The sequence below is a fragment of the Plectropomus leopardus genome, chromosome 19 (assembly GCF_008729295.1).
Source record: "Plectropomus leopardus isolate mb chromosome 19, YSFRI_Pleo_2.0, whole genome shotgun sequence".
NCBI classification, from domain to species: Eukaryota; Metazoa; Chordata; class Actinopteri; order Perciformes; family Serranidae; genus Plectropomus; species Plectropomus leopardus.
This window is the reverse complement of record NC_056481.1, coordinates 6,454,858-7,031,573: the sequence shown is the minus strand read 5'-3', so window position 1 is coordinate 7,031,573 and position 576,716 is coordinate 6,454,858. Positions and strand designations below refer to the sequence as shown.

The following is a 576,716-nucleotide window of genomic DNA, read 5'->3' as shown; positions in this document are numbered from 1 at the left end:
GAAAAAAGGTTTTAAATCTGTCTCTTGAAGGTACTATGATGTTACCAAAGTACAGCTTTATTGTTTTGTAATAAAAGCTAATTGTATAATGGTAGGTAGCTCTCAGATGAAACGTAAGCACTGAAACAAAATTACCCCACCATTATCTCTAAAGCGCATACGGATCATTTCAGTCTGGATGGGATGAGGGAAAACATCAGCACTTCAGAGCAAGAGAACTGTTTGGAGAGCCTTTAGAAGTGTTTAAGTGTAAACATCCGCACACATGTCCAATACGACTCTGATGGCTCGGGCCTTCGAGACCATCACCTCATTGGATAACGTGCTGACATACACATACACACAGATGCAGTCCGGTTCCAGCTGAGAAGCCGTTGCAAAGTGACAGTGAGGGGATTTTGGAAGCAGGTTGATGGCAGGGGGAGCGCTGCTTAATGTGGCATCTGTCGCAGAACCGAGCGTTCCAGCTGGAACAGAGGGCTCCGGGCCGCTGGGGCCTGGTGTAAAATATACTGTGGAGAAGGTCACTTTCCATAGCTTTACTGAACCAGGCCCAGATCCAGACTGCTGCGAGTGCTGGCTTCCAGTGATGCGCTTACAAACCCAACTAACAACATGCTGAGTCTCTGAGGTGATAATCCACACCAGGCAAACAAGAGAAATGATGCCTCAAATGACTGAGAAGTGTTTATGAATACATAAAAACACACTGGGAGGTAATGTACAGTCTGAATGCTGAAATGATTGAAACTATTCAGACTGCAGGCGACACAAATGTGTGACTGATTTGATATGGCTTACAGAGTGAAAAGGCTATATCATTGTAGTAAAAGCTCAGCTGTAATTAATAACTTTAATTAATGGCTGCATTCCATTTAGGAGTGTCAGTTCAAGGGTCTAGACGTTGCATGCTGACACACTGTCCTAGTTTACTGGAGTAGTGAATGGAAATTAGCCATAGTTGACAGTTTTTGTTGCGCCTGTGCTTTTCAGGGCTGGACCTAAATATTCGGGGATTTGTATATTGGGTAGGTATTCGTTTTTTAGTTTTGGCATTTTGCAGAGGACGAGTGTCACTTCAGTGTTTGTGATCATACCGCTGCGCCTGTGTCACACACAGTGACAGGAATGATCATTTTACCGAACGGTTATTAATGGGATAATTGACTGAGAAGAGCCGTTTCAGTGAAGGTGTGAGCAGCACCGGAATGCAGACATGTGAGCAAAGAGCAGTTTAAAGTAAATATCTCGATTACGGTGTTCATGAGAAAACTCCATAGGAACGACCCTGTTTTGTAGTATTCGTGACTTTGCAAGTGGAAATTTTCAGGGAGTTCCAAGTTCATGACTTGTGACATTTTTGCGGAGGTTTTCAGGAATGGTGAGGGTCATACGTTTTTGCTGGATGGTAAGTTACTGTATTGTAATTTTAGTTATATATAGTATAGTGTTTTTCTTATTAACATGATAGTATGTTTGAGGAAAATATGGATTTTCCAGCTTTATATGTATCCACTGACATTTTGACTTCACATTTCCTGTACTACCTTACACGCTCGCTGGATTCTTATATTGCTGTCCTAGTTGGGTTCAGCAGTGTTTCTCGACTCAACCACTTGAACGCTATGCGTGTACATGACCTCCAATGTTATAACCACGAGCTTACAAATTCCATTAAAAGGCAGCATTCCTCTGAGTTCCCAACTTGGAAATCCGAAAACAGCGGGCATTCCAGTTGAAATTTCTGGTTGGGAACTCATAAAGGTAAGGTCACTTACCTTAATGCAAAACTTCTGGAGAATTTTTCCCTGTGTTTGTGTGGGGAACACAATGTGGCTGATGCACACAAGTGATTTATGAATCCCTAAGGTCACAAATGGGGCTCCTGGAGACATTAATCCACACTGTCTTCTCAAGAATAGTTTTATTCGTATTTTATTGACAGTCAAATGATTAGATGGTCATCATCATCACAAAGATCAGGCACCTAACAGCTCAGAACCACATCTTCACACAGAATGAATTGCTTAAAAGTAATTTCCGTCATATCTTGAGAAATGCCCAGTGGCTTGCATCCTATCTTTCTCCATCAGTGATTTTTATCACCGTCATATCACATTTTCACTTTTTCGTGTTTCAGAAGAATGTGCATAACTCTTGCTGTCTCATATTCAGTACATCTTCCCTGTTGGATTCACTTGCCAGTTATGACTTTCGTGCTTCTGACCTCGGTTATGAACAAATTTGCAAGAAGCCTGAAATGTGACTGCTAATAGGATACCTAATCTTCCATTATTAATGCATTAGCCGCTGAATGCAAAACATTTGCCTCTGCTATCTTCCCACATCTGGTCATTGATCTCATCTGCCAAGTAATCAAGCATTGTGCTCTTACTTTCGGGTGTGTATGTCCCTGTAGATTGGTTATGTATTGCCGCTCATATCACAGGTGCTGCCCTGATTTTTCTTATAATATCATGAAGTCCTTGGCAGAAATGAAATATTAAAAAAAACATTACAAAAGAGCAGAAGAAGACTGATCAATGAATCAGTGACATCTAAGTTTTTTCACAGCTCTAGTTTTTAACAAAATACTTCCATCTATTCATTTAACCATTCATTCACCCACGTATCCATCTTCTAAACCACTTATCCAGTTCAGGGTTGTGGCAAAGAATACGTATTAGAGAAAGTAAAATACACTATAATGCTCAGTTACAAACTCATTTAGGGTTTCTTTCAATCTAAGGGATATAAAAAGGGATCTACATTAAATTAAGCATTCTGTAGACAATGAGTTGATTGCATTTAATTAGAAATATTATTGTTCAAATGCCAGCTAATCTACCCATTTGTTTTTGGCCTAAATCATAAGATATCTTATGAAAAGTTAACTAAACTAAATAGCGCCAAGATATCTTGCAAAATAGCCCCTTGATTAAGGAAAAGAATCATGGTTAGGCATTGCAGAAGAACCTTGGTAATGATTGTTCCAGGTATTCAGTAAACCCTCAGGTGTAACCAAGTTATGGCCTTTAAAAACCTTTAGATTTTGATTCAAAATGCATTAAGATATTCATGAATATTCTTACCTTTATTTTCTTTTGGATGCTGTTCATCGGACAGGTTGCGCCTCTCTGTCAGCCACTAATTCCTGATGAAATACTTAATCCTAGTTTATGATATTACAAAAGCAAGTTAATCCAAATGTCTAAGTGATATAGCATTGATGATTTCATGGTTATTTTTTTCCATTAGTGTCAAAGCGCAAACTTTTAACATGAGGAATCAAAATAGCTTTTAAATTGTACGGAACAATAAAAATGTGTTTGAAGAATGTGAAACCCTTCTTGTAATTGCTGGAAAAGCTTTTAGTGCGTCACGTCTGATTTAATGGCCGATGATGGTCCCACTTATTTGGGATATCTTTATTTTTAGCTTCATGAGCCATTAAATCGCCTTACCGTGAAGCTCACAATACCAAGTAACAAATGATGCTCCTCAAGTAGCAGTAACCTTGGTTGCGGTTCTAATTATTCCCCTATGATGTCATATCTTCAACAGGCAGAGATCGTTGGAGAAATGAGAGAAGAACCTTTTCAAGATCCTTTTATCGGAAGACTTCAGAGGGCCACCCCATGTAAAACATCCGGTATGTTTCATGTCAAGCAGTAGCCATTTGCACACAGAATTACACAAAACAACTCACATTTAAAATTAGAATTTGTTACTTGTATCTGCTTTAAATTAGAAGATCTTAAAACTGCCCAAAATATGTGGCCGATCAAACATTTTCATTCATTTTGAAATAAACCAACACATAAATATCGGGCATCACAGGCAAACTAATTTAAAAAGAACTAACGAGCTATGTTTAATATGCCGCTTTGCTGTGAGCCTCTGAAGCTGAATTTAAACAGATTTCACCTCAAGTGGAATTCATCTTCAGTTCAAAGAGTGTTGGACACACACACACACACACACACACACACACACACACACACACACACACACACACACTTCTGACGCGAATCACTCTTTTTACGTCGCAATTTCATCCGGTACAGCTTGCCTTTATATCAAGCAAACAATTGATCTTGGAGAAAGGGAGTTTGTGAAACCACCATGTTAGTGCAATCTGAACTGCTTTTTGATTTACACAATATTTTAAGACAAGGTTTGTGTGTGGTGTTTACCAGTGGAGACATTAAGCGTGGGCATCCGAGGCTTCTTCCCTGAATGTTTGTTAATATTTAATATATTTATTTAAACAGATTTCACCTCAAGTGGAATTCATCTTCAGTTCATATAATATATTAAATGTTTGATTTTTATTTTTGTGAGCCTGTAGGATTGGAGGGTACGTTCTATTTAAAAATCCCCCAAAATTTTTAAAGGGAAAAAAAAATCTGGGAAAAATATTTAGTGGAAAAAAAATGCCAAATAACTTTAAAGCCAAAATGCCAAAAGTTTATAAAAATCTCCAAAAATTGTGAAGGGGGAAAAAAAGTCAAAGAGGTTTAATGAATAAATAATAAACAGTCCCTAATATTGATAAAAGGCCCTGGATTTAATTATTTGTCAATCTGTCCATACTAGTACTTGACTAGATGTACTACTTTTTAAGTAGTCTGTATGTACCCAGTGCTAATTACTAACAACTTCTTTAACATCACAATTCCTAAATAAAGTACATAATGTTTTTCATGGTAAATAAGGTGCCAGAGTATCTAAGAATTGGTTCAGGCTAAGCCCCCAATGTCTTTAAATCCTTGAAGTGCCCCTGATGTCTCCTGTTGTCTTTAAAAAGTGTTAACTTCTGTAGCCAGGGAAGAGCTTGTTGAATTTCTCTATCTCAAATCTGTTGGGTTTTTTTTTATGCATTCAGGTTTTGTGACAAGACTTTGATGTATGTTGCATGAGCATGTACAGTGCGTTCAGAAAGTGTGATGACAGATCTACGCTTTTTATAATAAATGTTGAAGCTCTGTACTTTAGCCCATTATATTTTAAATGAAAACCTAACCCCGATAAATTAAAATTATAATGTCAGATCGCATATTTCGAAGAGCAGTCCTAATTTAAACATAAAGTTAAATGATATCTTTTGAAGCACACAGTGCACAGAGACTAAAAGACATCACAGTTTTTCCGTGCTGCCACTCACACTTTCTTAATGACTGACTTTCAGAAAAAGCTCCCATCAATGACAGCCGTCTACTCTCAAGACGGCGACTGAAAACAAGAGAAGAGGTAAGTTTTTTCTTTTTCTTACTATAGAAATCCCTACATTTCGTTTTTTGCACCAACCCAGGATGCTCTTTGGGACTTCATGGTTCTTTTTTGTCTCCGTAAAAAAGATTGAGTGAAAGCACTTCTTGTCCTCTAGAATTAGCCTTGGGTGCCCTTTTATATCGCCTGTTCTAATGGCAGTGAATTATGCTGACAAAGTAAGTGCTGTAAAGGCCGTCAGCCAAAAGACAAGACTTGTTGAAGTTCTCATAAAATTCCAGGAAAAAACAGGAGGACAGTGCATCGAATTCTCCTTCCCACATCCCCTGAGTGAGGAACAAAGCTGGGTGTTAAAGTTGGTCCTGGCTGTGAAAATGCAGTGAAAGCAGCCCCGGCTAATCCTGCAGAGAGCCATTGTGACGCTAATGATACGCCGCGCGTATTTCTCCTGTCTGGTCCCACTGACCCTGACGCGCTCTGATCGGGCTTTAAGGAAGCTGAGGATTACATCAGCTTTGTTTGTTTGCTGGAAGGGGAGAATGCAAGGCACACAGACCTTGTTCTTGGTGAGAGGCAGACAAGGGCATCTCCGAGAGTTATCTGCCAAACAGACAGTAAAGCAGCTCCTCTCCCCTCCCTATAGAATATAGATTTTTCATCACCCGTCCACTTTGCCGGTGCATCCATCTAAAGCGGTGCATTGCATTAGAGTCTACATTTTGTACATTATTCAAGAGTTTCTGACACAATGGTCCACTCATCCTGCATTGTATTGTTCTTCCTTTAAAGTAGGTACATCTGGCAGTGTCTGCTTTCTGAAGCATTATGCCTCACTTTTTAATGCCTGCCATATCATAGAAGACTTTCGAAATACTTTAGAAAGACTAAAGTCTGACACCCTCTCACATGTAAAGGCAGTGTGGGTTGGTCGGTATGTGTTAATTTTAGTGACATTTTGAATGTGAATGCCAGTGGGACCCCTGATAATTGGGCCTGTGACCAGTGAGCCTGTTCTGCAATCCATCCCAGATTGTGGCCTTTTCATTATTGCATTTTTGGGCCTAAACTACAACGTCACCATCCGGCTGACAGGGTTAATATTTGTTGAGCAGGAATTGCACACCAGCACTAGTGAAAATTTCATGTGCCTGCAATGTACCATCTAGGAATTTGCAGAACCATTTCTGATAACAACAATAAATAAAATAATAATTGTTTAATTGTGATGGTGATTCAGCACAAAAACAATAGGCTTTCAGCCATTGGGTGAACCCCTAATAAATATTATATATAAGACAATATATTGAAGCAAAATAATGAAACAAGTAAGACATAAATTAACAGTATAAGCAAGATACAAAAAAGAAATTACCTGAATAAAACTGTGACAAAAATCTGTTAATTTTTCGGAAGTAATTTTAAAGACTATCTTGGCATTTTTATTTAGCCACATCCTCTTGTTGTCAGCATTCTTCTGGCTGTAGCTTCACATCTACCATGTAATGGAACAGGCTCAGCCGGCTTCTCTCATAGGTTGTATCAGCAAAGGTTAGGATACTGTTGAGGTGCACAGTTACCCAAGAAAATAAATGAATGATAAAAAAATACAAGACAAAAGACAAAACATCAAGATAATACATGCAGATTGCAAATCCAGACATGGAAGCCCGCAATATTTTCAATGGTCACTTGACTGCTTGGCGGAGATGCATTCAGACCTCTGAAATTGGGCATACTTTACCAACAGGGACACTTAAGAATACAGCAGACATTATTATTTTCTGTCCTTTCTCCCTTGTATTGTACTAAAGGCCTATTTTACCAGTCCACTGGTTATTAGCCTTGCCAGTGACCAGTATGGTTCTCAGTTGCTTTAACAAGAGATCCAAGTGTTCTTTGGGACTGTAATCAGGCCCAACACAAGGTGAGTGGCTTCCATCCACAATCTCTCTGAGTGTGTATCACAGGCATGTTTGAAATGCATCAGAGCTTCCCATCCATCTGAGTTTAAGATGTCTCCATGGAGATGATTGACGACAGTAAAAGGCCGCTCTGGAGAGAGGCCCCGGGTGAACAGATGAGATCACAAATCTCATCTCTTCCTCTGTCTCATTCTCTTTCTCTGTCACAGTCCCCCACTCTCATCTCTCCCTCTCGACAACGTACACAAACACGGGTTCAACACACACACACACACACACAGACAAACAGTGAATATCTGAACATTTTTATCACTTTTTTTTTTTTACCCCTTTCATCATCAAGGTGGCAGTAAAAGGTATATAGAAAAACAAAAAAAAGTTGCAGACAGAGTCTTAGCAGGTCTTCAAGGTTCTTTGGAAGAAGTGAGTTGTGACTCTGTAGGATGAATTAAAGTCTGGACATATTTGACTGGACAGCCAGAGTCTACTACCAAGATGCCGCAGGCTTTGTTTTACTCTTCCACAGTTGGAATCAACATTAAAAGACATTTTTATGCCTCCACACCAGTGACAGCTGTGGCCAGAGGCATTGTGTTATTGGGCTGTCCCATTCTCGAGAATGGAATATCATCTCAAGAACGCCTAGAGGGAATTTCTTTAAATTTGGCTCAAATGTCAACTTGAACTCAACGATGAACTGATTAGAGTTTGGTGGTCAAAGGTTAAGGTGACTGTCACCTCGTCTTAGTCTCGTGAATGTGATATTGTAAGAACACCTCTAGGGAATTTCCTCAAATTTGGCACAAATGTCCACTTGGACTTAACAATGAATAAACAAGATTTTGGTGGTCAAAGGTCAAGGTCACTCTGACCATGCATCCATCTTATTCTCATGAATGTGATTTCTCAAGAACATCTTAGGTTTTTTTTTTATTTTTATATTTGGCACAAATGTTAATTTATATTTGAGTGAATTCATTAGATTGTTGTGGTTGAAGGTCAAGGTCACTATGACCTTTTGTTTGTTTAATTCTCATGAACATGAGACGGGGGGAGATGTGTGTAAAGCAACCATGTTTCACAGATATGGAATTAAACTGTAAGTGCAACTTGACTGGATCGCAGAGGCATACAAATGCAAGGCGATATATCTAGTTCATCATATAATCTGTATTCTTTCCCTGAGAGTTGGACTTCGTCAAGTGATTTGGCATTTCTCGACCATGAAAACAGATGTTAACGTGGGCTTTCATGGGAAGGTAAACTAGGAATCAGTCCAAAAATGGTTAGTTTAGTCATAGCGTGTGCAAGTGTGGAGAGACATACACATTAAAAGACCGAGAAATTGCCACAGGCTGGACTCAAGGCCATTTTTACCATCACTTTCCAGGAATTTCACTCATTTAGCATATCTAAAACATTTCAGAGTCTTGGCACCCGACCATGGCCAGAAGCTATGAAGAACCTTGATTCTCTACAGTATCATGTCCCTCTGTCATGTCATTTCATTAGTGTAATGACCCATCGATTTAGCATTTATGCAACAAATTGTATTGAGGCTGGCTGTTGGCCAAGTCAATCACAGGCAGGGCCGGCTGTGCATCTTGGCAAAAGAAGGTGATTAAAATGATTTCGACGAGCGAGGAGGATTTCTGTTTCTCCACCCAGACAAACAGGATGCAGCCCGCTGGCTGCACACCTGACTGGGTTTCCTCCATTCTTACCTTGTCTCCCTCGGGGTTGGGAGGAAGCAGGTGGAGCCGCTCCACCAAGGTTCTGCACGTTTAGCCTTGTGAAGTATGTGGTGGCGAGATGTGGATGGCTCAGAGAGGGGGCAACAGATGGACTTGGCAGTATTGGGTGAGGGCCGGAGCGTGTTCACAACAGGAACAGATTGAAATCCTGCTCAACCTCAATACTCTTGTTGAAGTCGATTTGGTTCTTCTTCAACATTCAACGTTTTTGTCCACAGAGGGTTATCTGTGGACAATAATACAATAATATGCATAGAAAGACCAAAGTCCCTTTGCCCCTGCCTTACACTCACAACCTGGCTTCTGCTGCCAGTTTGATATTTGTATTTGGCAAATTGGCAAGTCTGACCGATTTGCACATGATGTGTGCATTTTTCTGTGTTTGCCCTTCAAACACAGACTGTGTGCCATTTGACCTGCAGAAGTTTGAGAGTATGAGGTCGTGTTAAACAGTAACAAGTTACAGTACTGTGGTTGCTTCTTTCTTTTAATGGGTGCTGGTGTTATTTCAGAGGAATAATGTGTTTGCTGACTTACTACAGGGTAGATGGGAGGGTTTATATCAGTTTGGTCTTTCCTACATTTAATAAACAGGTTTTTCAGGATACATTTTTCTCAGGTTATTATATTTCATCTGTGGTGAAACTTTTTTCATGTTTTTAAAGCTGGGAAAATTAGTAAAATGATTAATACTTAATGATTAATAATTTGACAGCAGTCAAGTATGAAGGGATACAGAATATTCATGTTTTGTATACCTCATAATTTGTAAATCTGGTCTCACACCCATGTGCATGGGATATGACAGTCTGCCTTGTAAGCCTGTTTGAGCTGGGCGACGAGTGATGCAAGATACTACATTGATATTGGATCAGATCCCCATATCTGAGTAGATTGAGGATATCTGATAAGATTGAGTATCCCCATATCTGAGTAGATTTTTGGACATTGTGTAGTCCTACGGAAGTCCTGACAGGAGATTTTGGTTTGTTGTTAGTTTGTAATATTATTTCTCCCCATCTCTTAAAGCAATTTTTATTTTTCCAGGATTAAATCTAACTTTTTTTAAACGCTGTGAAAAAGGGTAGATTTCTTTTGGTGGGGGGCCAGTTTTCAAAGTTTTTTTTCTCTCTGAAATTATTCACAAATTAAAAGAAAAACAACAACTCATAAAATCATCATGAAAAAAAAATCTTGCTTGCCTCTCGGAGCTTTCACATAATCCATCTCAGTGTCAATATACTTTGGCACTTGGTACATATTTTCCAGTTGATGTAATGATGGCCAGTTTAAAAAATTAAACAGCAGTCTGGTGGAAGTCTTTGAAAATCTGCAGAAAAGTCTGGTCAGGGTTGCAGCTATGCCAGCAGTACAAGGAGCAAAAATCCAAGTCTACCTTCGTAAATCGATCACACACAATAAAAATTCATGTCTGAAATTACAGTTATGCTTGAAGTCTACTGTAGGTTAACGCCTGGAGCTATGGCAAAGTTTGGATAGTAAACAACTTTTTAGGTCATAATTCGCTAGCTTTTCCAAAAAATGACAAGATGTTCCAATGCAAGCTGACGAGAAGGCGCAATAGGCACATAAGATTGTTTGACAAGGGATAAGAGACAACGTCCCTGCGTGAAATAAGTAAGTAAGTCATGTAAGAAGGCAACTTATGACCCAGTAACTGTCCTCTCTATTCACCGTATCCTCTCAGGTAACGAGTTAACCCCTACTGTGCCTCTCTATTTATAAATCACCCGGGGTTTTTTCAGTTACTGTGAATCTGTGCCCTCAGTGTCAGACTTTTTGTGCAGGCAGTCACGGGGGCTGAGCTAGCTGATGATGGTGTTTAAATAACTGCGTACCACAGACCGACAGTTTGATAAAGCCTTTTCAGATGCCTTTCACAGCTATTTAAAACTTTGAACCCAGAGCAAATCAATGCGATTTCTTTATAAAATGTGGGAAAAATGCAATGTACAACTTGGTGAGAAATGTTTCACAAATTGCTAGAAAGTAGATTTAGAAAGAGTAGATTTGGAGAATTAGTCAAAGGAAAAAAAGCTTTATTAAGAATAACTAAATTTACAGTCAGCAGATGTGCATATTTAAAATTATGTTACAAAATCATTAGAATTTTTAAGCACTTTCTCCACATCGCTTCTGTTTTGAACTTTTTTTTTCTTTCATAAATAATTTTCAGAGGGTTTTTCTAATTTATTGCTAATTTTGGGGGTCATTTTTTTGTTTTGTAGCCTATTGCCTTCTTCCTGTATTTTTAAAAGAAATCAAGCCAATTTGTTTAGATTTCAAAGGGTTAAAACACACGGTCTCATTTTCATGTTTTGCGATCCACAGACTCTTCTTTGTAGTTTTTGGAAAGCACCTTTGATGGAACTAAACTGAGTGACAGAAATCACTATAAGGAGTAATATAACAAATGACCTCTGCTGTAAACTAATTATGGTCCTTGCAAATATTATGGTTTAGAGAAGATATTAGTGGACACGTTAGATGTCATCTGAGGATCTTTGACCTTTGCCCCCCCCACGTGTTGTCCATCACGACATCAGATAACAACGTCAGTTGCCCACACACATGCCTGTTCCACTGCTGCTGCAACAAGACCTCCTCAAAAAGTGCCGTTTGTCCCCATTCATCTCACACGCCGCTCCCACTTTAACATATTGGCATTTCTGACGTGCTTGGCGGTAATTGTCAGCCACATGGCGGCTCCTCGTTTGTTTCACTGACATTTTGCCTTTGGTTGATTGTGTATTTAACAGGGGAAAGAAAGCAAAATTAATTGGAGAGAGGCCCTAATCTGTCTGCTTGAAATGTCACCCCTGTATTGTGATGCCTGCGCGGACACAGTGGCACACAAGAGGCAGCGACAGAGGGGAGAGGGAATTAGGGAAATGCAGAGAAAGAGAAGCTAGATAATAAAACACAAAATGTAAAAAGGGAAAAGAAGGAAGATAGACAACTGTGGGGTTTTGACCTCAACATTACATTGCATCACTCTACAGCGATTGACCAAATGTGTATGTTGAGGGCTCTGCAGTTGAGCTCTAATGATATAGCAGGAGTTTTTGAAGCTTTAACAGAGGAGAGACATAGAGGATTTGTTGTTTTCCTTTGGTTAGTCTGTAATACTCGTGTCTCAACAGTGTTGGAAGTTTGCATTCAAGGCATAACTGGGAAAGTACAAGATGATCAAAGCATTATTATCCAGCACTCCCGAGTTTCTAGTCAGCCACTATCCACCGGGTCATTTTTGAAATGTCACCACTGGCCCCAGGGAGTCCCTGAAGAACATTGACGGCCGAGACAAACCTAGAAAACCTTTTTTTTTTTTTTTTTAATTTCTGCACTCACTTTCCTGCTTGCTTATCTATGACAAGATTTTGTGATTCTGCCTGGTTCAGCCGGAAAGGGTAAGACAAGCTGTCCCTAAAAAGCCAAAAAATTAGATAAAACCAAACTACCTTTTGAGAGTTGAAACCAGAGGATTTGTTAAACCTTTGTTTCATCATGTAAAATTGTATTTACATTTTTTATAAATAGGAGACACACCGCAGATTATTTATTTGTTTATTTATGTTAATGTAATGGTCAGTTTTGAAATTTTGGGCTTCCATACTTTGTTTTCTTTCAGATTAGTGGAAAGGAAATTTCCAAAATATACACTGTAAAAAGAAAAAAATTAACTCAAAAAAGTTTGTGTTCAAGCTGTAATTCTAAGTTGATTGAATTATTTACATTAACTTTTTAAAGTAAAGGCAAATAGTTTCTTAAAATAGTGCGTTTTAGTGTCTGTTTTAGTTGGGATTTCTGTACTTTTTTTAAAGTGATAAGATAATGCCTTGTTTGAATATTTACACATAAAATTTCAGAAATCTTGTAAACCACAAAAAATCTAAATGTTAATAGTCAACTGGGGAAGTTTTATGTTGATGTCTATCAGGTATCTAATTTTTGTCTTAAAAATGTTTTTCATTTTCTCAAAAATATTTTTTTTTCTGATTCTCTGAAGCAGAAATCTTCACCTCAGTAGAACTTATATACACCAAACTTTTCAGTTTATTCTTATCTTTATTCTGAAGGTTGTTACAGAGGGGTTTGTTCATGTATCATTCATAGACTGATTTATGTAACATGTTATTCATAAAAACTAAAAATGTATTATTTATGACAGTTGACAGTTTTTTCTGATTCATGGGATGTTAAAAAAGATATCAAAAATTCCCTGTAATACTTCTGACAAATTTTACCTTGGCTTTATCCAATGTTCAGATTTCTACACTGGAAATGTATGAAAAACTGGCACATGTTAAAATAATTATTTGCATATTTAAACAAAAACATCCTGAAAACTAGTAACTAGTAAGTAGGAAGTTTCATAATGATATCTTTTGGTTAAAATATTTCCCCTCTTATTTTTGGTTTTAAAATGTTTGCAATTTTACACTACATATCTTTTAAGGCCACTATCAAAAATATTTGTTTTTCTCATAGTCTGAGCCACAAATCTCCATCTCACTTACATGCACCAGCCTTAAAGTTTGATTCCTGTCTATATTCTCAAGGTTTTTAGAGAGGGCTTCATTTATGTATCATTCATAGTCTGATTTATAAATTATTTTAGTACTAAAAGCTTGCAGAAAAATTGATTATTTATTAGCTGTAGACAGTATTTTCTTATTTAAATAGTGAAAAAAGTCCCCCATATTAATAGTAATATGGCAATAAAAACATTTATCCAATGTTCAGATTAATTTTCTGAATATGTAACCTAATTTGTGCATATTTAATTTGATATTTAAATGAATGCATATTTAAATATAACATTTCAGAAAACTTGTAATTGCATTAACGTAAGTAATCAAGTGAGGGAGTTTGATTGTGATATATTTTACCCCCTTATAAATACAGAATAGTTAGGGTGCTGGGAAGTAATTTTTTAGGTACAAAAAAAACAACCAAACAAAAAAATTATATAAAAACGTGCAAAATAAAGAATATAACAACATGTTTTAATATCAAATTCCTCATTTAAACCATTAGGGGACACGGTATTGAGGAAATAAATCCAAAATGTCTCACGCTGGAGGAGCCAATGTGTGGATATTTATTTTCTTTGTTACACAAATATGTAGTTTTATCTGGCACCTGGCCTCAAAACAGGTTGTATATGCACACAGCTACTCTGCTGAACTTTTCACCTGCAACCTTCATTGTAGAGATTCTGGAAACTCATATGGAACAGCATATGAGTCGGGGCAAGCAGTCTCCTAATGTCTCTGAACAAAAGTAAACACAGAAATCCCCCCCAGAAATAATCAAACCCCAGCGTGTGATGGTTTTGTTACACCTGAACTGTGCATCCTCAAATTCAAAGGGAGAACTCAGATCCTCAGAGTACTCTTTTTTACTCTTTTTTTTTTCACCCTCAGGGTCAGAGATGTCTTTTCTGTGCATCTCAAATATAAGAAAACTTTCCTAACAACCTGCTGCTGCTCATTCTTTACCAGGAACACAGATGCCAACGCAGAAATGAATTTGCACCTGAGATCTCAGCAGCATGTTGGCTGAGAATTTCTTTCAAGTTTCCAGGCACAAGATCTCTCTTCCCATAATGTAGCGTATTGTTCACACAATGGCTCGACCCTTGCTGTCCACCTACGCTCTATAGATTCGTACAAAAGGCGAGACACCTTAGACCCACCGCCGGCGCTGTAGGGTGATCAGATGTCTCCCAGTCCTGGTTTTCACACAGCAGTGTCAAAGCCTGGGGAACCCGCATTGGAAAATAATTGAATTCACTCTTCCAAATGACCTCAGGCGCTGACAGCAAAGGATGCTATATACTTGCATCATGCTGCTAATTAATTACACGTCTCTATCATTAGTTGGGCCGTATCAGATACACTTTTGTCCTTGATGTTACTGAAACATTTATTTAACGTTTTTCCTGAGTTTTTCCCTACCATCTGGTCATCTTAAGGGTGTTTTTAGAGGATGTTGGGATGCACTGTAGTATACATTCCTCCAAACATCGTCAAGTTCACTTATAAATACATATAAACATCTAGATTGGTGAAATGTTGAATTATTTTAATGACATTTATACATTCATTCATTATCAATGATTGATTTCATTATCAATGATCAATGATTTGCAGATTGTTTTATATACAGACAGTATGTTAAATATATAACTCCAGAATGAACTATAGCTGTTGAAATAAGCTTCTTGTTGTATTTGCTAAAATTGTCTTTATATGTGCATATATTTACAGGAGTCAGCGGTTAGTGACAGTATCAAACAGTTTATAAAACATTTTTTTTAACAATTTTGAATCAACGCAACCATAAGAAGTCCCTGAGCATAGTCACAAATATACACGACACATATTAGGCTGATTGGTCCAGCAGTTTGCAAGATTAGCTGCAGAGAGACCGGTAAACAGATTAACTAGCGCTAACGCACACAACTTAACACATCATATCATGATGACTAATGAGACAATCTGTGAAAAAAAAATCTCTTTTACTTGTGGTGCTTTAAATAGCCTAATAGCACGAGAGCAAAACCAACCAATCAGAGCCAAGGAGTCTCTACCTCACTGTTTCCCAACTTGGACCCCTTTTCTATCATCGAGTAAACTGACAACCCCGGACTAAGTGATATATTTTAAAGATATTTCATATTATAGTCAGTCCATAGCCATAACAATACAGAACAACCAATGAACTATACAATTAACCCAAATAGTAAACACTATAAATGCAAAAGGTTTTTGAAAAACAAGCTAATTGTATGAGTTTTGAGATGATTTCTTATGAAAATTGCACTAGAGATAAGTTATTCTGATATTTTAAGGAACTTTTTGTTTGGTTTTCTCTTTGTAGTCTGTATTTTTTAAATTTTTGTCATTCATATGTACATAATAGGCTTATTTTATGACAAATTCATGCCTGAGCATTGTTCCATTACCTCTCCTGTTTGTTTAAACTGCGTACTTCTCTGATGCAGGAGGAGGCTGATAAGTCAATCAATGGTGACCTAAACTTAAATAACAATTTAATGTATTTTTCTTCACAGAAGTGACACATGCAACACACGCCTTAATATTAAAAAAGGGGTCACGACCCCCGTGAAGTTTTGGCGACCCTTAATAGGTGTCAGACCTGATGTTTCAGGGTGGGGAACCAGTGCTGTAATGCAGCTGTCAATCACTGCTTATGACCTGCATGAATTGTTAAACTAGGCCTCGATGATCAAATATGAATCGGGATTCTGTTACTGCATTGTCTATTTCTCACCTTAAATTTTTCAGAATCATCTTTTAGTGTTCTGTTTAGCAGTAAAATTAGAACGTTTGTGACTCAGCCACATGTTGGAAACAGTCAAGCTGAAACAAAACACGCCAACCAGCTGTACAATCAGAAGGAGACAAAAAAAGACACAAAATAACACCATACACAATCAAAAAGAGACACAAAATGACCAGAAAGAGACACAAACTATAAAATGATGTAAACAAACAGATGCAAAACAACACAAAAAGAGGTAAACCACCACAAAGCCAGTGTGTTTGGCTCCTGTATAGGAGAGGTGGTGGGGGCTTCTGCCCAGGGCCCAATTGTGTTGTTTTGTGTCTCTTTGAGGTTTTTGCTTTCTACCTCTTTTTTATTTTTTCATTTCTTTTGAGTTAGATTTATGTCTTTCCTTTTTAGGTCACTTTGTGTCTCTCTGTTATTGTTTTGTGGCTCTTGGAGACAATTTTGTATCTTTTGCTTTTTGTGTGTCTCTGAAGTTATTTTTTTTCTTTTATTTTGGTCTCTTTTTGTCTCTTTCTGTTTTGTTTCTTTTGCAACTTTTTTGTAGTTCTTTAGCATCTCTTCATGATCTTTTTGTGTCTCTTCTTAGTTGTAACAAGAGTAATATTTTTGGAAGTGATGGCCAGGGGGGCCCTGACACTTTGGGCCCCTCAGCCTGTGTCCAGTTGGCCTGTTCGGTAATCCATCCATGACAACAGCGTTAGAGACTCCTTGGCTCTGAATGGTTGTTTTCTGAGAGCTGCTGTGATTCTAGAAAATGCTGTTGAAGCAGAAGGAAGAGGAGGACAGGCATGATTTTGTTCACATCTGTTGTCCTCCAAAATATGGTGACAGTTTTAGCAAATGTGCCAAAAAGCTAAAACTTTAAAATGATTATTTTCCATCTCCAAGTCAAAGAAAATCCTATGGCATGACTCTCATGAAAGGTGCTGCAGGATGCTGAGAATCAACACGGCATAGAAAAGCTGGTCCTGACATCCAAGGTTAGGCTCTGTCATCAAAAAGAAGAATAAAATAATAATATAACAAATGCAAATTCACAGAGTGACATTTTTGAAGGGAGAATTATTTCCACTTCAGTGGCATTTTAATTGCAGTATATGTACACAAATAGAAAGACAAACATTGATGCATATCCACCTCTTAAAATGTCAGGGTTATATATTTGTGTTTGCATAGATTATTACTCATCTAAGCCAGAAATTGCTTTCCCTTTTTTGTTAGACATCAGAGCAAGTAATGGCCAAGCAGTTATATAAGGATTTTAGATGTGATTGAGACTTACATATGAACCATCTGAGGCACATCCCACACATGGCGACAACGCTGGAGATCTGAAGCGCCCTGCTGCACTCTGGACTCATCAGACAGTCCCTGGTCTTTAAGCAGCACGTGGGACATTTGCTCCCCGAGCGTTTACTCTGCGTCTCTTCGTACCTCTGAGGTTGAGTTTGCCTCGTGTCCGTGTGCTTTTCACTCCAGTCCTCGCTCTCACCTCTTCCCATGATGCTTTTTTTTTTCAGTAAGTGCGTTGAGGATGAATGGATCAGATCTGTGAAGACAATGGCAGGAATGTGATACTGCACGTGTGCCAGCTTCTCGCTATAGCAGAGTTTTCACAGGGAGTAATATGAACCACATATGTGTGGACTCCCACGCTCTCAGGCTTCACAATACAGACGTTGTTTACAATACCAACATCTGATGTCTAAAATGTCATAGTGCAGTGATTTTGTTGTTTTTTTGAGACTTGGCAGCTCTGGCTACATCACTGAATGCTATGAGTCAAGCTTTGTTCATTACGTTTATGAGTCTGTTTTGTTTTCATCTCACTTTGGTTTTAGGAGTGTTTGCAACTAACCAAGTCACATTCCTGCTTCAGACACTCTCTTAACCCTGTAACGTCCGGCTCAACCGTTTGGTAGAGCACATTACAACTTTTGTAATTATAGCACCAAGCAAATTAAAAAAAAAACTACAAAGAAAAAATAATTCCATTGCTCCTTTAATTGGTTAGGACATTGAAGGGTTAAAATGTAGGCCATTGTATAATCACAGTAACAGAATCTAAATGGGACATCAATTCTAGTAGACTGACCCAGATGAATCTGCGTGATAAAGCTGTTTGATCTAAACGTGGATTTCTCCTTTTAGAATAACAGAGGACAGAACATACTATGTGCAGAACTGCTCAGTTTCATTAAAGAGAAATTATCTTGTGCGAAGTGTGAATCATTAACTAAACTTAAGTCGCTTTATGAACACTTTATTGAGTGAAGTCACATTGATTTGACAGATTAACAAGTCTTCCACACTGATGATCATTCCTCGCGCCAGGAGTTGAGGCCCCCTGTTTTAACTGTCGGATACAATTGGTCCCAAAAGACATTATCAGATATTAAGTGATAACCCTGATGGTGAAATAACATCTTATCTGTGCCATCCGGTGGCTCCATCATTTATTACCGCCGACAGTAAATTAGATTGCTGGCATCTGGAGGGTATACTGGCATTTTGAGTGCACCTTTCCATCTCATTCTGCTTTCAAAACTCCATTGGTTTTCAATCATAAGTAATGAAATTCCATCAGCCTCCCTGGCCATGAAAGCGACTCGGAAAGGAAGTGCGAGGCGGCCATTAAGAGTAGAGAAAAACGAGTAGCGGTCTTACCCTTTGCTTTCAGAGTCCCCTCTCTTGTCGGTTTGAATCTTTTCTTTTTGTGGAGGAGTGAACACCTTCACCTTTCAGACGCTCACACGCTGTTATGAACAGCAGGGTGTTGCTCTTTGTGTCAGCCTCGGCTCACATGAACAGAACAGGCGTGTCATCAGGTTTAACAGGTTTGACCAAGTGGACTGCCCTGATGGGAAAGATTTTATTTACAGCAAACAAGCCAATCTGTCTTGAGGGTGCAATGAGCAGTGCAAGTGTGAAAAAGATGTTTGCTCCGAGAAAAATAACCCTTCGAAACCTGGTCAAATTTGCTTTATTTTGCTCAAAAACATTGGAAGAAGGCAATGAGCAACTTAAGAAGAATGACAGAGAAATTGGTTAAAAAAAAAAAGTACAAAAAACATTACCTAAAAATGAGCAAAACAAATAACATGAACAAAATAACCCAGACAAATAAAAAATTAGTTTACATGTTTCCCTTACATTAGCATATAGCTTCTCTCAACATTATAAGCTATGAAATGTTAACACTTGCAGCAGCGTCCTGGAGCAGATGACCAGAGGGAGAAATGTTGCACATCAGGATGTCAGACTGTAGCAACAGCAGAAACAACTGTTGGAAACATTTTGTTCAGAATGGGAGGAAACCTGAGCTTTTAACTCGTTATTTAAAACTTTGGCCACTCAAGACACAAAATATCGGAAAGTTTAAAAGGTGACCTATAAATAATTATGTATCTAATTTAGAAAAATTAAGGTTTTTAAATATTTATATGAATACTCACATTTTTATGGTCAGAAATATTAATTTGCTTTACGTAGATAGACAGATTGACGGATAGACTGATGTGTGGAGAGAAATTTCAACATTTCATTTGCATAATTCCTCTAATTAATTCATCTCCACACATGCAGTAATATTGTCTTTTAGGAGCCGGTAACTCATACATTTCTCCTTCGGCAGCGTGACAGAATATGTTCACAAGTGTGCTTCTTCAGCGTTGCTGAGGAAATGCAATCAAGCTTTAATAAATAATTACACTGGATAATTAATTGATTAGGCTGCACATTTCATTACATGATGAACAATGATGAATCGAGAAAAGCAATTTAGGGAAGCAATTAAAGCACAAACAATTGGAATATATTCAAAGAATTGCACTCCATTACGAAATGGAATTACTTGCCGAAGCATTCATCATCTATGAATGTAGCTACGTAAAATGCACAGTAATTCATTAATTTCATCTCAACAATGGATTGGAATTGGTGAATAGGAAGAGAGGAAAACATAGATGTGTGTGTGCATGCGTGTCAAGGAAAAGCAGGGAACAATAAGAAATATCCAGAAAGTTTTCTCTAGTTGTGCACGATGCAATGATGTAATGATCAGGCACAAAAGAGCGATGTTTTTTTCCTTCCAAGGACATGTAATTGATGCACTTAAGAGTAAAAAGGTGTTGTCATGAAATAATAGAGTTAATCAATATTTTCCATCCTGCTTTGACTGTCTCTGTGGTGAGCACTGACAGAGAATGTAGAGGGTAGAACACTTCAGCAATGTTAAAAACCCGTAAGGTGAGAAGCCTTGCATCTTGTCTGATAAACAGAGTAAACGTAAATCCATTAATCTCTTATTTTCTGACATCAATTTGTGTCCTCCCTCAAGGTTGTTTGGCCATTAAATTTATAGAATTAGCTGCTTGTTGATGGTTATAATCCACACAGGTATCTGCGATAATGGCGTTTACAGATCGCCACAGTTTGTAATAAAACACTTTGAAGCCAGAGTCAAACAAGAAACATGCTTCTCTTACAATTTTAAAGTTTCCTTAAAAGTGGAGTCAACAGTTTTAATCCTGTAAACTTTTTTTTTGTAAAATTCATGGACTGACTCCTTATGGTCCGCTAGCTGTCTGTTTGTGGACCCCTGTGTTAAAGCCTCAGGATTAGCATTTTGACCTTGCCATCTTGGTTTTTTGGAATCACAAGTGACTATGTTTGGACGAGAGGGGTGGATCTGATTCACAGATTGTGGTGACGCCATGCAGACAGCCTGTTGCTAACCGCAGCCGCACCCTTAATTTTATGTGACTCAGGCTTTTCCCACAAGTTGTTTTCCTTCGAAAAGTATTTTACACAAATTTATACATATCCTAATATTTTGATAGGCAGTGATCACGTATGTTTGGAGTTACGTTTCTGTTCAGTCAACAAATATAAACCCAATATTCACTCTCCTTTTATCTCTTATTTTGGTCTCTGACTCAGTCAGTGCTACGTGTTTCACTCTCTTAACCAGTTTATCTATTAGTTGTTTGTTGCTCTGCAGGCAGCGTACTGCAGGTTCGCCCTTCCTGCTGTTGCTGGGAACAAGATTAATTAAATGGTGACCCTGAACCAAAACAGATCAGCTGTCATGTTGTACTCTCTGCATGTTCTTCCTCTCAGAAATCACAGTCTGAAGAGAAATCTTCTGTGTGTTATGTAGTGATCAAAGGGACTGCAAATCACGTGAACAGCCATCGTTGAAGCAGCTGTAAAGTGTCCTTAAGTGATGGAACAAAGGGAAAAGGGTGCTGGACTACAGCGTGACACAGGCCGGGGGCCAAAAATTACTTTGACACAACAAACAGATGCACGTGGAGATGCAGAGCTGAAAGAAGAAGAAGTGGGGTGTAAACATGCTCATAATATCATGTTCAAACTGCGCATTAGTGATGCAAATCTCAAAATCCATTTCAGATTTTAATTAATTTATCATGAGGTTGAGTCGTGTATAGTGTAACGACATGCACATTTCAGTGCTGCTTCTGGGAAATGTTCCCAAGGTGATGAGTTTTATTAACACCTATATATTGGGGTGAGTATTTTGCTCATCAGCCAAGAGAAAATTGGAAATCAGACGCGTTATTTGACTGCCACCAGGCTGTTTAATAGTGAGAATGTGTAATGGAAACAAGATGCAGGAAAACGAGTGAGTCAGCTGGAGTCTGTAGTGTGTATCCACTTGGTGTAATCAGAGTTGTGTGTGGCAGCAGGACACGATATGGCATTTGCATTTTCCTCCAATTTTTTTTTATCTTTTTGTCTGCTCAATTGCTCTATTACCCAAGCAGGCAATATCTTCCAATATCTGGCAGAAACATGACAAGCAGTCCATCTCATCAGAGCACGAGCCCACGCAGCCACCGCAATCCGAGGATGCACTCTGTCAGCTGTTATTGTACACGCGTATTGTTTCCAGTCCCTCAAACGCTTCTCAGCCATTTTTCAGGGCTGTGGGAGTTCATCCGCAGCCAGCCCTGGAAGAAAATGTTGAGCTGTGATGTTAAAGAAGTAGATGAAGGAAGGATATGCTACTCTTGACAGTGCATTATTCTGGCTGATGGTGCAGCTGTCACCTCCGTTCTATGTACAACGAACACTGCACCAGATGACAGGAAACCCTGCCTGAAATCTGGTTTGCAGTCCTTGGAAGGAAAAAAAAAATCTCGACTTTACAAACGTGTGACTGGTTTTCATCTGCACCTGTCTGTCAGAGTGTCAGGATTGAGCGTAGGCTGCTGCTCTGCTGTTATGCTTAGTGGGATCGGACAGTGCTTGCAGCCAGGAAGACCCAAATACCTCTCTGCTCGACTTTGCTCATGTAAAGTCTTTCTTACTGAACAAAGACGGCCTCAGTCCTGTTTTACCTACATTTTCACTTCCCGCCTCCTACTACTATTTTACCCCGTCCATCTGATGTCCTTTCCCACCTGGCCCAGTCACATGACTTCCCTCATTTGCCTTGCAGTATATAACCAACCCATTTCCACTCCTAGCCGGCCAGATTGTCAGTGTTTCATTATGCCGTGCTTTACATCCATCTGAACCTAAATCTTTTAAACCGGGCTGAGACTACGGGAGTTTGTATTTTATATTCCTGACGTCCGTCTGATTCTCAATTACGAGACATCGCAGGAGCACCTTGAGGGAATTTCTTTAAATTTGCATAAACTTCTGATTGGACTCAATGATGATTTGATGGGATTTTGGTAGTTATAGGTTAAAGGACAAGGTCACTGGGACCTTGTCTGTCTCATTCGTGTGAAAGCGGTGTCTTGAACAGCTTAATGTTTTGGGTTTATTTTCTCAAATTTGGCACAAATGTTCAGTTTGACTCAGCATTGAACAGATTAAACTTTAGTTGTCAAAGTTCCCAAATTTGGCACAAACATCCACTTTGACTTAGTGATGAACTGAGAGGGATTGGGCAATCCAAGGTCACTGTAACCTTGTCTGTGTTTGTTTGGCACAAACGTTTACTTGATATTAAGAGTGAACTTATTAGAATTTAGTGGTCAAAGTTCAAATGTTAAAGTCACCGTGACCTCACAAGACATGTTTTTGGCCCTAACTCAATAATTCATTTGTGAGTTATGACAACATTTCACTCAAATGTCTAACAGGATGAAGTGATATTTTTCTTTATCCAAAAATTCGCAACTTCACTGAGACATCATGACGTTCTGCAAAAACACTTCTCTGGCCATTACTTGGCATTATCACTCAGGAGCAGAAGCGGAGACATTTGGTCAGACACTGAATTTGGTGACGCTAATCTTGTCTACGGAAGATGTTTGTGAAGTATCCATGTTTTCACACACGGATAATAATTGAAAGTGTAAATTGAGTGGTTCTCTGAGGCATACAGCTGTGAGGCGGTAGTGCTACTTTCTAACTGTAAAGCAATATTGACATTACAGCAAGTTGTCACACCATGTCAGTTTTGTTTACAGCTGCTTCCCTGTGAACTCTGTGAGGTGGTGCTTTCATGCTCCCTGCGGCACAATAATCTTAAAAAATATCCTGTAGTCTAATATTTTCAAATCTTGTGTATGCACGTGTGAGATTAGAGAGAAGAACATGTGTGAAGTTTCTATGTACCTGATTTAACCTGATTTCAATAATGATCAGGATTTTAACATTCCTGTAGTCTGAGGCCAGTTTTACCCTGAGATCTTTACCTCATCGTATAAGTGACATAAATGATGTAAAAATGTAATCATTTATTCATCATAAAATGCAAATTTCAATAATCTTCAGTCAACACAGTATATGCTCAGTGTACTTCAGGTGCAGGATATTTATCGTTTTTTCACCTAAAAAGTCCAAGGAGCACATTAGTTTTGACAGCTCTTCACCCAGTTTTTATGTCCACCTGAAACTCAAGATTTGCTTAAGGACATTTTCCTGTGAATACAGTCCTTTTCCAAAAGTCCTGAGTCCTTCAACAGCTCAGGAAATTGTTACAGTAACAGAAAATGAGCAAAAAATGTGAAGGAGGACATGTGCTCGGCTGATTATGCATCAGAGACCTTTAAAGGTTATAAATGATTGAGATCATCTGCAATTATTAAATCTTTTGTATTAGTTTCTTTTTATCCTGTTTGTATGTAATTTTAGTGATAAACACAGCAGTAAATCGCTCTTTTAAAGTCCCTGAACACTCGCACTGTAGCGCTGAACATGCTCTAGTTGTTTGTTAACAGGGAGCGGCGACATTAACTTTCCCTCCAGGGGAGCATAGACTCACTTTTTATGGGTGGATTTGTAAACAAGTCCTGTAAATAATGTCGCCGAACAAACATGTTACAAAGCATGTAAACATATCACAGCTGCTGGCGCCAGGTTGACAGATGCGCATTAAGATGGCTAGCATTAGCATGAGAGGACTTGTCGGAGAGATTTAGCCAAGCCGAAAATATGTGCTATATAGCTGTTTTGTTAGGAGTCATCTCAGCGTTATGTTATACTAATTGAATATGCTTAGTTTTATATATGAATATGCAGTTCTTATATGAATTAAAGCTGCAAGCAGCGATGAATATGCCCTCGCACTTCTGCACGTCTGGGATACTGACATTTAGTTTCGTCACTATAATCTATTTTTAGCTACTCAGTTTTAATTTAAGTGTGTGTGTGTGTGTGTGTGTGTGTGTGTGTGTGTGTGTGTGTGTGTGTGTCATGTTGAATGTTTATAGTGGCTGTAGCCATTCTCTCAAATAAACTATTAATCATGGAAAACACGATCAGATTTTTTAGAAAACATTCGACTTCCTTTTTTACTGCATCTGTTTTTATTTTTATGTGTAGCTGCGACAGAGAGTGATTTCTTATTTAAGCAATGACATCATTAGTGTTTAACAGCCAATCACAGTGCTCAGTGCCCAAAGGAGACAAAGACTTGATTAATTCTATTATTTTTTTTTAAAGAAAATATGTAAAAAAGAGAGCAAAAGTGAAGTTACAGTTGATAGAAATGTAAAAACTTAAAGTACAGCTACTCCCAAACGTGGTTACATTACAGCCCTGCATAAACACAGAGACACATTTTTGAGCAGGTTTTATAAGTGCCCTCAGGAATGCTATGTACAGAATATGCATTTGCTCATCTGAGGCACCGCAGAAAGATGACATAATTCGTGTGTGCCTTTTAAAAATGGCTTTTTCTGTGATGGTTAGTGAGACTTTTGAAATCCTACATCATAAGGAAGAAGCAGCAAGTGACAGCTGAGCATTTAGGTGGGAAGTGTGGCAGCTAAAGTCTGAGCTGACGCCTTCAATGTAAAGCCTGAATGAAAAGGTTTTTTGATTACATGTTTCATGAGATGCCGTGTGAATTTCCTGGTACCTGCTCACGCTCCACTTCACGTATGAATTAGTTCAGCTGTCCACGCCTGTAAACCAATGAAAGTCTTTGTTTTTCACTCCAACAACTGGGTGTTTTTTTGTTCGGTGAGTTTTAACTTTTCGCTTTTGGCAGCTTATGTCACAATATTGATACTTCCACATGATATGATCATAATTACACTGCTTCTTTAAATAGAGCTTTGCAAGAAGTGGAGAAAATTGTCTGTACACCTATATATAAAGCAATTAAGTGTGATTTGCTATAACTGAGTCTCCGGCGTTCGCTGTCAGTTTATTGTCATGCCTGGAACGACTCAGCAGAGAGCCACAGTAACTCCTGTGATACTTCAGAGCCGCAACTCAATTTAAAATGGTTATTTTCTCAGGTTATTGCCTTTTTTTTCTGTGTGGAAGTGTACTTTGTATTATTCCGCCGCCGTTCCTCGTGTTTTTATTAAACTGAAAATCATCGAGAAATTAAACAGAGGGAGAATTCACAGCTATTAACTTTTCATGTTGGGAATTTGGCCTTAGGAGGGACTGGCCTTCTTTTGCTTATTTTCATTTCATACATCCATCAGCACTATTCTCCATCTCACAATATGTTCTCTTTTGTTACGGATTCATTCCATCTCACCTCTGTTTGCTCTCCGCCTCTCTCCTCCCACATTCATCTCCTCTTTCACTCTGATACTATCTGGACATAATCGCACGCCTAGTCAGATGCTGTATTCTCTACTTACATGGAAACTAGGTTATTGACTACACACATGTTATCTCATAGACACATCTACCTACCTTAGTATGTATGTATGAACCTCCCTGTATCTCCATGTATTTATCTATCTCTATTTGTCTCTCTATATATCTATTTCTCTATCTAGTTATCTCTCTATATTTATCCACCTCTTTCTCTTTTCTAAATCTCTATTTCCAATTCTATATTCCTCTCTATCAATGTATATATCAATCTCATTCTACCTCTGTCTGTCTTTATCTCCATTTCTTGATTTATCTCTATTATCTGTCTCTATGTCTACATCTCTCTCTATTTATTGCTTTGTGCAGTTTTATCTCTATTTCTTTATTTATTAATCTCTATCTTTTAATTGGTCTATGTATCTATTTATCCCTATCTATTTTTCCTATCCATCTCTATATGTTTATTTTTATGTCTCTCTCTTTCTGTCCATCCATCCATCTCTCTATTTATTTATCCATCTGTTTGCACACATGTGACCTTGATCCTGGGGTAGGGGGCGCTCATAAATCCGGCTATTATGCCAGGTCGACTCTATTAATTCTGTTGCAACACAGATGTGAAATACAGCCGAGACATTTGCGGCGATATGACATGCTAAAGAAAGGCTGCATCAGGGAGAACAATCTACTTTGTTTACTTGTTTTTAGGTTTTCAAACTGAGGGAACAATGAAAATGTATCAGTGAGACTTTAATGGCATTATAGCAACATCGATGCTGACCCATGTAAACAGAGCCAAAATACAAACACATTCATAGCATTGGCGCAGACTTGGCGACTGAATCCCATATTTTGGGGGGAAATAAGACAATAGGACGACTAAATTGTGCGGTAATCTTCCTGTCCTTGCACATCAGCTTATGCAAGACAGTTACAGCCTGACTGGGAAGCACATGCTCAGCTGATATTCGCAGCCCGAGGTTAGAAGCGAGTTTGACCACATATGAAACGCACCATTTAGCCCGTGTTTGCCATTCCTCCCTCCACTCAGCATGAAGATAATTGGATATAAAACATCAGTGAAAAGTCATAGCTCTCCTCCCTCTCCCTCTGCATGGCCTCACAGCTCCAGTTCACACAATAAAACACCATTAAACCTCATCAATGGCGCTTTAAATGTGGTGGACAGGGGGAGACGGTCCAGTAGGCCTACTCATAATTCATGTGAAAGCAGTTCTCGTTGACCTCAACCCCTGCAGGATGTCCACTTTCTTCATGTTTCCCTCTGATCCCGCCATCAAATACTCTGTGAGTTTGTTTTAATGTACTTGTATATGATCTACGTATTGTAACGGCTGGCTGACGTCAAACAGACATCTGCAATAACATATTGAAAAACTCTACACCTCACCATGTCGATCTACACAAAGGGGACACTCTGCAGGTTGCAATTACTTTGATGGCAACCATTTCTCACTCGCTCTTTCCGCCTGATGACACTCTATAGATTATGGAGCCGAGACAGCCGAGTTTTTTCTTTAGGGTGTCTCAAGAGGACAATTATTTGTCTTACTTACTTCTTCCAGTCATGGAGGTATGTGGCTTCTGACCCACATAGTCAAAAGGTGTGATAAAAAAGAAAATACATTTTGGGGCACCTGCTAGCTGACCTGAGGTGCCCCATGTTGGCTGCATCTTCAGCAGTAGCCCACGTTCAATACCAGCTTTATGCTGCGTATCTCGTGTGTCCCCTCTCTTTTTCTGTCCCCACCATACCTGTCACTTTCCAGCTGCTCTATAAGAAAGGCAATGAAAATATAATATTTTACGATAATATTGCAGAAAAAAAATAAGACATTTTCAGTTTCTATGTGTTATATGTGAACATATTAAGGCCATTATAAGTTTTCCAAAAAATGCGGGAGGTGGTAATATTCCAATAAAAACTTGGATATCCTCTGAGATTTAAGTGATTAGAATACCGAACTTAAAAAAAATAGAATACGATAAAACAACTTAAATATTCTCTCAGATTACAAAGTCAAAAATTTGTGAGAAAATTCAGAAGTGCTGTGAGTTCAAAGTCACAAATTTACAAGAAAAAACTTTGGAAAAATACTGATGAAATCGCACTGGGTTTGTAGTTTACACATTAAGGTATAAACCTAACACCAATAAATAACTTACATTAAAAGATATATTCTTGGATTCAAGATTTCAGTTGGTCAAAGGGAAAAAAAAAGTAATAAAATGTTTTCAATTTTTTTTAAAAAAGGAGGAAAATGTATTTTCTAAATAATATAAAATGTGTTCTATATGTTATGTAAAAATATATTATTGCTTTAAGGTACTATGAGTGTGTCTGCAGTCAAAGTTGTACTGTGGGTCACTATATCTCACATTCATCTCATATTTATAGGCTGACGTACGTCTACATACTAAAGGTTTCCACCATTTTTTTTCTAATGAAAGAATAAAGCATCAATCTCCAGAGATGAAAGGCCTTAAACCAGTTCTACTTATTAGGTTATTGGGTTTTGCAGCTCTTACTGCAAAGGGACAAAGGTTAGCAGTGTGTGAGTATGTGAGTGTGTAGCAGGTGTAAAAGCGTGAAATATAGAGGCAGAGAAGGGTGCAGCATAAACCTGGCCACTCTAACTTTTTTTAATTTGGATTGGCAAGTCAACTGCCAAGATGGCAATATTTTATCATCAAGTCGTTTTCTGAGTATCCGGCTCTGAAGCGGAGTGGCTCTCCATCATGTTTGTCAGAGGGGACTTTATTGAAGAACGCTGAGACCGGATTGGACGCTGGGCACACATTGATGTGTGTGGAAGTGGGTGTGTTGGGGGAGGCGGTATTGGCGGAGTGTTTTTATTGAATTTGCAGGCATCTGAGTTTCTTTGTCGCTAACAAGCTGCGCCCTCAGTCAGATAATTCAAATCCATTTCTTTAGTAAAGAGTTTGTATGGAGCCGCCATGTGTTGATTAGGGTTAAGTCCTCAGCGACGACTGACAATAAACTATCGCTTTTCAATTTTCGTTCAACAGTTGACACCAAAATGGCCACAGCAAAGGAGAGAAACATGTTTAATCCAAAGCTTTATCTCTGGAGGTCTGTGTCATGTCCTTGCTCTTCATGGCGTGATATTTCCCACATTGCAACAGAGGAATAAAGAACATTCGCAACACTATTCAGGGCATCCAACAATATGTTATTGTATTTGCCGCCGCCTTTTGTAGATTTGTCCAGGTAATACAAACTCTGAACTGCAGTTATGTCATTAAAGATTTCAGGTAATACAAACTTAAAGTTCAATTTAAAGTTTTATGTTATGAAATGCTGTAGGTAACATGTTTTGGCACAAAAAATATTTGATTAGAGCTAGGAAAAGATAGTTTTTTAGCTTAAAATACCTGGTTTGGTCACTACAAACATGGCTTGACATGACCCGAACCTTAATTGAAAAAAAGATCTGCTTTTGTCAACAGAAACATGACCATTATGAACAAACATGAACATTACCGGGAATATTCCCGTTAAGATTCAAAATCTCTTTGGTAAGGTGGTTCTGGTAAAGACAGCACCATGAAAAAATGCACAAAAAGAACAAATAGAGTAAAAACACAACAGCAAAAAGTTAAAACAAACGGCATAATAATTTCACATATAAGAAACATGCAAAAGACTTAAAGGTCCAGTGTGTAGGATTGATATGGATATATTACCAGAAACAGAAAGTATGTGTTCTTTAGTGTATAATCACCTGCAAATATTTAGTGTGTTTTTGTTACCTTAGAATGAGCCATTTATATTTACAAAGAGAGCAGGCCCGAGTCTACAAGTTTTCTCTCCCCCACCCTAGTTAGCAGCCCCTTTTGTAAACAGTTTTTTTTTGTTTGTTTTTTTGTGAAACTGTTTCATTTAGTGAGTTTTTGGGGCTTTTTTTGTTTAAACTACTTGGTCTGTTTGTGTGGGAGAGGAAGGGATCTCTGTGGATAATTCGGCTACTGGTAACAATCCAGTCTTGATCTTAAATTATTAGAGTTTACAATCTTGACAAATGATTTCTGATCGGTAATTTCAGCTGGTTGCAATCTACAGTCCTCAAAATCCTCATAAATGTCACACACTGCTCCTTTAAGACAAACAGGCAAATTACAGCAAGCAATAAATAAGCAGAGTTCAGGAATCGAACTTGTGCATTTGGTGGTCAAATAGCCCCTAATCCTGTTTTTATAATCCACCCAGGTTTCAAATATAATCTGGTTTGTGGTGACTCTATAACTCACACCAAATTCTGTGTCACCAAAGTTGCTGCTACTGATAGTTTTAGGAGTCCGAGCAGAATATAGACAAGGAGGCATTTCGTGTAATATGTATTTACATGTTATCTGAACTGCGTCATGCAGATGAAATGTATGGGAAGCAACATATTTGTGGTTTGCATAAATGCACAATGCTAACTTTTTATTGGGCAATTGGGCTGAAAAAAACACTTTGGATGAGTCTGTCTCCTTATTTTAGGATAAAACAGCATTTTGTATTGGAATTGAATGATAAACCACTGATATGTGCTTAACATGGCAGGCCGGATGTCCATCATGAACATGACCAGGTTGAAAAATATCAACAGCCATTCATGAGAGTGGGTCATTTTCATTTTTAGCTCACTTGTTTAACATACAATGTTCAAAAGACCCAAGGACGTACAGACGCAGCTTTTGGAAGACCACATAAACAGCGTTCACATTCTGCTGTGGCGCCATTGAAAAGCAATTTTAATTGCGGGGTTTTGTGATAAACATGGTGAAGTCTGCTGGGATTATTTGGGGTTTTTGTGTCATTTCTGAATTTGTTCAAGGACCCCTGACTGAAATATAGTGCTTATGAATCCTCAAGGTAATGGAAAAGATGCTCTGCTGACAGGCAGCAGAGACCCAGGGTCATGTTTTTCCTTGCACACATAAATCTTGGCCTTCTCTTGCCCCCTGCCCGCCCTTCTCGTACATCTGTAGCAGGAGCCGTCTTTTGGCTATCTTGACTGATTGAGAGGCGTGATTTATATCAGCGGACCAGAGCTATAGCAGAAAATTCAATTAAATGGAGGAACATAAATAGAAGATAAATGAATAAGTGCCCTCACCTCTCTGCATGGCTCTTTCCCACTGCCCTTTGTCCACATAAGAAATGCTTCTCTGTAAAAAAAAAAAAAAAGCAAAAGATTGTTTTTATGCAAACTTCATTACATTAGCAGATTTGTACATTGCTTGGTAATTGAGCTAAGGGACTGTTTGTTATTTACGAGCAGGTAGGGAGTGGTGCAAAACCCAGGAGGCATGTCAAATAATTCTTTAAGCACTAGGGAGGGCACTGTGTTTTTTTTTTTATGTTGGCTTAGGGGCGGGACGCACATCTCTAAATGGTTGTATTTTGCATTCATTTTAAATGACCTCTGAGCAAAAACAAAGTCACTTCCACACTGTACAAAAAGGTTTTTAGTAATCAATCTGAGAGCTATTTTTAATCTTACTGTACGAATAGCAACAATGCCGATATGAATTTAAACCTGTTGTTTATTTTTAGTTTTCAAAATAATCAAGTCTGTCTGCTTTCTTTTTATTCTTGTACGGTAGCTTTTCTTGTTAAAAATTATTGGACAGACAAATATAAGTTTTCACTTTTGCCTGAGCCTTTTCAGTCACTAATACATAGACGTTTTTTTTTCAGTTCCTAAAAATACATACTGAGTTGCACATAGATGACCATACTTACGCAGCAAAGCAGTACTGAAAGAGACAGCAACAACACATAGAGAGATCTAATTGAGGTCCTTGAGAGGAAAACAGCTGAGATGTAAACGGTAGTTATCCCAAAGACCAGGACACATTGTTCCTGTATAGCAGTCGAAGGGGTTATTAGTTGCTCCTAGTGTGGTGAGGAGGTCGAGACAATCTCTCTCACTCTCCCCGTATAGGTTGCTAAAGTGACTTTTGAGATTTGATACTTAAACCTTGAAAGATCTGTTTCCCGCTCCCAATTTAGACCTGACCTTTCCAAGCAGCCGGCTCGACTATACCTCCGCACATGAAAATAGGATCAACTCGGGAAGGATGCAATCAGTCTCTGAGCACTCGCCACTCAGACAAAAACAGCTGGTGTTGGACCAGCGTGTGCGCTCTTACAGTATTGACATTGCCGCTTGTTTTACTGCTTAATTTGCCAGCCTGCTGAAGTATTTATAGACCTTCCCATCCAAATGCGCCACATGTAAATTAAGCTTCATCATAAATAATCCATTGGCAAAATATGCGGCGCTATAATTGGAAACAGGTACAAAATGCTTGTTTCCTGCCTTCATAATGTGCCAGAAGAGTTTATTTTCTGTCCTGCGGTGTTGTGGTTGTTTTGCTTCCAGCGAGGATCATTAATATATGACTACCTGTTTCAGATGCCCTTGCTCAACAAGGAGTTCTAAATCTGTGCAAGTGGTTAGGAGGACACTCATCTTAGTTTTGCGGGGCCAAGCCTGTCATCCAACTTAAGTAGGAACTAATTTACACATGGTGATAAAAAATACATAAAATAAAGCAAGGAGTAGCCCCGGGGCAAGAACTGGCAATAAGAGGTGTGAGCCCTCTAAGGCAATATATCAGAGTGATTTATGGCTCAGCGACAGGAGGGAAAATGTTTCAGCAGCATGTCAGTCAAATGCATCCCTGTCACCATGCACCAGGGATACAACCTATACCTCAGAAAGCTGTTCCTATATTTGTTTATTTTAAAATTATTTTCACTTTTTTCCCCCCTCACACTCATAGATGTGATGGAACATTATAAAGTCAATGCACTTTCCTAATCAGTTGGGAGGTAAATATTTTTCTTTTAGTATATGTTCACTATACTTAGAAAAGTCAATTATAGTAAATTTTGCATTCAAAATTTCAACTTCAGAATCTCGACAACAATCAACTGGTAAACAACTTAAAAAAAAAACAGCTAAACAGTATGAAATACACAAGGCAATTGAATCAGTGAACTTAACATTTGATGTTTTACAGATATATGATTTTAGCCTTACTGGTATGTAAGTTCAAAAAAGTGCACTTTTCTCTACAACATTGTTATTTATAGTGCATTTTTATTAAAAATCAAATTTCCAATCCAGTGCAAATAAGTATTAGCTTAAGTCTCCCCTCTGTACTTTTTTCAATCATATTAAAGTGAATTCAGTTTTATTTATATAGTGCCAAATCATTCAGTTGTCTTTGTACTTTTCGTCTAGACTGTACTCTCTGTATTATATTAACATTGATTGAAATCCTACCTGCCTACTCTGTAGTGACGGGCTCTTGGGTTGTGCTTGGTTGTGGCTCTTCCTCGCTCTCACTGTCAGCAGCAAACTGGTTGAGAGGCTGCTGCTGCTGAGGGACTACACTCAGTTTTTGTTTTAAACTATTTGCAAAGAACTTATTTGTGTTGTATACGTTAAGCTATATATCATCACACAATTAATTAATTTTGCAGGAAATATTATGTGTATGTTTTATTTTGCACAAGTAGCATCTTGCACTGCTATCTTACCTGTGTCACCATCTCACTCAACACTTTCTCAGTGACGTTGCCATGACTGTCAAGCTGCGAGCTTGTTTTAGTTAAGTGTGGCACATTTGGCCGTGTCAGCTTGTAGAGGTTTCCGTTTTTTTCTAATCTGGCCTTTTCAGAGTCGCCTTTGCTCTTTTCATTGTCCATCTTGTAGGTTACGTTTTATGTCTCTCATCTTTTTCATATCTTTTACCACCTACACCCTCACTGCAGTTAGCGGAGAAAGCAACCGAAGTCAAGTATCAAACATAATTACGTCATCAATGGGGTGACCTATTGTAACCTCACGGGCTCCTGTAAGTGCAGCCTGTGTGATCTATTTACTGTAACTCTACACCGGCCCTTGCAGCCCAACACCAAGCCTCGCCCATTGGGAATTTTCCTATTTCTCTAGATTAGCCACTGAGCTACTCGCATGGCACATGCAGAAATGAGGTGCCTTCTGTTCACCCTCTGGTCTCCACTGGTCAGCTAGCTTTAGCTGCTTTGGGTTGCATCTAACCTGCAGCACTGTTTATTCGGCTGTTACTGATGGTGAAGCTGTCCTGATCAATGGTGGTGGGAAGGCGTTGATGCAGACACTAAAGGGGGCCACCCTCTGTGCTCTCCGTAGCTCGACTTCATTTTGTTACGCAAAACCCCTTTAGCATTACCCTTTTGCATGTAGCATTAAAGGTGATACCACGCGTACAGACATTAAACTGACCTGGAGAAAAGCAGCTCGGAAACTTTAGTCCTTCAGTGCAGCATGTAACCTGTGAAACATTACGTAAGCAGCAGCGACATGGCTGATTCTCGTATGTGAACTTGTAGGTTACTGTGTATTCGGCCAATTCAATCCTGGGTTTGAAAAAAAATGAATTTCAAATAGCACTTGTTTTCTGTTGTCACCCAATTTTCACTCCTGTACTAACATAGTCTTGTTTTTGTTTTTTCAGTGAGTACTGGAGTACTTTATTATGATTAAATGTGGAGCACTGGTATACCGAAAGTTACTTAAAATGCCAACCCTAATAACGGCTAACCATTGATACTCCTAACTACACTGTACACTGACAGCTGTATTTGTGTATACACAAAACATGTTATTTCCGGGGTGTGTGTTTCTTTTTTTTTACTTTGTTGAAACATTAAATCTTTATTTATATTTATATATATCACCCTCCCATCTATATAATGGAGAAAGCACATGGCTCATTTACGTGATTGGAAGTGCTCTTCATGCCCTGCAATTAAAAAATTAACAGGTTGTCGGGTCACACCTGTCTTGGCTGAAAATGACCAAAAAATAAATAAATTAATAATATAATCAGAATCACATGCATTACTGGGCTGGTCAACAGACAATTCCCGATCCTCTATAACAGTGAACCAAGCACAACACTTGAAGCTCTGCCATCTTTACAATATGTGAGAAGTCGGGGACTTCAGGTTAAAAATAGCTTAGTACAAAGATGCTTTCAACAGTTTGTTTGAGATATGCAAGCTGTGAAAATGAATAATGTGTTAGCATTTATTCATTCAAAGTATCATTTTTATCAGCATATTTTGGGAATAAAATGCCCGAGGGTCGCCCTTGCTCAACCCCAGCTGGCAGACTCCTTGACTCTGGCTCTCTCTCTCTCTCACACACACACACACACACACACACACGCAATAATGCAAACAGAGACATCAGACACACGGATGTACGAGTCTGTGGATGCTCATGCACACAGTGTACACGGACACAGCCAGACATGCCTGATGCAAAGGTGAGGAAATGAAGGCTGTCGCTGTGTGGGGTGCCGATAAGAGCGCCATCCCTTGCTTTACTCCCACTGCTCCGTATCCATAGCATCTGCTCTGCCCTCATTAATCAAGGGAGAGGTGGGCAGGGGGCTGCCACTTGAAATAACGCTTGATCATCACATGGAGCGCTGCGGACCACATCCTTGCATTTAGCTAAACTGTTTTTGTCGTTAGCCATCTCCCCTCAAGGCTGCACCGCTTGTTAGTTTTCCTCATTCGCTGTGTCACACGGCCAGCTCGACATGGACCCAGTGCCATCTGTTGGTGGATGTCACCCTGTGACCTAGTGGAAAACATGAGGGCTGTTAACCCCCTGCCCATATGTGGCGTTTAACACGGGCCTGACGATGAAGTCCCCTCTAGGTACAGTATCCCAAGAGGTTCTCTTGACTTTCTACAAAACACGAGTGATGCTGAAGACGCCGCTGATGTATTCCCTTGGCAGCCTGGCGGGACCAGCAGACTGTGTGTCCTGCTCATCATTTCAGAGGAGAATGAAATTTCCTTTGAGACACTGTCAGCCTTTCAAATGGAGCCTCACCATGTTGTGTTCTTGGTTGGCCGGAGGCTACAGACACTCATCACAGACTTGCTAGTGTAGACATATGTCACCAAAGACACAAGGACGGGCGTTTGGAGGCTCAAGGACGCCATTAGGGGGTTCTCTCTGCCAAAGCTAAATATTCAGGGAGAAAATAATCAAATGAGGCCTTTACTGTCCCCCCAGGAGTTTTTTTCTTCGTTCCTTTGGATTATTGAGGCCCCAAAAGACAAAATTTGTGATCAATTGCAATGATAAACATCCAGCTGGGATAAGAACCTACTAGTGGGGATGTCATGATCCAATGTCAAACATTGGACTCTCAAGGCATTTTTTGACTAAGCAGGATTTAGCTTATGTCTGATTCTTTGTGTAATGTTAGCTGTCACAGAGGAAGGAGGAGGATGAGCAGCTTGGTAAGATATGTTCCACATATCGCAAGAAGTGAGTAGATTTGTAAAATTATTTTTTAAAAAGATAAGGAAAAAAATGAGGGAAAAAAGACAAAAGCTACGGAAATACAATATTTATCATAATTACATGTTTTAAATTATGTTACAGAATTATCATGCGTTTTAGCACTTTTTCCACGTCTTGTGTGTCTGCACAGGCGGGAGAAAAGGTAAAAAAAAATACTAGACAGCAGCAGGAACAGGGTCTTTGAAAACTTTTCAGTGGTGTCTTCTCTTTATGTATCTCTTACTTATTGAGACTCTTTCAAACTCAGTGCAGATGTTTTTGGATCGGTGTTATAGCGCATCTTAGGAGGAGACGGACCGTGATAAGTGACAGCACATCATTGCATCTCTCTGGTTAAAGAGCTGAAATTACCGCATTCACCTGGTGTTGTATTCCCATCGATGCCGGAGCCAGAGGCGATTAAACCCCGCGTCTAATGCCGAGTCATTTGACCCGGGTGTGAATGCAGATTGTACGCATTCATCTGAATTACAGTTTTTATGATCTCCTTGACTTGATTTCCCAGTTGTTTTAATGAAATAAATGAATATCAGAGCGTCCAAGCAACCACTGCGTGCAGCTGCTGCTTCTCTCTGAGTTACAAGGAGGTTTAATTAGCACAAAGCATCAACTGACGGAAAGATTTTGGATCCATGCATCCACATAAACACTTCATAAACCTTACCTGTAAAAAAAAAAAAAAAAGTGTGACAATGGTACAGTGGCATGTGATTCTTAGCACAGTGATAACTAAAAGACTTGTCACAGCTATAATGTGTCGTGTGCAACGAATGCGTTGATTATGTGCTACCTTTCGGGTTATTGAGAGGGACACATGACACCTCTCTGAGACCCTCCATCATCGAGCACCTCAGAGGGCTGTCAAAAGCGTGACAGAATACAGCTGAGAAACCATTTGTATCCAATCATGACAGCTAATGACAAATGCCCATCACAGCGGAGCGACAACCTCTTTAGTGTCGAAGCATAGGAGGCTCTGGACGGTTACGCGAAGGGCTCGTCAACAACAATGGAACCAGCTTGATAGCAAATAACTGCTTGAAGCTGCGGGGACTGCCTACTATGTAATGATGTGTGTTTCAAAGGCCAAATAACACTCGGATGATGAAAGTGCGTCTCACTATGTGCTATCATAATAAGACCACATTGCAGTTATTTCCACTGCGCTTGGCTTCCGTTCTGTCGTTTGAGTGCTGCGGAGACTGAAGCGATGGTTCCTGGGGGGGGTTTACACTATGACCTTCATAATCAGAGCTAATATCCTCGTGGCGGCCTCCCCCACTTGAGCATCAAATTCATGTTTCATTGTCCTCAGCTTCTACCTCAAAGCAACCTACGAGCTAGTCCGTCACCGGCACGGATACAGTGCTTCATTAAATCTGTGTTCAACCTTTTTTAGGCTAAAAATGATTTGTTTACTTCTCTCGTATGCACAAAGTTTCTGTTTTCCCTCAAGGACCCAAACAATCCAGTGCTACATATTGATTAGCAGATGCCTTTTGGGGCCCTGAGCAATTGTTAAGAATTGAGCACTGCCTTTTTAATGGAAATCAGGGGTGAAGCATGTATAATCTATACGCATGCTTTGAATGATTTATCACCAATTATTTTGGTATGGAACCAATTTGTTTCATTAAATGCATTTGTTTATTTATTGAGCTGTTGGGACGAGGTTAAAAATTAATAAGCAAATAATTGCCAACAAAAGCGGGGTTTCATGCAGGCTGCTCGGTGAAATATTGCTTTGTAAAGTGATCCTGAGCGACCCCCCCACACACACATACACACACCACCCTAATATGCACGGCAAAATTCCCCTGCAGCTTTTATTAAAAAGCCCTTACATGCCTAATGGAGGATGTCATAGATACTAGCTTGTGCTCAGTGCATGCACTATGATATTCAACATACAAAAAACACAGAAATGAGAAATGGCAATGTCATTTAGCTGTAAATGATGTTTGGTGTTTTTTCTGCTTCTTTCTACTTTATTAAAGACATAGTTCACCCCAAAGTCAAAACTACATATTTTTTTCTCTTAACTTGTAGTGTTGTATATCAGTCTAGACTGTCTTGGTGTGAGTTGCCTAATATTGAGGACAGTGGCACAAAAGTGGTTGTTTTTTCCTGAGACTTTGCTACTCTTTCTGTGGGGAGGGTGATGCATGATAATGATGGACTTTCTTTGTTTTCAACTGAGATATTTTGGATTTTTCTGCCAGAATAGTGGCACAGAAAGTGGTAGTTTTTTGCTGAGAGATTTCTTATTTTCATTTCAGGATAGTGGCATGAAAAGCTGTTGGTTTTGCCAGGACATCGCTGCTTTACCTGCAGCGATAGTGGCAAAAAAAGCAGTCGCTTTTGTTGCAGAGACATCACTGCCTTTCCTGCCTGGATAATGGCACAAAAGGCTTCTATTTTTTTTAAACCAAGACTTTGCTGCTTCTCCTGCCCAGATTGTGCCCCCCAAACCAGATATTTTATTAGTAACCATATTTTACCACATAACCAAGTGGGTTTAGTACCACACATGAACAACATAATATGAACAACACTTATGAAATATGTATATCTGGTGATTTGGTTGGTTAATATTACCTTAAGTACTGTATTAGCTTAGTGAGTTGCACAGAATTGGGACAAGTTTCCTCAATGCTTTATATAGTGTCACAAAGAGCCAGGCAATCTATTTAAGAAGGGAAAGGCTAGGTAAAGCCACTATATCTCATTCTCTCTGTGTGTGTGTGTGTGTGTGTGTGTGTGTGTGTGTGTGTGTGTGTGTGTGTGTGTGTGTGTGTGTGTGTGGCTCCAAATAATTTCCTTTGGAATCTCAGTGACCTTTAAGTCTCCTAAAAGAGCCGCCTTCTTTTAAAGAGAGTGAAGGTTGGAGGCTTTAAGAAAAGACATTTTAATGATGGTTTGGGCTTTAATGAGGTTGTAGTAGGTGCTACTTTTATGCTGGTAGGCCAATGTCGTACCATCAAGGTCTAATTTAATAACATCTCTATTTTTATATTGCCTCTCTGACCTGAGAGACAGAAGTAATCATACTGTACTCTTACAATGTTAGGACTTCAGTGACAGCCAGGTATGAATGTTCAACATTTGAAAAAACACTCCCAGGACTGCATGGAAACATAAACAGTCACTGCTGTAATACTTACAATTACGATTTAAATCTCATTTAATGGCTCAGATATGAAATTATACGAGATTCCACATGAAATTATATATTATTTGCAAACATGGCGAGATGGCACAGCTGGAAAGATGCCAAGCTCATGTGTGTTGCTTTGTTGTCATGCAGCTGTGATGTGTGTGTGTGTGTGTGTGTGTGTGTGTGTGTGTGTGTGTGTGTGTGTGTGTGTATTTACTCTTTACGTGGTGAACTGAAGTATGAATGCAAAGCTCATATTGGATGTTGTGCAGGTTTACCCAGAAAATAACTGAAATCACTTACAGTAGGAGGTAACTCCGATGCGACTCCATGAAGACGAATCGTCACAATAAAAGACCTCTCTGTGCTCTTCTATGTCCAGCACGACCTTCATGTGCCTCTGGACAATATCACTTTATGTCTTTATTTCTTAAGTTCATTGCGGCGCAATGAGCAATTTTTTGTTGATTCTTCTAAGTAGTCGCCTGTGCCCCGATATTTCCCCTGTTTCTTCTTTGACCACTGGACAGAATCATTTGGGCTCTGTGACTTTCACAGGAGCTGGCACAGAATTAGATTGAAGTCATGCTCAGCTGGTCCCATCTCTTACCGAATGTCATCGTTGTCATCGGTGGCTCAGGAATCTCCCGTCAAAGGACCTGCATGCCAAATAATTTCATATGTACTCAGGTTATTCCAGATTCTGTCTTCCATCTGTGGTACTGGAGATGTTACGAGGTGTAATGCAATAAAAACACACCTTGATACATATCAGCCAATTTGGCAAACCTGTTCCAAAATGTACCATGTAAAATAGAAGTTTAAACTGTCAAACTGGATATTTGACACAAGGGGTTGATGGGATCAATGTGGTTTTATTAGTCTCACTAGTGGCATCGCTACAGTATGGCAAAGTCTGTATTTCTGACTGAATGAAAATATTTAAAAACCACTGGATGTGTTGGATGAAATTTTGCATGAATATGGTCTGGTAGACATTTTTGGTCTTCAGTGAAACTAAATTTGGTAAAGTTTAAGGCTTTGGTGGTATTTTTTCCTGTCTTTGTACCTTCCTGACATTTTATCGGATGGTCGGACGATTTTCAGGGGCACAGGTCTTAAAGTGGCAAAGCAGTGTTCTGAGTAAATTATTATTCACTTTCAGAAACATTATGCAATAGTCCACCTTCTCTTCTTTTTTCTTCTCTGTCTTGCACACATTGAGCAGCTTTATTATCGATGCTGCTGTGCTCAGGGATTTCATTTTTTCGCCTTGTGACCATAAAATATCTGTCCAATGTATTTAACTCTCTCCAATCATGATGTTTGGAAAAAATATTTCACATTGCAGATATGTAGGCCTAATGCTATGCCCTAAGAGCAGGTGTCCACACTGAATCAGTTAAATATGCACTTCTGTAACATTGCGTAAACAAACCACCGTACTTATCAGCTCTTTGCTCATGTAAAACAAACCATAGAGGTTATCAGCTGTGTAGTCAAGAGAGTGAAGAAATTTGAGCAGAAATAGCTTCTGTAGGGACCCGTCCAAGCAATATATGAGCTTAATCATATATTGCTTAATCATTTTAACACAAGGCAATGATTATCTAGTCTCTCAGTAAAGATTTAGTTAGACCTCTAAATGAATGAAAGATAGAAAGCAATGGATTGACATTGACTATTAATTTAATAAATTAAGAGGGGCCCCCAAAACAAATCCTGCTTAGAGCCCCCCCAAAATTCTAGTACCAATTCTGGTTTTCACAGTCCTTTTTCAGTTCATATTGTCTTTTGTTCACACTGTTTCGTAGACATGTCGCATATCTTTTTGTGGTAAAAAAAAAAAAATCAGCTTTATTGAATTATGAGTTAACTGTGTATCATTTAGGTATTTTTAACATATTACTCATCATTTATATGAACAATATAATCATGTGTTTTGTATGTTTGGATAGATGAAGTTCTTGTGATGACAGCCAAGTTAGTTAGTTAGTTATTTAATCAAATGAAGTAATGCAAACACTGACACAAAATTAATTACATGACATTTCTCTGTGAATGAAAAACATGCTGTAGAGTGAACTTTCGAGTTTTATCAGTATACTATAAAGATATAAGGGATGCAGAAATTGCTTAAAATCTTTCGTTGGTAGGTCTAGGTCGAGAGTCAAACTCTTAAGTTCCTCCTGTACGGGAAGTGACCACGTACCTCGCCTCATAAAGCAGTTGGGTAACACAGATACTGAGTGCAAACAGTGAATTTAATAAATGGAATTAAATGTAGGAGTTGCTTTCTCACCCTGCAAAACATATTTTCTATCAGTTTCATGCAAAAACACTTTGCAAATGTATAATCAACTCCTTTTCTGCTCATTTACAACTTGTTTGCCATCTCTACTGACAATTTTAGTGTTAATTTCCTCTCTGTCCCAATCGCCAACACCAGTCCACTGTCAGCATATCTACCATCACGAAATCTCTTGCTCAACCACACACTCTGTCCTCACCACACACTTAGCTTTCCCTTAAAGCAGTTACACTACTTGTTTAACACCTATCAAGTAGTATTGTATTTAACCTCGGCCCTGCGTTGTCTCTGGTCACGGTGGCTACAGGGTGGAAACGAGAAAAGACAACACACTGCATATTCAGCAGTGTTTGACTGAATGAATGTATAATTCAAAAGTACGGTAGGAGGGCTTTGCATGTGCTTATAGAACAAGGGTTATAATGTAGCAACCTCCGTTTTTACCGCCATAGTCCAGATATGTAGTTTAATGCATGTGAGCAGCCTTTGACGTATCTATGGTGGCTTCATGTGTAGAGGCCAAAGCTAACTGCTAAGGCACGTACTACTGGGACAACAAATAAACCATAAACTGAAGTACCTGATGCACAACAGTTGGCTGGTGCTAATTTGTAAAGAAAAGAAGGATCTGGGTGTTAAATGCAAACTATGCAGCACACCTGACTGAACTTCATTAGCATTTAGCAGTGGTGAGTAAGCAGCATGGATGGTGACAGCTGCAGGCTCCCAGTGCAGCGCCCTGACAGGTAGAGCAGCTGACGCATTGTTCCCAACAAAAGCTACTTGACTTCTCCTCACTCTGTTGTGGAGCCAGGTGTGGCATGATAATTCATTTAGTATTTAAATTTTTAAATTTTTTTTTCTAAGGCAGAGGGGTGAATTGATTGAAGCATGTTGGCTGTGCACTTAACACAAAAGCTGGGCTGCTCCTCACATCTGCTTTCTGCCACAATTATTCAAATGGCCCCACCAATTCGCTGCTTTTACCGAACGCAGCCGATCAACCGGCTGTTTATGTCATTCTGAATTCATTATAGGCACATTAGCCAAACCACCATCTCCAGGCATAGCCATTGGATCTTCGTGAAAAACGGGCATATTTTCTTTTTTTTATTTCAGCTACTTTAATGTTTTTTTATGACTATGGATAGAGCAAAAGTAATAGCTTGGGCCATTAAAGTAATAAAAGGGTGATCTGATAATTTAGCATCATCTTTATGTCTTTTTTGCCATCTGTGCGTCAGAAGTCAGCTGTGTGTGTGCGTGTATGTGCATGTGCATACTTAACAAGGTAGAGGAACAGGCCAAAAGTAAAACCGAGAAAAAGGGAGACACACAACATAACAAATTCAAAAGGAGCGTCGACAAAATGCACTCACAAAATTCATCGCCTCTCCGTCTCTCCGTTCCCCTCTTTTCCGACAATTCGTTCTTTTTTTTCTATTATTAAAGAAATTGAGAGCTGCTTCTCAGCGCAAGAAAAAAGAAGTCGGTCTCACTCCACCAGCCAAAGTAATAGAGAAATGACTGGTGCAACAGGCAACGGTTATTTACAGCTTTTATTTATTTATTTGTTTAGACGTTATCTGGTGCCGGGGCTGAGGAAGGGGAGAAAAGCAATATTCATTTTTTTAATGGGGCTGCCCTCAACAGATAATGTCCCAGTGTTATTACCTTTCCTCCTGGATTTCTTGTGGAACAAACTGTGCTTAGAATGCAAAATGCTGCTCTTGTTCTTCCAACAAGACAAAAATGAAACTATTCTTTATTAAAAACCAAACCATTAGACACCAGGAACTCTGGATTTTAATTATATGGATAACTGTCTTTTTCATATATATATTTTGAGTCCAGGACATTGGGGTCCAGCAGCCGATAAAGGAATGATGTTTCAGGGTAGATCATGAGGAGTACATTTAGCCAAAATGGTACTTATCTCATTTTGTGTTTACGCATTGAGGATTGGATGTCAGTGTTGGTTACTGGACTGAGGGTTTTTTGTGTTTGGGTTTTTGTGGCACATCTAGGAGCGTCGATGTTTTTTGTTATGATGGATGGGGGGGAATGAGTTATTTGGGTGTAATGGTGCAAGCTTTATCTAAAAAGGGTGAGATGACTAGGAGCATAGTCAGATTTTGGTGGCAAAAAGTAACTTTATATTGTAGATCTACATCGAGGAAGTCATTGTGGCTGTTGTCATTTGAAAGGGACAATCATGATGTGCATTAGAATTAATATGGTGTGATGGACGTACACACACTAAATCCACTAAGGGGACTTAATGGAGGAGAATTCATATAAGGAAATATTGTAAATGCATCAAAATCCTCAATGGTCCACTAATGCTGTCTTATTCTCACCGTTCTCTTCTCTCCGTTTCCCCCTCTTTTCCGACAATTACTTGTTCTTTTTTTTCTATTATTAGAGGTAATTGAGAGCTGCTTCTCAGCGCAAGAAAAAAAGAATTATGGTCTCACTCCACCATGATGGGAAAAGTAATAGGAAATGACTGGGGCAAATAAACAGGCAACGGTCATTTACCAGCATTTAATTTAGGTTTATTTGTTTAGACGTTTATCTGGTGCCGGGCATTAGGAAGGGGATTGGAAAAGCAATATTCATTTTTTTTTATGGGGCTGAATGATGGGGACGGGATCTGGTGTGGGCGTTTTGCTTGTGCAAGATGGGGTTGCTAAAGTATAATCTACATACCCTGTCAGCTTTGTTATACACTTATGGGCGGACCTACCTGGCCACTCGGGGGGTCTTACATGTCCCAGTCCCCCCCCCCCGCCCCCCACCTTCGGAATAATTCCTGGATTCCCCCTTGTGGAACACAAAACCTGTGCTTAGTTTTGCACAAAATGATGCTTGCTCTTGGTTAGTTTATTTCCAACAAGAGGGGATAAAGACAAGCTTCTTTGTGTTCTTGTCTTCATCCAACTGTGACTATTTGTGCATAAACGTCCAGACGCAGATTTTACACATTGTGCAGCAGGATGACTCATTAAAACAAACTGCTGCAGCACATATAGTATTATTTCCTTTGCTTTGGGGTATCTTGATATTGGATAAGGCAAGTATGTAGAATAATACATGCTTTAAAAGTTTCTTCCTGACCAATTAGCACAAAATATCTAGTATATCACAACTGATAATTGCCCTATTGTTGGAACATAACCAAATCAAGCCAAACCAAAGACAAGCTTCTTTGTGTTCTTGTCTTCATCCAACTGTGACTATTTGTGCATAAACGTCCAGACGCAGATTTTACACATTGTGCAGCAGGATGACTCATTAAAACAAACTGCTGCAGCACTTTTAACATTATTGTCTTACTGTACTCTAAATAATGCACCTCGAGATACGACAGGGTTTCCGTTTAATGAGCGGCTTTGGTTCTGCTCTACAGAGTCCCTTGCGGAGACATGTTGTCAAAGTGAGATGGACTGAGAACTGCCGGGTTGATTCAAGAGGGAAGGCTGTACCAGCTAACACATCCACTCATCTAACTCCCTTCAGCACAGGCTCTGTCTTTCATTCATTTTACCCTATTTCTTTTTGATCTGCCTTTTTTTTCGGTGCTCTTGTTTTCTCACAGTTTTGGTGTGCGTGTGTTTTATTCATGTTCTGTTTTGATCTCTGATTCTCTGGCCTCGACAACTCTATCCCTTATAATGCACTGATGTCTGTAGGAAAGTAAAATGGTGAAAGTGGAATATCAGATGTCTTAGATATGAAATAAATGTCCTTTATAATACTAATACTACTACATGTTCCATGGACCCCCAAAATACAGAAATGAATTAATAGTAAGAAGCTTTTTGACGTCTACATTTATCTTTGAGTTTCAGCATATATCATGGTACGCAGTAGGCAATTTGTTCATGTCTAAATTGCGCTATCACTCAGTGATTCAGTTCCATATTAAATATTTCATTTTCTGTGGCCTCAGTTCAGATTTAAGTAGGTATGTTTGCTCAAAAGTGGCTCTGTGCCTTGTCTTGTGCTGTATGGGAAGAATAAACATGTAAGACTGTCTGTTCTTGATTGAAAGCTCAGTTTAGGACGTCTACTTTCCTCTCTTAGGAACAGGCCATGTCAAACTACAAACCATTCTCATTCGCAGTTTGTCAAATACTGACACTTTGTTATATAAATTATTTCGTGCAATGTTAAATCAATGGTGACTTTAGGTTTCACATGGGCATTAGTAACTGAAGTAATGCAAATTTTGAATTTTTCTGTATATACACGCTTGGACATATTATGAACATACATACACACATTGTGGCATTTTGGGCGTAACATTAAAGGAGGTGACTCGAATCAATACATTTGGCCCAGTGTGTTTCAGTGCCCCTGTGACAACAAGCCTGTTTATCTCCTTACCTCAGCCATGCTATACTCAAACACACTGCTTCATCTTATTTAATTTTCCATGTTTGGCAAACTGCAAGTCGTTTTACAGGTTTCCATAGTTCCTCCGTTCAGAGGAAAGATGAAACAAACAGATGAAAGACAGAGAACCACATGAAAGAGAGTAAACAATTACATGCCACCCATTAATCTACCGAAACTCAGGAAAAAGGGGAACGTTTTTTTAAGACTACACTGAGTTACCTTTGCAGCTCTTACAGAAGGCTAATGATTTGTTTGAAAGCTAGCTCACTGCTCCTGGGTAGGAAGCATGGATAGAAAACAGTGAGGCAAACAAGCCCAGCCAGGTGTGCACGCTGCAAGAGGCGGCGAGATTGGAACAGAGCAGCAGAGCCAGCCAGCATGGCATTCAGATAGGTGTGAGAGGTGCCCTTCTCTGCCTCTAATGCATCCGGGGGTGGTTGATTGATTTTTTGCGCAGAAGCGGGTGTCTTAATGTCCTAATGCATTGCTCTGTCACAGAGGGCTGCCTTGGCAAGCTGCCCTTTCCACAGACTGATCTGCCGCTCGATTGGATGAGACCGGGGTAAATAAATAAAGAGGGAGGCCGGGAGAGGAGGACTGGAGGAGGAGAGGGATGGGCGACAAGCATGATTACACCCCCAGATAAATATAAGCATGCACACACACACACATACACACACACACACACACACACACACACACACACACACACACACACACATTTTTCTTCTATAAAACACGCTTCCAAACAGTTGTCAAATACGCAGGGAGATTATTTCACAACTATGTTTTTTGTTTCTTTACTGGATATTGATTTGACAAGGTGAGGCCTGGTTCATTTCAGGCCACAGGCTTCGGTTGTTGTTGTGTTTCTAAAGTAGGATAACACCAAAATCAATATATTGTTTGACAGCATTTTCATGTGCTTTTACTTTGGTGAAAAGAGGCCCCAATGGCTTATAGTTTTGTTTTATTGCAACTCTGTCTCCTAAGAATTATGTCCTTGTGCATCTGTTCTGCTGTAGCAATTTACACTCATTGGACAACTTCAGAGCCAATGCAAGATGTAGTGTGGTGTTTATATTGTGCAAAAATGTAAGGATGTGGAGGGGACAGGGGTCGTGCTCGTGTCAAGCACTCGTCTTCAACACAATTGGAATTTTCACATCCTGTCTCATGTTTTAAGTGTTGAGGTTTCATTATCCGAACTCAATCACAAACTCAAAAGCTCATTCCCATTTAAAATGATGCATTTCTCCACAAAGGGGAGCTCTTTGGTCAGATTAAATGTGACAACTTGCAAACCCTATAGGAAATCTCAGGAATTACTCCAAAAACCTGGAAATGAGTTAGCATTTTAGCACCTCAGGTTCGCTCATCTCAAGGCCAATGGGTTGTTTTTTTGTTTTTTTTAAAATATGTTTCTGGTGAGAAGCCTGAAAAAAGGTCTGTGGTTAACACAAGCTGAAGAGACTTTCACATTTCTTTCTACAACATGAAAAATACCCCAATATGAACTTTAAAGCTTTCTTGTGTCTTAAAAAATAATGCTGCTAACAAAAAGCTAAATGCGACAACAGAACTTCATCATGCCGATTCGCGCAGAACACAGCTTTAAAGCCTCATTGTGGAGGCTATGTTAAATCATGCATCTGTGTAGTTCATTTATAGCATAACGTTAGCTTTTTACTCCTGATGATCGCATTTAGGCTTCAAACATCCATTTGCGAAGATTATCTTGCTGAACAAAACATGTACAGTAACGTACAGTAATCCAAAATCCAATAGAAATGTACTATAGCCCAGCCCTACCTTTCTACGTTTTGCTTAGATTCCTGTTGGATTGAGGGGTAGGGCGAAGTGTTCGGGCTACATGGCACAATCCTATGTATGCTAATGTCTTTTCAGCTAACTGGCCTGCTAGCATTACATTGTTATTGGTGATTTCAGCTTGGCGGTCCAACATTTTAACGTATTTTCATGTCACGTTCCTCCTCTGTAATGGCATACGACTTCAGAAATGTAACTTAAGTCCACCAGCGAAGCTGCTGCACCTGTTACTGCTCCTCCAACATCAGAGCAGACTGGCAGGGTGGGAGCACAGGTTGCTATGATACGTTGTTATGTTTGATTTGATGATTTGTTTGTTTGATTGATAGCGTGAAACTGCAGCTGTGAACATACTGAAAGCATCCATGATTTTTACAGAAATATTGCAAATGTCATTGTGATAATATAGTTAGTGCTGTAGTTCAGCCTCTTTATGTAAACGCCTTTGATGACCACAAATTTTCATAGCAACCTAAATCAGAAGTGTTATCAGCGAGATATTTGAATTTTTCAGACTAGAAGGAATTTTTTCCCCTTAAAAATACATAGATTTTTAAATGTGATGTGCTAATGTTTTGAGAAATTCAAATTAAGTTACAGTCACTTTCAATATATCAGGTTCACTGCAGAAATCTGTGGCCATAATACAAACTGCAAAGCTGGGTCAAGTGAGGAATTTTCATTTTTCTGGTAAATAGGTTGAACCGACTTTGAAAGATCTTTTGTGTCACTGACACTGTGTGTCCTTGTCCTATGTAGCATTTTTAACCATGACCAAAGTCTTTCTTTAACCTCAAAAGAGTAGTTTCTTAATCTTTTATTCAATATTTCTAGCTCCGTGGAAACAAATATTACAAGAATAACCAAGTTTAAAATGTCAGCAGGGAACATTTGGAAATACATTCAGTGTAAATGAGTCCTTTGATGTGGTGAGGAAAAGCGTGATGCATGTCGCATTATGTTTATCGAGCATATATTTTGCAGAATACTTAACATATGGCAATAATTAATATGGAGGAGATAAAGTTGTGTTTTCGGAGAAGGATGAAGCTGCAAAGTCACAGCCGTCTCTCTCATTATTCAGCTCTTGCTTACTGTAATGTTACTACACTATTAAAATAAATGAGCACCACTCAAGTCATGCTGTTTATGGGCTTTCATTAACAGCTTTTACTTCCATGGCTTCTGATGAGAAATTACAGAAAGAAAAAAACTATCTGTCATATCCATGTCGTCTCGCAGTGGGGAAATTGTTTATTATTGCCCCATTTTGTCTGATTGATGTAGACCGTGTTGGGCAAAAATTTTTACTGTACATATAGGTTTTTACCTCATATTGAAGTGGATCGTATTTGCAACAGCAAAAAAATCATGTGCATCATATAGATGTGATATATAATACGCCTGCAGAGTGGAAAATCTGGCATCCTACCGCTGGCAGCCAAGTCCTGCAAGTGCCAATTTTTGTCTTGAAAGAAATAACTCTTCAAGAAGAGCATTTGTGTTGCCAAAAAATTGTAATTTGCGGCTTCAATGGAGTGTTAAAATGTAATGACCCGAGGTGGAGCAGTGTGGAGGGGAAAAAAAGACTTGGGAATTAGCTTGCATCAAAGGAGTCTTTGTGAGCTCCTTCACCCCTCCCTACCTCACTAACACACAATAAATATAAACAATGATTGTTTGAAATTATGTTTCCGTGCACAGAGAAACGGGGTTCTTCAAGGCAAGCTCTCTGTAGACACATACACACAGCAGGCTCACGTTTGGATAAAATAGACTGTATCTGGAGTAGGGTTGCAGCAATATACCGGTTTCACCATAGCATGTACATTGACGATTATCATACAGTGTACGTTTGCTTTTCGCTGGTATTGAAAAAAATGCCATCGGTCTGAGAATCTCATCTGCACATGCCCATCTCCTTTCCTTTGCAACTTCGTGTTAGATTCGTCAGCTTGCAAAACACACACACATGCAGCGGCAGAGAAAATGACAAAGAGAAGCGAGGCTGACATCCTTGATCCCCAGCTTAAAAAAATATATTTTTTTAAATCAACCATGTGGAATCACTTTGGATATCCCCCAAACAAACAAGGCGTCCTTAACAATGGATTTCCAGTTTAAAAAAAAAAAAAAAAAGTGGAGGCACAGTAGCTGCTTAAGGAACAAACACATCAAAAATGTTCACACATATCAGGGATAACCATCCCTCCAGGCAGATCAAGATATATGTCCCTGATTTGAACTTTAATCTTTAATGAAAAAATAATATAAAATTTAGAAAGCTGACCATAAAATCTGCCATTGAATTAATTTTTTTTCACTGTATTAAATGTGATGTTGTACTCAAATTTATTAGATCCACATTGCACAGTGTAGTTTGTATTGGATTTATAAAATTGCTTAAGTCTTACAGACTCTAAGAGGCTTTAACTGATAGTAATCATAGGACAAAATTTTAAAAGCCCAGCGCTAATGTTTTTCTTTTCCATTGATACTTTCATACTTTCTTGGTTACTTGCTGTTTTTCAGCCAGTTTTATGTTTGGCATTATGCTTCTGTTTAATTCTTTAGTGACCATGTAGCTCTGCAAAGACACTCCCTGATCCAACCAACTGTCACACAGTCATTTGCAATGGCAATAAAGTTAGGCCCCACATCCAAACAAGCTTTTTCCTTTTTTTGTTTTTATTCAGGGTCATTGTAATTCATAATAGTAACGATAATAATTGTGTAATAACATGAAACAGTGATATTCTCTGAGACGGATGTCGTATCGTAAAAATCTCTTACTGTTGCAGCCCTACTCTTGAGACGCCTCCACTCTGCCCTGCCCTTGTGTCCTTTTACTGTGAACTCTGTTGTGCTCATCGCAATTATAGTCAGGAGGGTTTGTTCTATAGCAAGCAACACGCTCACTTGACTTCTCCCACTGGAACTGGAGGAAAACCAATATAACATTCGAGTGCAAATGGCAAACTCTCACTGCAGGAAATGTAAACTGCAGGGCGCTGCCTCCTCTCTGCTGCGATGCTGAAGTGAGCACTGAACTCTCAACCCCCAATCATGGCGCCCTCCCCAGCCTCTTCACTCTCTCTGTCTCTCATTTTTTTTACCCTTTCTCAGCGCACTCTGCAGCAACTTTTGGGTAAACAGTGGGTCAGGTAAAAAAGGGGGTTAGCTTGTTTGTATTCCTCCTTAAAGCTCCTGAGAAGAGCCGGTTTGCCTCTGCTTGCTCGCTGCTGTGGCTCGCTTTGGAGAAAGTTCCCCTTCTGGTGCCAGCATGACTGTAGCCTCACAGCAAAGTGTTCATAAGTGCCTTTATACTGCAATGGATAGCAAGAATATCCTGGGAAAAAAGCAGTGTGTGTGAATGTGTCTGTGAGTGGGGTCAGAGTGATTTCCTCCTCCCTTACGCTTCAAACGCATTACAGACGCTGTCTTTCTCTGTCAGTAGCTGCCAAAGAAAAGTCTTCCCAATTTTGAAATGACAAGTGCCAGCGGTTACGCAGCATCCCGGAGATCTGTTGCCTGACATTAATGCCTTTTATGCGGGGCTTAAAGTGTACTCCACAGCCCTCTCATCCTCACGGTGCTGGAAGCAGGGCTGAACAGGTAACTTTCGGGATGAAAATGCGAGCCAGTTCAGATAATCGGCCAGCTTTAAAGTAAACAGAGTTCTCTGGCAAGCTCAAATTTAGCACTCTACTTTCTGTCAGGTGTTTCTGGATTCCTACCCAGCTGCAGATTATATTCACTGCAATGTGTTGTATTTAGTGACTCATTTCATCACATTCATTTATGGAAAATTATGTACAAGAATCTCATGTTATATTCCCAGTTCATGCACAGACACCATTTTAAATGATTCTGCAACATGTTTTTGAACGAACGCACAAGGTTACAGTTACTGGTAAATGTACAGGAAGGGCTGGGCTATATGGCTTGAAAATAATACTACGATAGTTTTATATATACATGATGTAAATCTCCATATTTTGAAATCTCTAATGGAAACTACTAAAATTCAAAATTATTATATGAACTATAGTTAGATAAGCGTAAATTAAGTAGCTGATACCATATAATAGAGATAAGTAAACTACTGTTATAATAAAGTTTAATAAAGTGCTGTTATAATGAAGTTATGGTAGATAAAGTACTGTCACAGTGATGTTTAATAGTTTTGTTAGAAGTAAATAAATCAAGTGGAACCCATGCTGCTTTTATTTTGAAGGACGCAGCTCTTCTCAGGCCGAAAGTATTTTTTTTTTTGTTTTTTTTTCGTGAACTCGAAGCTTTTGTTCAAGAGATGGATGTTGATGTCAACAGTTACTCTGTAACCAGCAGATGTAATCACACCACTAGTGCTTTCAATGCATTTATGTTCCACCCTTAAAAGAAGTAATATGCGTGGTCCTGGTAAACGGGTCCTGCTTGAGAGGTAATTATCATGCTTGCTTCTAATCCTTAGCTTAAAGTACTTTTTAAATACAGTTCTTCAAGTGTTTTGACCTTTGGCAGATGGATGGAGTTTGACTCATCATACTTGCAACTTCTGGTTGTTATATAAGATAAAACAATCAAGAAGCACACTACATGGCCAAAGTGCAGTACGTCAATATCCAAGCAAAGACATTAAAGGGCCCCTATTGACTTCCACCTCCTCTTCTTTCCCACTCATTTTGCATTGTGCATGTACTCTGAAACAAATTAATCACAGAAACAAATTCATTAAGTGAACCACTTCATGTAAGCATAATACAGAAAATCCAACTTTGAGTTAATAAGGGCCTTGAATAAACGTATTATCTCAGGGTCATTCTGCGAGATTGGCACTGAATAATAGGTAATAATGCAGACGCCGCCTTAGGGCCAGTTTGAAATGTGCTTTAATGGTGCAAACAGGAAATGACTCCAAACCACAACTTCACTGAAATGGGCAACGTTTTGATCTGACTTGATCTTCTTTTATGGTGGTTTGGAGTCGTGTGCAGGTTACTACTGCAGCACATTCTGAACTGAACACTTTCATCTATGCTGATTTCCAATAGTCTAGAACCTACATGATGTAAATTTAACTTCTAATGCACACAGTATTAGCAAATTAAATTGACATCAGTTAAATAATCACAGCCTTTGGACTCCTAAGTGTTTGTGTACATCTAATTTAAAACCGTCTGCTGCAATAACAGCCTCCACTCAACTGGGAAAGATTAGCGAGGCCTGGATCACAGTTGGACTTCCAGTTCATGACAAAGGTGGTGGATGAGGTTGATGTCAGAGAATATACAACATGATGTCATCCTTACTCGTCATATTTTGACGCGTCTAATCCTTTTGCATTATGTCTGGACGCAGAGGAGGTCAGTGGTGAGTCATAGGACGACTCATGACTAAGAAGAAGTAGACAGTTAGGTTTAGGCAACAAAACTACTTGGTTAGGTTTAGGAAAAGATTGTGGTTGACGTCAGTCATGTGACTAAGAAAGGATCAGCTGTTTGGTCCCAGCAACAGAAATCCTTGGCTGGGGTTAGGAAAAGATCGTGGTTAATGTTAATCACATGAGTCAACTGCAGTTACTAAGGTGGATTAAGGGGATCTTGAGAGGGGACTCTCATGAAGGGGTTGACTATGAGGTTTTGGCAACAAAACTATTTGGTTGGGGTTAGGAAAAATCGTGGTTTACACTAGTCATGTGAGTCAACTGAAGCGACAAAGTAGGGGACACTAGTTGACTCACTCATGTGACTAATGATTTATGACTAAATAACAAAATGTTAACTTTAAGTGTTACACGGGACACAAACACTGGCCTCCTTGGTCAAAGTCCTGTGTTTTTTGGACCTCCCTCCCATCCCATCCTAAGCTGATTTTTGTGCTCTTTTTACTACCTATGTTGTTCTGAATGTGTATTTATGTAATAATTAACCTTGGAGTTGGCTGGCAGCTCATTATGTTTCACACAGACTGTCCAAGCAGCGTATTGATGCCGAGAAAGTGAGACCAGGCTTGAATCTGTGCAGGCAACAGTCTTTCAAATCAAACTTGAGATATTTATGGACTTGGATATACACACATGAGGCGTTGTCATTTCAAAACAACAAAGGGCCTTTTTCAGTTATTTTGCATTTAAATTGGAGGCACACTATTGCATTAGAACATATTTTTTTTTTACTGTAGCATAAAGATTCCTCTAAGGTGGAACTAATAAAAACAAGAACAAACTTGAGAAAACAGCTCCAGATCAGAAGTACACAGAAGTCTGTGGACTAGCTATGAGCCGTATAGTGGAGAGTACATACACAAAGTATTTGACCTGGGCTTGTCCTCCACTCACGCTGGGATTCAAAAGTCCTGCTACCAGCTGGGCACTACAGCCCTGAGCCATGTCGGCTTTGGTTTTACTGCTGTTGTTGAGATTTTGTTGATGTTCAGTCATGAAGCAGTGGAATTACTCGGACTGTGGGAAGTGATCATCAGTTCCCTGGCTGTCATAGCAACAATGCTGATTTGCTGTCTCCATGCTTGTGAGTGACCTGTCATCTTTCAACTTCACTCACTCAGTGGCCGCCCAGTTGAAGTGGTAATGGCCGAAAATGGAGGTCAGATCAGACAGGGTCATTATCCGCAAAGGCACATTAGATGATTATCTCTGCAGCTGTTCTTTATGGGTCACTGTAGACTGCTGTTAAAGCTGTCAGTCAGAGAGGAATAAGTCAGCTCCTCCCCGCAGTTCGGGCTCATCTACAATGTGGACACCCACACACTAGTAAATGTCATCGCACTGTCTGAATGCAAAAACACGAACTAAAAAACAAAAAACCCATCAGTAAACCCTCCATGACAATGGTGCCCACTCTTTTGTATGCATGCAAGGCATTATGATTAATAATAAACAATTTTAGTGTTGAATGCCATCTCCCTGTTCATTTAAATTTCACATAATGGCAGGGGGCGATTCAGAGTCCGGGCAAGGTCAGACGAGAAGAGTCAAAAGAAACTATAGGGAGTGCATAATCACTGGCAAGGCACTGTATCTGTTTCTACAACTTCATCAGCCCAGCCACTAATTAAGACTAATTAGTCGGCACTGGGGAAACAGGCAGGCTCAAAAAACTTAATTAATGTGAGGACCCATGATGTCTGGGCATAACAACTTCCTCAGCACCTGCTTAGCATGAGACAGCACATTAACCTACCGCTGCCTGTGGATCTCCAGACAGTCCGCAAACATCCAGCCGAATCTTTAACCAACTGATGCAACCTTTGATTAGCCATGCAATCTGAGCTGGTCATGCCATGGCCAAATTGATCCGTTGATAAATGGCCTTGCTCCATCCATAGCAATAACCTCAGCCATTATGAGCATGTAGCCTGAAGCCGCATATTTCACAGGTTATTAAAGTAACCTTTTTAGTGATTTTGTTGCAATTAGTGTATCAAAAATCATTTGCTTTGCTGCATTTTTCTCTCCTTTTTCATCTTTTTGTCAGCAGCATGATAAATAATATTTTCATTTTCAGAGAATGGAGATTTCTGTTAAAACTCTGTGTCCTTATTCAAAATTATAAGGCAGCACATCTCAAGTCTTCAAGTCAAGGAGGACAAATTACTACTACCCGCTACCTTTTCAATTTTTTGGGAATAAGCTCACTGGATTTTGGGTGTAGCACTCCACTGAGAATCTCATTATTGAAGTGCAACCTCTTTTTCTGAACAATGTGTGTGTCTTTTTTGTACCCAAACACATTATTTGATTATTTATTGTGTGTTTATGTGCAGATTCTGATGGAGGCCAGAAGAAGAGAGACTGTAACAAACCTAAAAAAGATGTTGGATGGACAAACCAGTGCTGCAATGGAAAACTATTGACAGACTGTAAGGACACATAACGACAAAGGTATGAGTTAACAACATTTTTGGTAGCCTTGCTAGATTGTCTGCTTGTGCTGCGGGTCATTCCTTTGCCATCCTAAAGATTTGTGTCCAGCATGTACCGTATCAGTCTGTTGAATGTGCTCACGAACCTTTAATGTGTCTCAACTTTGTTCAGCAATGAACAGTCAAGGGCCAATTACATCGGACTCAGCCAAGGATAATGATGCATTCATGTGCTCCTCAGATGGGTATTCCTTTGATTTTGGTGGTCATGAGCTTTAAGTTGTAACATGAAAACAACATGAATCCTACAAAGTAGATATGTTGTGTTTTATTGCTCAGAGCAACACACTGAAAAACAAAGAGCAAAGGAATCAAGTGAGCCATGGAACAGGATCATTTTTCAGATTATGTTGACACAGCATAACTGCAGCACAAAGCTGCGGAGGTAACTGGGACTTCTGCTGCTTGAACGACAGCGTGTTGTTTCTTTTCTTAAACATCATTTTATCTTACATAGCCTACCTAAATTGTAAATGGACCTGCACTTGTGTAGCACATTCATATTAAGCCATTCACACACCATTGGCAGAGGCTACCAGAGATGATCCCACCTGCTACTCAGTTCAACATTCGTATGCACTCACACACCCATCAGCCATTGGGAGCAATTTGGGTTCAGTATCTTGCCCAAGGATACTTCGACTGGAACAGCCGCAGACTGAACGCAAATCTTCTGATTAGTTGATAACCCTGTCTACCTCCTGAGCTGCAACCACCCTGCAGCTACATACAAGTGGGATGCTGAATCAATGCATTCAAATTAATATTGAATCTTTGTTACTGTAAACTTGCACTTGATAACTAGTCATGCATTGAAGACAAGTTGTGCTGGATGGGCAGCAATAGCTGTCCAACGTGTATGTTGTGTGCTAGAGTGTCACAGAAATTGACACCATATTTTGCAGAAAGTACCAAACTCAAAAGGTTAGATATTGTTAAGTGAATTGATCGGCCCGTCACTACTGTATGTGAACAAGCGCGTACTATAACTGTCCTCAAAAAGTTTGAGAAAGCAATAGAGCGGAGAAACCAAATTAATGCTGTTAATCAATCTGCAGAATTTCTGTATTCTGTCATTACGATTTAGTTTTGACAAAATGTGATTGAAACTGCACAAATTGAAAAAAGATGATTGGAAGAAAACAACTAAAGCCAGTCTTATTTCTACATTATCAATTACGCACGTGCAAACATAACTTGTTAAATGAATTTTGAAAAACGAATCATTTTTAATAATCACCCCGCAGGTCTAAGCAGAAAGTCTAGTCTCAGTTGTTTTTCTGTTAAATACTTTTAATGATCAAAGTTCTGTCACTTTTTGGAAAGGCCATTTAACCTTCAATCAGTCATAAAACTCCCTGTCACCTTCTCTCAAACGGTAAGATGTGGGGTCCTGCCGGTGTGCAGCGAGGGGAAAGGCGAACCTCTTGGTGAGTTGAGTGATGCAGAGGGAGCCAAGGTCAAGGAGAGGAGTGAGAATTGACAGCATTGATGTTCCTCCTACTGTGTTATCTGGGCCTGACAGACTGCCGAGTCACAGGGAGGCAGCCCTCCTTTTAGCTCATTTAGGAAGATATTACGCCAAACCATGTCGAGAGGGCACCTGCTGAGCCAACCTTCCTCTGACACCAACAGGAAGGAAAAAACGCTCTGAGACCACGAGCCCTGAGAGCATTATACTCTGATACAGTATCAGCGATTAGGGGATCTAATATACCCCTGTCCAATATGTCTTAATAGAAAATGTAACATTAGGGAATTGAAAATGGATCACAACAATAACTAGGTCTGATCAGTCATGACTCTGAATACAGCACTAATGTTTGCATACATTAAATACCAGAGGGCGCAATTAATGTGCTCCATTAGCATTGGAAATCATGAGCGCTCTCACCTGCTGACTGAAAAGCTTATTGTTTTAAAGGGATACTTCAACCCCTGTCCCCCTCGGTTACTCATCCTGCATTATAATGAATTTGTTAAGAAATTGCATGCCTCCATGGAGAACAAATAATCCAAAAACTGAGAAATTCTTGATGAATTGAAGTTATAGGGGTTCAAGTTAAACTACAGCAAAACTATATAGAAAAAATTGTTTTTAATCTCACACACAACTTGTGCAGTGTAATCCAAGTGTAATTTATTGAGTATTGTGCTCAGTACTTCCAAAACTGATAGCCCTTTCCGACGGGAAACTGAATGAAAAATCAAACTTAATTGTGCTTTTTTTCAAAGCCCGACTCTATTGTTAAAAACAGTAATTTACCTCGCTGAACACAGGAGTGGCTGGTCCACTGCTGTCTTAATCAGTTAGTTTGTGTTATTGTGTGAGTTTGGTATTTTAAAGCCAAGTCACACAATAACACAAACAAACAGGCTGATTGAGGCAGCGGGAGACTAGCAACCCCTGTGTTCAGCGAGGTAAAATTATTGTTTTTGTCAATGGAGTCTGGCTTTGAAGAGAGTATAGATGAGTTTTACTTTCAGTTTAGTTCTCTGATTTTAAAAAAAATGGGTTGTCTGTTTGGGAAGTACTGGGCATACGACTAAATAAATGAAACTTAATCAGGCGCCCCATGAATGAAGGCAGTGTCCTTGCCGCAGCAGCCTTGAGTTTGAGTTGGATCCTGCTCGAGGCCCTTTGCTGCATGTCGTCCCCTCTCTCTCCCTCTTTCACGCTATTAATCTGTCCTATCCAATAAAGGCTAAAATGCCAAAAAACAATCTTTAATGTAGTTTTGTAGTCTCAATTCATCTAGAATTTTCTCATTTTTTGGATTCATCATTTGCTGTAGAGGCATGCAAGAAAAACAAAGTTTCCTTTATGAAATCAGTGTGTTATGAGGTCAGTAATTGATAGACACGTGGCCATTTGGAGGTTAAGTATTCCTTTAAGGGACTATTTTTTGATATTGGAAATATGTTTAATAAGCAGTTAGCTTATCAAAGCGGACTGGAAACAGGTGAAAACAGCTAGCCTGGTTCTGTTCGCAGGTAAAAAAAAAAAAACAAAAAAAAACTGCACCTCTGGAGCTCACTAACCAACATGTTATTTGTTTAATTCATTCCAAGTATTTTTATGTAAAAAATCACCATTATGTCAATCAAGTAGATGTATTTCCTTCTTCTGTCCTTTATGCTAAGCTAAGCTAATCACCTCCTGGCTGTAGCTTCACATTTAATGAGTGTGTGGTCTCAATCATCTCATCTAACTTTTTCTGAATAAGCATATTTCCAGTCTGCCAAATTCCTTTAACAAACTCTGATCAGTTATGACCCAAAAAGGCACTCAATTTTATTAGCATACATCGAGTGCCAGAGGGTGCAATTAAAACCATCCATTACTGTTGTGAACAGTGAGAGGTCTCAGTCGCTGGATGAAAAGCCAAAATTCTCAAAAAATGCACTTGTCCTTCACCAGAAGTCTAAAATTAGTTGGGTTTTTCTTTTCAGAAACTGGACCTTATTTCCCCAGCCACACCATGGCTCATTATCTTTGAGGTCATTCTCATTTTTTGCACAAAATCCTATGAGAAAAAGTATTTTAAAGTTTCAGTGTGTAGGATGTGGTTGGATGGCGTATAGTATAATGGGTATGTTTTTCGTTAATGTAAAGTAAGCTTTTATTACCTTAGAATGAGCTGGACATAGGGAGCTGGTCCTTGTCCAGAGTCTGCCATGTTGCTACAGAAGCCCAGAATGGAAAAACCAAAAACTGGTTCCAGGCCCTTTCATGTTTCCATGTCAATCACCATAGTAACCTTCAATTTCAGTGTTTTAATGGTTTTAAATGCCTGGCTTGTTTGTTTTGACAAGTACAAAAATAAATCAGCTCCTGGTAAAAGCCTCCTGAATGCCTGGATCTTAAGTTATCAGAGAAAAAAACATAGCTCACATAACCTGGTGCTGGGCACATGGCCTCTCTGTGATGTATCAAACAACATCGGAAAAACAGATTTTGACTGTGAAACTGCTTTATTTAGTGTTTTTGATGGTTTAAATCACCTGGTCCTTATGTTTTTGAGAGGAGACCTCTGAGGATCATTTGGCTTCTGATAAACACTGAATGAATTTCAACTGGGAGTTTTAGCTGGTTGCAATTTGCAGTCCTCACCACTAGATGCCACTAAATACCCCTAAATCTTGCACAGTGTTCTTGAAAGATTAAGAAGGCTGAAAGTTAAAAACAAAGTTTGTGTGCATTTTACAACCGAGGAGGAACAGATAAGGAATTTTGTGCAGTCACAGTTTGTATTGAGCTTGTGAACCCTTTATCATACCGCAGCGTGAGCTGACTGCATTACAACACCACTATCACAGTGAAATACTGAAAGCTTGTGTATTCTCTTTCCATGTTGAACATCCGTAGTTGAAAAAACAAAAACCTGACTCTTCAATATGCTGTGTTGTTTAATGTCAGTTTCACCACTAAATAGTCCTCAGGCAGCTTGTGACTGCTGTGTTTGCACTGTATATATAACCTGCTTTGTGAAGCGGATGGAGTGCACAACTGGTAGGAGTGTAGCTGTCAGTACCGGAGCTGAGGATGATGGGATGTGATGACCTGGTACGAGGAGGGGGCGAAACCGTGAGCTTGCAGGGTTTGACGCTGGGGATCATGTCTGGCCCTGGAGCAGGGAAACAGGGGCGCTGAGGTGGAGAGGTTAGTGTTATTAGACAGCATTAGATGCAATGTGGCACACTTCAGTTTCATGTTGAACACAGCAGAGGGCAGTGGGGACCTCGCAGGAGAACACGCGTCGGCCCGTGATTGACAAGGCTGCAAGCTTTAGTAAACATCGGCTGCTTGGAAATGAGGGCAAAAACATGGAAGGGTGGCAAAGATAGGTGAGAGCCAGAGGTCAAATGTGCTCAGTGGAATGCCAAGGAAGGGCAGACTGCTTGTCTCAGACTTAATTAAGACCCACAGGATCATGGTGATTATAGCAATTTACAAGCCTGAGCAATGAGATGAGCCCAATGATGATAGGAACGCAACAGTGACATGCAAGTTCCCCCTCTACTGTATGTCAACTTGTTGCCCGTGTCTAAGCCCTGATATCCCATAAAATGAATTCATGCTCATTTTGCAAATTGCTGCGATATCCTGGCGGCCTATTTTGTTCCATTCCTCTCACAGCGCGCGTGGCAGCAGGTGACAGGTTTAAATAGGATTTGCATCTGAAACCAGCAGGAATGTGAGCGTAATTCGTGCAGGGAAGAGGGCATGGAGATTGTAATATAAGAGAGGGGGGAAATGGAAGACACTGCGTTTGACCTTGAGCAGAGCCGAGAAGAGAAATACGGCCAGCAAGATTGAACGGGAGATTTAAAAAGATAAAAGTGAGGAGATTAAAGAGGACACACAATAATGCTGCCTTCTAAACAGTAGCTTTATGAAGACACTGGGATTTTAAAAAATATATACATTATGCACACCCAATGAGTCAATACTAGACATTTAATGTTGATCAAGGCCTCTGGCAAATGTTTACAAATCCCCTTCACTTAAAAATGTGTTTTGTTTTGTTTTTTTGTCAATAGCCATGGTCAAAGGACATTTTCAGGTTGTCTCTCCGTGCCTACATCCCTACATCCGTCCATCCCATTCTTATGAACTCATATCAAGAACGCCCTTGAGGGAATTTATATAAATTTGGCAAAAAACTCCACTTGAACTTAAAGAATGAAATTTTGGGATTTTAATGGTCAAAAGTCAAGGTCACCATGACCTTGCATCCTTCTCACTCTCATGAACAAGATATCTTGAACACCTTGAGGGAATTCATATTTGGCATGAATGTCCATTTGGACGTAAAAATGAACTGATTTGATTTTGATAATTGCAGGTCAAATAAAGGTTAGCGTGACCTCGTAATACCCCCAAAACACCTTAAAGAAACTTTTTTTTTAATTTGGCACAAACATTCACTTTGAGTCAGGGATGAACTCAATAGATTTTGGTGGTCATAGGTCAAAGGTCAGGGTCTCTGTGACCATGCATCTGTCTCATGTTCATGAAAGCTATATCTCAAAAATACCTTGAGGGAATCTCCTTGAATTTGGCACAAACGTCCACCTTCAAGTCAAGGATGAACTACTAAGATTTTGATGGCCACAAATCAAAAGTCAAGGTCACTGTGACCTTGCATCCAGCTTATTCTTGTGAATGTGATGCTTCAGGAACTCTCAGAGAAAACTCTGCGAATTTGGCAAAACATCCACTTGGAATCAAAGATGAACTGATTAGATTTTGGTGGTTGAAGGTCGCTGTAACCTCACAAAACATGATTTTGGCCATAAATCAAGAATTCGTATGCTGATTACAACAAAATTTCACACCAATGTCTAATTGGATATAATGATGTGATGACAACTTATATCTAAAATATCAAAGGTCGACTTCACCGTGACATCATAATGTTCTGCAAAAAGCTTTGTTCTGGCCATCAGTCAGCACCATATCTCAGGAACAGAAGGGGAGACATTTGGTCAGTCATCTTATCTAAATCTGGGTCTGACTGAGGCTCAGACGTGTATATCTGGATCTCTTCTCTCTTCTCCTCTAAGGTTAACCATCTTCATGCACAGTGCTTATTCGTCAGACAACATTGAGTAAGCAGTTGTGGTGGGCTGGGCCAGATCCAAAATGTATCAATGAGGGGGAAAGAGTAGGTGTTATTGAAGCCCTTTTTCAGAGCTGTTATTTTACTTTTTGTGTGGGAAAACTTTAACAATATATTAATCATACTGGAGTAAATCCTGTCTGGAGGGGAACTTTAAATAAGACGTTTTAATTATGTGTAAGGCATAATTCTTTGAGTGATATGTACAAATACCTCTACAATTATGTTTTACGACTAGTCACATTAAGCCCGACTATTTAATTAGTAACTGAGATTGAAACTAGCCATTACCAAATTGTAAATCAAGCAAACAGACAATTTAAAATTTCAAGGATCGCATTAAATGATGTTTCCTCTCTCCAGCACAAATGCAAACTGACTCACTGAGAGAGAAACACTGCTAAATTATGTATGGCTTAAAATGTTCAATAAGATTGTTGAATATTTGAGTGTAATTTCAAAGCTATTTTTGTCACAAGTCTGCGCAGAGGAAGTATTTGAGTGATATTGCCTCATTCTGCCTGTTACCATAGGACATGTAATTATTACACCGCAGGAACAAATACTTTGTGACTGCAGCTTCTGGGAGCTGATGTTTCAGCTTCTGCATGATTTACATGATGAAGAGTTTTGGTGGCTCTGGGTTTGATGGGGCAAAAAAAAGGGCCTCAGCTTATGTGCAGAAGTAGAGCGAAGGTTAAAAACCAAAATTGGTGTTGGTAATCTTGGGCATCCACCTTGAAAGTGTGGAGATTGTACAGATCCTCTGTGGTGCCAGGTTAAAGATGTGTGTGAAGCATCCTCGTTGGAGAAATTGTAGCCTCTTTGCAGCAACATCAATATTTGAAGCATTCTCCTCTGTCATGGTTACATTCTTTGAGTCTTGACAGACATTGATATAAACTGTAGCTTGATTGTTTGGCTGAGGTAATTCTTTTTGTTTTCTTTTTCCATGAGGCTAAGCCCTTCTGGTTTTACACTCAAATGTGTCGAGGTGCTGAGCGTTGCACATTTGGCATTTTTTCTGGTCACAGAGTATTGAAAAATGTCAACTTTGGGTAAAGTTCTGCGCCTGTCAATGCCACTTTTTACCCAGCAGTTCAGTCACAGTGGAAAAAGGGCTAGATAGAACCACTAGACATTTCGGTTTCTGTTAATTTATCTTTCCATACGCTGACAGTCAGTTTAATGTTTTGTTGGGTTTTTTTTAAAAGAAAGAAAAAAAAAGATGTGAAATACAAAAGGCCTTTTCTTTGTGTCTGGCACTCTTGACTCGCATTTCCAATTGCTATCTTTTTAGACATAGTGTATTTTAATGTTTTGTAATGTAAGTATCTTGACTTTTAAACATCTTTTTCTGGCTTCTGCTGATAGACAGCCGGCCAGCCACGTTAACTTGTGGAAACTCTGCTGTTCTGCATTGTGCACCACCCAGGTCTGGTGGGAGCTCATGTTAGCTAGTTGACGGTGGCACTGAGTCAGCGATCAGCTGGTCACGCCACGGTGGGTCCGTCCTCTCGCCTTAAATGCTTCAGCCTTCACTTTATCCAGAGCAAGTACTCTACCCTGTGTCAACATTTCTACTTCTGCAGATATTGTCATAGCAACCAGATGCAACCACGGCATCCCGGCTCAGATTGCCTCCTATCGTTCTGTGTTTTGCATTTAAAAATGTGTCATCTTTGTAATTTAAAAAACAGACAATATACCTAACAATAGCCTAACAGCAAAGCTTACTTATATAGCACTAAAATCCAGCCCATTCTCCTTCTGAAGTCTCAAAATACAGCTTTTGCAGTGCTTTCGGCACAAGAACTGGATGCCAAAAGCCAACTTTTCACGTCCGCATGATAGGCCGCTGGACGGCGTTAGCTGAGAATGCAGCTGGACAGAACTGGTCGTGGTGTTATTAAAAGCCAGCAGAGGGCGGGATGGCCCCTGCAGTGCTAGACGCAACCTGTCGCACGCGTGCAACACTCTGCAGGATGACATCAGGTTGCAATGCTGCCAGTGTTCTCTTCTCATCCGGTGCGTTGGTTGCCATGTAATCTTGTTGCCTAAACATTATCACTTACAGCGTAATCCCCCCCATGTGCTTGTGTTGACAGTACAGTAGCAGCATCCCAGAACATCAACAGCAGATGCAGATACTTATAGCGTAATATGTAGATGCAAAAGTCAATATGAAACGACTTGAGATGAAAACACTAAAATCAAAATAAATTAAGCTTTTTGCAGCCACATGTTACACTGTTGAGCTGCCTTTAATTACTGCTGGAGAAATTCCTTCACTGTGACAGGCAAAGCTCTCAGGCCAAAAAGTTTTGGAACCACTGCTCTAAAGGTCGACTGCAATGTGCTTATCAAAACAAAACAAACCTCTAACTGAAGCTTTTTTCACTCTTTTTCCTCCCTCGTCCTTCTACCTCTTTCTTCTCCATGACAGCACAGAGACAATGGTGCCTGTGTGTTGGTCAGGATCAGTGGTCAGCTCGTTAATGGGGTCTGTCAGATGGTCCCATTACAGACAGCATAAATTCTGCTCGGTGTCAACAGGCTGGTTTTTTATCCGCAGTCTCTTTTTAGCTTTCTAAAAAACAGCACTAATCAAGACCCAATGAAAAGTGTCGCAGGTTGTTTGACTGGGCTGTTTATCTGCGTTTCAAATGTTAAAACCCCAGAGAGGCTACAAAGTCAGTTCCAGTCATCCATTTCATTCAATCTCTCTTTAAATTTAAAAAGGCCCAATGGATGGCAGCAAAAAGTAATATTGGTTCACCTCATCAGTCACAAAGAGAAAAAGGAAAGAAAAACTTTTTTTTTGTCACTTGCCAAATACTGTGCGCCATTTTAACAGTGTTTGTTTTTTCCTGTTTTTCTCACAGTTGGCGTAGGATGATTGATCGTACCTTCTTCCAAGGTCTGGCTGGGTTCCCTTTAGCTAAATACTGTATCATATTTTTACCCATTGTCTGCCTGTAGCTGGCAGGTGGAATCACTATATCTCATGGTGACTCCTCATGACACCTTCATCACTAAAACCGCCTCTGTCCTTGAACATTGATTGTACCACAGGCCTAATCTAAACACTATATAGTTCCTGCCAGAAAACCTTTCAGCCTATTAACGTTTTAGCCCTTTTTTTCCTCCTGGCTTTTGTGATCGTTTCATCTCCGACATTGTTTCTCTCCTACATTGCTCAGCCTGTCTTGTGAAGTGTTGGATATCAGCAGGATTAAGGTTGCAATTGCGTATGGAAACACTCCATCATGAGGCTTTACAGCACGGTTCTCAAAACGCAAATGATTCCCATATGGAGGCAGCGCCCGAGGGAAGTGCGGATCCACGTTAAGTACTGATGTTTAACAAAACACAACATAAAAATCACAGCAGCTACACGCCTTTAAAAGACCCCAATTCATGCATGATGGAGAAGCAAACAGTAAGTGATGGTGGAGAGGCTCCTCCAGAGGGAACGTGTCAGTAAATCAGTCACTTAAAAAACAAATAACATCAAACAAGTGCCAATAGCCTTGTCAGCAAAAGGGGCCATCATGAAGTAATTTTATATGCTCTGCCTTTATATCTTTCACCTCCTCAATAAATAAGATACCGGGGTCGGCATTAAATTTGAGAGGAATGCACCTGAGTAATAAAAACGGCTGAGTTATGAATCAAAATACATTCATACAAGAGGGGTCGCGAGAGAAATGAGCGAGCCGAAGGTGCAGACAGATTTAAAATTCACTGCCGCTGTGTAATGATAAAGCATGGGTACACTGTGGCAAAGCACAGGCTCGCTCTCCGTGTGCACACGCTCGGATCAAGTATTTGTCAGACCTTGTTTTGTGGGCGTTTTGACTTATTCTTCTTCTCCGTTATTTGGTCTTGCTCGACAACAGCCGTGTTCCCCATTTTACAATAGTGAAATTATGCTGAGCCCAGCAGGAAAGTAATGAAGGCACTGCAAACCAATAAGGAACTCAGAATGAGGGTGCTTACAAAATAACTATTTTAGGTTGAAAGACCACGGCTGTGTGTGTGAGGAGTGTCTGAAAAGAAGGAAATTTAAGGGAAGGAACAGTGTCGAACAAGAGGAGGCATAAAACGAAACTGAGTGGAAGAAAAAAAGAGGAGGCGAGTGGGAGCAGAGCGAGAGTAAGATATAGGAAAGAAGAGAGGTTTTATTTTCTTTTGGGCAAATCGGTCTCAGAGTTACTTCCCCACTGGGAGTTTTGTTGCCCAAAAAGCTGCCTAAGAAACACAAACTAATTCCTCAGTCCAAGGCTAGTGGAACGGGTGATTTGTAAATGGTGCCCTTTACAAATCGATTTCACCCTGCTCTATGTGTGTGTAGGATTTCGGGGAGTATATCAGCAGAAATTCTTATTGTTTATTAATCATATTTTCTTTAGTGTATAATACCTGAAAAAAAGAACAGGCGTGTTTTTGTTACTTAAGAGGTAGCTGCTTAAATCTCCTCATGGTGGACTCCACGGTCGTCATCCGCGGAGTCCACCATGTTGTGTTTTTAGCAGTTTTAACCTTGTCTGTTTGTGTTGGACTGGATTAGACCTCTGCAGATAATTAGGCTCCCGGTAAAAACCTCACTCAATGAAGTCAGGAGTTTAAGTTTGGCACATGGGAGAAATTTCAGCCAGTTTCAATATGGAATTATAGCCTGGAGTTTATGTTTGCCATAGGGGAGAAATAACAGTTATTTTGTATCTGCAGTTCTAACCGGAAGTTCGGGTTTGGCACACAGGATGAATTTCACCTTGTTTCGATTATGAATTTTAACCAGGAGTTCACATTTTCCCCACAGGAGACATTTAAGCTAGTTGCAATCTGGAATTCTAACTGGGAATATATGTTTTGCACAAAATTTCAGTGAGTTTCAGTTCCCACTGCCATAAAATCCTGCACACTGCGCCTTTAATTTAGACTTTTTTTCCCCTTCCATTGCCCATCCTCTCCCTCCCTTCTCTTTTGCCTTCCTTCACATAATTTAGAGATATGCCAGCGTCTGAGTGCATTAACTGGGTTGATGTCACTGCACCCGTAAACATACTTAGCACATTCAGTTAATATAGCTTCTCTTCCTCTGTTCCAGTTCATTAAAGTTTTCTCCTCTCTCTCGTTCCCTCTCTGTTTCTCTGACTCTTTCTCTCTTCCCCTCAGTGGAGCAGAGGTCTAGAGAGATACAGGGAAAAGGGGGATTAGTGTCTGCTTGGTTCATTTCAATGCCTCCAAAGAATCAGAGACTAATCCTGGCCTCAGCTGCCTGGATGCTTCTGCTCTGTTAGCACTCAAAGGCTGTGCCAGTGGGGTGCAAGTGTGCCACGGAGATGCCACAGAAACAGCCAAATAAGAGGCTTTGTCCTCACACATAGCACTAATTTCTCCTCAATACAGGTGTCCGCGTTGCCTTATTTTTCTGGGGTTTCAGCCAGCTTGGTATTAGGAGAGTTAAACCCCAGGAACAGGGCTGTGAAATACACTCAGGGGATAAACATGGTCAGAGCATTGTCTCCATTCTCTGCAAAGACTTTTGAATATTTGGATAAGAAATGTATTCCGTGCCCTTTGCAGAAGCTCAGGGTACAATGTCAATCTGTTGGTACAGAAAAACAGGAGCATGTTTTGATGCGTTAATAATTATTCTCAATGCAAATTTTAAAAAAAGAAAGAAATTAATTCAATATTATGAACCAGAAGCTGTTTTTCACTTTCTTTATTTCTCGGCTCATGGAATCGTCACTTCATGTCTCAGGGTCAGTCCCCTCAAATTACCAAAACTTTTTACTTATGATACAAACTTGGCTCAGATTTCAAAGTGTGCATGCAGAATCAATTAGAGGATCTCGACACACACAAGATCAAATCAAAGCATCAAATTAAATGAAGGAAATAACACAGTCTTGTAAGGCATAAGATGAGGAGTAAATGTTGTTAAAAGGAATACTTCACCCACAAAATGATCATATCTTTATCAGTTAGTCATGCCGTCTTACCTTGCATTTATGAAAAAGCACTTTTAATGTTTAACAACAGCACAACTATATCAATCTTTTGTTTAACTAAAACAATATACTTGCACTATAATCCAAGTTTCATTTCTCCAGTTGTATGGTCATTACTTCCCAAACACAGGCATTTACACTAAAAAACAAAATTATGGGGTCTGGCTTTGAAGACAGCATAGATAAGTTTTACTTTCAATTTAGTTTGCTGTTGTTAAATCTGGACCCCTATTAATTAATAAACCAATTTACTGGCTGTTTTCCAAGGAGGCATGTGAGAAAATCAAAGTTTTCTACACTGCGTTACTTATGGGTATGGCCATGGTCATTTTGTGGGTGAATTATTCCTTTAAGCTGGGCTCACACTTCAGGAGTTTTGGCCAAATTATCCCAAATTCACAACTTACAACTATCAGCAGAGAAAAACTGCATTCAAAAAACTGCATTGAAAAAAAACCAAAACATTTTTAACCCTTTAACACCCGAATTGACATCAGTTTTGATTTCTTTCAAAAACATGGAAAAACAACATAATGAGCAACTTTGCAAGAAAATTATTAGATATGATCCAAAAAAATAGGGAAAAAATGAAAGAAAATGAGAGAAAAAAATAGTGGTCTATTAACTGTGTATTTAAATTTATGTTATAGAAAAAACAAAAACATTTTTTTTAGCACTCCCTTGTGTGTGTGTGTGTGTGTGCTTTTTTAAATCTTTTTTTTTTTTTTTTTTACTTTTTTCCAGGTAATTGTTTTAATTTATGTATTTATTTTTTTAGCAATTTCTTGCTAAGTCTTTTTTTTTTTTAAATCTAGCTAATTTGTTCAGATTCCAAAGTGTCAAATTACAAGTTGTCTCAGTCTCCATTTTGTTTACATCTGCATCCTCATGAGATCTTGTGAGAGAGATCCTGTGAGGTGGTGCATCGCTCACTCTGGCACAGTAATCTTTATCAATCTTAATAATATCCTGTAGTGTGTAATTTTAAAATTTGGCAGTGTGTGCGTGTTTGAGATTAGAGGGAAAACGTGAAGTTTCACCTTATGTGTGTGATGCAATTTTTAAGTCAGTTGGGATTTTAAAACTCATTTTGTCTGAGCCCGGCTTGATAATGTCAACTAAGATTAAGAGATGGAGGAGGAAGAGAGGGCTGCTTAGTGGACAGCAAAACCTTTATTTTCCCAAAGCCGCTCCTGTTGTTCTTCCAGGCTCCTAGAACAGGGAAATGACAGGAGTTTGGGGGGCTAGCTGTCACATTAGCTATAGTGGTAGCCATGTGGATAATTAGATTTGGCTAGCCCAGGTTTTGCCACCTCAATACAATGGAAATGACAAAGCAACGAGCAGAAGCAGTGTTTCTTCTTCTCTGAAAAACCACCAGAAGACACTCTGAACTGTTTTAATTATAATTACTTTAAACCAAAGACACAGTTTTCATTTAAAACTCTTGGCAACATGTTGTGTGGATTAGTCAGAGGGGGTTTTTCAGTGCTGTGAGCTCCACAACAATAGAAATCAATTCACTGGAACCGTATTGAGAACGCAGATACCTCAAAATATGGGCAAATAAAACCCAAATTATGTGCAGAGCTGCAATATTTATCTGAAGAAAATGAAGAAAAAATTGTGATTGTAATATAAACTGACACTTAAAGTCTCATTGTTTTCCGTTTTCAGAGATATTTTTTGTTAAGTTTCTGTATTTTTATTTTTTTCATGAAGTTTTGATTGAGATTATTTGTCTCTACGCTGCCAAAATGTTGTTTTTCCCTCCTCAAAAAACAAACAAACCCAAAAAACTGATCTTTGTGTTTCACAGTGAATTAGGCCTTCTTGAGACTGGCACAGCTAAGAAAATGTTGCTTGTAAAAAAAAAAAAAAAAAAAGTTGCGAGAGAAATGGGAAGAAAATGCAAATAAACAAAGTTAAAACATTCTTCAAACAGGCACCAGGATAGCAGATATGTGACTTTAGCACAATTTCAAAAGCTGAACTACTCATGAATCCATCTGCTGAATTCGAAATCTGTCCCTGATCTTTTACTTGATCTGCTAGGGGCCATTTATATAACCTATTTATGCTAATCATTTGTTAACCCAGGTAGCTGTTAAAGCTGTTTTTCTTGTATCAAACTCTGTGTACTTTGTTATTCATTATAAATGTGTGACAGCAATCCAGCAGTAATGAGCCATGAATAATTATTTCACAAGAAGACTCCTTTTCACCCTGTAGTTATTCATAATGTGTGGTCGATTTTTAGTAATAGAATACTAATAATGCTTGTAGTTACTGATTTCTGAACCCTTTGTGGCACCAAATAAATAAATAAATAAAAAAAAGCCAGTAGGCAGGTTTCCATTAACCCTCTTATTATTATTGCACAAATTGAAGTTGTGAATCAAAAAAAAATATGATGAAATACATCTAACAGAAACATGTCACGCTCGCATGAGGTGGCATTTCAGGCGATATGACGACTAGTTTGGTGGCTGCAATAGACATAAACAATGCTTCTTGGAATGTTATCGTGAGAGAAGTCACATAACATCACTCAATGGGAATGCAGTCACTCTTGCAATTGTATGTTATCAACATTTTGCACAAATCTGTAATGGAAACCTGCCAGGAAATGGACCAGAACTAAAATGCAAAAGTGAATCATTTTTATGCCTCCGTGCCAGCGATAGTACAAACAAATATCTTTCCCATTCTTGTGCACAACATATCTCAAGAGTGCCTTGAGGGAATTTCTTCAAATGTGGCACAAACATCCACTTGGTCTCCAGGATGAAGCGATTAGATTTTGGCGGTCAAAGGTCAAGGTCACTGTGACTGCCTGTCTGCCTCATTCTTGTGAACAGAATGTCTCAATAATGCCTTGAGTGAATTTCTTCAAATTTGGCACAAACATCCAGTTGAATTTAGAGATAAACTGACTAGAATTTGGAAGTCAAGGACTGAGGTCACTGTGACTTCACGCCCTTCCTATTTTTGAGATATCACAAAAATCCCTTAAGGGAATTTCTTCAAATTAGGCACAAACATTCACTTGGATTTAAGGATGAAATTATTATATTGTTGTGGTCAAGGCTGCTGTGACCTTGGGTCTGTCTTATTCTCGTGAATGCATTTTTTGACCATAAGAATTAATTTTCTAATTATGATAAAATTTCACACAAATATCTAATAGGATAAAATGATGAAGTGATGACATTTAATATCTGAAAAATCAAGTTTCAGCTTCACTGTGACATTATAATTTTCCTTTTTGCCCATTGTTCACCTCTATAACTCAGGGAAAGAGGGGGAGACGTTTGATTGGATACTGAATTAGTGACATAGGTGGATCGTGAACATGTGGTGACTAAATATTCTTTGCTGCTGCGGTTGGAGATGTTTATAAAGCAATCATGCTTGTAGGTTCTTTGCAGCAACGTCCATAGTTGAAGCAATGTCTGCCGTCATAGCTTCATACGAGATGAGACAGACATGAATGTAAACTGTAACTGCAACTTGACTGGCGGCGACATACAACTGTGAGGCATTAATTCTAGTTTCCCTTGGTCTGGGGCAAATGAGCATCACTGCAGGTATGAAAGAACCTTTTCATTAAAATAAAACACACTCGTTTTGTAATTCCAAAGGCTGTAGCTCCTTTTGAAAAAACCTTTGTGTTCTCGCCAACCCTCATTTTAAATTGTTTAAATTTGACATCAAGATCACATGCTGACATGCCTTGCAGCTCCCTTTGCCACTCATGTATAAACAGATCTTTTATCCTCTGTTCAACAGTCAGTGTCAACCAATTAATGGCATTTTTTTTGTGTGATCCAGAGATAAGACAAACCACAGGCATCTGGTATCTGCTTAAAATCCATGGCAGCACATGGAGGCTGCGGCTGCGGCTGCGGCTGCAAAAGCAATACTTGACAATACTTGTTAGCAAGATAAATACACTGTGGGTTTTTATTCTCTTCAGGGGGATTGCTAATGGTAATAAAAACATGAAATAATGCCAGCTTTAGTCTTAAAGGTCATACATTTAAGATCGCCTGATAATGTGTATGGAGCGGCCTTGTTTTTTCTCCAGCTTTGGCCTGTCTTGTAATTTGTCAGCGCTGCACACTGTGTGTACGTGTGTGGGTGGGTGTCTGTATTTGTGGCTGTGTATGTGCGCACATGTCAGCGAGTGCATGTTTGTTGTTCTGCAATCTCTGTTCACTTGTTGGCCTGGTTGGGTTAAGTGGATGATTGTGTGGAGAGATTGGGAGGGAGGGCTCCCGCTCCCCGGACACACTGCTTGTCCAGCTTATTCTTTTTTTTTTTTTTTTCCTCCTCTTAAGCCAGAGTTTATTTTTTACAAAAGAACTGTGGTTCTCCCAGCACTACAGTGAACGAACATCCACACACACACACACGCACACACACACACCCCCACACACACACAAACACACACACATACACACACACACACACACACACACAGTTTTTCCTTCTCTGATACACAAACAGAGCTGCAGTCAGCGCCCTAAAGGCTGATGAACAGGCCATAATTCACCGCCTGCCCTGTGACTGGACTGGGACCTTGTTAAATGGGGGAACTGTTGGCAATTACCAACCATCTATGTGCTTGTTGCACTTTTTTACTGCTCTGGAAGTCAATACAGTTCAAACCTGCTGATTGAATTGGGGATTTTTTTTGTCTAACTCTGAAAGGGAGCTGCTTTTCAAGAGAAAATCTGGTTTCAACGACTCACTTGATGAATTACAAAAAAAATTTGCCTAAATGAAAAATGTCAAAGAGCATTAAAAGTAATCTATTTATCTCTTACTGTAATTTGTCACAAATGGCATAACAGTTAGTTGTGCTAAAAAGGCACTTGTCTTACTGACTGCTCCTCATTTTGCAATCAGCCTCGGTGTGTATATGGACAGCAGCTTTCAGCTACTTGCCGCCAGACTGACTGCTACCATTGCGAGTTAGCAGTTCAGCCAAATCTTGCCTGTGTGTTACCTGCATGATATCTGTTACCTGTGTGTTTGGACCACCTGTCTGGCCTTTGACTGTCTCCTGCCAGCTGTCACTCCTTTGGTTTCTGTTTGCCTGTTTGGACGGTCTCTAGTCAACTGAAACATATTTAGAAATATAGTCAAGCTGTACATAAGGTACTCCAAGCTCTGTTTAATTTTTTTGTCTGCTTTGTGGCATTGAAACAAGCTGAAAACAACATCTGACATATCACAAAATGTTGCTGTGACCCTGCTTGAAAACAGTTAACTACAGCCCTTTTCTACGCTGTCTCTTTAAAGCGGGAATTTTAAGCTGTTATGCCACCCTGCTGTTCTGTATAAAACGTACAGTTATGGGATGTGGGGATAGTATTGTCTCACCTTTAGCCAGCAGCAGAGGTAGTACCAGTGCCGAAACTATGTCTGTATTGTGTCCCATGTGTGGGATCACGGGCGACACAGATGGTACGTTTTGACGACGTGTTATGCGTGTGACCTCCAGCACTAGATTTAAAAACAAGGTTCCAACGGTCATGGAAAACTTGGAAAAGTCATGGAATTTCTAAATCACATTTTTTTTAGGACTGGGAAAGTCATTGTATAAGTAAAATCATTGAAAGTTTTGGGGAAAAAAATAGCGATTTTTGTTTCATGTGATGGAATTAATTGTTCAATTAATGTTCTGTGGATAACCTACGGCATTTATTTTCTAGCTGTTGTCGTAGAGTGGCTCTCATATGCCTCAACACGTGGCATTTTGTTTACCTTATACAGTAAGTTTAATATTATTTAATTAGCATTATGGTCATGGAAATTGTAATATAGGTCCTTAAAAAGTCATGGAAAAGTTTAGAAAATGTTTCCATGAAAATTTGTGGGAACCCGGCAAAAAGTAGTTGTTAGCAGTTAGCTGCTAACTCAAAGAAGACAAAAAGTCTGCAAATTAGGAAAACAGTGAGGTCCAGAAGCTTCTCCCCTCTGAGGCTGAGATCAGTCGCTGTATAACAGGGATGGTAAATCATCGTTATCGCCATGTTACACATTGTTATTGTTTAGGAGGTGTGGTGGACACATACTGTATGTAAAAATACAAAGGCTGAGATCTCTGTTTTAGAAGGGATCATCCAGCAGACACATAGCAACATTAGCATTCATTTGGAGTCATATTTCTGGTCAAGATGCAAGTCCAGTATTTACTCTTCTTTTAGGTCTGCTCCCCATACAGCAGAGTGGATAAAAAGATTATGGTGATAAGTTACTGAGGATTTGCCACTACAAGCTTGGGGAGGGTTAGAGTCATGGATGTGTAAAGAGAACAGGATACAACCTTTGAGGAGCTATAAAAGTTTCTCAGTGGTGCATGGAGACAAAAATGTTCAACTGCTGCGTATAAAATTACCTGGATGGTTGACACTATTTCCATTGTGTGGCAAATAAGGCAGATACACCAGAGACTTTTGCCAGCTGAGCCAGCTACTTCAGTTTTAGCAGTCTGCTAACTTGACAGGGGATAAGATGATTCAGTCGTGCTGTTCTTCTAAACTTTCCATATCTCACAGGACCAAATAGATCAAAATCTGATAGTAAAACCAGTCACATCATTGAGGCTGTGATGCTCAAAAAATGTACCCACTGATTCTTTTGCAATGTAAGTCATTGGGAAAAAGTCCTTTGGCAACCCATGGCATCACGTGACGGATGTAATTACACTGACTGGCCTCTACAAAAATTGGCTTCAAAGCCCGGCACACTCTCTTTGGGCCTGGTTGTGGAGGTCTGAATTGAATTGCTGTATGGGAAGTGTAGTGTTCTGCTGCTCCTGCTGCTGGATTTGTCCATTCCAACATAAAATGTATAGACTCATATAAAAGTAATTTCTCTCAATCATCACTTTGGAACACTAGATATCTACGAAAATCGCAGACACAGTACCCCAAAAAACAAGAAAATAACCAACTACAGTTAAACTCGGTCTGCCTTTCAATTTGTGTTGGTGATTATGTGTACTTACAATAACCAACAGTAACTTTAAGTCTCTAATGAGCCCCCAAACTTCATGAAAGTGCAATACTAAATCACTGTAATACCCCTTTCATATAAAATGTTGATTAGTCCAGCTTTACACTACTCTTTAACCATTTGGACACTTAATTTGTGTGTTTATGTTTGGTGTGTTGGATAACTTTTAAAGTTATAAACTGAAGCAACTTCTGTGCGGGGCCCCTGGTAGAAAACAACAAAAAGTCCCAAGACAAACAAGTACATCATCTGCACACCTCTGCAACAGTGAGGAACACAGTCTAACTTTGCCAGAACTATCACACTGTGCTTTTTACTGCAGTGCAGGAGGAAGCTCTGGCAGAACCCATTAGTATTCTGCGATGATGCAATGGAAGTAAAGTTTTGGACTCAAGCTCACAACTGAAGAGTGTATGGGCTACTTATACTCAGTTTCAGTAAGTCCATTTAATGGGCATGGACCCAATTTGGTTTGTCCTTAATGACGATAAGCATTCAACAAAATTCTGCTCTAAAAATAGGAATACAAAGCCAATATAAATTCAGATAAATCTGGCTGTAATTTACCATCTACTGTATGTAATATCCGCTGATGCAACATATCTGGAAGACACTAGGAGAGAAACATTGGGTATGTTGTTATGCCACCCTGAAGTGATCTTGGAAGCATGATCTGGTTGAATTGTTGAGTAATTTTGGATTTTGTTGCAGTTTTGAAACTATGCCATCCATAGCATACTATGTTAGTGACATATGTCACATGACGTTATGTTAGTGACAAAAATACATATTTTAAGCCTTTTTTTTAACCTAACCACCTACATTTGATGCTTAAACCTAAGGAAATAAACCTAAAACTGAAGGTTTAATAAAAAAATAATAATTTTTAGCCTAAATTCTAAGTTCATTTCAAAAAGAGACGATATACATTAAACAATCGTGTAGTGTACACTTCCTGTAACATCATAAACATTTTAAGAGACCCACTGCATATACTGAGGGTGAATTGACATGCCATCCCTGAGGGTCCAAAACTCACACTGGACACGGGTACCTAGAGCGTCATAGTTTGACATGTTGGGCCATTGACCAAGCATTGATATTTTATAAGTTTTTAGTTACAAGCATGAATTTGCAATAGCTACAACCACTTGTATCCATATGTCACCCCACTGCCACACCCCCTTTTAGCACACACACACACACACACACACACACACACACACTAGATCTCCATGCAAAATTTCAAGCTCTTAGGGCAAAGACTGAAGCCCCGAGAGGATGGCCTGACCAGCCAATCAATCAACAAATTGAGCCATCGAGCCACAACTCACACGAAAAAACCTGAACTATCTTCATTGATTGAATAAAAGGCCTAACAGCTACCATCACCATTAGGGCTCATTCATACTCCCTTTCCATTCATTTCAAACATTGTGAACACTGTTGCCCTCATACTTCCATGCATCCTTTATGAGGGCATAAATACAGGACTAGTCATAATAATTTACCTTTTTACTGAGGCAGCTTTGTAGACAGTGATGGTCTGTGAGGCCATCAAATACATCATGACATGCAGTCAGAGAGTTATTCTTACTGTATTATCTATTTGTATTATCCCTTAATGTTTTTCTTAATGTCTTTGTCGTGTCCTACTGTTGTTTCTGGCTTGAATTACGCTACAGTGCCCGCCCAATCTCCAGTTGTACTGCTCCATTTCCTCTGCATTTGTGAGCTCCCAGGAAATTTGCACAAATAAGGATGGAATGAACGCAGAGTACGGACAGAAGGCTCCATCCGTGTCGGTATCTAATGTTGAGCAGAAAAGAGCCCTTACCATGTAAGGATGTTGCATCTCGTGTCCAATTCAGTGACCATGGGTGGGTCAAAACCTATTCCCAAAAGTTCTAACAACGGAACAAAAAGGAACGCCCTCAAATCAAACACGAAACACACTGGGTTCTTAGATGGCAGGCACGTTATGTTAAAGATCAGTGTTTTAGCGGCAAGATCAACCAACACTCTAAATTCATGTGTTCCCCTCCAAACTGCAGAAGAAAAATGTAAACCAGCCTGGTGCAGACCGAGGCAAAGGGCAGGGAAAAGTTCCACAAGGTTTCCACACAACTGACTTGAATCCCCTTTATTAAGTATCTCTTTCATTAGCATTACAATGGGCTTCTGGCCACAACTAAATTTCTTTATGCCTGAACAGATCTTAATTTCAATACATTTTGCTTGGCTGTGGCTGATTGTCTTCTAAACCAATTAAGATGTCATACACCTTCACAGGCAAGGTCATAGTGTCTGGAATCTGCATTGACAATAGCAGATTTCTAAATCAATTTGCAGCTTTAGAGGCTAAATTACAAAATGGTAATAGTCCATTCGCAGTAGGAGATTTAATAAGGGCAGCAAAAACTGCAGCCAGTAATTTAATTGTTGTTTCATTCAAATGAAGCACTTGCTGTCCTCTGGGGTTGGCCTATTATCAAAGGGTCCTTTCACTCCTCTGGCTTTACAGCTCAATGTGTGTCGGCCTAATGGGCTTCGGCCAGGCAGTTATTGTATATTGGTCGTGTATCTATCTCAAGAAAAACCAGCTGCCTAACACACACTCACTGTCCCTGTCCTCGGTGAAATGAAATGGGCCATTTTATAAATGTTTAGCTTGGTCTTATAAGCAAATGAGATTCTCTCGTCTAATTTCTTGCATAAAAACACTAAAGATCATTTCAGCCAGTCTCTAAAATAAGGAACTAGAGGAGCAGAAATGATAATGAACAACTCTGGAGTGTAATAGTGTTTCTGTTCTCTGACTTTCTGTGGTCCTTTTTTTTTCTCTCTGGTATTGTCTCCCACTCTCTACGTCCCTCCCTTCTGACTCTCCAGTCCCTCTTCCATCCTTCTTACTGCAGCCCCTCTGATCATGTTTAATTCCCCACCTGCTCTCCGTAGATTAACGTCTCCTTGTGTAATCCCATTACGTGCCCTGTGTTTCCGCCTGGTGCTCATTACTCCTCCACCACACCACAGCGGAGTCTGGAATTGACTCAGGCCTGACATCCAGCCCCGCATGAGGCCGTCCTCAGTCCCTTCGCCCAGCATCTGAAACCCCAGCTGCCCACCAAACTTTACTTTGCTTCGTCCTTATGGCATGGAAAGTTTTTGAGTCGTGTCCAAGGAAAAGTGTGGAGCAGGGAAGACTGATAACTTGAGGAGCTTCTCTCTATCACTGTTACTTTCTTTGCTGATATTTTTAGCTGCAATAACGACGTGGTGTGTCGGTCAAACAGTCTACCACTTTGGTCCAGACTTAAATATTTCAACAGCTTTTGGATAGATTGCTAGAAAACTATAAAGTACAAATATCCAAGGTACCCAGTGGATGAATCCCAATGACCTTTTGATCCCGTAACTTGTCATTCAGTGCCACCGTCAGGTCAAAATTTGCAAAAGCAATGACAATCCCAAATGCCCGCAGCTATACTTTGTGTTCAATGCTATTTAGCATAAGTTAGCACACCTCCATGCTTAGCTAAGATGGCAAACATTTTACTTGCCAGCTGATGTTACTACTGAGCTTAAAATAGAGCCCCATAGAGATGCAAACAGGGCTGTAGACTCTTAGTCATGTTCAAAGACGGAGGGCATGAAAGGGTCTGGCATGATTTCTAACATCCGCTGAAAACGTGAACCTGTGCCAAAATGCTACAGTCATCATTTTCTCAGGCTTTTTATGGTACAGCTGTTGGACTCAAGAAGTAGAGCTGCAACCAGCGTTTTCTTTCATTATCAGCTGACCTGCAGGTTATTTTCTCAGCTTTGAAAGATTGGCAGAAATTTGATGTAATTTAAGATGGTGAAAGTCAGCAAATTTACACTTTTAAATACGTTCTACAACAAGCACCTATTTTCTTTCAAAAAATTTCCCCTAGCATTCATAAAAATGGATCAAATTAACCAATCTATCTATCAATTAACCAGTAAAATATATGGTCAAAACAACAACAAGGACAAAAAGAAGACCAGAAATTGACATAAAAATATTTTGATGGAAAAAGTTAATTAAATAAAAAAATACCCAAGGTAATGTATTAAAAGATAATAATACATATTAATTAAAATAAATTAAAAAAATATATATAATTAGACAAATAGACCATTAAAGGATGACAACATACAAGTGACACCAACAAAACAATGGATAAACCAGTAAAGTAAAATGACACCCTAATTAAAAACCAAATGAGTAGAAATGAAGAGGTGGTGGGGCCCTTTGCATGTCTGTGCCCAGGGGCCTATTGTCTTATAATCCGCTCATGGTCAGACAGGCTCATGCTCACCAGTGACCCTAAAGGACAAACAGGTATCGCGAATGGATGTTTCAGCTCTTGTCCTGAGCACATGTTTTGTCACACCATAACAAGCCGACCATCCCCAACAGATTTTCCATTTGATTTTTTAAAATGTCAATATTTTCTGTCGTACAGAGAGAGGAAATTGCCCGTGCTCAATCATTCGGCCATGCTTATTGAATCAATGGATAATCAACAAAATTTGCTTTTGGGGGGCGGTGAAGAAGGTGATAAATTGCTGTCATAAACTGGTTAGAGGAGATGCTGCTGCTGGTGACCACACAGCCGGGGGACGGGTAGCGTTCACACAGTTCTTTAACAAGAAAGATTGGGATGTGAGTACGGCACCTCCGCAACTTCAATAAACTCTCCATTGTGTGATACAATAAGCATCTATCAGCTTGTTTTCTCAACCACTGTCTCTAACAACCGACTGTCGACTACCATTATCTCTCCCATATATCTGTCTATCTGTCCGTGGTGTTTTTCCCCACAGCCTGAGTAAGAATTTAATGTGGACATACCAAGGCGTGTGACTCGAACTTATCTCTCGGATGCGTGTGATTGAGATGCTATCACGGCTCTGAGTTTGCACTTGGAGGGGGTCATAGTGAAAAGTCCCGTTGGCTCAATATTATCTGCACGGCAAGATGTTTACATCTCTCTGTTTTTGTTAATATTCTGTGTGTGTCCTCGTGGTGGCTTTTTTTCTGATCCTGACAGATAAAAACACTCCGGGATAAAGTTATTGTGGAATGTAGTTTGAGTTTGGTGACCTCCAGACTGAGCTGTGTTTCTGCCGCATCATCGAGCAGCATCACGGGGCAGAGCTGAGTGAAGTATTCAGTGACATTAGTCTCCTCTGTACATATCGAGGATTTAGGGACATTGTCTCAGGACTTTAGGATATATCAAGGATTTTAAGACATTTCTAGGGCTTTAGGATGTCTCTCAGATTTTAGTTTTTAGTTTTTAGGATTGGAGTGCATTTCTTGGAGTTGAGAATTCTTGGGTTTCTAGGATTTTAGGAAGATTCTTACTTTTCGATGACTTTAGGACATATTAAGGATTTTTAGACATTTCTAGGATTTGGGGACTTTTATTTAGAATTTTAGGAAGTTTCTTGGATTTCAGGACACTTCTAGAAGTTTAGGATAATTCCAGGATTTTAGGATATTTCTAGGATTTTTGGATGTTTCTAGGATTTTGGGACATATGGAGGATTTTAGGAGATTTCTAAGATTTTGGGACATTGCTCGAACTTTAGGAAATATCTAGGATTTCAGGACATTAGGGGCTTAATTAGGACCTCTGTAGGGGGATGCAGGGAATCCTCCACTGGCATTTTTTTTTTTTATAAACAAGCTCTATTTTAATGCTGTTTTATCGCACCTTATGTTTAAGCCATTAAAAATACAAAAACAATTGCCATTCTTAATCACTTTATTTTTATTGTGAATTATAAAAATGGTGGGGGGCACCTGGCCCTTTATCAGGGGCCAGATTTGGCCTGTGGGCCCTAAGTGCAGTATCACTGCAGTAGAAGAAATAGTCCTCGGGTGTCAGTCGCTCACCTTAAACACTTCTACTGTACTGTATCTGAGGTGGCGAAGTCTGTCTGCTCAGCCTGGGATCCAGCACAGCTCTTTGAATGCTTTTTAATGGGAAGATGCCTGAAAAACATCCCTGCTGGACCAGCAGCCAGTAACTAACTCCCGCTGTCTTTAAAGCCTGGGCAGGCAGGAGCACTCGTTTACCCAAGCATCATTAATCTTACTTTTCCTCGGCCTGTCCTCTTTCCACCTCCTCTTCTCCCAGGGTGGTCTCCCTCGGGCACTTGTTTGCCTCCCCGGCTTCTTTTTGCTTCTGTGAAACTCACACACATGCATACAGTAGCACACATGCACTCTGATGCCCTCTATATTATATATATCCCTCCCTCCCTCCTCTCTCTCGCTCTCTCAGCCAAGCAGTGGGGAGGGAGTACATAAGCAGCAAATGTCTTGAGATACAGTAGATCAGACGGGGCCGAGCCAGAGGAGAGCTCCCACAGACACAGACTGTGATCAGATGAAGGCAGGGAGGGAGCGCACTGTACTGTAATGACTCAGCACCTCAGCTCTGGTCAAACATCCACACTATAAACCTATACCTAAAAAAATACATTTACACAGCATATGACTAATTAAGTGTCAAAGTTACATCTGCCTGGCCACATCCTTTTCTTTTTAACAAGCAGGTTTGACATTCCAAATTGCACAAAAGTCAAAGGGAGAAAGTTGGGATAGATAACAACAAACTAATCACCACAAAAAATATATTTCTGTAAATCATGGATATTTAACATTTGTATGTTGTGGATATTTTTGAATTTGATGTTTCTTGACATTCAGGCAATGTGTGGTTACGTTCTGCATGGTTATGATTATGAAAAGATCATGTTTTGGCCTCCAAAAAACACTTCTGATGGCATAGTCACACCCACTTTCTGTAGCACACTCAGTGCTGGAAATGTTGCTGATGTCTTGCTTGACAAACCCCAGGTTTGGTGGCACAGTCAAGGCTGGAAGTGCTGCCACTACTTTTCAAAGCACAATCAAAGCTGAAAATGCGACTAATTTCTCGTCAAAAAACACAAGCCTTTTGTGGCACAATCAAGGCTACAGACTTACCAATGTCTTGCTAAAAAACACACGGTTTTAGGAGAGCAATTAGAGCGATTAAGGCTGGAAATGCAACAGATGCCTTGCTTAAAACACTTATAATGCAGCCAATGTCGCTTAAAATCATCATCAATCTTGATGTTGCGCTAATACTTCTGGCTGGCTGGGATTGCCGCCAATGTCTTGGTAAAAATGACTGTTTTTGGTTGCAGAAGCAAGACTGGAAATACTGCCTAGGTATTGCAATAAAGGCCACGTTTTGGTGACACAATCAAAGCTGAAAATGGCACGGATGTCTCGGTTAAAAACACCCCAAATGCCAGAAAAGAGTTGCTTTGCGAATTATAATCAAGGCTGGAATTGCTGCCATTGTGTTTTGTTAAACACTCTTTTTGTAGCACAATCAAGGCTGGCAATGCTGCTGATGTTTTGCTAAAAATACCCAGTTTTTGTGTTGTAATCTAGGCAGGAAATGCAGCCAATGTCTCAACCCAAATGCCCCAAATGCCACCAGTGTCTTCCTACTAAACATCTGCTTTCAAGGCCGAAAGCATTGCAGATGTTTCACTAAAAAACAACTGCTTTTGTTGACACGTTGTTTCAAACAGTGGTCTGCAGCTTGGCAGTAGTAGTAGTTTAGGTGTCATGCCATCCACCATCCTCTCTGCCACCCGATGACAAAGTCAGCTCATACATATATAATCAGAACTACATCACTTTAGAAACATGAATTTGATGCTTCTATAATGTACAAATGTTTTTTATATACAGTTCGCATACATGTACTATGCAGACATTTTCTCCTGGTGAGTGTGCAAATCACAGACGCACACCGTTCTGTATGCACATACAGTAGCTGTAATGTGTAGCCTCTGAGACTAACAGTACATCAACTTCCACCTGCTGCTGCTTTTGTTTCAAAGATTAGTCTGTGTGAAAATACGTTCACAGCATCTGCAGATCCACTCTCTCTCCCTCAGCGCTCACCCTCATACAGTAGCAGATGAAGAAAAGATTAAGAAAAACGACATGCACGTTCAAATCAAATGTCAAGAATTACATAACATAATCTGTTCAAACAAACAGATTTTCGTGAGTTTTATTAGAGCTGATTTATGGAGATTTAGCTACTTTGTTAGACCATGCCGAAAGGCTTGTCCTTGCACTCACTTACAGAGCGAAGTCGAAGCTTTTATTGTATGAAGTATAGCTAATGTAGAGATTCTGGAAGACAGGCAGCAGACTTTCACTTCAGTTCTAAGATACATGCTGTGTTTTCTCTCATGTCATGAACGCTGAAGGATGAAATGCATGTTTTTGTAGCAATAGTTGGAGCTAGTTTGCACTTCTTGAATTCTTATTGCTTAAAGCAGTGATGCTCAATGCATGGCTTGCGGGCCAAATGTGGCCCCCCAACCATTTTCGAATTTGTAAAAATATAAACTGATTCTCACTGGGAATTGTTTTTGTAGCTTTGGTATAAATAAGGTGCTAGAGTACACAAAACAGCATCAGCAAGCTAAGCTCCCTAAAATGCTGGATATGTCCTAAAATCTTCGAAACATCCTAAAATCGGAGAAATGCCCTAAAGTCCTAGGATTGTCCTAAAATACGAGAAATGTCCTAACGTCCTAGTAATGTCCTTAAATGCTAGTAATTCCCTAAAATCTTAGGAATGTCCCAAAATCCTAGAAATGTCCTGCAAACTGAAAATGTCCTAAGATCCTTAAAATGTCCTAAGATTCTAGAAATATCCTAAAATCTGAGAAACGTCCTAAAATTCTACAATTATCCAAAAATCCTTGGAACATTTATAGGGCTGCTCGACTGGCCCCTGGCCTCCTGTCATTCTGCAAAAGAGGCCCCCAAACAAAGCAAATTAAGCCCCGCTGGCTTAGAGAGACATGTAGGCTGTAGATGAAGAGAATCTGATTGGATCAAAAAACAGCGTGCGTGTTTGCTCACACACATCACAAAAGTGGCCCCTATTGGTTAGAAAAAGCCTTAATAGATAAATCTTCAGCATTCTTAGAGAAGGGTCCGCCTCTGTAATGTGCTTTCATACCTGCCAAAATTACAAAAGTGAGGCCCGAACAAATCGAGCACTTGGGTTTGTGGGAAATCTTCAAAGTCCCGGGCTGTTTGAATACATTTCTTTGTCCGCCCTTGCATGAAACAACGGCACATAAAAGAAAGGCGGACAATGAGAGTGCTTTGATGTGAATAGGTGAGGCTCTTGGCCACTCGGTACAGAGGACGAGAGGACAACTTTGCATATTAGTGAGCTTAGTGAGTCTGAGTTTGAGGAGCTCTTCATTGCTATGCTCTCGTGAGTGCTAAGTCCATCCTGTTGTGCTTCCTGGCATGAACCATTGTTGTAGTTAAAGTTACTGAAGTCCTGGAATAATCTAGATAGCTACATTATTGTGTTGAAAAGAATAGATGATCCAATTCACTGTGTTATGTTGCAGCGTTGGCATATCTGTATTTGATTATCAAGAGTCAAGATGTTTTCCTAATCTGTTCAGTGGTTCATTTCAAAAGTCTGGATAGCTTTTATTTATTTATTAGTCACTCTTTGCTAGTGCAGCTGCAGAGCTGCAACACAATTACGTGACTGTACCACTGAATGAGCAAGCATCTTTACGACAAACTGAGACAGTACCATGGAGACCATGTGTAATTTCTGAGACAAATGGTAGATTTTATTTTTTTATGAAGGCATTGTTTTTGGTCCTGGCCCTAAACAATGGTCTGTATATATCTATATATATATATATATATATATATATATATATATATTATCTTTCATCCTTTCTTATACACATAATAGACAGGGGCAGTGGCAGAAAATACATATAAGGATGATAATCTTTAATCTGTTAAAATCATGTCATGCCGCTAAATGCAGATCAGTGTTTGATTATTGCCTTAATTCTGACATGATGGGATATTTATGATGTTTTGCCTGTGATATTGAAGTAATACTTTACCTCCTAAATGACTGTTCGTGTATTGGTTACCCACCCTGTGTTACACTGGATTCCAGAAGAAAAATTTGTTTTTCTCACATGCCTGTAGTAAACAAAGTATCCAAAAACTGAGAATATTCTTGATGAATTGAAGGCATAGGGGTCTACAATTAACAACAGCAAACTATATTAAAACATCTTCATAAACTCTTACAAACTCCTGCAATATAAACCAAGTCTCATTTCTACAGCTGTGTGCTCAATACTTTCCAAAGAGATGGCCCATTCTGACAGGGGACTGAACTACAAGGCCAGACTAAACTGACAAAAACAGTAATTTTGCTGATCTACCACTGCATCAGTAGTCAAAATGAAGATAAACAAAATAAAACTCACCCCAACCATCTTGGTTACTCTTGCTAGTAATCCAGTTAGTGAGTCCACCTATCCAACAATCACCAGTTTGGTCAAAATGAATCCTTAATTTACCAAGTTAGATGTAAAAAATATGATGTTATTCCCAACAATCTCTCTCTGCCATTGCTGGTTGCCGGCTGTTTACAGTCCTGTAACTTCTCCTTCCAACACTTGGTCACTGTGTCTTTCAGCTCAGCTGCTTGTTCCACCAGTAGAGACCAGAGACTGAACTCTGTTGGTGCATGCTGTGCACTGCATACAATGAGTTTACTAGAAAGAGGAGCGCCTGTATTTGTTGGGATTTATAAATACCCAGGTATACCATAATATGGTGATACCACCCGAGTCTAGTTGTGATATAGTTTTGCTGTTTTTAAATATTACTTTTTTATAATTCTTCAAGAATGTTCTCCGATGTTGGACTCTGTGCACTGTGGAGGCATGCAGACAAAAAACAAAATTTTCTTCTTGAATTCAATGTAACACTGGGTGAGTAACTGCTTTTTTTGTAATGTAAAATGGTCATTTTCAGAGTGAAGTATTCCTTCAGTTTTTCCAGTTCAGTTCAATCCAATTTAATTTAATATACACCTTACTCTTCTCTTAAGGAAATAGATATTCATGATTTATACACAACAAACACACTCAAGCTGAAAACAACATAAAAAAGACAAACATATAATTAAAACAAAAAGTCAAAAGCTGTGTATTGTACCATAAATGATTCACATCACAGAAAAATTATTTTATTTCAGCTGAACATTACAATGGAAAGAATGAGAAACAAGGAAGTCATACAAGATGGAATGATGATCATGTCAGTGAGACAACAAAACACACAGTATTGAGGGTCGGGCTCCAAACAGAGCTGCATTCAGGAGCTGTGTTGTCAGAAAATCAAGAAGCAACACAAAAAGCAAGTATGGAAACAATGAAAAGAGCTGTGTGCATTTGACAGCTCCTTTTGTTTTAATATGCCATTCAGCAGCCAAGTGTCGTTATACTGTTATTATAGACCTTCTACATTGTTATATTACGGGATTGTAGAACAATGTTTTTCAGGCTCAGTACAACAGAATACAAATAGTTTGTGTCAAAGAAACAAGTACGGATTAAAAATGAAAAACGTGAATATGTAAAGAGCTCAGCAATTAATTTATTTTGTTAGATTCACGAGGATACTTCAGATGGTTTTATTGTTCTCTCTTTTTCAGGGTTAGTATTTTTATGGGCATTTATGGTAACCGATCACTAAATCATAACTACAGCTCAAGTACTACACTTAAATACAATTATGAGGTACTTATACTTAATTGGGTATTTCCAATTTATGGTATTTCATACCATTTACTGTCTTATTATACTGAATGTGTTCCAGGTGTCTGAGTTGTTAGCAGGTCCCATAGGTGTGGATTTCAGAGGGGTCAAAGGGGACACGTCCCAGTCTAGATTTAGAATCAGTGCATTTGTCTCCCTCCAATAAAAGCATGACAGTAGCAGAGGACTTTTATTTTGATAAAATCAAAGACAATTATACCTTAAACTAATGGAGTAAAGGCACAAATTCACCAGAATACAGCAAATTAAGTGTTTGATGCTTAAGATCTCCAAGGGGAGGACCCCAAACCCATTTGTGCATCCCAACCAATGTTGAAAAACTGCAGTGATGTAACCTTAGAGCATTTACCCAAATATTGTACTGAAGTACAAATTAAGGTACTTTTAGTTGGAGTATTTTAATCCCATGCTAGTTTCTACTTATACTTAAATTTACTTCAGAGAAAAATCTTGTACTCTTTGCTGCACTGCAATTATTTGATAAGTTTAGTCACAAATTACTTTAAAAAATAAGTCACAGGGGACTTTCTCAGAAGGAGTGCAATTTGCTGACAATACTTAAATACTTTTACTTAGGAAGAATTTACTTGCAATGAAGTCTTTTTGCATTGTTGTAATGTTATTATTTACTTCAGTGCAAGATGTGAGTTTTTCCTTTCATTATTCTTCAGGATCCTGTCCCCATGGTTACAAGGTGGGGGCAGTGATTCGGCTGTATTTAGATCACACCTCCCATGCTAATTATCTCGATGACTTCTGTGGCCAGGAGTCATGCTACCAATAATGCATGCACACGTACCCTATGGTTTAAAACATTTGGGTTGCTTTTTATTTCAGGGACATTGCTAAGCCTAATTGATGCATGCATCTAGGCACTGTTTGGTTAGCACAGATCTGAGGAATGTGTTTTAATGGTCTCCTCGGGGCAAAAGAGCCAGTTTGAGCTCCGCAATCACTGTAATTATTAAAGAAAGTGAAGGTCACCAGGAGGGAAGCCAGACTACTGGCTGTGTTTTGGATGAAAAAGATTAAGAAGAATTGTTACAAGAAACTGAAATTGATGCTAAAGATGATCAGATGAGAAAGTACCTTCAGAAAAATGTATCTGGTGTTGTGCAGAAGACAGAACACATTTTATGTTGTGGAGGATTAGAGGGAACCTAACATGGGAAAAAGACGAATCCATGAGCTCATGTTTTGTTTGTTCTGGCAGATCAATTGGTCCCCTTCCCATTTGGAAAGATTTCCAGTCAACCTCACCCGAGTCAGGCCATTCATACCTTTTTATCAAATATTAGGGATGTTGCAGATGTTGGCTGACAACCTGGGGAGCCTTCATGCAAAATACGTGATGTGATCAATTGGGCTTGCGCAGCTTCCCGCTGGGGACGCTAAAGTGATCATAAGAGCTGCTGAGGCAGTTTTTAAAACAAGATAACAGCAGCTGGTGTGGGACTTTATGTTGAAGTACTATTCTCAAATTCTGATGGCAAAAATTCACATTCTGATGGCAAAGAATACTAATGCTACAGCATCACAGCTGCTCTCTCCCACACTGTGGTCACTCACCACTACATTGCATGATCCATCGCTCTGATTGACTGCAGAGCTATCCAGTTGCGTGCAGAGGCATTTTGATCCACGGCCGATGTTGACAAATCTTGGGATTTGAAACTGAACTGACAGATTTCGGACTAATTTGCATTTGTAATTTGGTCTGTACATACGTCCCATTCTCATAAACGCGATATCTAAAGAATACCTTGGGGGAATTTTGTCAAATTTTGGAGCAAATGTCCATTTTGTTTTCCAATAATTCATAAGAATTATGACAATTATGACAAAATTTCAAACAAATGTCTAATATTATGAAATAATGACGTGATGGTATTTTATGTCCAAAAGGCCAAAAATCAACTTTACCGTGACATCACAAATGTTCTGCAAAAAAACTTTTCTGCCTATGATTCAACGCCATAACTCAGGAACAGAAGGGGAGACATTTGGTCAGATACTGAGTTGGTGACACTTATCTTGAATCTGTGCTGATTGTATAGATCTTCTGTGCTTGGGCAAAGATGTTTGCGAAGCATCCATGTTTTCACAGACACGATGATTGCAAACTGTAACTGCAACTTGACTGGTTTGTGAAGGCATACAACCACGAGGCGTAATTCTAGTTGGGCTTTATCTTCGCTCATTTGGGAAGTGTGCTGTTTTGCAGCCTGTGAGTCACTGACAACACTGTCTGAGACGGAGGGAGACTCAACTCAGATTGTGCAACTTTCCAGTAATTGCTCGAGCTAAAATATCATGTCAGGAAGTTTTTAGTCACATTGTCTGCCACTCTACAACTATAGAGATTCTCAAGGACAGCATAGTGTAGCAAAGCAACTCATCAGTTCTATGTCTGGGAGTCTATGCACTTATTTGACTGTAAATATATGCTTACATGTTTGCCTTTAAGTTTTTTTTTTCAGTTGAATGTCTAGTATGCATAATAAACAATCACAAAATAAAATAGTAATAACAATTAAAAATTACATAAATAAAAATATATAACTTATTTAAAAAAAACAGCCAGAACAAAACAAGAAACAAAAAAAAACGTACATGGATATGCACCACAATCTACAATTGTCTACAAGCAACTAGTTAGCTCTCAGATATCCATAAAATGTGTCTCATGCATATGGTTTGTGATTTACTTCACGATCTGTCGATGTCAGCAATGTACTCTAAGTAGCCTCTCTACTTCGCAACATATTTCTCAGTCCTGTCCATACAGAATTGTTTGTAAACGTATGTATCGTATTAATTGTTATTTTAATGTGAGGTCAGTCTCTGAATGCTGCCTGAAATGAGAAGCATTTGATTACTGTTGTAATTTAATAGCTTTATTTAACCTTTGAAAAGTAACAGTATTTAGCAGCATCCGCCCTTTTAATTAATTGGTCTATTTTTTTTTTTTTTCCTCTTAAGTGTGTTGATTGATTTGTTGTTCTCATCAACAACCGCCTCTTGGATAATGTGGGGCAGTTGAGGGGGGTGATCATTAAAAATCCATTGTTTGAGAGAACAAGCAACTTCAAAAGCTTGGCAAGACTGCCGGCCCCTCTCCCAATGAGTGCAATTAATGCTCCCAACGGTTCCTAATAATAACATAGTGGAGTGCAGCAAACGAGAGGGGAAGATTCAGAGAGAATCAGATCTTCAGCATGGGACCAGAGGGAGAGCGAGGGGGAAATAGCTCTTTATGGATTCCGCCCTAATTGACTGCCTTATTATGAGTGATTCACAGCAGCCTTTTGGAAACTTCCTCCCATGGTGCTTTATAAAGACCAGAGCTTGATTGCCCAAGAGGACAAGAACCACAGGTGATGTCAGTCCCAAACAACTGCATTGTCTGCCACTTGTGCATTTGTGCAATAAATAAGGAAGAGAATACAATTTCTGTCATTATGAGATGGCTTGGATCCAAGATATGTTGCTCTTTTGCTAAGGTTCAACTAATTGCCTGACTTGCGGTTTAGATTAGATGCTGTTAAGCTACAAAACTTCATTGGTTAGGCATCTCAGTTACCTGACTGAATTAAACTTTCCGAGGTTGTTTTCGAGGCGATGTTGTTTTCTATTTGAAATTAAATGAGAATGAATTAGAACGTCAGGTAATACAAAACTGAATTAAAAATATCTCTTTAGCTTTGCGGCCATGTGGAACAGTCAGAAATGACTCAGGAAATGTAAAACGTTTAAAATGCTGTTGGAGATCTGTCACCGGTAATTCTGTTTGTCTCAGAGCACTTTGTTCTACCGTCACACCTGAACTCAAACTGTTGTTTTTGTTTCACAACTTTGGAAAAAGTCACAACGTCAGACCAGACATGAGATATACTTATGTGCAATTACTTCTTTACTGGCACCTCCCATACTGCCAGAACACTGAGTGCCTTCCCAAACACAATTTCTTAGAAATATCTCGCCATGATTCATGATGAACCATCTGCAGTGGGTGCACCGATTCTTTTCTAATTGTTCCAGGTGTCAAGTTCATGCTGACTCACAGAATGCCATAAATTTGCAGAACAAATTACTGAAGTAGTCTGCACTCTTTAATGCTCACATTACAGCTTCAAACCATGATGTTTCCCAAAGATAGCAGTCACAGATATACAGGAAGGGATAGGTACAACTTTCAGATAAGGCACATTTTAAATCTATTTTATTAAGTTGCGAGCAATTTTGTGAGAGTTTTATTCATTCTGTCTGCAAGTTGGCAATAAGTCCCTCGATAAAGAAGTGCAAGAATGAGTCCTAAAAGCTGGAAATGAGTTAATTAGCACTTCTGGTTCCCACATCTTAAAGTCAGTGGGGTTTTTTTGAATGGGTTGATGGTTTTAAATTTAGAATAGGTTTATTACTGTTGATCCAGTCTGCAATTTCAGATCTAGATTTTTAAGTTCATGTGACTGTAGTATGGTTCCTTTTTAGTCTAAAGTTAGCTTTTACTTCTGGAAATTGCACTCACGCTTCTGAAATCTTAGAAGTGGTGTTTATTTGTGAAGATTATATCGCTGAACAGATCATTTAAGTATCTTAAACTTTTTCTCAACACAAAGCCTATTTTCTGCAATAATTCAAAATCAAACTCCAAACTCTTGACTTTCCCGCTGGAGCCTACAGTTTGTCTTACATGTGAAACCAAAAGTCAGTTATTATAACGTAGTTTGCTAGCATGTGTAATATGCTTTACAGCTAACCTATGTGACGTTACATCGAGTTTGTAACAAACATACTTATTTGAAGTCCAATCATGATGCTTTTATCCAAACCTAACCACATCGTTTTGTTGCTTAAACCTAAAGGTAAACCTAAAAAAACAAGAATTTTACCTACGCTCTAAGTTTATTTCGAAAAACACTGAAACAGAGAGCAGAAACTGTACATCTCCTGTGAAAATGGGCATTTGTTTTTGAAAAGACGCAATACATGTAACAAGCTTAGATTGACATGCCGTCCCTGAATGTCCAAAATTGACCCCGGAGGGTACCTAGCTCATCAAGTGTGGAGCCAATCACCAAGTGTTGATATTTGTTGTGAGTGAGAATGTGTTTGGTGTCCATGTCTCATATGACAGGATAAGTCAAGGTTGATTTTAATGAGTTGATGCACATGAATGTCAAATGTAGTCTAATGTTTTTAAAAGGTGAAGCACAAAAATAAGATATACATTACACTAACTAAATGGCAACCCAAAAGAGGAAGGATATTTAAGGGGTGGACATGTGTATATGTGAGTATGTGCAGGTGGGACTGATTTGCAGAGCAGAGAGCGACTTAATTGGCTGAATTAACAAGGTGCTTTACGGAGTTCACTGCAGGCAGGAGAGGAAATTCTTAAAGTAAATAACACTCGAGGCTCAACTGCAGGGACGTAGCGAGCGACGAGCGCAAATGACTGGAATAATTGGTAGATAGTGACACATCCGCTTAAGCAGTAGCGTTCGTACTCCCCGACAGCTGGGAATTACAAGGGTGGGTGACACGAAACGGAAGAGAGCTCTTCAGACACTTGTAGGAGCCCCCCTTTTCTCTTTCCTCAAAACCCTTGTATCTGTGTCTCCTGTAACTGTTGTGGGGAATTTGGCTGACAGTGAAACATTTCTTTTGAGCGCTGCTCAAAAGAATGAATTGACTTTGTCGTGTTTCTCGCTGTCATTCATTATTAAAGTGTCTTGTTTGCTCTTCGCCTCAGGGGCAAAGCTTTTCTTGCCTTTAATAACCTTTGTGCTGGTGCTCCAGGTCTCATTGTTGTTTTGTTTCGTACGATTGTGGAATGATGGTAGGGATGAATAAATGAAGAGGAGCGCTGGCTGCTCCTCTCGTTGTAGCATGTTCCTCCAGCTGTGGTTTTCTCACCTCGGACAGGAAGTCTCTTCCTCAGTGACTGTGAGGTAAAGTTATGGAAAAACAGACTTCACAAAGTCCGACTGCACAACACATAACCCTCAGGGTAAGGACCAGGTTTAGGAATAAAGAGATTGAGCTGAGAAGGAGGGATGCTTGGAAGGGTGAGGGAAGATAAAAAATAAAAGACCCAAAGAGCAGAAAAAAAAGCCCTGGCCATATATGTGCTCCCTTAGGCTTAAACATCCAAAAATAAAACTTCTATAAGAATTCATTAGCTCGTACAGCCATTAGCTTTGTTCCCTGTCTGCTGATGTTTGATCATCCGTGTTGCACCGTTAGCTAATGTTGGATCACCTGCAGCTTAGTCTGGCTTATGTAATGTTCGTTTTGTGGGCTTTTAGCTTATCTTGGTTTGTCCATAGTTTGAGTTTGGTGACACTGACACAAACTGGATTAGCCATGTAATGCTCAGTGACGCTGTGCGACCCCTAGGACCCTTATGCCAATGAATAAGTCTGGACACACCCCTGATAAAGACACATGTCTGTCCTTTGAGTGCATTTTGGACGAAAGCACTCAAAAGCACTTTAAATATATGCCACACAAACTTTTGATAGTTTTAAGTTATGTGTAAATGTAACAGTACTTTTTTTGAGAAGTCAGTTAACTGTTAAGTCTATAAAATGAAAAAAAAAAGTGAAAAAATCACATCACAAATTCCAAGAGCAAGCCCTCGTTGATAGAGTATGAAATAGCTGTCTTGCAACCACATGATTATGATAACACGCAAAATTCAGATGGAGAGAAATTGGAAATTGAGCAATGTGACAACACAACACAGTTGGGTGAACCTGCTCACAAAAGGTTTTTCATACAAAATTTATAAAAGTGTTCTCCGTCCTCTAGACCTTCTACTACATGGCAACCAATATAAAAGCATACAAGAGTCTAGTGGTCTTTATTTTTGTTTTTTTTAATTTGCCGTTGGGTCCACAATCTTCAAAACAAAGTAGCTTTGAAAAATTGCTAATTTCTACCTGTAAGTCAGCCGTACCCAGAGGTCAAGTGAAATGTCTTTAGATATAAATGTCAGATATGTAAAATAAAGATCATGTTTAAAAACCACTGAGAAGTTGCCACAGCACATCATAATAGCATGTTTATGTTGACATTTGAGGTTAGTTAACTCTGCTCCTCCAGGCTAAAGACAGGCGGTTTTGATCCATGTCTGCCGTCGTTTCAACTACTCCCTTTTAAGTACTACTATTTTCAAAAGAAATTATTGTTTCTTTCCTAATTCGATAGGTTGGAACAGCCATAAACCGTGCAAATCACAGGCGTGTGTGTAAAATATATTTATTTCTTTTTTATAATATTTATTACAAACAAGAACAGGAGTTAATGAGAAAGCACAAATTAACAATTTAGCTAACAAACAATATTAATAACTAAAAAACAGTACGATAAATGCAAATGCAAATTTAGTCATCTTGTTTTTAAGTTTTTGGTTTGTTTGTAATTTTTTTTTTTTTTTTTTCAGCACTGCGCCCCAGATGGCTTTTGCCTTTTCATTTTCTCTTATTCTAACACCCCCCCCACATGCACTCGACTCAAACATACCCATGTAGTATACCCATAGTATGTCCCAACTGAGATGATGCAACTGCATCGCCAGGACTAGAGACGGTAGTCCAACTACAGGTTGACAGCTGGTATTAGATCTCTGGATCTTTTTTCCCTTAAGCTTGAATTCTCATGCCTCAGTTTTGCCTCTAGCTGTATCCGCAGGCACTAGTTTTTCGGGTTGTGAGGCTGTCCCATTCTCAGGAACGGGACATTTCGTCAACATCTTGAGGGGAATGCCTTCAAATTTGGCACAAATGTCCACTCAGACTCAAAGATGAACTGATTGGATTTGGGTGATCAAAGGTCACTGTGACCTGACAAAACTTTTTTGATGCATAAGTGGTCACCTTACTTCAGGCACTTTTGTTGCCTGCAGGGAGATCTGCTGCTGCATGCAGTGTTTGTAGTCGTTGCTTCTGGTTGCCTGCCTTCCATGTGGACAGGGCACTGATGTATGACAGCAAAGAGCTATTTACAGTGATTTTAAGTAGACAGATGCAGCAAATTGACATTTTGGATAGGATTAAACCAGTGAATGCCTAAATAAATACCTAAAACAACATGTTTGCTGACAAATTTTGTCTTCTTACAGATAAACTGTTAAATCAACCAACCGATACTGTTGCAGTCTTGTTTATGTATAGAAAGACACCCTTCTTCTCCACTCACACTTAACTGGTCGACTTTATTTTACAGCATGGCATAAAAAAACACCACCAGCACCCCCTTACTTCATTCCAGCCAACTGTCTCATCTCACAGACTCCCTTAGTCCATCTACCCTCTTGCCCTCCTCTGCAGCTCCAACACAAAACACCAAACTCATTCTTTCTCTGCCCCATATCTGGTTAAGGCACTGCTGTGCGGCACTTTGCCCTCCTGCTGCTGATGTTGATGTTCATGGAAGACTGGATGAACAGGCAGAGCAGGCAGGAAAGTCCCCAAGGTGCGGAGGCCTACGCTGGCTGCACTGATGCTCACTGAAGCCAGCAGGTTAAACAAAGTCAGATGAAACTACTGTATTGGCTTTGTCTCTCTAAATGCAGCCATACTTTTAGCTTAATTTCATGTTTTGACTTGAAGCAAAAAGTAATATTGTAGGGAAAGCCAACAAATAAACAGATCTTTAGAGAATGTTAAGAGTGAAAGAGGGGGCAAAGAAAAGAGCATTTTTGAAAGAGCTCTTATTAGTAAATCGACGCGAAGTAAACTCATGAATAGTTTGAATGAGATGCAGATGAAGGAGGAATAAAAGAGAGGAGTCTGACACACAGAGAATAAAGTCTCACTTGCTGAACTGCAGTGAGCTCTAATTACCTTCTCATGGTCAAGACAAGTGTCAGACCAGTTGCGCCTTTGTCAGCACAGACGAGGAGAAGGTGGCACATTCAGAACATTTTATTTTAATGCAGAGAGGTGGAGGGGTCAGTGTAGATAGCTGGTTCATAAGCGCAAATGCAGTGCACAGAGAGGAGGCAGTGAAATAGTAATAATAATCAACTTTATTTGCAAAGCATCTTTCATACGAGAAATGCAGCCCAACGTGATTTATAACAAAGAAATGACATGCACAAGGTGCTTTACATTAAAGAACAGAAATACATAATAAAACCTACATGTGAAAATGAGATCAGATTCAAATATCTTACAAAGAATGCATCTTCACATGGATAAAACCCACTTGATAATACTAGTAAAATTAAATAAAACCTATTGAGATATTAGTAAACTAAAGCTTACTTACTTACTGGCTATACATAGAAAGTTCGAGGTTTGCAAGAAAATGACATGAGGCAATGAACGAACACTAAGGACACGTCTTGTGCAGCATATTTCACACACACACAAAATACACCCACAAACAGCAGTCATAGGTATGTAGAGTAAGAAATGTCCTGCTTAGAGGCTGTCTAATTAATGACCTGCTGTATGAGACACACCACTGCGTTTCGTGTCTTCACTGAGGGGTAAAAAATGGAAATGAAGAGGATCATTATGCGTAATGCATCATTAATGAAAGCATTTTGTTGCACTTATGCAAAAAAAAACTATAAAAACAAAGCTTAGATGTGCCAGAGGGCAAAAGAGGAGAGAATATGGGGCAGTGGGGACACGAAACACAGTGGTGTGTGTCATACAGCAGGTCATTAACATCTATGTTTGCATTAATTTGTTCTTCCATAATTCTGTCTCACCAGGAATTCTGCTTTTTTTAAAAAAAAAAAAAACTGAAGGTGTTTCGTAAAACCAACACTAAATGAAAACTGGTAATTTAAAGAAATGCATCTCAACATGAAGACAATTTGTGATTACATGCCCCTGGATGATTGCATGTTATTAGCTTTTCAGTGGTTTCTACCTGAACATTTCCTACTTTCATAAAACCGAGATAACTGCCACAGTAGGTGAGCACTACATGCATCCATTAAAGCTTACTTGAAATTGTTCTTACTATGAAGTAATTATACAAAGCAATGTGAATGATGTCACTTTGCAAAACTAGGAAAACTATATTAAAACTGCAGCCATTCTAGTTTTTCTTATTAAGGGGATACTTCACTAGTTTTTAACTAGATTTTTTTTTTTTTTTAAGTAATGTGAGTAGTATGAGTAGATGAGCTGTGGTAAACTTCTCTGCTGATCATACCTGTGCCTAGATATCTTTCCAAAAACTCAGGCAAAACTCCGCCAGAACATATTTGATGTCATCCGGCAACATTTCGCTCACTCAACAGCTGTTGCTCGAACTAAAGGCTGCACTTTCACATTTTTGTTATGCCCTCCAACCATGCCGTCACCGCAGTCACAAAGAGCATAAAAACAGATCAGAGAGACAGACCTCTCCCTCTTTCTTTCTCAAATTCTGACTGAAATCCATTCAAACGGTAAAACTAGGCAGTGCTGATCAAATTTAAATCCAGATTATGTTCCTGCACTGCTTATTTATCCCCTAAAATGTTTTCAGAAAAATAATTTAGTGCCCTGTTTAGTCATAAAAGCAGTATGGCGCCCACTTTCTGAACAGGAAGTGGGCACCATACCGCTTCTTCCACAGTGAAAAGGGAGGCAGAAAAAACGGAGATCAAACAGTAAAACTTAGAAGCGCTGATCAGATATAATCAAGATTCTGTTAGTAAATTCTAATTTATCGCCTTAGTTGTTTTCAAAAACATCAACATTAGCTCACTGTTTAACTGTAATACAAGATGGTGTGTGACCAGCTGGCCATCATTGTTTAAAGCTGTAAAGGTCGCGTTACGTCACCCACCAGCAAGATTTTTTATTTGTCCAGTGTGGCGCAGTGCATTCTGGAAGTTTTAGGTTTTCTGCCTCTTGAGAAAAAGCCAATGTCACAGTCCTTTTCCTCTGTTTTCTCTGGTATTGTAGCATCAACTTTAAAAGCATTTGCATTTTTGTACTACATCAACAGCTTTATTTTATGTGATGACCCTTTTTTTTTTTTTTTTTTTATATCAGTGAAATACTTTTTTTAAGCACAGCACACAATGTTGTTTTTTGGTTGGGTTAGGGTTATGCAACCATGTGTATATAAGTAGACATCTGTAAACAAAGCATTATGGCCTTCACAGCCACATTTTTTTTCTGCAGGCATAGCTGTTATGTATATGATGCTTGTGGCTTTATATTATGGATAGTTATTGATAAGAATAAGCAAGAATAGTAGCTCTTTGTAATTGTCGAAAGGTTGTGTTTATCATAAACTCTCAAAAATATATGAGCACAATTTCCTCAAGATGCATATTGCTTCATCTTTAATTGTAATTCATAAGCATCATTCTTTTACGTTGGTCCAGTGATTGGGTTGTTCTTGGCGATGCAGGAGGAAAGAGTGCTCACCATGGTGATTCAGTAACTCATAGCAACGCTTGCGGTTTCGCCCCATAAAACATGTTAGTGTCAGTGAGTGAGAAGCCAGTGAGGGACTGCGTCATTGTAACTGCTTCAGTGCCAGGGGGAAACATGTAAAAAAGTACACACTGAATGTCATGTGGCATTATTGTGGCATTGTGACATTTGGTCTATATTTTGAGGTGCAAAAGGATGCAAATGCCAAAACCACACATCAAAAGTTGTCTCTCTGTACACCTTAAAGGCTTTTGCACACCAAGTCTGTATTTTTCTTTCAAAATTGTCACAGATTTAAAAATAAATACAACCTCATGTTGTCTCAATCACATTTGCATACCGACTCCAAAATTTTGGTCTGCAATCAAAGTTTGTAGAACACGTTCAATTTTGTGCATTTTTGCATCCATCAAAAGCCCTTGGAGGGTTGGGAGAGGACAGTTGAGAGAGGACAGTCTCTCCCATGGAATAAGAATCTATGTGTTGCAGTGGCAGGCTTGTGTGTGTGTGTGTGTGTGTGTGTGTGTGTGTGTGTGTGTGTGTGTGTGTGTGTCTGTGTGTGTATGTCCTTTTTTTATCATTGCGTCCCTCTGTAAATTCAGACAGTGTTGTGGGTCACTGAACACAGCGCAGGTGGAACTTGTCTAGAGTTCTTTTTTCCTAAGCAGCAGTTTGACGAGCTTCAAGCGGGGGGACAGTTAATTGATCTGTCAATTCTATCAGATCCATAAATGAAAGGAGAAGCTGTTGCAAAAAGCAAACTTTTAGACCCAGCGTAGTAAACAGTGAAGTTTTACTTTAACTGCGCTTGACTTTCTGCTGCTCCATTGGTGCCCAGAGTACGCTCTGCAATCCGAGAGTGTGGTGCAACGAATACCCGAACGGTACATATGTTCTAACAGCACTCCTAATGAACTGTGCAGCTTAATAATTAATCATTAATGAATTTTGATAGATGTTGTCATCATGGCAGGCTTCCACAAATAAATGAATGTGTGGGAAACCCTGGAGGAACAAGGTGCACAGTATTATTTCATAACTCAAATAGCCTACTTTCAACAGGTCAGACAGTAATATGAAGGTGGATGATGATGATGAGGAGCAGGATGTAGGAGAGGATGAGAGAGATGGTGTGGAGACAGAGAGGGAGGACAGCTTAACCCCTTTAGGCAGCTGCGGTGCGAAATGCAACCAGGGAGGTGGCTGCAGTGGAGAACAGAGCGGGATCAGATGTGTTTTTACATTTTGTCTGGTATTGCAGTTTTTTTTATCTTTTATTGTATTTGATAACAAATTTTTAAACAATGCATATAAAAACAGACTTAAGTCAGTTACAGACTACAGTAAAGATACAGTAGATGTTTGAAAAAGAAAAAAAAACACAATCAGTCCTGATGTTTTAAATCTACCAAATGAAGCAATGATGACATACAGATGATCAGTATTGTGTGTAGTGGGTTTTGATTACAAATAAGCAAAAATTAGAACATACAATATTTTCTGTTTGATCATTTTTACACTTTCTAGGCAAAGGAGTAATTCTAATTCTAAAGCGTCTGTTCTGTGGAAATTCTGTGTAACAGATAACAGCTTGATTATAATAAGTACACTGACATACACATCACGCCACCCTGCTGTCTAGACTGGGACTGTGTCACATGGAGAACTGGCGAAGGCAGTGGCTTGAGATCACGCCTCAGATCAAGGGTGAGGCTGTGAGTTCAACACGGTGGTGTCAGTGTGCTGTTGGGAGACAGTGAATCAGATTGGGGGAATATTTTTATTCCTGAGGAGAAGGGGGGAGAAGGAGAGGTGAGCCGCTGTCTTAGACCCTCTGTATCCCGGCTGTCATGTACACCAGTGGCAGTGATAAATGAGAGGGGATGTGCAAACATGTTTCACAGAGAAATATGTGTTTCTGTGTGTGTGAGGGCATCTGTGTGTAAGTGTGAGCAGTATATCAGATACATTCATGTGAAAAACATAATTAAAGCTGCTATAATCAATATTTTGATAGTAACAACGAATCACGAGACGACTTGCACTCAAAGGGTGTTGCCAAAAGTGTAAACCTCAAAGGTAATTATCATCTCATTCAGGGGTTCCTTTCAGCGCTTTTCGATCTTTCAGCACCAGCTTTGCAAGTAATCACTCTATCAAGTGCAACCCCAATTCCAACGGTATTAGGATGCTGTGTAAAACGTAAATAAAAACAAAATGGAATTAATTGCAAATCCATTTTGACTTATATTCTATTGAATTTAGTATATTCAACGTTCAACTGATAAACTTGATTGTTTTTCAATATTCAGTTTCTTTCACACAACACATTTTCAATGGGAGATAGGTGTTTTATGAGGTCACACTGACCTTGACCTTGACCTTAGAGCTTCCACCACCAGATTCTGATTAGTTTATTCTTGAGTCCAAGTGGATGTTTGTGACAAATTTGAGGAAATTCCCTCAAGGTCATCTTCAGATATTGCATTCACAACATTGAGACGGATGCAAGATCACATCAACCTTGACCATTGACCGCCAAAACCTGTTGAGTCGACTCAAACGTTTTGTTTACAAGCAATATTTTGTTTACCAGGATGAGACAGACGGGGTCACTGTGACCTTGACCTTTGACCACCAAATTATAATTATTTCATCCTTGAGTCCAACTGAACTTTGGTGCTAAACTTGAAGAAATTCCCTCAAGGTGTTCTTGAGATATTGCGAGAATGGACGAATGAGCAGGCAGCCAGAAAACATAATGCCTCTGTCCTTCGCTATTGCTGGCAAAGAGGCCTAAAGATAGATCATTTCCAAAATTCACAACATTTTTTATCATACTAAATATCCTACTTCAGTCTGTGTCTGTAGGTATTTAATAGCTTTTCTTAAACAACATTTTCGCTGTGGTCAAATAATTGATTGCTCCCCTGCTCGCTGCACACACGAGTAATCACACCTCTGTATTAGTGTGGTTGTCAAGCAGTAATCTAACGGCGCTAAAAATTCAATTTCTTTATCAGAGAAGGTTTATTTAATTGGGGGGAAAAAAGAAAAGCAATATAATCCAATGAATCACTTTATTCAAACTGAAAATTTCTTTCCAGGATTTTCTTGTTATGGCTTGTTAAATTTAAAAAATGTATTCGATTCTTCATTCAAAAGCCTCAATAGAAGTTGTGAATGTTGAAAAAATGACATTTGGCACAGCTCTACAAAAATATTTTTTTTGGCCAGAAACTTACAAGCCTAAAATGCTACAATGCATTGTTCTGTTGGCTGCAATCAGGCAGATTTCTCCAAACAGAGAGGAGCTTTGTCAAAACAAAATGTGATGGCTGACCCAAAGCTTCACCTGCAGCTACTGTTGGCGTCAGAAATTCAAACTGTTATTGGTAATGTGTTCAATTACTGTCACTCCATATACCATCAAACACATGCTGTTTATGAGCTGCATGCCTTGAACATGCAAAGCAATGATTATCTATTTTTATAGTCTCATTTTACTTACAGAAACACTAACCCTTTGAAACCTGAACAAATGAAAAAGAAAAAATTAAAAAAGATTAAAATTAAATAAATAAAATTAAAGCAACGCACAATGCAATGAAAAATATATTTCAAAAACTCTGTAAACTCAATTTCAATATGTTATTATGATAAATAAATAGTTTTTCTGCAGCATTTTTCGGTCTCCTCTAGATGTTTTTCATAGCTTTTTTAATATAATTTTCTAATTCAACAAATTTCTTGCAATTTGTGGTACATTTCACATTCCATGTTTGTAAAAGCACTCAAACCAATTTGCTTGGGGTTCAAAGTTTTAAATACTTGTGAACAAATCTAAAAGCAGCACAAGAAAAATGATGTCGATCCAAGTTTCAAAGAGTTAACTGGGTGAGAATGCTTTAGTGTACTTGGTTTCATGCAAGACACGCTGCAAGACAGTTGGACGCTCAGTGACACTTTTCAAAAAGTTTAGACTACATCTAGTAGTAGTTTTAGTTAAGTAGGTGCAGTCTGTACTTCTGCAATCACACACGTTGGTACAGGAATAGATCTAAAATATAGACCCAAGATTTGCAAACCAGGGCTCATAATCCAGTGTCGCTCATGTCATTCTGTGATCAAAATTTGAAATACTGTTTTTTTATGCATTTTTGTTTTGTATTAATTGTTTGCTTTTTTACCTATTATTATGTGTCTAGATATGTTTATTGTTCATGCTCATGCTGTATGTAGTGCTGCAATGAGGGCTGTAAGCACTGATGTGTTAATGGTGATACGATTAAGCTTCGGACGTTTTTTTTTATTGCGTTACATTTCTTCATTTAAGAGTTTTTTACCACACTGAGTTATAAAGCTAGAGTAATGATATTGGTATGGTTTAAAACTAGAAGACCTGTGGTACCAACCATGTCGTGTTAGCTTCTAAGGGAGGGTAAATACACAAAATAATGGTGGGTAGATATGTAAATAACACTTCAAAGTTAGGCTGCATTTTGAAAAACAGCATGGCAATTTTACAGGGGTACCTTGACCTCTGATCTCCAGATGTCTGAATGAAAACGGGTCTGTGGGTACCCATGAGTTTCCCCTTTACACACATGCCCACTTTATGCTAGTCCCATGCAGTGTTTTTGTTGCCATTTGATTGCCAATTAAGACAATCTGGTAAGAACTGCTTTACCCTTTATAATGTTATTGAAAACATGTGATTAATTGTAATTAACTTTTGGAAATCTGCGATTAATAACAATTAAATTAACAATAATAGAAATGAATTGATTGACAGCCCTAGTTATAATGCATACAGACATACGGTATTTAAATCAGCAGTTAAGGATGTGTGTGCGTGCGTGCATGCGTGTGTGTGTGTGTGTGTGTTTGCACTCGCATGTGTGTTTGTCTCACCTCCCAAGTCCTTGTTTAGCCTGTACAAGGTCTGATCTACATGTACACTTTGCTGTGCAGGACTGCCAAATTACCTGTCAGGGTTCGTTTATCGGTACTTAAACAATAATTTTCACAAGCCACCTGCATTTTCCTGCTATTACCGCAGCATCACTCATGCCTCACATTCTTTGTCTTTTCTTTTTATAATCTCGATTTTTTTTTCTGTGCTGCAAACCAACTTCAAAGAGCAAATGTGTGCCGCACATTTAAGAGAGGAAGAGAATCAGTTGCATAAATGAAATCGTGTGTTTATGTTCAACTCAAGGCCTGTTGTTCTTGCTGCAGATATTTTCACACAGTTTAATCAATTTGGCCACAGAGGACTACATACGCCATCACTGGCTTTAGAAAACAATACTGTAGAAAATACTTTATTTTCAGAATGTGCTTAGACAGTCTGTGTACGCTGATGACTGAAAGTCAAGATCTGTATGTTTGTGTCAGATTCATAAAGCTATGTTTTATGAATTCTAATTATTGTGAAACGTGACTGATGTACACTGCCAATTTATGTAGGAAGAGCGTTAAAGGAATAGTTCACACCGAAATCAGAAATACATATTTATCCTCTTACCTGTTGCAGTATTTATCAGTCTACATTGTTTTGGTGTGAGCTGCAGAGTGTTGGAGATATCAGCTGTAGGGATGTCCGCCTTCTCTCCAGTATAATGGAACTAGATGGTACTCGACTTGCGGTGCTCAAAGCACCAGAGAAAATACATTTGTAAAACTCCAAATACTATTTTCCAATCTGACACCTGAACTTGTGTATATGCCGTTACAAAATAGCATTATAAAAACAACAGCTGAACTCTGCTAACCTTGTGTGGATGTAAAATGATTAGTAACCTTGTTGTATGGCCAGGCTCATGATGGTGGTGCTGAAACTAAAGACTTGAAAAATTGCCATATTGCTGACATTTTGCAAATAGCTAACATTACGTTACGCATGGGCAATCAGTTCATCTTCGCCGATCTAAATCAGCAGTTGCACTGTGTATTATTACAGAAATAAACATATTGCCAGCAAACTATAAAACAGGCACAAGCACAGGCAGCCTTCTAGGCAACCATTGTCCCTGTTTACTACTTTCTTTCTCAAAATATTAACTTTTTTTTTATATAATGTTACGACTTCACTCTCAAAATTCCAACTTCATTCTCATAATGTTCTGACTTTATTCTCAATATCTAACTTTCCTTTAGCATGGCCTAATCCTCCATCGTAGTCTTGGACCACGAGGGTGACGTATGGCTTTTGAAAATGGGCACAGTTCCTGTTTAAGGACAGACACTCTGTTGGCTGAGGCTTTGCCTGAGAAGGCCTGCCTGTGCAGCTGCTGCTTACTCTTCCTCTTCACCTACATTCCTCTCCATCTCTCTCCCTTTCTTTCACTTTTGCCCTTTCCTCCCATTTCTCACTTTCTCCCATCTAACCTGTCTTCCCCCTCATCTTCTGCTCCAATCCACCCACTCTCTCTATCCATCTCCATTGTTACCTTTATCTCCCTCACACTCTGTCTGTTCTATTTTTCACTCAAAGCGTACATTCAAGATGCAGATAAATGTGATGGTCCACTGGCTGTGAGCCCTCTGCAGCTGAGACTTGGCAGACGCTTCTCATACTGTATAAATCCACCGGGCCTTTTTTCCCTTCGCCTTTTTCCCCTTGTGCATCTGGAGGATGCTAATTCACAGAGGAGCGGTCACCATCCAGTGGGGATCTGAGATTTTGAGTGACAGCTGTGGACCTGAAGGTTTCACTTTGATGAGAGGGAAGATACTCAGACCCCTCAGCCCTGATGTCAAATATATACCGAAGGGTTCTTTGAGAGAAAGAAAGTCAGGAATAGGAGAAGGAAATAGCACTTTTTTGGTGCTTCTTTATGCCTTGCGTTTTAGGTAGTCCATATGTGTATACTTGAGTCTGTACGTCTCATTCTTCCAAATGAAATACCTCATATATGCCTCGAGGCAATTTCTTCACATTTGTAAGAAATGTTAACTTGGTCTCGAAGACGAAATTATTAAAATTTGGTCGTCAAAGGTCAAAGGTCGTGGTCATTGTGACATAATCTGTCTCATTGTCATGAGAGCAATCTCTCTCTCTTTTTTTTTCAAATTTTGCGCAAATGTTCCCTCTCTGACTCACGAATGGGCCCATTACATTTTGGTGGTCAAAAGTCAAAGTCACCGTGACCTTACATACATCACATTCTTCTGAATGTATTTTCTCAAAAAACACCCTGATTGATCATTTTCGTTGACTTTGTCACAAACAACCAAAATGTTTCAACGTTTCAAAATTTGGTAAACAAAGGTCAAGGTCACTGTGACTCCCCATGTGTTCCATTGGAACAAATGTCCAATTGGACTAAAGGATGAACTGACTAGATTCTGGTGGTCAATGGTCAAGGACACTGTGACTTTGCCTCCTTCTCAAGATATCTCAAGAACGCCTTGAGGGAATTTCTTTAAACTTTGCACAAATGTCCACTTGGACTCAAGCAGATTTAATTATGGTGGTCGAAGATCAAGGTAACGATGACCTTGCGTCTTTCTCACTCTTATGAACACAATACCTCAAAAACTCCTTGATGGAATTTTGTCAGATTTAACACAAACGTCACAAATAAACTGTTAAAAATTTTGCAGTAAGAGGTCAGTGGTCAAGTTCACTATGACCTTGGCTATATCTCAAACACTCCTAGAGGGAATTTCTTGAAATTTGGCACAGACGTCTATTGAGACACAAGGATGAACTCAATACAATTTGGTCCCCAAAGGACGCTGTGACCTCATAAAACACCGTTTGACCATAACTCCACAATTTATGCTAATGAGGACTAAAGTTCATACAAATCTCTAATAGCATATAATGATAAGGTCAATTTCACTGTGACATCATAATGTTCTGCAAAGCCACTTAACTGGCTGTTACTCAGCGTCATATCTCAAAAACAGAAAGAGTGACACTTGGTTAGATGCGTAATTGGTGACACTAAATTTGGGTGCCCACGTCAAAACTGTGATGATTGTATTGATCATCTGTGCTGCTGTGGGTAGGATGTATGTGAAGCATCCATGAAGATGATGTAAACTGTTTCTGCAACTTGACTTGTGCACAGAGGCATACAATCGCGCGCCGCTAATTCTGTTTCGTCTCAGACAGCTACAGATGGGTTTAACTGAGTTTTCCAGAGTCTGTGTGTATGTGTGAAATTTTGTTGGACTCATTGAATTTCAGCAAAAAAAAAAACCCAACTAAAGAATAATGCCAGCCAAGATGCAATTTCCTCTTCCTCTGCCTTGTGTATTTGATTAATTTGATCATTTGATTCCTAAAGACTTGGCAAGCACCACCAGCAGCCCGTCACCTTTATGGACTTTTCATGGAGCGAGTAGGAGTAGTTCACATTGATCTTTAGCAACCGATCGCTAGTGGGTGTGCGCTGATAGCTGGCACCACAGTTTGTCTTCGTCTGTGACCGCCATGGCAAAAGAGTGGGAGGCACATTGGATCCACTCCATGTCCCCTTATTGACCTTTAGTCTGTCGATGAAAATGCTCCTCCATGCCTAATGCACCTTGGCGGGGTTTAAATGTACCTTTTATAATGTCAGTCCCGTAGCTGAGCTGCAGCTTTTCCAGGATTCTCACTGTATTCAGTCTATTCAGTCTGTAAGTATATATGTAGTGCCCTTTTGCTTCGAAAGCACTATGCTCTGCCCTATGTTTTCATAGTCTTTTAAGAACGGGAAAAGGGAGAAAAGGCACTCCAAGGAATCATTCAGTGGACTTAAGCTTAAGAAAAGCACCCTTGCACACTTAAACACTACAATAACAGTCGACTCTGTCTTTAATTGCACCATCATTTTACCGATCATTAGACCTCAAGATGAAAAGTGGTAAAGACGAGGCAAATTTTTACTTTCACGAGAGACAGTTTGACAGCAGGAAAAGCACAAAGGTTCCCATTATTGGCTGTGATGTCTCAATCATCATTATAAAACAAAAGAAAATCAATCAACGAAATAACTCTGTTTTGAAACAGATAACAAGGAGCGTCGCAGTAAAGGATCAAATGAAAAGAACAATAACAGAGATGGAGTGATGCCTGCAATGCTAATAAATAGATTGATGATTGATAAAAATTCAGTTCATTGATGTGTGGGCGTTTTGAAAATGTAGACTGAAAAAAAATAAACAGTGAAATTGGCAAACAACCCGGAGCAAACAATGTTTTATCATTTTTATTTAAACAAGGACCATGCATATAAAACATTAATCTCAAAAAGAGAATAGATGATTCATGCCAGATTTAGTTATTAGCTAGTTTATATCTGCAGGCCCTGGGCAGGTACAAACAGGACGAATTTGGTCCATACATGTTTTTTGTGCTCACAGGTTGTTTATACATCTGGTACCTGACTTTTAACATCTTGCTAGTTGATGCCAGAACTGTTTTTTGGTGCTCACACACAGTTGATATCCTTCTGTGTTTTTTCAGTCTCTTGTTCAAAGTCCTTGGCGCTGCAGGTGATGCCATACAGGACTTGTGAAAAACATGCAACAATGGACCAAGACATTTACATGAGGAGAAACATGTCTGCGCTTATTTAAAAAAAGAAGAAAAAAAAAAACACATGCATAAACTGAAAACAAATACAAAAACGGATATGTGCTGCGAATGAATAACCGTGCTGCGGAAGGCTAAAACAAATACATTATCAGCAAACATGTTGCAAATACAGAAACAACACAAAGTTAAACTACACAAACCCCAAAAAACAAATGCAACAGAAAAATGCTATAACTACAGTCATCAGGCACATCTAGAGGGGATGACTGAGGGTGCTCGAGCACCTGCCCCTTTGCTTCTTAAAGTCCAAAATGCTCTTTTATCAAGGCGTTTTTTATTAATTCATAAAAATGTTATATTTTCATTAGGTTTTTCAGGTTGTCTGTATGTATGTACTTACATTCATACATACTTACACCCCCTTCTTATGAATGCAATATCTCAAGAACACCTTGAGGGAATTACCTCAAATATGGCATGAACATATAGCGGGACTCAAGTATGGAGTGACTTGAATTTGGTGGTCAAAGGTCACTGTGACTTTGTGTCTTTCTCATTCTTGTGAACAAAATATCTCAAGAACACCTCGAGGGAGGTTCTTTCAATCTGGCGCGAATGTCCACTTGGACTCAAAGATGAGCTGATTGAATTCACTGTGACCAAATGAAAGGCTAGCTTCTCTGTGACGTCATAATTTTCTGCAAAAAAACACTTTTCTGTACATTGTTCAACATCATACCTCAGGAATAGAAGGGGAGACATTTGGTCAAATCTTGAAGATGTGCTTAATGCATAGATGTCCTGTGCTGCCGTGTTGAAGATGTGTGTGAAGTATCCGTGTTTTCACAGATACAGATGTTTAACTGTGTCTGCAGCTTGACTAGTTTGCAAAGACATACAACCACGAGAAGGCCAGTTTTTTGTTGTTGTTTTTTTTTTTTTGAAGGCCTGCCAGTGGCTCGTTATTGAAAAAAATTTTTTAACAATCAGTTATTTTTAGCTCTACATAATGTTGTCAGTCAGTTCACGTGACATGATGACCTTTCACGTGCGACAGCTTAAAGGTCATCCATGATGTGCCCTTCCTTGCTACAGAGGACGCCGCAAACAGACACTTAGCGGCCACATTTTGAGGTTGAGTTTAATTTGTGTAATTGATACCATATTATATTCATATTCTTAACTACACAGCATCACCCTTGTGGATTGTGGATGAGTTTAATAGTGGTCCGGACCGCTGGTTCTTACTGTGGTCACGTTAGCGGTTGTTTGAGAACACACGGTGAAGCCAGCTGCTGCTTGGATCTTGATTCTTGTCTGTTATGGTACAGGTACTCGGAGTGGCCAAAAAGCAAAAGATCTGTATTTCAGCGATAATTTCTCACATTTGATGTATCAAGTACAATAACATTATGTCACAATATATATGTGTGAAATCCAATTCCAATAACATTTGAAAATTTTCAGCTGTACTGTTTTTCATTTTAAAAAGACAGCTTCAAAGTAACTGTCATTAAAAACTTTCCTCAATGGATTAACTGAAAGAATGACCCTGACTATGACCATGGAAAAGCTTTTATGGTTTGACTAAACAGTTTTTGAGAAATATAAAGGTAGAGTAACCTTAAATTACATTAGAACACATTGACAGGAATTTCATTTTTATTTCAAGAAAATCCTTGAGTAGGGGTGTGCGTGGAAGAGTCGAAGCTGGCATGTAACAGAGAGGAGAGGGACAGAGAAGTATCGGGGGTTAATACAGGCTACAGATGTTGTATTCCTATTGAGTAGAATTTAAGTTAAGTTTTACTGATTTTGCCCAATTGACATAGAGTTGAAAAATGCATCCCTAGTTGGTTTTATGACATTTTAAAAGCATTCCTGTTCAGGATGACCCTGACTAAGTCCATGTTGAAGTTTTGTGATTTTACTCGAGCTACTGCCTCAAAGTCAGAGACCTAAATCAGAGACCTTAGAGTTGGAGACTCTAAGTCAATTTTCAAATGAGATTACTTCAAGGCAAGCAGTCATTTTATTATTATTTTATTATTATTGTTGTTTTTTCCTGTTTAGTGTACTTCTGGTAATGTTTTGGTAACCAGATTTTGCTGCAGAGTGGGCGCTCTTGAATTTCAGGCAACTCTTTGCAGCTGCAACATGCAGGCAGTGGCACTGAGGGAGCGAGAGACTGCACCGTAAGCTGTAAGAATTTACAGCTCACAGCAGGTTCATACACTGCGGTCTCTGGCTTTTCTTTGATGTCTTGTGTTGACAAAAACTATTGTTTTACACAGAACCTGTTCAAACTGTAAAACTGTGTAAGGAAAACAAAACAGATCGTCTTATATGCATATTGACGACCAGAACCACGTTGACTGTCATAATCCAAAGTTGGGTACAGCCCTGGATTTTGACTCACAGATTTTAAGAAATTACCAGTAAAGTCCATAAAGTGACTTATAATATGCATATTTTAATATTTATTTATCCTATTTCTCCTCCAATTTCATTGGACATTAACAACAATAAGACGCTGTTTGTTGTAAGGTTCCGTGCATTCTATTTGAAAATGGTTTGCTGTCTTTCAGCAGGTTATGCTGTACATTATATGAGTGTTTAGTGTTCTAAAGTATTGTTCCAGGTTCCTTTTTTAACTTTGAGCCCCTCCCCCCTCTGTAGGTCTCTGCAAAGCTCTGCAGTCAAGACCTGCAGTCAACATGATGGAAGTTCTCCAAGCCTCCAGAGGTAGTGTTAAGAGGGACAGCTTGAGTTTTGACCCGACACAGAAGAAGATCAGAGTGTTTGTTCTTGAAGCAGGAAGAAAAGTGGACCAGAGAGGCAACATCAAAAGGTAAGTCTACCTCTTTACATATAGCCGTAGTCTTTTGCAGTGTTTTAAAAAACCCTCCTCGTATGCAGTGTTGTTCTGTTGCATTGGTTTTGGGCGTTTGTGTGTTTTTCGCTTTGCATTGCTTCTGTGTTGGCAGTGTGCTTGCGGTTAACATATTTGTTAGGCATTCTGCAGCACTTTTTTTGACATTTGCATCATGTTTCTGCTGTTTGCTTAGGATTCTTGTTTATGTTTTTGAATTGGCATTATTTCTGAAGCTGTGGCACGTCTCCTAATGCAAATGGTTTGGGAGGTTGTAACAATTTCACTCTTGTCGGCCACTATACAACTCCACTTTCTCAGGTTGTACCAGCTGAGATCTTAAGATGTTAGATTGGTTTCTGTCTACTGTGTTTAGCATCTTTTTGCAGCCTGATCACATTCAGGGTTGATTAATCACTTAAGTAAAAAACTAAGCCTGTGAAAATCATCCTCCTAATTTCTACAGGCTACATTTGTATTCGTTGGATAATGCTGACACTGAACAGATGGCAAATAAAAAAAAAAATTGGAAACAGTAATAATAGCATATGTAAGAAAAATCATTAAATTTGAGCCTTATGCTGCAGTGACCCTGTATGTCATCCCCTCCTCCTCCCGCCTCACTTTTCATCACACTCACCCAATCATAGTTATCACCTAGACGGATTTATTCCTGTCTCCGTGCCCAGTTAATACAACAACAAAAGCACAAGTGGCTTTGTTCCAGTAAATGAAATGTCTCGCTGATAGGAGGGGGAGAATCAATTGCTGTTAGTTTTACTGTGCGTAGGCGACGCGGAGACGCTGTGACTGTGGCCATGGAAGAGCTATCAGGGAAAGCTTCAGATCAATAGCATCGGGATTCAGACGAACCCTCCGTCAGCGACAGACTGAGGATGGAAGGAGAGCATGTGTGTGTATGTTTGTGCCTGCGTGAACAAGATATCTCCTTCTTTGCCTCCCAAAAGCCCAAAGAGATGAGGCATGGCATTCTGACAACAACATAACAAGCATAAACTCCTGGCTGTAGATGCTCAGGAATGCCTGATTACTTTTTTTATGCTTTCATGCTGGTAATAGCCGTGGCTAGAGGAATTTTGTGTTTGGTTTGTCTGTCCAGCAATCCATCTGTCTGTCCTATTCTCATGAATGCAATATCTCAAAAACACCTTGAGTGAGTTTCTTTAAATTTGGTGGAAAACATCCATTTAAATTCAACGCTGAACTGATAAGATTTTGGTGGTTAAAGGTCAAGGCCCATGTGACCTTGTGTGTGGCTGATTGTTATGAATGTGATATCAAAAGACCACCTTGAGGGAATTTCTTTAATTTAGCAACAATGTCCGCATGGATTTAATGAGGAATAGATCTGACTTTGGGCGTCAAAGGTCACAAGTCAAAGTCACTGTACCTCTTTTGTTTTATTATCATGAAAGCTATATCTGAAGAATATCTCAGGGGAATTATTTTGTCAATTGTTGGTCAAAAGTCAAGGTCACTGTGACCTTGTGTCCGTCTCAGTGTTGTGAACCTGATATCTCAAGAGCCCGAAGGAATTTCTTCAAATTTTGCCCAAACATCCATTTCGACTCAACTATGATCTGATTAGATTTGGTTATTGAAGGTCAACGTAACTGTGACCTTGTCCACTGTATTCTCTTGAATTGGGTATCTCAAGAACTGCTTGAGTGAAACTCTTGAAATTTGTTACAAACGCCCATTTGGACTCATTGATAAACTGATAAGAATCTGATAGTCAAAGGTCAAGGTCACTGCCACCTTATGCTGATCTAATTCTTGTGAACGCAATATCACAAGAAGGCCTTGGCACAAACATCCACTTGGGCTCAAGAATGGGCTAATTTGAATTTGGTGGTTTATGGTCAAAGGTCAAGGTCACTGAACAAAAACATGTTTTCGGCCTCAACTCAAGAACTCAAATGCTAATTATGACAAAATTTCATGCAAATGTCAAAAAAGATAGCATTGTGATGTTATTATTTGATGATATTATATATCCAAAAGGTCAACTTTTCTGGCCATTACTCAAAGTCATAGCTCAGGATCAGAAGGGGGGATATTTGGTCAGATACTGCACTGCTTACAGTAAACTTCAAGCTGTGGCGACTGTAGAGATCTTCCAGGCTGCCGGGTTTTATATTTTTGCAAAGCATCCCTGTTTTCACAGACCAGACTGTAAACTGGAATTCTGGTTTCCCTTCCTGAGCGCTGAGTGTGCTGAACAAAGTCAGCGATCTTTGCTTTAGTACAACTTGATTCCACTTTGGTGAAGAAATTACCTTCAGGGGCCAATCAATTAGCTTGTGACCTTGAGGGCCTCAATGCTTGATCTATCCTCCGTAAACTCTGCAAGTGTGTGTGTGTTTGTATTAGCATCTCAGAGTGTCGCTTATCTAGGTAGAAGTGTGCTGCGTGTACGTCTTGTTTCCCACAAGTGTGTGCAGCCTGCCAGTGACGCTGATGGAGACGTGACTAGAACCTCAGTTGGCCACTTTAGACTCTCATTATGCAGCGTTTGTGTGGACCCTCACACCCAGTTGCCTATCACCCTTTCAAGCATGCACACACACACCGCCCCCCGCATGTACAGCACAAGTGCAAAACACAAAAAACAAGCTCTTAAGGAAAAACACACACAAACATATATAAATGCAGGTGCACACATACACACATAAAAACATCTTCCCTCACTGTTATATTTGCCTGAATATTTTAACAAACATGCCTCCTCTCTGCTTGCCGTTACCCCCAATTCCTCAAACGCTGTGCCTTGCGGCTCTTCAGCAGCGCCTCATCTCTCTCCTCTGCGCTGTCTACACTATGCATGCTTTAGTAGAATTAATAGAAGTCTCCTAGGCTCATCACAGTGAAATGGGTGCCATGTGCTTTGCTGTCTGCCAGCCTGTAATTCATGTATAATGCATCCTGCCTCCTCCTCGCTCTTACTCAGCGTAGGTGAAGAGACGCTCGCTGAGTGGATGCCAAGTATGACCGCATAGTGAAGGGGGGGGGGCATATACTGTACTGTAGATTGAGACAATGAGGGAAAAGCACAGTGGAGAGGTGGGCAGAGAGAGCACAAACAACAAAGGATAATGAAAGTAAATGACAATGTAAACAAAAATACTAAAAAAAAAAAAAGAGAGGCTTTGCAACAAAACATGTTCAGTAAAAAATATCAAAAGTTGGTACATTCTCTCAGGCACTGTTATTATGTGTAATTTCTAAGTATTTGTACAGTTCTTGAGTACTAGATGCCAATTTAAACTTATTCTCCACTACCCTCTAAAAGGAAATATTGCACTTTCTGCTCCAAAACAGTTATTTTATATATTTTACACATTGTAAAATATGGTTGTTTTAACTATAGAAACTATCCAGCATGACCAGCTAAAAATTCTGAAAGAGGCAAATTCACATAATTGTTAGCTCAAATTTAATGCATATAGTAGGTGCATTTGGCTAGTAATAAATCTGTATTTTTAATTTAAGCTGTATTTTTTCAATTAAGGTTTTGTCAAGAAAACTATTTTGGCTTTAGGCAACAAAACTACTTGGTTTGATTTAGAAAAAATAATCATGGATTGGGTCAAAATAGTTATGTTTGTTATGTAACTTTACTCAGTAAGTTAACAAGTATGTCATGTGATGTTAATTACTTTTAAAAAATGAACCAAAAAAACATTTAAAGATTGATTTTTGGTGTCACATGAGACACAAACACCAGTCTGCAGGGTAAAAGTCCTGTGTTTGTTTTTCCACCAAACCTCCCTCCCTACTTGGATCTTCCCGCTCTTTATGCTATGTCCCTGCTGTAAATGTGTTAACATTAGAGTTAGCTGAAGGCCCATAGTGTCTCATATAGATGCTAACAGAGTGCCTTGCACATCAGAGTCAGGTGCCAGTGGGCGCTGAACAAGCTACTGTATTTCACATACTGGGAAGGAGAACAGGCTGAGCATTTAGCCGCTAAAGAAATACACTACTCTGAAAATAAAGGTTATAGTCAGTGTGTGACATGACTCTGATATTTCAGAGATGAAGAGAAACATGAAAGAACATACCAGCAGGGATCCACAAGACATAGAGAGGAAGAGTAAGATCCACGAATAAAGCTGCTTTAACAATTCTCTGTGAAGGTGACAAGAAATGTTATAGGCAGAAAAATGTTTTATGGTATCTTAAGGTCTCCCTTAAAGGGAAGTTTTCATTCTTCCAATTCTTCATTGAACATAAATGTTTATCTGCCAGCTGACTATCACAGCACCAAGCCTAAATGCTACTTAAGCCAGGTCAGCAGCAACTTTTACAAGCTGTAAGTTTGCTGTCTAAACAAGAGCAAAATCACTGCCAAACTGGGATATTGTGGACTCCTCTGCACAAAGCCCACGTCAGCGCACTGTTTGACCCTTGCAAATGGTCTGTTTAAAGCAAACTATGAAAAAACAGAGTGAAAGGAGTGAATGCACACTTGCAGCGTGGTGTTCAATCATGCTCGTAGCGCGAGTAAATGCAATATTTTTTTTCCTCTCATACTCCAATTAGCAGAAATTTGTATTCAATTTGAGTACACACAGAGATGATCTGTTGCAGTATGTTAAGCTGCATTGAATGCATTATTTAGAGAAATGTTGTCAAGGTCAGTTCTTTTCATGAACTGAATGCTATGGTACACGCTGCTATATAACGGATAGTATTGTTAAATAGCTGTCCTTCATCTTACCAACATTAAATCCATACATGAGACATTACACTGGTTACTACTCCTACTCCTACGCCTTTTGTGCCAGTGTGTGTAATTTTGCCAGTGTGTGCATTTTATACACACAGAAACTGAGGAAACGTACTCGCAGAACAATGTGTATCCATATGTCTATTTTTTTTTAATGAATAATTATCAAGCAGCAACCTAAAGCTGTGTTTCCCCAAAGCAGTTTGGTACTCAGTTTGTACTCAGTGGTGTGGTTTATCATTCTTCAGCCTTGAACTGGGGTTAAACAGCTTTAACGTTAAGATACCTATAGGCTGCTACTACTGATGAAAACACTCCTAAGCCAACTCTATTACATAACATTAGGCCCTCAGGGGAAATTTTTCAAAGTGTTATGTGTACACGGGCTATATTGGGAGTATTTCTTTTAATTGTTTATGTGTCTTTTTGTGTGACTTTAGTGAAAACCTGGCTCGTTTTATACAATTTATGAGGGCAGCATATAGCCTGGCTTCTTAGCCTTAACCAGGCTTCATACTGCCTGCCTAAACTCTCCCCACACTCCACCTCTTTGCCAATTTTTTGGCACTGCCACTTCAAAAAAGCTCTGCGGAAACCTATAGGCAACATTACAGAGATGAGTTCCTTTATTTAAACGGTCTATAACAAGCATTCATGATTACATTTACTTTGTTCGCTTTTCATCACAGTATCAGCACATTAGATCATTGCTGAAGTTTTTTTTCCCCATTCAGCAGTGTTGGAGACTGTTAAATGCATTCTTCCTTTCTGAAGGTAGCTCTGGTTTTCAATCATTTCAGCCGGTATCTATGGCAGTTAACAGCGTACTTGATTGCCATAACTGTGGTGGTGCAGTTGAAAGCAGACTGTTTTGCGTTTGTCAGGGTTGGAGCATTCGAGTGCTTTTAGAGATGGCGACCGTTTCACACTACAAAAACCAGTGGAATTTAGAATTCTGAAAGAAGACTGACAAGCAATGCATGGAGATAACAAAAAAGGTTTAGAAGCTGTAAAAGTTAGGTGCAAATATTTTCTGATCATGTTTTGGCATTGCAGCTCTTGGTAAGTGTTACGGAGAGAGTTTATGGTCATGGTGGAATCCAGAGGTCGGTAATTATTTGAAGTATTTGATATGATGTGTCCTTTTAACATTTTGCCCAAAACACACTCTTTCACTCAGCGATGCGAGCACACTTTTGTTGCTTGAGCCCTTCCACAGATGTTACAGATCTCTGCTGTCCAATTCCTTTACTGTGTTTGCCTGCCATCCACACTGATCACTTCCCGATATCTTTCATGCAGAACATTAATGTAACGCATCATTAATAGCCCTTTGAGACCTGAGTTGACATCACTTTTCTTGTGCTGCTTTTGTTCCAAGTATTTTGAATCTTTGAACCCTCAACAAAATTGGATCGATTTCTTTGCAAAACATGAGAAAAAACAAAGGCAATATGTAACATGTTAAAGGAAAGTTAGGGAAACTGTCTGGGGAAAAAAGCTAATAATACAAATATCATAATTACATCATTAAATTGATGTAAAGAATTATTAAACATTTTAAACACTTTTTTCAGGTCATTTCCTTGTTAGTTTTTGTACGTCTTTTTAAAAAATCATTTTCTGTTTTGTTTTGTTTTGTTTTTCGACTCATTTCTTTCTACATTATACTTATTTTTTTTAAGTTGCTCATTGTCTTTCTTTATATGTTTTTGCAGCCACAATATAGTTGGGAAAAACAGATTTAAGTGATATATTAATGTAAATTCTATTCCACAAGGTTGGAAAAAGGACAGTGGCTTGCTTAAAGGGATAGTTCAGATTTTTTGAAGTGGGGTCGTTAGAGGTTCTTATCCATAGTTTTTGTATTACATACAGGAGATGTCAGTCGTGGAGAGGCAGGCTGGAGTACTGGCATAGAGCCTAAGCAATACACTGCTGTATGTGGCCAAGTGCAAAATGAATTTTAGCCACCTAAAAGAGGCCCACCCATCAAAATATATCACTCTCTCCTCATCATCTTTTTCATGGCTGCTTGCCATTATCTGCCTCCACTGTTTGATGATGATGCAGAATTTCAAACAAATGCGTACTCTAAAGATTGTGATATGGATCGATGTTTTCACTTTGTACCTATCAAATTGCATCGTCGATCATTGAATCGATATATCAATCCAGGCTGATAGATTGTTACACCCTAAGAAACAGTCATTTTCTTTCCAGCTTTGGGAAGCATTTTCTTCAATTGTTTAACCTGAAACCTTCAGTTATATTTTCTATTTCTTTGATCGAATAATGCCAATTTCAGCTTTTTCCAGTTAAGGGTGAACACATCTAATCATTGTTTTTTAAATGCATCAAAATACATGCTTCTTGCCTCTCCTAGATATTATGACCATGTTTTCTATACTCATTTTCCACACCTTTTCTACTGGTTTTGTCCTTCTTAGCACAAAATGTTCTTACTAAATTTTTCAATTCTGTTTTGGGCAGCTTCAACTCCCTCTCTGTATTTAGAGTTTGAGTGTCTTGGCCTCCTGATGCACTTCCTACAAATGACACAACTACTCTGGTTACAGATTTTCATGTATTTTCGCTACATATCTTTTCTTTCACTAAGATATGTATTAAGGTAGGACAGTTTGGCTACAGTGGATTATTGTACAATCATTTGTGTGGCGGGCCTAGTTTCTGCACGATACAGTCCTGACTGCAGCTTTGAGAGGAAAGCAGAAGGGACAGTACATTGATTTTTCCCAGCATTTGTTCCATCTTAATGCAAAAAAAAAAAAGGAAAACACTGCTTGAAGTCCTGAAGAAGCTGATTGCCTTTAGAGTTATATGACCTCTCTGACTTCCACAGCATCTCAGACATTACTTTAACTGTAGAACATACTGTACATGATGAATATTTTATACTGACAATAGATAGTGTAATATGTGTGTTACAGTGTAATGTGTAGTATGACAGCAGCAGGGGATTATAATGGGAAACATGTCAATGAAAATGAACCCAGGAATGACTGCGGACAAATTACTCTCACAGAATGCAATTTATTCCACCATGTTCAGCAATGGCTTTAGCTACATGAGCTAATCAGAATAAATAATATGAGACCAAACCAACAAGCAGCCCAAGAGTTGTGACAAAATGATTCCCATCATCTCTACTGAACAATGTGTCGCTTTAAATGTAACTTAGCTTTGCGACCACAAGATAAAAATGAAATGATCTTGATGTGTCTGAGACATTAGTCACTAAAATATGTCATGTATGTAATGTAATTTGGATGGATATTTCAGATTTATTGGCTCTGGAGTTTCACATTAGTTTCCTATAAAACTGCCATTGAATTAAATGTTTATGTCCTCATGCAGTAGTTCTTATGATATCTAAGTAATTAGCGTCCCCTGAATGGCATCAACTTGTTTTATATTCAGCGTAAAATTAAATGCTAAACACGAAGTAACGTAGGTTAGGTTCAGGAAAAGAAACACCTTAAAATAAGTTTCACACAGGACACAAACACCAGTCTCCTTGGGGAAAGTCATGTATTTGTTTTAACTATTCACCAACCCAACCTGCCTCCGTGTGCGCACTTTCGGGCTTTTTAAAAAAATTTAAACTTTCCAGCCAAGTCAAGCAATGTGTCCGATGATTATAACATTAATTAAATGTTGAATTTTGAATTATTTTTTTTTTTGAACTTTTGTTTTTTTCCCCTCCAAATGAACTTTTAATTGATGATTTGAGGATTGCGAAACATGTTTTGTCAGTTCAAACTCTGTGTCCAATTTGAGACACAGAGTTGACATTGACAGCAAATTCTGAAGCTGCTTCGTGCTGCCAGTGTCTGTTGTTAATTCATGTCTGTAATAACAGCAGGATAGTAGAGCGCCTGCTAATGAAACTGGCACAGAAAGTTGACCAGGTAAAGTAAAGATACTTGGTGTTGTTGGTGGGCTACCAGCTATAAGCAGGCTCTGCAGTGAACCACACACTAAAATGCTGACGGATTCAGTGGTTTCGTGTTTTTTAGCTGAGCTAGCGCAGAGAATATTTTGTTAAAACAGATCAGCGATGCTGTTTTGCCTTCTTTGTTGTCAGTGCCGTTTGCTGGAAGTGGTGTAATTTAGCCTCAGTGTGTTTTATGTGGAGTGAGCACTGTGCCGGGCTATGAATTAAAAAATTGCCTTTTAAATGCTACACTGCTTGTCAGCAGCTGGTCATTTGGTAACTTAGGAGGTAATTTGGCCTTGCGTGCTCTGATTAATTTGGCATGCAGTCAACACGCAAGTCATAATTTTATTTTAATGAAAACTGAACTGCTGGCATTTGCTTCTGGTGTTCTTCACCAACCATTAAGGTTGACAATTTGTTTTTTTATGAAAATGTTCTCATAACTACTGTATATATAACCATAGAATTTGGTGTATACATCCATGTCCCCCTCAACAATTAATTGTTTAGTGATCTCCTGACTTTTCATGTGGCACCATCATCATATTGAATATGAACTGAACCATTACTTGTGTATTGGAGTATCTTGAAGTAGTTGCTTCTTTTAAGTTTCATGAAGCAGTTAATTAGTCAAAAACCAACAGAAATGGCACAGGAGTGTGTGTGGTGTGTGGGTGCATCTTCATGTATTCTGAAATTCCTCCTCTAAGGTCACATAGTTTTCAGTTGTGCTCACGTAGTCCTCTGACATGTGTTGCCTCTTTCACTGCTCTAAGCTTAACTGGTGTTTTCTATACCATTTCTATCAGCCTCAATACCATATATGCATTGACATAAGGCTCATCATCTTTGTATTTAGTGTTGGACTATTGATTGTTTTGGATGCGCTGTTCAAAGTTGCAGCTCATAATTGCAAGTTCATCCTGAGAAGTAGTGTAGTGTTCAAAACGTGGTCTGCAGTTTGTAATGTGCACTCGTTATGCCTCTGCAGTGGCTATAGCCGTGGTCAAAGGCTTTATGTTTTTTGGTTGTCTGTCCATCTGTACAAACATCCAGAAGTCCATATGTTCATTTGTCCATTTGCCACCCTCTCATGAACGCCATGTCTCAAGAACAATTTGAGGGAATTTCTTAAATTTGGTACATAATACATTTGGACTCATCCGTGAACTGAGTAGATTTTAGTGATCAAGGTCATGACCTTGTCTGTCTCATTCTCATCAAAGCAATTTCTCAAGGAGGCCTTGAGGGAATTTTTTTTTTTAAATTTGGAACTATTATTCACTTGGACTCAGTGATGAGTTGATTAGATTTTGGTGGTTACAGGTCAAAGGTCAAGGTCACTGTGACCTTATCTGTCACATTCTTGTTAAGGGTTTTTTTCATGAAAACATTGAGGGAATATCTTCAAATTTGACACAAACATTCACTGAGACTCAAGTATGTACTGATTGTATTTTGATGGTCAAAGGTCAAGGTGACTGTAAACTTCCATCCCTCTCATTCTCCTGAGCGCCATATTCCAAGAAGGCCTTGCAGGAATTTCTACTTGGACTCAAGGAGGAGCTGGTTGGTGGTCAAGATTCAAGATCACCTTACAAATCCTGTTTTTTTTGCCATAACTTAAGCATTCATATATAGTTCTAACAAAAGTTAACAAAACTGTCAAATAGGATAAAATGATGAAGTGATGACAATCTATATCCAAAGGCTCATCATTTTCTGTTGAAACACCTCTCTGGCCATTACTTAACGTCACATTAGGAACAGAAGGGGAGACATTTGTTCAGATACTGAATTGGTGACATTAATCTTGCGTGCCCACCTTTAAACTGTGGCGATTGTATAGATCTTCTGTGCTGTTAGGGGAAGATGTGTGTTAGACATCCATGTTTTCACAGACATGAATGTAAAGTATAAGTGCAGCTTAACTGGTCCATGGAGGCATTCAACTCCAAGGCAGTAATTTTTGTTTTTTAAGCTTAAAGTTGCCTTGTCACATGTACTGGCAAAAGTTTAAAGGGAAATAAGCACATTTTCTGGCACTCTTGTTGTTTTGGTCACATTGTTGATTAATCCTCGATAGGTACAATTATGTAAATGTGTAAAGAGGTAGAAAGACTCTTCAAATAACTCCCACAGTTCTAATAACAATAATAATTAAAAGACAGTTTTTTTCTGAACATGCTCCCTGCAGCAGTTTAAAATATGTATACAACTTGGGTCACGAGAACATATGGTTTCTTCATTTGTCATCACCATCAAAACCACTCCGAAAACATAACTCAGTTCAGAGAAACAACAAATTAGAGACAATTTATCACTGAGAATATAGGTTTGCATTCTATTAACTTTAAGATGTTAACTGGGTGCAAGTTGATTTAATTAGCATCTCTGGGAAAGTTTATGCTGACCTTCAGAAAACTAAACTTACGAACACACCTACACACAGGCAGACAGTCATACTCTAGGCTGTTAGATGTTATTTCTTAGCATACTCATTTTATTCAAACAAATTCAATGAGTCTTTGTTAATAAAGCAAGCATCTTGAATAAAGAGATGAAAAACACAAAGTTCTTTACAACGTGTGATGATTAAAACTCTGAGAAATTAGATAAAATGGCGTCGGAGCACACGATAGAAGTGAAACAGAAATCATGAAACGGCTCACCGAATTGATAAGGCAAAACAGAAAAAAGAAAGGTGCAGAATAACCACCAAAACTATCTCAGATGTGGTGGCCTTGTGGTGTGAATCAGTTTGGTGCTTTTTGGTTTATCATTGGGTGCACATGGTTATACGTTAGGGAATAAAAACCAGAGGCAGAGCAGTGGCTCATTTTGTAGACGAAAAGTTGAATTTCAAATTTAATCATGATCTTTATAGAAAGGCAGTGCACGCATGAGAGTGATATAGGGGAAAATAAGATATTTTTTCTTTGTGCCTGTTAAGAGTCGAGCGGCTGCATTTCAAACAAACCATGTGTCGTGTGACTGATGGAGCGGTTAAAAATGACTTCTTTTAGAAAATAGCAGTAAGATTATGAGCATGTGAACTGCCTTTGCGAGTGTTTGAAAAAAAAAGTAGAATGTTTCCTGGTTTGTTTAGCTGCAGAAACTACATCCAGCTTTTAAAGTCAGAGACAGCAGGATTATACAGTATATCATAACTGTATATAAAATGCACGATATTATTAAACAAATGGAAAAATCTCAACAGTCAACCGGATGATTTTAATTTCTTTAAAGAGGCAGCTAGATCACTGACTAAAAATAAAAATGGATTACGGGATATTAGGTTGGAGAAATGCCACCATCATCAAAACCGAAATCACTTAGTATTTACGTAGATGACACTGTCCTCCCACTCGCACGCACCTGGGGACCCACACACTGCACATGATTTAACACACAAATCTACTGTTGTGATCACACATCTTACAACATTTTAATACTGAAACAACAAATGATTAAAAGGAGAAAAAAAAAAAACATTAAACAAATTGCAATTATTGCAGAATGGGGAAGACACGGGACTTTATATAAACTGCTGTTTGGATTTGTTCGGTGCATCTGGTTTCAGCCTCTCACTCCCGGTGGTCAGATGCCATCTTTTCAGGCTGAACACTGATTGGTATCAGCTGCTTCATTTATGCTTCACAACCAAGTGCTCACTCACAGCTGTGCAGCTATCAGCTGACTAGTAAAGCTCAATCATATTCACACAGGTGAAGAGGCGCAAACTTGTTTTTCCTTTGCTGGAGAGGGCATTACTTGCCCTACTGCTCTTATTTGATAGTATTTGTTGCTATTGTTGGTTGGGTTGGTTAGGTTTAGGCACGAGGAGTAAGACTGGTTAGAGTTAGGAAAGATTATCAGGCTAAGCTGGTCAGAGGCAGAGTAAAGCACGTTTGGGCATAAGCAAATGCTGGCGAGTGACCATAGTCTGCCAGTTTTCGTGCTGAATGTGGTCACTGATGTGACAGACATGCTAGGCTAGCTTGCAAGCTAATGTAAGCCTGTTCATGTGTAGTAATACTGCAAAATATTATGCTCTTGATTTTGCATTTGAAACAGTTATCGTCAATGCAGCCAATCCTTGTGAATTACACGCAGCCTTGCAATTTCGTCCAATCACTGCCACTATCCCGCAAATTTACTATGTAAATTGAGTAAAATGTAATTTCAGTGTAGCATTTGCACAGTGCATTGATTCTCTCTCTCTGTGTCTCTCTCTGTCTCTGCCTGCTGCTGACAACTTATGTCTGTATCCACTTTTGTCCTTTTAAAGGTTTTTGGGTTCTCTGCCCTGTTGGTAGTGCATCCCAGCACAGAAAAACTTAGACATTTTTCTGTTGTTTGATAACAGGCGGAAGTGACAAGGAGGCAACTCTAAGCAATGTAAAGTCACTTCAGAGTAATATATTTTTTCACCTCCGGTCGGTCGGGACTTACAGTCTCTACAGTAGTTTAGGGAGGAGCTCTGATCATAGTTTCTGTCGCAGCCCTTCCCGTGCCCAACTGACAGTAGCTGTTTATGGTCCAAGCCTGATTAAAAACCAGAGTCCTCCTGCTGCTGATAGATGTGGCTGGAGGCATTTTGTACTTGGCTTGTTCTTCACCCTGTCTGTACATTTAATTTAATTTAATTGTTTAATTATTAATTTAGTTGCACACAAGATTTGAGAAAAATTAAGAAGATAAACAAATTGTGCAGAAGAGGTTAAGAAACCTGAAGGGGTTTATAGTAAAAACTTTCCCTACAATATACAATCTATTCAATACAGTAATTCTCTTCTTAACATGACATTTTAACAATCAAACAAGTAGTTATAGTAATCATAAATGGAGCACATGCATAATACATTGACACAGCTAATACATTAACTACAGCACTGGTGTTTTTTCATGTTAGACTTAAATGAGCATAATGATAAGTTTCATCCGTTCGTTCATCTGTCTCATTCTTGTGAATGCAACATCTTCAGCTTCTTCAAATTTAGCACAAACGTTCACTAGGGCTCAATGATGAAAGTGATTCGCTTTTGGTGGTCATAAACCAAAGGTCATTGTGACTTCCTCTGTCTCATTCCTGTGATTGGTTATCTCAAGAAGGCCTTGAAGAAATTTCCCCCAAAAGTCCAACCCAAACCCGCCGGGCCGGGCTCAATCGGGCTCAATCGGGCTCAGGTAGAGAATCAGAGCTCTAGTTTGGTGGCATGTACATTAAAGTTGCACAGATTTACCGCCGCTATATCTTTCTGGACCTGTTTCATTTTTATACAAAGAGCAGGTGTTATCTCATGCAGCTGCAGCTGTAAATTGAGAAATTAGTAGCCATAGATAGAACTAAAGAGAGAGAGAGGGTGAAATGAGGAGAACTCGGGTAAAGTGAACTTATCGTAAACACGATCCTTTCAGCACCAAACACAGCATATTTCTGAAACACCTTCACATGCCTCTCGTAGTTCCTTAAAGCACATACCTTATTTTATCTTTTATGTCTTTAAATCTATGAGTCTGTCTCTCACTTTCCTACCTGCTCACGTTCATGATGTCTATAGAAATTCACCCTCAGACTACAATAAATGCATGTTTCAAGTTTAAATAGAGACATTTCATAGACACTTGTCTCTAGAAGGTGCACTTTCCTGTTAATATGAAAAAAAACCTGCTCAGCACTTCATCCTTAATTGAAAAGCTTTTTGCCTGAAATGATTTCTGCAAATTTCATGAATTATTGAAATGAATGAAGAGATGGAGGTAAAGTGGACCAACATGTCGGATCTTTGATACTAGCAAAAAGGAATAAGAGAAAAAAACACTTTGCAGCTGCTCGGATCTGAATTCATTCCCTTTTTCTCACTGTCAAGAAGTGGCAAAATACATTTAATTAATCAGATGTTTTTGTGCCCAGCTACTCTCTGGTTTTCATTAAGCAGTGAGCCAAATGCCTGAGACGAATGGACAACATTTCCAGCTGAAACCAATCCAACCTCCATGTCTCTTAAGACCAAAAAAAGTTTCAGTGTGGTGATAATGCTCATAAAAGGTATTGATTCCTTGGAAGCATTAAAGATCCACATTTCACCTAATTGTTTCTGTTTTCTGTTAATTCAGTTTTCTCTCTGGAAGGTGCACTTTGGTCTGTTGGGTTCCTATAACTCTCACTTGGACCCACTGACTGAACTGGCTATTTATGCAACTCAGTAGCCAGAAAAAAATGTTGATGAATGATGAATGAATGTTTCTTCATACAATTGTTACATTAATAATGTATATTATTATCTAGTGTATATGTTTAAACTTCACTTTTCAAAAATGCTATGGTTAATGTGTGGTTAGGTTTTGGCACAGTTAGTTATAGTTGGAGATTATAATGTTTTGACTTAAAATTCCCAGATGGAGGCCACAATCATGGCCAGAAATGCATTGACATCTTTAAAAAACATCTGCATTCGGAACCTAAAAAGCTGCTCAAAACACCAGAAGAGGTCCCTCAAAAACACTTATATTTTAGGGCTGAAAAACACCAGGAAAAATAGTGACAGGTTGATACAAAACACCCACGTTTGTTGTCTAAAATCTGTTGGAAAAACTGATCAGTCACAAGGAAACACTAATGTTTGGCACCTAAAAATCTGCTGATAAAACAGCAACTGATCGCAATTAAACACCCGCAATTGTTGCCTAAAAAGCTGCTAGGAACACATCAACAGGTCTCTCAAAATTACCTGTTGATGTTATTATTATAAACACTCAACGCTTTTGGTGCCACACATAAAACCCAACCACACACCTCTAGTGGGTCATTAATGATGATTGTATGAGTCTATATTTTTGTATTAGAGGAAAATCTTGCATAGTATACAAAGAAAGGAAGAATAGTACAGCTCCTCCAACTTTATAACTCAACATCTCCTTTGCAGAAATTACAGACTTAATTTTTTTAGGACAGAAAGTAAGAAGGGGAATTGCATTTCATTGAAATGTTTAATCAGGCAAATAATAAGAGGGCTCTGTGTGAGAGAGACATTTAGAGGAAAGTTGGAGCTGAGCGCTGGAACAGAGAAGCGAAGCTGATGTGTTGTCAGATGGACCCATAACCTGGTTAAGGCAGATCAGAGAGGGAGACTCCGAGAGGGTTGGAGGGGGGAGAGAGGAGGCGGGTATGTCATGCACAGCACGAAGCCTTTTCTTCTCCTGTTGTCAATTAAAGCGGCCGGCTCTGCACCTGCATGTGGATGCCAGGCTGGCGCTTCTAGCCAGCATTCACCTCGGCACCAAGCTCGCTGTCCAACCAGCTCTTAATGAGGGGCTTTGTGTGGATAAAGGGGGCTGGCGCGTATACTCAGGCACCCATACATGGCAATTAGGGTGCACCAATCCTGGGGAGATCAAGGACTCGTGATTCTCTCCCTCTCTCTTTCTCTCTTTCTCTCTCAGATTCCATCCTCTTTATACTTTGCTTAAGTAAGACTGATGGACAGACGTGCAGATATGGGATTGAAGATTTTCAAATGCGTAGGTTTGGAAATGACAAACTGTAATCCTCACAGAATGAATCATGGCTAACGTCTTCCTTACTGGAAATTTTAAAGCAAGATTCATTCTAGCATGGAATTTACATATATTCATCAAAGCACAAATCTCGAAGCAGCGTCTTTAAGGTTTTCTGTAAGTCTCACTCGTGTGGAGTCAAAAAAGGAATAAAAAGTATTGTAGCTGTGTTTGACCAGATCTGAATCCATGAAAAAAAAAACACTCAAATGTTTGAATGTGTTAAAAATATCTGAACAAATATGTGTATTTTTTTAATCAGAAAGGAGATTTGTAGCAGTGGATGACATTTTTTAATAAATTGAAAAGATTTGTGTGTATTAAAAAAAAAAAGGTTTTCACAAACGCTTATAGCAAATCTATTTGCAGGTGAAAAAAGTAGACAGAACTCAATTGTATGTGTGAATCCCAGGGAAACAACAATGAATCAAATCGATGAGTACAAGTACTTTTGTCCCACACTTTTGGTGCTTCCTCCTGATCAGCCAGTGCTCAGGTTAACATATAATTTTATGATTTAATCATGGAGCCAGTGGGGTGAACCCACTTTGCTGTGAGCCTGTGGCTGCAACCAGGCATGCTTGGAAAACAGCTAGCAACAGGGATGACACCAGGGATGAGGCTTTTGTGTAGGCCGAAATGGAAGCTAACGCCGCTGGTTCCCTCGTAAAAAAGCCTATGAGATTTTACCATAGGATATTGAATCATTACAGAAAATCATCTCTGAGGCAAACAAACGTTTATGATACTTACACATTTTGTTCAGCAAAATAATCTTCTCTAAATGAATACCACTCTAAGGATTTATGGAGTGCAATCGCCAGCAAGTCCCTTCAGTTAGAAATAGCTATCCGATGTTGAAGTCTAAATCTTGGAAGGATAAGAGCTAGTTAGCTTATTAATTGAGGTTGCATAAAGTTTTATAGTGGTGTGTTCAAGGTCGGCTAAGTAAAATGAATATTAGGCAAAGTTAAATGAAATGTCAGCATGATGTGTTCAAATGTATCATCAGCAAAAAGAAAAACTTGGCAAGAAACGTGAATAATATAGTTTTTGGCTGAGATATTTGTTTTTTTAAGCAATTTTAGATGGACAGTAGAGATGGAGAAAAAAATTAGTGCTGCTGATATATTTTTTCTATTTTTAGTTTTATGTTATCATGAAGGGGCCCTGTTACATCAGCCGTGTTTATTGAAGGGTAGAATTTTTTGTTCTGTTCAAAAACAGTCACTTAAGCAAGAAAAGCAAAACCAGTTCTGTTGAAAACATATTGTCACCAAATAATAGAAAAGTATCAACAGTGGTATTGAAAAAGACTCGGATCATTAAGGAGTCTCGATAATGGTGTCAGTATCAATATACATGAACGATCCCCGTCCCTACTCATTAGTGGTCTGATAAACAGTAAACTCATCTATTTAATGCTTACTGGCCCTTATCACTGCTATCCAAACCACATTAGCTGTCAACTTTGGTTGCAGCCACAGACTTCTCCCTCTGTAAGTGTGATTTGTACTCGTAGATTTCATCTGTTGCGGTTAAACGAGGATTCACAGATACAATTGAGTTCTGTGTGATTTTTTTTCAACTTCAAACAGATAAATGTGACTGCAGAGCTGATGTGTAACTGCAAACCTTTTTTTGTACCTGTAAAACTTTGTGCAAATCTTCTTCATGCACTAGCAACTATTTTTCATTTATTCAGAAATGTCATGCACCGCTACAGATGTTACGGATTCAAAAATACATTTTCTGATATTTGTTTTACACCTTCAGACATTTAAATTCATCTGATCAAAACGTTTTTACGCATCCACCCATTTGAATGTATTCATTAAACATGTTTTCACATTCAGATATAGTCATGCTTTTTTTTCCCTATTTTGACTTCATACACTTTCTCCTGACAGTTATGGGATTCAGCACAATTTTATTGGGGTAAATTTCAGAGTTAACACATGTCTGCGCAACAGTGAAACACCATTCGAATCTAGAGGCTCAAACAAACATTGTGGGAGTCGATGAAATGAATTGCCAATAACGACAGTTGAGTCGTTTCCAAGATATAAACTCTGGAAACCTTCATTATCTGTCTTAAAGCTTTAGGAGAGAAGCCTCCAATGAGGACACGTATTTAGTGAGCTGTCACAGATAGCTCCGGTGAAATGCAAATTCAGTTTATAAGTGTGGCTTTTCACTTCAAACAGTATGCCACCCACAAGAGAAAAACATTGTCTTTCTTCTGAGAGTTAACTTCAGAGATGTGGGCATTACATCATGTGAATATAACTAATGGAAACACAGGTAACAGAGACCAATATGTGCAGTGTCTCAGAGCAATAAACTGCAGGAACAGACGAGGCAAAGGTGACGTTCAGAAGTGAAAGAGTTAGCACATGCAGTCACACTGAGGTGTAGCTCTTTGCCCTCCTATGGCTTTGAGTCACTTCTTTTAATGAGGCGTCTTGTATTTTTTTCTGCACTGATCAACATTGGAGATTTGTACCATGGCAAGAAAAATGAATCAAACTGTGCGGCTCTGGCAGGTTTATTAGAAAGTAACAAGAACAGAGAGAGCAGCTCTGTGGAACAAGGTTTTGCTCCTCAACAGGTTTGAGGACAAATTCTTAGTGAGCACAGTGGTACTGAGAAAAACGCTGCCTTGAAGAGACAGCGGGAGTGCAACCAAAGAAAGGTTAAAGATTCATTTGACAAAGAGTTTTGAAAGAAATTATTTCTCACCAATCACAGCAGAGTTCGGGGAGAGTATGATGAGAATCTCTCTCGATTTGAAAGGTGGAGTCTTCTATCTAGGTGTTTGCCTTTTCCAAAACGACAGGGCCCACCAGTGAAGCGAAAAGGGATTTTCTGAAGTCATTCCTGAGATGTAGAAAAATGTCAGACTAGAGGTCTTGTCACTCATATGTGAATGGCATCTCAACTGCTGCTAAAAGCAAACCTCTTTACAGGATCATTCCAGCATGACAGAAATTTGATCCTCTTTTTTTCTTTTTTTTTTTTTTGCATGCATGAAAGCAATCACATTTAATATCTTGGAGGCTATTTTTACATGTGCACGCCGTGATGAACAATATTTTTTAAATCAGTTCTGCGATACCTGCCAGGCTACGAAATGACTCCCAACGTGTCTAATTCAGTCAGCGAAGGTGATCCATCACTGTGATTGAGAAGATAACAAACATGTTTTGCCAAGTTCCATTAGAACGGCACAGTGCATGGTGGCGCGCTGATGCCCGGCCTGTGGTTATCATGTTTCTAACCAAGCATGTAATTGTATTATTGCTGCCAAGCTACAGTGACACTGTGTTCTGTTTTTGTGCTTTCATTTTTTTCCTTGCATGTATGATTTTAGTACATACAGAAATGCTCATCGTTCGATTACCTCCACACGTTTGATGTGTCTGGCATTAGCCCTTCCTCAGAGGTCTGAGGTGATTGAATGAACTTTCATGGGAGCATTAGTGTGCAGACTTTATCTATTTTTTGATATCTGTTTTTGCTTTGTCCAGCACCTAGTCTTTATTACTTTTGGATTTGCATGCTGCTTGGACTTCTCTCGTGTCTCTGACAATCATGATCAACCCACATCAGACCTTTTTCTGAGCTTTTGTTTTTTGCTTTTTTAAAATCTTTTTCAACCAGTCAGTTGTTTCTTCTTTATGCCTCCTATCAAATAAACACGTTTGCAGTTGGTCAGAGGAAAATACCGCTGCTTTTCGGTTGGAGCTTGAGTGGTGAAATAACTCCATGGCGACGGGCTGGTTGGTCCACACGCCCCTGGATGCTGTTGTTGCCCGCAGAAACACTTATTGTAGTGAAATGTGAAGCATATAATACGGTAACTGTTTCAGTTATTTCAATAAAAAATTGAGAGGTTTTCTATTTATTTCTGGTCTAAATATAAATTCCAAGATAAGACCTTAACTCTGCCAGGCGATGTGAGAACAGATATGTATTCCATCTAACGAGTTCAACAAGTGCGACATGGGTTCGTGGTGTCAGGACTGACTCTCATGTGCCCTCTGAGTCTTCTAATATATATGGTCCAGCTCGCTGTGGAGAGCTGTGGAGGGCTGCAGAGAATCGGCGGATATTGGCCAAAAACCTCTGCTACGTGAAAGGTCCCCTCGTCCCTGACATTCAAAACGTCAATGCTTATGTCACGGCTTTTCGTGGCTGCCACCAGGAGAGTGACATCTGCACCTCGGCATCATGAGCCAGATCTACACTCAGTGTGGGCGGGTTGAAGTGGATTTTTTCACTTCAAATCAGAATACTCACTAGTCTCTGTAGCTCCATCGCCACAGTAATCTACCCCTGGATAGACACAGTGCACACACAGGATGGCTTAATAAATGTGCTTTGTCCAAAAATTAGTCTGTCATTGTATAATGTATTATAGGTTATATGCAGAGGAAGAAAGATAGAGTGTGTAGGATTACTGAACAGCATGTCACATTTTATATCATTTTGTGAATGTTGCCTCGACATATAGAGGAGAGAAAAAAAAATATCAGAATCTTTCAATGGATTAGGATCAATGTCACTTACTGAGAAGAGAACATCAGGATTTTAATGATTGTCAGTAATAACTTGAAAAGTTAGAAATAAGACCTTCCGGCAAGTTTCACTTCTTTAGAAAAAGTTCCACTGTGCTTATTCAAGATCTCATAATAGATTTGTTTTCTCTAATTTGCACTTCTTCAGGCACCCTGAAAGGATTGCTCCAGCCATGGTGAAAATTAGACTCATTTACCAGACGAGAATTTCTTTTTGTAAAAATTGCTGCTATTTTTCATTTTTGTATCTTTAAAGGGGGTAAATACATACTGATGTCCACCGTCTTTGTCTGAACATCTAACCCAAACTAGCATTATAATCTGCCTCTTTAGGTAAAGCCCAGTCGTCAGAATATAATGTTGATTTTGTACATTTCTGCACACTACGGACATGTGACATATGTACGTTTCATATGTGCGATGTAGTTCAGATTAAATGTATATGAGCTGCGTTTCTCACCGCTCATCATTTTCAATAGGCACATTAACTTATCTGATTAGAAATGTTTGAAAGCCTGAACAGATAAAAAATTATCCATTTAAACACCTCAGTTATCTTAAACAGGCGCTAACTGATTCAAATTTCAATTGACTGCACATGAGTAGTTTAAACCTTTTCATAAACCAGAAAATTTGTATCTTGTAAACAATGAAGTTGATTAATCTTTGGCTGTGTTTTCTGCACATGCTCCATCCCCACTAAAAAGGCCTTCGTGTGCTTGCCGTCTTCTCCTCTTCATTGCCACCAGTAAAAGTGTGTTGGTATCACGCTGTGTTTTGATTAAGAGCATCAAAACAACAGCAAATAGTAACTCACTCGCTCCTGCCCGGGTGCGTGAGAGGAGAGGGAGAGAGAGCACTGTGCTGCTGTCAGATTTTTTCATCATTTATTTGTCACTGCGAGAAAATGCGAGAGTTGGCAGTCCTGTCAAGTTACTATATTCATAACTTTTGCACATGCCACACAGCTGCTCCGTTTACACGCACCGGTGTATGTAAACAGCAGATCTTGTTAGATGACATCCCATGGAAACAGTTGACCTGAAATCTTCGATCAGTTTGAGAAAAAGTGTGCATGTGCATGCAGCTAATGAGAGTTGAGAGCTGGACACGTCCTGCCATGTTTGTAGCAACTAAGTTGGGTATGTTTTAATGAGAATATAGGACATTTTCAGCTGTGTTTGTAGCCACAAAAGCTGGTATTTGTAATAGGATTTCAAGACATATCCATCTGTGCTTGCAGTGACAAAAGCGAGTATTTTTTTTACAAGAATTTTGCACGCCCAGGCTGTTTTGTAGAAACCGAAGCGTGTATTTTTAAACAATACTTTAGAACATGTTCAGCTGCATTTGTAGCATCAAAAGTGGGTATGTTTCAATAAGAGTTCAGCATATATCCAGCTGTATTTGTTGCAACCAAACTGGGTATTTTTAAACAACAGTTCAGAACATGTTCACCTGCGTTTGTAGCCACAAAAGCTGTGGTTGTAGTTACAAAAGAATGTTGTGGAGTTTTTTTCACAAAGGATCAGAGCACATCAAGCTGTGTTTGTAGCAATGATAGCGGGTGTGTTTTGATAAGAGTCGGAACAGTTGTTTGTCAAAACCAAATCGAGAATTGTAAGGCCCAACACAAGATTTTTCTAACACTAGCCAAGGCCAGGGAATGAATAGAATTTGAACTGATACAGATAAAGCTGGCAGCTGTGGAAGAACTGGATGCCTTACAAAAAAAATCTGAATTTCTTTACCAGCCTTACAAAACCTCTTTTCAGTTTATTTGCTAAATTTACTGGCATTTTCAACCCCTTTAGGTGAGTTGTGCATGTAGGTTAATTCAAAAAATATTTTTGATGAATTAAAAGATGACCATCATTAGAAATCTCCACCATATACAAACAAAGGATAAGGACAGATTGGACTCAAAATGGATTCCACACTGAATGACGTGCCATGTGTATTAATGCACATGGTAGTTCAGCACATTCATAGACAATTCAAGAGTGTGATTGATAGGATGACACAAAAAAACACATAATTACGGCAAGGCTGCCACCCTCGTAAGACAGCTCTATGGCAAAAGGAGGCAACAAGTAGCATTGTTGGGTACAGATGAAGTTTAGCACTAAATCCATCACCTGTCCTTGCTCTTTTACTCAGTGAAAGAGTGTGATTATCTTCTTTAGGTGCACAGGAGGAAAAAAATCTCTCCACACAAGCCATTAAAAATGACAGGGGCAGGCCGAGGATCAAATTGAATAGGTATTAGCTGCTTATCTACATACACGAACAGGCACACATCTAGTCTTGTGTGCAGCCTTTATGCATGCACTTAGTTTTTCTTTATCACACACTGCCCACGCGGACTTAAGGCATGATGAACACTTGCATAAAGGAGCATGTGATATTGAACCTGATCTGGTTAACCTTCAACAGACTCTCAAAATGTGACGAAATAATCTATTGGCAGAACTTTTTTGACAACTAACAATCTGAGCGCAAGCAACAAAATAGGAAAAGTAATATATACTTCAGAGACTAATGTGTAAATTAGTCTTTTTCTAGAAAAAAGTAAGAGTAACAAAGTCTCCAACAGCTGAGCACCCACTACCGCCTTCAACACTGTGGGGGCGTCAGGGTCAAGACTCCAACATGGAGGCCGGAGCGGCGCTCTTCCATCGTAGCAGCAGCGAGTTGGGCGGCCTTTTCTGGCTCCAGGCTTAGTGACACATGCATTGGCCTCAGTGCACATCAGTGGGTGGAGGAACATCAATGCTCCATCTGATATAGGTGCCCAAGGTTTAATGTTTGCACCAATTACAGCTCCGCATTGACTGATGTTTGATTCAAGGTGAACTAAAGAGATGAACCCAGCGGGGGCTGAGTCAACCGGGTGTTTATTTACAGCATGCCAGATGTGGTGCACATACCTTAATTTCCATTTGATTCTAAGGTGTTTATGTGCTCTGTGCATGTGTTTGTATATTAAAGGCAGAGCTCAAATGGCTTGAGAATAAGGGTTACAGCAGAACCACCGTTGACTCAGACGGTGTCAGTGTTTGGCATCTCCTCGACACAGAGCAGGTTTCAGGCAGAGTGTCTGGGCCACACAGAGTGACACTCTAGATCTGTCAGATGGGCTCGAAGCCCAGAATTCAATCAGGAATAAAAGAATGATGCTCTATTTCAGCTTTGACGTGGCTTTATATTCATTTTCCCCAGCCAGTGATGATAAAAGTGAAGAATTCTCAAGCTTTACAGCAGCTGCACCTCTGTGGCCTGCATGGGCAATCTGTTAGTTGCAGACATTTGTTTGTTTGTTTGTACATACATATGTGTGCATCTGTGTATGTTACACACATGTATTCATAGCCTTTGACATGCTGGTCCAACACCTAAAAGAATACTTCACCCCTATATGCCCATTTTTAAATCAGTTACTTACCTCGTGTTATGTTGAATTCATGAAGAAAAGTGTTGTTTGTTTTTTTTTTTTTTTAATTTCAGTCACAGGTGTCTGTGATTAACGTGCATTATAATCAAAGTCTTATTTATCCATTCATATGCTTAGTACTTCCCAAACAGGCATCCCTTTTTGATGGGGAACTAAACGTGAAACTTTTCTGTGCTCTCTTTAAAGCCAGACTCCATTAATGAAAACAGTAATTTTACCTCTCAGGACACAGGAGTGACTGGTCTACTGCTTCCTCCGTCTGTACTTTGTTTGTCTTATTAGGTTTGGTTTGGTGATTCCAAACTAAACCCTTAAATCACCAAAGTCTCACAAAGCAAACACAAAACAAACTCTTCATGGCAATGGAAGATCAGCAGCTCCTGTGTTCAGCAACGTAAAATTACTGTTTTGTCAATCGAAGAGAGCTTTGAAGAGTACATGGATAAATTTTACTTTTAGTAAAGTTCCCTGTCGGAAAGGGTGTCTGTTGGTAAGTACTGAGCATACGACCGGATAAATGAGACTTGAATTACTATACACAAGTTGCGTTTGCATTTGTGAACCGATGTTTTGATATAGTATTGCTGTTGTTAAATTTGAACCCCTATGACTTCAGTTCATCAAAACTTTTCTCTTTTTTTTTGGATTCTTTTACTGGAGGCATGTAAGAAAAACAAAGATTTCTTCCCAAATTCAAAGTGACACAGGGTGAGTAACTGATACATAAATCACTGTGGGGGTGAAGTATCCTTTAACAAAAGCATCTGAATCCGCAGCCAGCTAGAGAATCCTCTGAATTAATTTGAAATACTTTTAACAGCCAAACTTTCTAGTCTTTAGCCAGCGTCCAGACAGGCAGATACAGTGAGATCTCTTTCAGCTCAACACTACAGCACATTTTTCATGAAATAATTCTGCACAAGAGTTAATGAGGAAGGTTATTTACTGATTATCTGTAAGGGTTCATAGAGAAGCCAACATACTTTACAACACCATCTACCGTGTGCTCTATATCCTGCACATACATTCTGCTTATACTATTTATAGCACACACGGTGTCAGCTTTTCTCCAACAGTCATTAAAGCGCTGCCAGAGTCTAAATAGCATCTTTAAATCACTGCACTGCAACATCAAAAAAAAAAGTGTGATGCATATTTGGAGGGATGCTGCAACAAAAATCATTGACATTTAAGACTTAGCTCTTGTACTGATTGTCTAACTAAATGTGAAATGGTGTATTAATGTTTTTTGTGCATGTGCATCATTTATTCATTTGACTGCAGTTCTTCCTGTTAATCTCATGTTTTTAAAAACTCTGTTGATGAGTCAAATAAGAAATAATATTGACATATCTGAAAATTTATCAGCAATGTGCTTTTTCAGAGACAGTGTTCCTTTTGTGCTGGATCAGGGCAACTCAACTTGCTTTGCTTGGGGGCCACTTTTGCTAAATGAAAGGAGGCCAGGGGCCAATTGCAGCAGCCCCATACATGTTTCTAGTATTTAAGACATTTTTAGTATTATATGACATTACTAATATTTTAGGACGTTTCTAGAACTTAAGGACATTTCTAGAATTTTTGCACATTTGTAGGATTTTAGGACATTTCTCACATATTACAATTTTTTAGGATTTGAGAACGTCTCTATGGTTTTGAAATGTTTCTTAGATTTTAGGAAGTGTCTAGGATTTTAGGATCTTCCTCAGATTTTAGGGGGTTTTCAGGATTTCAGGATTTTTCTTTGATTTTCTGACCGTTTCTAGGATTTTAGGACAGTTCTGGGATTTCGGGATTATAAGAAGCTCTTTTATGATGCTCTTTTTTGCCCACTGGCACCTCATAAATACTAAAAGTACAAAAGCAAATCCCAGTGTGAATCACGCTATTTTTATTGTGAAATAACGTGGCCACCCAGCACCCTATCAGGGCCATATTTGGCCCACGGGCTGTAAATTGAGTATCACTGCGCTATATAATCCTCAGACCTTAACCTTAACACAGTTTTGTTGGAAGTACTTTCTACTCAATAAATAATCTCCATGAAAACTTATATTTTCATGGGTTTTATATGTTTTTTTTTATGTCAATGCTGCGAGCACCACAAAGTACCATTCGTCTCTATTGTTTTGGGGTAGCAGCAGAATTCTTAAGTAAAACCCAAACTGCAGCTTATTGATGGCTCAATACAACTTAGAGTAGAATATGTTTTGTGTTTTTTGACACTTAAAAAAAAAGCTTAAAGCTTTAAGGTAAGTTGCTCAGAGCCTCATGATTTATTTTACAGCCTCTGGTATGTGTGAGACAGGGAGCGAGGTGCGTATGTGAATCAGAGGGTGATGCAGTCAGGTGCAATCGCTGCTCAGGTGCTGCACGAACATATCCATGCACCCAGCTGTGCGCAGGGCCCGGCAAACGGAGTAATTGGTGAGGGGTGGTAAAATGGATTCACAGGCAAATCAGAAACAACGAGCCGACTGATGTGTTATTAGTGCAGTTCCCCTGTTTGTGTTCTCAAACCACATTACTCCCCCAAACTGTTAGCTTTCTTTGTTTCCATACTCCTACGCCTACTCTTTACCTTTTATAGGCCTTCCTTTGCCAAGGTTGGCGCAGTTCTGCTTAACATATTTCTTTTCTATTTTGACCATCTGTCTCCGTTACACACACAGTTCTGCTCCTCTTTCCTCTCTCTGCTTTTTTGACTGATCTCTCTCTCTGATGAATACAGTCAGATTTTTCTTTCACTCATCTCCATCTGCCAAATTGCCAGCGATTAAAGATCCGTACATAAATTAGACTGTCCATCAGGTTTTTTTAAATGTCACTCCTTTTTGGGAAAAAAAAGAAAGAAAAATCAGTGCAGTTTAGTTTTCCTGCTGTAGATTTTACTGTTAAGTACAGCGGCCTCGGAGGTGCTGTATCAAAGAAAATATTCCTCAACGGCGCCCAATTCTGTTTTTGTCTTATTTCATTTTAGCAAAAATGCTAACTTGTTAATGATTTCCTTTAAAAAAAACTCTATTCAGTATTTAAATGTTAAAAGTGAAAGGAGAATGAGGTACAGCTAATCCGGCTAATACTAATCACTTAGTAATTTCAGATTTAATGTACATGTACCTTACTGAGTATTTTCTTATTACTTTTTACATAACTATATTTATCTGACAGCTTTAGTCACTTTACAAATTAAGATTTTTGCATAAAAATGCAAGTTAAGTTTATAAGATTAAAACAAAAAATATTAGAAACAGTTTATTCAAGCAAAGCTGAAACAACTGATCAAACAATCAGTCAACTAAAAAGTACTTGCCAACTATTATGATAGACACTGAATTTGTATTTTTTGAAAAAAAATATGCAGATATGCAGTATATATGCAAAATATGCAAAAATGGTTACAATTAAAATGATATATATATATATGTTTTTTTATATATATATTTTAACCATTTAGACATTTGTTCGTGTTTTTCTGCAATTAAAAATACTTATTATCACTTACTAATTTTTTCTCTTTCTTAAAAAAAATTATTTTGAGTTTTAGGGTGGTTTCTTTTAAACAATTTTAAGATTTCTCTGTGTTTTTGTGTGGGTGTTTTTGTTTTGGTTTTTTTGGTACTTTTTTAAACATATTTTTTTCCCATGCTTTTTCTATTTATCTATTTATTTTCTATTCTGTTTCTATCTTTATAATTTTGAATTATAGGGGTGTTGTGTTTTGTTTTTGTTTTGTTTTTCTTCTTTTCTGCATTGGGCACTTCTACTTTTTAGTATTATAAGTACTTTTTCCTGATAATACATACTTACTTTTACCTAAGTAACATTTTGACTGCAGGACTTTTACTTTAAACAGAATATTTTCACAGTGTGGTATTAGTAATTTTACCTGAGTAAATGATCTGCATACTTCTTCAACCACTGATACTAATGCTCTCACAAGAAATAAATAAACTGAAACTGGTGAATGAGCAGTGCTGCATAAATGAGGCTGTGCTGAGCCCGGTGTGTTTGTGTTGACCAGGGTTATTCAGATGGTCAGCGAAGCCCCATGGGAGTCCGTGACTCTTTCTCTTTCAGACAGAGACTATGACAGATCTTTATTGTAATTGGCCTTGGAGGTAATAAGCAACGCTCATCACCCCATCGGCCTCCCACCGAGTTCCCGTTCCCATTATCTCCTGCTTGTTCCGATTCATTAAACCTCCAGTGAGATTGGTCAGAGTGGTGGAAGAGAGGATGGAGCATTCATTTTGGTTTAGAAGATCCCCCGTTCCTTTGATGCCTCGCCTTAAATGGACGCTAATTGACAGAGTAATGTTAATGGTGTGAGAAATGTTTAATAAATAGTAGTGAGCCGCTCATTTAATGACAAGAACTGTGTGTTTTTCTGCTCGCTTTTTCAGGCTGATCATGGCCAAACCAACCTAATCACCGGACTAAATGTTGGCGTTGCCATGACGTTTCTGCAAACCACAGATATGTAATATATGTGCATTATGTAGAGGATATGTAGGAACTGTACCTTTCTTTCTGTTTTAACGGTGCTGTTGTTAAAATGTGACATGTTCAGGCAAAAAAAACGCTTTCTTATGTTTGCATTTAAAATACCTGCTTTTGGGGGCAAAAACATCACTGGAAATACTGCCCAAGCCTAGCGACAAAAGCCTTTGTCATTGGAAATGCTGCGGAAGCCATGGTAAAAACAACCCTTTTTGGTGCCACAAACCCAGCTGAGAATGCTGAAAAATCATCTGTCTTTGGTGGCACAATTGCCACTGGAAATGCCTCTAGAGTCTTGTTAAAAAACCCGCTTTTGGTGGCACAAACACTGCTAGATATTCCTCGGAGGTTTCACAGAAATTGCATGCTTCTGGTGGCAGAAGTGCTGCTTTAAATGTTGCTCGTGATGCAGAAAACACTTGATTTTAGTGGCACAATTGCCGCTCGAATTGACCCAATGCAAACGCATGCTTTTGGTGGCACAATCCCCGCTGGAAATGCTGCTGATGTATCTCTGCCAACTGCAATCCCCTCCACCTCCTGATGACAAAATCGGCCCATATATATGTTATCAGAAGTATGTGACTTTAGAAATGTTGATATGATACTTATTAAACATATAATTGTAATGTGTATTTGGTTTGCAGAAGCACATTATCCAAAAATTTTCCTCTGTTGACTGACTCACTTTGTCCTGCAGGAAAATATCACTGGAGGTCAATGCATCCGCTGTTACCCTCGAGTTGTCATTGGGGTTGGTTAGCATTAGAGGGTGTGTGTGTGTGTGTGTGTGTGTGTGTGTGTGTGTGTGTGTGTGTGTGTGTGTGTGTGTGTGTGTGTGTGTATGTGTGTGTGGAGGAGGTTTACTTCACAGATCTCTCTGAAGCACTCAAGAGTCTTCCCTCAGGTCTTTCTTCCTCTTCGAGTTCTAACCTCCGTCTTTCAATCCGGGCAGCCAACAGACCATTTCTCTGATATTATTTTTCGCTTTTGCAACTCTGTGTCTGTGTTTGTATTTGTGATCCTACCTTATCTCAGGTGCAATCCTCAAAACCAAACCGAGGTAAGGATCCGAGCTGTTGATCAGGATTTTGGTTTGAGCGGTATCTCCGATCATATCAAACATTGATGCCCTTTGTTGTTCAAAGATGCCTCTCCTCTTCCTCTCTGTTGCTCTCCTCAAGGCCAGAGAAGATGCAGGGGGGGGGGTTTACCTCTGAGTGTCTCTTACTTTGTTGATAGAAATGAAATGAGAGCTGCATGTTATTGTCAGTACTGCACTTGATGGTTGAAGACTCAGTCAGAAGATGCTGAATGAAAAGCAAGCTGGCTTTGGTTGAAAAAAGTGTTTTTTAGAGCCAATGCTATTATAATGGTAGTAGATATATCTCATATTTTTTGCTTGAATGACCACACCAATGGTTTGTGCAGGTTTTTCTGATTTACTCCGTATTATAAATCACAGCTAATTAAATTTCAAACAGTCATAGAAAACAACATTTCGACCAATCTATGCAGCTGCTGATTTGCCAGGCCAGTCGCCAGAGGGAAATGTTGCCATTGTACATTTCGGCAAACTGCAGATACGTTAAACTGCTTCATCTTATATGAATCATATCAATGTTTCCAAAGGGACATAGTTCTGATCACATGTATATGAGCTTACTTTGTCATTGGAAGGTAGAGGAGATGGATGATTGGACACAGAGAAGGCTGCCAACAAATATCAAAACTGCATTTCTGATCACTGTGTCACAAAAACCTTGTGTTTTCTAGCAGACCACTGTTTCCAACTGTAACCGTGCCCCCAAAAGTGGGTGTTATAACCCCGTGACACCTGGATCTACATTAGTTTTCTTGCGCTGTGTTGGAGCCTTTTTAAATAGCAGTTAAACTTCTGGAACCAGAGAAAATTAGTTTGATTTCTTCCTGCAAACAAACTGCATAAAATACATAATGCATACATAATACATAATGACGTACAAATGTCACACACTGGTGGCTTGCAGAAATGTACAATGCCAACAATTATTTAGGTGACTGGAATTGTGATTTCCACCTCTGTTTGACATTAGTTTGCAGTGATTTTTATGTAATTAAATAATAATAATTTGGCCTACACATTATTATTATCCTGCGGTACTATATGGCTGATGAGAACAATGGGGAAAAACACATTTAAAATCTAAACCTGTATAAAGTGAATCTGAAGATGGAAAGCATAATGAAGTATGTATTATTGAAATTTAGAGAGCTAAGACTTGTAAACATGTTGGCACGGCCCTTTAATAGGAAAGTACATGTGTTTTCTCCAATTAATCCCAGATTTCGTTGCCCTCTTTTCTGTCTCCTCCGTTGTGCCAAAAATGGCATCCACTGGTCTGGTTTAAGGTGTTAAATATGGATGCCCGGGGCAAATGTCAGAATAACTTGGAATAATTGCAGTCTGCTGCAGATACCTCTGAATCATCATTATCAGTTGTGTGGTTAATTCTAGGGGCCAGATAAAAAGAGCGAGAAACTCTGACTGAGGCGAACACAGCTCGGAGTAAGCTGCTTTAGCACCTGTGATCATGGCTACCCATTGCTTAACAACACAAGAGGGCAAACACCTGGCGGCGTTGGCATCTGCAGGGAAAGGGTGGGGGAGGGGGGGGGGGGCACAAACAAACCGCATTGCCACTTGTGTGCAGAAAGCTGTGGTTCAAATACTGTGTCCAGGGATTTTCTAAATTATCCTCTCGCTGAGTTCAGTCACAGTAAGTACTTTGAAAAATCATAATCGGGTCCCTGAGCAGCCCTGGGGGTGGCCAAGGAAGCACTCCGTCTTGGTTTTCCTGATGTTAACTCTCCTGTTATTAACTTTTGTGCAAGGTATCACATTTTTTGGATGAGAAGGGGAAAGCCAACGGGAGCCTGGAAATCATGCTGAGAAACAACAGAAGCTATTACCATGGTGCATTATTTCCCCGCTGCCCTGTGGTGGCTTCAATGGGACTCGCCATTCGCAGAAAAACATTACAAACATTAAGCACTCCTGCTTTCTCCTGGCAAGGCACTGTCATTTTCAAGACAGGAACATTTGCTCTGTCATGCTCTCTCATTCTCTTCCTCAGCCAAGACTTTACTGATACTGTCATTTTGGAAACAGCATTTGCTCAGTCACTCTCTATCACCCCCCTCCTCCTCTTTCTCTTTTCACTCTCTGCTCTTCCTCCTTCTGTCCTCCTCTCATTCATTTCTCACCCTCTCCTTCTCCTTGTCCTCCTTCCTCTCCAGCACAGACAAGATAACATGCAGCAGTTTCAGTCCTGGCTGTGTAAAGACTTTGCCATTCGTGTATTTTTCTATTCACGTCATGCACCTGGAACAGCATGGGGAATTACTCTCCACAGCCTCAACTACAAAAAATAACAGGAGAAAAGAATGCGTAGAGGCATAGGTGTAGGTTTTAGGTGGGATGCAGGGGGCTTGGTCACTTAAGTATTTAGCACAAATGCATTTGTAACCCCCCATATAAACATGAAAGTAGCAGAAGACTTTCATTTCGGCAATATGACGTACATTTCCATCACCTTTTGGAGCAGAAAAACCACAAACTGGTAGTATTGCCCTCTGAAAGTTGTAGATTTTGGCCATTTTGGTCCCCATATTTTGCTGCAGAGTGAGCACTCTTTTATGCTGCTCTTTGGTAAAGGCAGCTATGCACATGGAGGCAGAGGAGGAAGAGAGGCTTTGCCCCATAAGCAAATTTGCAATGCTAGGATAGCGGAGGTACTCGTTGCCTCTGTTGGTTTGTTTGGTTAGGGTGAGAATGCCGGGGTAAGCCAATTAAAGGCAGAGTAGGGTGGGCTCTTTATTTGCATTTTGCATATAAATTGTAAATTTACAGCTCACATTAACTTAATACAGTCGTCTCTGGCTTTTGTTTGGATGTCGGTAAAACTTTGACTTTGACTTGATTCCCTGCTAGTGTAGTTAGCGTGGTTATTAATTACACTGACACCGTCAACAAAATGGTTGTAATTATACAGATAGAGAGTATGCATTTTCATAGGGATAATTTGGCCAATAAGTTAACTAAAATATGGCGTCCATTGCTTGAATATTTAAAAAACAGAAATGCAATTGCAAATGTTTAGTATCAGCATAATGGCATGATGGCTGGATCTGTGTTTTCCAGCAGAAATTTTTACTTCTTTCCCTCCATTTGTTTAATGGGGTGGATGTTTTTACTTGTTTGTTCCTTGCTTTCTTCTATATGTGACCTGTTTTGTATGAATATACTGGTTTTGTTGACTTTTTGCAAAGCTGAAAAGTTGAAAAAATAATATGCTTAAAAAAAAAACTATGTAAACGTTGTTCAAATTCTCAAATTCAATATGGGGAAAAATGGAACAAATAGTTAAATATTTGTATTGACCAGCCAGATCTGATGTGAGTCGTATAATTCTGAGTTGTGCACAGCCCTACAAAGTCAGTTTTCCACACATTCACTTTTTTGGGGCAGCATGCCACAATTAAAACATCCGCCGCCACATGTAGATTTTCTGTTTTTGGAGATGGACTAATCATAAGGAGCACTGTTGAAATATATATACTGTTTGGTTGTTTATGTCACCACACTCTTAGAGCACAGAGTGAACTCTGGGCACAGAGGGAGCAGGTGTAGTGAAAGTGAAACTTAACCGGTCATTAAGCTGGGTCTGAAAGTTTGCTTTCACTCACAGCTGCTGCTCCTCTCATCCATCGATCTGATCAGCTCAGCTCTGAACAGATCAGCAGTTCAATTATCCATCCATGGGAGTCACAAACAGCTGCAGAGGAAAAAGGGAACTCATGGAGAGCTCTGCCTGCACTGCATTCACAGACCTGCAAAACCTTAGAATTTAGAGAGGACACACACACACACATATTTAACAGAGCCTAACCAATACTGATTTTTTTGCTCTCAGTATCTTTTTTCTGTTGTGGTAAAAATAAACTTTTCATATTGTTTGTATTTGACTTCATATAAACACATGCATGTTCAAAGTTGGGCCTGGGGGCCAAAAGTGGCCAGCGGACCAATTTTAAATGGCCCTCAGCTTTTCTTTTAAAATATGCTATCTGTGGCCCTCCACACAATACTGGTTAATCAGGCAAGCTAACTTTGCATTTTTGCCTTCACATTATGATGGCTGCACTATCACACACTTTGTAGATATGCACTATGTTGGAAGCAGAACTAATGTGGTTTCATAAAGAAACATTAAACAAAAGAACAGTTATCTCACAGCAGACATGTCCACAGCAAAAGGTAAAACAGTAAACAGTGAAGCCCGTCACTGTCAGGAGTGCTGAAATGTTTACTTTTAGTGCATTTTCATTGTAAGATTAAATAGTTGCATTTCTCTTGTTTGTGATTTAAATTTTTAAAAAAAGTTAGTAACCCATTTTATGCAAGAAGTGCATAGTATTTTGACGTTATCCATTATCCCTTTAAAATGTGGACATTCCCAATGTAAGCAGATACTGATATATCTGTGATGGGCCAGTTTTGGCTGATCAAATCTGGTAACCAATATTGGTTGGGCTGTAGTATTCAACAGCAACCCCCTTCCCAAAAGTTTGTTGTTGTCGCAGGAGACACTCAAAATTTAGCACAAATGCATTTGTCCCTGGAAATAAAAACATGTAAGTTGCAGAGGAATTTTTATTTTGAGGAAATTAATGACATTCCCACCATAAACTGCTGCAGAAAATCACAAATTAGTACATTAAAAGTCAGTAGAATGCAGTTTGCAGCTCAACCAAATCCCTCATTTGCGTAGCCTGATGAGGAAATTAGAGCCCCCCCCCCCCCAAAAAAAAAACAAAGCCTACGCCCCTGCTTAGAGTGCTGCTGCAATAACACGCAGCACTATCCCGGAATACATTAAAGTGCAGCCAAAATATAAATCCCTATAATGATGCTATGGAGGATAAAACAACACTAGAAGGTCAATAAACTTAGACACACTGTAAATCTCCACAGAAATATTACAATGATCCCTCCTCAGGCGCACCACTCCACTCCAAACCCTGGCAACACAAGCAGAGCACGTGTTCCTTAAATCATTTTAACAAAGGGCTATATTCATTCCACCTGTGTGTGGTGAGGGAAGCAATAAAACCCTCTCCTGGAAGCCCCTGTGCTTTGACTGGAGTAGTGGAAGTGCGTTTTTGTGCCTGGCCGCGTGGTGGCGACCTGCGCTGCGCTGCCAGCACATCACATCCAAACGTTTTCTCATAAAGAACCCGGGACTCGTCCTCATCCGACGCACACCACCGGCAGCCGGGCTCTTCTCCGCGGCAGGCTCCGACCATGACAGCGTGACTGCGTGCAAGTTTCACCCCCCGCTGGCCTCATTCTCTGCTCTCCGAGCTGCTCAACTTCTTCTCAGCGCTCCTGTCAAACTGAATTGCCGACCTTGACAGCACGCTGTGGGCAGGATTCCGGGGAAAAAGTGTGTCCGCGATTTTTGGGGGAGGAAACTGGAAGCGCTCGGGTTGCGGACTGCGAGGGTGAAGTTTAAAGAAGCAGAGGAAGGAGGAAAACCTCCAGGAGGGAAGAAGAGTGGATGAAAAAGTATGAGGTGCAGCCTGCCTTGTTACAGGTGCAGCGAATAATGGACTGGATTTAACCTGGATTCATCTGACTGAGTTGCATCCAGTACTTCAAAGAAACCAACTCAGACTGCTTTATTGGAAAATATCACACGGGCTCTGTGGAAGTGAAGCAGATTTCAGCTTGTAAAACAAACAGTTTGACCGATTTTTTTTCCGGTGGCGACAGGCTGCAGCAGCCGCTTTTGCGCCCCAGCATCGGTGCGCTCTGTCCGGCTCGACTGGCGCCAGCTTCCCCTATCCGGAGAGACCCGACCAGCAGCGGCACCACACCGGCACTCGGACACGGTAGCGCGCTTCCAGCTCACCGGGGGCACTTGTTGTCCAGTCCTGCCACTCTTGGGACAATGTTTGAGGACTCCTGGAGCAGATCGATGTGGCGCGCCACATGGATTTTATTTTTTTCCTTACTCATCCACTCCACGCAAGCTCAAGGTAAGAGGGGACACCGGGGGCACGGTTAGTCATCGGGGCCCATTAGTGTGCAGCTGTGGTGGATGTGGTCTCCGATCTGCTGGTATCGGATCTGAGATGTGTTCATTTTGCACGTAGCCTCTAATTTCCTCATTAGGCTACGCATCAGTGTGACACACAGACTCTCTTAATTGCAGGCTTGTGACAGACATTGACTGCTGTTATTTCTTTGATTAAAGACGTCAGTGCGACTTTTTCCACGTGCTCCCATAACACTGAACTTTATAAATGTCCGTAGCAGATATAATGTGATAAATGTGTAGCGATGTTTGTGTTTCCTCTCCAGCTGCTGTGTGTATTCCAGTTTGAACATACGCAATGAATGTCATTAGAAGCCCAGCTGTTTAAAAATGTTAATCTGATTAATAAGCACTAATTAATGAATCGAGCCTCTCCCTCCGAAATCAAACTTTGCGCCACCGTAAGTAAACAGATACATATTGATGATACGCGGCGATTAATGCAAAAGCGCGTGCACGCCCGCAGAGCATTAAATGTTGGAAATTAATTGGTTCTCTGAGAATTATGCAGCGCGTTTCCCCAGAGCGAGAGGGGAGCAACAGCCAAGTGTGGCAGTTTGCAGGCACTGGCTGTTTTATTTATTTATTTATTTATGTACATTTTTTTCATGTGTAGTTGCTTTCAGCGCAATAATCCCACAAGATCCCTGTAATATTCCTGTGGAGACTTGGAGTGTGTCTCTGGTGCCCAGCAGAGAGTCTACTGTAACCTCCGGCCCTCTTCTTTTTCTTTTTACCCAGCTATTATGTCCCCATAGAGTGCTAGTTTGAAGATATTTGCACAGATCTTTTAAAAATGATGGTATCATTAATTGTTTTTGTAAGCTGGTTGCTTTGGGTAATGAACTGAAGACGTGTGACTGTAAAAAGACTTGATTTAACTTTGAAAACTCACCTTAATATTGTGAGTTGGTTGAATTTGAGAATACAAGATGAGGGATTTAGTGATAATTAAGCTTTTCTTCTCAAATTCAGTATTTATCAACGTGAAAAGAAACTGTTTGTTATAAGTTAATAATAACTATATACTATAAGTACTATACTATAACTATTAAAAAAACTAGTGTCCGGGCTGTCTTAAAATGTTAAGTTATCAGAGTTTAAGAAAACTAGTTGGGTGGATTTTGTAATAATTGTATTTTTTCCCTCCAACTCCGTCAATTTAAAAAAAAAAAAGTTTCATTGATATATATATTCAAATTAAAGAGGAGCATATGTATTTTGAGTCTTCTATTATACATGTATACCAGAGTGATGTCTGTTTTTTGCAACATGCACTATAAAAGAAAATCAACTTTTCTCAGACTCAGTCAACTTAAAAAAAATAGGCCTAGACACTACTTTTTAAAGTTAAAACAAATTGTCTCTTTTTACTGTGGACAAAAGTGGCAGAGCACTTTTACTTTGAGCTTTCTACTGTACATGTAGACCAGAGTGAGGTCTGTAGTTAGCTAGCACAATGCACTGTAAAAATACTCTATTTGCTTTAACTTAAAAAAAACCCCAATTTATTTCTTTAAAAATTGAGTTGACTGAATTTGAGAGGCTAAATTGAGGGAATTTTGTAATAATTCAACCTTTATCTCAAGTTCAGTCAACTTAATAAATTAGGGCTGCCATGGACACTCGCTTTTTCAAGTTATGACAAATGGTTTCTTTTTACAGTGATATATATTCACACACAATGGGCAAAGCACATTCACTTTGAGCTTTTTTCTATATATTTGCATCAGAGTGAGGTCTGTAGTTAGCAACATGCACTGTAAAAAACTGCCTTAAAATTTTGAGCTGATTGAATTTTAGTGGACAAGTTGAGGTAATTTTGTAATAATTAAACTTTTCTCCTCAGATTCAGTCAACTTAAAGAATGAAGGCATACATTACACTAGCTTTTTAACTTAAAACAAAAGGTTTCTTTTTACAGTGGACAAAAGTGGCAAAGCACATTCACTTTGAGCTTTTTTACTGTACATTCAGACCAGAGTGGGGTCTGTGCTTAGCGCCACGGCTCCTCATACATAGGAAAGGCGATGCAGACTGATGACATAGATCAGAGTTTGCACTCTCCTCCCTGTAATCATCAACACAGAGGCTGGACACGAGTGGGGGAAAAAAAAAAGAGCTAAAGTGCCACTCTTGCTCTTTTCTTCCCTCCGCTGCACACTCTCTCCACTGGGGTAATTGGGATTCAGGTATAGCTGCCACTGTAAGGAGGGAGTATTACCTCTCAAGATAGACTCTAAGCCCTCGGTGGCGCTCACTCAATAACACAATGTAGAGAAGATGAAAAAAAAAAGAAAACAAACAAGGCTGATATCCATCATTCATGAGGGCATATCCTAGTGCCTGACATTTACAGGAGATTGATAACTCATGTGTCCTGGGGATTAGGAGTCTTGACATTGTTGCTTCCGCTCTCTCTATAACTGTATCTCACCCTGCTGGTATCTGATTCTGCATGCTTGTCGTCTCTCTTTCGCCCTCTTTATGCTTATTTAACCAAGCAAGTTAAATACGAACGCATTATTTACAGTAGTGGCCTGGGGAGAAGGCCTTGACTGCCACTCTCACTCTGCCCCAGCATTGGCCCTTTAGATTTCATTACGTAGCTGCTCCGTGGGTCAGAAAATGTAGGATTTAATTGGACTCTAATTGCATCCTGAACGGACACTCAGGCCGTTCGGAGTGCGCCTCGTTGAAAGTGACCCCAGTGTGGGCTGCTCTCTTTCCGTGCAATGATTAAAGAACATGATGAGGCGAGTAGTATGCCTCTGGATGGACGTGTCAGCCACCGCTTGCCACATTTTAATGACCAGTCCGCTGGAACGGCTTTTTAACGATGGGACAGCCTTCATCGGACCAAAGTGCTATGAAGTCTCGCTTTAAGGCTTGCTGAGCGACAAGGGATAATCTTCAGTTCTTGGGTTTTGTGTATTCATCATCATTGTGAACAGCAAGGGAAAGAAAAAAGTTAATACTTCAGTATGGGAATGATGGCTAATTTACGCTTGGTCTGTCAGGTTTGATGTGTTTATCTAAAATGGTTCTGCATTTCGAACGGAGGCCATGTCCACCCTATTTTTGGTAGCTGACACACAGTAAGCACACTTGTATCATGTAAAGAAAAACAGGCCATCTTCGCAGCTCACCCTGGATATTTTGTTTAAAGTGACAGTTATAGGAGCTGTCTGCTCTGTCCCACTGTTCACTTCCATTCATTTACTGAGGTCACGCTGAGACAATGCTGGGCTCGCCTGCTGGTTTTTGTCATTTCTAACACGTCTATTTTGGAGCTCGCAGCAGCGGGGTAGGACTCTATTGGAATGTCATCTTTGGCATACATACTCCTACATCACTCAACGTCTGCAGATTAGCTTGACTGGCTACAGCTCGACTTTAGGAGCTTCAGAGGTAGTTGAGGACTTCATTCTGTCAGAGGCGTGGCACTCAGATTAACATCCATAAGGGACAGAACGTGGTGGTGGGGGCTGCTGGGACAGAAATTTCATGCTGTTGTCTGGCGAGGATTCACAGCGTGTTCAGAGTCTGTTTTTAGCTTACTGTATTGGACCTTGACACAGTAATAGAAGTCAAGGATGTCATCTCCATTTTAAATCTGTTAGAAGATTGGATTGAAATTGTGTGGCTGGAATGAAATGCGCACAGTTTGGGAGCACCTCTTGACTGCTTCAGAAGGGAGTAAAATTGCATTCTTATCACAGGCGACAAAGTAGGGCACATAATCATAGACGTGTGGCGGAAATTTTTGAGCATGCTAGTTGATGGCTTTAAGATGAAGAGGTGGAAGCTGCAGTTGCTTGTGGAAATATTTTGTGACTCAGTGTTTTTCACAGAATCACTATGTATTTGTGGTGGTGGTGTGGGAGAGGTTGAGGAGTTATAGTTGCGGGGTCAGCATATTCTCATAGAACATGCTCGTATGGTAACCTACGAAAATGCACTCACAACAGTTCATATGATTAGCGCCCCACGAATGATGATATGACCTTAATGTACAGCTACATAATTAACGTAATGGTAAAAAAGTTAGATTTGGGCAATAAAAGTTACTTTAGTTTGGTTTATGACAAGAAACATGGTGACGATGTACCTTAAAGAACTTCTCTCCGAGAGTTTTGTGCAATCAATAACCAAATTATTTATATATTTCAGCAGCACTCCTAATGATCTTTCCAGCTCCAAAAAATATGAAATCAATATATGGTGGCACATGTTTTAATCGTGGTGGGCCACCATAAAAAAATGAGTGTGGGACACCCTGATAGACATTTATATAATCCTTGTTTATTTCAAACAATACCAAATGCATTCTCCTCAAAGGTCACAGCAAAATATTGCACATACTTTGACAGGATTGCATAGCTTATGCATGATTAATTAAATTTAACATTTAATTAAATTTTTAAAGATCGATTAATCGATCATCAATTTAATGGTTTTGTCCCTAATATTTAGTAAAATCTCCCAGAAGTAATTTGTGTGCACTGCTAACATGCAGATAAAAGCAGCAACAAGTTTCACAAATGTTTGCTGATTGCACATTATGTCTGAATGTGTAAATCTTACATGGTTTTTAAACTCTAACGCAAGAGTTTTTGTTTTTCTTTGATTAATGACTGTTGTGAACATAAGCAAAACAAAATTATGACCTATTGCAAATCATAGCTTGCAAGTTCTAAAGTCATTAAAATGGGCACCTGTGTTTGAAGACAACAACGGAGTTCCACTTTCACTGTGCCTAAAGTTCTGCTGCTCCGCCTGTGCCCAGAATACTCTCTGCACTCTGAGACTGTGGTGCAATCAGTCAATAACTAAACAGTATGTATATTCCAATAGCGCTCCTAATAAATGATCCACTTCCAAAAATATAAAATCAATATGTGGCAGCAGATGTTTTAATTGTGGCAGGCTGCCACAAATAAAACACTGTGTGGGAAACACTTTAGGTTTGTCGTTTGTTTCCTTAACATGACTCCTCTTCTCCAGTGGTCAGACACTTGTGCCACCAAGATGTTGTTTTTGAGTGCGGGTTATGTTTGTGTATACTTGAGAATCCAAAAAAACATTCTCAAATCCCAAGATGGTATAAAACAGACAGCAGATGCCTGAAGTACTGTTTTTAGATGACTTAAAATCAAGATTATTGATCAAAGTCACTTTTGGACTTCGATATGAGTAACTCTCTTATGAGGCAGCAGGTAGAAGTGTTCTTTTTAGGATTATTTGAAACTGACGTGATGGGTTTGGCCAAAGCTGAAGTGAGGCGTGGAAAAAGAAACTGATTGAGAGTGGAGTTTGAGTGATACGTGGAGACGGTGGGGTTGAGAGGTCCAGACTACAAATGCCCTGATTTGTCACTCATCTTAATTGACAGACCGGGGATCTCTGTTTCCTTGTAGCAGCTGTGCCCTGTGAAATGATTTGCAAAAAAAGAAAAAGGAAAAAAGATGAGACTGTCCTAGATCCCTGCAGCCAGCACTTTGGCAAAAGGTCACAACATATCGCTTTTAGTATTCAGGGCTGGCGAGAAAACTCATGGTCAAAGTCCAGCAATAGATTTCTCAGAGGGATGTCTGGAGTTTCACTGCCCTACGTCGAAAAAAAACCCCCCAAAAACTTCCCACCCAAGGTCTCTAAAAGTGGTAAGTCCAAGAGAGAGGCTTAAACGAGAGACCTTTTGTTTTTGCTCTTTAAAAGCACCTCCAGAGCTCTTGAAAATGGGGCTGTTGTCATCGATCCTGGCCCCATTGTCCAGTACCAGTCAATCGAAGGAGTTTTAGAGTGTTTTTTAAGTGGGACTCAGAGTTCTTAAATTTCTACTCACATACTCTAAAATATAGAATTAGAGTAAGAGCTAGTGGCTTACATATTCAAAACCAGTGTGTCTATTTTCGTATTGGTGAGAATAGTCACACTACAGCTATTTGGCCATTTTCATCTATTCTGGTGATGCGTTATAATGGATCTCACTGTGTGCTGTGATTGGCTAGTACTGAGGATGGAAGCGATTATGATTAGGCAAAAAAGGTCATGTTTAGGGCTAGTCAATCTGCGTCTGATCTCTTATCTAATACCACCTTCATTTCTGTTTGGCCTTAGTTTGGCATTATTGTTTGGCTTCTGTTGTTATATTGCCTCTCTGTTATCTCTCTACTGCTTTGCTTTGTTTGTCATAGTACTTTTGCAAACTGCTTTTAAAGGTATTATCTAAACAAAGTTATTAAAATTCAATTCAAATTAAAGTGGTAAATGTACAAGGAAAAATCCAAAAATATGCTACAAGAAAGTCACATGATGCTGTATAAACAGCAACACAGAGGAAAGAGGTACTTTCACAAAGGAGGCTGGTGCTTGAGTCCCATGTCAGCCAGGGTTGGCTTATTATTTTTAGACTGAGGTGACTTTTTATTTTTAGTTTTTAGGATGTATTAAGCTGTATAATGCACACTGTGTGCATAAACTTTGGCAGAATAGCTGTATGGACCCGTTGGTGTTAATGTCATATTTTGAAGTTGTTAGGGTGCTCCAGGATTAGCCACATTGACCATTTACACATGGGTATAAATAGCATCTGTGTATTGTAACATTACACAGAAATACAAAGAGACCCACAGTATGCATTGTGCAATAGAAGAAAGAATAACCTTCCCAAATCAACTAATAATTTTATTTGGAAATTATTTTTTTAAAATGGTACTTTAATGAGAGTGGAAACATAAAGTAAACATTGCTAAGCAGGGTTGTAAAAAAAAAAAATATCAATACACTTGAGTATCATGATTTGGTTTGTAGATACTGTATCAATTCTCAAAAACACTCAATTTTTAAATTTTCCCTTTACAGTATCACAAAATCTCTATATACCGAATCATAACCCCTGTATTTTGATATGTATTGCATCACATGTGAGAGGGATGCTCAACCTGCTTTGTTTGGGGGCAATTTTTACAAAATGACAGGACATTTTTAGGATTTTATGATTATGACATTTCTAGGATTTAAGGACATTTCTAGGATTTCAGGACATTTCTTGGATTTTAGCACGTTTCTAGGATTTTAGGACATCAGGGGCTTAGCAACTTCCTCTGTGGGGGGGGTGGGGCTCCACTGGCACTTTTGTGATTAACAACCTCTATTTTGATGTTTTTTATGCACACTGGCACCTTATGTTTACTCAAAGTACAAAAACTCTTTCTGTTGTTAATCACTTTACATCCATTGTGAATTAGATAATGCTTGGGGGCCACCTGGCACCCTATTCAAGGCCAGATTTGGCCCACAAGCCATACGTTTAGTATCACTGGCACAGGATGTCACACTTAACAAGGTAATCATTATGCAATCAAGAGATAAGAGAAAAGGAAGAGAAGTAGACACTGTGACAGATCTTCAGTTACATTCTTGTTTAGATACACTACTCTTCAATCACATGAACTTACAGATCCCTTTCATACGCTCTTTAACCACAGTGCTGCTATACATTCTCTATTTAGTACGGTTATGGCCAAAGGTGAAACCTCTGAATGAATCTGAGAGACCCCGTCAGTGAACTTTTCCCCTATCGATGGCCATAAACACAGATCAGCAGTTTTCATCCTCCTGTCCTGATTTCCCAGGCCTGCCTACCACAGTACAGTAATAAGAATATATACCCATAATTGTCAGTACAGGCTGCTTGTTAATACTATAGGTAGGTTCTATTATTATTCTGACAGCTGTGTTGAAAGACCCCCCGAAAACCTCCAGAAAAGACTTAAAGTGTTGCACCACTGTGCATGGATAGCAGCATCATTCCTATTTGCATAAAAGACTCCTTTGTTCATTATTAATATGAATATATGTGACAAGACAGTGTCAGCATCGCATCTTTAGAGCTTCAACCACTTCTGTCGGGCCCCGCTGTGTCCCCATTTTCACTGTGTGAAGACGCCTTTTTCTCTTTGCGCAGCCATGTAAATGTGTGAGGAGGGAAGGGTGGGAAGTATAGCGGGAGACGTGTGAATATGTGTCAAGCATCTTTGTCTGGAGCTTTGTCAAGGTTTAATCTACGCTTTAACATCCTGCCAAAGTCGGTCTGATTTTCCCTGCATTTAGTATGCGGCTTGACATTATCCAAGTCATCTGATTATATTGGATAATCCCCCGTATTTAAGGTACCAGAAAAACACCTTGTTAGATTGTCTGTAGAAATTCTGCTGTGATCAGAGCTACCTGGTTTGAACTCCATGCAAATGTAAACAGGCAAATGCATAAACTTCCTTTTGATGAACTCATGCACAGCTTTGAGATGATAATGGCATTCACATTTGAACCAATACTGTTAGTGCTACCTGGAATTTGGTTCTGGTATGCAACAGTACCTTTTTTTGGTACTTTACTGTTTCTATAATAACAAAATGTAATTTTTGAAGTAGTTGCAGCGTTAAGTAGCCCTCGCCCTCTGATTGCACCAGTCAACAAGAGATTCCGCTTCTCTGCTGTTTTATAATCACGCGTAGAGGAAATCTGTCTCTGTCTGCCTGTGTGTTTGCTTATACGTGAGGTTGCTGGTTTTTGCTTTCTGTTTAGACCTAACTGACAAATATGAGAAAGACATATGTAATTTAGACAGTTTCTTAAATAAAATACAAAAAGACAGCGAAACCGCTGCAGCTTGGCACTGCAGGAATTGTTTGGGCTTACTGGGAAGCCGAAGGACCTTTGTTGTCAGTAGCGCAAACCATACAAGGTGCAACCTGTTACACAGCTTAGACATTCACACTCACTCACATACCGATGAAACTGCCATCGGGATCCATTTGAGGTTCAGTATCTTGCCCAAGGATACATGCAGACTGTAGGGGCTTGGGATCGAACCATCAATCTTCTGATTAATGGAGGGCCTGCTCTACTTTCTGAGCCATGGCTGATCTCTGTGCAGCTTGGATGCTAGCTTCCTGGTTTCAGGGGGCTGTGGGGGGCTTTGCAGCACTTCCGCGTCCTGTCTGAACCTGACATTATCACCCAGATGTGTTCTCAGGAACCTAAATTTTGCTGCAGTGGATTAAACATGAATCAAGACCGGTCTTGCCAAAGTAGTTCTGTCAGTACTCTTTAAAGTACTGAATTTGGTACCCAACCCTACTCTAAAACGCAGTCCTCTCGTTTCAGTAGGTTTAAATCATGTGGAAAACTACTGTGTTTTTTTTTTTTTTTTTGATATCTCAGAAATCTTTAAAGTCATGGGTCTTTTTCTCAAACTAGACTTCTTGGACTGTATTTCATGTTCACCAGTACCTGAAGCAACAAACTCCACCCGACCCACACCAACGCAGCCCCATTGCATTGTTTCAGTTTTAGGACTCCAGCCTACACAAACCAGAAGGAAAACAGCATGCCTCTATACAATGAACAGGGGAGCATTAAAGCCTTAAATACATTCCCTCTAACTTCTCTAAGAAGCTACTTTTCTAGGATATGCATGGCTTTTTCGAGAGATTTTTTTTATTTTGTGGCTCTGAAATCACACCTGTTTTTGTTTTCATAGAAAACATTAATGTGCATTGTTGCTCTTGTCATATTTAGGGGCTACATTGCAGCACTTATTTGCTCAGGCTGAAGTGGATTGCGTAAAAATGATAGTCCGTGGGTTGCAGTTTTGTCCCCTACCTGATTTTTGTTTAGTATCTTAATACCTTTAACACTTCTCTAGAGACTGCATATCTGTGAACCTCAAAAATCCTTGAAATACTTTAATGCAGCAGGTAAAAATAAGGTCAGACTAACTTGGGCGAGCTGACATAAAAGAATAGTGCCACCATGAACGTCTGGCTCCTCAGAGGCTGCTTCTTGGTGACAATGGTGCGGGCATAATCGACGCCCATTTCACAGCTATCTGTTCAGTGACCGCATTTGCCTCCAAATTCCCTCATTGGCATGCCAGCCACTTTTCATTTTTCCCTCTCATCTCATTGAGTACACTCTAAGAAGTTTAATCCAAAATATTTCAGCCAGTCCTGCTCTTTCAAACACCAATTATGTAACCTCCCCCCTAAAAATGACTATTGGATTGACAAGAGAGAGATTTAGGATTGTACTCTTTCTTCTCTCTGCTAAGCACCTTAAACACTTTGACCAGAACAAGAACTGTTGGGCTGAAGCAAAGATGTAGCACCGTTATTCACAAATAGTCTCTTTTTAAGCCCTTGCCATCATGCCCGCTGTCTGGAACACGGCACAAAGGCGTCTGGTTTGCCAGGGCTGTCCCATTTGTCTGCATGGTTATTAATTTGGGTTCTGTTCACACTATTGGGCGGACTGGGAGGCCACCCAGACCAGCTGGGAATTCTCACCATACACTCAGATGGACAGAGGGTCGGTGTCAAATGACCTGTTGGACTCAAAACAATTCGGAGTCTTTGCCAATAAAAACAGACTCCCTTCTGGCTTTCGTAGTGGCGGCTTGATTATCATTGTTCAGCCGTGTATCCTAATTGGGGCTCTGACTGAAGTGGATTATACTGTTGATTGTCTTTTTTTCTCTGACATAGTCTTAAACAGCTCCTTTGATCATTATGCTATGCACTCGGGCAAGCCGGATTACGAGCGGAGGAATTATTGCTGCAGCTTGTGAATGCATATTTCCATGTGCAGCCAGGGTTACATTCATGGAGGATGTTTGAAGAACGTCTTTGTAAAGGCTCAGCTGTATACCTTCATTTACAGGTGGTAGTATTTTACCTTTGATGGAACAGTAAGGAGGACACTGATAGCTTACATGTGTATTGTACTCGGCTTTTCAGCAAGAGCACTACAGCGTTGTTCTTTTGAAGCCGCTGCTGCTTTCAATCTGCAGTGTGCGAGCTGCGACAATAAAGCTTTGACCTGAACAAGTTTTTTTGTTTTTTTGCACTGAGAATGGATTGAAGGATTTACAGTAGGGCATTCCATCTTGTTTTAATATCGCTGTGGTGAAAGCTGTGTTTCCACATCTGCTGAGCCAAGCCAACCCACGGTTCTGCGCTCCCAAATTAGCACCCGGAGGCTTCCTGCACTTTTTACACCGCACACATCAGACTCAGTTGCCGAGTTGTGAGCGCGATTCGCTCCCGCACACGTCCTTCGAAGTGGGCCCCCAAAATGACCCCTGAAAAATAATAAGGCAGAGGTGTGGATGTGATTATGGACTTGAACTTTTCTCCCGCTCTTTAAGAGGGCCATTATGCATGCAGGGACAGGCAGGGGGGAGTCGGAGTCAAGGCTTGTTTACCAGCATCATCCCTCATCCGGCTAGATGGAAATGAGTGTGGACCTTTAGAGTGACACTAGCTTCAGGAGGCCCCCAAACCTGACTCGCTCATGCGGATCCTTGTGTGTTTATAATAGAAATGCACTGAGATTGGCTGGGGGCTTTGGAAACCACCTCTGAACCCTGTAATTGCTGTTCCCAAGGGGCGAGGTGTGTGTGTGTGTGTGTGTGTGTGTGTGTGTGTGTGTATGTGTGTGCACGTCTGTGCATGGGAGTGAATTATGGGTAAGATAGACTTAACCTCTCAAAACTTAGAGCATGTTCATTTGCTTCATGCAATAAAAACATGAAAGTAGCAGAGGACTTCTGTTTTGACAAGATTAAAGACATTTTTGCCAAAAACATATGCATAAAATGCACAAATTTGTAACAAAAATCACCGGAATTCAAGATACTGAGTGTTTAAGTTAGGGGGTGACAGATTATCGGCCTGGCCGATAATCTGTGCCGATATTTGGCATTTTGTCAATTGCCTGTATTTTGTCAATTGCCTGTATTTTGTCAATTGCCTGTATCGTCATCTTACGTCAATCAGCACCGAAAAATTAGTTATGAAAAAGTGAGTGTATTACACTCCACCAACAGGGACGGCAGTCTGCAATACATGTAAAAAAGGTGTCGGCATGGGAGGAACTTTTACTTTGTAAAACTTCAGGGAGCTATTTTTATTCACAATTTTTTTAACTTAAATTTCACCGAATGTTCAAACAAAAATGTTGCAGGGAACTTGCTGGAAATGATGTTAAAAGATTTAGTTTTGCTTTTTGTTGAATTCTTTTAGACTATTGTAATTTTTATTGTAAATGGATATCGGTTCTCATCAAGAACTAATAACGGGTATCAGTGTTGTCCTTGTAAGATCAATATCACTAGACCCCTAGTAAAGTAACCCTGCAACCCCATATCATATTCGACTTCAGGGTGGGTGATATGGCCATAAAATAATGTCATGATATTTCAGGGTATTTTTGCGATGCCCGATGAACGGAAAAGATTAAACCCTGCAACTCCGCTTCACAGAGTTCACAAAAGGGCATTGAATTAAATGTCTAGAGGCATATATTGTGTGAATGAAAATGGATTTAAGATGCTTCCCTTTTTTCTGCATAGTTTAATACCACTGGCATGACTCTTTCTCTTGAAGAAGCCGGATGACAAGCAAATCAATTTAATGGCTTAGATAGGGATGGTAGAGGGCCTGATCGATTCTGACAATCACGCCATCTTTAACAGACATCTCATCAAAGGCCCATTCCCTTTTTTGCCATCCCATTACCCATCTATCCAGCACTTGGATCCTCTCCCTATTTACCCATCCCATGCAGGAATAATGGGGCCTTCACCCCCAGTTGGATTAATCAGCCATAACCATATGCTACCGTGTGCAATTATGCTGCAATTTTGACCAAGGGAAACAGCTGTTGCCATTTGAAAGGGTGGAATAAGATTGTAATTGCCTTAACTTTGATTTGTGGGGTGCTTTGATTTGATGAGAGAACACATTTTTATGCTTTACATAATAATAACTCGGAATGAAGAGAACTATTAGAACATGAGACTTTTTCTGCTTCCAGATGCATTCAGAGGATAACCTAAGCTGTTAGGAGGCATTACTCACACATTATAGAAGGAATGAGTATGTTTATTCATTTGGTTTTGAATGGGCGTTCTTTTTTCGGAGGCTACGTTTTAGATCCAGTCGTCTAATGGCATTTGAATATATTTATGCAAGGCGGCGCCTTAACATTTTGATACAGGAGGCTTTCTCTCTAATCCTCCAGGTAAGGCAGTCACATCAAATGTGATGTCTGCAAAATCCCTTACGCCGCAGCCTCCTGTGCTTCTTATCTGCCAGCTTTCGTGTTTACACACTCTTTTTATCAATTGGCTGGATTTGATGACAAACCTACCCACTGTCCAAAGGATGGAGTCTGTGATGGGTTCGTGATCATGCACCAGTATCGAAGAATTATACTTCATAAGATTCAGTCTGCTAGAAATATATGTCCTAGACAGTTATAATGTTGACATGGAGGAGCACAAATAACACAACAGATCTCAGATGAGCTACACTGATTGTTATGTGAGATTTTTCCAGTTTGAGCACAGTGGTGCCCCCAGAAATTTTTCAAAGGGGGGGATGGCACACCAAAACGAGGGCTACCCCTCTAAAGATTCAAATCATTCGGCGGAGACTCTCGACTGAGATTGCTTCAAGTCCAGCAGTCATTGTTTTTCTCAGCAGTGTACTTCTGGGGACATTTCATCCCAAGATTTTGCTGCGGAGTGAGTGCCCTTGACTTTCACTCTACTCTTTGATACATGGAGGTGCAGCCTGCTGCAAATATGCAGACAACGGCACAGACACGGAGAGAGGAGGGACCGCCAGCTTGGAAATGGTGAATTTTCAGCCCAAAGCAATATGATATGACACAGTGTCTGGCTTTTGTTTGATATCTGGTGTCTGCAAAAAAATGTTGTTGCCGCCTTTAGCTTGTTTACTCTATTACGTGACTGCTGCTGTCACACTCAACATCTGGCGAGGCCCGTTCAATCTTTAAAATTTTATATGGAAAACAAAACGAATTGACAAATATTGTATTGTACTGCCAAATCTGATTTATCTGGCATAATTCTGAATTGCATTGTCCCGAGTTTAACAAGATACCATTATCTTTGCACAAGCTAAAAAAAAAGGGGGGGCATGCAACAGACTCTTAAAAACAGTAATTTGGGGGGTCAGTAATTGTATCAGGTGGGACCCCTTTGGCCAACCCTTTGGGTGTAGGAGAGGTCAGTGACTAAAAATCACTGTGTGTGAGTCCATTGCCTCCCTCCCTCCCTGCCCCATGTCTCCTGTTGAGTTCCCGTTGGATGCTACTCATCACCAGGTGTTTAAACTTCAAACACATCTTATTTTTCGGCTACAATAAAATCAAACAGCGCACAAAAAGTTCAAGACGTGCCTTGTAACGGCGAGAAAACCCAACGTGATAGGCATGAGCACAGATTCTGTGCAGTCTGGAGGGGTTTTTTTTGTCTCAGATCTCAAAAAATTGTCTGGTACAGGCAGATTGTAGAAAAAAAGTTGTGCAGTCTGCAGTAGGGTTTAGACGCACCATTTGTCGGACTTTGTTAAGACGTTGACAAATGGATTTTCTTCAAATCCCAGCAGACAAAAAATAAACAGGAGATAGATTGAAGATGGAGAGAAAGAAAGGGCAGGACGATGATAGTTGAAGTGGAAGCTCACGGCGCATTAAATGAAATGCAGTATGACAGTTAAGTTGGAACTACAGTGTTAGCCATAATGGAAGAGACTGGCCATCAGAGTCCGATATGTTGAATACTGTGAGGAGAATTCTAGGTGGATCTCTCAATTTTCCAGCCCCATTTTTGCACTTGTCAGGAGAGTCGACAGCACACGAGGCGCTGTTTGAATTTTTCATACGACTGGCAATTACTGGCTTTCTTTTTTGGAGCTTTTAAAGCAGGATATGCTAAATGATACATCCCTTTCTCTGCAGTTGGTAGACATTCTGTGTCTTTGTATAATTAGCCAAAGACTGAACTTTGCACTGATTGAGAGCTACAAACGGGAGAATGTAATAATGAGATGTCTTTTTAGTGCATCAGCTGCATGAGGCCAATATTTCCTCCTCTTTTAACAGTACAATAAATGACTGCTCCCTGACGCTGCTTTGAAAACTGCACTCATTTAAATTTCTGAAACATTTTCTGATTTTTTTGCTTTTTTTTTGTCCTTGTTTGACGCTCAAGGGCCAGTCTCGAGAGATTTAAGGCATGGTTCCCTCAATAGAACGTGTCTCACATCTCTGAAAAAGAGAATGTTCTCTGCTGGTATTTGCACATTGATCATGGACGCCTATGATATTGCTTTTGAAGAGTTCCTTTTGACTCCTGCCAAACACCATGTAAACACCAAGCACTGTTCAGTTGATTTTTTTAATTTCTTTTTTTTTTGTTAGCAGATGTACTTCACAAAGGATGGGGGGGTAGCAGGAATAGAAGACAGAAGGTGATGGCAGCGTCGCCAATTAGCTGGAGGCTAATCAAAGGCTTGATTTGAAACTTTTGGAAGTGTGTGACTTCTTTGTCTCTTGAAGACTGAGACGCTCCAGATTGCTTCCTTAGCCAGCTGCTCCTCCATAACCACATCCAGCTCCCCTGTTGATATCTACTTAGACACCTTTGTTCTTATATCATGTCCTAATTCTTATGGGAACCTCATAGACACTTTTTTCAAACATGCACTGTGAACGTAAAATTATCTACACATTACTCGGAGGAGCTATATGTTGACACACAATGACGTGTGAACAGAGCAGTTAATTGAATGAGGAATTTAAAGCAAAGTGGGCGTGTGATGACATTTCTATCTTGTAGCTTTCCTGAAAACAAAAAAAAACAAAAAACAAAGATCTAAGGGTAAAAAAGAAGGGTCATATACAAAAAGACGGCAACAAAAATGACAATCGAGATTTGGGGCCAAAGTTGAAATTACAAGACAATTTCAAGGAATGGTAAGAAACTCGGGTGTTAATGAGCCGGCCATGTGACCACAGCGTAATCCGCGTTATGCCTCCTGCATGCTCGACACAGGTGCCTAAACCAAATAGAAGAAGTAGGCGAGGGATGAAAATGCTTCTGACACGGACAATCTCCTGTTGTGGATATAACCAGTAGTCATTCTGTGAATTCACAGTGTTTTTTATTACGTGGCTTGCACACAACTGAAAGAAAACTGACAATTGAAGGGAAAGAAGGGTCTTTCACACAAGTACGCTAACAAAATTGTCGAACTGGAGAAATGACGAGATTTGGGAGCTTTTGATAAGGGCTAAATCTGAAATTGTCAGGCAAATTTAACGTACACCAAGACATTTGGTTATTTTTGACTGAATTACAAATTGGCTACATGACCGCAGTGTCATCCATGTCATTTCATGTCGCCTGCACGCTCTGCTAAGTTGCCACCCCTCGCCTAAACCAAACTGAGTATTTCCATAAGTAAAAACTCTTCTGACACAGAAAATCTCCTTCTGTGTGATACATGTGTGTCAGGAGATCATGCAAGAAAACGGCTGGAGAAATGTAAGAACATTGTCCACTTTGAAAGAACTGCACAGCTCCTCTTCACACTTTACACTTGAGCAGTAACCCAAATGTAGATTTGTTAGATTAACATCTTGATTATCATTTGCTTGGATGCACTTCACACATGACCAAGTCACTTAACACTCTTAACAGTCTACTTAATGGGAATGACCCGATGATAATGGAAGGTGACGGAGTGAGATGGATGTTTGGACGCAGGGCGCTGACCCGCAGCATTACTCGAGCTTGACCTCAACTTGAGCACACTAATAGGTAGCCTCACGCACACCTTTGCGGATGAGATGCTCGCTAACACAAACATGCACACCTTCACATTTCTGTCCCCTTATGTGTATTAGTCACCCAAAGATAATCGCTCTCTCGGAGCTGAGCAGAACCAGCAGGAAGGGCTCCATCCATCTTGATTTGTCAATAGTTACAATTTTAATTACACCTGAGTGCTGTCAGGCTGCCAAGCTGGGCGGGGAGTATTGATTTGCTCCAGCTAATTGATTAATTGCTGTGTTCAAGGGGGCATTTTTCCCTCCACCCGCCTCCCCCCATCTCTTATTTTGTTATGCCCTTCATTTTCTCTCGCTGTATATTGTGTTTGATTGTTAAAGTTTCGCCTGTGTTGTATGAAGTAAGCGGAGGGCTTGTAAAAGATGACCGGCCGTATTTTACTCAAGTAAGAGCGTGGCATATGAAAGTGAAGGGGGCCCTTTGTTACTGTAAAGCAGTAGGTAACGGTCGAGCACAGGGCAAGAGACGCAGTAGATCACCGCAGCCATTATGTGACAGTTAAAGGAGGCGAGAGGTTTGGAGGCACAGCTGCCAGAGACCTTTTACTCAAAACTGTAGCTTAAATTTGTGTGGCTGTTTTTCAAACCGCTCAACTGTCTGCCGGAATGGGCTCCCTCCTTTTTAATGCCATTTTGGAAGACAATATACACCTGCGACCAAAGACGCACGGACAGCGCGGCGGACTGGCGAGCGCCGCTAAATCTTCCTTCCTTCCCTGGCAGAAGTCTTAAAACCTCTCATAAAATGACAGAACTCTGGAGCTGTCGTGTATCGCAACCAACCAGACTGCTTACCTCCCCAGCTCGAGTCGACATGAAATGAGCCCACTTAAAAGGCTAATGTTACTATTGTCTGTCATTGAATCCTCAGAGAATTTTGTCAAGTTTTATGAAAATCTAAAAGTCCAAACCATAATTGTAGCACTCCCATGTTGTTTCACATGATAAAAGAGTGGAATCTGCTTCTTAAGAAGTCCTTTTTATAGGATTTTACGAGCTTTATATTTTTAATTGTGACAACTTCTGTAACAGATTTGATGATGCTGGTTAAATAAGCTTAAATTAAACCGTTGTTGACACTTGTAAAAAGGCTAAACCCTCCAGTGACTTCAGTTAGTGACTGCTATGATAAATCTCAACTTGGTCTTTTAAATATTTATACTCAGTGTGTGGGCTGTGTTGAAATGAATGAGTTAATGAGTGTTTTGACAGTGTTTGTTTCTTGTGGCCGGTGGTGGAGGTAGTGGAGGTGGTGGGGCGATAGCAGACGTGATGACTAATGGAAAGGAGGTGAACAGGAACTAACAGACGGTCAAGCAAACATGCGTCACCCTGAGTTTATACTGGATGATGCATCACAAAGATTACAGGCAAAGCCATAGCCATGTTGAGAGTTATTGTATCTGTGTCTGCAAGAAATGTAGGTGAATTTGTTTAAAGATGAGAGTCCTGACTAGTGATATCAACGGTTAACTGCTGAGAATGCGTTTCTCTGGTTGTGCATGTCAGTCATTTTGCTACTCTCTTGGTGACTTTCTTTCTAGATGTAGTGACTTTCAACACACTCCTGCCGACTTTCTTTCTAAAAAGCAACTTATTTAAACCATCACGGAAAAAAAGAGAAATAATGTCGTTCATTTCCATGCATGCTGCTCAGAGGAATCAGTCCAGGGCTTTTTCACCTTAATTGGAAGTAGTATTTCATGTCATTTTGTGTTATTGATTGTTTTTTCCGACTTTTTGTGACTTTTTGACCCACCTAGAAGTTTTCACTTTGGATTTTTCGAGCTACCTTTTTTTTTTGTAAGAGATTCAGATTTTCACTCTGCCAGAAATCTCTGCATGCAACGAGAAAGATAATCTCTGAGAGTAGTGTATTGGATCTCTCAAACAAATGGGATTCTCGGCATGATGTGGTTATAAAATTATAGCTTTTGTAGCAATACAAGCATCACGTTGCAGGCATTGTGAGTACAATGCTTTTTCTACGGACTATTATATTTTTGACATAAACTGCCAAGTCCTATCTTTAACTTTTAACTTTGTGGTAACAAAAGAGCGCTTGTTATTAGGGAGCTCCATATATGGATGTGTCCGGAATAGTCGGCTACTTAGGATCATGCAGGCAATTTCTGACAAGAATTATGTCAGTTTTGTACCAAAGACAGAAAGCTGTGCTCACTCAGAGTCAGAAAAGCCTTGAAGAGGTGCTTTTCAGAGGGACTGCAATACTGAAGAAAAGGCTTCCTGTGATGGCCAATTACTTCCTCTTTCATTCCTCCTGGAAGCTGGAGAACACAACACAACCTACGCGCAGGTTCGCCATCCCTCAGTCCCTCATGATTCTTACTCACACACTCATGTTCACACACACGCACCACTGCATGAAAAATGGCATTTTACGCCGTGGGGCTTATTCTTGTAAACACTATCTGAATATACAAACAAACAGACACACACAAAGGCAGAGTGTGGCATGCTTAAGACCCCCCTCACGCATGTAGGAACACACAGACTTTACACACATACACACACACACACACACACACACACACACCCCTCCGTCTGAGCACAGACAAGCAGCACAGTTTCATTCCCCATCTGTTTCTTTCTTCTCCTGTGGGATGCGGGGAATGATTGTATGAGGATGTAGCGGTCTTTGCAGACCATGAAAAAAAGGCACACACTTAGAGGGGCAGAGAAAACTGAGTAACACAGAAAAAGCTGTTTCTTTGAGTTGTCGGCAAAACTGAGTGTGTAACTCGAGCTGCCTGGTGTAAAACTTTTTTTTATTTGTAAACTTTAAATGAACACTTCGGCATTTTGGGATTTTTTTTTTTTTTTGCCATTTTACCCACAGACAGATGAAAGGGTTGATATCTAGCACGTAGGGTTGGGCTTGTTACATAAATGTCCTACATAGAAAAGGTGCTGTCTTCTGAAATATCACTGATATGTTTATGATTTATATATTTAATAGAATTGAATAATTTATTACCTCTTCATAGACAAGCTGTGAGTTAACATTTCAGTATGAGATTTTAAAAAGAGTCTGAAGGATTCATATTGTCATATGTACACATACTTTTAAGACTTGAACAAGTTCTAAAGGAAGAAATAACATATTCTTCCTCTTACAAATGAAGAGTTGAACTCATACATAATAAAATGCACCTTTTCCTAATTTGATATACTTAGGCAGGGTTCAAGGCAAACGGGTCAAACGTCCACTTGCCCAAAGTTGATTCTTACTTGTCCCTGTTATTTTGTTATTGGCGGTTATCTAATGACAAAAAAGAAGGAACAATTTTTATTTTCTTTTTTTTTTTAAAAACACACATAAGTTTCATACATTATTTTACATTTTTTAAGGTTCAACTTTTTAACAGATTGCACTTCGCCCTGAGCTCTACAAACTGTTTTAACAGTAAAAGTACTAAATTAGCAGTAGCTACTAAAGTACTGACTACAAACGTAACACTCTTTTGCTGAAAAGGTAACCTGTCAAGGTATCATTAAGTATGTAATCTTGTAACTTAAACAGAGCAGCAAACGTTTTTGAGTCAAAATACTGTAACTGTAGTTTGTGTAATTTGCTGCTTGAGTGTTTCCCACACAGAAAGGGTAAATCATTCTGCGTCCCCTCTGTAAATTCTTTTTTGTGGGTCTGTGAACGCAGAACGGAGATCTCCATGAGTTCTCTTTTTCTTCAGCAACGGTTTGTAACTTGCTGGGTCGATAATTTTCTGTCAGTCTATTCAGAGCTGATCAGATTTATGGATGAGAGGAGCAGCTGCTCCAAACTTTTTGACCCAGCAGCATGAACGGTTAAGTTTCACTTTCAATTTGCAGGATGTTCTGCTGCTCCATCTCTGCCCAGAGTACGCTCTGCACTCCGAAAGTGTAGTGCAGTAAATGGTGTGTGTATTTTAAGAGCACTCCTGATGAATGGTCCAGCACCAAATATAGAAAACGTTTGTGGCGGCAGATGTTTTAATGGTAAACAACAAAAAAAAGAAGAACAATGTTTGGACAAGACGCATAAAGTTGACTGCTCACTTGCTGTTTTCATCCACAAACAATAAAATGCAAATTAATTTCTCAAAGCAAGGAGTCACAGTGTGGCACGCTTTCTCTCCGCTGGCGTTTGTTGAGAGATAGCTCGCCAGTTACGCTCTCAAACATCGTCATATTTTTTATGTTTATATATTTGCTGAAACATAACATACACCATGTAAATAAAACTGTGTTCCGTTGTGTTTTTGACTGCCAGGTTGACCTTTGCATCTACTTGTGCTAAGCTACCCTAAACATGTCCTGACCTGCCCTTGTAAAATTGATGTTGATGTTTCTGTATCATAGGCTGCAGACAGAACTGGTTGAGTGCTCCTTTACGATTATTTTGCAGGAAGATTACCTGCTGTACTGAGGAAGCTTTTTTGAGCACAAATATTCCTTATCTGCTCTTTTTCAAACATTGCTGCTGGTAACCTTTGGCCCTGCAGCAGTGTGGAGATTGGACACCATTGTGTTGTAGAATACGAAACCATAAAAATGAATATTTTCTTCTGTGGACTGATTCCTTATTGTGCATTCAGTGGGCTGTGTATGGATTAAGATGCAGCGTCTTGGTCAGATAGTTCCACATCATTCTTTGGCCTCCGCAGCTGCTGCCTCTCCCCTTAGGTGCACACACACAGGCCTTGATCTTTTGACCTGCTAAGCCTTGTCACACCCACAAAAATAGATCCGTACCCACGATCCGTCACGACCGGAGAAGTCAGACGTGCTTTCTAGGCTGGAGGATGTCGTCATGTCAAAGGATGTGGCGGTTCACAGTGATGATGTTTCAACTGTCAAACACAAACAAGCTCTTTGATGTTATTCTAACAACATGGGACTCCTCTGTTTCGCACCTTCTGTCCGTGAATGACTGATTCGACGTCTTTAGATCACTTTGTCTGTTTAACCAACAGTCCAAAACTCAGATACTTGTCATTAACTAGGCTGTAAATCGAGTTACATGTTTTGGACTTCAGATTTGAGTCACATATGATTTGATTTGACAAAATCCAAAAAGTCTTGCATTTTGACTCGGATTTGAACCTGGGGCTGATGGTTATTTTGATTATGGATTAATCAGCCGTTTATTTTAACGATCAGTTGATCAGTTTTGCAGTCTATAAAGTGCTTGTCACATTTTCCATGAGCCAAAAGTGACATCTTCAAATTGATTAGTTTGTTCAATTAACAGTCAAGAACACCAAATATTCTTAATTTACTCTCATAAATAACAAAGAAAAGCAGCAATTTCTCACATTTAAGAAGCTAGAACTGGCAGATGTTTTTGAGTACTCGTCTATAAAAATAGTTGATCACTTTTCTTTCAATTGATTGTTTCACTAATCGTTGCAGCTTTATTTATGACATGAACATATTCGATACTCTCCCTGAAGCCAAAACATTAAAAAGTATGTGATCTTTTGACCCGCCATTCCTTGTCAGACTCCCAAAAATAGATCTGTACCCAGAATTCGTCACGACCAGAGAAGTCAGACGCGCTTGCTCGGCCGGAAGACGCCGTCATGTCAAAGGATCTGGCGGTTCACAGCGATGATGTTCCGACTGACAAACACAAACAAGCTGTTTGATGTTGTACTAACAGCGCCCTTACGGGACTCCTCCGTTTCGCACCATTCTTTCCTTGACTGACTGACATTTTTTCTCTCCGTTATCACTGCGAGAGAAGGCTTTGAAATTTGATTGACGGCCGTGATCAGAAACTATCTCCCTCAGACTGTTATGGGAGGAGGCGGCACGGGGGAGGCTCAGGGTTAATGCTGGCAGCAAGCAGCTGGACTGACAGGCCAGACAGACATGCTGCATTTGTCTCCTAGAGACAATCTGTCGGACTGTGGCAGCGTCTCCGGCCAAATCCTGCCCTGTTGTTCAGCCAGGGCTTGAGGGGCAGATGCGCGATCGTTGGGCTGTCAACTGTCCGTTGCCTCCTCCGCAGGTACAGCCAGGCGAGGAGAACCAGTTTGATTTTTTTTTTTTTTTTTTTTTGCCTGAAGGCATCGCTCTCTCTCTCCTATCCCTCATTCTCTTGTTTTTTAATGGAGGTTGGCAATTCTTCTTCTCTGTTTCTGTCTGTCTCCCTTGTTCTCTTTTTGCTTTGCTCGGCTTGTTTCTTTGCAACAAGCTTTGAGGGATGAGGAGGGAAAGAGGGAAGATCAAAGGGAGCCCGCACACTCTGCCCTCCAATATCATTAGGCTATCTCTGATGGCATTATTATAGCTTCTACCACGCGCGTGTGTGTGTGGTTTTATCCATTTTTTTCCTCCATCCGCGCTTGAGTGATCGCATGTCTTTGTGCCTGCGTCTCTCTAGGGCACACAAATGCGTGTACATGCGACCGGCACGTGCCTCGGCTTCCTCTGGCACGGGGCCCGGTGCTGCCGCTGGGCCGCCCCGCCATCAGCCCTTCCATATTGAGCAAGACGTCCGCGCTCCCCTCCAGGGCAGTGCATGAGGGAGCTGCCCTCTGTTTGATGTCACTTCTGTTTTGCTCTGATCTTCCTCCACCAAAGGCTCACAGTAGCGTAGTCATATGCAGTAGCTATGGAGATAATGGAGGTGCAATGTGACGCAGGCATCTGGAGCATGCAGGAGCAAAGGTCTCAGACCACATGCTGATTCAAAGCTCAACTCTGCTGCCTTTTCTGGAAGGATAAGAATGGTGAAGTTTATCTTTTAATTATAACTAGAGGTGTGAACTCGAGTCAAATGACTTGGACTGGAGTCACAAATTTTAGACTTTAGACTCAACTTGACAAAAAAACAAAATAAAACTTGCAACTTTACTTGGACTTGAACATCAATGACTCATGACTTCATTTGGACTTGAGCCATTTGACTGGGGTTGCAACTAATAATTATCTTTATTATCAATTAATCCACTGATTATTTTCACAATTAATATTTTAGTCTATAAAATGTCAAACAGGTGAAAAATGCTCATTACAATTTCCTAGATCCCCAAGTGACGCCTCTAAATCCTTCTTTTGTCCAAACAACAATCCAAAATCCAAAGTTACTTCATTTACTGGCAGAAAATGCAAATGAAGTATCACATTTAATAAGCCAAAACTGGCAAATGTTTGACATTTGTGCTTGAAAATGACTGAAATGATTAATCGATCATAAAAAAAGTTTACAATAAATTTTCTTTCACTTGACTAGCCGATTAATCAACTTAATGTTGCAGCTCTACCTTTAATGTAAAAATTCTTCCATGATCTCACAAAACATGTTCATAACTCGCCAAACTGCCATGTTGTTTCTACAGTAGCCACAAATTGACCAACTAAACGCTGGCTCTAGATAGGGCCATTCGCATTTCTGTTTTGGTCGACATACTTCTCCTACATGCTTGGCACACGGGAGAAGTTTCCGTTCTGCACCCTGGTCACAAGATGCCACCAAATCTTACACATTAGACCTTTAAAGGAGTTATACCGTTGTATTTTTGACATACATCTTCATTGTCATAAAAACAGCAAAAGTAGTTTTTCCCTCATTGCTCATCAAACTGCAGAGATACTCTGCTACTGAAAACACAATCTCGGTTGTTTCAGATCGTTTCACTGGCCATATTAAATATAATGAAGGAATACATCACCTACTGCAATGATTTCTGGACAACAATGGGCACCAAAGCATCAGCAATATCAGACTTTGTCTGCACAGATGATTCTGGTTAGTGGGATCAATCCGCTGTTGGTTTTGCTCTCCTCAGGTTATTTGTTGAAAATAATAAAAACATAAAATAATGCTGGTGTTATCCTTTGACAGTGAATCAATTCAGGAGGTGCCGCGCTCACTGGAACCATCTGTTTGCACAGCTATACATGTTTGTTTGTAAACGGGTTACAATGCATATATTTCTTCACGGCCAAATCCAGCAGATGTCTTTTTCTTTCTTTTCATAATCGAATATGTATGGTTTATATATGTCTCTTCCTTTGCTCCTTTTGCATAATGTATCACAGCAACTCTTATAAAATATTTCACATTTTCTTGCCACTATGAAATCTTATTCTGTCTTTTCCTCACAATCAGATGAATGCATTTGAAATGGCCTGCTGCTGAAGATGTCATTTTGATATGACTGCAGGTGAAATATGAATAAAAATGAAGGGCGCTGTGGGCAGGTGGTTCGTCAAAGTGAACATCATGTGTTGTATGTGGAATACATGATGGTAGAACTTGTCATGTCAGTGGTTGCTTATCTCGTCTTTGCTGGACGCTGAGTCCTCACTTCCGCCCACACCCCTGCAGAATGCTTTGCTGTTTCATGGTGCAGGAAGAGAGTTGGGAGATGGAGTAGAAGCCATATAAGGCAAATGCTGACAATAGGCATCAGTAGGGCAGTTAGTTCACACCTGAATGTTTGAATTGCTACTCGAGGTCCATTTTGCCAGAAACTGAACGTCCCCGCTGTGCGTTTCCTTGCCTTTCAATTCTTCATACATCGTCTGCTCTACAGCTCATTGGGCCTGCAGCGCGCCTCGGCTGAGAGGAGACTGGTGTGCAATTTTTCCTGTGTATGTGTGTGCCCGCATGTCTGTAATGCACAGTTGCTGCAACTCTGCAAGTGCCACATAACCGGACTGTGCGAGAAAGGGGTGAGCAAGCATGCAAGATGGAGGGATTGAAAGATTGAGGGAGACAGGAGGAAGAAGGTGGGGGCAGGGAGATGGAGCCGGCACAGTTACTGAATCCATAAAGGATGAAAAGGGCCTTGGCAGGAGTCTTAAGGGGCTAATAAAATAAAGTTCTCTCAGATTAGTTAGCTAATAGAGCTGTAACATAGTGTTGCGTCTTAATGCTGAGGGGAACACGGCCTCCTGTGTGCTGGCTGTGATGTGGAGGGAGTGATGAGGCAGGAGAGGGCGGGTGGGTGGGTGGGTGGGTAGGCGGGCGTAGAGGCCGTGGGGGGTGAGGTACTAACGGAGCACCTGCTGTGAAGAAGCCCTCCGGGCCTGGTTATTCAGTCAGGGGTGAGCAAGGAGACAAGGAAAGGAGAGGGAGTCTACCTGGCATGAAATTACTCTCCAAGCAGCTTTAGTACTCTCTGTAGGAGATCAATGCATAAAGCAGCTACATGTGTTTCCACGAGATCAAGGAAATTAGTGTTCTCTGTAAGGCACCAGGTATAGGTCTTCTGCTCTACTGTTAGGACTCAGTTTGCCCGGCTGGCAAGGACAGGAGAACAATAGTTACAAGGACTATTGTGTGGTACGTCAAACACCAGTTCTTTACCAAAGATTTCACTGACTGAATTGTAGAGAAGTGGCCACGTGTTAAAATTGTTGCGGCTACAAATCTCCTAAAGCAATTACTAAAATCCAAAAAGAGTATAGTCCTCCACCATGTTTTATGCCCCCATGCTGGTAACATTAATTACCAGAGGAATTATATTTTCCGTTGTCAGTATTTATGTAATATCTCAAAAAAACCTTGTGTCACATTCCTCAATTTAGCACCAACGTCCATTTCGACTCATGAATTAACCGATTAGACTTTGGTGGTCAAAGATCAAGGTTACTGACATTGTCCATTTCATTGTTATAAATGCAATATCTAATATAACACCTTAAGAGAATTTCCCTTAAATTTGAATTTCATCAAATTTGGAAAAAACGTCCAATTGGACTTAACAATGAACTGACTGGATTTGGTAGTCATAGGTTAAGGTCACTCTGACTTCACATTCATCACATTCGTGTGAATATCTCAGGATCACCTGGAGGAAAGTTCTCCATTTGGACTCAAAGGTGAACCTATTAGAATCCGATGGTCAAAGGTCAAGGTCCCAGTGACACAGTGTCTGACTTATTCCCATCATTGCAATATCTCAGGAACACTTTAAGGGGAGTATCTTCAAATTTGGCACAAACATCCACTTAAATACAAGGATCAACTGGTTAGATTTTAGTGGTCAAAGGTCACTGTGACCTCACAAAACAGTTTTGGCCTTAACTCAAGGATTCATATGCTAATCACGGCAACATTTCACACAAATATCTAATAGGATAAAATGACGAAGTGATTACATTTTATATCCAAAAGGTCAAAAGTCGACTTCAGTGTGACATCATATTCTTCTTCAAAAACACTTTTCTGGACATTATTTAACGTCATATCTCAGGAGCAGAAGGGGAGACATTCGGTCAGATACTGAATTGGTGACACTAGTCCTGCTTGTCCAGCTTGAAACTGTGGTGACTGTATAGATCTGCGCTGCTGGGCTGATGGTGTGTGTGAAGCATTCACGTTTTAGAATATTTTCTTTGCAACATATTTGAAGCATTACATTTGAGTCTGCAAAGACGTGGATGTAAAATTAAACTTGATACGCAGAGGCATGCAATCAAGAGGCAGTAATTGTAGGTCATGTAGCTAAATATTGCTATTAAAATTAACCTGTGAGCATAAGATAACAAAAACCAGCATACCTGTAAAGCCATCAGAGAAAAACCAAAAGAGATTCTATAAACGAACCGCATTTGAACCCACAGCAAAGTGAACACATACAGTACGCTGAATAGACCTCAAATTGTTAACGGCACTCTTGACCGAACAACCAGGAGCAGCTCTCGCCACCGCAGAACTAAAGTGAACATTGACACTGTAATGATGATGGAAAATAAATCTCCTGGCTTTTCTCTGGTTATTGAGTCCACGGCCTCTCTTAGGGTGTTACATCATGTCTTGCAGCATATTCTATAGCAACAAATGGCCATCATTCCACTTTTGAACTGTTCTCCAGAAAGTGCGGCTTTCAGCTGCATTGAATCTATGACCTTGTTCGGATTGACAGGCCGTCCACTGCTTCTCTTTTGAGATCATCTCTGTGAGGCTGGACTGACCATGGCTCACCTCCTGTCTTCCTTTGGCATTGTGATGAGCGCAGGCTGTAGAGAATCTGCTGGAATATTTTCTATCTACATGCAAGGTCAAGCTGAAAAAAAAACGTGCATGAAGTTGTGTGTGCGTATGGATTTAATTTTGTATCTAAATATGTGCTTGCAGGCTGAAGGTGTGTTTCTGCAGCAGAAGATTACAGCTCTTTGTGGATGATGTCCTCAGACTGTAGGAGTAACTGTAGGAGGAAAAATACCAGTTAAAGGTGTCCTTGCTCTTGAGATATGAGAAAAAAAGGAGACGGAGAGAGGAAAAACAGATGGATAGGAAGTTCTCTCCAGACACTAAAGTGGGGAGAAATAAAGTGTAAAGATGAGCAAAGAGAGGGAAGAACCTTGCCTCTAATAACAGAGTGCGCGTAGCTTCCTTAGTGCTGTCATAATCACGGGAATATTTAATGAGAGGCCTCTCAGAGTGGAGACTGATTGAGTGCGTCATCTTCATTCTCTCCTCGCCCTGCCTGCCTTACGGCTCCCTGCCCTCTTAGTCTGATCCCACTCTTTTCTTCTTCACATCTCATTCTCTCCAGATCTCCACTCTGGCTCTCAATCTGAGAAACCCTCATTGCTCTGTGATGTCTTGCTAATGATTGTGTTCTTGTCTTTCGGCTCGTGCAAAGTGGAGCTAGTTATTGAGCAAAGGGCTCTGTGTGTGTTCATGCTTGGCGGCGGTGGGTTTGAGCAGCTAGATATGTACTGTGCACATAATGTGTGTGGGCTTAGAAACCGCATGTGCTCGCACATACCATACTATACATCTTTGGACTTCAGTTGTTAGGAGAATATGTATAGAAATTTCTCAACCCCTAACTAGGCTTGGGTGGTATCTTATTTTCATATCTTCCTGGAAATTTTCTGGGGTATATGGTATATGACGGTATAAGCCCCTCCTGACCGTGAGTCCACTACTTACTCACAGCATTTTGGGCTAATACATACACAATAGAAACCCACAAGATGCTAATATTAGTAGTAGTAGTAGTAATATTCTCACACCTATTGTCCTTATTAAACAGAGAAATACAACTTAACACCTTTTTTAAATTCAACTTGTTCTCAGTCAAAAAAGACTGACAAGGCTGACCATCCTTAATTCACTAAGTTAGTTGTTGTCTGGTGGTGCGTGCTGTGCACTTCATACAATGCTTTTAATAGAACGAGGAGCTAATTGTGCATATAGTGTTCTAGTATTTCTCCATTTCTTGTCTGTGTTTCCCTTTTTTTCTCAATCTTTGTCCCCTCTCTAAATTTCTTTGCGGGTCCATGAACGCAGTGCAGGCAAAGGTAGTCATATGTTCTTTTTTCCTTCTGACTAAATGAGGAGTTTGAGTCACAGGGTCAACATTTGAGCTGTTTATCCGGTCAGAGTCGATCAGCTGAATTAGAGGAGCAGCTGCTGCCGTCTTTTTGACCCAGTGCAATTAATGATGAAGTTTCACTTTCACTGTGTCTAATGTTGTGGTGCTGTCTGTGCCCAGAGTACGGTTTGCGCTCCGAGAGTGTTGTGCAATTGATAACCTAACAGATTATATCTTCCAAAAGTGCTTCTAATGAACGTTCCAGCTCAAAAAAAATTGAAATGAATACATGGCAGCAGATGTTAAAACCATGGCAGTCCACCAGAAATAAATGAATGTGTAAGAAAACCCGGGGTCAGTATGTGTGGTCTGGCACGCTTGAAATGGGGTGAAATGTGGGCAATCTTGGATCTATTCGACGATTTGATCTGGGGTGCCAGTCTCACAGTCAAATCCCCGCAGTTGCAGGTCCCCGCAGGTCTTACATCTCTCTCTGAAAAAGTCAGAAGTTCTGTGTACAACAAAGGAAAGCAAGCAGAAACCAAACTAAGTGACATGTTCTGTTTATCTGACTGTCTATCGATCTTTTCCGTTTCCTTTCAATACTGTGAACAAGGCTGCTGCCACACGTACAAACACACACCCCCACACACACACCCACCACACAACCAACAGTGCTGGATGGAACAGGTCCTATTACAACACACGTTTGTAATAGGAGTCCTTGGCTCATACCTGGCCCTTTACCTAAATTATTTCAGTCCCAAATGAAATGTGACTTTGACAAATGTTTTGTCTATAAGATTGCAATGATATGAGATTTTCATAGTGCAATAAATGTTTAGAAAAGTTCACAGTTTCAGGTATACAGTACGGCACATCATCATTATCAGTTAAAAAGGCTCTTTAAGGAACGAAAACAGAAGGTTTTTTTTCCTTTGTATGTATTAAAGCTTGGAAAAAATTTTGTTATTGGAAGTATATGTAGTCTAAAGTCTGACAGGCAGTCGAGGAGGAACGGAGGTGAGGTTTCAGGTGAGGTTTTCATTCTGGTTGCCTTTTTTTTCTAATACTGTTGTAAAGCAAATGAGCACGATATGATAACTGTCGATTTTCATACAGCAGTCTTCCTTAATACCGGTAAAATGCTGCAACCCTAGTTGTAAATCAAAAACAGACACTTCAAATTTAAAGCCATTCAGTAACACATTTTCAGTCAGAGAGAGAATTTCAGAAATAATTTTTTTGTGCAGTTTTGAGCAAGATGATGTCCTTTATCTGGAGAGAAGCTGCTGGCTTTATCTAAAGTGTCCAAACTGGACAAATTAATCAATTTAATGGATAATGTGATTAAGTCTTAAGTATTTTACCAGGGCTGTAGGTCTAAGATGGTCTGTTGTAAAAGCCATCACTCCGGACTGAAGGTACGGCACTAAGAATTCAGCACCGTCCAAACAGTTTGATAAATCTACCAGTTTTAACACGGGATGGAAAAAAACATTATATATGTATCTGCATCTGTACTTTCACTGCAACTGTAACACTGCCTCGACCCCCCAGGGAGTATAAAGTGTTATATCTGAACTTTAAAAAAAACTGTCCCTGAGCATAATTGCCAACCTTTGGTCTTGTAAAAAGGGACAGGCACCCGAGAGGCACTTAAACGATTGAGAACTCTTAGCTGAAACAGTAGCAGTTGTTTTATGTGCTGCATTGAAACACACACACACACACACACACACACACACACACACACACACACACACACACACATACATGCGAACATTAATAATAGGGGACTATCTAAGTGTACTATCCAAGAGGGAACCTTTATTAGCAGTCATTTTAAAAATACAAAACTAGAATTGAAAATTTACTTTTGAGGTCTTCTTTCACAATATTACTGTCCCAATGGTTCTCTGCTACAGTGAGAGGAAACCTGCTCGAGTTCACTCATGCAAATATGATAAACGCTGCCCTTTAGTTGAATTATACAACACAAAGCCAAATTTGAAGCAGCGTGATGGCAAGCGAAATTTATAAAAGACGTGAACAAGAGGTTTAGCCGACGCAGATGTGTCCCTGGGTGGCGAAGATGTGACGCACTTGGGTTAAAATGTTTCAACTTGAGCAAAGAAATTTGCTTTTATCTTGACGTTGTTAATGTACGGACCAATTTAAAAAGAGTGATGTTTTGGCGACGGCAGTTTTTTCCTGTAATTCCGCCATCGTTGATCTGAACCGGAGGCAGTAAATACTCGTGACTACTGTAGAGTCGCTTGACCTGTCCGTGACTGCTCATTGTATAGACTGTCCTTAAATTCTTCAAAATTCTACCACAGACAAATAGTACGTGCTGTGGAAAATTTAAAATAATAAAGTCGTTAAATTAATTGTCGACCTACAGAGAAATACGAGTTGGCACAGCAATATTTTTGAGTTATATTTGGGCCATTGTTATGCCTTTATAAAGACAATAGGGAGATGACAGGAGAGGAGGGAGGGAGGGATCAATTCATAACTACTCAAATTATATAAATTGGAGGATGTAGCGTCTCAGACACAAAAACTCACACTGAGTCTGTCTCCTTAATCTATTCACTGTACTGCTGCACTGTACAGCTCACGAAATGACAAATAAAATCCCCCGAAAACTCCTGAAATCTGTGTCAATGACATCTTTTTCTGCATAATGAATTCACTCTGGAAGTCGCTCCCAAGACATTCTCCCTCCCTCTCTCTCTCTCTCTCTCTCTCCCTCCCTCTCGCTCTCTCTCTCTCTCTCTTTCTTTCTCTCTCTGTGTCTCTCTCTCTCTCTCTGTCTCCCTCTCCCTCTCTCTCTCCCTATATTTAGCTAATTCTTTATCTGAGAGAGAGATACAGTCTTGCTGTAGCGGATTACTTGACGCCTGATTTTGGAGCTCTTAAGCTGTTTTGTGCTTTTCAAAATGAAATTAATTGAGAGCATTTGTGTTCGGTAATAGTCGCTTTATTAGTCACGTGGCCTTTAACGCCCCCCCCCACCTCTCTGTTTTATTCCAGGACCACTTGTTTGCTCCCTCTGTGGATTTCTTCTTTGCCATTTTGCAGTGCTGCAGCTTGACCACAAACAGAGGGAGTTAAAGTAGGGTACCATTAATAAAGACTGGAGCCATAGGCTGCTGCTGTAGCTGATGCTGTAGTGATTAATGAGGGCCGGGCTTTAGCCTCAGTGGTGGTATCTCTGTTGAATTAGGCTCTGATTATGCCTGGCTGGGTCACACATGACTAATAGCTCCTGGGCCTAATTCATCCTTCCTTGAGCCAGGCCGAGTGGAATAACTACTGGTTGTGACTATCTGTATGTGATCTGACGTCTATTATAAAAGCTGGCACACATTATGTACTTAAGGATATGTGTTGACATGAATTCTCGCAACAAATATGTCAATATGTCCCCTGTGTAATTTTTATTGCCCTGGTGATGGCCGGTTTGCCCCATGGGGGAGCACAGTTTCTCCATAATTAAGATTTCAGCATTAAAATGTGGGATTACGCTGGCGCCTACTTAATTACTATATATTTCTCGACCCCTCTGGGCTGTTTTTTACCATTAGGACTTCATAAAACTGCTTTTTGTTTACTCAGTGTTATTTGGTTTTCATAGCTAGATTGCAATTTGTTTGCCTGAGTAGGAGGAGAGATGCAGGAGATGTTGGTATCAGGGTTCCCACACATTATCATAGGCAAAGCATTTCAGAACTTTTCAATGATTTTTCAAGGACTCAATTTTTTTTTTTCCGTTCGCAACTTGCCCAGTGTTTTCTCAGATTCTTCAAACTCGGTTCAAACATAATTTAAGTGTATAATTTAAATGTGTTTAAGGACCATCTGCAATTTGAAAATCCCCCAATAATTTCTGTTTTTACAGTTTCTGGCTGTGTAATAATTTTTTTTTTTTTTTTGTTAAGAAAACATGCCTTAAAAAATGTAAGAAAAAAGCCCCTTTTTGTCCCCCATAAAAATTGTCAAAAAAGAAAAAAAAAATTATAAAAATCAACTTTTTTCTAAGAAAACATGCTTTCCAAAACAGTTTTCTTAAAAAAGAAAACAAGAAAAATAAAGGGAAAATTTTTTTTCAATAAATTTTAAATAAAATAATTAATATATTTGTCTAAAATAACACATACCTTTCAAAACTGTTTTCTTAAAAAAAAAAAAACTCACCAAATTTTACGTTTTCTATAAAAATCCAAAAATATATATGTATAATTGTTTTTAAAAAAATATACATATATATTATTTCACATCCCTTCAAAATGTTCCAAAATCACTGTTATCTTACATTAATGTAAGTAATGTAAGTCATTTTTTACATTACATTTCCATGATTTTTCCAAAATTTTCAGTAATTTTTGCTAGTTCCTTGACTTTTCCAGGCCTGGAAAATGTGATTGTGAAATTCAATTGCTTTTTCAGGTTTTCCATTACTGTGGGAACCCTGGAAATGACACGCTGTTGGAGATTATTGCCATGCCCTCTGCCCTTAAAGACAGGTTATATGAAGAGTTACATACAGGGAGGTAAATCTGCAGTGTCTCTACCCGAGGAGTGATAATAGGACCTCCACTGGCAGGCTGATAGGCTGAACTGACTGATTATCTGGCACTCTGCTGTTTGACTGACAAACTACCTGTCTGAATACCTGAGTGCAGCGGGACCAGTGGATGCTGGCTTCCCAGCCTAATCACCAGGCCAAATCCAGGCGTGAAAGTCACACATGCTGCACACCACCACCACCTCGACCTCCACACCTTTACATTCAGCCCCTCTTGCATAAAGGATACACAATTTCACACCTTGGCACCTAATTCCTGGCATCGGATGCAAATTTTGACATGTCGAGGGAATCGTCCGTTATGGATGTAATATCCTCGGATACTGGGCTGGGGTTGCAGGCTTGCCAGGGAATGCCAGTATGAAATTAATGATAACATTTTCACTCTTATTTTGTGTTTTTAGTAGAACTGAATGATAATTTGGTCTTGGCTTCAACGATTTTTTTGGTAGTAGAAATTTAAACCTTTGAACCCTGACGTTGGTTCGATTTCTTCAAAAAACTGCTGAGCAAATTGTTAAATGTTATGAAATTAAAGGAAAGTTTTAGATAATTCAGACAATTAAAAAAAAAAAGCTAGGGAAAATGTCTAACAAAAATAAAAATCTAGAGAAAAGATATATGACTCATAATTACAGATTTAAAATAATGTTAAAGAATCATTACATTTTTAAGATCTTAATTTTCAGGGTCTTTCTTTTACTTTCCTTTTTCAGTTTCATTTTTTTTTTTTTTTTGTAGGTTTTTGGATAAATTTCTTGTATTTTCTAATAATTTGTTAAAGGGTCAAAGGGTTAATCAAAGAAAGATTTCCACTACATAAAAACGTTGACATGATTTGTGATTTAAAAAAGGGTACATTTAAAGTCATTTCAGTTGGACTTAATGAGAAATTAGACTTTCTTTTGAAACCTTTATTAAAATAATGTCTTCCGCCTCATATCAGATGCGAATTCAACCGATATACTGCAGTCATGTGTTAGTTTACAGTATTTTAAGCTACGGTTCCTGCTTCCTGCTCAACAGAAAATATTGCTGTTTCCTTTCCCAGTGATCGCCCACTCTCGGGCCTGTTGACTTGTCGTTTTGGCTTCGCTAGTCACCATTCTGCTCCATTTCCTTAGCTGCAATCACACTGTCAGTATCTGAGATGGTGTTAAGCTGTGGCTCATTGCACCATAGCTGTGCTTGCTGGGCGCGAGCCATGTGGAAGCAGCGGGCATGCTCCTCGGGCCGGAGGGAGGCGGGAGCGGGGTGGAAGGAAGTGCACTATGGAGAGGAGGTGGCAGTGAAGGGATCCTTCGCAGCTCCTCACCCTGTATTTTTCCATTCAGGCGAGCTTGTTGTTTACTGCTCAGCAGTGGCAGCATGATTCTCTGCTGGGCTAATTTGTCACCCCATAAAAACAGGACAGCACTGGTACACACAGAGTGGGAGTCGGTGAGCTTGTTATGTTCTAGCATGGATGGGGAAAGATAAGAGGAAAGAGAAAGATAGGTAGATATGGAGGAAAGAAGGAGCATCAGTGAATAACAGGTTTGTGCGACAAAAGAGAAGAAGATGTAGGCCAAAAAACGGATGCAGAATAACACAGATAAAAGGCGAGAAAGTGGAAAAAAGTGAGTGGATGCCAGCTTAACAGGCTTAGAGGAAGAAAGGTAAAGACGAGACATTTATATGTTCGTGTGTATGTTTTTGAAAGAAGAGGTGGCTCTTTTTCCTTCGTCCTTTTCTCTGTTGTACTTATTCGAGAGTGAGCTTGTTTGCTATTCGGAGGGTCTGCTGCTCATTAGAGGACCCTGCAGACTCCTCTAACAGGGTCCGCTCAGCTGACCCCGGGACCGCCTGTGTGACAGAGCACTCCAAAATATGCTGCTGTCACACTGTGATGAAATCGCCGTAACGATGATATGCTGCCGCGTAAACATACCGAAATCTGAACTATTTTCTCTTTACCCGTTATCCTTCTTCAATTTTTTTCTCTCTTTGTGCTGCACTGTGTTTTCATCTTTTATTTCCCCCCTTCTCCGCTCTCTGTGTGCTTGGGTCAGTAATGAGCTGGTTTGGTTTCTTTTTCCTGCCACAGGCATATTTTTCCTCCCATCTCCATCACCTCCCTCCCCTTCTTCATCTGCTATCTGTTTCTCCCCCCTCTCAATGCCTCCTTATCCCCCCAAAGACTTTCCAGGTTTCTCTGTTTCTTCTCCTTCTCTTTTTCTCCTCACCACCACCACGGGCTGCCTACAAAACTTGCTCGTGTTCGGCCCATGTGGTCCTCATCTGTCTTAAAGGTGTGAAAAATGTATGAGCAATTGTATCATTGCCCTCAGGCTAGACGAAGACAGCATCACCCACGGCGCTGTGGTAGGATGTTTATATGAGAGGCATTCCCTCACGCCTGGTGTATAACAAGGAAGCATGCATGTAAGCATACCGTGGTATAGAAAATGTCTGTTTACGGTCACAGAGGCATTTAGTGTTTAATTTATGTATGATTAAATGCATTATGCAAATGATTGATACAGTTTTTTAGAAAAAAAACATGCACTATATACACCAGGGATGTCAAAAGTAACCACAGAGAGTATTTTCTTTTTTTTCACACATTTTGATCTATTTAGTAAGCAGCTCAATTTTGAGCCTCAAACTCCCTTTGTTATTGTTTACTATAGTCTTTTTTTTTTTACACAGTTTTTAAGCAGTTGGCCCGCTACGAGGTCCCTTTTTTATGCTGCTTTTGAATTTAGAAAGAACCAAAAGACGGTGGCAAGTGTGTGATTTTAGATAGCATGCTGGCATTGTGGAATCAAAAGAGGCGTTACGGGTGTGACATGTAACACAGCAGCCTCAAGTGTGACATAAAATCTGCTTTGGCAGCTCTTTCGAAACAATAACAGTGGTATTAACATGGCAATAATAATCATTTCACAGCACCGTTATGTGGCGACTGATCCTGTCCTTAAGCGCCCTCTGGGCCTGACGTTTTCCCAATTTGCCGTTTTTTTTGGCCACCATTCTTCTTTGAGTCAACTGCTAACTAACAGCTACCTTTCAAATCTCCAGAGGTGGGTCACATGCATAACATGTTGTCAAAATGTCTCACCTACCTAAAATAAAAGGCTTTTTAATCACAAAACATTGAGATTTCACTATCTCTAAATAGATAGTGCTTCGAAATGCAGCGCTAAAACTGACTGAATCAATGGAGCTCAGAAACTGGAAGGAAAGGCCTTTTTTATTTGATCTTATTTTGCGTTTTTGTTTGTTTGTTTTCCCTTAAAAAATTAACCAGTTAGTTACTGGTTGTTGTTTGTCATGCTAAAAAGTTCTATAACATACACTCATGAATTGAATTTTTCAGTCAAGTTGTGTTTGACATTTCTTGAACAAAACAAAGTGGCTTCAGGGCCAAGCCTCCAAAATGAGACTGCACTTTATTTCCTGTACTCTCCTGTCTTTCCTTTGTGGCTAATGGGATTTAGAGATTAGTTTATCTGGCATAGTGGTGCATGTCTACCATAAAAACAACAAAACCTCTTATCCTCAGAGGAAAAACAGGAACTTTTGCTGACTGTAAATGATTATCAAAGCTTTGACCGTTGTCTTTGGCCTTTAGATCGCCATATTTTACTAACAGACGAATGACAGCTTTAAAAGACATCGCTAGAGAAGATAGATGGAGAACATGCCAGGAAAAAAAGTACCAAATGACGTGAGAGAGATAAAATTGGAGAGCTGAAGTTGCAAAGAATTCCCATTAATCAGTTCTTGCTCTTATAAGAGTTGGGGTGAAGTGGTGAGTAGTTGTGGATTTACTGAGATACTGTCGGTTAGACCCCTCCTGCTAATTGAAAGAAGAGATGGGTAAAACCTACATGAGGGATAAAGAGCCGCTGTTATAATTCATGCCTCTTAACCCCAATCAAATTTACAATAAGCTCTCCTCTCGCTGTCATGCCCCAAAGACGATTCTCTCAAATCCTTTTTGTTTCCCAGCCTGATTCCAGCAGTGGTGGGTTGAAGTGACCCTGAGAAGTGCACACTTGAAAAAGGAGTTTGTACAATCTGCACACTGCTGGATTAAAACCCCTGCTCCTTGGTATTTTTGGATTCAGGTGAAACTCCATTTGCATGGAGGAAGTGCCCGCAGTCAAAGAATTAGGGACGGCATTGTGTGGAATTGATAGAGGGGTCAGGTGAGCCGCCTGCACTTGTTCAGCATGCAGTGCAGAGGAACAAAGCCCTTACTGATTAACATTGTTATTCATTCATGAGAAGGAGCCCAGCGTAGCAGAGCCATTTGTCTTAGATACATTTAACAAATGCAAAACCAGTGGGGGGAAAAAGAAACACAAATCTCCTTACGAGAAACAATTGAATAATTATGCCCCCTCCGACCGACTGAGTTCTGAAGCTTTCAGGACCTTTTGTTTAAAGAAATCATTTTATTAGGGGGGCATCACGTTTTAGGGATTTTAATTTGTCTAGATAGTGTCTACCTGTCAGCCACTCAACAGGACCCAAAGGCATTTGTCAGCACATGCAAAATTAACAACAAATTAGTATAATTACAATTCTGCTAAAAGTTTGGCTTATTAGAAAACGATTGAGAGAAGATGTAAGAAAAAGAGAAGTAGACATAATGATGGCGGATGTATTTGTGCACTCTGCAAACAAAACAATAATCCATACTACGATAAAACACACATGCCAGGCAAGGGCTGTAAATGTCAATTGATTGATAACAATCGATAAGACCAAGCAGGCCCTCCTTCAGAGTTAAGCCTGATTTAACAGAAATTAAATTAAATGGCAGTGCAATGTTTTCAATTTATATTTTTGGTCCAGCTCCAAAAATAGAAAATCTGTGTGTGGGGGCATGTTTTAATCATGACCACAAATAAATAAATCTGTAGAAAACACTGTGATTGAAGTGAGGTTAAACAGACTGAAAACTTTACCTTTTCAGACAAAGCAGATGTTTGTAAAGTTTCCCTTTGGAGACATAATTTGGAGGTGAAAAAAGGTAATAAATCACAATGTTATCGCATTACTCAGCATATCACAAAAACATTTAATTATGTTAAATCTTAACTTGAGTGTCGGGATAATATCACATTGTGGGGCCTCGGGTGATTCCCACCTCTAGAAATTTTTTACACAATTCACTTATATACTCTATACTAATTTATACTAAATACATTTAGGGCATTGCTGAAAAAGAGCTTGATATGCTCTTAGTCAATTTTCCCTGAATAAACAATGGTGTGATAGTATTATTAGGTTATTGCAGTGAAATTTTTACAATATGATGTCTGCTTCCATTCAGCTCAGCAAACACCTGGATTGAGCTCCTAAGATTAGTATGCAGTGTCTTTCAGTTCAACTATGGATTAAGCAGTCACACCAAACAGCGGTTGTGAAAAAGCCAATACGAGTTTTAGTCATCGACTTCAGTCTTTTTTTTTGTCACTTAACTGTCCTCCGCTTCTCAGTGTTTCAAATCCAAACACAGTGTTCCAAACAAATGTGTAGACGTCCTGTTTTGTCTGCTCCCCTGGAGTTGAATAAACAGTCGATAATAGATGGTCACCAAGCCCTGGACCCAAGAGATGTGTTTGTGGCTGGGGAATGTACACACTGACTCCTCAGGCCGGGGAGGGAAGTGGGAAGCTGCACCAGCGTTTTTTTGTTCTGTTTTGTTTGGATGACGCCTGTAACGTTTATTTCAGTTATTTTAACTGCCCTCAAGATTCATTTCCATGGAGAACACTGACTTCTTTGTGGAAAACCTTTCAAGTTTTACCACACAATTGCCATAAAAGCTGTTGTCTTTTTCTGCGGAGGCAATAGATATTAAATACGGCTTTATAAGGATTCCACCCAGTCGTCTATGTCATAAAGTTCTTCATACAGTATTTAAGTACTTTGCCTGTTGAGTTGAGGGTGACTTTATAAAAGGTTCAATATGTTAAATATCTCATGTTCTTTAAAACAGTGACACTCAATTTACGGCCCACGGGCCAGAACTTTCCCCTGTTGAGGTACCACATGGCCCCCAAACCATTAAAAAATTGTGATTCACATTGGGAATTGGTTTTGTAATTTTAATTTTATGCCAGAGTGCATAAAACAGCATCAAAATAGAGCTTGTTTATCAAATATAGTGCACGTGGAAGACATCCAGCACCCCCGACAGAGGTCCTAATATCCTGTAAAAGTTCTAAAATCCTAGAAATCTCCTAAAATCTGAGAAACGTCCTAAAACCCTAGAACCGTTCTAAAATCCTTGAAATGTTGTAAAATCCAAGAAATTCCCTAAAATCCGAGAAATCTTCTAATATGTGAGAAATGTCGTGAAATCCTTGAAACATTGTCTTGTCATTTTGCAAAAAAGCCCCCAAGCAATGCAGGTTTAGTATCTCTGCTCTAGAAAGTATGGATGGTGAATCTATGCAGCCCAGAATAATAGCTTCAGTAACCTGCGGCTGATTTGGAGTTGGATATTACCCTACTGGGTCAATGAGATGCACTGCCATGTATGGGATATTTTCGGGGCTTGGCACCTGTCCTGTCTGGGTGTGTTTTGTGGTGCTGGAGCCCCAGCCAGCCCTCCTTAATGAGAGCAGAGGAACAACAGAAGCAGATGGAATTGCCTGTGGGATTGTGGGAAGACTCAGGACCGGCTAGAACGACGGCAGTGGGAGGAAGCCAGTGCCATGTGGTGGCGTGCCCGCTCTGCCCTCTGGTCATCTCTGCTAGTCCTTCTTGGTGGTCATCCAGGCGCGCACTGGCCTGCCAATTAAAGACGGGCCCACAGTCAACCCTGAAGGTTCCTCCTAGCCCACGGGCCTCTCCCTTCCTCCCTTCATCTCTCTCCTCTCCTCGCTCCTCGGATCAGTCTCCAGCCAACTCCCCGCCACACATTCTGCTTTGTTCTTGCTTCCTAACTCAAGGGGACTCGCTGCACTGAATATATTTGGCTGTTTTTCTCCGTTTTTCCTCCACTTGCCTGATAACACACCTCCTGTGTGGTTGCAGGTGGCAGGTGCCAGTGTCGCGACGTGTTCAACCATGTGATATGACAATGATGAAATCCTCTTTGGCGCTGACACGCTCGCAGTACTGCGTTAAAAGCAGAATTAAGATGCAGATGAGGATTAACTGCTGCACGGCATCATGACCCCCACACATGTGAGACCTGTGCTTTCAAGAGTGGTTTATCCAGAGAAGGCTGAGAGTTCTTCACCCTGGGGTTTTGGCAGTCAATGCAAGAGGTCAGGGGTCACTGGTCTGTCTAGCTTTGTGTAAGCTGATAACTTGTGAGAAAGAGAGAGGAAGAGAGGGAAATCAGGACAGTACAGTTGCTGGGCTGTCAGCAGAGCAGTGAAAAAAGCTGACTGAGGGAGAATAGGTGGGATCACAGGGATTAGGGTTGTTAGGGAGCTCCACAAGCCCGACCTCGCTATCTGCCACCTGCCGCAGGGTGTGATATCAGTCACTAAACTCGCTAATGTAAAACTCTGGAACCACAGTTGTTAAAGGTATTTTATGCAAGTTTTCACATGTATTAAGCATTTTTTTGCCAGTGGGTGAACAGATTGTAACTTAAAAACTGAGACTTTCTTGGTTATTACAGCCTGTACACTTCTCTATGTAAAGGACTTGAAAAGATTTTTCAAATGCAAATGATGTGATGAACCTCGACCAAAAAACGCCTTTCTGGCAGAAAACCCAAAAGGGAAACTTCTCCCAACAGTATGCTGCATCTCTATTTTAGCTCTGCTACAGTGTGCAACAATAGCTCAAGTTATCTAAGAAATGGAGTTTGCTTACATTAGAAAATGACCAGCACCAAGCCCCCAGGAAGCGTGCCAAGCTATGAAATTTTACATAGTGGCCAGAAGTAGAATTACGCTGTCCAGGTTGGTCACATGATGCCCTCTGGCCCAGAAACACTTTTTCCTATTGACTTACATCAGGGAAGAGTCTTCTGATTCAGGCACCAATGAGCAGCTCTCAAAAGATAAAATGGGGCCCTGCCTCCATAGCTGTACCCAGACTTTCTTAATACATTAATGACCAGCACCTACCATACGTCATGTACATTTTGCAGCAGTTTTGTGCCTACTCACTTTGAGCTGTTACACTCACTGACTGACTGTTTCCGGAGCTGCCGTCTGTGAAAAATATACTCTGAGCAGCAGGAACTGAAGGTCATATAATGAATCCCATTAAATGTCAGAGTGAATACTTTTCAGCCTGAACACCTGATAATCCATCAGATTAACCTCACTAGAGTTAAAAAAAAAAACTCAATCAAAAATAACTGACAAAAAAAAACAAAATAATCGAGTGCAAAAAGCAACATTAAACTACAAAAAATAAATGACCTGACATCTATGGAATCAGCAGCAGAATAAAATCATCACCAAGGCAGACGGAGCTGTTTCAACATAAACTGGAAAAAAAAACAACCAAAAAACAATCATTTCTGTTTCCCAGTTCTAACATTAATGAAGAGCTACCAGGATATATATTGCGCATCGAGATATAGCCTAAAAATATTCCAAAACAATGTTCAGCCCATATCACGACCAAACGGTGCAACTCCTTACCCCACTCCCTTTCTGTAAACTGACGCAGGATCCTGTTCTACTTCTCAAAACGTCCACAGAGACCTCTGATGGCAGGGAAACTCTGCGACTTCCATATGGAGTGGACAGATGTGAGGAACACATCAAGCACTCCCATATTTGATTTCGGGGGGTGTTTCTTCTTCCGATTCTCCAGAAGGCCTTGTGTGTGATGAAAACATCCACACTCCAGATTTCTTGCGGCGCCTTTTCTTTCCAACGGCACTCTGCCACTTTCTTTTTCTCCCCTTAATGGAGTTGTTGCCAAGGACCACGGCCTTAATGTACGTCTCCTACATTCTAGGTATTGAAAAGTTCTAATGCTTCAACGAGCGAACAAAATGGTGTGTTTTGTGAAAAGGATTTTTTGAATTTTGCAGCCAATCAATGCAGCACTAAAGAAAAGTGTCCACAGTGTTTCAGCTCCATTTCGGGGTCAATTATATTGATGTAGCTCTCTCTTGTCTTCCTTTTTTTTAAATAGGATTTACAGTATTAGCTTTGAACAGTAGGAAAACTCAAAAGACTTTTACAGCTTTAGCAAATAGATTTTTGAAGATGTAGTGTATTAATTTGACGACAAGCCTGTGGGCTACTAAAGTGGCGTTTTCCGTTTTCCTCACTTTATCACACTGAAGAACATTTTCTTTCTTGCAAGGCCGATTATTCATGTCAGTCTCCATCAAACAGCCATTTTACTGCAATAAAATGTAGATGAAATCATATTCTTTTATATCTAACAATGGCAATGATCTAAAGCTTCCATGTAGAAATGCTCATTTATTGTTTTGCCCTATTGTCAGACCTTAGTTTGCACTTGCAAGAAAAAGCAGTAATGGCACGTTCAGCCGAACACATGCCGGGCCAGGACACAAAAAAGCAGCCATCATCATAGAGCCTGCTTTATGTTTTCCCTGTCTGATTCCTCTCCAGGAGCATATCTCCGACAGAAACAATATACAGCAGAGAAACACCTATATTCTACAAATTAATGTAGCATTTTTCGCCGTCTTCTGTGGAAATTCAGACAAAGGAAGCGGCTTCTCTGTGTGTGGTTGTGCTGTTTATACAGTTCTGTCATTAAATAGGGTTGGTATTCTGGGAAAGTTAACAAATCTTAGATGTAGTATTTTGACATGTTATGTCATATAGTATCAGATAAGCTTGCTAAATCATCTTAATTCTGCATGGCCATCATCAAATTTCATGAAATTTGCACTTAACTTGATTGAATATGTAATAAAAGCCAATAATTTGACCAATAATGTAATGAAATACCCTGGCTGATATTGACATTGTCACTGTAATACCTATTATTAATACCTATAATATATAATATATTATATAATTGGGAATTTATTACACAACGCACAGTGATGCAAACTGTGCCTTATCAAAAATACTGTAAAACACCCGAGGTGTAAAAGTATCCAAAAACTTAAACCTTTTTTGACCAGGACCGCTTCAAAACTAGAAAATCCATAATTCATTTCCCATTGATAGCAATTTTAGTTTATTACATCTTTAACTGATAATAATGCACCACTTGCCTTCTGTTGTAAAATTCAAATTCTACGAAAAGTCTTGAGTTAAAATATCAAAACCATGAAACCAGTGTCAAATGTTAGTGTCATATTAGCCTTTTATAAACCTGCAGTAATATTTTGTAAGCCTGAACACTACCTTACTGAGAAAAAAAGTATACTTTTTCATTTTTCATTATATTTCATTACATTATTAGTTTGACAGCTCAACAAAGTGAAGATCCGCAATCAGGCTTACAGTTTTCTGTCATCAGCTTTTATCTCCAATTATACATGTAGCCTAATGGTGCCTTCCTTCTATTACTATTCTACAGTGGTTGAACCCTAGAGCCTCAAAGGATTACACCCTTTGCACTTCTACTTGCATGTGCCACACACACGTACACTTTTGAGGCCCTCCTCTAATATAATATATTCCCTACCCACACTCTTGCCAAAATCCTGAGGCTAGGGAGTGCATTTTATTCGGCAAGATCCAACTCCCCAACATGTAAAAGTCCAAGCAATACAGCATAAGAAGACACACACACACACACACACACACACACACACACGCATATATATATATAAAACAGCAATGTCCAAGTCCATCCAAATTCATAGGTCTGCATGCAGCTATAAAAGCAAGATAATCATCCATGAAAAGAGGCAGCTGTGAATGCAGTGGCATATTCTTCAGACTGCAACGAGCTAACAGAGATGAAGCTAACATCAGGGGGAGGCTCATTGTGTTGCCAGGGTTAGGGGTAGATGAAGGGAGCTTATTGTAGCCTTATGTCCCAAAGAGGGTGATGCAGATTAAGAAGAGGAATTCTCTTGCCCCATTATAGTCCTTTTCACACTGCACTTAGCCCCAGGCTAAGTAAGTTGTTAGCCCCAGGCTACGTAGGCTGTTAGCCGCAGGCTAAGGGAGCTGTTAGCCTGGAGCTAAGTGGCACAGTCCTGACACATTCCAAGTGGGCTAACTCTGACTTCAGCCTAGGGCTTGCTGGCCCTGCTTTGGTGAAGAGTTAGCCTTGAGTTTTTGGGGTTATCACCTGAAAACAGGCTAAACACACTTGCTAGTGTGAAACAAAGTTAATGGAATTAGTGTCACGTTTTGTTGTTCAATCATACAGCTTTGTAAAACTGAAAACAGAGGTCAGTTGCAAGCTTTCTACATTTTGAAAGCAATATGTCTAGCACACAAACATTTATTTGAAAGGTAAAACAGAAATCTTTGATTCAGCCTTTCCTTTCTTTGCTGTTCTCTCTTTTTTTAATGTTTTACCACTGCTGACATAAAATCCTGCTAATGGTGACATAGGGTGCTCCAGGGATGATGTTTTCAACGCTGAAGTTGGCGTCATCCTGGTTCCCTCGTTAAAAAGCCTATGGGATTTTTCCATTGGATTTTGGATCATTTCTGAAAATAAGCTTCTGCAAGATGATCTTCATAAATAAACACCACTGTAAAAAAAATAAAATAAACCTAAACCTAAACTTTCAAAAATAAAAAGCTAATAATAGGCTGTAAAGGAAGTACACAATAGTCGCATGACTCAATGTCACCGCCACAGTGCGTCTGTAAAGCTTTGTCCAGCGTGATGACTTTCTATAGTCTCATTTAGTCCTTTGAGCTTCTGCTAACTACGTACCTTATTTTAGGCTTCTAACCAAAAACTGATTAAAAAAAAACATAGACTTTGAGACGAGGGAACCGGAGGTGCTGAAATGGTTACTCATGTCCGAGTTTTAGGACTCATTCCCGGGGCTCTCTAAGTCAATTTTGCCACTTGCTGTTAATAAGTTGTCACGCATCATTCTAAAATGTAAACAATAGTCATGTGTTTCAACAGACAGTAAACCCAATTTTAGTACAAGTGTAGTGTGAATCATACAGCCATGGGCTAAGGTTAACCCCAAGTTAACAATGTGTGTATAAAAAGGGGCCAAATTGGAATAAGAATATGTAGTGTGAAAAGACTTTACACCAACTGACTATGTAAGCCACCCCAACAAGTCGTAGCCCTTAAACAGACTGGGCAAAATGTCCTTTCATTTCAAAAACATGCTCATTATCTAAAATTGGCCCTCAAGCACAAAGGAACACACACTTATCTGTTTTTGTGGGAGACCTTTTGATATCGTTCACAGTGACAAATGTGTCTCAGTAGAATTGCCTTGGATCAAACATTTCATCATGTACAAACACTGGCAGGAGGATGGATGGTTGTCAATGGTGAGCTTTAGTGTCTTGTGCTTTAGTCAGAAATATCAAAGGCTGGTGTAAAACTGACAGACCAAACAATTTCATTTCTCAACGTTTAAATCTTTACCTGCAAACCTGATCAAAAATAAGCATTTCTGATCAGGTGTACAAACACTGATTTTTTTTTTGGATATCGCAATTCTGGGATGCACATCTGTCAAACAGGCTTCCTTTTGTGTGCATTGTAGCTCCCAAAGTAGATTTGTAAAAGCACCAGAGATGTTTGGCACTTTATTGGAAATCATTATCTCGCACAGTAATGCTCCATTCAGTTTGTGTTAGAAATTCTATTTATTGCCTCCAATAAAATGCTTTAAATGCAGTGAAGAATAGTATGTACTTAGGGCGCTTTTTTGACTTCACTTGGGTACAGCATGTGGGAGCAGAAAGTAGTTTTGAAAGTCAGAAAAGAAAGAGATTGTTCTCTGGAGACCTTCTGAAGACGAGCCCTTTGATGCGATCTGCTCCCATTGTGCTTTGCACTCCAGAAGGCAAAGATACATCTTAAACTGGAGCACATATTTGTTTATGGATGAGGGGCCCAACATCACAGAGCAGCCTCTTACCCAATCAGAAAGCTCCACGGCTTTCCTCCTCCGTCAAAAGTTCCTGTCATCTTAACATGGCGCGGATTTTTCTCTCCTGCGGCATTATCTTTGCTATGGTTAGAACTGGCGTTTTTCGGCTCTGGTGTCGCAGACAGTGCGAAAAAAGCATCTGTGCGAGTAACCGTGATTGTTTCATCACAACGTAGGTGGCAAAACATTTTGAGTGTTAATCTGAGGTGTCAGGAGGATAAATTAAAATTAATGAATAACAAGCTCACAGCAACAGATGCTGCCATTTTTAGGCCACATAACAGGTCTCTAGATATTCTACCACATAGAGAATCTGTACATCTGCCTCTAACCCTTTTTGTGGTGAAGCCATCAATCAGTACAGTAAAACCTGCTGTGCTGTATGGAGATGTGATATGGCACCATGAACATGACATGAATAGATTGAAAGCAACACCTGTACTCCGTCTGCCGCACTTCAGTAATGTGTCAAAGGCAAGCAGAGATACCTACATGTGTTTGTTAACCCTTTGAAACCTAAGCACATTAGCTTGATTTCCTTTAAATCATAGAAAGAAGGCAATGAGCAACTACAGAAGAAAACTGACCCGGAAATCAGCACAAAACGAGTACAAGAAAATTACCTGAAAATTAGCACACAAAGCAAAACAAAAACAAATCCTATACAATTAAAAAAGAAAAGAAAAAAATGACTTGAATCTAACTCTAAATAAAAAAATTGCAATTTGTGAGAGGAACGGGGAAAAATCGATACAGCATAGTATTGCGAAATTTTTGTGTCACAGTCTTATATCATTTGTCACAATATCTTATCTTACAAATACGAGTAAGATATAGTATAGTTTTTTTATTGTGCAAATTACAAAACAATTACAAATACAAATTTTTGGTAACCTGCTAGAATAATAAAATTAATTGCATTTTCAAAGCTGCAATAAAAGTGATTGAAGTGAGATTAACTTTATCACAATTCTCAGCAAATTGCAAAACTGCAATAATATTGTATCGTGTCTTAAGTATTGTGATAATATGGTATCATGGAGCCCCTTGTGATTCCCAACCCTGCAATTTGCATAACATTTCCTGCCAAGATGCCTTTCTGCCCATGTTTTTGAAAGATATCAAACCAATTGGCTTATTGTTAAAACATTTAATAACTTGTGAAAGGTGTGTGAATGCAGCACAAGCAGCACATGCAGGTTTCAAGGGGTTAATTTCCACTCCATGTGCATGTGTATGGTGACATGAATCAGGCAGGAGATGATGAAATAGAGCAGCAGTGGCTGGATATTTGCTGTGGCTTAAGACGCATTGAACGTAAGGGAAATCAATATAGTCGAGCTGTTAGACCTCTGTGCGAGGTCGTGCCCCTACAGATTACAGCGGGCTCCTGCAGTGTTGTCCCAATAGCAGACAAGATTTGTACACACAGACTGAGATACATTAAAGTGGTGGTAGCGGGGGTGGGGTGGGTTTGAGGGTTAGCAGGTCTGGATTGCTCCGGATGGACTGTACAAGCGGCAGGGGAGGTGTTGAGACTTAGGAAGGGGCTTCCAGCTCAATACTGTTTAATTAAAATACAAACAAGATTATTGCGCTGGAGATTGGGCAAGATTGGATTTAATCTTGTAGAAAAGGAAAAGAATTGCAACATGTTATTAGGATCAATGGGTGAGTGGAGCACTAAGACTGGGAGATAGAGGCGGTAGAAAGTATTAATAGGGGACGACTGCGTTTGCAGAATTATCAACCCTCGATTCATTAAAGATTCTGTCAGATATCCTTAATCTCATCTGTGTGATATGTGTCTGTCTGAAATGATATCACAATGGGAGACATGATTTGACAGGCCTTTTGGGTTTTTTTCCAGCAGCGTTTTTTTTAGGCTTTTACATAATGTGCAAATATTTGTCGAAGCAACTTCACGAGTCAAAGCAATAATGGTCATGAAAGCGACGCAGTTAACGCCCCGCTGTGCTTGATTGAAAAGCTTTTATGTCCAAATTGTTATTTGTGGCAGGAGCTATGAAACCACCATGAAAACTCCTCATTCTGGCGTGGTCGAATTGCATTCGTGAGCGTATCTGTTAAGATTTTGAAAGCTCAAGTTGTAAAGTTTGTGTCGACTCACGAGGGGCCCATAATCCTTCGACTGAAGCTGGTAAACAACACTCACGCTCAATTATAGTTACACGCAGTCACATGTTCATTTTCCTCCTTTAAACCAAAAGTGTCCGTTTTCCCATTTTAGAGACATTAACCAGACAACAAACTGAAAATTTCAGTATTTTTGTTTGAAAAACATAATTGCATGTGAATGCATCTAGACCCTCCTTTATCACAATATTGAGTCTTAAAGGGACAGTTCATCCCCAAATCATAATTACATTTCGTTCCTCTGACCTGTAGCAATCAGTCATTTATCTATCTTTTTTCAGCCTTCAACCAGTCTTTCGAAAGCCTTAAAATGCTGAGAAAGGGATGTAGGATTTTACAAACCTTTTTAGATTTTTGTTTAGTGCTGCATTGTAAATCCCCAAATTAGTAACTTTTACTTTTCAGTAACAATTTTAACAGATCAGATCAGGATAGCAGAACCAACAACACGAGCTATTTAGCTGTCACCGTAACCTGGACAGCATGCCGAAGTGCATATTCTAGAAAAATTGGTTATAGATTTTGCATATTGGCTGAATCAAAATGCCAAAAGGTTTTCAAACTTATAATGGGAATCAAGGCATTGGAATCCCATATGTAGAGTGGAAAAATCGCCAGGAAATCTCACCAACAAACGCCTATTGCTGTTCTACCCTCGTTTCAGCCATGTTTTATGTTACAATAAACAATCTGGCATATTTTTTCTTTAACCTTAGTAACTGATGTCATATCATGTTTTTCTGTGTTCTCTTCTGGTTATTGTAAAATTTGAATGAAATTTAATTCCAAGAGGCATCGAAAAAGTCTTGCATTTAACACAAGTTGAGTGCCATCTAGTTACTTGAGAGAAGGCAGACATCTCTAATGCCGATATCTCCAACACTCTGACTCATACCAAATCAATGCAGACAGATAAACAGCACTACAGGTAGGAGGAAAAATGTGTATGCTTGATTTTGGGGTTAACTGTTCTTTTAATCTATCTGCATTCTTACAAAGATATCTGAAGGTCGCAGAGGCATTGTATTTGTGGTATCTCATCCACTGTAGCAATTAATCGCTCGACCCCCTGCAGTCTTGTTGTCTTAACATGAGGTGGAGTGCGCGGATGAGAAATTTCCGGCCCTTGAGTGCCAAACGATGCAGCATTAAGCGATACCTTTCAATTAGTGACCCTGCCTCAGACACAGTGGCGATGGGACAGCTTTCCACCCCGGCGACCGCACTGATGAGCGATTAAGCACCGAACTGGAATGAAAACTAGTGGACCTTGTAACATGGAAACAGTGTTACTGCATCTTGCTGCAACAGTCTTTGACAGAGGTGTGAAATGTGTATGTGCCGGATTTTATGTGTCAGCGTGTGGGCGGTGTCATGCTTGTGTGTGAGGTGGAGATGGTCAGTGGAAGTTGAAAAAAAAATGGTAGAGACTGAGTAAGAGGGATTTACTGTACTGTACTCAATCACATGCTAAGTTGCTCTATTGATCACAGATCTTCATCAAGATGCTTTTCTTGAATTGAGAGCGAAAGAAGGGTGATTTTTTTCTTGATTCCTGCACACGCTCTTGTACTGGTAACGTTTTTCTTTTTGCTTCCAAGGAGAAAAAAAATTTGGTTTGAAAGGCCACACTGTTGCTTTGTTAACAATGTAAAGTTTAAAGGTTGAAAAACCAAGGTCCACCTCAATATTGGCCTAGTTTCTGTCATCCTTTTATTCTCTTAATCATCCAAATATGGCTTCTTAAATTCAAAATCTGTGCAAGACTGCAACAGTATTATGATTTTCCTATTAAACTGACTGATCCTCTTGGTTTGGTGCTGACAGCAGATAGTCCTCCATGTGGACTGTGCTGCTATGCTATTCTGGAACAGTGTTACAGCCCATTACTCAAATTGGAGGCGCAGACAAAGACCCGCCGCCACTGGTCCAGATGTCAAAGGCTTTTATGAAAATCCCTAATGTGATTCAACCTGATCCAACCAACAAAGACCTCTTGTATTTCACACAAACACAATCAGAGTCTCTGTGATTGCAGCTGCTGAGCCCCTCATTATTGATAGATAAACAGCGGCGGGAAACAGCTGACTGCAGCACATTTATAACAAAATGCCTTGTGATAAGCATCTGAAAACCTAACCTGCAGAGGTGCCGACATGGTTCAATCAAGTGTAGATGCTTTCTTCGCTTGTGCTTTGCATGGGGATCCTAATCGTCAGTGTGATGTCTCTGAGCTCAGACAAGTGTGTGCTCTTATTCTGGCTTGTTAACTTTAAGTTTTTTTCCAGTGCAGGCTGACATAATGGTGACTCACTACTGAAGGGGGCTGCAGTTAAGCGCTGTTCTCTGGTGCAACCTTCAGGCCACACATATTTCTCTTCCTCTACCCGTACATGCCAAACCACCGCTGGGCCATGAGTTATTTTTTACAGGCTACAGGTGGGCTGCTGGCACAGCTTTTCCACAGCGCTTACTGCTTATCCCCCATACAGCGAAAAAGTCTTAACATGGACTGACCCAACCATATGTAGTTACTCCTGTGTAGGGCAAACTTTTCTGCCTTTCCCATCAGCCCCTGGCCACATCACCCATCGGCTGCCTCGTGGAAAACAACTTCCCAACCGCAGGGACAGAGACAACGCAAACACGGGGACAGCACTCAGCACAAGACCAGCTGTGGGGCTAAATGAGGGCCATTCATCACTGTAAACTGATTTAAGGAACTGAGTGCATATGCTGACGCGGCTTATCTGCCGATTAGCTCAATAATACCAAATAACACTGTGGCCCTCTTTACCGAAACCTCTTTTATAGAGGTTTGATATCAGAGGAATAATATGAAAGATCTTTTTATGTTGCAAACTGGTGTTAGTATCTCTTTTACATAAAGATGCACCAATGGCAATTTACTTCTCATTTTGGCTGATTCAGATTTTCCTTCTTTTTAAGAACTGTAATTGACAGCATGCAGAAACACATTTGGAACTTTCCTTTAAAGCCACTGGAAACTTGGCTTGAAAAATGGTAAAAAAAAAAAAATAAAATGCAAATGTGATATCAAAGATGAGGGTCTCATTAAGCATCTGAAAATATCTGAGTGAAAATAAAAGTTCATAACTGAAAACCGCAAATTTGGCTCCATTTTTCAGGTTCAGTGGAGGTGTGATCAGATAGTGCTTAGTTGGCAACTCCCTTTCAGCTGAAGTGCCATTACCATTTTATTTTCCTTTCAGTTTGTGTTGAAATGTTTTGAAGCCACAGAATAAATTACCAAATCTATCAAATTGACCCTACTTGGTAACAAAGCAAACTAGCTCCCTGGGTTGGACCACCCAAATCTGATTTTATTTATAATAATAATAATAAAGTTTGTTTTCCTAACACTTATCAGAACCAGCGTTACAAAGTGTTTAACACTTAAAATAAAAAAAAAAACACACACACATTAAAAATATTAAAATAGAACACAAAAGAAAAATATAAAAACAATGGTTGAATTAAAAACAAAACAAAAAACAGAGCCGTGCAACACTTAAGTGAGATTTCAGGAACAAGGTACAGTATAATAATAAATTAATCCTTTAAAGAGGAATGCCTTTCAATAAAAACAAGTCTTTAAAAGTGATTTAAAAGAGAACAGTGATGTAGGAAGCTGAAGTTAACTGCACCTCCCGCAACCTGCTGCTAACATTTTAGCATTTATCATTTACTTCCATTAAACAGTTAGCATTAGCTTTTATATCTGAAATTTTTAGTTAATTTTCAGCTATACTGGTTGTCTGACTTGAGTTATTGGCTAACTAGGTTAAAACACCCAACTTAACTCACCTATAGGCCTACCCCCCAGTACATGGGGCTGATCGCTGTAGCATCTTCTATTTACTTCTATTAAATAGTTAGCATTCGCTTTTCTATAGGAAACTTTTAAGCTTATTAACAACAACCACAGTTGTCTGCTATTTTTTTTTTTTTTTTTGTTTGACTAATTGGCTAACTAGCAGACTACGGCTGATTTCCCATGTTTTTGTTTTTATTCAGTTATACTTCTCAGACTAAGAAGCTTTGTGTTTTAGCATCTTCCGTACACTTATATAAAACATTTATCACCACTGCCCTCGGACACCACGAGCCAATCACATTTTCTGCAGCTTATACAATTTACTCAGACATCCTGCTCTTAGACCTCCATGACAAAGCATCAGAAATTTTTATTTTCACTGTGGTTTTATTTAAATAATGCTGTTATAACTTCAAAAAATTGTAAAACGACATCCATGGGGTAAAGGCAACACCAATACGAGGTATCCTGAGAGCTGGAGAATGGAGCGTTGTTTATCCTGAGCAAAGTTGTGCTGTGTGGCACGTTACGATAAACCAACAGGATGTCTAAATTTGTTCTAAGGTAAGGCAACACAGTGTTAGAAAAGAGACAAGTATATATAACCATTTTGTCAGCAACATTTTGCTAGGAGACGTTAGCTTAAGTTAGCGAATAGCCGCTAACTTTATGGCCAACATCAACTTCGTAATATTAGCTTGTCGTGTCGTCTGTTCAACTTAGTTTGGGTATTTTTGTTCTTTGACAATTGGTCATCAGTGTTAAATATAATAAAAGGTTGTAATTAAAGCCCACCCAGCTGAAAACCATTAACTTAACTGTAACGTTACAAAGAAAGCAACGGCTGGCTAGCGCTAACGCCACAGCACAGTGAAGACCCTTTTGATGGCATCTGTGTGAAATAATGAACTTCTGTCCCCAAAACTTTTGTATAGCATCTTTGGATATGTCTTTGACACTGACACTGTTAGTTTTGGCAGCTCTCTGATTGTTTTTCTGAGTGAGCTAATAGGGCTTAGCGATAGGTTGATTGGTGCATATCTACTGTAAGTAAATATACAAACTCTCCAGCAGTTCACCTGCTGGAGCTGGGACCCTATCGAGGCTGCGTCCAGCCACAGGTTGGAGTCAAACAAAAAAACATTTGCTGCATGTCATTCCCTCTCTCTCCCCCTTTCATGCTTTAACTGTCCTATATATGATAAAGTGAAAAGGCCCCAAAAAAAACTTTAAAAAAGAAAGAAAAAAATAAACGACAAAGAGGCTGAGGAGAAGAAATGCTGCTAATTATAGCACAACCTCCTCCTTCATTCCTGGTTTTTCATTCATTTTGCATTGTTGCATTGTTCTTGACTATAATCATCTTGGCTCTGAGGAAGTGGCTTTTTACAAGCTGTTTTAAGGTTTCGGTTGGTTTTTGAGGCCACGGCCCCGAAGGCCTTACAAGGGGGCGACGGCTCAACCCTGCTATTTCATCTCCATATATAGTTAGGCAGCTCGACCACAAAGTCAGGGCAGACTGCCTGTCTGGCGCTGGACTGGGTGTGGCCCACCCTGCTTGCACACAGTGGGCAGAAATGAGGATGGAGAGTGCTCTGAGCTGCTGCACTCTCTCTTGTGTAAACTCTCACCGTTGCTTATTTAACATGTCCTCAGAGCATGAGCTTAACATGGAAATAAATGAGCATTTTAAACCTCTCTCCACATGTCTTCCTCTGCTGAGACACACACATTTCATAACCTAGATGCTGTAGTATTAAAATTCACCCTGTTGAATATCAAACAGCATTGCATCACACCCCCCTGCTGCTTGTACTTTACAACCAGCCTATACTGAAGCCTTGCAGTGCCCGTCGGCTTAGTTTGCTGCATGTCGTTGGCCCTGTTTCCTGCGTCTGCCTGGTCAAAGGTATTTAAAGGAAGGATTTTAAGTACAACAGTATATCAAAGACAAGCGAGCTCTCTTTTTGCTGGAAGTAGATCAGGAGTGACAGCTGCATTTGCAAGCCTCCGTGCTGAAGAGAGCGGGAGAGAGGTGAGAGCGCGTCCCCGGAGACACGAGGCTCTTTGGGGGCAGATGAGATGTTTCAACATATTTACTGTATGCACGCGCATGCCCACAAACCCTCCTGTCATCCCTCGCAAATGACTCGCTCAAAAAAAACCCATCCAGAAATACACATAAACACACACGCAAAACAGAAAGATGGAGGGCACGCATGAAAGTGACAGGGAGAAAACATCACATAAGGAAAAAGATTGATGATGCAAAAAGAGAATTAAGTAGGCTTTCTCCCAGCATGCTTATCCTAGAAAATGGTTGACGTGTGAACTTCAGGTTCCATCTCTTTTACCCCACCCCTCTCAGGGGGCCCTCGCCGAGTGAAGGCTCTATGAAGACAGGCATACACACCCGACAGGAGAGACAACTTTCATAAACTACTAAGAATTAGTGTGTCGACTTCTTCTATGCCAGCGTTGATAAAAGTCCCTTATAACTTGACTTGTAAATGCCATCCTGTTCCAAAAAAGGATTAAAGAGTACGCCGACTTTAGGCGCCTCTGAAGGGAGGAATAAGAATTGGCAGAGAGCGGCGGTGTTGTCAGGTGTGTGTGAGAGAAGGATATAGAGATAGAGACTACAGTGTGTCTGCAGGAGGGTAGTATTGGCTGAAATTGGCTATTTTCCTCTCACACTCTTGACATCTAGAGGTGCGCGTGAGAGGCATTATGAATTCATAGGCTCCGGGGAGCCAAATGAGCTCCCGTCACCTGGAATTTACACGAGACAGAAATCACTTATTCTCAATGTATTATTTTTCCGTGGCACTTCTACGATAGGTTACCAATTTCTTCTGTGCCTCTTCCCTCTTCCCTCCCCCCCCCCCACATATAATCTTCTCCACTAGGGCACAATTTTCGTGGCAACTTGGTCACACATTTGATTCTATAGCCTCAATTTATTCAAAATCCAGTTTTCCTGTGCTGTCCTTTTCCTAAGTAGGTCGCCTATCTAACGGCACCACAAGCGAGCTGTAACCCTTTCCGTTTAAACACCAGGGCTTGTACTGTAATAGAGGGCGCTCAGATGTGGGGATATAGCGTGGGTGAATCACGTGAAGCAGTTTGGACCTCTTGGGACCTCGCTGGCCCACTTCACGAGAGTCAGGCCTCATGTGGCATCAAGTGCCAACTGAGACAGGATGGATAGACCGGGGGTGGGATGGCGCCCTCAGAGAGGCACCGTTGAGACTTTATCCGTCTCTGGCGTGTTTTCATCTTGGAGCTCGTAGCAGCCTGTTCTTGTCATCTGCAGCCTATTCCTGTCGCAACAGCTGGGGCATTATTGTGGCGTCTGATCTGCCCCCCCTCATGTGAGCCCGTAATCGCAGTCACAAAGGTCGTCTCGTTTTACTTATAGTCTGCGTGACATCTTTCATAAGCTAAAAATTCCAGAGCCATAGCACTTTGGCATGGACACTGTAAAAATAAACTATTTGCTTTAACTCAACAAAGTTAGTGTCTTTGAGAAGACAAGTTAAGGTAATTTCGTAATGATTCAACTTGTCTTCTTAAATTCAGTTATCTTAAAAATTCAAGGCAATAACTATGGCCTGAGGCATTTTGTTTTCGGGTTGCCTGTGCGTCCGTCCCATTCTTTTAAATGCAATTTTCTTGAAATTAGGCACACTTTTTTTTATTGGGCACACATTTCACAAGAAATGTCCTGCAAATGGCAAAAAGAATTTGTAGATTTAGTTTGGGTTTTTTTAATCAGGTAGGAAAACATTTCCAGAGAACTGTACAGCTATAATAAATATTTTAAATTATTTCACAGAACCCTTATAATTTTTAAACACCTCTTTTAGGCCATTTCCCTTTTTAAAATTATTTATTTATTTTATTTTTCTTGTTTTGTTTTTTTGTTTTTGTTTTTTTTTTTTTTGCGCTGATTTTCAGGTAATTTTCTTGTACTTACAAATTTCTTGCTAATTTCTGGGTCATTTCTTCTTTAGTTGCTCATTGCCATTTCACCCTTTTTTTAAGTAATAAAGCCAATTTGGCCATGTTTCAAAGGGTTAAGGTCAATGTGACTTTGTCCGTCTTACTCTTGTGAACGCGATATCCCATGTACACCTTGAGGGAATTTCTTCAAATTTGGCACAAACGTCCACTTGGACTAAACTATGAGGTGATTAGAGTTTGATGGTCAAAGGTCAAGGTCCCTGTGATCTCATAAAAAATGTTTTTGGCCAGAACTCAAGAATTCATACACTAAAATTTTACACAAATCTCTAATAGGATATAATGATGAAGCACTGACATTTTCATGATTCTCAACATCATATCTCGAGACCGTGCTGATTGTTTAGATCGTTTGTGCTGCAGATGTTTTTGAAGCATTCATGTTTCACAGACATGGATGTAAACTGTGAGTGCAACTTGAGTGATGTGCCAAAGGAATTCAACCGCATGGCGCCAATTCTTGTTTAAGTTGAGACAAATCGTTTATTTTTACAGTGTATGTCATTCTTTTATAACCCAATCATCCATTCCTCCGCTCTGCCGCTCATTCCTTCGTGCCTTCCCTCCATCCCATCACTCCCTCACACTTCAGTCACCTGATACCCTTGATGGAGGTTTTCCCTCAGGCCCAAGGCCAAGCGGTTCTCCCTGTGGGGCCCGGGGCCTTGCTTACACCACATGGCCCTAAAGAGCTTAGTTGCACCACCATCGGGGCATGTTCTGTAGGTTGCACTCTCTGACACAGATGTTTCCCGTTTTGTGTTTTCTCTCCAAACATCGCTAAACCCCTCCGGCAGCTCCTCCTTTTCTTTACCAAAATTTACTCAGGTGCTCCTTCAGTTTATTCATTTACTGTGTGGAATGCAGCCGAAATCCCACCTCAACACGCCGGCTGTATTTTTACGGGGAAGGTGGATTCCAGCTTGGATTGCTTTTTTAGGGGCTCGGGGTTAAACACGGTTTGAAGAGACATGCTTTTGAAATGTAAATCTTTGTACTGCCTGGGCAGCGAGCTCTGTGCAAAGTGGTGATCATGAGGTCCGCGCTATCTTGGGGTGGAGATATAAATCAGCCGCTACTGACTTTCTGCTGACTGTCATAGTCGGTTTGTTAAACCCACAAATTACATCGCCAATGGACAGTCGAAGTCTACCGATCTCCAGTGATGGCAAGATAAGATATAATTTAGATGATGAAATAACAATCAGATATCTTTAACCTGTTTTGACCCTCTTGTGGTATTGTTTAGGTTAGTTACACTTGTCAGAAATCAATATAATATGCAACTGTCAAAAGCAGTCTTGCAAACATGTCTTCCTGATAAAATATGAATCCCCTAATGTACACTGCATGATTAATCGAAACACTAGAAAGCAGCCACTAATTACTCCTGAGTGCTTATGAAACATTGTGTCCATAAATAAGCATATTTATTTATAGATAATTTGGTTCCATTATTCCGTGTTTACAACCTATTGTTAATGTGTTTGTTTTGCCTCAGCAGTATTTGCAATAATTATATTTCTCATCAACATTTCAATGGGGCTCTTTTCTACTTTTCTCAGGTTACAGGCCTTTCATAATTGATGTGCTTAAGCCCGGATGATGAATCTATTAATATCCTCATGTAAATTACTCTTGTGTCGAGCAAGCCACATTTATTTATCACCCTGACGCTTTTCTAATGAGGGAAGTTAAATTATAACATTTTATCAGACAAAAATTGGGACAACATAGTTTTTATTTGAGTTGTCGCTCACTGTCATCTCTCTGCTTTATCTGTGAGAACATGCAAAGTTTAGTGGGAAAAAAAGGCAAGACACAAAAAGAAATACAGAGAAAATATTGTTTAATCATTTAAAGGCTCAGAAAGGAACGAAATGAAATATCTGGGACAAATGAAAAATCAATCAAAAAAGCTGTCAGGGGGGCTGTTTGAGCGTTTCCGCAGCCGTTTTAAAGCTTCGTTATCCACTTCAAAGAGAAGCCTCTGATCCACTGAGAGGGGTTGGAAACATATTTTGATCCACTTGGCTAATTTTTAGTTGAAGTAAAACGTGTAGCAACGTTTTTAGGTTCCAAATACGACTACAAACCGTCCTGCAGCGCTGTGATGGCTGAGAATAAGGTTTGTTGTTTTTATACAGAACATCATGCATGAAAAATTACAAACAAGTGCTTAACAAATTGGCAGGATTGTCGCGCCTTGCACAAGCAGGCACAGTAATTGATGTGTCACAAGAATGTGTGACATTAGAAAGGCGCCTTAAAAGAATTTGTTGCTCGAGCTACTTTGTATTTCACATGTGGCACCTTCTTTCTCTTTTATTCATTGCTGTCCCACTGTCATTTGTTCCCCATGCAGACTGTATGTTTCATGCGGTCAGCTCCCAGTAGCTTGTCCCAGACCTTTGATTGGTGATTTCCAACTTGCCTCCCCCCGTACGACTGCACAGGAATGTTGCTCCTCTGGCCTCAAACCAATCAATTACCAGCTGAGCCCTGCTGACCCGTGTCTCTCTTTAACCTCCACCCTACAAGTCCCACATAATTCTGAATATCACAATATTGTAAGTGTTGTCTTTTCCTGGTTTTGAACTCTTAATTATAGTAGTTTTGTACATTTTTTAACTTACCAGAATGTTCTAGTAGTTTTATTATTTCCCTACCCCCATAGTCATTATATCCAAAATTCCAAATTTTATCAAAACATTGATGTCAATATTGATATCAAAGTATTTGGTCAAAAATATCTCTCACGATAATGCCTGATTTCACAAAAATTAGTGATGCATGCATGTTTTTAGACTTTTAGACTTTTCCCAATGAAATTTTAGGAGTAAATGAAAATTGCAAAAAAGTGTTATTTTTGTTCTGTATAATTTATGATAAATTGGAGGGAACGTCTTCCACTGAGAATAAGATTCTGTTCTGAGATTGTGAGTTATACTGTCATTATATTTAATCATTATTTAAAAAACATCTCTAACTGACTCTAATTTGCATAATCCTAGCACATCATTGGTTCATCTGTAATTTGTAAATACAAACTTTTTTGTCATTTTTACATTTCCATCAACTTTGTGCTACTGCTTAGTCTTTAAATTTTGATCAGTTATGCAGTCTGCATTTTTATCTTTTCTTTTTTTATTAATGATTATAGATATTTAATAGGGGAGGTACCCCCATAAGCTACTATTTTCTTTTTCTGTCTTTTCTATACATATGTATGTGCATATAAAGTAAACTTAACTACTACTACTATTTAATCTGCTCACTTTGATTCTTTCAGCACGTGCAGTTGATGTGGCTGTAACGTCCTCTGTCATTATTTGTGCTGTCTGTACTGTCCATGTCTTTTAGCCATTCTCTGACTGTGTTTAGTGGTAGACGAGTGTTTGACAATCAATGTCATTTGTGTTATACCACAATGTTTCACAAACATTTAACCTCCACTTTTGTGCAAAACATCAAGGAATTGCCTTGCGCAAGCTTTTGATGTACTTTTTGGGGGTAATTGTGAAACGTTGGTGTCGCATGTCATCTTCACCACCAGATGTGAGTACGTTTGGTGATGTTGTGGGACAGTTATGACTGGTGAAACTCATGGAAAACTATGATTGTTTGTCAAATTTGTGCAAAAGTTGCAGTGATTGGACAAGATTGCAAGGTCATGCAGAATTCAGGGACACTGGCTGAATTTGTGTTTATTGTTGACATCGCCACATCCTGGAGGGGATGATATACATAATGAGTGTCCTGTTTTGAAATGCAGCTCTATTCTTCTTTTTTTTTTTATATCCAAGTCAACAGACTTTTTTCTTTGGTGCATATTCTGGGAGAAATGTCACATTTTCAGAACAGGAATGCATGTGTGTTTGTGTGTGTGAAGAGACACAAAAAACAGTGTTGGCACTTAATGCGGTGATATCAGGAGCAGGGAAAATGGAGCTGTTATTTAAACAGTATGCACTAACAAATGCCTTTACTTTAATTATAGCTGCCTTTCAGCACATCCAGCAATGGTGTTAAAAACAGAAATGTCCGTGTTTGAACGAGGATAACCTTTTATTACCTCATCTAGTCATGATCATTTCAATAGGGAGCTTAATAATCCACTTAAACCGAGTGGTGGAGATGACCACATGCACAGAGTGGTGCTTCACAGTAATACATGTGAGAAATAACTTACATAAGTTTGTTCTCCGCCTAATTAACCAGAGAACACTTAAAACAAAACCGATTTTTTAACTTTTCATTTCTGTTTGCCTTTCTATTAAAGAAGTTTTTCAAGGTTGGAAAGATGGTCTTTTGATAAAACTGTGCTCTCTACGCAGTAGAGTTTCCATTTTGTAAAAAAATTGGTGACTATTGTAGTTTTATTTAAAAATCTCATCAGGAGGCAGTGACTGTCTTTTGTTAAGTTAATAACACAGCTCATAACATAACACTGGACTGACTTGACTTGACTGCACATTGACTAAACCTGGAGCATATTCTCAACACACCAGCCCATCCCCGCACCCCATCACTTCCTGTGTTGATGTCACTCACGTATCCTTACGCTTTAGACTGCATAAAATAGTAACATTACAATACAGCCAGCTGGAAACGAACAATTTCACATCACAGATAGAGAGATGCTCTTGAACCACTTTTATAGCCTACCCTTGAGAGCAAGAGGTGGCTCTCTCTCAAACCGTCTCTACACTCTTGAGATAGAAAAATCTCTCTCTCTAACTGCTTCTGTACTCTTGAGAGGCATAGGCGGTTCAAGAGAGAGTAAACAAGAGAGAATGCAAGGCTGTTCTCTCTAAAACTGTTTCTGTAGTCTTGAGAGAGGCAGCTCTCTCAAGCAGCTTCTATACTCTTGAGTGAATGGCAACTCTCTCTTGATCCACTTCTAAACTCCTTAAGTCCTAAAGTGAAAGTACAGTCTGTAGGTCAAGTAAGAGCCAGGAGAGTCAGGATTTTGCATAATTCTGTGGGTGTGGTCTCTTCGATGAGCAGGAAGAGTTGGATGCTGGCAAGATGAAGAGAAGGTTACTGTAATTCATGTACATGTACTACCTTTTTGTTATGACACAAAGCTGTTTGAAAATTGGCAATGTACCCATTTAAGCCTATCACTGGAAAATAAGAAGCAAAAAATTTTGAAGTAACATTGGTCACCTGGTTGTCAGGGTAGCTGTAAAAGAGAATGCAGGTTTAATCAACATGTGCAATTAGACATATTAGAGTAATTACTCACCCAGAAAACATGAGCACAACTCTGGCATAATCAGTCTAGACAGCTTTGAACATGGGTGTCTCAGTTTATGGTTTAACATGGCACCAACCCCATGAATATTAATCAGAGCACAATGTGATAAATACATTTCTCTTGCCAATAGCAGGATGAAGAATCTTCATAAAACAAGGACGTTGTAGTCATGCAGGGTTGATTATGCCCAAGAAAAGCAAAACCCAGTTTGCGTCCTGTTTTGTGGTCATTATTTATTACATGTTGTTAACGGGGTGTAAACAGAAAGATGACTGTAGGATGGCACAAAAATAAATGTTTTTCTGGCACGTTGTCTGATTAAGTCCGGGGGATATTTTTGGCATCCTTGGTCAATCTGTTTGGCAAGACATGAAAGACCGGAGGCAAGAAAAAAAAAATAAGAAAAGCTTCAATTGAGCGCAGACCTATGCGCCAAGGCCTAATAATCTCCCCAGGTACAGTAGATGTTACTTTAACAGTCAACAATGATGATAGGATTGTTACATAAAGCAGATCTGGTCAGATAGTGTCCGTGTGTGATGGGGTGACCAAAATCAATGGGTTTTTTCTCAGAATTATGAATGTGCAAAGTAAATGTAATGCATATTCAGCCATTAGTTATCCTCATATGCTGGACACAGACAAACGATCAAACAGAGAGAGGGGGTGGTTGCAAATGTATAAAACAAGTCAGTGACTTTGCTTGAGAAAGTTGTGAGCGGAAGAAAGGGAGTCATAGGGAAATAGGTGTTGGTGAAAGATGAAAGCGACGACCAATCAATACGACGAGGAGACATCCAAAGCGAAACACAGCCAACACGAATCTAAGAGAAGGGAAAGATAGGAGTAAAGGGTGTTCAGAAAAGCAGTAAAAGAAGTGCCGAAGGCTGTGTGGTGGGAACAAGAGCAACAGATGTGCTTTAAATTAGCCTGGCCCGAGGAATGCAGCCCATGAAAGAGGCCAGATACGGTGACCCTCGGCCTTGCAACCTGATCCCCCGTGGCACAAGCCTCTCTTTTGTGGTCTATATCTCTCATCCACCCCCCTCCCAACTTTGGCACAATGAGTTTGCTGGGTGCTTCAGTCCACTCCAATCAGACCAGAATAGAAGGCGGCCCTTACTCCTAGAAATGCTCAAGTAAAAGCTAGCTCAGCTCCCAAGTGCTCTGCTCCGTGCTCCAGTTCACCCTTCATTAGCCGAGGCCCAGCATTCAGCTAATGATCACCGTTTCCCTTTTTCTTCCTTCAGCCCAAGCATAGTGGTTCTGGCCTCTTCTCTCCCGGCTGAAACTGGATGACCATGACATTCAAATTGCATAGCTTGCATACATCATCATTGTCTTTCACTCCCTGCTCATAGAATTACAATGTGACACCTTTTGACCCTTTGAACAGACCGGAGGATATTTTTTTCACCTTCCCTCTCACCTTGTCTTCTTTCCTGTGTGTGCTAATCATATTCTATTATATGATATTCTACACATATCTCTCATTCAGTGTTAATTTGCCTCTTTTTCCTTTCTTCTTCGCTGCCTCATGCAGGCCACATTCTTCATCAGTTACACTCATGCAGCTGTCTTCTGTCCTTGTATTGTGCACCTGTTCCCTCTCTGGGGTCCCCTGTGTGTACCCCTGTCATGATCTCATCTCCCTATGGCTGTGTGGTCAAAGCTAAGATGTTAGTCTGTGTGTCTGGATTCCTTTCTCGCTGTCTGTGGGGTTGTAAAGGGATGTCCCCTCTGTCTTTTTTATGCCTCTGCTGGTGATAGTAGATAAATCAATGTGTTTTTAGAAGTTCTTCCATGCGTATGTCTGTCTGTGCATCAGTCCATACATCAGTATGCCTGTCCACATGTCCCATTCTCATGAGTGTAATATCTCATGAATGCCTTTAGGGAATTTCTCCAGATTTGGCACAAAACATTAACTTTGACTCAACAATGAACTGATTAGATATTGATAATCAAAGGTCAAGGTCACTGTGACTTTGCATCTGTCTCACTCTCTTTAACACGAAATCTCAATAACACATTGAGGGAATTTTCTCAAATGAGACACAAACGTCCGGACGTTGGACTTAATAATGAGCTGATCAGATTTTGGTGTCTAAGAAATGTACAATGCTATCATTTATTCTGGCGATTAGGTTGAAATTCATACATTTACAGGATGTGATGAGTTCAGACTCTGTATATACACGCTAACATCCATTTCTCTGAATTGTACTCCATTAAATTGCTGATGTGAAGAGGAGCATTATATAAATACAATTGTGTTAATTTATAACAGTGCCTAATCAAATCTTATTTCTCTCTCTCTTTTCTCCTTTCTCTGTTGGTGCTGTTTACTCTGAATGGTTGCAAATTAAGGTAAGAGAATTTATTATTTTGCATGCATTTTGTGCATTATGATGCTCGAGCAATAATTTTTAAGTGGATGTTGATGGAGGAGTTGCACTGAATTTTACATGTAGCAAATGGCCTGCTGGAATACTAGTTTGATAAATTGATCAATCAATTGATCTTACATGTTCAATATGAAATAATGACAAACAAAAACACTTTTCTTGCTGTCCTTCAACATCATATCTCAGGAACAGATGGGGAGACATGTGGTTGGATACTGATTTGGTGAAACTAATTTTAGATGCCCACCTTGAACTGTGCTGGTTATAAGAATCTTCTGTGCTGTTGGCGGTAAGAGGTGTGTGAAGCATCCACGCTTTAAAAATTGTAACTTCGCATGAACATCCATATTTTAGGCATTGTCTACTGTCATGGCTATATATGAATAAGATTCTAGTTTAAGCCTATGTTTGATATTACATGTGCAATTTTCAGGTTTTCACCATTTGCTCTTGATCATGAATGCTTCTAAACATGAAGCAATTTAGATGAAATTCCCTGACACGCTTGCACACAACTCTGCGACTCACACCTGCCTGGCAGGGTGTGTGTGTTGTTGCACACTATTAGCATAATGGTCATTTACATAGGGCAGAACTGTTCCAGGTAATTCAATCTATATGTAAAACACTGTTGCTAGTGAGGCAGGGGGCTGGTGACAGCTCAGCTAACCCACGCTGCCCGGAGCACCTGTGTTGCCATAGTTATAGCCTGCAATCAGAGCCAGTTCACAGTCATGTTTAGAAAGCAAAAAGTCAAACCTGCACACGGAGACGATGCATTGGAATATGCTGTGCTCTGGGATATATAGGACACCATTAAAGGGATAGTCCAAAATCAAACATACATATTTTTTCTCTTACCTATTGTGCTATTTATCAATCTAGATTGTTTTGGTGTGAGTTACTGAGGGTTGAAGTTTTTGGCTGTAGAGATGTCTGCCTTCTCTCCAGTATAATGGAACTAAATGGCACTCAGCTTGTGGTGTTCAGAGTGCCAAAAAAATACATTTGAACAACTCAACAGCAATGTCTCCTTCCAGAAATCATGACCCGGTTACTTAAAATAATCCACACACCTTGATATGAGCAGTTTCATGTAGGAACTATTTTTTGTCTAGTGAAATACACCCGCCAATTGTATATCCGTGAAGCATGCAACTCCTCATGGACAAAAGCCACATGTTCGTTAAAGCACAAGATGTAACCGTTAATAGTGTCTTCCTCAGCTGAGCTGTTACATTAGCTTGCTCAGTGACGTTTGGAAGGACTGTGTATCGGTACTCACTCAGTCAGATCTAGAAAAAAAGACTATTTATCGTTTTGTTTGCAGCCGATCACCACAAGCGTTCTTCCATTAAACTGGATGTGACTGGCCTACTGCCAGAGATGGACATTAACTGTTTTGTCCGTGTGCCACTATAGCTGCTTGATTCCAAAGTCTGACTACCACTTAAAAGATTACCATTGTTTGTTTTTTTTGCCCGACAAGTGAAGCAAATCCAGCAGCCACTTGCATATTTTACCAGCATTTCTTGGTGACTGATGCCAGTTTCTACTGTGCCCACTACAGCAGCAGCTACAAACCATCCATTCTGTGGTGTGTTGAATTGGAGTGCAGTGTATTTGATGGAGTTGGCTGTTCAGCATACCGAGATGCCATCATAATGATTGAAAGCGTAGCTATACTACACACCTGTTGTTACTGTTATCGGAATTTTTAAAAAACAATACCCAGTCCAAGGTGCTAGGTGAGCTAGCGTGGATGTATGCTTTCTTCTGTGCAGCAATATGGTTAGTTAAAAGAAAATAGTCCCTGCTCACAACAAGGTCTGTGGATTGTCTTGAGGAATGGAGTCATGATTTCTGAAAAGAGACATTGCTGTTGAATTTTTTTCAAATCTATTTGAGACCACAAGCCAAACGTCATCTAGTTCCTTGATATTGGAGCAAAGGCAGACATCTCTACGGCTGTTATCTCCAACAATCGGCAACTCACACCAACACATGCTAAATTGATAGAAAAAAGGACTACAGATAACAGGAAAAATATGTACTTTTCAATTTGGGTTTAAATGTCCCTTTAAATATTCATACCCTCTTCTAATTGCTTGACCCTCCACACGCCACTGCCTCTTAGCTTCATATAGAATCCATGCAGATCTCTCTAATTAATTCAGTAAAAACTGGGATTACAGGATTACTTCCTGACCCATGTAATATGCTGTATATAGGCAAGACATTGTGGCACAGTGAACGGCCAACCGCCCGCTGCCCTACAATTTTGCCCCAATGTCGCCCATTAACACACATCCAGACGCACACTCCTCCACACTAACACCATTTCTTTCGCCCTTACTTTTTGTTTGCCAATCACATTATCATCCTGTAACACTGCGCTGACTGCTGATCCGTCATGCATGCAAGCCGTCACCGTAATGTTATCATCATAATAAGCCTCTATTCATCCATGAATGACAGCCGACTCAATTTGAATTGACTGACTCATTCTGATTTGCCAAGTTCACGAGCTTCCACCAAACAGAAGCGGCTCTGCCCTTTTTACGGAGCATTTATTTTTACTCCCTTTTATTCCATTTACAGTCCATTGTTTTATTTCCAACTGTTCTTTTTTTCCTCCCTCTTATTTGCCGCCTTCCTCTTCCACTTCCTCTTTATGAATAATTCATTGAGTCATACATAATTTAGGGAAGCAGCCAGAGATTTACACAGCTCTTTGTGTCTCTGTGTTTTGTTTGGTGACATATTCAATAATTGTTTAATATATCAAATTGACTGGGAGTTGGGAGTCGGGGCCCCTGCGTGCAGCAGTGCCTGATATGTCTGATTATGGCAGAGGTGAGCGCCAAATACTTTCCCACAGTAGAAGACTGCACATGACTGCTAGGGGAAGTTCCTACTCGCCTTCAACACCCATTATTCTTCATTTTCTTATTGGCTGAAATGTTTCTTGGAAGACTGTGCAGCACGCTAATGAAGTACAGGGTCGGTTTATTGTCAGTCATTGTGTGAGGGATTGACCTCATACTATGTCTGCTTCAGATTAGCTCTGCCGTGGTGCCATAAATGTGAGTTTAGTTCCTTACATTCATAACAGTGAAAGGAGAATTCAAAAACTTAGAAAGATTGCTAACATTAATAATTTCACATTTCACAGAGGAGCCAGCATGACATTGGCCGGCCTGTTCCTATTCACAAAAATATGGGCTTTTAGTCAGTTTTATTCATCCCGATGGAATTGCCAGAAACTGATTTTATTTGCTCCACTTTCACTGTGCATTTCAAAAGCTTTATGCACTCCACTAGATCCGCGTAGCATGTTTTTTTTTTCTAATGTGTCTAGCTTTCAAAATGTGTATTAGTTCTGGAATGCACCTTTTGTATTATTTGTCTGAATAATGATCAGTCGAGATAATCCCGTATTTGGTTTTCTGGCTACATCCCCATCAACAATACACACACAAACAAAGAAAAAGAGGAGAAAAAGCAATGCAGCAAAGTCTAAACCTCTGACAGCTTTACCTAACATCCACATATCCTTTGTTGTACCCCCTTGAGGGGTGTTTATGACTGAAGAGAATGTCTTTGGCAAGTCCTATTTAATGAACTTCTTCTTTTAAACCAGTTCCCTTCCTTCATAAAGTAACTTGCCAATTCCACCCATGTGCTGTTTTTCCAAGGGAGGCTATGTCAAATATTTGTACATGGTGCTAGTTTTATTTTGGGAATAGCAAAATTAATCCCTCCTCCTCACACTGATATTGACACTGTGTTTTTTAATTAAAGGTTCAGTGTGTAGGATTTAACGGGATATATTGGCAGAAATTGAGTATGGTGTGTGTGTATTGACTTGAAAAAAATAATCATTGTGTTTTCGTTAACTTAGAAAAAGCCATATATGTCTACATGGAGAGCATGTCCTCGTTCATAGTTCATTGTGTTACACCGCCATGTAGCCCAAAACGGATTTGGGGCCATTCCCCTTTGTTTTTGTGTCAGCCACTGTAGTTAGCAGCCACTTTGCATCTTACCAAACAGCTTTGGAAGAGCACTGATTTTAACATGAACTGCTTTATTCAGTGTTTTTGCCGGTTTAAATCACCAGGTCCATTTATTTTTGAGAGGAAGAGACTTATGCAGATAATTCGGCTTAAAGTAAAACTCTCCTGAACATTTGGGTCTAAAGTTATCAGAGAAAAAGGAGACAGTAGCAGGCGCTGGGCACTTCTGCTTTAAACCAAACAGCTTTGGAAAAACACACATTTTTAACATGAAACATTTTTATTCAGTGTTTTTAACAGTTTAAATCACCATATCTGTTTGTTTTGGAGAGGGGGAGACCTCTGCGAATAATTCGGCTTCTGGTAAAAAACCCACTGAACCTCTGAATCTTAAGTGTTCAGAGAGAAAATGTGAAAACACATAAGCAAGTGCCATGCTAGCTCCATCTTGGACATGATTTTTAAAGTGAAATTGATTTATTTAGTGTTTTTCTCGTTTTTACCACTGGGTCTGTTTGTTTAGGAGAAGAAGAAAGGTTTGGGAATATTTCTGCGTCTAGGGAAAAAAACTCCACATGTCTGGATCTTAAGTTTTTAGAGAAAGACCATAAACACTCTTTAGCAAGTGCTAGGCTATCCCTGGCTTGGACATGTTAAACAATGGCTGGGTAACATGACATAACACGACAACACATTTGAGCTCCCGCTAAAAACTTCCTGAACAATGAACTCAGGGAGTTCATGTTTTGCACAAACCAGAAGTTTCAGTTGTTTGTAATCTGCAATCCTCGCCTACTGATGCATCTTAATCCGACACACTGCTCCTTTAAATCAGAAAATGAATTCAGGTGGCGGTTGGGTCAATATCTCAGCTATCAGAGATCATAACTAAATAAACACTCTGTGAGTATAAACCTTGTCCCAGGTCCCCTCCCCGACCTCTAAGTCTAGAGCTAGAGGTCTCACTTCTGGAAGTCAGTGAGGCCATGAAAGAACTCCGACTCCCATTTCATGTCCTTTGTAGCCAGCCAATGCTTCTTTAAACTTTTCTTTGTGTCCTTGTAGACTGATTGAAAACCAGCCAGGGTTTACACTTTAATGTCCTGTATATATGCAGAGTTAAATATTTCATTTGGAAGCACTGAAGGGAGAACTGAAAACCAAAATTCTAAGTTAAAGTATGTCTAGCCTTTCCTCTGAGTAGGGACCCATTATTGATATATCCTCAGCAGGGAGCGTTGAGGCAGTATTTTGTGTCCTGACCTGGCCCTGTAGCTATGACAATAGAGGGGCTAGACAGAAGTTGCAACTACTCATTTTCATGGTTTTCAATTCATACAGTATCGATTAGCAACGCTGCTCAGCTTGATGCAGTTAGTAATTTCAATATATCCTAGGAACAAAAATGTCTGCATGTTCTCTACCTACAGTGTGACATGTGGAGACAATTTTTTGCTGAATGAAACACCATTATTGGCTTTTGGTAGCTGAATGTGAATGAGAAATTGATTTATTCTAAATAAGAAACTCCATTGATGAAAACTTTTATTTGACCTTGCTAAACACAAGAGCTGCAGGTTTACTGCTCCCCTGATCAGTTAGTTTTTTGTGGGCTTTTTTGTGACTTTGGTGTTTTCAAAGGTTAGTTCAGATTCACCAAAGTCAAACAACAACACAAACAAACTAACTGATTGAGGCGGCCGTAGAACAATAGCTCCCGTATGCAGCGAGGTAAAATTATGATTTTTGTCAATGGAGTCGGGCATTGAAGAGAGCATAGTTGAGTTTTCACTTGTTGTTTACTTCCCTTTCAGAAAGGGGTTGTTTGTTTAGGAAGCACTGACCATAAGACCGGATAAATGAGAACTGGATAATACAACACAAGTTGTGTGAGAGTGTGGAAACGGATATTTTGATATAGTTTTTCTGTTATCAAATGTGGAGCCTTATCACTTCAACTGATCGCGATTTTTCTCCACTTTTGGATCTTCGTTTCCCAGTGGGATGCAAGAAAAACAATGTTATGGGGGGGTGAGGTACTCCTTTAAGTTTCTCTCTTTGCACTGACTATAATGTGATGACATACTTCGACATTGTTTCACCGCTATGCAACAGTGCTGAATGTTTTGTCTTGTTGATGAGGTGGAGATGAAATATAGCCATTTCTTTCCATTTTCAATGTTACATTAAATCAACTAAACGCATCAGGAGAAATCCAGGGAAAAATGCTGCTCTTCTGAAGACAACGTTTGAAAGCATGTCACTGTCAGCCGTAAGTGATGTGCCTCGGTACAGAGACGCATTTTACTCTGGCTTTCTTCCCAAAAGGTGTCACTCAACATCTGCCACCGAGAATCAAAGTGAGAACACCTCGCTACAGGAAAACACCATTCGTAACTCGTTGCACGCTGCCATTTCGAGTCCTTACACGACGTGCAGCGAGCCAAGGCAGACGATAGCACTTGGGCTCCAGGCGCCACCAGACAAATTGGACCCCGGGAGGAGCGTGAAACACTTGGCCGTGGAAAAACAATTGGGCATTTGGAGAGGTCTGCTGCCTCTTTGCTGTGTGAGATTGGCATAGGCAACTTCTGAGGGAAGGAGACAGGTGGAGGGATGGAGAGCAGCGATGTGGAGGGATCTTTCAAGCAGAGCAAGCAGCAGGTGTGCAAACATGTCACTTTAGAAAGAGAGGCGGAGAGGAGGGGGAGAGTGCTTAGCTGCATTGTTCGAGATGGTCGAGACTATATTGTATTTCCAATGAAAAATTATGATTAACCCTTTGAAACCTGAGCGAATTGGCTTGATTTCTGTCAACATGGAAATGGCAACTAAAGAAGAAATGACCCAAAAATTAGCAAGAAGTTAGAAAAAGTACAAGAAAAAAATTGAAAAAAACAAACAATCAATCAAAAAAAGGAAAGAAAAAAGAAAGAATAAGAAGGAAAAAAAGACTTGGAAAAAGTGCTTAAAATAATAAGGCAAAGAAAGAAGAAATGACCAAAAAACTGTCAAGAACTTAGTAAAAAGTACAATAAATTTACCTGAAAATGTGTTAAAAAAAAAAAAAAAAGGAAATGACCTGGAAAATTATAATAATTTGTAACATACTTCTACATAATTATAAATATAATAATAATTATGATAACTATAAGTATAGTTTTTATTTTACCTAGCTTATTTTCTTTTTTTACCCTGAAAATTGTTTAACTCTTTAAAAATAATTTTCTAAATCTGCTGATTTCTTGCAATTTATGTTACATTTCTTACCAAGTTGCTCATTCCCTTTTTTACCATGTTTTTGAAACAAATCGCACCAATTTGCTCTTGGTTCAAATGTTTAAAAAACTTAAAAAACTCCATGGCCACAACATGAGTAAATCCAAATTCTTGCCACTTGATGAAAAAAAGTGAAAAATTAACGCACAGTGTTACCTGGATGTGGCAAGAGGAAGAAACACAGAGTGGAATGTGTCAAAATAAATGAGAGAGCAGTGGAAAAACAGAGGAGGGGAGGCATAGAGGAAGGTCTGAGGAGAGATCAAAGCAACGTGAGGGATGTGTCTGCATGCAGCCGTGGAAAGAGCATTGGGGAGTGAGGAGTGATAAGTCCGAGACAGCTGCAGCATCATTAGTGTATTAGGATCAATCCTCAAGACTCTTGTTTGCAGTCTTTGCCCACACAGAGGACCTCTGTAATTTATATGGGTATGGTCATGCAGCTGCTGCAATTTACAGATAGCCTGCCTTACTTTTCCCACATCGGTGATCTCTGATCTCTCTCCCCTCTACCTCCGCAACTCACCGTCAGCACCGCGGGTATTTCTCTCATGCTCTGCTCTGCCTGCTTTTGTCTGATCTCAGCTTCACTGATCTGAAGCCAGAGGTCAGTCGTAAGGGATGCTTCTCTGTTGAGGTTCAGCTTTTTTCAGCTTTTACATGTGGACATGAGAAAAACAGAATTCAAGGTTTAGTTTTCTTGATGTATTTTAATGTTGTGAAGGTGGTCTTTTCATAAAACTGGGATGTCTTTTCAATGGAAAGACAGAAATGCTTTTGAAATTTGTGCAAGATGCATAGAAAAATGGCTGTGGCATTAGCTTTGACTCAAGAACTACAAACATTAGAATGCATTGGACCAACAAACGCTCCTGCTGGTTGGTGACATAATGCAAGCATGCCCAAAAACATTATGGTGGCCAGCTGATAAATGTTAAAGTTTCAGTTAAACTTGTAAACTTGAATATGTTTCTGAACATTTTAGGTGAAGTTAGGCAATTCAGCAACAAAATCCTGATTCATACTTGATCAGTGCAGTTTAGTTTTACTGTCTGATCTCAGTATGTTCATCCCCCATTTTCACAATACAGAAAACAGAATGGCAACCACTTCCTGTTCACAAACTCTCTGGCACAAAATGTCACCTAACAGCACAGAACGTCATGGACTGTTACGTACCTACATAAATGAGATATATTCCTAAGGTTAATTTAAGTCAATGCCAATTTTTAGTCTCACACGGCACATGAACAGCACTCCCTTGGTGAAAGTCCTGCATTTGTTTGACCCATCCACCAGGTTGAATCTTTTATCTGCTCCATAACTCCACCCAGGTGGTGCTCCCACACCGATGGCCTTGGCTCCCCCGTTGTTGTGGCTATTGGTTTATCAATTCCAGTCAGCAGGCGGTACTTTGCCAGAGACTGTGGGTGTGTGATTAAAGATCCCTCACCACCCTGAGCCAGGCAGCTGGTATGCTGTGACAGCAGAGCACGGTGTATAAGATGGAGGCATGCTGACAGATTCGCACAAGTGCTCAGACATACAAAAGAACTTGTTGCAGGCTTACTGTGTTATTGAAGATGCTGTTTGCCCAAATCTCTGTGTTAGTGTGTGTGTGTGCCTGCATGTATGCCGTGTGCATGTTTGCCTGCTTCTGCACAAACGTGTCCTTGAATAAGGTTGATTCCACTGGGAGCTCATTTGAAACCAACTTTATGGGCTGTGTTGAGGCCATTGAATGGATAATAATAAAACCCAGGCTTGACTGATTGCTTGTGTCATTGTAGTAGCATGTATATTCCGCGCAGATCATTATGCGCATGCAGCCACCCTTGGTATGCAGCCCTTTCTCACTCTGCTGAGCACTCTGTTTGACTTTCTAGTTCTGGGCTTAAAACAATAATTGGAACAATGCTCATGTCAAAAGAGACATCTCATCTATTGCAGGCGCACTCTGTTCTTAATCTACATAGAGAAATAGCCTGTGATTTCCTTATCGGGCGCCTCAATTAATCTAGGCTTCCTCTTTTTGTTTGCAGTTCCAGTCTTTAGGGTTATCTTCATTCCGGCGGTGGGCCAGTTTGCCGTGTCACATTAACAGGAGAAGAAAGTCGTGCTGTCTTTCAAAGAAGTGAAAAAGGGCAAATTACAATAGCCAAGACCGCCGTCTCATTTACTAAATGAGGCCTTTGGCCACCTTGTCTAGCTGATAGTAGTGTGCATTGTTGCATACAGGATCTCATTGCTTCCCTTGTTTCAGGAGCTGATTGTTTAACCTGCTGAACCTAATTATGATACATTAGGCTCATATTATTGCACATGACAGCACATGGGTTTAATATGAGCTCTGTGTGGGCGTACACATTTATATTGTCCCTGTACTATCTATGACACTAATGAGGCCCCAGAAAAAACCTCTGTCTTCTTCTATTGTCCCTGAAAAAAATGGATATGAGGATACGTCTCTTTGTCACACAAATGTAGCGTGCTCAAATGCAGTCAGATGCTGCAACAGCTCGTTTATAGCTGAACAGAGGTTCATGTCAAAACTATAGTTTTAGTTATTTGGGGTTTTGTGTGATTTAAATGTAAACAATACTTCTGCTTTCAGAATATGAAATTATCACCACATTCAGACTTTAATTGCAATTTTGAGGCTTCCCTTAAGTTTCCCTTAGATTATTAATAGTATAAAGACAGGGACAGTAGGTTTTCATCTGATTTAACGTAAACAAAGTCTTTTAGGATTTATAAAAAATATTTTGAAACCCGCCAGCCTCTTAAAGTACAACATGTACAGCATCCCAGTTTTGAGGGCCAGTGGGCTCTGTCACGTGTCTTTGCAGCCACCTTACTGCTTTGATAGCCATGTTTCTCTAAATCATGGCTGAAATGGTAAAAACCTACTGATAGACATGGGGGGACAAGAGAATTAATTTATGAAAAAAATGAAAATAGTTAAAAATGGAGATACGAGGTTTGTGCCCGACAGCGACGCTATGCTAAACTGTGGGGACTGCAGGCTGGGCAGTGGGCACCATTTATTTGCATGTTGACAAGGCTGATTGGCTGTCTGTTAACATAGCCTACAGAAAAGAAAAGAGAAGTCAAGGCATTTACATCACAGAATATCAAGATTTCGCCCCTTCTTAATGGATAGCACTTTGTAATTCAGTGCTAAAAGTCCAGGAGGCAATGGAGCACCAAACTAAAAGGAAAGGCCTCTTGTATTTCATGTCATTTTGTGTTTTTTTTGTTTGTTTGTTTGCTTGTTTTGAAGTTACCTGGTTAGTTACTGGTATATGAATGGATGTCAGCCTATTGAAAGCAACATTAACCGAAACTGACACATGCAAGAAATATCTGCTGTGCCGATGCATTTATCAGAAGTGGTAAAGCTCGAGGCTTTACTCTGGTGGACAAACAGAAACCCTACTCGTAGGTGACTCATACCATTTCCCACGGGTGCGTCTGAATCATTGTAATGGCCTTAACAGCAGCTGTGTCTGAGTCTGGTGCGCGTGCCAGTGCATTAGTATGTCCTTGAGTGTGTATGTGATCACAAAAAAATCTCTGCTTTTCTCCTCATCTCTCCGGCAGACATGTAGAGCCCCCCATCCGTCTCTAATTGCCTCCACCTCACACATCATTTGTGTTTCTGCCGTAAAAAGAAACATTGAAACTCCACCACTGGGGATCCATAACCGTTTTCCAGCCTATATGCTTTTTATCGCTGTATTTAGAGCCTTCATAAATATAGAGCAAAGCATTAGGGAAAAGAGAACTACTGAGGAATCGCAGCCAAGACACCTGCTGCTATTTCTGTAGATAATCTGGCAGACAGACCAATCGAGTGGCAGACAGACAGGGAGACACACAAAAATCAGCTGAGGTGATAGAAAAAAAAAATGCACCCGGGAATGTTCGAATCATTATTCACAAATGGTGCAAATCATACATAAGATTGCATATTAAAACCGACACTAGAAACATAGAAAACAGTCTATTCACACAAAACAAACCAGTACAGGTGTGTAAGTGTGTGTGTGCGTGCGCTCAACTTGCAGCCATTAAAAATACATTGTTATCTGCTGTTGTAACACACATACATTCTCACATACACACACACACACACACACACACACACACACACACACACACACACATCAGCAGCTCTTTGTCTTGCCATAGCTGTCCAGCTCTTCCCGCCTTTGCTGATTATGCACAGCCAGGTTCATATACGAACACACACTCACACACACACAGAAAGCCATACGCCTCCAGATTGTTTAGCATACAGCAGGCATTTGCTCATTGTTCTGAGGGAGTCGCAAGGTCAACAAGTTCCCTCCCTGATAGACTCAACATGGAGAGGATGGAGGACGAACAAAGCCAGCGATGCATACAGACATCACCCTCACATGCGCACCGAGGCACAAACACACTTTCCATACACACATATATGCAGAGGTGCACTCACATCTTGAGCTGTTTTTTCCTTTCCAAACAAAGAGAACATAAATTCATCATAACAAAGTAGGCATTTACCAGAGATGTTCTCTGACCCCGGTAACAAGGTATCCGATGAAATATTCAAACGCTGTGCCCGAACCAGACCGCACTCTTACAGCCAAACAGCTGAATATTGTAATGCACCTCATGGTAATGGGTTGAATCTATTTTACAACACAAGTTAGTCAAAGTATTTTGCATTATTCATTATACTGAATTATTTTTTTGTTTTTTTAATTTGTCTTTCCTTTGCTTTTATTTTTGCAGATATGAAGGTGCATTTTAATACTAACATGCATACATATGGCATAGATTTATATAAAATTAGAAGTTTAAAAGTATATATGAAAAGTATATAAATGAAAAGTAGATGTATAATTTTGAATAAAAGAAAGTAGAACAAAGACTTTTTTTTAACAGAAAATGTACTAAATTTGCATTTGTGTGGTAGATTGTTGCTTTATAAAAAGAAAAGGTAATAAATGGCTGCAGTTCATAATTTACCCAATTTTTATTGCATTTCCCAAGACAACCTGATGTCTTCCATGCTTGTCATTAGGGATGATAACAATTAATCAGTGATTGATTGATTAGAATTTAATCAAATGTGAAAATTAGTCAATCAGTCCATAAGTATGCATCAAAGTAAAACGCAAAAGGTTGCTGTGAGCTTTGAGGAAAAACTGCATCTCATATTGTTTGAAATGAGCAAGTTTTTATGTTGTCTTTTTCCCCAAATATCGATTAATTGATTGTTAATTTTACTAATAATTGATTGAGGAAAGTGCTTATGTTTTGCAACCCCACTCGTCATATTTTGATGCTTGGGCAGAAGGTACTGTATTTTTAAAGTGATGCTGAGGGCAGCGTTTTGCATTTTACTTTGGCACAGCAGCGGTCAGCCGTAAAAGACGCAGGTAGGTTTAGTGGCACAAACATAGCGCTAAAATGTGGTTGAATATGGAAGTTAATTAAAATGCCCATCTCTAGTTTGTTGGACCCATCCACCTCTCCCAACACCCACTCTGAATGGACTTTACAATCTTTAGACCCTGTGTTGCTCTGAGCATCAAATAATGATGGGGATGGATTTGCATTGGAGCTGGTGGAAAGCCACATGCATCTAATGCTGTGGACTCTGCTGCCCAAGCTAGTAACAACATGTCTAGGTCTGAGACATTTTAAATAATGTTTGATGCGTTTGAAATTAAATGTACAATATGCTTGACAAAAAAATTCCACTAAGAGGTCAGCGTATAGCTTTTATGAACTTTTACAGCATCTCAATCATAGACTTGTTGGAATTCACATTAACTTCACGTGACCCATGCATGCCCTCCCTCTTTGTTAATGCAAAATGGAGTTAACAAGCCAATTATTCTGAATGGATAATTATAAAGCATCTGAGAAGTGATGTGTCCACATGGATGGAAAAACTGTGAATAAAGGGAACGCTGTTTGCTGGCTTTTTAAAATCCCTCTGTCTTACAGTTACCACGACAACAAATCGGCTTTAACTTGTCACTCAAACGAGGCAGCAGTGAATTAACGGAGCTATGTCAGCTCTGCAACAAAGTTTAGGCTACGTGTGCTGGGTTCAAATTAATCTGAATGATTTGCATGTTGCCTCTCAACAGTTTGAACTTGACTTTGACGTCCATGATGAGTGGAAAAGCAGTTACTTCACCCCCCAGATGACCATTTGCATATTAATTACTCACGGTTGAATTTGTGAAGAAAATGTTTTTCTCGCATGCCTCCCCAGTGTGCAAAGAATCTAAAAACAGAGACAGTTTTAAACAAATGAAAGTCACAGAGGTCCATGTTTAACAACAGAAAAACGATTTTAAAATACGTTTACAAACTATCACACAACTTGTACAGTATAATTCAACTGTCATGTGTGTACGCTTAACAGACAACACAACACTTCAGGCTTTATCAGTTCTTCTTCTGTACTGAAAAAGAACTGATGAAGCCTCTTGGAAACGTCCTCGAGAAATGACTTAAACATACCTTACAATGTAGTAACACTGATACTTTAAGACCATGTTGGCTGTGGTTACAGAATTGTCTCATGTCAACATTTTGTCAGGCAGGTTTGGTAAAAAGAACGAGAGGATATTGATTCCTCAGCTTCTGATTTTTTTATTTTTTTTTTTTGGGTCGTTGCTTAGCTGAGTAACAGCTCTCCAGCCCTGCATAAATTAAATTACTGGAATGTTCCCCGTGACAGAAATGAGAACAAATCAATCAGTGAAGGATGCAGATCCTTGGGCCAAGTTTAGAAAATATGACATTTAGGGCCCAATTATATTAAATAGCATATTGTTTTCCAGTGGCTTTAATGGGAAGATCATCTGTACCTTTCAGGCTTGCACACTGCTTCACTGGCTTTTAGCTCTTTAACTGATTATGAGTGTCTCTCCACTTCAAGTTCAGTGTGATGCTGTCTTCACTTATCTTCATTTCGCCAGACAGCGGACTGAACACTGCAAGGGGAAGGAGTGGAAAAAAAGAGAGGCTGAGGAAGACAAAGAGACGGCTTTTATCATGACTCAATTAAAAGTTTCTTTTCTTCTGCTGGCAACACAGACGAAGATTGGATATTGTGTGTCATTCTGAGTGCGTTTGTGTTGGAGTACAAGATGAGATGTGACTTTATTGCTCATAGTGTTAGCAGTAAGGGAGCTGGTTAAAGTATCATCTCCTCTCAGTGTCAAAGGCGGTCATCTACAGTTACGCTACATCTCACAGCTAACAAATTCCACACATCTTCTTGTTTTTATGCCTCTGTAAATCTGTCCCATTCTCGTAACTGGAATATCTCAAGAATGCCCTGAAGGATTTTTTTTTAAATTTGGCACCCACTTGGATGCAGGGATGAAGTAATTAGATTTTGGTGGTCAAAGGTCAAGGTGACTATGACCTCGTCTATCTAATTTTTGTGAACACAATATCTCAAGAACTCCTTGAGGGAATTTCTTAAAATTTGGCACAAACGTTCACTTGGACTCAACAATGAACTGATCCTAATTTGGTGATTTTAGGTCAAGGGTCAATGTCACTGTAACCTTGAGTTTGTCTCATTCTCTTGAACGCAATGTCTCAAGAAGGCCTTCAGGGAGTTTCCTCAAATTTGGCACAAACATTGTGTTAGACTCAAGAATGAACTGATTAGAAATTGGTGATTCTAGGTCAAAGGTCAGGGTCCCTGTGACCTTGTGTCCATCTCATTCTTAGGAATGTGAGTTTCCTTAAATTTGGCACAAACATCCACTTGGACTCAAGGATGAAATGATAAGATAAGATTTTGGTAATCAGAAGACACTGTGACCTTGTCTGTCTCATTCTTATAAGATAAGATCTGATCAGATCAGATCAGATCAGATCAGATAAGATACGATAAGATAGGATAGATTTTTATTGTCCCCGTTGGGAAATTTGCTTTGTCCTGCTACAGTGCATGCGGTACTTGAGGGGATTTTTAAATTAGGCACAAATGGTCACTTACACTCAAGAATGAACTTAATAGAATTTGATGACCAAAGGTCAATGGTCAGCTTCACTGTGACATCATTATGTTCTGCAAAATCACTGTGCTGTCGGGGGAAAGATGTGTGTGAAGCAACCGTGTTTTCACAGAAATAGATGTGAGCTGTAAGTGGAACTTGACTGGTGTGCAGAGGCGTACAACCATGTGACCATAACTCTAGTTTTGGGGATAACGTGCTGTCATAGAAAAGGGCTTTTGGTCCGATTGGACATTTTTCTGACTGACTAAGCTTGTGAATTTAGGTCTGTTTGAGCAATGCCCAGTCCCCCGAGAATGTGGACGTAACAACTATGTGTTGGGCCCACAGCTTTGTTGAGAGTTCAACACATTTGCTACATAATAATGTACAAAACATGCATTTTGGTGATTTCCAGAAATGTTCAATGCCATCATTTATTCTGGTGATTAGGTTGAAATTAATACATTTGCAGGATGTGATGAATTCAGACTCTGAGTTGTGCTATATTAAATTGTTGCATTATATATAGAAGATCATTATATAAAAGTGTGTTTATTTACCAAAGCGCCAAATCAAATCTTTTTCTCTCTCTCTCTTTCTCCCTCGATGCTGTTCACTCGGAATGGTTTCAAATAAAGGTACCTTTTTTTAAAATATATATTTATATTATTATGCATGCATTTTGTGAATTACACCTGAGCAATGATTTTTTTTAACTTATTAAAAGGTCTGCTGGAATTTTAGATAGTCTGATAGATTGAGTAATCGATGGATCTTACGTGCTCATTGTGAAATAATGAGCTTGTAGCACTGATTTTTACTCCAAAGCTTCAATGGCCACAATTATTGGCACCTGCTGTGCTTTTGTCTATTCCTATTTCTTTCCACCGTTTCTCACATCCTCTCTCAGTTACTTCCCTATTTCCTTCATGCCCCTTCCATTTATTTCTTGCCCTCCAACCCTCCATTGCCCTCCTATTTTCCTCTTTGTCTCTCTCTCACTCTCTCTCTCTCTCTCTCTCCTTCATTCAATTCCCCCTCCGCTAATTCTAATTAAAGACGAGAAATGTCATCTTTTATTAATGACGCTGTTAATGAAACAGGGACCGCTTTTGTGGAGGACAAAAGTTTTCACCAATTAATTCTACGCAATTAAAGTTGAACAGAAAGATTCTCCCTGAAGAGTGTTTTGCTGTAGACTCCCCTGGTGCCGTGTGTGGTTTTCTTACCCATATGCTAAAAGCCTCAAATCCTTGTGGGGTTTTGTTCCTGGAGGCTATAATCTACGAAAGGTATGCAGAGGACAATCCAACTCAGATTACAATTCTCTATGTATTGGTATTAGTATTTCCCAAGGCTAAATCACTTAAAGTAACTGAGCAGTTTTACTTGCGGTAAGTTTAACATGTGTAGTTTATTTCTTCTTCATACATATATTCAGGATTTTACATACGTTAGGGAGTCCTTTCAGTTTGAGGAGCTGAGAAGTGTTTTTGCTTCTCATATCTGGTGCAAAGGCACAAAGCCACAGTATTGTTCAGTGTGAATTTTAGGGCGTTTTTAGTTGATGGACAACTCAAGCTGCCCGGAGCCCTTCACGCCTTCCTCAAACTGTCTCGAGGCTCTACCCAAACACCTCGATCAGACATAATACTAACACTCAAACAGTGAGTTGGGAATCTTAACAAACAATGAGTAGGCTTTTAATATTTTCATATTATTACTAAGTTTTCGGGTAGAACGACCTGTGTCTGTCCATTAGTCCAGCACATTCTTGTGAACGTGATATCTCGGCAACACCTCAAGGGAATTCCTTGAAATTTTGCACAAACATTCACTGGAACTTGATGTTAAGCTGATTAGATTTTGGTGGTCAGTGGTAAAGGTCAAGGTCACTGTGACCTTGAATTATCTTGTGAAACGATATCTCAAGAACACCTTGAGCGAATGTCTTCAAAATTGACAACACTTGGACTCAAGAATGAGCTGATCAGAATTTGTTGTGTAAAGGTCAAGATAACTGTGACCTTGCATCTGTCTGTTTTATATATTTAAATAAAACAATACTATCATTTTATTGCTCAGTTATAATCCACTGATAAGAACAACGTTTGGGTTGCCAGGTGGTGAAAAATCTGGTGTTTACTCAACTCCAGCATGACACTTGCTTAGCTCGTTTTTCTTTTAGTCCATCGGGACAATCCCTCCAAACTGACGACTAACCCTCTGGGAAATAACTGATATTCAGAATTGGACCAGCATCCATTTATGACCTTAATAATATTTGCAAATGATTGCTTAATGAAGCAAGTGTTGTGTTGCAGTTAGTTGACACAATTCAAAGGGGGGATTTCATTTTTTTGTAAATTTGGTTCCGATTAATTATTATAAATATAGTCAGTAGTCACCATTTATACTCCCTCTACAAAGTGTGTCTTATGAGAAAGTGGCAATGCTTTCCATTCCCAATTTTGGGGAGTTTTCATGCCAAACATTCCTTACTTTTGGTAAGTATCTAGCAGATGCCGAAGAGCTTTGCTCATATTAAAATAGTCCAAATATAGCAAGCGATTTCTTAATTTAGATAAAAAAACTTCTGATGAAACAGCACAAACAATCAGACTCAGTATAAATGCCAACATATGATATGTTTTGATACTCTTTGCAACAGACCCATTGTAGGCCTAGCCCACAAAGGCATGGGTATTTTTGAGGGAAAAAAAGGATTTTTTAGTTCTCAAAATACTCTCATCCAAACATTTAATAGTCCAAGTGAAAATGCAAAAACACAATGGAAGAGCCATGAGGAGCATACCAAACAAACAAGCAGTTATATACAACTAACCCTGAAACCGTAGAAAGAAGAAGGTTGTGTTGGCCATTCAGAAGCCTGAATAAAAGCAATTTACCAAAGACTTCGTGGGGCTGTGACCCACATAGCTTTTTTTCTGATGCCACTGTTTCTCAGTACAGTGGAAGAGTAACTCTACATGCGTGTGTTAATGTGTAAAGTCCTGTTTACAAGGTTAGAGTATTTTGTTGCGTCCACCATTGCAGGAAACATCGCCTCATTTGCAACGCTTCACAAAAGAGCTTAAGCACACATGCTGATTTTTTTTTCCTTAAGGTCTATTTTCAGTGACCAAAAAGCAGTTTGCATGGGAATGAAAAGGCAGAACCCAAAGAAAAAGCCCAAGTTTTCAAATATACCCATGTGTGTGTAAAAAGGGGCCTGAACGTTTACCCACAAAGCTTTGAGGTTGGATGTCCAGCCTGAACAATGAGCCAGTCAGGCAGAGAGTCCATCATCGGTTAGTGAAAAAGCAGACTGGGTTTTCATTGTTTTCAAGAGCTAAACCAACAGTAAACTCATGGCAGGTGGAAAGCTCGCAGGCCATTTTGCACGCTTTGTTTTCGCTGCACCTGCATAGAAGAATGGTGAGGGACGATTCACTGCACTTACAAATTCACAGGTAGTTACGAAAGTGATACACCGGTTATGCCCCAATTAGCTGGAGAGGCGCTGAGAGTTGAAGCCATCCGTGTCTCCCTTGAGTGGTGTGTTATTGACAAAACTGCTTTGAGGCAATTTGTGAATAACCGTGCTCTTTTTATGTGTAGGTTTGAATGGGGCTGCGTTCGCCAGCGTACGCGGAAACAAGCCATTAAATTGAGCACACACCATACGTGGGTCATAGACATGACACATACACACATACACACACACAAACACACACACACACAAAGGTTGCACAATCTACCACTCCTTCCTTCACTCAGCATGTCAGGGTTTTTCATTTGTCTCAGCAGTGTGCAGTATTTCTCGAGTGGTTGCTCAGCCACCTCATGTGGAGAGAAGAATGGACAGACCCACTGAGAGCTTAATTAACCCTAATTAAGGACTAAAAATTATAATAGAAAAGGGAGCTGCTGTGCCATTTCTTACTTTTGTTCCATACATTTACCGTTTTTATGTTGTTTTTTTCTTTCTAACATAATGGACATTTTTCAAAGGTCAAGGTAGACATCACAATACGGACACAGAAGTGGAGGGAAAAAATATCCCTTTAGCAGCTGTCAGTCAGGTATTGTGAAAAACAGAAATGCAACTCTTTCTCTTCTAAAATTATGGTGTGTGTTTTCTGTCTCCTTTAGGTTCATTCATTGTATACTTCCTGTATGTAAGAAAACAAACACCTGCTGCCCACATACTTCCATGTGTCCTTTATGATGGCATGGACGATGCATGGAGGACCTTTTGCATCCACTAGATAAGGAGCAAAGTCAAAACTTTCTGACAAAAACAAACATAGCAATGATGGAGGAGGTTGTAACTTCTGGCAGAGGCAATGTTATAGACAGCAGTGGTCTGAGAGGCCAAAATATTGCAATGTAAAGGAAAGGAAAACTGGATTCAGTGTTGGAGACAAGGCTCCGTTTACTCCCTTAAAAGTTGCTCAGTGGCAGCTGAGGGGCCACTAGCAGCAGACCTGTACGTGTTTTTGGGATTTTACAACATTTCTAGGCTTTTGGAAGAAGATTTGTGGGGATTTTTAGACTTTTCTAGGCATGTTTCTAGGATTTTGAGATGTTTCTGCAATTTAAAGACATGTCTAGGATTTTAGGACATGAAAAGGATTTTAGGACATCTTTGGGATTTCAACACATTTTTCAGATTTTAGGACGTGTCAAGGATTTTAGGATGTTTCTGGGATTTCAGGACATTTCTCGGATTTAAGACATTAGGGGACTTACGAGGACCTCTGTCTTGGAGTGCGGGGGATTCTCCATTGCCACCTTTTTTGATCATCAAGCTCTATTTTTATGCTGTTTCATGCACTGTGGCACCTTTTGCATACTAAAAATACAAAAACAAAGTGGTTGAGGAGCGACCTGGCACCCTATTGGGGTCAGACTTGGCTCGCGGGCCATTTGTTGGGTATCACTGCTTTCATTCCTTACTTTTTTAGTGTTTCTGTGGTAGCTTTCTCGAAGGTCAGGTAGACTTTACAACATGAAGACAGAAGTGAGGAGAAAAAAATACCAAATTGCTGCTGGTCATGTTCAAATGAATTGTATACCTTCTTTTCTACCCAGGTAATGTGAGCATGTGTGCATTTCTCTCTGCCGTACATACCATCAGTTGTTTTTCTGCTATGAAGTCGACAGCCATGCTGTTGAGAATATGGCAGCCTCATTATTTAGCTGCCTTACAGGCCCCCGATAAGGTTACTTGTTTGGGGGCCAATCAGAGAGGAGGCCCAGGTATGATAGTGTCCACTATGTGATTCATGGAGCCTGTTCGCCACCTTGCTCTTCATCCCATCCTCCATGTAGGAGGCAGATTATAGGGCAGACTAATGAATGTCACTCTAAATGAATGACCAGAGCTGCCAATTGTACCGCTGCCACCACCGCTCCGCGGGCCTATCTCCCCTCGCTAATGATTAAATACCATACACTTACTCCTTCCTTCCCCCTCCTCATTCCCTCGTGGCTGCACTTCTTACCTCGCCCTTCTCCGTTCTTTCAAACTAGCTCGTTACCGTCCCAGATGAGAAGAAAAATTGGAAATGGTATCCCATCCTCTCTCTGGATGGATGGATGGGTGCTTTCATGATTGTTTTCTTGAGCAGGCACAACACAGCGCAGAGGAGCGGTGTAATGGCGTTCTCAGAGGTTTGACAAGGTGGATCTAGCTGCTGCATTGTGCTTATTGCGGATTGGGGTGGCGGAGGTAATGTGATTTCTGACTGAACCGTGGCAAGGGTAGGTTGAAAATTTGATGTCTAAAGACCATTGGGCATTTCTCAGTGCGTGTGTGTGGGTGACTTTTGTGTGTGTAAAGGGAAAGAAAGAGATGATATTGCACATGTGTCAATTTATTGCAATATATAGAACAAGAATGATTGTGTGTGTTTTTCCTTATCTGTGTGTGTGCGGGCCCCGCGTAAGTGTGCTTTTTGTTTTGCCAAAGACTCGGTCATTCCTCGACTGTCTCGCCCCTCGAGGCTAGTTCTGATGTGCTGGTATCTGATTTGGTACCCTTCCACACTACCTCATAACCCCGGCGCCCTGAAGGAAACAGAAATTGTACAGCTTCTCCATTCTGTCCGTCCAGTGCCCTCTTCCTTTGGGGTCCTGATCCGGCGGGTGTCTGTCCATCACAATGCCCCAATGATGCTTTGTTTCATCCCCACAGGCACCGAGACATATCTGATGAGATGGGAGACAGCTACAGTACATAAATGCCCCTTTTTGAAATTCTTTCAGCATATTGCTGCCGAGTGGGGATCCTCTTCTTTTGTTGCTACGGAAAAAGAAAGTCAGGTTATTCGAATCTGTGATTGCTTGATATCATTTGCTGTGATCTGTTATGATAGAACGTGTCACTTCTGCTATCTTCTATCTGTGTTTGCCATATTCTTGTCTGCGGCATAATAGACAGTTTTCATTCCCTATCTCTGTACAGGGAAAACCTTTGCTCAGGTCTAATCCTGTTAATGCTAAAATCTGATTATGGGATGCAGCCTATAGCACAAAGGCAATATGTGTGTGAGTGTGTGCGGTGTGACATAGAGCATAAAAAGAGGAGAGAATGACAAAAACAATGTGATCGAATCACATTTAAAAGAATAAGCTTGTATATTTACAGGTGGATATTCACATGTTCCGCTGTTTTAAAAACAAAAGCTATTCTTTGTCTTAAAATAAATTATGGCTAAAGTTGAATCAAAGATGCTCTATTACAAAGGATGACTCACTGCAAGCTGCTCCGATGAAATGGCATACACTTGCTGTCTCTGAAAGGCCCATTACTGTATACCCCCTTCACTCAAAAAATAAAACGCAGATTAGAAAAAATGCAACACTTCACACAGGACAAATTTAATGTTTGTACCTTTTTTAGCCACTCGTTTTTATCTGCTGGCTTAATATTAAGCTTGGGAGGTATGTAATATTTTAGAACATCCTGAAATTTCATCAGGGTATACAGTATATGACGGCGAGGTACGCTAATTACTTTCAGCTTTTCAGGCTAATAAATACACACACACACACACACACACACACAAAGTTAAATAAAGTAATATTCTTGCATCAATTTCCTTCTTGAACAGAGAAATACAACTGTACACCTTTTGAATTCAACTTTCTCTCAGTCAAGGAAGACTGTTGAGGCTTAATTTCCTTAACTTATCATAAAACACCTCATTCAAACTCGACACAATCAAAAATAAAACACCCAATTCGTGTTGTTTACGCTTGTTTTTAAGTAGTTAGTAAGTCCACTGCTCCAACAATCACCAGTTCTGGTTTGGTTGAAATGAATCCTTCATTTACCAAGTTGTAAAGAAAACAACTTATTCCTCACGGTCTCTCTCTGCCATGGCTGGCTGCCGGCTGTTTACAGTCCTGACACTTCTCCCTCCACCACCATGTGTCTCTCAGTTTAGCTGCCTATTCCACTAGTAGAGAGCGGAGACTAAGCTCTGGTGGTGCATGCTGTGCACTAATGAATAGAGGAGCCCCTGTATCTGACAGTATTTGGAAGATATGTTTCTTGTTAAAAATGGATCTAATATTTAACTTAGTGACTGTGGCCAAATAATCAATCATAATCTGTGCTCATGTTTACTTCCCCAAATGGAGTGAACAGACTCAGGACCTGCTGTTAGTCTCTGAAGGGGGCTGGACAGTGGCTAAACCGACGTTACACAGACACAGGAAATGACTGTAAAGCGGCATTCTCTCCAAACAATCTCTAGTTGAATGCATTTTTGGGGGGAAAAGGCTGCACTGAGAATCAACTCAGCTTGAACACTGAAACATTGATTGATGAAATATTGATTGATAAACCTCAAGAAATATTTTGGATGTAACTCAATACCTGACCTTTTCTCTGATACTTCTGTCAGCAGTGTTGAACGCGGACCATCTCGGGGCAGCAAACATCCTCAGAATGTTAAACCAGACAGACAGTCATCATTATGTGGTCAGTCTTATTCTGAGGTTTTAAAGTATTCCAATGACGCCCTTATGTTGGACTGAATTACTGTTACCAGCCCGCACTCGCATCCAATCTGTCAAGCTGTCATATGCGTCTGCACGCCATCAATGAAACATCATATTGCAGTTTCTGTTGAACACTGGTGGAATGAATCATGGTCCCAAATACAAAACTCTGCAGCTTATCAGTTGAGCGTGTCTTTATTGATGATTGTGAGTGTTAGGGTCAGAAAGATGTTCATTTCACCTAATTTGCATGCAAAATTGAATGTTTTTAGAGAAAATTAAGATAAATAAAAATGTCAACATGCTGCTGAAGATTCATTGTTATGTGACACGCTTTGGTATAACCCTCATCCATATACAGAGCAGAAATTAGTAGTGGTTCAGACGTAGAAGCCAACTGACTGATAAATAATGGTTTCATGCAGGTGTGGATGGATGAGAATTTACAAATTAGATAGAATTATCAGGTCATGGTGGTCTGATAATTGATGAGTATGTGCAGGTGATATCAGAGCTGAACTACACATCTCTGCAGAACACGATGGAAATATTGTGTCTTCCACCTGGCCTGGCTTTGCCAGGGAATCCCTTCTGTAGGAGCTTGGAAACTTTGCATGGATTGATGTTAAAACTTAAAAGGTGCTTTTCAGTATTTGGCAGATTCAGTTTGTGAGCAAGATCAGTTTGTTACTGTATGTTTATTTTACCACACTTATAGTAAGTACTGTTTAGTGTTTAGCTGTGGTGTGACTTAAAATATTTTTCCTTGAGCCTCCCTCCACCATAAAAAGGCCCTGCCCTTCTTTTTGTAATTTTTCACACTAAATGCAGGTATTGGATTCAATGCAAGAAGCAAGAAGTACTGGAGTGAGAGTTATTACCAAAAGAAACAGCTCATTTCTTAAGCAAAATGCAAATCCTCCTTACAAATCGCTTCATCATCTCACAACCTGTGTGTGCAGCAGAATATAGGTGTACAGCAGCCATCCACCCTACTACACAAAAACCAACAACACTGCATAGGTCTATATATATCACACACTCTCCTGATTGCACACTCACAGACACATCACAGTGTGCACACAGCCGGCATTAGCAACATGTGCTTATAATGGCTGTTTTACCAAAAAAAACTGTGCACAACAGTAGCAGCGATGAGCCAGCATACTGTAAGCAACTTGGCATTATTAGATTTTACTGCAACTTTGATGTTGGAGAGTTTAAAGTTGGCAGAAGTTTAAACATGCAGAATAAAGATGAAATATCACTATTTTAAGCTTAGATGTGGTTGTGTTTCCTCATGGAAGCGTTCCTTGAGCATGACACGTTCAAGGACTGTTTGAAAATCTCAGGATGATCTCTGTTTTCACAGTTTCTGGCTGATAATGGTGTGATTTTGGCAGTTTTTTAATTGAAAACATGCCTCTGAAACCTGCTGCTGTGTTTTGTGGTTCAGACAAATGAATGCAAAACAAAAAAGTTGTATTGACCTGAAATTGAAAAAACTTAATGTGTATAGCACTAAGCAATAGAGTGCACAAGTCAAAACCTGGGTGCATATGTACATACATACAAATCTACAAACACACATACTGACACTAATGCAAACACAAAAAAAAAACACGATGCAAACTTTTCACTTAAGCTAAAATTGACAATACAAGTCCCTCCCCAGTGCTTTATATTAATATATATATATATATATATATATATATATATATATATTTAATATGCCTCCCCTGTTTTGGACCAAGCCCTCTGCTCTCATAAATAGCTAACAGTCCCTTCCAGGTCATTGTGAATTCCATTTACTTCAGTGAAACCAAGGATGTTCCTGAGGACTTATTTATTCCCTGATGTTTTTAATCTTAGACTAGTTAACTAATCTAAAAGTAAGAAATTACTAAGAACTCAAAAGTCAAAGTAGGGCACAATTTAATCTAAAAAACTAAACATTGTCCCAGTTTATAAGAGCCATATCTAATCATTAACCACATTTTTTTTCAATAATGAAATCATATTTTAAATGCTGCTGTAGCATGTGACAATTTATAATCCTAACAAAACATAACGTGCTTAAAAAAAGAAATAAATATTCTTTAGGAATATATATCTTTAGGAAAGGTGCCTCATTATTTAAGTGGCATTTTTTTTCACAATCACGTAAAATAATAGGAATATAAATTATATTCTTTACCAAGTAGTATTTCTGGTGGAAATAGCAACATTTCATTAGCTAGTCGATTAATGGCCCACATTTCTAGCCAAAACTCACTTTTTTTTCTTCTGTGTGCATTTTTTATAACTCATTTAAATTTATTTTCTCAAACATCCTGCAACATAACAGTACAAAACAAACTTTCATGTGGGAGTCAGCAGGCTTTTGTGCAACTTTTGTATAACAATTGTCTCCCTCATAAGTGAAACTTTCTTTTTCTTTGAAGTTTGCACGTCCTCCTCGTCTTTTTTCTTTATTTTTCTCCTGCCACAGTGCAACAAAAGAGAGATTCATACTGTGCAATGGACTTTAAACCACCTGCATCAACCAAGGTGTGCTGCAACGTGTCAGTCTTTGTGTCTATTCATTACAACGTGAGAGTGACAAAGAGAAGCACAAAGAGAATGATGAAACAACTCAGAGGCATGTTATGGATTCTAGACTTTGTTCTCTTAAATCGAGACAGGAGAAAGAGCTGTGGTGACCCGGGTACCCCCCCTGCAAGCGTATGTGTGTATGTGGGGGTGTTTGTGTTTGTAACTAGTTGATTGGGCTGCATACGGTTGCTCAAAGGGCTTTTATCCAAGTTGGAGACTGGCAGGGAGGGTGGGATGCAAAAGAACAAATTGATGATCAACTAAGCAAAACATCTGTGGTCGTGCTCACAAAGCTTTATCTTAGCACTAGGAGTTCTTGTTAATGGCACTAAAACTTCCGGGTAAAGAGTTTCCTCTCAAGATATATTCACAAAGCTCTGTGAGCAACTTTTACTGAGGCACAGAGAGAGCTGTTCATCTCGGAGGAAGTAAAGTTGACCCTGTTGCTATGGATGACATCATGTCCACAGTGATAAGGAGGCAGGGGACCGGTTTGTGTTGGTGAATTCATCATACAAATACAACAGCGGGAGGTAAAAAAATAAAGTAAATAAAATGTTGCCACAGTCACAATGGAGACACATTCAAAGCCGACATGTTGTGAGCTTACATAGTATTATTAACCGTCCGAGCTCAAGCTGTGTGTTGACAGTTGACAACTAACATCTTTTGATGCTGCCTTTATTTAGATATACACTGTTGGTAACACCAAGCGCACCGTTTTATTGGACAATTATCAGTCAGCTGCCTTTTGTAGAAAGTTTTGACAAAAGTTTTACTAACAAACAGTTACATAAATAAATCTGTTGTCATTGAAATACTTGCGTCCACTAAAGTTTCTCTACCCAGTCGTTCAGCACGTGACTTTGTCCTTGTTGACGGTTGGTGTTCATGGTATTTGCCCGCCCCTTCGACACTGTGATTCTTTTCACGTTTCGAGTCGACAAAATGTATATTTATTTTATGCAGATGCCCCATGTACAGAGGCTGTACTCGCCACAGCGGTTGTGGGTTCGACATCGTTCTCGGCTCTTTGCTGCATGTCGTTCCCTCCTCTCCCTCTTTCACTCATACTCCCTATCCTATCAAATGAAGGCCAAAAAAGCCCGAAACATATCTTCAAAAAAAAAAAAGTACCAATAGTCAACCCTGCCATATCGCTGCAATATTTAATTCATGGTATTCGGTTAAAAAATATTGTATTGTGACATTTTTTTTCTTTATGTAGCCCAGACCTACCAAGTTACGACATTTCTTTGTTTGTTTGTTTGAGTTACATTCCTCATGACAAAATTTGATTAAAAAAAAAAAAAGCAAAAAAAAAAAGTTGTAGTTCCTTTTAATGAGTGTTTTCTCAATCGTCCATTTAGGAGCTTATCTTAGCCATGACACATTTTGTGAATTCGGCCACTTAAATACAAGACAAGCAAACTTAAAAGAGAAAGAGAACAGGGTGAGAGAAGGAGGAGGAGAGAGAGGGACATCAATTAAACATGAATGCCAACCAGGGCGAGGGTTTCACTCTGTTTGTAATTGTAAATATTTGATAAGGGAAAAGACAACTCACTTAGCACACAGCCATATGCTAACAATGGCATTATGAGTTGCCAGGCTTGTGAAAGGCGTGACAGGGCCTCCCCTAGGCTGCCAGGCATGCTGGCGTGACGCTCACACAGACATACACAAACACACACGGATGCATGCTGCTGTTATGTCAGTGTATAGGATGACACTTCAGCTCTTGGAGCCAAAATAACATCAAGCTGCCATAATACTATCAGCTGGGACGGGACCCCTGTCTGCCCCGATGCTCTCAGGAGGGACCACATACCAGGCCTCGGCATTACTCATACTTCACCTCACCGCCACCTGCTAACTAAAGGGTTGGATGCCCTTCAGTGTCCCTGTCCCTGTCTTTTTCCCTCTCCCTTCTTTCACTTCCATTTCTCTCTTCTGCTTAAAGGGGAATTCAGAATTATTACAACTCATTTTTAACCTCACTAGCAGCATGGCTCGTGATCACTCCACCACCTTTGTGCAAACTGGAATATATTAACTATTGGATGAATAGCCATGAAATTTGGTGCAGATATCCGCAGTGCCCAGAGGATGAGCCTAATGACTCTGGTGATTCCCTGACTTTTCAATTTCAGTTTCACCTCCAAATAAAAGGTTTAAGATAATCTGGGTGAACTGCTGATTTGTTTAAACACCTGGATCAAAATCAGTTTTCTTGTGCTGCATACAGATGCATTTTACTCGCACTTAAACCTCTGAAACCTGAGAAAATTGGTTTGATATCTTTCAAAAACATGGGAAAAACATCATGAGCAACTTAACAAGAAATGTCCCGCAAACTGCCAAAAAAAGTAAAAGGTGATGCGAAAATTACTTGAAAATTAGGCGGGGGGAGGGCGGATTAGTAGATATCAAAAAATAAAGGGAAAACTGCCCAGAAAACCAAATAAATTATTCTTTTGATTTTACATTTAAAATTATGTTAGAGAAGAAGAAAACAGTACGTATTTATTTATTTTTTAGCACTTTCTCAAGCCGAACACCATCTAGTTCCATTATATTGGAGAGAAGGCAGAAATCTCTACAGCCGATATCTCCTAACACTCAGCAACTCACAGCAAAACAATTGAGACTGATAAACAGCACCCCTGGTAAGAGAAAGAAATATGTATTTTGGATTTTCGGATGAAATGTCTCTTTAAAACCTGTCTGATGTTCCCATGTCCTCAGACTGAAGCAATTTACTCTGTAGGACGTTTTTTATCATAACCAGTAGATGTGAAACAAAAATGGTTGTAATAACCCAGAAATTTCTTTGAACTCCTTTTTCCACTTCTGTCACTTTCCCGCCTCGTTTTCTCCAGTTTCATTTCCTCACTCAGCTCCCTTTTGACTCCACACGTCTCCCTCTCACTAACTTCCTTTCTTTCGCTCCCTCTCTCTTTTCTCCCACTGGTATTTTTGTTCTCCCTCGCTGCCATCTCCCCCCGTCTCTTAAACCGCTTCTCACTAATTACTTCTTTCTCGTGTCTCCTCCCTGTGACTAAATGACAGAAGATGTCTGGTCGTTTGATTCTCCTCCCTTGCACACCCCTCACTGCTACAACGGCAACATTGTCTGACATTAAGCCGCTCGCACTTACAGGGCCCCCAAGTTGAAAGTGTCACTTCATTTGAGGGGAGTTGACTAAGAAGCTTCTTTTTCACTGACTTCCCTGTTGTCTGCTTTTTTGACGTGACTTTGCACAACAGACAAAACTCTGGGAGTCTGCTGATGAGGATGAGATGGTTAAAGGGATAGTTCAGATATTTTGAAGTGGGTTATATGGGCTAAGCTGACACATTTTATACAGATTTCATGTTTTTATATATGTAAACTCAAGGCTTTAAGTAGAGTTTGAAATTTACAACAGGTGGCAAGTGGTATGTTGCTGTTAGGCAAAGATGTAATGAACTAACTTAACCATTAAGGGGAAATGAATTATGGATTTCTTGGTTTTAAAGTAGTGCTGACCAAAAAACATATGAACTACTGCTGTAACACTTTTTTTCTGGGTACTTTTTACACTCTTGGGGATTTTTTGCAAAGGCAAAGTTTGCATCACTGTACTTTGTGTAATGAAGTCCCAAGAATGCAATATGGTATTACGTCAAAAATGTCTATCAGTTGTTTTATTATATTTTTCGTCAAATTATGACAAAATTTAGGGTTTAGGGTTTTATTACATATTTTACATTCATTCACCAGGTCAAACTCCACAGGATCCCAAAGCTGTGACCTGTGTGAATGAATGAATGAATGAATGAATACATATTTAACATACATATTTTATGTTACATTTTCGGGAAATTATTACATTATTGGGTGTTACATGTACACGGAAACTGACTGATTATTTTAGGTGGGACTTTTTATAGGCTGCTAAAAAACATTTTGTTGCCGGCCCCCATCCACAGCGGTTTACTGCTTAGCTTCCGTGTCGCACTACAGCCTGTCTCTCCAAAATGGCCGCGTGCCGATGGACATCTACTGTATGTAGTACACTGTTGATGGATAAATACCTCATACAACCTAATTTAAAAAAAAATCAGAACTATCCCTTTAAGGTGGGGTTATTTAGCAGGCAGCGATCGGATATGCTGATTTGCATGCGGATTATTGTTTCGCATTCAGAAATGCTTATTTCATGCTTGCCTGTTTTAGCCCGGCGAGTGTGTGTTTCTTTAATGGCCTTCCATGAATATTACATGCGTGGCGGAAGACGAAAGGGATGACAACTGAGAGGAGGAGAAGAGAGGAGAGCAGAGGAGATATGACAATAAAGCAGAACGGAAAGTGAAAAAAAAGAGGAGATATGAGGGGAAATAGAGGCAGAGAATGAAAAGAATAAAATTGAAAAGACTTGAATGGGACGAGTTAAAAAGAGGAGAACAGAGGAGATGAGTGGAGAGAAGAGGATGAAAGATGACAATAGAACACAAAACAACAGGAAGAAGGAGAGGAGGAGAGCTGGGAATAAAACAATTCAGTGGCATTGGAAAGACTTAAATTGAGCTGAATTAAACTGAAGAGAGGAGAGAAATGGAAAAGAGGAGAGGAGAGGGAGAGTCACTGGGCAGCGTGGATGCGGTATGAATGTTGATCAGGCGATATTGCTCGTCTACCTATGCGTGCTCAAACGGGGCGGCCCTGCTCGCACTGAGGGAGCCTTGTTTATGGAGAGAAGACCAAATCCTCCAATCAAACATGTATGAGGCAACACACTTTTTTCTCTCTCTCTCTGACACACAAACACAAACCACTCCGGAGACGTCGCAGGGGCACAAAAGGCACACATGACAGAATATGCAAACACACAACATCTCTCACACGCACCTGGGGATCTTGATTATTTACTTACAGTACAGTACCTGCGTTGTAGGGCCTTTGGGGGGTCCCCGGTGTGCGTAGGCGTGCACATAATAACACTCCCTTAACCGCATATACGCAGCAAAACACACACAAACCAACAGAGAGATGATGTACATCTCAGCAGACGCTTACGCCGCATATTCCCACCGCTGGTCTGCTTGGTATTAACTGTAGCGCTCCGCTCTCCTGATGGAGTTTTGCAGTTGCCTGCCTGAGGAGACCTGCTGCTTTCAGCTTTAATTTAAAGAAGAAAAATGCTCGGCGCTAGGAGAAAAAAAACAACAACCTCCAAGCTTACTTCTTCACCGCATTTTTTTCTCAAGTTATAATTATGCAGAAGATAACATATGCACAGACGTTATTTATTTCATTCCAGCTTCTATTTAGCCGATGAGTCAGGCAGTGTGGTGACCCAGACAGCAGAGGAAATGGATTCCAGTGTATTCCTAACAGTTAACAATCATTATCCGTTTTAGACTTAAAATAGGAAAGCGAGAACTTGTCCATGTGTGATGCCGAGGTGGGAACAAATGAGACATTTGGTGCGCGTGAGGACCCAAAAGGATCTATGTGTATGTGTTAGTGTGTAGGACTGTGTGTTCACGTGTGTACCAGCCTTTAGCTTCAGCTCGGATATAGAAGTGAATCCACTGTCAGTGAATATTCCCTTGTGGTTTTTTTCCCTCTGATTTAAATTACCTTGATCTACGGTAATTTAAAACGTTGCCGTAAGCGAGCTACTTGGATGAGGGAGGCCACGAATGGACAAAAAAATTATGCTGAAGTTGATTTTTAATTTTTAAAACTTTAGAGCTAAAAACAGCCAGCACAAATCCAATATTCGGATTACTCATGTAGTGCTGGTTTTGTCTGAGAGTTTACGGACCTGATGAGTGTCTTGTAATATTTCTTCCCATTTAAATTCCCTTTATGAGTCAGTTGTGAGTATTTTTGTCTTTACTGCATAAAAGTGGGTGGATTTCGAAGCAGTTCATCTTGCATATGTACGCCAAGCAAATCTTTTGTAGATGTTAGATATACAGTATAGGTAATGGACTACTGAGCAGGCCCACAGGGCACAAGCTCAGGGGGGTTTGTTTGGGGGATTTCCTGGCCTTTACCTAAAATATGTCGCTCAAAGAGACTTTAATCAACCAATAAAAGACTCAAAATAACCACAAAGAGGCCAGATGACTGTGGAAGTGCAGAACAGCTGCATACAGGCACGACATTACACAAAAATACTATGAAATTGGGAAAAACAACCACAAAAAGACACAGAATGACTTTAAAGACACACAAAATAACTACAAAGAAATGTAAACAACTACAAAGAGACTCAAAATGACTCCAGAGACACACAAAATGACCACAGAAAATGAAAACAACTACAATGAGACGTATAACGTCCAAAGAGACACAAAAAACTGCAGCAACTTCAACAACTACAAAGTGACACAAAATGATGACAAAGACACAGAAAATGACCACAAAGACTCACAAAACAACTACAAAGAAACATAAACAACTATGAAAAGAATCAAAAAGACAACAGAAAGACGTAAACAACTTCAAAGACACAAAATGACTCGAGAGACACACAAAATGGCTACAAAAAGATGTAAACGTTGACAAAGACACACAAAACGACAACAGAGATGCTCAAAATGATTAAGAAGTAAACAAAATAAATAAAGAGACACAAACAATGACAAAGATACTCAAAATGACTAAAAAGAGACATAAACAACGACAAATAGTCTCAAAGAGACACAAAACCACAGACATGCATGACTACAGAGGCATGCGAAACCAGAGCAAAAAGAGACTGTTTCTTATATGAAGGGGAGCTGATGGGTCCTTCTGCATGTCCGTGCCCAGGAGTATCTATACCCAAATATAGACACTGAAAACAATGACAGCTCAGAAAATGCTTCCAATGATTGAAAGTAAAAAGAAAACAACCAAGAAATAGAAGACAAACTCAACTGTTGCTGATAAACCACCGTCTCTCTAAACAAATAAATTGAAATTAGTTTTTTTTTTTTGTATCATCGAACGGTTTTCTAAATTCAAGCATAAATAAATGTCAGTCATTTCAAGGATTTTTCAAATAATAAAAACTAAAAGTAATAATACAAGTACGCTCACTGCTTCTTTTACAGAAAATAGAGACGTGACCAGAATTGCCTTATTTCTGCTATTCACTATCAAATTCTGGTGCATCACTGTGTGGCTGAGCGATATCACAGCCTGTCACACACTCTGCAGCCACAACCAGCACTGACTCTTTCTCCTCTGCTGCGACTGGAGGTTCAGCTCTGTGCATAACGCTGTGTGTGTGTGTGTGTGTTTAAGATGGACAGATGGTTTCATCTGAGCAGCCTTGTGAGTTCAGCAGGACCAAGGTGTCAAAAAGTGACCGCTCTCTGCCTTTTCTGCTCTTACTCTCCACCCATACATCAACCTGCCTCCACTCTTTTACCTCCATCCATTACTCATCCACATGCATATCTGTTAGTGCTGGGCAATATGCTGGCTCATCTAGTTTACTCTTATATTTGAGTTCTTAGTTTACTCTTATATTATGTTAAATACACTTCTTTACTGGTGCACAGCTGAAACACTCAACTCATCAGGCAGCAACAAATCTAAAATTGTCTGCTGAACAGAGCATGACGTTTGCTACAAACTGCAGAGAGTGTTATTAAGAGGGGACCCATATTACAGATGTAACTGCATGCCCTTTGTACAAACAGTTAACATCATAACACAAGAATTAATAACCCACATCAATAAGCCACTAGAAACACCTAAAGGGAGGAAAAAAATACTGTACATACTTTTAAACTGCTAGTCTTAAATATGCTGTGATATACAGTTAAACTGCCAGAATGTTAATAAATATTGTGATATGCTGTGAAACATCCAAGTTGTTAAAAAAATACAGTGATATACTGTGAAACAGCCAGAATTAAAAAAAAAAAAGTTATATAACATGAAACCACCAGAATCCTCAAAAAGTACATTGATACACAGTGAAACCACCAAAAAAAAAAATATTACAAAAATAGTGTGATGTACTGTGAAAAAGCCAGGATCTTGTATTACATGATATACCATTCAAACGCCAGAATCTTAAAAAATACAGTGACGTATCATGAAAGGCCAAAATCTACAAAAATACTTTGATATACTGTTAAACTACCAGAATCTTATAAATACTGTGATATACCATGAAACCATTTAAACAAAAAAAATTAAGTAATACCGTGAAACAACCATAATCTATAAAAATGATATACCGTATAAATGCCAGAATCTTAAAAACTACTATGATATGACATAAAAACACCAGAATTTTAAAAAAAATACAGCAATATACCATAAAACTGACAGAATTTATGGAAAAACCTTGATATACTGTGAAACCACCAAAATCTTGAAAAATACTATGATATACATTTAAACCACCAGAATCTTAAAAATTATACAGGTGGACCCTGAAACGGCCAGAATCTTATTCTTACAGTGAATCCACCAGATCCTTAAAAAATACAGTAATATACCATAAAACCTCCAGAATTGTAAAAAATGCAGGGGTATACATCAAAACTGCCAGAATATTATGAATACAGTGATATATGGTATATCACTGTATTCATAATATTCTGGCAGTTTTGATGTAACCACTGCATTTTTTACAATTCTGGAGGTTTTATGGTATATTACTGTATTTTTTAAGGATCTGGTGGATTCACTGTAAGAATAAGATTCTGGCCGTTTCAGGGTCCACCTGTATAATTTTTAAGATTCTGGTGGTGTGTAATGTACTGTGAAAAAGCCAGGATCTTGTATTACGTGATATACCATTCAAACGCCAGAATCTTAAAAAATACAGTGTGACGTATCATGAAAGGCCAAAATCTACAAAAATACTTTGATATACTGTTAAACTACCAGAATCTTATAAATACTGTGATATACCATGAAACCACTTAAACAAAAAAAATTAAGTAATACCATGAAACAACCATAATCTATAAAAATGATATACCGTATAAATGCCAGAATCTTAAAAACTACTATGATATGACATAAAAACACCAGAATTTAAAAAAAAAAATACAGCAATATACCATAAAACTGACAGAATTTATGGAAAAACCTTGATATACTGTGAAACCACCAAAATCTTGAAAAATACTATGATATACATTTAAACCACCAGAATCTTAAAAATTATACAGGTGGACCCTGAAACGGCCAGAATCTTATTCTTACAGTGAATCCACCAGATCCTTAAAAAATACAGTAATATACCATAAAACCTCCAGAATTGTAAAAAATGCAGGGGTATACATCAAAACTGCCAGAATATTATGAATACAGTGATATATGGTATATCACTGTATTCATAATATTCTGGCAGTTTTGATGTAACCACTAGAATTAAATATTTTATATATATTATATATATTCTGTGGAACAGCCAGAATCTTAAAAATGTCATGATATACAGTGAAACTGCAAACATCTTTAAAAAACTGTGATACAGATTTGTGGTCATACTGCCCAGCTCTAATTTATATGATGCTGTAGAATTTGAAGTGAACCGCTGCACAACAATGTAAAATTCACCCGGTTCAAAGAAAGGTTAGACTACTATTGGTTTGTACTCAGATGCAGAGGTTCGACAGCCGGCCTCCTCATGTGCCCTGTGATACTCTAGACTGGCAATTAAAAACAAGCCATTCACTTATCAGGAGCGTCTGTTCCCACCCACTCAAATCACATCTCATCATACTGGGCTTTTTTTTATGTGCGTGAGTTTGTGTCTATGTGTAAGAGAGCGGGGATGGAGGAGGAGGGGGGCACTTTTCAATCTGACACTTCACAGCGTGTGAAATTTAATTACACACGCTTCTAAACCATCCACACATACACACACTGGAAATCTCATGCAAATAGAACACATAGATGCAGTATGCACATTTTCTCATACACAGGCCATTTTCCTTTCCTATTATTGCCTTTTCGCAGCAACTTTTTCCAGTAAAAACACATTGAAAGCTTCTCTGCATGAGGTAAAGTATACAACTGTGTGAGTCAAGTGGCTTCAGCAAAGACTTAAAATCAAACGTTCTGTAAACAGTCTCTAGCAGATTGATGACATGTGGCCAAAAGACTCTGAGCCCTTAAAACCTCCCTGAGGTACCCCCCAGCAGGGCAGTTAACCCCCAGCTGCTCCAGTGGAGCTGATCAGAATCAAACAGATCAGACAGCCAACATGATGTTTTTGTTTTATAATCGATCATCACTGCTTAGTTTACAGTTTGATCCAAACTTTCTCAGGCTCCTTTTTTCACAATACAGGAAACAGTATGGTGCCCTATTATTGTTACAAATTTCTCGATTTGCAGTCAAATAATGCGTTAAATTTTCCCCTGAAACGTCTGAGGTAAGAAAAAGGCTGCACAGCACTGCATAGTGTTACTGATTGATCCCTTTTTTCAGCCTCTATTTTTTTATACAATGCGGGACACAGTATGGCACCCAATTCATGCTTACAAATTATTGATTTGTAGCCAAACAGTTTATTAAATATGTTAAGACAGTTTAGGTGATATAGGCACTTCAATAACAGAATCTTTGATTACAGTTTGGTCTGCGTTTAAGAGAAAGATTGGCTTCTATACTCTTTGTGTACTACTTTTAGTTTGCACAGCAGCCAGAAAGTCAGTAAAAATCTTAGGAGAGATATGGATGCTTGTTAGGTGGAGGGAAGTGTGCTGTAGTTCATTTAAACATACTACCCACATCATTATGGTACAAAGCTAGTTGAAAACTGGCAAAATATCTCTTTAATTATATAAAAGTAATCTTCATCAAGGGTGTTCAATTAATAATACCATCGACGAAAAGATTCTCCCCGTTTTCCATTTAAAAAACAATGTGGATACCTTTACTTCAGAGGCCATTAACTGCGAATTGTAAATCTTTGATGATTGTTGGCTCTATCTGGTGCTTTTTCCTGCTACTGTTAGCCAGTGATGCTCTCTGAAGCATTGCTTTAACTGATTGGAAGATCCTGTTACCTTGCACTCCTGAATGGCTATTGGATACACCAGTTGGTGTCATGTTTTAAGTGTCTTGCCTTGGTGCACATCGAAAGCCTTCTTGAAGACTTTTTCTTGCTGCGTACTCCAGTACTCTGTTATGACACAATCAAACTCCTTTTTTAATTTTTTTTTTTTTAAAACTCCATACATAGTCATCGTTTTTAGGGGTCATTCTCTATAGCCTTTTATCCTGTGTATCTAAAAACATGGTGTTTTACCCTGATGGGCGTGGTTTTCAGGATGTAGCAGTCCACAGTTTGGCGGGCTCTGTGAGCTATTTGGATAAGTTTGCCATGAGGAATTTCTCCCAGAAAATAATTTTGTGGTTTAAGTTCAGAAAAAAAGACGGGATTGGAGTTTAAGTGAATAGATTTCTGCCAGAAAGGCCTTTCAACAGTGGGGTAAAAATCAGGGAAAGAGTGACAGAGAGAGGGAATGAGAAGGTGGAATAAGGCACGCAATGTTTTTTGTAAGTTTATAATTACTTACAAGAAATGTTGTTTTGTAACTTTTTGACCTGCTTGCCCAAACCCTAAATATTTTCTTGTAAGCTTACCCAGACCCACCAGGGTTGTAGGTCATTGTCCCATTACTAACAACATAAAAAACATAGATTTTAAACATGAAACTATTTCATAAAGTGTTTTTACTGGTTTTGATCACCTGGTCCTGAAGGAAAACTGAAGGAATCCTAACCTGGAGTTTACACTTGGCACATCAGAGATGTTTAAGCTGCTTGCAATCTCCAGTTCTTACAGCTTAGTGCTACTAAATCCTTTATGCTACTCCTTGAAAAATGGTCTTTAGCAGAATTCACATGCCTTGCTGCTGAAATGGGGCTTTACTTTGATACTGATGCAATGATAGATGACCTCAATTGTACCTATTATGTCCTTGTAATACAATTGCTGCTTTCAAAAGCTTAACATTCCTCACCTTGGTTGATGAAGATTAATTTTAAGAGACAGTCAAGTTTCTGAACATATATGGAGAGAGTCATAAAGACTTGATGAGACACTACAATGTTGAAGTCAAGAGGTTTTCACCAACCTCGTTGAGAAACATCCTTGCAGTCCTTGTGAAAACTACTGCTACACTGAGGTTTTTAGAGAGCCTTCGCCAAGCAAGGCTTCCTCAGATTTTGTTAACAAAATGTCAAACATTCAGAGGCAGATCACCCATCCAACTCAAGATGTACTAGTCAAGATGAAAGCCTGTGTCTCTCGAGTCTTTTGATTCGATTTCCACTGAAATCTTCACTGCGGCTGTGATGTAAATGAAGCCCTCGTTCTGTCTTCTTGAAAGAGTGCTTAAGATTTCCAACAGAAGGTATAGTTGCTGCCAGAATTATTACTTGTATGCTTAGAATGGTCTCTAAGAAACCTCCATGTGGCTTAAGAGTTTTATATTACATCAGGACAGCTCTATTTCAAGTCATTAATTATTCACTTTTATGCTGTTAAATCCAAGTTTTAGTTTTTAAGTGCTGCATTTTGTTTATTTGATCAACTGGCATCTCAGATACCCCTTCTAATTTGTTCTTATTCTATCTGCATGTCTTCACCTGTAAGAGTTACTTAAGGAGAACCTCAGGAGTTTGTTCTGGGCCTATGTCTTTTACTCAATATGTTGTCTTCAAGACTTTACAGAATCCTTTTTTTTTTTCATTTTTGAAGCCTTAATGTAATCACCAGACATAAAAACTATTGCAAGGCAATAACAAACTACATTACAGTCGCGTCTCCACTGCTACAAGGTTGCAGGCGTGTTTAGCGCAGTTTAGCTTGATGATGTTTTGTAGTCTAATTTAGCCTCTTGTTAGCAACAGCCTCTTTAAAGACACATAACAGATTCAAAGTTTACAGTGGGGTATTTACTGATGTATTTTTGTCATAGTTCGAAAGGTGCAAGTCTCTTTAAGTGTTAGCCACAGACCTTATTTAAGGCTTCTAACCAAAAACCCATTTAAAAAACCAGATTGACCTTGAGACAATGGAACCAAAGATGGATTTCTGGGTTTTAGGACTTACAGCTGCTGTAGTCCACACAAACAGAGCAGCACACGAATTTACATGTAACTTATATCACCAAAAATATCTTTGCATCTTTGTAAGTATTGTAAAACTAAGAACAGTCCTCTGAAAGCACTTTGAGTCCACCAGTGTGTGTGATAAAATAGCAATTACACGTGAGCCATTACCCTAAAATATATAGAGTAAACATGAAGACAGAAAAGGGTGCATCCAAAAAAAGTCGAAAAACACACAAACACACACAATGCAGTAATAAGCAGTCCACCGCCAAAGGCCAGTTCCAAAGCACTCTAATTAAACAGAATGCATACAGAGAAACCTTGACGAAGCAGGAGAGCAGAAAATACACATGAAAAGAAAGAAGATGGGATTAGAGATGAACACAGCATGTCATCTTGAATGCCGCAAACAAGAAACTGCAAAAGTACATTCCTAAAGTCCCCTTCCGTGTGTGTGTGTGTTTGTGTGTGTGTGTGTGTGTGTGTGTTGTGCATGTTACAATAACTACTGCTTCAAGAAGATGTCTGCTTTCTTATTCTGCACTGGGCAGAGGAAATAAAATAGAAATTCCGCTCTCGTCCTAATTGAGTGAGTGTACAGTTAGCAAATTAAAACAATTACATCTGCGGGCCAGTAAGCCACTGGACCGTGAACTGCACAACAACAATATGGAGAGAGATTTCAGCAAGAAGGAACAGCCTCATTAATACATATGGGGGGATGAGAGGAGAAGAAAGCAGTGTAATCAAGCTGGAGCTTATTCAGCTGAAAACATCTCAGATTTTGCCAAAGATATGCAGCTACAGCTGGGTAGCGTACAAGCGGAGAGACCTAGATTAGCCGTGATTGAGTGTGTGTGTCTGTGCGTTTTGGTGTGAGTGTGTGTATGCGGTGGGTTGCCTGGAAAAATATGCGTGTCCCTTTGTGTCTGCGTGTCTCTGTATGTGCTCTCCTGAGCACAAATATACGCCAAATCAATTCAAATTAGGTCATCTCTTCACTCAGTCTAATGTTCCATAAAAGATGTAAGAGGCTCCATCCGTATCGCTGTCTGTTTCTGACTTTACTTATCTCTAGGTGTCTGCTGCAGCCTCTCAGGCAATGCAGGCCATTTCTACGGCAAACTTAATGGACTGTTACATAAGCCAGCTAAAGCCTGTCCTGCCATTCGTGACACTGAGTGTGAGAATCGACTGTGAGAGCGAAAATTTTAAAGGAAAAAGCCTGAGGAAATTACAAGTCCTAAAAGGTTCCTAATCTAGAATCACCCATAGGCAAACACCCCGGCTGTGGAGTGTCAGCTAACGGGTTAAATCTGACTGGCTTGAAACTTTAGATGAGTGGGTGATGAGTGAGTGGCTGATGAAACTGCCATAGGCGAGACGGAAAGCACTAGAAGGGCTAAGTAAAGCTTGCAGAGAAAGATCACTTTGTTTTTAAATATGAGCACATCTTTCTCACGCCTTTTTTTATAATGTTTTCAAGGGGTAGGTTTATGCTTTTCAGTATTTTTTGTTGCAAGGATGAATGCTCATATTAAACACGGCTAAGGTGTTTCGTGGCAGGATTTCTTGGTCATCTGCTCCAGTCACGCTACTGCAAGTAATTATGCTGTGCTACATCGCAGGTTTGAACTTCACAATTCAGTGTCGTTTTTTCCCGACTTCCAAACTAAATGTGTTCTCGAGAAAACATGGATGCACGCAGGAAACTCATGTTTGTTTGGCTTGGCTCTGAACATCACAAGCATGTACTGAGGACCTACATGAGCTACCACAGCACCATCAGTGAAGAGAAACAGAGGATGCTGTACAGTGGGATTCACTGATGTAGGTAGCTAACAGAGACTGGAGGAGTAGCTTAGTAGGCTACTACATGTTCGCAAAGACTTCTGTCAAACACAAATCAACTGAAAGAAAATCAAAAGGCCACAACAAAGTTGTTATAGCATGTTTAGCAACACAAAAACTACATAAAAGTAGATATTGATGAGCAGGTAATTCTGCCAACCAGTCACAGTGTGCACCACCATATTGCTGTGATATCAATTTGACCATCTCTGTCCATATTGATCTTTCCCGACTTCAGTGGCACGTGGTTTCACATTACATAGCCTAAACTGCTAAATATGGCTACATGTAATATAAGGAAAACACCTTGGGTGCTGCTGTTATTGATTTCCCCCAGTAATTTGAATATTCCAGCTAGAAAATGTTTGGTTGGGCTGAGAAGCTTTTATTTGTAATTTTTATGTTAAAGCGTGTGACTAAGTACAGTGCTGCATATACGCAGTGCTATTGTGCATGTGGCTACATGCTAACATCAGGGTAACTTGTTGATGTTAATTTTTCCTTGATTTCGGATCATATTCCCGCTGAAACATGTTTAGAGGTGTCCTTGGTGATTTTTCACTGTAAAAATTGCAGTTATTCCTCGCAAATCATTTCTGTGCTTCAAGTGTAGTTCTAATGTATATGTAGCTACATGCTAACACAAGGAAAGTAATCTTTTAATTGTGGATTTTACTAAATTCTCCTCAATTTTGGATCATAATCCGGAAACATTGGAACATTTCCAGTGTAGAAGCTTTAATCAGTGATTTTTGATGGTAGAAAGTGCTGCTAATCTCTGTTACAGTTGTTCACCAGCTCCAAAGACACTGCTAATGTATGCAGCTACATGCTAATGTCAAGAAAACATGAAAACTTGGTCGCTAATGTTGTTATTTTTCCTTGATTTTGGATCAGATTCCTGTTGGAACATGTCCAGTTGTGTTCAGAAGCTTTTCGTGTCAATTTTCCATGGTAGATAGTGCTGCTTTTATTTGATACAGTCATTTTTCGGCTGCAAGTACACTGGTGAAGTACATGTGGCTGCATACTAACATCATGCAAACATGTAATCTTTTGCTTGCTGAGTATTTCTCCCTGATTTTGGATCCTAGTTTTGCTTAAACATGTCCAGTTGTTATTGTGAAGTTTTTGTAGTGAAATGGACCACTATTTTCTGTTACAGCCATTTCCTGGATTCAAGTGCAGTGCTAACTTACATTTAGCTCCATGCTAAGATCACTGAAACATGAAATGTTGGTTGCTGATGTTGTTTATTTCTCCACACATTCCTGTTGGATCATGTCTGGTTGTTTTTAGAGCTTTTATTGGTGTTTTTTCACTGCAGAAAGTGCAGTTATTCTCTGCAACAGTAATTCCCTGGCTGCCATAACAGTGAAGTGGCAAACTCAGAAATTAGAGGAAATTATGACAGTAGAAAAATAAAGGCGTAGAAAGTGAAAAAAGTGGTAAAGAAGATGTCAGTTGAAGAACAAGATGCTTTAAAAAGAGTAATGGCTTAGCTACTGTGCAGAAACACAAGTGGGCTGACTGAAAAGGTGGCTTCAGGACAAACAGACTAAGAAAGGTTGCCGGTTCAAATGCCGTTCACCAAACTCTTCAAAGAAGTGGGCAAGGGGTTTAAGTCAGTTGCGGGTTAGCCCACTATCACCTAAAAACACTCAGCCTCTCCTGCAAGCTTTGCAGGAGTTTCAAAGAGAAAGAACCTGAGCTGAACTCTCTTTTCTTTTCTCCTTCTCCTCTCCCACTATCTCCTCCTTCACACCACTCTGAGAAGAATCCCAGTGGGTAGACCAGCGTTCACATCTGAACCTGAGAGAAAACTAGCAAGGTGATAGGTTGAAATCATGCCCCATGGGAGGGATCGGGTGTACTGCGTGAGGCGTCTGTCATCCAGAAGTTCAAGACATCAAACAAAGATGTCAACATCTGTGTCAGAAAAAGCCAAGTGGAGAGACTAAGTGGGTGACAGACAGTATGTATGTAGAACAAGAACAACAGTCAAAGTGGGTGTTTGGTAGAACATGAAAGAAAATGCTGCTGCTTAATTTAGAAGCATAAAACACCCACATACTGTACATCAATACTACTACGAGCTGGTTACTGTATTTTCTCAGCACTTAATGAGAACTCTGGCATCAAAGTAGGTCACCAACATCCGTTCATCAACGCTGAAGTACACAAATAATTAAAGCCTTGTCATTCAGCACCAACATGCGGGATGCAATGTATTTCCGTCTTGTGTCGTTTCTCATTTGTGCCATGAAGTCAGCATCTATGCACTGTGTCACATCAGTACCAAAACTGGGCCAGTCAGCATGACCACGAGCTTCAGCGTCCCACAAAGATTGTTCAAAAACTCACTTTGACAAAATTATTTTAAAACTATATGTAGGCCAAGGCAAAGTGAGCAACTGTTTTATATATGCCTCCTTTAAAAGACAAAAAAAAAAGAAAAAAGAAATGTGTGCTGTCATTTTCACAGGATTCCTGCAGATCTCTGAAAAGTCTTAAAATACGTTGGATTAATTAATCTAAAAATAAGTACTTTTAAAAAATTTTATATTTATTTATTTCTTTTTTGCTTGTAAAATCTCAAAATCATTGGCAACATCTATTAATTGATTGATTGATTGATGATGATAATATACCAAATTCCTTTTTCCTAAACTCGTCGTTATGGGGGTCCAGGTAGAATCTCACATGCAGAGTGGTGCTAACTAAGCCCCTAATGTCCTGAAATCCTAGAAATGTCCTAAAATCCTTGTCACATCCTAAAACCCAAGAAATGTCCAAAAAGCAGCCTAAAATTCTACAAATGCCGTTAGATCTGAGAAATGTCCTAAAATCTGGAAACCTCCTAAAATCCAGAAACCTCCTAAAATCCTAGAAATGTTCTAAAATGCTAAAAACATGTTTGGGGCTGCTGCAACTGGCCATAATATTCCATTTCTGCCAACACATGCCCCTAAATCCTACATACTGCACCTTTAAAGAACACATCAGTCCCGTCAACTTTAACATTTGGAGCCACAAAGAGCAAAGCTTAACCAAAATGCAGAATTACTTCACCAAAGTGCAGCCCACATTAATTCTTTGGCTTTGTTCACTCCTAATTACCTTCCTCTCTGCTCCCCCCTTCACCCCCACCTCTCCACTCCCTCCCCCTCCTCTCATTTCTCTCTCTATACTGTATCATCTGCCTTTTCTCTTTATAGCAGGATTAATTGCCCTTGAATGATTTTTTAATTGAGAGATGTTGGTGTCCCTGGTGACGGTAAGGTAGATGCAATAATGGCCCTTAGAAGTCTTTAGATGAAAATAAAGGAAGGTGGCAGAGCACCGCGTCAGTCAATGTTAATAGTCGGAGGCTGTGTGAAAGTGTGTGTTGTGCAGGTGTGTTTGCCCACTGACAAACGTGCCGTAATTGTAAATGAACTGATGAATGCGTGCACAAATACTTTACGAAATGCACTCTGCTTTTGACTCAAAGTCATGTTGAGACTTTCCCCTCCTCGCACACACACAATCGGTGTCCGCATGAACAGATGTTCACTTGAAATGCACAATTTTCTCATTAAAAGTGCTTGTGAGTGATCTAAAGTAGGTGGACAAACATGAATAATTAATGATGCATTTATGGATATGAGGTCGAAGCGGCTCCCTGAGATTCATGCAGATGTTGGTTTGTTTGCATATGATTACAGTCATGCTTTCGTATTTCTTTTGACCCGGGTCATGCTTGCGCATTTCTGCCTTGATTCCAATCTAGACTGGAATCTTGGATTGTGATTTGGGGTGAGATGGAGGGCACTCAGGAGGACTAATGCAGATTATCCCGGGGTGCCAATAGGCTCAATATTGACATGGAGTCTGGCTGTTCAGCTCTACTAAGGCCTTTAAGCCTTTTTGATTTCATCAGGTCTAGTCCGGCTGGGCATGAGAAGACGGATGCAGTTGAGGCATGCCAAAAGTGAAATCTGAGGAAAACAAGTGAAATCTGGCAAAAACAAACGGGAGCTGACCACAAGACCAGCTTGTTCAACTCTATTGTTTTATGATTCAATTTAGAGAAGCAAATCACAATAGTCAACATGATTTAATCAGCCAACAAGGCTGTAGGTGAAACAAGGAATTAAATCTGTAGCAGGAAGAAATCTGGATTAGGAAAAAACAAAGAAAAAAGCTAAGGATGCACGATGATATTGGCACGTTATCAGTATCGGCAGATATTGGCCTTAAAATTACATTTTGGAATGGGCCAACATGCAGATTTCAACATGACAAAGTGAACACGAAGCATCAGCCTTACATGGGTGTATTTTCCAAGTCTTGGACAAGTGAATTACTATACATAGTATGTTAATTTCACTACAGAAGAGACTGATGATATCTAAACTTAGATGGGCCATACATTCACCCTCCTTCTTTTTCCTAAGCCTCCCCCCACCCATCAGACAACAACAGGAATGGTCGCACAGTAACCGAGTGTTTCTCATACATAGATTTATTTAATCATACATAATTAAAGAATTGCATGCAGCGCATTCGCTCAGCTAGCCATTGCTGAACCGTTAGTTAGCGGTGTGGCAGCTCGATTCAGCCAGTGCAAACCCCCTAACAACTGGTGTCACTGCAGGCTGGAAGCCAGCAGCAGCACCAGGTCTAAACTGTGTAAAGGCAGCAACAGAAAGTTCTGGTCAGCTCCAGTCAGCAGAAAGCTAATCTAGCCTATTAGCATGTTTTTTTTTCTCTCAGTGGCCATAAATGGGTGAATAAAGTTGGATCTTAGTTTTACCTTTTATACATTATATCAAAACTGGTAGCACAGCTTAAAAATCTGAAAAGTGCCTATTGCTAAACTTGATTTTTATTGTAGTGAGCTTGTCTTTGTGGTGATGACCCATTTCTGCTCTCGTGTGAACAGCTTCCTGACTGAATGGTATGACGACCAGTTATTTGTCTGAACTGGCCTGCTGAAATGAGACTCACTTTGACGGTCACATTCACACAGACACAGAGACACACACACACACACACACACACACACACACGCACACACGCACATAGAGCAAAAACCTTTAAAAGAAACCACGAACACTCAGTCCAAGCATTTTCTTCCAATCATTTTTCTTCTTTCTCCAGTCTCCTTTGTCCTTGTGCATAAAACCACATGGGCCATATTGAGACATTTTATTTGAGGCGAGGAAACCAGCAGTGTGTGACTGCACTTTGAGGGCAATATTTTTTTAAACTTGGCGTTTGGGCCCGGGAGGCCATCTTTAGTTTGACACCAGCCTACTGGTTTGAGCTAAAAGCCAAAAAAAATGTGGTGAGCCACACTTCATTCCAAAAAATCCCTACCTAATGTGAAACCAAGACTTTTCAAGGCCTCCGTGACCTGTCATGACTGAGAAGCAATGGGGGCAAGTTGAGTGAAAGCAGCAGTATAGCGGTGGCTCTTTTTTGCCTTCTTTACTTGTGTCCAAATACAGACATAAGCAGCCTTAATAAAAACAGGAATAATGGGATCAATAAAGCTGGATTGCCATCATGAGGGAAATTGGCAGTGTTGTACTGGCCAGGCTTTAACAGAGAAACTGAACTAAGAAGACGTCTGCTTTACAGCCCAAGCTGTTCCAATTACTCTCTGATAGACTGGTGCTGCGGACCTCACCACAGAGATGACACTGTTAAGATGAATACAGAAATTGTGCCGTGTCCAATGTGGCAAAGAGGGTGGATTATTTGCAGAAAGACACAGACAATTCATAGTAGTTAACTTAATGTGGTTCTGGGTTTCTCTTAGCAGGATTGTTTCCTTATTATCTGCATGGCCGGCCCTAATGCAATGTAATCACTCTGGCTGACAGTGAAAATTAAAAACTGTACTCCATGCATTATGCATTAGGAGGAGGGAAAATAGGGTGTTTTTATTTCACCTGAATTTTTCTTGTTTTTTGTTGTTGTTCTGTAGCTGGAGGAAGAAGGATGCTTTTTTAAGGTTCATTGTGTAGGAATTATGGGGATATATTGGCAGAAATGGAATATAACATAATAAGTATATTTTCTGTGTTGTTAAATCACCTGAAAATAAAAATTATCTTGCTTTCGTTACCTTAGAGTGAGCCGTTTACAGTGATTCCCACAGAATTAGAGTGTACGTTTCAAACAAGGAATTTAACTGAGAAAGGTGTTTAAAACATTTGTATTCCTCTAACATAGTTTTAAATATATTATGAGTATTACAAATATAGTTTTTTTGTACATTTTCCCTTAGAATATTTAGAAAATAATTCTAAATCTACTATATCTTGCCATTTGAAGTTTGGTTGCTGGAAACCATGAAATTCTACACCACTCCTTTATTAACCAAAAGAGCAAAAACACAGCGTAATGTATACCATGAAAACCTGCAAAAAAAAATACAATAAATACAATGTACAGTAGGATGTGTAAGACCTTGACATTTTGAGGAATTCAAGTTAAAATGGGCGCAATAATAAGTCAGATGTGGTTCACTCTGACTGAGGTTTGTGAGAACGGATGAACAGCAAAATATCTGATACATTTGTCAGTGCGGCTGAGCAGAGATAACGTATCAGGAACACAGCTCACCTCTCACTTCTCCTCCTTCTCAATAGCTGGAAATTGAAAAAGCCTTATTTAGAGCTGTCAGTAGTTTCTGATCATGTTCTTTTCTGCGAGTTTTGCAGATGTTCTCCTCCCATCTCTGTCTGTTTTCCCCTCTCATCTCACACCCCAGCCCTCATTTCCCTTATTTTTCTCTTTTTTTTTTTACTTGCTCTATCTATGGGGTGGGGATACTTGGAAACTAAGGGTTAAGCTTCATCTTTACGTCTTCATTTTAGTGAGTCTTCCTGAAAGCTGACAAGATGAAAGAACCATTTCTTCCCCCTCTTTGTATGCTCTTCAGCTCATCATTTTCTAGCTCTCTCCACCCTCTCCACCTTCCCCGCTTCTTTCTCATCTTCAATTATCATCCTTTGGATTTTTATTCTTCCTCCCCCTTGGCACTCCCTCTCTTTTCCCCCCTTTCAGCTAATGGAACTATAATGGAACCATAAGTCTAGAGTTGGGTTGTTTAGCAAATGGCAGTGCATGCTCCAGTCAGTCAAAAGAAATTCAGCAGCTCCCTCTTGCCTGCTAAACACCTAAACATAGCCATAACATGCATGGCACCCTTCGTGTTTTTTTCTTGCAGATGCCTTTGAAGCAATTTGATTTTACAAATTGTATGTCCAATTTCTATGCCTTTTTGCCAGCAATAGCTGTGGCCTAAAGCATTTTGTTTGTGGGTTGTCTGTCCAGTTGTTCTATTCTGTTGAACTTAGTATATCAAAAACACCTTGAGGCAATTTCTTTAAATTTGGCACAGACATCCTCTTGACCTCCACAATAAACTCATTAGACTTTTGTGGAAAACATCAAGGTAATTATGGCTTTGCCTTTTTAATATTTTTGAACAGGATATCTCAAGAACACCTTGCGAGAATTTCTTCAAATTTGTCACAAATGTCCACTTGGACTCAAGGATGAACTGATTAGATTTTGGTGGTCAAAGGTCAAGGTGAATAAGACCTTGCCTTGGTGTCATTCTCTTGAACGCAATATCTCAAGAAGGCAGAGGTTTTTTTTTTGTTTTGTTTTGTTTTTTCAAATTTAGCAAAAGCATGGACTTGAAGTAAAAAATTAACTGATTAGAATTTGGTGGTCAAAGGTCAAGATCACTGTGACCTTGCATCCATCTCACTCATGTGAACACAGTATCTCAAGAAGACGTTGAGGGAGTTTCCTCAAATTTGGCACAAACGTCTACCTGCACTCAAAGATAAACTGGTTAGAAATTGGTGGTCAAATGCCAAACGTCAAGGCCCTTCTGACCTCACAAAACTTTTTTTTTTTTTTTTTTTGTCCATAACTCCAGAGCTCGTAGTCTAATTATGACAACATTTCTCACAAATGTCTGATAGGATGAAATGATGAAGTGATGACATTTTATAGCAAAAGTTAACTGAGGCATCATTATGTTCTATAAAAACACTTTTCTGGCCAGCCATTACTTAATGCCATAACTCAGAAACAGAAGGGGAGACATTTGGTTAAATACTGAATTGGTGACACTAATCTTGGATGGCCACGTTGAAAGAGACAACTATTAGTGAAACAAATACAAATGGAATGTATTCAGAAAGATACTGAAAAAGTTGAATCACTAAAATTGAAGTTACTGCACTTTACTTTTGCATTACCTATAAATGTGTTTAAGGTCATACAAAGCCAGAGTGCAGTAAATGCAATGTAAGTGCACTTTGGAGTCATAGGTCAGATCATTGATTGTGGTTCTTAGATATCAAAATGACTTTATGAATACCTTTTCAGCGCATTACCACTTTTCTACCTATAAAACATCTGGCTGGACATCACAAGAACTTAAGCCTTTTTTCTCAGTTTCAGTAAGAGCAAAGTTACTGCGGTTAGCTTTTGTTGGGCAGCACTGTTTGAGAAAAACTAAAACTGCCACAAAGCCAAAACATGATCTTTTCATTACCATCACCAAGTGATTATTGTGCCTATAAATACAAACATGTTAACTACAGCGTTGTTGACAAATGTAACACACCAGTGGTTTAAATAAATTTACAATCCGAGCATTTTTTGGGTTGTATAGATGCGGGGGGGGGGGTGCATTTTTGGAGAAACGGGAAATAACTGTCGTGTAAATGGGATTTCGGACCAATGGTGCATTTTTCAGACTAACGGGGCTTCAGAATTCTGAGTGTGTTGTTGAAATGTTAAGTTTCACCACATCTACTACATAATAATGTACAAATTATACATTTCTGTGGTTTGCAGAAATGTACAATGCCATCATCAATTACGGTGCTTATGTTTAAATTCATACATTTACAGGAAGTGATGACTTCAGACTCTGTATGTACATGCTTACATCGGTTTCACTATATTAAATTGTTCCCTTAGTTACAAAGAAGAGCATTAGATACAAGTGTGTTCATTTACCACAGCGCCTAATCAAATCTTATTTCTCTCTCTCTTCTTCTCCCTCGGTGCGGTTCACTCTGAATGGTTGCAAATAAAGGTAAGAGCCTCCTTTTTTTTTATTATGCATGCATTTTGCATATTGTGACGCTCAAGCATAAATTTACAAGTGGCTTTGGGGACTAACTAAGACCTCTTTGGGTAATTGCTTTAAGAAAGCAATTAGCAAAACTGTTAAACTGGAGAGAAAGTAAACAACCTTGTGGCATATATCAAAGTAAATGAAGGAATATGTAGCAAAAAGTAAACATGGATAACTGTTTTGTGTTATTCTTTGAATTTCGCTGATTAACTCTCATGCTGGGGAGCTTAGAGGAAGTGAGACTTAGAAAATCTGCTTTTGTATGGATTTGTTTTAACGGCAAGTGTCGTATGCAAGAAGGTGGATGGATTGTACTGTTTTTGGCATGTTTTTTCTTAATGTACCATAATGTCCAGAGTGGAGGTATTTCATTTTTGATATCATCCACTTACTGGTTCTTTTTTGTTGTAAAGTAGAAGTTCAGTTTTGCAGAAACACCGTGGGGCTGCTGTCAGCAAAAGGACCCCCTACTGCTTCAGTCTGTTGACTTTTCTCTCCAACTATTAGTCCAATGCTATTCAACTGCAGACGAAATCTAGATTGAACTATTTTTTCCATTTGAAAAAAAGAGATCAAAAGTCAAAAGAAGCCAGCGCAGAAAAATTCAAGGAGATGTATCAATTATTTTTTTTTTTTTCCGTTAAAAGTTTTTTTTTTTTTTTTTTTTTCCCTCTAGTTTGTCTTGGGGTGTACGTTCTTTTAAAGGTCTGCATCAATTACTGTGGATATACAGCAAACTTTTGTTTAGAGAAAAAGTCTCCAGATGCTGTGGTTTCCCTCAGATTGTTACCCTCGTATTGTGCAATGTCAGACTGATGAAAGAGGACCCCACAACGACGTTGGCTGACCCGCGGCAATTACAGAACAGAGGCAACATATTGCAGTTACCTCCGCGGTTAAGCCTAATAAAAACAATGTTGTTGTTCTCATGCAGTATACAATAGCAGAAGGGGTCATTGCAGTCACACAGCATATGTCACGTATAATGCTTTATCCTCTTGTCTCCAGTTCTCTTTTGTTCGCTTTCTTCTTTTTTTTTTAAAGCATGACCTGAAGCTAAAAATGCTTTTTATGAACTTTAACAGCTAACCTTTTGCTCTGGTTAGATGCATTGTTGGTTTGTCTGTTTCCATGACTATCTCTTAAAGGACAATTGTGCAAAATTTAGAAGGATTTAGCAGACGGGATTGCAGATTGCAACCAGCTGAAACTTTTTTTCCTGATAGAACTTTAACAGAGTCTCAGGGCTTTTTTGCAGACTAGTGGAAGAAAACTTCCAGAATACACATTTACATTTTTGTTTTTTAAATTAGTGCATATTTGATTAGATAGTGCATCATTTGCATATTAAAACAGAAAATTTGCAATATAAAAAATAATTGTCTCACTGTAAGTAATCAAATAGCAAAGTGCCATGGTGATATGTACTCAAAGTTTACCTTTGTCTCTTGGGGTGTCTCCTCTTAACCCTTTAAAATCTGGAGTAACATCAGTTTTCTTTTGCTGCTTTCTGATGACTTTCACAAGTATTTAGTCCTTTGAACCCCTAAAACATTGGTACCACGTCTTTCAGAAACATGGGAAAAAGGCGATGAGCAACTTCATACAAAAACTTCCATAAATTGTGGAGTATTATGGATTAGTGCATTTAGAAGGGTTTAAAAAAAGCCAGGGAAAAAAGCAAAAGGTAGGAAAAAAACTCATTAGAATTTTTTCTACTTTCAGGTCCTGATTTTTTTCTCTTTTTTTTCTTTTTTAAACTATTTTTTAGGGAATTTTCTTGCACCTTTTTTACAAATTTTTAGGTCATTTCTTCTTTCTTCTTTCTTTTCTTCTTTCGTTGCTTATTGCCTTCTTCCCATGTTTTTAAAAAGAAATCAAGCCAATTTGCTCAGGATTCAAAAGGTTAATCTGCCTTGGTAATGGCTTTCTTCTCCCATGTTTGGTAGACATCCATTTGAGCACTTTATTAAATATTTCCGCAGAAACTTTCAGGCTTTCAAATAACTCGTACCTACTCATTATCTTTAGCTCATTCCAGTTTTAGCCTGGCAAATGTTTTCAAACAACACGTCATCCTAGCCCCCGCCAGCTCTAACAGGCCGTGCCTTGATGCCTAGACCAGGCGCTGGCTCCGTAAGCCTTCATTCTGCCTGCTTCCTTATGCTGTTATGAGTGGAAATGGAAGTTCCAGGCCTGGGGTTGATCACAGCACACGGGGACTTGCATGCAGCCGTGAGTCCGTACAGGCTGGGCTTTAATAAAGCCTTGCAAACAAGGCGAGTGGGCGGCGAGGCTTTGAGGATAAGCCCCCCGTACAGGCAAGGACGATCTGTCGCCGCACTGCCAGAGACAATAAGTCACTCTGGCACAATAAGAGAAGGGTACCCGGCTCTCGATGAGGCGTTCCATATGGGATGAATAGCATCTCTAATGATCACCCCTCTGCTTATTACCGCTGTGATTACGAGCCATTTGTTTGCTTTATCATGGCCCTAAACCTCGGGGGATTTAATGAGTGTTGGGATGTAAAACCGTCTCCCCCAAGGCTGGGAAGGTCATAGGGATTGTTTGATGTGGCGCAGAGGGTGTTGTGGTTTTTTTGGGGTTTTTTTTTTACACATTTCTTATCCCTCTTTGTGAGTTTGTACTCATCACACCCTCAACTACTGTCAGAATTATTTATGCCCGCTGCCAGGATGACAATGCAAGTTGGGTTTTTGTAAAACCAGTAGAGAAGAAAGAAAATGTAGTTCTTAAGTGTGGGATGCTGTAGTGTTGATGAAGTGTTTAGCTGATGATAAAAATGATGTCCGGGACGAAGAAAAGAATTATCACACAGAAACAGACTCCCAAAAAATGGCAGAATGAGTTGCATTTTTGTGGCTGTCGAGGGTATACTCGGCGTAATTGTTCTCATTACGGCGCCATCATGACTCGTATTGTTATTATGTCTGACTGCATCAGTTTGCCATTTCCCCTTCATCTTTCGCTGCAGTCTCAGTGGGCCTCATTATCAATAATTAAGAAATGGCAGGCACACCCGTGTCTGTTTCAGCCACCTGACGGGATGCACGCACACACAGAAACACGCACGCAAACACACGAAACGCACCAGAGGAATGGCAGGAGGTTTGGGCGGCCTTCACATCTCTCTGTTCTTCATTAACCTTTCAGTAAGACTCACAAGGCAGCTGGTGATACGCTGTAAATAATGAGTGAGAGCCTCGTCGAGAATCAGCGTATGGGTAATTAATGTTTGTCTGCTCGCGCACATCTCCCAAAAATCAGCACATAATTCGCACTCTCAGTGCTTGCCACCTGCAGGTCAAACAATATGGCTGACATTTGGGGTTGATGTATTCGTCAAGCAATCTCCTGAAGGGATTACACCGCACATCCAGTCCTTGTAATCAGTGTCAAAGTTTCATTACATCTTCCTGCTGCAAATTAAAACAATGAGGAATCCACATGCTTTCGACAGCTAAATTACAGCCATAATAAAACATATAGTTATATAGATTTCTGGTTACATTGAGAATTCAGAACTTAACCCTTTCATTCCTGGGCCAACATCAGTTTTCTTGTGCTGCATTCAGACGCCTTTCACAAGTGTTTAAACCTGTGAAACCAAAGAAAATTGGTTTGATTTCTTTCAAAATCACAGGAAAAAACATAGTGGGCAACTTGGCAAAAATATCCTGCAAACTGCAAAATAAATACATATATAAGTAAAAGGTGACAAGAACATGATCTGGATTATTAGTTATGATGAAACACTGAGGAAAAAATGCTCAGAATACTATATTTGTAATGTCTTAATTGCATATTTAAAATGATGTCACATAAAAAAGAAAAAAAACTTCATTTTTAGCACTTTCTTGAGTTGTTTCTTTTTTGTTTGCATTTAATTTTTGTTTATTTTCAGGTAGTTTTCTTGCAACTTTTTACTAATTTCTCGCTAATTTTTGTGCCATTTTTTGCTTCTCACACTTTTCCCATGTTTTTGAAAGAAATAGAAATCAAGCCAATTTGCCCAGTTATCAAAGGGTTAAAGTCCTCAAAAAGAAAAAAAAGCAATGGAAAAAAAATCTTTGCTATAAAAACAAATATCGCAGTTTAATTTTTCTAACATACCCCATATTTTTTTATTATAGGCTCTACCAAACGGTTGAGATGGCTAGATAGAAAAAAAAAATCTAAATTTCAAATAATTTACTGTTATAATGTTTGGAATATGTTAGTGTGCTAACATATGTCAATTTGTTGCCATGTAATTAGTAGTATTACCGGTACTAGTATTAATTCCAGGCATGTATTCTAGATATTTACCATAACAGTGCTTTGAAAACATCTCAGATCTCAACATCACTACCTTCACCATAAAAGGCCAATTCAACCGTTTCCAAAAGCATGTCTTTAGACTGTAAAAAAATCATACTTACATAATTATTTTACCATATATACAATAGATAACATTAAGTGCATCATTTAACAACCATGAATGATCAGAAGTTCATTTATATCTTAGCAAATACTTGATGTTAATTTCACCGCGGTAGCATCACTGACTTCACTATAAAAGGTAAATACCCTTATTCGATTTTTATTTTTTGTATTAAGTTGCATACATCTGTTCAGTAAGACCTCTGAAGGTATAACATGTTGAAAATCCCCCCACTCAGAGCCCTCATGTCTAGTGTGATTTTTCTGGTTATAAACTTCCTGTCGGCGGCGACCTGAAAAGGCAAACTATTTAAAGACCCAGCGACATCTGATAAATTTTTTTTACCATAACATACCTAAACCGAAAAGTAGAGATAGCTCTATCCGGTTGAGTTAAGCGCAACACATTTTTCATTAAGACACACTAACTCAAAAAGTCCTCTACCAAACAGTTGAGCAGCACGTTTAAATAAAGAGTTTGCAGCCTCCCTTGAGTTCTTCAGGGTCAAAATCAAATCGTGCAGACAATTAAGTTTCGTCTTGAGCTCCTGGTTCTATAAAGTTCATGGCTAACACTCTCGTCTGGCTCCTCTGCCCACTCATTAAAATGACTAATTGATTATGGGCCAAGACCACAGCCAAAGAGGCAGTGTATCAATTATTAAGCTGCATTAATAGATTAAACGGGAAGAATGTGCGGAGCATTTAACTTCTGTAACCCACTGAAAGTTGAAGCAATTATGAAGTACCTCTTTGACCACTAGAAAAAAAGCTATCTGTGGTGAAACCAATGCTGCAGCTATTCTCCCTAAGGTCTGACCCCATTAATGGCATTGGACTTAATTAATAACACCAGTCCAGATTTTTCCTCTTATATGTTCCTTAATTGATATTCCATATTTGCTTGTCTAATAGTGACAAGTGAAGGCTGCAGAGACGAGGCAGGGTGACAGATCTTTTCTCTCCATATTGAAGCACCAGATAATCGCCCATCTAATAAAGGAACTTATGAATATTGTCAGCATTAATTTGGTTGCAATTTTGGTGGCCTTTCAAGGCAAAGTAGTATTTCGATACAGGCCACTGCTCCCAAAATATGATGAAGAATGTGACTAAATTAAAAATCTCCATTATGCCTCTCTTGCAAACTTGCAAGGACAGTTGTGCCAGTGTTGGAAGCTATGATTAAAGCCCTTGCATTTTCACAAACTTACATTTATCATGAATAAAATCAACACAGTTCAACAGATTAGGAGTTTGCATGGTGATGGACCCCATGAAAAGTTGTGCAAAAGTTTTGAAATTTTGTCTATGTAAATGCGCCGTAATTTAACCTCAGTGGTACTTCAGGTTGCTTCTCTGGTAGACTCAACTGTTCTGTTGAAATGCTGGGAACAGTCACGTCTTTAGCAGGTACAGGAAAGCGAGCAGGCCTCTTATGACAAATGGCACGTCAGTCAGTTGGGCAGCCTATTGATTGGGCGGCCTCTGGCTGCGATTTATGCCTGCCATTCCTCTCCCATTTGAAGGGGGAGGTGTCAGGAAGTGACAGAGTTATGTACAAGTCCTCCACATGATTGGTGACCCCAAGGTGGGCTCTTTACCAACCCTCCTGTCTGTCCTCTTGCAAAACGCTACACAGGAAGAGCTGGTGTTTGTTGGGAAATGATGGAGAGGGATACATTGTCCTGAACTGTGTGGCACACCAAAAAAAAAAAAAAAAAAAAACAGCATGAATATAATAACCCTCTCAACTCTGATTAGGACAAAACTTCCACTCGCCTTGCCATCGCCTTGATTAAATCTCACATCTTAGAACGGCCCCTGTGGCATTGCAATGCAGAGGTACGGGATGAAATGAAAGTTTGCCATTTTTCAGCAATGATTGCTTTATTGAACCTGGCAATGATGACCATCAGCAGCCGTGTGTTTGCTACCGTCGCTTACGAAATGAAAATATAAAAAAATAAAAGGACGCAACGGGGAGAAAAAGAGCTACACAACCTGCCACTTCCAATCTGACTCCTCTCCATCAGTCGCCAAACTGACTTGAATAAATCAGTAGAATGAATCCCAATAAATGTTTCGTCCCATTGCAGTAATCAGCACTCCTTCCCGTACAAACTATAAATGAATGCCGACTGTTTTTTTGTTTTTTTTTCTTTCCCTTTCTCTCCATCCAATTCGTTTCAGGCAGTCAAAGCTGGAAGGTTGGCCAGAGTGAGAGTGATCAGGGTTTAGATGCATTTGGCAGACGTTTCCTGTAATTCAGTGGCTGATGGAGAGAGCTGATAAGTGAATTGGTTTCCTGGGTCAGCCTGTGGAAGCTACTGAGCTCTGTTTTGGTACCTTGGCATGAGGGCAGCTGTGTTTTTGTGGCTAGGATGCATTACTGTCTTAAGAGGAATTGGAGTCGAGATGAAAAGTGGACCTTTCAGCCTGGTATTGTGTTGAGCCAGTTAGAGCCAGGGCTCTAAAAATGTCAGAAGTTTGGGATCAAAGTTTACTATCCAAGGCTTGGATGTACGCTCAATGAAACTTTCTTCTGTCAAATGGAAACCAAAGTATGGTGTGACCCATTTTTGGTTCTGACCCAAGCTTAAGCTCAAGAAGCTAAGATCTGAGGTTTTTACTGAACATTCAGTGACACATCGGACATTGATTTTATATCCAATCTTCCTCAGTTAGAATCAACCACAGCAGCCCAGTCGCCAGGATAAATGTTGGCATTAGATGTTTCTGCAAACCACAAATATATACTGTGTATGTTATTATGCACCAGCCATGCTCATGTGTTACTCCATGTGTCAGCAATGTTTGGCTTAACGTATGGCTATCTTTGGGCAGAAAAACATTTTGTTACGGTTTGGAAAGGATCATATTTTGGCCCAAAATGCCTAGTTTTGGTGCCGTAGTCATAGTCATGTCGTGCTATAAGCACCCCATTTCAGCAGCAAAATCATAGCTGGAAATGGTGCCAATGTCGAGCTAAAAAAACAACCACTTGTGGTGGCACAGTTACAGCTGGAAATGTTGCCAGTGTCTCACTGAAAATCAACCACTTTTGGTGGTAAATTGGGCTAAATTGGTGTAAGTTTAGCTAAAAAACAACATTTTTCGGTGACACAGCCTCCTCTGGAAATGCCGCCTATGTCATGCCAAAATACAAACAGGTTTTTAGGCACAATTGCAACTACAAATGCTGAAAATGTCTAAAAACATCCACTTTTCATGGCATAGTCACAGCTGAAATCACAGACATTTCACTAAAACTTTTGGTTGCACAATTGCAGCTGGAAATGCCACCAACATCTTGCTAAAAAAACAAACATTTGGCAGCACAAAACTGGTGGAAATGCCACCGATATCCCGCTAAAAATGACAACTTTTAGTCTCACAGTTGCTGCTGGAAATGCGTCCAATGTTGAACTAAAGAATAAACACTTTTGGAGCCACAGTGGTTGCGGGAAACAATGCCAGCCTTTTCTTCTGGTGACCTGGTAGAAAAAAACCAAAAAAAACCAAACATGTTCATGGTCAGTTGAAAGCATCAGTTGGCAAAAAACCCTGAAAACAATCATTAATGCACACTTCTTGCACCCATCCTCTTTGTTGAGGTCAGTATGACTTGCAGCAGGGTGGGTTTGCCCAGTTCACAGTAGTGGGAAAAAGGCTATTTAGAAGTTCTGTAAATGAATTAGACTCAGATAGGAGAAATATTAGATCTCTGTTTGGTAGATAATATTCATTGAAACACAGACAGAAATGAACATATGGTCCAGACAAGATAGAGAACAAAGCTCCAACTATTTTGTGATGGTGCTTTTTCATCGAATGATGTTGCTTTCATCGTTAGCGCTCTGAGATGAGCAGAGTCCTTCTCTGTTGTTTGCTTTTTGAATAAGCTCCCCATGACTAAGCCACCATGTCGCCAAGTGTACACCTTTATCTGCCCAATCAGGCGTGTCCACTTCAGACGTTAAGCCAATTAGCAGCATGTGGGCTGCAGTATTTCACTCTCCCCACTGTCATTAGTCCCGGTCAAAGTCAATACATAGACGCTTGATCTGCGAGTGTTTGGTCACATAGCATAAGTGCTCTCTCGCCGCCAGTGACAAAAGCCTGTCATCTGTGTGAGCCTTGTTGACGAGGGGTTTGTCAGTGCATCAAGGACTCCTACACACACGGAGATGCACGCTCACCTTCTTTTGCCTGACTTCGTTATCCCTGGTCTTAATGAGAACTGAGAGAGTGCAAAACAAATCCAATAAGACTTGCTAGGCACACAGCACAAACTAGGTTGCCTCTGCCCGTTCTCCCATTTCTCCTCTTTCCCATTTTGACTAATGTAATTTATGCAAAAAGAAATTATAAATAGCATATCAATACCGCCACAGTTTTCCGGGCCGGGCATGCAACACCACTCCCGGCTGTCAGGGTAAGTAGGTCGGGGTGTGTATCTGAATAGTCACCCTCCCCAGTGCTGTGTGTGTGTGTGTGTGTCTGAACGGAGGATTTAAAGGGATAGTTTGAGTTTTTTGAAGTAGGGTTGTTTGAGGTATGTATCCATAGTCAGTGTATTGCACACAGTAGATAGCGGTTGGCAAGCCTCCAGTCTGGAGAAGCAGGCTTGAGTCCGACATGAAAGCTAAGCAATGTACTGCTGTGGATGGGGGTCAATAACAAAATGTATCTTAGCCACTTAAAAAAAATCCCACCTCAAAGAATTCATATTAGTTTAAGCGTATGCTATACTGAGAGAGTTTTCACTGATTCACCTTTCCTTCAGACAGTTTATTTTGGCGGGGAAGCCATGAACGGCTTCAGTTTTCCATCTATGTTCCTGTCAAAGCCATCAGATTCCATTGAGAAAAACATTAATTTTATCTTGCTGAACACGGCAAATCCTATAACCGTACTAAAATCCTAAAAACTGTTCTAAAATCCAAAAAACATCCTAACATTCTCAAAAATATGCTAAAATCCTAGAATCATGCTACAATCAGAGAAATATCCAAAAATCCTCCCACAATATCCTAAAATCTGTGAAACATCCTAACATCAGAGAAATTCCTAGGAACGTGCTCAAATCCCAGAAATGTCCTTAAATCCTAGAGATGTCCAAAAGTCCTAGAAATGTGGTAAAATTCTAGAAATGTCCTAAAATCCTAGTAACATGCAAAAATCTTGTCCTTAAATTAGATTTAAATGTCCTTAAATCTAAGAACTATCCTACAATCAGAGAAATGTCCTTAAACCCTTGAAACATTGCTGCTGCGTCTGCCCTCTGGCCTTCTGTCATTTTGCCAAAGTGGTTCCCAACCAAAGCAAGTTGAGTCTCCCTGATCTACTGTATCTAATATGCTGACTATTGATAAGAACCTCATATAATTCCACTTCAAAGAATCTGAACTGTCCCTTTAACAACACTCTAGGTCACATCTAAAGACAGACAAAAGACATGAGGGAAGACGTGTGGTTTTAATCATGAACCAGAAGTTCCTTTCCATGAGCTCAGAAAGTTCAGACGATGTGTTATGTTTTGGAGGTTTCCAAAATGTTCTCCGTAGCTACAGTAAATCAAGGAGAAAAACAAGTCTTGCATCTTTTATTTAAACATTTGGACGCACACTGCTTCTTATCCCGCAGTTCTTTTGCAGCAACTTCACTTCAAAGCACTTTTGAGGGAGACAGATGGCCTGAAGCATTGTCGCCTCTTTGATGACCCAAGGTTCACATCCGCAAGTTTGTGATTGCCAGCGAGACGTGGGTGATCATTATGGTGATCCGCCCACAAGTGCTTTTGTAAAGTCGACCTGTTGCTAATGAGCGTGCATCCTCTCTTGAACTTGTGAAGTTTGTGTGCGTCTTCGAATTCAAATTTGTCTCCCTTAATTAAAATCCTGTTGTGCTGCCGAGTGCGCAGCCGCCCTCTCATCCAGACACCGTCCCCCTGGCGTCCTGCACTCAATAGCCTGTCCCCTGGTTTGCCCTACCTCCGCTGCACTCCTTATATTAATACTTAGATGAATATTAATGTCCTTACAGCTGTTGTGTTGTTTACCGGGCTACGCCACCACCTCTAATCTCTCAGCGTAATTAGTCAGGTAGAGCACGCAGAGACACAAGATAAGTCTGGAAAAATATACAAGGAGGATGCAAAAGGAGAGTTGGTGGTGTAAAGAAGGATGGCAGGAGGTGTGTGCGGCGGCGGCGGCGGTGGGGGGAGGACATGTGAGCCTCGCAGGCTTTTCTAATTAAGTGCTTTTCAAAAGGGGATCAGTGAGGGAACACAGTGGTGAGTAAATAAGCTTGTGTATATATATGAGAGCGAGGAAGGGAGGAAAAAAAGGGAGCAAGTAAGTGAGGAGAAACAGATGTAAACAAGCTGCTGCATAAGAGAGAGAAATGTAAATAAATCTGTGTAAGAAAAAGAAAGGATGAGAGAGGGCGATGTGAGGGAAAGAAACGGAGAGTAAACAGTTGGTTTTCCAAGTGGCTCGTGCATAGCTGCTGATTGCAGATATACGAGGCAATCCTTCGGGGAGTTTAAGGAAATGTAGGGGGAGAAAAAGTGAAGTCTTGACATTATTTTCTTCCATCCACCATCAATCCTCGCGCTGCCCCACGTCTCCTGAGAACAGAAACATGATTTCTTCCTTTAATTAGCAACTCCCCAACAGATTTCAGAGCAACAGTTTCAGGGTTAATGAACAGATAAGAAGTTGTCTTTCCAAAACATTTTTATTTAGAAGGAGTTTAAATGTGAGATCCACGCATCAAATAGAAAAGACTGGAGTATGCTATCACTCTGATTGATTGACAGGTCAATGTAACCGGGATGAATGGAGTTGCACACACTTTATTCAGCAATATCTGTAGACATAGCAGTAAAACAAATGTATATTTTCAACTTCTACTATATCTTCTTTACATATGACGTCATACAATAGTACGCTGTCCAGATGGAGGACAGGCAACTGGCGGCAAAGACTGCCAACACTCCACAAATGCCTATGATTTAGACTGTTCTCTCACGGCCAAAAAAGTAGTTGTTTTAGTCCCAACCACACACAAAATCGTTGTTGCTCACTAGAGCAGTGCTTCCCAACTGGTCCAGTCACTGAGTTCAGATTTCTCCTCAGTCATTAGTTCAAGGTCAGCACATTAGAGAAATTTCCACATGTTTAATTTTATGTCCCAAACTGTGAATAACAAGGGCTTAAAACACAATTAATTTAAAAACATATTGCAAAAATTAAAGAGCAGTTAGTTAAAACCAGGGGCATTTGTCAGATTTTTTTTGTATTTTTTTTTTTTTTTTGTATTTTTTTTCCATTAAGATTTTCAGTAATTTTTTAAAAACTTTTGGTAATTTTTTTTTTTTTAACCTTTACATTTTTAGCTTTTTTTTCTTTAAAAAACTTTTGGAAATTTTGTCATAAAAGAATCATAATTTTCTTTTTCTCTAAACACATTTGCCACCTTGTTTTGTACCTGTAAATATTTTTGGTTATTTTTTAAAGAAAATTTGCCCTCTAAACCTGCAGGCCTGCCAAAACTGGATGTCTAATATAGGCTATGAGGAATAGCCAATGAAATCGGAGAGATCTGTAATGTAAAGAATGCAAGCCAAGCACACACAGTCAATAAACATTAATTACTGGAAAGTTGAAGTGTATCAACTGAGTCCAGTATGTTTTGGTCACCTGAGCATGACCACAGTTAGCAAAGCAATGGCCTGCTCAATGATAATGCTGACAGTCAGTGAGTGTGTTTGTGTATATACAGTGCGTCGGTGTGTGTTTGTGTGTGCTCCTTTATTCAATGCCAGACAGGATGGATGAGAGCAGAGGAACATTGCTTGTCATTGCTGGATGACTGAGCCCTTTCAGCCCCCTCCCCCGAATGCAAAGATCAAACCACAGATGGTAGTCAGCGCTGTGTGATGGAGGTCGAGGATGTTACAGCGGGGCTGGGCCAGTGGGCTGTGGATTTTTTATTTTTTTTTTTTTTGGTTGTTTTCTTTTTCTTTTTTTTTTAACTTGTTTTCACCCTGGGTCTGGAATCTGTCAACTCAGGACAAATGGTGGCATTTCGTGGGGTAAAAACTGGCCGCATGCCAAGCAGCATTGTTATCAACAACAGGGCTGGTTGAGTTTTAGAGGACATGAGCAGGACTCTGCCTGTACCCACAGTAACATGGAGTATCTTCTGATGCCCTCATTACAGTAGCATAGTCATTTTGAAAGTGGAATTTACACCAATGATACTCAACTTAGGGTCCGAGGGACAAATCTGGTCCCGGATAGGGTGCTGGGTGGCCCCCCAACCATTTTCTAATTCACATTAAACATAAAGTGATTCGCACTGGAATTGTTTTGTACTTTTATTAAAGATAAGGTGCCAGAGAGCAATAAACAGCATCAAAATAGAGCTTATCATCGCAAAATTGAAGAAACATGCTAAAATACTTGACTCAAATGACTCAAAATCCTAAAAAATCTAAATCCTAGGAATGTTGTCAAACACTTGAAACATCCTAAAAGTCTAGAAATGTCCTAAACTCAGAGAAATGTCCTAAAATCCTGAAAATGTCCCAAAAACCTAAAAATATGTTCAAATCCTAGAAATGCCCTTAAATCCTAGAAACATCTGAAGATCATATAAATGTCCTAAAATCCTAGAAATGTGCTAAAATCCTAGACATGTCCTAAAATCCTAAAAATGTCCTTAAATTGTAGAATTGTCTTAAGATCCTATATATGTCCTAAAATCCTAGAAACATCCTTGAATCCCAGAAATGTTCTAAAATCCTAAAAATATCTTAAAATCCTAGAAATGTGCTAAAATTCTAGAAATGTCCTAAAATCCTGGAAATGTCCTAAAATGCCTAGAAATGTCCTAAATTCCTAGAAACATTTATGGGGCTGCTGTGATTTGCCCCTGGTTGAATATACATGATTTACACTCTTGCCCTTTGTTTACTTTTTTTTCGAGCCACAATGGAAAGTTATTAACTCTTCTGTAATTGTTTTCTGAGCCATTTAAGCAGCTCGTTTTATTGAGCTTTTTCCTCCTCATATGTCTAATGAATTGAGATGAATCACGTTAAGGTCAGGCAGCAATTTAAACAAATCCACCGTTTATTTTAGGATTTGCTTGATGCGGTGCTGAAGTTCCGATAAATGCCTCGGTTAAATTCATCCCCTCTTTAGCGCTCTTCAGTGGTCTGGAACAAGGCCCTGCAGTGTTCAATCCCATCATCTGAAATACAGAAAATTACCCGTTGCCAAAAATATAGCTGGACTCAATTGTCCCCACACACACTGCTTGTTCATGCTGAATGAGGGACAGGGGACTGAGGTTAGGAGGCATCTTGGTAGTGGGTGGACAAGTTTGCAAGTCCTCCAGAGGCAGACAGACCCTGAAAGGAAGGCGGAGTAAAACAATAGACTTTGCTGGATGAGGGGAGTCGGACAACAGCAGATTAAGAGGGCAACAGGAGTCAGGGGAGAGGGAGATGATGGGAGTTTCTCTGCTGAGTGATGGCCTGCAGGGATCACTGTCAAAACGGCAGATATCAACGCTGCCCTGTTCAAAACCCCACGCCCCTATCCATCAGCTTAAGCAGAGGAGAACACGGGGCGCGCCGTGGGAAGGCTGGATCGCAGGGAGCGCCGGCGGTAGCGGGGTCAGACGGCGGGGCCTAACCTCGTCACAAGGCCTAAACCCTCCAGTCAGTCATTGTTGACCCGGGCCCACCCCTGCAGCCATTGTTATCCCAGAATCTCATCTCTCCGGGGCCGACCTCGGGGAGGTGAAAGAGACGGCGGTTAACGGACTGCTGTGTGAGTTTGATGTATGAGCCAGCGCTTAGGATTGACGTGGGAGAGATGGTGAATAGCAGGTTCCATCACACACAGCAAGGAGTCTGGAAGTCTGGACTGTCAGCTGGTTTTATGGAGTTGTCGCATCTGGCTGTTTGGGTCAAAAAGCCCCAGAGTGAAAAATGTGGGTTGTTTTTGGTCTGCCCCGGGCACGCTTGTTTTCCTGTCTGCAACATTTAAAAAGTCCTTAAATAAGTATTTCATCGATATAAACAGGGTCCTCACAAAAAGCTAGTCTGTCTCTGTAGTAGAAAGATGCAAATACTTTTGAAATTGGTGCTACATGACCGGAGAAAACAGAGGACAGGGACTGTGGCATTGGCTTTTGCTCAAAAGGTAGAAAACCTCAAACTACCCCAAAGCCTGCGCCGTGCCGGACCAATAAAGGCTGAAAATGATTTTCAAACAGAAACAATGCACACGGACTGAGTTGGTTATTCACTTTTAAAGCTCTACATTTAGAAAACATGGAAGATGAGAAAGCAGGCTACTCATCTTGCAGCATTTCTTTGCTTTCTTCTGCTTTGCGGCACGCAATTTATTCACAATTTAGCTCATAAACCACAGGTTGAATCGCTGCCTGTAAGAACGTAATAGAAGGAGCACAAAGTTGCCTATAGGGCTGGTGGGGGTGGATGGATCCAGCAGTTGGTCGCTGGATCTATCGCTCCCCATCTGAATGTGATGTTTTTTTTTCTAGACCTTACCATGTGCCTCTTTTGTCTAAAACTATCTGTGCTAGCGTGTGCGTTTGTTGACATCCTGGTGTTGGTTGCCATGTGTTTTTGTTGCCTAAAAATAACCACATGCAGCATCATCCCACCATGTGCTTTTGTCGACGTTACCGGAGGGCATCCTTGAACATCAACAGCCGATGCAGCGGGACACCTGTAACGTAATATGTAGACACGGAAGTCCACTGACAAAACGGCAACATGTGACATTGTGGTATGAGAGCATGTTGGCGAGACATAAAGGATGTTTTTGGATGCGTGTAGAGCACGCTCCCTGAATACCAACAGCTGCAAACTAGAAACACGAAATAGCTCGTAGTTCTTCCGAGAACCACTGACGTCACTGGTTAACGGCAGATTTTGAAGCAGCCTCAGAGAGCACTGTAAAATATGTTGTTTTATGTGACACTATACCCCAAACTTGGATAGATAAAGTTAATGTTGTAAAACAGTGAAATTCTCTTTTAATGTCGTGTTTGAAGTGACGCCAAAGACAGAAGGTTCGGATGTTTTATTCCCATTCTGGCTTGAGGGGTTTTATACCGTACACTCTTTGGCTTGTTTTAATTCCTCTTGCCCACTGGCTAGACAGCAGTATTAACTGGAGATAGATCCACTTTATCACTTACCCAGCCTACAGTTAAAACACCAGATAATATTTCCTCCCATATACTTTAGTTGGGTCCTGACTATTCATTATTTATGATCTATTCCAAATTACATTATCTTTCACCAGGCTTCAATTACACCCTTCCCTGAGGCTGGGAAAATGACTCACGGTCTGTGCAAAGGACTGTACGAGAGACAGAGCGAGAGAGAGGCACGCTGATCATTTGTGCTCACTCGAATCCACCACACTGAAGTGGAGCCTCATTTTTTCCAATTTTCAGACGTCTGATCTGACAACTTAATTGATTGGACATAACGAATTAAATATCTATGCAGTGATGCAAAGAGATATTCTGCAAATTGTGATCGTTATTGATGATACTGTAGAAAAGGGGGATGATAACACGCTATAATCAACCGGCATCAGCTAAATATGTGCAACAGCATCTATAATCAGTACCAAAGGGGACTAGTAAGCTGTCATTACTGAGGGAAGCAGAATATTGTAATGGTGCGTTTAAAAATCTCCTTGGGAAGGCATCATGAAAAATGTATAGTCATTTGATTATTTATGTATTCCACTTTACTGCCAATCAAGTGCTTTACACTTCCTCTCAGTTGGTGGTAACGCTCATATAAACTGGCTCGTCTGCCGCCAAAAGTGAGCCAAAGTGAAAAAGGAGCTTCCAAATTTGTTCCAGGAGACCTAAATCCAAACTACACTGACATTTTTAATACGCAGATGACTAAAAACCCAGCATTACAACTAAGCTTGTTCATGTCCTGCGGTTTACCCAATTTTTCCAGACAGTGATGAAAACAAGCAAACACAAAAAAAGGTCAAATTGCTGCTTTTAAAGAACACAATTTCCCATCAAGCCCCAGACAGCTTGACAGACTGGGGTCAGTCAAGCGGCAAACTATGAGAATGGAGTCAATCTGCCTCGTCTAGACAGGGCCATGCAATAGCACACCTTCTTACCTGTTTAATTAAAAGATAATTCCAATGAAGGCAGGGGATAAACAAGGAAGATGTGCATGCTGCTACGCTTCAAACATGATGGGAGCTGTAGCTTTTTAAATGCTGAAAAATGAGTGCCTTTAAAATCACAAGGTGTTCTAACTCTAATAGCTAGTATTAAAATAATTGTTCATTTTTCATAGAATATGGAGACTTTTCTGGAGACTCATGAATCCTTCAGTCACAAATGGTATTGGAAGAGCGGCTAGCCCAGGCGTGATGTTACAAAAAGAAGTAACTTTGAGACAGTGTTATGTTTTTTAAAGAAATACTTCATCCACAAAATGAGTATATCAGTTCCTCAGCCCATGTTACATTGAATTTGTGAAGACAAAGTTTTTCTTGAATGCTTCTGGTGAACAAATAATCCAAAAACTGAGAAAAGTCCTGATAATTGCAAGTCATAGGGGCCCACTCTGAAAAAAATGCAAAGTTGTATCCTACACCTTGTAAAGTATAATCCAAGTCTTTTTTATCCAGTCCAAAGCAATCTGGAAGTGAAATTCATCAATGCTCTCTTCCAAGCCAGACTCCACTGACCAAACATTTTTTATCATTTTTTTCATTTTACCTCTCTGCATATGGGAACTGCTGGTCTACAGCTGCCTCAATCCGATTGTAGTTTGTATTATTGTGTAACTTTGGCATTTTAAAGAGTAAGTTTGGATTCACCAAAGTCACAAAAACAACACCAATGAACCAAGAGCATAGATAAATTTAACTTTTAGTTCAGTTCTCCGCCAGAGAGGGCTTTTTTTTAAGAAGTGCTAAGCATACTATGGCCTGACCAATAAATCGGTCAGCAGATTTAATCCGCTGATAGTAATTAATACACACGATCACTTTGGTGGTTAATTATTCCTTTAATGTTTATAAGCTAGTGAGTCTCTTCCCCTCATCTACAGTGCATTGGCTTGAGTTCGTCAGCCCCTAAACGTGTCCAGTAACCAACAGAATCTGCTGTCTCGCGTTACCTGTTTTGGAAAGCATGCCCCAATGTGATTACTGCAGAAACTGATTGCATAGTCATCTGCCGAGCCGCCTCACCACGTCAAATGATGTCGAGCCTGAAAAGACAGCCTGAAAAATGCTAACAGTCAGAGAAAATCTTCCTGTCCTCCCAAAACTGACCGCCTCTTGGAGATTGATGGGGAGGAGAGTGTGCGAGTACGTGACTGCAAAACAGAACGACGGGATGCCCATTACAGGCTGCACTCACATCACATTTGCTCATAATTCAGCCTGACATGTTTGACTAGAATTTGATCTTGAGCAGAATTTATAATGACGTTCAGTGGGTTTTTACAGCACTTGTCAACACAATTAGATCGGAGTTTAGGGTCCGCAGGGGTTGAAGAGGTTAAAATCACGGTTTCATTTTGAATCGGGAGAGTCCACGTGATTTCAGTGTAGTTTAGCTCACATATTTTATTCCTGACTTGAACGATTTTTTTCCCCTGATTATTAAAGCTCCACACTTATTTCTCTAGCGTCCAAAGCGATGCTATTAGCCATCTGAGAGGGAGGAGGGGAGCTGACGGAGACAGCACGAGAGGGAGGGAGCGGGAAGAAGCAGAGAGAGAGGGAGCATGTTTAACATGACATCTAAGTATCTAATTGCCTCTGTGGCTATGTCGTCCTCCCAGACCGGGCTGCTGTTTTCACACATACACAAGCCCTGGGTCTCTGAGCGAACCCTAGTGTCCCCTTGTCCCCTCTGTGTGCTCTCTCGGAGCTTATAGCACATTTAATGCAGCAGAAGTGACTACATGTGAATAACAACTGGAAAATTGGAAGCTGGAAGATGGAAAGTCAGAGCGAGAAGATGACGCCCTTGCTAACAGAGCATTGTGTCTCACGATCACGGTTCTGTTAAAGGTCACAGAGCAAGATGTCATATATGCAGAGTAAATATTAATAACCTTCTAAACTGTCTGGTAGCATGTTCTCCTGGAATTTATAGTTCACCGACATACAGCTCTGCTAGAGGAAGCAATATAAATATTTGACTTCATGCAATCGGTATCACTGCTGGAGTGCTTCGCCGAAGTGCTTTAGTTCCTGTATCCTTTTTGTCAAGCTTATTTTTGGAGAATGGTAAATGAAGGAGAGCCGATAACCTTTTGCATGAGTGTGTTTGAATACAGACAGGCAGAGGGGTGGCGTCTGCCGTGACAGAGTTCAACAAAGGGAATCGTTAATACACAGCTGACAATTTTATGGATGTGCAGGCTGATGTCTTCCCATATAGTCATGTATAATTCACTCCCCCTCTTTAACTTTTTATTAAGTCGAAAGAGCGGCATATTGTCCATTGTCATCAACTTTCCCTTGCTTGTCTTTTTTTTGTTTTAATTCAGAAGACAGGAGACATCTCCTACAGAAAAGTGCCTCTCAGACAATACTATTTTACCCAGAGTGCTCGCAGTGGTTAATGTGAGTGACTATGGGGTTTTGTGATTTCAAGCTGTGTCCACTTTTCTCAGTCATCGCAATGTTTTCAGTTCCTTTCAGCCTGCCTGCTGTTTGCCAGGGTCAAATTAGATAGAAGGGATGTCGGGTCCTGGACCTTTTGTTGCTCTGTTGGTCTGATCCATCTGTTTCTTTGTGGGAGTCTCACCTCTCTGTGTCTTTTTGTGCCGTGTTTTTGTTCCAGGTGCAATATCAGTCACTAAAGAATACCTCAAGAGCAGCTTTCTCTACACCAGGGAGACTCAACTGGCTTTGCTTGGGGGCCACTTTTGCAAAATAACAGGAGGCCAGGGGCCAGTCGCAGCAGCCCTATACATGTTTCTAGGATTTTAGGACGTTTCTTAGGATTTAATGTAGTTTCAAAAATGTTAGAATGTGTCTGCATTTTTGGACATTTCTAGGATTTTAGGAAGTTTCTAGGATTTTAGGACTTTAAGGGCTTAGATGGGGCCTCCGTTGGGGCTGTAGGGAATCCTCCAAATGCACTTTTTGATAAACAATCTCTATTTTGATTATGTCTTATGCACTCTGGCACATTATGTACTCAAAGTTCCAAACAATGTGAAAAACTGTGAAAAATGTGAAAAACAGTGTAAATCACTTAATTATTGTGAATTAGAAAATGGTTGGGATACGACTCGCCATGCAATTGGGAGCCAGATTTGGTCCAAGGGCTGTAAGTTGTGTCACTGCTTTATTCACATTGTAGCCTAGATGCAATTCTTCCTGTAGTAACTTTGTACCGAGTGTCGCCGTCCCCTCCTTCACTGACTTTGTCTCTCTGGCTTTGTTTGTCTCAGTGGTGACATTTCATGCCTGTCATAGCCGCTGTCTCAGTGGTAGGGCAACGTAGAGGTGTAACTGTTAGCATATTCACCAGCAGAGTCTATTAAAGGCAGAGTGCTGTAATTCTTCTTTTCATGCCGAGGGCCTGCCTTCACTTTCAATGACACGCACAGTGATATGTGGAGAAAACCCAGCAGCATGTGGCAGCATCCGATTTACCACTTTAGGGCTGAGGTTCCCAATATAGAGCATTCTAATTTTCCACTCTGTTGCGTAGGATGCACTGTTTCAAGTTGTGTAATGGGATGGCTCTCAATGTGAAGTGCAGTGTAGTTTTTTACATTTATAATTCCACTTAGTCAAGTTTAATTCTCGTGGTTGCACCTTTACAAGTGATATGCACAGTTTTTAATTTGTAAATCAAGAGGTGCTGGAACAGAGAGGCTGCTAATCCAGCGGGTCGGGAGGAGAAGAAAAGTCACGGATCACATGCACAGAACACATCAAAACCACAGTGTTTGGTGTCCAGACAATACGTAGGTGCTGCTGTGCTGGTGTCACACCATTGTAGCAACGGCCTGTAATTCTGAAGCCCCAATATATTACAAAATGTCCCAAAGGACTGAAAGTCCATTTGCGCAATAGCCCGTTGTCCGGACAACAGACACTCATTTCTCTGAGGGGTCATTTATCCAAAATGTGCTACACATCCTCCCAAACAAAAGTAGATTACTATGTATTATAAAGAATGACATCGTTGTAACTTCCTACTACTGCAACAGCATGACCCGCCCTACTCTGCCTCTGATTGGCTTACCCTGATATTCTTACCATTACCAGTTTCACTCCTCTTGCCTAAATCTAAGCCAACCAAAAGAGGCATCAAGTTCCAGGGCTATGCTAAATCATATTGTTCATGGATCGTTTCTGGAGGTTAAAAGTCAAGGGAGCCCTATAAAATGACCATGCCATTTTTCCATCGCCGAAATTAAGCCTAGATTTGGAGCATTATGTCGCCCGATTACTAAGAAGTAAGAAATACAAGGTGTGCCACTGGATTCCTCAGGTATTCCTGTTTTATATCATACCAATATCATCATCGTTGCTTTAAAACTCAGTCCGGTACGGCCTCTTAAAGATGGTCACATCAGCCGGTGATTAATGCGATAAACAAAAATTAACTTGTTAATTATGGACCTTAATAGCATTGCTGTTAATGCAATAATGCTGACAGCCCTTTACAAATTTTGATACCGAAAAACGAGGTACTGGAGCTGTGCAAATAAGTATTGAAGCACAGGCAGTTAAAAACCAAGAGTTCCTGGATCTTGTTCCAGCAGGATCCGGCACAGATGAAGCTCTGGCTCTGCTTAGCTTCGAGCTATTGTGGTGGTAGAATCAGAATTCGCTGCAGTAACTTCAAACTCTACACACAGCACACACAATTAGTCAACACTCTCTCTGCGTGGTGTTCGTCCTATGATTGATTCATGCAGAGATGAATTGCTACATCACACCTTTACCCCCCCCCTCCCCCATTTCCTTTCTTTTCACCACTCTCATCACCACAGCAACAAAGCAGAGAGCACGCAGTATGCCCAGCATGTGCTGCGGTGCACGCACTTCTGCAAGCATTCTGTCAGAAAGTCCAAAGGCCCCAACTGCAAACAAAGAAGCTCCTGTGGATGTTTATTATGTATAGGGTTTTTCCCATATACCAGAGATTATATCCTCCGGGGCAGCCGAGTGAGCGAGATGGATTGTGGAGTGTGCATATTTGCCGAAGGGAGGAGGCGGAGGCTTTTTCTGACGTTTCAGCGAGATGCACGGCCTTCGTGGGATTGCATTACAATCCCTTTGCCCCCGTGTTGTTTTTCTGTCTTTCTTATTGCATCAGAAGGGTAATGCAGACTGTGGGTTAAGAATGAGCCAGACTAAAACATTTCACCTAAGGATATAATACATCTTTTTCGCCTTTTTTATGCACCTTAGAAGACCAGCCCTCTCGTAGAAAGACAATAACTTGTTTATGTTTTACTCCGTTATTGCATACTGTCAAGGCTTCTATTGTTGTGGGTGGCATAATTGAGTCTGGGTCTCCCGGTGAGAGCGCAGCACGGCTGGAAACCATCAGGTTTTTGGTAAACCTTTGACGCCAGAGTGCTTCATCTCTTCCCACTACAACTTCTGCGGATTCCCAGGAGTACCCACATGAGTTTCTTGTCATCATCCCGGTGTGTGATACGAGCACAGAAGTGCTGCGTTTCCCTTTTTTTGCTCAGCTTAAGATTTCAGTGACATGCTCATATTGACGAGCTTTGTCTTTTTCTCCAATTACACTTTTAACTCAGCCTCATGCCAGTGTTCCTTATCATGTGAAAGTGAGCCAGTTGTTCTCTCTCTCTCTGTAAGAGAAATGCATAATCTGTGCTTTTTCTTCCCTCCTTATGAGCACTTTTATGCTAATTTTATGTCTATTTACTCCGTGGCTGGCTGCAAGGGAGTATTTTTCTAATTCTCTATTTCACTTTCAATGCCGCGCACACTCTGATTCTCGCATGGGTATGAAAGGCAGGGGAGTGACACGTGAAAAGGGAATGGATTTCTTGTTCTTAGGGTGGTGGCAGCAGGTGGGAGCGTAATAGCAGGAGGTGTGTGGGAAGAAAAGAAAGCTGCCGTACCAGGTTGTAGTTCCTCGGGGATTTTGTAGCATGTGTGTTGTTTGTGTATTTGAATCCTGCTGTAAAATATGACTTAAAGCAGGCACTCGATGTGTTTTTTTTTCCCCCCATGCATGCACAGTAAATGTTTTTGTAGGTATTAAGTCACTTCAGAAACTTAAGAGCCTGGAAGCTCATAAATCCTTGCACCTGTGTACAGGATGGCTCATTCTCAACACACAAACACACTCTTAGACATATTAGCACCTGGATCCCAGTAGAAACATCCCACTGCTGGCTTACAGTATCACATTCAGTCTGGTAGTTGAGCCAATGGTGCATGCTGAAATTGCTGCATGACTAAGATCTTCTTCAGCACAGAATTATTAACCTACTTGATTGATTGCTGCTGCAAAAGACAGACAATCAATTTAACCAATTTCCTTCCCTCTGTCTCGTTTTCTGTGTTTCACACCCCGGATGGAACACTTAGGGGGGCAATGAAAAGAATAGCAACAAAATATTTCTGTAATTGCCTCTTCATGAAACTGTGTGTGTGGAGAGTGTGTCTGTGCACATGGCGGTCTGCAACGTTGTAAAAACCTGCCAGTTTACACCAAAGTGACTACACAAGACAGTGATGACCTCCACAGTGACATTTCTCTTTTTATCAGTTCTTACTTACAGCTCTTCAGGCGTATTTTGTAACTGGATAGAATTTATAGCTACTCAAAATATGAATGGGGATACTGAGACACTTGCTACAGTTGCATTTTAGTGATGAAACGGTGAAAACATAAGCAAACCGGCCAGAGCAATGTGTTTGTGACATATGTACACATGTAGCAAGCTGCAGCAGCAGCGACACACAGTTAAACAGCGACACACCGTGAGGAAGGAGACCTGGCAAACCTGTGAACAGCTGTAAATGAGACAGGCTTGGCGGGGATAGAGGGCTGTTATCAGAAAAAGCCACAGCAAGTGAACACGCCATGCGCGGACAGTTTACTGACTTGTCAGTGGACTTTACTACAAGGCGATTAACTGTTGAAACAAGTGACGTTCTAAAACCAGCAGCTGGAGATTTAACCAGCTGAGTTGCAGGTGACACTATCAGCCAGCCTGCGTCAGAATGAGACGGCCAGTGCCTGCCTGTTCTCATTCCAAAGTGGTAAAATGCCGCCGCTTTTGCAGCGATTTAAGATTTGATTTAACTTAAGCCACCTTTGCTTTGGTATGATGTGTCGCCAGGTGGTGTCAGATTTATCGTGACTAGAAGGAACCTTTTGTGGTGCTATAATACTCAGCCTGTCAGCCGAACAGCACCTGCCCGGCAGTATGATATGTGGACTTGGGGCATCAGTTGAACATGGCCGTGTTACCTGTTAAGGCTGTATGATACGCTGCTGGACAGTGTTAGGTTGAAACGCTGCCGGTATGAAGGTGATAATTGGAGCTGACAGGTCCCTAAAGGAAAAAACTTTTTTTTTTAAACCTAAGCACCCATGTCTACGTTGCCTAGACCTAATGATGTCCTTTTGTTGACATTACGGCATTGGTTGCCATGTGCTTTTGTTGCCTCAACATAACCAGGTGCTTTTCTTGATGTCTCGATGTTGGTTGCAGCATCAGCAACAGACGCAGAAAGAAAGCTAGAGCATAACATGTAGACGAAAAAGCCCACAGACAAAGCTGCGGTATCTGATGACTTGGGAGGAGAACATGTTGTCAGTTCACACCACTGAAACTTTTCTCTGCAATGTTCTAAAACGTGTGTGTGGGAGAGTGTGTCCATGTATTTGCATACAAAAGAAATTAGAGACAAAGTGAGCAAGGAGAGTGAAAATCAAATGAAATTGTTTTAGTATGGTTAAACTAGTATGGTTGAAGAATAGATTGAAGCATAGTCTTAAAACATTTTAGTAACTGGATCTCAGTGGAAAAGTCCCACTTCTGGCTTACAGGATCACATTCAGTCTGATTGAGCCAGTTGTGCATGCCGAGAATCCTGCACGAGTAAGATCCTCCTCAGCACAGAATTATTAGCTTATCTGACTGAGTGCTGTCAGATGAGACAGACAATCAATTTAACCAATTCTGTTTTCCTTCCCTCTGCCTTGTTTTCAGTGTTTCACACCTTGATTTAGACACTTAGGAGGGCAGGGAGGTAAAAAGAAAAGCAAGAAAGAGTTTCTGTAATTGGCTCCTAATTAAATTGTGTGTGCGGAGAGTGTGTCCGTGTATTTGCATTCTTTCTGCGGTGAAAGATATCAGAGACGAGGTGAGCAAGGAGGGTGAGAATGGAAAAAAAAGTTGTATGGTTGAACCTAAAAGAAGAGATTGAAGCTATTAATAATTAATCAACCTGCTCTTATCTTTAATCAAGTCGATAAGAGGCAGAAAATGAATTAAGAATAAAATGAAAGAGGGAAATCGGTGTAATGAGAGTGGTCTCTTGTGGTTTGCCTGTTAGTGCAAAGTCTCAGAGTCGATTGCTCAGGCTGAGAGGAGATTACTGGTCCATGGTTTTGATGATAGATGGCATCCTCAAAATGCTCTTGTGCGATGACTCTGGTAAATGCAGGACAGATAGAGATAAAGAAGATTAATTTCAAAGCTAATTTGCAAGTCGTAATTACAATGTATCCTGCTACGTACACTCACCAGATACACCTAGGGTCTTGCCCGTGACCGATGTAGTGCAACATCCCCAGGGCAATTTGAAATTCATCATCCTGCAAAGGCTTTCTGCAATAGTGGGTATTTACGCTGCACATCTAGTCACAGCTACAGCTGGGCTTAACCCGCCTGTCGGTGCCAGAGGCTGAAAGTCAAAGCTTTTCTTCCCCCAAGCCAACCTGAACATCAGAGGTGAGAGAAAAATGAGAAAAACACAGCAGAGTTCTTACTCAACTTGTGTCTTACAGAATGCAAATATCTATCAGATATCTCATTTTGCCCTTTTTATTTGCACTTTAACTGACAGGTGGCATTTCCAACCACATGTAGAAGTGATGTTACATGCAACTAAACCTTTTCTTGGAAAAGGTGCATGAACCTTGTCCAACTTTCCAAAGAAAGTTTACTTTTTCAACACATTTTTATCCAGGATGATAAGAATATATTTGACCTCCTCTGACATTTTCTACAAACATCTGGTGATTGCCCGGGGTGTTTGATCAGGCGTCAAGTAAGCTCATAGATCCACACTGCACTAAATCATCAGTCAGAGGGGACTCTGGCTCTGTCAGTTGCAGCTGACTCATATCGTTTTGCATCTAATGAATGTAAGTAAAAGCTCTTGTGCATTCTTGAAAGTCATAGATTTGAATCAACAATCTGACCCCTTAGTCGACTGAGATTGTTCTCCAGATTTTGTTGCAGAGTGAGCGTTCTTAACTTTCAAGCTACTCTGTGGTGTTCATAGCCTGTCAGAGTGGCTCTATTAGTCCAAATATAAACAGTATTATGATGTTTTCATATTGCTTATTACCACTGCAATACAAGTTGCGCCATGATGCCATTAGCACAGGTTGCTGATGTAAGCTTCCTTTTACCAGAATGTTGATGATGGATGCCAGTTCAGCCGATTTGCATAAATTAAAGCGGTTTAAGCTGGTACACCGGCCTGGACCTGCACAACCAGAAAACGACAGAATAAATACGCAGATTTTTAAAAAATCCTTCCACATGTTCACATTTTCTCATTTCTGCCTTCACAGCAGTAAACTGTAGTTTTTTTCCCTCCTCACTTCATCTCCTCTTACTCCTTCTCCACTTCACTTCCAGTTATCTTCTCTTGGTCCATCCAGCCTTGTACGATGTCGGCCATTTAATCAGAGTGATTATCTTACCACCAGATGCTGAAATATTTATGCCCTCCAACCACAACCTGACATTTAACAAGCACAGAAATGGACCTGATCTCAGACGAACACAAAAGCAGACACCTTACTTGGGTTTAATGCACATAGACAGGCCCACAGTGGTAACAGTTACAGCTGATAACCTCAACACCTGACCGTGTAACCACATCTCACCACAGCGTGTGTGTGTGTGTGTGTGTGTGTGTCTGCGGGCCGGGGTTCAGACTCTCAGTCATAATCAGCTCAGTCAGCGGGGTGTCAGTCTGCGCAGTGATTGGTCAGCATTTAGTGATGAGCCCTGAAGGTTAGAGGTTGAGGTTCCTGGCAGGAGGCTGGCTCCAGAGGTGTCGGGGTCGGTACAACTCGTACCCGATGGACAAAGTCACAGACTGCATACATAACTCAATATTCAGGAAGCTTGATTAATGCTTGTTGGTGTCTTGTAGTTCAGTAAAATAAAATAACTTATATAATATGACTTTGGATGAATTGCTGACTTTTTGCAATGTCGATAACATCTGTTTGTTTTACCACATAAAAAAGTAATAATTAATGTTTTATTGAGGGAGGGACATTTGGAAACTGTCAGTCAGTGGAGAAATGCTAATAGCACTGCGAACTAAGACGATGTGAAAATTTGGTAACACCTTCTATGAAGACCACATCTATAATGCATTATGAGGGAATTCATGGTGAATTATAATGTATTAAAAAAGCTTTATAACAACACTCATAAACACACATAATGCTTACTGGTGCACTATTGACTGTCATAAAACATTATAGATATGACTTACGATGAATTATAAATCATCATTACATGTTTTAAGTAAAGTGAGGTGCATATTGATGCATTTATAATAATGGATGCTTCATCATAATGTTTAATGTTTGTTGTTAACTAAAGTATAATGTGTATTCATGCAATTATAAAACTCTGTCGCATCATAAGTGATTAATGCCAACCATACACTAGAATGTTTTGAAAATACTTTTAAAAGACTGAAGTGTGACACCCTGTCACATCTAAAGACAATGTGAAAGAAGTCCAAGAAATGGTTAAAAAAACACACAAAAATCCCCACTAAAAATAATGACAATAAAAACAATAAGTAACAATCATTTCTGTGAATTAACCAAAACAGGAGCACTGTACAGTAACTGTATGATCTAGCATATACTTAAAATGATCTACAGACATGTACCTTTGTAATATTAATACATCTTGTTAGTTGTTCCATTGATTTGGTGTAAAAAGCTAAAAGCTAATGAACAAAGCACAGTACTGATCTGAGGAGTTTTGAGGGATAAAAATTCCACATTAAGTCTTAGCCCAGTGTATGTGCTGGCATACTTTAACCACTTTTTCATGGCAATTTTACCAATTTTAATATTTAAACAATCAAACAAAACCAAAACATTATCTGAATCCCAAAATGTAACATCTACTCAACACCCAATGAGCAAATATCCAAACAGTAGAATATTTGGGTCCATCCCTACAGACACCCTGGTTCAAATGAACCCAAAAAAACACAAGAACAATTGATTAACAAAGCAACAAATGTGCTTTAGCAGACAATGCCAGCTGTCAGGTTGAGGAAAAGAAAAAGGAAACAAAGATTGGAGGTACAGTTGGGTCTTCGGTCACATGTGGACCAATCACTGCGAAATAATGTTACCAGTAGAAACCAATTTCTTGTGGCTATTTAAAGAGACAGACAGAATCGAGGAAAACTCCCATGACACAACAATCTCCGCCCAGTGCTCAGCACCACTTCCTGACCGTCCAATTTCCTGTCAGCCTTGTTGTGCACTCACGTTTGTGTGTGTGTGGCTCGCCGGCTTTTCTCTAATTTCCTCCCTACCTGTGCCCGGCTGAATTGCTTCCTGTGTGTGATTGATTTGCACTTAATGGGGACACCTCTTTCTCTCCGCGGCTCCCTTTTCTGTCTCTCCATCTCCATCTTGTCCGCCCTTGTGTACACGTGTGATAGTAGTAACAAAACATAATAATATGATATGATAAGAGGGCCGAGGCCTGGCACCTCAACTTATCAAAAACCATGTTATTACAGGACGAAATGATCCAACAGCTAATGGCTGTATTCACTTGGGTAAAAATGAGTCATCAGTGGGTCAGAATGAAACTCGGCACCATTAGTCAGGTAGTTTTGTCTCTGATCTATGCACACGCGCTGACATTAATTGAGCCCATCAGTTATTGCTGAAACACACACTTGCCTATGAAACGCCTCTGTTTTCGTTCAGTCCATTTCCCAAAAATGTATTAAAGCTTTTTTATTCCTCAAGATAAAGCAAAGGAAATAAGATTCTCTTTGAATCGAAGTGTAAATTGTGCCGAAATGGAAAAACAAAACAAATCAGACAACAATGAAACTCTTCTTACAAGAAAAGCAGTCTATCTAACTTGTCAATCTTTTGAAATTTTCTAATTTATATTTCCTTTTGTAATGCCGCTGCCGAGAAAAATAGAGTACATCCAATGATGCGGGTATAGTCCTGAATTCATTTCCGTCCCATTCACCAAGTTTATTCTCAAGGCAAAGTAAGTTCATGAGCAACAACTTATTCAAAACACCATCTAAGAGTTTTTTTAAGTGCATTTTTTAGTTAGTACATTTCCTCTTGTCGGCGGGCTTCGCAACCGTACAGAGTGTTCTGGAGGACTTTAAACGGCTGCAAGATTTCGGCTCTGACAGTGAGGGAGCTCGGGGCCCAAACTCAGAGGAGCCATGGTTGAAAGGCTGCATGATTTCAAAGATATCAGACTTCTGCCCTGAAACCAGCAGACTGGGGGAGCTGCTACACTCTTAGAAATAAAGGCTCCAAAAGGGTTCATCCTGAAGGGTGGAGGTTCTACCCAGAACCATTTGCTTCCGAAGAACCTTGTTTTTAAGAAAGGGTTCTTCAAGGGTTCTTTGTAAGTCTAAAAGTTACATTAAGAACCAAAACCATGGTTAGTGGAAGAGCGGTCTATGGGTAACGTAGTCAATTACTACTGGGTTCTAGATTCAACCCTTGGATGAAAGGATTCTCAGTAGAATCCCCTGGGTAGGTTCTATTTGTATATCAAAGGGTTCTCGGTAGAAACCCTTGGGTAGGTTCTTGATGAAGGAATATAAAAGGTTTTTCAGTAGACCTGGATTTCTAGGTTTTAGATGAAATCCTTGTAATAATAAAAGGTTCTTGATATAACTCCCTGGATGGGTTCCAGATAAAACCCTTGGTAAACAAATTGGCTCTCAATAGAACTAACTGGTTGAGTTCTAGATGAAACCCATGAATTATAAACAGGTTCTCAATAGAATCCACTGTCCAGGTTCTAGATAAAACATTTGGAATATGAATTGGTTCTCGGTAGAATCCTCAGGGTGGGTTCTAGATGAAACACTTGGAATAAAAAATGGATTCTCCTTAGAGTCCACCAGGGGAAGGGTTCTCTGGGTTCTCTTATAGGGGGTTTTGGGTGAAAACTCTCATGGATGGTTCTAGGTATTACCCTTTATGTTGGGTTCTAGGTAAATCCCTCTTAAAGGGTTTCTGTTGGAACCTTAATAAAATGTTCTACAGGAAAGCAAGAAAGGTTCTCCTGGGGGAACAAGCCTATATATGTTTCTGGTTATCACCTTTTTTCTAAGAGTGTAGTTCCAGGCAGGTTTCCCCCATGAAAATGTTCAAAAAATTCATTACTGCTTTCGTTTTCTTTCTGATTATTCCGTCCTGTCCCAATTTTTTCGTTTTCTATCAAGGCGAGACTTGACTATCTGTCCGTCCGTCCAGTCTTTTGCTGCCTCTCTCCCTGCTTTAGTTGCTGGGCAGCCAGAAGTGCGAGTCTCCCTCGCCGCACTCCAGCAGAGCCGTTCTCAAAGGACTTCTAAAAGCAGGCTGCGAACAGTATGACGAATGTGTTGCTTGCCGTTGCTGTCACTGTCACTGACGTACAATTTGTGAAAAAGACACGGCGAGAAAACCAGCAAAGAGTCCGGACTCTATGGGGAGCCGGTGACATCAGAGGAAGCCGGTCACCCCTCCCTGCTCCTGCGTTTGCCGTCTCATCTCTCTCCCTCTCTGTCACTGCCGTCTTCCAGTCGGCCTTTGAGCTCACCCTTTTTAACCGGCTCTGGCGTTCTGCTGCTGCTGACCTATAAAATGTGGAGCCTGTCAACATCTGTTGAAAGACACGGCGAGTGATGATGATGATGGGATTTACATACTATTAATGATTTGGGAAGGAGGAAAGTGTGATGAGGGAGAGGAGGTTGGGTGGTTAATGGATGATGTGTGGATGTGTTCCAAATGTTAATGTGCCTTTTTGGGACCAAAGAAAAGGTCTGTGAGCAGAGAGGGGGAAAGAAATCGTTTCAGTGGTCAGAACCAGGGATGTGTACGTGTTGACCGACATTATTTTTATTTTTTATTTTTTAGCCTCTGGCATGAAGAAGAGAAACTTGGCTCACAGTCGTTGTGGTGTTAGATGGTTGATTATAACCACTTCTGTGCTTTGTCTCAACCTATAGTCATTCTTTATATAATTATTACCTGTATTACTGTTTTTATTGCCACTTGGATGAAGCTGAAATTTACTGTTGACTGTAAACCCTTTGAAAACCTGGAACAAAATCATTTTTCTTGTGCCATGTGTGTCTCAGATGCCTTTCACAATTATTTAAACCTTTGAACTCAAATTGGTGTAATTTGGGGGAAAAGATGGAATGAAATGTTCCACAAATCGCAAGATATTGCTAAATTTAGAGAATTATTGTTAAACAAAACCCCTCCCAAAAAAAACCCAACAATATTTATAATTTTTTAATTTTTTTTTACTTTCTTTTTTTCCCCAAAAACATCTCAAATAATTTTGGGTTATTTCTTCTGTTGTTGTTCAGTACAGTCTTCCCGTGTTTTTGAAAGAAGCCAGTTTTCTCTAGTTTCTAAGGGTCAGTCACCAAGATTATTTTTAACCAGTTTCGCATGTTTGTCAATTATTATTTTGAAAACATGGCAAAAAACTTAGCAAGCAAATTGCAAGAAATTAGCAAAAGATTACAAGAAAAAAGCCCTAAAAAAGAGGAAAAAAGAGAGAGTAAATTATGAGAATTTTTTTAAAAAGAAATGTAGAAAAAAATACTGTAAACCACATTTATAATTTTAAGTATTATAATTATGTATTTAACATTATGCCATAGATCATTTATTTTTATTTTTTTAGTGCTTCTTTAGGGGCAGGTAATTTCCTTGTTTGATTGTTTTTTATTTTTCTTTCCTCTTGCAAATTTTCAGGTCATGTTTCGGTAATTTATTGGCAATATGAAGGAACCAGATCAATTTTCTCAGGTTTCAAAGGGTTTGTGAGTGTTATGCTAACGAAAGCACAGTTAACCGAAAGTCTGCCTATTTACACATCCAGCAGTTAGAGGAACATTATCATCATATGGAGTCATGTTTGTGGTCACCTGGATATTTTCAGTCTATTCACTCTCCTTGAGCTCAACTCAACCTTCACCTGCTAAATGCTCCACTCTGCTCACCGACATAGTTGCCGTTTGGTCTGAGCAGGCAGTGTACAGTGTGTCTTTAAGGCTGCCTGTAATATCAATTGTCTCTTTTCTGCTCTCTCTGTCTCTCAAGTTTGATAAAACCATGACTGTGATTGAAGGCTTGAATTGGACGTGATTTCCAGAGAGGGTTGTCTTGTAGTCTCACCACCGCAGACGTGCTGAGTGAAAGGTGTTAATGCACATGTTTTTTCTGCAGTAGTGGAACAAGGATAGTTGTCCCATTCACTTTGCAAAATACATGGCAGGTTCATTCTTACATTCACACATTCTTATCCTAATCCTAACCAATCCAACCAACGAAGAGTTAGTAGCCAATCGTAGGGAGGGTAGGGCATGTTCTTCCTTCGCTGTCCGAGGTTTCGAAAATTTGCAAGGGGGAGCAAATGACATGCAATTGTTCTGACAGCCCAAAATGCCGAAGCCCAATTAGTTAAAAAAATGTCTGTTTCTTCGTAATGTTTCAGACTGTTTCAGTAATTCATCCCTGCTTTTTGTGCCACCAAACATGGGTGTTTCAAGCCAAAACATGATCATTTGGCAATCATATCCAAGTGTTTTTTGTGCCTATATCTAACCACACATTCACCGCAATGTTGCTGAGAAATGTAACATGTCCATGGTCGACAGAAATATACAATGGAAACATTTCTTTTGGTAATTAGGTTGGAGAAATGGTACTTTGGAGCAATGGGAGTTTGTTTTGGGGCTAACGAGCTGTCATAGAAATTGACTTTCAGTTCCAAGGGACACTTTTCAGACTAATGGGGCTTTGAAAATTTGGGCTGTACCACCTTGTTGTATTAGTTGTGTAGGCAATAACAAAATTTGAACACAAGTAGTCAGCTGGAGACGCATAATAGACAAAAGTTTGAAAGGCGATGTGTCTCGGCTGTCCATTTATGTTCATATTAATGAAACCCATGTTAATACCAGGTGTAAAAAGGCTCTTTATCTGTAAAAAAAGTGTGTGTGATTGTCTGTCTTCTCTTTTTGCGAGGAAATCTGTGGAGCTTCTCTCCCATGCGCCTGCACTCTATCAACATTCATGTCTCCGAAAATGCATTTGGACATGGTCGCACCATGTTGCAGCATATGTCTAAGCGTGTATGCTGCTCAGTACCTTGAAAAAAGTAAAAGCCCCTCTCACCTCTTGGTTAGCCGAGCGACGCGGAAAAGCCGTCCCAGCGGAGCGACACGGCCATTTTTCACCTGACTCCAACATATTACTTCATTTCCCCTGGTACAGACAGCCCGCTCTCCCCGCTGGCCTTACTGCTCTGACCTCCAGACCTAACCCGCAAAACTCTCTCCTCCATCCGCCTCTATCCCTCCTTCCAGCTCTTTATCCGTCCCTTTCTCCTCCCCCAATCGGTCTGGGGTCCAGCAGCTGATGGATGGCCCCTCAGGAGAAGGTTGCGGGAAGGGTCAGGTATGATTTCTGGAACTTTTCAGAGGTACGGAGGACGAATTGAGGAGAGATTGGCACAGATTTGAGGAAAGAGAGAAATGAAGGTAGGGGGCAAAAGGAGGAAAATACTAAAAATTGTCAGTCTGTACAAACAATTCATCCCCAATGTTGCGCCTGCTTTCTCCACCTCCTCCTCCCCTGCGGACCACCGCATCCTTATTTTTCATCACCTGCGTCTTCCCCTAGCCCCATTCTGCCTGTGTTGTCTGCTGTCAGTAAAATCGACTGGGGACTGCTGAGTATTCTGGTACATGTTGGTATGGTTGCTAGAGTGCGCTCACTAAGTATTTGTTTGGGCTGTCAAGGTGTCTCCTGAGTGCCTGCTTGCCTTCTGTTGAATATTTATCACTTATTTAATGCCGCTGCCCCCTCCAGAGAGTTGGACTCTGCTTCTAATACCTCCCACCCTCGTTCTTTCTCTCTATACTTTTCTGTCATTGCCCTTGCTCTTTCTTTTTCTCCATGGTGCTCTGAATGCAGTATTTTCTTGTACACTTTGTCTGTGTCACAGTCTGTCTCGGACTCGTTCATATATAACCCTTTGAAATCTGGATCAACAACACTTTTCTTGTGCTGCACTTAGGTGCCTTTCTCAAGTATTTAAACCTCTGAATACTGAGCATTTGATTTCTTTGGAAAACATGGGGACAAAAGGCATTGAGCATCTTGGCAAGAAGTGTCCAACAAATTGCAAGAAATTAGTAGATTTAGAAAATTGTTTTTTTTAAAGGTTTGTTAGGGATTTTCTTTTGTTTTCTTTTTTTTCTTTTGTTAAATTTTCAGGTACTTTTCTTGTACAAGCTAATATGCCCAGGTTTTACTTGGTTAACCCTTTCAAACCTGAGCAAATTGGCTTGACTTCTTTCACAAACATGGAAAGAGGCAATGAGCAAGGAAAAAAGAAAATTTAGCATGAAATTAGTAAAAAAAAAAAAAAAAGTAATAAAAAAGTAATAAATAAAAGTAATAAAATAATAGAGAAAAAAGAAGAAACAAAGAAAAAGGTAAAACTAATAATAACAAACAAGGCAAAAAAAATCTATAACATAAATATGTAATTATGATAATTATAAATATAGTTGTTTTTACTGGATTCTTTACCCCTAGCTTTTTAAAAATATTTTTTTTTAATCTACTATTTTTTTTTTTCAATTTGTGGAACATATCTGACCAAGTGTCTTATTACATTTTCCCATGCTTTTTTTTTTTTAAAGAAATCACCCCAATCCTCCCTGGGTTCAAGGGTTTAATACGTGTGAAAGGCTTCTGAAGGGAGCACAAGAAAGTGATGTTGCTCCAGGTTTCAAAGGGTTAAACCCCCCTTACAAGAGTACTTACCCATATGAACATCTGTATCTGTTGTTATCTTTTCATTTCAATCAACCCTAAACATCCAAGATGTTGCGTCACAAACATTTAGGGTTATTCCCCGATCTGTCAGCTTTTAAAAGCTATACGCTTACCTGTAACGTCATCATGAGACCATTGCTGGAGAGATCAGTGGATAACAAAAGCCAGAACAAGATGCCGAGGGAGAAGCTGTACCTCTACCTGAAAAGAGAAAGGAAAAGAGTCGGAAACTTCGTAGATAAAATAGTCCCCGGTGTGTGTGTTTCTCCTCTCCCTTCAGTCCCAACATTTATTCTCATCACTCACACAAAACTATGAGATAGAGAAGAAAGTAAAAGTTCTGCACAGGAGAAAAATCTCTTTCTTTAAAGAGTTATTCATCAGAAAAAGAGAACAGTACGTCGGTAGCATCTGCACAGGAAATGTCACCGAGCAAAATGGACAATAAGAAAGCGAGAAAAGACGGGAGAAAAAGAAAAAGCTAGAGGAGGATATAGGTACAGGTTTAAAGAAAGGGCTTGTGGAAAATTTGATTCAATAAAACAGTGAGAGAGGCGGTGGGAGTTGGCGGCGGTAAAGAAAACAATGGAGCTGTGTGAGGCTTTCTTTGATATTGCAATCCGAACACAACACTCACCAGATATTGCTCTTTCTCTTTCTTCTCACTCGCGCTCTCTTTTCAGTGGTCACTTGTGTCATCTCGCACGCTTTGTTTTCCGAGATCAAAGTCTCATATCCATCAAAAATCACGTTTCTGCTGTTACATCATTCTGTCCATATCACATTGTTGAGGGGCGTACTTCTGGTGCTCGGTCGTAGCCTTAATAAGAAACGGCGCTGGGCCGGCTGCTGGTATCAGGCGAAAACGCTCGAGCTTCAGTGCAGAACTGTCAACAGCATGATGCGGTGTCGTCAGTGAGAAATTTGAACCTTTAGTTCATGTGCAGTGTGCAGGACTTTGTCAGATGGAACTTGCCAGAAGTTTGTTGTTAGTAACTTAAACAACTCGCCTTTTATCAAAATACCACCACAAGAATTCACTTTTACATGCCGTAGTGTTTTTAAAAATGATTCGGAAATAAGTAGGCTATACAAAAAAATGCAAATGTGAGAAAATGTTTGATTCCGATTATGTTTGTTGTCTTATTTTAGCGATGACATTACTGTTTCCTATAGAGTTTAATCGCCAATCAAAGTACTCAATGCACAGAGAATACAAAGACCGGATTAATTTTGTACTTTTTTTATTTATTTATTTTTTACAAAAGATGTTCCAAATGAATGAATGAATGAATTAACATTCAATGGCCCTAATACACTGTTGTAACATTATAACATTTTACTAAATTTGTGTATCTTAATTCTAGAGAAAACAAGCTAAATTTACTTGGAAAAACTGACTTTTTTCTAACTACTTTCTAACTGGTTTGAAAAATTAGCTCTTGGAGGTATAATCATGTAGACTACATAAACACGTGTATACTTTATAGAAAATAATCGGACACCGTACGCCCCACTGTGTCGCAGCCCCCCTCCCAATCTGAAGTTCGGAAATTCCCACCGGCTCTATTAGAAGTCAGGACAGTAGCGTTGTCCCCCATCTTGAAGCCATTTTGCCAGGAAATGGTTTAATTCCCTCATCTGGATCCCATTACAGCCAGGCGGACTGCTATTCCTGTGAAGCCTGTACAGTGTAATTAAGGGCTTTGTGTCTCACAGCCAGCCACAGCTTTCTTTCTTCCTCTCACTACCTCCCTGTCCTTTATCACGTTTTTTTCCCTCTTAACCTCATGCCACTTCTCTGGAGACTCACTCACATACCCGCCGGCAAATATATGCTATACATACCTAAACACACACACACACACATTCCTACTCTAACATACATCTCTTTATGTTTCACACAGAATAGAGTAAGAGGAAGCCTTTCATCCAGAGCGTTCTGCTTAGCCTGGCAAAGTTTTAGTTTTTGACCCAGATTGGACTGCAGCCAGATATCACTGTACAAAATCGTGTATTTACCGCCACGTTGGTTCTGTTTGTACTGGACATGTTCCCTTTTTCCACACATAACCCACTTCCTCAGAGGGAAAAATGTGCGGCAACATAAAATTTAAATGTGCAGTTTCCTGTAATCCTGGTGCAAGATCCGTATATCCATGACAACATGGTACATTAGTCGATACCAACGTCCACTGAGCAGTTTCTAATCCGCTACCTTCATGGTTAAAGTGTGGTTAAGTTTGTGTAACTGAATTTTTTTAATTAACCCCCAACCTGAGCCGATTTAATGATTATTAACTTCTAACAATTTCTCAAGCTTTCAATTCAGTTCAAAGTTGCTTTATTGGCATCACCATTGCAAAAAAAAAAAATTGCTAAAGCATTACATGTAACACAAACAAACCTATGCATATTCACAGTATGCATAGTATATAAATATAAACATTTTGAAAAATACTCAATAATTTATCAATAAAATATAAACAGTAGTTAATAAGATGAATTCTCTAGTAACTAATTACACGTTAATCAAGATGACCAAGATAAATAGTAGATAACAGTAATAGTCATTATTAAATTACTAGAAAATATAAATAATAAATAATCAGATTCTGAATAAGATTTATTGCCAAGTACATTTACACATACAAGGAATTTGAAATTTGAAGTAGTGTCTAACTTGTGTCTAACTCTGTACTGCAGAACTGCCTTCCTCTCAAAGTATTCAAATGAGTCTTCGTTCTGGGAGGGTGAAAAAGACAAGAAGGTTTTGGAAAAACTTTTAAAAATATCCAACTTTAATTTCATCATATTTTGTACATTTGGCAGTAAAATGAATTTCGGTTTCAACTTTTTATATTTCACAATGGGTACAGATTACTTTTATCTTTCTAGCTCTTCTCTCTTATTGCAACCAGTTTATGATCACTGAGTCTGTATTTATTGTCTTACTCTTTTAAAATTAGTTTTCAGGTCATTCTCTTGCCACCTTTTTTCTTATTTCTCACAATTTGTGGGACATCTCCTGCCAAGTTGCTTGTTTCATGTTCATCCAAGTTTTTAAAAGAAATCAAACCTCAGATTTCAAAGGTTGTTAATGCATGTGAAAGGCATCTGAATGCAACACAAAAGCGATGTCCTTTCAGGTTTCATAGGGTTAAAGTTACAGAAAGATCACCTTTATGGTTAAAAGAAACCAACAATGCCACAGTCAGTTGGTTTGTTCGTACAGGAAAAATCAATTTCTTCTCTGCTTTCTGAGCCCAGACTGTATGAAAGAAACGGATGTAGACTCTTAGTTTGAAAAGCAAAGACAGTGTGGAGGTGCCTCTATTCTTTGTAACGTCCAACAGTTGCAAAAGAAGTGTCTTTGTAGGCCATAGAAGAAACTTCTGTATACCTTTTCTTAATGAGTGTTTGGTCTCGATTTCTAGTTTTAAGTATTTTTCAACCCAGCGTGATGTTCATTTTGTAAGTTCTGGTCCTTTAGATTATGGCTACCTGTCAGTGTGTGCCTTTAAATAGCCGTGAACCTGTTTTTGCGTGTTGCTGGAGCTCTCAACTTTGAACTTTGAGCCATTTAAAGTGCGATTTCAGTTCATGAAAGTTAACATTTTGGTTGCATGAAATGTCTTGTTTAGGGTTCACTTGTACTAAAAGACACTCTACGAAGTCAGCTGTTCATTTTTTTTCATGAAGTACATTTTCTTATATCTGCCAGGTGACAGCAAACTACTGAACCATTCAGCGTAATATTTTGCGTGCACATGCATGACTTTATGCTCAAGGACCTCTTGCGGTTGCAGTGTTTCACAATCCTTGAAAAACCTCTTTTATTAACTGGATTATAAATTGTCACTGCCCAGAGGTGTATCATACTGCCGTCAAAGGTTGGCTTTTGATGTCGTTATCTTCCACCAAAATGAATGTGGCGTTATTCAATTAAAATGAGAACATGCTGCCACAAACCAGTGGGTGACATGATGGTGGCTACTTCCACTTCTTTTAAACAATCTATATGTCAGAGTTAAACTTCAGGAACTTTTAAGATGTAGGAGGCGTAAGCTTTGTGGTCTGCAAGGCGTCACTGCATCGCCAAACTTCTGCACCACCTATCACACCTGACTCTGATTTCCTGGGCACATTTTTACTTGAACCCACATCACTTGTTTGCCAAAGAACTATAAAAGAGAGCCAGATTTTTTTTTTTTTTTAACAAAAAAGAAAACGTCATGGAATCTCATTAAAATACCTCCCTGGCTAGACCTCCCCGCCACTTCACCCCTTTAAGTGGAACGATCTGCTTTGTGCAACGTGTAGACGGGATATTATCATTCCTTAAACCCGTTTGTGTTTGAGGGGGGTCATTTTATGACACCCACTGCGCCAAAGAGGCCTGCTGTTCCAAGAGCCCAAACATGGACATGAAGGGTGGCTGGCCCAGATAAGACACTCATACTGTACACACCACTGTGCACACACAAACAAGCTGAGTACACATGCACACACACTCGCACAGTCCTGCATGCACTGTGATCTTGAAGCCCTGAGTCTGTGTCATTGGAAAATCAATATGCCTTGCTTTTTCATCCAATTAATTAGCGACTGGTGGGATGGAGCTGTATGTGTGTGTACGTCTGAGGGATATATGTGTGAACAGGATGTCGTGTTGCATGTGGGCTACCTATCTTTTATCCATCTAATTTGCTTTATGTATTTACTCTTTTCACATTACACAACATTAAGCCGGTGTTTATTTGCTTTCAGCAGTATAAACGAGCTGTATTGTAATCCCGCGAGCGCTGGACAGCTTGCGATGATGTCACTAATACCTCTCGAAGCTAGCAGCACTTAAACGACTCTGTGACAAACAATAGTGTTGTTGTATAACCAGATTAGCCCAAAGCCCTGTGTCCTGGAGGCCCACTTCTGGCACCTCCTCTGAGGATGAGTGTAATCCTGCAGGCTTTTGTACACCTGCTTGGTGACCATACAATGCAATGATATGTAATGAAACACGCCGCGGTGCTAGACAACAAAAACATGGAGATTATGCAGCTTTCAAGGCACGGTGGAACCACACGACGCATCAAAACGTGACACAGTGACACGCAATGCACTGTAATATAATTACAGGCAAACACAATGCGGTGCAGTAATGTATAAAACAAGGAAATATAAATTGATGCAATGCTATGAAATAAAACAGGAGAAAATCCAGGGCAAGAGAAAACAACTGCAAAACAAAACACACAATGCAATAATTTATAGACAACAGAGCATTGCGTGAAAACAGCAGCATTTTAAGCAACACAGCTTTTGTATTGCTCAATACATGCACACTCAGTGGCCACATTATAAGGTACAGCAGGACAATCTATTAGAACCCAATACAACTGTTCAGCCAGTTGTAAACTCTACTTTTACGACACCTATAATGTTCAGGGTTTTTGACACTGTCACAGAGGTGTTAATTCAGTTTTATGGGTTAGCACTGAGTTCATAGTGAGTGATGGTGTTCTGTTGGAGTGCATTTCATTCAGACGTGTTTCTAATATTCTGCCTCTCCCATGTAAATGGAAAGGACAAATGAATTGAAAAAAATATTGATATAGTGAAGTTTAGGATAGTTGAATCCACGCATTTAAGTAAAAAAGTAACTTTAAGTATTTAAGTAAAAAAAAAATAAAATAAGGTTATAGCTTTGAAAAGGTGGAGTTTATCCCCTGAAAACCTGATGCAACATCACTTTTCTTGCTCTGCTTTCAGGCGCCTTTCACCAGTATTTAAACCTTTGAACACTGAGCAGTTGCTGCAATTTCTTCCAAATACAATGGAAAAAAGGCAATATTGAAAGAAATTGATAGAATTAGAAAAAAAATTGTAAGAGCAAGGTAAAAAAATACTTTAAAAATAGATAATTAAATTAGAATTTTTATCTTGCAACCATGCATTTAATACAGCGGTGGTGATAGTTCCCCTGAATTAGCAGATTGTTTCTTTGACAAAGAAAACCTACATGAAAACTAACGCTGTGCAAATATTCTCTCATTTCATCTGTTCAGAGATAATGAAAACAGTTGAGTTTTTTCATAAAACCTGTGTTGGCCTATTTTCTTTCCACACAGAAAGTTAAACAGTAATCAATAATGGTCAATACTGGGGTCAAAACAATCTTATTAATTAATTCCCGTCCCTAGTTGTACAGTCCTCTTTATTAGTCAACATTTGAATCTGTGAATTTCAGCCTCCCTTTGCTGAGATTTTTTTTCACACTTGTAGTGTAATCTGAATCTGGGACCACTCATAATGCAACAGCACTCTCAAATAAAAGGAAAATCACGCTTGCATGTCATGATTGCATCATTGGCTGGATTCTCACATCAATATCAAGAAAATGTGAGACATTATTAGATGCGTACTTCAGTGTTACCCGTTTTTATTTCATACATCAGTTCTCATTTCCTGGCTGTGATGTTAAAACGGTGCACTTTGTCCAAATGAAAGTATAATGCAGGCAGACTATGGTTTGGACGGCATGCAAGTGGGAAGGCAAAGCTAAAGATTGGAGCTGTCATTCCTGTCTCCTCCAACCCTAAGGGCCTCTTATCCTGCCTCAGGCATCCATCTAAGACCAGCAAAGGTCAGCTTTCGGGCTGGAGGCTACTTAGAGTAACTAACCCGCAACTCAGATTCACTATTCATAAAATTCTCAGCTCAGTGAGTAAAGTATGACCTGGTCTGTAAATGGTCACTAGTCAGATCTAAGCTGTGTTCAGATATGGGATGGAAATCAATGGTGAGCCTTGGGTGATGGAGGGATTATTGGTTATTAGGTGCACCCTGAGGTCAGAGTGTGTCGGTGTAGGGTGTTTAACTGATGTCAACCTTGATACCTGCAGGGGCAAAGAGCAAAGAAAGGCCACATCACTGAGGAATAAATGGATGATTGACTGAAAGACTGCAGAGGTTTGGGTTTCGCTCTTTAACAATTTGTGTCAGTTACCAGGTAACTTAATTTTCTCCTGCAGTAAGGAGAATGCTTGCAGGTTGTTTTCCACCAATACATTTTGCATACAGTATATTTTCCAACATTAATTTTACAGATTTTTGATTTAAAAAAAAATGTCCCATTCCCTTAACTGTCACTTAAAGTATACTGATCTTTATAATTACCCACGGTGAGCATTCCCTGGGAATTCAATGTGACTTTCACTTCCTAAAGATATTTTTTGCAAATAAACATCCACCTATCTTTTTTATGATTCCTATTTTATCTAAGTTCTGAGAGAATGATTGCAGTAAAAAATAACAATCATTCAAAAAACAAAAAACATAATATATAGCTGCTGTGCAAGAAAGTTTAAGGTAAATAGCTAGAAAATAGAACTGAATAAATAAAAATAGATAATAAAAAATTAAACTAAATACAATTACAATTTACTACTTTCTCACAATTTTGGGAAGTTGCAAGTTGCTCATTGCTTTTTTTCTTGTCTTTGAAAGCAATCAAACTAATTTTCTTAGGTTTCAAGAGTTAAATAACTTGTAAAAGGCATCTGAATGCATCACAAATAAACTGATGTCAATCAGGGTTTCAAAGGGTTAAGCATGACTATCCTTGTGTTTGGAGGAGCAGTTTTCACAGTTTTGTCAGACTTTGTTGAAGCCCAACTCTTGATAAATCTATCTTTGCAAAACCAGCAAATATGATTGAAATCCTGCAATTATCTACTTGTGAATGATTTGTCCAAAGCCCAATCATAATTTGTTATATTTGGTCTTAAAAATGTCTTACTGCGTATGATACAATGTACTAGATGAATTAACCAGAATCTGCATCGTATCCCCGTGTTCTTTATCTCCTTGTTCTTTCTTGGTATCTGTTCTTATCTCCTACATGACGGTCATTCTTATTTTTAACTTATTTTTCCCTGTCACCAGTAAAGTCGCCCTCTTGAAAGCGTCTGCTGTCTTGGATGCCAGTCCGTGCTGGCCAGTGATGAGAATAATGAAAATTTCCAATCAGTTCCACTGCCGTCCAGAATGGGCAGCCTCCGCTCCAAAGTATATGAAATTAATTTGTAATAACTTCAAATATTAGATGAAGCTCGCGCATGCAGAACGGGGTACACATGGCAGGGGAATTGAGAAGCCCAAATATTTTCCCTTCATGTGGAAAGACTGCTGTGAACAGAGGATTTCATCCCTTGTAAAATATAATTAAGTTCACAATGAAAGAATCATGAAAAATTTCAAGCTCATTTGAGCAAAGTATTAATCTCAACATTCAGGCTGTATCTGTGTTGGTGCATTGGTGTGGCTTTTTCTCAGCCCAGTCATCAGAAGAAAATGTTGGCATTATACATTTCTGCAAACTACAGATATGTTATATGTGTTGGTTTCATACATATTATAATGTGTTTAAAGTGACGCAGTGTATGAGCAGACTGTCATACGAGGGTGGAGGGGATACTGGATGGCATGTCACCGTCTGCCAAGCTGCAGACCACTCTTAAAGACTAATAAACAACAAGACAGTGTTTTAGCACTCATCAGTTTTTCCAGTGGCTTTTTAGCTACAAAAAGTAGCTGATTTTCACTGGGTTGCTATCCAGATAGTTCCACAAACATGTTGGATTTTTTGTCATTTTTCACCAATTGTTTGATAAGTTTCCTTCCTCAAAAAAGGTTTTTTTTTACATTGCTGAGCTTACATTGCTCAGAAATTGCTGAGTTTCCTCCTGTGACTGTGCCACCAAAAGTGGTTGTTTTTACCGCGATATCCCTGAGTTTCCAGCTGTTATAATACAACGAAATGAAGTTTTTCTTTTACTGAAACATTGCTGCATATCCTGCAAGCGTTGTGCCCAAAAAGTGCTTTTCACTGAGACATTGCTGTGTTTCCTGCTGGGATAACGCCACTAAAATCAGGTATTTTTAACCAAAACGCGACCATAACCAAGTGGTTTTTGTGCCTTAATCTAAGCCGTGTTTTAGACGGAGACGGCATGGCTTTTTTTGCTGGGATAGTGCTATGAAAAGTGGTTGTTTTCCCACTGAGACATTGATGCATTTACTCCTGGTTTAGCGAAAACCATTTTTTAAAAAATAAATCTATTGTTCTGTTTCCAGCTGGAATACTGTTGTTAAAATGTGACATTTCAATGAAAAGTTTCAGTGTACAGTTTCAACGTAAAGGCTGCATAATAGTGTGCAAGTGAATGTATTTGCTGTTTGCAGAAATATGCAATCCCAACATATTTCCTGGTGATTGGGTTGCTTACTACTGCCTCATTGGTTGTAAAAAACAAAACAAAAACAAACTTTCAGAATTTAAATTGTGTTAATTATAAAGCTTTTTCTTCCACTGTTGGGGCATCCAGTCATTACTTAGATACTCACTCAGCCTTGCCTCCATCAGTGTAAATGAATGACACACCTGCAGCATCTGTTTATATCCAGTGATATGAGCCTCTCTGAATTGTAACAGTATCACCTCAGCCCTATCTCCTCTATCAGATTACTATCGACCCATTATTGAAGCAGCACTATCAGAGTCTGTTTCTAAAACTGTGTTATAAGGTCTTTAGAACAGAAAACATCAAATGAAAAGTCACCAGAGCTGGATGTGACACACTGACACAGTCATTAGCTTTGAGTATCAATATGGGGATCAATTTTTTTCCCCCTGTTCACCCCTCAGCCCAGTATTTGAAAACAGCAACATAGCAGTCATTACTGATGGTGGATGGGGCCTGGGTGGAGTGTGTCCCTGGCTCACGTTACTGTAGCCTGTACTACCACATGGCATATCCGAAAAATCAATGGAGGTCTGGGAATGTGGAGCACAGAGTGCACAATCTCCAGTGCCTCTCGCTGTCCCGGTTATGTCACTCTGTTACAGGATGGTGGGCAAATTTGAGGTTCTGAGTAAAGATGCAGACATGTTTTACTTGGCTGTAAATCTCAAAGAAAAATTCTATGAAAGAAATTCTTCATTTGCTGTATTTTTGTAAGTAATTATTTACAGAAGTAAGTACAGAATGTTAGACTGTTTTTTAAGTCTGTAGATCAGCGATAATTAACTTACGGCACGCAGGCAAAATCTGGCAAAAAAAAGCAAGTGCCAAAAAAGTGCCAGTGGCGGATCCCCCATCAAGCCCCTAATGTCCTTAAATCCTAGAAATGTCCTAAAATCTGAGAAATGTCCTGAAATCTTAGAAACATCCTCAAGTCCCAGAAACTTACTAAAATCCAAGAAATATCCCAAATCCTAGAAACATGCTCAAATCCTTGAAATGTCCTAAAATCCTAGAAATGTCCCAATAACAAAGACAATTTCATAAATCCTTGAAATTTTCAAAAATCCTAGAATTGTCCTAAAATCCTTGAAACATCTTAAAATCCTAGAAATGTCCTAAAATCCTTAATATGTTCTAAAATCCAAGAATTATCGTAAAATTTGACGAAAGTCCCCAAATCCTTGAAACATTAAACCTAAAATCATCCTAAAACTGGAAAAACATCCCAAAATCCGAGAAATGTCCTAAAATCCTTGAAACTTCCTAAAATTGGAGAAATATCCTAAAATCCTCAAAATGTCCTAAAAATTAGAGAAAGTTCCTAAAATCCGAGAAATGTCCTAAAATCCTTGAAACTTCCTAAAATTAGAGAAAGTTCCTAAAATCCTAGAAATGTCCTTGATTCCTACAAACATCCTAAAATCTTAGAAACATGCATGGGGCTGCATTTTGTAAAAGTTGGCATGTTGAGTATCTGTGCTCTAGATGCGTTGCTTCTCTTTCATGTCAGTAATGACATTTCCAAATTTGACAGATATTATCCTTTTAGCTCTGAAATTCCTGTAATTTGTCCTCCCTGTCTGCACTTTTCTCCCTTTTCCAGTCAGTGCTCTTGTCAAAAAGCGTATCGACCATCGTCCTGTTTGGCAGTGACCTCAGCCCCACCGCCCACTTTCTCTCTCATTTCCCCAATTTCCTCACATTTAATGTGGCTCTGCGAGAAATGCTCAGAACTGACACGTTTCTCCGGAACTCAAACATTTAATGTGCTCAAATATAACCGGCTGTCATGTGAAAAGAAGGATTTAAAAAGCAGAGCAGGCCAATGACTCGGCTTGTTCATGCCTTCACTCGCCTTCAACTTTTCCCTTTTCCCCTCTTTCCACGTCACCTCCTCTGCTCTCCATCCAGAGAGTCTGTGAATCTGTGTGTCTTGAGACGTCTTTATATTGTTTATTATTCCGACACTCATTTAAAGACGTGAAATGACTTGCATCCTGTTGTGTGAAGTGTTCAGTCTCTGTGGGCTGGTGCAGCAGGTGCATTCTGTGCCATTATCATCAGAATTGATAAATTCATTTATTGAAAAGTCCTGCAATCTGTCCTTGGCCAGCTAATGCAGACAGATACGTATCAACAAAGGACAGAACCTGAAAGTCTTTAGCAGAAGTGTTGATGTAGCATTAAAAAATAAAGTGGTTTAACTGTAGCCTCAGTAATTACAGTGGCCCCTTTTGATAAAAACAAAAAACAGTTTCTGAAGCATTAGTGCGTGTATATGTTACTTATTTTATGTACTATTCGCAGTCTGTTTCCATCGCACTTTGTCACATTTAGCTTTTAGCGTTTCCACCTCTTGCAAATGTAAAAACTTGCAATATTTCAACTTTCTTTTGTTGGATTTCTGCTGTTTCGACAAAAAAATGCTCAGAAAGTCAGATGGATTTATTGGTAGAGGACAGCGTTATTTGTTCATGTGCTGGAGTGTATCTGTAAGGCTCGCCTACAATTAAGTTGTGGCTCGTATCGAAGGTTATGTAAGCTGTGCAGTATGACAAAATATGTCGTCTGACGATAACAAAAAGCATCTATCAATTTTTGTCATGCAATATTGTTTATTTTGTCGCAAAACATCACAACGGCCCTAGACGAGCCCTGTCCTTCAAAATAAAAGCGCAGTGGGTTCCACTTTGATTTATTTAATTTTAACAATTTAACAATTTAACTTCCCTGTAACAGTGCTTTATTTAACTTTATACTTCACTTTATTCAACATTATAAGAGTATATTATTAAACTTTATCATAATAGTAGTTTATGTAACATTTTATTGGATTTCATTTAATAATTTTGTATTTTAGTAGTTTACAGTAGTTTAGCGGAGATTTCAAACTATTGAAATATATACTGTGTATTATGATAAAGCCTAAAGAGATCATTCATATTATTTTAAAGCCATATAGCCCAGCCCTACTAAAACTATAAAATGAAAGTATGTTTTGCCGCCTTTTCGTCTGTACTAGTTAATAGTTAGCAGCTTTAAACGTCTCAAATCATGTGAACTTTCTTTCATCTTTCCAGCAGTGAAATACTTCTTTTTAAGCCAATACATTGACGGTTATTACTGGGTGAGTTTAACAGCTGGAATATGTGATACAGGAGAAAATATTGGCCTACATTAGTTTCTGCTTTGGGATAAACAATCACACATATACACACAAATACAGGCAGATGTTTACTTGTTCCCTCGAGAATAACAGAATGAAAATTGATATTCCCACCTTACTGGAGTGTCAATTTACCCTCGCCACGTTTAATTGGCAGCCGGGCTATTACCAAGCCCACACAGTTAGGCATAAAGTCTGATTTTGTATATTTTAACTGTGATTCAAAAATCCACATCTCGCACAAAATGAAATATATCCTCCGTCTGTGTGTTGAATACTCTCGCCTGCTCCCCCTCAGCTTTTCTCTCAGATGTCTTAAGAATTTCCAGCAGCTATGGCTTGTGAAAATCTTTAGTCAGGCTGTCAGAGTTCTGAGCCGTGCCTGCCAGACAGCCGCCTTTGATTCAGACTATAACACTTGGGAATACCTACAGTATGTGGATTTGTGTCTCTCATGGGACTGCCATTTCATTACTTCCTTCAGCCGTCATATAGACTCAAGTTTATTTCCGTCCCCGAGGCAGAGTAAATCTGGTCCTGGGCCAGGCAGCCACACCATGGAACAGTGCTATAAAATGAAGCCTAATCGTCCCGGCTCCTGTAAGTGGTTTTACCTTCAGGGAGCCGTTTTGCCTCGGACAGACATGATCAGGCGCTTCGGCCATGACCAATAGCAGCTCTGCAGTGTCATCCAACAGCTCTAGAAGTCTGAGGTGCCGTTAACCCCAGCGCCTTTCAAGCCACATTTCCCACCCGGCCAAACCCCGGCCCATAAAAAGGGGGATTGTAAATACATAACTCTTTTATAGGGACAAGTCACTTAGTGCATGAAATGCAGTTATATTTCTTCGTGGAAGGTAACCTTTGGCTCTTTTATTGCAAGCCGGAGGGAGAATCTTTACTTATATCATTACTTGTTGCAGCTTTGTTGTGCACTACTGCGGCAGTGGTGGCTGGAGGGAAAAATACCGAGCTGTAATGGAAAAAGAAAGAGTTTGTGTATTGACCTCTGTCTACCAATTTATTTTTTGCAAAAATTTAATTATCACATCCAGTTTAGTCACTAATGGATTGTATGGCAAACCTGTTGAAAACCGGGTGAGAAAACAGATTGTTGTTGAAAAAAGATGAATGTTAGAGGACACATACTTTAGGATTAACACACAGTATGTATGTACCATATCAGGGTTCGGTATTGTTTGAAAATTTGCTTTTTGAATACCAATGTGATACACAAGTTTCACACGTTCAAAAGTTGGATGGCATCACATGTAGGTGAGTTTGATGCCAAGCTGCAGGCCACTGTTCATGACAAACAACAAAATTAGTTGTCTTTAGGGAGTCATCGCTGTATTGTGTATTGTGAGCCAAACCTTTCAGTTGCATCAGTGTTTAAATTTGTCTAAATGTTATTATTCAGTTCAGGAAATATCTGGCATTCAGGTGTTCAGCACTCACTGTTTGACATATTTTTGATACATTGTCCTTGGATCTACAAACTGTGGTTGTACTACAAAGTGATCTAGCATGTAAACTAGAGTCTGTGTATACACTCTATACAGCCCTTGTTTCACCTTGCCTTTGTAGGTTCTCGACATAATGAAGTCTATTAGCAGCCAGCTGAATGCCGGTGTTAATTACACCTTTAATGGACTTGGTGTTCCTGTGGCTTCGTCTCTGACGGCAACCTTCACAGCATTAATTGAAACTCCCCCACCTTCACAAGAGGGAACGCCTCAATTAACCTCTCCCAGTGGCTATAACTGGTCAATTACACCCCCCCGTTCTGCATGTCAGCAAACACAGTCATAGTTCACACGGCATTTCATCTAAAGGCCACGCGTCTGAAGCCATGTTGCGCTTTAATCTAAGGTTGTAGAGCACGCAGAACCGTGCATGTTTGCTCCCGTACACCTCCGTGCATCCATGTCAGTTCTCGCAGGGGTTTGTTAAAACGTGAACAAATGTGAGTCTATTCATCTCAATAGTTGAATAGAGTTGTGCCCTTATTAAAGCAGCTCTCATTTCCTATACAGTATGACACTGATCCAGATTGGCATTCTGACATTGAGTGCCAGTCGATTTCAATTCCCTTTGCATCTCATCCTCCCCTCCCTCCCTCGCCGTACCCACTTATGCAGCAAAGTTTGATTTGCCTCCAGTTCCTCATATTGAATGAGACCAATTGTCCTTCAGAGGGAGACTGACGGAGAGAAAGAGAAGAGAGAGAGAGAGAGAGAGAGAAAAATAGGGGCCATCAGAGAAGCTGAAAGAAAATTGGAGAGAGAGAGCTAAACAGTGGGAGAGAAGAATCAGACAAGCGGAATAGACATGGGTCAGTCACACTGTTCGACTCTCAGAAAGCACAGAGGAGAAGGAGAAGCCACATGACCGATGTCAATTGTCCCCTTACAGTTATCTCTTTCCTCTCCGTCTTTCCTGGACTGTCTCCTTTCTTGCCCTCTATTCTTTGTTCTCCAGTCCTCCTGTTTGTCCTTCTGTCCATTCTGCTAGATTGGCTTGTTATCAGTTAGCGGAGAGCTGCTACATCGGTCCCTCATGGCTGCACAGGGCAGGACACACTTAGACATACCAACACACACACACACACACACACACACACACACACACACACACACACACACAAACTGGCTGGGTGCCAAAAAGAGAGTGTCCTGCAAGAGGACAGAAAAAAAAAAAACGCAAAAAAAACCACGCTTCCTCATCTAAAGCTGCTCCACAGATAATGCACAACACCTGCAAGTAGTCCGTCTGTGGAGATAATGATGACTGGAAAAGGTGTGAGTGTGTGTAAAGGCCAGTGTACAGGAAGGGAAACAGAAGTAGCAAGGGCAGATAAGAAAGACAAGAGGGGACATCGCCACCCTCCACCTACAAACTACCTTAAGGTTTTTTTTTCTGCTTTTTGCACAGTTCAGAACTTCTCGTCGAAGAAATACAATTGTTTTTTTTGCATCAAGGATTTGATATAAATGTAAAGTAATGTGCAATAAAATGATGAACAATACACCAAGGATGCGTCTTGAACTTGTTCTGTTCGACAGACAATCTAAAAACTATATTTATTCTTTTCATTTAGATTTAAACACATTTAAGAAGCTCCCTTTCTTGTCATTCTGTTGCTCTGGGTCCTTGAACACAGCACAGGCAGAGCTCGGGACTTCTTTTTCTCAGCAGCAGTTTCAATCGCAGGGTGGATAATTGTATTAAATGAGAGGAGCCAAAATGTTCTTATCCCAAGTTGTTTCATATTGCCGCTTTGTAGTGGATTTTCATGTCTATGTATTACACTTATTCTCTGTATTCTTCTACGTCTGCTATTTACGTTTCAGGATGCTGCTACCCTGATGTCAACACAAGCATAATGGTGGGATTACGCTGCACGTGGTTATATTTAGGCAACAAAAGCACAAACATGGGACTTAAACATACAAACACTTGTTTGTTCACAAATGCACATGGTGGCACAGATGGTTAGGTTTAGGCAAGACAGACAAATAGTAAGCTGTAAAAAACAAAAAACATCACATTCAAACGGGAAAGGAACACTGGACTCCAGCGTGAAAGTCCAGGGTTTGTTCAATTCGTCCACTGCCCCTCCCGCCTGCCCTATTGTGGTCCTTATATTACATCTTTGCCAGAAGTGTTTCAGCCTTACGCCATCCAGCAGCGTATCATGCAGACGCAGCATGTTCTATCCAGCTGCAAAAGCACTGCAATAGCAGCGGCATTTGACGACTTTGAAATAAAAACGGGCTGAAAAAGTCCCACCTAAAAAAATATGAGTTTGATTGGATGTTATATTGAATGCCATTAACGGCTTCAGTTCCCCATCTCTATGATCTTGTCAAAGCCACCAGACTCACTTGAGAGAAACAGTCATTTAAGCTCAAAAATGACTCTGGCTAATAAGAAAGCGCAATAACGACTTTATTTTCCTGCTGGAAATTAGTGTCTGAAATTAAGGTAGGAGAATATAGCTTAAGAATATAGCTTTTTTTTAGGTGGGACTCTGTTTTTAGAAAATACATTTTGTTGCTGGTTCCCATCCACAGCAGTAGCTTGCTTGGCTTCTATGTCAAACTACAGCCTGCTTCTCTAAACTGGGGTCTTGCAGACTGTCTTCTTCTGTATGTAATACCCTGACTATGGATAAACACTTCATATAACCCCACCTAAAAAAAAATCAGAATTGTCCCTTTAAAGTTGCCCATATAAAACACATAGTTGGAGATCTTAAAAGTCAATGGCGATTCTGTATATCCCTGCCTCTTCATGATTCTTCCCCTCCCCGTCCCTCATCGTCTCCTTTCACCCGTCCCGGTGAGTTAGGAGGCGTCCCAGATCAGCCAGATAATCACTGACCTCTTCCGATCCAAAAAAAGTTCATCTAACTCCTCTATAGAGTGTCACTCCACAACCACATTCGTCTTGGAGCTCCGCATTGTGGAAAATGGCTGAAAATTGGCTTTCCCCAGGTCGAAGCGTCCCCTTCATAGATCACCGAGATGTCCTCCAGATAGCCAGCCCACGTCCACTGCCAAGGCAGCGCGCTCAAATAACTCTCCCTGATAGCTCTCTTTCTCTCCCTGCACTATCAGGAGGCAGTCGAGCTGATATCAGATCAAAGTCTTTGTACGCTGGCAAACACACAACACTGACATAGATTATCTGAGGACAAAAGAATATCTTCTCCACGTACGAATATATAAGCTTTAATGGTAGCAGTGCTGATTGAAGGGCAGACCCATTATTTTTTGTTCCTTTTTGAAGGTTTTATATCATTCTGTAGCTTTCCAGTAGTGTTGTGTATGCATTCAAGTCCAATCATTCAAGTCAAAGTATGTAAATTTTAGACAATTTTTTTTTTTTTCTGCAAGATGTCATTGCCACATATAAACCCGCGTACTGCTGTGGAAATCACATTTTGCCCCAAAAGTTACATATTTACAAGCAACTAAACACTCAAGTCACAAGTAGACTAGCATCTCCTGTGTGTTGTGAGGTAAAGTTAATGTTTTTATCAATGCAGGCTGGTGCCTTTGACCGCTTTGACGGCTGAGACTGCTAATCTGTGGTCCCACTTTAATATCAGCCGTTTTTGCGGGTCCGTGAATGCATTATGCAATGAGTTCTTTTCATCTCCTTTGCAGCTGAATGTCACTCGTGTGGTGGATAATTGATCTGTTGATATATTCACAGCTGATCAGATCAACAGATGAGAGGAGATATTTGCAGATTTTTGTAAGTGAAAGAGGGTTTTAGGCCCACAGCAGAATAAACAATTTAGTTTCACTTTTAACGTGCCTGACGTTCTGCTGGACATCTCTGCTTCTACTGTGCTATAGATAACCCAACTGTGTTTTAATACCGCTCTTGATTAACAGTCCAGCTCCACTGAGACTATGGTGGCCCGCCATGGTCTTGGTTATGAAAAAAAAACACTGGGATGGGCGGCATCAGTTAAGAAGGGGGCTGGATGGAACCTGTCAATACACAGCCGGGCAGCATAGGGTTAAAACACTGTTGGTAACAACATTATCGAAGAAGCATGCAGGTCCCCATAGGCAATGAAGGAGTGGATTGATCCAACAAACCCTGAACTTTCATGCCAGAGTCCTAACCGTCCGTGCTAGCATGTGCGTTTGTTATGGTCCCACGTTGGTTGCCATGGGGTTTTGTTGCCTAAACATAACCACGTGCAGCATAATCCCACCACGAGCTTGTGTTGACATAACAGTAGCAGCATCCTAAAATTAAATAGCAGAAGCAAAGGATACCTTAAATAAGCGTAACATGTAGACAGAAGTCCACTGCAAAGTGGCAATATGTGACGACTTGGGATAAGAACGTGTTGGACTTTTTAAGATGGCTAAAGTATGTTTTGTTGCCGGCCCCCCTCCCTGGCAGTGTAGTGTTTAGCTTCCTTGTTGGACTTTAGCCTGCTCTTTCAAACCTGTCCAGAATGTCATCTACAATATATACTGTACCGCACTGACTATGCATAAGTGCCCCGAATAACCCCACTTCATAAAACCCGAAGTATCCCTTTAAAGTCCTTATTTGGCTGCAGAGATTGTTATTCACAGTGTGAGTTGGTCCAAAGTGTTGCGGTTTTCACTTGATGGGTCGTTTTACACCTTGTTGGCCTGGAACACAGTGGGTGGCTATTGGAATATCAATGTCTTCCATTTCAAGGTCTGCTAGGCTATGAAACCTGCAGGCAAAGCACAGACCTCTCACACAATTCTCTCCTTTATGGAACCAAATGTACTTCATTCCCGAGCAAATAAAGTGATTATTGCTGTAAAATAAGACCATAAAGGTTGTCATGTACAACCAATATGTATGTGTTAAATCATTGTAGCAGCTTTGTCTCAGCTAAAGGCTATAGGGACAATATTACGCAGCCTGTGATCATCACACTTTATTTTAATCCCATTCACTAGTGTTGTCATGCTTGAGTGTGGGTGCCAAATCCCCACCAAGTCGAAGCCAGTTAAGCGCATCCCTGCAGCCTCAAATTATTACCCATGAATCACTGCTTTGGAGACTTTTCAGATTGCAATTATTAATTAACTTTAAAATAAAGGAATTCACCAAACTGAATACGGGTCCCAGTTTTAATGTGGTTCCTTGCCAGTCTTTATAGCACTCAGGGAACACACTCTGGACTCACACTGAGATGAAACACAGCTCGAGTAAAGCTTACCGGAAGCAAAATTCAGTGTGCTATTTTAGTTTTCTCCTTTGTTTTGGGTGATATTTGCAAAATTATGTATATATCCAGAATTGTAGTACGTACTCTAAGAGAATGATTGCTGGTAAGAAAATAAAAATGTGGTGTGAACCTGGATGCCTCCGTACCTGATAAAGAGCCAATCTGAGCTTGAAATGTTGTAGCCTATTTAATAAAGATCACGCACCATCCTCCTGTAGCTGTCCTTTCTCTGTCCTAAGCCCCTCCCACCAGATGACTATGGGTGTATGCACAGGTTTCAGATTAACCCAGCGTTTCCCATACATCAATTTATTTAATCTTATTTCATTGTACAGTTGCATGTTTGCTCAGCCCCTGCTTGCCCTGCTCTCTCGATCTTATCAGACTACCAATGAGACAGTCCAAATGCTTTTTTAGGACTCTTCCCCATGAAATCGGGCTTTCACTATCTGAAGAGACATGCACGCACATCTGTATTTGTAAAACACCCGATAGGAACGAAGGTAGTTCTGATCACACTGATGTTTGATCAAGCGTTCCTTTTTCTGATGTTTGTTTTTAATTTGTTATTTGATGCTGTTAAAAAGGAGGTTTGACTTCATGACTGACAGCTGTGCGTGCCTGTTGGTGTGCTCACGATCAATGGTGCGATTGATCTGATAGATGTCGGATGGCAGTTGCGGTACCTGGGATATTTTGGCTTCATTTTTGCCTTCTTCTCCAAAATGTTTATCATATAATTTTTACTAAATGACGCCAAAAAAAAAACAAAACTGCCTACCCCAGCTTTAATCTGCTTTGACATGATAATGTTCAGATTATTCTAACGTTTTCTTTTTCTTTCTCTCTTGCTCTCCTGCTGCCGCTCGCTGATGGACACACAAACAGGTAAGAAACACATTTTATTATTTCTTCTCTGATTTTCTGTCTGCTGAAATTATGGGCTGTCAGTCCAGTGACCTGCTTCCTTGACTTTAAGATATCGCAGTTTTTTTCTAAGCAATAACAGATGTCAGCATGCCTGCTGTTACTTCAGGATACCCACACCAGTGAAAACACACACACACAGACACACACAATATGACTAATGATTGCAATGATAATGAATATTTGCCATTTAGCAATTAGAGCAAGCAGCATAAACAGCTACACAAATCGCAGGCGGTTATTGAAGCTTTTGACCTCGGCCTCTTTGCTTCCTGTCTCATCTCCCTCGCTCGCCTCCCTCTGAGGTGTCCTCTCACCTCTCTATCCAGCTCTCCTCAGCCCTATCATTTTGCTCTCTTTGCTGTCCAACCGCAACAGTACTGCCCTGGACCCCTGACTGGTCGGGCAGGACAGTCAAAGGTACATGCTGTGTAGACATAAAGACATTTCACTGGAAGCAAATCGGTACCCGAGGTGTGGACCTCTCTTGTTTCCCCTTCCAGTATTTAAAAAAAGAAGTCCTCAATCAAACTGGGGGTCACGTACTGCATTTGCTGAGTCGGCTCTCTTGACTTGTTCGCACACAGAAAAAGAAAAAATTCAATAACTCACATAAAAGCAGCCAGTGCATGATGCTGATAAAATGCAAGCCCAGCAGTCTGCGAACTTCAGCTCGTGCAAAGAGTGCGAGGCGACAGGCCTTTTACCATACTCTACATTTATTTCAAGCCTTTATCCACATCACCTTACTATGCCGCACCTGTACACCTGAAAGGAAAAGTGCACCCTCAGATTTATTATGTCGTGCACCTTCAATCTGTGATGTTCAATACATTCAAAGAGATTTTTTAATGAAATATTGAAATTTATCTCTTGTTGCAACCACCTTTTTCTCAGAGCGTCTCATCTGTTTCTGCTTCAGTTAGTCGCATCACAGAATGGCTTTGACACCCTCTAGATCATTGTTTGCCAAGTTTTTTAACTCGGAAGAAAGCGTGCTTGTTACCCCTCCTCACGGGATGCATATCTGTAAGATGTGAGCAAATCAACCAGCGGGTGATGTTCCCTTCTCAGATGGTTTCTCTCTAATAGTTTTTAGAGCTCTGAAGAAGTGAAACTCTGCAAAGAAAAAGCAAAGACTTGACATTCAAAAGAAAAAAAAACTTTGTCTGTTGTGTTCTTTCCAATCTTTTTAATCATCTTGCATCCTGACCCCCAATATGGAAAGCAACTGCTCCAGACAGCAGGGCTGAACTCACTGAATTAAGCAGTGGTTTGTACATATTTAGCTGGTTGCTGGGAATTAAATCAGTAGTAATTGCTTTCTGTTTTTGGCCACTTTGGGGTCACAGAACCAGCTGTGAAAATTGTGGTAGCAAACAGTTGCCTGTTTACACATCCTGCAGAGTTGAAGCTAAATTAGCATTTGTTCTGAGTTGTGTTTCTGCTCACCTAGCGGATATCTTCTAATATTCATACTCTGTTTTTGCTCAGTTTTGTTCTCCACCAACGATTTCTGCATCAAACCCTCGAAAAAAAGGGGTTATGGGGTGGTAATTTGTCTTTATTTTATTTCTGGGCTTGGTTCTGGGGTAAAAGTAAGAACATGCATGTCAGATTGCAGGTAATGGATGATCAGTATATTAATGTAAAATGAAAATTATAATAATAATAATGTAGTGTAGATTTTTTTTTAAATTTGTAACAATCACACAAAAAAATTCAAAATAAATGCAGTTGAATCAGTTATAGTAAGAAACTGAGAATATATGTAGTTTATTTCAGTTACTAATCAAAATACAGGTGATTACAAGGTGTTACATATAAATACATTCTTTTTGGTAAAAAGTTCACCTGTAAAATAAAACATTTGTTCTATTGCTTTGCATTTTTTCACTTGTCAGGAACGCCTTCTTTTGTCTATTTCCAGACATTTCCAGCTTCAAAAGTAATAAAATGCATTAAGTTACATTATTTTGATGAAGTGATTACAAAATTTACATTATTTACTGCATTTTTAAAAGGACAACTAGTTGTCTGTAACCTAATGCATTTCAAAAATAACCTTCCCACCACTGAATATACATTTCTAAAGGGTGTTTTTGGACTCTAACAGGTGGAGTGTGTCACCAACATCGCCAGGTTTGGTCTGAGTGTGATGAAAGCTCTGAATTTCTTTGCTGTGAGGTTGTTGTGGACTGGGAAAGATAGGCGTGATGCGTTTAACAACAGTGACAAAATGTTAACGAACCCAGCTGAGCTCACTCAACCGTTCCCCCAAACAGCATCATTTGTCTCCTACACGTTAACGAACATCGATGTTTGCTCCACTCCCTTAATGTCTCGGTAACCTTTGTGTCAACTCTGACGAATAATTGTTAGGAAGGAAAGGTGACGGAGAGGTAAGCAGTGGGTGGGACGTGGTTCAGTGTCTCAATAACGATTATGTCAACTCTGACCAATAGAGAGAGGGGAGGAGAGCGCTTAATGAACTTAACTGCTCTAAAGTTTTTATCTCAATTAAACTATTGTGACAACTTTGTCCTAAAATAGAACAGTCTGAGAGGCACCAAGAAAAAGACTTTGGAAAGAAGCACTGCTCACAGCTGGCTCGATATTTTAACGTCTCACTAACTACTGAGACACAGCTTTGCTAAACAGCTGGCCCAGTGAGCAGAGACGCTGTTGTGACGTGTCCTCCAGTGAACCCAGTGAGCTATATATAAACCAGCTGCAATATTTGACAGTGATACATGCGACCTCCAGCAAGCCTCAACAACTGGTTGTTAAGAGTCAAGTAAAGGTGATAATGACTGAACTAAAAATATTTACATCAAGCATCCTTAAAGGGATAGTTCTGATTTTTGAAGTGAGGTTGTATGAGTTACTCATAGTCATGTCAGTATATTACATACAGTCGATGGGAGTCGGCGTGCCACCAGGAGTCCGACATGGAAGCTAAGCAGTGTACTGCTGTGGATGGGGCTCAGCATCAAAATGTATTTTAGCCACCAAACATAATTTTAAAGGTGAAAAAATGAATGGAGACTGACGTGCTCAGTGTTTAAGTTTAATGGCGGTAAAACAAGGTGCTGTGTGGAAAAAAAAAAAAAACAGAGCCAAAAAGGAACCAGTTTACCTACACGTGGTTTACCTACAAGTTTAGAAAAACAGGAAAAAAGCACATTGGCCTTAGTCATGCCGTTGTGATCCTGCACAGGTGTGCTGGGATATAAATATAGGTAAATATTTCCTTGTTGTGTTGTCATGTGACGATAATTTTGGTAGTAGGAGTAATGCGTCTATTGCAGAAATAGTAAATCAATTACTATTTTACTGTTACCATCACTATTATTTACTAATTTCAGTTAATTTACAATTGTTGCACTAGATAAACTGCCAAAAATGAGATGATCATGGTAACAAAAAGTATCGTCTTCTTTATTGTTGCAAGAAAATAAGTAATTGTCACACGACTAATTGGCTAATAATTGAGTTAGTTCACAAATCATATCGTAGCTGCTACGATTAATCGATTAGTTGCCAACTATTACATTTTTGGCCAGCTAATTTAATAATCCGTGAATCAGTTGGAGTATTTTTTATTTATTTATTTTTTTGAATAAGGAAAAAAGTCAAATCCTCTGATTCCTGCTCCTTAAATGTGAATATTTTTAGATTTTTTTCCTCTGTGACAATGAACTAAATATTTTTGACTTGTGGACGAAACAAGACATTCTAGGACGTCATCTTGGGTTTTGGAAACACCATTTTCTGACATTTTATAGACCAATCAACTAATTGATTAATCGAGAAAATAATCGACAGATTTTTCGACAATCCAAATAATCGTTGGTTGTGTAGTGTTTGGTAAGCAGAAGCAGATTCAAGCATGGAAATGTGAAACTTTTTATTAAGTTAAACTCTTTTTAATCATTGGCTGAATGAGATGGGACTCAAGTGAGCTACTGAGTATGACTTTGTTTTGTTTGTTTTGTGGAAGTCAGTCGTTCCTCCCAGGAGGGAAAATAAAGAGAGATTACTTGTGCTCCTCTCTCCAAGACCTGTGAAGAGAGTTACACACTGTTCCAGGTTGTAAGCGTAGCTGTTGTGCAGTGTCGCCTCAAATCCCATTAGCACCACGCGTCTTGGAAGCATTTCTGACCGTGGCTGCGAGTCTCTGTCATGTGTTTCGGGCTGGTGCAGCTGTTGTTATCGTAATGGTGGCAGATGAACTTTTCTGTGTATCCTCTGGCGGCAGGCTACTGTTTGCATCCAGCACTTTTTTCAGCAAAGTTTTAAGAGAGGGAAGGTTGATTTTTTTTTAAATCCGTATTGTTTTCATCAAGAAGTACAAGTTCAAAAGACTGTTACAGTGTTTCTGATATATCAAGTATTTGTAATGCAAGATAAGTATTACCAAGCAGTAGTTATGTTTGATCGATCCTTTATATTATAATAATAAATAGAACTAAATGAAACTCTTCAATGGATTGAAACACTGATTATATAAAATGAAACTTAACAATGTGGAATAAAAATCTGGAACAAAACTTACAAATTTGAGATCATTGAAGGAAACTTGAGGATGTTATCATCTATTTTATCTAGATTCTGTATATTGTATCTATATTATTTATTTATGTTGGGGGGTTGTTTGTTTTTGGGTTTTTTTCTACCTTTTTATTTTTTGCTAAACTTCAACTTATTTATTAATTTTCTTTTATCCCATAACTTGTCACTGCTTGGTATGTTTTAGAAAGAAATCAAGCCAATTTGCTTGGGTTTCAAAGGGTTAAGCTATCGGGTTTTTCACTGTGTCTTCTGCTGTGCACTACTTTCTTTTACCCCCCCGTCCTTCCTCCCCTCGTCCTCCTCTGTCTGTCCAAGCAGCGTCAACAAAGATTATGTTGTGCAAGCTAAATGGAAATGGAGAAAAGGGTAATGTAGCCTGACTACTTGCATCGTTTCATCTCAGGGGCCTCCACCTTAAATGTCTGCTGTGACAATGCAAGGTGGCTGGTGTGGGGAGGGTGGGGCGGCTGAGCATTCAGGGTGACAGCCAGCAGAAGGGGGAGGCAGAGGAGGAGACAACGAAAGAGAGAGAGACAGTGACGGCAAGGTGTAGGAAGGGGAGAAATGATCTACGATCGCTCTCACTTTGCATTCAATTGGTCTGCAGAGAGATGCAGATTGAACTCTCATAAGTTGTGGGAGCTCAGCCATAGATAAGAGAGGAAATTACAACCAGCCTAAATGGAGAGAAGCTGGGAGTGAAATAGAATAACAGCCATTATTCAAATAGGGGATTATTAGTTGGCTGAGTGGCCTTTTGCTCACTGTGGGGCCTGACAAATGTGAGGCTTACCACCGACCTGGCGCCATGCCACTCCTCTTGTCTCATTTTGGATTTGGCTTGTTGTCGACTGAGATTGAGACCTCCGGGAAAAGGGGGAGGGGATTGTTTTGAGGATATTTACCCCCTCGTGCCATGTCTACACCCAACACATTTCAATCAGATTACAATAGGAGTTGATGACAGGACATATGGCTGCGGCGGACCTCCTTCTGTGGGGACTTAATAAGGAGAGAGTGGAGTAATCCCCCATTTTTCATCTGCTCCTCTCTGTCAACCCCACAGGGATCTAAAGCAGCATCAGATTTCTGTCCCCTTTCTTATCTGATGTAATGGATTTGCAACAGCCACAACCTGGAGCAACGACAGATCAGCTTTCTAGGAGAAGATGGCTGAGTCTGAGAAAAGTGTAGGAGGGAGGGAGGGAGAGAGAGAGTATCCTGAGTGTTGGAGGGCCAAGATAGAAGACAGAGAGACTGTTTGAACTTGGTATTAATATGCGTTTTAGTGATCAGAACAAAAGCTGACAGCTGAGACACATCGCCGTTCACACCTGGATCAGTGGCAGTAATATCAATAGTAGACATCAGGGATTGCTTTTTGACTATAGAGATCCAAAACAACATATTTATAATGTAATTTTGACTATTCTGAATATAATTTTGGATATTTAGAATTGAATTATGATATCTGTAATGTAAGAACAATTACAGATACTAAAATGTTCATGTACTGATACATGAACATTTCAGCCAGAAATGCAGCTAATCAAAATTCCTTTATGAATATGTCGACTTGGAATTATGACACATTAAAAATTGGATTGTAGATAATTTGTAACTGAGTCTGAATAAAATTCAGTAGTAAAATTGACTAGCTGAGATACGGATATCTGCAATGAACATTTCCAGTAGGAAATTAATAGTTTATTTCAAGAATTAACAATTTGACAAGTGAGAAATGAATTAGAAGTGCTGGTAGTCAAAATTAAATTCATGACATAATGGCAATAAAAATAAGTTATAATGTAATTTCAGATATGTAGAATAGTCAACATGCAATAATAATTTTGGAAATGCAGTTGTTGATATGTATCAGTACAGTGGTAAATAAGTATTGAAACAGTTTCAAATATTCAGAATTGATATGTATCGATATTTTTGTGAATAGATCACACAAGAAGCATTTTGGTAGCAGGTCTAAACTGGGTCAGAGAGAGATGTGGGAAGATACAACTTTGGTGAAACTCTGTTGAATATGAGCAGCTAAGTAGGAAAAGATTTCAGGTCAGCCTCCTAGTTGTAATTATAAGAGAGAGATTTGGAGAACTTCTGGCTTTCTCTCAGTTGGCAAACTGCAGTGCAGTGTCCATAAACTGGTGCCAAAATTACAGCAAAGTTCCCATCAATGTAGGTAACTGAGAGCCAGTGTTAGAACTAATAGCCTATAATTAAATGCAGCCATTTAAAAAAGGACTGTGTGGTTATTGACTTTGCAGGATGTGCTTTCTCCTTGTCCTCAACGTGTTGTTTTCTCTCTAAAGTCTCCGCTGTAGGAAGAACAAAACAAAACTGGTGACTGTTGGAGGGAATAAAGATGAAATGCTGCGATGGCAGGATGGAGCACTGCGAAGATGGAGCGATTAGTGAGCTGGGGATATAATGACAGTGTGGGGAGAGATTACAACAGATTTGTTGCTTGTCCATCCTTTTGTCACTTTATCATCTCAAACAATGCCAGGAAGGGTCCGGCCTGCTGGACAGGGCTCTTGTGGAGGGACAAAAAATGAAAGAAGATGAAAGATTAGAGCATTAGACAGACTGAAAGGTTCTCTTTGTAACTTTAAGAAAATCCTTGTTAATAGTGGCACCTTTTCTGTTACAATCCATAGCAGTGAGCGCCTGGGGTCGGCCAAATACTGACATACACGCTGTTTTTGACTGTCATCATGTTGATAAAAGGTTGAAAAATAAATTTCAATCATATTTAGATCTGCAATGTTCCTTTATTTCGTTTAACATATCGACTCCAAAAGTATTTTGCTAGCAATAACATTAGCAGGCGAGCAACCAAGCTCCACTCCATTGATTTGGCATTGGTTGTTTCGTAACATTAGCTGATAAAGTCATTTGCAAGTGGCAAGATAGCCAATTTAAAAGTGTGATCAGCCCTGGAGTCTGGATGAATTTAATCACCTTTGTCTACCAAGACAGTATTTTGTTTAATTAGTTAGCTGGTAATTTGTCGGCATCAGCAAGTGAGCTAGTGTTAATAATAACGTTAGCCAGCTAAAACCACAATATAACAATGTGAGCACTTTCTCTCATGTTAGAGTTTCTTAAAAGCATTGGTAGGCACTAAAACTATGATATGGGACACTTGATTTGTTGGATTAATTGTTTTTCAGACCGGATAAGAATTAGGTAGCTAGTACAGTGAGCTGACGCCTCACTTAATGCAACAATAAAGATTGAAAGCTAAGTCCGGGGCACTCGATGCTCTGGCTAAATTCGCGTTGCTACGAGGTATGCTGTGTAAGTGGCCTTCTCTGTGTGTAATGGTAACAGCAGGTGTGCTCTCTGTAGTTTTGTGTGTCGTTTGTTAAAGTTAATGGACTTTATTTCTTAGCTTAGGTTTCGGTTTCATTGGCTTTTCAGATATGAAATACTTCTGTTGTTATCGAATATTTATGGGTATTCTGATGTTGTTTTTTGTCTTATATTTTATTCTTATTCTACCATTTTATTTGGCATATTGGAAACAAAGATGTAACGTTACTGTTGCACAACTTTAACGCTGCAGCAAGTTGAAAAGGCATTAAGGCACTCGGGAACTTGCATGGTCACATCCTTTGGATTGTCCAAGAAAAGTTTGGCACTGATCCTTTACAAAGAAGTCAGTCCACAAGGCATTATAGGCAAACGAAAAAGTCCGGAAAAGTTACAGTTTTTAAGTAATGTTATAACCTGTTGGCAAAATAAAAGATAAATACTGGTACAAAGTTGAATAGAGAACCTTTAAGATGCAAAGGACAGGCTGTTTGAGTGTGTAGGTATTAGGGTAGAATATATTCACATTTTCTGCACGATCATCTAAAATGCCTCCACAGTGAGTTGACCTTGCAGCATGTACACTCGCTCATTCTGCTGTCTGGGCGGGTGAGATCTGTTTGAGCAGCAGCAAGCCCAGATGTGTATCAGTCTCTTCTGATGGCACGGGGCCATAAGTCTTAAAAACACACACTTTGCTAATCTCCCTGTGGTGACTTTAAATACCCCACTTTCTCTCTATTTTTTCTCCGTGTAATTATTCTTTGGTGGCTCTGTGTCATTATTTATCATCACGCTCCTCTTTCATCTGTAGTCTTATCTACCGAGCCAGCTCCCTCTGCCAGCTTCGCCAGGACTATGGCCAGCTACATAAACATTTTACTGACAAGGACGGTCAACTGTTTACTGACGAAGCAAAAGTCTTACTGGCAGCAGCCACAATGTGGGCGTGGATGTGTGTGTTCTTGTGCATGAGAAAGTGTGTTTGTGAGGAAGAGAGAGGGGGGCGAGGGTGAGCGAATGACAAAGAGGGCCCCTAATGTACAGCCACTTTTGGTTTGGACACCTACAGGTCTCTCCACAGGGACCCATTTGTCGAATGCATTTAATGCTGACTCCAGCCCTGGACTCTATTGTTTGAACAGTATAAAGTACAGAGTAGAAGGAATAAGGAGATCTCCCTCTCTCCTCTCATCACAACCCCATTTCCTTTTGACATCTTTCCCTCCTGCACCCTCCTGTGCTCCCTCCTACAGTCCCTCTGTGCCTTTCCTCTCCCACTTTCCATGCTCCATCTTAGCTGTTATCAACAAAATAGGAAGAGATGGATCAGTCTGGCCATGCACCGACACCAAGCAGATATAGCCACTGAAATTACTTCTGATACACCTACTTGGTTCCTTTTTGAAGATAAGTAATGACTACATTAACATGCACAAGAATATTCCACTAATATTCTAAATATGACAGTATTCTGAATCATACAACAAGGAGCAAATGACGTTAAAGCACACCCTCTCGTGTAATATTGCTTATTTGGTACCAGTCATGTAAACAGCATATTCAGGTTGGGTAATCCGAATTAGGCTTTCTTCTGAATTAAGCATTTTTATGCCATCATGCCAGTGATAGAGTCTGGAGGCATTATGGTTTTTAAAATTTTCTGTCCGTCCAAATGTCCGTCAAACCTGAGAGCGATATCTCAAGATTGCTTTGAGGTAATCTTTTCAAATTTGGCAGAAATGCCCACTTGGACTCAGCAATAGACTGCTAAGATTTTGGTGGTAAAAATTCAAGGTTGCTTTGATTATTTTCTTTTTTGGAATGAAGGCAAAAAAGGAGAATTTTATGCATGTAAAGGCTAAATGCTAATGTAGATGTCATTGAAGATGTTTTGTAGGTATAATATATACCCTGGGTCTTACGCACTAAACACAAAGTACAGCTGTCATAGGTTTTGTAGGTATTTTAGCCATAAATCAAAGTATTGAACAAACTGAAACTCTGACCTACAGCTGGTGCTAGCTGCAAACACACTAGGACTCGTTGTCTTGGTATTAATATCTATAGAAAAGTCCATGGCAATCCCTCTAATAGTTGTTCTGACATTCCACCGAAAATCCAAAATGTCAACTTTGTGGCGGAGCTACATGAAAAGTCAGAGGATCACCAGTGTCTTAAGTATTTGTCGTCAGGGCACCATGGATATCCAATCCAAATTAAATCAAATATTTGTTGAGATCAGTCTGTCTAGACCAAAGTGGTTGACCATGACCATGATGACCATGATTGCCATCCAAAGAGCCACAACACTAGTGTGGATAGAAAAGTTGAAGATTCGAATATCAGTAACATTATATTCAAAACAATCTAATATATTGCAGAGCAGGCATGCCTTTCCCTAGACAAGGCAGCGAGGCACAGGGAGGCCTATCCAACAGACTAACTGTGCAGTAACCCTTAACTCCCATTTTACCCACCTATTCATTTGCAGCCCACCAGTTCAGCTCTTATTTCAATTTAACACATAAGTCTATGGTAGGAGACATCCCAGAGTTGAATGAATTGTTCCATACTCCAGCATCACCTGATTCACTGGATGTGAAGGCGGAGGTGGGACACAAAGCGGAGATATTACTTTGAAAAATTGCTGACTTGTGAAGCAGAGTGCTGTAACCCTCGGGGCAACGGGGATATATGCCCTGGATGAACGCTGAAAGGGCCGCTGTTTTATTGTTCTTCTATTGTCTGCGATGTCTTTGATTAAGTTTAGCACGGTGGTTGTTTAAGGACTCTTTGAAGATAAATGTTTCTCAGCCGGCACTTGTGTGCTGACGAGTGCAAATGTGAAAAAAAAAAGTATTAATGTGCCCGTTGCCAGCTCCGGCCTGGACTTCATATTTCTGTACAGGTGGGTCTGTGGGAGAGTGGGGAAAATTGGTGTGAAGACAACAGCTGCTGGCATTTGCAGACACAAAGCCATGCCCACACACTGACACACAATGCACAAGGCTGTCCAGTGCCAGCGGGCCTGTTGGGACCAGCTGCCTGGTGTTGAGGCCAGTCATCAAGCTGCTCAGTGCAGCCAGACCCGGACCACTGGCTCTGAACTCTGAACATGCCCCAAGCCAGGGTCAAGCAATGTGAGGAGCAGAGTTGACTTGCTGTGGGTTGACATACATACTGTCATACTGCATGCACACACTCATACGCTTGTTGTATAGAGTGTGACTTAACCGGAAAGTTCAATATTACTGTGTGTGAATGTATGTCAGGTCATCCAGTATCACATAGTGTCTCAAACAGCTTTTCTGGTGCACTAAAGAAGCTGCTCTCAATCCAGCTCAGGCGGTCGAACGGGGATTTTGCATCCATCCTGTTTTTGTTGTCTAAACAATAAAGAGAGGGTGTTGGACATAAAGCAGACCCAACCGCAGGATTGTGTGACAGCAGATTGGTGGCATTTTCAATTCAAGAGCTTTCACATTTACACAATCCGTCTGCTGTTTGTGCCACCAGTGAAGGAAGCGACCTCCTATATAATTATCCAAGATAGCTTAGTAACCATGGTAATGCTTATGCACATCAGCATGTGACTATGGGGATTTTCCCAGAGGCATCTGAGAAGTCAAGGAGTGTTAACACAGTGTTGTTCTTGTGACCCTGTCCATTAAGACAGTTTCTGCTTGAAGAAATGCTATGTGACATTTTTCTAAAAACAACATATATACTTGTGCAGAAAAATCAGTCTGTCATTACTTATGACCCACTACAAGTGTGTGGCAGTGTATTTTTCTATACAGACTCTGCTCTCTGCCCTCCGCCTGTATTTTATTATTTTCTTCTTATTTTCTGTGCATGCAAGAGTCGCACTGGACTCAAAGCGCAGATATAGTGAGGAACAGTGCCATATGAGAGTGAATCTGGGGTTGAATTTTATTTTTACTTTTGCTGGCAAGCATTTTTACAGTGAATAAACGACAATCCAACATAGTATACCTTCAAAAAGTAAGTACAATGTAGAAACCAAAACAGCAGGTATTTTTCTGATTTTTCTGAGATTTGCGGAAAATGTGTGACATTTAGTAGAAATGGAATATAAATATCATGAGGATTAGCATAAATCCAAGAAATGAAGTTGTTTTTCCACATCACTCTAAGTCTGTGATAAGTAACTAGGAACCCTTGGGGCCAAATAGGGCCCGCCAAAACTTTGCATGCAGCCCACAGAATATTAATTAGGCTTAGTTCCAAAAAGGTGAGGAGGATATCAGTATTTAGGGTATCTAGCATTTGTTCTTACTATATTAAAGCAACACCAAAAACAATTGAGGTTGTTATCCCGAATAAGTCATTAATAACTTACAGAAACATTGCGTGCAATAGTCCACCTTTCACCTTCTCTCTCTCTCTCTCTTAAACACAAACGCTGCAGGCTTAGTGTGTGTCTCTGCTCGTGTCTCTGTCCTCAGTTCTGACAATTGTGCCACTAAAATGCATAAGTTGATGGTTTGTGGGTTGCGTTCGGGTGGTTGATTAACCAATATTTTTCTGTTGGGGCGATTTGGATTGGAAAAGTGAAGCTGAAATGAAAGTCCTTTTATAAATGTGATGCTATATGTGGCATTTCTTCTAGCAGGATTGGGGAAAAATTTCAAGCTCTTATTTACATTCCATTTTATTCATGTATTCCCACATACTCCTATATAACATATTGGGGTTTATAAATAATATTATTAAACTATTATTTCTTTTATACATATATTATTTATGCATCTATTTATTGCCACATAATCCTATTTAATATATTGTTTTTTCACATTATCCTTTCTAATATTTCATATTATTGTTTTAACTATATTCTAATCAATGTATTGTTAGACTGTATTGATTTATTTAATTTTTTTTTTATTTTTTAAGCCCCCACAGTGTCTGCTTAGAAAAATTCTGGCTCTTGGACAAATGTAGTGGATGACCTGTGCTCCTAGACCCAAGTTTGTAAATACTAAAAGTGGGTTAGGTTATTTTTTATGTGTATTGAAGAAATGTAAATGTAAAGCCAGAGGTGAAAAGACAATCGATCTCTCAGCCTGCTGAAACATAACCCAGTCACTGGTCATAATGTGCCCTGCACCGTGGCTCCTCTCGTATTGTGAATGTACCAGCGTACGTATGTATTGACACAGCTGCCAAAATTTCTCTTTCCAGAGTTCTAGCTTTTCTTCGATTTCGAAGTTCCAGTTAGCCTCTGATGTGAGCTCAGCACAAGGTCAAGCGATACACAAACAGCCATGTGTCAATATGTAAACTCTTGTTTTTCCAGACAGTACTCCTCTCTGTGGTTTGTTAGTGAAATTCTCAGCCTAGGGTTTTTTATGTCTCCCTGTCTGCCTCACTATTCGGACATTATCATAAAAGAAGTGGCTGCATGTGCAGACAGTGTAAACTCTAATGACAGCCATCCCCAAAACGTAAATCAGGGCTCCTACTCTCCAACACAATGGTCAGAATGGAGCAGAATTGATCTCCACCTGATTTAGGATCCCTGCTGAGACTAGAACAAGGGTGAGATAACCAGGCTTTGATAAGAAAGAGTAGTTGAATCTGTAAAAAATGCAGGGTGAGATGTGAGAGATGAAAAGGGAAATGAGGCATAGTTAAAATCATATATCATCACTGCAACGAGTGCAGTGGGGTGAGAAATGCGTACGATGAGACAGTCAGATTAACGAACCACTTTATTTCATGCAAGCTTACTTTTGGTTTTTAATGAAAATGAGCACATCCAAAATGTTGGTAGAATATAAAAAGAAAATTTGCATGCAAAACTATGGTAAACAGGGCTGGTGAAAGTTGAACAAGATGGACAGTTAAAATAAAAACATACATTTAGTTTCTCTGCCAAGTAAGTCTGGCTAACCTTAGAGTTTGTTCAAAATCTTTCTGACTACTTGTGTTTCTTGACTTCTTTTCAACGATAACACCAATGTTGTTTGCAAGGCTGTAGCTTTTGTTTTAACAATTTGGGAGACGTATTTTAAGCTGGGGGTCCTCACACTAGAGAAAACATTCTTATTACATTACATTTCTTTCAATGTATGGCCCTATATCCTACACACTGGAGCTTAAAGAAACTAAGCGTTTAATAGGAAGCATTTATTGAAATTTTAAAAAAGAGGAAAACCCTCCACTGCTATTTCTACAGACAGTTTTGAATATGTCAGGAGGCACCACTGCAAAAAAAAGAAAAAAAAATCACATCAATAGAACAACAAGAAAGCTTGCAGGGATATTGAATGTTGTCGAGAACACAGATATTTCGGCTGTAGCCATCTTCCGCGAGCTGCCATATTTATGAACATCCACGCATTGGCTCCCCTTTTCACTCAGCTCGGTCGGAAGTGAGTGGACTTCCAGTGGCTCTTTGCTCTTGTTCCTCGCAGTCTGAATACACACAACATGCACTTCTTTTGGTACGCTAATACACATCCACTCAGCCGTCTCAGCCACCTACACACATGTCCAAAAACACACACTTGCACGATCCTTTCTCTCGCCTGACTCATACGCTGCTGCCCCCTCATTCATCAATAGTGCCAAAACAACTGGGCCAGGGGTCAGCGTGCCACAGCAGCAGCCGGGCAGTGGAGGTAGAGAGGGATTTAACAGCAGGCACCGTGCCCTAAAGAAACAGCTCCTGCCTTTCCAGTCTGCCTTCCTGCCAGATTAGCGCTCCATTCCATCACTAGCCTGGGATTGCAGCGCCGATGTGTGTCGGACTTTGATATGCCTGTCAAGTGACACCAAACCACATGGCATCACACCCGGCCAGACAGCGCCGCGTTGGTATGTGTGTGTCTATGTTGGATAAATTACAGGGACGGTGCTAGTTTTACTACTGTGCCAATCTGTCCGTGTGCACTGCATGCCCAAAGTGTGTGAGTGTGTTTTGTAGCGCTGGATGTCTTTCAGGTATGGCACTCGTATTTTCAGTGTGCCAACCATGCCCGTGGATGTGTGTGTGGTCTGTGCATGTGTGAATCCATCTGGTAATGACTTGGAGATGACTGGGCCAGTTGGCATTGTGCAACGGTGCCATTTCCAAGTCCCTGTGTCGACTTTTTCGCTCTCTCTCTGCCTCTCTGTTTCTGTCACACACAGTAACACACACAGACAGACACAGCTGTGTGGTGGTATAGTAAAACCATAGAAACTCCCTCTGGTGCCTGTTACTGATGTGTCCCACTCGATCTGAAAGGATGACTGCAAAGTCTCATAAGCACACTACATCCAGCCAGAATAAATGCCATCCACGTCCAGAGGTACGACAGATGAATAGGAGCTCTTTGTTCTGCTTTTGATGGTTTCTATTTTATTTTTGCAAGCTAGTGTCGGTGTGATAATTTTTTGATTTTAGTGTCTGTTGTTTGACAGCATGCTTTAATGATGTGAATGTTATGCCATTTCCTCTTTTCGCAAAGTTTTCCCTCTCTAAACTAGGACTGCAGCCAATCAGTTAGTCTTTAGATGCATTGTTTGGTGTTTAAAGTGATGGAACTTTGTGTTAAAGCATCCATCAAAAGTTGCATAAGCTAAGGTTATGTCTTTAAATTGCATGTTTTGTTTGAGTAACAGTCCAAAAACCCAAAGATGATCAATTTACAATGATGTGAATCTGTAGAACCAACTATTTTCCATGCAACTGCTTGGTACAGTTTCCTTTTTCCCTTTTTTCACACTTGATTTATGAACTTTGGAAGATATCAGTGGGCAATAACCTAAGCAGGACTGTCAATAATTGTCAGTAGAGGTCTTCAGGGTTCCAAAATAATGGACCCATATATTTACCAGATCCATTTTTGCCCAAACTATTACCTGAACCAGTGCATGTCTGAGAGGAGAAATATCTGGGTTTAGGGTCTTGAGTCTATTTTTTTTTGACCAGACAACCCCCATTTTTCACTTATGGAAATGATAGGCACCTAAGTAAAATTTTTCAGATCTATTTGCTTAGTAAACCACAAAGAGGTAAAAAAAAGTGTGACTCACTAATTTCAAAGAGTTTATACATTTTGATGTGTCTCTTGATTATTTATTTTCCTTTAGACTGTAAAGGTCTATCAGTCAAAAAAATGAACCCAAGTTGTTAATATTGTCTTATGCATTTTTCTCTCGATCAGTACCAATCATGCGTCTTCTAGGACCCACTCAGCTATTACTAATAATGATATTCAGACCCGGGATCCAGGCTTATACAAGGGGACACAACACAGACTCAGATGGGGGACTGCCCATTTCTCTGACTGCCTTTTATCCCAAAAACATTTCCATTTCTCAAAAAATATACACTCTCTGCAGTCAAAGATAGATGACCAAATCACCAGAGAAAATGTTTTTTATCAACAACTCTTAAGTGAATCTGTGGGGATGTTTTGGCACAAAAAACACTTTGTTACAAAAAGATCATGTTTTGCCTAGAAAACCCACATTTGGTCACAGAAAAGTCGCTGGAAAAGCAGCAGTTTGGTGAAAAATATCCTGGTTTGATGGCTTAAACACCGCTGGGAAGCGCCGCAAATTGTTGGTAAAAATACACAGAATTGGTGACTCAAATGCTACTGGGATACTGGATCAAACTGGAAATGGGTATTTTCAAAGAAACCGAACTTGGGTGTTTATTTTTGCCTTGAACAGACTGTCAGAGAAATGCGCTTTTGGTCCAATGGGACATTTTTTGACTAATGGCGCTTTGGAATTATGGGCTATCAGAACAATGGCATGGCATCCTGATTGACCATAATAAAATGTAGAACCAAACCCGTAAAAGTCTCCGGATCCCTTTAGACTTCTAGTTGTCAGTCTGTCACACAAACAGACTCATAAACACATTCCACAGCAGAGATTAGATGACAGCATGTGTGACAGCTGGACACAGGTCCGTCTCTGTGGTCCTTCCTGTTTTCATCGCCTCCGGCTGGGGGAATCTCACAACCAACATCTGAAACTTTACAACTCCACGCTTGAGAAATACCGGAAGGCTGGATGGATGAATGGATGTGTAAGCAGGTGAAACCTTAGGAAGACTTATTTCTAGATCGATACAAGCCAATGTATATCCAGCGTATTGTTATCTGAGAGCTGCGAAGTCTTGTGGAACCGAGCCTGGGCGTCTATTTTTAGCTGAAGCATAGGCCTTGGAGGTGGTGGAGAGTGGAGTGTGTTGCCTTCCTTCAGATAAGTGACACACCGAGGGAAGTGGGTCAGCACAGATTTTCTTTGAGGGGTGCATCTCATTCAGCCAGAGCCAGCAAACTTCCTCCAGGATTTAATAGAGGTACTCAAGGAAGGGGATAAAACAAAGTACATTAAAAAGTACTCTCTCTTCTCTCTTCTCATTAAGCAAATGCTATATACTGGAACTCTGTTTGCATTTGAACATTGGTTCCATTCTCTAGTTGTGCCAAGTTTTTTTTTTTTATACTACCTCTCCCCTATTTCCCTTTCTTCCCTCCTCGCTCCAGCTCGGGTCTTCCTTTCCTCTGAAGCCTGCATCTAGCTAACAGCGGTGACACTGTGTCTAAGCTATCTCTGCCTGGCAGACCTCGGCACTGTGGAATCACTTTGTCTGGCCAAGCCCCGTGTCATCTGCATGTCCTGAGAACGAGAGAGAAAGAGGCAGATAGAGAGAGGAAGATAGAAAAAAAACAAGGAGAGCCGAGGAGACGAGAAGAGACAGGAACACACTGAGGAATGGAAAAGAGATGTGCAAAGAATTGACTGAAAACCAGGGGAGATGAAATAAGAGCAGATAGTTCAGTAAACCTCTTTTTGACATTTAGTTTTTGGGCTCCATTATGTGAGCTTCACATACATCTATTAACCCAACACGTTCTCACTCTGAAGTCGTCACATGGTAACGGTTGGTCAGTGACCTTCCACGTCAACCTATGATGTTTAAGTTATGCTTGCGGTGTCGACCTATGACGTTCCAGGATGCCGCTACGATGATGTCCACAAATGCATGTGTGGTAGGATGACACGGCACGGTCCCTATGTCAGCAAAACAGAGCAGACCATCAAAACTGTTGGGATTAAGTACCAAAATCCCGGATGGTTAGATTTAGGCAAAAGAGGCATGCGGTAAGGTCTAGAGAACACACACGATACAAACTCCCGAGTCCTGCACCAAAGTTGGTTGTCTGTGAGACCCATCCACCTCCCTACCCACCCACCATATGAGCACATTCACACTCCTTATATTACATGGTTATCGAACCCCTTCTCAGTTCGAACTTGAAATGTTATAGTTTGACGCAGCAAGGATACCTAAAACATCATAGGCTGACGTGGAAGGTCACATACTGATCGCACCATTCGGTGATTTACCGACAATTTGCAAAGTTGTTGGTAGAAATCTCAATAACCAACCAATTGAAACCCAAACAATCGGCGGATACAAGTGGCAATTTGAGAAAAAATGTTTGTTTTTGGGTAAATTCAACCTTTTTAATAATACTATCTGGCTAATGCATAAAGCAAATGCCAGTAGAAAAGAGTGTCCCACACATCCAATCCAAATTCTGCATGAAATTTTGAAGATAATTTTTCTAAAAACAATCTCTCTCTTCACTCTCTTGCCTTCAGTGTGTAAATGAGTTCATGTGAGCGACCCACCGTTTACTGCTAGCTTACTATGTTCCCAAGTCACATAACTGCTGCAAGCTATCCCAACCGTTCCCACATTGAAAAAAAAAATTCTGTGCTGCTGTGTTTAAACAATGGCTGAAATCTTTACTGAGCATAATGACCAAAAGACCCGTTTAGCCAGTTTATCAGTGCCCATGCTTACAGCTGTTAATGTAGTAGAAGACACAATTTCTGGGGTATTTCTAATTCTGGTGCGAGATATATTGAAAAATAATTGATTTTATTGTTGTCTCGCTTCTGTGTTAAAAAATACATGAAAAAAAAACTGTATTTTTGTATCAGAGAGGGCTCTGTGTGTTTGGAAAGGTTTCAAATCTGGTGGGGAGAGACAAACACACTTAGAAAACAGCTTTAAATGGCGTTTTATCAACTTCTGGTTGATAAATTTGAATATGCCAGGTAGTAAACTTGCTCTAAGAAAAAAAAAATCACATCAACAAGAAATCTGGCACAGGAAATTAAATTTGCTGTTGATGGCCAGGGACCACACAGATTTAAGATGCAGCCAATTTCCATGGGCACAGAAGTAAACACGAGCAAAGATCTTTTTGACATTTTTAGGTTTTAGTGCAAGTGTTTGCTGCTCTGGGTACTGCAGCTGAATTTTAGACGAAACACTGAATTTGTAATTTATTTTGCCCATCATCAGGCTGCCATCTCGAAGCTGCCTGGTCAGACAAAATGGGCAGCTTATGGTTCTGTGTCTAGAATAGCAGGTCTTTTAACCCTAGCCTTAGCCAGCCTCACGTGGTTTCATTGTGGGCCCCAATCTCTTTTTGGTTCCCACTGTGGACTCAAATCAGAGCTCTAAAAGCCAGACTTCAGCTCTGTTGTCAGGAGAGAGAAACGGAGAGAGCGAGAGAGGGTTACAAGAGGATTCTTTCATGTCCTTTTTGATTAATTTTTGTTTTAATTCTTGTACAGATCCATTCTGTCTGGCTTTGCAGCTGCAGGCTCCGTGTCTCCGGAGGCTTGCCTTGAGAAGCAGGCATGATTCACTCTCTTCTTCCTCTCTCTATGTTATCGTTTTTATCATGTTTCTGATGTTGATTCTGTTATGCTTGACTCTGCATGCTTTTAGTCATAATGCCGACAGAAGGGGTAATACCAAAGGCAGAGGAAATTGAGGAGGAGTTGAATGGGAGATCAGTAGCGCGGGCGAAAAAAAAACAACAATTTTCTTTTTTGTTTCCTCCCTCAGGCTGTGTATCTAAGAACACTTCAGTTGGAAAACCCAATTCTCAATCTCCCCTCTCTCCTCATTTCTATTTTTCTCTTTTCTTTGGCAGCTTCAGTGTAAAAGAAGTTACTTATTCCCGGTTCATGGCTGTTACCAAACTTTAAAGCGAGGTTTGAGCAAAATTTTGCCATGTAATCTTGCTGTGCAGCTGACCCAACCGAACAGGTCGATAAGGTTGTCTGTGGCGTTCGGAGTCAAACAGACATTGAACCAGCAGTCTTGCCCTGCAGACCAGAGTATTAGTCCAGTTGCAGTCAGTGCTAGAACAGAAGAAGAATAGCAGTATTAGTAGATATTTGTAGTATGGAATCTACATTATTGGTTGCGGATGTCAAGTTTAACCAATGTGATCTGTAGAAACATCTGTCTTTACTGAGAGGTAACCTAAAAAGCATAATCTATAGCACTAATGCATTGCTTTTGATGGATAGACCATAGACACACTTGTACATTTATATAGTACCTTTAAAATCAGAGTTCACTTTGACAAAAACAGCAAAGCAGAAGCAAAAGGGGTTTCTTGCAGAGGCAACATAACTATAAGAGCCAAATAATAATGCCAAATAAAGGCCAGACAAAACAGAGAAGCAATTAGAAAACAAAAATAACAGTTACAATCCATACCAATAAGAGTAAATAAAATCTAAAGAACATAAGCAGTAAACACGGCAATAATAGTACTAAAGTAAAATTAAACACAATCAAGACAGAATAAAAGAACAAATTAAAAGACTAACTAAAACAAATGAATTAAAATAGGCGACATCACATAAAAACAAGTCAATAAAAACAGGTTTCTGGAAATGAAGTATTAAAGAAGTCACTGATTCTGTGAGCCTTATCTCTTTGGGCAGATCGTTCTAGAGCCGACGGGCCCTGATGGCAAATGCACGGTCATCTTTAGATTTAAGCTTCGACTTTGGAACATTCGGAGGGTCCCACCCGAGGATCTAAGCCTACAATCTGGCTCATATGGGGTTAACATTTCTGTCATGTAGCTTGGGACCAGACCCAAAAGAGCTTTAAAAATGATTAGTAAAATCTTAAATTCAATTCTAAAACAAACGGAGCCAGTGGAGGGAAGCAGAGATTGGGTTGATGTGATGTCGTCTGTTAAAAACAGTTTTTGTCATACAATCATGTCAGGATGCATTAACTAACAAGTCTGTACCCTTCAACATCACATCTTACGATCCGATCAGCTGGACCACATGCTGAGGTGTCCTGGCTCGCGTTAAGTTAGGATCTCATTGAGGTGTGGACATCATGTGGGCACCATCCGGAGAATTGATCAAACATAGGTCTAATGTCATCTTCCTGCCACGCAGGAGTTCCTTCCAGAGTATTGGCAAAGGAGAGACTAGGGCTAGAGCGCAGCTGAGACCTGTTGTCTTACACCACTGTGCACCCCAAGCTGCGTCAATCAATCGTCTCTGCTGCTTTCTCCTCAACAAAGCGTGTCTTCTGCAGGCCCTGCCACCATTATAAAATAACAAAATATAAAGAAAAGAAGAAGCACCAGATTTTCCATAAAAAAAACCATCACTTGAACAAACATCAGATAGATAGATAGATATATATACTTTATTGATCTCAAAACTGAGAAATTGGGATCAAAACTGAGAAATTGGGACTGAGAAATCAGGGTGACGAGAACTACCTCCGGTGACAGAAAAATTCTTTGGGCGTGTACTGTTAGTTTTTAGTTGTCACATTGTCACATTCACTAACTGAAAGGGGCAGGCTTTATGATCTATACTGCAGTCAGACACCAGGGGGCGACAACTATGTTGTGATAATGGGCTTCATAAATTAAAATTGAACTGAACTGAATATATACAGTCTATGGTCTGCAGAGAAGGACCAGCTAATATGTCTGTGATGCAAATATATCCGATTGCTATCCAATCAGGGAGGTTGCATTGTGTCATTTATGGACACAAATGCGGACGCAGCTCAGTTCTGATCTGTAGCATCTAATCACAAAAGTCGCATTGAAAAGATAATCGTAATCAGGGCCTGAGGCTGCCTTACAGCCTCCAGCCACTTTCTACCCTTAAACCATTTTAACCTAGCAGGGTGACTGCAGCTGACTATCACTTTGTAAGCAAATATTTTATTGCAATAGATCAAACCTCTCACACAATCAACAAAATGACTTGCATTGAAGTCAAAAAGTTTACCTTGTGAATGTTAACTAGTTTGAGACTGTGTGGATGGGACTCTTCATCAAATTCTGACTATTACTGTCTGCTCCTGCAGAGGTGCCCTCCCACTCCTGCCCACAACAATATTTCATATTGAAAATCTATCTTCCCCATCCTACAGGGAAAAAAGATGGATTATTATGGAGTCAAAAATAATCCATCTTTACTCTCAAGATATGCTCCTGCTCAGCTGGTGATACGCTACCTTTAGAAGACATGAACTAAAAATAAGCCTTATTAATCGCCTTTGAAAGCAGTGATCATGCTGATTGCCCTCATTAGAGTAAATACATCCCTCGCTTATAACATTTGCACTGGGATGCACACACAGGATACCAATTCAGCTGAAACCCTCTATTTTAGATTTCACTAATAACACACAGAACCTTCACAGCAAATTGCGTACATGCACAAACAGCAATATACTGTATATATGCTGCTGTGATGACATGGAGAGCCTCTGCGTGTCCTTTCACATTACCTTCTTTCCAAGGTATTTTGGAAAAGTAGTTCTTGAAATGTGGTGTTTTGTCAGTGCAGTAAAGATGAATGTAAGTAAATGAAGGCAGGGTATGTGTAGCTAGATTTAGGGCTGTGATATTAAGTGAATTTCCCTTGCAGTGATTAAAGGTGGCTCAACAGTGCAATATGCAGTATTATCACCATTTTTTGTTGCTTTTGCAAAGTCTTTCATTTATCCGAATGTGAAGCAACAAGCTATTCTGCAACCAAGTAACAAGGTTATGTGAATTTATGAGTTTAAATGGATGAAATATCGGGAGGAAGCATCTTTTTCAAAGCTTTAGAGATGAATAAAAACCAATGCTGGTCCCTCCTCACAGCCAAATGTGACGAGCTGACCCTTTTGATAAAGATGGCAGTGGTGGGTGCTGTATAGATCAGTGGTTATGAACTTTTGGGCTGAGTGGTATACAGCATCCAGTGACTTAAATGCGGAGGCAGCAGCTTTTTCATATATGACGTCTCTATAATCTAAAACAGATGAAAAAGAAAAAAGATTCAACTGTTCTTTTTCTGTGTTAAAAGGGAAACAATACTTATTTCTGTATACCTCCAGTATAGAAACAATAGTATTCAAAACAGTGAATAAAGCAAAAAAACAGAGGCCTGATTCAGCCTAACAGGGACACACAGTATGCACACTATACTGCAAAGTCAAATCAACAGGTGTCGGCACCGTCACTGTCATTAATCAGCGTGAGATAGTGTCACATTAGGCTGAGCCTCGCTGCAATAAATTCTCTATTCACTCTCTAACCAGTGATTTCTTCTTTCATTGAGTCAAAACATTTTTAAACGTTCAAAAAAGCCCCCCGGAAAGATTTTTCATGCTGCCTCCTCAATAAATCAAGTCTTTTCAGGCTGCTTTTAAAGCCATCTTTTCCAGGTACAAGTCCAATCCTCAAAACAATCTAAACTGCGCATGGGAACAAGCTCAAACTCTCTCTCTTTAGTCAAAGCGCTTTCTTATTTTAGGATAAACAAGTGTTGAAGGCTGAATATGGAAAAACATGGCTTGTTAAAGTGGATGTGTTTTACTGTGAGAAACCATGGATAGCGGTTTGTAATGTACGATAACTGCTTGCACCTGAGCCCCAGCATTAGGGTTTTGTTTTTTTGTTTTGTATTTATACCTTTGCTCTGTTTGGACTTTCATGTGGTATCATCCAATTTCAACCCCTAAAACACGCTGTTATCCTCTTCCTACTGTTCACGTTGAAGCATTCAGCCTTTGCTCTGCGTTTTATGACTCAGTCTCTCTCTCACTGTCTCCAGTTTCCTTCCACGTTCTCAGTCTCCGGCTCTCCCTCCCCTCATCCCGTCATGGTAGCTCCCAGCAGTAGTTAGATTGATCCGAACTTCCATGGCTCTCCCTACAGCGAGGTATCGATCAACCGAGAGCTAGGGAGGAGAGAGGGAAGAAGGGCATAGCTAGAGGAGGCATCTTCTGTTCTCACCCGTCTCATTCTTCGTTTTTACCCAGTGCGAGACAGATGGAGGGATTGTGATGTCAGCCCCCTCTGACAGGGCTTTTCAGCAAGGCACAGTCGCAGAGACGGGCAGAAAGAGTACATCAGTGAAGCGTTCTGGCTCACGTACTTACTTTCCTTATAATGACAAGTGTAAAGCAGAGAGAGAACATAGTTTGGGCCAGGATTCCTACCCACAAAGCCATGCATACTAATTGCTATCTGGCGTGATTTGACTGAAATTCCAGTTTTATACAATCTGGGTCTCATTTTCATAGTTTTGGCTACCACTCCTATCAGTAATAATAACACTGTGCTTGCTAATTAATTGCTGAGATCTGGGAATGTGGCTCAGAAGAAGTCAGCTGGGGGATAAAGACATGAGCAATCAGGCAAAACTTATTTGGAAGAGATAACAAAGGTGAAGTTGTTTTCCATTATTCATCATCTATCCAACAGCCACCATAGTTTGCAGAAAAACTTTGTGATTCAACTTTAGCAGTTGTGCACACATACTTTTTTTAAATTTTTTTTTACAAAGTTAGATCATTAGCTAAATCTCGGTTGTGCTCACTTTTGGTTTTTACTTCAGATAAAGTAGACTAATCTCAGTCTAATGTTGGCTTGTTTATACGGTCGATCATCTGACCACTTGTGTTTTTTGTCTTGCCTGGTGTCATTGTAGTCAGTGTCTCTATTTCTTTACTACAATGTTATCAAAACCAATAGGAAGGATAGCCAAAACTTAAAAAAAAGCCTCCGCTTTGCTGTATTTTAAAGTTTGAAATGGTTTATTCCAACAGGTTACACTGAATCACCTAAATGCGACTGACCTTAGGTGTTAATCACACATCTGGTTTAACAATGTGTCGGATTTATTTCCAGTGTGTCAGTGCTGATGAGAGGTTTGGCTGAACCATCAAAATTCCACACTAAGGTTAATTAAACTGCTCTGCATAGTTTGTTTTTCTTTAAATCCATCAGAATCATCTTGGTGGGGCACTATGTTTCGCTTTAAAATAAAGTAGCAGCCTACCCTTAACGTTTAACCCTAGCCTTAGCCTATATACAACCTGTCTGATTGTTTTTCCGCAATCTGAGCAATCAGTTTGGTGAATAAACTGATACCATAAACAATAAAACTTAGTAATTGGTTTAGTACTGGCGGACCAGGAAATTGCACAAGAAAATGTAAAAGTATATTTTATAGGAATTATCAGTTACTGTTTGAAAGGAGTTACACCAGTAAAAGCTAAAGTGAAAACCAACCCCCGATGCATTCTAGTTTTGGAACGAGCTTTGTCTGCTTAGTATGTCGCCTCACTATATTTGCATTTTTCTGGTGGCTTAATCTTTAACTTATTTATTTAGCCTTTATTTAACCAAAGAAACCTCTTGAGATTAAAAATCTATTTTTCAAGAGTGTCCTGGCCAAGACGGGCAGCAACAAAAGTCACAGACAATCAACAAAATCAAAATATACATTGCCAAAGCAACGATATAAAACATAAATAAGTAATAAATAATAATAAGGTTACAGCAAGGAAGGACTAAAATCTATGTTAATATATTTGCTATAAATAGACCATAAAAACAAGACAATTAAAAGACCAGCTAAGATACTCCCTGACGCTGGCAGAAGATGACATAGAAAAGTCTGACAACAGTTCTTTTTAGGATCCAGTGAGTTGTTTTAAGTCTTTCGGCAGAAGATAGAGCATAGCCATTTTCAAAGTTTTGCTTCATGTAGACACATATGCTGGAAGTAGGCCATAACAGCTGTGGAAATAAGAGAATGCCAATGACAAAAGTCTCTTTGACTCCTGGATTCATGCTGCTTACGGTCTGGCACCTGTTCGCTACAATTTCTCAAGTCTCACCTCACTGATCCCAGAAACTTTCCAAACATAGCAAAACAAGAAGACAGTAAGAAAATACAAACAGAGGGCAGAGTCTCTGCAGATAAATGCACCACCACGCACTTCATATTATACCTGTAACACACTTTAGTGGCCTTTGGTTGGAAATTCACTGGGAATTTTCCAAATCACATTCAATCTAGGGACATTCTGCATTTATTTTTAGCAAGAATTGTTCATTGATGCTTTGCAAAACCTTGTGCATACATTTTTATCCACATTCTGTGAACTTATTACCTAGAAAATGCTGACTTGTGACATACTGCACTGAAAGACCTGGCTGTGACCTATTTTGGATCCCCACCTGCAGTTCCAGCAACCCTGCGTTTTGTAAAGTTGTCCGCACAGATGAAGAACAGAGTATTTGAATTTGTTTTTAGTCACAGCGGAGGCAGGAAGGCGTGCAGACAACTGAAGGCTGACTTTTGTTTATATCACCTAGGAAATTAACAGCCAGACAAATATTCTGTTTTCATGGAAGTTCCAGCACCTTTGACAGAAAACTGCACCAGATTTATTCAGTATCGAACCTTCAACCTTCTCCACTTTTAGACACACTGAAACCGCAGTGCTGAATCTTTTTTTTTTTTTTTGAAATATTAAAAGCGCAGAATAAATCAATAAAAGTTTGCACACACACACATACTCTGACAGTATTTTCCCTCCTGTGTTTTGATAATAAATACAGAAGATGGAGTTTATATTCAGTGTAGAGGCATTTGGCTCTCCTTTTTCTCCTCTTCTTTTCTATCTCTTGATAGGAGCATACATTTCCAAAGGCGGAATAACACATGATACAAACCTTGCGTCTTTGAGCCCTTAACCCCCGTTGTACAGCGCAGGTGGGAGGCAAAGTATGATATCAGCAGAGGTTTCATGACCTTCTCCGAGTAAAGTTGTTTGGCCTTTATTGAAGCCGTCCGCTGAATGCAAGCAGCCTCCTCCTGGAGAGTCGATGCCGATTCATCGCCTGAGGCCAACTAGCCACTGGGCCCTCGCTGAACCTCTCCTCTCTTTTCATTGTCTCTCGCTCTGATGCTGCCTCATTCGCTCTGTAGCTCTGCCAGCTTAGCGAGGCGTCTGGCACCTTGGAAGAGCGCAAAGAAAAATGAGAGAGGGAGGGGAGACCAGCAGATGTAAAAGACAAGCCTTTGGCCTGATCTTTTTTCTCTCTTCTTCTTTTCATCATTTTATATTTCATTAGTGATTACATTTTTACCCTTTAGTAAGTTGTCGAGGGGCTAAGGCGCTGTTTGATTGTCGGGTTAGAGGCCACCGACTGTAACACGTTGTAAGAGGAGCTGGTGGGGAAAAATAAGGAAACTGAGGAAGAGCAGTCTGAAGCGAAGCGCATTTTTAACATTCTAGTAGCAGAGACAGCCATTGATTTTACATGCACTTACCTTAAGTAATCAGGTTCCCAGCAATTTACAGCAGTAACCTGATTTCTTAAATGTCACATAAATGAGAAAGCTGGTTTCTGAAATCACCGTACTGGATTAGAGGAATCTGAGTACCCAGCTACATGTCCTCTGGACGATGCTGACGTCTCGGTCCTGTATTCCTGTAACTGGCAGTGTTGGGAGTAGTGAACCCCATGTATAAACTAGTATTTTAGTGACAATTTAAAGTAGTTTGCCAGTAGTTCAACCACATTAAAATTTGTATTGCTTCAAATTTCCTTTTTGCCATTTCTATAGTTTATTACCGAAACTACAAAAATTGTTGGGCCATTAAAGGAAAGGAGTGATTTTTCATTTTTATTTCAACAATGCTTCTCTACTTCTCTTCTGTCTTTGAAAACCCTTTGAACAGGCTTCACATCTTTTTTCTTGCATCCTGCCTACTGTGAAGGTGTGCCCAGCTGGAGATTGCCAAATGTTTTAATAGCCAGAAACTCCAGAGCGCCGTTATCACAAAATATCCACTATTGGATCAAAAGTCCAATTCTGCAACAGCCCGTCTACCAAAAACAAATAGCCATCGCTCACTTTTCTCAGAAAATATGCACTCCTGTCAATTAGACAACTCGATCTGCAGTCATTTTTTTCTGTATTGTAAGTTTCTGAAAACAATGGAAATGTTATGTTTTCTCAACAGCGCTCTGGTGAACGTGTGGTTACTCAACTGAGTGGCATTTTGTGATGGCATGTGGCTTTTTTGTATTTTATTTTCTTATTATTTTGTATCATGTTGTCAATTTGATTTTTTACAGAGTGGTTTCAGCTACTTTTAGTAGCTTTATTTAACCAAACTAAAAGATAACAAACAACAAAATACTTATGATATTGGTGCTATATGACTAGAGAATAAAGAGCAAAGAGACTGTGTTTACTTTTGCTCCGGAGGTGGAAAACCTACAGCTACCATAATGCATTGTGCTGCACCAGACCAATTATCGCTCCCGCCACTGGGTGACATAATGCAAACTTGTCCGTTTGACACAATGGCAGCTGGCTGGTCACAAATGATCTTGCTGTTACAGCTAAACAGGATACTAAAATATGTTTCTGAAAACATTTGAGTAGAGAAATAGTGCAGTAACAGAATATTAGTTTATATTCCATCAGTTTTACAGTTTGATTGGATTTTGGTCCGAGTTTGAGAGAGAAAGGGACTGGTCTGTCTCTTGACCTGCTTCTTTGTGTCCGCGATGGCGGCATATGTGGCGGACAATGTTAAAATGCGGAAGTAGAGCCTGTAGTTTAAGCAAGAGCCCGAAAGCCAGCATAAAGACCATTTAGGCAATGGTTAGGTGGAGGGAAGTTTATCACAGTTCAACTATACATACTTCTCACATTGTTTTTTTTTTTGTTTTTTTTTACATAGCTGGTTAAAAATCGAGCAGGTATCCCTTTAAACTTCTTCCACTGTAAAGTAATTGGTAGCATGCAAAGCTGTGCTTTCAAAGTAGCTTCCCCAACACTGGTGACTGGTTTCCTAATTGGGTGTGACACCGATGCTGAAACTGATGGTGAGACGAATCTATAAGTTTATAATAAGGTAGTTTCTACATTTGAACTGTTGACAGTTCTATTTTTAAAATGCAGACACATTGTGCTCTGTCAAAATAAATAAATAAATGCATCAGGAAGTCGCATATTCTATCATTATACAGTTATAAAGAGTGAAGGGAAAACTGTTAATGGGTCTGCAAACACAGATTAGTAATATGCAGTTTACTGCAGTCAATGTTAACGTTTTGTACAATTTCCATTGTAACCTGATCAACCTGATTTTTAAGTCATCATTCTCACTGAGTAAGGCTGACGATAGAAACAGCAGCTTTGAAAAGCTGGCAGCGATGTGAAAGGCATGTGAACAAAAGTCTGGCCCTCGATGGGCCCCTCCAAAAACATATGATCAAAGTGCATAAATAAATTAAAAACTGTCTGCATGTCTCACATTAGGAGCTCTACATTTTACATGTTTAGTTTTCTCAGCCGTCTCCTTAAACTGTGATGCTGTGACAGCCGCGGTCTCTACCATTATGCAAATGTAAAAAATGTACAGCTGCTGTTTACTCCTCGGCTGCGTTCGCTTTTATACCACCGCTATGTGTACATAGCCCCTTTTAGCATAATGCTCTGTTTTAGTAATAGCTTTCCAGCTTTCAAACATAGATCTCTGTTATTCTGACTCTGTTCAAACATGACAGGGCCATTACGGATAGAGACACACGATAAGGGAGATCTGTTGTGTTTTTTGTTTTTTTTTCTCTCCTCCTCGCCATGATGGGAGCACAGCTGGAGCAGTGAGTGTGAAAATATCATTAAGCAAAAGGAGCATTTTACACACGCTGCCTCAGTGATGAAATATAAATCTTAGTTTGCAGTTGACCATGTGCAGAGCCTCACCGCTGCTTCAGTAACACTATTTGCCAGTAATGCATTTTCTCTTTCAATTTTTCTTGATATATTAAATCACATTTGCAGAGTAAAGTGCATGTATGAGGACAACACAGTGCATGTGTGCTTTCACTTCAGATGCACTGCATCATTGCAACTAATGCATCACTTTTGAGTCTCATACAGGAAAGCATCCAAGCAATCTGATCTATACTGCATCAAAGCAAAAGCTGCCTCAGATGCTAGGTGAAGATACTGAGCGCACACACTGTATTTCTCCACATACATAAGCCTCAAGAGGATCTACACTGACGAAGGATGTGGTGTCATTTCCAGTACGTGTTTTATTGCTTGTCAGCTGACGTTAAAGCAGCAGGGGATGATCATATTCAGTGTTTCCCACAGAGCCGGTGTTACCTGCCGTCTAGTACATGAGAAAAAGAACATGTAAGAACACGGGATGGTGGCCAGCAAAAATCATGTTTACCCTTAATAAAAGCAATGATAACCACATTTAATTGGAACCAAATTATTTGCCAGAACTTATCAAAACAGTTAAAATAAAGACTTTATTTATTGTTGCTCTATAATTTAGCGTGTTAGATAAAGAAAACCTCTAATGACACTTCTTTTTAATTGCAACTGTTATGGGAGGGGAAAAAAACTGCAGGTGACCGACCACATGACCTGAAATTTACTGATGTAAATAAGGAGAGAGAGACCATGGGCACGCACTGATATGAGTAAAGTAGGTCCATGGAGGGGTTGTTTGGTCGTTGGCCGTTATAACAGAAAGAACTAGAACTCCCATGTATTGCAAAAAAACATTTTTATGCTTGCCAGAGGTGGTATTTCAGGCAATTCAAAAAAGCCATACAGTATTTCACAAAAATGCAATGGAAAGACTCTTTTTTCTGTTTTTATTGGTCGTATGATGCTATGGTTCTGCGCGTGTTGGTACGAACTGGCTAATTCCAATGCATCAAATTTCGACATGGCTGTTCCAACCTATAATGGGCTCGCCTTTCCATTATTTCTCGCGTTACATGCTCACGTCGCCTTCAGTCTGAAATAATGGCAGTTAGTGTGGTGGCTGCAATAGAAATAAACCTGCTGATGTTTTAAACATCCATCGCCATGCTTCAAGGAATACTATCGCAAGAGGAGAAGTCACATAACATTACTGTAATTGTGTTTTATTGACATTTCGAAAATGTTGCTTAAGTTTTGCACAAATCTGTATTGGAAACCCACCCGCTGATACTGGATTTATGACGTGGCGGGATGTAAAACAATTTGAATCCTCTAGGACTTCCCTCACTAATACATCGAAAGCAGCACAATCATTTGACAAAAAGCTTGTTCTCGCCACCCTTACAGGGACATTCATAGACCTGAGAACACCTGTAGGAAGTAAATGGAAATAGACAAATCCCGGCAGACGTACCTTTGGCTGAACTAAACGGTGTGTCAGTGGAGTAGTGAGTCTGCGGGGAGACCTCATTGTTGGGGGTTGTCAGGTCCACTTATCCAGACAAACCCCTACAAGCTTTAGTCTAGGGACTGTTGGTAGTTAGATCTGAGCTAGAACCTCAGGCTTTTAGAGGCCTCTCCACCCAACCCTGTCAGAATAATGGCGTCTCACTCCCCAGAGGTCACAATCTATAGGCATTAGCCCTTCATCTACCTCTCTGCCTCATTCGCTCCATCTCTAGATGTCACCATCAACCCATTACCTCGTGCCCACACCTTCAGAGAGAGGCAGAGGTAGCGTCGTCGGGCTCTCAATAGCTCTGCCCTGTCACTATTAATATCTCTCCTCTTTCCATCTCTCTGTTTCTATCTCGCAGCTCCCTTTTCCTCTCTTCCCACTCATTCTCAGCTCATTTTGAGAATATAGTTGACAGAACAGAGAGAGAGGGAGGGAGATGGAGAGGTGAGTCAAGAGGGTGCATTTTCAAGGGCTATCTCACCAGGGAGTGCACCCAGAGACGGGGTCAGACACTGTTTTTCGAGAGGTGGCATCCATCTTAGACTCACTTAGACAGGCTTATTTGTCAAAAAAAAATATAAAGACAGGCTCTTTGTTAAGGGAGAGATTTGCCTCATCTTTTTGTTTTCTCAAGAAAAGTCTCATTTACTAAGAAACCTGGCCAGTCACCCCTCATACAAATGTTAGGCACACAAATGAAAAATGAAAAACTGCATTAATCGCGGGGTAGCTTCATGGAGACACGAGAAGTACTATTGAGGAAAAAAAAAAGTTTATCTCTTTAATGTCATTTTTGTTTGTTTCGCTTTGTAAACACTTTGTGTCCTAGTTTTGTGTCTGTTTTTGTGTGTCTTTGCGGTTCCCCTCCATCCCTTTTTTGTGATTTTGTGTCTCTTTGTAGTCATTTTGTGTGTCTTTGTGGTTGTTTTGTCAGTTTTTGTGTTCACTTTGAGTCCCTTCCTGGTCATTGCTCATTAATTTGAGTGACATTTCCCAGTAGAAGGCCCGGGGGGGCCCCTGTCACTTTTGGCCCCTGGGCCTGTGCTGGTAGGTCTGTTCAGTAATCCATCTATGAGGAGATACAGCTGGGACACTGTCAAGATCATGTTTTTGGGGCATAGACATATAAGACCCAGACAAATAAGCTGGGCAAGATGAATTTCAAGAAATTCAAAGTTTTGACACGAAATTAACTGGTGTCATTAACCTAATGACGTACTTTATGACATTTTAGTTTTAGTATTCAGTCACCTGTGGGGGCACAAATTTAAAAATAACCCTCCCAACTCTGACCTTGATGCTGAAGTACCTGAATAAAAAAAAAACTGAAAAATAAAATACTGTATTGTCAGGGATGCATTTTATGAGGTTTGGGTTATATAATATATTCAGACCGGTCCTCTTTCTTGGCCTTATATGGGAGCTTGTGAATGCATCCCATTTCATTTGGAGTATTTATGAGGCTCATTCATCCTGTGTGGCAGGACGAGGCATTGTCTGACTCGAGGTGTACAATAGCACCAAAGCTCGGGCCCATATTGGGTCTCTTTACACCACGCAGGGAGATCAGAGGGGAGATTAAAAGTGGATCTATGATGCTTGCAAGGAGGGAAGGGGGGCGGGGGGCGAGGAGAAGGATGCTGACCTTCAGTCATTTTCTTTCTCTATTGTTCCCGCACACGCTGACAAACACACACATATCAAGCCTTTTACTTACACTATGGACGGAGCATGCACAGGATTGCTGTAGTGAAAGTTTTATAGCCCCCAGGCAAGCCCCTAGCGTGACCCGAGGGGGGTTATGGGTAGTGTCTACCACTGAAGCCGAGAGCATCCAACCACTTCGAGTATTCAATTAAAGCTCCGGCCTAAGTGGTGGGGCAGGAATCACAGGGGAGACGTGCACACACGAACATACAAATACTAAAAATGTGCACGCTCTCTGTCCACACACACACACACACACGCACACACACCTGCGTTTATATCTAGAGTGAGCATCCTTGAAACACACATTTGCCCTTTGTTGTAGAAACAACAAAGGCTATCTTCAGGAATGCAATACACAAAGGATTACCAGGAGAGGAGAGGGACGGAAATTGAAGCCATTAGGAGCCTTATTACTTTTTTATCAGAAACTGGAGGATAAGCTGGTAGAATATATAGAGAGAAGCACAAAAATACGGAGATATAAAAGTGGGAGGCAGGAGGGGAGGAGGGCAATAATAAAGCAAGTAAAGTAAGTTGTACCGATGTAAGTGAAAAGCAGAGAAACAAAGGGCAAGTTGCTAATGAAACGGGAAAATTAAATGAGCAAATGAGTGAGAGTCCGGGAGGAAATAATGAATTTCTCGCACATCAGCTGGCTTCCATCAGAAGAATGCTTGAGCCACGGGTGCCAGTTGCTTAAAAGTCAACTGCTTGGCAAGAAACTGCAGAGCAGCTCGGTGTCCTCTGCTCCTCTAACGTCCTCCCTCACCCATTTACTTGGCTCACATCGAGGAAGCTGCAGAGTAATTGTGAGGAGGGTAAATGTGTGTGTGTGTGTGTGTGTGTGTGCGTGTGCATGTTGCTCCGGTATCCCTTTTAGCTTGTGTGTGTGTGAAGTGCTAATATTGATGAATGAGGGTGCAGTGGATGACTCATGGGAGAAAGGGTCGATACGGGTGTGCGGTGAATGTGTGTGTGTGTGTGTGTCTTTGTGTAGTGTGTGTTTATGTATTAAAGTGTGTCTTATTTGCATTTGTAACACATTTGCATTTTTTTCATGCCAGTTAAGGGTGCATGGATTGTGAAATTCTGGGCCAATACCGGCGTTTAAAATAACAATTTGCCCAATAGTCGATATCAATGTTTTTTTTTGCTGTTTATTTTGTTTTTGTTGTTATTTATTCACCCTTTTGTGCCACGAAAACAAAGACATGTATACTATAAAAGATTAACCATACTGTTCTGAACTGCCCATCAATACATGACCTTTAAATGAGCACAAATTCAATCATATGCATTCATCAACACATCATACGATATGCTATGAATAAGCACCTTCATGTGCACTTCATGTAAAAATACAGAGGTCAGGTTTAGGCATATAAAGTTACAGTTGTCAGGTTTAGGAAAAGACACATGGTGATGACGTACCTTAAAATGTCTGATAGTTTGCTCAAAGTTCACACTGATATGATCACTGGTATCCTGGGGGAAAGTCCCAGATTTTTTGACCCATGAGCCACCCCAACCTTCCTCCCTACAAGACCGCTTCCCTCTTCATTCTTCACTCCCGTCAGCACTTTGGTCATGTGGTTTCAGCCATCCAGAAAATATGGATTATGCAGGAAATACTGGTTCATGATTACATAAGATGTGTCCGAATTTTGGCGCATTCGTTTTCATAGAAATACATAAGAACAGCAAGAACAGCCGGACTGTTGTGTCAGTATTATATGGAGCCAAATCCTGTCACCGGCTAACTATTTGTTGGCCCACGCTGCAGATCGAGAAGCCACAATTTTTACATCAGGGTCAGGGTTGAGGTTGCACTTCAAAGCCTTGACCGCGGAGGGACACTGCACACACAGCTCGCCTGGCTCGACCTTCCAACATAAACTGAGCGTCTCCCAACCCTCTCTCTCTCTCTCGCATGCGCGCTGGCACGAGAGCTGGAGGGGATGTATCATCTTCAAATGAGGAGACATCTCATAGGAGACCAGGGGAACGGACCGGAATGCTAATTGTCCTGTGCAACCGCTGGAAAAAGCAATAAGAAATAAAATCAGCCCGCAGACATTCACACACGCGCGCACACACACACACACACATAGCGCGCAACACATATACACACGCTTCTTTGGATACTGCATGTGCAAATATTTTGCATAGTTTCCGTACATACTGGTGATAATACCAAGCAGCAGTGTGACTCTTGTTAAGGAGTCTGCGAGGACTACACGGCCAATAAACACTCACACAGGCCATAAACAAACGCATACACACACACTTCTGTATGTAGACACAAACCCCTTTGATCCGCACTGTTATCTCCTCACTGCGTCAAACACTGGTAGTTTTACACTGCTCACTGAGAACAGATGATGATACCATAATGATACCATAACCTGTGTGTGTGTGTGTGCGCCCGTCTGCGTGCGTGTCTCGGCCCATTATCTGTGACTTAGAGCCCATCTCTAACGCTGACGGGCCCTATGGTTAAGTGCCTGTAATAAAGGTCTTAAGTGTTTTGGGCAAGCCTGAAACTAAGAGGCCATTTGCTGCACAAAAACGCTCAGGATACCCCCATCGCCTCGGCATCATCCTGCGTGCGGGAACGATTCAGTGTGAGATAAGTTGGATCTTACCCTTAGAACCGTAGAAAGGATTAGAAACACACAGATTCGCGAAATGTAAATAGCCGCCTGGAGGAGACTTATTTACCTCTTGCAGATGATGGGATATGATTAAACGTGAGGAAATGAAAGAGGGAGCTGAGATGGCTCAGAGGTAAATCCTTCTCATCCTATTTATTTGACACTCTGTGTGATCTCCTCTGCATTTATCAATTATCCAGAAGTGTGAAACCTAACGTGAATGAGTGTAAAGTGTGAATTTGTCACGTGTCTCGTAAGTCTGTATATGGCTAGTTTCTCCTCAATAGGATAATATTATATTGATTCTCTGGACAGCGAAACAATATTTGCTGATATCACAAAGTCTGCCAGGACACAATTTTGTATCGATTCAGTTCAGGGGCCTTTGATTAGAATGACTCGACATGGATTACCTGTTTGACACAGTCAGTTAAAAGACACGCTGCCCCGATTTTCTTTCATGCTTTTGGCCATAAAAGGAAAAAACACAAAAACACATAGGCCTACATAAATACAAATAATGTAAATAATTGTAGTTGGTGAAGTGCAGTGAGGTTTATTTTAAACTGACTCCACAAACACAAATAAAATATGGCTCAACTACAAAAATGTTTTTTTAAAAAAAGTATTAAAAATACTGTAGTATTTTTACTTCATTAAAATAAACGACTTGCTGCACCCTCCAAGAGACAACTAATGTTGCTGTAACAAATGTAAAAAGCTAGCAGAGTGAGATGCCCGGCCAGGTTTGTTGCGTTTCCTGAATACTGTCATTGTCCAAAAATGGCATGTGCTTTGTGTGTTGTGACCCCTCTTTGCTCCAAAATCCAAAATATTTCTTCTCTGCTTATTTATTCTCAGGAGGGAGAAAATATCCTCACTGTTTTTCTCTTGGCTGCTTGCTGTTACCTGCATGGAGCTGTTTTTTGATGTTGATACAGACGTCCAATGGGAATTTCAAAATAAAGGCGTATTTTATTTGTCTGCACTTTACATTTCTGACATTGGATCGTTATTGAATCGATTCATCGATTTGGATTGTTGGATCGTTACACCCTTTACATCTAGGGTGCATTGTATAAAATGGCGTGATCATGCAGATTTGGTTATTATTGTTTTAACTCAGCTGGAGTTTTTTTCCATAATAAGAGTTTGATCAGAGCAGGAAACCACGCTGATATCTTTGAGTGTAGAACCAGAGCTCTAACAGCGTTGATTAGACAAAACACCAGGCAGGGCAAATCTCCCTGAGGCTCTTTTTCTTTATTTTTATTTAGCCTCTCATCCGATTGTGTTAATATGACTGTTACACCTCAGGGCGCTCCCTGGTGTTTGGAAAAGGTGGAGAGGCCTGGCACATTACAGGAAAGATTACCAGCGTGCATATTCATTAGGACCAAATGGGAAGAGGAGTGCTGTTGCTTCTCGTGTTGTGGCTGTGATGCCAGCATCTCTTTTTGGGCTTGCCAAAGCTTCGGCAGCGTGGGATGGAGGAACTGTGAGGTTATTGGCCCTCACTAACAAGGACTCTGAGAAGAGGTCAGATCTGCTTTTTTTTTTTTTTTTTTTTTTTTTGAAGTCTTTTACATTTCCTCTTTTTCTCTGTTTCTCTCTCATGGTGTCTGTATCCATTTCACACGTTCCCAAGTGGCGAAGGATTTCAACTTGTATAATAGCGTGTACTCAAATCCTTCCTTTGTATTAGAAGGAACAGGGTGCATGCATTTGAAGCCTGGCAATCTGACACTTAAAAAGAGAGGAACTGTTCATATCGCAGCAGGGATTATTATATAGTTTTCATAAATAAAGCACTCTCAAGGTGTTTGGCCTCTTTACATTACTCAGTGACATTTAAAATTAACCTTGTGTGCCATTTTCATCCACAGAGGCTTTGAGCTGCTGAAGATTAATTTAAAAAAATGATTGACCAGGCAGTGGTACCCCCAAAAATTTGTAATAGGGGTGACCCCTGAAAATCTTTGGGTGCCACACCAAAATAAAATCCATAACTTAATTTCAGAAATCCTCTGATGCTGGCATGTATAGTATATAGGCTGGTTGAAAACTATGCTAAAATGGAGAGTTAAGGAATCACAAGAGAACATACATACTTAAAAAGATAATTATATAACTTTGATCTAAAGGAATACATTGATTATAAGTCACAGAACATTTACTGGGAGAAAACCATCTTACAGAAGTGTCACCGATACAAAGATGAAATGAAATTTGTGCTACATGACCAGAAAAAACAAAGAAAAAGGACGCTTTTGCTTAAGAGGTAGAAAACCTACAACTACCAGAATGCTATGCAAATTTATATTGTGAACTTGTTTGCGATGCTTTACATCTATGACAACTCACCCTTTAGGGTATTTTTGTTTTGTCCAACGATATTTTCTATACGTTTGTATCAGAAACTCTGTATTCACTTCTATTCCATTTTCAGCTGTATGTTTAAACCCCCAATAAAAAGAGATGAGAAACACAAAAAAAACAACAACAACAAAAAAAGAGCATGCCAAAGCCTCTCAAAGTCCATAATATCAGTCTCCAATTATTTTGGCCCCCCGTCCCCCTCTTGGGGCGCCACTGTGTGCGGGGCTTTGTAGCTCCCCGCTCCACAACCACCACCTCCCAGCTCCCTGGAATCTTTTTGGTTTAAGCAAAACCTCCGAGTTTTTTTTCCTCAAATTTTCCCTAAATACCCAGCAGGATGTCCACATCACATGTAGAACAGCCCTTTTCTTTGTTTTGCTCCTCTGTGTGTTTTTCTCTTCAATCGATCAAACCACCTGCGGCTTCACGCGGCAAAGAATCATCGCCTGGAGCCAGAGGAAACGGAGGCCGTATGAATCCTTTGTCACTCGCTGATGTATATACATAGATATCTCTCTGAGGGTTTAGTGTATGAAATGAATCAACGTGCCGGCAGGATGAGTGAACAGAATGATAGAAGTCCACGCTGCAGTGTTTTCCAGCCCCGGAGATGGCAGCAGATCTGTAAGGCATAGCAAGCGTATTGAATTTTCTCTAAGCTTCAGGAGCCTATTGGTTTAGTGTTATCTCTCAAAGCAGAATCTGTCTCATTTTACGTCTGGGGAGGAGTGGAGAGGCAGGAACAGAAATTTGTAACAAAATTGGCTTTATTATCAAAAAACGGTTTACAAATGGAAGCCATCTCTGTTATACGTCGGCCTATTGGACAGAGTTAATAGCCAAACCGAGCGGCTGAGCCAGAAGTTAATGCACTCGCATGTTAGGAGTTGTACCGAGGAACAGCAAAGCCAAAGGAGAAGGGGGATTAAAAAGAATGTGCGGTGTTTCTGACTGGTTCTTAGTCAGTGTCGGGGCTTTGAGCTAGGCCCGTGGACGGTGTAGAGTGAAGGGGGGATTTTCAGGACATCCGCTTTGTCGAAGTGAAACAGACCAAAATGGCCTGTAAGCTTAGCAGAGCTCCCCGAGAACAGAGAGTGGACTTACCATCCACCGAGGATGAGAGCGTTCATTCTGCCTCTCCAGATTTTAGGACAGTGTCCTCATTAGCTGCATTGTTTAATTATTAACATATTATCTTGTGTGATTTTTGTTGTCAAAGGGCATATTTATAAATTTGGTGCCTTTGTTTTTTTGAAAGGAGGAGAAGAGTTTGTATGTTGTGAGACATTGCAGTCAGCTCTGTTTGTCCTTGTTTACGGTGATTCTCTTGATGGGGACGTCCTTGGCTGAGTGCTGAGATTCCAAAGGACAGCGCCATCTCTGCAATGTGCCGACCACAATGAGGCCTTGAGGGAGAGGAGGGAATAAAGAAGTAAGAGAAGAGAAAATGACAGGATAAATAGAGAGGGGAAATTAGAACGTATAAAAAGATATTCTTAAAGAAGTTTGCTGTGGCCCTCTTGTAGCATCTAACTATGCAGACAGCTGAGGTTTAATTTGCTGCAAGTTCTTTTTTTCCCTTTCACAATGGCGATGCATGGAAGTTTGCTTGAAAATTACATTTTAAAAACTCAATGGCAATGTGTCTTATCACAAAGCCCTCATTATTCTGGACAATCCACAAACCTTGCTGTGGACAATTTTCCCTAAAGACCCTTGTCCCTTTGTGAACTGTTGACTACAAGGTCTGTGGATTATCCACAACACAACCCATTATTGTTTCTGAAAGACACACTGCTGTTTTCAAAATGTAGTTGTTGTTGTTGTTGTAGTTGTGTAGTTGTAGTTGTGCTTTATACTTCAGCAGCAGAACTTCCAGAGGTGAAAACCTCCAATCCTCTGTACATAAAGGCACATAAACACCAAGCCGACATCAGAAAACTAGCAGTGATGAAAAACCCCTGCTGTGTCGCCTCGCATCCACGTGTCTCTGCCAAAAAGCTGCACACGAACACAGCAAACAAACAGACAACAAGCACATATGTTCTGTGTCTGTGTGAGAGGAAATACCGTTCCATACCTGTAATCATCACAGAAAAAGGAAACTGGAAGACCATCTGAACAGTAACATAAACCACGAGGAAATGTTTCTGCTAAAGAGCTCGATGGTTATAAAAAAAAATTATTTTCCCTTATACAAAAAGTTTGTATCGACCTCACTACCTCTTGATGTTTTGTTTACTTTTGTCATTTTCGTTTCTCTTCTTCTGAGCTAAACTGCCAATCAGAGTGATTTCCTTTTCTCATGGGCTCTGCCATCACTGACGCAGATTCAACATGCTGAATTTGTGGGAAAAATAGCAGAATAGTGCCAACAGTGCGGGGCACACTGCAGAGACGAGAGCGATAGATGCTGACCGCAAGCCTTGGTGTGTCAGGGCCTTAAAACCAAGACTACTAAAGCGAGGCACTACTTGAGGTGAAGGGATAAATTGCTTTGAAGTTATGAAGCTCCCGTTGTTGCCATGGTAATCAACACCAAAATCAGTATTCAAATGCTTCAGCTGTTTGTTTTTTTACTTAAAGAGGTGGAGGAAATTGAAAGGAGGTGGCAAGTGTCAGACACGAATGAGTCCAGTTTTCTTAGCGCAGTCATCGACCTCCGCTTTAAGTTCTGTCCTCTCTTGATTTGTATCTAGAGATGTGGCCAGGCCCGTGGCGTGCTTGCAATAGTCCACCTTCCACTCCTGACGACAGCTGAGCAAAAAGTCAGAAATTCATCTGAATGTCCGATGGCAGATCAGGAGCAGTTGAAAAGGCCCTGATTGGTCCTCGCTCCCCCCTCATGGCAAGTGATGCCAGACGAAGCTGAAATTCTGTCAGACTCTAAAATGCATCTCAAAAATTGGGCTGAAATCATACAGTGAATCTCCAGCTTTACCCTGCCCTGTCAAAAAAGGAGAGTCAAGAAAACAAAAAACAAAAAAGCATGTCAACCAACTGAAAAGCCTTTTTGAGGTTTCTTAACTAAGTGCTAATGTGCTGTTTCAACCTAAGTTAAGAAGTTCACTCAGAGTGCTGCCTTTTTTTATGTTTTCTATCCATATCCTCTCATGTACTTAAGTTAAAATGTCAGAACCTCTTAAAAAAGAATACATAAAACTGGCTCAGTGGCCTCAGTTATTTTGGCAGATGCCCAAAACTCTATCCAAAGTTTTCTGAACATAAGCCTTTCAGTGGATTGCAACACTTACTGTAAACTTGACATTTTGGGTTATCTTTTTTAAAGTGTAGATGAGAAGGTTGACAACACTCTCATGTCTATACACGAAATGCGAAAAGGGACTTTCAGCAAGAAAGCTAACAACCATAATTCACAAAATATCAGTCTTTAAAATACATTGTTAATTTTTGTGTGATTTGGGTGGAATGACCCTTTAAATCCCTGCTAAACGTTTGCAGAGGCACTTTATCTCTTGTCTCATCAATGCCTGTCAGGCTCTGATGAGTTCTGAACGATGAGACCTTGAAGAGTCCTTGAACAAAAACTCCCGTTTCTTAGCACGCCGCCTCCCTCGCTTCATTCCTCTCCAAAACGCTTTCTCTCTGACTTCATACCCGCAGTCTATAAAAGGGAGCAGGAAGACTGAATCATAGTGCTGCTGGTTTCGGAGCCTGAGGTTCAGATAAACAGTGAAACAATAGCCTGGCCTAGAAAGTTGTCACTAGAGATAAACATAGTGGGAGAGTGAGATATGGTACGCCCCAGCAGGACAGACTTCCACTGTGTGTGTGTGTGTGTGTGTACATTTGTGTACCTAAATGTGTGTGTGTTTGCTTCGTGGTTGAAGGGATGGGCCACGGTGGTTTACAGAGTGTCTCCATCTGGAAGCACTCAGTTTTGGTGCACTGTTTTAAAAGTGGATGTGTAGGGTTGTGTAAATAGTCACATAACACCAAGAGACAAGCACACACACACACACACACACATACACACAAACTGTACACACAGACAGATTTTGTTTCCCTTTGTCGTCTGGAGAACCTACAGACGGACAGCGCGATCGAACGGAGCAACTCAGCTCTTAAAATAGAAGCTCTGAAAAGAGTCAGGAGGGCCGCGGGAGACGAGACATCTGCAGATAAGAGACAAGAAAAGAGGGAGGGAGACGGAGCGACTGTGTTGCCGCTCCGCCTTCCTCCCTCTTCCACCTGGAGGCTCGGGAGGAGAGCCGTTGTGTTTGCTTCTGAGAGGCAGAGTGCCTGACTGAGGAGAAGCTGGGGATGGATAATTTGTGTGTGATCGTGTGTGTGTGTTATTGTGATTGTGATGTCTGTCTGCTGGTATGTTGGGAGGAAATAGTGTGGGTCAGGAGGTTTGGCAGTAATGTGGCTGAGTGGTCATCTTCCGCGAAATGCATTTCAGTCACTTACAGCTGCAAATACACATGTGCATACATTTCTATTCATAGAGACCAGTCATACTCAATTTATGGCCCGCAAGGCAAAGCTGGCCCCGACAGGGTGCTTGGTGACCCCCCGACCATTTTCAAATTCACAATGGAAAATAATGTAATTCATAGTTGGAATTGGTTTTGTACTTTTGGTATAGATAAGGTGCCAGAGTGCAAAAACAGCATCAAAATAGAGCTTGTTTATCAAAAAAAGTACCAGTGGAGAATCCCCCGCACCCTCGACAGAGGTCCTAGTGAAGACCCTAATGTCCTAAAATCCTAGAACTATCCTTAAATCCTAGAAATGTTCTAAAATCCAAAAAATGTCCTAAAACCGTATAGAATCACCCTTCTACCAAGCTGCAAACATGTGTATTTCTGCTGTGAAGTTGGGCCTTTAAGCATTGGGGTTTATGGGAATTTAGTTTTGAGTCAGCCTCTAGTGGCCATTGGAGGAACTGCAGTTTTAGGCACATCCGAGTTTTCTTTATTTTTCAGCCCTAGAGGCTGACTCTTGCTTTTTACACCTATTCTTTGAAGGTCGGTCAGAGCTGGTTAATGTTAACATTTTTCTCCTGTCATAGCTAATCTCAGACAGTGTGTTTAAAAAAAAAAAAAAACTCAAAAAAACATTCCCACATTGACTCCCTTCATCCATCAGAGTTGGTGATTGTCCACTGTGATCAAGTCGATCATCCACGCTTCTGCTCAGTGTTCAGTGAAACTACGCTCTTTTCAAATATGCCAACACAGTAATAGTGACAGAGAGCGACACACGCATAAGGTGACACATTGCTCTCGACAGGTAAACAGACAAGCACATGTCACATGTCACGTGCACATGTCGTGCTATTTGACACATTATCACACATGTATGCACACATCAGACGCTGGCAGCAGCACACAAGCAACATATAATGCATTGTCACATCTGCTCTTGTACAAACTCACACACATCCACGCCAGCACACACACCGACTCACACAGGGAGTAATCCTACAACTGGTGTGTAGCTGTAATAACTTTGCTGACAGTAATAGCTGATCTTGCTCCCTGTGTAGCACGGTTAAATCTGAGGCTTAAACTAACACACAATGGCTTTTCCGAAGAAACCCCTAAACCTTCAGCTGCCGCCTTACACAAAACACACACACACACACACACACACAGACCCCTCACATCCTCACACTGCGACAGTCCATTAAACGGATATGAATGCTACTTTCCCCTACAAGCCTCACCTAGTGCATTCGCATTTTTTACTTGTCGCCCCATCTCATGGACTTTTGTTGCGCAGTGCTTTTGTCCACCCTCCTGATCAGATTCCCAGACCAGTAGCATCATTAGGCCTGGAGTCCATCAGCTTAAAATATTTAATAAACAGCCTCGGCTCTATATTCATATATTCTTGGACCTTCCTGAAAGCTAGAAATATTTTTTTCATTGACCCTCCCTGAGTGACTTGGGGAAATGTATTAATATTTGTACCACATGTGGTGTTTAAGGACTGTCAGAAATTTAAAAAATCCAATAATAACTTCCGTTTTTACAGTTGCTTGGCTGTGATAAATGGTGTGATTTTGGCAATTTGTATTTCTGCGGGGCTGCAAGTTTAGAAGGCATGATTTCTTTTTAAAAAATCCCCAAATAATTAAATATGAAAAATACAAATTTGAAGAAAGAAAATTAAGAAAGAAATTGGGGGGGAAAAAGGTAAAATAAAATAAAATTCAGAGAAAAAGAAATGTCAATATATTTCAAAGAAAACAGAAATTGCTTAAAAATTTGAAAAGAAAATTCCCCAAAAATGTTTTGAAGAACAAATTGCCAACAATTTTAAAGAAAAAAAATGCTTACAATTAAATAAAAAAATAAAAAATAGTAAAAATCACCTTTTTTGAAGAAGAATAAGAAATGGGGTATAAAGATTTAAAAACTTTTGTTTTTAAAGAAAACATGTTTTCTTTGAAAATTAGTGGTAAAATAAATACAAGATTCGGCTATTTAAAGTTGGATGCCCCTCCCATTAGACAAGATAAAAAAAACATAAGCCCCTCCCCAGTGCTTTAAGAATTATTTTACATGCCCCCCCTCCCCTTTGCACCAGCCTCTCCCCTCTCTTAAATAACAAAGAGTCCCCTACTTAACTATCTTTCCATCTCTAGTGAATAAACTTTCAATAATAGCAGTTGTAAAGCACTTTTTTCTACTCAGTACTAATTACTAACGATTACTAATATTTTTAACATCACAATTCACAAATGAGGTTTGGAAAAAACTTTTTGTGCATAAAAAAGCATCAAAATAAATAAAGTGTGTTCATTTGAAAGGAGGACCCCCCCCCCCCCCAGAGTCCGGGCTAAGACCCCAGTGTCCTCAAATCCTAGAAACTGCCCTGTCCCTGACCTTTCCCTGCCCGACTGTAGATGAAACACATACTTTACACATTTATGTATCTCTTTGTTGTGTCAGTTATCTGTAGGTGATAGATGAGAGACGATCCTGGACCTCCAAACACCCACTAATAACAGATTCTGTTTCCCGCTCCCTCCCACCATGATTAATTCTGCTAAATGGACAATGACTGTTTGAAGCTGCACATCGGACAGCATGTAATTTATTGTAATTGTTATGGATATTATTACTGTAACCGGGCCATTACAATTATTATCATTATTATTTTGATTAGGCCTATGAAAGGAGCTCCAGTGGGCGACTATTGATCTATGCATTGTGTCAGCGACCATGTTTCACAGTAGGAGGACATTTTCTGCGACACGGGGTCTTATTACATTACTGTTTTGTCCTTGGCGGACATAATTGCTCCTGCTTTTTTTTTTCTTCTTCTCTGCCTCTTCTTTTTCTCTTTTCTACATTGTGTTCTTGCACCTTACACCTTGAAACACAGGCACTTGGCAAACTGTATTGTAGAGGCTTTCTCTTTCTTTATTCCTTTTGTGTGTGGGTGTCCTGTGTCAGCATAATTGGACAGTGAGTTTGGTATAATTGTGGACTTTTACACGTAGGGGGATTAGTTCTGCTTTGGCGCCCTGATGTTTCATTTAGCTGGACTGATGAGAAGTTTCCTCACACTGAGACGAGCGGTGCTGAACAGTGCAGTCGTAGGCTAAAGGGAGACCTTGAGGAATTAGTGTTTTTTTTTTGTTGCAGGGTAGAAAGAGAAGTCAAGTATAGCTGAGCACAAATTAGTTTTTTTTTTGCTCTAGCACACAGATCTGAAGCTAATGTGTCCTTCTTAGTTACAAGCATGGACATGTGTCTTTTGTTGGACTGTCGTTTGCTGAACAAACTGGTCATTCATTAAAGGAATGGTTCATCATTTTGGGAATTTGCTTTCTTGCCAAGAGTTCAATGACAAGCCCATGCTTATGTATGCAGTGTTGTGCATAAATGTGTTTTTTTGTTATATGAACGTATCCATTTGCAACAAACGAACATGAATGTGTGTGTCGATAAAGGCTTGTTATGCAGGATTGCAGGATTTGAAACCAGAAGATGATATCTGTAAAAGTCTGTGAACTGTGATCATGCAGTTCTGCATGTGGTTTGCCTGAAGAATCGTTGTTCCTGTACCTCTATCTTGCATATGCACTATTCACAAGCCATATTCATGAGCCATATTCAACAAGCGTTTTATTCAACAGGTTATACAAGTCACTGCATTCAGAGGGTCGTTTTAGAGTATTTTGATATTGTACATTTATTGTCATAATATACCACCATGTGCTGAGATTTATAAAGCTCTTTGAATACTTAGTTGCTGAGTCAAATTATTACTCGGGTTAAAGCACTGGAGAACTTTCTTTTAAAAATACCTGTCACTTAAAAAAATAAATAATATTGATTTGACCCATTTTTGGGGGGGACTCACATTTTTATGTAAATTTTGTTGGCAGGGACTGAAAAAACAAGTCCAAGCATCATCTGCATCAGCAGCGGATTTGAAAAGACACATCGAGTTGGAGCATCTGACCAGTTTTTGGAAATATCTCCACGTGGACAAACACAAGATTTTCTTTAACTTAAAAAAAAAAGAAACGAAAGAAGAAATGAGGGTGGAATAGTTCGTTTTATGGGACTGTGAACATGGTTCAAAACTCAAATTGAGAGCTATGAATGAGAACTACTTCATTTGAATCTGAACTGAACTGTGCGGTAGCTCTTATGAAATATGTATGTCAGTACACTAAATATAAGCTACAAGCAGCTCTCCATTAGCTTAGCTTAGCATGGGGACACAGCTTTGCAGTTTTATGAGGGGTTGCATGCAACTGTGTTTTGGCCGGTAGAGTATCTTCCAGACAAGAAGTATGATGTACCTCCGTGTAAAACCACAACTTAATGTTTCAGCATTTTGGTTTATGAACAGTCTAAACTAACCAAATATAACTTGGTAATTCATGAGCTTTGGAGGCTGTTTTAGGCAATGTCAGTTTTACATTTTGACAGATCTTTTGGCTTACAGTCATCACACTTAGATAAATTAAGCTCTAGATTCATAATTATCATACAGCCATGAGAGTGGTAATGATCTTTTCGCCTAACTCCCAGCAAGACAGCAAATGAGCATTTTCTAAACTGTTACAAGTACTCCTTAAAATAGGTTTTATTAATTGTCCTGATTTTGGTGAATTGACCTTTTAAATCCCTTTTAAACGTTTGCAGAACCACTTTCTCGGCATTCATCACTGACGTTATCGACCTTTCATGTAACTCTGCAGGAAAGTGGAACTCTTCCTTTAATACCACCGCCATCAAACAACAGTCTCTACTTGTCTTTAAAGATACAGTTAAAAGCGCAAGTTCATCTACATGGTGCCTCTGTGCTCCTGCCAGCTCAGCTCTCACACACACACACACACACACACACACACACACACACCAACCCACCCACTCACAGGCTCAGAGGCTAAAGGAGGATTTCTGATGTATCTCCAAAAAACTTTTTGCCAAACCTCGATTTGGCATTGACGAGGCTTTTTGATTTAAAAAGGGATGACTTGTGATTTTAGTCTTAAAGGATTTCATAAAGATATTAGACATGCAGACTGATTATCTGGAAATGTTGAATATTGAATTTCAGGTCATTTTTTGTAACATTTTTTTAAATGTAATGATTTCTGTGCCAGAAAATAATGACTAGAAGTTTGATATCATTTTATGTTCATGCCCTTTGGCATTGCTCATTGCGAGAACAGCAAAAAAAACCTTCATGTTCTATTCAGTCACCTCCGCAAACCCTTCACCTCCGAAAAAACCTTGGTCCCCTGTTCTCCTTATCCGACACGCGTGCAACCTCGCTCCTCGTCTTCACATCTCTCCTCAGGATGAAACATCGCCTCCTCTGACATGCAAGAAACACATCGCAAAGTGAAAAAGAGCACGGAGTAAGAGAAGGTCTGCTCCAAACGAAGAGCCCGCAGCCGTGGGTGTCAACCTTCTCCAATCCTGGTGAGCGTCAGAGGAGTTTGACCTTTTCCCGCCTCAGTTAAATTTATCACATCTGAATACAATGCTTCCAATTGAGCGCTGACCGGCCGAGGCGAGATCAGAATCTTCTCGGCGCCCAACTCTTTGCAACTTAGTTAACACTGCTGAGCTGTGAAAACTCTGATTTTCTGAGGTGAAAAAGTATTTGAGATTGAAGTGGTGAGTGATGGAGGAGGGAGGTTGGTGGATGCGGCGGACAGTGTGTTTATTTTTGAACAGTGATCCTTTGATCTGGCAAAAACATAAATATTGATCTTCTTCCCAGTCCCAGTCCAGAGGAGATCATGGAGGCCAATAACATCTTTGAACTGTGTACAGTGCTGGCTCGAGCCTCTAGGGGGCCTCAGGCAAGATTTTTTTTTCTTAACTCCTTCCCCAAACTACATCTTTTACATCTGAGTGAAGTGATGCACTCTGCCTCTGACTATTACATCGTAATATTTATCATGCCCAGAATAAGAATCTCTGTAAGACATATTTCTAAATTCCCATAAGCATTGTGCGCTTTTAAATCTCATTTCCCAAATTGAAATGGAAGGAGAAGTTGTTTTTTTTTTTATTCCATTGTTGCATTGTTCTCAATTTTCAAGCCTCTTATCAACAATAGAGAGACATAATCATCTGCCATCTGCCAGAGATTCATACTCCGCGGACTATAAGCTCCATTACCCAAGATGAGTGATAAGTGTGAAATCGACTCCTTTTTTGCGGCACACCAGCGTCGTACAGTGTGTTGTTCTGCACGGTTTATAGAGCTAAACGCTTCTAGGAAAAGGTTTGCATCATCCGCTGTACAGTAAACAGCACTCTGCACCAGTAAACAAGCAGCAATCAGGAGGAGGAGTGGAAGGAAGTGGGCTGTTTCTGCAAACTGGGGATATGTTTGGATATGTATCATATCATAGTTTCTAACGTTACACAATATATGAGCTTACTTTCTCATCAGGAGGTGGAGCAGATGGTGGAGGGTGTGACCACGCTTCAGACCACAGTTCAAGACCAATACACAAAACCTTGTTGTGTTGTGTTTCCAGCAGCTTTTTAGCCACCAAACGTGTGTGTTTTAATGATCAGTCATAGTGGGTATAGTGCCACAAAAAGTGGTTGTTTTTTACAGAGACATCACTTGATGTCCGACATGTCCTCATCACAACTTGTCACATATTGCCCATTTGCGGTGGACTGTCTTGTCTATTTCCAACATTTTAGGTATCCTTCTACGTCTGCTGTTGACATTGCGGGATACTGCTACTGTGATGTCAACACAAACATATCACGTGGGATTGTGCTGCATGTGGTTATGTTTAAGCAACACAAGTGCATGGCAACCAATGCCGGGACGTCACATGATGGCACAGATGGTTAGGATTAGGAGAAGGTGTGCACTTACACCAAAAGCACTGACAAAGTGGTGCTATTTTACAAGATCGTAATGAGAACGGGCTAGCATTTCCAGCAAGAATAATGCTACAGAAAGTTGTAGTTTATTACAGTGAGGATAGCGGCACATAGTATTTGATCCTGAAAATCCACAGAGGTCTTCAGCCGCACAGAAGTCAAGTTTGTGAATAAAGAAAAAGAGAAGCATCTGCTGTCACGAGCAATCTCCTCAACATCTTGAAGAGGGTTGGACAAGTGCTTCCGCATGGAGATACTACACAGAACAGACCCTGTCATCGAGGGTTACAACTCAAACTGCTTAATAGAACAGAACGAGCTCTCTTGCTGAATCTGACAGCGTGGACTTGAGGTTACGCTCCTCTCATCTGTTCTGCCGTACCTGCGTGTTAATCAACCCCCAGCATCGCCGCGCTGTTTCTCTCCGCCGCTGCTCCTGCACACCCACAGCTGTCACATCTTATTCCTTACAAGAAAAAGAAGCAAACAGACCCCGTCTTCAACTCCACTTTTCATATGGCCCCGGGCTACACTTCAGATATGCCAGCAAATACGCAAACACCAAGGAAGCTTTGGGTCTCCCATTCCCCTTTGGCCCTTATTTTGTAAAACAAAGGCTTGTGCTGTGTTTTCCCAACAATTGATTTAAGTGCTTGTTGGTGCAGTGCACAGTTCGACTTGGATCTGCCCAGACATGCAGGAGCTGGAAACAAGCAAGATGACCTCTCACCTCCTCTCAAAGAGTTTCATATATGAGTTGGAAAAAAAAAGTCTTCAGAAATTGTTTTCCAGCATGGACTGTATCGCTTTCACCCTTTTGCCCAACCTCAAGTACCTGACGCAAACCCCCAGCCAACCAACTTTTCCCATCACGTAACAACCAGGAAACACAACATCCTTTGTGACACCATTCAGGGGGCTCGTGGATTATAGTACATCACTGGATTAGGGCCATCTCCCTCCACGACATCTGTTTTACTATAAAGGCTCGTGGAGATTATAGGAGAAACCACATGCTCTGTTACAAACACATGGGCACAAGATGTAATCTCATCAAGTGATTAGAATCTGCGTTCTCTCTCGATACAAACCGAAAGAGGAGAACAAAGAGGCGGAAAACGAGGAAAGACTGTTGAAGAGAAAGCGCTGAGGAGGCACAATCTGTGCGTGGTGTTTATTCGGATTTGAGGGCCAGACTGTGGTTTTTCTTGCCTTTTAATTAAAATGCCAGCCCCGCCGCATACAGTACATGTGCACCATGTTGTCCTTCCACAGGGGGTAGTTTCAAGGACAGAGGAGGGGGATTGCAATGAGGTGTCAGTTCTCAGAAATCACAAAAAAACAACATATTCTCTCACCAGGGGTGGATTGAAGGGGGGCTGTTTCTGGGGCTCAAACTCCAAATGTTTTCAAAAAAGTCTGAATCTATGCGTTTTTCTGAAGATATCTGATACGCTCCAAGCTGTTGTCATACACTTGGAAAAGTAGTGCACCAAAATTCGAACATATCGCACATAATCACGAGCCAGTAATTTGTGTCTAATCCATATTTTTGGGAAGGCTGCAATCACTTGACCAATGAGCAAAAACACTTTTCCCTGGCATGTTTTTTTTCCCCGCTAAACCTAACCTCAGTAATTTTACATGAAATACGTAACTTGACTTTAAATGCGTTACATCATCAGTGACAGGATAGCCGACACTGTGTAATTGATTTTATGATCTTCTGTTGTTTTTTACGTCATCTTAATAATTCATTTGTATTCATTTTTAGTTTAGGAATAAGGATATACTAATATTAAATACTAATGTATTTATTATTTTTCAATTCATTATTTATTTTAATTTTATTTTATCTTATTTTATTTTATTTTATTACTGTCTGGCCCCCATAGTGTCTACTTAGAAGAATTCTGTCCTTGAACAAATATAGCTGATGGCCCCTGCTCTACAGGATGAATTTTGCCTTGGCAAATATAATGTTCCTCTAGATTTATTTATTTATTTTTTTAAGCATGATTTGACCTCACATAAAAAATAGTGCATATAGCTGCTGTAAATGGAGGGGGGGGGGGTTTACTGCTGAGCCCCAAATGTTGACACGATCTGCCTCTGCCTTTGTGTCTGACATAGTCCTGGCTGTAATGAAGCATTCAGATAGTTTTGGTTGTCCATGGCCACGTTTTGAAAATATCTCTGAAACTTTTGCTGCCATCGTCGTACAGGAGTTGAATGGAATTCCATTAGTGGCACTCTGGGGATAAAATTGTGTCCTCAACATGCGGTCAAATAGTGGAGAGAATAAGAGAGCACAGTGATTTAAAAAATATTTATCAAATGCAACAACAACAACAAAAAAGATCAAATACTAATTAAATGAGAGCAAAACTTAATTCTGTAAAATTAAAACTAATCGTGTTGCAAGTAAACCGTTGAGAGGTCAAGTACAAATTTTGCAAAACAAACACAAATATCCTCTTTTTTTGACTCAATGTGTTTGCTGTCCTTGCAGCTATTTTGCTGTGATGAATGTCTTTTTAAATCCTTAGTTGCAGAATCTTTTGCAAACAATGAACTTTTGTTGGTGTGCTGCACTCACAGGTGGGTGGCATATGGCACACAGACGATTATGTGGACAGTTTCCTAATAATACTTTAGTAGAAAGTATTCTTTTGTGATATGGGTGAACTGGTCCATATGTTAGCGTATATGGAACGTCATGCTTTAAACGTTGGTGAGATTATAATAGCGTACAGTGCTGCTGCTTGATGCACTCGGACATTCAAACGCTCTCTGTAATTGTTCGGGTCAAGCTGCCTTTCTTAATAACAATCATATATTTACTGAAACACACACACCATCTCTTAAACACACACAAACGTGTACGCAGACGGAGCATATACTCCCCACCATCCACTACTAATTAGGAGCTAATTATCGAGGCAAGTGTAAACAATCTCAGCAGATGGCAAAAAACGTGGCATTAGCACTAATGACCTTGAGCAGTGTGAGGCCGCCGGCTCCCGTTCAGGAGCAGCCTCTCTCGTTATGATGTGCTGCACTGTCATTAAACGCCACACAAATGCACACACACATACAACCAAGGTTACTACTGAACCAATTGTCATTACGCTCATAATATAGCTCCCTTATAGATAGAAAGTTTTAATATTTTCAGTCTGCAATTGACAATTTCAGGGTCAGTGCAAATGATTTCAGAATTAGTCATTTTTCAGTCCCAAACATTGTTACGTATGTTGTGTTTTATGTATGCGTATACGGGTTTCCTGTCCTAGTTTCCGTCTGATTTGACTTGCTGATAGGTTTCGCTTGCTGAGTGAACCCGGACTGGAGGAAATAAGTACTTTTGAGCATTGTTAAGAATTTAACCAGTGCATGTACACTGCTCTTAACTACTTTAATTATGTATGAGCTGTTTTTCATCTCATTATGCATGTAGTACATCCAGTGCGTTAATGTACCGCTAATATTCTCCAGTTATGAGATGTCCCGTTCAAATGCTGCTTATCGTAGAAGTTAAGAACAGAAAAACGTTGCTGCAGAATGGGAATTTGCGATTTCAGAGTTCTGCATAAAAGTTGCTTGATGTGTTGATATTTTGTTTACTATTATATACTGTATTTACACATCATCTTTCAGTGTTTGCTATACATAACACACACAAATCTGCTATTCTGCATCTGTAGGACTGGAGGTGCACACAGCTATTCTGGTGCAAGATATTGCCATAAACCTGCCATAAACCTTTAGGGCTGCACGATATGCAAAAGAAAAAAAGATTATTTTTACAGATATTGCTTAGCGAAATGAGTCACAATTTTAGTGGGAATGGTAACTTTTTTTACTGAAAAAATTATATAAAAATAATTGTGTGATTGTTGCTGGGGTCTGTTCGCTTTTGTCTGGAATATGATTGTAGATAGGGACATCTCAGTTGAACAGTAGTGCTTGGTTTATAACTGTGTTGCAACACATTTTACCTTTATCAAAAAATTGCACCTTCTGCAATTTGGATTTTGCACTTGGCCTAAAAATTGCAATTTTGATAATATTTAGATGAATTGTGCAGCCCTGCTCCTCCACTCAGTATTAACTTGTATACATAACCAAATGACCAAAAAGAAAACTGTTGACATTTAGCATTTCTGCAGATTTTCATATTGTTATGTAGCAGACGTGTTAGATGCATGCACAAAAGCAACGTTATGGTTAGAAAAAGATCATGTCTCAGCACATAAACAAACAAAAAAAACCTCTCTGTACCACTATTCATGCCACAATTAGTCAAAGCTAAAAACGTTCCTTTTTTACACCGCCTAGCCTACTCCACTCGTCAATGACTGCAAAATTGTTTTAAACTTGATTTTAAACCATTTTAAATAATCTTTTTGTATCTTTGTTCCTCTTGTCTGCACTTTTCCTATTTTTCAGTGGTGATTTTTATTTTAAGAACTAGTACAGAATTTATTAATTCAGTTTACCTTTTTATATCTTTTCTCTTCACTTTTTTATTGTAAATCTGTATCCTTTATTATGTTTTACATTTTTGTGCTCTGTAAAACACTGTGAATCACTGTGTCGTAAAAAAAAAATTGCCGTACAAATAAAGCGGCCTTGCTTATCCTGGCAGGAAAAGTCGTGATGTCTCAGTAAAAATTAACCTATTTTCGTGCCACTATTGTGGCAGAAAAAAAGAGAGATGTTTTTACAAAAAACAAACACTTTTTGTGGCACTATTCCAGCCGAAAAAGCAGCTATGTCGCAGTTACAAAAAACAACCACTTTTCATGCCATTATCCTGCCAGGAGAGGCAGCGATGTCTCTCTAAGTACTTCCTCACTATTCATTAATTTGATTTTTTTTCTTGATTTCTTACCAACTTCTTCTCTTGGTGCTCTTGGTAATTAAGTCAAATTTCACCTCCAACCTTAAATTCTTGAGCTCTTTCTCTGCCCTCTACCTGTCTCCACACATCCACCGGCAAGAAAAGCAGGCCGGCGTCCTTGCAACAATTAGCCTAACCCGTCCTATTCTTACCTGCCGCATCAGGCTTCTTTTATAATGCAGATCAGTGCCAAACACAGACCTGCGGGCGCATTGTCCCGGAGAGAAGAGTGTCGTCATTGTAAGAAAAAGGGCAGAATGGCCTTTGCCAAGCTGGGCGGGCGGGACGAGATGAAGGGCTAAGGTCCTTCAAAAGCAAGATACCAGAAGCCGCTCGCCTTTGCCATTTATGTCCCAGGTGGGGGGGGGGGGGGGGGTCCCCACAATGCAGTTTCCTTGCTTCCACTTCCTTTGTGCTCTCCCTCTGTTCACCTCCTTTCTCTCCATCACTTTGTTCTTTATCGTTACCAACTCCCACAACCAAATTCCATTTTCTGTACTCACTCAAAGTGCCTGAGAAGATGTTAAATAAATTGCCAAAAAAGATGGAAAATGACGTATATCATATTGTCAAGTATTACAATTTTAAAATAGAGAGAAGTAAAACATTAACCTTAAAAGGATCTGTGGAGTATCAGCGAGGGCTCTTTTCACACTCATCGAATTTATGTCTCCAAACGTCGTCTCAAAACAGTTTCGATTGGAGGCTACAGACATGCTGGAATGAGCATGAGTTGGTTTTTATGATGGCACCATGACAACGAATATCAAGCAGCAGCATCGTTTGGCATGGCCGTCCCAGGCTTTAGCCCCCGTTTTTTTATAAATACCTCGAAATGGAAATTTGTATGTATATATTCAAAAATAAGAGTAGATCTAAGGGACTGTGCTTTATTTATCAGAGGAGGCTGTAGCTGTTTTTTTCCCCCAAAGCTACATATATTTTTCCTTGAGCTTCCCTGAGTGACTCGGGGAAAATGTATAAAGTGTTCATCACACGTGACGTATTCAAGGACGGCCAGAGAATGTAAAATACAACAATAATTTCAATAAATTAAGTTTTTATAGTTTCTGGCTGTGATAAATGGTGTAATTTTGGCCATTTGTATTTTTATTTTGGCAGGCCCACTGATTAGAAAGGATTTAAAAACAGGATTTTAGAAACATTTTTAAAACAACAACAAAACACCAAAAAGGTTTTAAGAAAAAAAAATACTTAAAACTGATTTAAAATCATAAAATTGCCAGAATTTTTAAAGGAAAGAAAAAGTGTTGGCTTTAAAAAGATACAAAACAATTTAAAGTTGTATGCCCTTCCCCTAGGCTAAAATAAAAAAAAAAAAAACATATGACCCCCTACAGAGGTCCAGGCTAAGCCCCCAATGTCCTCAAACCCCATAAACGCCTCTGATATCAAGCTTTACTGTGCACTGATAAAGATGAGAGAGGGCAAGAGGACTTCTGGAGCCAATTTGAATGAGTGTCTGGAGCAGCTCTGAGGTACAGCTAAAAGTGGAGCTGAAGTGTTAATTAGTCATCTCAGGTATACAAGGAGACTTACACCTGGAGCAGCAGCAGTGTCCTTGTGGACTTCATTTTTCTGCATGATTTTTTCTATTATAGAATATGTTTTGCTTGTGCATTATATGGTGAAGCCCTTTGGCATGAAGTTCACTTTGATTGATTCAATTTAAATTCAAATGGAAAATGGAAAATGTTCATTGTGGGTATTGAGGCTCAGGTCTGATGGATACAATAGCAGGCTGAGGCACAGATGGGAAAAACATGTTTACATAAAGAGCGCTTTGCAAAATGGATACTTTTATACTGGTAGCCTTGTTATCAAATGTTTCTGTAATTGCATGTTTTATTCCGGGCCCCACATCCTCATCCTCTGCAGTCCTCTTGGACATTCATGTGGAGGGTTTGTGAGGTTGAGAACTGCTGCAAAGAGTCGCCAGAAGAAAAAGTTGGCGACATATGTTTCTACAAAACCACATATACACTGAATTTGCACTTTTGCACATAGCATATCAAGGTTTCTTAATTGACAAAGAACATGTCATTGCTGTCATTGTCATCAGGAGGTGAAGGGAATGATGGAGAAGGTGGGGGATGGCATGATATGCATATGTTCAATATGCATCAAGTGTAAGATTTTTAGAGCTGCAGAGTGCGCAGCTGTCAAGTTAGAAATACCCGAGTGATAAAATAAAAAGGCAATAATAATTTGTGCATTTGCACAATTAGTAATGTACTGCCATCATTTCTATTCCGCCTTAATTGAAGCAAAATTATTGCTTTTTGCTGTGATACGTTTTTAATATTCTTTAATGGCAGAGGTAGGCGGCACGTGATCAATCATTTCTTAGTGTTAAATGACGCTGAACACGTCATTTGACACGTTTTATGGGAACGCGTCAGAGCCTGAAGCAGCAAACCTGAATTAACAGAATAAGTTGATAACCAGCTGCATCGTACCTGTTGTCTCTGACTGAAGATTTGGGGTTTGTTGATCCGGCTCAGTCAAAGACAGCTCGGCTCTGTTGAACGTCCTTTGTGCCCTCAGAGCTACCACAACAACAAATAGAGAAACTGAGATTACAACAAGCACAGAGCATGACTTCAATCACTGCCCATTACCTTCCATATTTACATCGCAAGCAGTCGTTTGTTGCTGTATTCAGGCTCTAAATGTCACATACAGACCATTTAGCAAGTCATTAGAAAGCTGAAGACTTTAGCATGAATATAGCATCTCCTCTCCAAATGAAAGGTGTGTACCATTGTATTGTAGTTGCAGCACAATATATTGCAGCAGTGTTTTACAGGAAATGGTGCACTGCCAATACTTCAGCTTTAGCTGCTGTCAGACTCAAGGATTCTCCAGGCATGTTGCTACTGTTCCCTCAAGGGCCCGCTTTGTATCCATGTTGCTCACAACAAAAACCTTCTGTTTCTGCCGGCCCGTTGTAGTGGCATTATGTTGCGGCACCGCTACTCAGGGGCAACAATAGTTTGGCGACACAAGGAGCACTTCATATACCGTTAAAAGGAGCCATTATTCTTGGTGGCAGCCAGAGACTGATGTGCCATTGTGATGTGACGGTGAATGCATGTTGGTCCACACCTGATCTGTGATGGCATGAGGTGTGGGAGAAATGAAGTGTGCCTCGTCAGTGGCGTGCAGGGAGATTGTGACAATGAATGGGGAGCGGTGTGATATATGGCGGTGATGCTGGATAGGCAGAGTGTGTGTAAGGAGAGAAAGGGAGTGTGCACAAGTTGTGTGTTGGATTGCTGTGCAGATAAGCGCATGCACATATGCTTGTGTGTAAAATATATAGTGTACCTCCGTGTGCCTGTGGGTTCTTGTGTGAGGGTGTAAAAAGACAGCTGATAGGACGTCAATCTCAGGTGCTTCTCCTGTCACGGCAGTGCTGCTGCTGAGGGATGGCTCTGACCTTCAGCAGTGACAAGGGAGCAAGGCAGCACAATTAGACTACACTTCTGCATCTCTCCTACTCTCCTTCGCTTGCTTCCTCTTGCTGTTCGAAGATGACGGGCCACACCTGCATCCTTTCAATACCCAGAGTTCAATGTCGCCTGAAGAGTGCGTCGTTTCAGGCTTAAAGAGAAGACAATCAGGGTGCAACCAGACAGGGCCATAACGCCCAGATGTGGGGTGAAAGGAGATTTATTAACCCTTTGAAACCTGAGCAAACTGGCTTAATTCCTTTTGAAAATAAGGGAGGAAGGCAATAAGAGACAAAAGAAGAAGAAATGACCCAAAAATTTGCAAGGAATTTGTAAAAAGTACAGGTTGAATGTTACAAATAACATTATCTTTAATCAGTTTTTAAAAAATGAAAAAGTTTTTTTTAAATAAGTGCTTAAAAAATAGAATTTTTGTTTTGTTTTTTTGAAACTTTTTTTACAGTGTCGAAACAAAAAACAAAACAAAAAAAGGTGTACAGCATTTTCTTTTAACTGCTTTTCTATTGATGTAGCTCCAGGTTCAAAGGGATAAAGACAAATGATAAAGCAAATAAAAACACTAAGAAAAAATATATAAGTGATAATAAGATACCTTGGTTACTGACATGTATGTATAAGAGCTGTAAAATGATTCACCAAACCATTAGTTGCAAACAACTAAAGTACTTTGCACTTAGCAAACTCATACTTGTACTGGCATGTACAAGTCATACTTATACTTTGGCAAAACTGTCAACTTGTTTACAACCTGAATGACTGTCAGTACATTTTTTTTCTCACCCCGCTGCACCCTTTTTCATTGATGTCACTGCGTAGACCTTTTTCACTGCAGACATTGTGACTTGCAGGGAAAGCAGAGGGCGAATTACTGTCATTAACCATGATAAGTCACATAAAACATAGTTTTCCTTCACCAGCACACACAACTGTGATAAAATATGGTGCTTTGAACCTAAAATAGCACATTTTTATTAAAAAAAAATGAAAGAGCAAACATGACCTTCAAAATAAATGGGGGACAGACTTGGATGAACCAATTTTAGAGGAAACTTGGCAAAAAATAACACAAAAAATGCTCTCTTTGATTTGTCTTGGGCAAGCTGTTATTTAATTTGATTTTTTTTTTCATTAGACCTGTTTGGACTACAGCTGGGCAATATGGAGAAAATTAACAATTATATTTTTTACCAAATACCTTAATGATGTTATAGCGACAATGTAGGGTTGACTATTGGTGATTTCACAAAATATTTACACAATAAGAATTTTCAGGTAATCATCTTTGATCAGGATTTAATCCACTTTAATCCATCCAAATTTAAACAACAGTCAACCAAAGTGCTGTACAATCCAAACAATCCAATCCGTCTGAAACCAAAAGTCAACACAACGCAGTATTGTAGTATGTGAAGCGTGCTATGCTAGTGATGTATGTCACATGGTGTCACATTATGTTATTAACAAAGTACTTATTTTAAGCAAAAAATTATGTTTTTTTAAGGATATTAAGATATTGAAAATCTAAGATGATATCTAGTCTCATATCATGACATTATACTGATTTATTGCTCAGCTGTAGTTTGAACCTGTGATAAAATGTGAAAAAAAAAACATTAAAAAAAGACCTTGATCTTAAAAAAAAGCGAAAGAGCAAAGTGAGGCGGATAAATGAAAGGTGGATTAAACACAAATGGGAGGGACGACTTCAGAGCGAGGGCAGCAGGTCACTTCTAAAAGAAAATGGAGAGTTTAGACGGTTAAAGGACAGGTGAGGCCCCACATTGCACAGCGGGGGTGTGATCTCCCCGCAGACAGTGATGAGCGCAGGACCTCTGATGGATGGCCCAACCTCGGCCCTCTTCGCAGTGTCATTAGGCAGAGAGGTTTGCAGGACTTGTCTGAATGCAGCGTGTGGTGCCACTGCCCATTCATCACCGGGCGGCTGTGTCGGCCACAGCCATCAAGAATAAAGTTCCAGTGGCGTGTATTCTGCAGCTATATGGGAAGTGAGGACTTTCACAGGTACAATATATATCCTGGAACAGCCTTGAATACAACTGCACCGCGGCATACGTGCTAACAAAACTCGATAACAGAAATCCAAATATAGTTCATATCTACCTGTTTTGTTTTCAAAAACAAAACAACTCAAGAGTCTCACAAAAATATTAACACAGCCTGTTCATACACCCAGTGATACCCAAACTGGCCTCCAGTATTGGCTTTATCGCTGCTATTTTACACCAGTATGAATTGGATACAACTATACAGCAGAGATACAGAGCAAAAGGGCAAACTCATTTCCACTGTGCAGTGCAGCTAAACGGGTCCAGTGGCGGCTTCATATGAAACTGTAAATGCACACACGTGTCTCAGATAACATGAGATATTTTTTTTTCATTTCTTTCAGTGATGGGCATTAACCCTCGAGGGACGAGGAGGGGAATTCTCTGGGTTTACAGGCTTAGGGCAGATTAGGATCCTGACAAATCATACATTGTTTTGTTTTTGGTTTTTGTTTTTTTCTAGGATTTAATGTAATGCTTTCAGCTAAATTCATCCTGGGAGTTACATAGATAAAACGCCCTGAATTTTAGAGATGTTCAAACACCATTTTTTCCATTCTTAAACCAATTCCACCATCTGGACTTGCCATTGTGTTAAAAAGAGAAATTCAACAGCTGTGTACAAGTCGGCCATTTGCATGTCAAGAAGCCCAGTACAATGTGTAAAAATGAAGCAAGTGCACAAAGGAGAATCATCACAGAATTTATTACACTCACAATATTCTACAATATTCTACATAATATTTCAGTTGCTGGCCAAACAGCTCATATCGACTGACGCTAGGATGGGGTGTAGGCATAGACTATATAAATAATGGATGTACCTTCCATGATGTAACCCACTGGTTTGTGGACTGTCGTGTAAACCTTGAAACCTTGTGTTTCGCATTTAAGTCGTCACCATCTGTTTTTCTGGAGCCAAAAGTGATTTGAGGAGGTTGGGGCTGTAGAGGAGCAATTGGTGGATCTGACTGGAAGCCGAGGACACTATCGGCAGACAACCCGTCACTCAATGCAGCTCCACCCTTAAAAATGTATAACTTTAAGACTTCAGAAAATGTAAAAGTGGTGAATTTTTTTTTTTACATCACTCCCTGTACAGTTGTCCTGAATATTGAAATTACATATAGTACCAGGCTGTAAACATGCTTATTTCTGCTGAAATTTGGGGTATTTTAACATGGGGGTCTATGGGTATTGACTCTGTCTTGGAGCCAGCCTCAAGTGGCAATTCAGTGAACTGTTTTTTTTAGCACAATCGTAAAGGCTTTATTTGTTATTTCATTGTGCATGGCCTCTGAAATCAGCATTGTTCCACTGACCTAGTGCATAATGTGATACTTTCTGCCCTCAGTAGGCTTCAGCTAACAGCTATCGACAACAGCAACTTCTATCAACACAGATAAATGGATAAATAGTCCCAGACCACATTCATTGTTGGACATTTATGTCTCTAAAAAGACCACTACTGTTCCATGCTAGATTACCTTGTTGGAAAACCAAAATTGTAAAGAAGCAAAGACCATTTAAAGGTTCAGTGTGTAAGATATGGGAGGATTTAGTGCCATCTAGTGGTGATGATTGAGCATTGCAACAAGCTGAAACTTCCCCAAGTTAGAATTCCTTCAGTGTTCATTGTTCAGGAGAAATTATCTTAAGAGGTCTCTTCCTCTCTTGAACATATGAACCAGGTGATTTAAACTGGTAAAAACACTGAAAAAAAAAGCTGTTTCACGTGACAAAACTAATGAGCCCCTAGTTGCAATGGCCGATTTGAATATACAATTAGTCCTACCTAGAGCCAGTATTTGGTTTTTCTTTTCTGGGCTACTGTAAAAACATGGCAGTCAACATGGCCATCTCCGTAGACAAGGACGCGCTCCGCGTGTCTGATTGCTTTTATGTGGTAAATGACAACAATGATCCCTGGGTTTTAAGTTTATTAAAAAATTAAGTTTTGCATACCTGCAGATATCTGATCACGCATTTTAGGCAGTATTGGAGGCATATCTGTCACTGGCACTGGAAAAATTCGACTGAATTTCTACATTCCCAAGAAAGTTGAATCGAGTATGCAATTCCAAAAAGAAATTGTGCAAAATTGTTTCATGAGTGCAGCGACAGTCATTTAAGCATTCAAAGAATAATACAGCCACCCAGCAATATACAGTTTGACTCCGGTCAGGGATATCAGCAGATTGGCAGGTCTGATGTGTATGAGGTCTCTTCAGGACCGCTGGGACATTATGCAGCCTGATGGAAAATGGGCGCTGTAAACTGGAGTGCATCTTACATAAATTGAATGGAAAAACCATTTTTTTATTTGTATTTTATGAAGTGGTGCAGGAGAGTAGCCCGCTAAGAGCAGTGGAGAGGCTGAATGTGTGTTTTTGAGTGTCCACTTTTAGACAGATGCTCATCAAACAATGGCAGACGCGGTTACGGAGGTGGGCGGCAAACCTATCAATCACAGCGCAGCCAATACACCTCCATTTGAGGAAGCTGTCAGTCACCTGAGTGGTGCAGTAATGGCACGGTTGTCACGAGAGAGAGAGAGAGAGAGAGCGAGAGAGAGAGAGAGAGAGCGAGAGAGAGAGAGAGAGACGGTTGGTGTAAGCAGAGGGAGAGAAAGTGATTTGGTAAACTGGAAGGAGAAGAACTGCTTCTCCAAGACTGTTTCTGAAATGCCGACCTACAGCTGTTGGAGCTAGTTACTGCATAGCTGCAAGGAACGTTGTTGAATTCAAATGCAGACATTGCTTTAGATGTGTGTTTGTTAGTTTTTATATTAGTATTTTTAAGGAAAAGTTTGCCATTTTGGGAAACAGGCTTAATCACTTTCTTGCTGAGAGTTAGATGAGAGGATCAATACAACTCTCAGGAATGGATTTTCTCATCTTCCTCTTGGCAAGAAAGCAAATGAGGATATTTCCCAAAATGTCGACCTATTCTTCCTTTTGTTTCCCATTCAAAAGTGTTCTTTAAGCAAGTTTGATTTTATGTTTTATAAGTTAAAGGAGGATCTTCAGCTGTTATCTGTTGTCGTATTGCATGTTTTATGAGGCTGTGGCCTTCCTCTTCAAATACTGCTGCCTGTTTCATCGACTTTACAACATGCAAGCTGTGATTTGCAAAGGACACACGTTCCTCTTGCTCATTGTGAAGTTTTATCAATAAAAACAAAAACACCTTACTTGAGAGTGCAAGAATCAAAAAAAGACACAGGAAAAAATAAGACTGCATCTAACTGTGAATGCTGCTAACATGGAGAAATACAGCTGTATGAATTTGGCAACAAATGGCGACAATGCTTGTGTGTCCCTTGTATCATTTCTTGTCCCCTCTCTTAAGTCCAAGGTTTTTACTGGTTCGTGAGCGCAGCACAGATAGAGCTCTTTACAAATTCTTTTTTTCCTCAGCAGCAATTTGTGACTCACATGATAAATTATTGATCTGCCGATTCATTCAAAGTTGATGAGATCAGGTTGATGGATGAGAGGAGCAGCTGCTGGGAGTGAATGTAAACTTTATTTATAGTAATGTCAACAGTTAAGTTTCACTTTTAATGTGCCTGATGTTCTGCTGCTCCATCTGTTCTCAGAGTACGCTCTGCGCTCCAGGAGGTGCAGTGCAACTGAACAGTATATATATTTCAAAGGCACTCCAATGAAAAGTGCAGCTCCAAAAGTAGAAAATCTGTTTGTAGTAGCAAATGTTTTATTCATGGCCACTACAAGTAAATGAATGTGTGGGAAACCCTGGGTATGGGTAGTGCTGCACACAAGTACCTTCATATACTGCATACCTAAGTATAATTTCAGAAAGATTTAAAAATTACACCAACAGTAATGCAGTTTGGGTAAAACTTACAACCTCTCTTTCTTTCAATCCAATTTCTGCTCTCGTGCTGACAGAAAGTTTGAAAAGAAAAGGATTAAACTTTCCACCTGCCCTTTGGACACATCTCTGTTCTTAAAGTTTTGTCCATTCCTATTCGTTTTTACCACAAGCAAAGTTTGAGGCTTTTGTGTTGAGGAAAAAAATGCTCTGGTTTAACCTCTACTGAATAAAAAAAAAATCCCAACAACACAGAATCCTTATAATAAACATTTTCATACTACTTCAAAACTCATTCTTTCATCTGAGCGTTGAAAGGAGGTTGTTGTAGATGAACTTCTGACTTCTTTGAATGAAAAGATTGTGTTTTAGAAAGTTTATGTCAGTCCTGAGATACAGCCATTCAGAAAGCCAAAACTGCTCGAAGGAGTAACGAATGGAAAACTATTATCGGTTGACAACCTCCACTGGGCCCTTTAAATCTCAGTGCAGCTTTGGATACAATGCATCGTGCTGTCCTTCCCAAACATCAATTTTGTTCTTTTGTCAAATACTGCCTTTATGACTTCTTGCGCACTTACTATCCTTGACTGACCCCACCACCACATACAGATACTAGATTGCAGCGATGACCAGATTTACATCATGCTATTTCAATTATTCCAATCTATCACTGAGAATTGTAGAAATCTTGGTGTTGTTTCTGAAAGCAGCTTCAATCTTCAAAACAGTTATGCCAGATCGCTCAATTCAACTCAGGAAAATCTCCAAGATTAAAGTATTCCTCTTCATATAAACCTGCACACTGTCACGTACATGTCTTCACAGTGTTCTGCCTGGAGTGGGATAGCATGATTCTCTGTACTCTGTAAAAAGCATCTCTCCTGCTTACAGCTCATCAAGAAATGTCTCCTCTCATCAGCAGATTTCAGGACCACATTTCAGGATCTTAACACTTACTTTTAGACTCAAATGGACCAGACCTCTGTTTGTTTTCTTTTCTTTTAAAGCTTAATCTTAACACTAGAAACCAGCATTTGACAAATCATCTTACTCAAGGGTCCGTTTATCAGCTGCAGTGTGCAAGATTTGGTGGTTTGAGCCGCGGCTTTTCCCGTCCACATCCAGAAATGTCCCTGAGGGATACATCTGCACGTTTCATACATTTCACATCAGCGTTTCTAAAGTGAGGTCGTTCTGATTACATGTATATGAACAGATGTCATCGAGAGGGAAAGGTTGGTGGACACCTTGGCAAGACTGTTTGAGACCAGTAAACAACAAAACTATTTTTAGCAAGTCATTGGTTTACCTTTCCAATTGGATTGTGCCTCCAAAAACGGGTGTTTTTTAGCATGACATCGATGGCATTTCTATCCATGATTCTGCCACCAAGCGTGTTTTTTTTAGTGAAACATGGGAGGTATTCCAGCCCTGATTTTGCCACCCAAAATTAATGTTTTTTGGTGAGAAATGGGCGGCATTCACCGCCATGATTGTGCCAATAGCCCTGGCATTTTTTAGCATGACATTGGCAGCACTCCAGCTGTAATTGTACCACCAAACTGGGTTGCTTTTAGAAAGACATTGGCAGCATTTCCAGGAGTCATCGTGCCACCAAAAAGTGCTAGTGAGACATGTGGTTTTCCAGCCACGATTGTGCCACCAAAACAAGGCCATTTTAGTGAGACATTTGCCAAAACATGATCTTTTCCAAACCAAGACCAAGTGGATTTTTTTATCTACCTAAGCTAAACCACAGCGAGGCAAAATTATAAAATTATAAAATTATAAAAGTGCTGTATAAATGCAGTTCGCCGTATAACTTTCCTCAGCAGATGAGTTTGCCCGGTTGTCGTGGAAATAATGATGTTTGAATTTGCATTTTATTCTGAAAATTGAGAAAAGAAATAGCACATTTGTCCAAATAAGAGATTGAACTGATGTTAGATACTGTAGGTTCGCTTTAAGTACTACTTGTCCATGTTGGCTTTAAAGTTGAGTGTCTAAGCTGTCTTTTTATCTCAGTGTTTGGCCTGCCTTTTACATTAAGCCGGCATTTATGCCCATCAACAGCAGCTAGTATTATGTTTGCTGCTACTCTGTTCCATCTCTCTCTCTTCTGTTTTCTTTCTCCATCTCTTTAATCTTTATGAGACTATTATGTTAAAGGGGAACCCCTCATAAATTAAGTATTCGAGTATGTTATTTCCATGGCCTAGGAGAGTCCAATCAATTTTTAAACATAAGCTACTATCTTCTAAAGCCAGAAACCGTAATATAATTCTAGAGCTGCTCCATGGACAGAGAATATGAGCCACAGAATGGTTTTCTTTTCATGACCAAATGAGTTTTATTCTATCGTACTGTTCTCAGCTCTGAAACAAAAAAATGTAACTTGTCATCTTAACTTGCCTTATATCAGACAGAAATGTCAACTTATTTTACTTTGTTTCTATCTTCAGTTTGACATTATATCCACTCTGATCAATTTCAGTGAGAGAGGGGGATTCAGATTTTCCCTAACCAATCACTGGAGAACAACGCCTAAATCTAATGTCATTTTAAGTCCACACTGATGTTCAGCTTTGCCAACATACTTGTTTTGCTGGGGTTTTAAGAGTAGAGGGGGTGAAGAAGTAAAACAAACATCAGTGTCATGTGATATGAAGAAGACATGTTTAGAACAGCTTCGACAACAGCATCTGTCTTGTCAATTGAGCTCTCCATTGCTATTATTGCTTTTCATTGGTGCACCCCTTGACGACAGCTTGACAAAAGCCTCGCAATAAATCTGCAAGGAAAACAGTAATGGGCTACAAAATGAAACATATTTGTGGTTTACAGTGACATACAAAGCCAATATTTTCTCCTGGTGACTTTGCTGGGTTTTTTTTAGTTTTTTTTTTTTTTTTTTCGAACCAAGTAACTGCTGTTTCATGTCACAATGAGGAACAAATTAGTAAACTCGAACACAGTGGAGTAGACAGCTTCTAAGGCATGGACCCGGGGACATCTGTAACCTCCTACTCAAATGTATTGTCTGTGGAAAAGCTCTAGACTTTGTACTTGATGAAATCACAAATTTGAGTTTGCACACTCTAGTTTTTGGATTTGGGAGAGAATCGTTCATGTTCACTGCTATTTTGGACTGTCTCAGACCAAAGGAATAATGAATAGGTTTTGAAAATGGGGGCAGTTCCCCTTTAAAATAACAAAAATCATAAATGCTTTAAGCCAAAATGTGTTGTTTGCTACTTATTTGCTTCATTGATGTGCCATGACAGATTGTCTTGCAGAATAAAGGCCATAATTTGACAGTAAACTGGCATGGGGCACAAAGTATATTGCAGCCCTGCTCACAGCCCATTGCCTGCAACCTCCTTTTCAACAAAATCTCCAGTCCTAATAACCATCCAATAAGGCTTCGGGCTTAAGAGTTTCTGTGTGCAGTGATGTAAATAAAACCCTTGTTTTTGCCCATAACTTAAACTTGGACTTTATTATACAGCTTAGAGATTGTTTTTATACCTCCAGTCTTATAATCACTCTGCTCCTCCAGCCCACTTTCTTCTTTTCATCCTCGTCTTTTATCCACTTTCTCTCATTCTTCCCTGTGACCCGGGGTGTGCTGGCACAGTATACTGTGGCCTGATCGCAAATAATACCCAAATTGAAAGCTCAATAATGAAAGATTATGGCTTCTCTGAATAGCCACGCTAGGCTTTTATTCAGTGCCTGTATACAATACAAAGAACCGAACAGAAAAGGAACAAACATTGACCTCTGCAGGAGTATAAAAGACTACAGCGGAGCTTTTGTGCTAATATTTAAATACACTGCCTCGACCAAAAGTTATAACCCCTCTACTAATATATAAAGAAAAAAACAACTTTTTTTAAAACATGAAAAATAATGGAAGGAATTTTTAAAAAGGCAAAACATGGCTTGACATACCACAGCGTTTAGTCCCCTTAACTACTGCACTTGAGTTCCTTCCTGCTGCTCCATTTTGGGTCTCCTTATACTTAGAAATAGGTACATAGAGGAAGCAATCAGAAGGGAAAGGAAAGCAGGGGGTAAACCAACCATGATTACTGTGAGAGAACACGGCAGGAGGTCAAAGAAAAATGTATAGCAGAAGGTAGGAAGGAGCTAATTGGCTTGCTGAGCAGTGAAACCAGCCCCATCCATTCCCCTGGCTTTATTAAGACATGCCCTTCATTAGGTGAGCACAAAGGGGACGGAGCAGTGATCACATTTATCCCGTGGAGGTAGAGGTGGGGGCGCTTACAGTGCATGTGTGTTTGTGTCGAAAGGGGGACAGAGGGGGGTCTCCTTGTTTATATGTAGATGCCTTTGTCTCGTTGTGAGCGTGAGGATGAGCAGAAAGCCGCCAACAGAGACAGGGATGAGATGGATGAGGTGGGCGACGTGTGTGCGCATGCAGCTCTGTTTGTGTGGAGACTTTGTCAAGATCCCGGTGGCACGCCACACATTTGTTTGTGTGTGCTGAAAAGGCGTTTGCTTGTGGATGTATACCTGCTGTTTGCATTAAGACATGCATGACTGAACACAGATACACAGGCTGATGGATGAATGCACATCCTTAAGTATACTGTATGAATGCAACATTCAAGCATACAAATGGACATGCATGAACACACAGTCAGCAAACACATGCACATTAACACAGCAGACTGTCTTTTACCTCTTCAATCTCCCGTCAGGGACCATGAATGGAAATTAGCTGTTAGCTATATCAGGTGCACTGTGCATTAAAATAAGAAATCAAATTAGCTGATGCATGACGAGGGATGTCAACAGTTAGCCGGTTTACTGCAGAGAATATTTTTCACCACTCACGCATGTAAAGCTATAGTTTGATTTTGCTGCTCTTTAGTTTACTGCACCGTGCACCACCCAGGTCTGGTGGGAGCTAACATTAGCTAGCGGTGCTGCTAATTCAGCAATAACTGCTTGTAATGCCATCCCAATTTATTGAAGCAACTTGCCTCTCCTTTTATCCAACAAAAAACTGCCACGTCGCAATAACATAGACTGACTAAAAAGCCCATTCTAGTACATTGAAAGCCTTCTAACAAGGCCATGAAGTGGAATTGCTTCATACTCTACTCCATGTGAACAAGTGTTGAATCAGGAGAGATGCTGGTTAATAGCCTCGCCGCCGAACCGCACCAGCCATCAAATGCTCTTCATATTGATCTGCAATATTCACCACTAAGTGGCAATTGCGCCCAAAAATATATTTTTTTAAAGCAAGTGCTCTTGTAAAGGGCCAGTGTTTAGGATTTTGGGAATCTATTGGCAGGGATGGATACCTAATATTAACATGTGTTTTCATTTGTGTATAATCAGCTGGAACTAAGAATCAGTTTTCTTTTATTTTTAGAATGAGCCCTTCATTTTATCTAGGACGCTGGTCCTCTTTCACTTAATCTGTCATGTTGCACCACAATGTCTGTACAGTAGCCCAGAACAGACAAGAACTGACTTAAGAAGGGACCATTCACAATTTTAGGTTGAAGTGTAAGCCAAAGTAGGAAAAGGACAGGTATTCCAACACATTCTCACCCTAAGTCGTCACATTTTGCCACTTTGTCAGGTGACTTCCACGTCTGCATACTACGCTGTATCCTTCTGCATCTGCTGTTGACGTTCCGTGATGCAGCTACTAATGCTGGGATGTCAACTAAAACACATGGAGAGATTAGGCTATAAAGGTTTATAATGGTGTTGGTATCTTACGCTGAAAGCACTGACAAACTGGCAGTATTTGACACTTTGGAATGACAGTGAGCTGAGTATTCAACTCGTTGCCATCTGCAATCTTGCCACTAGATGACACTAAACCATACACACTGGTTCATTTGACAAATTCATATTGACCAGTTTGACAAAGGTAAAATCTTAACAAAAGGTCTACTTCCCAGCTTTCTTTCACATACTTAACATTTAAGTACAATGCAACATTACTGACGAACAGCTGCAGTTTGCATCATCATAGCTCTTAATATAATTGTACCTTTGGCTGATTCCCTAAAAACTTCCATTTCCTTCTTACCTATTTTTGCATAATTGGACCAAGTTTTTTCTGTCAAGGGCCATGTTGCGTGGTTATTTACTCCCTACACATGCTGTTGTTGTTGCTGTGGAATAGCCTCATGACGTAATACTGTTGATGTTGATTTTCTATTATTATTCTGTCTTAGCTCTGAGAAAAAAACAACACAGCCACAGCACTATGAGTCACATATCACCTGCAGTCATGAATACTTTGAGTTGTTTCCTAGTTTGTGTTCTGGCATTTATCTACTTCCCAGATTGGGAAGGAAGAAATTGTTTTTGAGCAAACTAAAACAGAACAGAACAGACCAACTGTAATGTTTGATTGGACAGTTTCAATTAGGGCTGGGTGATATGGAGAAAATAAATGATCATAATGTTTTTGCCCAAATCTTTCTATAAATAATTATCACTAATGTGGATAAAATGGGTCACAGGTAAATGCAAATAAAGCCACTTCCCACTGGACAAAATACCAACGAACACCTGTTAAAATCTGGCTATTGTCTGTAATGGAAAAGGTTATTTTTGGCATTCATTCCCAAGACAAATGACTCTGCAGTAGTCATGTATCAGCTCAGCTCGACAGTGAAGGAAACATTACTTTAAATCTACAAGCTACAAGCTATTTTCACTCCTTTTCCAGTGTGATGCAGAATAGAAATTTAAAAAAAAAAAGATAAGAAACAATGCATGTAAAAAAAAGTGAATTGACATCCCTGGACATCCAAAACTGATGCTGGTGGGGTACCTGAAGCATCATATTTTGACCTGTAGGGCCACAGACCAGTATTTGATGTACTGGGAGTGAGAATGTATTGGAGAATTACACCTTACTGTAATGCAGCATTTGAAAGACAACACTCACAGTATTTTATTACTGTAGACAATATCTAGTCAATATATTGCCCATTTTTTTGTTTGATTTGTGACAACTGCACTTATTGTATTAAAAGGCATGCACTTCTGCATGTATACAGTCATTCTTACATACATTAACCTGCATTTGTCTAACAAATGGCATTATGGGACATGTAGTAACAATCTTAATACCTTACTTTCAGGAATTCCATCCTTCAAACTTTCATTTGGAAAGCCTGTGAGCCGTTTCAGACAGTAGTTGTGTATAATCTAGTCTTCAGCATAAATCCAACGCACCTTTTCCAATAAGGCAGTGCCCACTCTGCCACTCTGATTCTACCAGTGCTGCAACACTGCTGCATCCACCTGTGGGCTCTGATTAAGTCCTCTGCTGGAGGGAAATGCTATTTGGCACCTCTCCAAATATCAGTGATATTTGCACAGAGTGTTGTATTTGTGCAGAGCATGCACCGATAATACTGTGTTGGCATTATAATAAATCAGCACCATGTCACGTGGCTCTCTGAAATGTAATGAACAGCAGCCAAGATGGGGGAAAAAGGTGTTATTTTGTGGCTGACACACAAGCAACACTTTCTTTGAGTTCATTCTCACGTTGAACTCTATACTTGGCTCGATAAACGGTGGCGCACGCACAGGGGCAGTTATGAAGTTCAGCTGACAGTTTGGTAAACACCTCATTTACAACACCTGGGTGTGTGCTCGCGTGCGCGGACGTTTACTTTCCGGCCACTGTAGTGTATAGAGGAAGTGATCGATAAGAAGAGTCGACTCCTCTTTTCTCTTCCTCTGCCTGTGATTCTCCTGCTGAAACCTGCCCATACATTATTGAGCGCCGACGAACAATGTTCCACTGCGTTAATTTTTCAGCAGGGCAGGGGTGGACTGCAGACACACCCTGTCCCTAAGCCGTGGTTTGGTCAGGTTAGTGATGCGTACTGTCTCGCATAGTGTGCGTGCCGACTGTGTGTTTGCTTATGTATAACCTCTGACTACCCTAAATTCCTCATACAGCAACAGCAAGAGTTTAAAAGTCTTTCATAACATCTTATAATAAGCCCTTGCATGCTTGAAATTACCCAATTTTGTACTTTAACTGATGTAGAAACTCTCCACTGATATGAATTTGCTTAAAATCTTACACTACATGACATTTTGAATAGAAGATATGGCTTTAAATCCTGCTTGTTTTAATACACAAGGATCTCAGTGGAGCATAGTGAAGGTTATCTGGAGGGTTGTTTCGAGCACAATTTTTAGCCATATGATCCAGACACTTGAGATGCTTCCCAGCTTTATTGTGTCCCATAATACAGGAATTGATTTGCCTCCATAAACATAATAGCATAATATGCTCAGTGTACTGTGCACCGCACTCCAACACTAAGGAGATTTTTTTCTGTCTGGATCTTGTGGGAAATTAAACCAGCTTGCTCCTGACTGAGCACACACAAATTTGCGTATGGACGAAACGGGCAATTACACAAAAGTAACAGAAATGGAGAAGAGTGTATTGGCATACGTTAAATCACACTTTCTTTCATTTTTATAGTACATAATCTTTCCCACACCTGTGTATTAAAAGATTTTTTTTTCTTTGTGTAGCTCTGTTTCGCAGCATTAGCTGCTTAGTCTAGCTTTGCAAGTCATTATCGGAGGTGGGGAGAGGATTGCTGTGGGGTATGTGATAAAGGTAAGCACGCAAGCTGAGAGCTTAGCCTGTCGTGGCTAAAGGTTAGCTCGCAGATTTACGACTGCCGTCCCTCTTTGCCCGGGCTGTTTCAAGAGGAAGACACTTTTAATGTTTGAGCTGCTCTGATTGATTGTGGACCAGACAGTACTGTGTTATCCCTACGCTGGAGGAGAGGAGAGCGGAGAAGAGGACAGAAATATGAGTAATATCAGTTTTCAAACTTTTCTTGAAAGCTGATATGATTCTTGTGCCAAGTTAATTTTTGTTATCACATATGACTGATCATTTTATACCCAAGATCAATGATTCACAGCCGGTTCCGCTTGCCAGCCCTTTGAAACAAAGTAAAGTTACTTACAGTCATCAACTGTATAGAAGAAGTGGATATGATGTCACCTATTGGTTTGTGGACTCCCTGTTTTGAAGCTTTGAGTGTCATTTTTGCCGTCGCCATCTTTTTTTTTTTTTTTTTTTTGGATAGATGCACTCTTAGAAATTAAGGTGCAGCCTCCTTTCCATTCCTCTTAGATTCTTCCATGCCCTGGAGGTGTAAACACTCATATTTCAGAAGAGAGAAAGAACATTTTTTTGTAGCAGCAACATGCCTTTGCTTTGTTTTCGTCTTGTTAATCATCTTGTGACCTCTTACATTTCTTCTTTTGACCCCTAGAGGGACCCTGGCCCACAGGTTGGAAACAAGCATCTTAGAATGACTTAAATGAAAATAGCAGCACTATAGCAGCAGATCTAATGTATGCTGGGTGTGGATGTAGCATGTATTACAAGATGACAAAATTAAGTCCTCTGTACCAATAAATAAATAAATAAATATTGATGACGGATGAATAAATGATAATCCCTAATGAGCTTGTGACCTTGCACGGGTCATGCTCTCATGCCTACCGAGAGTCAGTCTGCTGAACAGTCCAGGAGTCTTTGGCCCTGCAGCACTGGCTGGAGTATCAAGAATCGTGGCTGTCTGCGAGGTCTCGTGGGAATCACAGTGCTACAGGCGAAGAGGAAGAGGAGAAGGCGTCACTGAGCCATGAATTGAACAGAAAGGGCCAGCGGTAATACACTGGAGATGTGCCAAAAGCTGAGTGTGAGGGCAAGATGTGTGTGTTTGTGCACATGTATGTGTATGTATGGATATGTGTGAACAGAATAGTGAGCAGATGATTGGGTCTGTGAAATCCGTGTATGTGTGTTAAGACACACACGGGCGAGTGGAAATCAGCAGCTGGCCTTGGTTTGAGTGTCTCTTAGGGATGAGAAAAATATCACACAGACACACACACACATACAGAGACATGTCTGCCAAACCCCAGTCACACACACAAAATGTACAGTACCGTGCTGACATACATACACTGGCACATTTTGGAGAGCCTCCATTTCCCGTCCTGTGTGCATGTACACACACACACACACACACACACACGCACTCACAGCAAGAGGGCCAGACCAGTGTGCTAAATAAAGACAGACAGTAGAACAGATTTTCACACCCAGCAGGGCCATTAGCGGCTCGGTTAGACCACCAGCAAACTTCCATCCTCATTAGCATCACAAACACATACATCCAGACACCTGCCAGCAAAGAATGACACATGCACACACACACAGATTATGTAGAGTTAAATAAATAGGCATCCACATACATATAAACACTCATTCACTTGTGCGATTAATGGAAAGCAGGCTGCGTCTCCCAACACCAGTTAAAAAAGTTTTGACAGTCAAGTGTAAAAACTATAAGCACCTGTGTTTGTCTGCATGTGTGGGACCCCCAGGCTGCACCTGAAATATGTATGCCGTGTCCGGGAGCATCGGACCCCTGAGGATTGAGCTAGGAGGGAGGTTGCTTTTCATGGCTGCCACCGCCGCCGCCACCGCAGCAGCACAGCCTTCTGGGAACTGGAAAGTAGCCCGTTTGTGTGTGAAAACTCAGCCGTGTGGTTTGGCTCACTAAAGCTGAGAAAAAGTGTCACCTGTAAAGCTGGCGAGCTCTAAGACGTGACAGACGGACATTTCTCTAACGAAGGACAGTGAGTGATTAAACTGGTTGGATTATTTCAATACATTTAGCCTCTATTCAGCCTGCGTTCTCTTCAGTCCGATGTGTTTTTGTTCGGTGTGAAAGCAAATCCAGAGACGATCCTGAGTGCAGGGAAAAACATTTATCTGAGGTCATGGGGTCATCATCATGTAGGTGGCATAAGTCAGTCATCGGAAATGATTCAGCTGAAGTCAGAAAGGAACCGTGAACAAATACAAAGTGAAGGTTTTTCCATTTAAATGCTGCTTTTTTCCAAGCTTGTTGTGTGCAATTCATAAATTGTACGGCAGTAATGGACAAAGCCACCATGACTTCACCTATTGGTTTGTGGACTCACATAGTGAGGCCCCAAGTTTCATATTTGTCTGTTGACATCCTTTTGTGGCGAGAGGGTTTAGTTGTTTTTTTCAGGAGGCTAGAGACTAGAGCTTTGATTGTGCCCGAAAAAATCAGAAACAACCCTATCACGGTTTCTATCAAAGCTTAACCCAAACCCATACCACAGAAGCAAGTGGCCATTACAGGAACTGCAGTTTTTGGCATTCTCTGCATTGGCTTCATTTTTCAGCTTCCTCTTGATATGGTGTTATTCATAAATACATGTATTTATGTTTACATTCTGTTTTATAAGTGTTACATCAGAGCCTAAAAACTGATGGTGGATAGAAGTAAAAGGATTGTTGTGACCTTGAAGAGTATTCGAAGGGAAATAGGAGAAATGTCCCCAACTCTAGCTCTTGTTATTTTAGAAATAAATTCTCCAAGTTCTTCTGAATTATGAATTCCCACCTCCGGGCAGGCATTTGTACCTGGCACTGTTCTCGTTAATGAGCAAGCTGATTTAATTGACTGTGCTGCTGCAGACTTGGTTGTGGGAGTCCGTCTGACACACTAACCTGCACACATGCACACACACGCATATGCTCACACGCTCAAGCTTTGAATCGACCTGGGCCGTGGCCCCGGGGAGCATCCTCTGGCGTGAGCTGTGCTGTATGCAAATGAAGGGCCTATGTCACACAATAATTGCTTTGTGTTACACAGGAAGCACAGAGCCGCATAATGGGAGCTCGAGTCGGGTTGGATTTGTGTTCACATTCACTGGAAGTGTATGAGACTCACTGGTCTTTGTGGGTGTGAATGCATTTAATGTCATGACCGTGGCATGAGACAGGTGATTCAGTATGTTATCCTGAGCCTCATTAGTCAGTAGTTTATTTTACAGAATGTAAAGAGAAAAACTACTGCACACTGTCCTGCTTACTTCTGACCTATTTATCAAATGAAAAAAAAAGACATTTGTTTAGCAGACCTTCATCAGGTATGATGGCAGCATCAGATCTTTTCTACATATATACAGAGAGTCTGCCTCAATTATTTAATCATCCTATCAGAAGACTGCTGAGACCGACGATTACCTAAAACTGATTTCCATCATCAGCCAAACAATATATATACATATATATATATTATATATATTTTTTTTTTTTTTTACAAAAAAAATCGATAAGCTTTAGATATGGTTACAAATCAAAAGTTTTACACCTTTGTAGGTTTTTTTTTTATTTACACAAAATCACAATAAGCATTAAATATAACTACATTTAACCCTGCAGCACTTTTTATACCTGTATAATTAAGCAGCCTGGAAGACAAATATATATATATATATATATATATATATATATATATATACATATATATATATAATATCCCTGTATAATTAAGCAGGCTGGAAGAAAATATGTATATATATTTATATATATCTTAAACACACTTTATTGGAGGAAGTGCAAAATATAACAGCATACAAATATTAAAGATCTAGTACTTCTGTTGTTTTTCCCCCTCATTTTTTGCAAACATATCATAAATAAAAAAAAACAACACATAAACAAACAATGGAAGGCATAATTAATTAAAAATGTCTTACAGTTATATAAAGTCTTGTTTGCCAAGAAAACATATCTAGACTTCTCAACATTAGCAGCTGTTTTAATTTATTTTCAACCAGATTAGTTAGGTTGACTACATTAGTTTGCAGTAAAGTAACAATAGCATGGTTGAAATAGCTTATCAATGTTATCAGGTCCAATTGGCTGACCGTATCTAGATAATAATATAGCAGTACCGGCCAAAAGTTGCTAAGGTAGTTTCACATGGGTTATGTTTTGCTGGTGTGTGTAAACTCCAGATCTGGCAGTGGTTTGCTGAAGGAATTTAAGTTCGAGTGCTGGCGTTGCTGTGATTGGTCAGAGGGTTCACTGGGGTGGCTGTGATTGGTCAGAGGGTTCTCTAGGGTGGCTGTGATTGGTCAGAGGGGCGGGGCCGTGAAGTCGACGTTGAGGGCTCCCAACGTCATCGATACTCTCCGTCGCTCAGACAACGTGAAGCCGACAGCTGGATGTGGGTCACTCAAGCTGTCTTCCTCTACTTTTCCTCCTTCTCAAGGTAACTAACAACAAACAAACCACCTTGGACTTATGAGGACACGTTGTTGACAATTTGTCCAACTTCACTGTTGTGTATTGTGAGAGAAAAGTGCGCATTTTATGTTGTTTGGAGAGTTTCAAGCTAACGTCGGTCAGCACGTAAGCTAGCTAACCGGCGGCAACTACGTCATTGTTGTTAGCATAAAAATGTCGTTAACATGAAGAATGTAGTTAGCGTTAAGGTAGTAAACTGTACGCATATTTTGCTCGAAGTTAAGGTGTGTAAGCAGGTGTTTACTTTGTCGCTGTAAGATGCTTGTCCATGTAAGGGCTAAAATTGTTCGGTTGAGAAGTTGAAATGGGTTTCTTGAGCCTTCGTTTTGGATACCTGGCTGGAGGGAAGTCACATAATATGTTACTGAGGTGATTTAGGAAAATGATTGTGTTGCTATCTGTGGAAACTAGTACTGAGATTTATTTCAAAATCGTGGGACAGAGGCAATGAGCACCTTTGTAAGAAATGTTCTTGCAAGAAATTCAATGTAAAATTTATTGATTATTATCATAGTTACACATTTTTAATTGTGTAACAGATTTTTATTTTTTAAATCTTGTTTGCTTTGCTTTTTTTCCCTTTCTTTTTTTATTTAATTTTTTGTTTTATTACTAATTTTCAGGTAATATCCTTGTACTTTTTACTATTTTCTTGCTAATTTTGGGTCATTTCTTCTTTTGTTTCTCATTGAATCTTCCCATGTTGTTGAATTTTCTTACATTTGAAAGGGTTAAGTTATAAATAACAATGTAAGTTATAATTATATTGTAATGTGAAGCATTTTTTTTTTATAGTACAAGCATTATTTGCCTTACTCTACATATTACAATGCTTTCATTTATTCCCTGCTGCCAAGTATTGTAAATTTAGTTGCCAATGGGGTTTTTCTTTACAACATTTTGACTTGTCATAGTAGAAAAATCACAGGTGGTGCTAGTAACATTAAGTGAGCCAGCATGCACAATACCAGGGCCCTGAAATCAAAGCAGCGAAATGGAATTAAGCCATAATACATTTCATCATTTACACCTGTGCATTTCCTACTGTGAAATTACAGAATATTCTCTGTGAACAAGCCCCTTTTAGAAATTAAAGCAACAATAACAGATTGTTTTGGCCAATTGAGGGCAGGGTAACAAGATGTAAACATAAACATTGACATAGTTTTTGAACAAGGTGCAGGAGTGATGTAGTTGACGAAAAAGCCAGTTGGCTCCTCTGCTCTTTTCTGATCACATAAAGCTAATCTTCTGTCTCTGTCTTTCTTCTCATCTAGCAGTAATACTGGACTATTATTAAAATAATGTAGAAAAGACAATAGATAGGATAATGGAACTATTATGGCAGATTGGCACTGCAGAAAAAGTTTTGGCTCGCTCGTGGCTTCCACCCTTTGGGCTGTTTCCACCTCCTGTCGGTAGTTGAGCCCCCTGGCTTTGCGGTGCTTCGCAAAGTTTGATGATGACGTCTGTTTGAGTACATAACTTTGAATTAATTAGTCATTTGATCCATGGTTTATATAAGACACATTGACTAGTGCAGCTTCAATTGCATTATTATTATAGTTTTATTAATAATAATAATAAATTTCTTCTTTTTACTGTCGTTACTATTTTATTATTTATTTATGTATTTCACTGTTTTTTATTTTTAGCTGAAGAAATAGGAGTAGTAGAAATACTTTAGTATTTTTTAAAGCAGTTTTTCACAATTTTTGAACTTTTATGGAATAAACATTTAATTTATCCATGAAAAAGCAATTGTTAAACATTAATTAAAAAATCATTAAATGCATACCTAAGTTATTATGTCAGCTCACGTCCCCGGGGTGTTTCTCTGCTGCTGCGTGTGCTGATTCCACACTTAGATTACCACTGATGAGCTCTCATAGACTTCCTAATGAGAGGGACTATTGGAGATACTCATCGGTGATCAATGTTTTCTTTGGCCTCGCACCTTTCCTGTGGATGAATGAGTACCTGTGTACGGGTGATACGGTATGCAAGCTGGCGGTTTGTTTGCACACCTCTCTCTCCCTCTCGCCACAGTGCTTGTCTGTCCCTTTTTTGCTCTTTTTCCCCGCCTCTGTCTTTCTTCTGCCTCCTCCCTCGTCTCTCTTTTATCTCTTCATCGTAGATAAAAGCAAAGCGCACATCGCCAGGGAATAATTAGTCTCGGCCATCTCAAATCACGATTGCACATCTCAATCTCCCTCATTTTTGCAGCCTATCTCCCTCTGTGTCAGGCATAGTATTAACCTGCACTGCTTTGGGAGATGCCCAAGCACTCCAACTCTAAAGGTACCTCATAGTCTGTTTTACATTTTATCTCTGTTTTGCATCTGTTAAGCCCTCTGCTTGCCATGCTGCTCTCTCATATATCTTTTTCACTTGTTTTTTTTTCCCTGTATCACTTAACCTAAGTTTTCATTTTGTCTTTGGTTCATTGTGTATTATATCTTTGCACTGACAGACACTTAACTTCAAAGTGACTCTTTGATTAGACCTGTCTGTTTTTTTGACTCCGCACTTTATACCTCTGCCATGTCGAGGCTCTTTCGTGTCTGACTAGCCAAAGGGTTCACATTTTAACAGAACAAAGTGCAGTCGGGGGGCACGATTTCAAACTTGAAAATGATAGGTAGTAATGTGAGATGAAGCTGACAGATCAATACTGTGTGGTGCTTTATTGAATCTCCTGTGTTATTCTGTTTGTCATAAATATTCATTTATGACGGCCAGCCTACAGGTTAACACAGCGCCCAGGTTCTCAAAAGTCAGAAGTCAGAAACACCAAAATGCTGTTTATCAATAACCATCAAGAATGAATATTCATTGGTTAACTTATTCAGATAAGTCATGTACTTTTGAACTGCAAACATCTGTTGCTCATGCTTGTAATTTCTCTTATTTTTCCTTATTAGTTATCTTTATGGGTACCATGCTTTATATCCTTGATGGTTTTTTTTGTAATTGTTTTCCTCAATATAGCTTAAGATAACATTTCAATCTGCCGGACACTATTTCAAAAAACAAGCTAAATTAAAGACCGACATGTGTAACAAGGGATGCACAATAATATCGACACATCCTCTGTATCAGCAGATACTGGCTCTTAGACGAAATATCTGAATCAGCCAACATGCTGTTTTCTGCCGATATCACAAACCAGTGTTGACAAAGTGAACATATATAAAACATCAACCCTATGCTGAAGTTTTTTTCTCATTTGCACAATAAATGGATATTACATACATTCAAAAGCATTGTATTTTATGTCTCCATCTGCTGGTGGGCCATCATGATAAAAATATGCCTCATATGATGTTAATTCCATTACAGAAGAGACTTGATTATCACTAAAATTAGGTTGAAAAAAAGTGGATATATCAATATCAGTACTGGTATTAGCCTAATGAGTTGTTATATGTTGGCATATCAGATATCTGCAAAAAATCCAATATCGTGCATTCCCAGTGGGGTAAAAGGGAAAGTTGACAGAAAAGAAACCTCAAGTACAGTACAGACATTCCCCCAAAATACAGCGGTATTTTAACAAAGTATTTTTACTTAATTAAATCACAAAATTGTTCGTTTTGGTTAACCATTGACATCCCTAATTTTGTCCAACCAGTTCATATTAATGATGGTAGACTGATTCTGTAATCCACTGCAACTGTGATGTCCCCGTAATGTCATACATCTGTATTTATACGGCTTATATATTTTTTAGAGAAGCAGACACATTGAACTTTTATTTGGTTGGGAATTTTATTGATGTTTTTTAATGGTTTTTTTTATGTAATTTGGGGTCAATTTTGAGTTTCCAATTAGCCTATAGTGCATATTTTTGGATTTGTGGGAGGAAACCTGAGTACCAGGAGAAAACCCACGCAGACACAGGGAGAATATACAAACTCCACACTGAGACAGGTGGAGATGTCTCTGTGAGGCTGCAGTGCTAATCACTGAGCCGCTGTGCTGCCCTGAAATTAGAGGGTGGAGAGGGTGGAAGAGGGACCGTGGATGGAAGGAGGGGGTGAGGTAGATGGAGGAGGGAGGCTGGGTTGGAGGGGGGTTGGAAATTGAGGGTGGGAAGTAGAAGGGACTGACTATTGTCCAACCTTACTAAAGCCACCCACCTTACTGTCCCCATCAAACTGGATGCACCCTGTTCTTGGGCATCCAGTTTGATAAACACCTCTTTGTCTCTGCTTTCTCCTCCTTTGCTTTCTTTTTCATGTCAGCCTTCTCCTTCTTCTCCCTCTCTTTCTCATGCATTTTGCTTTTCATTGTCTGCAGCTCTGTCTCGCTATCTTCAGTCTGCCTCCTGCGAAACCAGACCACTCTTCTCTTCCACTTCAGTTTGAGACAGAGCTCCTCCAGTTCCTTTTTCTCCTCCTCGAGCTGTTTTACTTTTGTCTTCATTTGTGTCTTTTGTGTCCCCCAGCTCTTTTGTTTCTCTGCAAGGTCATTTTTGAGCTTCTCCTCCTGCTCTTCCTTGTCGTCCTCCATCTCCTCTACCTTCGTCTCCAGCTCTTTTACTTTCTCCAACAGCTCTTCTTCTTTGGTCAGCAGATCCTTGAACTTCATCTCCAGAGCTTTGTTTTGCTGCAGAGCTTTCACTTTGGTCTTCCAGCTCAGTTCTGTCTTGTTCAGGTCCCTCCTGGACTTCTCCTCCAGGTCCCTGTATTTTACCTGCCAGTCTTTCTCACGTTGGATGCATTCTGCTTCTTTGCGCAGCAGCTCGGAGACTTTCTCTCTCTCCTCGTCCAACATTGTTGCCATGAATACTAACATTTTCGCGTGCGGGGCGTTATCTCCCTGCTCAGCCTGGAAATTGAGTCTTCTCTCAAGGAGGAGGATTTGGTACTCAAGCTTTTTGATGGTCTGTTGGCTCTTTTTGTTTTCACTATTGAACTCCTCCTCCTTGGTGTTAAGAAGCTCTGTCAGTCGACTTATTTCTAGTTGGTTGTCATGGCTTTTCTGGCAAACCTCTTCCTTTTCAGCCACTAATGTTTGATTTTGCTCCGACAGGTTGTCTATCTGCCCCTTCAGGCGTTCGATCTCCTGTAGAGCATTATGAAGGGCATTTTGAGGACCACCAACTGATCTTCTCCCATTTTGGGTTTTTTTTCTTCCTTCCATGGCGCTGTCTGTAGTAGACTCTTGTGCGCAGAAGAAAGTGGTCGTCTTTAGCAGACTTAAGTTGTCTGTAGCAGACTTAAGTTGTCTGTAGCAGACTAGAGTTGTGTGAAGCAGAAAGTAGTTTTCTGTATCAGTCTATGGTTGTCTATGGTCAACTTGTCTGTTGCCTACTGTGGTTGTTTTGCAGAAGCTCGTCTCTGTAGCAGATCCAACTTGTGTGAAATACAAAACACTTGTGTGTAGTGAATATGTCTGTTGAGCTGGTGAGGTATACTTTCTGACTCGCAGCAGAATTCTAGAATGCCGCATCACAACCGGTTCCATTCCGTGGGGCCTTATATGGAATTCAAACACTCTGAGCCTCTTGTCCATAGCAACGGTTGCCGAGGCTCATGCTGCAATTCACTGCAAGTCAGAAGTTGATTATTCCCCAGTCGGTATTCCCAGATTCCCATCTAAATGCGTCCCAGTGCATTTGCTCCAGAGAACATGGATGGATGCCTGTAGCAAACCCGATTTTGATTGTCAGGTCTTTGAGCCTCAAAGGCATTTACGGAGGACCTGAATCAATTACCACAGCGCCATTAGAGAAGAGAAACAGTATATGAAGTAATAAGTCTTTGCTTGTCTTTGTTCCTAAAAATAACTTACAACTGCTTAGCATTGTGTAAGCAGGTGCTGAGTGTAGTAGTGTAAAAGACCACAGCCAAAAGCATAAAGTTGTTGTGAGCATTTGTTTAGTGGCGACTGGAGGTGGGACTCCCAAGAGGCCCCATGATACAATATTATAATGATTTTAGGTCATGATACGATATTATTGCTATTTTAAACATGTCGCAATATGCCGAGTATTGCGGTAACAAATACTGAGATATATATATTGAGATTTATTACCTTTTTTCTACTGCAAATTATGTCCGCAAAAAAAGTAAAAATTTCTCAGTTTTCAGTCAGTTTCGAGTGGACTGAAAAAGTAACTGATTTTATTCTAGAATATTTTAGGCTACCAAAATTTGTATTCATAATGTTAATAATTTCTATGTTTAAAAAAAATATATACTTGGCGTTCATATATTGATACAAATTGCCATACAAAAAAATATTCTACTATGCAGTGTGAATTTTTTTCACCCACCCCTAGTGTGAACAGAAATGCAATGGCGTCAAGACTTCTCAAGCTCAAATCACCTGAATGGAAATGGCAGCTACAACATTCTTACAGCACGTTTTGCTGCACAAACATTACATGAAGTAAAATCATTTATGAAAAGGTAATTATGTTTGGTTCACTGAGTGCACCACTAAGTAGCTATGACATCAGTCAGCCAATTCGGGCTAGATGGATTTTGCCTGAATTTCAGACTTGCATTCCAACATTAAAGTTTTTCACATTGAAGGTTGCTTTTTTCTGATTTCTAAACACAATGGACCACAGCATTCATATCACAACAGCGGCACGAACAAAGGTTGCTCAGTGAGAGCATTTACAATTGATTAAGTTTAGAATTGAGAACTGATTCAATCATTTTTCAATCAAAAATGTCAGCAAAAATGTCCAGCTTTTTTTTAAATTTGAGAATTTTTTGCTATTCATGATTTTTTTTTATATAAATGAAGAGTCTTTGGGTTCTTGACTGGTGGTTGGACAAAAGCAGTTTAAAGACTTACTTTGGGTTCTGGGGAATCGTGATCAGCTTTTTTTCCCCAATTTTTTGACATTTTCTTGATGATTAATTAATTAATTTTGAAAATAATCCGCAGATTCATCATTAATGGAAATAAATGTTAGTTGCAGCCCTAACCTCGATGATGAAATACCTTACCTCATGCTATACTATTACTGTAAATACTACCTGAGAAGAAATCTTCTATCAAATTAAACATATACTTCCAGTAACTTCAGCAGAATGAAAGTGAAAAGCTTGTTAATCATCTTTGTTCTTTCACCCTGTTTTACTTTCATCCCCTATTTTCCTCCCCATTCCTCCTCTTATCAGTCTACCTCCGGCGGATTTGTCGAGCCGAAATTGAAGAACCAAATATCAGCTCTATAGATCATTTTGACAGTTTAATTTCAATGCGTGATTATCAGTCAATTTGATAATTATATTATCCAACCATCCAATTAATGTGTTCTATATTTACAATGATCATCAAGTAAGCTCTCCATCTTTGCGCCATTTATTACCGGTGAGATATTAGAACCACGAGGGACCTTGACAGTTTGTGTGTGAGGCTTCATGATTGAGATATAAAAATCTGTGTGTGTTGCCCATGTTCACTATGTGCATCGCCCTGTGGAGAGGTTCTCGCTGGTCTTCGTGAATCCATTCCTTCACACTCAACAGAGCGTGTTGAAGAAACACAGTGAGAGCGAAAGACAGAGCGAAACGGAGTGGAGGCGAACGAATGATGAAAGGATTTCATGCCTCCTCCTCGGCTTTACTCCTCTCCTGTCTGCTCCGTCTAGCTCAGAGGAAAGCTGTGCCCTGTGCCAATGAGTTACTGACACACAGATACACAGAGCAGGAGATGCAGGAGGAATCCTTCTTGACTTGATGCCTCTGCTTCCACTTTCCTGTTAGGGGTGATGGAAAAAGTATAACGATCCTTTACTGAAGTAAAAGTACTAATACTGCCCTGTGAAAACAATAAGTAAAAGTCCTGCATTGAAAATGGTACTTAGAAGTGATGATTAGAAGTGGTACTTGAAGTGTTAAAAGTAAAAGTACAGAATACAGAAAAGTCAGACCAAAACAAAAAAAGGAAAAAAACAACCATAAAAACCACACCCCCAAACTCAAAATTATTAAGAAAAAAAAGAAAAAAGCATCTAAAAACCCTCAAATTTATAAAAAAAAAAACACAGCACAAAACTTAAAATTATTAAAAATAACAATGACACTTTGATAAATCAACTACTTGTTGCTGCTGTCCGTGTATAAACAGTTTTGTAACTTAATAGATGACAAAACATATTTTATAAACTCTTCAGTTTTTTTATCTTAATTTGTAAAGTAACAAAAGCATTTAGATAAATCTAGTAAAGTTAAAAGTACAGTATTTCCCTCTGAGTTGTATTGGAGTAGAAGTATAAAGCAGCATGAAAAAAAAATCAACAGTAAAGTACAAGTACTCCAAAGTCATACTTAAGTACAGTAATTCAGTAAATGTACTTAGTTATATTCCATCATTTCCATGTTAGCCAGGAACCTCTGAGCAAGTTAAGATCATCCAACACAATCAACAGTGCCCCAGATGAGATTAGGTAGCCCCAGATCAGACACGTTCAGAGTTTTTTCCATCTGGCGAGATGCAGCGTGGTATTTACATGGCACTGATAATCAAATATCGCAGGGTTTGCTTTGTCTTAGGTGAAATCCAAGCATCTGACCATCTACAATCTGTTACAGTCGGATAGACGTAAGCATCGACTGCAGTTTCCTCTTTGTTCAGGTCTTTTCATTCAAATGTTTTTCTGTAGCATGACAACTTGATGTTTGCTCCTCATCTATGCCTACCTTATCAGGATGAAAGATAAGTTCACACTCGATAAATTTCTTTTTATCCCGAAAGCTCGCTCTTTTATCCTGTCATACGTCAGTCCGTGTTTTTATGCACGCATTTGTGCCTCCGGGTTCACGGAAGTGTGTGGGATTTTAGAGTGGGTGTTCTTTATTCGGGTGCTTTTGAGGTATTTTCCATTTGCAAGATGTCTTATTAAAATAATAAAAATAAAAAATAAAAAACTTCAACTTTGTTCTTTATTCTTTACAGATGACGTGCCTCCCTACTTTAAAACGGAGCCAGTGCGCAGCCAGCTCCATCTGGAACGCAATAGGCTGGTGCTCACCTGTATGGCGGAGGGAAGCTGGCCACTGGAGTTCAAATGGATCCACAACAGCACAGAGCTGACCCGCTTCTCACTGGAGTACAGGTGAGGAACAACTTAATACCTCAGATTAAGACAGAAAGTGAAGGAGATGTATATATTACTGACTGATTGTCTTGAACGATTGGTCTAATAAACAGGATGGAAAATTTAACTTGGTTGGAAAGCTACCATATTTGCACCAGAGCTGAAAGTTTCTGGTACTTGCTATCGCCAGTAACTACCTACTTGCTTTTGGCTGTGTTGCGTTTCATTTTCAGAAATTATCACAATATAAAACGTGCTTTGTGTTTAAAAAGTACAAACGTAAGACAGCAGTTTTTCACCTATCTTTTAAGTGGTTACAGTTTAGTATGTTACCTGTGAGGAACACGATCTCGAGTACACAGCTGATGTCCTGTGTGGTTTGTTTACATGACGTTAACAGAAGTGCATATTAACAGTAAACGGTGTGAACAGAGAGGTTCTTGCTTGCTTGCTGTTAGGACACAGTGTTGGGCCTAGTCTTGCTAAAAGATAATAAACATAATTTTCTGGAATATACAAATTACATTTTTTTACACTTGTTTATTATCTCAAATGGACAAGAAAGATGATAGAACATTTGCAAAGCTTTTTTTTTTATAGAATCTGCCTAAAAAGGTGTCAAATTAAAGTAAAATTAAGGTTTCAATCTCCAAAACCCTTTTCGTCCCTTTAGGGCAGTGTATTATTTTGCATGTACATTTTTTTCCTACATAGCCAGTTGTGTTTTTTATCACGGAATAGCCTGCTAAATAAAGAGACAGCTCTTGCTGTTGCCTTTTTTTTCTCGTGCTTTTTGCTTCCGCCTCTCTACTTTCCCCTCGTGGCTCTGTGACCTCCATCAGTCTCTCTAGAGAGGTAGCACACAAGCGAAAGGCGTGAATGCGAGTTAGAGCACGAGATAAACCGTCTTTAATGGTAACTTTAAGATCACGAATGTGGCAAACATTGCTCTTATCTCAGAGAGCAGTGTGTCGGCCCCGAGTGTTTGTGTGTGCGCACTGGTGTGCAGGCAGCAGTGTAAATGAAGCACTCGAGGATTGAAAGAAAGCTTGTTGACACACACTTTGCTGATCTTAGCTGAACTGTTGTCTACATGTGTGAATGTGTATGTGAAAATAACAGAGGGTGAACGTACAGGCAGCATCAGCCTTGTTGATGGTGCTGGGCCTTTCTCCCAGCAATCTGGAGACTGATAAGACCAGAGTGGGGACAGTGGGGCAGGAAGGGCAGAAGTGACACACAGATGCCGAAAATTGATCAGAATGAACTGTACTTGAGAATTACACTGTCTGTTTGCTCAGGGCCTCTTTTGACTGTGTTATTGGGTAAGTGATTGAGTGATAGAATGGGTGATTAAACAAGCAGTCAGGCACAAAGCTGGGCAGGATTATGCATGTGTGAGTGTGTGTGTGTGTGTGTGTGTGTGTGTGTGTGTGTGTGTGTGTGTGTGTGTGTGTACTGTATAAAAGCATGATTTAACACTGTGTCAAATGGATACTCCAGATTTACAGGAAATGTGTCATTTTCTCAGAAACAGTTGTTGCACTTTTAGAATCACACTTTCCCTCGGATCAATGTTTCTTTTTTTTAGCTGACATCCCATTGGTTTATAGTTCAGAACGACGCATTATTGTGCTAATGCCAACCAGATACTGGAGACATTGAAAAGACTTTTAAAAATATAGAACAAATTATTAAAACTACTTTCAAAAGACTAATATCTGACACCCTCTCACATCTGAAGAGAATTATTTTAATCAAACACTTAAAGATTTTTGCTTACATCTGGCTTTTTAAAGTAATATCGAAGGTTATAATAGTAGGCATGTTATGCGAGTGATAATGAAAAGCAAAGCCCCTTATGTGATGCAGTAACACCTCTTGTAGCGCCTGCTGCGTCATGCCCGAGGGAGCCAGTTCCTACAGACAAGCACATAGCCATAGCATCATGTGACATAGAAAAGCAAAAAAAAAGTGTTTCCAATGCTGCTTTGCAAAATATGGAAATATGCGAAATATATGTGAGCGTAAAAACTTTTTTTGCGATAAATGTTGTTTTTTTGAAATTGACATGTTTCCATTAGGCGTATTTTGTATTTGCAGCTTCATTATGCGCAATTTTAGGGTTAATGGAAACCTGCCAAGTGAAATCCCTTTAGAATTGTTTGGTGTAAGGCCATCATAACATTGAGTGTCCATTTTTTTATGTATGTCAACAGCCTTCTGCATGCGAGTCCTGTATATGTGTGTGTGTGTGTGTGTGTGTGTGTGTATGCAGTCCTCCTCATTCCTCAAGTCGACCTTTCTCCGTGCCAGGAGAGTATTTGAGCAGAGTAGGCCCCCATATTAATGAGGTGATGGTAGAGGTCCCCAGTGCTGAGTGCTGGTTTAAATATTGACACCATGCGACTTGACCTTGTGTCCTCTGGCAACCGATCAATACTGCAAGGTGTGTGTGTGTGTGGGCATTACTATTCAACGTGTGTGTGTGTGTGTGTGTGTGTGTGTGTGTGTGTGTGTGTGTGTGTGTGTGTGTGTGTGTGTGTGGTGTGAGAGAGAGAGAGAGAGAGAGAGTGCTGGTAAAAGAGAGAGAGAGCTGCTGTAAAAGAGTTTTAAAAGTGATCTGCCGTGGAGAGTGCCACACTTGGGAGAGAAATAGGCTCAGCATTGACTGCTGTCACATAACAGCAACATCACCTGAATAGGATCTGAGTGCCACACACACACACACACACACACACACACACACACACACACACACACACGTATTCACAGCATTTGGCCGGCATCCTGCTTTCTTTGTTCCTAAACAATCTTTTAAAAGATTTATCTCCAAATGAAAATTCAGCTTAATTAAAATTGAAGATTCTATCCAATACAATTAAGGATTTTTGAACCCATCAGCTGGTCAATTATCCTGCACACAATGCTTAAGTAGATCAGTTGGTCTATAGATACACAGCACTACTTTATATCACATGACCAAAACCTCAGGGGCGTTTACCTGGCATGCCACCAGTCTTTATTCTGCCAATTAACCTAGAAACTTAATTATTATGGTTAATTATTAATCAAACCTCAGGAGAAGTTTTTGTTTGTCAATTGGTTCTTGGCTGGGTTGGTGGAGTGTGGCCTCTGTTTCCTGTAGGGAATAGACAGCGTTTCTCCAATTTTCATATTGTAATGAGACGGACAGATTGCAAAAAAAAAGAACATCTTAAAGGACTTAGCAAACACACAATCTAATCAGAGGCCAGACACAAGAAAATGAAATAGCATGATAGAGAGGACATGACAGTTCCCAGCATCACAAGTTCATGCTGATTGCCTTTTCATCTCAATGTACTGAATGTTTCTTGTTGTTATGAAGTTTTGAGGAGTGAAAATTAGTTTTCCAACAATACAATTGCAACTGAAAGAGTGCTTTTTTTTGGTCAGCTCTGCTTTCATATAATCAAGAAAGCAAAAGAAAACATAGAAAATTAGATTAACATTTGGACAGCTAGTATAATAGAGAGTCACTTCCATCTCTCCAGTAATGATCGGTCTTTGCAAAATGTGACATTGTGTTCAGAAATAGGCCAACGGTACATTTTTTATTATGCATAAAAACCAAAAAAAAAAAAAACGTGACCAGAGGCACCGTGTTTTCATGTTGTCCATGTATGTCCTATTCTCGTGAACAAAATATCTCAAGAAAGCCCTCAGGGGATTTTTCCAAACCTCTCAACAATGAACTCATATCATATATCATATGTCAAGGTCATTGTCTGTCTAATTGTTGTGAACATGATATCTCATGAACACCTTGAGGGATTTTTTTCAAATTTGGCACAAACGCTCACTTGGACTTAATGAACTGATCAGAATTTTGTGGTCAAAGGTCAAGGTCAATGTGACCTTGCGTCCATCTCATTCATTCTCGTAAATACAATATCTCAAGAGTGGCTCGAGGGAAGTCCCGCAAATTTTCCCACGAACATTCACTTGTACTCAACAATAAACTGATTAGAATTTGGTTTTCATTGGTCAAGGTTACTGTGACTCAAGAATTAATATGGTAGCTATGACGTATATAATAGGATAAAATGATGAAGTGATGACAATTTATATACAAAAGGTCAAACGTCAACTTCACTGTGACAGCATAATATTTTGCAAAAAAACACTTTTCTGGTCATTACTTAACATCATAACTCAGGAACAGAAGGGGAGACTGTAAGTGCAATTTGTTTGCACAGTTTATACAACACAGCGTTAATGCTAGTTTTACAGTAGATAGATTAGAACTAGATTAACTTGCAGTCATGTATTTCCTGAAAATCCACATCTTCCCGTCTCACTTCACACTCATGACTTTGCTTTCATCCTTCCTCTTTGTTCATCCTGTCTGCTTCAGTTAATTCCACTCATACGTGATCTGAGCATCCATCTTATTTTTTTTTAATTTTTTTTTTAACAGATATAATTCATGGTGGCTCTGAACCAATTAACACAAGTTCAACACAATATTATTCTCTGTCTGGGAAAAGAGATGACGAATTCAGCTTGCTAACTAGATGAAGATGAAGGAAAAGCAGAGGGACAAAGTAGCCATAGATGACAACTTGTTTAGTGTGTGTGTGTGTGTGTGTGTGTGTGTGTGTGTGTGTGTGTGTGCGCGCGTGCGTGCTTTGGACTCCACACACCAAAAAATCTTATGATGATGTGATACACATGATTGAGTTTCAAGCCATTTAATTTGACGAATGAATGTCCCACACAAGATTGGATATTGTTCTATTTTTCAGAATTATTACTGGTTTCAACTCTTAATTATGTTTTTAAGCCTTCACGCTGATGACAGCCGTGGCGGAAACATTATGCTTTCAGATTGTCTGTCTGTCCGTGTATCCCTTCCCTTTTTGTGAACGTGAAATCTCAAAAACACCTTTAATGAATTTCTTCAAATATGGCACAAGCCTCCAACTGGACTCAAGGATGAACTGATTAGTTTTTGGCGGTTAAAGGTCACTGTGACCTCTTATCCATCCCATTCTTGAAATTTCAAATGTCAAAGGTCAATTTCAAATGTCAAAAGTCACTGTAACCAGTCAAAACAGTGTGCCCATGAGCAGGTTTTGCAGTCAGTTGGATGTGCCATGTTGATGTATTCAGATCAGGATCAGGTCAAAGTGCATGTATGGGAAAAGAAATTGAATGAGGAATTAACAGAGCAGCAGATAAAACCCTGAGATTCAAATTCGATAGTTACTCAATTCCATTCTCATTTTCCATCTTCCATCGTCCCTGTGTGTTATTTTCTTGAGTTTGGCACCATTCAACACCTCTCACAAATCAATGCATTGCTCATACTGCTGCTGCTTCTGTTCACCTCCACACTCAAAGTCAGGTTAAATTCAAATAAATTATATTTGTTGAGCCAGTTTTTGTGACGATCTTTTTCTATTTAATATATATGCATTTACCCATTTGCTCTAATTTATGCTCCTCAATGCTCTGCAACGTGGCTTTGAAGAGCCCTAACATTGTAAATAAAAGCAATAAATGAAAATTAAATAAAATAAATAATAACACGAGTAGATCCACTTCACTGAATGAAATGATGGAATCCTTGAAAACACTGCCTGCTGCTTGTCACTGGCCACTTTATCGGGGACACCTGTTCAACTGCACATAAACACAAACATCATATCAGCAAAACATAAGGCAGCAACTCAATTGATTACTTAGGCATGTAGATGTGGTCAAGGTTATCTGCTTAAGTTCAAACCATGCATAAGAATAGGGAGGGAAGGCAATTTATATGAATCCGAACATGGTTTTTGATGCCAAAAGAGCTGGTTTCAGAAATTGCTGCTCTGGTTTATAGAGAATGGTGCGTTATAAAGAAAACATCCAGCAATGGTGGTTCTCTGGGTGATAATGGTTTTACATTGCCCCTGAATACAGTGGCTGAAATGCGTTTGCCTTGTCACTCTGGTTATTGCTTTTATTTTCTCTGGTCATTCTGTCTGGTGACAAAGTGACAGAGTCTATGGAGCACTGATTCATGTATCAATATGAGGGACTGACCATTAAAATCTCAAATATAAAATATATCAAATAGATGAAAATAGTTGGAACTCTGGCAAGCACCCCAAAAACTTCAAAATCCCAAATGTATGTTTTTCAATTCTGTCATAAATGCAGGTCCTCTTCCTATTAAACTCATTGTATGTGGTGCACAGCATGCACCACCAGAGCTCAGTCTCCAGTCTCTACTGGTTGAACAGGCAGCTGAGCTAAAACACACTGCGACATCTAGTGGTGGAGGGAGAAGTTACAGGACCATAAATAGGCAGACAGAGGCCGCGGGGAATAAATCACGTGAATGAATGTGAAAATTGGTGAATTTGGGCTCTCCGCCAAACTGGAGGGGGTGATTGTTGGAATGGTCGACTTACTAACGAGATTACTAGCAAGGAAACAGGTTTTATTATGTGTCTGTTGAGTTTGAATGAAGTTTGTGTTATGATGAGTTAATGTGGCAGTTAGACCTCGTCAATCTTATGCGATCGAGAGAAAGCTGAATTCACAAAGTGTGCAGTTGTAGTCTCTGTCTAATAATGAATTTTTGGGTTTTTATTAGTCTGAAAAGCTGAAAGTAAGTAGGAAGGTATGAAATATTACATACCATCTAAACCTAAAATTCACTACAAATTATGTGATGCGATCATGTCATCATGGACCAAGATTTTTGAGGATGTTTTCAGCAGCTTTTTGGATTTAAGCCACAAACAGGCAGGCAGTTCTGAAGGCAAAAAGGGGGTACAACCCGTTAGTGGTAAGTGCACAACCACATACCATCCTTTTTCAGGAAAAATATGTAGGTAGACTTTAACAGAATGTGAGACAGACTTTGTTATCCAAAAACAACAGAAATCAAGCATGTGTTGTTGAACTGCGTGTTTGATCCATTTCAGTCAGAGTTTTTGATGTAATATCATCTATGATCCATTGTTTAAGATCAGTGATATTCTTGCTGAGGAGACGGAGTAGCAATAACTTCCCATTAAAGGAATAAAACATGACTGCGCTTTGGCCAGTTCTTGAATCACAACATGTCCGTGACTGGTGGTGCTCGGACAGAGCCAGCCAGGCAACATTTCTCTCTGGATGACCTTAATGGATTCCCCTCTGTAACTAAAAACATCCATTTTCTATCTCCCTGGCATTCTCCTCCAGAGCCATCACATACAACAGATGTATTTATTTTTTTTACCTTTCTCTCTACCCACTTGCACTCGCTCAATCCATGGTTTCTGTGGCTGAGTGGAGTGAGTGAGTCTGGAAGTGCAAGTGTGAGAGCGAGAGAGAAAAAAACAGAAGGCTTCGTTTCATTATGCGCCTTTACAGTGTTTGTGTACGAGTGTCTTAATGAGTTTCAGTGTCATTGCAGTGTTGGCAGGTACAGCTGCTTTTTGAATTTGTGATCCACGACCAGCCAACATTAAAAACATTTCTGTATAAGAACATGGACATCTAATTACATTAACAACTAGACCGAATGTTGCACTGCTCGCGTTAATGCACTATTCTCTCATTCCATGAATACTTGTGGACATGTATTCACTGCTATGTGTTATGTTTGTGTAAAGTGTCATTATGTTTCCTTTGCCTGTTAGGATAATCATACTTATGACTGGGTTTACACAGTATGGTATGATTCTGCATAATGCTATGTCTACAGTTTAATACAGTGTGATAGAAACATACTGGTGAGGTTCCCAAACATTTAGTGCTGACCTACATTCAAAGCGAGCTGGCAGGACTGCTGGTGTCTGCAGGCTTCTCTCTGATTTAAACAGACCCACAGAATAAAATGTGCTGCTGCTGCTGCTGGTATTGTATCATAGAGTGTTTGCAATCGGACACGTGTCAGAGAGCTGCTGCAATGAATAACCCAAAGCCTGTATATGCAGAGATTGGGAATAGATAATTTGGAATATGGAATTCATAGAACGGTTTCAGAAATGAGGTAATTCACACCCACATCGTTTGATTTGATTAAGCACCAACTGGCCTCACAAATGTCTGGTTTTAGACATCAGGCTGCTGATAACTGTTGTCTTAATGCTGTTGCAGATGTGGTGCCACACATATACTTTTTCAGTTCTTATTTTTTCAGGAAGGTATGGACATTTCTTTTTTTTCTATAAAGCCCCTTTTTATGTCCCCGTGATGGCAATAATTGTGCTTGGAGGCATTGTGGTTTCAGGTTGTCCATCCCATTTCTGTGATTTCTGTGATACCTCGAGAACTGATTAGATTATTTTGAACAAAAGTCAAAGTCACTCTGAACTGGCAGTCCTATCTCTGTGAAAAACCCTCATACAGACATAAAGCGTGATAATAACATTGATTTCTGGGAAAAAAGACAACATACAGAGATACAAGGTTTCTACCTGACAGCAGCAGTAATGCATTTCATGAACTTTTGACAGTTAGTCATTTTTGATACTCAATTTTATACACTTATTGGACACATGTGTGTCAAATGACTTTCATACATGCCCATGCTTCAATCAGCTAGTATAATGTCATATGTAAACATGCAACCACAAACCAATGCTGCCCATCAGGGATGTCTCACTGCTTTAAAGATTGTGTAAAGCATTGGCTGTGTAGCTCAGGGGAAATTGGCTTTTATATGGATCAAGGCCAGCAAAGTCTACAGAGAACAGAATCATAAAGCAGACAAATGAATTGGCTTATACAAAATGGTGTAACAAAATACAGTTGACAATAGTTTGTGTAAATTGTTTCCATCAGACAGTTGTCCATCTGCTTAATCCTCAGAAAAGATGGAACATATGGAGGCTGTCCCTCCAGACCTGTAGACGAATTACCCAATATTGATTTCCTGTAGCTTAAGCCACTATTACCTGTCATGTGTTGTATGTGATGGGATCTTGTTGTCTCTTCTTAAGATCAGAATGAAGACTTTCATCCTATAGAACTGAAAAGATGATCTCAATACATAATTCAATACACTTTCAAAGGACATCTCCTTCAAAATATTTAGTGCATTATTGATTTGCTGCCACCTGCGTTCAGAGACTTCACCTATAGCTCAGTGAAGAACAGGGAATGTTATTGTCACATTTAACTTGTTGCTTTCCGTGCTGGGTATTTTAAGTTTGATATGCACAGCAGGAGCATATAATCATCCCATCAGAATAATGGCACACATCAATCCGTTATGATCCCTAAAATAAATATGTAATTAGGCTGTCGAGAGTAATAATCTGCATCTGCTATTGCCTTTGTTTATGTGGTACTGAATGTACAAGCTGTTAAAGCCTCAAAAGCATGCCACAAGTGAACTCATTAACGGAAGTATAGTGACATCAAAGTGTTGCAAGAGGGTGATGACCTTTTCATAAACTGAAAATGATACAACGCGATTAAAAAACATCATTACAAGTGAGCCGTGACGCACTGTGCCTTGTTTCTGCTTTTATTATGAGTTGTGAAATAATTGTTGCTCGAAGTGGTGTGTTGTAAAAGACACCCTTTTTAGATCAAATGATGTGCCATGTTTAGCAGAGAAAATACATAAACCCTAATGACAGGGAACATTTTTTAAAATGATAGCAAAGCATTGATGCTAGCGACAAAAGACGTGTCATTATGGTCTCAGCCCAGATTAATGATGCCTTATGATGTAGCATGATTTAGTGTCATGTAGTTTGGACAGGAATCCTCAACTTGCTTTGCCAGGGCCCCACTTTTGCAAAATGACAGAAGGCAAGGCGGCAGTCGCAGCAGCCCGGGCATTTCTAGGGTTTTAGGACATTTCTAGGTTGGACCTTTCTATGTCTTTTGGATTTTAGGCCATTTCTATGATTTTAGGATGCTTTGAGGATTTTTGGAGGTTTCGGGGATTTTAAGACATTTATTGGATTTTGTGATGTTTCTATGATTTTAGCCCATTTTTAGGAGTTTTTTGGGGGATTTCTTGGGTTTTGGGGTATTTTTGTGATTTTAGGATGCTTCTAGGAGTTAAGGATGTTTCTCTGATTTTAGGATGTTTCTGGGATTTTAGGATGTGTCTAGAATTTTAGGGCATTTCTACAGTTTACATTGCGAGGACATTAGGCGCTTAACTAGAACCTCTTTTGGGGGTGGGTGGGTTGGGGTACCCTCCACTGACACTTTTTTGATAAACAAGCTATTTTTTGATGCTTTTTTATGCACTCTGGCACTTTATGTACACTTAAAGTACAAAATAAGTTCCCAGTGTGAATCACTTTATTCTCATTGTGTATTAGAAAATGTTTGATGGGCCACCCAGCACCCTATCAGAGGTCAGATTTGGCTTTTGGGCCATAAGTTGAGTATCACTGATGCAGCATGATTTACTGTCATGGAGTGAGAGTATGATTAGGTTTTATATTCTGACTGTGTAACTAGCAATTTTAGTAAAATGCTATTGGATCTAACCTTGGCCACAGGTACAAAGTGCACTGCAGTCTTCTTCAATCACGGATTATAGTTTTGCCAGTCATCCCCCACCACCCCTCCATCTTTCCCTCCCTCATTCTCCATCCTCCCACCTTTTCATTCTCCCATATTTTCTCCGCCGTCCTCCTCCTCCGATCCACTTCGTACCCTGTCCTCCCTCTTTTCTCATGTCCCTCTATCCCTGCCACTCCTCCATCTAATCATTTCTCCTGAGTGGGGCTAATTAAAGGGGATCTGACGGAGTGCGCTGACCACAGGAACATCAATCAATCTCTGTCCAACACGGCAAGCCCCCACTGACTCCCCCAACCTGCTGCCGACACGTACAGCTCCGCAAAGGTTAATTGTATTCATTATATAAGGGACAGAGCGAAATAGGGAGACAGAGTGAGAGAGAACACTGTCTAAAGTCATCCTGAAGGTCCTGGCTTCGGGGTGAATTCTCGGTAGGCGTCAGCGAGGTTAAACTTGGAGCAGCGACACCACCTGTCAGCTATCTCTGCCTTAATGTCTGCGTCTTCTCCACCCAAACTCTGGTGCTACTTTTTGACTTTTTTTTACTTTTCCTATGCACTCTTCCATCATCTGTTCACCTCCTCTTCCTTCCATCTATGCATAACATATACGTAATTGTATTAATTTAGTTGATGGAACATATGAAAGGAGCCACACATCATTAATAGAGCCTCTTGATTAGTTGATTAAGCCTTAACAGACTTTGGGCAAAAACTCATTTAGTCTTGCGGGTCCAACTGACGCTGCTGCTAATGAGATTTGATACCACTTCATTTTTTGTTATAGATATTAACAGCCTTCGAACACACCCGACCATTTGTTATTCCACCACTACTTCCATTTGGTGGCAGACACTTCCAAAGCACAAAGGCAGCTTTCTAGACATTATCAAGCGATCACAATAACACTGGAGAAACTTTGCTTTGTACTGATGTTAATAATCTAGCATGAATTGCCAATTTCCTGTCGCTGTATTCGTAGAGCCTGATATCATTTTAATGTCGGAAGAGTTCAGTTTGGGAGAGTGGATTGCCTTGTTTTGTGTTTCCCAAAACAATTAGCAGTGAGTGACATATACATTTTCCATTGACACAGAAGCTGTGATTTCTAGAAGCAGTTATCTTAACATTTTTTCACTCCAAGTATGAAAAATATGCAGATTGATACAATCTTCAAACACAATCTGATCAACTGTGTCAATCTCATCCCCTTTTTATTGGTGCGCAGAACATGTGGAGGCTTCATGGTTGTAGCAAGGTATAAAGCATTGATTCCATCTGCTTTTTATTTATCCAGTGTATAAAGTTGTGATTGGTCTATTATGTCTCAAATTGGTGGAAAAAGACATCATTGAGCACAACATCAGACCTGAATCTGTGTTTTAGAGGTCTCTGGAGCCAGGCAACATGCAAGGTGTGCACTGGTGTTACCTTTTCTTGCGTGCAACAAACAAATCAACAGGTGGCCGTTCTGAACGGGTGACGGGTGAATGGGTCCAACAAGAGCAGGACTTTGACTCAAGAGACTGGTGTTTATATCAGTGTGAAACTAAAAGTCAACTTTGAGTTACGTTATCGTGTGAGTTATACACTTGTAGGTTTTCCTAGACCTAACCAAAACGTTATGTTGCCTAAAACAAACCGCTGCTCCCTACTTTGTCCCTTGAGTCAACTTACATGGAGATCTTCTCCTAACCTTTACTCCAGTGTCCACTAAAGCATATTTTTTCCAGCTAAAAATGTGAGGCGCTACTTAAGAAATTTTGAGCTGGAAGCTTTTTAGAGGAGGAGCTTTTGAGGAGGTGCAACGTTTTATCAGTTGACATCCTTTGGGTGCATGTGATTGCTTTGATAAAAAATGTCTGTGAATGAAAGACAGCGCAAGGAAGAGTTCTTGCGCTGGATGCTCTTTTTTACATCTTTTTTTTTTAAAAAGCGTAGCTCTTTACCCAGAGTTTAACATTTTTAACTCCCAGTGCTCAAGAAAAAAAAGCCCAACTAGGAGCACTCAGCGCAGAATTCATGCTCAAAGCCTTGTCACTCTGCTACCAGTTATAAGGTAGAATAAATATGAAGCTCTCTAATTCCAAATATTTTCACAAATATGCAGCTTCTGATAAAATTACTTTGGGGGGAACGGCCCCTAACCAAATAGTTTAATCACCTGAGTGTAACTGCTGACCCTGTCTGCATACTGCCAGACATCAAAATATGGCAAATGGGGATAAGATCACTTTGTCTGGACTCTTACACATTGCCAGAAACTGAGTGTCCTAACAAATACATGACTTATATAAACTGGTTACAAATGAAAGGAAAAACCCAAATTGACTGGATAAACAAGAGAATTGCAGATGCTCCCATACAGAGCTTAATGGGGGACTGATTGGTTTAATGAGTATGAGTGTTAGCGCTCTCCACCATCATCATCAAAACACTAAATGAAAGAATATCTTTTGGAGGAATGGTGTTCATCCTGTTCAGAGACTTGAAGAATCTCTGCCACAGCACATTGAAGTTGTTCCGGCTGCTCCTAATTGGATGTTGGTTTTTCTTTTAATTTGTCACCCGTCGGTGCGTGTATGCTTGATATCAAGTAACTTCACTCTGAGCAACCCTGAAGGCAGATAGACGCCTGGTCCTACTTTAAAGCTGAGTTTTTGTCAGACTGATCAAAATCACAAGGACTTCAAAAGATATTCTCGTTCTTTGCAGGAAGGTCTGTTAAAATATTTAGATTTTGTATTAGGTTTTATTCCGTAAACCAGTGTGTTTGGTGAACTAATTTTACACAGCCTCTTAGAAAGAATAATTTCATTTTGTTTCTTTTCTGTAAAGCCTTTGGCAGTGTTTGATAATGTGTGCCTGAATTCTTTAAGAATCTGTTCATGTACTGTTTGTTTAGGCAACATCATACATTTTTAGCACTTAACTGCTTTCAGAAGAACAATTCTTATCATGCCTCTTATTATGTGACTCCCTAGGTCTCACTTTCAGCTTTATTTTTGTGCAAGTATTCAAACTTTCCTGCTAACAGCTTGTTGAAAGCACTTCTGAACTTCTGAATTGCTCTGTTTTACTTCTCTTTTATTCACTTAAGCTTTTCCCAAACATTTGTTCATGCAAAAAGAAAAAAAACTCTTTAAACAAAAGGTTAAATCACAAAAAAACCCATTTTCAAACAAATTGCATGTGGTTTCTATAGAAACCAGTGCATCCCATCACTGAAGGCTACTCTCTGACATCCTGCCTGGCAGTGTGCGAAACACTCTCAGGCACATAGCATGGAGGAATGTGACAGCAAATATGGCAAGCACACTCCTAGTGATAAGTGTTTCACCTCCCACCATTTATTTTGACAGGAATGTGTTGTGCTAGACTCAAATTAAACATGTATAGCTCGCTGTAGGCTAATTCACAACTTCTGCATGTTGTGCCTCCATCTAACATGCCATTAGAGACGTCAACAGTTGGCCGCTCCATGTATCTCCCACCGAACCACCATTTATTAGTTATTGGAAGGCTGTTAAGAAGCCGATGCCTAGCGTGCAAAGCAGACTGGATGCCCAATCTCTGAAATGAATTGCTTGAATGACTCAAAATAGACAAAATCTGTTGTGTATCCCAGAGCTGTTGAGGTTATCTCTCACAGATATACCCTGGTGTACTGCAGATATCGAAGAGACACATGCACACAGTCAAACAAACATTGATCACTGATGAGTATCTACAGGAGTCTCTTTCTCAAGCCAGTGGGATTGTTGTTAGTTCACAAGTAATGCTGTTTAACAGCTGTTACACGCATACACACACATGCACACACACACAGAGGCATTACGAGTGTTTTGAATGGCCACTTAAAATCATAATAGCTTCCTCCTAGCTGCATCACACTCCCCGATCTCTCTACAAGAGCTCTGTGTCTTGTGTGTTTCTCTGTACTTTGGTTGCAATGAATCACACAAATGAGGACATCACTTTTGTTATGCCTTGATGGCATTCGTGTTGCACTCAGTTGTGCCCACGAAAAGTAGCGGAAGTCATTTTGTGAGGAATAAAACAAGAGAGATTGAGTGAGAAGTTCAAAACCATTGCTGCACAAAGTGGGTGCGATTGTCAGATTGTTGCTTTCACTTTTTTTGGTGGGGGGGGACACACTGGGACTTTAGTTTATTCTCAAAAACAGTACAATTCAGGAAACAATGAAGATGTGAAATTGGTTGCCCTGATAAGCTGTCTAACGCTTGAGAAAATTGGGCCCAAACACTAAGCAGATAGTATATGAAATGTGTTTACGAAAACGCTGTCTAGGTTTAAAAAAAAGAAACTGCATTTATTATATAGTAACATTTACGACCTAAAAAACACAGACCAAGAGGCAAAAAATTTGCTAAACTCCCAGATAATCATGCACACCAAATTTTACTCCCCTAGGACCATGTCCCAGGGATTTATTGAAGAATAAAGCCTTCCTGATGTCCATTTTTTTCCGCTTCTAGTTGTCAGAGGAAGTCAGGGCTTGTATCATTGGATGCGGAAAATGGAGAATATAGCAGTAAGACTTAGTTCTAAGTCTCTATGACAAGGTCCAAGAAAGTTATTCAAGGAAAATGCCTTCAGGATGTCCATTACTCCCACTTCCTTTGGTCAGAGGAAGAGCTTAGATCGGGCCCAAAAATCATGCAGGACCCTAAATGAACCTGCACAGTTTCTGTCAAAGCCTGACCAGTGCCCGACCCACAGCAGCAGTCTTGGAACTGAGCCCAAAGACCCAAATTTTTACTGTAAAAATAGGTCCATAATATATTACATTTTATGTATTACAAAATAAGTATTTTTTATTGTTAAAACATGTATAACAAGCTAAGTGCTGGTGTGTTTACTTGCACCACTTCTTCTTCTCTTCATTCTGTTAGTTTGTCATCTTGTACATGACAGGTACGGCAAAGCATACCGCGTCCTTCAGTGCATCTAGTATGCACAGAGATGGCGATGCAGCACGCGGATGATAATTACCACTCTCTGCTGCTCTTTCTCTCGTTTAACGTACCTCTCTTGCCTGCGCTCTCTGTCACCCCCGGTTCCCCACATATTCGGTCGCTTTTCCTTTCTACACCATCTTTTTCTCTCTTTCCCTTTCAGTTTCATCCATTAAAACTCCTGCCAAAAAGCCATTAAGCATGAGACAGTTCACATCATTTTCATAAAAAAATGTCAATAAATAAACAGAATTCTAGGAAATTATTTTTTTTCAATAATTTCCACTAATTTCTCCATGATGGATCATGACACCATCAAGTATTATGTTCAATAATAAAAAACATACATTAAATATTTGGGACAAAAACAAACACAAGTTGGATGTATGATGAATAAAAGGTTATATTACAGAAGTTAGAGACAGTATCAATCACATGGAAGTCTGTTTTGAAAGTCATTTATCCAGGCGACCACTTTTTGGGACTGTACTGGTTTTCATCCCTACATACCAGTTTGCGACAGGACCCATAGTGGCATTTATCCCTTAAACACTAACTACTTAATGGTCCCAAGACATGAACTCCATCAGTTTGAATAGAGGTTAAATAGATAGGTTACAATAAATAGAGATTAGAGTGGTTTGGAAGTCCCCTGCCTTTAGTGAATGCAGTCTTTAACGTTTTTGTAGTAACTGCTGCCTATAGCGCTTTGAATAACAGACACAGAAAATGACATTTTTATACTCATTCAAAACCTGTTGACCTCTGCAAATGACACTAAAGCTTGTACATTTACAATTTTTACTGTTTATCAGATTTTTTTTCTTGCCTGATATGAATGCAAGAGATAGCAGAAAGGTCACATTCTGTTGTTGAGCATATATACAACATCATGAAAGTATTGTGATTGATATTACATTCAGTAAGCTTCAGAAGAATGCTGCTGTGAAAAAGAGTGTCAGTAAGAGCATTTACCTTGAGCCATCATATTTTACATAAACCTTTCTTCTGTAGAATCTGTAATTAAAACATAAGTAGAAAAGGCATTGCACCACATAAAAATGCAGTAATCTATGTGAGGCTCAACTGATGACCTGAAGAACTTCAGTTCATCAATATGACTATTGAAACTTGAGGCGAGACACTCTTGGTGAAAACATAGCTAATTCATGCACTGGTCAGTTTTGAGAGTTTGAACTATTTTGCTTCCATAACATATCTTCTTTCAGACTTGTGCAAAGAAATTGACCAAAATACACATTTGGGTGTTAATTTTAGCTCTTATTTCTATTCTGGAAATGTATGCAAGACATGCATGTTTAATGAGATAATGAATTATTTGCATATTTAAACACACAATTTCCAAAAATTAATAATACCAATAATAAAAATCATCTTAACAGGAAAATTTTTATCTGTTAGTTTTTTGTCACCTCATTCACCTGCCGTCTCAGCCTATCAATATGCATTGCAATTAAGTATACTTAAGTTTAAAAATACACTATTTTAGGTATTTTAGAAAAATACTTATTTAACTATTAAAAAAAACACTATTTTGAGTATATTGTTAATTGTATATATGTGCAATTTAGTGTATTTATTTAACTGAAAAAACGCTGTTACATACATTATTCATTGTATACCTGTGCAATTTACTGTACTTATTTACCTTAAGTAATACACTTTTAATTATAATATCAATTGTATATATTTGCAAGGTAATGTATTTTTTACTTAAAAAAAACCCCACAATTTTTATTTTTTATTATTAATTGTGTATATATATATTTATATTTTTTTTTTACTGTGATTTAAAGTACGATGTACTACTATGGCAACTTGCAGGATATGTTTTAATCACTGTTTTAGAGCATCATCATTTGCCTCTCATTCTTTCAGAATCAGCTGTGTCTCCAGATGTGGCTCAAGGTAAAACATGCATCAAGTGGGTAGTTAGTCTTTACAGCAGCAGCTCTATAAAGTGCATGTAACACTGCCTCCACATGGCGGGGAGGCAGTATTGCTACCACAGCTGGACAGCCAAGTCAAGGTCAGAGTGTCAACTGCTGGAGACGTTCGGCTTCAACCTTTGTCCCAGGGGATTTTTGCACATACGTGTGCATGTGTAAAGGAAATTTTAATGTGTTTGTTGTCTGTGTGAGTGTGTCTTGGGGGAGAGCTTTGCTGTGGTAGCTGCCTCTCGAGCATCATTATCATTGGAATAAACAATAGCTAAGCTCCGATGTCCTCTGTGCCCTTGTTCCTCTATTAGATGGTCTTATGTGTGTGTGCTCAGACGCTGACGCTCGTGCTTACAAATTTGCAAATACCCATGTTTGTGCACTTAACGTAAGCACCCCTTTGATTTCTACTTTTGTCTTAATTAGTTTACTGGGTTTTTTTTTGCAATTTAAGAGAACTCTCATGCGTATCTTGTATGTGTTTCTGTGCTTATTAAAGGTACCTAATCCCTTCGTTGGACCGCTCCCATGCTGGCTTCTACCGCTGCATCGTGAGGAATCGGGTGGGAGCGCTTCTGCAGCGGCGCACAGAAGTACAGGTGGCCTGTAAGTATGCACACAGGATGTAGGTGAAACACAGACAACCAGACCTAATGGATAAATAAGAGCATAGATGATAGAGAGGGAGTGTGTGTGTGTGTTTTGACTGCCTGCAGAGTACACAGCATGCCCACACTCTGTTTGGTTGCCTTTGTATGAAGGACTGAGCAGGGAGGGACAGATGCTGGCGGGGTGAAAGATCTACCTGCATATCATTCGGGGTGTTATCAACCCAGACAGCTGTTCCACTCAGCATTCTCATTAGATTGATATTGTTGCCGTGGTTGTTTTTAACGTTGCTTCATTTCAATATGACCGCCGCTTATTTCATTCTCTCTCTTTTGTCAACAACATCTGTCGTTTCTTGGCGAAAAATAGGGCTCAGATGCGCCGCGTTTCTGTAAATTTCCAGCGCCGCTTTCAGGCCCGCTCATCTTGTTAACGAGCTATTACAAAAGTACCGCAGAGGTGTCTGGAGTGTTGTCACGTCGAATACACCCGCTCCCCCCCTACAACTGTCCTACACCCATTATCCCACCTTCCCAGGGTATGCGAGGTTCATTGGTTTCCCCTTGTTTCAGCGACATTTGAGTGGATGTGACACTCCACCGTACCTGAGTGAACAATGCAGCCAACCAGGCGTGCAGGAGAAAGCGATGGGAGGGGGACGGAGAGGGCCCAACAGTCCCGCCGGTCCATTTCTTTGGCAAACACGCTGTTGCTGAACTGCTCCTCCTCTCTCCTCCAGACTCTTTGTTGCTTCTGTCACTGTTTCTTTTTGCTTTTCTTCCCTCTCTTTAGACTTTCTGATGTCTGGACACCACTGCTTTCTATTCATTTTTTAGCTTCCACCCCACTGTTATTCTGTTTCTCTTTATTCCCACCTCTTCCCTTTTTCCATAATTCTCCACCTCCCCTCATCGGTTGCTCATGAAGGGATACAAATGGCAAGACAGAATTAAAAAAAGAGAATTAAGGACACCTGCAGAAGAAATGGATGAGATAGACACAGGAGACAGGGAGAGAAGAAAGACAGAATGGCAGAGATGGCGAGATCTCTTTTGCAAGCTATTCCATTGAGGCAGCACAATTAGGTTTGCAGAGACACACCTCAGAGAAAGGGAAACATGCAGAGGCATTAGAGTTTAGGGGAAGGGGGAGGAGGACACCACATCGCCGAAACTGCAGATCAAAGTCAGGGGATTTGCACACTTCCCAGATTTTCATTTAAGCTAAGCACCACAGCTCCACCGCAAAGCCAGATTACCTTTTTTTTATTCTCTTTGAAAGAGAGCGAGAGAGAGAGAAAAATAAGATTGCCATCGATGCACAACCACTCCAACATCCTCCAGTTCAAAGCCCCATACCTTGATCCCTACATTTTTCAAAGATATTATTATTTCTAAAGTGTGTTAGAACTTAATCGAGTGTTTGATGTTACTTTCAAATGATTTCAGCAGAGTTTTTTTTTTTTCATTGTTTCCGTTGAATTGAAGAGACAAATATATGATCCTTTCCTTGCCTCCCATGGAGATAAGAAAAAAACAATCTCAAAAGATAGTTTGGGTTTTTTGCAGTGGGGTTGTATGTGGTACTTATCCGTAGTAGGTGAATTAGATAGAGTAGATGTCAGTCAACAAGCCCCCAGTTTGGAGATGCAGGCTGGAGTAAGCAATGTACTGCTGTGGATGGGGACCAGCAACAAAACATAGTTTATACACCTGTAAAGAAGTCTCACCTAAAATCGATATCAGTTTAAGTGTGCGCTGTATTGAGAGTATTTACACTGCTTTACCTTAATGTCAGACAGCCCATGTGACCATTAACAGTTTCCCATCCATGTTCTTGTCATTCCACCAGAGTGATCAACAAAAGCGGTAATTTTAGCTCACTGAACTCTATCTGCCAGCTGGTATTGTGCGACTTTGGTGACTCCAAACTAACCCTTTTAAAGGTGAAAGCCACACAATATACGTAACTACAGTATTTGATTGAGGCTGGCTTTGAAGAGAACAATATAACAGCTTCAGTTTCCTTGATTGACATCAGTTTCCTTGTGCTTCATTCAGATGCCTTTCCCAAGCGTTGAAACCTATGAAATCTCAGCAAACTGGTTTTGTTTCTTTTGAAAACATGGGAAAAGGCAATGAGCAACTTGGCAAGAAATGTCCCGCAAATTGCAAGAAATGAGGAAAACTGATTTTATATTATATATAATTATCATTATGTATTATTTTTGCACTTTTTCTTGGTTTATTTCCTTGTTTCTTGTTGTTTTTTTCCCTCAATTTTCAGGATTTTCTATTAATTTTTACTAATTTGGCACTTTTTTAAAAAAATTTGCTCATCTTCTTCTAATAAATCAAATTTGCTAGGAGTTTCAAGTGGTTACAGTAAAGTAGTGAATATTGTAAATAAAGCATGTACTTCAACTGAAATTATTTTTTTTAAGTGAGATTTTTTTTTAGGTGGCTAAAATATGTTTTGTTGCCGGCCCCCATCCACAGCAGTACATTTTTTAACTTCTGTGTCGGACTCCAGCCTGCTTCTCCAAACTGGGGTCGTGCTGACTGTCTGTAGGTGATATATTGTCTCTGGATAAGCACCCCATACAGGCCCACTTCAAAATTTTTAAACTATTCCTCTAAGGTTTTAGATTTCACAAAAACCAAAGTGTGCACTTCTAAGCAGCGACAGACAATGTGAAGGAAAAGTTTGCTTGTTACTGCTGTCCAAGAAAGGTTTACAGCCAATACGCTACACAGAACTTTACAGCTAAGATCAAATCTACAACTGAAATTAGCGCTGATCGACAGGAAATCCATCAAAAATTCCTAACCTGCCTATAGATCTCACTTACAAGTAGGCAGAGCGAGGAGCAGGAATATTAGCGCAGTACTTTTGTCAGCTTTTAAGATATAATGAGGCAGGGGAGGAATAAAACCACTGTAACAAATGAAATGTATTAGCAGATAACAGAATAGTGGCAGCGCTGGTCATCTACTATGTTGAGTAATGCACACATTTAGAGCATGATCAAGATTGATTGCCCCTGATGCATCCACACAGGAGGATACGGAATATGAATATGAGTCAATTTAGCGTCCCCTCTGTGTCCCTCTGTGAGTCATTACATCTCGGTTCTTTCTAGCCCTTTTCTTGATGCACTGTGTGGAAACCATGGCAACAACAAGGCGCTGTCCATCAAAGTGGCTCGATGTAACATTTCACAACACAAAGCAGATGGCAAAAGCTCTGTGGGCACCAAAAGTCAGATTCAAGAAAGGAGGGTAGATTTGTGTGCGTGACTTTACCTGCCCTTTTTCTTTCTTATTCTCTTCTGTGTTTTCAGCTCTTGTGTGTAATCATTGTTTGTTTTCTTGCAGTTATGGGCAGTTTCGAGGAGGGTGAGCGCACCCAGTCAGTGTCTCAGGGAGAGGGCGCCGTCATCCAGGCACCACGCATCCGCAGCTTCCCCCAGCCACAAGTCACCTGGTTCAGAGATGGGCGTAAGATTCCACCCAGCAGTCGCATGTAAGTCCTTTTTTCTTTGTTCCTGTGAAGTCTTTTTTGTGCTTTACTTTGTGTTTGTGTTTGATCTTGTGAATACTTCTTTGTGGCTTGTTTGTTCCTGGGGTCTTTGAGTGCTTTAGTTTGAAAGCGTCTGTTCCTACCTGTCTTTTGTCATTCATCTTGGTACTTTTTGTGCTAAAGGAGAGTTTGAATTTCTCCTGCAAAAGCGAGGGCCAAGACCAAAGCTGTTTTGGCACTGTGTGAAATGAAATCGCCCCTTTGTTGTGTTTTATTTTAAAAGAAAACCCAAAACCGACACTTTTTTGCAACGTGTCTGTGTCTATCTTCATATTGGTCTCAAAATGGGGGGCTGTTTGTTTCTGAGGTCACCTATCAGTGTTTGCCAGCCGGCAGCGGTGGTGTTCGAACAGCACCATCAGTGCCTGCTGGGGCCAGGGAGCACTGGAGCAACAAATGGGATTGTTGTTTTGCTTTTCCATTTTATACACTTAAAATGGAAGGGTGTAAATGGAGAGGTGGAAAGGGAAAGAGGTGTCCTTTCTCTGGAGAGCATTGGACATTTTTTGTACTTTAGTTACATGAGTTCTGGTCCTGTATGTAGCAATTTAAGAAACATGAAAAACAAGCATATTTCATGATATTTGTGGACTTATATATTATTAAAAATGTACACCACCCAAGGCTGATACTTTGTGTAAAAAACCCGGGGAGAACAAAGCGATTCTTGACAATATGACGAGCTCAATTCAGACTATTTGTAGAACGCATTTAAAACAACTACAGTTGATGAAAGTGCTTTACAGGCATAAAATACTGTACAGATAAATACAGAAGCAAATTTCAATAGGAACATAGGAGAGTGCCAGCAAACATGTAAGCATGATTTACTCTTCCATCCTCTTTTGGTTGCAGAAGTAACCTCTTTAAATTTACACGTGGCCCCTATTATCATCAGTGACACATTAGATAATTTAATCCATGACACATTAGTTCATTTATGAAGCCCTGGACTTTATAGCTCATATATGTCATGTTCAAACACCGATCAGCCAAAACATTAAAACCACTGACAGATGAAGTGGAGAAAATTGATCTTCTCGTCTTAATGCAATGGCAGTTGTCCCCTCAGCAGACTAATGCGCCATGCCACACTGCAAAAACTGTTCATCAATGGCCATAGAAACGAGACAAAAAGCTAGGGTGTAAACCAGGCCTCAAATTTATCCAGATCCCAATTAAATCAAGCATTCGTTGGGTGTCCAAGTACACCGGCATGCAATGCACAGGGCTCACAGGATCTGTTGCTCACAGACACCACAGGAAACCCCAGACGTCCTGTCTTCATGTCTCGACAAGTCAGAGCCATATCAGATCCAAGAAGGCCAGATCCTGGGGTACCAGCAGTCCCACAGATTAGATTGAGATCTGGGAAATTTGGAGACCAGGGCGACATCTTGGGCTCTTTGTCATGTTCCTCGGGCCATTGTCCTGCTGAGGTGGCCACTGCCATTGTGGAGTGAGGGTGTGCAGCAGTGTTGGGGATGGGTGGTGCATGTCGCATCCACACGAATGCACGGACCAAAGTTTCCCCAGCAGAATATTGTTTTGGTATGAGACAATCAATATTGTTTACTTCACCTGTCAGTGGTTTGGGTGATGGGAAAACTTGGACAAGAAGTGTGCGCAGAATATGTTAAGGTCAGTGATCAGTGCATATTTTTAGGTCATTTTAATCCAGTAGTCTCAGAGATTTTTTTTTTTTTTTTAACGTTTGAGTTACCCGTTTTTTTAAAAAAAGCACATTTTTTTCCCTTCTATTTTACTTTCTATTGTTACACATATAGCTCCACCGTTTTAACATTACATACCCGTGGCATTGTGATGGACAAGAAATGATCAAATTGATGCAGCAGGAACAGAGATATCATCTTTTTTGTGTGCTTTTGCATTTTTTTTGCATTCATCATCATTGTCAAATCAAACCCATCCCATTCATTACTGACAGTGCTACCCAACCACCGATGGTCTATTTGAAAATTTGGATTTGTTATGCTGTTAGTGGCTAATGTAGCCTTGAGCTGCTAGCCTCCAGCAGAGATGAGGAGCGGCTATAGACGTCTTGCATGCTTACTTTTGTCTTATTCCACACCTGCAGATTTTTATTATATGTCACGCAGCTCTGTCTGTTTTTATCATTTTCATATGCCTTTGTCACTTATGCAGCACTACTCCCAGGACCTGTGAAAAGACTATGAAGCATAATATTAGTTGTAGTTGTATTAGTAAGAATAGAGCTATTAAATATTGTCAACATTATGTTCCAATTAGACTACAATCCAAGGTCAAGGTGATAGTACTTCTGATTCTCATTTGTACATTTTTTTTTAAACATCTCTGTGTTCCTGTCTTTGTGTGGGAATACTTTGTAGGTGTGTACCTGCACATTGTGTGTGTGTGTGTGTGTGTGTGTGTGTGTGTGTGTGTGTGTGTGTGTGTGTGTCGAAAAGGCACTTATCCCCATCTCATCACATCTGCATTTCTTCACAGTGGGAGGTGACCTTGCCCTTGGTTAGAGTGAATCTTTCTTATCAGCTCCTCATCATCAGTAATCATACCCTGACCTAGAATGACAATGAGACAATCGCCCAGACTGACTGAGGAGCTGAAGGCTGCGGACAGCCATCGGTGGGCTGCTGGCTTCGATTTTGTACTGTCTTGTGGAAGTCGGGATTATTTTTAAGGAGTCGTTAAGTAAAAGGTCAAACGACAGTGTCGTGTGGAGCTCACTGTGTATTTGAAGGGATTATTGTTATAAAAGTTTGAAAAATGATCACACTTTGTCGACAGTTTTTGGCGAGAAGGATCCATCAAAGAATCTTTCATTTCTTTATTAGATTCACATTCGTCTCAGCTCCTTCTCCTCTCCTTCCTCTTGTCTCATTTATTTCTTCTGTTGATACCTCTGTGTCTCTCTTCTCTCTCTCCTTTTTGTCTCCATTATCGGCCACCCACTGCGTGTACTTTGCTTCTCTTCATCCTCGTTACCTACCCTCTAGCTCTGAGAATGCTAATTCTGCACGCACTACCAAGGTCACTGTGTGCAAATGAGCACCGTTGATAACAGGCAGCCTTTTTTATTGAAAATCATTTAATTGAATTTGATTCGTGCCACTAGCGTTGACTCTGTAGAGGCATCAAAGTCTCACTAGTGGGGGAGAGTGAGAGAGCGACGAATGTTACCTTGATAAAAGCTCTTTTTGGAGGACTAATGCTCTCCAGAGTCGTCTCCAGCTGTGTGGTCTCTCGAAACATTGTCACATGGGCTGCTGTGTATGATACTTACAGACACGGGGAGACTGCTGGTTCCATCTGTGAGATCTATACTTGCCAAGTCAGATTGTAATGGAAGTCATGGTTTGGTTTAGGAGACATGGTCATGATGTGAATTCAGTACAGTGGGGAAAAGGGCCTACGCTACATTCATGGACCCACAAAAACCTCTGAATTCAGAGAGGGGACACATAATGATCACAAAAGGACCCAAAGAAAAAGGAGATCTGTTGGAAACACTGATTATATTTAAACCTTTAAAGCACCCAAACATCAGTGATCTCAGTGATAGGTGCAGTTTGATGTGCACTGGCATGTTGGAAATGTTTCCAGTCACATACTCCCAATGGTGGAGCAACATCAACCAGCCATCTTGAACACAACTCTCTTTCTGTTGCTGTTTGTAGCTGACTGGGAACCTGCAGATGATCAGCTTCAACACATGATTGTGCTTCTTTTCATGTGCTAAACTCAGCATATGGCGTAAAGTTTCTGGGCGGTACTCGCACTTGTAAACTTTGGTTCTGTATTGCGTGCGTCTGTCTACATACTGTGTATTCTGCGCGCGGCTGTTTTACCGTTGTACCGTGACCTTTTGGCATTAATACATGAACTGTTAGAGCTCTAGTTTCAAGTTACAATGTAGAACAGCAATGAAGGAGAAAAGAGGATAGGAACAATGTACCACAATCTTGGTGACCATTGTCTTTTTCATGTGCAATTATTGTTTTACTTACCACTCTGTGCTTTTTACTCTTTTTTTCTATGTCCCCTCATTGTCCCTTGCTCCTGCTATCCCTCCTCAGGTGTCATAACTTTAATTTGCAGACTCTCCAGGGGTTTGTCTTGCTTCTCTCTGTGCTCTGCTTAATCACACCTCAGCAATAAAAAAAGAGAGGGAGAAACAGCCAGACCCAAAATAACTATGGTAATCACCTCAAACCAGCAGCTTATAAAATGGACTCTTACTCTGCAGGCTGCTGAACTGCATTATTTGTTGCATTTTGTTTACATTGACTCTCAGCCTGAACTGTGTGGAAAAGCTGTCAGCCGATTCTTCAAATTGCACCATACGGTAGGAGGGGCTGCTCTTGCTGTCTTGTGGCGTGTCTGATTAGTTTTTTTGCAGTAAAAAGATGGCAGGAGCTTGAAATTCACTCCAGGGTGACACTTGTTGATGGAAGGACTTTTGTGAGGCGAACTGTGTCAGGTATCCTGCACACCAAGCAAATACATAACGAGTGATGTGACGTCTCAAAATATACAGAAAGTATTACCAGAGCTCCAATAAACTGCCTGGATTAGGGTTTGATAGTATTTATTCAAATCAAGTGTCAAATACATTTATCAAATGCAAATCCTTAAAATACAGAGGGAGTTTGTTTAAAGGACAGAGAAGACGCTGTCTCACTTTATAGTCGCGTGGCTCTGGGGATGAAAATCAGTACGTTTATGTGCACATCGGTGTCCTGGTTTTGATCATATCTGGGATATGGCTTTTAGATGGAGCGTGAGAAACCTGGTTACTCATCTCCCTGTTGACAATGAGCACATTTTGGTTTCTGGTTGCCTGAAATCTGCTGGATGTAGCTTTTCTATCTGCTCACTGGCTATACAATACAACTTATGAACTGCATAACAGAAGTTAGACATCTCCTTCATTTCAGCTTGTTGATCATTGTTACATAATTTACCATCAAATTTCATACTGTGAGTACGTGACTTGAGTTGATGACACACCTACACAAAAGGCAGGGAATGATCAGAAACATAAGATGTTTACATCACAGTAATCTGATTAGGGAGTTAGAATAAGATGTTTACATGCAACAATATAGTAATTCAAAAATGTGATGGTAACCAGGATACTTGAATGTATGCAAACTAAGACTGACCCAAATGCTTCAAAGCCTGAATGTTAATCTATGTCCAAAACAGTAATTAAATAGATCAGTTTGTATGTTACATTTCAGTACATTGGTTGTAATGTTAAATCCTAAAAAAAAGAATCCTAAATAGCTTGTAAATTAGGATATAGTAATCTAACTTTACTTATTATGCATGTAGTATTTGATAGATATAAAAAAATGTTATGTTACTTAATTGTAGGTGGATTTGATTTGCAGTATAAAGTGCAAGTCATCCATTTATCACAGTTGCCCACATCTGACTTTTCAAGCTGTCGTGGACACCCTGCTCTACCAGTGGATTAAACTCAGCTCACTGTGGCCAATTAAGGCAATTTAGAGATAACGGCAGATTTCTTTTTACCCCATCGACTTAGCAGTAGGAGTAGTAAGATTTTCAGTCGACTGAAGATTTTCATTGGTTGGCTACAGCCCTATGCTGCACATCAGCATGTTGCCATAGTTCTAGCCCTCAGGCTCACGGATGCATGTTACCTCATATAGTTTAGTGTGAACGCAACACACCACCCAGGCCCTGCAGTTGTAAAGGAAACCCAGAGAAACTGAGTGAACACTGCATTTTTGCTTCCCTGTTGCCAGTTTCCCCTCTGGCAAGGCAGCGTCTCACTGTGGCACTGTGACTGCTCTCTCTTTGCCATGTGGCCTCTGCAGCTGTTGTTTCTGGCGTGGGCAAAGACTCCTGTGCCGTCTCTCACAGTGCACCCATAAACTTACTGATTCACTTATGGTGCTGTTTCACTCTGATGCTCTTCTTGTTCACCGTCCGGCCTCAAGAAATTCTGTCCTTGTTTGACTCGATGTGCAGCTAAGCTCTGGTCTCGCTGTGCTGCAATGGATCGGTTCTCCTCGTCTTTATTGTGCTGTGATGTAGAGCAGGATGTGTGGAGAAAAAGAACTTATTTAACACTAACAGTCATTACTCTTCCCTTATTGAATGGGAAAGCATTTGGCAGGGTCTTTTCCATTCAGCTGCGGTGATTTGTTGTGTTATTTTGGAGACTTAATGTGGTGTATAATCAGAGGCTCCTTCAGTAAACACATTCGCCAGGAATTGCAGGGCTGCTGGCGGGAAGGTGATCCTGCCGCTGGATATCACAGAGCTGGTCCTCTCACTATTTCACCGCTGACAACAACTAACTGCCCACTACCTGGCTTTCTCTCCCAGAAACTTTCTATTGACACTTAGGCATGGATTTATCTGCATTACACTGAAAACAACCTTGTAGAGGTGTCCGTTAAGACAGAACACAGAGGGGTCTGACCCGCAGGAGTCAGTGGGAGGACATCGCTGACACACTCACATGCACACACACACACACACACACTGCAATTCCCCTGAGTAATCTGCTGTAGCCACTGATCAATTAATGGCCCCTGCCTGTGATGTTCGGGTCCTGTCAGTCTGCTATGGATTCCCCATTAGTCACCTGGGCCAGTGAATAGCCGGGCCCTTTCTCTGCATTTCCCTACGACCAACTGGCCAGCATTAGTCATGAACCCAACAAACTGCAGGTCAGAAGAGAAGGGATGTCAAGGAGAAGCAGCTCTAACGGCAGAGAAGAGCACACCTTCATGCATGTGAATGAAAGAATTTATATAGAGAGCTCATTTTTTATTTTTATTTTCTTGATTAATCTTGATTTGTTATAACCTAAAGTTCAAAATCAGACTCAGAAAGAATATACAAAGTTCGTACAGTCATGAAAGCCGGAAAAGTCATGGAATATTCAAATGGCACTTTTCAGGCCTGGAAATGTTTTGGAAAAGTACATATACCCTGAAAGTTTTGAAAAAGTTATTTTGTTTGGCAAACCTGCATGATAACACATGATGTGTTCAAGGACCATTGTAATTTTGAAAATCTAACTATAATTTCTGTTATAAGAGTTTCTGGCAGAGACAGTTGGTGCCCTTTTTGGTAATTCCTAAAGAAGACATGACTTCCAAACCCATGGGTTTGGGGGATATGATTTCTTTAAAAATCAGAAGTAAATTAAATTTGAAAAAAGCCATTTTAAGTCAAATGCCCCTCTCCTAAAGCCAAAATAAAAAAACATGAGTCCCTCCCCATACTTAAAAAAATACAGTTTACATGCCTCTGCCTTTTTGTACCACACCTTAAATAACAAACAGTCCCTAAAATATATTTAAATACTGCTCTAAATGTATTATTTTTTAAATAATATCTTCGAAAAGGCTATCATATAGTAATGAAAAAGAAGTGATAAGGAGTATCTGTGTTGGTTTAGAGAAATTTACATGGACATGTATTGGTAAAAAGGTGTTTGAACCCTTTTATTATTATTATTGCTATAATATAGATACATTTGTTGGTTATTTTCTTCTTTCAGCTTCAGTTTTCTTGTTTTGTTTGACCAACAGTCCAAAATCATGAGAGACTCTTTCCATTTATGTGTTTAAAAAAAAAAGAATGGAAATCTGAATAGTCCTCAGCGATTAGACCTCATTGTGACTTCACATATTTTAAGAGGGATGATGAAACGGTAGTAAAATAGAGACTTTTGATGAGCCTGACCTAGGCAGTGGATGTGATGACTGGAGGTTGATGGGGTGGAGAAGGGCGGGTGATGACAGCTGACAGCATAGGAGAGGATTTGAAGTTTGACAGTAGCAACGTGAATGATCTTGATAGAGACTGTAGCAAAATTTCATTGGCTGAACTGGAAGAGCAAAAGCAGGGAGAGTGAGATACAGAAGCATAAAGATCTTTCTGATTGAACCTGCGCCAAACTTTGTTATGCAATGATAGACAAAAGCAGAGCTTCAGCTTTTTTCCTGTTTTATTTTCTCTTTGTATAAAACACTCTCAACTGTTTTTGTATTATGTCGTGCTATACATATAAACTTGAATTGGCTTGAGCTGAATGTTCAAATGTGCCAAGTGTTGGATGAGCATTTCTATGAAAGCCCAGTGGAAACATTTTTATATTCCCCAAACAAAGATGAAGAAAAAAAGAGTTGTTTTTGTATCACAATCAGTTGGCACCAATATCAAATGTTCATTTTTGTTAATGAATGTCACGATTAGGGCTGCAACTAACAGTAATTATCATTACTGTTTCAGTTACTGAATAATTAATCTATTAATTAATTTTGTTAGTAGTCCACCTAAAAATAGTTTCATTTTACACTTACCGTGCAAATATCTTATAGTGATCACCTCTGTCTGGGTCAAATTAAACACTTGGATGGATTGATTTTTATACATTTTCATAACCTTTTTCTTTATTTCTCATGCAGATGCAACTGATATTTCTATATTACATGAACAAAAACTAATTAAACTGACAGCTTCACTGTTTACTAATAGCTGTTTCAGCTGCCTCCCTTTGCAGTTTCTTAAACACAAACAGCCTCATGCAGGAAGCAATATTCAGAAAAATATCCTCTTATTTATCTATTTTTTGTTGCTCTTCTCTCTCATAAGAGAATGATGTATTAGTGATCGAGATTTCTTTTACTAAGAAAAGAAAAATCATCTTGTTTTCACAGTTCACCAATTGCCTGTCCAATGAGAGGAAACATAAGTTTTAAATTTGAGGAAAATAAAAACAAAACAATACATAAATATCAGATAATCAATTTTAGATTATTATATGTTTTCAAGTGATTTTAATAATTGGATTTTTAAATTTTTGGGCTAAAGAAAAAATCTTGGTGTGCTGATCCCAATTAAGACTAAAATTTGACATTTTTTGCTTCCATTTTCATGTGAAACCATTTCTTTTATTTTTGATTACTGTGTATTTCTCTGCTTACATGTCATTTACACCATAATAAAAAATTCCCAATTGCTGTAATGCCAGTACTGACACTCTGGAACATTACATTCTCTTTTTTAAGGTGATATAAAATTAAGTCAATATCACTACCACTGAAGTTCTCCTTACATCCTCTTTTGGTTGCATCTCTACAATTGTGCATGTGCCAGAGTCTTTGCACACGGCACACCTGTCCTTATACAGTGTTTAGGGGGCGATACCGGGTTGAAAGCAGATTTGGATGGTTATAATGTCTGGTTAATCTGGAGTTGGATTCTCATATTTTTTTCTCTAGAGAGTAAAATTTTGGAGAAATTTGGAGTATTTTGATACATGAGGCCCAGTGTTCTCTCTCTTTAAATCAACCTATGGAAACTTTAGAACTGTCCTCTCCGGGCTCACTGCCAATTCTTCAGCCTTTTTCCTCACCAAGGGCCCGCTCAAGGGGGCATTATGTGACCGGGCGTTATCAATCCACTTGACGAAGGCGGCTTCAACCACAGGTGCTCTCCCTGTACGAGCATTCGTTTTCTTCATTCGTGTCTCCAGCACCAGCAGCCATGACTAGCAGCCATAAGCTTCAAGGAGGCTACGTTTTTCATTGAGAGAATTTTTTTTTCTTTCAATGTGCACATAGCAGCAGCCTCTGACAGCCAGCTGGAAGCAGACGGGCTTTTAAAAAACAAAGTGTCATGGGAGTAAAGTATTCAAAAATGGAACTGACATAGTTATACTTCAGTTTTTTTCAATGCGTCATCATGAATGAAAAGACTCAAAATGAAGCCTGTAAGTGGACCACTTAATTACTACAGGCGAATTTTGTGTTTTGGAATTATTCTGTTCCAGACTTTTTTAACCATATAAGCGGTTGTTCACTGTAACCACGATCGCTATAAGCGCTTTGACTAATGTTACATTACTGAGTGCTAGTTGGAAAATAATACCAAGAAAACTGGGGCACAAAACGTGGGGGTCGAAAATTAAAGATGAAGACGCAACAACATCCAATTTCATTTAACATTTGTAATTACATGATTAAAATCAATTTTCTGTCTACTTACTAATCCACTAATCAACCAGTCGTTTCAGCACTTGTGTTGATTCATGGATTTGGGGATTGACGGTTGTGTTTGGTTTTGTACACACTTTGGTTGCACGGCAGATCAAGGCTGATCAGAAATGAGTTCCTTTAGATGTCACTCTTTGACCTTGTGGGGATTTTTGGGACATCCGTTTTATCTTTACCGTTTTCTGAACACTCAACCAACTGCAAGCAACAGGGAAGCAGAAAGCGAACAGTGAGCCACAAATCTCTAGTTCATGCCCCCGGTGTGAAAACAAGTGGCTGTTTTCATGAGCAACACTCCCTTAACTCTTTTCATCTCTCTCTCTCCTCCTCCATCTCTCCATCCCCAGGAGCTGCGCCTTTTTCATCGCAGGTCTATTGAGCAGTAGGGCATGCAGCCTGCTGCTCGCTCTCACTCTTGTGTCTCTCTGTAGCTTTTCTTCCGCCTTCATCCGTCTTCTGGCTGGAGTTTGACTCATACTTTAGCCAGCCATGTGAGCTGCTTGATCCCGTCGACCGCTCTCTCTCTCTCTCCTGGGGGAGGCCAGCAGCCGACGGGGGCCATTTGTCTGCATGTAATGGAGGGCTGAGGCTGCGGAGCGAGGTTAGGCCCCTCACGGCCCGGTGGAGAGGGACAGCCACGACAGATGCCAAAACACTCCCGAGTGTGTGTGTGTGTGTGTGTGTGTGTGTGTGTGTGTGTGTGTGTGTGTGTGTGTGTGTGTGTGTGTGTGTGTTTGTTAGAACAGGCACGGCTCTGTCACACTGTGTCAGTACTGGATTAACACGATAAGATATGCACACAGACTGACAGTCTGAATGACACAACATTTTTGTTTTTGCTCCCATTTTTTCACAGGTTTAAGACACAAGTCTGTTTTCATGTATTCTGTAGATATAATTCAATAAAATAATGGTTATCACTCTGTTAAACTCATATTCCCAGCGCTTCTCCTTTCCCAAGATAATCCACCCAATTGAAAGTGTGGAGTATCAAAATCCTGATTAAACAGCATCATTACTCCACAGGTGTGTCTTGTGATGGTCAAAATAAAAGGCCACTCTAAAATGTGCAGTTCGTTCACACAATACAACAGAAGTTGCAATTTTGAGGGAGTGTGCTACTGAAACGCTGACTGCAGGAGTGTCTAGGCCGTCTCTGCAGTAGAAAGATCTAAATACTTTTGGTGCTACGTGACCAGAGAAAACAGAGAAAAAGGACAGTTTTGCTGAAGAGGTAGAAAACCTAAAACTACCAAAATGCATCGTACCAGACCAATGAACTCCTGCTAGTGAGCGACATAATGCATAATCCACCGGCTGGCAAGAAACAGCATCAAACTACAGTTAAACAATAATCTAAATTATGTTTCAGAAAATATTTGAGGCATGAATTAAGCAATTTTGGTTTCTATTTGATCAGTGCTGCTTAGTTTTAACATTTTATCTCATATTTTGGCCTTTGTTTTCACTTTTCAGAAATTCTTCAAATGTGCAAACCAATTGTAGCATTAGCTGTCAGGTGGCTCCTCTCAGACAGTCTTGCAGGTGAAGACGCTGGATGTGCAGGTCTTCAGCTGGTGTGGTTTCACTTCGTCCACAGTTGTGACATTGATAGCATTTACTGTCAAATTATCTGAAACAACATTGGAGACAGTTTGTGGTAGTAACATGAACATTAGGTTCACTAACAACAGCTCTGATAGTCATTATTTCAGCAATGGCATAATACCATAAAGTTTGTAGCATTTGTGTCATACTGTTGTGTTATCAAACTGCAGGTTGCAGAGTGGTCTTTTATTGTGACAATCTCAACACATTTTTTCTTTAATTCACAGCTTAGCAACCAAAATTAGCGAGAAATATGTCTATTGAGTGCATTAAAAAGTTTTAGATTTTTAACCAAAGTTTTGGGAAAACTGTTTTTTTCAGTATAGAAAACATGCTCTTAAGTCTGATGTTCAGAAGCAGAGTCTAGGGAAAATGTATTTTTAAATAAAGACCTTAGATCGATGTTTATTTAATTTCCTTGTAATTTAATTTATTAGTTATAATGAATATTAGAGAAGGGAAGCAGCTAGTCGCAAATTAAACATTTAAACATCCATCTCTCCATTTCAGTCAAACATAAATCCTCATCATCATTATTGATTTAAGTGCCGTGGGATATTATCAGGCTGGCAGTCACTGAAAAGCCACCCTTGACGCTAAACATAAAAAAATTGATCCAGAAGAAAGTAATTGCAGAAAGACTTGTACTGTTTCTTGCTTCAAGCAAAGCCGGGATTGCACATAAAGCTGCACAGTTGGCCGAGATGTTTCTTAGCAGCTGTCCAGCCTGCCAGGCTCTCTTGTGGACCGCAGCTCTTTCTGGAGAATAATAATGGAAAAGGAAATTGGGTTGGAATAAAAAGCGAAAAAGCATTCAAAGAAGGAATAAACATAAAAACCAGACAGAGGCAGAGGCATGTTCACACATATCTGATTTGTCCAAATTTCTCAGCTCTGTGGCTTGATAAATCCCTGCACCGTGCCGGATGCGTGGCAAGCCGTCGTTAAAAGCAAGCCTCAGACAGCTGCTCACACATCACTGCGAGACCGGGGAGTTTAATAAGGATGACCAAAATGCATTCACAGGGAGAATGAGATAGATAAAAAAATGAGCAACATGCTAAAACAAGAAATTACTTCAGGAGGCTAGTAAAAAAAAAAAATCATTACCTGTTTTAACCAAAGTCTTACCAAAGTCTTATCTCCCTCTTCTTGTTCCCTTGATATACACGTAAACCCATTCAGGATAATTGGCTTACTTTTAATTTCTTCCTGCATCATGTGCTCTTTGATCCCTGAGGACCAGTGAGCGCAATGAGCGGTTAGATCTGCTGAACACGCTGTGTAAGTCTTGTGTGACCCCCTCTGCAGCAGCCTTGATTACCTGCAGAGGGAGAGAAAGCTCAGCAGGGGAGCACATTAAAATCAACTAGCCTGGGGAAAAATTGCCCGACTGCTCCCACTAACACTAACGACATGAGGACTTGTTCTTGATGATGGTAAAATATTAGCTGAAACTTATTTTGGCAGGTGCATGGATGGGGTTATTTAGTAATGAGAGATTTGTGGAAAAAGAAACAGAAAAAGAGATTCCGTAAGATAACCTCACACAATGCTGGACATCATCACAGAGAGAACAGGCTGTCTCCTCCCAGTTGTGCAAAGCTCTGCCTTTGTTACCTTAGCAGTACTACACTGGTGATGTTGATAGCTTCTCATGCTTTCAGTTGTCTCTGTCAGCCCTGCTAAATTTGTGCTAAATTTAATCTTTCATATCTATTTTGCAAGTGTTTGTGGTACTTGTTCTGGATGTTTTTACGGGTACATGAGTGCAGCACAGGCGCATGTCGTCGAGTGTTCCTTTTTCCTTAAATGAATGAAATGTGATGAAGTTGCACTCTCTGGCGATCTTCTGCTCCGTCTGTGCCCACAATATGCTCTGTGCTCCAAGAGTGTGGTGCGATCGATAATGGAACGGTATATTTATTCCAACAGTTCCCAATGAACAGTCCAGCTCCAAAAATATAAAATCAATATGTGGTGGCAGATGTTTTAACCGTGGCGGGCTGCCACAAATAAATTATGTGTGGGAAACTCTGGAAGCCAAAATTGTGATCCAGATTAATGTTTGTAGTAATCTCCCACATATTTGTGAATTATGGGACACATATCTTTGAACAAATGCGGCTGCACTGATTATTTAGGTTGGCTTTTAGTTTAGGAAGAAAGTCAATATCACAGTTAATTTTGTTCATTTTATTGTGGGAAGCCAGTGTTTCCCACAGATTTTGTGGGGGTGGGCGGTTTAGTATCACTTTCACTGCGCCTGGCGCTCTGCTGCTCCGTCTGTGCTGCTCTGTGTACCAAGAGCGTGGTGCAATAAATAACTAAACTGTATATATATTCCATTCCATATTGGTACATCACAGGAATGTCCATCCTAATATCCTAAATATTTGTGAATTTAGGTACATTGTATGTACTTACGGTTATTTTTTTTTTCTACCTGCGGTCCTTGGGGAACATCCATGCTGTGCCGCTGCCTCAGCGCACAGAGATGTTAGGCAGGTGTGCCAGCAGAAAGGTGTCGGATTTGTGCGGAACAGCGCAACTAAAACACATATTAGTGACATATCACTGGCAGCATGGTTTGAACATTATCAGTGGTTTCTGTGACATGAGAAATAGTTTTTAAAATACGTAAAGTCACACTATGGAAGTGTTTCTACGGGTTTAATACTGTTTTTTTTTTTTTTTACAGTGTAGCATTATCAGAACAAATAATAGTCCCCTCTGCACACTGATAGTGAGTTTACTGCATCCCTTCGAATTTTAATGCATCAGGGTGGCTGGATGCGTACCGAGCAACATCACCGACTCCCCTGTATTTTCATCTTCAAGAGTTTCTTAAACGTCAGGTAAAGAAGTTAAGCCTGGGATTGTGTCCCCGTTTTAGAAAGGTCCCAGGAAGCCACCTGGGATTCATTCAGCGCTTTGGACACTTCCGCTCTGCCCACATCCCCGAAAGGGATCCATAATTCATGGCTGTGCGTCCAGGATGTCACCGCTCCAGCAAGCTAGCATTAAATATTTACCGCAGATCATAAGCTGCAGCCATCGAGGCCTGCCAGTCCCTTTAGGAAAACTGTTTTCAGTCTCAGCATGCACTGGGAATCCCAAATGAGCCCAGTGGCTGTGGCTGCTCTGAGAAGAAGGATCTCATGAGTTATCATACGGTAGATGCCAACAACACAGGTAGCTATATGCAACATATCACTCTTTGTGCTGTGTCCTACATGCTTCTCGTGGGCTACAGAGAGAATTCAAGGTATTTTATGACCCTGCACACCTGTATATATTTTCGGAGCATTTTTATCCCTATTTGAATCTTTTCTTTCTTTCAATCTCTCGTCAGCTCTCTCGCTTCCTCTAACAAGGCACAGCAGGTACTTAGATCCCCCCTCTGATGAGATGAAGGTCAGGATGGAGGAACAAGTGGATGGAGAATTTGAGTGGCTTAGATTGGAGGAGTAGAGGAAGAGGAGGTCATCAGCTGTGAATCAGGATCATGGCAGAAATGTGCAAGACAGGGGTTGCAGTTTTTACACATGTGTGCAGCAAGCAGCGAGGAGCACAGTACTTCTAAAGAAAAAAAACATTGCTCACAAGGAATCAAAGACCTTTTGTTTGTTATTGATGACTAAGGTGGCTGTTATTCCCGATTTTGTGCTGCCAATAGCTCAGGGAACTTGAAAGAAAACGTCTAAGAGAAAATCAAACTGAAATGTCACAGAGTGCAGAAGGTGGGCAGGAGCCACAACCATTTGAATGATATTGATCTGTTTCTCCGACAGTAGTATTTTTCTGAAAGTGTGAGCTTTCTGATTGGTCAGTGACTCTTTTGTATCCTGATGTGAGAGATTTGTACTTTTGCGCGTAACCTTGCCATGTCTTCAGGGCCCAGTTTTGATTTGTTTAACCCTGAGATGAGGAAAACTTTGGGTTTTTACTTCCACAAAGAGACAAAACTCAAACTCTGGGTCATTTACTGTAGTAACTTACTCTTTGAACCAACGAATACTGAGTTTCTCTTTGTCTATCCCTTCTTACAGAGCCTGACACACTGTTTTATTTCTTCATTGATTCAGTTCGTATCAAAGCGCGTTTGTTTGGGGTGGGTTACTGTATGTCAAAATCCAAATCCTGGTTCGATATTAGTTTTTTTACTCAGGACAATCTAAAGTTACCTCTTTTATGTGCTGTCAGTCATTTCTTTGAACAGTGTTTTTTGCCCTCACATTCAGATATTACCACAGCATCATGTCACATCAGCTCACAATCAAATCTCTGCACGTCATTCTTTTTTGTAACACCAACGGCGGTCGTCAGTTTGTTAAAGCACTTCTACTAAATGTTTATGCAGATAATGTGTAATCTCAGCTTAAATTATAAAATTGGTATGAAGCTTTATAGATACGTAGGATCATTGAATAATTGAACATAAATCCTGTAGTATTAGAGAATATATGTTATAAGTGGTGCAGCTGCAGAGTGAGGTATTTAAATAGGCTGTGTTGAGTCTGAATGTGTTTAAGCAGCATTTCAATGACTGTTTATATGAACTACTTAAACTAATTATTACTGGATCAGATTGTGAGCTTACAGTCGTGTCTCTGTCTTTGATATATATATTTTTCAATGGACTCTGTGTTTTGTCCCCATTAAAGCTAAACAAATATATTTAAAATCTATGGCTGTGGCCTAAATGCTGCATTAATGGAGAGTACCAGGGCTGTCCTGAATACCAGTTTTGGAACATTGTAGCTTAGGTGAAAAATATATGTGATTAATTAATTTCAGGTGATTTGCTAAGCTGGTTGTGTATTTGTGCTATGCCAGTTTCCTTTAGTGTATCTGGTATTTAAAGATGACCCAGTGTTTTACGGATCATCTTTGTAAATTTTTTAACTTTAACTTTTTAACAAATAGCTGGATTGACTGATTTAGTAATAATGTGTCATGCACACAAACATGAGCTAAACCCTCATTGGTTTACAAGACCCCAATACAATAACACTGCAGTGATCAATCCAATCCAAAATACAGTCTATCTGTAAGCCTGTCTTAAGGCATGTTGGTTTAAAACCAAAAGTTTTTTGAAGAAAAAAGGGTTTATTTTTCTTTAGAAATTGCCAAAATGTTTTCTTCTTAAATTCTAAACATGCCTCCCCCTTTTACCCCCCCCCCCCCCCCCCTTTAAAAGATAATGAACAGCCCCTAAATTATATTAAAATAATCAGCTATAGACTGTTCTGAATTATTATTATTTTTTTAAATAATATGTAATTAGAAAATCTATCATATAATATTGGGAAAGAGTCGATGGTCGTTTCAGAGAATTTATGGTCTTGAAAATTTGCCTCATTTCCCACACAAGTCATGAAAATTTATTTTTTAAAAATTTGTATGAACCGTGCAGATGTGTCACAAATGCCAGAAATGTGCACATTTTTGTCTCAAATACATTTCACCTGCTGTGTTGACGAGTTTATTCCCAAATGTGTTTTCTGGTTGTGCGCCGGGTAGATAACCAGATATCGTTTCCTCACATGACAGCATTCAGCATTTGGTGGAAAGGATGGAGTGAAAGAGAGAGAGGGGAGCAGGTAGGAACAGTAGATGGAGGGATAAGGCCAGAGGAAAAGACGTATGTGGAGGAAGGCACCCAGTTGGAACGAGCTGTCTACCTCCAGATTGTTGAACAGGCGCAGATAATAAGAAACTATTGATTGTAAACATAGTCAGGGGGCTGTAACATCAGGTGGCGGAGGGGAGGGGAGGGAGGAGGACTTCTCCCTCGCTGGCTGCCACATTGACGTGTGAATGTTCAAAGGAGGACTTGATAGAGACAAGACGACACCAGGTTTTAGCTCCTATAGGACACGTGCTGAAAAATGGATGAGTGTTTATGTATTCAGGCTTCGTTTCAGCAGCCGGCAAAGAGGATGCTATTGTTTCCTGCCAAAAGTGTTTGGCTGCCAAAACGCAGGCCACAGGAAGCAGAGGGGTACAAATAGCCAATTAAAAGCCCTGGGTTGTTACGCAGGGCTATCATATTTCAGAAGGAACCATAAGGAGAAGTATGAACAAGGGAGGTTGTCAATATTTCTGCCCTGCTCAGTCAGCACCAACACAATGTTTACACATTGTAAATCGATAAAGCTAATGCTGCTTGAACAGTGTAATTAAAATGTTAAAATGTTTAATGCCCTTCTCAGCCGTGGGATCAAGTGTGGACAGACGAGCAGACTCCAAACATATTTAGCTCTAATTAAGCCATCCGATACTGCCTTTGAAAGCTGACAATGTACTGTTTTTACAAATAAGCTTTCTTTTAACTTTTCAGTTCTGACAAGGCACAGGGACGTGTTCTTCAAATTCTCAGTCAGGTTCATCACACCTATCTTGACTCCTCTTCTCCTCTAAGCTTGGGCTGTACCAGGGTATTGCAGTATCCCAGGTTATTCAATACCTTTATAAATACAGGCCCTCCGCTTTCTATTAAACTCATTTTATGTAGTGCACAGCATGCATCAGCAGAGGTCAGTCTCTGGTCTCAACTGGTGGAACAGGCAGGTGAGCTGAAAGACACAGCGAAACCTAGTGGTGGAGGGAGACATTACAGGACTGTAAACAATAACGTTATGTTTTTTACATCTAACGTGATAAATTAGCATTTATTTTGACCACACCAGAGCTGGTGAATGTTGGAACAGTGGACTTAGTAACTAGATTAATACCAAGAGTAGCCGATAATTTGGGTGAGTTCATTTTGTTTCATTCAAGTTTGAATAAAGTGTGTTCTCAAATCTGTTAACAAGCCTCTGCAGTCCTCCGTGACCGTGAGAAAGTTGAATTCAAAAGGTGGGCAGTTCTATTTCTCTGTTTAATATGGAAAATGGGTATGGGAATATTTCTTTTCTGAACATTTTGTGTTTTATTTTTTTCTATTTTGTCTGAAAAGCTGAAAGTAAGAAGTGCACTTACTGTCCGGAGGATTGGAGGGTTGGATGTTTGAGGCGCACACTTACACTATCATACACCATATACAGCGGTGAAATTTCAGAAAGGCAAGAAATATTACATACCGCCTGAGCCTACCCCTTTATTTTATATATTTTCAAAATGTCTTAAAAAACGTTGTTGTTTCCTCCTCAGTGCCATCACTCTGGACAACACGCTGGTTATTCTGTCTACAGTGGCGCCAGATGCCGGGCGCTACTACGTCCAAGCGGTAAATGACAAGAACGGAGAGAACAAGACCAGCCAGCCTATCACCCTGTCAGTAGAGAGTGAGTAACCACATACTGTGAACTATGCACATGCACACATTGTAACAAATTCATTATGCCAGGACAGGTGTGGACACACTTTTAAGATCTTGCAACATCAGTTGTGGAAAGCAGCGAAGCACATTCAGCCCCTGCTGAAATACTTAATGTTCCTTAATGTTTGACATTGCATCGTATTTTATATTTATCACCAAATATTTTCAATGTAAAACCTTTATTTAAAAAGTAATAAAAAGAACGACATTTCCTTCTGAAATGTTGTGAAGTACAAAGTGGAAATGAAAACCAGAGTTCATCGGTAGCAGGTTTTTGAAGGCTGATAACAATAGTTTGCAACAGGAATAGCCATAGCCGATTAATCTGCCCACCTCACCCCCACAAGATGAAGAGAAATTACAGTATATGTATGTACTTAGGGGCCAGTTCTTTTCTTTTGCTTCTGATACTTTTTATCGACAAAATTGAACTGTAATTGAATTTGAATTATTGACTGAATTAAAAATTGCTGATTCTTGTGCATTTTCACCTAAGTTACATTTGAAATGTGGGAGTTTTACATGTCACGGAGTACTTTTACATTGTTGTATCACTACTTTTACTAAGAAAAGGATTTAAGTACCTCTGCCACATCCAAGAAGCTCAACCTTTATGATCAGATTTCGTTTCGCTGCACTGAAGTGTCTCCAAAATTTACACATCGTTGCAGCTACACACACAGAAAGAGAAAGCTCTGAGAGCAGTGACACAGACAGTCTGTTCTACTGCCAAGTAGTTCTTAATATTCACCAGCATCTTGAGCTGCCACAACAAAAAAACACAAGATACACAAATCAAACCAATTTGGTCGGCTTCAGCTCAGCAGAGTGAATTATAAGAGGAAAGCGAACAGACAGCATCTCATGACATGCTACACTGGAGTTAAGTGTAGAAGTGAATGACGAGGATGAGGGTTACATATTACAGTTGACAACACAGGGGAGCAGAAATAGCCTGTGGTGTATATGTGGAGAACAGTGGCAGAGTTGATTACACTGCTGCTAGATCACACACACACACACACACACACACACACACACAGATTCAGGTTAGATGGAGATACTTGCAGGAGGTCTCAACTTGGCAGGTCTCTGGGAATCGTGCTGTGCATTTACATGTACATTACACACATGCTCCACATACGCACACACCCACACATTCATGTATAGGCTGCTGTGAGTGCCATTTCTGCAAGATGTGTGTGTTCTTGCGTTTTACTGTATGCACATATGTATCTGTCAGTATCTGCTACAGCAGCTGTTCCTGCAGCGACGCCCCTGACGATGCATTTCCCATGAGCTTTCCTGGCTCTGACAGCACTTGCCTGAGACTCGGCGAGAGCGAAGGTCAAGGGGAACTCGGAGGAGACGAGTGTTGGTCATGTTACAGTTTTTATACTTTGGACAGAGTTTAAAAACTTGAGTTCAACTTCCAATATCCTCTTTGTGCCTTTCTTTAGCTTAGCTAAGAAGACTGGAGGCAGGGGGAAACAGCTAGTCTAACTCTGTCCAAAAGTTAAAAATACACTTACCTCTAAAGCGGATAAAACATTTTTAGTGTTGTTATAGTTATTTTTTCAATAAACTTTATTTTGATTTTTTCAATCAGAAGAAAAGGTGCAGAGTTACAGCTGACGTCTCCCACTCTGGACGCCCCTCCCTCTTCCCCACCTCCCCTCTCTTCCATGGTTAACATACACATATACATGTACATTGAATTAGCGAAGAGTAGACAAAAACACTGTCTAAAAGAAGTATTTGCTGAAAAGATGGTCTTTTCACAACCAGGCCATCTATGCAGTAGAAAGATGAAAATACTGTTGAAATTGGTGCTACATGACCGAAGAAAACAGAGAAAAAGGGCTGTGGCATTTGCTTTTGCTCAAGAGGTAAAAACCTACATCTTCCAGAGTGCACTGCTCCGCTTTGGACCAATAAACAATCCCACTAGTAGTTGACAAAGTGCGAGCATGTCTGTTGGAAACAATAGCGGCAGGCTGGCAAGAAACAATCTCATATTACAGTTAATCTGTAAGATAAAGCATGTTTGTGAAAGCATTGTAGGTGAGAAACAGGCAGTGAAGTAACATAATCTTGATTTATGTTTGATTATCACCGCCCAGTTTTACAGTTTGTACTTTAAGCAACAGCCGCAGAGCCAGACAAAACCATACAACAAACGCTAGAAATCACATCAGACATTAAGAAAAGTGGATGCAGTGCAACCCCTCAATCATTCCTTGTTAGATTCAGTGTTCAACCAAGGCACTTTGAAGCTACTTAGAAGCCATACTTTGATTAAAGAGGTTGACAGGCTGAGGAATAAATGAGCTCCTGAACCTGTTCAGTCAATTATGGGTTGTAGTAGCTAACAGAGCAAAATGGAGAGAGACAGTAAGACGTGTTTGTTTGGATATTACAGGTCAAAACCTGTGTTTTCATCTTTTAAACCAGTGATATTGAGCTTACGGGCTGTGGGCCAAACCTGGCCCTCTTTACATTTATTTCACAATGAAAATGAAGTGATTCCCACTTGGAATTGTTTTCGTACTTTTAGTATACAGGAAGTGCCAAACTGCATAAAACAGCATCGAAATAGAGCTTGTTAATTTAAAAAAAAATTGCTTGCAGAGGATCACCTGCACCCGATCTGAGCTAAGACATTAATGTCCTAATGTCCTGGAAATATCCAAAAATCCTAGAAATAACTTAAAATCCTAGTAATGTCTGAACATGCTAGAAATGTCCAAAAATCCTAGAAATGACCTTAAATTCCTAGAAACATTTGAAAATCCTAGAAATGTCTTAAAATCCTTGAAATGTCCTAAAATCTGAGAAACGTCCAAAAATCCTAGAAATGTCCTAATGTCCTGGAAACGTCCTATAATCCAAGAAATGTCCAAAAATCTTAGGATCATCAGAGAATCCCAGAAATGTCCTAAAGTCCTAGACATGTGTGGGGTTGCTGCAACTGGCCTCTGGCCTCCTGTCATTTTGCAAAAGTGTCCCCAGAGCAAAGCAAGTAGAGTATCCCTGTCTTAAACAGTGTGGCAGAGGTCAATTCATCTTGTCTTACTTTCTTCCTGATCTAACCACCTAAGAGCTTTGTGTGGAGCCAACAGTCCACTCAGCAGTGGACAATTCTAAGCCCGCCCACTATTTAGAAGTGGCATCTAATGCTTAGGATTTGATTAAAAACCCTCTTGTAACTGTGCACCGCTCAAATATTGTTTCACTGGGAAATATGTCACAGTATAGAAGCTAAAGATGCTCTAGCATATTTTTCACAGGAACTTTGGTTTGTCCGATTAAAATTTTACAATGCGTTTCCTTGGTGACTCGCAGTCAAACCTTGGTGATGTTAAGGTGTGTGTGGGTGGTGGTTGCACACATGGCCTGTACACAGCATCTAATGACCCAAGATTGGTAAGATTGAGTCATGACAGCCCCTGTAGCTACATTTGACATGTGCAGCCACGAGCACACTCCCAGGGCATGATGGGATTGACAGATCAGTGTGAATTTATCACAGACATGACACATCTCAAGCAGCACACGCACACACTGTTCTCTCACTGCCATGGGCTGTCTGTGTCTGATGCTCACACACACACATACACACACATACACACACTTATGCGCACAGTTAAACAGACATGAACTAGTTTGCACATGCAGAGTTTTATATACATATGAAAATGTGTGTATATACACACACACGTACACACACGCACACACACTGTAACCTATTCACCCCTTCAGCTTTATGTTTGTCAGGCAGTATTTTTCTATCCCTGTTTCTGGTTCTCCAGCAGACATCTTATTATACACAGTCAGTGCACCGTCTCATCCTATTCGGCCCATCTCTCTGTCAGAACTCAGATACACTGTGTGCATTGGTCAGTTTCAATATGTCATGTTGATGAGGACCCACAGTGCGCACGGGGTGGAAATGAAATGTACAGGACGCCACCGTCCAGAGGGCTTGCCACATTCAGTCTGTAATAAATATATGTTTGTTGTGTTTGTCTTTTGGGATAATTACTCTCTGCTTAACCTCTCTGTGTGTGTGTTTTTGTTGGTATGTGTGTGTGGCAACGTGTCCGTCTGTCTGTGTAGATGTGGGAGGTCCAGCAGACCCCATCGCCCCAACAATCATCATCCCTCCCAGGAACACCAGCGTAGTCACAGGCACTTCGGAGGTCACAATGGAGTGTGTTGCCAACGCCAGGTAAACATCCTGCAGGTTCATAAAAATCATTTTGTTAAAGGGTCAGTTCATTCAAATCATTGCGCCTCGTTCACCAGCTGTTCTTGAGGAGAAATTTCTTCTTAAAAGTAGTTTTCACAAAGATTCTGACATTCACCAATGATTTCTTTTTTCGGATAAGTTTTTTGGTAATTATTTTCATTTTACAGAAAGGATTATGCTGTTTTAAAATAAACAGTACCCTAACACTTTAATTCACAACAGCAGTGTGTACAGGAACAGTGCTTTTTTTTATAATTACTGATTGATCACACTAGAAAATATCATGGACAGATCAAAAAAATTTAAAACACTTAAAGTCAGTTAACAATGACTTACAGAAACATTGCATGAAATACAAATGCACACCTTGAACAGCCCTGCAGTGCTCGTCTCTGTCCTCAGACCTGAAAATTTTGCTACCTCGATGCTTAAAGTTTGCGGGTTGAGTGTTAGATAAACACACATTTTTGAAATCAAGAAGCTGATAATAGATTTTGTAAATCATACATATTTTCTTGATACCCATTGTAGCATAACAATAAAATACACTACATTACACTCATACCCTTCTTAACAAGTACATTTTTACCAAATGCTTTTAATTAATTTTTTTTTTTTGCACTGTAAAATAAATATTTAATGTGTTGAATGATAATTCTAGTTAATTCCAGTCTTATTTTTCTGGTTTTCCAAGTGTTTGTAGACACAAGTGTTCTTGTATTTTGGAATATGCAGAATCAAAGCAGACTCCTCCACTAATGGTATCCCTTGATTCATGAAATAGTCTGTTTGAATTGATAACAGTTGGTATCATCTCCACCCATAAACAGACATTTTTTAGATTTTAATACACGATGCTCCAGCCGATTAAGCAGATTGATGGATATGTGTCACATTGGCCCAATGTTGCGAAACAAGAATCGTTTATCATAAAGCACCAAAACATAAATTCTCAGTGAGATGGGAACATCTCTGAAACTCTACTTTTCACTCTGTAGGCCTCTTATCAAGCTGAGTATCTCATGGCGTAAGAACGGCGTGCTGGTGACCAGCGGTCTGAGCGACTTCAACCGCAGGCTGACCATCCTCAGTCCTGTGGTGAGCGACGCTGGCTTCTACGAGTGTGAGGCCATTCTCCGCAGCAGCAGCGTGCCCTCAGTCAGCGCTGGGGCTTACCTGCATGTACTAGGTAAGGATTAAAAGCTGAAATATGCGCATCAGTTTTTTTTAGTATTATCACTTAGAACTTGAAGCAGGACTGTTGACATGTTGTCTTGCACATGAGAATATCTTCCACACTTATTACTACAGTGTTTCTTTAGTATTTATAAAAACTACTTTACCATTCACGGGCTGTCATGGGAACGTCTGCCTATCACCAGGTCCATGCAGGTTTAATTAGACTCTGCATTGCAAGTACTATTTTTACAGTGGACCCCGAGGACAAAAACACATATGAGAGTGAAAGCACAAACATTAAGGAAATCCACATCCAAATGAGCCGTGATGGGAAAGCTTCAGTATCTCTGCCGCTGCTAAGTCAAAATACATTCATCATTCTTTTCCCCCCATGTTTTATTTGTGTTTGGAGCACTTATCTCACTGTTTGTGCTTTTGCCTTTTGTATATACATGTTTTAGTATTTCAGAATTTTAGGATTTGGAGCACTTCTCCTTAATATTTGTGTTTTCATTCAGTTTTTTTTGTTTTTGTCCTTGAGTTTCCACATACTTTAATACCTTTTTATGACTTCTTATGATGCACAAGGTGAAGAGAAATTATGTGATGAGTCATAACGCATGATTTATATACATGCTTTCATGCAAGCATGACAACCTAATGATTAAACTGCGTCTGTGTATTTTGTTATATACACAAAGCAAATGTTTGAGAGGAAACGTAGCATTTCTGTTTGCAAGTTCGAAAAGAAGAGCTGGTATGAAATTCATATTAATACTTCCAGTGGCAAAGCTATAGCTGTGAAGTCACAAGGCAGTGAGGCTAAAGTGTTATTGATTTAAAAGGCAGGAAGCTAATGGTTGGCCTCAAGAAACTGTTTAATAGCATTGCAGGAGTCACTTTCATTCCATCCCACTGAAACACTTTGATGTTTTTCAAGGTTGTGATGTGATTCAAAGGACAAGGTGCGGTGAACCTTTCCCTTGATACAGCTAACTGAGCCGTTCCTTCTCCCCATGAGTTTGAAAGATACATTTAAAGCTGTTATGATACATGACTTACTAATTTCTGTAATCTAACTACTGTTTAATCCCATTATTTTCAGCTGCTTTTTTAGTAGTTTGTCCCCACGAGCAGTACATTTTAAAGCAAAAATGTGTTAAACTTTAAAACTGGGTAAGTTAGCTTGATTTCTTTCAAAAACATGGGAAGAAGGCAGTGAGCATCTTTATAAAAAAATGCAAAAGAAATTATTTAAAAAAGAAAATAAAATTACCTAAAAATTGGCAAACAAAAAACAAACGAAAGTAAAACAATAATAGGAACAGGAAAATTACCTAAAAAAATCTGCTTAAAAGTGATGATAATTCCGTAAAATCATGTAGATATATGTAATTATGATATGTAGAAACATAGTTCTCTGCACATCTTGCCCTAGCTTTTTAAAATTTCTTGTAATTTGCTGAACATTTCTTGCTCATTGCGTTTTTTACCATGTTTTTGAAAGAAATCGCACCAATTTTCTCAGGGCTCAAAGGTTCAAGTATTCGTGAAAGTTTAGAAAATTGAGAAAATGATTGATGAACTGAAGGCTGTTTTTGTCACTGTTTTTGAATTCTTCATTCATCGTCGAATTATCTGAGAAAAAAAAATTTCCTCACAAATTCATCATAACACAGGGTGAGTAATTGATACACAAATGGTCATTTTAGTGGAGAAGTATTTTTTTGCTATTTACAGTACAACGTCTTTATCCATCAGCCTTTTTTTCAAGATGGTACAGGTTATCATCAAGGTACTTTGTGAGCTGTGATGATTACAGTGGCAGGTTTGCAATCTTGAATCTTGTTTTATCAATTTTTCATCCTGTCTTTCTTTTCACTCTGTCCCTCAGAACCGCCACAATTTATCAAGGAACCAGAGAAACACATCACAGCTGAGATGGAGAAGGTGGTGGACATTCCCTGTCAGGCACGAGGTGAGCAGTTTGCATGAATATTTGTGCATTTGTCATGAATGTCAGAGCAAAATTAGTATTTCCTGTTTTGTTTCTTTATTTCTGTGGTTTTATACTGAAACATGCAATGAAAAATGGAAGTGTGACTTACTGTCTGTAACCTCCCCACCCTCACTCCCCCTCTACAGGAGTGCCGCAGCCAGACATTGTGTGGTACAAGGATGCTTTCCCCATCAACCCGGTGAAGATGCCCAGGTACAGAGTGCTGGTAGGAGGCAGCCTTCAGGTCAACGGCCTCCTGCCTGATGACACCGGGATGTTCCAGTGCTTTGCCAGAAATTCAGCAGGAGAAGTTCAGACCAACACATACCTGGCTGTCACCAGTGAGTGTTCAAGCGTCTCTTTAGGAAACGCTTTTACACAGATAATCACTGCTATTAAAGCACAATGTGTTTTGTTAAAGCTCAAAATGAACCTTTTTTTTTGTTACAGAATAGTGTTGAATTGTTGCGCAGCTCTCTCAAGCCCCTTGTCAGATTCAGAAAAGACCAGGTGTAATTGCTTTGCAGAAAGCAATTCCAACCTGTAAGTAGTGAAAAGATTAGCAGCAATTTAGTGCTTTAAATGGAATTCTGTAGACTCTCGCAATTTCCTGTCCCAAAATGACTGCAACTTAATTGACAGAAGATAACACAAATGTCATTTTTCATCAGAATTCAGAAAAATCAGAACAACTTTGTTCCCCGAAAGAGGTGAGGCAAAATGTTAGTTTGCAGCCATACCAGCAGCACTAGCAATGGCAATGGCAAGTATTTAATACACACCTTCATTATCTCTGTGTGTACGTCTGTGTATCTGTCCACAGCTGATCTCGCAAACTACTGGACCCAGCAGCCTAATAACTTTCGTGCACATTAATAACCGTATGCTTAACGACCTCTGGTAGTTGCAGTGACAACCACAATTGTTGAAAAACCTGTTTTATTGACTGTCTTTCTACAACCACTGACTGATGACGCCTCACTCTTCTTAACTGCAGGGTAATGGCTGCAGTTTAGTAGTATAAAATCCAAGGCAAAACGGAACAAAAACAACAACAAAAAACAGGAAAAATAAAAAATAAAACTTAAGTCAACAAAAGAAAACAAAGGGACAAATTAATAACATTTAAAAGAGTTATGATAATAATTACAACAGTAATTGCATTACTGTCATGCATACGTGCCACTGAACAGCTTGTGTTAAAATTGCCGCTCCTATTATTTTCTGTTTGCACTGTACAACCCCCACACCAGTGGCTAGGCGTGCAAAAGCGTCTGTGGTCGCGCTGCCCTGTGACACTTAATGCTGTCATCTCATTTTAACCCTTGCAGCTCCCTGCTTGTACATCCCAACTCTAGCGGCTCTTCCTTTCTGCTCCCTGGCAGCCTGACTGCTTTCTTCACCTCTTGCTGTCTCTCTCTCCGTAGCTGTTGCTGTTGCTGTTGCTGTTGCTGTTTCTGTCTGTCGCTGTCTCTTGTACGTGTCAAAGAACGGATGAGGAGAGACTAGTTGTCGTTATATGTAGGCTACACCACCTTGAAATGGTGTTGGAGTTTTTATTTTTACAAGGATTTTAAGAGCAACATCCAGCTTTTTCTACCCTCTCATTCCTTCAATTGTCCATTCGTCCATTCCCCCTTCTTCCCTTCCTTCCCTATTTTGTAGTAAATAACCAAAATACTTTTTATTTAGGAAATATTTTGGAATGAAAGTAAATGTTGACAAAAAAAATACTTCAGTACACCATTGATTCCATCGTGGTCTGGCGAGCCACAGCTGTAAGTAAGAAATCGTGTTTAAGTTTAAATCACGCCTCATTTTCACCTAATTCAGAGGTGGAAGAAGTGCAGATCTGCAGAATGAAACACGTCATATGAAGGCGGCAGCAGTGTATTTTCAGCTTCACCCCGTCTCCCTGACTCTTTCTCTCACTGACACTCTCCTCCTCATCTCTCTCTTCCCTCCAGATCTAATCTTATCATCTCCCTTTTTCCTTAACACATTCAAGTCCCCACTTCTCCTTCTGTCCTGCTCCCAGTGTCCTGAGATCAACTCTGCTCCTGTGACAAACTCCCCACTCCCTCTTCTCTCTTGGGAGTGATACAGTTTCTGTCATCCTATTAAAGCTTTGATTTATTGCATGTCACAAATAGTGATTTCAGTTATCTACATATTGCCTTCTCTGTCTGTGCTCCTCCCTCAGTCCGTCCTCCTCCTCCTCCTTTATCCACTATCTCTGTGGGTGCAGAAAATAGACGGGCAGCAGACTGTCGTGCCTGTGTCAATAAAGAATTAGTGGGATAAAGCATTGACAAAACGCTGAGATGCAGCAGGCTGGCGCTTACAGGAAATACGTTTGAAGAGGGGTTTTGCCATAGACGTTTATTCTTTCCCCTCTATAACCCTCTTACTTTCTGTCTCCACTGTACTGAGCTTTCTCTTTATTCTGCGTGTGTGCATTTGTCTTCCCTCAGGCATTGCCCCGAATATCACAGCCGGACCCTCAGACAGCACTGTGATCGACGGCATGTCAGTCATCCTGCACTGCGAGACCTCTGGAGCCCCAAGACCGGCTATCACCTGGCAAAAAGGTCTCTGTTGCACACATACACATCTGGGGATTATGATGCCTGTTATCTATTACACGTGGGTCCATATTTTGCCACCGCTTAACGAATAAAGCCTGATTGGATTCCATGTTTGTATCTCAATAGAAGATCAGGGAAACACTCTTACTTTTCCTCACAATCCCGTTCTTCTCCTATTCTGTCCCTGAAAGCCTGATTTTTATGTCTCTGTAGCTGGCAATAGCCCCGGCCGGAGGCATTATGTTAATGGACTGTCCATCCGACCGTCCCATTCTTGTGAACGTGATGTGTTAAGGACGCCATGACGGTGTTTCTTGATATTTGGCACAAACGTCCACCTTGACTCAGCGATGAACTGATTAGATTTTGGTGGTTGTAAGTCAAAGGTCAAGGTCCCTGTGACCATGTCTGTCTCATTTTTGTGAACACAATATCTCACAAACACCTTGAAGAGATTTCTTTAAATTTAGCACAAACATCCACTTGGACTTAACAATGAATTGATTAGACTTTGGTGGTCATAGGTCAAGGTTAAGGTCACTGTGAGCTTGCATCTGTCGCATTTTGGGAATCTTGAGGGAATTTCTTCAACACAATCTCTCAGGAACACCTTGAGAGATTTTTTTTTCAAATTTGGCACAGATATCTACTTTAAGCCAAGAATGAACTAATTAGATTTTTGAGGTCAAAGGTCAAGGTCACAGTGACCTTACATTCATTTCTTCTTGTGAAAGCGATATCTTAAGAAAACGTTGAAGGAATTTATCAAAATTTGGCACAAACATTCACTTTGATTCAGCGATAAACAGATTAGACTTTGGTGGTCAAAGGTCACCGTTACCAAGCATTCTTCCCATTCCAATGGACGTAATGTCTAAAGAAAACACCTTCAGGGAATTTCTGAGAGAAACGTTCAACTCGGTCTCTAAAGCAGCTGATTGGAATTTATAGATCTGTGCAGTCAGGGTGAGATGTGTATGTAGCATCCATGTTTTCTCAGACGTGGATGCAAAGTGTAACTGGAATGCAGAGGCGTACAACCTGTAATTCTAGTTTTCTCTCTTCCTCTCCATTTATGTTTCTTTTCTCATTTGTGTCTCTCTGTGCAACTTCTTCTTTCCCTTAAGGTGAGCGTGTGTTGGCCAGTGGTTCTGTCCAGCTGCCTAGGTTCACCCTGCTGGAGTCTGGTAGCCTGCTCATCTCCCCCTCACACATCTCAGATGCTGGGACCTACACTTGCATGGCGAGCAACTCCAGGGGCATCGATGAGGCGTCCGCTGACCTAGTGGTCTGGGGTGAGTGTGCAGGGTCAGATGGATTAGACCTTTCGCATCCTTTTAAAAGCACACATGCCTGCTGCTGTGTGTCGTGAATGCCCAAGCAGACCTTCACAGTCATTCCTACGTGGCAAAAACAGGAAGTTAACAGTGCTGGCGTTTTATTGAGAGACATATGCGTTTAGCAGAGGTTGGAAAAAGGGGTCGTGGTGTATAATAATAAAGCTGCACTCAATTCCTTCAGATACAGAGGCGCTCTTTTGTGCAAGTTTGGCGTCATCATCGAGGTGTTTCTGCAAGAAGCCATCAAGAAACAAAATAGCAGCATGTCATTTCAACTGAAATGAGTTTTCTGAAATGTGTTTGTCATGTTGTTGTTTTGCTAACATAGTTTTTTTTCTCAGGAAGGACATGTTGTTGGCTTTTTTCATCATTTCTCTGTCTCCTTTTTGTCTGTCTGCAGCTCGCACCCGGATTACCACCCCCCCACAGGACCAGAGTGTTATCAAAGGAACTAAAGCTGTTATGACCTGCGGAGTCACACACGACCCCAGTGTGACTGTCAGGTAAGGATGCATTCACAAACATACAGGTATGAAGCAAGTGAAGTGTATTTCTATAGAATTATATAAAGCACTTTACTTGAAGAGATGTCTTGAAGTGCTAGAAAAAAGGGAAGCAAAGGGAAGTTACAGCTGCTAGGTCTTAAAGGAAGCAGCAAACTCTGGGGCTGAAAACGATGCTGAAGTGATAGTGCCAAAAACTGCAGCTCTTTGAATGGTTACTTGAGGCTCCAAGAACAAATCAATCCCCTTATATCTAACTTCACAGCAAAAATAAACATGTTTACAGCCTGGTACAAACAAACGGTTTCAATAATAATGTAATACTAACTTTATTTATATAACACCTTTAAAATCAGGGTTTACAGACTGCTTTGACAGCAAAGCAAAAGCAGAAATGGGAGGGCAATACAACGCCAGAAAGCCAAACAGTCTTACTGAACAGAAGCGAGACCGAACTAGAGTAGTGTTAGGACAAAATAAAAACAACGGGACAAATAATGCAAGATGAAAGAGGCGAGTGGTCAATCTAAAATATTTACAAATAAAAAGACCAAAAACAAAAAAAGCAATAAAACCACAAATAAAAGGAAATAAAACACAAAGACAATCAGGGAAAAATAATTTTTTTAAATTATAACGTTTTTTTTTTTAAATTGAAAAATAATAAAATAAAAAAAATATATATATATAATGCCTATTTCCTCTTTTTATGACAGCAAGTGGTGAATTTTCATTCATTTACATTAACCAGTCAAGCAAAAACAAAAAGGGTGTGGCTGCTCAGAGTGGACAGGCTCTCCGCAGGCTTCACCCTCTCAACCCAAATAGACCCCCTCAAAGATCAAATCCCCCAAGTCTGTACATCCAACCATCATTATTTTTACACAATAATATTTAGTCTTGAGTTACTTTTACGTAGTTGTTTATCTATTTATGTTTTTTATCTAATATAATATATTATATATATATATAAATATATATAATATATATATAATATATACAGATACATTATTACATTATACATGTTTTATTATTTAAATTTTTTTTTTTTTTTTAATAAAGTCCTGACGTCAACAGCCCTATCCCAAAAATGGCACCAAAAAAAAAAAAAGATAATTGAGAAGGATTTCTTTTTATGAGTCTGTACTATGGTTTTGTTGTTTGTTTGTTGTTTTTTTGTTTTAGTTGTGTTTTGTTTTTTTATTTATTTATTTAGAAGAATCCTGCTTTGTTAACCTTTGGTGTTCATTCAAGGCCAAGCATTTCCTCAAACAGCAGGGCACTGTAGTTTCTAGCAAACATTACTCAAGCAAGTGTAAGTAGTGCATTTGTTGGGGACTATTTAAACCATGTTTTTGTGGCAGCAGGGAGGTGTATATGCTATTAACTTGCCACCCATTGTGTCTCATTGATGTTTTTATAACAGTGGTCCTCCGTGGCACGGAGGGATTCGCTATAACAGGCTCCTTTCTCTTCTTATTTGGCAACAAGAAAAATATGAAACAATGCCTGCCTTATCTTGTAAGGGAGTCCACAATGTCCACAGATCAAAAGTCCAAAAAAGACTGAGTTTCAAAGCAAAGGAGCCAAAAACCTCAAAGCAAGCAGTAACCTTTGTGTTTTTGAGCCGGGAGTGAGGTTCAACCAACAAGCCCTGATCAACGAGCCTGCAGGTGCCTGACCATGCAGACAAAGTCTTAAATTGGATTCTGACTTTGATACGGAATCACATTTGATAGATGTCACACAGAAACATTTCAAAGCAGCTGCATCTGAACTACTTGTGCAAGAGTTTAGTGGTGTCTTCAGGTGAAGAGGAGGTTAGAATAGTCTAGATCACTGGTTCCCGACCTTGGTTCTGACCCCCACACCTCCAAAGCTTGTTGTACGAAAGTTCCTAAAAATAACTGAAAACTAGTTTCTGTTGCAATATGTCAACATAATCTTACCTAAATTCACCCACATCAATTTTTTTGCACAAACCTCCTGTTACTATTTTGTCATGCACTAAATATAATATGAAATATCCATAAAATATGTCACTTATTCAGGGGTCGGTCTCTTAATCCTTTGAAACCTGAGCAAACTGGTTTGATTTGAAAAGTTACAAGAAAATAAGCAAAAAAAAGAAAAGAAAAGCAAGAAACAAAAACAAACAGGAAAATGACCCAAAAAAATGAAAGAAAATTGAAAAATTTCTAAAGCACATTTTAAATAAATAATTATAATGATTATGGATATATACTTTTCTAGACATGTTTCCTTAGTTTTTGATAAAAACTTAAAAGAAATTTTAAGGTCATTTACTCACTTTTTTACTAATTTTTTGCAATTTGCGGGACACTTTTTCTTTTCAAAGAAGGCAAACAAATTTGCTTGGGTTTCAAAGGGCTAAATACCTTGTGAGAGGCGTCTGAACTAGGTTTTAAAGGGTTAGGAAGCACTGGTCTTGAGGGGTCAGTCCATTGATATAAAATCCATTTGGACATTTTTCTATGTATTTGTAATCCTCTACACGTCAAAATGAATTCCTAATAAAGCACAGTTGTTGAGCCATTACAGCCTACAGATCTGTTAATGAAGATGCTTCATCATTAGTTATAACTGGCTGTACTGTTCTCCACACCTTTGGTTTGTTAATTAGTCATTCACTACCCCGAGCACAAAGTATTTATTATTTAACTCTCTGTACCTCATTCTGTGCTGCTGTTGCTTTTCTGCAGCTCCCTCGCAGGAACACTGTGTTGCACACAAACACATAAATGCATGCATTGCAATGTAAAGTTCGCTTCAACACAGAACGCCGTGTGCTCTGCTTACCATGTAGATGTTCAGTTTGCACAAAAGCTAACACCAACGCATGAGAAAAGTGTCTGACACTGATGTGCCTGTATGTCATTAGAAGACAGTCAAACACCTCCAGCTTACAACTGCAGTCCAAAGCAGAACAACACACGCAGACATTCACTGAACTCCGAGCTCGCAGCCGACATTCGCAGCGATCAATAGACCATTCTGTCCCTTTCTACTCAGAAGAGAAGGCTACATCTGAAGCCACATTTGAGCTGTGCTGTTTTGATGAATGTGAATTCGGCGTTTGATATGCAGCCGTCAAACGCTATGATATGCGTGCAGGGCAGCTCTGATGGCGGGTTTGAAGAGACGGAGAGGAGAGAGATGAAATGCCTCACTAATAACATATTCTTTGGATTGTGGTGGAATAAAAGGCGAGCCAAACCTCAGTTTACTCGTTGCTTTACTTTCAAAAAGAGTTAACCTGCCGTCTGAAGCTGACACGCATGTGTACATCATAGTTCATCTCTCAGCAGGTGGTAGCTAAGCAATGCAAGGTGGGTTCTGGAAATCTGGTAGAAACTAGTTTTTGATGGATTTGGTCATGCATTTAATAGGCCACTGAAGGTGTTGAGAACTACCTAAAAACTTTATTTTCTTCAGTTTTATTTCATGTGACGCCTACAGAAAATTCTTGTTTGTTTATTACATATTTTATGAACACTGATGCTGTTGGTGGAAATATGCAGCAGATGATGATGATGATGATGATGATGATGATGATAATGATGGCATTAACGACAAAACAAACAAAAGGCCAGCTGACTGATGACTTTGTATTCCAGGCATGTCTGGGAAAAAGAGGGCTCTGTGATCAACGTCCAGTCCATCCCCCGCATGCGGCTAGAGGCAGACGGCACACTCCACATCTCCCAGACCTGGTCCGGTGACATCGGCACGTACACATGCAGAGTCACCTCTGTCGGCGGCAACGACTCCCGCAGCGCTCACCTCCGTGTCAGGTAACCACTGCGGCCGTCATCAATCGCCTGGCGTTTCTATTTTCTTCTTTTTCTTTGTCTCTCACATCCTTGTCTCTGGTATCCTCCAGTGCAAAGACACAGGAAGGAACATGTTCTCTGAAGCAAGTCGATGCGGCACACAGACACACACATACATGTGCACACTCACACACGTGCAAGAGCCAGACACCCACACGCTTTCCACCAACCTTTGCTTGCCATTCTGCCTGTTCTTATTGGCACCTCTGGCTCATTTCCACTTAAATGGCGCCTGTTCTTCCTCACCTCCTCTGTCCTCATTCTCACCCGACACACTTTCAGCCCCAGGGGAACCTCTTCTCCCGCTCCATTCCCTATCTGTGAGACTACTCATTCGTTCTTACACAAACACCTCTGTATAGTTTTTGTCATCTCAAATCTGCTCTTTTTTCAAAACTTTGCCTGTTATTGCACTTTGGCACACAGTGTGTCACTGCAGCAAGGTTAGACTGAATATGAATGAGACATTTAACTTACTGTTTGCCAAAATGATGGACTGACTGACTGATTGGCCGTATTTTGTCAGTGCCTGTATTCATTCATTGATATAAGGCAGTGATACTAAACTTGCAGGCTAAATCTGGCCCTGTACAGACTGCCTGATGGCCCCAAAACCATTTTCTAATTCACCATAAAAATAAAGTGCTTCACACTTTGAATTATTGTTGTACTTTTAGTATACATATGGTGCCAGAGTGCATAAAACAGCACAATTATCAAAAAGTGCCAGTTCAGGATCCCCCGCACACTTAAACAGAGGTCCTAGCTAAGCCCCTAATGTCTTAAAATCCTAGAATTGCCCTGAAATCCTGGAAACTATCCTAAATTCCTAGAAACCTAATAAAATCCGAGAAAACTTCCTAAAATCCAAGAAATATCCTGAAATCCTAGAAACATCATAAAATTGTATAAAAGTCCTAAAATCCTAGAAACATCCAAAAATATAGAAAGGTCCTCAAATCTTAAAATTGTCCTAATATCCTTAACACATCTTGAAATCTTGGAAATACGTATGGGGCTGCTGCGACTGGCTCCTGGCCTCCTGTCATTTTGCAAAAGCGGCCCCCAAGCAAAGCAAGTTGAGTTCCCCGGCTTTAAGGTTTATCTGTCAGTCTGTCTGTGCTTATCTGAATTTATGACTGAATGAATTAATGATCCTCAGCTTTAGCCTCATTTATTCATGTCTTTGTTGATGCATTTTCTTTCTGCCTTCCTATGCCTTACAATCCCCTCTCTGGTGATATCTATCTCCTCCTGTTTGCCTGTGTGTCCATCTTGACAAGAAACTGTCTCTGCTGTCTTGTCTTGCCACATTTCATCACCTTTCTAAGTGATACCTCTGTTATAAAACATTCAGCTTTACTTCAGCTTTTTTGTGCAAGAGACACTGAGAGAATGTCCGACGCTCGGTAACTCTCTGTCCCCGCGGAGGATTTGCTGTTTAGGAGAGATTCTTTTATTTATCGAAGATGTCCTGGTGTTCCCTGCAGACAGCTGCCCCATGCCCCAGAGAACCCCACAGCCGTGCTGAGCACATCTGAAAAAAGAGCCATCGACCTGGCCTGGGCCAAGCCTTTTGATGGCAACAGTCCCCTCATACGCTACATCCTGGAGGTTTCTGAAAACAGTAAGTCACATAATATCCAGTCTGTTCCAGGCATGCATCAGTCTGTTGCATCAGGGCTAGACATAACCGATGGCCTGGGGCTGGTACAAGTTTATGCCAGGAAAGTTGATTGAATCAGAGTCTGCAGTGTGAGCTATATCATTGTTTTCAAGGCATGTGACTGATAAAATGCATCATGATTTGCTGAAATAAAAGTGGGGATGGAGAATTGCATTATGAGACATGTTCCAAGCTCTCGTCCACTAGGCTGTTACAGAGATGGAGTGTTCTTGCTCCGCTGTGGCCAGCCATTACTCTAACAAAAAAAAAAAAAAAAACATCAGCATGGACAATAGGGTCAACCTGAGTTTCATTTCAGCCAAAATCTAATTTTGATGCGATAATGATGTGCGTCTTTCTGACGTCATATTGACGTCTGGTGCCAGCTAGGCAGTAAATAGAGAAACATTCAGATCTCATGGAAACTTCACTGTTGTACATATTATTTATAGTAAATTGCCAAGTTAATGGGAAAACCTGAATTATTTTCTTTTGATGCTGGGCCAGTGAAAATATACAAAGGGCCAGCAAAACACCAATCTGCTGGTCACGGGGGTCAGTGGGGAGAAATGTTAAATTGGACACTGCAGGTCCTTCTCTGCCCTCTGTGCTTTTACCCTTTGTGTCAATTTACCCAGCTTTAGGATCTACAGTATAGATTGTGTATAATGAGTTGGGATGAGGGTTCAGGAACTCTTGGTTTTTCCTTGTGTTTTTTCCGAAGAGCTTAATTGCAAAACAAATACTGCAAAAAACTTGAAATAGAATTTAAAAGCATGATCAATCAGACTAATTAAGAACGTCCATCATTGCTTTTTATCTCAAGCTGGACGTGGAGGCTACACTACAGTCTGTTCAGCTTATGTTGATACACTGTAGAGCAGTGTCAAGCTTGTAATCTGCAGCACGTTCTGCCTCCTTTTTCTCAGCACGACTTGTTTCATTTAATGAATTTGAATTTTAAATCGTGACCTGCCGTGACAAAAATGATTGCAGGCATGAGAGTGAAAATCCCCTCTGAATATGAGTGAAATTACTGAAAATGTTAAGACTCCTTCCTTACAAAATGTTCTATTTTATGGGACGTTGAGGTGGATGGTTAGCATTGCACTGACCCAGATATGTGTGGAACAAGGTGTTAAACTTGATTTTCTTTGTTCCAGACGCTCCCTGGGCCATCCTGCTGGCCAATATTGAGCCAGAGTCCACAGCAGTGACAGTCAATGGCTTGATCCCGGCACGCTCCTATCAGTTCCGCCTCTGTGCCGTTAATGATGTGGGGAAGGGGCAGTTCAGCAAGGAGACCGACCGGTGAGCTTAAGACACATCCTGCATCTATTCCTACCTCTACACATCAACGCTATAACAGCATTTTCCATAACACATCGATGATTTTTTTAAAAATATGATACAAATGTTCACTTGGATTCAGTGATTAACTGATTAGATTTTGGTGGTCAAACATCAAAACCACTGTGACCTCATCCATTATATTCTCGTGAACGCAGTGTCTCAAGAACTCCTCGAGGAAATTTCTTCAAATTTGTTAAAAAAACGCGCCCACTTTAACTCATCCATGAATTGATTAGAGTCATTTAAAAAAACAAAATTCACATTTGGCACAAACATCCACATGGACACAACAGTGAACTTATTAGAATTTTGTGGTCAAAGGTCACTGTGACCTCACAAAAAATGTTTTTTGCCATAACTCAAGAATTCATAGACTAATTGTGACAAAAGTTCAAACAAATGTCTAATAGTGTATTATGATGGAGTGATATTTTCTATTCAAAAGGCTAGCTTTGTGTGACATCATAATGTTCTGCAAAACGCATTAATTTAACATCATATCTCAGGAACAGAAGGGGATACGTTTGGTTATATTTTGAGTTGATGACACTAATCTTGGGTGTCGACCTTGAAACTGCTGATTGTATAGATCGTCTGTGCTGCCGGGGGGAAGATTTGTGTGAAGCATCACAAACATGGATATAAACTGTAATTGCAACTTGACAGGTTTGCAGAGGCATACAAGCGTGAGGCAGTAATTCTAGTGTTTGTCACTGTAGGGGGGCAAACTTTTTATCCATTCTTTTCTTTTAAAATCCACCCAAATTTTCCTCTATGTTAGTCTTATTTAATTGGCAATGAAAAATCTTAAATGTCAGAAAAACAAGGACCTGCAGAACTTTTTTGGTTGTAAGCAAACACCACATTGTGCTCAAGAAATCTGTTTCCAAGACAACCCGTTTGAGTGATCCCTTCAGTCAAGAGTCAGAGAAGAGGGATATAAGCCTACCAAAGCGGATACACACACAAACATGCACAATCGCATGTAAACACACATTCGTGCACACACATTCGCACGTTTGCACAGTCTCAAAGCCACAGGAGGGATTTAGGTATGAGGCCACATCAGGTTTGGCCTTTCTGCGGCCTCACACAACTTCAAGCACTCATTCCCTCCTCGATCTCTCGCCGCCGCCCCCTCCCTTACTCCCTCTACCAGTCTGTCACGCCGCCTCACGCTGCCAGCTCCACAGCTAGAGGAGAGCCACAGGGGGCTCCGTCTGTGTGTTGCAGGGGGGCTGGAACCGTTCACGCCGTGACGCCATTTGGTACTCAGTCCCCGCCACTGATCTCACTCCCATCTTTCATACACATCTTCTCCCCAGACACTCATGTGTTGTCAGGGTAAATATATAGCTTTAGGTGTACGATCGGCCCAGGTATGCTGTGACTTCCTCAGATGTGGTGGCCACTGTGCATATTTTGCACACAAGGAGTTGTTTGGGTTTTTAACAAAGGCAACAAACCCAAGAAACTGAGTGACATAAAAAGAGTGTTTGTAGTGCGTGCTTCAGTGAAAGTTATGCTGGTGTTCAGGTTAAAATTGATATGCTTGATTTAAGCTGTCTGTAGCATTATTACAAAGCTTTATGCTTGTAGTTTGAAATAAATTAAAGCTGTGTACATGATGATTTTCAAAGGAAATTGTTCTTTTAGTCCTATTTCTGACAGCCATAGACATTAGAATGGTTATTTTTAGTCTTTCATTTGTCAAAAGTTTTGATGGTACCATTAGGGCTGTCAGCATTACTGCGTTAAACGCAATGTGATTAAGGTCCTCGTATAACATGTTTTGTTTTTTTTGTTTTTTATCGCTGGGCAACATTTCTGTCTTGAAGAGGTTGTACTGCGCTGCATTTGAAAACCAGAGTGATAGTACTGGAGTTATTCCAAACTAAGGGTATGATATCGGACGCGTTTGACTCCAGCCTAGTGGAAGCCTTTATGACCAAGGTCATTAAATACCAACTATTTCTAAGTACCATCTCGGTAATTGGTGCAGACTACCTTTTTTTCATATTTGGCAGCCTAGGACAGACTCAGCAGTTGCTGTTTTTTTTTTTACATAAAATTCCATAATTCATTTATTATATATATATTATATATATATATATATATTTAATATAATTTTATTTCAAATTTGCAATAGGATCTTTAAGGTGCAATAATTCTTTACATCAGCCACAGCATTTCTCTGTGCAAATATTAAAATGTGCATTATTCTTCCAACTCTTGAATGTAGGCTATATTTATCATGTGACACATATTGTATATATCTTATTGTTATTCATACTTATGTGTATCTCTGTTGTCCATAGTAGCATTGCATACATATTTATATGTTTATATTCTTAACTTAATAGTTCTTTGCATTGCATTGGAGCATAAGACACAATTCAAATAATTCACATACGAGTGCTAAATGTTTATTACTGTGTTTCTTTACATTTATATTTTGTTTCATTCGTAACACATATTTTATTTTAATTGTTTACTATGACTTAACTGTAACTTAACTGTGAAGAACCACGATATCCCCCCGAGGATCAAGAAAGTTTTTCTGATTCTCACTTTGATTTTGATTCTGAAAACAGGCTTAATTACTTGCAGGGTGCTTTGCTGTTTCTGCTATAATTGGCAGCCACCATATATGGCAGAGACGCTGCTACCTATAGACTTGTGTCATTGGCCCATGATTTTGTGAATGTATTCTGCATCACATTTAATATTTGTGTCTATGTTCCTGCTCTTTCTATGTGTACATTAATAAATTGTTAATGTGTGTCTTACAGTGTCTCTCTCCCAGAGGAGCCCCCCAGTGCTCCTCCTCAAAACGTCATTGCTAGCGGCCGGACCAATCAGTCCATCATGATCCAGTGGCAGCCGCCGCCAGAGAGCCACCAGAACGGCATACTGAGGGGCTACACCGTACGGTAAGATCTCTGTTCAACCATCAAACCGCTGACACCTATCCTTAAAGACAAAGCACAATGTGTCATTCTCTTAAAAAAACATAGAGCAACAATACACAACCAAAGGCTGAAATGCTTACAAGATGCTTGTAGCTACCTAAGAAACATTAGATTTCAGCTTTTCAAAGCGTTATTGTAGCACCTTATGTCTACCGGAGACATATTGAAAAACTCCTCTCTTTACCTAATTTATCTCGGAGAAAAGATCCCACTGCATGGCGAGAAGTGAAATACTTTGATATTTACAACTATGAAGTCTCTAGGTAACATCATCGTTTAAGCTCAAAAAGATCAAAACGAGGCCTCGCATAGCTTAATTAGCTTCAACCACCACAGTTTGTCTTGTCAAATTAGCAAAATGCTCGCTGTACAGGTAAGGTTTTGCATACTGTGTCAGGATCTTGCAGTTTTCCCATTCTCCCTGCCTATTTCTCATGTCTTATTGCTTAAAATGCTCAGCTGCTTATAAAAGTTTAGTTTTTAGTACTGGGTTCTTTACTTTCTTGATAGTGCATCCCATCACAAAGCAGCTTTTTATGCACTTTTTTGTTGTTTCCTAGCAAACAAGAAAACACCTTGACAAGATAAAAAGTCAATGAAGAGCAATGAATTGTTTTACCCTCAGGTGCGGGCTGGACTTAAAAGCTCTCTGTCTCTGTTTCCTGCTTTTTATTTTAAAGGAGAAGTTGCAAATATCTGTTCAGCATGTGTTTTCTGCTCATGTCCTGTAAGATTCAAATTTAATAAAGGAATGTAAATATTGATATAGATTGGAAGGAAGATACAGTGGGAAAAGGTGTTCTCATCTGCATATTGTGGTTGTGTTATTTTTAGTTGATGGATTTCATTTTAATTTGTAGCACTGAAAACATAGGATTTGCACTTTAAGCATAGACAAACAAAGACGTATAAGGACAGTCTGATTTCCTTTGGAAACAGAGAAAACAGAAGTAAGCAACTTGGAAAGACCTGATATTTAGCTGTGGGGGAGTATTAGATATTCAAAAAACTAGAGTAAATATCCAGAAATTAATTCCAGAAATATTAATTATGTTACAGAAGAAGAACCTAATTTTTTATTGATTTTTTCCCCTTTTTAAATATGTCACTTTCTTTCTTTCTTTCCATTATTCTTTTTTTGTTGATTATTATCAGGTTATTGTACCTTTTAGTGATTTCTTGCCAAAATTTTGGGCCATTTTTTGCCAAGTTTCTTATTGCCTTTATCCCATGCTTTTGAAAGAAATCAAGCCAATTTGCTCAGGATTCAAAGGATTAACTTAATTTTTTTCATCCATTATCTTATTCGGGTGAGATGCTTGAATTAATTCACACACAGCACTTAAGAGCCCCCACAGTGCCCGTTGACACTGCTTCATCATTTAAAAATAGTTAAAGTCTGGAAGAAAACTAAAATTTTATGACTTCAAAAAACTTCAGTGACTCTAATAGGCAGAGTCAGCAATATGCCAAAATGACTGTAAATCCTGTAAACATATAATTAGTTTGGTTTTCTGTCAGGCGTTTTATTCATTACATCCAAATGAAAACAGCAGGTGTTTTCCAGACAACAGTCGGTGCTGTCAGTGGTTTTTAATTGCTTGTTTGCTGGTGCTTTGTCTCCCCCTAGCAGGGAGTCGAGTGTACTGGCTCAAGCTGCAGAGTCTTTGTCAGTAAACCATTTTAAATGTGAATTCGGGGTGCAGGGTTAATTTGTGGCAAAGTCCAGCACTCAAATGTCATAAATGTGTGTCTCAGGTACCGTCTGACTGGGCTGCCAGTGGACTACCAGATGAAGAACATTTCCAGTCCTGATGTGACAAACCTGCTGCTGGAGGATCTCATCATCTGGACCAACTATGAGATCGAGGTGGCTGCCTACAACGGGGCGGGTTTAGGCACTTTCAGCCATAAAGTCACTGAGTGGACTCTGCAGGGAGGTGAGCACTCATGTCATTGATGTTATTGATGTGAGACCTGAGCTTTGTTTTGCTTTTCACTAATTTCTTGCTTTTTATTTATTTATTTATTTAAATTTTTATGTCTTTTGCTGTTTTGTGTACTAGTTTTATAAGGTACAAGGTAGATTTATTAGTCTTTTTTCAAACATAGTTTAGTCATTTTTAACTAAGTTTAAAATAATGACATTATCAAAGGTAATGTTTCGTACTTTTTACTTATTTCTTAATTTCTAAGTGGTTTCTTCTTAAGTTGCTTTTTGCCTTTGCCTTTGCCGTTTTTTAAAAAGAAATCAGGCCAATTTTCCCGTGTTTCAAAGGCTTATGCAAGCTTTGTTTTTGAGCATTGTGATTGTTTCTAATGAATAAGGCTGGGATGCAACAGCCTACAGGTACACAAACAAAAATTGTTCTAATAAACATCCAGTTTATTTTCATCTCTGACTTAAAAGCCAGAGCTGATTGATGTTCAGCTGCATTAGCATTGATTCTTCTTCGTACGGACCACACAGAGGTGTTGCATCCCCCTGAAATCCATAAGCAGCTAAAACAGTCGCAGTCAAACCCACAGAGAGCCCTGGTATTAGGTGTTAGTGTCATCAGAAAGAGAGTGATGGCAGTATCTGCCGTGACCTGCGCAGCAGCGATCAATACTGACATCAAAATAGATGCAGGCAGACTTCCAGCAGTCAACTGAAATGTGCTCTCACGCCTCCATTTTTTTGTCTCCCTCCTTCTTTTCTTCTTCATCTGTCTCCCCTTTTTCCTCCTCTCCTCATCCGTCCCAGTGCCTACCATCGCTCCGGGCAACGTGCAGGCGGAGTCGGTCAACTCGACAACTATCCGTTTCACGTGGACGGCCCCTAACCCTCAGTTCATCAACGGCATCAACCAGGGCTACAGGGTCAGTAGCTGCCGCGCTGCCGTCACCACCAGCCATCACGTCCATTGACAGAACTGTCAGAGCTGAACTTGTAGTATCACACATCCTGTGTAGCGGGGGGGGGGGGGGGGGGAAAAAGCCAAGGGGCAAAAGATATTTGGTGCCGTCGTGAACAATGGACTGTGTCCGCCCATTTGTCAGTCAGAGGTCATTCTCTTTATCTTTGCAACCATTTTTCACGTGTTTTATTGTGAAGCCGTGTGCATGTAATGATGAATGTCTTCATTATTTTGTCATGGGCTCTTGAATATAGTCCATCTCTCATTCGGTTGTGTCGAGTTCATTGAAACAAATGTAGCCCACAGGGAATCGTAACGCCGCAGTCATAAGGTAGTTCTGTTTTTCCGGTGACTCTCTGAGACTTAATTGTGTTATGTTTTTTTTTTTTTTCCCCTGCCTTTTGTATCACTGTTGAATAGCGCTCCACAGGCCTCACTCAGCTGGATGGACAGGTCACTGTACAGATCTGAATTTTAAACACCAGATTTTTCTTCAGTGAGAGAGTTAAAGGAACACTTCACCCTCCAAACAGACAGCCCTTTTGGATGGGGAACTGAACTGAAAGTGAAACTTGTCTATGCTCTCTTCAAAGCCAGACTCCATTGGCTAAAACATGAATTTTACCTCATTGAACACATGAGCTGCTGGAGCACCACTGCCGTGATCAGTGTACTACGTGACCTCGGAGTTTAGAATAGTTAGGCTGGATTCAGAAAGGTCGCACAATAACGAAAACAAACAAACTGATCAAAGCAGTGGTAGACTGACAGCTCCTGTGTTCAGAGAGGTAAAATTACTGTTTTTGTCAGTGGAGTGTGGTGGCTTTGAAGAGCGCATAGATGGAGAACTGAAAGTTTCATCACTGTCTTTAAAGCCAGACTCTATCGATAAAAACAGTAGTTTTACCTCGCTGAACATGGCAGCTGCTGCTGCCGCTAAGCGGTTGGTTAGTTTGTGTTATGGTGTGACTATAGTGTTTTTTTAGGGTTAGTTCAAGACAGCGGTAGACCAGCAGCTCCTGTGTTCAGTGAGCTAAAATTACCTTTTTTTGTCAGTGAAGTCTGGCTTCAAAGAGTGTGATAAAAATTGCTTCAGTTCACCATCTTTGCTCTCATCAAAGCCGCCTGACTCCATTAACAAAAGCAGTGGTTTTTACCTGGTTGAACACAGGAAGTGTTGGCCTGTTGCTGCCTCAATCAGTTTGTGTTAATGTTTGACTTTGGTGAATCTGAACTAACCCGTTAAAACATCAAAGTCACACAATGACACAAATTAACCAACAGATTGTGGCAGTGTTAGACCGGCAGCTCCTGTGTTCAGCGAGCCAAAATGTTTTTTTCAGTGGGGTCCGGCTTAGAGGAGAGCATCGATAAGTTTAACTTTCAGTTCAGTTCCCCGTCAGAAAAAGGCATTTGACTGGATGATGAGATCTGGACTATGCTGCACGAGTTGTTTGAGAGTTTGCAAACGGATATTTTGATAAAGTTTTACCGTTATTGATCGTGGACTTCAATTCATCTAGAGTTTTTTATGGATTCTTCGTTCACCAGAGGCGCATCCAACAAAACAGTTTTCTTCACTTGATATACAAATCAATTGACATACAAATGGTCTTTTGGAGGTGAAGTACTCCTCTGAGCAGCAGTGAGTAAGAGTGTAAAAAGTGAAAGAAAGTGATGCAAATGACGAATTTCAGGAAAACAGGCAGGGAGAAAAAGAGAGAAAGCATGGCAGACAGTCAAGCATCTCTCCCTCTGACATCTTCTTGCCAGCTCTTTACTTCCCTGGAAGCTCTCTCACTCTGAAAACTTGAAACGAACCCAACAGCCCCGCCACAGGGACTCATTACCTAAGCACCTAATTGGTCGATCCAGGTCCCATTTGTAGATGCTATATGGTGCGCAATCAACATGCATGATGGGATGCAATCATGCATCTCCTGAGTCTTGACTCTCTTTGCCTCTCCCAGTCTGTCTTAATGGAATCAGTCAAAACCTCTTCAGGGTATTTTTCTAAATGTATTTGGGGGAGCTATGATGCCAAATAAGTCCTCCGAGTGGCTCAGGATTACCGAGGAGAGACGCTGGTGTTAGTTTTGTGAGAATAAATGTGCAAGAATTATTACCGAAGAAATGATTAGCTGCTGCCATGGTAATTTTTTTCAGACTTTTTCCTTTTCTGTGTCTTTTTTTTAGCTGCTGGCCTGGGAGCCCAGCAAGGACGAAGAAGTTACCATGGTAACAGTGCGACCAAACTTCCAGGACAGTGTCCACGTGGGATATGTGACAGGTCTGAAAAAGTTCACAGAGTATTACACCTCTGTGCTGTGTTTCACTACACCCGGAGACGGCCCCCGCAGCCCGCCCAGAGCATTAAGGACACATGAGGACAGTAAGTGACTTTCCTTCCATCGTTTTCTCTCGTGTGGGGCGGCGAGGGGACACGAGCATCTCGCAGTAACACATCCTGCGGGCCAGATCTATTATTCATGCAGTACGAAGTAGTAGAGAAGTGCTAATGACAGAGTGTATTCTGCATCCAGCCAGGATCATCATAATTGGGAGTTTGTCCCCTCAGAGACGATTGGTTAAGCTTTAAATACTCTTAATTTTCCTCAACTTGTCATCAGACTGCTTTTTTAACCAATTACTTTGTCTTTGCTCGTTGTGTTGTAAACATATTTGAAATGCTAATGCTGTCACCAATTTGCAGCTATGATCAGCAGTGAATTAATACTGAATGTGCAGTGTCTCATTTGCCTGTGAGGACGAGCTCATTATTCTTATTTGTCCCAATCCAGCCCCCGGTGCTGTGGGTCACCTGAGTTTCACCGAGATCTTGGACACTTCGCTTAAAGTCAGCTGGAGTGAGCCGGGAGAGAAGAACGGAGTTCTCACAGGTACGTTCACTTCGATCCAAAATTAGGCTTGTATTGAGGAAAGAAAGGCAAAAATTGCAGGTTTTTCAAGGTAGTGTTTGTGAGAGCTTTACTGAAAGAGACAGATCACAGGAAGATTTTGTTGTATGTTCCTTTTTAAAGTCCTGCTCTGCTCAAAAATGTGTTCTGCTTGTGTTTTTGTGCCCTTAAATGTCTGCCCTTGACTTTACTGACTGTGCAAAGTTTATCACTAGAGAGTTTTTTGTTCATATTTCTTTGCTGAAAGGGGTCATGGGCTGTGTATTTTCCCCAAAATCTGAACAGAGATCACACTACTAATTCCCTTCTTTATGCCTCTTTTGCATTTTGATACAAAACCAAATAAAAGCGACATCATTTTCATCCAGTGTGTGATTTTGAATAGCGTGCGGGCATTGAGGATTAAAAAAATGAGTGTCGGACCTGTCATTTAACCCTTTGACAGACATCAATTGCTGCGCTCAGACCTCTTTCACAAGCATTTAACATTTTTGAAACCTGAGCAAATTGGTTTGATTTCTTTTCAAAATGTCAGAAAAGGCAATAAGAAACTTGAAAAATGTCCCACTAATAGAAAGAAATTAGCAAAAAGTGACAAAAAAAAACAACTTGAAAATTGTTAAAAGATACCGAGAGAATCACTGGAGAATTATCAAAAGAAAACAATATTTATAATTATTATTACTGTATACGTAAAATTCTGACATTATTATTTGTAAATTTACTTATTTTTACACACTTAAAACAAGACTGGATAGAGACTTAAACTTTAACTGCTTGACCTCATTCAGTGAGCCAGGCTTATGTAGCTCTAAAGATGGGTGCACAGCTACTTCATTGTTTGTTTCTTTATTCTATTTGCGTCATGCACATACTGCTGCCTCGGCATGAGCTTATAAGACATCAAATATACCATCGCAGTAGTGAGACAACACTTGTCAGAAAATGATAAAACTTCCATTGTCTCCTCCTCCCAAGCTGCAAATAAAATCTGTCACAGAAAAAAGCCTCCCGCACTAAAACACAACCAAAGTCTTTTACAAAAGAAGAGATGAAGGACATTTTTAAAGTATGGCCCTTAAATCAGCATACTGTATAAAGAGCAATAAAACATCAAATGGACTGTTTTCAGTCTCATCCAAATTACATAAAAAACAAAACTGCTCCTCCACAGGGAGACCGTTAAACCTTCTTTTTTTATGGCAAGTGTTAGTGAACTTGAAAGTAACTGTGCACAAATAGGTATTTTTGGATTTTAGTGAAACTTTCCTTCTCATATGGCTCTCCATTAGTTGTTTTGATAAGACAATATGTTGCAACTTGGGTTTGTATCATACAGTGCATCAACACACTGTCTTTCTTTATGCATAAGGAACAGTTAATGCTAATTGTCACAAATATGATACTATAACTCTTAAATAATAAAAGTAATTTTGGACACATCCCAGCGCATCTATCGCCTTTACCGCTTGGCCCTCAATGCTACTGTTTTGTGTGTTCACGGTTAGGTGAAGGATTTCAGAGGCACACTCCAAACTAGTGTTTAGTTTTCTTTCCTTTTATTTGCACTCATAGATATTTTGACTCTCTACCTGAAGGAGAATTGCCTAAAAAAGTGTAATTCTCTGAACAGCATATGACAGGAAATAATTACAGCTATGTAATATTCACTATTTGTATGTATCTGTCATTTTAGACATTATGAAAAATAAAACAAACACATAGTTTAGCATAGTACTTGACGACAGTGCATCCCTAAAATATCTGTGGTATGCTTGATAATGATAAAAGCAGTCGTGAGACACTGACACCCACTCTGCACAAGCAACTAACGAAAGCTACAAATGTATTTTCTTCATTTATAAAGCTTAGGATAACCACAGTATTATGTTACTTTAATGTGTTTTCATTGTATTGTACTTTATTTTCTTTATAACAAGCATAACAACAAAAAATGTGTTTGTAGGCCACACAAGAGAAATTACTGAAGAAGATGGCATATTTGCGATGTCTGGCAGCAATCGGTGTGTCTGTTGGCGTTAACCCCAGATGTATTGGGTTGTTGGAGCGTTGTCCTGTTTCGTAGGGGAAGATTTCGACCGCTAGCCGCTCTAACTTTGTTTCAAGTGGCAAGGTGGCTCTAAAACAATGTGTAGGGGTAAAAACATGGGGACTGGAATTTTATCTTTAAAATATGGATTTCTTCTCACTTGTCCAGGGAATTACGTTCAAAATTGCTCCAATTAAACATCTTTGTAGTATAATTTTACTGCTATTCCAAGTTGCACAGGGCTCCATTGTACAACATTGGAGTACAAATACCCACCAGTGGCATTAATATTCAAGTGTTTACAAAGGTTGAGATTTAGCAGAATATTGTGAAGTGTTTTTCCCGAACATTTTAATGTGCTGCACACTCTCAGGAGACTAACACTGACATGCCATGTGAAATTATTGATTTGGCAAGAAATGCTGCCTAATGCCTTATGCAATCACATGTAAAGAGCTGCTGGCCAAGGAGCAAATTGCATTAACTTTGAGAGGGTAAGCGTGTGTGTATGTGTGTGTAAGGGAGTGGGTGGAGGATGAGTGTGTATGCAGGGAGGTATAATCACAGGCTGATTTAATTTTCTATATTCAATTTTTGATGAAGTTAATTTAATATTTCTGTTAGCTTGCCCCATAGCTCGCGAGCTGAGAGTTGCTATTGTAGTAAAACTGCTGTCGAATTTTCCCTGAGAGGATTTTCTGTCTGCTGCTGTCAACCCGTCTCTGCTGTTCTGCAGGTTACCGTATTTCGTGGGAGGAGTACAACCGAACAAACACCAGAGTCACCCACTACCTGCCAAACGTCACTTTAGAGTACAGGGTGACCGGGCTCACCGCACTCACCACCTACACCATTGAGGTGGCAGGAATGACCTCCAAAGGCCAGGGACAGCTGTCCTCCTCCACCATCTCCTCCGGCGTCCCACCAGGTCAGTCACCAAACAGTCACAACAGACACTGAGGGGTCAGCCACCCAAATCACACAAAAAATACTTCATTTCTCACATAGCTTCACTGAAATCTAGCCACACCAAAAACAAAATATATATGCCTTCATCTCAGTAAGTCAAAGGTGAATAAAGTTTCATTTCACAGAGCTACAACTTGGAATTAGAAAAACAACAGTGTTGACATTTCTTTCCAGAAACTATTTGTCAGTAACTAATTTTAATCGATTAATTGTGTTTTCATTTTCATCATGGTATGAACATTTGCAGTCAACATATTGTGAAAGACTGCCAAAAACATGATGAACTACAAAAATAATTGTTTTTACACTCGCCATCAAGGTCAGAAATAAACATCCGCCAAATCTCAGAAAGCTGTCCGCCACATTGCTGGGTAAGTCTTTGTACCAAAATAGCCATGTGATAACCTGTTGAGAGTTTTGTTTTTAACCTTGAATTTGTGAAGAAAAATGTTTTTCTGGCATTCCTCCCTACAGAAAACGACAAACATATTGATCTGATGATTGATTGAGGTCCACATTTAAACAACAGAAATACTTTATCAAAACTTATGTTCACAAACTCTCACACAACTCACGCAGTTTAATCCACGTCTCGTTTATCCGTGGGGTTTCTGTGGTTCCTTAAAGTCTTAAAAAGCATCGAATAATCTAAAAAGAAAGGTCTTAACTGGTATTAAAATGTCTTAACTCAAATTCTCAAAAGTCTTAAAAATGCTAAGACATGGGAAACAGTTTTTATTAATTGTTTTTTGTTGTGACACCACGTTGTAGAATCTCAAAATGGTGAAACTTGGTAACTGGGAATATCTTTTTTTCTTTTAAAAGTTTTTTATTGGTTTTTGAACCTAACAGCACAGTACTCTCCACATTCTCAAAGCCATCTCAGGTTAAAATCAGACAAAAAATTAATAAATAATAATCATAGTAATAATAGTACATAATTATATTACTCTAGAATTTAGCAATCTTAGGGCATTCCCAAAAATTGTGAATGTGTCCCAATATTTCTCTTTTTTTTAATACAAAGTGGGCGATCTGGTTAGCCATTATAATCCATTTTATTAAGAACAAAATGTTATGTGGGATCTGAGGAGTATTAGTAATATCTTTCTTATTTTTTTAACATATTTTCTATTTAACATAGGCAGTATAAAATATGCATTAACAAGAGACAAAGTAGATGCTCAGTTTTTACCACCATAGGAGATTTTAATAGTAACTCTCTCTGGATAATTCACTGACATCCACTGAAAAGGGCGTTTGATAAACTATCAAAATAGAAAAATTTGAGATCGAGATATCAAGTCTTTTGATTCTGAACACACTGGCTCCTGCATTCTCCAAAATGCAACTCATTGGCATCTTTCATTAGAGCCTCCCTGCCTCCTAATTGCCCTTTTTTAAACTCCTCATCTCCAGCTTGTAATGCGGGCTTTCTGTTAACATTTTTCAGTCAGGGTTAACGTTTCAATAGCCGGGAGCATTTATTAAACCTCCCCTTCCTGCATATTTACTGTTTTACATTAAATTTCGTGAGCACACTCTCTGTGTTCTGGCGCCAGACACAATGAAACCGGAGCTCCAGTCACCTCAGCTGGGATAGAGCAGAAAAAAACACCTCCCATACACATATCAGCGCCACATCCGCAAGATAACAGCTCCCACGAGAGCATTAAGGACAATTACAGTGTTTAATGATTTCATATTTACAAAATTGTGTAATAGAAAATACAATGCCCACATCAATTACCAGAGCAGCATTCAGAGGCTGTACATCTGTGAAATCTGTGAAATGACAGGCTGTTCTATTGAGAGCAGCAGTTACAGTCCCCAAAACGGTGATTACTCTCATTGTATACGTGTAAAGAAAACACCTGTGTGCCTGCAAACTGTACCGTCACCATCCGGCTAAAAGCCACCTCCATAATCAGTCATGCAAATGATTTAGAAGTGCTAATTTTATTTCGACACGTGCAATCTGCATTTCATTAGGGCTGAATACACCTGCGTTTAAGCAATCTTGTAAAAAACAGCTCAGTGTGCACATAGGGGGAATTATATGTTTTTAATATGAGGCTACTCTCTGCACTCCAGTCTGCCACGTTTTGACTTTTAACCCTTTGAAACCTGGAACGACATCAGCTTTCTAGTACTGCGTTCAAACGCTGATACAAGCTATTCACACCTTTGAAACCTGAAAAAATTGGTTTTATTTCTTTTGAAAAAAGGCCAAAATTGCACTAAGCCATGTATGTAGTAAGAGATGTCCCACAAATTGTAAGAAATTAGGAAAAGGTGACAAGAAAATGATCTCAATATCTGTTTTAAAAAGAGAGAGAGCAGGAGGGAGGGAGAAATTATTAGAATTAAAAAAATAGAAAGAAAGGTTTCAGAAAACTATATTATTATTAGTAGTAACAGTAGTAGTAACTATTACTAAGTGTTTAGACTTAATGTTTTAAATACAATTTTTTTGTTAGCCAACCTTTTTTTAACCTTTTTTTCTTTCTTTTTTGGATACAGTTCATGTGAATTTCTTTAAACTAGGAAGAGTTTTGTCCGACAAATTGTAAAAAAAAATAAATAAATAAAAAGGTGAAAAGGTGAGAAGAAAATGACCAGAAAAGTTGTTTAAAAAAAGAAATAGTGAGAAGAGAGAGAAGGTTAGAAGTGAGTAGAAAAAAGAAAATAGAAAGAAATATTACAGAATACTATTTTTATTATCATTATTATTATTATTATCAACCATTTTAACTATAAATACTTTTTATTTAACTACATATATATGTTTTTTTTCTTTTGCTCACCTCTTTTCCTTTTTTTTTCTTACATTTCAATTTTCTTGTAATTCGAATTTGTCACTTCTTCCTGTGTTTGTGAAAGAAATCAAGACAATTTACTCAGGTTTCAAGGGGTCATCTTGGATTCCTGTAAACTACACTGTGGTTTGAGATGGAGATGTTATGGTAGGTTGTATGTTTATCTCGAGGAAAAGCATAAGGGGAAAGAAAGATGAAGAGTGAATGATTTTATGCCCATACATACCTTCCTGGACACAAAGACATCTGTTCATACACACAAAAAAAGAGACTCTCCCACTGTTCTTTGAATTCACCATTTTCAGTTTTGTCTCCCTCCGGGATTTCCAGGGAATAATCCATTCTTATTGTTTACTCAGCTCGAGTGTAAACAGTGAGATATCAGATTGAATCGTATCTCCAGATAACTGCAGTGTAATTGACATTCATGGCATTGTCTCTGCCTGTGTACTCTGTGTAAGCGTCTTTCTCCAAGTCTAATCTAGTTTTGCTGAAGTTTGTGGCACAAGGGAGAGAAACGTTGCATGCAGTGTGTGCAGTATCTGTACGGCCACAAGGGGGCACAAAGTCTACAAACCAGAACCACCCTGTGTGAGAGGGAGCCACACACCATTAGAGGTGTCACTTATTCTTTGTCTTTCTGTGTTTCTCCACAGAACTTCCAGGCCCTCCCACCAACATGGCAATCTCCAACATCGGCCCACGCTCCGTCACCCTGCAGTTCAAACCTGGTTATGACGGCAAAACTTCCATTTCCCGTTGGCAGGTGGAGGCCCAGGTGAACCAGATTTAATCCAGAGCTGAAGTCACAATTTCCTGAAGTCTGAGTCTCTTTAAATGGGGGCAGAGGATCTTTAGGAGGAGATAGCAGGTTTTATAGTGTATGCCACAGAGAAGTGCTACACATTATCTAAAAGCTGAGTTGGTTAATCAGAACTATGTGTCAAGTTTTTCTAGTCATAAATACATGTTAAACATTGTGAGTGTATAGGTGCTTAGGGCTTGCCTAGGTCTAGACTTTAATGTTTCCACTGGTCAAAAATCCTTCTAAAATACCACATTAAAAAAAATAAACCATTTGGAGATTTCTGTAAGAAATGCTTTTTTTTGGTGATTGGATAGAAATCACCTCCTTATTGTAAATATACCAATGAAAGCCAAACTGTCTGTGAAGCCTTCAGATCTCTAGTTTGTGGCTGTAAAGTTTCATGAGCTCATGAGGGGCCAGATTTTCCCTTGCTAATATAACATCCTGGCGGAGTGGAAGAGGTTAATCATGTGTTGTTTCCTTTGGAGTCGTCTTCCTTATTTATGGATTGTCTCAAGATGTAAACGCAAATGTGATTTCAAGGTGGATTACAGATCCACACTGACCTCTTTAGACAGAAAGGTTTGCTATTCTTGCACTTTTGCAGCATCTACCAGAGGAGGGACTAAGATATTGTTTTGCAAGACTTAAAATCTTTGCATGAAGTCCCAAGTCATGATTTTAAAAAAGATAACATACTTTTTTATCTTTGGGCTGGGGGAAGGTAAAGTGCTTAAATGTCAAAAAGTTCAATTCCAAGTGAAGTCAAGAGTCCTTGGTGTTTAAGTCCAAGAGGTATTGCAAGTATTTTTTGATTTGGTCAAATTGAATCTAAAGTCATCAAATTTTTTACATAAATCTGACATGAGTCCACACCACTCGTATCTACTGTATTTGTCATGCTCTGTGTCGTCTCTGTCCCAGGTGGGTGTGGTGGGAGAAAATGAAGACTGGATGATGGTTCATCAGGTGTCAAATGAACCTGAGGCTCGCTCCTTGGAGGTGCCAGGTCTTAACCCCTACACCTTCTACAGGTAGCCGACTGGGAGCTGTGTCTGCTCCACCATGTCTGTCTATTTCATCTGTAAATATGCCCAGACTTAGAATAGATTTCTTATTTAAGTCAATTTTCTCTGGCCAGGAATCCTGCAAATGAGGAAAATTTGCATTAAAATTGGTCAAAACAAAGGACGACAGCAGCAAAATCAAACAAGCTTACATGTAACTCAGTACACATTCGCAAACAGCAGAATATAAACATCAGCCAATTATATTTTGATCTGCTGTCACAACACTTTTCTTTTTTACACATGGCATGCAGACACAGTATAGTGCATAAATATAAATAATGCTTTAATTAGTGATCAACCTGCTCATGATTCTCCCAGAATAATCTATTGCCTGATAACATGGACATTAAGCAGATTGTGACAAACAACAGATAAGGTGTTTGTGCGTTTCAGTATCTCGTCTAATTTCAGCACATTCCAGGAGCTTTATCTTCGTCTCTACTCCTTTGATTTGGATACAAGCTTGTTACGGATAGTGTGATTTTGAAATTATTTTTACAGCATGCACATGATCTTTATCTCGCTGCAGTCGGCTTGTTTTTGCACGATCACACTCAACATAACCACCGAAACATATCACTGAGCCAGTCCCTGAAGACCTACATAGCTCTCATACCAACATCAGCGCTGCCACTTTACGTTTTAGTTAATCACTCACGTTGGATCCGAATGTTGTTTTTTTTGCATATTCAGGCTCTAACACAAATAAGTCCTCCGCTCGTGTTCATGATGTATTCATATTCATCACTCTGATCTCGGTTCAAATGCAATAAGCCTCACGTAAGAGGATGCAAACCGCAAGTACTGCAATAATGCTCTGAATTTTCTGTTCATGTTGCCAGATTCTGAGCTGTGATTTCAGCTGAGAATTAATCCATCTGTTTGGAGAACAAGCATTTTAATGTTTTAACTCCAAACACCAGGTTTCGGATGCGTCAGGTGAACATTGTGGGCACCAGTCCTCCCAGTCAGCCCTCCAGGAAGATCCAGACCCTGCCGGCTCCTCCTGACATGGCTCCTGCCAACGTCACCCTGCGCACCGCCAGTGAGACCAGCCTCTGGTTACGATGGATGGTGAGTAGGATTCTGCTTCCTGTGTGCAAACTGTCACTGAGTTTTCCATTCCAGTTCTTCATCATAATGTAACACTGTGAAAATATGATCTAATGTAAAGCTTGCAGGGTTTCCACTGTCTGTGAAATAAATAAAAATAATTGAAAGTTTGGAAAAGTCATTGAATTTTTAAACTCTTTGAAACCTGAATAAACTGGTTTATATTTCTTTCAAAATAGGAAGATGGCAATGAGCAACCTATGAGAAAAAGTTACCCAAAAAATTGCAACAAATTAATAAAAAGTACAAAAAAATGACCTGAACATTGGTAAAAACGCAGTAATCAAGAAAATGACCTGAAAATAAGTTAAAAAAAACAATAAACAAGAAAATGACCTGAAAAATGCTTAAAAAGTAATAACTCTGCAATATAATTTTAAATATATAGTTATGATAATTATAGATATAGTTTTCTCAATATTTTCCCCAGCTTTTCTTTTATATAATTTTCTACAGCTATGAAATTATTGCAATTTACAGGACATTTCTTGCAAAGTTGCTCATTGCCTTTTTGACATGTAAAAAAAAAAAAATCAAACCAATTTTCTTTGAGCTCAAAACACCTGAGAAAGTTGTCTGAACCATTAAGGATTCAAAGGATTAATAATAATTGACAAGTTTTGGAAAAGCTATAGAATTTTCTTTGTGTAATGAAATTGTTACGGTAATGCTCAGTGGATAATCTTCCGTGCAATGCAACGTAATGGAAATTTAATGTATGAAGCTGTCGATGTACGCAGCTCTAATGTGCTTCGATGGGTGACAATGTTTTGTTTACAATCACGTATATTCATCTGTTTTCTCTCTTTTCTTCATCTCTCCATTCATGTGTGCCAGCTAGCTGAAATGTTTGTATCTGATGTATTTGAGAAGCACCATACAGTGGGGCAATGAAAAAAATCACAGTCATGGAAAAGTTTTGAAATGTTGTCCATGAAAATGTGTGGGGACCCTGGGCTTGTTTTGACCCACTTTTCATCTCTAAATGTTGATGCGCAGCCTCTGCCTGAGTGGGAATACAACGGGAACGCAGAGCAGGTGGGCTACAGGGTTCAGTACTCCCGGGCGGGCTCACAGGGCCGAGCGTTGACCCACATCATCGCAGACCGCCTGGAGAGAGAGTTTACCATCGAGGACCTAGAGGAGTGGACAGAGTACGAGGTCAGGGTCCAGGCTGTCAACGGCATTGGCACGGGGCCCTGGAGCCAACCGGTCAGAGGCAGAACGAGGGAGTCTGGTGAGTTATCTGTCAGCCTCTGTGAGAGAACAGAGGTCGTCTGATGTGATCAGTGATGCTAGAGTATCATCCAGCTGCCATGCATTGGTCACATTACAAAATATAGCATTGATTACTTAATTACTCGAAAGCACTTTTGCTTTTTGCTGCCAAGTTCTTGTCAAGAAACAGCAATGAAACTGGGATTTATTATAACAGAGTTTTCACAAGGTCCTTGTAGTGCTTGAACTTTGAGAGATAAAAGATCAAGCACTAGAATACTTTAAAAATAGGCAAGACAAGGTAATTTTATTGATATAGCACATTTCGTACACAGGTTTGCTTTAGAGTAAAACAGAAAATATTAAACAATAAGATAAAAAGCACAATAACTATTCAGCAAACCATATAATGCACACACACGCTTACCCCCACACACATACACACAGACTGAGAGAAAAGCAGTAAATTACATCACTTATATATAGTCATTGTCCGGCACAAAATTTAGATCGCCACATATCACTATTTTCATTTTCTTTCAAAAATTAATTCTATTGGTCCCTCTCTATGTCGATCAGTGGGTTTTACCATTGACCACAGCCAATGAAATGTATTCAAATACAGCTTGTGAATAAACTCCCTATCTCCTTTGGATCCTTTTAAAAACAAAGCATTTTTTCTAATTCCTGGAAAATAGCAATTTTGGATTTGCCAAAATTTGCCCCCACCAACAGAAATATGTGAAATAAAAAAGCAAATATTAATAAATAATTGTAGTTTTTCAGAAACATCTGTGTGATATATCTATTAGTCATATTAGAAGTCACAAACATACATTTACACTTTACAGCTCTTCTCTCTTTCTTTGCCATATGTTAAATTTATGTGTGAGCAGATTGCTTCCTACTCAAATGCTAAACGCTAGAATCTTTTTCAGCCAAAAAAAAAAAGTCTTTTCCCTCCGTGCTTCTGCTTTCATACCACTCACCAGACGTTGGGTAGTGAGGAATGGAAGGAGTCTGAGGAAATTGAGAACACATGGACTCGAATATGGAATTCCTGTGCTCTTTTTTTCCACTCACTCCAGCAAATTCTTCGGAATCAGCGCATTATGTCCAGGGATGAGTGCCAGGGAAGAGAAAAGGCCTATTCTTGAGTCTTTTTTTCCAGCAGGCCTTCGGGGTATACCAGGATATATCAGAGGCTTTGTGCAAACACAAGCACACATGATATAACCGTAGCAGATCAGTCAAACTGCATCTCTGCAGAACACCTACATCCACACAGTAGATATGCATGCACATAGGGAGCATGGCAAATTCATTTTTTTCAGAATAAATGGCAAACAATGGAGTACTGAGGCATAATGTTTTCCCCCTCTTTGCTCTCTTTGTTTTCCAGTCCCCTCCTGTGGACCCACCAACGTGTCTGCCTTCGCCACCACCTCCAGCAGCATCCTGGTGCGCTGGTTTGAAGTTCCTGAGCCAGACAGAAATGGTCTCATTCTGGGCTACAAGGTCGGTTTGTGCTTTTATGTATTTATTTACTGTGCAGTCAGAGACTTCTAATTACTTTTAAGAAATGAAAGCTATTTTTAGACTATGTTACTAAGCAGCATTGTGACAGAATATGAGGCCACTTAGTTTCCAAATTCCCTTCTTCTCCAACTTCTCTGTATCTCTGGATCAGGTGGTGTACAAAGAGAAGGACTCTGACAGTGCAGTCCACTTCTGGACAGTGGAGGGGAACGCCACCCACAGCGTCCAGCTGACCGGTCTGGGGAAATACGTGCTCTATGAGATTCAGGTTCTGGCTTTCACACGGATCGGAGATGGACGGCCCAGTTCTCCACCCATCCTGGAGAGGACTTTGGATGATGGTAGGAGCATACAGTGGGATTAAGCAACATTGAGCATTACATTATTACACTATGACAAAACATAAATGATACTAAAGCGCAGTGGTTCCCAACTGGTCCAGCCACAGGGCCCAGACTCTCCTTAGTCATTAGTTCAAGGTCCACACATTAGATAAATTACCAGATTCACTTTTATTTCACGAAATATAAAATACACGGTGGCTTAGAACATGAAGCTACAAAATGTGTTGCAAGAATAAACAAAAACAGCTCTTCAAAATAAAAGCTCTGTGCCACAAATTCTCTCTACTTCAAAAAAAGTGTGTTTTTTTGTTTTTGGTGTTGATGAGTTTTTTTTAACAAATTTATCATGTTCACAAGTCACTTGTGGTCCATTTAGAATGGACCACAGAACCACTTTTGGACCACAATCCACCAGTTGGGAACCAGGGCTATAGCAGTTATATAGCAATAATTTATCCCATGTTCCATAAAACTTTGTATCTCTTTTTGGCCTAATATTCTTCAACTTGAATTGTTGAAATGTTGAGGATATATCTGTCATTTGTTGTTGTTTTTGGTCACCAAATTTAAGAAAGGAATCTTGATTTATGAAAGTATTATACATTATGTCTGTTGATTTCCTACAGTTCCAGGACCTCCAGTGGGTATCCTGTTCCCCGAAGTGCGGACCACCTCAGTCCGGCTCATATGGCAGTCCCCCTCACAACCCAATGGCATTATACTTGGTTAGTAACAAACAAGACCACTTCTGTTTGGGGAGAATTTACATTTTTAGTTTTATGTATGGAAATTAGCTTTATGTTCTGGAATTTTTCTAGAAAATCTGTTAAATCTTGTCTAGAAATGTCTGTATCTTTTGCATTAGTAAGGGAACTGGAAACAATCAAATACTGCACATGCATCTAAATTCAGATTGAATGTAGCATCGGGCTCACAGCTGCAGTTCCTGATGACTTTCAACATACTTTAGTGATGTTAATATCAAATCTTGCTATTTTCCAGCTGTAAAGGGACTTGGATTCTTTTGTAAGCTAGTTGGGGATTTCCTTGTGAGTGTTTGATTCATTATGCATCTGTCAGATAGTTTGTTTTAAATTGTTCAGTATGTCAGACCCACACAGTAGAATGCAGGAGCAGATGCTGATGGAATCATTTCGGAAGAGACAAAGCTGCACGCTGAACAGCACGAACAAAAAATACAATACATTTTCAGCCTAGATTTACTTCACCATTGAGCTTCTTAAGACACCTCCATTAAGACTCTTTGTCCCTAACTTCTCTCCAGCCTACCAGATCACATACCACCTCAACTCGTCCACCAGCAACACCCCCACAGTGGATGTGCTGATCCCCAGCGCTCGCCAGTACACAGTGACAGGCCTCAAGCCGGAGTCTGTCTACGTGTTTCGCATCAAAGCGCAGACGAGGAAGGGCTGGGGCGAAGCCGCTGAGGCTTTAGTGGTCACCACAGAGAAAAGAGGTAACAATTCTAACATGTTAAGCCCCTTTCACACATGCGCTGCAACGCTGAACTTATCTAAACGTTACCCAGAGGAGCTGTATATGAGAGCACACATGTCCGAATCATTTGGATCGGACATTAAGCGATCTTCACCCTGCCTGCTCACTAGAACCAAGTCTATAAACTGTCTGATTGAGCCCGTGTGTGAATAGAGTTAAACGGAGGATTCACAGTGAGAAAAAGGGTGTACGGATAATGTTTCTGTCATGCGGTGCAAAACCGGAAAAATACGAACAACCAAGAGTGAAGAAGAGGGGGACTGGGCGTGGTCTATCAGGATGTAGCAGAGCAGATTTAAGCGAAACCAGAGCTCCGTGAGCCGTTGAGAGAACTTTGCCCAGATGGCTTTCTTCCTGAGAGGGATTTCTTTGCCAATTTTAGGGGAAGAAGTTGTGGTTGGTCATCTAAGCAAATGTCTCCCATGTGCTCTCTGAGACCTCATCAGCCACACTCAGCCTGTGGTCTGCACATTCATGGGGTTTCCATTATGGGGGGTGAGCTATGCTAATAATAATAATAATAATAATAATAATAATAATAATAATAAATGGTTGCCAAACATGTGCAGCCAATCTCTGTTGTAGAAGATGAGGATTGATACAATATACTACATTAATATGAGAATGCAATGCAATTTAAAAAAGCATCTGTTTATAGTTTCAGGCATGCATGGGGTCTTCTATAGGTTTGTTCTTGGGGTTATGGAAAATATTTGAATAACTTTTAGGTTTTGGTTTTGCTAGCTAATCCAAAAGTGGCAAGACGACCCAACGTGAGCCAATGAGAATGTGCAAAAGGCACACAACACTTGATGTGATTTAGGACATGAGGCACCATGTTTTTAGGGAGTCCTGAAGCAGAAGGTGTGGTTACATAAAGACGCCAGTTTAAATGACCCACTGAAGAGATAACAAGGTTTGTGCCGTTAAGAACAGAGGATGAAATCATCAGAAAACTTGAAGAAACTTGCCTTGCAATGTCTTGGGTTCATTTCCAGCATCGGGACTTGTTGCATGTCATAACCTTCTCTTTCGCCCCTATTTCCAGTCTGCCTCTTCACTGTCATCGCTCATATAAAGAAAAATGCCATTAAAAAAATTATCTTAAAAAAAAAAAAGAGGAGAGAAATGGCAAGAGACTTGGTTGTTTATGACCCAATTACGAACCAGCTACGCAAACAAAACTGTGATTTCCACAGCATACTTTTTGTGTGCCTCATGACCTTCCTGCTGCCCCTCATCTAAACAGTGCATTTCCAGTAGGTGTTAGTAGGCAGGCAAGTCTCCAAATGTGCATTTCATGTGTGAAAGAACAATCCGGAGAATCATGTCTGCGCAATGTCCGCAGTTTAACTGAGAAAAAGTCTTCAGGGTGCTCAATATTGCAGATGATCATGCGACAAAAATTTGAACGAGCCCATGAAAAAACATCATCATCTCTAATGGTGTTTTGCAAAGTGGCATTTTGAAGTGTAATAGAAACAAACAGGAAGCACAGGAACAGTTGTGTGCATAATTCTGAGCGCAGACACAGGTGTGTGATCTCGGTAATGACACAACTCGCAGCGAGCCGCACTGGGCCTTCTTTGCACTCAGTTCATTTCCAGTTAACAGTCCAGTCAGCAGATGCGTTTTCTAAAGGAGTGTTTGTGCCCTGTGGGTGTTTATCGGAAGCGCTCTGATGCAGTTGTGAGAGCGAATCAGTCCATCTGCTTCCCTCAAGGCATGTTGCGGATTGTTTACTCTGCAACTTTCATTCCTCAGCTACTTTTCATTCATCAGGATCACACGCTTTTTTCCCCTCTCTCTTGTTTGTGCAACATAGCCGATGCAAATGTGAGCAAGCGAAATACTTTTCCTTTTATCCATCCTTCCTTGAATTCCTCCACCTAATGTTTCTTCCCAAGTCATTCTTTCAGTACTTATTATCCCACGCTTTGCTTTACTATTTAAATTTCTCTCATCCAACTCTTGTGTGTGTCCGTCATCCAGCTCGTCCCCAGCCCACCAGCCGTCCCATGGTACCTCAGAAAGATGTTCAGGCCCGCCAAGTTTTGTTGTCGTGGGAACCGGGCAGTGACGGCCTGTCCCCTGTGCGCTACTACACGGTGCAGCTCAGAGAGCTTCCTGAAAACAACTGGACGGTCCACTCTGCCTCTGTCAACCACGAGGTCACCTCCTACATTGTGTCCAGGTGGGGCTTATTTTCTAGCTTTCAGTGGTTAATTTGTATTTAGAATATTTCATCCTCAACAAATGTTTTATCTATTTGTTTTCTTTAGATGTAGAGGATAATACTAAATTAAACAACACTTTGTCTTCGCACAGTCTCTTAAATATTCCCTTGGCTGTTGTATAGTTGGTAAATCAACAACATCCTTACACAGAAAAATCTTTTCAGGGTATCACAGTCTGGTTGGTAGAAACAATTCAGACACATTTAGGGCAGCAATCAGCAATAAGGTCTGAGTTTTGCTTGAAAAACTTGTACCTCCCACAGCGAGACTACATTTTTCTTTTTGATATCTGCAGGTGAAAAGGTTTTAAGGTTCTGCGTCGTAGTTTATCATCAAGATTGATGTGCTTTCCTGTGCTTCTGTCCCTAAGGCTGAAGCCCTTCACATCCTACCAGTTCAGAGTGAAAGCTACCAATGACATCGGGGACAGCGAGTACAGCGAGGAAAGTGAAGCCATCACCACTCTGCAGGACGGTAAGAGTGACATCACGAGAATCAGAGTGTGAATATCTGATGAGTAATTTAGCTTGACCTTAAAGCTTTTAACATTTCGTCTTATTCACTTCCTGGCTTTAAAAGATAAAGTCTCTGTAATAAACTCTGTTTAATATGGTGATATATCAAAAATACTCTGTGCACATATATTTTTGAAGATATTTATAAGTATGATACTAAAATTGCGCACCCAGTGTATCACTATGAGAGGGGTTTAATGTCAGCATGAATTAGCCTATTGTTGTGATTCAGACACTCCTGGCAGAAGCAGCAGGTGATGTCATGTGCACACCATCTGCAGTTACCATGAGACAAGAGGACGGCATTGAAACCTTTTGCCCGGCGGTGCTTTAACCAACTAAAAAAGTGTTTTTTCTCCAACTGATATTTTTGACTCATCTGTCAACTGTTCTGTTGGAGCCGTTGTGTGTTTATGCTCTGTAAATGCCACTGCACATGGATAGCTTTAGCATCTTGAATTGTGCACATTTTCAGGTCAATTTAGCCCATTTATCTCACTTTTATTGCCCCCAGCGCCTGACGAAGCACCCACAATCCTCTCTGTCACGCCGCACACAACCACGTCCGTCCTGATTCGCTGGCAGGTATGAAGAGACAGTTTGTTTTTTTTTTAAATGTTTATTGTTTGTTAAATCCATGACAGTTCAAGAAAGTTGCCTCTAATGAGAGACTGTGGCAGCACAGAGAGTAGACCCTTTATTACAGACTGGATGTTACACACTTTTGCACGCACTATAATCCCTGTGTGTGTGTGCGTGTCTAACAAGAAACACCCTCTCCCACACTCACACCTGAATTAACAGGTCATAAAGAGGAAAACAGGAGGCTCCAAGCCACAATTTTACTTTTATGGAGAACACTTGTAGAGTTTATAAGGACACAGTGGTACTTGTTTTCTCCCCTCTGGCTCTGCGCTCTCATACTCAACCACAGGGGGATTTCTCTCAGTGACTCACCTGAGGATGAGCTCACTGAGAGGAGTGGTTTTCTTTTGTTTCAATTACTGTAAGTCTCTTCAATTATGGTAAGTTAGAGACAAAACATGGAGTGATGAGGTAGAATTTATGGAGAATTTTGTTTTTTAATTTGAAGAATCATACAAGTAAAATGCCTATTGAAGAAGCAGCGTGGAGGATTTTGTGGCATCTAAAGGATTGCAGATAGCAGATAGATTCCTTTAGTGTTCATTGTTTACGAGGTTTTTACTGGGATGATCTGCAGGGGTCTCCTCCTCTCTAAAACAAACTGACCAGGTGATTTAAACCAGTAAAAACACTGAAGAAAACAGCTTCATGTTACAAATCTGTGTTTTTCCAACTTTATTTTTCATGGTAGGCACCAGCCGCCAGGAGGTTTTTACTGGGATGATCAAATTATTTGAGGTAGATGTCTGATCAAGCCCTAAAAATCAAAAATCAAATTATATTACTCACATCTCTACCAGGCAGAATCAAACACTGCCAACCAAGTCGCCTCGCAGCCTCTCTCTCTCTCTTTCTCTTGTGTTCCATACCTCTTTGTCAGCCACAATCACACCTCTTTGTCTCTCTTTCCCTTTTGACTCAGTCCAGTAAAACTCCTGCCATCTATGCACAAAAACCTTTAGTTTCATCAAAGGAAAACTCCTGCAATTTGGTGAGCACCTGACCAGACTGAAGCCTGGGGAAATAATGAGAAATTAAAGCATTTTATACTAAAAATCAGTTTTTTTTTCTTATGCTGCTTCCCTCTTGGCGGAGGGGTTGATAACGTCTACATTAAAATGTGAAAATACAAACTGCCCTATCTAGAGCCAGTGTTTGCTTTGTTCATTCTGGGCTGCTGTAGAAAAATAGGGGGGCAACATGGTATACGCTGAGGTTGGTATGTGGTGGTTGAGGCACATCTGGTAGAGCACTTATTAGAAGGTTGGTGGTTGATCCCCTGTTAAAGTATCTGATCAAGCTACTGAACTACTCCCAATTGCTCTTCCATCAGTTTGTTAATAAGTATGAATGGTTAAAGTGGTAGCCTTGACCACCAGTGTGAAGATTTTTGTGTGAATTGGTGAAAGCACTTTCAGTGGTCAAACGATGAGAGAAAGGCCATACAAGTGCAGGTCCATTTATTGTAGATACTGTATAAACGGCTCATTCAAAGGCAACAAAAACACAAGGATTCTTATTTTCAGGTGATTATATACTAAATAAAACATATCATTTTATGTTTCATTGCTGCCAGTATATCCCCCTTACATCCCACACACTGGACCTTTCAGGTGAAATTAGTAATTTATAAAAGCACATTAAAACTGAAAAGGGGGCTTTTTGCAGTACTTTGAGCTATTTCAGGGGCTCAGTTCTGCAGAGATCTGCTACATTAGACCTCAACTCCCCATCTTTTCCCTTACAGCCCCCCTCTGAGGAGAAGATAAATGGAATCTTATTGGGTTTTCGGATTCGATACCGTGAGCTGCTGTACGACCGTCTCCGCAGTTACTCTCTTCATACCATCAACAGTGTGTCTGCCTGGGGTGAGCTCAATGGTGAGGAATTACTGCCAGCTAACATGACAAATTGTACTATTTTACCACCTACACTGTTGGTTCCTTACCCAAATACATTTTGCAGTATTTTCACTTAGAACTGTGGGTATGTTGCATTTATTGGAAATGTTCAGTGTATAATTTAAAATGGTATGAATTCAAAGAAGTTAACCAACGACAGAAATTGCACATCAGAATTTAGTCAGTGTTGCGGGGTGCCCTTTTCTTCACTTTACTGCAGTGACAATTTCACACAATTATGAGACTCCGTCACAGTTGATTATTCCTGCGCAGTCTTTATGTGTCAGCAGCACCATTATTCCCATCAGAGGAAAACTTTCACACAGACCTATTCTGTTTGCCAAGATTTCCCCTCCAGACTCGTCACTTCACAGCAAAACATTTCATCTTGTGATCAGTAGCTATCAGCTGCAGGCTGTTATTAGGTTTACTGAGGAGCCGCTCTGTTTCTACTGCTTCGTGTAACTTAGCCTATAATTTTACCCTCATTGAGTCATTCTGGGACTCACTCAGAGGTATGATCACTGTGATTGTGTGTTGGTTTTTTTTAATAACAATAGTAAAGTGCTTCTTAACAAGGAAAATATTAGACTTTGGACACTACCTCCCTCTCATTTTACCCTCTGTCTGCCTCTCCGCCACAGCTCCCTACAGCATCCAGAATCTGAGTGACTCAACTCTGACCCAGCATGAGTTGGACAGTAAGTTCTCCACGTCTCACAAAACCATGCACATGTGTTCTCAGTGATCCGGTCTCCAAACTGATTAGGTTAAAACAATACAAGTTATCCCCAGGGTTTGTACGGTCATGAAAACACTGGGAAAGTAATTGAATTTGCAAACACCAATTTCCAGGCCTGGAAAGGTTTTGGAAAACTAAATATATACTGAAATTTTTGGAAAAGTCATGGAATTTTGTTATACAAAACTGTATAATAACACGTTATCTTAAATGACCGTCAGAAAATTGAAAATTTGACAATAATTTTTGTTTTTGCAGTTTCTGGCTGTGAGAAAGGGTGTCATTCAAAAGAATTGCTAATATAATTCCTTTAAAAATCTTTTTTTTTTAACAAAATATTTTATAGAAAAAAGTTTTCTTTAAAGTTGTATGCCCATCCCCTAAAGCCAAAATAAATGGCCCCTCCCTAGTACTTAAAAAAATTGCTTGACATGCCCCCTCACACCCTTTTGCACCACCCCCTCCTCTCTCTCAGAAAATGAACAGTCCCTAAATTATATTTAAATATACAGTTCTAATCTTGTTCTGAATTCATTATTTTTTTAATAATAAATTTTTCAAAAAGCTGTTATATAGTAATGAGAAAGGACTGATTAGGAGTAGAGAAGAGTAATGGAAATGCATTAGTAAAAATATGTATGAACCTTGTATCTTAGCATACGTTTCAAGTGCCCTGCAGAAACACAGTGTCCTGCAAATTAACACAACATTTGGCTGCTTATATTCACATTGCACTGGTACAAACACTTCTGCTGAGGCCAACGGAGGCTCTCTGTCTACAGAAATTCTTGGACACTGAGTACAGTACACAAGCTCATGTAGTCCAGCCTTGGTTTGCACATGTCAGCTTATTTGGAGAAGCACTACAAAAGCAGATGGCCACATATTTTTTTCCTCACCCTGTCATTATTTGTAGCAGAAAATCAGTGTTCAATTCCCAGTAGCAGTGTTGTGAGGATGAGTGGGATGCCAATGTAGGATTATATTCTTCTTATTGCACTCCTGACTTCTCCATTTATTTAATGCACAAAGGAATGTTGGGTTTTCCAAATTTGTATTAAACTCAAAAAAGTAAGATGTAATGTTTGGTTTTAAATGTAATTCCAAACTTTCCTCCTTGGTTTGTTTCCCTGCACTGCAGAGCTAAGTAAACACAAACGCTATGAGATACGCATGAGTGTCTACAACGCTGTGGGCGAGGGGCCAACCAGCCCGCCACAGGAGGTGTTTGTGGGAGAAGCAGGTATGTGTGCTTCCTGTCTTTTCAATCAACACATTTTTAAGTGCCAAATTATTTGGCCACCCTCATTGCTAGTGGATTAGGCTTTTCTTTACAGCAGCCGTTCACTCAGCCTAGTGTTGAAGTGAGCTCCTTTAAAAGCATGCTAAGATTTCAGGTGTAATTTGTCTTTCTTTAAGGGATAGTTTGGATGTTTTTTAAGTGGAGTTGTATGAGGTTCTTATCCATAGTCAGGATGTTTTTTACAGTAGATGTCAGTCAGTGCACCACCAGTTTGGAGAAGCAGGCTGGAGTACTGACACAGAAATATCACCTGACATAGGGGGTGTTGGTCTACAGCTGCGTCGACCAGTTAGTTTTTTTCTGTTTTTGTGTGACTTTGATGACTTAGGGGGTGTTGCATCTGCAACTAACAATTATTTTCTCAATAAAACAATAAGTTGCATGGTCTTTAAAATGTCCGAAAATGGTGAAAAATGTCGATTAGTGTTTCCCAAAGACCTAGATAATCCGCAAATTATTATTATTTTGTATTATTATAATTGTTTAGACCACAACCTACAGATATTGAGTTTACTGTCATTGAGGAATAAAGAAACCAGAAAATATTCACATTTTAAAAACTGGAATAAGAGAATTTGACTTTTTTTTCTTAAAAAAATACTCAGATTAAAAGATTATTATATAATTAGTGTGCTATTTATTTGATATTCAACAACTAATTGATCAATAGATCAATCATTCTGCTGTAGTTGTCCTTGACAAGAGCATAAGTGGAGGACTAAAATAATGAGCTGTCTGTGGTGCGGTAAAGCAGTGAAATATTCTCAATATAGCCTTAAACAGCAGCCCAATGCTCTTATTCTGTGTCACTACTCCTGCCTGCTTTTCCAAACTGGAGGCATGCCAACAGACACGCACTTTATGTAATACACTGACTGTGGGTAAGTAATACAATCCCACTTCAAGAGATCTGAACTATTCCTTAAAATCTCACGGCTTTAATGCCAAGGTTGAACATTGTTTTTTAGCTGTAAAGGTGCTTTTCCATACAACAAGTTTAGTGGATGTCTCCTTTGTTTTGTACTTAATGGTAATTTGTGTGATGACCTTCAACAGTGCCTACAGCTCCACCTCAGAATGTGGCCATTCAGTCCGCAACAGCCACCCAGCTGGACGTGACATGGGACCCTCCACCTGTGGACGCACAGAATGGAGACATTCAGGGCTACAAGGTCAGAGTCACAGTTTTCTCTAAATCTCCAGCAGGAGCAGCACATTTTATGGCCCTACTTTCCAATAAGGCAACAATATTATCTTCAGCTTTTATCTTCATATAAATATTCAAATGCTTTTGTGGTTCACAGGAGACTAAATCTATTTGACGTTAACCACCATTAAATGCACATTTTTACGCTTTTAGCCAACACTGTGTTCCAGGGAGGCTTTCAATGAAAGCTGTAGTCTGTTGCACAAGAAAACATTTACAGGGAATAAAATGAAAATGCTTTCCCCTCAGGGAGTTTGAAATAGTAGTTTTATCGAAGCAGAAGTAGCTGTATTCCCTGAACGGCATCTGTAGACATTAATATTTATTTATGACTCTTATTCCATGTAGGTTTACTTTTGGGAGTTCCAGCGCAAAAATGAGACGGAGCGGCTGCGAACTCTATTCATGCCAGAGGGAGGGGTGAAGCTGAAGAACCTGACGGGTTACACCACCTATATGATCAGCGTAGCTCCTTTTAATGCAGCCGGTGACGGACCACGCAGCCCACCAACGAGGGGACGCACTCAGCAAGCAGGTATATCCACGTGATACCAATACACAGGGCCTTTTTTATGATATAAAGACTTTGGGGGCTTAGTCCTGACCTTTGAAGGGGGGTTCAGGGTGATCCTCCTTTTTGATCAACAAGCTCTATTTTGAAGTTTTTTTTTATGCACCTCATTTAGCCCGACAAAACATTTCTTTAAATAGAGATCCGGAGCTTTTTATCATTATTAGGGACTGTTCCTTATTCATGATAACGTAGGGCCTGGTGCAAAGACGAGGAGCCATGTCAAATTATTCTTTTAGCATTGGGGAGGAACTTACATGTATTTATTTTACTGCTAATTTTAAGGAAATATGGAAGGCATGTTTTCATACATACAGTTCAATTTTTGGCAAATTTTCTTTTATTTGAAAAATGTTTGACTTGACTTAGAGGGTAAAAAAACAAGCATTCCCCCTCCTCTGATAAATAAAGAATAGCCCCTTAGACCCACTGCCAATAAATATTCAAATTCTGTAGAATAAATGAGCGCAACAGTCTGCAATCAAGCAGTGTAGTAAAACAAATATTTCTGTTTGTAATGAATGAACACATGATGGAGAGGTACTGAGGAAAAGAAGACAAGCTGAAGACGAATGAGGTGACATGACTAAAGCAGATAAATGAGAGCACATACAGCCATGTTCGTTCATTTGTCATATTTATGTGCCGGTGGTGGTGCTGATGTTAGTTTTGGAGAATGTTTTCTCAGAGTGGATGAGTCAACCATGAGGAAAGAGTTTGATGTGAAGATGATGCTAATCGTTGCTGTCAGCATGCCAAACGATGTTAGCGGAACCACACACTGAGCATAAGTTCCTAATCAGCAAACTCGCTCTGAACTCATTTGCTGATTCTCCTGTTTTGTCTGAAAAGTGGATGCTACGAAAATCATTTGAGCGAGTTTTCTGTCTACAGGCACGCCATGTGTACACAACAACACCAACAAACCGCCCCCATGCCCCTAAGCCATCTTTCTTTCTGTCTTTCTTTCTTTACCTCTCTCTTTTGTCTCTTTTTTTACACTGCTGGTGCATTTCAATATTTTATCTTGGCCCAGTAAAAAAGGAAGAAAAAGAACACGCTCACAGCCTGTTGGTTTCCCTCATGGGTCACTGTCGTAAGAGGAGGAAACAGATGACAAGCTTGAAGGGGGGAGGAGGGAGGAGCACTATGGAGATATTTATCCTGTCTTTTCAGAAGACAAAGGGGCTTTGTCTTATGCTAGCGTCTCAACTTCTGCTCGACAAGTTTAAAGACAACGGGGCAAACTGTGTTTGGAGCGCAGCACTGTCACAGGCTCAGTCAGCTGTGATGGGGCCTGGAGGCTGAGAATTGTCATTTTGATTGTGAAGCAGTACGACCTGGGTCAGCAAGTTTTTTTTAACTGTCTCGCCTTTTAACGGGATAATTTGGATCTTTTTAAGTGAGGTTTTATGAGGTACTTATCCATAGTCAGTACAGCAGATTTTAGATGCCGGTGTGGAGAAGCTGGAAGGAGTACTGACATGGAAACTAAGCAATGTACAGCTGTGGACGGGGTCATCACAAAACGTATTAAAGCCACCTAAAAAAACAATATCGTTGTAAGTGTAAGCTGTATTAAGCACATTTTCTCCCATTTACCATAATCTCAGACTGGACTTTTCAGTGGGGAGCTGAAGCCGTTATATTGCTATCTTCAAAGCCAGATTTCATTGAGAAAAACAGTAATTAAACATTGATGTACAAAGGAGCTACTAGTCTACCACTGCCTTGATCAGTGATGTTGTTTATGTTTTTGTGTAACTTGGCGATTTAAAGGGTTAGTTTGTCACACAATAACAAACAAACTAACTGACTGCAGCAGTGGTAGATCAACAGGTGGCATGTTCTGCAAGGTAAAATTACTGTTTCTGTCAATGGAGTCTCGTGACTTGACGAAAAGCGTGGATGGAGAACTAAGGCTATTAACATGTTTCCCATTGGAAAGGGCTGTTGGCAGCAAGATAAAGTGCTAAAAATACTTTTAATACAGCGTACACTTAAACTGATATTGATTGTTTTAGGTTGCTAAAATACATTTTGTTGCTGCCCCTGTCCACAACAATACATTGTTTCGTATCTGTGTCGGTGCTTCAGTCTGCTTCTCAGACTGCTGGTGTGCCGACTGAAATCTTCTGTTGGTAATTCACTGCCTATTGATAAATACCTCATAAAACCCCAATTCTAAGGATCCAAACTATACTTTCAATCTGTAAACAGTATCACTGTGTTGCAAAGCTGCAGCATCATCAGTTTCAGGACTGGGGTTCTGGGTTCTGCAGAATAAAAAGCTACAGAGCTATTTTAGTTTTACCAAATACACAAAGAAAACTGATTCTAAAAAAAAAGAAAAAAAACTGCAGCTGTATAACTTATAGCCTCTAGGTGACGCAGATTTTTATATTTCTAAGGTTTTGTTGTTTAGGTTGAAGAAGGGGAATCAAAAGCCAATTTCATGAAGTGTTTTACATCCACAAAAAATATAGTTAGTAATAATAGTTATCATTTACAAAAGGTAATGCTACGTTAACTAAGTTAACTAACAAAACTGTAAAGCTGAATCCAAATGTCAACCCTCCAGACTTTTGTACTGAGCCCTTGTGGACTAGATGTTCATACTGTGATGTGTTCATCATCATCAAGTGAAGTCTGTAAGGGCAAAGCTGCTGCTACACAGCCCCTAAGTCTGTTTTATTTGTTGCTGTAGAAATATTAAAACAACTACAATCGTGGTGTCAGTGGCTGAGTGGATAAAGCAGGTGCCCCATGAATAAATGGCTGTGTCCTTGCTGCAGCAGCCTCGGGTTCAACTCCCGCTCAAGGCCCTTTGCTGCATGTCGTCTCCGCTCTCTCTCCCCCTGTCATGCTGAACTGTCCTGTCTAATAAAAGGCTAACATGCCAAAAAAACCAACTACATTCATAAACAAAGTTTGACATTGTAATATTTGAATAGAATAATTGCTTTACGGATTCATAAGTTTGTTTTAACTTTTGTGGAAAATATATCCAAACTTTGTCTGTACAGCATTAGAACGTAGAATTGACATGAAGTATCCGCAAATATTATGTAGGCTAACTCAATCTGTGATCCTGACCCTTTTCCATATGGTGATTTTTGAGTTGTATCTTAACTTTATTAAAGGCCACAAACAGACACATTTTAATTTGCATATCCTCCCACACACATATGCACACATTTTAACACCCATATGTCCAATGATTTGTCACTGTAAACCTCCAAAACACCTTACTTAGTTTATTGACTATTTCCCATGTGTCTGTTAACCTTTGACCTCTGAATGTCACAGCTCCCAGCGCTCCCAGCTTCATCCACTTCAGTGAGCTGACCACCACCTCGGTCAATGTGTCCTGGGGCGAGCCAACTTTCCCTAATGGCATAATTGAGGGCTACCGTCTGGTCTATGAACCCTGCACACCAGTAGAAGGTGAGCTTTCATTCTTGACCTTTTCTCTGCTCAAAATGGCTGCTGGCTTCTACAAAAGCTTTATGCACATGACAAGATCTATTAGGATTATTAATAAAAGTGTAGAATTTCACATTTGTTCAGATTAATTTACCTGAAGCTGGTCAAAATCTTGTTGTGTGCATTTTTCTGGGCTACAAGCTAATCATCACCTTAACAGCTTGTTTGTCATTGCAGCATTTTATATATCTTATTTTATCATCACAAATACCTACAAAATGCAAACATATTTCTCATGACTAATCCCATTTCTGCGTGTGTGTGTTTCCCTGTGTTGAGTTTGCGCCCACATTCCCCGGCCTGTGTAAGACCTGCTCTAAATGTGGTTTGTTTGTCTAGAGTCTTCAGTGGCCTGTGCCGACTGTCTCCACTCCCCCTCCCCCCCAGGCGTCAGTAAGACAGTGACAGTGGATGTGAAGGGGAGCGGCCCCCTCTGGTTGAAGCTCAAAGACCTGGCTGATGGCATCACCTACAACTTCCGCATACGGGCCAAGACTTTTATCTACGGGCCCGAGGTGGAGGCCAACATCACCACCGGCCCGGGAGAAGGTAAAGGCTCTGATGATTGTTAGTAAAAATGTAGATTTTTTTCTATAGCCAAGGCAAATTTGGCACAAACATCCACTTGGACACTATAATGAACTGATTAGATTTTGGTAGTCAAAGACCTGTGACCTTGTCTGTCTCATTGTTGTGAACTTGATATCTCAAGAACAGCTTGAGGAATTTCTTCAGATTTGCCACAAATGTCCACTTTGTGTCAAGATCAGAATTTCGTGGTCAAGGTCACTGTGACGTTGCATCTGTCTTATTCTCGTGAACGCGATATCTCAAGAAGGCCATGAGGATATTTCTGCAAAATTTGGCACAAACATCCACTGAGCTTCAGTAACGAGCAAAGATTTTGGTGTTTATAGGTCAAAGGTCACTTTGACCTTTTTTTCCTGTTGTTGTCAAGAACACCTATTTCATGTTAATTTCATCAAATTCGGCACAATCGTCTTCTTAGACTCAAGAATGAACAGAGTCGAATTTGTTGGTCAAGGTCACCATGACCTTGCATCCGTCTCATTCTCATGAATGCAATATCTTAAGAAGGCCTTGTCAGAATTTCCTCAAATTTGGCACAAACGTCCACTTGGACTTAACCATAAAGTAGTTAGTTTTTTATGCTCTTAGGTCAAAGTGACCTCTTCTGTTTGATTGCTGTAAACAAGATATCTCAAGAACGACTTGAGGGGATTTCATTAAATTTGGCACAAACGTCCACTTGGACTCAAGAATGATTTCATTTTTGTGGCCAAAGGTCAGTGTTATTTTTGCCTTAACTCAATTATGACAAAATTTCACACTAATAGGATAAAATGATGAAGTGCTGGCATTTTAAATCCAAAAGGTCAAACATTAACATCACTGTGACATCATAATGTTCTGCAAAAACACTTTATTACGCCATTACTCAACGTCAAAACTCAGATAGGTCAACATTTCGTAGAGAAACTAATCTTTGATGTCCACCTTTAAACTGTGCTGGCTGTATAGAGCTGTGCTGTCGTGCAGAAGATGTTTGTGAAGCATCCTCGTTTTCACAGAAAACTGTAACTACAGCTTGACTGGTTTGAGGCACCATACAGCTGTGAGGCAGTATTTCTATTTTAATTCTTCTTTTTAAATACTTTCCTTTAACAATTGATTATTCTTCCTCAGGAGCCCCAGGACCTCCCGGAGAACCCTTCATCACACGCTATGGTTCAGCCTTGACCATCCACTGGACCAGCGGGGACCCAGGACGTGCTCCCATCACACGTTACGTGATCGAGGCCAGGCCTTCAGGTGAGAGCTCTCAGCTGCATAAGGACACAGATGATCACCACTGGAGTCATGAATTTGTAAACCTCGCCTCATGTTAGCCTCCTTGATGCTTTGATTAAGAAAAGTGGTGTAGAGTGTCAACATCTGCTGCCCTGGAGTCTCCCTCACTGGTATTTTAATGGGTTATTGATCGTGGCGCTGCAGTTGAGACAAGATCAGGTTGCAGTTGTGATTGACAGGCCCTGGCAGGGTTAAGATGGTGATGGATGCTCGGTGACTCAGAGGGAGAGATGTGTTTCACTTATTTGGAGTGAAAATTGAAAGCGGCATGCAATTCTAGATTTTAAAGGACACTTATTATGCTTTTCCTTATTGCCTGTTTTGTATATAGTTTTAAAATGTTGGACATTCATCTTAAACATGGTCACATAATGAGGTAAGAGTGTGTAAAAGTAATCCCAGGGAGCAAAAAACCTCTGGCTTTTGACCATTCTGAATACTTCTCATGAGTCAGCTGATGACGCATTTATTAATATGGTCATCTGCTCCAGGTACGCTAATGTCATGTAGCAGCATGCTGAGTAGAAGATCTTGGTCAAGAAGTATTTAGTGGGGATTTTTTATCGCAGAAAGTTACGCTATACTCCATTACAATCATTCTTCTGACTGCAAGTAGCATTACTACATGTAGCTACGTGGTAAATCTTTGTTGCTGATGTTGCTTTCTCCCTGATTTCGGATCCTTTTTCCGTTGAAATATGTCCAGTTGTAAAAATGTTAATTTTTAATAGCTTAAATTGGTGATTTTTCACAGTAGAAAGTGTTAACATTTACTTTTACAGTCATTTCTTTGGCTTAAATTGTGGTATAAAGATGACAGGAGCGCAGACGCGAAAGATCTGGAAACACTGACCAATCAGAGCAGACGGGTTTCTCAGAATGTGGGCTTCAAGAGACAGGCACTAAAACAATGCAGATGTTCCTGTACAGACAGTATAATAAAAATTAAGTATTTTTTATACTATTAAACAGGGTTCTATGCTCAGAATGTTTTCTTTATTTTTGTTCTTTGCCAAGCACATACCCTATTAATAGAAACTGTAATTAATTAATATAAAACAAGTTAATCTTAGGCACTGTCAGCATGTTTGCTCCTTTTACAAATTTGCACAATTCTCTTGCAACAGATGGTTGTGGAAACAACAATTTCCTTCTTAAACATAAAAATGAGTGCTTCAAAATCCTTGAATTTGACTTGCCGCTGTCTGTATGAACCAGGCATGTAAACATGTTCTTGTAGAAACCCCCAAAAAAACAAGTATGAACCTGAAAAATGAGCAAAAAGGTCCCCTTTCAGAAGTGATAGCAGCACTGCAAAAACTAATATACAGCGTAGGTGATGCCCCGGGGACACGGAAGATGGTTAAACCAAACTCTCCCCCCATCTTCTCGTCTCCATACGCCAGGGGCCATAACTCTGCAGTATCATATAACTTGATGACTTGTTTTTGTCTTCAAATCAAATTACGTCAGCTTTTCAAACTTTTCGCCAAAGTTCAGCAACATGACGGATGAACTCGGGTGCTTGTTTATGTTTGTGTTCCCCATTAAAAGAGTCAAACTTAACATTGATGTTTACAAGCAGCGATGTGTAATAAATGTTCTCTGGCAGGATTTCCAAAGCAAGCAGAAAGCCATCTAACATTGCTTCATTTGAAATATGGCTGCACGGCTCTTTACGATGTAGATTTGGTCGCTGTAAATTTTACGGGAGCAGTGAAATTGATGGATTGTGTAATATTTGTAGGAATTATGAATTACCCTGGGAACTGCCAGCCCGACCCGAGCCTTACATCAAACTAAACAAACAACCTGTTAACAATGACATATTGACATTGTTCGGATGTTTTTACATTTCTCACCTAAAGTTACAACTCCATTACAGATGAGGGATTGTGGGATATCCTAATCAAGGACATCCCCAAGGAAGTAACATCGCACACTTTCAACATGGACATCCTGAAGCAAGGGGTCAGCTACGACTTCAGGGTGATCGGAGTGAACGACTACGGCTACGGCTCCCCGAGTCTACCTTCTCCTTCTATATCAGGTGAGCTTTTATGCACGTCTTTTTTTTTTTTTTTTAATTTCATTAGTGAGTGCAAAGTGCATTTCAGTAAGTGCAGCCTGCTGGGGTATCTGAGAAGATCTGCAAATATTGATAATTTTAAACATAAACTACAAATCTTTTTAGCCTGGCTTCTATGTAGTGTCTTACGGTCAAAATTTTATGGTTTATTTTTGCTCTGTTTTATGTTTTTTACCTATTAAGTTTGCTGTTTTTTACTCGTTCTATTTTTTTAATATTTATTTCTGCTTATTTGTTGTTCTTTTTTTTCTTCAATCAAACTGTAAAGCACTTTGAATTGCATTCGATTTGTTTGAAAGGTGCCAAATAAGTCAAATTTGATTGATTGAAAAAATAAATAAGTAGTGACAGAAGATGCGTACATGGGGTAGATAGACAGATGGAATATAGACAAGACTAGTATTATATAATACAGCATATACATAGTCATTAATAATAATACAAAATTGAAAAAATAAATTGAATAAATAAATAAAGTGAGATAAAAAAAAGACAGTGGAGTTGGCATCTCTAGTCACCCTATGAGGTGCAGCGTGGATATTTTTTTATGTATTTCTTAATAAAATTAATTTTCAGAATAAATTGAATCCCCTGAGGTGATTCAGACATCACAGAAATACGACCAGTTGTTTTTAACAACCATGAATTCCAATTTCCGATATTTTCACCCAGCCCAAAAAGTGGCGCCTTTCTACGAGGAGTGGTGGTTCCTGGTCGTGGTTGCGTTGGTGGGGCTCATCTTCATCCTGCTGCTCGTTTTCATCCTCATTATCAGAGGACAGAGCAAGAAGTACGCCAAGAAGTCTGAATCAGGTGAGTGCACACAAGTAAATGCAGAGTTCCTAATGAGACTTCTAACTATTCAAAAAGTCTTGTGCCTCCTAACCCAGTGGCACGGAGGGCTAAGAATGTGATGATTTGACTTTTTCTGGACTTAATGATTTGCAGTTTTCAAATAGCAAGGAACTTGAGTAACTTTTTAAAGAGGGGTATGTTCTAATTTTGAGTGTATCAGATAATTGGTTGAGTAGCAGGAGAAGTCGAGAAGTAGGGGGCATACTTGTCCATTCAGTGCAGCTCTGACATCAGCGGGTATTTCCCTCCGCTCAGCACTTCTGCCATAGCTGTTAAGCTGCCAGGCAGGGGAGGGGAGGGGGTCCCTGCGGGTCACTGCCCATCTTTCTGACTGACAGAGGAAAAACAAGAGGTTCCTTCTCACTCGAACACAAAGACGCTCTCAAAGCCTCCATATCCCCCCTACAGGAATCTGGCCCAGGCCACTGGACCTACCCAGTGGTTTTTCTTTTTCCTGTGTGTTTGCGTAACCACCAATTGACCTCAAGTAGCCCTGAAGCAACCGCGGAGGTCCCGGCCTTGCTGCAGTGCCCTCATAAGTCTCAGGATGGCTGAAAGTGTTTTTAACCTGTAGCACTGCAAACAACAGAGCCTCCAAACATTAATCTGCTGCAGCGCGGCGAGGAAAGTCTGTCACTCTCAGTTTACAGTGTTGGCGGGATGATTAATCATGAGGGACACTTGGGAGTCGATGCAAAATAGTTGTGTTATTGCCCGTTCATGTGTGATCCATAGACAGTGTTTACGCAGAGAGGCACCCTCATTTATCATATTCTGACATATTCTGTACATGCATTTCTGTGAGTTTGTATATGCATGTGTCATTATGACTTAGTGATGCTGAATTCTATAGAAAATGTCTTTTTCATTAGACCTTTTTCTGAAGTTATCTTCTTTGTGAGCGTTTGTTTTTGAGACATATTGTATAAGAAACAAAGCTGAAGCTGAGTCAGATTTACAGAAATGACTTAACACTTTGGGAGATATGCTTATTCACTTTTGGGCTGAAATGAAAAGATTGATACCACTCTCGTTTCTGTCTGTTCAGTATCTAAGACTGCAGCCAGCAGCTTAACTAACAAAGACTGGGAACAGGGGGAAACAGGTAGCTTTACCTGGTCTGAAGGTAACAGAACCTGCCTACCAGCATGCCCTAAACTCACTAATGAACACCCCAAGGCCAGCATTTCCCCCTGTCTCCAGTCTTAATGCTAAGCTAAGCAGCCTCTGGCTCCAGCAGCAGATTTTCTGATATTGATCTTTTCTTGTTATTCTCAGCAATAAAGCCAATAATCATAATAATAATGTTCAGCCTTTAAGTCACAAAAATAGTTATAGGAGTTTACTTGCTTGGAATTTGGTATCAAACAGGCAAGTTTCGACCTGTTAATTTCCATGAATAATACATTTTTTTTTAATTAAGAAGACAGCACCTGGCCTGCCTTGTTAATTAGCTCACTTACCCACTGATCAAATCATTGATCAATCCTATTCATCTCCCGAACACTAACCTTCCTGTCCCGTCTGGCCTGTGGTCACACAGTGTCTCTGTACGTGTGTCCAGGTAACAACTCCAACTGTAACGCTCTGACCCACGGAGACATGGTCAGCCTGGACGAAGGCCGCTTCCCCGCTCTGGAGCTCAACAATCGAAGGCTGTCTGTGAAAAACTCCTTCTGCAGAAAGAACGGCGTCTACACCAGGTCAGTGATCTACACTTCTCAGAAAATTAAAAGTGCAGATTGTATTTAAACTAGAAACTTAAAGTCAAAATTAAATAACCATATGAGGTGATAATTGGGTTATCTGCAGAAAGAATTCACCTCTGTGGGAAAAAAAACTCCTGACAACTTTGACTTAACTCCCCTCTCCCTGCTAAGAACGGTATATAAAAAGATTTACATTGGATTTAATGAGCTTCTGTATTCAATTCAGAACCAGTCAGTCAATCCCAGCTGTAGGACATGTAGCGTACTGAGACTGCGACCTTGTTTAAAACCAATTGCTCTGACTGACACCTGTGCTGAGAACACTGCAGGGCTGAGTCATAAGTCCAATTTAGGATCCGACCGTATGCTTTGCATTAGATTATTAATACCTGTGTAGCAAAGATGTGGATTTAGAGACAGCTGTGGTTGCATAGTTTAGGACAGTTGAAGGTTTGTGGCAGTGACTGTATTTCATATGGATATCAGTATTCTTTACAGCGGCAGTACTCAACTTATGGCCCGCGGGTCAAATCTTGTCCCTGATAGGATGGCGCGTGGCCCCTGACCATTTTCTAATTCACAATAAAAGTTAAGTGATTCATATTAGGAGTTGTTTTTGTACTGTTAGTATACACAGGGTCCCAGAGCACATACATAGCATCAAAACTAGAAACATCGAAAAATCCTTAAAATGTCCTGAAATCCTAGAAATGTGTTAAAATCCTAGAAGTGTCCTAAAATTATAGAAAAGTAAAATCTGAGAAACATCCTAAAATCCTAATAATGTGTTAAAATCCTAGAAACAACCTAAAATCCCAGAAATGTGCTAAAATCCTAAAAACATTCCAGAATCCAATTTTCCTAAAATCCTAATTATGTGCTAAAATACTAGCAAAAATATAATTCTAGAAATGTCCTTAAGTCCAAGAAACATGCATGGAGGTGCTGTGACTGGCCCCTGGCCTCCTGTTATTTTGCAAAAGTGTCCCCAGAGTAAAGCCTGTTAAATATTCCTGCTGAAGTGTTACGGACTCAGATGTGATTTGGGGGAGACAGGTGCACTCAGATGTTTCACCGAAAGTAATTAGCCTCCTCTGTGTGTGCATGTCTGCATGAGTCTGTTAGAAAAAAAAACATTGTTTTGTGTATAAGAACGTGTTTGAAATTTGTTTTGGGTGTGTGCATCAGTGTGTGTGCATGTGAGTGTGGCCTCGAGGACAGATCAAAGCTGCTGCTGGTCTTTGAGGAGCTTCCAGGCAGCTTCCTATTATGTCTCCAGCTTGAGGGGGGAGGCTGGGAGTGAAAGAATGCACACATGTACTTTCAGACTCAGCATTCTTTGAACTCGGCCCATAGCAGAGAAGCCCAAATCCCAACACCTGAGTCCCCGATTATGGATTAATGCCACATCTTGATCTCCAGTCTCAGAATACTAAAGACAGGATGAAGTCCTCGGCCTGATACTGGGATCAGAAATCAAACATTGTTAATCCCATTGTATTCATTGTAATTCAGAGCTGTGTCACACTGCAAATGCCATTTATGTTTGACTTTGGATACAAAGATTTTCTCTGTATGGAGATCATTTGCTTAACAAAAGGGCCTATATGAATGACAGTAACAGGGAGTTCACTTTTGGTGACTGACATCTTGAGGTGGAAATTAACAGGTTTTTTGCTTTAAAGCTGCGGAAGGCAGAAACCTTGACAATGCATAAAAAGACAGCAGAATTTGAAAATACACCCTGCTCCTGCACAGCTCCCTCCTTTGTCTTGTCTTGTTTCCCTTACATTGATATATTTAATCTTGTTTCATGTAGAGCTTGTGCTCTCTGTTTATCAGACCACAAATGAGACAAGAATTATCTAGCTAACTACCCCATTGTCTCGGGAGCCGGACCTTTGGTTGGCAGCTGTCGCGGCTCTGATTCTGTCAACAAACACCCACCAGCACAGGGTGTCACAGTTGTCTGGTGGGCAGCAGCAGGGCTGGGTCTAACTTGTGTATAGGCAGCAACAGAAAGTTTGCAGGTCTAGCAGAAAGTCGGGTCTGTCTAATTCCCCAGAGCTGGGGTTTTCGCTGGCTGGATTCAGGTCTGTGTGAGTGACCCTTTTTTTAAAAAATTATTTTATGCCCAATCACTAACTTCAGATGTTTTTGCAGATGTGTAAACACAGTGCTGGCAAGAGTTATTTTTGCCCCTTAACAGCAGTTTTAATCGCAGTGTAGATAATTGATCAGTTGATCTGCTCAGAGTTGATAAGATCTATGGATGAGAGGAGAGGCAGAGTGCAGAGTGAGTGAATGCAAACTTTTTGACCCAGCATAATGAACAGTTAACTTTCATTGTCACTGCACCTGGTGTTCTGCTGCGCCGTCTGTGACAACAGTACACTCGGTGCGCAAGCACGGTATATATATATTTCAGTAGTTCTAGAAAAATTATTTTTGGTGGCAGGTGTTTTAAATGAAAGAATGAAGAATAGTAAAACAGTACTACTTATATACTAGAACTGTGTTTCAAGGCGCAATGCTGATTCTGGTTAAAAATATACAGCCAAGGTATTATGAGTTCCCTACCGTTTATGTAAAACATTTGCAGTGTAAATCCACTCTGACTGCACATAAACTCCTGCTCGGACTCACAGGACTCCAAATGTTTTTCGTGGGTTGAGGTTCAGCATCCAGCAGATCAGTGTTTTATTGTTGTTCGAATGAAGAGTGTCGCATTAACAGCATCATTCCTGTATGGCTTTGTATCATTCTCTTTTAATAGTTCAAAACTTACTTTGCCACGCTGGTCTGGGGTTTAAGGAGGTCTTGGTGAAGTAATTCCGTGTAGATTAACACGGTTTTAAACACTCTTGAGTGACAAAGCTCTTGAACACTTCAGACATGTTAATGAGTCCCTACAGGCGATTGTGGCAAGAGGAGAGCCTGATAATGAGTATAGACCGGGGGCAGATTTGATTTCATCCCCCTGGTTCTTGTTTCTTACCCGACGTACTGCTGACTGAATTTTGCTGCGGGAGGATTAAGTGGACCCTTCTCTATCCAAGTGAGAGAGCTGATAAATAATTCACGCCTCACTCAACAGTGTATGGGAGTCAAGGAGAAGAGGTGAAAGTGGACTGAGCTTCCTCGATGTTTTTAAACAGGCACTTTATCATAATGTCTCAGTGGGTTCCCAATAGCGTTTCTACACATTGGCTCTGGTTCTTTGTTTGGTGGTGTTATAAGGGGGTGAACTGCTGAGAAGTGGAAGTTGGTAAAGGTTACGCTGGAGAGCGCTTTTGGGGATAAGCGCAGATCGTAATTCAGAGCTGTGGTTTAAACTTTGCTGTAGTGTTATCTGAGTTTGATTGCATAATATAAAAAATGAATCTCAAGGGAAATTTTGGTTTTTGTGGTGTTAATAAACTGTTAATTTTTAGTTTTTATCTTACTACAAAGACAATCTGGTTCCCGTCAGATTAGAGAAGTACAACCAAAGCAGTAAAAAATGTCTTTTACTGCTCAGTGTTAGCCTATTAATCAATTAGTCGCTAGACAGAAACTACTTTTTAGAAATGTCAAACTTTTATGTGCTTTATTGCCATTAATTTACTTGATTAATAATGCCATTACTGCATTCATAACCCCCTGATTCAAAAAAGCATAACCCTAATAGAGTGAATATCAGTAAGCATTTACATTTAAACCTTTACATTTAGACAGCAGAGATTTGCATGCATGTATATCATGCAAAACAAAACATGTTAATGCAATAATACACAAACACCCCTCTGCATTCTTACACACATCACTTTTATCAACCAATTTCAGACAACTAGCTCTTCTCAGTTCAAAACAGTCAATGATTTGTAGGATTTTATTAGCAATTTTCTTCAATTTCATAATATGCTGCACTAGTTTTTGCCATTTCTTCATTTGGGGTTCCCAATATTTTTTTGTTTTTGTTAACTAAGCGATTTTCAGTTACAAAAACAAGACTAGGCAAGACTAGGTCAGAACTACTTGAATTTTCAATATGCCTTTTTAACACATAAGAATAGTAGAAGAGTAACTCTTGTCCATTAGGGGTTCCCTTTACCTTCAATTTCTTGTGTTTTTTTTTTTTTTTTTTTTTTTTTTTCAATATATATAAAACAAGAATGGGTCAAAACCTCATATATGGCTGGGCCATGTATAAAATACCAGAGGGTTTTTAATTTAAGACATAATAATAATAATACTGATGATAATTTGTTAAATTTTACTGGTTCAGTAGCTGGCTAGTTGTCTAGCTAGCTTTCTTTTTTAGTTCCAGCATGCTGTCATGTTACACTGGTTACAGAAAATGGGGAACACAGTAATACAGGGCAGTCTGCGCCTGGTCATTTCAAAAGAGCAACAACCAATAGGGAAACACCAACTCTTGCGTCATCACTCACTCACTTGTGGACACACTTCCTTGTTTACCGGGCTGCGGTCCAGCCCAAAAAAGGAAAGAATCAAATTTCCCTCAGAGCGATTAATAAAGTATGCCTTCTTCCTTCTGTCATTCAAAATAAACTCTCACCTTTTTTTCCATTTTTTTTTTTGCAATAACTAAAATACATTCCACGTCAGTATTAAAAGTTGTCACTAAAGTTACATAGAAGGAGACACTTAAGCTCTGAACGTCCTCAAACTAGCACAGAGATGTCTCTCAGATTAGAAAGCCTGTACTGCAGCACATCGTATATAAGCAGCTCTCTATTGTACACGTTTCACTCCTCCACTCAAGTTAACTGAATTAACTCTGGTTTAATATAACTCATGGAGAGTAATTGAATTACAGCTTGCTTTGTGATTTCCCTGTGGAGTTTTCCATTTCGTCCACACCACACTCAGAACACCACCCCTCATGAAAACTGCTGGAAATCACCCACAACATTTTTGTAATGCTTTCAAAATAAATTTATTTGGAAAAATGCTAATATGGTTTTCAACGTGTGAAGCGGCTGTTTGAGTGTGTGTGCGCTGCAGCAGCTTCACTGGCAGCGACTGGCGGCCGACACGATGGCCTGGAAAGTCAACAGGAGTCAGTGTGTCCTGGTAGTCTCGGCCAAACCAGCACCAATCAGCAGAAACAGATGGGTGTTTGTTAAGCAGGACCGGCAACAGTGGAAAGTATGGAGGAGCTTTTTTTTTCTTTTTTTTTTTCCTCTCGTATTTACTTAAAGAACTCCTGACTAGAGCAGACCATTTTAGGGAATGTTTTTCCAGTATTTCATCTTTCTCTGCCCTCATTTTTCCTAATTCCTTCTTTCTTTTAGCTTTTAGTTTTCACTCAACACCTCTCCCTGACCCTATTCTCCCTTCAAGAATCCTCCCTGTGCTCAGTCACATCACTTACGCTCTTTAAACACACATCTGAATGACATATTTGATCGTCGCAGCATGCTACTGACAGCTTAATCCATGCCATAACTCATGTAGGCTCTGATAACATTTGCCAGAGGAAAGCCCGAGGCTGCCATTTGTTTGATGACCCCTCGAGCACCGCAAGAGTTTAGTTATAAAATGTAGTCACACGGGCCTAGTGGTTTGACGTTCCTCAGCCCACAGTGAGGACTGAATCAGGGGGAATTATTCACTAAAGGAGAAACTGGCTGTGGGGAGCAAACTCATGAGTGTCCCATGATTCTCATCAAGCTGCACTCCTATACACACACACACACACACACACACACACAGTTATACATGTGAGCTTTAGAGGAAGCGCTTACTTTAGAAATTACGGAGAATGAGTCATTGTGAAGCTTAATTCACTTGTTTATGAGAAACTGCTTTAATATGATTTTTGAATTGATAAAAGAAGGACAAATGATTTTTAAGTTTTAGTTTGTATAACTTTAACCATTGCTTTTATTGATAACATTCTACTCGCCAAAGTTTTTGCTGAGATCTAGGGACGCAGAAACATCAATACAACAAAGTCATATTGGGCAACATACACATGCAGTTTGTGATATTAACCTGTAGAGCCTGCTTTATTATTACACACACTTGTCATCACTCATCAGCATCTCTCTGTGCACAAAATGCGCTTTTTAAAATCAAGCTTTCGTTAATTTGTTAATTTTTAAACCATCAGAATTTAAACCTTTAAATGCCCGGTTTTTGTCATGATGCCAAAATATTTTCAGATTTAAAACATATAAATATATAATTCAATATACTACATACAAAGTAGATTTTTTTTGCAGCAGCAGCATTTAATGTGGAAATAGCATGTATTTTCTCCATATGACAAATATGGTAAAAATTATATCATCTTCTTACACAGAATGGTATGGATGAATGATGGTGCAACATTTCCACTATAAAATGGCTTTTGGCCACAGTAGAGTTTTGGTAGAAGTTGAGTCTGGTTAAACTTTTTTGCAAGGCGATCCTGTCTGTTTTGCCCTGCCCTCCTACACTGGCACCCACACTGCTCCACCAGACTGATCTATTCAAATCAGTGAGGGGGCTGCAGGTTTTTTGTTTTTTTGTTTGTTTTGTTTTGTTTTCATGCAGAGCCAAAGTCAGTTGGAAGATGGTCTCAGAAGAACAAGCCAACATTATTTTAAAGATGACTTTTTTGGCAGTTTGCCTCGTATGAAAGTTGACAGTGGAGACAGAAAGAAAACATGACGTACAACAAAGAGTCCCAGATTGAATCAAAACTAAGGATATTGTGTCCTAGATCATAAGGCCACGGGGACGCTGCACAAGCAGTTCAGCCAGAGTATCTACACCACTTTATTTAAAGTTGAATCTGAAGGTGAGCACAGCAGAAATGCCCGTAATCCTTGACTGCTGAGAAGAGGGAGAAAGGCATCTTGCCAGCTGTGATAGATTTACGACAGTTTCATAAAAATGTTACTGTTTAACTTTGTTTTCTTTTCCAAGTAAGTTTGGCTAACCTCTTGTTTCAAATCCATCTGAGAGCCTAACTTCATGATTTGTGTCTCATCTGGCTTTTTATTGTGTATATTTGCAGATCTCAGCAAGTACTGTGATGAGTAAGAAGTTTTTATCACCAAAAGGGATGACAGCGAAGCCAGAAAATATGATCCAAATTGCAATAAACTGGACATATCCTTATTATGTTTTTTTAGGGTATTTTTTGTAAATTCCTTAAATTGTTTTTTTTTCAAGGTAGTATGAACATACATGAACAAATTCCACAACCAGATGAACATGACAACTTTTCAAATGTAAAAATGAAAAATAAATAAATGAATATAATCATAATAATCATAAGTAAATGTAAATTTTATCCAGTTCTCAATGAGAGTGTCCTTTCAAATTGATTTTGAATGTCATGACATGCAAAAATAATGCAAGAGGGAACAAAAAGTGGCTCAACGAACAACTGCATTAAGCTCTGTATACGCTGTGCGATTTTGGGCTGTCCCAGACAAAAGATGACGTGGCAAAATCTTTGGTTGTGGCTCTAAAACGGTGGTCTTACGTGGCACAGATAGAGAGGTTCAAGGACAGCCAGGGATAAAACTCTGACAGTGTCAGAAATTTGGTATTAGCATCTCACTGTGTGACTGCTGTTTCGACCTACGTCAACTAACCAACCAATAGAACGAAAGCAGCATGACATGACGCACTGACCAGTGTGACACTGCTAGATGCTGATAAAAACTTTGAGCTCCTGTTGCAAATTTAGCATGCCAAGACGACCACGTTCACATTCTCCTCCTCTACTTTAGATTTTTTTTTGAAACACATAAATGCCACTATAGCAAGTGCTCAATTCATGTTTTTTTCATTTCTCTCCCACCACTACAGGAACATACAATGACACATGCTTATGATGTTTTGTTCTTGCATATTGGCGTTGATGGACCTGCGTCATAGCCTGCAATTCAGTAGGCGTTGTCATTGTACAGTCTGCATACATCAAACTTGTTGTCGTACCCACGTTTATTAGATCCGTGTCACACACTGTAGTTTGCACTAAACTTAAAAGGTTGCTAAAAATCTGTCTGTAGGAGGCTTAATTCTGACAGTCTGTATCTGTCTTTTGCCCAGGTCCCCTCCGAGGCCCAGTCCAGGCAGTCTTCACTATTCAGACGAGGACGTCAGCACAAAATACAACGACCTGATCCCTGCAGAGAGCAGCAGTCTGACTGAGAAACCCTCTGAAATCTCGGACTCACAGGTGCAATACTTGTTTTTATATTTTGTCTTGTATGGCCTCTGTATGTAAAACGTTCGTCTGTCTGCATTCAGTCCGTATTTGTATCCGTCTGTGTGTGCACAGTGTCATCCTTGAATTCCCTGAGAATTCAGCTTTGCATTGTCGGCTTGTCGTGTCAGTTCACACTGTCCACACAGTGTCCTTTCTCTGTGGCTCACCTGAATGCATTTGGCTCGCAGAGGTCATGAGATATAGCTACAGTAATGCAAAAGGAGAGATGAGAGATTAATGACTCTGCTCACTGGCGGCAAAGCAGTTTTTAGACCAGCCAGTGACCTGTGGAGAATGTCACTCGGAGAACATCCACCTGCGATCCAGGCCACTGCACTCAGCCACAGCACTTGTTATGTAAGACGGCGAGGGCGCAGGAGTTTATTTTAGAGCTAGTTATGTATTGGAAGTTGCTGCTCCAGCCAGGCAGGCTGTCCAAGTTTCCTACTCAAGTCAGGTCAGAGTCAGTAAAATTCATCTCAGAGGAAAACTTAGAATACTGTATTGGCTTTTCACTCCTCTTCTGTGGCCTCATTAGCGTTATAAGTAGTCGAAAATCATAGTTTTGAATTTTTAAAGTGCTCTAAGCAGACACTGATAGATGAACAAGTATTGCCAAAATGTCTGCGTTTGCTCTGTGCTGAGCCAAACTGCTTTTGCCCAGTAAGAGAGTGCAATCGATTAATTGTGATTTTCTCTATCTGTCCATTGATCAGTCTGTGTGCCGCCCTCCCTCATGTCTCTCATTCCCTGTTTTTTTATTTTGGATTTCTCCCTTTTACTGTTACATGTTCTTTTATCTGATTTCCCCTATGTCCTCTATGCATATATGTTGTTTCTGTTTTTGTTTACGTCGCCTCCCTCCCCGGCTCTCTTGCGGGCTGCAGTCTGGTTTTGATCCAAGTCAGATGAAAGCATCAGAGGGGGGTGGTGGTCCTGAATTCCCCTTTGCTTTCAGGCCTTCTCTTTTATCTACAAATTCTTTAGGCATTTCTGAAATTATCTTCTCTCAGCTCCCTCGTGTGAATACTGCAGCCAGAAATCTCTCCCCACCTGGCCTTATCGGGACCTAAGTCCTATTTCCAGATCAAATGAAAATCTCCCCACAATGAATCGTTACGGACAGGACCTTTCGCAGCACGATAACATCCCCTCAAATGAATCATTTCGTCATTTCATCGCCTGTCTGACATATCTAGCGTTCGCACTTGTGTATTGTCAAACAACGCAGCCTGAGATGACGATGCCCGCCTGCTGCCGCGCTGCACCTTCAAGGCTCTGACGCTGGCTTTGATGAGCTGAAACACACAGAGCCCTGCCTGTTACCCTCCGCCATGGCCCTGACAGGCCACTGTATCAGCACCCAATGGTGCTTCGGAGAAACCCAGGAATGCTCTTTGAAGTTTTATTGAGCGGATAACTCTGAGCTATCAGTGTGACATTGTGCCGTCTGTCCTCTTTAATCCCCGGGGGCTCCGCCAGAAGGTATAAGTTGACTATTGTGCTCCTCCTCAAGAGGGGATTTGGAGGAAGCGAACATTGACTTGGCAAAGCAACAAGGCCACCATTACTGCTCTGCTCCCCTGCAAGCACATCCCTATTGACTTTTTTTTTTCCTTTAGAGTATAGGCTTTCTCATTTTGCAAGGTTGTCTCCGTGGCACTGTCTTTGTGTGTCATTTAAGGCTGAAACCAGTCAAAGATAGATGATCTCATCTCTGACTCAGAGACGGATAGATCACGCTCTCTCTGCAGAGCGGCATTCTGTGGGAGAGGAATGAAAATGTCTGCTTTCTGTTACATGCTTACTCTCTGATTTCTTTCCTCTCCGTCTATCTTACTCTCTCTGCACCCTCCCACTCTCTGTCTCTCTGGCTACTGCCTCTTTGGCTGGCGCTCAACCGAGAATACTTTCTGTAATGTTTGGATCGTCTGTCGTGACAACGCACTGCTTTGTTTTGACTGGCCCAGTCTGAAGTATGATGTCATAACCCAGAATAAAGGAAAATAATGACCGAAAGTAAATTACGTTTTATCATGCCTCCGAGGCGGCAACAGCTGTGGCCAGAGGCATTATGTTCTTTGTGTTTTCCGTACGTCCGTCCCATTCTTGTGAACATGACATCACAAATACACTTTTTGGGATTTTTTTCAAATTTGGCACAAACATTCACTCGGACTCAAGGATGAGCTAATAAATATCAGCGGTCATAGCTCAAAGGTCAAGGTCACTGTGATCTTGTCTGTCACATTCTTATGATCACGATATCTCAAGAACACCTTGAGGGAATTTCTTATAATTTGGCACAAATTTAACCTTTGGTGGTCAAGGTCACTGTAACCTCACAAAACATGTCTTTTGACCTTTGGTGGTCAAGGTCACTTAGGCAAAATTTTACACAGATGTCTAATAGAATAAAATGTTGAAGTGATTACACTTTTTTATCCAAAACCTCTAAGGTATGCTTCACTGCGACATCATAACTTTCTGCGCTTTTTCTGGCGCTTATTCAGTGCCATAACTCAGGAACAGAAGGGAAGACTTTTGGCCAGACACTGAATTCGTGACACTAATCTTGGGTGTCTACCTTGAAACTGTGCTGATTGTATAGATTGTTTCACAGAACGTTTTCAGACATGGGTGTAAACTGTAAGTGCAATTTGACTGTAGCAGGGAGGCATAGGACTGTGTGGTGGTAATTCGAGTTTTTAATAATTTTAAGGCGTGACAGGATGGTGTAGAGAGACAGAAATGTTCTGCGAGAGATGAAAACTGGCGTCATATAGTCCCTTTAACTACAGATGGTTGACAAATTAAAGAAAAGGGGAAAAAATGAGAAATGCAACGAAAGCACAAGCCCCCATTACTGTCATTAAAGTCCACCAGTCTGGGACAGCACTAATTCCCAACAAAATCCCTTGATTATACTTGTTTTGATTTGAGCAACATACATTAAAGCAGCAAGCAGGGATTGGAGCTGCTAAGGAGGCCTATATCCCTGCCTTGATGATGACAAAATACAACTTTACTTTGATGCAGCAGGCTTTTTCATTATGCCAGAAACATATTTTCCTCGTCCCTGTTTTTCCCTCCACTCTAATCTTTTTTTTTCTCTACACAGAAATCGCTGAACGCACACAAAAATGTATGTACTCTGAATGTCTCTGGACTTTTTAATCCCCCTCGAGCCCCACATATACTGTCTTTGTCTCCGGGGACCCCTGCTGCGTCCACTTCATCAATGAGAGTGACATAGACAGCCCCTCCTTTTCTCCCCCTCCTCTTTGCAATAATCCATAACTAGAGGACAAAGGACTGACCCACTCTGTGGTATTGGGGTATGCATCAATTTTTCAAGGGGGGATGGGGGATATGTTTGCCGGGAGATTGTGTTTTCAGTCTCATGCTAGTATATAAACCATTGAGAAGTAAAATTCAAAGTTATTTACAAGCATTTTTAACACTTGATTAATTGTAAGTTTCTTGGCGGAACATCTTTAGGCATAAATACAAATAGAAACAAGAATATATTAAACATTTATATGACACCATGCGTCATTTTCAGTTGAACTCTCTCTAGACTGAGGTCAAAGGTCAAAGTTGATGGTCTGAACACCTGCCCTATTTGCTGATAATGACTAATATATTTTCCCTGGGTCTGGAAGCTTTGAATCCGGCCACTCCACCGTGTTCAGGTTGATTGATTTGTCTGGCATTGTGACATGAAATAACAGTTTCTCAGTTAAAATAAGAAATGACCAATGAGCGCCGCAGGGGGACTTGATTAGCCAATCAGTGCCTTGCATGGTATCAATGCTGTTAGTTACTCAAGCTGTTGTCAAACAGTGTGCTGGAACCAATGAGGAGTAGCAGTAACAATGGCGAGCGCTACAGACTATATATGGCTGTAGTCGAGGCTGCTCTAAATCTAAATCAATGTCTTCTCAATACTGAGTGACACAATAGTTTGTTTTACTTCGCTCGAGGGTTGGGCAAAATATCAATTATAGTCCAAGCTTGTTCCACGTGGACTCTGTAAAGAGACTACATTGCAAACGTTGTGTATATTTAAACTTATTACAGTTATACTTTGTTTAACTTTTATTTAACTCTTAACTTTATTTAACAGTACTTTATTTCACTTTATTATAACATTATTTTATTTAAGTTTTTCATAACAGTGCTGTTTTCACTTTATTATAGCAGCTGTTTAATTAACTTTACTATAACAGTACTGTTACTTTATTTAACTTCATCATAACTGTAGTTTATTTAGTAGTTTTTTGTTTTTTTTAATAGAGATTTAAATATCTTGAGGTATATATTGTGAATTGTGATATAGCCTAAAATATCATAATATAACTTATGGACCATTTTGCCCAGCCCTACTTCACTCCGCTTCACTGGACTTAAAATGGGTCTCAAGTGACAAAATGAGTGTGACAATCTGTCTGATAATGTCTGATTAATTTTGGCCTATTTTATTAAACATCCATTCTTATATTTTTGTGTCTCCCACATTGTTCTCTCTTCTATGACGTTAGTGATTGTAAACAGGAACACAGTGAAACTTTATTAGGCTGATGATAAAATAAACTACTGTCAAGAGGTTTCACCAGTTAATTGGATAGATGTCTTAATCTCTTTCTCTGCCTAATTTAACATCGTAATGATGAAAAAATGTTTAATAATTGTCACTGGCAGGCTGGTGTGTGTCTGTCTTACACGTCTCCCTGCATAAATAAGATAGCTGGTTCCCGGGAGGCTGAGGTGCAGTGCTGCATTTCATGCCTTAAGTCTGTTTCTTTCACAGCATTCGGCTTTCGTAATTAGCTCGTAATGAGTCCAAGTAAGGAGCTGTTTCATGGGCCGTGCTGCCCCAGAGGTAAACCGTCAAGCATCTCCACTGTAGATTCCTCAATTGGATCCTTGAGTTATTTCTGTTAAAGAGTGATGATGAACCAACAGGAGGACAGATTGCAGCGGTTTACACTCGTACATAGAACATCTCAAGAGTCAGAACATCTGTTACGCACACTCCACAGCCAGGCAGGAGTACGACGCAATTCACTGTGTCAACACTTGGTCTGCACTCACTCTTTCTCACTACCCCACACACACAACTGGAGTGGTGTTTCATCTCTCAATGCAGTGTTAATTCTTTTGGAGTGAGGTAATACCGCTTGAAGTGGCTCACTATGTCTTGTTGGTCCACTGCGAATGGATCTTGTAATTGTGTTGTGGGGTTGCTAAACACGTTGGCATGACTGGAATGCTTTTCAACACTGGTTGGCCTCAAGTATTTACCACTGGGTACCAATATTATAAATGACAACAAAAACAGACAGCCGTTGATCCATCTCACAGCCCTGCCCCCCTAAATGAGAGGAACAATTATATAAAGGAAAGTTTAAGTCCCCCTCCAAATGAGCTTTTCTTTTGTTTGTGTCCCCTAAAATGTTTGAGTTGACTATACAGCCTGTTTTCTACTGCCGAACCTACTTATACCTGCTAACATCTGGCTTTTTAATGTAATGGGAAAGTTTATAATCAGCATTCACACGCAGGTCAAATGACTCTGCAGTAGTCTCACATATTTATCGACTCCAGCTCCGATTGGCGTTGCTGGAAATACAACACTCGGGTGAACGCACTAATTTTAGCCCCTTTGCCAGTAAGATGCAATGATGGGCTGTACAAATTACCATCCATTTCCATCCAAGCAGCACTCAGACATCATTCCAAATTTAGTTTGTTTTAAAGAGAGACTGAATAAATAAGAGAGATAAAAAAAAGAAGTCACCACTGTAACATTTTTACTGGCCTCCACGCTGCCTTCTTATGTTTACTCAGCCTGTCCATGACGTCGAACATGAAACATGAAAACAACACCCACCCCGATATATAACAACTCATTTGGCAGATAGCTGATATCAATATATCTGCGTTTTCCCACCTGATTTTAGTGATCATCAATTCTTTGGATGGATAGTATCGTGCATCCCTAACATTCATGTAGACAGTATGAGAAAATAATGTTTTTGTTTTTGTTTTGTTTTGTTTACATTAAAGCAAGTAAACATATTTTAGCAAAAACAACATAATACAAGTATGAACATGACAATGAGTATAGGGAGCTTTTTAAAAAGTCTGATCATTGTGATCAACTTGTGGATGTTGAGCCAAACCTTGCTGTGCACAGTGTCTGCCTTTGATTAGTTTGGGGTGGAAACGAGCAGGGGGGAGGGGATCCATTTCCTTTGTTTAGAACTAAAAAAAGATCAGAAAAGCAGAAAAGCATTGTCTGTTTGGACTTTTATAAATTCTGCTGACAACTAAAAGAGAAAAGTCTTTCTACAGGGCTTTAGTATAGGAGCCGTGAGCCATGTTGAGGCAGGGGGAAATCTGAGTCTGCTGCCATATGTATCACATATGTGTTGTGCTCTGGAGTGTATCTTTCGAGTGCGTGCCAACAGCCGTGTTTCTGTATGTATGAGGAGATTGAACATGATAATATGAGGGAGTGAGAGAGAGCAAAGAACCTTGAGACAATTATCAGCACCATCTTTACTGTTGTGGAAAGAATAGGCCTTTGTTGCTGTTCTTTTGTAAGACTGAATGTAAAGTCCAAGTAGCTTCTTTGGGAAATTATCCAACTTGACTGTGCATTAGTTCATCTCAGCCAGGTGATTAATCACATGCTAGTGAGCCAATTGGCAGCTTGCTTTCAAGGCAATTAGTTGACCATGAGCAATCCCCGCCGAGTGTTCAATGACCACATTGCTTTCAGTTTGACACATGGAATGTTTCGTGACATGAATACAATAGTGTTTCCAGCCTGGCCTGCAGCAAGATGGGGGGTCAGGGACGCGAATGTGCTGAGGATTATGGCTATTTCTCCACAGATGGGTTGAAGGGAATTCAAACTGACTTCAGAATAAGAAAAAGAATGTACTTCCTTTCCAGTAAGCCCCTAAAATCACACTTTCTATGTCTGAAATTGCACTTTTCGACAGACGTTGTGTTAGACTTTCTCATTATCTGTTTCTTCAATTGTGGCACAAATGTCCACTTGGACATTTAATAATGAACATATTAGATTTTGGTGGTCAGTGCTGAAGTAACTGTGACCTAGCATCTGTCTCATTCTCGTAAACATGGTATCTCAAGAACACCTTGAGGTAATTTCTTCAAATTTGGCACAAACGTCCACCTGGACTCAAGATTACACTGATACAATTTTGATGTTCAAAAATCACTCTGTTCTTGCATCCGTCTCATTCTCGTAAATGCAATATCTCAAGAAGGTCTTTCTTCAAATTTGGCACTAGCGTCTACTAGAACTCAAGAGTTAATTGATTATATTATGGTTGTCAAAAGTCAAGTTCACTGTAACTTTGCATCCGTCTCATTCTCATGAATGCAAATTTATTGAGATTTGGCACAAACGTCCACTTAGACTCAATAATGAACCAATTAGAATCTGGTGGTCAAAAGTCAAAGATAAAGGTTAATCTGACCTCAAAAACTGTTACTTGACTGGTTCATGGAGGCAGACAACTGCCAGGCAGTATTCATATTTTAAGCATTTCACGCTGTTCACCCAGAATGGCACAAAGGACCTATATGTACATGTATGACGTATCTCTAATCTTATTATCGTCATGACAGGGCCATTTGAATCATTCTGTTATGGTGATGTACTGTAAAACCCATTGTTTTGTTCACCCATAGGAGGCGCTGGTGTTTTCATATGGGACAGGTGGCCTACATACACTTCCACTGCATTTGGTGAGGTTCCTGTGGCTGCCTGCTTTGAATGTTTGTAGCCTTTTAGGCGACTGGTTCCTACTGCTAGTCCCCATCCAATCCTCTCCCTCAGACCCCCATTACAGGTTTTATGTGCAACACAACACCAAACCCTGCCTTGCTGGCGTGGTGCGGACACAAAACTCTTACCTCCTGAACATACTGATTAATAAGTCCTAAGGATAAATTTGCCATCTTGTGTTGATGGTCCGTTTCCAATGCACGCTTCAGTAACAAGTCATCCGTCCGTGATCATGCTTTGACCATTTTTGGTGTCCATGTGTTCTTGTGCTGTGTTGTAAATGTAAGTGTGTGTGCATGTGTGTGTTGTTCAGAGAGGAGTGACTGTGAATTGATGACTTCTGCGCAGAGTAAATCAATAACTTCATGTTCATTTACATTTATAGCCTCAGCATTTCTAACTGCCCCACATTGGAAACACCACAGTCACCCGCACTAACGCTATACGTGAAAGTCTTTATTTGTTTCTTTCACAGGGCAGCGATAGCGAGTATGAGGTGGACCCCAACCGACAGAAAACCCACTCCTTCGTCAACCACTACATAAGCGACCCAACTTACTACAACTCTTGGCGCCGCCAACAGAAAGGTATCTCCCGGGCACAGGCCTACAGCTATACCGAATCCGAATCGGGCGACCCAGATCACTGCGCCCCACCGCCGCTGCCTCCTCTACCACCACTGCCCCCCCAGCTCAGCTCACCTAGCCCTCAGCCTCAGCAGGCCCAGGGCCAGCCTCAGGGCCCGCCCCAGGTGCAGCCCCAGGGCCAGGGCAGCCTGTTCAGACCCAAAGGTAGCCGGACTCCCACCCCCTCCCAGCAGAGCTCCAACCCCCCCAGCCAGCACAGCACCCTCTACAGGCCCCCCAGCAGCCTAGCTCCTGGCTCAAGGGCCCCAATCGCTGGCTTTTCCTCCTTTGTGTGAAAAATACGGAAAAAAACGGACATTTCTGGAAAAAATCTTGTGCTGAAGGAAAACACAGAACCCGATCAAATTCTTTCTTGTCATCACTTTTTCAATTTTTTTTAAAGATTTTTTTTCATTAGTCAGTCTGGATACACGCGGAACAACACTATGAGACTTTTCGGAGCACTTTTTTTTCCCCTTTTTTTTTTAATATCGTTTAACGTGTGGAAGTTTAGATTTCTCTCACCAGTTGATAAAATACTGCATCATCTTTTCGCTTTTATTTTTGCCATTTGAGCTTTTTGCATGATTTTATGTCTTTTTTTTTACACATTCAAACGGTAATCTCTTCGATTCTGTACAAAGTCATAAGAATCTTTGGAAACAAACACACACACACACACACACACACACATAAATATATATAAATATATATATAGTAGATGTACCTAAAAGACAAAATCAAGTCAATGCGGCGTGTGCATTGATGGAAATAACAATATGACGGAGCCATATTGTGGAAGCGAAAGAACAAGTGTTTGACTGGATGTAAAAACAACAAAAAAGAGGAGACGTGGATGTAGAATTCATGCCAAATTGAACAAATTTTAACGTGTTGGCCGGGAGAGTTTTAAGCAGACGTTGGCGAAACAATCCATGGAAACGGCTCTCTGGCGCCCAGCACACAAATAAATAGGAAAATGGGACAACTGTGTCAAATGTCGATGCCGTGCCCGAAGGATCCTGCAGATATATGAAATGGGTGTATATCTGTCCAAGTGTTTGAGTCTTTTCGTGAGTGTTCCAGTGGATCAAAGATGCCTTGATAGAGAAACACGTATTTATGATACCCGGCGCCAAACTGCTGACGGTGCCCTGGACTGCAGCGGCATCAAAACGGCTGTCCTCGAGAGCCTTTCTTTTAATCCTGACAGATGTGGGCTGTGAATTAATTTGCATTCACGACCCATATTTTTTTCCCACCCTTCGCTGGCTCACACACAAACATCATCCTGCATACTGAAACGCTTTGAAATCGGAGACCGTCTGAAGTCGACCGGGACAGTCACACGTGGGCACAGCTGCTAAAATGTTAAGATTTTGATAAGATTTTTTTTTTTTCCCTTCCCGGCTGATATAAAATCTTTTGTCATCGCTCACAATCACAGGGCAGCGCTGAGAGCTGCGCTAAGAGATGATGTCATCGAATTGCCTCACCTCTTCCCCCTTTTGTGTAATCAACCACTCTGTACTATTCAGGTGTGACTGTATCGTCCCAAATGCTAATGCGCGTGCGAGTGCATGTGTATGTGTGTGTGCGATTACACTTCTCGTGCGTTGAGCTTTACAGGTCCATTCACTGTGTGTCTGGTTATTACGAGATTGTCCTGCAGCATCTGTAAACCTGCCTGGAGTAACGCCACAGTGGGCCGGCGCGTCCTGCCGCTGTCAGGCGCTCTCATAACGCTATAGTGAAGACTCAGTGGTGTGTTCCTAGTTTTCATAGTTTAAAAAAACAAACAAAAAAATGTCATCTTATTTTTTTTCTTCTCTGTGGGGTGATTTCATTGTACGCAACAAAAGCTTATCATGCAGAATCTGAATGAATATATGATCACAGTACATTTCTGAAATAAATTATTTTTGAATGTTAGCGGTTCTGATGCTTAATTAAAAACTACAGGGGAGATGGGTGGAGACAAAACATGAAAATACTGATAAAGAAACTACTAACCTAATCTAAAGCAACATTTTGACTAACAATGTCTCCTCACTGATTTCCGTGCAACTTCGGCAAAAAGTACGTAGTCATTCAGAAATTTCAGCACAGCCCATGAGGCCATTTTCACTGCGAATCCTCTCCTCACCCCGATCACCGCTCTTTCACAGTGAAGAAACAACATAAGCATGCCGATGCCGATTGCACAGCAATAGTCTGCTATTCATTAATGACCAGTAAAAACTGACCTGGAGTGACTCTAGAAATATGGTATTTCACCTGGAGGGGCGTGGTTTTGCAGGATGCTGCAGTGCACCCTTCAACGAGCCTCGTAACCGTCAGCCCGTGCTCTACGTGCACGTTCATACTTTTTATGATAACCTGCCTGCACTTTGGTTATCGGGTCGGCTATCCCCACAGGCCCCTCAAATCGATATAATTGCAACTTTAAATGTTTTGCGGTATGCTGTTAATGTGATAATATGTGGTAATGTTAACCCGATGGAATTTATCTGACACGTTATCAGCATCTGCTTTCATCAAAATTTTCAGTCTGTCTGTCAAACTTCAGTCATTTTGTTTGCGGCAAAATGAATCTAATGGGAGAAAAAAAAAATGACCAAATTTTATAACCAAAATAATAATTAAGACTAAGAAATAAATAAGATAAATGATCATAACCCAAAAAAGGAAAAAAGAAATTCTAGTAGGCTACCAAAAGTTTAATTTTATTTGCAATATTGATCATTTATATCAGAAAAAGTTGATCATTTGAATCTGTGCATCGATACAATACTGCCTTGCAAAATGTTGCGATACTTTGCTGTATGAATTCGTGACGAAACGATCCAACACGAGCCGACCACAAAACACATCAGTCACCCAACGTACGGCAGCGCCTCTGGGTAAAAATACCATATTTTAGGCAGTCATGCTTCATGTGTAGCCCACTATCACTCATTATCAGTCTTAGAAGAAAGAATCTAAACTAAGGGCTATTTTTAGTGTGCACAGGTCTTTGATTAGTATTTCCAGCTAAACATTGAAAGTGTCATTAATGGCGTTTTACCTTTAATGAGATGTCATGAAAAGATCAAAGGAAAACATGCAGAAATGTGAGCGTGCCGGCGATGCTCTGTGTGTATGTAAGCACACGCTGTAGGTAGATCCGTCTATGGCTAATTAGTTGATGAAATTTCACCTAACCTTAGTGTGACTCAGGGCAGCAGTAAATTAGATCAGCGTTGATGCTGTGAAATCCTGTTATCTGGTTACAAATGTCCCCTCAGGACTTCTTCATCTTCCTCTGTGCTCCCCGATAACCGCAATTCATTAGCTCATCATTTGTACCGCGGCCGACTAAAGTGGCTCAGCTGGCTCCTTTAAAATCAACAAAAAGTGATACCTGCTTGTACTCAAAGGCGATGAATTTTGAGGAAGTACCTGGACTAACAGACACTTGCATGACAGAAGCACATGTTCACTGTCAGACGGTGTTAGATGATAATTGGATCACAGTCAACTTGATCCGGGGCTAACCCACTAAACACGTCGGCATGAGAAGACAGGAGATTAGATGGGATAGGATGGAGCAGGGAATTGGAACGAGCGCGTCCAGAGCGCTAATCCCCTTTTTTGAAAACACATGGGAAATTTCCCTGTGACACAAGAATCACAGACAAGAGGCATTTCACTCTCCGAAAAAAAAAAAAATTTCGTCTGTTTCTCTTTTGCTCTCCCTCAGGAAATGAATGACAAAAAAGAGCGAGCTGGTGGTCCCTGTTAAAAAGGGAGCCCAAGGTACTAAATAGCCCTGATGAGCTTTGAGAACACACAGTTGGAATAATAAAGGATTCAGACAGAAGGTGCAGTTCAAAGGAATTTGAAACCCTGAATTTAATTGCCTCATTTGTGCGCTTCACTGAGGGGGGTTTGGGGATTTGAAGAGGATATACTGGCAGTTGGAGAAGGGATACTAATTTGAGAAAAGGGGATGTTCCCTGAGTGGCGTCCATGAATGCCTTTCTAATGTACTGTGCGGTGGATGCTTAAATTGGTTTTTGACTTAATGCGCATTATGGGAAAGAGCACGAAAATGACCGTAGCCATTTTGTTACGTCCCTTTGCCACAGCCAGTTTGGATGCACATTAGTTTCCACAGTGATTTTCACGCGAGATCTACTTAGTGATCTGAGGCGCCTGAAAGTTGTAACAAAAATTGCCGGAAATGTTGGATTAAGTAAAATTTTAGGGTTCGTACAGTCAGGAAAAACCTGGAAAATACATAAAATTTACAAATACCAATTTGCAGGCCTAGAAAAGTTTTGTAAAATTAAATGTACTCTGAAAGTTTTGGAAAAATCATATAAGTTTGTTTCACAACCTGTATAATAACAAATGATGTGTCCAAGGAAAGGCGGAAATTTAAATTACAACAATAATTTCTGTTTTTATAGTCTCCAGCTTTATTTATTTATGTATTTTTTTTTTTTTACCAATTTTTAGGGGAAAAAATGCATTTTTTTAATTGCCAATTTTTTTTTTTTTAAAAAACTGCAGTTTTTTTTAAATCGCCATTTTTTTCATTAAGAATCAACAAATGTTTTAACTGAAAAAAACACCAAAACTTTTATTTAAAATTTGCCCCCCCCACCCAAAAAAAAAATCATCAAAGTCTTTTCTTTCTAATGCAATTTTTTGGCATGACTCCCCTTTTGTGCCCCCCCCTTATAAATAACGAACAGTCCCTTAGTTATATTAAAAATATTCAGTTCTAATCTCATAATGAATGCAGTATTTTTTAAAATAACATATATTTAAAAAATATAGAGAAAGGTTTATATATAGTAATGAAAAAGAACTGGGAGTTTTTTTCATTACTAGGAGTATCAATGGTTGTTTAAAAGAATGTATGGTATTTAAAATTTCCCTCAAACTTGTGGAAAAGTCATGTACATTTATTCGTTAAAATGTGTATGAACTCTGACATATGGTCACAATTATTTTTAGCACTATTGGTCTGTCCAGTTGACGGATAACCATGAGAAAAGAGAGTCCCTCGTGTCCTAATTTCTTACTGTAGCCTTTCTGGGCTGTATGTCTTATATAACACAAAGCCACACAAGGAAGCAATAATTGAATAAGGGGCCCTGCTTCAGGGTACGTTTTTTTGTCCCGTATATCCTCACTGAAATTCTGACGAAACCGAGACACAACTCCCCATAAAACTCTGCACCACTAATAGGTCCATCATGTAGTAATATAAAAATCTGATGATATTTACAGGTGAGGTTTTAACAAACAGGTGGGCGTTAGCAAGAGTTAAAGTTCACACATGAGAGCCAGATGACGGTTGTAACCACACACTCATCTCTACATGACCTGAATGTGTTATGCATCGAAGGTTGTAAATTTGCTTTGTGTGTGTGAAATTAAAGACCCTTTTTAAGGTTATGTGGACATTGTCAAAATTGATTGGAGTTAACCCATATTCCTGTCACAGCTACTAGTACTAATACAAATCTTTGGACCAAATATTTGGACCTATGTGTAGTATTTGCCCTAATGCTACAGATCATACATGGGAAAAACATTAATGACTGCTTGCTACAAAGAGTGAGCCCAGTGGACCAACTTGCAATAGACTTCAGGCAACAGAAACTTTAAAAAGTAACTTTATTCATGCAGGGAAGGAAAAACTGCATTTTTCAGAGCAAAACCAGGACTGAGCATTAACAAGACTGAGGTTCAAAATCTTCTGCAGAGATGTTAAACTGCAGGAGGAGTAATGAGCAGACCGAGAGGCAGGGAAGGACGAACGAGGGTGATTCAGTTATGGCCTTCACTTTTCGGTCATCAAATCTTGGTGTTTTTCGCAGTTTTTGCAACTTTAAATGCTATAGCGTGTCTCAACACGCTATTTTATGCTGTTTAGAGGTGTTTCCAGCTGTTTTTGGGACATGTCAATTTTGAACTTTTTTCCATACTATAGCCTTGCCTTTTCGGTCATTTTTTCAAGGTTCTAAATCTTGGGTTTTTTGGCAGTTTTTGCAGCTTTTAATGCTATAGCATGTGTTTATATACGCTGTTTTATGCTAAATAGAGGTGTTTCCAGCTGTTTTTGGGACATGTCAATTTTGAACTTTTTTCCATACTATAGCCTTGCCTTTTCGGTCATTTTTTCAACGTTCTAAATCTTGGTGTTTTTGGCAGTTTTTGCAGCTTTTAATGCTATAGCATGTCTTTATACACTGTTTTATGTTAAATAGAGGTGTTTTCAGCTTTTTTGGACATGTCAATTTTGAACTTTTTTCCATACTATAGCCTTGCCTCTTCGGTCATTTTGTTCAACGTTCCAAATCTTGGTGTTTTTGGCAGTTTTTGCAACTTTAAATGCTATAGCGTGTCTAAACACGCTATTTTATGCTGTTTAGAGGTGTTTCCAGCTGTTTTTGGGACATGTCAATTTTGAACTTTTTTCCATACTATAGCCTTGCCTTTTCGGTCATTTTTTCAACGTTCCAAATCTTGGTGTTTTTGGCTGTTTTTGCAACTTTAAATGCTATAGCGTGTCTCTAAACACGCTATTTTTATGCTGTTTAGAGGTGTTTCCAGCTGTTTTTGGGACATGTCAATTTTGAACTTTTTTCCATACTATAGCCTTGCCTTTTCGGTCATTTTTTCAACATTCTAAATCTTGGTTTTTTTGGCAGTTTTTGCAGCTTTTAATGCTATAGCATGTCTTTATATGCTGTTTTATGCTAAATAGAGGTGTTTTCAGCTGTTTTTGGGACATGTCAATTTTGAACTTTTTTCCATACTATAGCCTTGCCTTTTCGGTCATTTTTTCAACGTTCTAAATCTTGGTGTTTTTGGCGTTTTTTGCAACTTTAAATGCTATAGCGTGTCTAAACACGCTATTTTATGCTGTTTAGAGGTGTTTCCAGCTGTTTTTGGGACATGTCAATTTTGAACTTTTTTCCATACTATAGCCTTGCCTTTTCGGTCATTTTTTCAACGTTCTAAATCTTGGTGTTTTTGGCAGTTTTTTTTGCAGCTTTTAATGCTATAGCATGTCTTTATACGCTGTTTTATGCTAAATAGAGGTGTTTTCAGCTGTTTTTGGGACATGTCAATTTTGAACTTTTTTCCATACTATAGCCTTGCCTTTTCGGTCATTTTTTCAACGTTCCAAATCTTGGTGTTTTTGGCAGTTTTTGCAACTTTTAAATGCTATAGCATGTCTTTATACACGCTGTTTTATGCTGTTTAGAGGTGTTTCCAGCTGTTTTTGGGACATGTCAGTTTTGAACTTTTTTCCATACTATAGCCTTGCCTTTTCGGGTCATTTTTTCAACGTTCTAAATCTTGGTGTTTTTTTTGGCAGTTTTTGCAGCTTTTAATGCTATAGCATGTCTTTATACGCTGTTTTTATGCTGTTTAGAGGTGTTTCCAGCTGTTTTTGGGACATGTCAATTTTGAACTTTTTTCCATACTATAGCCTTGCCTTTTCGGTCATTTTTTCAACGTTCCAAATCTTGGTGTTTTTGGCTGTTTTTGCAACTTTAAATGCTATAGCGTGTCTCAACACGCTATTTTATGCTGTTTAGAGGTGTTTCCAGCTGTTTTTGGGACATGTCAATTTTGAACTTTTTTCCATACTATAGCCTTGCCTTTTCGGTCATTTTTTCAACGTTCTAAATGTTTATGGTGTTTTTGGCAGTTTTTTTTGCAACTTTAAATGCTATAGCGTGTCTAAACACGCTATTTTATGCTGTTTAGAGGTGTTTCCAGCTGTTTTTGGGACATGTCAATTTTGAACTTTTTTCCATACTATAGCCTTGCCTTTTCGGTCATTTTTTCAACGTTCCAAATCTTGGTGTTTTTGGCTGTTTTTGCAACTTTAAATGCTATAGCGTGTCTCAACACGCTATTTTATGCTGTTTAGAGGTGTTTCCAGCTGTTTTTGGGACATGTCAATTTTTGAACTTTTTTCCATACTATAGCCTTGCCTTTTCGGTCATTTTTTCAAGGTTCTAAATCTTGGTGTTTTTGGCCGTTTTTGCAACTTTAAATGCTATAGCTTGTCTAAACACGCTATTTTATGCTGTTTAGAGGTGTTTTCAGCTGTTTTTGGGGACATGTCAATTTTGAACTTTTTTCCATACTATAGCCTTGCCTTTTCGGTCATTTTTTCAACGTTCCAATCTTGGTGTTTTTGGGCTGTTTTTGCAACTTTAAATGCTATAGCGTGTCTCAACACGCTATTTTATGCTGTTTAGAGAGGTGTTTTCAGCTGTTTTTGGGACATGTCAATTTTGAACTTTTTTCCATACTATAGCCTTGCCTTTTCGGTCATTTTTTCAACGTTCTAAATCTTGGTGTTTTTGGCAGTTTTTGCAACTTTAAATGCTATAGCGTGTCTAAACACGCTATTTTATGCTGTTTAGAGGTGTTTTCAGCTGTTTTTGGGACATGTCAATTTTGAACTTTTTTCCATACTATAGCCTTGCCTTTTCGGTCATTTTTTCAACGTTCTAAATCTTGGTGTTTTTGGCAGTTTTTGCAACTTTAAATGCTATAGCGTGTCTAAACACGCTATTTTATGCTGTTTAGAGGTGTTTCCAGCTGTTTTTGGGACATGTCAATTTTGAACTTTTTTCCATACTATAGCCTTGCCTTTTCGGTATTTTTTTTTCAACGTTCTAAATCTTGGTGTTTTTGGCTGTTTTTGCAACTTTAAATGCTATAGCGTGTCTCAACACGCTATTTTATGCTGTTTAGAGGTGTTTTCCAGCACTTTTTGGGACATGTCAATTTTGAACTTTTTTCCATACTATAGCCTTGCCTTTTCGGTCATTTTTTCAACGTTCTAAATCATGGTGTTTTTGGCAGTTTTTGCAACTTTAAATGCTATAGCGTGTCTAAACACGCTATTTTATGCTGTTTAGAGGTGTTTCCAGCTGTTTTTGGGACATGTCAATTTTGAACTTTTTTTTCCATACTATAGCCTTGCCTTTTCGGTCATTTTTTCAACGTTCCAAATCTTGGTGTTTTTGGCTGTTTTTGCAACTTTAAATGCTATAGCGTGTCTTTATCAACACGCTATTTTATGCTGTTTAGAGGTGTTTTCAGCACTTTTTTGGGACATGTCAATTTTGAACTTTTTTCCATACTATAGCCTTGCTTGCCCTTTACGGTCATCGGTCATTTTTTCAACGTTCTAAATCTTGGTGTTTTTGGCAGTTTTTGCAACTTTAAATGCTATAGCGTGTCTAAACACGCTATTTTATGCTGTTTAGAGGTGTTTCCAGCTGTTTTTTGGGACATGTCAATTTTGAACTTTTTTCCATACTATAGCCCTTGCCTTTTCTTTTCGGTCATTTTTTCAACGTTCTAAATCTTGGTGTTTTTGGCAGTTTTTGCAACTTTAAATGCTATAGCGTGTCTAAACACACGCTATTTTATGCTGTTTAGAGGTGTTTTCAGCTGTTTTTGGGACATGTCAATTTTGAACTTTTTTCCATACTATAGCCTTGCCTTTTCGGTCATTTTTTCAACGTTCTAAATCTTGGTGTTTTTTTGGCTTTTTTGCAACTTTTTTTGCAAAAATGCTATAGCGTGTCTCAACACGCTATTTTATGCTGTTTAGAGGTGTTTTCCAGCACTTTTTGGGACATGTCAATTTTGAACTTTTTTCCATACTATAGCCTTGCTTTTCGGTCATTTTTTCAACGTTCTAAATCATGGTGTTTTTGGCCGTTTTTGCAACTTTTAAATGCTATAGCGTGTCTCAACACGCTATTTTATGCTGTTTAGAGGTGTTTTCCAGCTGTTTTTGGGACATGTCAATTTTGAACTTTTTTCCATACTATAGCCTTGCCTTTTTCGGTCATTTTTTCAACGTTCCAAATCTTGGTGTTTTTGGCTGTTTTTGCAACTTTAAATGCTATAGCGTGTCTCTACACGCTATTTTATGCTGTTTAGAGGTGTTTCCAGCTGTTTTTGGGACATGTCAATTTTGAACTTTTTTCCATACTATAGCCTTGCCTTTTCGGTCATTTTTTCAAGTTCTAAATCTTGGTGTTTTTGGCCGTTTTTGCAACTTTAAATGCTATAGCGTGTCTCTAACGCTATTTTATGCTGTTTAGAGGTGTTTCCAGCTGTTTTTGGGACATGTCAATTTTGAACTTTTTTCCATACTATAGCCTTGCCTTTTCGGTCATTTTTTTTTCAAGGTTCTAAATCTTGGTGTTTTTTTGGCCGTTTTTGCAACTTTAAATGCTATAGCGTGTCTAAACACGCTATTTTATGCTGTTTTTAGAGGTGTTTTCCAGCTGTTTTTGGGACATGTCAATTTTGAACTTTTTTCCATACTATAGCCTTGCCTTTTCGGTCATTTTTTCAACGTTTCTAAATCTTTGGTGTTTTTTTTTGGCAGTTTTTGCAACTTTAAATGCTATAGCGTGTCTAAACACGCTATTTTATGCTGTTTAGAGGTGGTTTTTCCAGCTGTTTTTGGGGACATGTCAATTTTGAACTTTTTTCCATACTATAGCCTTGCCTTTTCGGTCATTTTTTCAACGTTCTAAAATGGTGGTTTTTTTTGGCAGTTTTTGCAACTTTAAATGCTATAGCGTGTCTAAACACGCTATTTTATGCTGTTTAGAGGTGTTTTCAGCACTTTTTTTGGGACATGTCAATTTTGAACTTTTTTTACTATAGCCTTGCCTTTTCGGTCATTTTTTTCAACGTTCTAAATCTTGGTGTTTTTGGCAGTTTTTGCAACTTTAAATGCTATAGCGTGTCTAAACACGCTATTTTTATGCTGTTTTAGAGGTGTTTTCCAGCTGTTTTTGGGACATGTCAATTTTGAACTTTTTTCCATACTATAGCCTTGCCTTTTCGGTCATTTTTTCAACGTTCTAAAAATTGGTGTTTTTGGCAGTTTTTGCAAACTTTAAATGCTATAGCGTGTCTAAACACGCTATTTTATGCTGTTTAGAGGTGTTTTCCAGCTGTTTTTGGGACATGTCAATTTTTGAACTTTTTTCCATACTATAGCCTTGCCTTTTCGGTCATTTTTTCAACGTTCCAAATCTTGGTGTTTTTGGCTGTTTTTTTTGCAACTTTAAATGCTATAGCGTGTCTCAACACGCTATTTTATGCTGTTTTTAGAGGTGTTTCCAGCACTTTTTTTGGGACATGTCAATTTTGAACTTTTTTCCATACTATAGCCTTGCCTTTTCGGTCATTTTTTCAAGGTTCTAAATCTTGGTGTTTTTTTTGGCAGTTTTTGCAACTTTAAATGCTATAGCGTGTCTCAACACGCTATTTTATGCTGTTTAGAGGTGTTTTTCCAGCTGTTTTTGGGACATGTCAATTTTGAACTTTTTTCCATACTATAGCCTTGCCTTTTCGGTCATTTTTTCAACGTTCTAAATCTTGGTGTTTTTGGCAGTTTTTTTGCAACTTTAAATGCTATAGCGTGTCTAAACACGCTATTTTATGCTGTTTAGAGGTGTTTCCAGCTGTTTTTGGGACATGTCAATTTTGAACTTTTTTCCATACTATAGCCTTGCCTTTTCGGTCATTTTTTCAACGTTCTAAATCTTGGTGTTTTTGGCAGTTTTTGCAGCTTTTAATGCTATAGCATGTCTTTATACACGCTGTTTTATGCTAAATAGAGGTGTTTTTTCAGCTGTTTTTGGGACATGTCAATTTTGAACTTTGACGCGAAAAGGCAAGGCTTCCATACTATAGCCTTGCCTTTTCGGTCATTTTTTCAACGTTCCAAATCTTGGTGTTTTTGGCAGTTTTTGCAACTTTAAATGCTATAGCGTGTCTCAAACAGGCTATTTTATGCTGTTTTAGAGGTGTTTCCAGCTGTTTTTGGGACATGTCAATTTTGAACTTTTTTCCATACTATAGCCTTGCCTTTTCGGTCATTTTTTTTCAACTTTCTAAATCTTGGTGTTTTTGGCAGTTTTTTTTGCAACTTTTAAATGCTATAGCATGTCTTTATACGCTGTTTTTGCTGTTTAGAGGTGTTTTCCAGCTGTTTTTTGGGACATGTCAATTTTGAACTTTTTTCCATACTATAGCCTTGCCTTTTCGGTCATTTTTTCAACGTTCTAAATCTTGGTGTTTTTGGCAGTTTTTGCAGCTTTTAAATGCTACAGCATGTCTTTATACGCTGTTTTATGCTGTTTAGAGGTGTTTCCAGCACTTTTTTGGGACATGTCAGTTTTGAAATTTTTCCATACTATAGCCTTGCCTTTTTGGTCATTTTTTCAACGTTCTAAATCTTGGTGTTTTTGGCCGTTTTTTGCAACTTTAAATGCTATAGCGTGTCTCAACACGCTTTTTTATGCTAAATATAGGTGTTTCCAGCTGTTTTTGGACATGTCAATTTTGAATTTTAAATATTTAGAACCTTTTTGAAAAAATGACCGAAAAGGCAAGGCTATAGTATGGAAAAAAGTTCAAAATTGACATGTCCCAAAACACAGCTGGAAACACCTCTAAACAGCATAAAATAGCGTGTTTTTGACACGCTATAGCATTTAAAGTTGCAAAAAAACTGCCAAAAACACCAAGATTTAGAACCTTGAAAAAATGACCGAAAAGGCAAGGCTATAGTATGGAAAAAAAAAGTTCAAAATTGACATGTCCCAAAAAGTGCTGGAAACACCTCTAAAACAGCATAAAATAGCGTGTTGAGACACGCTATAGCATTTAAAGTTGCAAAAAAACAAAAAAACACCAAATTTTGAAATGTTGAAAAAAATGACCGAAAAGGCAAGGCTATAGTATGGAAAAAAGTTCAAAATTGACATGTCCCAAAAACAGCTGGAAACACCTCTAAACAGCATAAAATAGCGTGTTTGAGCACGCTATAGCATTTAAAAAGTTGCAAAAACAGCCAAAAACACCAAGATTTTCCAGAACGTTGAAAAAATGACCGAAAAGGCAAGGCTATAGTATGGAAAAAAAGTTCAAAATTGACATGTCCCAAAAAACAGCTGGAAACACCTCTAAAACAGCATAAAATAGCGTGTTTAGACACGCTATAGCATTTAAAGTTGCAAAAACGGCCAAAAACACCAAGATTTAGAACGTTGAAAAAATGACCGAAAAGGCAAGGCTATAGTATGGAAAAAAGTTCAAAATTGACATGTCCCAAAAACAGCTGGAAACACACCTCTAACAGCATAAAAAAACGTGTTTTTGAGACACGCTATAGTTTAAAAAAACTGCAAAAACACCAAAAACACCAAGATTTAGAACCTTGAAAAAATGACCGAAAAAAGGCAAGGCTATAGTATGGAAAAAAGTTCAAAATTGACATGTCCCAAAAAAAACAGCTGGAAAACACCTCTAAACAGCATAAAATAGCGTGTTGAGACACACGCTATATAGCATTTAAAGTTGCAAAAAAACATTGCAAAAACAGCCAAAAACACCAAATTTGGAACGTTGAAAAAATGACCGAAAAGGCAAGGCTATAGTATGGAAAAAAGTTCAAAATTGACATGTCCCCCAAAAAAAGCTGCTGGAAACACCTCTAAACAGCATAAAATAGCCTGTTTTAGACACGCTATAGCATTTTAAAGTTGCAAAAACTGCCAAAAACACCAAGATTTTAGAACGTTGAAAAAATGACCGAAAAGGCAAGGCTATAGTATGGAAAAAAGTTCAAAATTGACATGTCCCAAAAACAGCTGGAAACACCTCTAAACAGCATAAAATAGCGTGTAGAGACACGCTATAGCATTTAAAGTTGCAAAAACTGCCAAAAACACCAAGATTTTAGAGAATGTTTGAAAAAATGACCGAAAAGGCAAGGCTATAGTATGGAAAAAAGTTCAAAATTGACATGTCCCAAAAAACAGCTGGAAAAACACCTCTAAACAGCATAAAATAGCGTGTTTAGACACGCTATAGCATTTATAAGTTTAAAGTTGCAAAAAAACTGCCAAAAACACAAAAACACCAAGATTTAGAACGTTGAAAAAATGACCGAAAAGGCAAGGCTATAGTATGGAAAAAAGTTCAAAATTGACATGTCCCAAAAACAGCTGGAAAACACCTCTAAACAGCATAAAAAGCGTGTTTTTGGACACGCTATAGCATTTAAAGTTGCAAAAACAACGGCCAAAAACACCAAGATTTAGAACGTTGAAAAAATGACCGAAAAGGCAAGGCTATAGTATGGAAAAAAGTTCAAAATTGACATGTCCCAAAAAAGTGCTGAAAAACCTCTAAACAGCATAAAATAGCGTGTTGAGACACACGCTATAGCATTTAAAGTTGCAAAAAAAACTCCAAAAAAACACCAAGATTTGGAACGTTGAAAAAATGACCGAAAAGGCAAGGCTATAGTATGGAAAAAAAGTTCAAAATTGACATGTCCCAAAAAACAGCTGGAAACACCTCTAAACAGCATAAAATAGCGTGTTTAGACACGCTATAGCATTTAAAGTTGCAAAAACTGCCCAAAAACACCAAGATTTAGAACGTTGAAAAAATGACCGAAAAGGCAAGGGCTATAGTATGGAAAAAAGTTCAAAATTGACATGTCCCAAAAACAGCTGGAAACACCTCTAAACAGCATAAAATAGCGTGTTTTTGAGACACGCTATAGCATTTAAAGTTGCAAAAAACTCCAAAAAAACTGCCAAAAACACCAAGATTTAGAACCTTGAAAAAATGACCGAAAAGGCAAGGCTATAGTATGGAAAAAAAGTTCAAAATTGACATGTCCCAAAAACAGCTGGAAACACCTCTAAAACAGCATAAAATAGCGTGTTTAGACACGCTATAGCATTTAAAGTTGCAAAAAACAGCCAAAAACACCAAGATTTAGAACGTTGAAAAAATGACCGAAAAGGCAAGGCTATAGTATGGAAAAAAGTTCAAAATTGACATGTCCCAAAAACAGCTGGAAAACACACTCTAAACAGCATAAAATAGCGTGTTTAGAAACACGCTATAGCATTTAAAGTTTAAAGCAAAAAAACTGCCAAAAACACCAAGATTTAGAACGTTGTTGAAAAAAATGACCGAAAAAGGCAAGGCTATAGTATGTATGGAAAAAAAGTCAAAATTGACATGTCCCAAAAAACAGCTGGAAACACCTCTAAACAGCATAAAATAGCGTGTTGAGACACGCTATAGCATTTAAAGTTGCAAAAAAAACAGCCAAAAACACCAAGATTTGGAACGTTGAAAAAATGACCGAAAAGGCAAAGGCTATAGTATGGAAAAAAGTTCAAAATTGACATGTCCCAAAAACAGCTGGAAACACCTCTAAACAGCATAAAAAATAGCGTGTTTAGACACGCTATAGCATTTAAAGTTGCAAAAACGGCCAAAAACACCAAAGATTTAGAACGTTGAAAAAATGATGACCGAAAAGGCAAGGCTATAGTATGGAAAAAAGTTCAAAATTTGACATGTCCCAAAAAAAAGCTGCTGGAAACACCTCTAAACAGCATAAAAAAGCGTGTAGAGACACGCTATAGCATTTAAAGTTGCAAAAAAAAGCCAAAAAAAAACACCAAGATTTAGAATGTTGAAAAAATGACCGAAAAGGCAAGGCTAGTATGGGAAAAAAGTTCAAAATTGACATGTCCCAAAAACAGCTGGAAAACACCTCTAAAACAGCATAAAATAGCGTGTTTAGACACGCTATTTGCATTAAAGCTATAGCGTGCCAAACACGCTATAGCATTTAAAAAATGCAAAAAAAAAAAAAACACCATAATTTAGAACTTGAAAAAATGACCGAAAAGGCAAGGCTATAGTATGGAAAAAAAAAGTCAAAATTGACATGTCCCAAAAACAGCTGGAAACACCTCTAAACAGCATAAAAAAGCGTGTTTAGACACACGCTATAGCATTTAAAGTTGCAAAAACTGCCAAAAACACCAAATTTAGAACGTTGAAAAAATGACCAAAAAAAGGCTATAGTATGGAAAAAAGTTCAAAATTGACATGTCCCAAAAACAGCTGAAAACACCTCTAAAACAGCATAAAATAGCGTGTTGAGACACGCTATAGCATTTAAAGTTGCAAAAAAAAAGCCAAAAACACCAAGATTTAGAACGTTGAAAAAAATGACCGAAAAGGCAAGGCTATAGTATGGAAAAAAAGTCAAAATTGACATGTCCCAAAAACAGCTGGAAACACCTAAAAACAGCATAAAATAGCGTGTTTAGACACGCTATAGCATTTAAAGTTGCAAAAAACTGCCAAAAACACCAAGATTTAGAACGTTGAAAAAAAAATGACCGAAAAGGCAAGGCTATAGTATGGAAAAAAGTTCAAAATTGACATGTCCCAAAAAAACAGCTGGAAACACCTCTAAACAGCATAAAATAGCGTGTTGAGACACGCTATAGCATTTAAAGTTGCAAAAACAGCCAAAAACACCAAGATTTGGAACGTTGAAAAAATGACCGAAAAGGCAAGGCTATAGTATGGAAAAAAGTTCAAAATTGACATGTCCCAAAAAGTGCTGGAAACACCTCTAAAACAGCATAAAAATAGCGTGTTTAGACACGCTATAGCATTTAAAGTTGCAAAAAAGCCAAAAAAACACCAAGATTTGGAACGTTGAAAAAAAATGACCGAAAAGGCAAGGCTATAGTATGGAAAAAAAGTTCAAAATTGACATGTCCCAAAAACAGCTGGAAACACCTCTAAACTAAACAGCATAAAAATAGCGTGTTGAGACACGCTATAGCATTTAAAGTTGCAAAAACAGCCAAAAACACCAAAATTTGGAACGTTGAAAAAATGACCGAAAAGGCAAGGCTATAGTATGGAAAAAAGTTCAAAATTGACATGTCCCAAAAAAAAAAACAGCTGGAAAACACCTCTAAACAGCATAAAAAGCGTGTAAGACACGCTATAGCATTTAAAGTTGCAAAAAAAACGGCCAAAAACACCAAGATTTAGAACGTTGAAAAAAATGACCGAAAAGGCAAGGCTATAGTATGGAAAAAAGTTCAAAATTGACATGTCCCAAAAAGCAGCTGGAAAACACCTCTAAACAGCATAAAAATAGCGTGTTTAGACACGCTATAGCATTTAAAGTTGCAAAAAACAGTGCCAAAAACACCAAGATTTTAGAACGTTGAAAAAATGACCGAAAAGGCAAGGCTATAGTATGGAAAAAAGTTCAAAATTGACATGTCCCAAAAAACAGCTGGAAACACCTCTAAACAGCATAAAATAAGCGTGTTTAGACACGCTATAGCATTTAAAGTTGCAAAAAAACAGCCAAAAACACCAAGATTTAGAATGTTGAAAAAATGACCGAAAAGGCAAGGCTATAGTATGGAAAAAAGTTCAAAATTGACATGTCCCAAAAACAGCTGGAAAACACCTCTAAAAACAGCATAAAATAGCGTGTTTAGACACGCTATAGCATTTAAAGTTGCAAAAACTGCCAAAAACACCAAAAATTTAGAACCTTGAAAAAATGACCGAAAAGGCAAGGCTATAGTATGGAAAAAAGTTCAAAATTGACATGTCCCAAAAAAAACAGCTGGAAAACACCTCTAAAACAGCATAAAATAGCGTGTTGAGACACGCTATAGCATTTAAAGTTGCAAAAACAGCCAAAAACACCAAGATTTGGAACGTTGAAAAAATGACCGAAAAGGCAAGGCTATAGTATGGAAAAAAAAGTTCAAAATTGACATGTCCAAAAACAGCTGGAAAACACCTCTAAACAGCATAAAATAGCGTGCGTGTTTAGACACGCTATAGCATTTAAAGTTGCAAAAACTGCCAAAAACACCAAGATTTAGAACGTTGAAAAAAATGACCGAAAAGGCAAGGCTATAGTATGGAAAAAAAGTTCAAAATTGACATGTCCCAAAAAGTGCTGAAAACACCTCTAAACAGCATAAAATAGCGTGTTGAGACACAGCTATAGCATTTAAAGTTGCAAAAAGTGCCAAAAACACCAAGATTTAGAATGTTGAAAAAAAAAACACCAAGATGACCGAAAAGCAAGGCTATAGTATGGAAAAAAAGTTCAAAATTGACATGTCCCAAAAAACAGCTGGAAACACCTCTAAAACAGCATAAAAATAGCGTGTTTAGACACGCTATAGCATTTAAAGTTGCAAAAACTGCCAAAAACACCAAGATTTTAGAACGTTGAAAAAATGACCGAAAAGGCAAGGCTATAGTATGGAAAAAAAAAAGTTCAAAATTGACATGTCCCAAAAAACAGCTGAAAACACCTCTAAACAGCATAAAATAGCGTGTTTTAGACACGCTATAGCATTTAAAGTTGCAAAAACTGCCAAAAAACACCAAGATTTAGAACGTTGAAAAAATGACCGAAAAGGCAAGGCTATAGTATGGAAAAAAGTTCAAAATTGACATGTCCCAAAAAAACAGCTGGAAAACACCTCTAAACAGCATAAAAAATAGCGTGTTGAGACACGCTATAGCATTTAAAGTTGCAAAAAAAAAACAGCCAAAAACACCAAAACCCATTTAGAACGTTGAAAAAATGACCGAAAAGGCAAGGCTATAGTATGGAAAAAAGTTCAAAATTGACATGTCCCAAAAACAGCTGGAAACACCTCTAAACAGCATAAAATAGCGTGTTTAGACACGCTATAGCATTTAAAGTTGCAAAAACTGCCAAAAACACCAAGATTTAGAACGTTGAAAAAATGACCGAAAAGGCAAGGCTATAGTATGGAAAAAAGTCAAAATTGACATGTCCCAAAAACAGCTGAAAAACACCTCTAAACAGCATAAAATAGCGTGTTTAGACACGCCATAGCATTTTTAAAGTTGCAAAAACTGCCAAAAAACACCAAGATTTAGAACGTTGAAAAAAAAATGACCGAAAAGGCAAGGCTATAGTATGGAAAAAAAAATGTTCAAAATTGACATGTCCCAAAAAACAGCTGGAAACACCTCTAAACAGCATAAAATAGCGTGTTGAGACACGCTATAGCATTTTGAAGTTGCAAAAAAACGCCAAAAACACCAATTTAGAACGTTGAAAAAAAAATGACCGAAAAGGCAAAGGCTATAGTATGGAAAAAAGTTCAAAATTGACATGTCCCAAAAAACAGCTGAAACACCTCTAAAAACAGCATAAAAAAAGCGTGTTTTTTAGACACGCTATAGCATTTAAAAAAGTTGCAAAAACTGCCAAAAAAACCAAAATTTAGAACATTGAAAAAATGAGAAAAGGCAAGGCTATAGTATGGAAAAAAGTTCAAAATTGACATGTCCCAAAAACAGCTGAAAACACCTCTAAACAGCATAAAATAGCGTGTTGAGACACGCTATAGCATTTAAAGTTTGCAAAAACAGCCAAAAACACCAAGATTTGAACGTTGAAAAAATGACCGAAAAGGCAAGGCTATAGTATGGAAAAAAGTTCAAAATTGACATGTCCCAAAAAAGCTGGAAACACCTCTAAACAGCATAAAAAGCGTAGCGTGTTGAGACACGCTATAGCATTTAAAGTTGTTGCAAAAACAGCCAAAAACACCAAGATTTAGAACGTTGAAAAAATGACCGAAAAGGCAAGGCTATAGTATGGAAAAAAGTTCAAAATTGACATGTCCCAAAAAAACAGCTGAAAACACCTCTAAACAGCATAAAATAGCGTGTTTTAGACACGCTATAGCATTTAAAGTTGCAAAAAAAACTGTGCCAAAAACACCAAGATTTTTGAATGTTGAAAAAATGACCGAAAAGGCAAGGCTATAGTATGGAAAAAAATTCAAAATTGACATGTCCCAAAAAAAACAGCTGAAAACACCTCTAAAACAGCATAAAATAGCGTGTTTTAGACACGCTATAGCATTTAAAAAAAATGCAAAAAAAGCCAAAAACACCAAGATTTAGAACGTTGAAAAAATGACCGAAAAGGCAAGGCTATAGTATGGAAAAAAGTTCAAAATTGACATGTCCCAAAAAAACAGCTGAAAACACCTCTAAACAGCATAAAAAATAGCGTGTTGAGACACGCTATAGCATTTAAAAGTTGCAAAAACTGCCAAAAAACCACCAAATTTAGAACGTGTGAAAAAATGACCGAAAAGGCAAGGCTATAGTATGGAAAAAAAGTCAAAATTGACATGTCCCAAAAACAGCTGGAAACACCTCTAAACAGCATAAAAAGCGTGTTTAGACACGCTATAGCATTTAAAGTTGCAAAAACTGCCAAAAACACCAAGATGATATAGAACGTGTTGAAAAAATGACCGAAAAGGCAAGGCTATAGTATGGAAAAAAAAGTCAAAATTGACATGTCCCAAAAAAGCTGAAAACACCTCTAAACAGCATAAAATAGCGTGTTGAGACACGCTATAGCATTTAAAGTTGCAAAAACAGCCAAAAAACACCAAGATTTGAATGTTGAAAAAATGACCGAAAAGGCAAGGCTATAGTATGGAAAAAAAGTTCAAAATTGACATGTCCCAAAAACAGCTGAAAACACCTCTAAACAGCATAAAATAGCGTGTTTAGACACGCTATAGCATTTAAAGTTTTTGCAAAAAAAAGCCAAAAACACCAAAATTTTAGGAACGTTGAAAAAATGACCGAAAAGGCAAGGCTATAGTATGGAAAAAAGTTCAAAATTGACATGTCCCAAAAACAGCTGAAAACACCTCTAAACAGCATAAAATAGCGTGTTTGAACACACGCCATAGCATTTAAAAAGTTTAAAACTTGCAAAAACAGCCAAAAAAACAAAATTTGGAACGTTGAAAAAATGACCGAAAAGGCAAGGCTATAGTATGGAAAAAAGTCAAAATTGACATGTCCCAAAAACAGCTGAAAACACCTCTAAACAGCATAAAAAAGCGTGTTGAGACACGCCATAGCATTTAAAAGTTGCAAAAACAGCCAAAAACACCAAGATTTAGAATGTTGAAAAAAATGACCGAAAAGGCAAGGCTATAGTATGGAAAAAAGTTCAAAATTGACATGTGTCCCAAAAAACAGCTGAAAACACCTCTAAACAGCATAAAATAGCGTGTTGAGACACGCTATAGCATTTAAAAAAACTTGCAAAAACAGCCAAAAACACCAAGATTTAGAACGTTGAAAAAATGACCGAAAAGGCAAGGCTATAGTATGGAAAAAAGTCAAAATTGACATGTCCCAAAAACAGCTGGAAACACCTCTAAACAGCATAAAAAAGCGTGTTTAAACACACGCTATAGCATTTAAAGTTGCAAAAAAAACTGCCAAAAACACCAAGATTAGAACGTTGAAAAAAAATGACCGAAAAGGCAAGGCTATAGTATGGAAAAAAGTTCAAAATTGACATGTCCCAAAAACAGCTGAAAACACCTCTAAACAGCATAAAAATAGCGTGTTTAGACACGCTATAGCATTTAAAGTTGCAAAAACAGCCAAAAACACCAAGATTTAGAACGTTGAAAAAAAATGACCGAAAAGGCAAGGCTATAGTATGGAAAAAAGTGTCAAAATTGACATGTCCCAAAAACAGCTGAAAACACCTCTAAACAGCATAAAAAGCGTGTAGAGACACGCTATAGCATTTAAAGTTTTGCAAAAAACTGCCAAAAAACACCAAGATTTAGAACGTTGAAAAAATGACCGAAAAGGCAAGGCTATAGTATGGAAAAAAGTCAAAATTGACATGTCCCAAAAACAGCTGGAAACACCTCTAAAACAGCATAAAATAGCGTGTTTAGACACGCTATAGCATTTAAAGTTGCAAAAAAAGCCAAAAAACACCAAGATTTGAACATTTGAAAAAATGACCGAAAAGGCAAGGCTATAGTATGGTATGGAAAAAAAGTCAAAATTGACATGTCCCAAAAACAGCTGGAAACACCTCTAAACAGCATAAAATAGCGTGTAGAGACACGCCTATAGCATTTAAAGTTGCAAAAAACAGCCAAAAACACCAAGATTTAGAACGTTGAAAAAATGACCGAAAAGGCAAGGCTATAGTATGGAAAAAAAGTTCAAAATTGACATGTCCCAAAAAACAGCTGAAAAAACACCTCTAAACAGCATAAAATAGCGTGTAAGACACGCTATAGCATTTAAAGTTGCAAAAAAAACAGCCAAAAAAACACCAAGATTTGAACGTTGAAAAAATGACCGAAAAGGCAAGGCTATAGTATGGAAAAAAGTTCAAAATTGACATGTCCCAAAAACAGCTGAAAACACCTCTAAACAGCATAAAATAGCGTGTTGAGACACGCTATAGCATTTAAAGTTGCAAAACTGCCAAAAACACCAAGATTTAAAACGTGTTGAAAAAATGACCGAAAAGGCAAGGCTATAGTATGGAAAAAAGTTCAAAATTGACATGTCCCAAAAAAACAGCTGGAAACACCTCTAAACAGCATAAAATAGCGTGTTGAGACACGCTATAGCATTTAAAGTTGCAAAAACGGCCAAAAACACCAAGATTTAGAACGTTGAAAAAATGACCGAAAAGGCAAGGCTATAGTATGGAAAAAAAGTCAAAATTGACATGTCCCAAAAAACAGCTGAAAACACCTCTAAACAGCATAAAATAGCGTGTTTAGACACGCCATAGCATTTAAAGTTGCAAAAACTGCCAAAAACACCAAGATTTAGAACGTTGAAAAAATGACCGAAAAGGCAAGGCTATAGTATGGAAAAAAGTTCAAAATTGACATGTCCCAAAAACAGCTGGAAAACACCTCTAAACAGCATAAAAAAGCGTGTTGACACGCCATAGCATTAAAGTTGCAAAAAACTGCCAAAAAACACCAAGATTTAGAACGTTGAAAAAATGACCGAAAAGGCAAGGCTATAGTATGGAAAAAAGTTCAAAATTGACATGTCCCAAAAAAACAGCTGGAAAACACCTCTAAACAGCATAAAATAGCGTGTTTAGACACACGCTATAGCATTTAAAGTTGCAAAAACAGCCAAAAACACCAAGATTTAGAACGTTGAAAAAATGACCGAAAAGGCAAGGCTATAGTATGGAAAAAAGTTCAAAATTGACATGTCCCAAAAACAGTGCTGAAAACACCTCTAAACAGCATAAAATAGCGTGTTTAGACACGCTATAGCATTTAAAGTTGCAAAAAAAACTGCCAAAAACACCAAGATTTAGAACGTTGAAAAAATGACCGAAAAGGCAAGGCTATAGTATGGAAAAAAGTTCAAAATTGACATGTCCCAAAAACAGCTGGAAACACCTCTAAACAGCATAAAATAGCGTGTTTAGACACGCTATAGCATTTAAAGTTGCAAAAACTGCCAAAAACACCAAGATTTAGAACGTTGAAAAAATGACCGAAAAGGCAAGGCTATAGTATGGAAAAAAGGTCCAAATTGACATGTCCCAAAAACAGCCTCAAACAGCGTGTTGAGACATGCCATAGCATTTAAAGTTGCAAAAACTGCCAAAAACACCAAGATTTAGAATGTTGAAAAAATTTAGAGTACAAGGGAAGCATTGACGCACTTTTCCTTAATATCAGGAGAATTCAAACAGCTCTCATCATGGCAGCCGCTCAGGTACTTTCGGCTCATCTCACTCAGTTAGGAACCTTCGTAAGCAAAAAGAGATATTGGACTGCAGTCAAGGGACAGGAAGTTGAGTTGAGAGACAGGAAGTTGAGTGAAGGTAAAGGATGAGAGTATAAGAGGCAAAAACAGTAATAAGAACAGATTAAGTAGAAGAGTCAAAAAGTATGAAGCACGGGACTGGAATAGGAAAGTCAGGAAAGTGGCAGAGTCATGAGGCAGGAAAGTCAGAAAAGATGAAAGACGGGGATTAAACATCTGTTAGGTTTTGAATGACAGGGAGCAGTCATATAATGTATGGAGGTTCGGTATGTCATCGATGACGTACCTCGCAACGAACACTTAAAACAGGTAAAAACACACAATTGTCTCCTTAAATTTTCATATACGGAATACTGAATTTTTTTCAGTCGAGAAAGAAGAATACAACAGAGCATCAGATAAGTGAAAAAAATACAAAGTGTTTAATACTAATGTTAGATTGTTAGAAGAAGTAACGTTTAAAATGCACATTAACATAAGTTACTATTGCACAAAGTATGCCTCAGTTTGTTGAGTTGTACAGTTTGATGGTCACAGGTAGAAAAGACCTCCTGTGGCGTTCTGCGGTGCTCCTCGGTGGTCGCAGTCTCGGACCAAGGGGCTCCGAGAGGACCCCGACGTGGTCTGCGGGGGGTGAGAGATGTTGCCCATTATACCGAGCAGTTTCCTCAGCATCCTGCAACCTGCTTTTATTCTGCTTTTAGCGACGACTGCAGAAAATTTAAAACTTGAAAGTTATAAATTGGCAAAGACTTCCTGCAGTTTTCTTGGCTGTAACTTCCTGGAGTCATGGTTGCCTGGCAGCGCCAAAAGGAAACAAACTGCATTTTGTTACCTTTGGAAAAAGCCAGGTGAGTTATTTTAAGTGTTTATGCTAAGTTTAGTTAACTATATCTTTGCCTTAGCAAATTTATAGCTACAGCAAGGATACTCAACTTTGCGTCGGGGCCGCTTTGACAAAATGACAGGACGCCAGAAACAGCAGCCACATACATGTTTCTAGGATTTTAGGACATTTCTAGGATTTTAGGACATTTCTAGGATTTTAGGAAGTCTGTAGGATTTCAGGACATTTGTTCGATTTTAGGTAATTTCTAGGATTTTAGGACATTTGTCAGGTCTTAGGAAGTTTCTAGAATTTTAATAAATTTCTAGCATTTCAGTACATTTCTAGGATTTTAGGAGTTTTTAAGGGTTTCAAAAAACATCTAGGATTTTAGCACAATTCCAGAATTTTAGCATGTTTCAAGGGTTTTAGGCCATTTCTTGGATTTTAGCACATTTTTGGGGATTTTTGGTCATTTCTAGAATTTAGGAACATTTCAAGGGTTTTAGGACATTTCTGAGATTTTAGGACATCTCCAGGACGTGAGGATGTTTTCAGGATTTAAAGACATTCCTACAATTTTGGGACATTTCTACGATTTCAGCACATTTCTAGGATTTTTGGACATTTCTCTGAATTTATGGCATTTCTAGAATTTTAGCATATTTCTGGGATTTTAAGACATCCCCAGGGTATGAGGATGTTTCACAATTTTAGGACATTTCTAGGATTTTAGGACATTTTGAGGATTTTAGCACATATTTAGGATATCTCTTCGGTATGAGGATGTTTTGTGATTTTAGGACATTTCTTGGGATGTGGCATTTCTAGAATTTTAGGACAATTCTAGGATTTTAGCACATTTCTTGGATTTTAGGATTTTTCTGTGATTTTAGGACATTTTCGGTTCTTTAGTACACTTCTGGGATGTGGGGACTATTCATGAATTTAGGACATTTATAGGATTTTAGGATGTTCCTAGGATTTTATGACATTTCTCTGATTTTAGGCAATTTCTGAGATTTAAGGACATCTCTATGATTTAAGGATGGTTCTGGATTTTAGGACATTTCTTGTAATTTATGACATTTCTGGGATTTAAGCATATTTCTGGTATTTCAGGACGACTCTAGGACGTGAGGATGTTTCACAACATTAGGAAAATTCTGGGATTTTCTGAAGTTTCTTAGATTTCAGGACATTACTAGGATTTTACAACATTTCTAAAATTTTAGCTCACTTCAAGGATTTTAGGACATTTCTTAGATTTCTGAAATATTCATTTGCACTTCCTAATGCTGTGTGCAGTTTACAGAACAGTTTGAAGAACTTCTTTTATGCCAATTTGTCCTGGCCGCCACCAAGCTGAAGCTCTGATAAATGTTCTTTTGCTGTGTTGGGGATAAAAAGGCGTCTGTCCCTTTAAACCGCAGCAGGAGGTGGTGCTCTCCGGCACATGAGAGGAGGGGGAGGGAGGGCCGCTTTGTGCGCCACACACATGCAAACTAAACGGACACTGGAGCACCAACAAGGGAACTGTCCTGCCGCAACTCTCCTGCCGAGGACTTTGTAGTTACACGGAGGCTTTTTCTCCTGCGTTGCTTTTCTCCTGTTTACGGAAAGCCGAGTGGACTATAACCTGAAACTTCTCCGTCGCTGGGACTGTAAAGAAAGGTAACATGTCTTTATTATTTTAGAGTTGACTGAGCTATAATGCCCTGCTGTATTACTTATTTATACTGCGAGTGACGACGTGTTATAATTATCAGGCTATAGTTAGGCTGCCTCATTGAGTTTTCAGACTATTCAGTGGTGTTAGAAAAGAGACTTAGGTTGAAGTAAAGACAACGGTGTGAAATCTGCATCTCATTTGAATGTCAAACCTACCTTTGGTCAATCAGCGCCTGGGTGTCCCATATGGAGAGACAACAATGAGCCCTCTGGCGTCCTCTGTGTCCTCCATCAGCCGGCAGACTACAAAGTAAAGGGCAAGCATTACATGATGAAAGTCACCACTTAGGTGTATCTTTTGTAGCTCAGAATGAATGAAGTTGTGCAGAGTAGCTCAAACTTTTTTTCTAATGTTGTGGGATTTGCAAATAGAGAAAAATGAGATTACATTACATTTTGCACAAAGGCACTACTTTAGCAAGCAATCCTCCGTTTTAAAAATGAAATAATACATCATGAAATTATAGAATTATCCGTTTTAGAGGCAAGGCCATAATAGGCTGATTGGAGGAGCAATAAACAGCAATGACAGTAAACTATATCACATTGAGGATCCCCACTAGGAGTCCTCAAGGGTCCACAGACCTCTGGATTCACAAATTACACATGACTAAGGGACTGTGCTGTATTTATCATGGCATAGGGGCAGCAGAGGTGTGAATGTTGCAATGTTATGAGTTTTTTTTTTACAATATAATAACCATCTCATAAAATACCTATCACAGTATTATAGATTTTTTATTATTATTATAAGTAACAATGATCCTCTAAGGAATGAAAACAGGATGTTTTTTTTTTTGTTTGGCTGAACAACTGTTTTCTCACTGTAATGTCAGTGTGAGATGATTTTTATTTTCAGTGGAAGTATGTGGAAAAAGTTTCCCCTTGAAAATAACTAAAAGAAGATGTGAGAGCTTCTGTCCAGTTGCATTTTTTCAACATTGTAAATGATCAGATGTACAAGGTAATAAATGTCAATTTTTATATGCTATATTTAATTTAATTTTAATGCTATATTTTGAAATCGGTATACCGCTTTAACACTAATCATTACCCTCCTCATAGCTACTAATATTTTGCTTTAAGCCTCCTTGGGTGACTGGGGTAGTCATAAATAACCATATTTCACTTTACACCACCCTCCGCTCTCACTAATAATGAACAGTCCCTAAAACCTTCAGTTTTCATATATACACAAGTGGGAACTAGGTTGCAGTGTCTGAAATAAGTGTCCCAAATAACTATTTTGAGCTACAGGACAGGATATGGTTTAATCAGAGCGGCCAGATGGACCTAAAAGCATCAGTTCTCTTCACTGAGAGTTACGTAACATTAATACTCTGTTATGGGAACACAAAGCACAGTAAACTCTCTGGGAATCTACCAAGAGCTCAACAAGCTACACGGCCACTTTCACCTCATCTCTCACTCCCAAATTTGTCCACTTTCCCGCGTCATTAGAGAGTTGTTCCTGTTTGTGTTTACAGACCTGGCACTTGCCTGTCATGCCTCATCATGCCTGATGAACTGGCTAATTTACTCCAGAATTTCCACCGTGGCCGTAAACCTGCCCGGCCTCATTCATCATGCTCCGATCGAAGGCCGAATAAGTGTGTGCTTGTCTTTAACTACACTGACCATAAAGTGTGGAGGCCCATTTTATAACACTCTATTTAATTATTCAGTGCTCATCGTCTGTAATCAAGTCTTGTTAAAGCACCAGTCTGGACAGAAAAGCATGGGGACATACTGACTAATGGGCTTGGCTGTGGTGTTGACTGTTGCCCTTTGACCCCCTCCTACACTCACAAACACACAACCACACTCTAACAACAGCTTGTCATTTCACTTGATGAATCATCTACCCAACACTTATTTTTAGCTCTATGTTAAAGCAAAATTAAGCAACTGGAGAGATTCAGGCCAAGCCCAGACTGCCTGATCACTATCACCAAGCCAGCAGCGCCACTTTTCCAAGCTTGCTTTTCTGTCTTTCCCAGTCACTAAAGCGATGCATTATCACACACACTCCAGGCCTTTCAGCTCCTTATTGTATGACTTCTCCAGAGCTGCCAGGCAGATATCTCTCCATCAAGATCTATTGTGTGCGCTGCAGAGTCAGAGGGGAGGGGAGCATGTGTGTGTCATCTCTGACTGACTGAGCTTTTTTTGTGCAATGGAGGCTCTGGAGAATACTGCCGCTGCGTAGTGAGGAAGCTGGCTACCTGCCCGACTGACTGCGCTGAGGTCATTACAGCTTTATACTGGAATAGAGGGTGTGCAGGAGTGGGGGTTGGGGAGAGGCAGTTAGACTCATTTTGCACTCTCATGAAAACACTATCTTCAGGCAGTTTCACAACTTCATTTAAGTATAAGCCAACTAATTTCCATGTGACTCAACCTTGAGTGAGCATTGTATTGTGTGTGTGGATTTGTTTTTATGTGGAGGTTTAACTCTTTGAAAGTTTCAAAAACATGGGAAGTTTGGAGTGAGCAACTTAAGAAGAAATGACCCAAAAATTAGTAATAAACAAGAAAAAAAGTACATGAAAGTAACCTGAAAGTTAGCACAATTAGCAATTTGCAGATTTACAGTTACACACATTTCAGCATGGCAGCTGCCCAAGCAACAAGTGACGACGCTGAGGGACGAGACGCTGTTATCCATTTATACCACCAGCTAGCTTTTCGATATAGTCTATAATTAACCCTCTGAAACCTGAGCTAATTGGCTTCAGTTCTTTAAAACATGAGAAGCAACAAAAGAAGAAATGACCCGAAATTTTGATATAAATTAGTAAGAAATACAATATTTTTTATTTTTTTTAATTAGAAAAAAGAAAGTAAAAAAACAAGGAAATTACTTGAAAAAGTGCTTAAACTGATAAAAACATTCTGTAACATTATTTGAAATATATAATTATGGTAATTGATTTTTTTCCCTAGCTTTTTAAAAATAATTTTCTAAATCAACAAATTTCTTGCAAATTTCCAATAATTGTGAAAAGCTTCTGAATGCAGCAGAAAAAAAGTTGATCCAGGTTTCAGAAAGTTAATGCATGGAGCGTAAAGTTTTCACTTTATTTAAAAGAAGAAATTAGTTAACCGGAGTCAGATGTGATAACTTACAGTTTGTTGTGTGCTCTTGTTTCCCATGCCTCAGGAAATGCCTATGTAAATTGTTTGCAGCCTCAGCAATCCACCCACCTTTATCCCGGGCTCTGTTGGAAGCCGGCAGGGAATTATTGGAGCGTCTTTTGGCATTTGCAATTGGATGGCCTGCAGAAAAGCAGAAAAAAGCATGTTAGCATGCTTTGAGACAGACTGATGATTTTTTGGGGAAAAATTGATTATAGTGTTTTCCAAGCAAGATTGATAGATTTTCTATTTTTGGAGCTGGACTATTCACCAGGAGCACTGCAAGAATAAATTTACCATTTGGTCATGCATTTCAACACATTCTCGGAGCACAGAGCTTACTCTTGGCACAGACAGAGCAGCAGAACGCTAAACCCAGTGAAACTTTATCGTTACTTTCAATGGCTCTAAAAGTTTGAATTCAGAGTTCCACCTGCTCTATGTTCACCGACCCAAAAAAATGTCAGAATTTAGATGATTTAAAAAAATGGACACACACATAATAAGAAAAAAAAAGTTGTCACTCTAAATAAAATATCTGAGTCAAATTCAACAGGGTGGCTGTAAAATGTGAAAAAAAAACATCACTTATTGAAATGTTATTACATTAGTGGAAGCATTTCAGTAATGCACTCCAGAGCTCCACAGCCGTGAAGCCTCCCAGTGTCTGTGAAGTATTAATCACTTCAAAGGTGACGGATTTGTATTTTTTTTTCAGCTGTTGATACTAGAAGTCACCGGGGTTTATGCTGAACTCCCTGGGGAGAGTTGTTTTGTCTCAGACAATTACAGGATTCACCCCGCCTGCAAAGAAAGCAGCGAGGTCTTCGAACTTTGAAGAGAAATCATGCTCAGGGTGTTTGAGTTAATCTTTGAACAGACTTTATATGGAAGCAGAATCCAGTGTGAAATCTTAAGGCATTTCGCGGGATATATTTGACTTTGAACTTCGATCAAGGGAGACAAATTAATCAGATCAGTATCCGTGAGACAGAGGTTCCTTGTGCAAAAGGCCGTGATTTAGTTCTGTGGTTTCCAACCTTCGTGGCTTGTGGTCTCTTAAATCAAAGCCATGTCTGCTCTGAGCTTTTCGTTTTCAGCTGCATCTCAGATTTATTACCAGGTCAACCAAAGATTTGTTTTTCTTTGTTCATTTGAAAAGATTTTCAGCGGTAATGTTATCTAAAAAAACAACCTCTGTCTTGGAAAATTGCAACAGATTGATCATTCGTGTTGGAATTCCAAGGCAGAAGGTCAAGATCCATCCAAGCTGATCAAGTTAAACTTTTTTAACAGCAACATAAAAGCACACACAGTGAACCAAGTTAAATTACGTAGTGTCTTAATGACGTTGTGTTAATGTAGTGTTTGCACTGTAAAACGTGCCGTTAAAGTAAATACAGATGAACACAGGTTCTGCAACTTTATACTCTTGGCTGAGGTTCAAACTATTATGCTCAGAATCTGCTTACACAATCATGAGCTGTTGTACCTTCTTGGAATCAGTAAAGACATGAAGGACTATTAACATGTCTACACGTTTTCTCTTTATTAATGGCAATATGGTAATTAATGTAGGTCCTTTGTTGATGCTTGTGAAACTCGTCATACAAACATAATTTTGCTGCAGGAGTCAATGCTTTCCCAAGCAGATGCACTGGGACGATTTCAGATTGGATTTCGGAAATACCCACTCAGAAATATCGACTTCTGACTTGAAATGGATCGCATCATGAGGGTACAGTCAAACATGAGCAAATGCAGGCAAGTGACCAGTGTCCAAAATTAACTTTTTGCCTCACTAGCCAAGAGGACTGGCCAAGCATATTAATCAACTGCCTGCGTGTCACATATACATACAAACCTGAGCAAAATGTGAAGCAAAATTCTGGTAATACAAACATTTACCCATCAATATGGCAGTCAGCCTTCCAAAATATATGCACCAAACAGAAAATCAACCTGCACTTGCTGCTTGGCGGATATACATTTTGGATCCTGCATGTGGGCAGTGTTGGGTTTGACAGACACTGAAAGCAAGCTTGCTAATAATTAGTGTGAAATATAATATTATATATATTTTCTTTCACTCTATTCCTGTCTACGGATTCACTGCTTGCCAGGCAGCACCTCCTATGTTGGGCAGAGTGTTTATTTCATTGCCAACATCATACAAAAGCTGCTGGTTAGAAACAGCAACAACCAACATCTCCTTTACAACATACTTCTTTGCTACTGGCTGAGGCTGTGACTTTGCTGGGCAGAGTTCACCAAAGTGGATGCAAATTTGCTTTGTCATAGCAAGCAAATATTTTAGTGGCCCCTCTGCTTGCACTAAATGGAAGTAAAAGGGAGGCGAATACTTGCTGGTGTTAATTTCGCTCATGTGTGGTTATACCATAGCTCACAATAGAGCAAGATTTAAGGAAAGCCTCAAAATATGATTACAATTGTCTAGCAGAAATATGTTTTTGCTTTAGTCTTATCCTGTTCCTCCTCTTACAATCCCACAGATTTGTCTTTTGACCCCTTGATAGGAAACCACTGATCTAGTCAACAGAAGCCTTTAGTTCAGTTTTGTTCTCTACATAGTCATGTCCTATTTTATTTTGTAAGAGTATCCGAGATGCATTTCAAATCTCCTTTTCTGTGTATGCTGTTTTGAGCCAAACCCCCTGCAAATCTATCAACATTCAAGTTTCAGCACAAGGTTGTAACCCTGTTACTCAGAGAGAAACCTTAGCTGATTCTGTCACAGTGACACCACATGCCCTTTACCATCCCATTTAACAACAATTTATCACGGCTGTTCCCAGGAAAAAGGGGGCCACTTTCTCTTTTGTGCAACAACCCGAATGCACCTGTCACTCTACCTCTCAGATCTGGGCCTGTTTTGGTTACTGTCAGTGTAACGTGACCATTGTGGAGGAAAATAACCAGTTCAACAGGAAATATTGTCCTGTGCAGCGCACACTACACAATGAAGTCATTTCACTTCCTTCTTGAAAACACCAACTAGAACTAAGCCCCAGCTTTTAAACATGTGCTTTACAATGACACATTATGTAATACAGCCATCATCACTTTTGCAGCACATGTCACTTAAAGCGTAAAACCAGTTTGGATAATTATCATGTCTGAGGTAAAGGCAGTTCCAGTGAAACTCACTGTGGCCAGCCTGGTGGGTTGTTCCCACATTGAGAATGTCTGAGAACATCATCTGTGGTTTCTGTCGTACACAAGAGCACCACAGAGTAACATCATCTATCATTGGCTGGCACACCTGCTCAACCTCTGGAGTCCTGTCCAACCACAAACACATGTTGGAACACGTGTCATAGTTCTGTTTTAAATTTCGACTTGCTGACGATAGTACAGGTGGTACTGATTGAAGGGGATATTCCTACTCAGGTCTGTTTTTACATTTATGTCCATTATGTCTAAAATCATACTCGCAATCTCCATTGTAGAGATTTGGGAAACCCAGACTTTGAGAAGGACAAGTTTGAAAGGTTCACAAGGATCACAAGCCTCCTACAGGTTTCCCAAAAAAAGTTTCCAGTAGCTGCAGGGATTTCCACTCAGGGAGTCCTCTTCGTGTTTACTTTGACCATTCCAAGAAAAGTGTTTGACATTATTTTTGTTTAAAGAGTATTTAACCTACAGCCATTTGTATATCAATTAGTCATGCTGTGTTACCTTGAATTTGTGAAAAAAAACTTTTTTTTGCATGTCTCCATGGAAAACAGCAAACATACTGATTTCATGATCAACAGGGGTCCATGTTAAACAACAGCAAAACTATATCAAAACACCTGTTTACTCTCAACTCCTGCAGTTCAACAGTTTCATTTATCTAGTCATATTTTCAATACTTCCCAAACACATTCATTTCAACACTGAACTGAAAGTGAAACATATCAATGCACTCTCCAAAGCCGACTCCTAAATAAGGTTGTTTACTTAAAAAACGTTTACTTTTACTTTTGCTTTTTTAGTAAAAATGCATGTATTTGGGAAGTACTGAGCATAAGTTTAGATAATTGAGATTCTGATCATAAAGTGTGAGTTGTGTGAGTTTTTAAACATGTTTTGATATAGTTTTGCTGTTGTTAAATGTGGACCTCTTTTATATTCAGAAAGTATTTTCTCCTTTTTTGGATATTTTCCTCGCCGTGGAGGCATTTGAAAAACAAATTTAAGGTAACACAGCATGACTAACTGATTTTCAAATGATCATTTTGTGGGTGAAATAGCCCTTTAAATATATATATGTATATTTAAAAGTTGTAGGAAGCTTGAACTTCTTGCCCTGATTAAAATTGTTTATACCAGAGATTTTCTTGATAGACTCGTCCTAATAAAATGCTTTCAACAAGAAAAGTCATAAAGGATAAAAATCTGAGAATATGACCCAGGCTGACAGATACTAAAATCTCCCTTTCTTACGAAAAGGTACTATCTTAGAAAACCTTGGAAATTCCTTCTTGAGCTGCATAATTATCATCTCTCCATGTAATTGAATTCATTTTTGAATCTTTTGTTGCGCATACAGTTTGAAGCTGATAAAAACCCGGCAGCTGATACATTTATCAGCCGAATTGTGTAAATGACACAGTCTGATAAGGAACTCAGTGGGTCTTCCTTTTCTTTGTTGTATATTTCTATTAAAATCCAGCATGCAAGTGCAGCCAAAACTCCATCAGCTCTGTCGTCTGTGGCAGCACTAATGCTTCTGAGGAATACACAGTCAAACATTAACCACCTAAGATTGCATCAAGTTTCCCTCCTCCGCTGTTTATCACCGACACAATATTGCTTCTAGCAGCAGGAGCCACGATTGTGCAATATATGTTGACTCGACTATGACTGGGTCATACATTGAAAACACACCACTGGTGGTGTGCAGCTGGCCGTTGCCGTCCAGGCTTTGGGCTGTTTACAGTCCAGTGAGCCCTCATTGTTTCGCGGCTCTGTATGGACACAGAAACAGGTGGTTTCTCTCTCAAGCGTACTGAAAAGACAAAGGAGGACTGTTGGCGTAACTGTGGTCACCTCTGCGCCCACTAGATGATAAATTCATGCTGGGAAACTAGTTCAGGAGGCCGTCACATGAACTATTTGTTGGCTCTTGTCTGATGATCCTTTGAGAATTGCTGGTTTCCTTATGAATAAAGACTCATCTTCCTGTCCTAACCTCGAAAGGACATTTTAGGTCAGCAATCCAGCTCTTTGAATGGTTACCTTGATAGATAAGCATCTCCTTTGTTTCTTTGTATTGAATTAACGTGAATCACAGTAAATAATAGGTTTCATTCATGTGGGTCACCTTTGAGCCCATTTTGCGTGTGTGTGTGTGTGTGTGTGTGTGCATGTATCTGTTTTCCTTTCTAGGTACATGCGTGCAGGTTGGGTGTGCCAAATGGGTTTGGTTATCGTCTTCCTCTGTACTTTGTTTTTTGTTCTTACGCATCTATTGTATTTTGTGTGACATTGTTGGTTCCTCAGTTACAGAGAAATTTTGTCTGCCGTTTGGGAACCAACAGGGTGTGTGTGTGTGTGTGTGTGTTTGTTTTCGAGCTGTATTTTCGTGCCTCTCCCTGATGACCCTTGAACATATTTACAGCAGTTTGAGCGGAGGCCGTTGATGGACTTCAAACTTAGCGCTCACTTTACACACAAACACACACACACAAACAGTTCCTGTGCATGCAGCCAAGACATCTGTATGTGCTTCACTAATGGAAACTTTATGCTCGCAGACATATGTTTCCAGGAAATCCAAGTTGTTGCTTGATTGCCAAATCAAAGCAGCATGCCAGATGTTTGAAGCTATCTTTAGGAAAACTAAATTAAAGTAAGATGGATTGCAGTAAAGTGACACTGATGATGCCTCAGAGACTTTCTTGACATAATTAGGTGGTGATTCCCGAAAGCTCTCAGAATTTCAACTTTTATCATCTGGCCAACAGGTATGGCTACGTGATGTTTAGTTTTGGCTTTTATGTGTGTCAAATGTAATCTGTTTTCCATGCCTTTGGCATCTCATGTCATAAAGCTACAACTAATGATTGTTTTCTTTAAAGAGGACCTATTATGCTCAATTTTGGGTCATACTTGTATTTAAGGGTTCTACAAGAAGATGTTAACATGCTTTATAGGTCAAAAAATACTTTATATTACTTGTACTGTCTGTGCTGGAACACCTGTATTCACCCTGTGCTTCGTTTTAGTGCCTGTTTCTTTCAGCCTGACTCCAGAAAAAAGCTCAGTCTACTCTGATTGGTCAGTGTTTACAGACCTAGCCATACTTTCTACTGTAGAAAAAATCACCAATAAAAGCCCTTTAACACAACTAGACATGGTCCAGCAGGAATATTATCCAAAAATCCTGAAGAAATAACATCAGCAAACAAGACTCGATGTTAGCATTTAGCTACATGTAGCAGTGTGCTTGCAGCCAGGCAGTGACTTAAACAGAGCGTCTGTTGATTTGAGCCCCCAACTTTCTTGGGGCAGCCCTAAAAATCACCAACAAAAGTTTCTAAACACAACTGGGAATGTTCCAGCAGGAAAATGATCCAAATTTAACAATTTTAGCAACCAAGATTACATATTTTCCCACCATTAGCATGCAGCTACATGTACTTTAGCAGTGTAGTTTCAGCTGGGAAATGAATGTAACTGAGAATAGCAACACAGTGTAGCAGTGTGTGTCATGTAAACACCTGCAGCAGTGAGTCTGGAGCAGATGACAATATCAAGAAATCCAGCACATTATGGAGTCATGCTGTAGCAAGAGTATGAAAAACTGTTGAAAATGATTGTTCAGAATGACAAAGAACCTTAAGCTTTACTCACAGGGATTACTTCTATACTTGTTTACCAAATTATTTGAAACTTTGGCCATGTTAAGTAGAAACATCCTTCATTGTAGAATTATATATCATATAGTTCGGAAAAGCATTAAAGACATCCTTTAAATAACTGCACCATTAAAAATGTTGAAAAATACTGAATAAAAGCTCCCACAGTTCATGGTGACATCTACAAAATCCTCACTTTTTCATTTACAATAAAATTAATCACAAAAATATCTGCAATTCCTTACTTCTGACAAGCTGGAAATATAAAACAAGTGATATTCTTGCTGCATAAATAACAAATGTTTCCTCAACTATCAAAAGTTATTGACTACTTCTGTCAGTACTAATTTTGCATCCTATCTGGCTTTAATGACATGAACTTAGCAGCCGTGCGCATACTGAGTCCATATTAGATTAAAGCATGCACACAAATCATCTCTGTCTCAGTGAGCTGAGCCGCTGAAATGTAATCAGTCCTTGTGTGCTTAGCTGGACATTCCCGAGGAATCACTTTAGGACGAACTCTCTCTCTCTCTCACACACACACACACACACACACACACACACACACACACACACAGACAGTGAGCATGCCCTTCTCACACACAGCACTATCCAAATCACAGTGGTTGTAGGTAAATCAAGTAAGGTTGCAATTATGTTAACAATGTGCTTTACAAAGGAAGGAGCTCCAGTCGTCCTCTCTGTCCTGTTCTGGGTTTTCAGCTTGACAGCTGCTGTTGTGAATTATCAGGTTGAAGTGGCCGTGTTTGTGGTGTTCTCTTTTGTCAGCAAGTGTTTCGTTGTTTGCGTTCGGTGTCATTTAAGTCAACACCAGGGGGGTTTATTAACTCATCGTGTCTGTCAGAGCTGGGCGTCCTGAGGCCTTTATGGTCAGTTTGAGTGTTTGACCTCAGTGGGGAGGCTGCTCATAAAAAAGGCCAAGAGCCGTTAAGAAGTTGACACAGTGCAAAAAACGGTCACTTATCTCCCAGTCACACTGAGAGGTCTCCTGCTGACTGAAAAGTTTGTGCGTCCTGTTTTTGTGGAGTGAAGATTGTCAAGCTGGCATTATCTTTTTCATGATTTGACATATTTTGTCTCCCTGAGGTCTCCTTTTAAGTAACTTGTTAGTGCTTCTGACCTTCTTTCAGAGTTTGCACAGACATGAATAACCTAGAAAAGTCAGGGAAAATGCAAAAGGCAACTTCCAGGCCTCGAAAAGTTTTGGAAAACTAAATACACCCTAAATGTTTTGGGAAAGTCATGTGATGATGTTTGATAAACCTGAATAATAAAATGATAGTTTCTGTTTTTACAGTTTCTGGCTGTGTTAGATTTTTTAAAAAACATGCCTTCATTAAAAAAAAAAATTGTAAAGAATAATTTTTAAAGAAAAACATTTTTAAAAGATGAAGAAAATTGCCAACATTTTTTTAAAGAAAAAAAAATAGCTAAAATCTTATTTTTTAAAAGTAGCCTTTTTTTAATTGCCAAAATTTTTATAAAAATACAAACACAAAATACAGCTATTGTAAGTTGTATGTCCCTCCCATAAAGCCAAAATCAAAACAAAGGTCGCTCCCCTGTACTTAAAAAATTATTTGACATGCCTCCCCCTTTTTGCAACCCTCCCTCTCTCACTCTCTTGTAAATAACAAATAGTCGCTAAATTCTATTTAAAAATTCAGTCCTAATCCTGTTCTGAATTCAGTTTCTAAATAACATATACATTTAAAAAACATATTATATAGTTATGAAAAAGAACCAATGAGGAGTATTGACGGTCATTTCAGAGAATGTATGGTGTTGCAAATTTCCCTCAAAGTCATGGAAAATTAATGCGTGTGAATCCTGTTCTTTCTTTGGAAAAATCGCAGCTAATATTGCCACTAAACTACTTGAACTTATTCACTAAAGTGCAGGCCAACTGTGACTTTGGCATCTGCACCATAAAGGAGCATTTTGTATTCCCTTTAGCAAAACCCTCAGTAGAAATTCTGCTTTGTTTTGTCGTCCAGCAACTATTGGACGGTAATTCAACCACTTGGCTCAGATCCTGCACTCTGTTACCAGGCGTGGATGCTGTCTGTTTGTCGGAGACTGATGAGGCAGATTTTGGCGATTAATTAGACGCTGACATGCACGCACTCACACACAGTCCAATCCCTCCACTGTAGGCGTAATGAAGGTTTGAGTACATTTCATGCGGGACACGGAGAAAGAACGTCTGTCACTGTGCTGGCATGACGGAGTGAATCCAATGTGGTGACACCCTCCTCCGCCCCTTTGAGGGTGTGTTTCTCTTCAGAGCCTCCATCTGTGCCTTCTGAAAAATCCCTGCGGTATTGTTACTTCACATGAGTAAGGTTGTGGCCTCTCACATTTTTACCCAGGATATTATTCATACACGGAGAGGAGGGACATTTATCCCCAAAACAGACTCTCAGGAGATCTGTTTTGGGCAATGGCTTATTATATAATCACGAAACATGTTATCTGTGTGGTTTTCGGCCAAGGTTCTTCTCTGCTCTCTCTGGCTGGAGCACAGCATGGCAGCCCACCCAGTATCTGACCAAACGCTTTGTGTGCAAGAGTAACAGCTTTATAAAAAGACCAGCTCGACTGGAAACACAGAGAAATCGGTTGGACGCCTGTCCTCTGCTTCTAGATATCAGGATTTGGAAAGATTAAAAAAAAAAAAAAATCACTCAACCTAATCATGCGGTGATTGTGTTGTTTGAGATTTGGGGGTCATAACAGGAGCTTGTGCAACACATTAAAAGCAATAGATAGGATTTTGGAGCCGGACAGAGTGGAGCTGGCTGGTGGGCAGCAGGAGGTCGGTTTGTTTGTGTTTTTTGGAGGTGTGGAGTTTGTCCTGAGCTCCCGTCACACAGAGCAGAGGGCCGGTTCAGGCACGCTGGTTTTATTTGCTCACGTCGAACACACTGCCCTTAATCCTCCTGTGGTTTTGTTTCTGCCGGTGCAGCATTGGGGCCCTGGAGGCTGATCTGCTACAGTTTACAAACACACACAGAGGGCGTGTGGTACTTGGGCAACAGTTCTGCTGATGTAGGTATAATTTGCCGGCACAGCTGTTTGAACTCGTCTCCCAAAGATTTTTCCACGTGAACACGATGAGTGTTCACTATCTTGTCAGTCAGTCTTCTGCAGATAGAGCACTCAACACTTCACCCTTGACCTCTGGAGTCAAAGTCTGAGCTTTTCAAAAGATGGTCGGAAAACGTGTGCACGTGAATTATCTGCTAAACCTTTCGAAAATTATGCTTAATATCTGCAAGTTTGTAAATGTGTAGAAATGTTTTGTAGTCGTAGAAAAAATGTCTAAGTGAAATTTCAACCCTTGATTAAAACTTTCCCCTTGATACAGAAAACATTTTGACCAAAACTTTGGTCAACTAAAACTGGACTAAAACTCTGAAGTAGAAAAATGAATTAAATGTGACTAAAACTAATAAACATTTTTCTGTAAAGACGAGAGGGGACACTTTTTGAGTGTCCCTTGAAAGAATTAATATATTTTTAACAGAAAAAAAGTACAGTTCAATACTTTTCTTTCATGCCACACATGGGTAGAAATCTGTGATGTCGTAGACATCAAATTTTGTTTTGCAATGTGATTAAATAGTGTTGCTATTATCGCCATAGAGATAGAAGTTTACAAACCTAACAGAGGATTTTATTTCCCCATCAACCGTAATGACTGAGAGGAATCCACCGCTCACCGGCAGACTGGGGGTTAACCAAAATGTAGGTTTGGTTAGTAAGTTAAATACACATATACAGCTGTTTGTGTAGATTTTTCTTCACGAAACGCAACAGAAATAGACTCAAAGCAGAAAAAAACGCGCGGGTCACTGGTTACCATGGAGACAACTCAAACCTTTTTCGCTGAAGCATAAATTAAAAACAACATGCTGCTCGTAAATTTCTACCAAGCGACACTATTCAAAAGGGATAAAATAGATGCCAAAATTAACACTAATCGCCACTGGATCTAAATCTAATAATGTAAATTATTGTACAGTTGTATATATATTACAGTATATTCATAGTTGGAAAATAGATTTTTTTCAACATCCATTTTGCTGCTGGTATGTAAATTCTTTTGTTTTTTTTACCAACCACAATTCTGTTTCCACTCTTAAAGTTTATAATAATAAAATAAAGTTTTAAGTATAAATTCAAAATTTACTTACCAACAGTTGATCGGTTTAAAAGGCTGGAACTGGAAGACCCACTTTCAGGTTCTTAGACATCTACAATAGCAAGAGAGAGTTTTGTATGAGATGAAGACGGTGTGTCGGCATCACTTCACTGTAGTTTTACAATGTGCCCATCGGCGAGATGAGGTAAAAACAAACTGATTCAATCGTTTACTGAATGCCCTCTTTGTGTACCCGCCACTGTGGCTGGTAGGTTAATCAAATTCACCTGCGATCAGTCAATTTCACTCACATTTGGCAGGTGACGCGTGCTAATTTCCAACCCTGATTATGTAAAAGCCTCGATACACTTTTCTGCAGTGACTACAGCCTGCGAGCGTGGCATTTTTCAGGTCATAATTTGCAATAATGGTGGCAACTCCTACGTGATATAAACTTTATTTTTGTGTAAAGTGTCTCCTAATAAAGTTGTGAAGCACTTCTGCATATTCTTTAGGACAAATGTTTTTCTGTAACTCCGTAATGCCTGAGGGTGAAGAGTTTAATTTAATAGCACTGTTATGTGAGGACAAGTCTGTTGATGTTGGAGAGTTTGCTAATTAAGGTATTAAAAAGGGCCCTCAGGAGATTCCGTTTTAATCAAATAAGGTTTTGTTTACACTCAACCTCTCTCACCAAAAACATTATGTTCATCCTCAGTGCCTAATAAACATGTTGAAAGCATTTCTGCCTCATAAAGCATAAATGGACTTTTTTTTTTTTAGGAATTTGACCAAAAAAAAGTAACTCAAGAAGTTTTGTGTCTTGGGCTGTCAATCACACCTCTCCGCGGAATACATCAAAACAATTAAAAAATGTGAGTTGTGGTTGGAAAAAGCTAGTAAGTGGAAATACAATTTCCGAGGTCAATAATTAAGTTTGATTCTGAATTTAATAAAATGGCTGTCGTCTCCTTTGTTTGTCCTCTTTAATGGCTGCATTAGTGAAACACATAATACAAACACTTGACATGCTCTGCAGGACCACGACTGGTCACAAACATCAAAATCTATTTTTAATTATCTTAAATTATAAATTAACTAGCAAAACAAAGCTGGTGCCTGTAATGGGACATTAGGCATGTAGATATAAATGCTGTGTCATGATTTTTTTATTATGTGTTTATCATTTAAGAGCGTGGCAGGAATACAAACAAAAAAACAACAAATGGGTGCAGTTCATCCAGGATCATAATGGCCACAGTCATAAGAGTAGAAACATGAGTTTAAATAGGAAATATACAAAGCAAGATATTTAAAATGTCAGCACGTTGTCCCAGATCTTGTCAAAAACACCTCTTCTACCTTCATCATAAAACAGCAGTCTCTCCAGATGTAGTGCGTTTGCTATAAATCACACTTTGGTGCAGAGTTCAAAGGCAGGAGTTTTAAATAACAGCTGTTAGCATAGTGGCTTTTCAAAGAAGAAGAACTGCGGCCGTAAACTGGGAAAACAGTTTGATTCAGGAGCTCCTTACCCTCCAAGCAGAGGACGAGATCAGCTGTCATGTGACAGAGACGGTAAATGATTGTGATTGACATGTTATGCATTTGTTATTGTTAGGAAAGCGCTGTATGTTTAACGCTAGTGGTGGACGCTCGTGTGTTAAACGTCACGCCCATCATGCCTCCTTTGATTTGGGGATGCTGAGATGCAGAGTACAATCACGTAGTGCAGCAGACTGATGCCTCCGCTGGTTAGCTCTGTGTAAAAGTGCAGGGGCGGTATAAAGGGGGGACTTCGTTGTGGCCCTATAGTGTGATCTCGGTGTAAAGGCAGCAATTGTCTGCTGTCATGACAACATATGGATGTAAACTGCAGGTTGACTGGTTGGGGGCGTTCATTTTAATCTCTGATCAGCTGCATCAGGTCAGTGCAGGAGGAGCAGCGACCTTTACTGCTAATGCTTAGTGTTTTCATGCAGCGCGAGTGTTGAGTGAGAGCGTTCAGAGCCCTCCAGGTGTGTTTATATGCGCTGGATCTGTTTACTGTGGGATCATGCTTTCTCACAGACCGAGTTACACCTGTGATAAATAGGTATGCCCATCCTGTCAGCTGTCTGGACAAGATATTTGGAGCATTTGTCATACAGGGTTAGCCTCAGAGCTTGTGTCTAGATATGAAGTTGAACAGGAAGAACGAGTTCTACTATAGCAGGCTGTAACCAGGCAGTGCTAAAGAACAAAGGATGGCGTAATGCACAGTGTTGTGTGTCAGTAACAGGTCGAAGCACTATTGTCGATAATCAAATCAAATGTTACTGTATCATTCACGTTTTTTTTTAGGACTTCTGATTCACTTTTCAGGTATGTTAGGCAAAGCAAGGCTGAGTTTGTTTGTGTTTCTTCTTCTGTTATCTGTGCGGTGAGTTGAGGACAATAAGTAGACGATGGACTGAAGGAACCTTTGAGGCTCCTGGAAAAACAGTGAAGTGAGATGGAGGCTTTGCTAATGAGCTCACACCAAGGCTACAGCAACATGATGTGAGGCGAAATCAGATTCATACATAGTTGATGATGCCTCCTAATCCCTTCATTTTTAGCTGATTTAAGGCTTCTTTTAATGTTAAAGTTTTGTATGCCTTTGCGCTTAGATGTTGACAGTTGGACTCAGAATTTTTTCTAAAGTAAGATGAAAAATAAATCAATTTATAGATGACATCCACTATGATGGGTATTATATCCTTGGTAAATGCATAATGAATTGTGTACTACTGGTGGACAGACTGGGTCCAGTGCCTCTGACACTCCTCTCCCCCCGTGGGAATCACATGTTTGGGCTGGAGGGCCTCACAAAGTAGCTGCAAATGAAGTTTGCCGACCTTCTTTGTCAGAGTTGCGAACTTTTCCTTTCTTATGCAGCTGCATTGATTAATTGATTAGCAATGTCATAAATGGCCCGCCGTTGGCTGGCCTGCATATTCATTTGCATATCAATGTTGCTGACAATAGGATTGAACAATGGAGCAGATTCAAGGTTAAACAAAGCAGAGGCTCTTAGTGCGCAGACAGCAGAGGCTGTGTTGAACATTAGATTTGAAAAAACAACAACTGAGGACTTAAAGGGGAAATACACCTATTTTCAAAATTCATACATGTTGCTACTATGGTCTAGACAGACCAACAATATTAGTACGCTGAAGAACTCTCTCCTATATCCAAAATCGAGAGTGCTAAGCTAAGAGCTGCTATATCAACAGTGAATTGGGAACAGTGCTCTAGATGAGGCTGAAGTGGGTTCCCTGTAGCTTGCCTGGTGGAGCGGGCCCCCAGTGTGCACATACTTAAGCTGTACAACAATAAAGGAAAAGCAAAACCAGCAATATATTTTAAATTTGTGAGAAAATTTGGTAAAATAGGCAAACAAATGCCAAACAAAGAGAAAGAGTAGCTCATATTCACAAAAATTGAGCTTCCCTAAAAAAAAAAAAACAAAAAAAAAACATGGTGGAATTCCTAATTTCGGTGGTGTTCCCCTTTAAATCTAGATGAGGCAAGTCTTTTATGTTTTACTTGCCCAAATGAAATTTGTGAATATGGAGACACCCCTGATGTGGTACATTATTTCCAGACTTCATGACGTGATAATTTTGAATTTTTTGTGCTCAGAATTGTGTCGTTATGCTTTCCCTGCTGGAAAAGTATATTATTTATATTCCTCTTTTCATAGCCTCTTCTGTAAATATCAAAGTAACCGACAGACGCTGGTTGGAGTCCCATAACTGTTATGTAATTACCCTTTACGTGTTTCCTTGTAACTCTTACATGAAGGCTTCCACCTTCTGAATAAATGATACTCTTCCTCTGTCTCCCTTTTAAAATTTTAAAGCAGTCAAAAATAAAACCAGCAGCTATCGCAGTCAGCGTTGGTCTGTTGCTTTAACTCGACAGTAGCCGAGCTGTGATTGGATGAGCAGGCAAAGCCTCTTTCTCCTTGCTCACCGGGTGAGAGGAGAGAAAGTGGCGTGGGATAACCAAGGACTGTATGGCGCCTGTGATCCACGGGATTACAAGAGTGAGACTGAACGCTGATGAGCACGGTGGTTGTTATGATGTCATTCTGCGCTCAGTCAGGGTCTGCCAGCGACATAAGATGCTCTTAATCATTCATGGCCCTGTCACCACTCGTCTCAGTTTGAGCCGGAGTCATGTGGCACTTTGAGTGCTCGGTTACATAAAGGCTTCGTCACCGGCTGGCACGATGGCCGAGGCAATAATTCTCAGCTAAAACAAACAAGATAATACCTATTACTTCTTTAGGCATATTTAGTGCTCTAACACAAACGTGTTCAGCTGCCTGTGTGTTTTTGTGTATATATCGATAGTTATATGACCTCTGGGTCTGTTTGGCTCCATGAGCCTGTAAAAAGAGAGCTGAGAGGGAATTTTGCCCCCAGCTGAACTGAGAAGTGCGTGGTATAGGCCATACAGGCCAGACTGGAATCCCCAGTCACCGAGTTGACTTCAGCACGATGTATGAGCAAACACAGAGCTATGACTGTGTGTTTTTTTCCAGCTGTCTAGACACTGAAGTGAAAGAACTTTTACACCCTCATTTATTTTTGAGCGAGTCGTATATTATTCTCCCCACGCTCACAAATTCAAAGAGACAGCACCAGCAAATAATGTAGAACATTAATTCCAATCCACACGTTACCTCCAACCCCCAAAAATAAATAAAGGAAAGCATCAGAAAAAGTAACGCCTCATTTCCACCAAACAGTCTGGTTAAGTTGAGTCGACTAAACATGTCACATGAAGACTGGAAACTATTGAAACAGAAACATATTCCACTTTGTCTGACAGTATAACACTTCCTCTACAACTGACTGAAACTACACATTTCCCAGTGATAGAAATTAGAACAACTAATCAATGAATATTCAATATTTCAAGATAATAGACTTAATGTCTGAACCAAGTTTGTAAATATGATTACTTTCTATTTTCAATTAAGTAGAGAAATATCAAGTCTAATAATTTAAGGGGTTAAAGTCAACCTCAGTGCTTAACACTGATTTGGGAAAAGTGGGATAGACTTCCCAAAACAAACTGAAAAAAGATGCTAAATATTCTTTTTATGAGAAAGAACATTTAACACAACTACAGTTTTATATGCAGAGCACTAAAGCACTTTTTTTGTCAACTTTCAAAATGGTCTCTTAACTGTTATTTTGAAACAGTAGACTGCACATAACACTGCCATTCTTCATGATTTATCTTTTTGAAAGTACTGAAAGGCTGGAGCTGAATATGACAGGACTGCCTGCAGGCCGTACTTCATCTTTTGTCATGCCCACAATAATGGGGTCTTGATGATCCTGGGGGCGTTTGAACTATTCCTCATCAAACACCAAGGGGCCACCATAGACATAAAACGGGCCATTTCCTAGAAAGACTTAAGGTGTGGGGTTTGCACCTTTTGATATTCGAGCACCCACTGACACATTTTATGCCGAGGTTGAATGTCTTGGAGTGACGAGGCACATGAAAGGCATTCCCCTTGTCTTATTGCCCTGCATGTGGCCACCGTGAAGGGTTAATCCATCCATCTGAGTCCATCTGAATGAGCTGATCTCTCCATGTAGGGGATAAAATCTCTCTCTCTCTTGCTGTCTCCGGCCGGCTTAGAGACAGGAAGCTCGCTTGGTAGCTAGTGATGTTGCCATAGAGAAATACAAAACTATGGGCAGCGGGGAGGAACATATCAGTTGATGAGTTGTCTTGAGAGGTCCGTCACACATTCAGCAGGCCTTTTGTGCAGCAGATACTAATTGGCTAATGCACAAGGCATGAAGTAATAAAGGCTTTGGCTAATAATAGATCATACTGCATTAATCTTACCGCTGTGAGTCCGCTCAGAGGGACTTTGTGGGTATTTGTTTGCTCAATGCCAGTGATACTCAATTTACAGCCAGCGGGCCAAATCTGGTCTTCCAAAAATGCTTTTGTACTTTTAGTAAACACAAGGTGCCAGAGTGCATAAACCAGCATCAAATTAGAGCTCGTTTGTCAAAGAAATTGCCCGTGGGGGCCCTAGCTAAGCCCCTAATGTCCTAAAATCCTAGAAACGTGCTAAAATCCTTGAAATGTTCTAAAATTCTGAAATGCCCTAATATCCAAGAAATATCCAGAAATCCTAGAAATGTCCTAAAATCAGAGAAATGTCCAAAATATCCCTAAAAAGTTTCTAAAATCCTAGAAATGTCATAAAACCCTGTAAAATTTGAGAAATGTTCTAAAATCTGAGAAACACTGTAAAATCCAAGAAACATCCTTCAGTCCTCGAAATGTCCTAAAATCCTGGAGACATTCTGAAAAACCTACAAACATGTATGTGGTTTCTGTGACTGGCCTCCTGTCATTTTGCAAAAGTGGCCCCCAAGCAAAGCAAGTTGAGTATCCCTGCTCTACGCTGTAATCCTATAATTTGGCATCAAGTTGCTGTTTAAATTCCTAACAGTAAGCCCATTCCAGTTGTCACATTGTTGTAAGGGTGTGAACTTGAACTGAAATGGCTTTTACAATAGAACTTGAAAATATGCTTTTCGAGTACTATTGTTACTGCTTTTTGTTCGGCTTTCTTTTGTGCCATCTTTTTTGTTGCGGGGATAGTGCATCTCCGCCATTAGCAGCAGCAGAACGACAGAAGAAATCTTGAATGAAGTTGTTCAATATAGAGGATAAAACCTTGGCAGCGGATAGAGTTCAGTTCTGTTCGGGGATGATCTTTCTTTTCAACAGAGCTGTGCACTAAAAAAAAACAAAACAGCACGAGCTTTCATCATCTATCAAACACCCCTCTGTTCTCTCTAATGGTACAGTTGCCTTTTCAATTCAATGGGTTCTTGTCAGAGATGCAAATGTTTTCATGGGTGACGTTGCTTCTGGAATATTGTTGAGTGAAGCCCCCATTCATTCACTGTGGGGATACGCATACAGGCCTCGAGCGTGGGCTTCAGCTCCGGTCTTAAGACACTGAGAATGATGGGGCTGCTGTCTGGCTAAAACAATCGAAACCCTTGTTAATGTCAGTAGCACATGGAGCTAGTGGACTGGAGCTAGCACATAAGTGGGTGTTTAAACCTCTTCTCTACTCGGTTTGAGATCAAGTTTCAAGGCTTGAGTCACTGGTGACTTGAGGACAGTTTGGTCTGAGTGCTGAAATGAGCCATTTTATTATTACATATGTTATTATTGAGCCAAAAGCCATTTATACACATAGATCCTGCGACAGGGCAGCAACAAAGACCCTTCATTACGCTGGCTGACAGTAGCTCGACCTATTTGTGCATGTAAACGTACTGATGACTAATGACTGACTGCCGGCTGGGTGTGTTAGGCCTTGATACAGATGTTGATTTAGTGCTGACACCTCCTCTGCTTCTAGCTTTAAGATGGACTCAGACTCTTTTTCTCTTGCTGTTCAGGCAGAAATATCACGCCATTATTCTGCCTTGCTACTGTGTATAAAAGGTACTCTTGCTGAATTGGGGGACAGAGTTGTCTCACCTTTGAGCTGGCACTGGAGGTGGTAACAGCACCAATGGACGTCTATGTAAAAGGGTTAGCCTGCAGGACAGGACCATTTATGGGATATGTGTGTGTGTAGAGTTGTATCAGACTCAAAATTATGTCAGATGAATCTGACTTCAAATGTTGCGTTTTTGGTTTTTTTCCTTATAAAGTTTGACAGTTTGAACGGGGCTCAGTAGGACATTCAGTGTGACAGCGGCACTCGTGATATAGAAGACAAGCTAACAGTGTTAACAAATCGCAAATGTGCAACAAGACGTTTAGCCAACGCTAGATGTCAAACAAAAGAGACTGTATAATATTAAGTTGCTGTGAGCTGTAAATTCACCACTTCTAAGGCACAAGACAGACGATAAAGCTGTCCTCGAGTCTTACAGTGCAGAGTCTCTCTTTCTCTGTGTCACTGCAGCGGATGCTGCAGCCTCTTACAAAGAGTGGCTTGACTGTCAAGAGCACTAACTCAGCAGCAAAACCTGGGGACCAAAACATCACCAAAAGTACACTGAACAGCACAATAGCTTGCAAACAAAACCCTAAAAGCTATCTCAGATTGAGGGGTCTCCAACTGATGATTTGAATCCCTGATTTTCAGGGGCAGCTCTTGTAATGAAAGCGAACCCACCAACGGGAGATTTCAAAAGCAGCTGATAGCAGTAAGCAGCTAACTCAAAGAGGAAGAACAGCAGTTTAAAATGCACACAATGTTGTATGTCACACTGTAGTCTGATGCTGTTGTGTTACATCATGCCGGTTTTGCTTCCAGGGGACCAGCATGCTATGTAAAACCACACATTGGGATGGCCTGATGCCTGCGTTCTTTGTTTCTGAACAAAAAAGCAAAGACGGAGTAATGAAGCGACTTGGTAGTGGCACTATCATGCAATCTCTCTGTAAAAGGGGCAAAAGATAATAAGTGAGCAAGATCAACCTTCTGTCCTTACATAAAAAAAGGACACTTTAATCTATGACTTGGCTATCACCAGAGCTGATAGACAAATGTAGGTCAAACATGGCTAATGATGTGTGTTCAGTGAAAAACAGATAAAATGAAGCCAGGATAGAGAGAACAGAATATTCTGTTCTAAGTGCTCCAATTTCACCTTAGAGGCAAAAAAAAGAGACACAGACTAAACTGAAAGAAAAGCACAGAGAGCTAGCTTTGGAGGCACTTTATCTCCTGATGATATGAATTCAGAACAAAAAGGAGCAGATCTGAACTCTCTGAGCTGTGCTGTAACTCGATCTGCGCTGAAGAAGTTGCTGTTCATTTCTTCTTCTTTTTTTTTTCATTCTTTTATTTCTGCCAGCTTGAACTGCTCCGGCTCCCAGTATCCTGTGTCTTGCTGGTTATGTAACAGTCAGGGGCCTAAATGGGAACTAAAGCGCAGCAGAGACAGCGGACACTGCAGCCGCTTGAAAAACTGAATGTGACAGCAGCCTATTAGAGTGTTTTATGAAGAGCTATAAATGTACTAAAAGAACTGCATTGACACATTTCAATAGGAACTTATTTTTGCCCTGTTGAACTTCATGGGTGGTGTAATGTCTGGTTTTGAGTAAAGTGAAGGTGCTGTGAACTTTGTACCAGAAAGCTTTTCTCCATCATTGCATAACAGCCTCTCAGACTCCTGCATATAAAAGCTTTTGTTAGTGTAGAACCACTCAAGTGAGGCTTCGTTCTGAAGCTCTGGCAACAAAAGTTTCCATACTTGATGCAGATCAGGACAGAGGGAGTTATCTGATTGTGGGTGATGAGAAATGAATAGACATTTAAAGTGGTACACTCTTAGAAATAGAGGCACTAACTTGTTCCCGTAGGAGAACCGTTTTTGGATCCCTGTAGAACCGATTAAAAGAACAGCAATGAACTACATTACCCATAGATTTCTCTTGCACTAACCATGGTTTTAGTTCTTAGTAGATCTTTTTGTTTTTCTTACAAAGAACCTTTGAAGAACTCTTTTAAAACCTTTATAACGTCAGCCCTTCAGGATGAACCCTTTTGGAACCTTTACTTCTAAGAGTTGCTTTTTCAGCAGAATAAGATAGTGTTTGTTATTAATTGCATATTTCCACGTTGCCTGCCGGGGCCATATGTGGGTTTTAATGCTCTCTGTTCTTCTTCACAGGCTGATCCAAGATGAAACCCGAGCTGGAGGACCAGAATGGCTGCACACATTAAACACCTGGAATTATACTTTCTTTGACAACAGTTCAAACGATTGCCAAATAGTTCTGAAAGGAACTCCTGAAGAAGTTTCATTTTCCCCTGTGGATTATAACAGACTGCCATCATGCCTATTCTCAAGCAGCTGGTGAATAACTCGAACCAGTCGAAAAGGCGGTCTCGTGCTGACCTGACCGCTGAGATGATCAGCGCTCCACTGGGGGACTTCCGTCACACCATGCACGTCGGCAGGGGAGGAGACGCCTTCGGGGACACTTCGTTTCTTAGCAGCCGATCAGGGGAGCCTCCGAGGGAGCCGGAGACAAAGCAGGGCTCCCCGGGGCCCAAACCGGGGCTGCTGTCCCGCACCTTCAGAAGCAGCAAACGCTCTCAGTCTGTAAACCGCGGGGACAAGTATGACTACAATATGATGGCGTCTTCTGGTGGCTCATCCAGCTATGTGAAAAACGCCATATCCCTGCCATACTTAAACGAGGAGGACATTAACAGAGGCAACCAACTGCCGAAGAGCGTTTCCTCAAGCCCCATGAAGAGGCTTTCAGAGATCGAAAGCAAGCCGGTAAATGGAGCGGCAGCGATGGCAACACTGGACGCAGAGTTTGAAGAGCGTAATTTCGGCGAGATTACAGATCTGCCCCCATCCATGCCAAAAGGAAGCGGAATGAAGCATGCAGAGTCCATGATGTCCTTCCACATTGACTTGGGGCCCTCCATGCTCGGGGACATTTTGAGCGTGATGGAGAAGAAAGGCTGGGAGGAGGACGACCTCGGCTATGAAGAGGGCAAAGGCAGCGAGGGTCGTGCGTCACCCTCTCTCATCCCGCACATAGACGACGATGATGCGGAGGAGCAGGCACCAGCGAGGCCGCCTCGCAGCATGTACCAGCAGAAGCCTATGGTGGATCCCTACACCCCGGAGCTACACACACGAAACAACCACCACAACCTGGACAGCTGCTCCATGTCCAGCGCCGGATCTGTCAATGAGGAGAAACCTCAGTACCACCTCCACGATGGCGACACGGACAGTGCAAAGTACAGCTCACCACGTGGGGAGGAAGATTTCACTTTCATGGATGACGACGAGGATGAGATTCGAGTGTAGTGAATAGTCTTGGACGCTAACGGGGAGGCTGGAAAAGGCAGCGGAGGGATTTAGAAGCAGTGCTGCTTTAAGCTTCTTGTAGATCAGTCTAATTTCTGCACACTTTGTTCAACATCGTATATCAAACCCATTAAGCCTTATTCACTGTGCTGTAGCAAGAAGATATGAGCTGAGTTCCAGCTAGAGTGCATACATGCTGGCTCCCAAAAAGGAACTTTTAAAAGGTTTGGGTGCGTTGATTGTTGCACATTTTTGCAACATCACACTCATCTTTTTTGGGGAATTTTCCATTTTCAAAGACTGGCTCCTGCACTCAAATGTCCTTCTCAAAGGTGCTTTGAGAAATAAAGGGTGACCCCAGATGCCAATACATGAATATCACATTTGGGGTGTGATATGTGGGAAGGAGAAGGGTATGCAAGGTCACAAACCGGATGTGGAAGTGTACTACAGATTCTGAACGAGGAAGGAAACTGACAAGAAGTGAAACTCTTAGTGTGGGACTGATCATGGAGCTTAATTTCCCAATGACAATGTCTTTGCATAGACACTAAATAGATAAAGTAGTTATTACTTTTGTCCACGTCAGAGTTTAAGGAGTGGTTTCTGCTATTTTTTACTTTATTTTATGTACATAGAGCATCTGGAAGTTGGTCAATGGTAGCCTGTTGTACTTTTTAGTTTATCATTTTGCCGCTGTCTCTCTTTGGCGTATGGCGTTTTCGGACCAAAAAGTTCTGGGGACTCCCTGAGAGGAATTGCCCATTGGGAGAACGACATCTTCAAAGGCTTTTTTCTGTTTGCATTCACACCGCAAAGAGGAACGCTGAGGTGACATACTGTAAGCTGGCTGGTAGTTGGTATACAGGGTTACTGCAGTCATGGAAAACTTGGAAAAGTCATGGAATGCCACAGTCTTATTTGACAGGCCTGAGGAAGTCAAGGAATTAGTCAAATCCTTCCAAATTTTTTGTAATGAAATTGTTACAGTTATCAAATGTGGATAACGGCCCACAAAATGTAACATAATGGAAATTTTATTTTCTGTAGCCAATGTTATAACGCGGCTCTAATATGCGGCTACGCTTGATGTGTTGTTTACCAACAATGTTTGAGTTCGAATACAAATCATTATGTCTGAATAATGTTGGTCAAAGGGGGCAAAAAAAAAAACAATGTTGTGACAGTATAATTTAATATGTAGGGTCATGTATCCCAAAGTGAGTAGTTGACATGGACATTGTTGTGTGTTTGTTACTAGCAGTGTTGATGCGAACTTTGGTTTACCTACTCTGGAAGTAGAGAATTGTAATTTAAAGGTTAGAAGCAAACGTTTGATTTGAATGAATTAATCAACAGGCCAACCGAACTATAGGCGGCCACCCTTGACAGTCATGGGTTTTTGTTTTGATTGTGATTTATGTTGTGAATGGTCATGGAAACTTTATTATTGATCCTTAAAAAATCACAGAAAAGAAGATTTTGTCCATGAAAACGTGGAAAACCCAGAGAACAGCACCATCACTTTTCGCTTGGGAGTCAAAAATCGCATTTCTACCTCTGCATATACACTCAGTAAAGCCTGGACTTCACCGTTGGTCCATTTGTCTACGCTTTCTTCCATTTTTTTTCAATTATGAACTGTTGTTTGCATATTGTGGTGTTTACACGTCAAACAAGCTTTAAAAAAGTTGGTACTGGTGCTGAATTGGCTGTGTTTAACCAATCAAGTACACTTATGTCACTCATCGTCAGTGGAATAGTGGTAGTTAATGAGGTGGGTGTACCACGTGGTAGACGGGTAGGTTAACCTGGAGAAAGTGGCTATACTGTCCTGAATATACCAATGGCTTTTTGGCTAAAAGGTGGGCCAGAAAAAAAGGTGGGTATACCTGTAATAACAGCGTAGACCCTCTATTAAACAATGGCACATGGTTGCTCTTGTGCTGGGAGAGAATGTAGGAGCTAAAAAAGTCTCTTAAAATGGCGTTCTAAGATCTACAATTGTTCCTAGTTTTTGCGGTGTGGATACAACAAAAAGGGGGTTCTTAGAACTGTGAAAAAGCTCCTCCGGTCCGAAAACGCCTGTAATCTTCATTTCTTAAATTCACAGAGAGCTGTGGTATTTATTCTCAGAAGGGATGGATCACACTTAACGTGCACTGCTAGGTCTTAAAAGTTTAGATTTGAGGTTTTTCTGATGTGTTGAATTTCTTACAAAAACTTCACGGTACTACAGAGTGAGCCGGCTTCATTTGTAGAAGTTGGCTGCATTGGCACTTAATTATCGGACTCAAAGAAGACACAAAATTGTCTAAGTTTCATAACTCCCGCTATCACCATCAAGGCAAAGCTGTACTAGACGACAATGACTTCTGTTATACAAAATAACCCGCTGCTAGTGAAGACTTTATAATTGTGAGTTGTGGAAAAAGAAGGCCTTTTGTATGTGTTGGACGTCCTGCAGTTTTTAAAAGCAGGACAGAAGTGGTGATTGTGGCTAATTGTGTGTATTTCCGTGTCATCATATCTCATTCCACATCATTGCTGAGTTTGGTAGGATTAGCAGGTCAGCAGAGAGGCGTAACCATGTCTGATAGGGAGTTGTTGCAGTAGACAAATTGTATGAACCTAATAGTTATTGCTCTATATCCAAAACTCTCTCCAGACATGTGTTCACGCTCGTCTCTAAAGGCAGACGACGGATGTGAAAACATGTACAAAGTGTTATTAGAGCGTAACTACTTAATAGATGGGCATCAGTTATGTCTCGGGGCAGTGAGAGCGGCAGATATTTCCTGGACTGGCCCCACAAGTGATACTAGCCACCTCGTCTACACAACCCAAATCACACAGTAGGAACAGATGATTAAATCAACCCATCATCTGGCCTTTCCCTGTCTACTCATTAAATGTGCTGGATTATTGGCCCCTAACCAGCTGGAACTGCTCCAGAAACTGCAGGGTTAGGAACAGACAGGTGGGCTGTTTCTCTTTGACTTTTTTGTGTTTTATTGCTTTTACAGTGCGCGCTCGCTCAGTCGGCTCCTCCAGGTAACTTCACGCTCTAAATAAGGCACAAAGAGGTGAACTCCCCTCACCAGTATCCCCTGATTAATGTCTGACCTTTTTTTTAGTTGGTGTTAGAAAACTAATTGCCAGGTTTGACGAACGAGAGCTCTGAATTTCCTGTTGTGGCGTTGATGCAGGGGTGTGTACGCAGAATCAGGATGCTGCTTCTGCCTCGGGTTATTGTTAATGTTTTGGAAACACGTGAACAGGCTGTGAGAAGTTCTGAACTTAAAGGGATAGTTCTGATTATTTTTTGAAGTGGGTTGTATGACGTACCTATCCGTATTTTCGTGTTACCTACAGTCAGTGGTGAAGTGCAATTAAATACATTTACTGAAGTACTGTGCTGAAGTACAAATTTGAGGTAGTTGTACTTTACTTGAGCATTTTCTTTTCATGCCATTTTACACTTTTATTCGATTGCATTTTGGAGGAAAATATTGTACTTTTTTACTTCACAACATTTATCTGACCACTTTAGTTGCTTAACAAAGTAAATTGTTTATGTTAAAACATAAGACTTCATAAAAATAGATTTTTTTGACATTAATTAAAGTACCCAACAGTTTATACAAGTACAGCTGAAAATATTAGCTGATTAATCAATTAGCTGATTGAAAGAAAATTGACAACTATTTGAAAAAAAACACTGAAGTAATTTTCTATTTTTTGGATGTAGTTACTTACTATTATTATTATTATTTTGTTGTTGTTTTTTTTCCTGCATTGGGTGTAGGTTTGAATAATTTTGAGTTGTTTTTTTTTTTTTTCTGCATTGGGTTCTTTTACTCATTATACCGTAAGTACATTTTCCTGATTGTACTTAATTACTTTTACTTAAGTAACATTTTCAGTGCAAGATTTTTACTTGTAACATGGTATTTTCATGTGTGGTTATAGTTCTTTTATTTAAGTAAAATAACTGCATATTTCTTCCACCACTGCCTACAGTAGATGTCAGCTGGCATGTCCACACTTTAGAGAAGCAGGCAGGAGTCTGATAAGGGAGCTAAGTAATGTACAAATGTGGCTGTCGTCAGCAACAAAATGTCTCACCTCAAAAAAATATTAGTTTAAGTGTACACAATATTAATATTATGTTTTCATTTCCTTACCTAAGAGACAGACAGCCATTTCTCACAGTGAACTGAAGCTGTAAAACTGCCCTCTCTCAGGGCTGCACAATTTGCAAAAAAAAAATCAGATTGCAATTATTTTGAAAGATATCGCCATTGCTATATGAGTTGCAATTTTATGTCATTTGTCACATGAAATAAGCAAGGTACAAGTAGGCATGGAATTTTTTGCATTTTCACAGGTAAAAAATATAAAAGTGATATTTGATGATATATTTTTCTGTATAAAAAAGCATGTTTTCTTACATCTGGAATATATTTTCTAGGCGGAGGCTTCTCCACAACACCACAATGCTACATTTATAATGGTATGTTGTGATCATTATGCCTTCATAAAAAAATTAAAGCTCCTGTGATCTGGATATAGCACTTGGCCACATTGCAATTTTGATAATATTTTGATTAATTGTGCAGCCCCACTCTCTTAAAAACCAGACTCCATTGAGAAAAACAGTGATTTAACACCGCTGAACACAGGAGTTGCTGGTCTACCGCTGCCTCGATTGGTTACTTTGTTTGTGTTAATGTATGACTGTGGCATTTAAAAGGGTAAATAAGGATTCAACAAGTTCACATTAACGCAAACAAACTAAGTAATCGAAGCTGTGGTAGACCAGCAGCTCCCATGTTCAGCAAGGTAAAATGACTGTTTTTGTCAATGGAGCCTGGTGGCTTTGGGGACATAGATGGGGAACGAAAGCCATTAACGTCGTTCCCATCAGAGCAAGCTGTCTGGAGAAAAGGTAAAGCGGTGAAAACACACCAAACATAGCCTACACCTGCCTGCTTCTACAGACTGGGGGTGTCTCAACTGACACCTACTGTAAATGAAACACTGACTATGGATAAGTACCTCATACAACACCACTTTTGAAAATCTGAATCTTTGGGGCGTTGGGTGGCTGAATGGAAAAAGCAGGCGCCCCATGAATGAAAGCAGTGTCTTTGCCGCAGC

At 39.8% G+C, this 576,716-nt stretch overlaps 2 protein-coding genes and 2 long non-coding RNA genes across 7 annotated transcripts; 2 read left to right on the top strand and 2 right to left on the bottom strand.

Moving 5' to 3' along the window:
• Positions 1-16,650: 16,650 nt before the first annotated feature.
• LOC121958913 lies at positions 16,651-19,026 on the bottom strand. The gene is made up of 3 exons (XR_006106873.1): positions 18,920-19,026; positions 17,535-17,801; positions 16,651-17,240 (listed from the first exon to the last, which is right to left on the bottom strand). It is a non-coding gene; the product is annotated as an uncharacterized LOC121958913 (long non-coding RNA).
• A 127,705-nt stretch (positions 19,027-146,731) lies between these two features.
• On the top strand, positions 146,732-522,057 carry sdk2b (sidekick cell adhesion molecule 2b). 4 transcript variants are annotated; one of them, XM_042508529.1, is made up of 46 exons: positions 146,732-147,495; positions 402,785-402,944; positions 420,889-420,995; positions 424,376-424,523; positions 443,399-443,532; positions 447,687-447,798; positions 448,818-449,008; positions 450,893-450,976; positions 451,144-451,338; positions 453,472-453,588; positions 454,713-454,880; positions 455,326-455,428; positions 459,067-459,243; positions 460,773-460,909; positions 462,112-462,259; positions 465,094-465,234; positions 467,032-467,213; positions 468,020-468,135; positions 470,370-470,565; positions 470,975-471,073; positions 473,878-474,069; positions 477,586-477,707; positions 478,662-478,771; positions 479,731-479,881; positions 480,920-481,157; positions 482,541-482,656; positions 482,829-483,018; positions 483,648-483,746; positions 484,307-484,501; positions 486,535-486,736; positions 487,150-487,253; positions 487,809-487,879; positions 489,687-489,819; positions 490,485-490,541; positions 491,724-491,825; positions 492,942-493,057; positions 493,441-493,627; positions 496,973-497,110; positions 497,489-497,698; positions 498,857-498,982; positions 500,907-501,071; positions 501,783-501,923; positions 503,530-503,668; positions 511,733-511,862; positions 519,627-519,683; positions 520,199-522,057. In XM_042508529.1, the coding sequence occupies exons 1-46, from the start codon at positions 147,408-147,410 to the stop codon at positions 520,643-520,645; spliced, it is 6,741 nt and encodes a 2,246-aa protein (XP_042364463.1). In that variant the 5' UTR covers positions 146,732-147,407; the 3' UTR covers positions 520,646-522,057. The 4 variants fall into 4 exon arrangements, with proteins under 4 accessions (XP_042364463.1, XP_042364462.1, XP_042364465.1 ...); XM_042508528.1 differs by having other exon boundaries at positions 503,509-503,668; XM_042508531.1 differs by lacking the exon at positions 519,627-519,683.
• Positions 287,193-297,634, bottom strand: LOC121959285. The gene is made up of 4 exons (XR_006106891.1): positions 297,426-297,634; positions 296,902-296,989; positions 288,080-288,156; positions 287,193-287,380 (listed from the first exon to the last, which is right to left on the bottom strand). It is a non-coding gene; the product is annotated as an uncharacterized LOC121959285 (long non-coding RNA).
• A 24,179-nt stretch (positions 522,058-546,236) lies between the features above and the next one.
• On the top strand, positions 546,237-575,184 carry cdc42ep4b (CDC42 effector protein (Rho GTPase binding) 4b). The gene is made up of 2 exons (XM_042507785.1): positions 546,237-546,435; positions 570,390-575,184. Exon 2 carries the CDS (start codon positions 570,555-570,557, stop codon positions 571,551-571,553), a length of 999 nt encoding a protein of 332 aa, XP_042363719.1. The 5' UTR covers positions 546,237-546,435; positions 570,390-570,554; the 3' UTR covers positions 571,554-575,184.
• Positions 575,185-576,716: the final 1,532 nt, after the last annotated feature.

Bases quoted from the DNA above. Each gene is read 5' to 3' on its own strand.
- sdk2b (XM_042508528.1), top strand. From the start codon at position 147,408: ATGTTTGAGGACTCCTGGAGCAGATCGATGTGGCGCGCCACATGGATT. The intron at 424,524-443,398 runs GTAAGTCCTTTT...TTTCCTCCTCAG, and splicing joins ATTCCACCCAGCAGTCGCAT to TGCCATCACTCTGGACAACA. The intron at 468,136-470,369 runs GTCAGTAGCTGC...TCTTTTTTTTAG, and splicing joins GCATCAACCAGGGCTACAGG to CTGCTGGCCTGGGAGCCCAG.
- cdc42ep4b (XM_042507785.1), top strand. From the start codon at position 570,555: ATGCCTATTCTCAAGCAGCTGGTGAATAACTCGAACCAGTCGAAAAGG.